This window comes from Ascidiella aspersa, chromosome 3 (genome assembly GCF_963924565.1).
Source record: "Ascidiella aspersa chromosome 3, kaAscAspe10.2, whole genome shotgun sequence".
Taxonomy (NCBI): Eukaryota; Metazoa; Chordata; class Ascidiacea; order Phlebobranchia; family Ascidiidae; genus Ascidiella; species Ascidiella aspersa.
Window position 1 is genome coordinate 29,749,545 of NC_139449.1, and position 553,297 is coordinate 30,302,841.

General features: G+C 38.1%; 39 protein-coding genes, 1 long non-coding RNA gene and 4 other non-coding genes across 47 annotated transcripts; 21 read left to right on the forward strand and 23 right to left on the reverse strand.

Annotated features, from left to right (window-relative positions):
- The first annotated feature begins 5,492 nt into the window (after nt 1-5,492).
- On the forward strand, nt 5,493-62,295 carry LOC146161479 (calcium-activated potassium channel subunit alpha-1-like). The gene is made up of 29 exons (XM_083385168.1): nt 5,493-5,956; nt 8,637-8,767; nt 11,562-11,730; nt 13,869-13,930; nt 14,175-14,268; nt 14,943-15,054; nt 18,306-18,457; nt 19,582-19,662; nt 20,428-20,609; nt 24,219-24,329; nt 25,360-25,548; nt 26,665-26,770; nt 28,090-28,209; nt 28,805-28,914; nt 31,402-31,470; nt 35,841-35,927; nt 38,690-38,781; nt 40,174-40,224; nt 42,239-42,460; nt 46,538-46,733; nt 47,505-47,661; nt 48,308-48,532; nt 52,109-52,301; nt 54,327-54,419; nt 55,361-55,491; nt 56,484-56,678; nt 57,414-57,487; nt 58,249-58,398; nt 59,827-62,295. Exons 1-29 carry the CDS (start codon nt 5,897-5,899, stop codon nt 60,170-60,172), a joined length of 3,960 nt encoding a protein of 1,319 aa, XP_083241294.1. The 5' UTR covers nt 5,493-5,896; the 3' UTR covers nt 60,173-62,295.
- Nucleotides 62,296-63,729: 1,434 nt separating this feature from the next.
- On the reverse strand, nt 63,730-72,902 carry LOC146161480 (PDZ and LIM domain protein 3-like). Of its 2 annotated transcripts, XM_083384702.1 has the most exons (7): nt 72,590-72,760; nt 71,887-72,038; nt 71,192-71,258; nt 66,798-66,877; nt 66,164-66,260; nt 65,495-65,622; nt 63,730-64,689 (listed from the first exon to the last, which is right to left on the reverse strand). In XM_083384702.1, the coding sequence occupies exons 1-7, from the start codon at nt 72,695-72,697 to the stop codon at nt 64,542-64,544; spliced, it is 780 nt and encodes a 259-aa protein (XP_083240828.1). In that variant the 5' UTR covers nt 72,698-72,760; the 3' UTR covers nt 63,730-64,541. The 2 variants fall into 2 exon arrangements, with proteins under 2 accessions (XP_083240828.1, XP_083240829.1); XM_083384703.1 differs by lacking the exons at nt 63,730-64,689; nt 65,495-65,622; nt 66,164-66,260; nt 66,798-66,877 and adding an exon at nt 68,981-70,958 and having other exon boundaries at nt 72,590-72,902.
- Nucleotides 72,903-77,352: 4,450 nt separating this feature from the next.
- LOC146161481 (pre-mRNA-splicing factor RBM22-like) lies at nt 77,353-87,414 on the reverse strand. The gene is made up of 10 exons (XM_083384443.1): nt 87,258-87,414; nt 87,076-87,129; nt 85,987-86,149; nt 85,521-85,621; nt 83,140-83,312; nt 82,273-82,482; nt 81,617-81,760; nt 80,991-81,097; nt 80,110-80,298; nt 77,353-78,049 (listed from the first exon to the last, which is right to left on the reverse strand). Exons 1-10 carry the CDS (start codon nt 87,309-87,311, stop codon nt 77,958-77,960), a joined length of 1,287 nt encoding a protein of 428 aa, XP_083240569.1. The 5' UTR covers nt 87,312-87,414; the 3' UTR covers nt 77,353-77,957.
- Nucleotides 87,415-88,995: 1,581 nt separating this feature from the next.
- Nucleotides 88,996-89,519, reverse strand: LOC146161482 (SAYSvFN domain-containing protein 1-like). The gene has a single exon (XM_083385413.1). The coding sequence runs from the start codon at nt 89,503-89,505 to the stop codon at nt 89,065-89,067; it is 441 nt and encodes a 146-aa protein (XP_083241539.1). The 5' UTR covers nt 89,506-89,519; the 3' UTR covers nt 88,996-89,064.
- An 847-nt stretch (nt 89,520-90,366) lies between these two features.
- On the forward strand, nt 90,367-91,848 carry LOC146161483 (protein NATD1-like). Its single transcript, XM_083385412.1, has 3 exons — nt 90,367-90,490; nt 91,213-91,331; nt 91,515-91,848. The coding sequence occupies exons 1-3, from the start codon at nt 90,370-90,372 to the stop codon at nt 91,635-91,637; spliced, it is 363 nt and encodes a 120-aa protein (XP_083241538.1). The 5' UTR covers nt 90,367-90,369; the 3' UTR covers nt 91,638-91,848.
- Nucleotides 91,849-98,479: 6,631 nt separating this feature from the next.
- Nucleotides 98,480-105,127, forward strand: LOC146161484 (uncharacterized). The gene is made up of 6 exons (XM_083385574.1): nt 98,480-98,644; nt 99,481-99,674; nt 100,218-100,404; nt 102,636-102,776; nt 103,280-103,448; nt 103,796-105,127. Exons 1-6 carry the CDS (start codon nt 98,488-98,490, stop codon nt 103,935-103,937), a joined length of 990 nt encoding a protein of 329 aa, XP_083241700.1. The 5' UTR covers nt 98,480-98,487; the 3' UTR covers nt 103,938-105,127.
- Nucleotides 105,128-106,152: 1,025 nt separating this feature from the next.
- Nucleotides 106,153-109,474, reverse strand: LOC146161485 (cytochrome P450 2D15-like). Its single transcript, XM_083385170.1, has 3 exons — nt 108,592-109,474; nt 107,543-107,844; nt 106,153-106,566 (listed from the first exon to the last, which is right to left on the reverse strand). The coding sequence occupies exons 1-3, from the start codon at nt 109,472-109,474 to the stop codon at nt 106,153-106,155; spliced, it is 1,599 nt and encodes a 532-aa protein (XP_083241296.1).
- Nucleotides 109,475-118,397: 8,923 nt separating this feature from the next.
- LOC146161486 (cytochrome P450 2J4-like) lies at nt 118,398-121,920 on the forward strand. Its single transcript, XM_083385171.1, has 5 exons — nt 118,398-119,123; nt 119,494-119,647; nt 120,100-120,181; nt 120,257-120,476; nt 121,510-121,920. The coding sequence occupies exons 1-5, from the start codon at nt 118,398-118,400 to the stop codon at nt 121,918-121,920; spliced, it is 1,593 nt and encodes a 530-aa protein (XP_083241297.1).
- A 1,671-nt stretch (nt 121,921-123,591) lies between these two features.
- On the forward strand, nt 123,592-130,431 carry LOC146161487 (CBY1-interacting BAR domain-containing protein 1-A-like). Of its 2 annotated transcripts, none has more exons than XM_083384511.1 (10): nt 123,592-123,707; nt 123,993-124,125; nt 124,278-124,379; nt 124,665-124,733; nt 125,076-125,174; nt 126,454-126,564; nt 127,173-127,286; nt 127,785-127,945; nt 128,305-128,389; nt 129,312-130,431. In XM_083384511.1, the coding sequence occupies exons 1-10, from the start codon at nt 123,664-123,666 to the stop codon at nt 129,378-129,380; spliced, it is 987 nt and encodes a 328-aa protein (XP_083240637.1). In that variant the 5' UTR covers nt 123,592-123,663; the 3' UTR covers nt 129,381-130,431. The 2 variants fall into 2 exon arrangements, with proteins under 2 accessions (XP_083240637.1, XP_083240638.1); XM_083384512.1 differs by having other exon boundaries at nt 127,785-127,926; nt 128,280-128,389.
- A 10,867-nt stretch (nt 130,432-141,298) lies between these two features.
- Nucleotides 141,299-145,024, reverse strand: LOC146161488 (uncharacterized). The gene has a single exon (XM_083383605.1). It carries the CDS (start codon nt 145,000-145,002, stop codon nt 141,796-141,798), a length of 3,207 nt encoding a protein of 1,068 aa, XP_083239731.1. The 5' UTR covers nt 145,003-145,024; the 3' UTR covers nt 141,299-141,795.
- A 3,683-nt stretch (nt 145,025-148,707) lies between these two features.
- LOC146161489 (uncharacterized) lies at nt 148,708-150,524 on the forward strand. The gene is made up of 2 exons (XM_083383607.1): nt 148,708-148,742; nt 148,846-150,524. The coding sequence occupies exon 2, from the start codon at nt 148,895-148,897 to the stop codon at nt 150,020-150,022; it is 1,128 nt and encodes a 375-aa protein (XP_083239733.1). The 5' UTR covers nt 148,708-148,742; nt 148,846-148,894; the 3' UTR covers nt 150,023-150,524.
- LOC146161490 (gelsolin-like) lies at nt 150,053-171,523 on the reverse strand. Its single transcript, XM_083385172.1, has 15 exons — nt 171,503-171,523; nt 171,024-171,137; nt 163,194-163,358; nt 162,029-162,166; nt 160,106-160,207; nt 159,111-159,252; nt 158,350-158,493; nt 157,458-157,618; nt 156,196-156,423; nt 155,305-155,426; nt 153,875-154,008; nt 152,408-152,559; nt 151,558-151,708; nt 150,859-151,007; nt 150,053-150,755 (listed from the first exon to the last, which is right to left on the reverse strand). Exons 1-15 carry the CDS (start codon nt 171,521-171,523, stop codon nt 150,729-150,731), a joined length of 1,950 nt encoding a protein of 649 aa, XP_083241298.1. The 3' UTR covers nt 150,053-150,728.
- Nucleotides 171,524-174,523: 3,000 nt separating this feature from the next.
- Nucleotides 174,524-182,688, forward strand: LOC146161491 (uncharacterized). The gene is made up of 19 exons (XM_083385173.1): nt 174,524-174,537; nt 174,604-174,659; nt 174,923-175,036; nt 175,295-175,434; nt 175,858-176,049; nt 176,382-176,620; nt 177,039-177,163; nt 177,256-177,396; nt 177,698-177,989; nt 178,090-178,203; nt 178,410-178,514; nt 178,692-178,973; nt 179,632-179,681; nt 179,744-179,878; nt 180,129-180,281; nt 180,586-180,814; nt 181,253-181,442; nt 181,752-181,991; nt 182,344-182,688. Exons 1-19 carry the CDS (start codon nt 174,524-174,526, stop codon nt 182,686-182,688), a joined length of 3,156 nt encoding a protein of 1,051 aa, XP_083241299.1.
- Nucleotides 182,689-184,460: 1,772 nt separating this feature from the next.
- Nucleotides 184,461-189,653, reverse strand: LOC146161492 (bifunctional arginine demethylase and lysyl-hydroxylase JMJD6-like). Its single transcript, XM_083383673.1, has 7 exons — nt 189,249-189,653; nt 188,305-188,604; nt 187,262-187,433; nt 186,574-186,700; nt 186,096-186,252; nt 185,348-185,530; nt 184,461-184,681 (listed from the first exon to the last, which is right to left on the reverse strand). The coding sequence occupies exons 1-7, from the start codon at nt 189,434-189,436 to the stop codon at nt 184,612-184,614; spliced, it is 1,197 nt and encodes a 398-aa protein (XP_083239799.1). The 5' UTR covers nt 189,437-189,653; the 3' UTR covers nt 184,461-184,611.
- A 6,589-nt stretch (nt 189,654-196,242) lies between these two features.
- LOC146161493 (integrator complex subunit 10-like) lies at nt 196,243-204,198 on the reverse strand. The gene is made up of 14 exons (XM_083384509.1): nt 203,991-204,198; nt 203,843-203,910; nt 203,417-203,508; nt 203,068-203,207; nt 202,705-202,906; nt 202,234-202,333; nt 201,927-202,093; nt 201,352-201,522; nt 200,699-200,843; nt 200,026-200,098; nt 198,811-199,025; nt 197,846-198,012; nt 197,426-197,504; nt 196,243-196,766 (listed from the first exon to the last, which is right to left on the reverse strand). Exons 1-14 carry the CDS (start codon nt 204,114-204,116, stop codon nt 196,595-196,597), a joined length of 1,917 nt encoding a protein of 638 aa, XP_083240635.1. The 5' UTR covers nt 204,117-204,198; the 3' UTR covers nt 196,243-196,594.
- Nucleotides 204,199-204,477: 279 nt separating this feature from the next.
- On the forward strand, nt 204,478-206,703 carry LOC146161494 (tetratricopeptide repeat protein 36-like). Its single transcript, XM_083384406.1, has 4 exons — nt 204,478-204,723; nt 205,011-205,211; nt 205,576-205,748; nt 206,204-206,703. Exons 1-4 carry the CDS (start codon nt 204,612-204,614, stop codon nt 206,294-206,296), a joined length of 579 nt encoding a protein of 192 aa, XP_083240532.1. The 5' UTR covers nt 204,478-204,611; the 3' UTR covers nt 206,297-206,703.
- Nucleotides 206,704-206,771: 68 nt separating this feature from the next.
- LOC146161495 (uncharacterized) lies at nt 206,772-215,273 on the reverse strand. Its single transcript, XM_083384405.1, has 11 exons — nt 214,800-215,273; nt 212,940-213,004; nt 212,351-212,518; nt 211,753-211,920; nt 211,072-211,228; nt 210,134-210,248; nt 209,521-209,661; nt 208,963-209,124; nt 207,589-207,648; nt 207,435-207,518; nt 206,772-206,907 (listed from the first exon to the last, which is right to left on the reverse strand). Exons 1-11 carry the CDS (start codon nt 214,951-214,953, stop codon nt 206,859-206,861), a joined length of 1,323 nt encoding a protein of 440 aa, XP_083240531.1. The 5' UTR covers nt 214,954-215,273; the 3' UTR covers nt 206,772-206,858.
- Nucleotides 215,274-216,923: 1,650 nt separating this feature from the next.
- On the reverse strand, nt 216,924-241,414 carry LOC146161496 (growth arrest-specific protein 7-like). Its single transcript, XM_083384002.1, has 15 exons — nt 241,279-241,414; nt 240,345-240,473; nt 239,884-239,974; nt 239,433-239,501; nt 238,559-238,632; nt 237,948-238,157; nt 237,443-237,532; nt 236,901-237,010; nt 236,589-236,663; nt 235,107-235,185; nt 230,788-230,897; nt 225,186-225,267; nt 224,118-224,163; nt 222,841-223,019; nt 216,924-218,092 (listed from the first exon to the last, which is right to left on the reverse strand). Exons 1-15 carry the CDS (start codon nt 241,333-241,335, stop codon nt 217,979-217,981), a joined length of 1,515 nt encoding a protein of 504 aa, XP_083240128.1. The 5' UTR covers nt 241,336-241,414; the 3' UTR covers nt 216,924-217,978.
- A 3,521-nt stretch (nt 241,415-244,935) lies between these two features.
- On the reverse strand, nt 244,936-274,002 carry LOC146161497 (short-chain dehydrogenase/reductase family 42E member 1-like). Its single transcript, XM_083383807.1, has 13 exons — nt 273,197-274,002; nt 272,764-272,920; nt 272,062-272,157; nt 271,683-271,740; nt 270,201-270,316; nt 267,386-267,461; nt 263,820-263,902; nt 259,234-259,365; nt 258,210-258,275; nt 256,468-256,531; nt 254,816-254,889; nt 249,263-249,389; nt 244,936-247,480 (listed from the first exon to the last, which is right to left on the reverse strand). The coding sequence occupies exons 1-13, from the start codon at nt 273,271-273,273 to the stop codon at nt 247,392-247,394; spliced, it is 1,215 nt and encodes a 404-aa protein (XP_083239933.1). The 5' UTR covers nt 273,274-274,002; the 3' UTR covers nt 244,936-247,391.
- A 10,616-nt stretch (nt 274,003-284,618) lies between these two features.
- Nucleotides 284,619-289,739, forward strand: LOC146161498 (nuclear protein localization protein 4 homolog). Its single transcript, XM_083384384.1, has 5 exons — nt 284,619-285,759; nt 286,111-286,305; nt 286,927-287,139; nt 288,121-288,330; nt 289,087-289,739. The coding sequence occupies exons 1-4, from the start codon at nt 284,680-284,682 to the stop codon at nt 288,322-288,324; spliced, it is 1,692 nt and encodes a 563-aa protein (XP_083240510.1). The 5' UTR covers nt 284,619-284,679; the 3' UTR covers nt 288,325-288,330; nt 289,087-289,739.
- Nucleotides 289,740-290,669: 930 nt separating this feature from the next.
- On the reverse strand, nt 290,670-295,203 carry LOC146161499 (HUWE1-associated protein modifying stress responses-like). The gene is made up of 7 exons (XM_083384643.1): nt 294,966-295,203; nt 294,611-294,725; nt 293,800-293,874; nt 292,854-292,962; nt 292,249-292,388; nt 291,569-291,655; nt 290,670-291,237 (listed from the first exon to the last, which is right to left on the reverse strand). Exons 1-7 carry the CDS (start codon nt 295,071-295,073, stop codon nt 291,092-291,094), a joined length of 780 nt encoding a protein of 259 aa, XP_083240769.1. The 5' UTR covers nt 295,074-295,203; the 3' UTR covers nt 290,670-291,091.
- An 859-nt stretch (nt 295,204-296,062) lies between these two features.
- Nucleotides 296,063-297,478, forward strand: LOC146161500 (speriolin-like). The gene is made up of 2 exons (XM_083385174.1): nt 296,063-296,247; nt 296,989-297,478. Exons 1-2 carry the CDS (start codon nt 296,063-296,065, stop codon nt 297,476-297,478), a joined length of 675 nt encoding a protein of 224 aa, XP_083241300.1.
- Nucleotides 297,479-299,408: 1,930 nt separating this feature from the next.
- On the forward strand, nt 299,409-328,632 carry LOC146161501 (NEDD4-like E3 ubiquitin-protein ligase WWP1). Of its 2 annotated transcripts, XM_083385671.1 has the most exons (22): nt 299,409-299,544; nt 299,886-300,042; nt 300,513-300,637; nt 302,216-302,344; nt 302,786-302,863; nt 303,193-303,271; nt 304,563-304,642; nt 305,139-305,277; nt 305,724-305,819; nt 306,380-306,527; nt 308,425-308,581; nt 309,006-309,090; nt 309,889-310,020; nt 311,379-311,448; nt 313,907-314,067; nt 316,891-317,050; nt 319,875-320,008; nt 320,792-320,932; nt 323,422-323,542; nt 324,653-324,854; nt 325,158-325,230; nt 325,750-328,632. In XM_083385671.1, exons 1-22 carry the CDS (start codon nt 299,496-299,498, stop codon nt 325,847-325,849), a joined length of 2,616 nt encoding a protein of 871 aa, XP_083241797.1. In that variant the 5' UTR covers nt 299,409-299,495; the 3' UTR covers nt 325,850-328,632. The 2 variants fall into 2 exon arrangements, with proteins under 2 accessions (XP_083241797.1, XP_083241798.1); XM_083385672.1 differs by lacking the exon at nt 302,786-302,863.
- A 980-nt stretch (nt 328,633-329,612) lies between these two features.
- Nucleotides 329,613-337,576, reverse strand: LOC146161502 (protein disulfide-isomerase 2-like). Its single transcript, XM_083385175.1, has 12 exons — nt 337,408-337,576; nt 336,535-336,729; nt 335,750-335,880; nt 335,436-335,591; nt 334,836-334,949; nt 334,557-334,682; nt 333,561-333,773; nt 332,740-332,860; nt 331,927-332,102; nt 331,253-331,333; nt 330,647-330,797; nt 329,613-329,776 (listed from the first exon to the last, which is right to left on the reverse strand). The coding sequence occupies exons 1-12, from the start codon at nt 337,574-337,576 to the stop codon at nt 329,613-329,615; spliced, it is 1,797 nt and encodes a 598-aa protein (XP_083241301.1).
- A 716-nt stretch (nt 337,577-338,292) lies between these two features.
- Nucleotides 338,293-339,914, reverse strand: LOC146161503 (uncharacterized). The gene is made up of 2 exons (XM_083385726.1): nt 339,669-339,914; nt 338,293-339,262 (listed from the first exon to the last, which is right to left on the reverse strand). Exons 1-2 carry the CDS (start codon nt 339,737-339,739, stop codon nt 338,578-338,580), a joined length of 756 nt encoding a protein of 251 aa, XP_083241852.1. The 5' UTR covers nt 339,740-339,914; the 3' UTR covers nt 338,293-338,577.
- A 4,468-nt stretch (nt 339,915-344,382) lies between these two features.
- Nucleotides 344,383-346,055, forward strand: LOC146161504 (GPI-anchor transamidase component PIGT-like). Its single transcript, XM_083383881.1, has one exon. The coding sequence runs from the start codon at nt 344,398-344,400 to the stop codon at nt 346,045-346,047; it is 1,650 nt and encodes a 549-aa protein (XP_083240007.1). The 5' UTR covers nt 344,383-344,397; the 3' UTR covers nt 346,048-346,055.
- Nucleotides 346,056-346,402: 347 nt separating this feature from the next.
- Nucleotides 346,403-356,494, forward strand: LOC146161505 (ribosome quality control complex subunit TCF25-like). The gene is made up of 14 exons (XM_083383880.1): nt 346,403-346,568; nt 347,006-347,158; nt 347,312-347,445; nt 348,872-349,057; nt 349,482-349,578; nt 349,974-350,073; nt 350,495-350,588; nt 351,335-351,427; nt 351,944-352,049; nt 352,519-352,641; nt 353,759-354,012; nt 354,737-354,827; nt 355,200-355,279; nt 356,233-356,494. Exons 1-14 carry the CDS (start codon nt 346,434-346,436, stop codon nt 356,492-356,494), a joined length of 1,908 nt encoding a protein of 635 aa, XP_083240006.1. The 5' UTR covers nt 346,403-346,433.
- On the forward strand, nt 347,555-347,629 carry Trnaa-ggc (transfer RNA alanine (anticodon GGC)). Its single transcript has one exon. It is a non-coding gene; the product is annotated as a tRNA-Ala (tRNA).
- A 30,452-nt stretch (nt 356,495-386,946) lies between the features above and the next one.
- On the reverse strand, nt 386,947-408,696 carry LOC146161507 (cilia- and flagella-associated protein 337-like). Its single transcript, XM_083385176.1, has 24 exons — nt 408,567-408,696; nt 403,978-404,120; nt 403,539-403,612; nt 402,973-403,119; nt 402,391-402,498; nt 399,475-399,661; nt 398,856-399,040; nt 398,088-398,276; nt 397,274-397,465; nt 396,754-396,847; nt 396,457-396,623; nt 395,880-396,044; nt 395,293-395,442; nt 395,004-395,054; nt 394,599-394,735; nt 393,779-393,921; nt 393,190-393,335; nt 392,212-392,432; nt 391,738-391,838; nt 391,268-391,411; nt 390,301-390,518; nt 389,566-389,715; nt 388,630-388,690; nt 386,947-387,649 (listed from the first exon to the last, which is right to left on the reverse strand). The coding sequence occupies exons 1-24, from the start codon at nt 408,647-408,649 to the stop codon at nt 387,441-387,443; spliced, it is 3,465 nt and encodes a 1,154-aa protein (XP_083241302.1). The 5' UTR covers nt 408,650-408,696; the 3' UTR covers nt 386,947-387,440.
- On the forward strand, nt 388,513-388,594 carry Trnal-aag (transfer RNA leucine (anticodon AAG)). Its single transcript has one exon. It is a non-coding gene; the product is annotated as a tRNA-Leu (tRNA).
- On the forward strand, nt 391,157-391,238 carry Trnal-aag (transfer RNA leucine (anticodon AAG)). Its single transcript has one exon. It is a non-coding gene; the product is annotated as a tRNA-Leu (tRNA).
- LOC146161510 (5S ribosomal RNA) lies at nt 401,772-401,890 on the reverse strand. Its single transcript, XR_014494750.1, has one exon. It is a non-coding gene; the product is annotated as a 5S ribosomal RNA (ribosomal RNA).
- Nucleotides 408,697-423,588: 14,892 nt separating the features above from the next.
- LOC146161511 (BBSome complex member BBS4-like) lies at nt 423,589-431,522 on the forward strand. Its single transcript, XM_083385177.1, has 15 exons — nt 423,589-423,630; nt 424,759-424,852; nt 425,268-425,347; nt 426,243-426,305; nt 426,376-426,488; nt 426,829-426,955; nt 427,028-427,148; nt 427,559-427,689; nt 427,825-427,977; nt 428,311-428,482; nt 428,838-428,907; nt 429,412-429,538; nt 429,805-429,922; nt 430,141-430,276; nt 430,772-431,522. Exons 1-15 carry the CDS (start codon nt 423,589-423,591, stop codon nt 430,932-430,934), a joined length of 1,710 nt encoding a protein of 569 aa, XP_083241303.1. The 3' UTR covers nt 430,935-431,522.
- Nucleotides 431,468-432,984, reverse strand: LOC146161512 (thioredoxin, mitochondrial-like). Its single transcript, XM_083386117.1, has 4 exons — nt 432,820-432,984; nt 432,307-432,490; nt 431,850-431,973; nt 431,468-431,749 (listed from the first exon to the last, which is right to left on the reverse strand). The coding sequence occupies exons 1-4, from the start codon at nt 432,920-432,922 to the stop codon at nt 431,609-431,611; spliced, it is 552 nt and encodes a 183-aa protein (XP_083242243.1). The 5' UTR covers nt 432,923-432,984; the 3' UTR covers nt 431,468-431,608.
- Nucleotides 432,985-433,950: 966 nt separating this feature from the next.
- On the reverse strand, nt 433,951-440,556 carry LOC146161513 (uncharacterized). Its single transcript, XM_083385765.1, has 10 exons — nt 440,475-440,556; nt 440,051-440,172; nt 439,733-439,825; nt 439,466-439,567; nt 439,060-439,221; nt 437,834-437,936; nt 437,326-437,506; nt 436,214-436,310; nt 435,897-436,006; nt 433,951-435,072 (listed from the first exon to the last, which is right to left on the reverse strand). The coding sequence occupies exons 1-10, from the start codon at nt 440,515-440,517 to the stop codon at nt 434,901-434,903; spliced, it is 1,185 nt and encodes a 394-aa protein (XP_083241891.1). The 5' UTR covers nt 440,518-440,556; the 3' UTR covers nt 433,951-434,900.
- A 127-nt stretch (nt 440,557-440,683) lies between these two features.
- Nucleotides 440,684-441,436, reverse strand: LOC146161514 (AN1-type zinc finger protein 1-like). Its single transcript, XM_083385178.1, is given in 1 exon segment — nt 440,684-441,436. A coding segment is annotated over 1 exon segment (753 nt).
- A 60-nt stretch (nt 441,437-441,496) lies between these two features.
- Nucleotides 441,497-442,703, reverse strand: LOC146161515 (MIF4G domain-containing protein-like). The gene has a single exon (XM_083385767.1). It carries the CDS (start codon nt 442,615-442,617, stop codon nt 441,934-441,936), a length of 684 nt encoding a protein of 227 aa, XP_083241893.1. The 5' UTR covers nt 442,618-442,703; the 3' UTR covers nt 441,497-441,933.
- Nucleotides 442,704-443,565: 862 nt separating this feature from the next.
- LOC146161516 (uncharacterized) lies at nt 443,566-444,144 on the reverse strand. Its single transcript, XR_014494739.1, has 3 exons — nt 444,055-444,144; nt 443,863-443,958; nt 443,566-443,795 (listed from the first exon to the last, which is right to left on the reverse strand). It is a non-coding gene; the product is annotated as an uncharacterized LOC146161516 (long non-coding RNA).
- A 22-nt stretch (nt 444,145-444,166) lies between these two features.
- Nucleotides 444,167-446,031, reverse strand: LOC146161517 (uncharacterized). The gene is made up of 4 exons (XM_083385179.1): nt 445,884-446,031; nt 444,922-445,090; nt 444,284-444,576; nt 444,167-444,189 (listed from the first exon to the last, which is right to left on the reverse strand). Exons 1-4 carry the CDS (start codon nt 446,029-446,031, stop codon nt 444,167-444,169), a joined length of 633 nt encoding a protein of 210 aa, XP_083241305.1.
- Nucleotides 446,032-450,195: 4,164 nt separating this feature from the next.
- On the forward strand, nt 450,196-452,808 carry LOC146161518 (uncharacterized). The gene has a single exon (XM_083385181.1). The coding sequence runs from the start codon at nt 450,259-450,261 to the stop codon at nt 452,806-452,808; it is 2,550 nt and encodes an 849-aa protein (XP_083241307.1). The 5' UTR covers nt 450,196-450,258.
- Nucleotides 452,809-456,774: 3,966 nt separating this feature from the next.
- LOC146161519 (solute carrier family 2, facilitated glucose transporter member 7-like) lies at nt 456,775-460,059 on the reverse strand. The gene is made up of 4 exons (XM_083385373.1): nt 459,928-460,059; nt 458,827-459,521; nt 457,707-458,104; nt 456,775-457,494 (listed from the first exon to the last, which is right to left on the reverse strand). Exons 1-4 carry the CDS (start codon nt 459,987-459,989, stop codon nt 457,327-457,329), a joined length of 1,323 nt encoding a protein of 440 aa, XP_083241499.1. The 5' UTR covers nt 459,990-460,059; the 3' UTR covers nt 456,775-457,326.
- A 23,543-nt stretch (nt 460,060-483,602) lies between these two features.
- Nucleotides 483,603-503,310, forward strand: LOC146161520 (uncharacterized). The gene is made up of 12 exons (XM_083385182.1): nt 483,603-483,630; nt 483,700-484,232; nt 489,804-489,965; nt 492,269-492,497; nt 495,486-495,646; nt 497,016-497,280; nt 497,705-497,823; nt 499,063-499,186; nt 499,911-500,048; nt 500,631-501,741; nt 502,246-502,416; nt 503,091-503,310. Exons 2-12 carry the CDS (start codon nt 483,848-483,850, stop codon nt 503,166-503,168), a joined length of 2,943 nt encoding a protein of 980 aa, XP_083241308.1. The 5' UTR covers nt 483,603-483,630; nt 483,700-483,847; the 3' UTR covers nt 503,169-503,310.
- Nucleotides 503,311-514,626: 11,316 nt separating this feature from the next.
- LOC146161521 (uncharacterized) lies at nt 514,627-533,916 on the forward strand. The gene is made up of 18 exons (XM_083384115.1): nt 514,627-515,100; nt 516,507-516,599; nt 516,899-517,048; nt 517,609-517,701; nt 519,555-519,635; nt 521,229-521,383; nt 522,975-523,136; nt 524,235-524,445; nt 525,086-526,084; nt 526,474-526,603; nt 527,015-527,207; nt 527,967-528,057; nt 528,775-528,861; nt 529,394-529,546; nt 530,253-530,382; nt 530,735-530,767; nt 530,843-530,946; nt 531,743-533,916. Exons 1-18 carry the CDS (start codon nt 514,930-514,932, stop codon nt 531,923-531,925), a joined length of 3,219 nt encoding a protein of 1,072 aa, XP_083240241.1. The 5' UTR covers nt 514,627-514,929; the 3' UTR covers nt 531,926-533,916.
- A 953-nt stretch (nt 533,917-534,869) lies between these two features.
- Nucleotides 534,870-546,589, forward strand: LOC146161522 (nuclear distribution protein nudE homolog 1-like). The gene is made up of 10 exons (XM_083386149.1): nt 534,870-534,924; nt 535,733-535,866; nt 538,226-538,379; nt 539,822-539,970; nt 541,559-541,695; nt 542,412-542,524; nt 543,378-543,486; nt 544,351-544,445; nt 545,443-545,540; nt 546,342-546,589. The coding sequence occupies exons 2-10, from the start codon at nt 535,778-535,780 to the stop codon at nt 546,418-546,420; spliced, it is 1,023 nt and encodes a 340-aa protein (XP_083242275.1). The 5' UTR covers nt 534,870-534,924; nt 535,733-535,777; the 3' UTR covers nt 546,421-546,589.
- Nucleotides 546,590-553,297: the final 6,708 nt, after the last annotated feature.

Here is a 553,297-nt window from a genome sequence, read left to right on the forward strand (position 1 = left end):
TTTACTCCAACGTTTTGGCTACCTGTGCAGGAAGCCCTCATCAGGGAATGCGAGCAACATCACGCAAAGTAAAACGACACAAAAAAGAAGAGGTCAAAATGTTATGAACAATACACAAGATAAAAAGCGACAAGGCCAACACGCACAACATGAGTTGTTATATTTTAACACCTGTTTGTATGGGCCTGGATGGCAGTAATGCAACGGCATAATATTTAGAAGTGGGGCTTTGTTTTGAGCATGTAGTAGTTCTTTACTCGCGATAGATAAAACTGATTGGTCCACCCCAAGTTCGAGACGCTCTATAGTTTAGGCTCGTATATTTTTCGTTAATCGTGTGACGTAAAAAGCGTCGGAGATTGCGTCGATTAGGACGGTGACGCACAATGTGGCCTGGCTGAGGCGCATTTAGACCGCAGAGATTTTTAGAGATAAAGCTGCCAGTCGGAAAATTTAAGACGGGCAGTTTGGACACGGGGGATTTCGAGTACCCTTATTCGGATTAGTCTTTAAGTATCGAATGAAGTAATAGATGCTAAAAGGCATCAGAGAAAAATATTATCGGAAACTGTTTTTTTTTATGCTAGTGTCACGTTTAAAGTGTCGCTCACATTAGCGAAAATAGTTAATTCGGGAGGGTTTATTAGATCGCGTGCGGCCAAATAATGTAAAGAAGCTATGCGATTACCGCCATTTGCGCTCTAACAACTTTGTAGCCTTTCCTTCTCATTTACGAAATTTACCAACTAATGGCCTGTATAAGGGTTCTACAGTTCAAAGCTATCCGCTTTTCATTTAAATTTGAGAAAAAAATGTCCAAAAACGGAGTAATTCTATCCTTTATGTAGCGGCTATGCACGCTGGCCTTGCACGAATTTCACAATTCCGCGACAGATGCCAGCCTTATGCAATGCATCGATCTGCGTTAAGTGAGATCTAAATGTAAGACTGTAATCTTATTTCCGCTCCTCCTTGATAAACGGTGGCCATACGTGCTGACGCTCCACCAAAACAGTCAAAGTATTTCAGGCATTTTAAATACATTCTAAAAAATATTTTTTCTCCCAAAACTATACCTTGTCTTCTGATACCTAAAGTAATACAGTCTAAGTTTTGTCTAAGTTTTCTTATATTTTCTTTATAGCACAAATAAATATTTTATATTTTGCTATTTTTTTGTTTTGTTCCTTGTGGGTCCTTTTAAACGTATTTTTATTCTAAATGTGTTTGTTTCGTGAACTTAAGAAATGACGAATCTACATTGTTTTAAAAATCGCATCTGTTAAAAAAAAGTGATGCATCGTAAACTTGGTCCAAGTTGACTTCTAAATAGATTCTTCAGTATTAACAATACCTTTAGTAATAAAATGCCTCTTATTAGATAATATGCTAAAATGAACATGTTTCGGCCGCATTAAAGTCCTGTTTCATAAGCTTTGTATTTCGTTCCAGTTGTGCAAAAAGACAGTGGTAAACATTGTCCAGGCTTTCTGTCGTAATTAAAGTCACTCACTGTTGAAGAAAATTTGTTTCGCCTTCAATCTTTTTAATTATTTTGAATCTGCTCGATTTTGAATGCAGTGTCGTCATTTACTTGCAAGGGCGAGGGTATATAATTTATAAACATTTAGTTTGCCATTAACAGAATTAACAGGCGTACAAACTGTTATAGCTGCGCATAATTTTGCGTTTGCCTGATACAGAAAAATGTCGTCGCGTGTCGCGTATATTTGCCGGTCATGTGTCGCGCTCGTCAGATAGGGCGTCATGAATTATTGACGAGCGACCGGAGCCCCCCTCCCTAACCGCCACGGTCGTTTGTGCCCTGATCCGACCGCTTTGCTCCCTCCCTCCCCCCCCCCCCAACTATCTGGTCCTGATGTCAATTCGCTTATTTTATTTTTACGGCTACCGCTCTGCTTTGTATAGCTTTGTGCGCGACTTTCGGCTTCTGCCAAGATTTGCTTGATTTTTTCGCGTCGCATTGAGACAGGTTGATCTGTGGCGTAAAATTTCGCGCTGGTTTTATCTTTATGGCTACCACATGTCGCTCGGCACTGCTTTGCATTACTTCGTCCGCGATTTTGGTTCCACCCAAGATTTGTTTGATTTTTTCTCGTCGCATTGAGACAGGTTGATCTGTGGCGTAAAATTTCGCGCTGGTTTTATCTTTACGGCTACCACATGTCGCCCCGGTACTGCTTTGTATCGCTTTGTCCGCGATTGTTGGTTCCTGCTAAGATTTGTTTAATTTTTTTCGCTTCGCATTGAGACAGGTTGATCTGTGGCGTAAAATTTCGCACTGGTTTTATCAGGTGTTTTCGATTTCGCCATCTGCTTAGATTCCGTTGTCAGGAAACGTGTCGAGCCTATTTTAGATTTTAGGTTAGCCTTTCCATTGGATTCTGTTGTTGCTTTTTCATTATCAGTCATTGTGCTTTGACTTCGACATTTTGTTATTATAACCTATGTTCGGGAGCGTGTTTTAGCGGAATGAGTTAATTTTTCGACCGATTCTCTTATCAATAGACCTTACATTTAAGCGCCCAACGACAAAAAGGTTTAGGTTAAGCTGTTGCGAGAAGTTAGTTTCCTTCCAGATGCTGTAGACCCAAACGCGTTGCGTGAAATGGGCAGATATTTTATTGCAGTTCTTTGCAGGAATTTCTGTGAAATATTTAGAGTTTGACGTTTGTTAGTGGTCAGATCAGGTTTGTTCTCTTTTAAGTCAATTTCAGGCATAAAAATCAAAACAAACGATTTTTACGCAATAAGAGAGACTTAATTTACCTTGAAGCCCACTATATGTTCCAGCAAAGCTATACCGATTGATCGAGTTATAATATAGTTAAAACTGGTACATTTTGATTGCAGTTGCAAAGTAACGCAATTATATATCTGCGATCTCCTAGTGTCGTTTAATGTTTCTATCATAAATCACTTGTTGTTCTACAGATATGTTCGTGTGCGTATATATGTTTTTAGATCTAAGTTCTGTTTTGCGAAATACACGTGGCGAATGCGCTGATTACTTGTCTTAACCATCTTTAGTGGTTAAAAGTGTTTTTTTCCCACCTGTACTGTGGTAGCTCCGACCCTAAGAGAAGTTGCATGTCGGTGGAGAATTTGAAATTTGCAGTCAAATTCTGGACAAACGCTTTTCTTCAATCATGCAGTAAAAATGCATACGGAGTAAAATTGCATATGGTAGCTCACATGTTTGTTAGTTTTCCACTAAGTGAAACTTGTTTGAATTTTTCTTGCTGTTGTTGGTTAATGGTTTAACTATCACATTGTGCGCTGAGTTATGTGCCAATATGACACATACATATTACATATTATATATACAGACGCAGCTTGCCAAAAAGCCAAACCAAACCAACAGTATGTAAGATTAATGTTCGTTGTGGTTTGGTCGTTACCTGGCATCTAATTTAATACAAAGAGCTTTCGTTTGGCTTCGGGCCGGTTATAACCTCCGATAAAGAGCGTCCTAAAACGAAAGTAAAATAATATCGCCTTATTTGCCAAACCCGGTTTTGCGAAGGTTTAAAGCTGCGAGATTAGGAGTTTATCCACTTGAGCCTCTAAAAATAGATTTGTATGAGGGTTTATCGAGCTCATGAAAGTTTATATAAGGTAGCGTATGACCTTCGTGCTATAGGCCGTTAGCAGCATGTAGATGCTAGCTTCTTGGCAATAAAGCTTTTTTTATCATTGTTTATCACATGGTGGCTTGCGCATTTGCACTTTTAAGCTAATCCCCTATACATTTGCATTTTTTTTTAGCTAATCCGTATACTATAGACCGGTCGTAATCAAATGGCGGATCTCGATCCGGTTTCGAATCTTTTTAACTTTTTGTGTTGATCTTCCAATTTAGTCTTAAAAAAAACTTTTTACAGTATTTTCATGTGGATACCAATTATCAGTGTTTATGAATATTGTAAAAAACAAGCATAGAACAAGACTCGCAAATGCTCATTTCCAGGAGATTTTGAGGATATCAGTACACGACAGAAAGCCCCAAATCGATGCTATTGCGCGATCTAAATAAAAAATATGTTTACTATTCGTATGTAGTGGATCATCATGTTGCTAGGTTTGGCTGTAGTGGATTATGACAGAAATCATTTGAACATCCCTGCTATAGACCTTCTGTTAACGTCGTCGTGTCAATTCGGTTACCATCGCACTGTTGCCAGATTCGCACCTTTGTTTTGTATCGACAAACCTTAACCCCTCTGGCCGTTGTTCACTTGCTTGCTTGTTTGTGTGTGTCTGCCTGTGTGTTTATCGGATTGAGGGCGGCGGCAAGCAAGAAAGAGGTCGACCTCAAAACAAATTGTTTCGACACCTCGCTACAAGTTTCGGACTTGTCGCATAACACCATTAAATATACTTCACCGGAGAGCCAGCGTCGGGCGGTGTTAGCACCTGGACGGGACGCCAGTCGACGTCAACACTCTCCTGTGGCGCGCTCGCCAGTACAATCGTTCGTGGGCTGGCGTAGTGATCGGATCAGCGACCTTAAGTCATTAGTTTCGCGTCGGCGGCTCAAATCGGCCGGCATTGTGCCCTGTTGTTGTTCGCGGTGGCGTTGAAATTGAAAGGCAAAGGCGCGTACTGGCGAATCAACAGCGAATAAAAGACCCGACGACCTTCTGAGGCTTTGTTGTGTGTCGGCTGTGCGCCGAGCGTTTGGTCTGTAGGCTGGATTGGTTTCGAATTTGTTGGAGCGCATTGTACCTTGTGTTGTGGGTGCCGAACGAGACTGGTGCGAAATGCTGCTGTGTTTTGGGCAGGTCTTCTACCTAGTGTAGTTTGTTCACGTTAAACCGCTTTGCATGGCTAAAATTGAAAATAACCAGCACCGTTTTTGTAACCCTGTTTTCGTGCGCCAAAGTAGCGGTTTGCGAAAGGCTGCCGGATGATTTTAAAGCTTTTATGTAACCTAAACGAAGTTAGAAAAGAAGAGCTTGGGTAATTTTGCTGTAGCGTAACTTATATAGCACTCGTATTGCACGACGTTGAATTGCAGTTAGGTACAAGTTGTCGTCTGAACTTTACTGCTGTACCAATGGTATGACCGCTATGGAGTTTGATGAGCATAACAGATTCGCCAGCAAGCAGTGAAGATTTGGACTGCTTGACTGAGCTTTGCTGTTTTTTATGTTTTATTCAATCGCGCTGAACGCTAATGCTGCAATGAACAGCTTGCTATAAACAAAATCTCCTATCGTGTGCATGATGATGATGTTATGTAAAAGCTAATTTAGACAGAATCGTGTAATAAATATGCTGCACAATATGACTCGAGCAAAAATAGGATACATTGCGCTTGTAAGGTTGTTTTCAGACCTTAATTGGAACGAAATGACTCGGAACAATACAGGATAGACGTCGGCAACAGATACAAGCAGCAAAGTCGGGACTTGAACGGCAAAAAACAGGTTGTTTTAACCGTATTTTCGTTTTATTTAGAAAAAAAAAATAGGCGACCGACATTGCACTTTTAAAAGAAAAGGTGTGACACGAAACCGACTGCCGCACTATTTGGCCGAAAAAAATAGACAAAAGGAGTTCACCCAACAACAATGTCGCGTCGCTAAAAGAACAACTACAAAACGGATCTATAACCCAAGTTTACAATAAAGCAAGCGGCGTCGCCGGTGGTCAGGAGTACAGACAAAATATACCACAGCAGAGTATCTTCATTGGGCGTTTCGGCCACCAACCGTAGACCATCTCGCGCGACAAACAGTGATGAGAGATCCGTGTTGACGGGCAGCTGGGCGCTTTGAACTTAAGGCAAAGGAGAAGGGTCTATTTCTCCCCTGTCTTCCCTATTGTCTTTCTTGTTTTCCTGTGAAAGAGGAGCGACCCGGAACCGGAAATGACGGAGCCGTCCGCCGTTACGTGCAATTGCACGCCCGCCGTTTCGGTTCCGACCCTGGTGAGTGTTACCCTGTTTCGGAACTTTTTTGCTTTTCTGTATCCATAAAATACTGGTATTTTAACACTGATGATGGCATGAGGTATTGGCGAAACGTTTGTAAACACCAAAATGACGATTTTTTTTAACATAAATATAGATTTTTGGCAATTGTACAAACGCGACTCAGCACGAGTAATTTCGTACCGAAATGTGTCGTATAATATAATCCCTGAACAAGAATCAAAACTTCTCGGATTCGCAACAGAAAACTGTTTAAAAATCCTGGGCAACAGAGTTGAAATTCGTCTCGCAGATTATTATAGAACGCAAACGGAAAGAATACAACCCCAAGCAATATTTCTGTTGCCGGCAGATGGTTGCCCAAATTGCAAATTAACAAAAAGTAACAACGTCGGTGAACAGTCGCACGAAATATATAAACATATATCTTCAGGTGTTTTCGGTGGTGGATAAGGTATTATACGAACGAGTCATTTATAATTCGCGATGCAAATATTACGCAACAGACTTTAGGTTTTCGTAATACCTCTGGGAAATTCCGAAAAAATAAAAAGCCAAAACGTTTGTAAAATCTACATTTATTTTTTTCTTGTTTTACACGTTTCCGCAATAACTTATGCCATCAGTAGATTTTATCAACATATTCTGGCTTACAAATACGCATTAAAATTACCACAAAACCGTACTGTGTGTCGAGAGTTTATTTCTAGGCCAAACTATGTATTTTTAAGACCGGTAAGAAGGAGCCAGTTTCGAACCCTCAAAAACAGCCAAAAAACTTTAATTAAACTCGCGAACGTAAGTCAGATGATGGTGCAAAGAAACTGTGTGATCAGGTTACCCGGTTGTGCGAAAGCTCGTCGAGAGTTCAACACAACTTGTCTCGTTATAATGCAACATGATTATCCTAGAATTAGACAAATACGACCATTTACAAAGCTTGGCCAAAAAACTGATACTTTGCCAACCCAACTGCCAGTCAAACCTGCCCGTCTCGTCCAACGTGCCGCTACCCGGATCACTGCTTTTAGTCGCAGATTATCCATAATTCATCGAAAATGCGCAAAGCAGACAAAGCGCTGCCGCTTTGTTATTTTCTCGAATATTTCACTGTTTAATTCGCGTGATGCGGTCGCATTTTAGAGCTCAAATAATGCCACAGCTAGACACTTTGTCTTTGTTAACTCTAGCTGATCTCGCCTTTAAAGGACGATCGTCTCGGCATTGCGCCTTAACTTGTATTATGCATATTCGCCGGTTCTAATGAATAAATCATGATTCGCTCGGATTTTAAACGGTCTGCTCTTACGAAAAAAAATCGTAATTAAAAATCACACCGAAAACATGTCCCGGCCGATGCTAATGTTGAAAGCATATCCCTGTTAAAACCACGAGCGCAAGCGTTTAAAACGGTTCTTGTTAAGGTCAGGAATCATTTAAAAAAGGACTTACCAAACCTTGTTCTTATCCGCTTTGGTGCAAAATGGTTAATAGAGAATTCTTTTTAACGATTTCTTTCATTTTGGATAATTATGTAATCTAATTTCAGTCGTTTCGTTTGCAGCTTTGGTAAAATATTTCCAAACATAAGTTATTAAGTCATTTTGTGATGATGTCAACGCTTATTAAATTATAGGCAAGCATCAAGCGTAAAATACTGTTTTCTTCGTTTGTCATGGCCTGTAAAAACTATATTTTTGTTTGAGTGACAGTGGGAGTTTCAGTTTATGTCTCACGCAAACGAGTACTCAGCTTTTTGGATAAATTAACAAAGGTATAATTATACATGGCTAAAATAAGCCTGCACCGCCTATAAAAATCGACTGTTGTGTTTGATTGAGTTTTCTAATACGAAGATCGGTATATTTATACACTAGGCCTGTAAATCAGTTTTAAATCTAGGTATTGGGCTCTTAAATAGCACTACATGCCGTGCGCGGTCACTGAAAAGCCCCCTAGGCACACAATATCGCGTGAGAGGTTGTTGACCTTGTAATATGCGCCGCCACGCCAAGCCACGCAACGCTACAAGCACAAGACGTACAGTCGTACATGCGTTAAGCGGCAGACGAGGGGCCGCCTGGGTAAATATCGACGGCTCGGCGACACAGAAAACAAACAAAGGAAGATCTGCGCCCGATCTCCATACGTCCCTCGACGGCAAACGTTTGTTTCGTTTCCCTTTTGACGCATTCGCTTCGCGAGGATTTGGGTGTTTTTTCAGCGGATTGCGTCAGTTTCGCTTACCCCTTGGTGCGTAAAGGAGAATTTTGACGCAAAACTTGCTTGTTTATTCTTGACGCAAACCTTTGGGTTTTTGTATGGTGTGGACTGATAAAGGCCAATATGTCTAAATTACTTAAACCTAATTTGATTTGCGAGGTTTAACTAATCATTTAGGCCGAGTTTTCTGAAATGCTTAATTGAGTTTGCAAGGTATTGGTACGCCTTTAGGCTTATCTAAATTATATCAAATAATGAAACCAGTATAGTCTAACATCCCTGTGTCTAATACCAGCCCTGTAGTTTGAAAATCGCACGTCTAACATTCCCCCAACGGTTTCGAACAAATTCCCCGATAGTTTGACACCAACATGTCCCATATTCGCCTTTGAGAAGCGTCCAACAGATTTTGTTATTGTTTAAATTTCAAAACCTTTTTTTCTTTTTTTTCCAGATCCCGAACACATGCGAGAACACGCGGATGTGGTATGCCTTTCTCTCCTCTTCTCTCGTTACCTTCTTCGGCGGTCTGCTGGTCATCCTTATCTGGCGCATGTTCAGCTACATGTGCTGTCCCGGCTACAGGTGAGCAACATGTGCTTTCGTTTGTTTAACTCGGATTGTTGCTAAGTCGGCATCCATTTCTGGTCCAAACCCCAGTAATGATTGGAAGTTTTTTGTACCATAGGTTTTTCGCGAAATCGGCAGCTATTTTTGGTCATAACCCCAATAATGATTGGAAGGTTGTCGTATTATTGTAAAAAGGGTATTGCTTCCTGTGTATTGAAAATTATGAAAAATATAATATGCATTGATGAAATGGACTTATTATAGGTGCTTGTATAGGTTTGCCACATTTTTTAACATTCACAGTACCTAACCATCTTGTTCAATTTTCGTTTTTTTCCAAAGACAAGGAAAAGTAAAATAAAGTTAATATGTGACCAGGTTAGGTAACTAAGACATTTAAAACCCCAGAGCCAATTGTGGCACTTGTTTTTTGAAATAGGCAAGTCAAATGTACCCGCAACTGATCGCGTTGCTCTACCTATCTACTAGTTTAAGACAGCTTTGCTGTTGCGTCGGACACTTATTTTCATAAATTGGCATTTAGCGTTTTTACCACGTAGATATTTCTTTGACGTAATTGGCCTGCGTTTTTTTGTAACCATTTTTTTGTGGACATGCGGTAATGCCAAGTGCTCGAAACTCTTTTGCCAGAAAATTATATATCCTTGACGGGGTTTTCCATTTGTAAACATTGGTTGAGGGTGCTTGATTTACTGGGAAACTGTAAACGTAATTTGAGGTGTGCACTCTGTATTCGCGGTACCGCTATAACGATAAGGAGAAGCTGTTAATCGTTGTGATATTATTCATGTTTTAGACAGTAATTTTTTCCGGTATATTTTCACAGCGTGCGATGGTATAATTTGTTAGTAAAATTGACACCCATAATTGTTATTTGATAAAAACTAATTTTGAATTTCCGGTATCTCAAAACAAGTTTGTATGACCTAATTTAGTTGTAAAGTATAGTCTTGATTTTCGATAAAAAAGCAACGACTATATGCAAATGACTACACCACTACTACATGTTCATGGCACCGTTTCGCACTGTGTTTGCTGCACAAACTTTTCGCTGTTTGCTCCGTTCGTGAGTTGCCTAGACAAATAGATTTGGAAACACACAGTCTTTACTAACGCGTTATATCGGCCTTGAAAATCAGCAATCTCCTTGAACGCCGTGATATAAAAATCGTCTGGGAGAAAAATCAATGAATATATCAGTAAATAGCTTATACTGAAAAAAATATATTGTGAATGGCACTCATACCAGTTGTTACATAGAAATAAAAAAATACTCGGTTATTGCCAATTATGTTGTGACTTCTTGCTATGGTAGTTGTCTTCGTTTAAACGACAAACGCGATAATTTTATTAAAACCCGGGCTGAGTTGTTTGTCGGCATGAATTATGCATTTGCACCGATGCTTTGAAAGGCGAAAGTAATTAAGGTAAAATAGGAAGTGTCAAGTCAAAAACACGCGGAGTATTGTTTTGTTTTTGTACTTTTGTAAAAAAAAACTCGTGTAGAGGATTGGGCACTTATGACGAGTGTTAGGGATGGGGGTTGAAAAACTGAAATTTAGTATATTTCTTGAAATGAGACTTTTTTTACTTTTCCTTGACAAAAGGGCCTATATTATGTGGGAGTGATTTTCTATATTTTTATAATATATAACCCGTTTAAAAACACGCCATAGCACAACAAGTGAAATCTTCCTACAAATACATGGACTTGAATGTACCAATGGCTGACTTATTAAAATATGCATCAGTCCTGTTTGTTTAATGGCATCTGTCGCGTTTTCTCGCCGAGCAATACAAATAGAAACCTTAATCGGTACGACGCGCGGTAATTTTCGACCTGTTTGAATTAAACATTAAACCAATGGAAAACATTAAACCCCTGAACCACAACGCGACGATGGCAAATATTTTTTGCGATTTTTTCGTGTATACATGACCTTTTTAGATATGTATATAGCCTTTGAAACGACGCTTTGACGCAACATCGTGGGCTCAGCACAGAGGCGTATTGCCAGGGTATTTTGCGCCTGGGGACAAACTATATAAGTGGCGCCCCTCCTCCATATTTAATCACACTTTCTATTACATTAACATAATATACCTTACTTTGTACGGAAAAACAATTCACATTTTTTAGAACATTGTGTTTAAAAAAGAACCGCTTTTTGTGAAAATTTTGAACCTCATTTTGGCGCCCCTGTAGCTTGGCGCCCGGGGATATATGTACGCCACCGCCTTTCTTAGCTAGGCCTCTGGCTCATCGCCAGCTATGCTACGTTTGTTTTTCCGACTCGAAGTGAAATACACGCTAAATTATTGAACAATTTGATACGCTGCTGAAAAATGTTATTTTCGTGCGGATTTATTTTTCACGTTTTGCATAAAATGCTGTTCTCCTAATTCATAAAATGTACCTTAGTAAAGAACATGAGAAGATTTCCCAGCAAACCAAACTAATCATTAGTAACTGACCAAACCCCCACAAGAAAGTGGTAAAATGTAAAATGCGCCCCTCCCAGCCACAAAAAATAATAAAAATAAACCTAGAATACAGTCATATAATTTTTTTACGACATCTATAGTCAAACGCTTACGCACAACAGTCTATATAGTAAAAATCCTTAGCAAACTGCACATAACCCGATTAAACTGACCCAACACTCACAAATGTAGCATCAAACAGCCTCTTTTCTAAAAAAAAACTGACACTTAAAGACGCTTTAAAAAGGGCATCCAACCACCAAGCGAACCGCTTTGTTTACTTTGAAATATCATTTCGCTACAGCGAAGAGCCGAAGCCGCTGCTGGACTGTGACGAGAGCGGCGATGACGAATCAGAAGTGGCCGCTGAGAAACGCAAGAGCGTGGGAGCGATAGAGGTGGGCTGGATGACCGCAGTCAAGGACTGGGCAGGCGTCATGATCTCGGCCCAGACCCTCATCGGCAGAATCCTGGTGAGTGTGTGTGCTTGCGCGCGCGTGTGTGTGTACGTGAAGGAAGGTGCGTGCATGTGTGACCCATAGCCCATCTTTTTAATATTAAAATGCGTTATGGTTTAATGTTGAACCTCGTAAAAATCATTCTATGCCCAGTCGCCATTAAAAACTATATAGTACGGCAAAACTTCGTATTTCGTGTTTGGCGTAACTTAATTTTGAGCTCATCGCACGCATAGTACATATAACCAGCACTTAAAACGAGCGCTGATGTATATAACGTTTCTCGTCATAAGAAAGTGTTAATTTGTTTCTATTCCGCCTCCGTCCATCGGAAGTACGTGCTGTGACCGCAAGCAGGGCCCTTGCTCTTAATCTAACCAAGTCCGTTGTGCCTGTGTGTTATAATCGCTTCAACTTCCAGTCAAAGGCAATTTACACTCTATTGCGTTTCGCTGCAGGCGTAACACTTTGCTTAGGCCGGTGGTTCCCAACCTTTTTGTACTCGCGACCCTTTTGCCGATTTGCAAAAACCTTCGCGACTCCCGTTTCTCCTTTCATTGAAAACAAGAGTAAAGGTGACTAAAACACACGACTGGTTCATAGAGCAAATGTCGTTAACATTAACATAATTGTTGAACATGTGCAGTATTTGACTTCCTGCACTACTAATTTGTTTCTTATTTTGTTTATTGTCAATTTTTTGTTCGACAAATAGTACACAGTGGGCCAGGTTATACAGTCGTTCACTTCTCTTGTTATAAGCGACACTTCGTTTCGGCCGATGACATTTCCTCTTTGCATTGGCTGGTGCTGTAACGGTCTCAAATCAATAAATGATCGATCACTGACCACTGACCAGTGGTGACGTGCGACTGGTGGGCCGCGTCGCCCCGGGCAACGGTGGACAGTCGTTCGATCACGCTGCGTTTTACGACGTCTGTCAGTTGACCGGCCGATCTGTGAATATACAGCGTAACAAGGCCTGTTTATGAAGTCGTTTTGAAAAAGGTCTAATGACCTTTATTATTAAAAAAAATAAAAAAATAAAAAATAAAAAAATCTTCACAAAATTCCATTATTTTGGGATTTATCCGAGACATCCACAAATGCTGCCTATACTTGTGTATATGCTTTGATATTCAACTAGAAGCTCCAACCACGATTATTCAATCCATACTAGCGTTTTCGCTCATTTTTCACACCCTGGCTCGGTGTTTTACATGCCCACTTCTAAAGCTACCGTTCTCTTTTTCACGTTGTTAAAGATGCATGACTGCTTTGCATCTGGTCATGTATAGTGGCCAGTGACCAGCTGTCACCCTTACTACTATAGTTCGATCAGATAGTGCTGTTTATACTAACCTTGCAGTCGTTTGCGACTCGCAGCTGTTTCTTCATTTATCCTCAATCCTGAAAAACCGTTAAAATTGAGACATTAAACTTGTTGGTCAGTGCAGGAATGTTGCAATAACCACGCGCAAAAACTCAGCAGTATAATCCAGTTATTCCTAACCATGTTACTTTAAAACTTGGGTAGTTTTTACCACAAAAGCCGTCTGAAATATTTGGGAAAATTTTCGAAAGCCCTCCAAAACGCTGATTCTGAACACGAAAGTTCCTAAAAGCACTGCCTACTTAAAACTAGCAATGATTATTTTGAATTTTTCCCACCATAGTTTCTAATTTTCAATATTGACTCAGTTTAAAAGAGCCTCGATTATCACAATTGATCATCAAAAACAATAACATTATATGGTCGCATTTATACAGAATGTATTAGAATCAAATGTGCTAGACTCTGGTTTTTGTGAACTTTGGGGTTCAACAAAAGCTTGCAGAATGATCTAGGGGCTCGGTAAGGTAGCAAATGTGAAGAACCATTGGTTTAATCGATTTGTGTATTTCGTACTGTGGCTATAAAGCTATTGTTCAGACTGGTTCGAATGATTGATTTGCTTTCGTGTTCGCCTGCCCGTAGGCTGTGTTTGTTACCTTTAATCGAACCTGTATAATCGCTTCTGACCACAGAACACTTCCGTCGGCTATTAGCCTTTACAAATTACACCAATTCAATGTTTTACGTCTTTCATTTGTATCCCTTTGAGCTCGTTAGTGATTTGCCCAAAACCAATGTGCCCTTGTTTATCTTTCAGGTTGTTTCTGTCTTTATGCTGAGCATTGGGGCACTTATAATCTACTTCATTGATTCTTCGCAGTAAGTCCATCCTTGTTCTCGTTTTTATTACCAGAAATAAACGAATATCATTTAGGTAAAAAGCAAATACATCTCACCTTATCACGCCTTTGAATATTAAACATTTTGTCTAAATTACTATTTATTTAATTTTTTTATATTTAGTAGATTTATCGGCTCGGTATCATATCTGTTCATGTATAATGTAAAATTCTAAACAACGTAGACATAAAGTCTTTCAATTCATTTTCTTTTTCACTCTCAGCCCGATAGAAACGTGCAAGAATTTTTTCACGGACACAACGTTGCAGATCGACGTGGCGTTCAACCTCTTCTTTCTTCTTTACTTCGGCCTTCGGGTAAGCACCTGCTTGTGCATTGTCAACTTTTCGAGTTCCAGAGATGGCCTGATAGAAATGTGTGGCTTGACAGATTAAATTCACCTCCTTCACGATTGAACTTTTATAGTTTGGATTTTTGTTTTGTTAGTCTAACAATGCATTTTTATACTTTCTAATAAATAGTATTGAGATATTTTGACTCGGTAAAATGTAATAGTATTCAAGGTTTATATTTAATTGGTTGAAAGCGATTTTAGTTATTTCTACTGCTCAAGCGACATAAGACTCATTAACATAAACCAGGGGTTCTTAACCTTTTTTTAACACGGACCCTTACAAATTGGTTAGTGTGGACCAGGGTGAATATGACGTCATAAAACAAAAATACTGAAGAAACCTGCCGGTTTTGGTCCAACAAATATGAATCTGAAATGAGGTATAAACACATTTAAGGAAATGGCGCCAAAGTGTTTTTTTTAATTACAGCTTTTTCTTCCAAAATACATATTTTATATTTTTAATTAGGTACATAAGAGTCATTTATACCTTTATAACCCCTTAAAACTAGTCTAGGTACCCCCAAAGTTCATGAACCCAAGTTTAATAACCCCCAAATACAGCGATTATGGAACTAAACCTGAAACAAGCAAGCCTGAAACAACCCCGCAATTTCAGCTTTCTTGTTGTTTCAGTTCATTGCGGCAAACGACAAGCTGCTCTTCTGGCTCGAAGTGAATTCGATCGTGGATTTCTTTACGGTGCCTCCCGTTTTCGTTTCCGTCTATCTTAATCGCACGTGGCTCGGTGAGTAAAGAAACAATCGTTAGTTGTGCTGGGATAATACCACTAAGATTTGCCTATAGCGGTTGTGTTATAGGCCGCTTCAAAAGCAACTGGATGTTGTTCATTTCACCATTTTTGTTACTGTTTTTTCAAAAGAACGATTTTGGTAGCTCCGATAAAAATACTAAAGCCATAATGTAAAAACAGTGTTGATGGTATAAGGCATTTCCTAAAAGTTTGTGAAATTTTATGAAATATTATCGCTCTAGCATTTTGCTAGAAATTTGTTGCAAAGATTTTGGGAGCTTATTTGTAAAACATAACATTGTAACAACCATTTGATAGGGTACTTCCTGTTTGATTTGTTTTTTGCATTGATAATTTTTTGTTTGGTTCTTGTCTGAATCCTCTTTTTAACTTGAAGTCTAGTTAACTAGAAATCTCTCTGAAGAGATAAAACGTTCAATTAGACAAGAAACACTTGGGTTACTAATTTGCATTTCCTGTGTTGAATTTGATTCCCAAAACAGTTGAAGTGGGAGTAAAATAAACGTTTCTGTAGTTCCAGAACCCGCAGTAGCAACACCATGTCACCGGGTCAGTTTTTTGTATCTAAACTCTCAGCTTACTCTCCGCGTTGTTTTCTTAAGTGTCTTTTGATGTCAGCATTGTGAGGTTACACGAATTGCGGAGAATGTCTATATTTCGTCCCACACCTTATATTCCCCCATTGCACTCTATTTTAAGTTCGGTGCCTTTGAAAACTTAAATGCAAATGCCGGTAGTCCAGAAAGTGGTGGCCACTAATTCCTGCTTAAGGACAACGCGTTACTGCATACCGGTGAATGCTTTTTTTTAGCGAGCTGGCGATTTAATTAAACTGGGACCTAATCGTTTACAATATTGAGAACTCAACATTATTGTGTTTGTTTGAAGAAAATAAATAGTTGTTTGTAGTTATCACTTTTGTAACGAAACAACTTTGTTTTGGCCGAATATTTTTTTGTTTTTCTGCATTAAAAGGAACCCACAAGTTAAGGCTCACTTTGAAATGTCTTTAAAGCAAAGCGTATTTCCCTTCGTCGTTAAAAAAAATCGTACATTAATAATTGTGTTTCGGTATTTTTAAGACTCTGTTTCCAATGATGATTCAAGATAAAATATGTTTTGCATCAAACGTTACATTTTTTTACTCTCCATCCAGAATAGGCCTGTGAGACTCATAAACTATTAGTTGCGTATAACAGTTTAAAAGAGTTCCGATATTTAGTTTAGATTCTTTCGCTTGTTGGTCGTTCGCAGAAAATTTGTTTGTTTGGGTCATAATGCACTCGTTTGACCCGTACGAAGTGTTTGAGTGCCAGTCAAGTTTGGTGTCGTGTCAAGTTTGGTGCTGTCGTGTTTTACCGAAACTCTTACAGGCAAACAGAGAACGTTTCCGTTCTAACAAAAGGTGGAATGCCATAGTTTGGAATGCATTTCTATCCCATTCTTCTAGTTTTAAGATTGGCTTTAAAATTGTAACGTTTTCCGTCCGGACCCAATTTTCTTTGCCAATATTGCTTTCTGGTCCCTTTTGATTTACTTTAATGGAAAAATGTAGATGGATGAGGCTGCTTTGGAAAACGTAATAAAAACCCCAAAATCGTATTTAGCATATTGGTTCTGAGCAAGATTTCCCTAAAATTTAAAATAATTACGGAGGCAATGCGAATACATGGCTCATTTTAACTATAGATTTAAAGATATTCACGCTTTTGTCTTATCTGTGTTTTGTTCACTTTGGCCTTTTTTAAAAAAAAATATTGAAGAGAATCGGTCGCCATTGAACTTTGTTGTTATACTTAGTTTTGGGTTTTCGACAACGACACGTTGGGAAGCACTGTTATATGCGGTCCAGTTGTAATCTTAATGTCCTTATAACCCCAGGTTTGTAATGCAATTCGGTGGCCACATGTTTGTAAAACGGAAGGTCACTCAAAAACAACCTTAAATTTTGTTTGTTATTAAGGAAGCATTTTTTCCCTCAGTCGGGTGACTGAAGTATGAAAAAACACGCGTAAGTTGCACAACCCTGTTTTAATTAAGCAAATTACTTTTGTCCATCGTGGTGCTTTGTACTGTGGGGCGTATTATCTATTGACGGCCACTGGAGACTTCGTTAGCGTCTAATAAGATATATTTTGATGCATTGTGTCAAATTTGTCCTTTGTGTTATCACCTTATTGCAGTGGTTCTCAACCGGGGTGCCATTTCTAATGCTCCAGGGTGCCTAGAGGTATTTGAGAATCTTTAAGAATCTTATTTTTGCTCAACTCTCACAACTTTTTGTGTAAGATTATAGTGGAATAAATCCAATTATAACTTAGACGATACATTGTGTAACGTAGACGTCTGTTGTTCCAGTTTCGTTTATTGTGACATTCTAGTGAATTACCTACGGAAATATCTTGTAGGGGTGCCGCAATATATTTCTTATTTCTGAGGGGTGCCGCACTGCCGCAAGTCATAAAAGGTTGAGAACCACTGCCCTATTGTTTCAGTGAATTGGACGTGTATTTGAACTTTTACCCAGTTAGCTTTAGCCTAGTAAATCAGTCTTATGTAACTTGGATCAATATCAGTGTGTATGTGGCCCACAAGGAATTCAGTGCTGTTCGGCAAAGTATTAGTTATACTCCATAGGAAGTCAATCGCGGTATGAGAGATCGATTATTTATAGTATGCACCTTACCTTGAAAGAATTTTTCAGCGAACACCGCACACTTGGAATTCCAACTTAGTCGTAATTAAAAACTGAAAAATAAGATTGTTTTTGCTTTGTGTTTAATTTTCCATACACTGAAATCAATTATGCCCTGGAGTTAGTTTTATGTTTTGTCAACTGGAATTCATTTTATATTTCTTAGGTAGTATTTTTGCAACGCATTTAAATACTTTTGTAAGCAATCACACATGTGATGAAAAAAACGTAATTAATTGCAACGTATGTAAGATCGAGCCGACCATTTCGGTAACAACATGATTGGAGCCAATAACAGATCTTTTTTCTTGTTTTTGTTAAAAAGGCAAAAATACGTAAAAAACGGGTTCAGCGACTTTTGGTAAGGTCTCTAAACTACATGCGCACGCAAATGATCTTGTATAAAATCCTTTACTCCAAAAGACACAGCAATAAGGATACAAACCATGACTGCACCTTCACTCGCAATCTGTACCTTATCCCTGTCGCTATTAACTCGAAAAACAAACCTTTTTAATTTTTTCTATAGGTCTTCGATTTCTCCGCGCCATGAGGCTGCTGCAGTTCTCCGAGATCCTGCAGTTCGTCAACATTCTGAAGACGAGCAACAGCATCAAGCTGGTCAACCTACTCTCAATCTTCATCAGCATCTGGCTCACAGGCGCCGGCTTCATTCATCTGGTGAGCAGACTTGGACAAGTAGATTTATTTTGGCTTTTCAAAATTAGATTAGAATTAGAATTAGAGCATTTCAGTTTTTCCAAGTTGAATTAGAATTAGTATTCAGACTGTACATTGTACAAAATACATACAAGTTGTTCCAAACAAAGAGTTTTAATTTAAATTCTTTGTTTTGATTGAGACACTAAAAATGCCGTTGAACCAAGTAGTATTTTTGGTAAAATCCGAATTAGATTAGAACTAGAATTAGAACACACAAGCAATTCCCAAATTAGATTAGAATTAGGATTAGCCGCATTTTGCTCTAATTCATTGAATTGGAAATTAGAATTATCTAGTTGTCCAAGTCTGCTAGTGAGTGCTGTCTACTCGCACCCCGTGCGAGTTATGCCCTTGTCGAGTGCGAGTACTTTTTTTTAATTCCACATCCTTCGGGAAAATAGAAGATTTTCGTTGGCGGAACTTTCTTTGAGTCAGTTTGGTTGAAACATGACATCACACGAGTAAACGAGTACACTGAACGAGTAGTTAGGTTAGTTACTCATTTTTTCTTTATTTTAGTTCAAAATATCGATAACTTAATTCAAGTCTATAATTTTGCTTTGATCTGATACATCACAAAAAGGTTATTTTAATTGAATTTGAAGAAAACGAATTGTAGAACTCGGATCCATATTAAACAAATCTAGCTATAATGCCAGTTAAAAAGAAGCAGAAATTCACCACTTCTTTCTTCGGATTGTTGATACAATTGAACTTTCCATTAAGGTTATCCCGCTATTGCACCACATTTTCGAGTTATTGCGAAACTTTTCATGCTCCATAAAGCGCAAATGCCAACGAATGTAATTACACCGTAACGTATTTCTGTACAGCTGGCGTTAATTCAATTTCCCGGCACCTGCTAACAAAATCGTGTTAAGCTAAACAGAAGGCACTAAGTCGGCCAACATCTTAGCATAAAAAAATTGACAGCGATTAAATGTATCTTTAGCTTTCCGCAAACCATTGTGTTTTTTACAATTGGTAGATCCTATAAGGTTCAATTTTGAAAGCTGTATCATCACGTTTGTTCTCCATTTATTTGTAAAATTTCTAAAAGTTATGCAAATGCTACTTAATAGGTTGAAAACACCGGCGACCCGTGGCTTGACTTCTCCAACCCGCAGAACATCACGTACTGGGAGAGCGTCTACCTACTGATGGTAAGTTGACTTTAGAGTTTATGCAGACCTGTATTAATGCGTTTCAAACACAGAAATCTCACACAGAAATTTTCTTGAACCACGGACAGAAATAGACCTGCGTAAATGTCCTAAATTTTATTAATTCAACCTTCTTTTGGCTTTTAGTTTATTACCTATAATAAAATGCGGTTTGAACCAGTATTGTTGCGCACAAAAATTGTTTGTTCTATCACGAATAGAAATAATCGAGATGTACAAACCATTTCACTTGGTTTATATACATACGTGGACTTTCTCGTTTTAAAACATACACAAGCCTGGGACTTTGTTAACGTGCTTTTTCGATCTGCCCAAGGGTCTAGTCTCGCACTATCTGCGACTGTTTTCAACATTGCGTCGTAATGAAAACAATAATAAGTCGAAACCGTCACAAAAAATAAAAAATTAAGGCTCGTAATTATACTAGGACTACGGAGTCGGTTCAAAATAACCCGAGCTTCCAGCCAAAAAAATAAACTTCCATCCTCATGGTTGGAAAATATTTCACTATATGCTGTTCCGCCTTTACAACTTACAGTCTGCGACCTTATAGGTTATGAATTTAGTACTTCGCATGCGCACGTCCGACCCTGGACTCGGGTTGGCATAACTTGAGTCCCGACTCCGACATCACAGCCCTGCCTTTATCAAATTCCAATTTCCAATCACCGAAATTGGACTTGGACGTATCGTACAACTCACACGTTCGTACAACACAACAGCAGACAAGTACTACTCTTTCAGGTCACAATGTCGACGGTGGGCTACGGCGACATCGCGGCCAAGACCACCCTGGGTCGCTTCTTTATGATCTTCTTCATCTTCGGAGGCCTGGCCATGTTCGCCAGTTACGTGCCAGAGATCATCGAGCTGATCGGAACGCGGAAGAAGTACGGGGGAGCCTACACCTCGGTCAGCGGCAGAAAGTGAGTTTTTTTTAGATAGTTGCATTTTGCATATCTGATATTTGAGTGCTTAAGGCATAGTTCGCGGCACTCTTAATCGTATTTCTTCTGAGTGGTTAACTGTAACGTCACAATAAACGAGATTAAAACAGCAAAACTGTGCAACATGGTTGGAAAAACCTTCTACATTATTGGCACTTTTATCGTTGAAAAGGATTTGCTTTAGACTTTACAATAAACCTAAGCTTTCAAATACACATTTTGATTTGGTTGTAGGCTGTTCAGTAGATGAGAAAACGCATTTTTGAGAATGTAGTTACATTGTGCAAGGATTACAATTCAGGGCTCCACTAACGTTGCAGCCAACCAACGCTTTATTTTATTAAACTTGCCCCTTCGACATGCTTTAATAAAACGGTTTAAGATGTCTGTATACCAGGCAAGTTTGTGTGAGCAATATTTAGCACTTTTTATAAAGTTATAGTGTTTTTTTGATTTTCAAATCATGTCCCGTCTTCCAATATGTTGCAACATATCTTTTTGCAAATATGTTGTAACATATCTTTTTAAAAGTTGGTAAGCTAGCATATAACCCGCAAATAAACTCAGAATGACCGCTCTCGGGAAATACATTTATTTAGTTAAATTGTATTACTATAGACAACTGTCCATAATGTGACTGAGACAATAGTTTGCATTTTTTTGCGGCAAAGCACAATTAAAGATTCGTCGTTTACCAACCTTACAAAACTTGTTTACCATTTAACATGCAGTGGCAGTTGCCAGTTCGTGTGGGCCACTAGCAGACTGCGTCGTAGCTTAAGTTCTGCAAATCGAGCTGAGTTCTACAGGAGGTGCTTACCAAGCACGAGTAGGACTTGACACCAGGCAGCCTGTGACCGCAATAGGTGGATCTGTAGTAGGGGATCAAGGCATCTTGTCTCCTGCAAAACACAATTAGTCGCCAATGTTGCTCTTGTAGTTCCATGCCCGTTTAATGCAATTCGGTCCTCCTTTTGCCCGTCACGCTGTTTCGGTGTAGTTTTTCGTTGCGCGTATAGTGAAACAAGATTCTAGTGGATTTGCAGCGGCCGCATGAATTGCTTTAGGCTCTACTCGACGCAGATTTGATTGATCTGCAATCCAATGCGAGCAACAAGTGTTTAAAAATAGTTTTGTGAAAAAGGCTTTTCATGCAAAATACGAAACAATATGATATAGCGTGTATGGCCGCTGAACTTAATAGAAAGAAGACAAATGGCGTTCTGGACAACAATTGCCATACACGGAAGCAAGTAGATCTTTTACCCTTAAAAGCGAAACAAGGAAGTATAGGTGTGTATCCGCATAACAACTCCTTATTTATCAAATTTCCTGTTCCCGTATAAACCCCGTCGTTAATAGCTCACCAATCTGTAATGATGGAAAACAAAGCGTTAAAATAAGTATACCGTTGCTGCCAGGCATTGTTTCAATTGTAAAGTTGTTCTTCCGGCAAAATTTCATTCAAGTACCAACGTTTCGACAACCTTTTCGGGCTCTTCTTCAGTATAATTGCAACTCGTAGTTTGGAACGTATAGTCTGTTGTTTGTCTGTTATATATATATATATATTTTTGCCTACAGTTGCAATTATATTGCCCTAAAGAAGATTGTCCGAATAAGTTGTTGAAACCTTGGCATTTTAATAAAATTTTGCCGGAAGAACAGTTTTACAATTGAAGCGTTAAACTGTCGAAACTTCGAGCTAACTTCGTTCAGCCCTATAGTAACCCGCGAGTCTTTTTTGCCATTGTATTCAGCAACAACAACAGCGCGTGTTGCCGCTTGGATCGCCCTGTTGATCGCAACCAGCTGCTGCCGATATCAGCCGATGCAATCCCGCTAATGGAACTCGTTATGAGCGTCGTGATGACGTAGCTCTTGGCCTTGGCTGGCGTTTTTGATCCCCTGTACTTGCTGCTGCTGCTGCTGCTGCTGCGTTGGCTAGGGTATATTGCAGGGGTGGGAAAATGTATTTAATGGAAGAGCCATTTGCTGAAAATACAAGTAACAGAGAGGCTCAAAATTATTTCAATATTAAAACAGTAACAAGTTCAGCAATAATAGCAGGATTGTAATAAACGGTAATAACAAAATAACACGCAAAATATTTATTAATAGCAGTCTTTTGTTAACTAACTCTTCGGATTTTATATCTAGTGTTACCCCATAAACGAATTGCTGGCATCTAAATGAAGAAAAGAAAAAGAGAGAAACGTTCATAAACGGTATCTTAGCGAATTTTACGATTCGACTGGAAGAGCCAAACAAAACAGGCCGTAGAGCCGCATATGACTCGCGAGCCGCACTTTGCTTAACCCTGGTATATTGTTTAAAGATTTAAATGAGGGCGTAATCTTTCAATTTTAAACACACAAACCAGGCCTGGGCTGTGCTTGTTTCTTTTTCTGTTTAACGTTCTTTCGACAAAACATAAGTGAGTTGGAAAATAACTTGTTTTCATATTATACACCGAAACCCGAAAACCATCGCAGACTTACCGAATTTGTCAATTAATGATGCAAGCAATGTTATGTAAGCTAGAAAAACAACGCGTAACCAGCGTTGGGTATTTTGTTTGAAAAATTTTAGAACGATCTATATTTCGTGCAGCATTAACGACATTCAGAACGACATTCTCTATTTTTGGAATTCGTCTGACCTTCTCTATACTAGGTGTGCAGTGAGCATGCGGCATGTGTCATTTGGTTTCCACTATATGGCGCTTGTCGAGATGATTGACATCGCGGCATGCGTTTTATAGGCTGGTCAGTAAGTAGGAAATTATATTGCATGATTGACGTGCATTGTAGGCGTCTCAGTCTAAGTATTTTTCGTGGTTAACCGCTGTAAACAGCTTTTGTTGGAAAGTGTGATGAGCATTCCACGTCCAATGCGACACCTATAGCTTCCCTTTTCAACATTCTATAGCTCGACATGAGTCACCTAAAAGTTTATTTTAAAATCGCTTATCACAGCAGCAAGAATAAGGGTTTCCTGCCATTTTAAACAAATATATATTTAAGAAAATTGTGCTTATAGCGTGCAACAACGGACATTTTTGTCTGAAAGTCACTTATGTTTTTTGATTTGTCGTGAGACACCTGCTCTATCCGTTTCTCTTCAGCCTACTCAAACACAACACAGTGGACAGAAATATTTCCGTTCACTTAGCATGAGGTTGGCCTAACAAGCGTACGTTCCCAGTCCCTAATGTGGGCTGGAATGCAAGGATTATAAATTATAACGGTGTTTGTTAAACCCCTTAAAATATAAACAAATTTACGACACACTTTCTATATCTGTTATAAGTTGGGAATCAGCCTGATAAGGGCACGACAACCGTTAATATTACATTACGATCAATTTGTAAGTAAATATTTAGGGTTTGTATTATGACTTCAAGACATCCCTTTTGACGTTGTATGATGCATTTTTCGGTAAGGTAAGCAAGGAGGGGGCGTATTGAGGGCCTATGGAGTTAAGTATTGAGGGCCTATGGAAAGGGTGGGGCACTTATGAAAGGTTGCGAAGTACTGATATAGCGTTTGTGCGCTTCCATTAATACTTGTCTTCTTATTATTCAAGGCACATCGTCGTATGCGGCCACATTACACTCGAGAGCGTCTCCTACTTTCTCAAGGATTTCCTGCACAAGGATCGCGACGACGTCAACGTGGAGGTCCTTTTCCTGCACAGGTAGGTGATCCCATAGATCAGTGCTACTCAACCGGGGTGCAGCGGCACCCTGGGGTGCCATTTTTAATGCTTAAGTATGTCGAGAGATGTTTGATATTCTTTACGAATCTGATTTTTGCTCAACTCTAATATTTTTTTATGTAAGATTATACTGGAATAAATTCAATTCTAACTTTCTACGTTGTGTAGATTTGATATGTGTTGTTCCAGGTTATTTTAGTGAATTACCCACGGAAATCTTTTAGGGGCGCCGCAGTCTATTTATTATTTCTAAGGGGTGCCGCTAGCCATAGATATAAACGGCTCTACCGACATTACAACCCGCTGTTTTGGCGACTTAAGTCAAGTTGCGATGTCACGAGCATAGCTGATCATCCAAATTAAAGAAACTAGATAGAAAACGCTTTTCTGGTGTAAACGAAGCTTGAAAGCACCGTTTTGGAAACATAAACCAGCTGACCTCATCAGGGTTAATAATTAAAACGAGAATACGTTAACCAGCATATATACAGTATTCAAAATGTATAGAGAAATAAAAAAGATTAACAATAATTATAGAAATTGCTGAAGTATATTTTAGGGGTAATTGTTTGTCTTAGCAGTTATGCATTTCATGTATGCAAAATTGGTCAAGGACCTTGGCGAATACACCGACTTAGCTTCACATTGGTGGTCGAAAGTCTCACTTTTGCCGTCGCTATTATTGCTTTTTAAACCACCATTAAAGTTATGGAAATTTCGCGTAGAGAAAGTGTGAAAGCAGGATCGCTTTATTGACATTGTTTTACAGAAATATAAACATGATTACTTAAATTAAATAAAGTATAGCATGGATTTTGGTCCGAATTGCTGCTCTATACTTAGTTTCTACAGCGAAAACGACTTGGAAGGTATTTTCAGTTGTTTCATAGCTCTTTGCTTGATACCCCATGCAGCCAAGCACCGCATCTCCAACACCGACGTTCTATAGGCCACAAGGCGAAACCCTGTAGCGCCCCCTTCACCCACTCACCCTTTTCTAACCCCGCAGCATACCACCGAACCTGGAGCTGGAGGCGCTTTTCAAGAGACACTTCACCCAAGTCGAGTTCTTTGAGGGCTCTGTTCTCAACTCGACCGACTTGTCGCGCGTTAAGATGGAGGAAGCCGACGCCTGCGTCATCCTTGCCAACAAGTACTGCCTGGACGCTGACGCCGAGGACGCCTCGAATATTATGAGGTAACAATCGGGCCTAATTTCGAACGAAAACAACTCCCTTTTTCTCGTCGTTCTCTTTTTTCCCAGGGTTTAGAGAACGCCCTCTTTACCCGGTGTTATGCTCTTTAAACGCCCTAACAGAATCTTTAAAGATGTACTTTGTACGGTGTTTGTATACTAATCGAGCGCTAAAGTGTTTAGCGGATTTATTTATGATTCGAAAACAAACTATTTGTCATTTCATAAGGTATACATGCAAACTGTTGTGTTTGGGCACGATGATACCTCGTTTTAAACAATGTGCTTTCAAAAGCTTTATTTGCTTTCAAACATTACATGATATTCCCGAACATTTGTTTTAGGTTTGGAAATAGGACAAAAAAGAAAAAGCTTATATAGTTTTTTTGTTTACGTTGGTATACAGGTAAAATCTTGCGCATATTCGACTAATTTACAAAGTTTGTTAATACAAGACTCCGCTAATTAGGCCTCAAAAAAATAATGCTCACCAAAGTAAACATTGACTGAGTATGAAAACTTCCTAAATAAAAACTGCCGCGCACCGAAAGCAGGGCCCGATTTTAGATTTTCCAAACTGAGCCTTTGGCTTGCCCGTCTTGTTTGCTTACGGGGAGTATGTTTTCTTCTATCAGATGCAATGTGGCCGCGAAATTCGGCCGGCGACTGTTTCGCGTCTCCTGGCGTTTACGGGTCCCACCTTACCTTGGCTGCTTAAAGCCCAGGTCAATTAAAAAGGGAAAATTTCCCACACTTGTCCCCTGTTCGTAACTCGGAATGACAAGCTGTTTTAATGCGTTCAGTTTCATGTGCCATTACGAGATCTTTTTACGACGGAATGGCAAACTGGCATTGCAGTTTTACGGCATCTTAGGCGCTTGCAAAGCTTAATGCCGGACCGCGAAATTTCCGCTCTTTCCGAAATTTCCGCTTTAAGTATTTCTAGATGGGTTTACTATGGGCTTTTATTACACTCAAGCCCAGAAAAAGTCCATATAAAAATAAAGACTTCTCTGATTGATCTAGAGCAAATGCTTTTAAACCGTCTATCTTTGCGTTTTATGTTGTCTTACAGCTAATGTCGAGCAGTGGAATCTTAAATGCCTTACTTTTTTTCAGGGTTATATCGATCAAGAATTACCACCCAAAGGTGCGGATTATCATCCAGGTGATGCAGTATCACAACAAGGCCCATTTGCTCAACATCCCAAGTTGGAACGTAAAGGTATCGGTGGTAGGCGTCTTAGCAAACCACATTCTTGTATTATGCTCCTAGTTTGAACAGTATACACTTTAGAGTGTTGATGAAATGCTAATTACGTGTGTGGTAATGTTTTGTACGTAAGCTAACCAACTTTTTGCTATTTTGAACATTATACACTTTAGGGTTTTGGTAAAATGCTATAATTACGTTTGTGGTAAATGTTTTGTACGTTAGCTGATATGTATAGCGTTGCAATTCCTTTTAGCACCGGCTTGCTTTTAATGGGAGCTTTTTTATCGGACCTAATGTTTTGATATAATCTGCACTGTTCGGTCAAAGTGCCCTATCAGCAAAACCACGTCGATTGAGTATAAATGAGATTAACACATGATGCTTTATTCTGTGACTAAATATTAGAATATATATTTATCTTTTTTTATAAATCACTGACTTTGAATAAGATAGGAAAGTTCAAGGAAAATTTACTTCAACTAATATTTATTGTCGTCATTTACCTGTAAAGACGAGGAGATTTATTTTTTACAGATTGAGTTTGCTATAGTATCGTACTAATGTCCATTTTTTTAAACGATCGTACACAAACAAAGTATCGCGAAATTATTCAAAAAAGTTTAAATCTCTTTCTTGGCGATATGTTTTTTAAAGTGCGACAGAGACCAAAGCTGTGTTATTGTTCTACAATCATAAATGTATTCTTAATACAAAATAGTTACAATAAAACGGTACTTGGTGCTGAGATAACTAAGAACGTTACAATACCGAAGTAGGCTACAAACATTGCGTCAACGTTTAAAACAAATCCTCAGTGATTTTAGATATATCTGACATTAAACATCGGGCTTTTTCGAAAAAATTATTTTGCTTCTGACAAAGCTTCGATTTTGCAATCTTGGTTAATTATTGCGCGCAAGGTGAGTGTTCAGCAGTTCCAAGGCAAGCTTGTTTTTACGAGTCATTCCGCTTAACCGATTACAGGGCATATACTTTGTTGTATATAGTAAACAATAAAACTCAAGGTTTAAAAACCAAGTAAAACCAGTATCAGACACTTAGATAAAGAATTATATATGTTTCGACTATACAGGCATCGTCAGTTGCTATATGTTTGCTATGTACAAGTACTTTACTTTACTTATGGGAACTGACCTTAAAAATGTCTGATCCTGGTTTTACTCTGTTTTTTCAAACTTTGGGTTTTATTGTTTATATACGCGTCAGCGGAACAGTGATCGACAAGCATAAACCTGCTGCCAATGGTTTTGGATTCCATAAAAATACGCCTTTTTATAGTCGTATAATAATGCTCTTGTATTGTGCAGGACGGAGACGATGTGATTTGCTTGTCCGAGCTCAAGCTGGGCTTTATAGCACAGTCCTGCCTCGCGCCCGGATTTTCAAGTTTGATGGCCAATCTCTTCTCCATGCGCTCCACTATGAAGGTACGAGGCGTGCGCTATTATTGGCAACGCGTTTATGAACATTCGGTGCTAACTTTAGAGTCAATGACCGTGTTTGTTTCATTGCTTGGAAAAGTATTAACATTATTGTAGGTTTGAAAATAAAGGTAATTTTCTTGTGGGTTTAAAAAAGTCTCATGCACCGGTGTTGCTCTTTTGGGCATGAGTACAGTAAACTATCGTTAATGTCTGTGTTGAAATTCAAACAGGGCAACAATTTGATTATGTTTTTTTAACGTTTGGCATTTATATTATTTGTGAATTTAAACAAAAGTATACAGTTGACATTCGACAGTGCGGAGCGAACTTGAAGCATAACACTATAGAGAAACAAACAATACTTTTTGTATGTAAGCGACATCTTAAATCGCCACAATTTATAATTATTTTTTTGAAAGATGCTATTTTAAGAGCTACGGCATTACCGGTTAAATTTCCATTTCGCTTCACGCCGAAGTACATACATGACAAATCGAGGGATAGTCGTTTCAATCCATCAAGTCATTGTGATTCTCGTTCCTGTGTAATCTGTATACGTAGTACATGATACACCGCTAGATGTTTTTCCTCTTTACAGTTTGACGGCGACTCGTGGCAGAAGCACTACTTGGCGGGTGTGGGAACCGAGATGTACACCGAGTACCTGTCGACGTCCTTTGTCAACTTCACCTTCCCAAAAGTTTGCGAGTAAGTCACCCGGTTCGATTTGCAAGGGTAGATCTTAGGTGAAAATTCGCCTATAGTTCTGTTAAACCATTTCTGACACTTGGTAAATCATTTTGTGTTACTCTATTTTTTTAATAAGACTTGATTAAGGAAAATGAGCAAATTTTATCGAGTAAATGTCATTGTTAATTTTGTTGAAACATATTTACCCTTTTGGCTGGTAAAATTTTCCATTCCAAAGGTAGAAAATTTTTTAGACTAGTCATCATATTTTTTTTTAGTTTCAACTCCTGAAATGGCCAAACACATTAAAAACAATAAGGATACGTGTGAACCAAGGGTGAAGTTTTTTGGCGGAGCAATAAAGCGTTTTTTTTTTTATAAAACGTATATACTTAGTTGTCAATAAAATAGTAAAAGTGTAGCAATTCTTTATTCCCAGCTATAGTATTCTGCCCTGAGCATGGCAAAAATCAAACCAGTTCGACTTACGCCAATTTGAGATGCAAAGACAGTGAGCAGAACATGTCATACACTATTCGTCGAAATCAGCATTGGTGTTAATAGAGCATTACCGAGAGCAACCTATATGTTGGTTCAATTCGCAGTTTTATCGCATTGTATAACGCAGCTCTCCGCACTCTTGCTGCGTTGTGTTTTACGGTTCAACTCCGAGAGTAATGCACCTTATCGCTATGACTGTAAACATCATCAAGATTGAATTTTGCGGTCGATTGCCAAAATTGTTGCTTTTCCTAATTTATGTGGACCGAAAAAAAAATGTCTTGACACTGGTTCGTTTTGACTGATTTATTTGTTTTTTGAATATTTTAACCTTAACCCATCAATTTATTTTGTTTGTACCTTGCGTGAAAAACTTGTGTCCGTGGAACGCTGTTTATCCGGTTTGTGCGTTAGAAAAAGCGGGTCACACTTTTAATCGATATATGTTTGACTGATGGTTTTCAAATAGGGTTTAAGGAAGTAAAACGGAAAAAGAAAGTCAAAAATGGATATGTTGCTTTGAATTAGCATGTTTTGTTCTTGCGTTTACACCCTTAGCTACTTATGTAATTAAACGTTTTAAGTCGGAAAATAAATATCACTCGGCCATTTATTCACCATTCGGTTGATGTCGAATCGTTGTTGGTATCAGTTACAATTTTTTTTCCAATAATGGTATTTCTGGTCGAAGCGTACCATTTTATAAGATCGCCTGACATTCGTCGTCAGGAAAACATCCACAGATTTTTCTCTCGTAATTATATTCAGTCATTTCGATATTCACTTGAATTAAACAAAATGAATATGTCTTTTTGGCAAAATATACTTGTTCTTTCCGTCTTATAAAATGATGACTTGATTACGACCGAAAAGTCTTGATTAATCCCACTTGAATCTATTGTCGTAAGTTGTTTGTAAGAGCGAGGTTATATTCAGTCATTTCGATTTTCACCCGAATTTTAAAAAAGGAATATGCCTTTTTGGCAAAATATATTTCCTCTTTGCATCTTATAAAATGACTGATATCTCTTTTTAATACGCATTAAGTTTGCCAATATTAACTCCCATGTTAATTTATACCAATAAAACAAGCGTCCGCTAAGCTCTATATAAGCGTGCCAACTTGCTGGGGCCTTGGGGGGTCTTGGGGCAACCAGCCAACGGCGTCAGCTCCAATCAGGAATGTCGCGTGCGTCTGCGCGACGCTAGCGTTGCGTATCGCTCTTCGCGTCGGCCCTGCATTGTGTTGCGTGCCTCCGTCGATGCAGGCTTCCTTTATGCGCAGCTACGGTGTTACGGGCGAGTGAGCGAGCTTTGTTGGCTGCAAATTTTGCGATTTCGCGCGACTGATTTGGGACGGTGCTGCCATTTTGTTTGCCCCTTTTTGTTTATTGGCTGTCTTTCGGGTGTGAAACGGGTAACTTCAAATTAAATTGTTTGTCGCTCTTTTTTATTTCGTCGAAATGAGTCTGAAAAAAGTCTGCCTTTATTGCCTTTTTTGCCTTTTTTTATTTCATATAGGTTTATGATATAGCTTTCGACTTTATTGGTTTCCGTTATTTTCCGAAATAAGTCGAGGATTTTGTGCGAACGGGTAAAAACAGTGCTTTGTCCCTCCCTCAAGCAGTCTTACCACAGATTAATAAAAAAAAAACTTTGGCTGTTTGGAATTTAAAATTTAAAACTCAAGGCTATGCAAAGCTGGATCTTTAAGAAATTATCTGTCTAAGATCTCGCTATGGAAGCAGGTTCCACGAGCACAACTCTATGTAAATCCTGCCAGCCTTTGAGCTACTGAAATATTAATAGCTCGGAATTAAAAAATATGTTGTTTATTCCGTCGAGCTGTTTTGAAAGGTCGAAAGCGCGTACACAAATTGAATCGATTGCAAATGACGTGCGTGCAATAGCGCGCCATGACCGGGCTGCAGGCAAAAAAGATGTCGTTTTATTTATTCATAACTTTCTGGCGTCGAATTGATTGGGTTTTTCTCCCTTTTTCAGGTTGTGCTACAAAAAGCTGAATCTTCTTCTGGTCGCCATCGAGGTGAAATACGAAAACGACGACACGAAGTAAGTTTGTGCTTTCCCTATAATAGCTATGAAGCTTAACATACCTTTTAATCTAGAGCACTGCTTCCCAACCTTTTTAGTCCGCGACCCACTTCTAATTCAAGTTTTATTGTGTGACCCACATAATCAAATTGTTTTGACAATAATTTAAAATGCAACTAAATTGGAAATAACAATCTTTACTACTAGCGTAGCCTTTAATGCGACAAAACACATGCATAAATGTTACGTAATGAATATGATATAATGCAATAATTTGCCGATCTAATAGAAAACTGTAGAATTTAAAAATCGCGATACACCTTAATAGCTTCACGACCTACTGGTTGGGAAGCATTGAACTGGGGTATAATAATAAGAAATAATAAGAAAGTGTCCGTTACATACTAAGTTATTATCGGCGCTGTCAGTAATTTCCCTCAAATTTTGCTTATTCACAAAAGAAAATTCTTCCTATAGCAGAGTGTTTCTTAACTTGTGTCCTTATATAATAAGCATAACAACGAAGCTCTGTCGACCCAATATCAGCCATGTCTTTAATTGATATCAGCCAAAGAGAAATCTTGTTCCGAACCACTCTCAATACATCTAACCGTATAAAACTTTCGCAGTCGGCAACCAAATCAAACAGCGACCCGAATTTGGGACGCGACTCATGTGTTGTGAAGCACTGCTATAGCACAATAACGGCCAAGCAAGTCAGCAAGCAAGTGTAAACACGTAGCAAAACTACGTGTTACCGTCCCTTGATTCGAAAGCCACCATTCAAATGTTTTGTTAATTTTCCAATCAGTTTGCCTTGGTTTCGCCCTGATTCCCGGCCAGGTGTTGCGCCCTTCATACTTTTCAAGGCCGCGCGCGCAATGTCGGTTCACTACAAAGGTTCGTGGGTGAATTGCGGCGACATAAACTGTACGCGCCGCTGAAACTGCAACAGCTTGGCGCGGCCTTGGCGTTATATAATTTAAAAAGCTTTAAATTGTTCAAGTTTCTTTCAGTGTCGATAAAATTGCCCACAGTTGGCGTCATTTATACAGCTGTCGCGAACTTTTTGTATGCAGTTAATGTTTTAAGGATAAAACTCCAAACTTTACTTCACGATAAACGCCCAATAATTCATAATAAATCATGTTCTACTTTCAATCTAAAATTCCTTTTTTTAACAGCGCATTGCAGTCCTATTACTGAAAAATGTATTTGTATTTTAACTATAAAAGGTTTTTCGTTTGAACATCTTTAAGCCTGTTGGACTATGTCAGGTCCAAGAAACGTGCGTATAGTTTTAAACCAGGGACGCGCGCAAGCAATATCCGCGTATATTTGCGTAAACACGTCAAGAGCCTCGCGTGGCAAACATCCAAACGCGTCTTGATGCGTAAACGCTCGGCCTTTAGCGCACGCAAACATTTTCCTCCACCGAAACTCGTCCGCTCGTCGCACAACAGGACTTGAGTCGCTTTGCGTCCTGTTTTGCCACGTATCTCTACGATGTTTTCTCCTTGGGCGTGACCTTGAAACACGTGTCGCAACCTGTATTGTGAACATTGGTTGAAGTACCCGGACAAATGTGGGCGTCGAATTGAAAGTGACTGACTTGTTTTTCGTCTAAATTTAAACCTTAAGCGGTTTTCAGCAAGGCGTCATGATTTGCCTAAAAGCCACGTGTTAGGCAAAAAATGAGAGAGGCGTTAAACGTTGTTTTGCGCATTTTATGTCTTTTTTTGATATAGGCTTTGGCTTTCTGAATACGTTGGCAAACAAATAGATACCAGAAAAACTTATTTTTAGTAGAGTACATAAAGCAGACGTTTAACAAAGGCATAGGAACAGTAAGATTGGTCAGCGGTTTTTTAAATTTTACGGAAAATTGTACGAGCAAGCGGTACTTGCAAGAGCAGTCGGTGTTGCTACCCAGCTGAATGCAACGACAGCCGCTTCCCAAGGAAGACAGCCTGTGCCAATAGACAACGATCTCGAATCGCTGCTGCGTCTGCATTCCCTTCGGGGACCTCAGGTCAAATGAACCGAGCGTTACTGAAAGCAATCTAACATTATCCAGCAATATAACTTTTATCCGAAAATAGTAATAAAATATTAACTTTAGGGGTCATTGCTGTCCACCAATTTGTCTTGAAAATCGATTTGCTCTGTCGCTTCACCAGCGAAAACGAAAAGCATCTAGTTCCCAGAAGTCGAGGAATGGCAAATGTTGCGACTTTATCTGGCCATTAGATCAGGGCCAACGCTGTTCAGTTTGCCAGACTACTTGAATAGGTGTCAGGCGGCACGCAAAAGTTAAAGTTTGCAAAATATTTCTATAATAACGGGACCCTAACGTTTGATCATGGTCCAATCGTATCACACATAGAAATCGAAATGTTTTCGAACCAATCGACAATATGGCCCAAAGCCGAAAGCACTAGCCCCGGAGTGAGTGTTAAGTACGTGTGACTGTGCTGTCTTAGATCAAAAACTCGCTACATTTAACCATAATCTCAGCCCGTAAGATCCCTCCTCTGATCCGACCATTCCTCTCCCGTGAGTCTTGCGTCGTTGACGTAAGTGGGACATGACGTTACACTGACCTTTGATATACCAGGCGTGCGTCTGTAGGTGCACAATACGTCGAACCTTGTAATTGTTCACGCAACGCACGGGCTTATTGATCGCCAACGCGTTTCCACAGGGATTTTAACGGGTGTATTCTCGTCAATGCCGCGGCTGACGGGACGCAAGGCCATTACATTGTTGAGCTATTTATAACGCGTCCTGGCCATGGTGACCGGCTAGTATAGACGTTCTTGACGCGACGCTCGCGCTATTAATAAACCTCCTCGTCCCGGCTGAATTTGTGATGTTAAGCGTGGTCACGAATTGCTATGAAACCGAGGGTGCTGTCCGTATAACTCGATTTGTTGCCAAGTAGCCATTTGGCCTTTTTTCCGATTCTCGGTTTCGTGGAATGTTACGTGTTTCAACGTTCTCTTTTTATTTGGAACTTTTTTCTTTTAACTTCTCTTATTCTAACTTCTTTAAAGCCCGTCTTGTACGGCCTAAACACCAGTTTTCCTTTCACCCTTTCTATATTACTTTTAAAGCATGTTGCTGCAGAACACAAGGTAAGAGAGACCCATCCACCGCGGTTGCTGCTGGTCCGTGTTTTTTAACGCGCATGGTGTTTCTTTTGATCAGTAGTTTTTAACATGTGAACTATTACTCCCAGATGAGTATTTCGACATATTTTTAGTTGGGTTAAAGTCATTCTAGCGTCGTTAATTCGTTAATATATTTACTCCTTGCCGTTTTTTAACTAATTGCAATCAATCTAGTTCTTCTCATGGATAGAGACGCGAAAAAATCTATGAATCACTGCTATGTAGCGTCAAACATGTGCATTCCATGCTGAGAGTGTTTTTTCTGCCAGTTTATTTCATGCTTTCGTGATGTGCTGCTGTCATTACTGGAAAATGCGTATCAACCAGCGTCTCTTCTACCTTTATAAATTGCATACCGATTGAACTATCAAACAACCGCAGTGAGATTCGGAATTGTGTTGATTCGACAACTGCTATACCAACATGTCGAGGTTTCGAATCTCACCCAGGCTATGCTTGATATAGCTCATTCGGTAGAGCAGTGTTATTTCACCCTTTGAACATTTGACTCTTTCGTAAGTAACCAAGCTTCGTTGCAGCAACTAAAATAACTTTTATCAGAGCTCCTGGTAAACAAAGTAATCGATTTACAAGTTACGGGAGTTGTTCTGAGACTTTATTGCATTTTGCAAAATTAGAGCCAAGACGGAAGCTACAAGTATCGCATTTATCAGCACGGTTGTCGAGTTAACCCAACACTCGATTTGGCTTCTCACCACAACTGCCCGAATAAACCAGCACAAGCCCCATGCCCCATTTTGCCTTCACCCTTCACCGCTAACCCACGCCACCATTTTGCGCCTAGTCCCGCAAAAGGTTGTCTTGTCATTGAACCTTATCCTTTGTGATACTAGATGTGCAGCGAATGCTATAATCCACAAATTGCCGCCATTCAGTCTTGCAAAACGAGTTGAACAACTTTGGAGCATTAAAATTGAGAAATAAGAGGATTTAGGCGTTGTAGGACTATAAAGAAGTGGTAACATTTCGAATATCTCTAACATTGATAAGATGTTGAAAATGACTATAGATGGATTCCAAACGTTGAAATGTTGCCTACTCCTATATAGGCTTTGATATTGCTGCTAAGCTGAACAGCAATTTTCGTGAAAATTTACGCCTTATTCTTACACGTTTTGCCTTGCTGCCGGCGCTATACGCCCATTCGGCAGTTTATTTCCCAAGTTACGAGTGCTTATTTGTGCGTCTTTGCAGGATCCTTATAAACCCGGGCAACCACGTGAAAGTGCAGGAGGGCACGCTCGGATTCTTCATCGCGCAATCCGCCAAAGAAGTCAAAAGGTAAAGTCTAGAGGCGCGAAGCATTATTTATTGATGTTCGCTAGAAATGTGTAGGCGAACTGTTAAGCAAACAGTACAATTTCAAGCGCAATAATTTTAAGTTTAAATAAGAAAATTATATTTTATCAGCCTACTGTCCTACATTTTTACACAGCGCTGTTTAACCGTCCACATACGCTTCTGTTTATTATTTACCTACGTAGTAAAGATTTGACCTGTTTTTAATACGTAACTAGATAATGATCGAACGTAATCGCCCTTGACCAAATCTTATCGGAAATCCTATATTTTATTCGACATTTTTTATGCTACTACAGTTTTAGTCAGTGGTTCATAAACACATTTGGTCTACCATAGCCTGCATGCAATATAAATCGATGGCTACTTTCTAAATACATATTTTTTGCTTAACGATATAGCGTGAATAGAAAAAAAAATGCAGAGCATATAAAAATAGTTCTTGATTTGTTGCACCTTAATCGTTCACATAAATGTTTTACCGATAAACTCACCAGTAGAGCGAAAATTAGAATCCAAACTATTTATATATTTCGGCGTTCGAAAATGGCAGCTTGGGTTGCCGAGCCACCCTGTTTGGAACCACTGACTATGGACATATGGAAGTATATTGATATTAGAATAACGTCCTTAGAGCGCTGGTATCCATGGCATATAGGATGCAACCATATTTGCAAAGACAAAACGTGATGCAATTTAAGCAACCACTTGGCATCACAGCAAGGCTATATGACCGCTTTCGCATTTTAACCTGTTTATGTGCCTTACGCGCCCCGTAGAGGTGGAAAAAAAAAACGTCCAATTTTAAAGTAAACGATACTGTAGGCATTATAGGGAAGTTTGCATGCAAAAAAGTTGCATTGCGGACCCTCTGTATGGCTCCCTAGTATCAGCGAACGCACACGCACGTGTGTGCTTGTGTGTGTGATTTCTACCGCAGGGCCTACGTCTACTGCGAGGAATGCCACGCAAAAGTCACCCGGCCGGAACGCGTGCGTCTGTGCCGATGCAAACACCGTAAGAGAAACTAACACTGCAGCAACAGTAGCTCGCAAACTTAGCCTTGCGTGTGTGCGCAATGAACGAAACTAGCAACGCCGAAGTCAGCAGCGGTATAGTGCGTTATGCAGTTACTCAAGAGACCAGGGCGCCATGTACAGCCTGGTTTGAAAATTTCCTTTTAAGCTTTTTTTTAACGTTTTTGTGGAAAATTCCCCTTTTTTTAAACATTTGGGTAAAAACGAAATTACCATCATGCTCTCTTTCCATATCTAACGATTTGTCAATGAATTTTCTTATGGGACGCTGTTTTAAGTTTTAACAGCGTTCTCATTTCCCTTCTATTTAACTTCATTCTAATTCGGCATTTTAGGCCAAGATAAGAACAACTTAAGCCGTATATGCACACATGTGTATATTTGCAACTGGGATCAGCGACTTCGTAAGATCAAAAAACAAAAGTCGCCCATTTTGCCTCGAGAGTAACTGACGCACAATGCTGCTCTGACGAGGTGACGCAAAATGTCCGACGGTCGTGATTGGCTGTCCGCAAATTGGTCGCACGTCACCCGATAAATTACCAAATGAGCGGTGCTATGTCGTCACCGACAACAACGGCAAAGTAATACGCGTGACTCGGCCTTAATTTGCTTTTGTTTTGCGTGTGACAAAGGTTGGGGCTCAATTAGCCCGTTGCCGGTGAACGGTTGGCGACTAATTTCGCGCCGATTCACCCGGCCCTAGTAATTGCGTTTTAACTGGGTTCGTGGCTAATTCACGAGCCGTTTGGCGTGAAAATCAACATTCCAGCGTTCGAATTGGATTCTGCCGTCTCACCGCCGCCGCTGGTAATATTCCATTACGCACAGGGTCGCCGCTGTTCAAGCAAATTCAAACAGCGGGTCGCTTATTTCATGTGGCACAAAGTTTTGAAAATTGCGTTGGGGCTGTGTCTATAGCTTGCCGTTCAATGTTTAGATAAGGCCTGTTTAAATTATACCCTGGGTAATGCTAGATAAACTAGATTGGATTTTTGCCATTTCTATTGTCCTGATACCGTAATGCGACAGCAACTATAGACAGAACTTATTTAACGCAGTTCACCGATTAAAACGATTAACTACACGTAAAGACCCAAATATTTGCTCGTTTTTTGTTACGTTACGTATAAACTTCCCACGGGTCGCTAGCAAACTTGTGTGATTTTAATTATACATCATTTGACTGTTAAATTCCTGATTTCTGACGCTTTCAAAACGCATTGTTTGCGGGGCGGGTCACAAGTCTACCAGGAGAACCTCTGTGTGCGTTTTTAACGTCAGGATTCGTGACACGAGACAGTCGGCCCTGATAATGACAAAATAAGGAAATAGCCCATAAGGAGATATTCTGGGCGGCACCTTGTGAAAATAACACCTCTAGAACTATCAAAAAGGCGTTTGGAAGCTTCGCCCAGTCAACAATTTGCACAAAGACGGCTCTTTCTGACTCTGTCGTGAGCAAATCGATAAGAGACGGCTCGTTGGCATTTTGCCAATCTCGAATCACGCCTAATTTAAGCCGAAAGCGATCGTCGGTAGATTCGACGAGACGGACAAAACGCCCAGCGCCTCGGCCCTAGGCAATTTAAACGAAAATGCAATCAACATCAATCGGCCCGGCGAGAAACGAGTCAAATTGCATGCGAATTAAGCGGCGGCTCATTTGTAATTGTCTCTGCATCCCGCCTTGTGTAATTTGCGCAGGGCGCTGGTCTACTGTAAGCCGTGCCACGACGACCTGGTCAACCCTGAGCTGATCAAGTCGTGCGACTGTAAGCGCAAGCGGGACTCGGCAAGTAAGTATTCTTTGCGCGACACCTGGCGGCGTCATTTGTTATGTGCGTGAGTGTGTTTGTGCGCGTTTTGGTGCCCGATTCAATTTGACAATTTTACTTGATTGTTGATTTAGCATAATGTAAAAAAATCATGAGCAATTTGCCTGACCGGTGCAACGGAAATCGTGGTGGACGAACTGAGTCAAACTCATTCATTTTTTTATTTATTTCCAAAGTGTGATTTCGTTAAACTGATTTCTGAATGAAACCGTCTTTCCAGTTAAAGGAATATAACGTCGTTGTAAAAACAAATTAGGAAAAATTTAACAGTATGGGAAGTCGAATTCGTTATTCGGCCGTAATTTGTCCAGAATTAGCCAAAAAATCTAGCAAAACGACATTATATGGGAAACATTTATATTTACCAGTCATTATTGACCTTTTAAACATTTTTTTTTCATGTGACAAAAACTTGCTTATTTCAATGCTAAAACTTGTTGCAAAATCTTCCCAACATTTCCGCTGCAACGGTCAAGGTTAGCGTTTGGTTTTGGGCCCAATAATGTAAAGGTCGTCCATTGATTTGGCAGCATGAAGCTACATAGCCGTCATTGCACCAGAATTTCGATTGATGCATTTGTTTTGTTTAATTTTTTTACATAATTGCGCTGCAAATTCACTTTTGTATAACTGTATACATAAGATTTTTGTTATTCCTTACGCTCTTTTCATGTTATTTGTAGTTTATATAAATAGTGTAATGGATAACTGCACCGTAGAGTGTCGTCCTGTAACGTAGTAGTATAAACTTCAATGTTATAGTGTCCATGCTGCCTGCTCATAAATCAATATTTACAATAACAAAATTAAATCCCAACTAAATGAAAAATCACATCTATCTGTGATAGAGAATTAGTGTTTCAATCCACCGTTTGCTACCATTATTCGTTCTGTAATACTTATTGCCAAAAGTTAGCCCTTAACAGCAGTGTTTCTGATCTCAAAATATATAGCATTAGCATTAATAAGTTTGAATTTACTTAAAAATTAGCCATGTATTTGTATTGCGTCCGCAATTTGTTCAGATTCTGGAAAAATCTTGCTGAGAACCATAATCTCAATAAATCTAACCATGTAAAACTTCTGCAATCGGCAAATCAACGAAATCACACGGAGACCCAATTTTGGGTCACCACCCTTCGGTTGAGAAACACTGATTTACAACAAAACCAAGTCCCAAACGGTTAACCTTCTAGGACACGTTAGCTTTCCTGAAATAGATTGGGAACAATCCCTGTCCCTCACGAGCTTTAAGCCTTCCCGGCGGCCCACTTCAAACTCGTTCCATGTGTTTGTGTGTGTTCCTGTGCGTTTTGCCCGTCACCGTTATCCTGTGAATGTTGCATGTTGCAGGAAAGCGAAGTCTCCTTCGGCTGCTGGGCCTTACCGCCAAGCCAAACAACGGTGAGTCGTTCTTCTCGCGCATTTACCCTCCCCCTTACCCCCTCAACAGCCCCCTGTTGACCAAGGGGTTAGGTAACGACCGGTGTAGTCGGTGCACACAGTTTTGGACCCGATTGTTCGGCCTAGGGATCGAAAATTCTCAAAACTGTTGGCTTTCGATTTCAACAAAACTGTTGGCTTTCGATTTCAACAAAACTGTTGGCTTTCGATTTCAACAAAACTGTTGGCTTTCGATTTCAACAAAACTGTTGGCTTTCGATTTCAACAAAACTGTTGGCTTTCGATTTCAACAAAACTGTTGGTTTTCGATTTAGCCTATGTAAATTGACAATGGTAATTGCTCTTTCGTTTGGAAGATTTTTCAACGACGTCAAGGCACAAAATTGACAACTAATCGGCCAAAGTTGTAAAGAATAACGATTCTCCAACCTATACCACTTTCTGTTGGGTAAAAATGTACAATCGGGTCTAAAACTTGAACCGAATTACCCTTAAAATCTAATCGCCATGTAGCTTGCATTTATGTTTTTCATGTTTTATTTTGTCTCTGTTTATAAATAGTCACCAGAATTTGCTTGTCCAACGTGCATGCCGATCGTTCGTGTTTTTTCTCGTAGTTGGTGGACTTATATAGGCATTAGGCAAAGTTTTGGTACTTTCAAAAATGAAAGAACACCGAAGGCTATATCTAACCAAACAGTAACCAAAACATGTGTAAACGATAGAGTATATGTAGAGTTTGAATATAACTTATTTTCTTTCGGGATTGTTTAGTCCTAATGTGTGCTTCGTTAAAAAGTGAGATTTGATTTTACATGCCTGACAATCCCAATAACTGTAATGCTTTCCAAAGATATTGTGCCAACTCGTTTTACGAGTGTTTAATTTTCTATTGACTCGCAGTGCGTAACAACTCGAACTCGAGTCGCTTGCCGCTGTGGCCGCGCAAGAAGTCGAGTACAGGTAAGCAACTGCCGCCACACGTGTAGGTATGCCGTTACGTCATTGCAACTCGCTTCAAATAACAACTCGCGCGCCTTCATCGACTAACACGCCATTGCTTCGCTCACAACCACTTATGTAACGCAACAGCAAATGATTATTTTGAAAAAATGAACTATTTAAAATGGGAGGGTTAAACGGGTAAAATTTATTTTCCAATTTCGATTTTTATATAAAAATGACGTTTCCTCATCAAACGCAAGGCAATTTTTTGTCAACAAAATCTAAAGAAAGGGGAATTCTATTTAGTTTTCAACCATATTTTTGGTATAAACACTGAGACGCGTAAAATTATGGTTTTATGCGTGCAACAATAAGCTTGAGAATCATATTTTACCACGTTTGCTAACTTGTGTACGCCGCAACTTACCGGAGTTGCTTCTTTGCTCAAAACAGACTGCTTTGTAAAAATCACGCGGCCGTAACAAAACTGAGCCTTACCCAATTTACTTGAAACTTTATAAGTTCAGGGGGACTATAAAAATATAAAAAACAGCTCCTCTGGTAATTGATTATTATTATCATTATGCCTGATAGTAACACGTTATATAAAGGGAAACTACGGTTGACACTTTACTTCTTTTGGCATTTGTAAACCCCTGTCAGTGCAAAGTTAGGTTATTGGGTGGAAACTGAGTATTGGGTGGAACCATGCAAAACAAAATCTAAATTTTAAAACTTACGCATGAATGCTGTACAACTACTTTTTTCACAACTCTAACAAATGCATAAAACTGTGGCTCCTCTAATACCGTTAACACTAATAATATGGTTAAAGAACCAACCGCAACTTAGGAAACAAAGTTCAGTGTTTTTTTTACCAATTTTACCCTTTTCTACCGAAATTAGATCGCATACTGAGAACCGCAAAGATGCAACAGTAAGGTTATCCGCGGCACACAGGGACAACCTTGTTTTCCTTATCCTACCAGCCAGTGGCGCGCCAACAGGCTTAGGCGAAAAAAACCTCGACGGAGAAATAAAATGCAACCTCTGCCGCCCACTTGTGTAGATTCGACGCCGCACGTGATGGTCTCGTCGAGCGAGAAATCCTATTTGATCCAGACGAGCCAGGCGCACGAAAAGTGCCGTCCGCTTTGCTCTGTGCCGCCCATGCGCAGCACCGACCAGCGCATTTGTGAGTGGCAAGAAGTGCGCCCAAAGTACGCCGTTTCCCCGTTCGCTTTACTTTGCCACGACAACTATAGGGATGTCATGATGATATGTGATCGGAGCCGATAATCCCGGGAGTGGTCCGGGCTATAACGTCACTGGGCCCCCCAGCGCGAACTTACACTATGGGGGGGGGGCATTTTATCATTTTCCTAGCACAAAAAATTGTAAAATATAAGAATTGCCAAGACAAAAAAGATGCTTAATTCAGTATCAACATACAAGTAGCATATTATATGAAAGGTGTTTGAAATGGGATTCTTAAATAACCACTCTTTGTAAGACCAAAAATAATTAACAGAATAAAAAATGACTATGTGTTTAGTGTCGGTACTCAAAAATTACTTTTAAACGTTTTAATTTCATCTATTCTGCTTGTTTGAGCAAATTAATGACGTCATTCGGTATTGGCTCGGAACGTAGTACTATTTGTTCATAATACGGGTGTCGGTATCGAATCATAGCCGAGCTTTTGACATCCTTGGTCGGTGGTCCAGTGTAAAGTGAACGCGGGAACGACTGGCTTGTGGCGCAGATAAAATGTCGTGCGCGTCCCTCCGTTTGCCATGTGTCCGTTTGTCTGTCTGTTTGTCTGTGTGTCTGTACACGTGTGCCTGGTCGCGTCCTTTCCAGTGTTGTAAACAAGTCGTTTTGAAATGACTCGTACCAGTCAAGTCGTCTGTAAAATAACTCAAGCCTTTTTGAATAAATAACAAGTTTGTTGAATCATAATTGGAGCACGTCAAATTCAAAGTCAAGTCCTTGCCATTTGTTTTGTTCACCAATCAAAAGTATTGCTCATTGTCAAACGAGTTTCCCTTATTTAATGAAATATTTCACTTTGATGTTAATGACTTGACGTGCTATACGACAATGACTAGAACTGGGACTTTAATTCGATTGACTAAACAAAGTCATTATTGACATAAGTTAAGTCAAAGGCAATTCTTATTATTGGAACCATCTCCAAGTCAAATCACTAATTTCACAAAACAATTTCAATCATTTGACACAATTTCAATCATTTGACTAAATGACTAAAGTCCAAGTCAAGTCCTTTGTCCAAAAGATTTAAGTCAGGTCAAGTCATTTTTTCCAAAACGACCTGTCGAGAAAAGTCGTTTGAAAATAGTGAGTTAAGCACACTTAATTCAAGCCAAGTCATTACAACACTTCCACCAAGCATTATTTTCCGGGAAGACTAGGAAAACGAACTCCTAACAAAGCAGGGAAAACCTTTGCCGGCCTCGCAGTAATAATATGGTCCCTATATGAGCGCGTGTTATTCCAACATGTGATTTTGCCACCGCGTTCTTCATCGACCTGTTTGTGACGCGCGTGAATGAATTATCGACATCGGCTTTGCTATGATTTATAACGAAACCTTGGCTTGGCGCGTTCCCTGTAAAACACTTTGAATAACAAGGATTAGGAACTCCGGACGGTTCAGAGGTGCATATGGCAACGTGAATTAGATCGTTAGGTTGTTGTTTTTTGGTTGTAAGCGCTCAGAGTAGATCATACACCTCTAAATGGTTAACGCTAGTTTTGCTTTAGGGTGGTATGGTTTCAAAACCAATTAGCGATTAAGTACTTTTCAATGAGGAAACCAGGTTCCTATATTTGGACAAAGTTCCCACATTTTACACTCTTCTGATCTTAGATCGTTCTGCAGTGATGTCATTTGTTTAGGTCTTGAACTGGTCAATCTGTTGAAATTTTTTTAAAAGGTTTTTACACCTGGACTTTTCAAATGTTGGTTTTTTAATTAATATTCAACCGGTGGTGTGTGTCGTTAATAATTTTTTTTAAGTCAATTACTTGTCCTCACAAGCCAATCACTTTTCCATTAAAGCGCTTGCTCAAAGAACACTGGGTTTCAGATTGGCCAACTTGATTAACATTTGCGAATAAAGGGCGACGTCAATCAGCGCCGACGGGCGGGAAAAGGTTACTTTTTGACCTTAAATATAAAACCTGTAGCAAGTAAACAAAGAACTTTTCAAAATTTTTCTATATGTTTTTATGCTACAGAAAAAGGTCAGTTTTGCCAAAAAAGTGTCATTTTTTAGGAGTGTATTTTTCATTTTAAACAAGTGAATGTTACACAAACAGGCATGGGCAGATACGAATCCAAAACAGTACAAGTACCCTGGAATGTCATTTTAAGAGCGCTATAGAGCTTAATCTGTATATGAGCCAACCTTTTGTTCATCATTCAACCAAGACCCTTTTACAGTACTTTGTAGTCTTCAGTTTACATTCACTACCCGACAACCTGCAAATTTCCAAATTATGGCTCAGCACATTTACATATCGCGTTCGAAAATGAGATTCCGGGAATCGCGTCGGTCCGCGATCGACCTGCGCACATATCGTGCTCGCATGTCCTCGTTATGACGACATAATCACCGACGCCCGATGTCCCCCGGGATACACCAGGCCCTGCTGGCTCCACTCCAGTTTGACTTGGCGCTAATGCTCCCCTGTACCACTGCTCTTGTTGACACCGAGCCTTCTGTTCAGCATGTTTTTGCTCAAGGTTTCACGGAGAAGAGATTACCTGATTTTGGTTTTCAAAAGCGAAACTAATCGACACTCAGTTTATTTTCCAATTAGAACATATACTCAACTTTTTAATGCCATTTTTGCACTCGCAAGTATTTGTCTTGCGTTTAGCGGGCGGCATACCCATCTAAATACAAGCCAAAAATATTTGTAACACAGAAAATACCTTCCATAGTTAGGCTTTTTTCATAAAAATGTGAAATAGAGTTTCCACTGAACAAAACTGAATTATAAATCACTCTGTCGGGCTCCATTTTCGCTTGGCTTGTATACGATCAACTATCGATTACGGGTTTGCACCTCGAGTCCTGAAGATGCATAATACTAATTTTTTCGTGCAGAATACTGTTTTTTTTTTCAAAGGCTCAGGTACCTAAGGGTTGGTGGGGTTAGCAATTTGTTAAACCCCCTCCCCCCTTTTTGGTTTGGGATCATTATTGCCTTTTGTGAATTTTTTTACTTTAAATAACGCTGATCTACATAAAAGGTTCTAAGGACGCTTTTTAGCGAGACTATATATTTACGCACGCTTGGCTAACATTTACATACCAGCATGATTTGTATCGAAAATGCTGAAAGAATGCGGTACCTAATAATGATGTACTTAACGAGAAAAAACAACAACAACAATATAGATATTTGGTTCAATATTTGGCTGATCCAAGATTGTGGGTCAATTGTACGCAGTATGTATTTTTAAATACTGGCAAGAATCGAAGCAGGACGAATTAAACGCGGAAAACAGTGAAAATATTTTTTCGTAATTTCCCTATTTCTTACATCGCCCCATTTCTTTTGCGCCCCCACGTAGGCGTTTTTCTTGGGATGAAAAACAACCCTACCCTCTGAATGCTAACGGGTTAAACGACGTGGTCTGGCTTAATGCGCGCTAATGCAAATTCCGATCAACGTTGAACGAATCGGACGGCTCCCGCAGACTTGAATGTGGCATGTTCGGTTTCGCAGCAGCGCTGTGGGCGACCTGATGTGATTAGCATCTGTGGTTTCAATCCGCCCTGCTGTCGTTTTCGCTCATTAACGTTTGTGTTTTGCCCCTTTTCAGTCATCGTTTCTGTTTTTCCAGGCTTATTTTCGTCCGTATTTTGTGTTTAAGACTAAGACTAAAGAGCATGAGATGTCTAAAGAGCATGAAATGTAGTCTTAACCGAATATCGAAATATTTTCTTGTTGTTGCATGCGCAGACCAAACGTTTTGTTGACACACATACCCCAAAGAGTTTAAGCATATTATACATTACTGTTTAACGATGATTAACACATTCAATCACACGATCAATAACAAGCCGCATGAACTTTGAATACCTTCAAATAAACGCTTGTTGACAATGAAAAAATCTAAAGCACCAACTTCGTCGACAATTTTTGTTCCAATTTATGTTCTACAGAGGTTATATAACAAAAAAGCTAAAAAAATGTGCTGATGACGTTGCTCTAAGAATAAAATCAAAAAAATGTAACAAATTCAACACAAAAATTATAGTATTAATGCACCGATTATCATAAAAGCTGCCAGCTACTTTCGGCCCGAATTTAAAGCCCGGTGTTATGTGATGCTTTAAAACATTCGCACAAAACTTAAAAAACTGGCGTTACGTCGACTTACTGAACTTTCTGCCCGTAGCCTCGTCGCAGCCGCCGTCGTACACGAACGCCACGTCACAAAAGACGTACGCGAACCGCGGCGCCGGATTCCAGGGCCAGCAGCTGAGGCGGACCCCGAGCCACCAGAGTGATACGAGGCGGAGGTATGTTTGGCATCTATGGTGTTAATCAGAGTTGGATCAATTACATTAATTCAGTTCTATTACAATTACAATTATAATTACTCCCTTAAATGTTTCGATTACATTACAATTATAATTAGATGAAGAACTGTGATTGATTACACCAATTACAAATTACAATTGATCCAACTCTGGTGTGAATGTAGGATTGAATTATATTGTTTTTTTACACATGGAAATCCTTCTTGGGCTACAGTTTTTTACACGTGTGTTTACTTATCGTTTTTGCGATAGCTGTTCAATGTGTGTTTTTACAAAGTAAAGACGCATTTACCCCCCAAAATTATTTCTTTGTCCGCTTCGTTTCATCGCAAAACTTGTGTTATGTATGGTTATTTGACGCTTTGAAGAGTGTTTGAAGAACGCCAGACGACCTACAGGTTTAAATTATCCTTGGAAAGAACTTCCATTATAAATCAGAAACCTGAAATATCCAGTATAGCGTAACTCTACAACATCATTTGAACCTAGTATTTGTTCAAAATCCGGCCGAGGTTTCAGCTTAACGTTTAAAAAACACCATGTTTAAACGACATACTTTTGCTGACAAAATACGCGTAAATTTTGATAAAACGGCTTTTAAGTTACAAGGTTTAAAGAGCAAAACTTCTCATTAAAGTGTAAGCTCGCAGTTGTAGTCGCGAACCCTTGTTATTTTGGCAAGTATATCACCTGGAGAAAAAACGTCCTGTTCTTTACAAGACAAACACCTTAAAACCGAAATATTTGCAGGAATGAGTCGGCCAGCTCGGCGCAGGTGATTCCCCCGTCCCTGCCTCCCTCCAACCCCGGCCAGGTTCAGCAGAACGACCTTGACACGTCGATGAAGTATGACGTCACCGGCATGTTCCACTGGTGCGCGGCGCGCGACATCAACAAGTGTCTACTGGTAAGTGCAAGCTGTTTGTCGTGTATTAGTTGTTTTTTGCGTGCACTTATTGCGTTTAGTGCCCATCTTCTGGACATTGTAACAAGGTTAAATAAATATTCAAACTGGTCCCAAAGAAACCGGTTAAATAATAATCAAACTTGTCACCAAAAACTTTGCACAGCTAAGATAAAAATTTAAGGAAACAAGGTACTTTTTAACGAATAAAAAATACTGCTTAGCCGCCCGCTTACATACGTTCGTTTCATTTTAGCTTAAGGGAAGTCGTTTTAGCTTAAGGGGCGTAAAAAGGGCTAATTTTAACCACAGGAACTTTTTTAAAAGGTAATTTTAGCTCCTGAAAGGGGCAATTAAAGCTGCCAAACTTTCCGCAGAAAAAAATAATATCAATTACTTTACCAAATCGCGGTGGCACTGGGATAGAATTACGGGAAACTCGCCTGGCGAAGACGAAGTATATGCCGACAAAAACGACCCGATTCACATAAAACTAAAACTATGAAGCAATTTAATCTTGTTATTTCACTCTTCAAATTTGACCGCTGTGTAATAGAAGGCTAAAAGCTCGCGAATGCGTCACGGAATCGCAATTATTGCGGTTTTGTAACTCGTACAAAATTAAAAAAAAACTATTTCGTATCACCAGAGTCGCGACCGCGCCACGATGACGGTGCTCAGCGGCCACATAATCCTGTGCATCTTCGGCGACGGCAAGAGCCCTCTGCTCGGCCTGCGCAACTTCGTCATGCCGCTGCGAGCCTCCAACTTCCACTACCACGAGCTCAAGCACATCATACTGCTCGGCGACCTCGAGTTCATCAACCGAGAGTGGGACACCGTCTGCAACTTCCCCAAGATCTCCGTCATGCCGGTGCGTGGAAAATTACCATTGTTAAACCAAAAAAATAGGAAGTTGGTGTTCCGATCGGTATAGGATCATTTAAAATTTTAAACAAATAGTACATAATGTAACTCATGCCGGTGCGTGGAAATTATACCTTTTTTGTTAATTGTTTTGTGTTGGAAACTTGAATGGATTAACAATCTTGAAAAAAAGCTAAACAAATAGTGCATAAATTATGTAACTCATAGCGGTGCGTAAAAACGTCATTTTTTTTATTTTTGTTATTGGAACCAAAAAAGAAATTATTAATGTAACTCGTGATGGTGCGTTCGAAATCGAATTTATTTTTGAATTTTTGGCAATGGAAACCAGAAATTTTAAAATTGATTTTACATTTGGTTTACGATCATGAATTTTACAATCATCATAAAAAATAAAACTAAACAAGTACAAACAACATACGTAATCTACCAATGGTTCTTTTACAAAATCTTGTTTCATAGCAGTGTTAGTGCCGATTAAAAACTGAAAAACAAGTAGTATACTGTTGACAAAGAATAAAATCGTCAACAATACCATCAGTTGTTTATCAGTTAAAAAAAATCACCCTGAGTTGGCGTGAAATTGAGACATATGTTAGTATTTTGGAACACTATATACGGATCTGTTCATAAGTTTAATAGTGAAAATAACGGCCCAAATAGACATAAAAAGCGACATGCTTTATTATTCAAACGTTTCAGCAAATGCTCATGCCATCATCAGTGATAGTGATATCACTTTATTTTCACCATTAAACTTATGTTAGTATTTATTTTCTAAAAATACATTTACTGTACTTTAAGCCAGGGTGTAATGAGGGTGGTGCTTAAACGTGACGGGGTTGCTGTTAAGTACGATACTAAAGATAACAAAGTAAATGACGCAGTAAAGTAAGAATAATGTAGGCACAATAGCTTTCGAGTCAGCTAATCGCGTTGGGATTTAATTTTGGTTACAGAATGACCACAGCTATATAAGTCGAGTCAAGTTATACGCAATTCACTATTCCAAAAATAAACTAAATGGGTAAAATTAGAACAAAATCTCTCTTTACAGGTCTTGTTTCAGTTGGCCCTGGATGGCTAGAATATCGATTTCGGATCGATTAGCTTGGCATTTAAAATTATTGCAGTCCAAAATTGAAACCCTAAGGTGTAAACAATTAGATATGAAACGACAAAAAAGTCCCGGCTAAATTTTTATAAGTCAATCAGAGCGCGGAACAGGATAAGTTTTATTGGATTATATAGGTTTCATTTACGGAAAGGGGATTTTTTTCGGCCAACTAATGCAATTTGCAACGATTAAATTCCTAATACTCAATTGATTTTCATTCATAATTCGCATTCCGACGGGAAAGGCATCGTGGACCGGCCCGTGTTGAATTATTAATTGCTGTGGATGAAAGTTAAAAAAAAGTGAGTAAAAGAGAAAAGGTTAAAAAAGAGAAACGGAGAAAGAGAAAAAAGAGGGAGTAAGCAAGATAGACACTTGTTGACTGAAATAGTAATATCTTGGTGACCTTAATAGAACATAAGCAAGCAAGACCCTGTGTTCTTAGAATACCTATATCTACAGTGATGTTAATAGTCCGACTAAAAATACTATTCCAACTCGAAATAGCCAAAAACAATATTTAGGTATTTGTTGCACAGCAAACATGCGTCCGGATGTGCAATTACAAAAAAAGGTTAGCTTTCAGTAAAAGCGGTTACAGCCAATATCTGGAGAACTTACTTCCCCCAAAACCGCGATTGCACTGTGGGGTTGACATTATAGAAAAAAAATACTTAAGTTTATTAATTTGATATGAAACACAAAAAATCACTAGTTCAACAGAAAGGACGTAAGTATAGATTTTGTTTCGTGAAAGCAATAATCCACCATCACCAGTTTGAATGTAGCTTCGCGATTTATTTTATTGTTGTGTTACAATGGTAAGACTCATTTTGTAATAATAGGATTGTAGTTTCGTGGTTCTGTTGCTGCTATTGTACAATATAACCCAAGTATCAAGTTTTTGGTCATCCAAACAGACCCCCAGATACACACTCAGAAAAAAATGAAAGTGATTAAATGGGTGTCGTATTGCTTATTTTAAAGCATTGCTATAGACTTGCGTTTGATGTTCGGCAAAATTAATTCACTGCATAAGTGTTCCGTGGCCTCAAATGGGTGAAAAAAAACTGAACACGAAACGCACCTATTGCAAAACCGTTGCAAATTTCGGAGGCGCGTTCGACTGTCTTCACGGCATAGAAACATAACCACATCGACGACCGTTATAAGGTATCATTTTGCCGTCTGTTTGTCGAACACGACCCAAAACCCGAGACTGGAGGCGGTCGTCGAGCGCCTTTTACTTGCGATTGTTGTGAAACCCTGTAGAGGTCTCCTCTTGACCCAAGCACGCGTGCCGCTCGTAATTGGCACGTTTGTTACCTTAGGCGCTAGAACACGAGAGCGACGCACATTTGGTGTGGCCTCTGATGATCACTGAAAGGGTTTATTTTTCAGGGTCGCGCCCTGAGAAATTGATCGTGGGCGTATTTTATTTTGTTTAATTTGCGCAAAACGACGTAGCAATGATTTTATACGGCGGGGTAATGCGTTTCAACTTCGGTCTATCAAATCTACTGGATATTAGGTCTTTTTTTGTAAAAAAATGAGTCCCCAGTTAAAACTAGTAATATGGTGAATTTAAATTTTGAAAACTATTGAATTTATAAACAAAAACGTTGTACTTCTACCAAACAATAGTGTTTTGCGATTTAAAAAAATTGTTGATCCGTAAAAAGTAGTTTATTTTAAATTAAAAACTATGAAATTTGCAACATATGCAATTTAAATTTAAAACGATTTTCCAAAAAGACGCATTTCAAATCGAAAAACTAGATCTGCCGCAAAACAAACGATTTTCGTGAAAAACTGCACATACCCCCTGTCATCATTGTCGGGCGCCCGCGTATTCGAAAACCACAAACTGACACCAGAGGGGTGTGTAATCGGCGGTCGGTTAGGTTTCGAGGTCGTCGAGGCTTTGATCGACCTGTGGCCCCCAACTCAGGCTCCGATTACCTCGCGGTCGCCCGTGTAAGATTTGCGCCGCTTTCCTAAGGTTTCTCGTGTTACGAGTCAAATGCTCGACGTTTTCGGCCTTACTTCACGCATTTTTGGGACGCTGTTTGTATACTTGGATGTTGCGTTTAATGGTTGAAGTCAGTCGCTGCGCCTAATAAAGTACGACGCGGATCGTTCGTTAATTTCTTTTAAAGTGTCCAGGTATGGTTAATCTCGTTAAAAGTGTCCAGGGTGACTTTTCATCAATGGACAAGGGCAGCTTTAAGACAGACAAAGCGACTGTTGAACTCTGGTGGTCTTGCGGTTCACCTCCTTATACAACAATTTCCAATGATTTCGCGTGAAGTTAAACATTTTTTTTAACAATTTTAAAATTTAATGTGTTAAATTCAAACACTTTCCGTCCGGGTAAAAAGTCTCTTTAAACATTGTTTCCCTTGCCTGGCGAAACAGCACGCCTCAAACCAGCTTTTTCATCAGGGATCCCCTCTAAGTCGAGCCGACCTGCGAGCCGTCAACGTAAACCTGAGCGACATGTGCGTGATTCTGTCGGCCAACCAGAACGGCATTGAGGACCCTTCACTGCAGGACAAGGAATCCATACTGGCCTCGCTCAACATCAAGTCGATGCAGTTCGACGACAGCGTTGGTGTACTCCAGTCCAACTCCCACGGTTAGAACCTTTTTTATTGATTTAGACTAGGAGATCCGGTCTGTAGAGTACTTCTACCCACCCGCGTCATTTTAAAGAAGATGAAGTGTACGGTCGAAATGTTGTCAGATTCTATTTTAAACCAAATTTTTAATTTTTTTAAAGTGAGCAACAAATTATAAAGGCCCACCGCAGTTTTTGTTGCATAGTTATTTATGGTACCTAATACCTTCGTTTAACGATATCAAGTAAGTAATGTTTGACATAAAATTTTATATCTGGCCCGCGGTTACAAGGTCTTACAGATATGCATTCCTCCATTAAAAAAAGTTCGGATCCTCCTGGTTTAGGCTTGAACTCGGTCCCCAACACTTTTTGCTCTCGGAGCTTAACGTAAAATATAATAATTCGCGGCACCCTTACTAGCATTTTCGCTGAGTTGATTACTATCTCATAATTAATTAACGAAATTTTAACAGCACACACCAATTGTCCACAATGCAGAAATACCTGCACTTCAACTGTACACAAAATTTGTATTAACAAATTGAACAATATGTATAGTTCCCCGGTTGGGAACCACTACTATTATGACGTCGAAAATGTTAATTGTTTTATTCGAACAGTTTGCACAATGCCCACTGATTCTGTATGGGCTCTGCTGTTTCTCCTTTCTCTAACTTTAACCCTTGCTATTATGTCATCACTATGATTATGTTTTATGTTTTGAACGTCGTTCACGTATGTTTTGCTTTGGTGGTGTTTCTCCTTATGCGGCTAATCGATATACAGCACAAATATCCGGAGCTGCTTGGGTCACTTGTGCTGTATATCGATTAGTATGAGGAGAAATATCTAACCCAATCAAGGAGCTGGCATAACGCGAACGTTTGAAAACTGTATGAATTTTTTAAACAGATGTTGTTTCCAGTTTATTCATGTAGACCTGACGTGATAGTCTTTAGGGTTTAAGAAGATAGAACGTGAACCTCTTTCCTTTTTTATTACCTTATGCCCGAGCTTGATTATACCTTTGAACTGAATTTATTTTCAAGCTAAATCCATTCTGCAATACAGGGAATTTCGTTATTATAGAACGCCCGAATTGCAAAATCGATAAGTTGCAACTTGATATGGCCCACAGATTTATTTCCCTCGTGAAACTAGGTTAGGATGCTTTTTTTAGCCCATCGTATCGTGAAACTGCGACTTACATCCAAAACAGGCCCCCGTACTTCTAAGCGCCTGGTCAATAGTTTTGATCGCGAGCACAGTTAAAGGGCACTTTAGCATTGGCAAAGTCGATGGGCCGTTCTCGGTGAAATTGATTTTTGTGTCTGACTCTACGAACTGCTACTAATCAAAGGCGAATATACCAGACCAGCTCTCTACTGACACCTATACCTGGCTGTTACGGAAAGCAGCACTCAAGAAAAGCTCATGGGCTTAGGTCTAAAGTTGTACTTATGGGGGACCAGGTGCAACTAAATTATATTCCAAAAAGGCAACAGATAAATTTAATTTCTTATACAGTTCAGAAAACACTGCATTTACATACATTTTGACCTGGGCGGAATAAATTGTAGATTGAAAATATCGTTCTTTATAATTTAAAATGTGTTTTAAAACTTTAAAATTATATTTTGCTATAGATTTTTTTAATAATTGCCCCCGTCTCTAGTTTATTACGTAGACGAACGGGAGACGAATAACCTTGGTAACTGACTCTGCCACGCCTTTCGCCACGCCCCATATGTACACATAAACGATGATGTCATTGCTAAGCCATTGCACTTCTGTATTGTCAAGGTTGCACAAATGGCCAGTTTACGCGGCCTCTTTTAGGTGGCCGGCACTCATTTTACTTTTCGTTTTTTTGCTGTTTTCCGTCCACCAAACAGAAATAAAAGGCACCAAATAAGAGTCAAAAAAGCACTTTTTCCAACAGACCACTTAAACTGTCCGACAAAGTAAAAAAGTCCACCGATATAAAGGTAAAAATTGGCGAAAACCAGCCACTGATCAGTCGCATTGTGTTGCTTGCAGGCTTCCCTCCACACATCCTGACAGCTGAGAAGGTCGCCTCAACCGCCAAGGGAATCACCAGTGGCTCCAACATTCCCATGATCACCGAGCTAAGTGAGTATACCGAGCGTAAATTGGCAGCGGCGGGCCCGACCGCGGCTTCTTAACAAAACCGCGAGATGCGATAGACGTCTGATTAGTATAACGTTTATTAGGTTGTCCTTAATAGCACTCGAAGGTTTTGAGGTCGACAGACTGTCTTTGTACGCAAGTAGTACAGCTTTGGCTGAAACTGCTTCTAAATTTAACCGAATCAAAGTATGGTGTCGGAATAAACATATAAACGGCGCGTGATGTAACATTTACAACCCGCACACATTACTTAACGTGATTATCGCTGAACGTTGCCTAAACGTTTTCATATGTGCTGAGGTTCCCAAAAATAGTAAAAACGTGTGTTTTGCTGACAAAGAATTAGGTTTACGTTCTTTAATAAAGATAACGCACTTAACGGTAGGTCGTATGGGCATGCCTTTAAACTGAAAACACACTCAGGCAATAATAATCCTCTTGCGGACATTCCAAAAACTATAGGACCACAGACAGCAGCACTCAACAATTACAACAAGCAAACGCTGCGACCGAAACCTGAAAAATAAACATTTTTATAATTAAGGTATAGTTTCGAAACAAACATATAAATAGCGCGTAATTTCCAACAAGCCAGTGCATTAATCACTTGATGTGATTTTCGCTGAACATTACTAAAGAAACTGGTAATAAAACTGGTAAAAACTAGCAAAAAAATGGTAAGCATTTCTGATTAGCGTTACATTGTTTTAAAAAGATCACCCACTTAACGGTATGTAGCTGCCTATACTGTGTCGTATGCACGTGCCTTTCCGGTGAAGTTAGACTCAAGAAATAATAACCTTCTTGCGGACATGGCCCTGCCAAAAACTAGGACCACGTTTGACAGCAACACTCAACAATAACAACAAACAAAAGCCGGGACGCAAACTTAAAAAACAAACCTTTTTATACTTTTTCACCAGTCAACGACACGAACGTTCAGTTCCTTGACCAAGACGATGACGATGATCCTAACACCGAACTCTATCTCACTCAGCCGTTCGCTTGTGGAACAGCGTTCGCCGTCAGCGTGTTGGACTCGCTCGTTAGCGCTGTAAGCCGGTGGAATGGTTATTTTGATATTTTTTTGCTATAGATGAGAGCCAGGGCTCTTTGCAGGCTGTAACTATATCTTTTGAAACTTTTTGTTGAATTACAGATTAAACAACGCCTATTTACCAAGCTATTTTGTCAAACCGCCAAAGTTTGCTGGGTGTTTTAACTTTAGGCCGCCATCAAAGAAAATGTACAACCTGGGGTTTTAAAAAAAATGATTAATTTTTTTATTATAAATTTGAGTCGAATTTCATTGAGTTAGTAACTAACTAATTGTTCGTAAATATATCAGCACTTTATTTGGTGTCAACTTGCTGGGGATTGGGTTTAGTTTTTTTAATAACATTTGGTTACCTATAATGAGAAAAAAGGTTGAGAAACCTAATAAGAATATCAAAGCCCATACAGAAGTATAGGTATCATTTTGAACGTTTCAAATAACTCTTTATTCATTTTTAACATCTGATGATACTTATACTTCTCTATATGGGCTTTGATATTCTTATTACGTCTTACTACAACCTACAACCATTATGCTCCAAAGTTAAAAAACTTGATCTTAACGAAGCCGCTGATTACAAACCTCAGGATGGCAGCCATACCTTCAATATGTCTGTATAGTTTACGTTTATAAGTAATAGCGTTTAGAACATCTTGTCGTTTTAACCAGAGCCTCACTTTCAGTCCTTTCAACGTAGACACCTACTTCAAAACGTAAACAATATGTAACCAAAATTGGAATGCTAGTTGGCGCTTCGAGGGACTTTTTTAAAATACCAAACGTATTTTTTTCTCTCTGGATAAATAAAAAAATTATATAGAATAGGTTGTTAAAAGTGCTGCGACCCGTTATAGCTATTTCAACTCTGAATAATAGGGTTAACTCTAGGCCGACAGCTCATGTTTTCAATAAGGCCGTATTTGAGGAACAGCTTTTAAGAACATCTTGCCGTTTCAACTTTAACCTCACTTTAACCCTTTTCAACGCAGACCTACTTCAACAGCAACTCCCTGACCCTGATCCGCACCCTTATCACGGGAGGGGCAACCCCGGAACTTGAGGCCATTCTGGCCGAGGGCAATACCCTGAGAGGGGGCTACAGCACCCCCGAGACGCTGTCGAGCAGGGACCGGTGCCGAGTGGCCCAGTTGGCCATTTTCGACGGGCCCTTTGCCGAACTCGGGGTGCGTACAGAATGACTGAATTGGGTCCCTATAGGGTTGTTTGCAATTATTATTTGGATGAAGGATAATTTGAGCGCTTTACTCTGTCAGTTGACATGGCTGCCTTACTTGTTGCGATTTCACGCTTTTGCTATTGTGACAGTGCGACACTAAAAGTGACAGCATTTCAAACTAATCCATTGCGCATAAAAAACTCTTTAGTCGGTTTTATCGTTTGCTATTTCCCTGTGTCTTACACGTTTGTTGTCGATTTCTGAATTTGCTATTTTAAAAAAATAGTTTCAATTTGATGAAATTACGTTTAAAAGAGGTTCAATTTAATGGACTTACGTATAATTTTAATTTTGTCAATTGAGGTTTATAGCTTTTCAAAAAAGGAAAAACAAAAAAATTGTTGCATCAAATCGTGATGGGTAAAAAAGGACTTTGAATTATTTATAGCTAAACGACTTTTTCGTGCGTGTATTTTCCTATTTAATACTTTCAAAATTGATAGAATTGAGGTGAACAATTGGATTACAGCAAGTAGTTTTCGTTCTAAGGTAATTGAGATAGTTAAACAAAAAAAACAAATTAGGAAATATTTATAACGCAAAATCATAGAATCCTCGATGCCGTTAGAATGTGAACGATTTTATTGCAGAACGTGTTTTCCTGGCACCTAATTTTCATTCTTGGCTTTTTCGATCGGCGTGTTTCGCTTCCAGTGATTCTCAATATTCGTTTTTATTGCAGGACGGAGGCAACTACGGCGATCTCTTTGCCAAAGCTTTGCAGACCTACAACCTTCTGTGCTTCGGAATCTACAGGTAAAATTTGCTTGCCACAAAAAATCAGAAAAATATCGGTTTTCGGGTATAGCAAAAAGAGTTCAAGAAAATAGGATTTGTTACAAAGCTGTGGCTACGCATCCTTTTTTAACCCGTGCAACCTTTTTGTGCCATTTTTCGTTTCTTGATTTCCATAAGGGCGTGAACATCCCACATAGTTTTACAACATTTTAAAAACAACCAAGCGTTTTACTGTTTACCACACGAAGAACTCCTACACCTTACTTACTTACTTACTTACTGCCTATACAAAGACCTGTACCGACCAAAACTTGTCATTAATCCATCCTTTGCGCCAGTCAAAGCTTTTATTTAAATGAGACTAGTGACCCTATTATAGGCGAAATATATTCATCTTGGCATGTTATAAAACGGCTGACTTTGTTCACACCAGAAAAGTAAAGAATACTGACTTTCATTTAAATACAATGTCGTAATTTATTTGCAATGAAAAGGCGGTATCTTTTTTTAAATATTTAATTTCCTAAGGTTTAAGATATGTCGTTCGAGCAGCCAGTTGATTCCCTTGTCGCATTTAACAAGTGGAAACTTATTACAGATGGGCTGGCCTTCCTGTCGCTTCTTAATTGTTTCTATTTTTTATTCACGTCCTTCTTTCTATTTTGTTGTTTAAGCGTTATATTAATATAAAAGCTTAACCCAATAGTTGTTTTTCTTTACCTTGTCGCATTTAACGATTTGAACAACAGCCCTAAACCCTCTAACTTGTTTACCATCAGGTTCCGTGATATCAATGACCCCGGCGTGAACCCGACGTCAAAGCGTTACGTCATCTCGAGTCCGCCCGACAAGTTCGTGCTGGTCTCATCCGACCTCATCTTTTGTCTCATGCAGTTCGATTATTGCGCGGGAACATCGGGCACTGGGAGGTAAGTGAAGTACAATGTTAGATTTAAGGTGCGCGAATTAAGTGCTTTTTGTGTAGTACATTAACATAAAACGATATTGTTCATCTTGCTTTTTGCCGAGCGGCATCTTGTTTATTTTTCATTTTAGTTTGCTCTGGCATTGCTTGCCTTATTCCTGTCTTCCTTTCACCTTTAAATCAGTCTCCAAAATCGAAATATCATATTTGAGTTTGGCGGAAAATTTTAACGAAAAGATTATATAACAATTTTACTATTTTCACAACCTTTATTTTGTGTTTGCTTTGGTTTTATCAATACACCATCACTCTTCCCATCACTGCACCTTTTTCTTCTTCTTTATATACTTTCATTCTTCCCTTCCCCTCCCATCATACAACCTTAGCCGAAACTCGGAAGACCTGGACGCCCGATCCTCCTCCGTGTCCATCTCCTCCAGCCATCAGCTGCATCCGGAAGACATCGGGAGCTTCTCCTGCGAATCTCCGATCTCGAGATGCCAGAATACCTCATCTTCCTCTTCAGCTACCATGATGCACAGGAGGCTCCAGACTCGACGTCCCTCCAACCCGATCTCGAGCATGGAGATCGAGATCTCAAAGCCTCTCCTGTCCCCCTCCTCTTCTTCTTCTGGAGGAGGATGGTCTGGCGCCAAAATGCCCCCTCCCTACTCCAGGAGCGAGACCTTGCCCAAGTTCACGACAACCGGCACTCGCCTCTCGCTCAAGAAAGACCACGGCTCCTAGCCCCGCCATGTTTTCGTCTTTGCCGTCGTCTGCCCAATTCCACCGTCATTGTGTTTGTCACTTTTCTACTTCTTCTTCTTTCGCTTCTTCATCGGTTTCCATTTTTCATCGCTTTTTCATTTCGCCTTGGTTGCTTCGCCACTTCACCTCTGCTGCCTCTTTCTTTGCTCGCTTGCTGTTCAATGTTCAGACTTCATTTTCCGCGGTAAATACCCTCTTTTTTTAAGTTTTGGTTATTTAATATTTTTTTATTTCAAACGAAGACTTACGGCCTATAGTATTATAGAGGATCTTCTTTATAGTAAGGCGGAAAATTTCTTTCGAAAATACACAGCATTCACTAAAAATTAAAAATAATGAAATAATAAAAAACACAAATCTAAAATTTGAAAATATCCGTATATTATACGTAGATAAACTGTTTCTACCAGGCATAGTAATATTAATCAAAAACAGCCCCTCTGGTAAATTTAAATTGCAAGAGGAGCTGTTTTGTGATTAATATATTATATTATATTATATGTGTTGTTTACAATTTCCATTATAACATTCTAATCGAAATATCAAAGATTCAATATTGATTTTTAGGTAAATTACGCCGACCAAAAAAAACAACATTGCACACTGTGCGGTTTGACTGATTTCAAAACAACCAATCTATTTAAACCCATTCCTTCCCTTATAGACAAGGCTCCACTTCTTCGTGGGGCGGATCCAAGGCGCCCGATCTACCACAACTACAACCGGTCGACATCACCCAGGTCTACGCCTCGCAGTCGTCGACCGGTGTCACGCAGCCCCCTATTCGCGTCACACGCTCGTCTCTGACGCCACAAACGACGCCGCACAACAACAACAATTACGGCAGTCGACTTACTCCGTCGCGTCAGAGCAGCGGCCCGCCGCCTTCCTACCCTGACGACGACGACTGGTCCGACGTGGCCACGGCCGCGCCCCGCTACCCCCAGCAGCAGGCGCCCCAGGGCCCCGCCCGACGCCGGACCAACAAGTATGACGTAATTGTGGCGTGACGTCACCATTTTCCAGTAGCGACGCGGCCGTTTTCTTTTGCGAATGTCGGTGAATGAACGCCGCTGCCGTGCACTTACTGTAGTCTCACCGCTTTCGTTTGTGTTCGAACGGTTGTCGGCGATCGAAACGACGGGGACGCTAACGTCGCTTTCGACGGTCTCGATATATAAGGGATGCGCTTCTGTCTACTGTATTTTATATGTACAGCTGGTGCGACGAATATATGTTTCGGGACGGTTGTGGCAGCGAAAGAACGAGTTGTCTGTACTCCAAACTATTATTCCTTAAGCAATGGTTCTTAAACTGAAGACAATTTTCCCCCGATTACGGAATGCTATTTTTGACCGCGTAAAAAAAAACTACTGTTAGTCGTCCAGCAATTTTTACTGGTGTTTATATCCAAACTGTAAGGACAGTATCATTTTTTTACATTATTCGATTCCTGGCCATGACTTGTTAATTCTAAAAATCGAGTTAAATGAAATCCGTTTTATTCTCGGGGGTAAAGATACGAAGAAGTTTAAGAACCGCCAATCTAAGGTTTCGGCGCAATTCGATTTTACTCATTGCGATTTGGACTCGTTGGTGCGTGAAGTGATCCGAGACCGGCTCGATTCCTTTTTTGCTTTTTGTTCGATTTCATTTTTTTTACCAGCGTATAATTTATGTCATGTACGACACACACGCGTACGGCGCATGCAATGTGTACGCTATTTCGTGGCACCGCCAGAAAACCACTTTCTGTAGAGGATTCAATCCGGACACAGCTTTCGCACTTTTTCCTTTGATTCTATACCATAGTCGAACGGTACTTTTAGCAACATCGCACTTTGTCCAAACGAGACTCACTCGACCCATATTCAGCTGCACAGAGTGGGTAGTTTGCATTTTCCCACGTATAAACGATTTATGCGATGTTTAATTCTATCCGGGGGTCGCTTCCCGATGGCTGTGGGTGCGCGTTACTGTTTTTACGTGTTTGTGTGTGTGTGTGTTTGTGCCGCGATTGGCCTATGCGTACTGCGTACTCTCTCTTTTTTTATCCGTACCTTGCACAGATTCTTTGTCGTTAAAGCCGCCATCGAAGCGAATCGTGTCCGCTTTGCGCGCGTGGCTTATGAACAGCCCTCCGCTGTCTGTTTTATTATTATTGGTCGTTACTTTTTCTTTCTTTCTCGATTTCTTAACGTTGCTGACACCCCCGTCGAAATTTTTTTGTGTCGCCTGCAAAAATGGTGTTTTATTAAGATCCAACGACGCAACGTCGTCACTTTGGTTTTCTTTCTTTTAAAAATCTGTTTTCTTAATAATTTGCACAACCACCGCCGCCCTGGTAGCAATGGAGCATGGCCCGTTTACGTCGGCAATAAAGATCACGTCGGCGTACATAGAAGGGACAACGAAATTTTTTAACGCCGAAGGGACAACGACTTCAGTTTGACGCTGCACGAAAATCAAACTCACTCCTTTAGATGTAATTAGTTGGATGTTGTAGTTAAGGGTAGACGAAATAAATATTAAAACCCGTACAGAAATAGCTGGTCTTGTGTAAACGTTAAATTACACTCATATTCAGAATTGTGTGTGAAAAGAGCATTTTCAAACCTTTAAACAACCTACTTATGTGTAGGCTTTGCCATTTCTTCTACAAAATTATCCCAACGTGACAAAGTAAAGCTTTTAATTAAAAACGTATAAAGATTGATTCAAACCTTCGAAAATCCCATACCTCTTTCGGGTCCCGAAATGTCAAAAGCAAAGCCCCTAAAAAAGCAAAATTTTCATTTCTGTGCAGTCGTAACAAAACCTGCATGCTGCAAAAAGATTATTTTTTATTTAATTTTGCATTTCTTAGGTTTTCTCTCTAGACAATAGGCGAGATTATCCATCGCTATAGTACAAAAATGCAGTTGCGCTTGCAAGAAAAGAATGTACGTTTTGTGTCCGATGTTTTTTTCTAATTTTTTATCGAACGATCTCGCGTCTAATTCTGTTGACCGAGCGTTAATACTGATTACCATATCGTGACATTTGCCATTTTACTTTTTCTATGTTTTCGTCGCTAATTTCTTTTTCGCGCAAGAATAGTGCAAATTAAAAAACGATACGGTAGCGTACAAGACGCTGGTTGTGTCTGATTTTTTCTGAACTGTGCACTGCAATCAGAAGAATGTTAGGCTGGTTCCCATTATCCTAATACCAATCATGATATCTTCTTTGATGATTTAGGGCAGGGTTCTTAAACTTTTTTTAACCGCGGACCCTTAAAATTAATTTGCATCGCGTGGACCACGGTAGACAAGAAAATGTCAGACGTCATAAAATTGACGTCATAAGGCTAATAGACGTTATAAATCTGCTAATTTCGGTCCAAAAAATGTGAAAGTGAAATGCAGGCGAAATACATTCAAAACTGCTATTTTTAATTAAACTGTTTTCTTTAAAAATTGATTACTTCTTTGAAAATACACCAACATTTCAATTAGGCCTTCATGGACCACCTAAAACTAGTACGGACCCCAGTTCAAGAACACCTGATTTAATGGCTTTTATCGCGTAGTAGAATGCACCACACAATAAAATGTATATTTTTCACTTTTGTTCCTAAACGTTTTGAAAAATTAAACGTTTGAACATTTCACGTGTTGAGATGGTATCACATTTACAGCACCATCGTATGTGGTTCTTGGATAATCGGGATCACAGAACAGATTTGCACTTGGTTTGACGCAAAAACTAATTGTCACACGTAGTTTTTTCCACTTTCACCCTTTAACACAGTAAGCCGAGAACTTTAAAGAAGTAAAAAAATATATATATAGGCCTATATATATATATTTTTTTTTTCAAATAAGTACGTTCCAGTTGTACAATGTTACGCTAAGACCAAACATATAAACTAACATTTTGAGTTTTCTGTTATTAAGGCTATTTAAATATTGTCGAAAGTTTGGTAAAGGTTGGTTAGTGACATTTCTATTGCTCGAATAGTTTACTGATATTCTTATGAATGACATAACAACAAAAAACTGTACCTCACAAAATAGTTTCAACATTTTATAGTGTTAGTTCTAATGCATATCTAACCTATTTAAAAGCATACTGTGTGGACGCCACCCATCGTTGCAAAACTTTTCAAGTAAGTGAGCTTTTTTTTGACGTGAAAACCAAACATTATTAAAAATGGCATGTAACTCCAATTAGCATAGCAATGAGTTTTCCAAGAGAGAAAAACGTTCAATTATATTTCAATGTTCCTCAACGTACACAGTATCAAGGTTAAATTGTACGATATCTTACAAGATATTTTTATAAATATAAATACCAAACAATTTGTTTATTTATTTACACATTGTAAAGGGGAGACTATGCATTCCCCCAAAACTGATATGTTTGCTATTCATTTGCTATTGAAGTAAATTTCATTTGTCAGTACTTTAGTAAACCAGAGTAGAAATAATAATTCTTTGGTCGCTTTTAGTAACATCATCGCCATTACTGCCGCGAGCAAGAAAGAAATTGCTTGCTGACAACTCGGACGAGGAATTTGATTACATTTGAAGACGAAAACTACTGTTTATTGATTCAGCGCCGTCTACTGAACAATACTGTAAAATTGACAACATTATTTGCGTAACCCAGACTATGATTTCCAAACCAAACGCTTTGAACAGTGATCAACTGAGTAAAATACTGATGTGAAAACTAATTAAAACGACCAGGCTGCAATAAATGGCCATTTAAAGTTATATGCCAAAGACTACTGTTAACAATACACAATCTTTGGCTAACTACCATTATCCCAGAAAACAACGATAGACAACGATAAAACGTCCAACCGACCACATGAGGTTATATTAAAAAAATAGTTGCTTGGAAATAAGTCAGCACTTGGTGGCTCTGTGGGCCTAATTTTCAACATTTTATTATCTCCTGTCGTTTAGCAAGTGGTAAATGTTGAAAGCAAATTTTGTCAAAAGAGAGTTGACTAGATTGTAACTTGCGCCGCTTTAAACGATTGCCGAGCAAAAAAGTATATAAAATCGCTCCGAATTTGAACACGCATCTGTCAAGTTATAAAGGACCGCTTTCAAACTCTTTCCCGAAAAGGACACAAATGCCAAATGGTAAAAAGAACCAACTGCAAATTGGCCACAATTTAACGTATAGGGACAAATAAAAACCATATTTTGCGCAACCTAACATATATAATATACAATTCGCGATATATACGGCCAAACGGGCATGCAATGAAAGCGTGTTTTCATTAAAGTTGCCAAAAAAACAGCAGCAGCGGTAACAACCACAACAGTAGTGTGCGGCGCCGCATTCAAACGCAGCCGAGTTGGTTGCGTGAAAAGGTGTCCTTTACTCTTCGCCTGGCACCACCATGCTCTCCAACATCTTGAAGCTGCGGGACTGGTGGGTCTTCCCGGGAGCGGCGTCGTTCCTGTGGACCGCCCTGTATGTGGCCGAGTCCGGGACCCCGGGGGCGGGACCGGCGTCGTCCGCGGCCCTGAAAAACGAAGCCGGAGTGGTTGAGCAACTTGTAATTTAAAAGAGGCCGTAAGGCGGTTCATTTTGAATTTGGACTTGTTATAGAGTTGGATTTTTTTATCGTACGGTGTACGCTTTTGTATAAACGGTTAGCAGTTCTAACATACGTAGCTGATGTTTACAGTAGTGTTTTCTAATCTATTTTAGTCTCTTAACCCTTGTAATAACTAAACCCTCTGAGACCCTTAACATTTGACAGGTTTAATTAAAGCAACATTTCTCGTTGTGCTATGGCACGCATTTCACGCAATTGGTGTCGCGTTCCGTTAGTTTTCACATTCGCATCTTTAACTTGAAAAATAATACATTTTATATAGTCGTGAATTTTCTGTTTGTTTTATGTGATTTGGGTGAAACCTTGTATTTAACGGTACTTATTTTGGCAAAATTTTAAACCGTTTATTTTATCAGCTCCAGGTAAAGTCCTATCACGTTAGTGCCACACATGCGATAAAGTTAACTCTATAACATATGCTATAGAACAAATTCTATGAAGAAAGATGCCCATGCGAGTATTTCTAGGAAAGAGTTTATTAGCTTTCACACAATTCTTGTATGAGTCTGTCACTTTATGGTATGAAAAACATTCGTTCTATATTGGTTTTGTCATCAATTACAAGTCAAGGTTAACTTTTTGTTAGTGGGTAAGATAACGCTAAACTATAAAACAGAAAACTGTAAAGAAATTTACGCCGCTCTAAAAAAACGACGATGAAACCAGAAAGCATAATTTCTACAGCGATGACAGCACATCGCTATCTCACCCAGGCAGAGACACTCCCATCGACTGCGCTTGCGCCTGTACAGTGTCAATGATGTTGTCATTGGAGTACATTCCCATCGGCGTGTTGTACTGGGCGTGGACCACGCGAGACTTACCGGGTCCCTTCATCTAAAGCAACAATTACGGAGTTGCACGACTAGTTGTTCTTAGAGTATTATATTTGGTTAAACGAATGATGAACCAGTTTGAATGAAGGGATTGCTTTCTGCTTAATAGGCAACTACGATTGGAGAACTTCTAATATTCGGAAATAAAAGTACTACGTATGATTGTTATACCGTCGTATAAATTCTGATCAAAGTGTTTATTGCCTATTCGGCTATATTGTGACCAAGAGGAACGATATGATCTTCCTGGCGGCCAAGGGATTAGGATTCATACACAGAGATCAATGTCATTTACAGTCCAATGGTAGAAATAGGTCGGAACAGCGTTTCGGTAAAAACAACTTTTGTAGGTACGCCGTATCGGTAAAAAATGTTCTTTTTTAGCAGGCAAATCCAGCCATCTCCTTAAATGTATTTTGTGCACTACGTCGAACGATAGCCTTATGTTTCCTATAGTCACCTGTTTTAGACGTTTAGAATGAGGCCATTTTGTGACGTCATCTCGGAAAATTATTCTACTTTCTCCCCTGATATGGTCTTACCACTGTCTGGCCTTGCTTTGCTGCCGCCGATCTTTTCAAAGCCGATGGGTCGAACACTGGAACAGTGGTTGGGTTCATGATGGGCGCCTTTACCGTTCTGCGTAAATCGACAGGTTTGCATCTGAAAATCTAATTGTATTTTTAGCACTGATGCCTAAAAACAGTATTTATCAAAATCAAAACCCTTTGTTAGACCGCTATTACATGTAGTCTTTCGTTACTCAATGGCGGCCGGAAATATTATCTGACATAAAATCGAGTTTAATTTTCTAACTTTGATTTCTCTTGCCAATGCAGTTTGTTGGTAAAAGTAAAGTATGCTAACTATGAAATTCCAGCACTGTAGAATTCCATAAAACTCACACAACAAATGCTCCGTAACATGAAAAATGTTATTCCTGGTTATCACCGGCCCACAGTCAAAATACATACGCTGCCTTCGCTCGTTGCATACTGATTCAAAATGTTACATCGAAGTTGGATCCTATCGCAACGATTGCAAATCGCCCTCATTTTAGGACGCAAATGCGATTTTAAGCGTTGTACTTCTTGTGTGGCCGGCGAAAATTTGGGCGCTATTAACAACTGTAGAAAATATCCTAGAATCGAACGACGTTTTTACGACGACATTTACCGTGGTGCTGTGGGTGGACCAGTGGAGGGTCGGAAACCTTGCGCTGTCCGGTTGTGGGCGGTTCCAGCTGGTTTATCAACCTTCGCGAAACACAACCGTTAAAGCAGGGGTGTCCAACTAGAGGGACGCGTGCCAACCGACCTAATAAAAAATGGCACGCAAGCCCACCGAAAATACAGCCAATTGTCAAAAAAGCTAAATTTGTTCTACAGCCAATTGTCATTGTTTATTCACAATATAAAACAATTCCAGCAATTATGACAACAAACAATTACTTCTGATATTATAACATTATACTGTTTTATCTTTTGTATAAAAGCGCTTTTAATATTAAAAAAAATAGTTGCTAAACTTTGGCACGGGAAGAAGTTATAAGATAAAAATTGGCACGTCGGCATGTTTGAGTTGGACACACCTGCGTTAAAGCTTCGACTTAATGTTGCCAAGTGAAAGGTGACATTGTTTTACATCGAGCGTTTTACGTGCGACTTCTTGAACGACAAGTGGATCCCAGTAACTAAAGCGGATTTTAATGATGATGCATCCATATCACTGTTTACATTGCAAAGTTTGCGCGAAAAGATTAAAAAGCGCACAGTGAATTGGATTGTTAACCTTGTAGGCTACAATGGGTTAAGAATTAAGATAATAAAAACGGTCTAATGGCGTCCAAACTCTAGCAAGCCATTTCCAAAATAACCAGTTACCGTACCAAAACTATACTACCAGGAATTGTTAGCAATTTTGTTATGACTTAAGTCAATGACTTGACTTAAGTCTTTCGGACAAATGACTTGGGTTGAAATGAAGTATTTTCATTAAGCATTTTTTATTATTGGGTTATTTATCTTAAGTTTTCCACATAAAACAATTTGCTTCTTATATGTTTCATTTTGTAGTTTACAGTTCATATTTGAAAATTACAGTTCATATTTGAAATAGTTTAGTAAATTTAAAGGTTAATTCTTTAAATATTTTTTACAAGGGACTTGTAGATAACCTGAAATTGACTTGCTCTATTTATGACTGTTTGTTATTTATACAACATAACTTGGATTTAAGTACTTAGAAATGACTGACTTGTTTACAACACTGGTTGTTAGCTTGTGAAATTCTGAGAATTAGAAATTGTTTAAGTCGCATAAACAATTAAACCAAAAGCGTCTTACTAAACATTTCCGATGTGTGTGAAAGGGAAAAAACATTTTTGCCATACTGCGGGTATGTAGGCAACAGTGACTGGGAGCGCATTATCAATGTATTATAACGAATATTTCTTCATATTTAGTTATTAGGACTTACCAAAACAATATTAGGTGCAAGCGGCTTTAAGTTCGATACCAAGTACATAGAGGCAGAGCATTCCTTGCCGTAGACTGGAAACGGGCTTCACACACGAAACACAAACACACTCAAAAGACATTTTCTTTGACCAAGGAGGCGTCATGCAGTGTTCGACTGTTCGTGCTTTGTGCAGCACGCGTATGATGGCGTCACTAACAAAACTGTCACTTCAAAACGATATTTCGAGCAGATACCTTTATAGAATGGGGTGGATGAAACAGTTTTCTTTTTCAGGAAACATCGTGTGCAAAACAGTTATTTATCAACTCGCAGTTACGTAAAGCAGCTCGCATGTAATTAACAGCAATACGCAACATACGCTAACTTGCGTTGCTTGTGAAGAAATGTAAAACATCTCCCAACAAATCTAAAACAGATTTTTTCTTCTTTCGTTGAGTTAATACCGAAAATTGTTGTAGTTACGAATATACGATCATCTCGGATCAGAGCCGATACCCGACGCCCAGTGTAGTATTGACACTGATGCGATACTAGGGCGGAATGGGCTCCGCTGCTATATCAAACTAATATACGAATTTCAGCCATGAACGGCGATCCAACGCAGCAAGAATATACCTTAGAAATCAAATTTAGCAATAAAAAGTCGGTAAATTGCGAATCCAGAAGCAAATTTTGGTCTAATAATCTGAAAAATCCTCTTTAAACGTTTCAATTTTATCTAGTTTGCCTGTTTGCGAACAGTAATTAGGTCCTTTGGTAAAGGAACGCGTAACTTTTTTCCAAAATATCCGGTATCGGTATAAAATGTCAAGTATCGGACTTTTCCAGTTGTAATACACCAAACGTCACAACGTAATGTTCGAGTGCATCAAATTCGCTACCTCTAATTTTCTGTCCTGTTATCTCCATCTGATCCTAGTTTAAAGAACGACTGCAATTAGAAGGGTAAAAATAGGATGGCACAAAATCCAATCTAATTGACATGGCACGCCAGAGCAGCCTCCTTGTAATTATAGGTAGGCGAAGAGCGAGACTCGAGAGGGGTGTTATAGAATAGCGGCGGGTGGAGATTACAGTGTACAAGCGATTCGTAATAGGCAAAAGTGATTAAAGGCAGCAATTAGAGTACGGCTTTACAAGGTGCGAGTTATAATTGGCCGGCGAGGGAAATCCAACTTCGGGAAAGCGACCGAATATATTGGATGTGAGAACATGGCCACACATCAAGCAACATGAAAACCAGCGACGGATTTGGCCGCCATTTTTGTTCAAATTTGCACTGCTGCATAAAAACTCCATATACGCCAAGAATCGACCAATTTTTTTGTCTGGGGTTTATTACATTAATCACGGGTGGTTGCTTTGTTAAGGAATGAGTTACGCAATGTAAAGCGAAGGTTAAATCGGTTTGAATCAACGCGGACGGGAATCGTCTATCGGGCAAAGCATACATGCAAATTTAATGATTAAAGGCGCAACCTGTGCATACTGTTCTCGTTAAAATTAAAACATTTCAAATTTACATAAAAACGACATTTCGTTGGTCTAAAGTATAGGGGTTCTTAAACTGGGGTACGTAGATCCCTTATCTATGAAAGGATCTATGAAGTCTTAATTAAAGTGTTCGTTATATTTTGAAAAGCGTGAAAAAATAATTCCAATAAAAAGTATTTAAACTAAAGGTAAAAAACTTTTTGGCGCCTTCTACTTAAGTGTATTTAACTCTTGAATTCAACATTTGTTGTCCCGAAAACATCAAGTATCTTAGGTCTACTTGTTTTATGACGTCATTTCCAAAAATGCAGGCCCTGGTCGTCCACGCGAACCAAATATACTTTCAGGGACCGTTTGAAAAAAGTTTAAGAACCGCTGATCTAATCTGAGTTACAACGGGCTCTTATGCGTAACGAAAAAAATCGTAGTAGAATAAGCAAAACACAGATAAGTTCTAGAAGCGGACTGAAAAAAAAAACGCGTTCTGTTATGAATAAGCGAAAAGAATCAGTAAACACGTGGGTGGAAACAGGACGTAATTGTTCGCAAACAGGAAAGCGCAAAGGAAATAGTAAGCTGAAATCAGAAACGCTTTACAGAAGATGTTCGATACAGAATTAATTACGCATTACGTAGTTTCACCTTTTGTACATGGTGGTCCGAACGGGCTAAACTGCATATATACTTATTTAAAGATAGGATGAAACCTAACACGTAATTACCGAAAGGGCCACACGCAGCAGAGTCCAACTATAGGGTTAAACAAACAGATGGGTTCGGCGTCGACAATTAAACGTGACGCAGGCCACAAGTTCAGCAACAGGTCGAGCGCGGAAAGTAGAGCGAACGCGAAGGAAAACATGAAATGCCGCGCTCGGGCGCAAATAAAGAGGAGATGAGGCTATGAACGAAGTGCGAGAGAGACTCAAAACCGCGGTGAACGCTAGCAACTTAAAGACACAAGATTAAGCCGCGAAACTAATTCCCGCCGACCTGCGCGTTGTAAGAGTCCTGTACGTTGGCGTTCGAGTAAAGGCCAACGGCCGCGTTGGGGCCCATCACGCGTCTACCCCCGGGGGCCGCTGCCTGAGTGGCCTGGGGGGCGGTCACGAAATCCTGGGCCTTGTTGGCGGGGGCAGGGGGGTCGCCACCGTCGGGCTGGCCGCGCGCCGACCCGTTTGCCTGCTGCTGTTTGGCCCTAGGCTGGAAACTCATGGGACGGAATCCGCTGGCTTTGACAGGGGCAGCTTCCGGTGAGTTAGGAGCTGCGTCCTTGGCCTGTGGCGCCGGTGAATAGGCGGAGAAGGGCTTGGCGGAGCGGTTGTGCCGCGAGATGCGCTCTTGCTCGTCTTTCTCCCCCGTCTGTGAACGTGTTCGGTTGTGGTGGGTGTTTGGTGACGTGTGCGTCATGCAAGCACGCGCGGCGTTACGTCATCAATGGGGAGGCCATGCATCGTCAAGCGTCGGACAACGGTGGGGTCGGGGAGGAAAATAACAACAACACGGCGGCGTTAGTGCGGGCGAGGGCACGCGACACGAAACGGCAAAAAACACACACACGGCACACGCGCGCGCGAGTATTTTTTGGTACTTACGTAAATGCTGCGGTCCACGTCCATTGTGACCTCGCCGGACGGAAGCTGCGTCAGCTTGGCGGCGTTCCTGGCGGAAACGGATCGTTGGTAAGTTAGAAGGGTATTTTAATACTTCCGTAAAAGGCATTTTGGGACTGTGCAAACTGTATAGATGTCAGTGATGCGTAGTTTACACACCATTTTGCTTATATCGTGTATAGTTTCTTATAGGTTTGCTTGCTCACGTTTATGCCCTTTAATAACCGATTTGTGTCGTCTTAAGGGGTCCCAGGCATAGTGTGTTGCCTGGTGGCCTTTCTATAAATGCCAAACTACTGATTTGTAGTTTATAACACTCTTTTTAAATATAGCTTGATTGCTAAACAATGCAGTCTAAAAAGAGTTCATTACCTTTCCAGCAACCCTGTCAAGCGAGAAAACGTCCTAATTTAGATTTTCATGCATTAAAACACTGGCATTATAGCAATCAGCTTTACATAAAAACGGAATGTCTTATTCATCTTCTAAATAAGAAAAAACTATATTGGTTAGTGTAGTTGAACAGGTCACTTGCAATGCAATATCCCTAAACAATGATTTACTGGATATCAAACAATATTGGTTCCTGAATTGCTACTGCAACAGGGGAAAAAGGTCAACATTCATACATATTTAGCCTAACAAATCTTGGGAAGGGAAAAGGAAGTCAGTCATACTTCTCGACCACGAGATAGAGTGAACCGACAGCCTGCTTGACTTTGGCCTCGCACTCGTCTTGTGTCATGTCTTCCACAAACTGTCCATTGATGGCAATCAAGACATCACCAGCTGTGATGCCGCACTTTGCTGAAAGACTTCCAGGAGTTATCTTCAGAATAAAGTTTAAGTCATTGGCAGATTTACATTGCCTTAGAATATGGTGGTTTAAAAGCAGGAGTTTAAAAGACCATGACAGGTCATAAAACAAATTTATAAAACAAGTGACTTCATGTGAGAACAAAAAAGTAACAAAATGTTCTTGTAATATATATATATATAAGGGGTCACATAAAAAAGTAATTAAAAGTTGCATACAAAATGCATTTAACATTTGTAAAACTCAATTGATCAATATGTTGTTAAGTGTATTATATTATGTATGTTCACATAAAATAAAATTTGTAATTTAAAAGAAAGTATAACAAAAGACATTTACCATCTACGTATAAAAACTTGAGTAGTCGTTATGTTATTAAATGTAAATTTTGGTATGCTACAAACCAAGTTTTGCACATATGCATTTAAAATTATATTGAACAGGTCTACAAAATTAATGTCAAAACATTATGCAGTACTTGTAAATTACAAGTTTAAATTGCCCCTACGGCCGTTATATACAACACTCTGATGTTTATATGAGCAATAGAGGAAATGACGAACCCTCGTAATAACCAGCGGCTGATTGAATTCTTTTCCTCCTGAAAGTCGAAATCCCCATGGCGGTGAGCCAAACAAGGTAACTGAGGTTTGAATTCTTGGCTTTGGCATGTTTTCCTCAATTTGGCCTACACTTTAAACAGGGGTGTTAATCTGAAATGGGATCACAAAAAATTGATACTAAGAATGTACAGCAGAATTTCACACAACTTTTACTTAACTTTCTCCAACACCATTTTCCAAAAGCAAGCATTCATATCAATAAGCTGCTTTTAAAATTTTACTGAAAACTAGTGCACACAAACTGTTTGGATGCAATTAAACTCTAAATATGTTGTTAATATTTGTAAAACCAGTTTAAATCTGAAAATGGATATAGCAACAAAGCACCACAGTTGAATCCTGCCTGTTTTGACACAGCACAAAACATGTCTGGGTGTCTGGCCCAAACAGCCCAAATAAAAACTGTCAAAGGTGAATAACAAAGGGGCAATCCCCTCATAGGCGAGTCATGCCTTTATTTGGTATTTCGCCGGCGGCCATTAGAAAAGCACTTGAACGGCATGTTTGACTCACGCAAGTCTGTTTCTCTAACGCACGCCAGCACAGACTAGCAATGTAGCCTGGTCGAGTGGTCGTAAATCTGGCTCAAGCCCAGCAGCCGTATCACCCATAAACATACAACTGCAATTTAACATTCGAGTTGTAAATGCACTACCGACAGCGTAGGTCTACGATAATGAAATAGGTTTTCTGCACCTATTTGATCTGCAAAATCCTTTGCACGATCGCTTTACATAACATTTGCCTGAAAGTTGCTGCATTTCAGGGCCAAAACAGGAAAACCAATACAGCGAACACTCTTCTAACAATTACAGAAAAGCCAACTTTAAACTTTTTGTACACTCAAAGTAGCAGCAGTAAGCAGGTGATGGGCATTTCCCTTAATTAAGACAGCTGATAGCAGATTACTATTGCATACCAACGAGCTCACCAATGACAGTTTCACTTAGTCACACGACAACTTCCTAAATCGGTGAATAACTTCGTCTGGAGAAACCCGGTTGAAAACATTTCCACTCGATAAAACCGGACGCCGACTATCTGGTGCTCGTCTAGTTATGCGCTTGACGCAATTTCCTTTTTCAGTCGAATGAGATCACTATTCTCGACCTGATGGGAGGACGACTTTCGGGTAACCTTTTTCACGCGTTATGCTGACGACCAATTCTTTCCGATTCGAGATAGGCGGCCAAGACACGATAAATGGAACTACTCGCAAGTTACTGACTGAATGGTGAACAACTTGTTTGCCACGCTGGGCTCAATATAAATCTTGTCGGACGTATAGTTTTTTAGATTTACAAAATCTTGCCTCAACCTTTTTATCGGCGAAAGTGTTTGGTCTTAAATTTTAAGAAAGTAAAGTTATGTTGATGCTATAAGCGTTGTTTTTCACCTTTTGAAAAGTCTTGTGTGTGTTTTTTTCGGGACAATGGGTATTGCATAAATCAATATCAAGGAGTTGCGGTAATTAATTATGCTTAAAGGTCCTTATCGTGACCCACCCACTCCCATATAATTGTTCGTCTGCCAGAAACAGATCTAACTGCGCTGTGCCAGACACACGTAGGCTGCAATATTGGATATGACGTAATGACAATAGATTGTAAAGCAACATATGACGAAAACCAGTATCATCTGGAATTAGTTAACTGAAACAGTTGTTTTAAAAATGACAAATAGTAATGAAATGTCACAAATGTGCAGACTGTTGCCTACTACACAACACAACCTAAAACAATCGTGTTTTATTGCAACTATGCTGGCACGTATCTTCAAACGTGGCAAATACAGTAATACTAAAAGGCAATTCATCGTCAAATGCGATAAAACATTTATTTTCCTTTTGGTTGGTTTGCTCTGACGTAGGTAATTTAATGAAGTTGAATTGCGCGCGGTCCCGGTATATTTGATTAGGCGCGCCTGCGTTAACCTCAACGCCCATGTTTGCGGATTACAGAACAAACACTTCGCCTCACGATTTATATCTGTCCTGCTGGAAAAGTTGCACGTTGGATCTAAAATGTAGCTGATTAGAAAAGTTGTTTTTACGATTCTCATACCATCAGACATGTCATTGTCATGAAAACAAGTTGATATTTTATTATTAATTTTCCAATATGCTCACGTCAAAGTATACCAACGAGACAAAAACCATTTGCGAGTTGAAATCCACCCTAGTTTTAACATATAGGCCTACAACATGCTTCAATAAAATAGTTACAGGTAAAATAAGGCGCTACCTATTTCTATTTCAAATCACCTTGATGTTGAAATAGGTAGGCTTAATCTTATAGGCCTACTTTGTTGCTAATCCATAACAAAACTATTTAAAAAAATAAAAATAAAAGTCACCGATTTTACCTACAGCAACCACTATCTGTTACTCCGTAAACCAGTACGCTTTGGTGGCTATTTAATCACACAGCATATAAGATAGGCGTGGCGTCACACATTACAACCCATACATATACTTCAGCCAACCAGAAGCGATGAAATTCGAACAATATGAAATTTGCTTTCAAGCCTGGCCGCACAGTGAACTCCATTCCTTGCAAAATACACTGACTAGATTACTGTGCTATTTTAGAAACGCTCTACGATGCAAGCTTAAGGCGAACTTTCTCTGCAAAACGTAAGCACAGTCAACCAAGCGAAGAACTACGTTTTACGACTGACCGACACGGTTCGACCAGCTGAGCCAAATACCGGACAATAGCGGCATCTCTTAAAAATAAAGACACCGGCTCCGCTCTAACTGGGCCACAACAGAACAGCTTATGCAGGCAGGGAGCCCGTGATAAGTTGCAAGCAGGCGCTCTCTGTATCAGCGCGGCCAATTTACACTCTCTTGCTGCTGTCACGCTCGCAACGGGACAGCTGAAGCTATTATCGTTCTGCCTTGCTTCTCGACTGCGTAGGCGACGCAGCCAATCGAGGGCGCCGAGGCTTATGAAGTGCGCGAAATTGGCTGAGCTGCCAGCAGTGTGTAAACCTTTGGCATCACCGTCAAATTGAATGTCGCGAGCCAGTGCGCTTTTTATTAGTCCTATCGAAGTTCCCGTTTATATTTCGGTCGATAGACAACAAGCGTGCAGGCTAGGAAACAGACTATAGTATATTAACTTGGAGGCTGATGTAGTTCTAATCTTGTTCCTGTTTGGAAATACCCAAAGTTGATTTACACCCACTCAAGTTTATTTCCCCTTTGGAATCCTACTGTTTATTGTTCCGTTGTTTCGTCACTTATCGATTCGCCACCTAATAATAGTAAGTTCCCTTCTCCGAAATATCGAGTTTCGCGATTTATCCCATTTCGAGCTCTGCGAATGCGCACGCCGAGAACCAAAGTAGGCGAGGCCCCTGCTATCTTTGAATGTCACACTCGCCGGGATGCCAACGAGTTTGGTAGACCACCGGCTCGGCTACATTAACTTTGCAATGACGTGGTTTAACCCGCGAAAATTCTACAAGAGACATACAACAAGTTCTGTTGACAGTATTTATGCTTATTTTAAACGTATGACAGGTGTAGGTTACACCAGGGGTGAAATAAGAATATTTTTCTGCCGAAACAATGAAAAATTTTCTTTCCTGAACGCATAAAGTTTATAAAATGACGTCACGAAGTTACGTCATAATGGGGTTTACGCTCGATGTCGTGCACAAATATGCAACTAAAATTATATTTTAAATTCGATTATGGTGAGATGGCCTGGTGAATTCGGGACATAGCCTGGTAAAAAAACAGTTTTTTACTAGTACGCCGTATCAGCAAAAATTATATAACCGGAACGCCGTCCCAGGTTACTTTCAAATACGGTGCAAACACTAGCGAGGCTGCGATGTATCTCTCGACCATAGGATAAGATAGTAGTGTTTGAACTGATCCATCCCGCCGACTCATTAAATGTATTTAAACTAAGATTTCAGTTGTAAATTTGTGCAAGACATCGAACAATAACCTCAGGTTTCGTAAGGTAATTGTTTTAGAAGTCCCGTTGTGACGTTATCTCTGAACATTTTTCAGCGTTTCGGTAAGAAAATTATTCTAATTTCATCCCTGATTAAACGTAAAACGGAATAGACCTGTTAAGATAAAAGTTGGAAGAAATGCTATTTGATGCGGCGTTGTGCGCAGATTCAAACAGTAACGTGCCGGAAAACTGCCATTTAGTAAATACCTTTGACTTCATACCGTAAAACGAAATGGCGTGGTTTACGATTTAGCCAAAATAAGTGTCCAACCGCCAAGATCAGAAGCTAGACTTCAATTCAAATCTGCAGTGTGTCAAGAATGTGCATCAACTGGATAATGATACCAAGCATTATGTTTGCGAAGGGCACATTACGAAAAAAACAAAAGGTCTTATTTTAAGGCTGTTACACAAAGAATGAACTTCTTTCATAAGCGAAATACTTACCTTACTTTGTATGAATTTTTAAACCTAACAAACGTATGTTTGCCGTAGATTAAAAATGTGATATACTCACTCCTGTACAACTAGTAATTTTCACTATATTTTCTGACTAACACTAAAAGAGGCTTACTGCGTGCCCTGCACACTAAATATGGCTTTATCGCTGTGATATGCGCTGCATCTGAACTTGATATCGACAGTGACACACGCTTTCGCTTTATTTATAGTGGAGAACGAAACAGGCAAAACTTCGATTGTAGATCTCATTTCCACGACAGCGAATGGCGTGATTAAGCTGCACAAGGTGTCGAAAGCGCCGCACTGTACAGTTCTTTGAAAACGTGCGAAAACTCCCTTCAAAGGCGCGCACGGCGCACACAAGAGTAATGGAAGTACACTGTAAGGACCTTCCTTGTGTAAACAGTGTATTCGGCCTAATGGGAAGTTGGCTACATAACTGCCGGGGCTGAGGCGGATAGAGGTTCAGCAGAGCGTGGACATGATACACGCCGCGATTTCACACGCAACACCCGTATAAAGCAAAAAGGATCTGCGGGGTTGACAAAAGGTGGACACCCAAAATATTACAAAGCATCTAGAGAAACGTTTTTTCAGCAACCACAAACCGAATGTGCCTTATTTCCACATTTTTTGAGACACGTCAGCACGAAAACGCGACCGAATTTTAATTACAATTGTCGAGAAGTGGAAAAAGGCAGAACAACTCGCAAAACGTGGTCAAAAGTAAGAACTCCAAGCAGCCACGAAAGCAGGCCATTCGTCGACGTCCGTTATGGTTTACGTAGCAGCTGGATTGACAGGACGCCGGGCCGAAAGAGTTGCGTGTATTGGTTTCAAGTTAGGAGATTGTGACCCACATACGCGCATCACTTCATGTTGGCTCCCATGCGGTGCGGGTCCTGTGACGGATAGTGGATCGGCATTCGTGGCATCTGGCCTGGCCCTCCTCCGCCAAAATCTAAAGAAAAAAGATTTAAGAGTTAGTGTGGTTGCATATATTATCCTGGTTAAAATACCTATTTTTAAACCTAAAACAAGACAGAAGCTGATTTTTGAATTGATGTTTGAAATACCATCACAGTCTTTAATAAAGCAAGATACATCAGTGGAAGATTAACCAAAAGTCACCAAGGCGACGGTTCAAGTGTGAGTAATAGTTAAAAAAAGAATTTAAAAATTGGATCGTAGGACTACTGAATACTGGTTTGAATCTTAAGGGTAATTAAAGGATTAAAAAATACTTGTTTAAAAATTCATGGGGTATGTTACCATCAAAGTCTTTAATAATGGAAAGATTAACCAATAGTCATCACGGTAGCGGTCAAGTGTAAGTTATAGTTGACTGATTGAAAAGAATAGAAAAAAAACTATGCATGTAAAACACATTGTACAGCAAATGGTTCGTAGGACTACTGTATACTGGTTCGAATTAAAAACTAATCGGATCATTTTTTAAAATACTTGTTTGAAATTGATGGGGCTGCCATTGTTTTAAAAAAACAAAAATGGCCAGCCAGGTAAAAAAAACGAAAATTACTAATTTGAACTGTGGCTCGACTGGCGTTTTTTTCGTGTTGATGCAAGGTTGGGCTTAAGCACTCGCTCGCCAATGCGAGTACAAATCGCTCCTGGCGAGTACTGATTGACACCCACTCGCGTAACTGGCGAGTGGATTCGGCGAAAAATTTAATTAGTTGGTGAAGGACAACTTGTGTTAAGCACCACTACTAAGCGAAATATTACTTAGCGCCAGTTATTTCCTTATACACTAGGGAGCAAATACATTCAACACTACACAAATAATAAGGTTAATCGAAGTCACGTTCGAAGCTCGTAATAAAGATTCTTTGTCCCGTTGTATGATCGTAATAAAGACGGCCAACAATCAAAGACTTCATTGCTGCAGTGGTAAATAGTCAAAGGTTTAATGCTTAACTTTAACGTTGTTAATTTTTAAATCTTTAACCTGGTCGTTGACGCCTTTTTGAAGAGTTTACTGAACCTGCGATGTACCCAGCGATAAGAATTTTACTTTTCTATATTTATTGAATTGTTTATGTAAGAATATTTTAAGCAATTGCTGTAGTTTTTGGCAACAATAAGTTCGAATGCAAATGTCTTATTTTATTTGTAAGTAGTGTTTTTTAAGATGTTTTGAGGGACCGAAACAGCCCACTGAACACTACGGTATTTCAAAATACCGCCTACTTAACTACACCCGAGAATTAGCAATTAGTCTACGTAAGTATGTTGTTGCGATCTCATAAGTTCATAGCGGTCAACCAAGCCAAAGCTTGAAAAATAACTCTCTAAAATATTTTATATGGCAATTATGTTTAGATACGAATCGAAACCATTGCCGACGCCCTTGGAAAATGGAACGACCCACTATAGGGCGTCGCGCAACACAGAACCTCTGGTGCATGTGGTTGTTAAGTTTGCGAATGAATGGTTTAGTTGTAAATTTACAATTATTTAGTCATTATTTGCGGTTCAGCCAGTAACTTAGTGCTGGGCGAAATATGGCGTTTTGTTTGTGGCGCGAAGCAACCTGCGGTGAAACGTCCTTTAAGCACAGTAAACCAAAATACAAAAAGAGAGCGCAAGCATTTTGAAAAAAAAAATGGAAAACAGGCATGTCGTGGTTAATAAATTGTCACTATTATTTATTTTCATGACAGATTGTAAAAAAATATTTCGGCTAAAAACTTTCTTTTAAGCGTAAACTGCTTTATGGGTCATTAATTTGTTCATCCATGCATGGAAATAAACGACCAGACTTTTATAAAAACTAATGTTTACGTATAGAAACCATACGCCAGGTTAACGAACCCAAGAAATTACCGCGCTAGAATGGAAATTTGCAGACTGCGTGCCAACAAATTTGGCGAGTGTTATTTCGTCCGGGCGAGTGCTGATTGATAGCCGCTCGCCCGCCTGGCGAGTGCAAATTTTTGCTTAGGAACAACCCTGTGATGGCTATTTTTTTTATATCGTTTACTTATGATAAAATCTTACTGGGCGGTGGTGGTCCCATCATCATTGGCGGCGGCATATTGTGGGCTGGGTGTCTCATGGGCGGGGGCATACCCATATGAGACATGTGCGGCATGCCTGGGGCCACCAGGGTTCCCGGGGGCGGCGGCTCCATGAAGTTGCCCCTCTTGAAGTTGGAACCGGTTCCGACGTCAGATGGCATTGGCAGTGCTGGAGTCAAAAAAGAGTGTTGAATGTAAAACAGAAGAAAATTGTGATGTAGGGTATACTACAGCTTAAAAATGAATTGGAAAGCTTAAAAGGTCGAGTAGGTCGCCATCATCTTAATTAAAACGTTTCAAAACGAGCTTGTATCTTCTTCAGTTAATGTCTCGAAACGTCTTAATCAAGATGATGTTGATCTACTCGACCTTTTTGGCTTTGCAATCAAGCTAAGTTACAGATCCAAGCATAGTTTACCCAAGGGTATACTGTGCTGTGATGGTTTATATTCAACCGACTAAACCGAAAGACTGCTGTAATTCAGACATTTAACGTCGACCAAGAACTGAAATTAGAGATCTATATCATAAATCGCTAGCTTGGATTCATTCAAACTCTAAATGTCCTTTACATTGAGCTGGCGTTTTCTTTTTGGTGTTTATTTTTTTAACATTCAACCGTTTTTAATTTACGGAACAGTAAATACACTTCCACTACAATCCAGGAAGGTTTAGCAATTTTAAGCTTTATAAAGTTGATGTGCATGTCTTTCAGTAAGCGAACTTGGGCAGAAAGCATGAACTGGTATACTGTATAATATACATACAGTGTATAACTGTATATACAATATAAATCTCGTTTATAAATTTGAAATAAGTTTTTATACATTTAAAATACCTAGCTTGGAAACTATATCTTACCTCCAGGCAGTCCAGGTATAGGATCGTATGAGTATTGTTGGCTGTGTGTTTTACTATCTGGATCCTTCTTCTGCAAGCCTTGTGATTTTCCCCAGCGAACAACAAGACTGCATACAAAGACAACGGATTAAAACCTTATCAGATATTTTTTACAGAAATTTAAAATATAATCTGTCCTGATCCCGACGGGAAAATTTATCTGGTTAACATCAACAGAAAAAGGCGTTTAATCCTGAAAGAACTTTTATCTTCGATTAGAAGCTTAGAAATTCATAAATCAAACTTAAAATTATAAACGGAGGTTACAAAAATAACATTTTAATCGTGTTTGCATGTAGCGATAACCTAGGCCAGTGGTTCTCAACCGCGGCTCCTAACCGTCTTTTTTTTTCATTAGGATTGAGAAAATTAAATGATTTACCAGAAGCATATTTGCGCATTAGTTCGCTTGACAACAGCTGGTGTTCTTAAATTAATTGCTTGATTTAAGAACAAGTGTCCTACGCCTTTAAATTTTGTGAGTGTCCACACCCCATATCAGTCTTAGTGATCTTAAGTTTAAGAAAACAAAAAAAACGAAGGTTACACATTACTGGCAAAAGATGTAAGTATATAATGTGCCATACCGTTTTCCTTTTAAAATAAGCCGACCAGCGCTTCGTTTAGCAGCAGTCTCTGCATCTGATCTCCTTGTGTACTGGATAAATGCACAATTCTGTTTTGTGACCATGTGAATCGAACGGATTTCTCCAAACTGATAAAAGTGATTCCTGGAAAAATATGATACATATTTAGAATATACTTTAGATGCGCAAATACTACAAAAACCAACGACAATTAAAGAAAAATTAAACTTCAATTGGTTGACTGCCATACTTGAAATATTTTTGAATGAAACTTCTGATGACCCTTCTTAAAAATCTTCCACAGTTATCCTTTTTCATGCCAACCTTTTTTATTATACTGGTCGATGAACTAGAAATGGTTTAGCTAACCACTTTTAATGACTACATTTCAAAACAACAAGCTATGGAGACCATGTAACAAAGCTATAAATTATAGGTTCCCAGTATATTATTAAATCATTTGGGATTAAGGCTAACTTTAGTGTACAATAAATTAGATTGTTCATAAATAACTAAATAATAATCAAAATAAAATTAGAAAAAAAAAGTATAGTTGCTCGGTGATGAATGAATTAAAATCGCAGAACTTTATTACATGATCACTGATTCACTACTAAACATCAAAAATATTTCTTTATTAAAAACAATGCTCTTACCTTAGATCATCCTCTTCAACAACTTCACCCAATCCGCCGATGTACAGTGTGGTGATGGTTTTATCTTCCGGAGGAGCTACAGCCTCCTGCTCTGCTGCCTCCGCTGCCCTATTAAGGAGCTTGCTGGAGACAGGATCGTTGATGCCGTAGTAACGATCCTTGATGTTCTGATCCGAAAGAGGATCGTCTGGATCTGAAGGCTTCTCGTGCCTATAGGCAAATAAGAGAAAGTTGAATTGAATGTGTGTAGAACACTCAACAGTCAGCATTGTGTATATGTTTAGGCATCACTTGTGAAGGGTGATCAACTTGTTTAAATAAAATAATCAAGAAACAGCTCTTCTGGTGATTGTAATTCTTTACCAACGTTTTCGAAGGTGACTTAAATAGGTTGCCCAAACATTGGTAAAGAATTACAATTACTAGAAGGGCTGTTTTTTTATTTTACTATGGAAAAATATCTGTTGACTCCTCTTCATGAAGATAAATGTGCATAATATAAGAAGGTATGTGTAAATGCATTCACACAGATATCTGTGTGGGAAACCAAAAAGTAAGAAGTTACAACACACACTTTCTTAATATTGCAAGTTATTAAAAATATTTATTGTTTTTTTGGCAACATATTGCCAGCGTCTTTCTTTTGACTATAGGTGAAGCATTTTTAAAAATTATGATAAGTATATATAGATTTTTAAGTTGGCAAACTCTAAATATTGTTGACAAACAAATCAATTTATAACATAAATTTTTTATATTATGGAATATGGATAGCAAGTGTTAAAAATATTGAGCCATAGTTAACATACTAACACAAAAACAGCAACAAAGAAGCCTTAAAAGGAATGTCCAAAATCTTTTACAAACCTGTATGGACATTCTTCGCCTCGCTTGCATTCACCCTTTACCCAAAAGGAACAAATGTGTGGCCGATTCCTCTTGTAGTAGGGAGCTGTGCGAGCCAAGCGCATGAGCAGGTCGCTTGGTGCTTGTGCCTTGCCAACGGCTCCCACTGCCACCGTGCCATCAGTGTTGGCAATCTAACAACACAAGTGGGGCTTCATATATGTTTAACTAACTTTGTGTTTATTATAAGACGTAATAAGAATATCAAAGCCCATACAGAAGTAGGTATCATTTTGGACGTTTCGAATAACTCTTTATTCATTTTCAACATAGAGAGAAGTCACTGATGGAAGTGTATATATAGTGCAAAGGCAGACATCAGAAAGAAGGAAACGTGGATAGACACATAATCTTAACCGGATGTGCGGCGATAAGAAGGTAGGTCGCCGATAGCAGATAAGGCCATCCACGTGATCAGATGTTGAAAAGATAAAGTGGTATAGAAGCTTGGTCTGCGTTAATTTCCGGGTTGTGCCGTGTTATTTCAACGGTTTCCTTAATCAAAAGACGACGCCAACACCGACTTGTCGCAAGAATCTTGGGGTTTTTTAAAATCGATTTTGTGACCAGGATTTTGATGCAAATGCCTTGCCACGTCTGTGTCCTGCGTGGACCGTGATGAAGGGTCGTGGTTGTCCATACGCACTTGTAGGTTACGCTTGGTTTGTCCAATATAAGTAGATCCGCACGAACATTGCACTTTGTATATAACTCCTGAACGACGTAACACATGCTGGTGGTCCTTGTGTATAAAAAACGAACTGATAGGTGTGGTTTCGTGGCTGAAAATAAATTTGACTTTATTTTCGGTGTTGCGCGCTACGAAGGTAGTAAGTTCTTTGCATATGTTCATCGATGTTTTTCCAATAAACGGGAGCTTCATTGTGATGGTATACAACGGTTTGTTTTCTTCATGCTCTACCATTTTGTTTTGCACGTCCTTGTGTTTTTGGTCAAGAAACCTGTAAATGGCAGTATCAATAAACTGCTTGGGGTACCCATTCATCATCAACATTTTTGAAATATTGCGAAATTCATGGTGCATCCCCATGTAAGTGTTACAAATTCTGTAAGCCCGGTGTAATAGGCTATTTATCAGGTTGCGCTTGTATTTAAATGGCACAAAACTTGACCATCTTGTTAGGAGGCCTGTATGGGTAGGCTTGCGATATACGTGAGTGCTGTGTCCATTAGGCATTTTCTTAACCAGTACATCCAGAAAGGGCAGATTATTATCCTTTTCCCACTCACAGGTAAACTGGATATTTGGATGGATGCCATTTAGAGTGCAGAGAAAAGCCTCAATTTCATCACTGTTGTAGAATACGGCAAAAATGTCATCTACATAGCGGCATAAAAGATGGGGTTGTGCTGGGTTTTCCACGGTTTGATCAATTAACCAGTTCATGAAAACATCAGCAAGCAGAGGGGCGATCGGGGAACCCATTGCGACGCCGTCGATCTGTGTGTAAAATTTTTGCCTGAATTGAAAAGTGATGTCATTGCAGGTCCAATTTAACATTTTCTTGAACTCAGATTTCTTGAGTCCATGAAACAGCTTAACACCTTCCTTGTATATGTTGTTGAGAATCAGGTTGGTGGTAAATTCAACTGGAATGTTAGTGAACAGGCTTTTTACATCGTAAGATACCATGACCTTGTCATACAGTTGTGTGTGGTTAACACGGTTCACAAAATCAAAGGTATCTTTTATATTGGTGGGATGTGCGCGCAGTGGTTGTAGAACTTCACACAGCCATTCGGCACAGTCATAGCAGAAACATCCACGCGAGTCTAGAATAGGTCGAAGTGGTACGTTGACCTTATGTACTTTAGGAACGCCATACAGTGTAGGGGTACGGGCAGCGGTTGGTCTAATTCTGTATGGGCTTTGATATTCTTATTACGTCTTACTACAACCTCCAACCATTATGCTCCAATGTTTATTATAAGTTTTTTGTTGTTTAAATATATAAATGCCTATAATTGTTTTAATTTGTGAGCATATCTACTTTAAATGTGATTTTTTGTGCAGTCAATCAGTTATATATACATAGCATATTTTTCAGCATCTTTTAACGCTACATTGTAAAATGGAAATCAGTTAAATCACAGCCTACTTTAAAATGTCATAAAGTGCAGTGGACACGTTCTAGTCTCCGCCAGCCACGTTTTGCGATTTAGAAAACTTTAAATTAAATTTTCTCTCCTTCCATGTCAACATTTCAAATTGTGATGTTGTTTTAATTCTTGTTGTTTAATGTTAAACAGAATAAAGGATTGTGCTGACAATTCAGGAAAACTTGGTTTATTTATTTTAATGTTATAAAAACAAAACATACTTCAGTTTCTGCATTTTGGTGAAAGTATTCCCTATTCACATCGGATTTTGCCATGTCATCTTTAACGCCAAGAGCATAATCCCTGGTTTGAACCGGCAAACCTAGAAACCAAAATTAGGCATTAACATAGTGTAAGTTGTGGATTAACACATAAAATAGTAATGTTTAAAGGGTAAAACAGTCAAAAAAGTGGATAAGTGAAAATGCAGACTTTCTTAATATTGCAAGTTTTTACTAATCTTTAACATTTTAGTTTTTTACATGTATTCACTTAGCCATAGAGCAATGTTTAAAGCGTAGAGCAGTCAATAAAAATACTGAAAATCAAGCAAGTTTGGGAAACAAGCAGTTAATAAAAGTATACTGTGCTTTCTTACCTAAATCGCAAAAAAATTAGGACTGGGAAACATTTGCAAATTGTTATTTATCTATACAAATAAATACAGGACAATGAGGACATATTTACCATACTCCAGATCAAGCAGACAAGTCTGACAAATGTTCTTCAGCTTTGAGCAAGTTTGACAGACCTCGGTTTTCTTGAAACGCATCCTAGCACCAGGACACCATCTGAACACTGTGAAGGGCCGGTCGCAGATTTTACATTCCTTACCGAACTTTTCTTTTGTCTAAGAAAATCATAAGTTAGATTAAATATCTTAGTCATCAAAAAGATAAAAATAAAACCAATTGCTTGCAACATATTTTCAAGGCACACAAAGAATGAATAAAAAACACAAAAATGACAAGCTAAAAGAGACATGCAACATTTTTTAAAAACTGTAACAGGACAAACATTGCGAAACTCTGAATGCCTAAATAGATATGATGTCCGTAAGTCAGAGTATAATTCAGTTGGATTTACAATGTGCAGTGCCGAAATTTAGAATGCGCACATGCAACAGGGAATGTATAAGCAAAAATAGTGAACAACAAAATTTTAGTTTTTTAACCTCAAAACCAGGGCTGCGGAGTCGGAGTTGGACATGGGACTTAACAGAGTTGGTTTGTTTTGCTGCAATCGGACTCGGGACTCAAGTAAGACCACGTAAACTACCCGAGTTCTGAGTCAAACTTTTGAAACTAATATTACCGAAAAATGATAATTTCTAAAGTGGCAAATATTTTTCAACCATGTATTGTGAATTTGTGAGTGAATGAATTTTATGACACCCCCTAAAAGTAGATTGCTGAATATTTACCTATTTAGTTCCGTTAATTGGCGGAATACAGGCTGGAGAGTCTGAGCCTGGCTCAGGGCTCTCAACGAAATCGCAATATTGTCGGAGTCGGACTCGGGTTTATTTTTTTGGCCAGAGTAGAACTCAGGAGTGGAACCCGGGTTATTTTTAACTGACCCTGCAGCCCTTCTCTTAACACTTACTTTTCTATTTTGTTGTAGGATATAATGACATACATGTTATATATCTCAAGAGACAATTTTTATGTTAATTTTTTTACGGCACATACCAGGCCGAAAATTTAGTGCGAACCAGCAAAATTATAGCAGGACTATTACCACAAAAAGCAGTTAAACATTGAAATTTAATCTTACCATGCGAATGTAAGGATTGTCTCCAAGGCAAGTCTGGCATAAAACTGGAAAATCCTGTAAAACAATTTATGATCTTTAGCAACGCAAATGATACCAATTGAATATTACAAAAGCATTTTAGGTTAGTAAACTTTCAACTTAGCATTCTAAACTCAGAGCATATGTAGTATTTCTTTACTTACCGCCTCCTCCCAATTTTGGCGATTATATCTGTTTGCCCCAAGTGAGGTGGCCATATTTTAAATCTGACTTGTTTGACATAAACCGCAATTAGTCAGCAAGGTAAGTTACAAAAGTCTCACGTAAAAACAAATTATGTTTTCTATATATCACACTGCGATAACTGCAAGTTATAATATTACAATGTGTCAAGGAATTTTCATAAATATTAAAAATAACTAGAAGAGGGTGCAAGTTCTAGTTAGAATTTCTGGCAAAGTTAAGGCTTGGCTAGTATTACCTAGCATGTCAACCTAGTTTATGAGAAAAAAAATTATTTCTATCATCGTCAATTCAAGTTTGGAGCTATCCTTGTTATCTAATATCTACAATGGTTTCAGTAGATGGTAGCTCACGAAATGTATTTTTAAAGTTTTGTTTCTACAGTCTACCTAAAACTACGGCACATTTTCTTATTTGTGTACATCAGCACACCTGATGTTGTTCAACGATTTTTACCCTACATAAGTGTGAACAAACTTTAAATATTCACTTTTAACGCAATAACTATTTGTATATTTCTGAGCTGACTTTTATTGTTCTACCGCCAGGCAAAAAAGCCAACAATAATGATCATATAACTTGGTCGTACAAAATGACTTTGAATAGATTTCCTATATTTATTTTCTATACGCTGAAATATATACTAGTGTTTTTACGAAAAACGTAAGCTAATTTGTTTTGTTTCGGTTAACTAGCAATTAAACATACATCAAAGAATCTAAAATATTTTGTCCGCTCAACGTCAAATGTTTTGTCCTAGAAGGTTATTGGTTTCTACTTCGTTTCGCAACGTTTCGACCATAAAGTTCTACTACAGTATTATCCAAATAATGATGATTAAAATATCTAGTTCATTTTATCTTTATGGCATCAAATATACGAAAAAAACCCATTAAATGTCACTTTTTCCAAAAATAATTGATGTGGAAATAACCCCCAAATTATAAAACTTGTCTTAACTTTTCTGCAGTTAGCAGGACATACAACGTGTACTTTAATTTAAACAAGTTATTTTTTTACAGTAGAACAAGTCTGTAACCAAGCGATTTACTTAATCATAACCAATAATCACACAAGATATACTCAGACGTTAAACAAGATTTTAATGATAGCATCTTCCAAATATGGCGTCTAGTTCTTTATCGCCATCTAGCAGTAGTCTTTTATTATCAAACGAAGTTTATAATATTGTGATTAGCTATTTTCCTATGATGGCTCATAAAAATTTCTCTTTAATCTCCCCAGTGGCTTACCTGACTGGCCTTCTGTTAGTACAAGGTTTATATAATATGGGCAATAAATAATGAGGTCTGACAAGTATCATCTGGTTACTGGTACCTTCCCTTATGGCTACTCTGAAACCTTTTGTGAAATAAACTAAACAAACAAACTGCAGACTCCCAATGAAGAAGTACACAGAGTTAGCAACCAAAATACACAATCAAGTAACATTATTTAATATTAAAAAGTTAGGGCCCCAATAAAGCTAAACATTTAAAGAAAAAATACAAGACTAATTTTACACAAAGTGTTTATATCAATTGTACATTTTTGCAATAATAAAATATTAAACTTTGTGTGACATTTACAGGAAAATGAGTTTATTTCTACCCATATATGATAGTCACAAAAATACAGCAATCAATAATAAAACTATAACAAATGTAAATGAAGAAAAATTCTGATTTTTTTAAAAAATGAAACAAAACTAGCAGAATATTTCTTTTGGTAAAAGCAGTGGTAAAATTGAAATTTAACACAATAAACCTATAATGGCTGATGTCTGAGTTCTTTTTCAAATTGTTCAGCAGTAAAAGTGCCGTCCAGCTTTTCATAGTTTTTGTTGAAAACCGAATATGCACTCATCTCTTGCTTTTCTCGTCGTTTTGTAGACGTACTTAAATACATAAAAAGAAATCCAGAGGCGATGACAAAAACAATTCCAAACTGTAACTCCACAAACAAAAGAAACAAGAGAACCCACAGGATGATTTTTAAAATAGTTGGTGAACCAATAATGGGAATTTGTTTTAGTTTTTCTGCAACAAATACGAAAAAGCGACTTTGTGTTATTTGGTGCAACCATCTTGAAAGAAGAGTAAATACAGCATTTGTTCGTTTGACTGTGCTTGGTCTTGAAAAGTTTTTGCTGTTACTTGAGAGCTCAGCTTTTTTCCTTGCACGATACTCTGCCAAACCTTGCTCCATTATTCCAATAGAATTTTCTGAAAATATTATTTGAGGTTCACTTGACTTTCGCAAGTAATTTAATATTGACTAGAGTTATTTTACAAACAACTTGATTGATACTTATGTCATTAAAATGATTTGTTTAAAACACCTTGATTAGAAACACAGATTACTAAATGCTACTAGTATAAGTGGTCTTGATGTTTCTTTGCAACATTAAAAAAATAAACAAAATTTGTCACTAACATATCTTTTGTTTATTTTTGAAATATTGTTACTTTACACTCAGACTTTCTGTAGTGGTATTAGTAATGGATTTGGCCAATATTAAAATCTGATATAGTGCAAACAATACTAGTTATTTGTATGGGCATAAAGTACAATAGATTTGACTTGTTAATTTGGAATAAAATTAGTATTTTGAACCACATAATAACTTTACAATTGTAAGAAAATGCACATACTTACAAATAGCTTGATGTGTATCTAATAAATCTCTTTTCTTGTAATCAAATCAAAACTTTTGACGACCGAATGACGCTATATTTAAACAAATAAATTGCGGTGATAAAATCTAATTAAAAATACTAATTAGTTACAATTTAAACAACTGTCTGGTTACAGCGGTTTGTATTGTTGCTGTTATTCTTTGTGATTCGTTGCCGTATCCCGATTTGGCACCAAACCAAAAAAGCGTTTACAGGTATAATCAACTTAATTGCTTTGGAATGGGTTTAAATAACGTTTTTAAACTCTAAAATGTTATACCATATTGTTTTGGTTAAAAAAAACATTATTGGTCTGTCACAGTTGACCGCGATCAGCTGACGTATGTTCAACGAGCCGTGACGCATTTTTGCATGCTGAAAAAAAAAATCAAGGATGCTCCGTTCAGCGTTGCTGGGTAGAACGTTGTACACAAGTATGTCAACCACTGTAAACAAACAGGTACTGCAAGTTCAACACGACAAAAAGAACAAACTGTTCTATATTGATATACCAGGTAAACAGATGATGGATCATAAGTATTGGAAAGTTACACAGCCTGACAATCTCGTTGTGCACCAATGGCTTGTCTTTGGATAAGTTGTTCTAACCTTTTAGAAGTTCCGTTTTCCTTGAGCTATAATTATTATTTAATAAAAAAAACCTTCTAATAATTAGCTACACATGGTTTGTCACAAATTAACTAGTAAAGTTATGTAAACCAACTCAAACCAAAAATTATAACTAACAAATTGGTGGTGATCATAACATTCTATACTAAGTAATAAAAACACCTTTCATTCAAGAAAATGTCTTCCATTTATGAATAAATTATGAAAAAAATAATGAGTTTTAGAAATTAAGTTTGAAAATAACACCTAAGCCCGAAGTGTGGTATTATTACTACTATGAATGTTGACAACATATTATTCATGACAGCCCATACTATTTGTGTGCCACCTGATTGCGCATTTTGTTATTAGCAATTATTGCTACCAATCAAAATACCAAGTAAAAGGTGTTTTAATACCTTAATACCTTATATCAAATATTTCATAATTAAGCTTTATACATTCTATACTGGATCATTACATTAGAAAAGTTCCATTTTTTAGATCATAGCAAATCTTTTACATCTAACCATGCTACATCAAAATAATATAACATTTTCATTCATAGTTAAACAGTTTTTTTAAATCTTGTCCGGGTTAAGGATTTTCAAATGAATGTTTTTTTCAGCCTGTCAAGATCAAGCAACACTAACATATGAGCCACTAGGAGAAAATGCCCTTGATTTGCAGCATACGATTGTGCCGGAGTCTTGTAGGGGTCAAGGAGTTGGCAAAATAATTGCAAAGGTATTGGTAATATTTCCTATTTATTAAAAAAATGTTATGTGGATTTCAATCTTTTGAGGATGGGTAAACCTTTAATATATTTTCTGCTGATACTCTGTCAAAGTTACATTTTCCAACTCATTTTTGTTTAGTTAAAATAGTTAAGATGACTCCACAATATTAATTTTTCATTTCATGTTTCAGGCAGCTCTTGATTATGTCGTCGAAAACAACCTTAAAATGAAGTTGTCTTGTTGGTATCTTCAAAAATATGTTGCTGAACATCCTACTGAAGAATACCTAAGTCGATCTATTAATGATTATTGAAGGAAATTATATTTAGTTCAAGTTGTCATGTTCAGTAAAGTTTGCTTTTAATTTTCTCTAGACTAATTTCTATGCAAATCTGTGATACCCTGATGCCTAATTATCCCTTATTGCTAATTTAAAACTAAAATTGCTGGTGTTGCTGAAGTACCACATAAATCAAACATCTGTTGCTTGATTGACAAACTCTTACATGGGCATTTCTTTTACTTTGCTTGTTGGTATGCTTATGGTTTATGTGCATTGCATTCGGTTTCTGTCAATCATTTTTTTCCTTTTCAATAGGTTTTTAATTAATTTATTTAGTTTAAATTTTAACTGCGTTGTATTTTATTATAAAGCTTTTTTAAATAAGATATAAATCGCTGTAAGCCTGAACCAGGTTTTAATTTCTTCTTCTTAAGTTTAATAAACTTGACTTCATGACTCACCTGGAAGGTCTGATCAATTTAGTATTAGTTCATATAAAATCTAATAATTCCCCACGTGTACATAATCAATTTAAATTATTATTTGTAATGATGATATTTGCTTCTCTTGGCAGCTCATTAATGGGTAAAAATATATTTTGGGGTTATCCTATTAAATTTATTGGGTTTATTTAAAATATGTCTTTTAGTTTAACCGATCGATTCAAAACTTGAGCAAAAATAACCTTCTCTTAATGTGGAATCGTATCAATTGGTAAAGATATATTTCGGTGAAACCGAAGTAAATTTATTTATTGGAAAAATCTCTTTTAGATTAACTGATCGATGTGAAATTATGTAGATATAACCTTTTCTTAATGCGCAGTTGTATCTGGCGGTAAAAAAAGCGATTCACGGTTACGTCAATCACCGCTTCGGCGCTCAGCCCAGCGCAATGAAAACAAATACGACAGGCCAATTTGCTGCCAGTGTCAACAGCTCAACGGACGGACGGCGGCGCGAAAAACGCGGGGGCTTAACACCGCGAAACCGGCCAATCGCGCCAACTTGGCCGAGGCTTCGGACGCATCTGTTTATTGTTCTCGGTGCGCAAACGGAACAGCGAGTTTATATTTGTCGCAAAACAAACAGGCCGTGTAGTGGCAGTGGCCTCCGGTACGAAGCAAAACGGGACGATTCGAGGCCCTGGTTGGTTTAATTTCTTGGAGGATTGCCATAATTGGGGACCTGGGCATTCCAAAAATATGCACCTGGACAAATTGCGGAGATACGGACTGGCGTTTATTTTTCGGGCAATTTGACGAATTGAAACTTGTTACGAAAAAAATTGTCCTATTTTTGCGTGACGCAGCAAATGTATTTTGGGTGAGCCGCCTTAGGAATAGAATTCCTGTTATGTTTTGTTCTTGCAAAAATTCCGGGTGATCCGCAAGTTAAACAAACTGATAATAGCAGGTCCACTATTTTGCACAAATCAGTTTCAGGAAAAGGTCCGTGCCACAGCTTCCTAAGATTATGCAACTGTGTAAGGTTATTTTTTAATACTGTCCAAGCGGCGCGAAAAGTTTAATAAATTAAACAGCATATCCAACACCGTCGAGGGCAGGCGTTCTATAAAGAAAGCTTGCGTAATTCCTTACAATAAACATGTTTTACCAGTAGGGAAGTTTGATATATGGAAATCGTTCAAGGGGGATTTTGACAATTTTTTGTTCAAAATTTGCCTTAGCGTTAAAAAGTTATTTATCTACCTCTTAACGTATACTTTTTGACAAATTGACCTTACAACGTAAAATCACTGCGTTGAATCGCAAATTATGGTTGAAATTCCTATATAAAATTGGTGTTGAATCGGCACCAATCATACCTTAGTATCGGTTAAGTACCGTTACTACTAGTTTGGCATGTATCGGTTGCGATTAGATTTATCGGACATTCCTATGTTAAAAAAATGAGTTATACCGCCTAGAAAAACACAAAGCATTCCATTGGATGGTTAAGAAGCTTTTCAGGACGACGGAATAGTACAAACTTATTACACTTACATATTACACCTAACCAAGTTTATTGTTCCTAAAATCTAACCTTAAAAGTATAATTGTAGTCGGAATTTAGAAAGCGTTCAACACATCTTGAACATTAATCGAAAAAATACCGAAAGAACCGAAGAAGTTTACCATCTAGAAGTAAATATCTAAACAAATGAAGTGGGTCGAGCCCCCGTTTCACCCATTCTCCCATAAATGCACCCACTGTTAAGCTCTCTGCCCAGTGCGCTATTAAAAGGTATTTAACGCGCGCGTGACACGGTTAATTCCGAAACAATCGCGCGAACAAGATAGCCTTTACCGTTTTTCTGTTTCGACAGCAAACAAATAACGGGACAGCGCTACGGGCAACTGTTTCCACCTATACTCTCAGGCCAGTGTTAACAGGGCCTTATAGCGCCCCTGTGAATGCCAACAACGCGTTTGCGCCTGGATCTTCGGTCAGTAATAAGTATTGACAACAAACGCGGCGTCGCGTTTTGGACTTGTTAGCTCCCAGTAATTACTCGCCGCAGATTGACTCGGTGGGCACGAACTTAATTAATAAATGGCCGTGGATGAAAATTTTATTGGTGACCTGAACGGCGTTTTGCCACTAAATTGCACTATTTGTTGCAGGCAATAATGGCCGATTTAAATAGACTTTCCGTTATCGCCTTCACACATCTTTACAGAAAGGGTAAGGCTGTTGTGGAAACGCATGGGAACGGAGTTTTCGCGTGCCTGTCGAGGGGTAATGCCGAAGAAAAATGTGGACGTTACCACGGTCTATATCGATCCCAACTACTTGTCTGATTTCCAATGTTTAATTCCGATACCGATGCTCGATATTTTGAAACAAAAAAATATCGCGATTCGATCCGAAACCAAATTATATCATTACTATGCTTAAAGAAGCAAAATAGATTAATTTGCAACATTTCAAAGTATTTTTTCCAGGACAGTTGCCCAAATAATAATAAGTTTAGTGTTGAGAAATTTACTTCAAGTTGTTAGCTCACCATCTTTATTAAACTTACGTTTCAAGATAAAAGTTGCTGCATTTGGTCGCAATACATAAAAATCATAAAAGCATTGGATAAATGACATTAAACTGATTATAATAATAATTTAAGTTAAACGTTCCTCTAAATATTAATCTTCTCTATAATAAAAGCGTTTAAGCTTAACAGACCTACCAGCTTTTCGGTGGCCAACGTTGCTTTGGTACCAGGTTCTCCAGCAACAAAATCGCCGGGAAGGTGAGATTCCAAATCATCACCAAAAAGTGGAGGGCTTTGGTCCTCCGCCTGATTATGTAGCTCGACTTAGAATTTAGACTAAAATTCCAATAATATGTTGGTATCGGATCGGCACCGATACGAATGAGTAGCCTATCGATGCTATTGATTGGCATCCGATATTATCGCGTAAATCCCTAATTCAAACTTTACACAACTGCATTGTCCTAAAAACAGAATAAGCAGAAACTTACAGGCCTTTGAAAACATTTCATATACGACAAACAGTGAGGATTGGATGTTTCTAATTTAAAAGCTATCTTTATTATTGCACATTGACTCATAAGAAAAACGCTTGCTGGCTCCTAACATTTAAACATGTGGGCATCATTACATTTGAAATACATTGGTCAGTAAGGGTTCCAAACCGGCTCGCGAATCCCATACTGAAGTAAGAGCACACTCAAGAGGTCATAGAAGTAATATACACACATGGTGCATGTTACAGCTATAGCATCAACCGCTTCTCCAGTTTCACTGACTAATATTACCCGCTCCGTATCACGGGTGCACTTTGTTGATAAATTCGCGGGACTGAAATTATTTGACTGTTAAATTAAACCTTTTTTTTGATTTAATGCTTTACGCCAATGCTTCCCAACCAGTGGGTCGCGACCCATTAGTGGTGCGAAGCTATATTTCAAGTGGGTCGCGATGCATTTCTAAATGTTACAGTCTTCTATTAAATCGGGGAATTGTTGCATTTTCATAACGTAACATTTTGTGTAAGCCTGTCTCCAATCAACGATTTTATCTGGTAATATCAATATTCAAGGTCAAGTTTCGCATTAATAGTAAATTGCCCGTGTGTACATTGTTTCTTTTGTCGTTATTTTGTTTTTCATTCGTTTGGTGCTATCCCATTGTGGGTCGCACAATAAAACTTGCATTAAAAGTGGGTCGCGTTTTTTTGTAAAATGCTGTTACTTTCCTGTGGAAGTCTTCAATATTAGAAATAAAGTTATACGAATCGTTTATATATTTTCCAACTTAGATGATACTAAACGAAATCCTCCAAATATTATGGGTCAAAGTTCATGCGGTTCACCAGTTCAAATTCGTTTCTTTCGACCTGCGAACTTTAATGACGTCATTGCGTGTTTGTCATCACAATGTCGCACAATCGCCAGCGTCTCTCCTAAATTTTTCAAAAGTTTAACTTTTTCAAACGCGTTTTAATGTTATTGTAAAGTTGCCGTTTGGAAGTGAATACACAACCGGTCTTCGTTATTCGTAACCTGAACATTCCTTGTCTAGTGTGCAGATTTTGAAAACAAGCCTTTTTAACTTTTTTAATTTATAGATTAGCCTATAATTAGGCTAAAATTTAAAATTTTAATTTTTTTCAAATTAAATTAGAACTGAAATTACCGGATGCTTGAAAACTGGAAAACTTACTAGATGTTGAAATAGAAGTACAATAATTTAGTTTGAATCACAGTTTATTCTTTTGAGACTGTATAAGTCATACTCACAAGTAGTTCCAACCAAAGAATATTAATTAAAATACGTTATTCCGACTGGGATACTAAAAATGTTGTTGGACAAAGTAGCCTAACATGTTTGGTAAATCGTGAATTAGATTATAACAGAATTACAGCATACAAGCAATTCACAAATTAGATTAGAATTAGTATTAGCCGCATTTGCTTTAATTCTGTTAAATAGAAAACCAGAATCATCTAAAATTCTAAACTGTATCCATCTTACAAGGCTAAGCGAGCAAACATTAATAGCGTATTTCATATTTCATGCGAGTTTTTTTAAACAAAATCTGCGCGATAAAAGTTATCAAGAGTTTCAATGGTGGCAAACAAACAATCGCTATAATTTCGTGTTTCTTGACAGACATACGGGTTGACACATACTATTACTATTTTTTAGATTTTTTTTACCTTTAAAACAGTCTCGAAGTATTATCCAACTAAATATAGACGCGTACATTCCTATCAAAAATTTCACCCATTCCTCGCGTAAAAAAAATCAAGAGAAAAAAGTCCGCGGGCATTTATTTCGAGCTGAAAGATAACGGGGAGAAAAAGGTTGGAATCAGGACATGGTCTCGTATGTCCGCTTCTGACTAGATCACTTGATGCCGGGAAATGCTCAGCGGCCGCGGCGTTGCAACTTTGGTCAGGCTGGACTTTTTTACCAGCAATGTCCAGGTTCTAATGTTTCGATTTAATTTTGTGACTTTGTCTACTTGAGCAGTCAGGCCAATGTGACTGATGTTCATACTTGTTTGTTTTCTGGCTGGCGAAGTATCACATTTCGCATTATGTGAGATAAATCCTTGCCACAAGTTGTGATGAAAAACTCGATTCTAAGGAGAGTGCTGTATTTACGCTGAACCACTCCGTTAGAGATAAACGTAACACGTATATCACGTTCATTTGTGGACTGCTAAAAGCGCTACTTACATAAGAGGGCCTTTTTATCGACGCTTCGCGGTATCGATAATAATTTGTCAAAAAATAACGTGCCTTTCGATTCGATACGGACTACAGACGACCAAGCCTGAAATCGTAAGATGAGCTTTTTAGTAGAAGTATATCAGATGAATCGAAAAGAAAACTTTATTGCGTATTCCAACAAAACGAGACCGGGGCTTGATCCAAACGAGATGTTACGTCCGGCCGAGTGCTTTTACAAGGCCGATAGAGATCGCTCTTAACCAAGGTTGGCCGAAGGGCAAAGCAAAGAACAAATTGCAATTTGAAGTCTCGCCTTTAAATACCCATGCATATGGCAACGTTTTCATATTCGGTTAAAAGCTTAAGGTGTGGCCTGTGAATTGACAAAGTTCTTTCAGAGAGGCACAAAGCGATTTTACTTGAAAATTTGCTCGCAGGATTTGCTGAGAGGTGGCCTTTTTTATATGTGGATGTTGAAACTTTGAACGGTTGAACAAGTAAAAAATATCAGTTTGTCGCACAGAACTAATGTCTTCTGGGCATTTAAACCCACGTCATATCTGGGCATTTAGTACATAGACAGCCCAACCACAATTAGCGCCTCAGGTAGACTGTTTTCGAGAAAACTTATGAAATGTTTAGTGTCGCAATACATCGCAATAACCTCTTTTCTATCGTTCAACAAACATGCGGCTCCTCCTTTGCACGTTTCAGACACGCCCTAAAGTCGCAGTCGTCCACATAAATTCACGTAGCAGGTTTTTGGTCTTAAGCGAAGAAGGAAATATTGTGCAGCCATATAAAGTTGTATGTATATAAAGTGAAATGTGCTTAAGTGTTAGTTTTTTGCAATTTTATTTGACGCACCGCAATCGAATATTCTTTGCTGAACAATAAAACGCAAAGTTTAAAAACCCGAGTAAAAGCAGGATCAGACATTTTTTAAAGGAATATATATTTCGCCTATACTAGCATTGTCAGTTCCTCAATTCGAATTAATTTTTGCAGAATACAAAGCAAGTAAAATGCTATGTCAGGGACATTCTAAAATAGCTTTCTCCTCCGATATGGTGTTGTCTCTGTAACGTCCTGTTAATTTACGTTTTTGAAGGTTTTTTCTAAAATTTTGATCTTTGCAAAACTTCGGTATGACGGCCAGGATAATGAAGACAAAGAAGATGATAAAGAATTTTGAGTTTCCTCCGGTCACCCACCGGGTCATCCTTATCCTCCTCTCCTTTGTGATCTTTGTCTTTGCTCCGGTCTTCGCCTTCCTCAACAGTGTCCCAGTCAGCGTCAACACTTTCGGCACCAACGTGAAGCTCCTGGCCCCGGGTATGTTATATTAAAGCTATATTTCTTTATTTCTCTTTCAAAGTTTAACGCAGTGGTTATCAACCGGGATGTCGCAGCACTCTAGGGTGCCATTTTTAAAGCTCAAGGATGCCGATAGATATTTCAAATTATTTAAGATTCCAATTTTTGCTCTATTGTTAAGAGTCTTGATACAAATTTTGTGTGCGATATGTGTAAAAAATTAAAAAGCTTTTTTCAACCTTGTTGCACAGTTAATATGCTGTTTCGATCTCGTTTATTTTAACGTTGCAGTTAACCACTCAATTATACGATCAAAGGTTTCGCGAACTATTTACAATTTCTGTAGGGTGCCGCAAGCCAAAAGGTTGCGAAACACTGGCTTAACGTGTTTAGTAAATTTAAAAAAACTATCAAGGAGACTTAAAATTGGTCTTATGAGCGTTCACTTTAAAGATTTGCAGTGTTGTGTTGACATAAGTGTTTAACGAACCTAAGGAGTATTGTAAAAAAACAAGCTGTACTATTCCATACAAAATGCCACCAAAACAGCGTTTTATGAAAAAAATGATTACTCTTTACGACGGTCCGTTTGTTAGACATAGTCAAGTATTCACTCGATTCGCATGCAAATAATAAAGTCAGACGAGACATCAATAAGTTGAGCCGGATTGATAAAAGCATTTTGTAATATAGCGTAAAATAGGCAAGTCTCATGATGAGGCCGAGTAATGAGGAGTGTCCTCTCTACCATTTACAAATGAACACATGGACATAAGTGTAAGTCTTTTCTAAAACCTTGTAGTTCAGAGGCCGGGACAGTGTGTACGTCCTTAATAAACCTTGCCCCCGAACAGGCCTATTTAAGCACAACATGGAGGTGCTGAGCGACAAGTATCCAATCGACATCACGCCGGCCGGTTGGGTGTTCGCTATCCTCTGGCCGCTAATCTACTTTTGGAACTTTATCTCGGCCACCTTCATGCTGAGCAGCTTGTGCATCAGACCGGCGAAAAACCCGATATTGCGCACCGACTACCTTCTGCCCAACGTGAGTGCTTCTGTTCGTATTTGCGACATATAAAAAGTTTTGTTGAACTCCTGACGCCACGATTACTACCTACTAGGGATGTCAGATACTTGACATTTTATTCCGAAAGCAATGCCCGATATTTTGGACAAAAGTATCGCGGTCCGATCCGATATCAAATGACGTCATAATAAACTAAATTGAAACTTTCATATGTCATATATTTCACATTGTTGTAGGTTAAAATTAACTTAGGCGTTAAGAATTTAAGTTATATTCAGTTGCCAACCTTTTATTGTGTGATGAATTTACCGTTCACTGCAAATCATACCTGAAATACTTATGTTGATTTGGACTCGAATCGACACCGAAAGCACCATGGTTTTGGAATGATTTCCGATGCTATCATTTGGCATCGGGCATCGGCTCCGATCGGATTTTGTCCTACTTCCCTACTATACATATACCATGTAATATTGTACGAAAGGCTGTAGAAGAGAAAAGTGCTAGGTATAGTTCCAATACCTAAAGTATCGATTAACCACACATTTTTCCTTTTTGTAGTGCTTCTTCTACTCGTGGATGCTTGCCTTCGCCTCTATCGTGGGCTGGCTCTTCTCTTTCGACAGCGAGATCTTCGAGCTTTCGCTGTACTTTCTCGCCCAGGCTACGGTGTGCGTTATGTATTGCCTGGCCACATCATACAGGTCGATTCGGCGGCATGTGGCCTTCCTCAAACACCAGCACAAAGGTAAAGTTTTTGTTTTAATTAATGGTCTTTATTGTGAAAAAGCCAGGTTTGAGAGCTTGACTTGCATTTTTTGGACGATCAACAGAGAATATGCTTTTGTTTGATTTTCTTCGCAAGAAGGCTATCCGGGCGGCTGGAGGCCTGTGAGATCGCTTATGTACGAGGTGGTACTCGAATCTTGGGGATGGGGGGAACTAGGCAATAGTGCCCACCAAAATAAAACAAGTTTATTTTGACTTTGTAATTGCAAACTGTTCTTAATTCTTTCTGTCCTATTTTCGGTCCGTTTCAGCCAAATGTGTTGAGCTGAAAGATACGGTGTACGCTGTCTCGCTTTGTGCAGTATGAAATGGCATTGTTGTCACGAGGCTGTATTTTATAACAAACCCAACACACAAGCAAAGCGTAAATAATATCGGCTTGACAAAAATGAGGAACGTTTTCGAAGTTGCAATGGAGAACTAGGAATTGGTAAAAACGATACATTCAAGATTTTTATTATTAAAGAGCGTAAGTTTTTTTTTTACTGAAATCAATTTTGTCAGGGTTGGACTCCAATTTCATAATAAGAGTTAAGTTCTGTTCCAACTAAGGCGTTTTGTGCTCATTTGCACATCCATTTGCCATCCCTAATCTTTCAATTTGTCGTTACAAGACAACAAATCGCGGAATAAATCGCAAAGTGAGCATGTTACAAGATAACCTAACGTGTTTCGTTAGGTGCTTTGCGAGAACCTTTAACGAGGTTAAGATTTGTTGACTCTGGCCTGCTGTGCGGTTCTGTGCGAGCACCCGAACTACGAATGTGGCATTGCCATTATCAGTCTGTTTATTTTGTCTCGGGCGCCAAAGCAGTCGCGAAACCGTCAAGGGCATGTCGACGCGCATAATGAGCGAGGAAATTTATCTTGAACGCAAATCCGAAGAACAAAAAAAGAGAGCTCGGAGTTATGTAACACTGTTTAAATGGTTAAAACAAAACCTCTTTCGGCAATATCCTATTTCTCGTAAAAAGCGGCTTTATCGTTTGAGAAGTTTTCAAAAAATGTGGTTCATTTTACATTTGTGATACCCTCTAATGACTTTGAAGCAATCATTTTTACTTTTGTTGTAGATTATGTGTACAGTTCATTTAGATGAAGCTAAGGCCCTCAGTTCGCATTTCGTCAGATTTTTTTCAAGCTTTGTTTTCTAATCTGAGGATTGCTTATTTACAAGGCCCGAATTTAAGCACGGCTCAGTTTTGCAGCCGTTTCCTAAACACATTTTCAATAAACTGATTTGTCCAGTCTTTTATCGCATAAGATGCGTGTACCAATCACTTCGGTGAAAACTCATACTTTTACGGGCGGGGGATAATTCATATTGCTTACAGAGGTCATTTCTCCGAATTGTTGATCAGAGGTCACGGGGCGCGCGAGTTCATCGTTTAGCGCGCGCTATGGTGTTCCTCCGCTCGTTGCCTGTACAGCCGATCCTTCCGCGCTCGTGTTTATCGTTTATTGTTCGATTTCACGGCGTTGCCGAGGAACGCTTGTATTGCAAGTTGAACAATTTGTTTGCGAGTTTGTTTTGACCGTTTAGTCGCCCTGACAAGCGCGACGAATTGCGGGCAGGTCGACATTGCTGACTGGAAAGCAGCTCGACCGAGGTTTACCGCGAAAGGTCGCCCGATGTTTGCGGTTCTTAAAACTACAAGAACGTCCACTCTTACAGTAGTTACGGGACGACAAAACACAGCGTGCTTCGAAATCTGATTTATGCATATCTAACTTATCCGTGGCACGTGGGTATTTTCATAACAAATCCTACAGGTAAATTAATAACAGAGGTGATGGGAGTGCTTTGTAAAGCCCCATTTAAGTTACTCATCACAAAATGATTTCTATTTACTTAATTTTGGTCTGAAGTATAGCCTTTTAGTTGCAAATGTAACCGTTTGTTTAACCCCAAGAAACCGTTCCTTCAGTAAGCTAAAAAAATCCCTAAACATTTTTAAAATTCAGTTCGGTAAAATTAAACGCACAATTCATCATATGAAGCCATTATTTTATTCAACAAGCAATGCTTTGGAGGTAGGCTATATAACTTACGACTTCTAGGTATTTAAATACCGAAAACTATTGGCGTTATATCGGCCTACTTAATTGATTCTTGGTAAAGTCGTAGAAATCTGTTACCAAGCCTCTCGTTTGAAACTCTTCTTTTATAATTATTATATGTCTACGCAGTGTATCTCTATCTCGTGCGAATTCTCATCCACAACGGTTTGGGGGTCTTCTGCACCTGGATCACAGCGGCTACTCTTCTGAACCTCAACGTGGTCATCGTCTTCCACGACAGCCCAGGAGTGTCTGTTCCCGTTGAAAGAGGTAACTACCGTTTCTTAAAAGCACCTATATAAGAATAAACACCGGGAGTCTTATTTGGCTGACTGGTCATATTGAATTGTGAATATATACAGCATGTTTTACTTATTGTAAAAATCCAGCCGATTTGTGTTTCTTATTTCGGTAAAAAAATTCCAATTTTTTAAATAAGTAAAACAGCACTATTTTTTTCTGCTTATAAATTAAATATTTATAGTTCTGTGAACGGATTGAAAAGGTAATGAAATACTGAACCATCATACGAATAGATTCACATCTTATTGTTTCTTTGCACTTTTTATTTACACTTTATTGTTTCTATGTATATATCGATCGTTGAGTGTATTTATGTTCGAATCAGTTACTGATTTGAGCGCCGAGAGCAAATTCTAGGAAATTAATGTAATGCAATATTAGGCCTATGGAATATCCCTAATTACGTCCATACACACGGGTAACTTTCGATACTTAATTTGATGCTTTAATTTCGCTCTGCTTTCCCGTAGGCCTGATTTCGGCAGAGGATTCGGGCACCATAATGCTCGGATTCCTGCTGGCCGCCACCATCGTGTGGTTCATGCTGGAGAACTTCGTGTTCGAGTCCTACTGCCGCTTCACCCTCAGCATTTTTCCGACTCTTCTCTTCGCGACATCCGGACTGTACATCCGAAACCGGTAAATTTATTAATACAAAAAAAACAGCTTTTTTACGATTTGTATACTGTCAGAAGTGTTTTTTTTTTCAGCTTTATTTGAAGCGGAAATTTTAAACGATGTATAGGACAAACTTACAATAGTTATTTCGCTTTTTTGCCGTTTAATTATTTTTGAGGTAAAACACATTATCAAACCAATCGCCTTTCAAATACAACTGAATAGGAGTTGATGTGAACCTTCGAGGATTATTTTAAATCGACTGAGACCAAACTCATTAATTTACAAGGCGTAAAACCTGGCAGGGAACGGTATAGGCTACGTTGCAAAGCACATCTTTTTAACAGGCGATTTTGTTTGTCCTTCAGGTACGGCTCAGTGGGACGACAAAATCCGATTTTGTCTGCTTGCTTGATGGTGATGAGTGCCGCTGGTTTTCTTGCAAGATACGTGCTTTTCTTTTACAGATACGCCAGGCGTGTACGGAAACAAACGACGGCCATATGCTAGCTCCAAGTCAACCGTATATATATAGATGGATACTTTTTAACGCAAGGGCATCGCAGTAATTTTCGTGCAATATTTGGCTGTCGTGTTACAAGGCAAGGCGGTCGCCCGCATTTACTCTTTCATTTAGGTGTCATGTGCACATGCCACTAGTGTAGGAATTGTTTTCCTTTTACGAAATCACAGCTAGTTCGTATTTTACTGCTTCGCTACATAAGCGTTTATTTTGTTGCCTAGACTTGTGCTGCAACCATTTTTCAAGAGTAAGACTGCATCGAAATTTTACGATAAATTTAGCTGTAGCCGGTTAAAATTCAAGCCATTTTTTGTCGTTTTTGTTTTTTAATTATTGTATTCTCTTGCAATTAGGTATTGGCGTTTGTTTTTGATTTAAGTTTCACAAAACTATATACATCTTCATAATACGAGAACATGTCACTTTGTTAAAAACAACTGAGCCCCTATAGTTGCGTTTTGTTGTCTTTATTACATATCATGTTGCTTACACTTGGTAACATGCACTAACATGCAACAAAGCCATGTCCTGTGCAACGACCATATTGGTAAACTTGCCTGTTAAGGCTGTATACTTAACCACAGTCAAACAAAGGTAAATTTGCTCTAGGCTTATATTGCGGTCACATTTATCGTTAAGCGACCTCCTTCAGCTTTGGAAAGCCGTGTTGGTGTTGCTTATAAAATTTGCCAGGTGCATTTATCGTAACTTGAATCGCACTTTGAACACGTACAGAGATGGACAAAAGTACAAATTAAGAGTCAAACGAACAAATTTATCATGTGTTCACGACGTTTTATAAGGTACGTTAACATCGCTAAAAAAGTCTCTATAAAAAAACGAAGTCTGGTCACATTAACTCATAAAGGTAATGCAACTTGTCCTTTCACAAAAAACTCAAATGCCGTCAAGTAGAAATCTAATTACGGCTTGTGATGAACTGTGCATTATGAAACATAGTGGTTATAAGCATTTATATATATTAGTAATCGGCCAGCATTCACTGGCTATTTCCTTCTACGGTTATAGTGTCAAAATTTTGTTTGGTCATTTAACATTTTATTTAAATAAAACTGATGAAACGTTTGCTAAAGGCTTTTTAGGGGAGCACTGTACGGTTCTGGTTTGTTAAAACTTATTTTTAATTGTTTTTTTTCTTTTTTTCACCAGTTGTCATGGCCACTCTGAAATCTGTTTGTGTTTTGACTTTTTCTATGATTTCTTGCCGTTTTCGCGTAGTTGCTTGTTTTTGCAATAAAACGTTTCAAATGGTCACTTACTTAAACTGTTGATACGCCCTTCTGTATGAAGTTCAAATTATCTTACGTGTATGAAGTTCAAATTCGCTTACGTCTCACTAGGCAAAGATAACTCTTGGGTTTAGATTCATAGAAGAAATGCATTTAATTGCTTGAACAAAACGGTCAAAAAACAATTGCATTGAAAACGGCAAACGGTGCGGAGGCATGTACATTAATAATTTATAAAAAAACAACTTTGGCGGTAAATATGAAACTGTGTTTATCACCAAAAACAGAACAGATATGAGAGCACTGAACGTTAATTTCTTTACTTTGTCGGCTATAAGTACAGGGTAAAAGCTAGTAAACCGATAACGCCAGGACAGGCAAACACACATTTCCAATCTGTGTTAAAAACAACGATAGATAAATACACATTTACGTGTTCAAGAACTGTATCTAGCCTTTCTGAAGTCTTTTTAACAAACAATAACGGCTTACGTATCATGATGCAAGCAAGTCACGCTAGAAAAACACCTATAGCCTGCAGTGAGGTTTGAACTAACGACCTCCGGCCATATTGGGACTGTCACTTAACAGAATGAGCTACAAAGGCTACCTCAAAAGCGCTTTTAAATCATAACGGAACGGTTTAACAACCGAAGTATAAAAAACGTACACTCAAACTCAACAATTAGCGCGTCGAACGGAATTTTAAGCAAGTGTTTTAATAAAAATAGCCTCATATTCCGGCCTTGGATCAATATTTCTATAGGGAGACGATCTAACTAGCAGTAAATCGCCAGGAAGAATAAACGCGTTTTATAGATTAAACCGACATCCGTGGAAGAACAATAGCTGATGAGTTGTAAACATTGCATGACATCGGCGAATGAAAATAGGCTTTTTACTTAGAGACAGTTAAGGTTCTATAGCTTGCGTATAGAAGAGTAGCGGTCATTCAAGCTCTTCTCTTTACAATCAGCTCGAAGGCGGGCGGTCGAAGACTGACCATGCTCACACCCTGCATATCGATGTTGCCCTGTCCGGGAGCCAGTGTGAAGTCGAACCTCCTTAAGAGCGAGGCAGCCACGGTGAAGAGCTGCATCTTGGCAAGCTGCTGGCCGAGACAGCTTCGAGACCCGACGCTGAACATCATCACATTGGATGACTTGACGAAGGAACCGTGGGAGTCCAGGTGGCGCTCCGGGCGGAAGACATCCGACTCTGGCCAGAGCTTCTCGTCGTGGTGGATTCCGAAGATGTTGGTGAGAAACATGGCTCCTTTGGGGATGGTATATCCCATCAGGGTGTCGCTCCTAGAAGCCTGATGCGGCACCGACAGAGGTACTGGAGGCCGGATTCGCAAGGTTTCCTATATTGTATGGATTAGCAGTGTTATACATTAGCGATCGTATGAACGGTGGTTTAATTAGGAAAATATACAACGAGAATGCTGATTTTGTCTAAAACCATCCGCGTTAAAATAAAAAAACGCTGAATACAATCTGGACCATTGTGAAAAAGCAATACCCCGTTTAAAGGCTTTGGAAATTAGTTTGATTGATTCAAACTCGGACCAAGGCCTTTAATACAAAATGTTGGAATCTTTATCACAAATTGTAAAAATATTTGACTGAAATTAGCATTGCAAGAACGTCATTTGCTATTTGAACCAAGCAGAAGAATCCATGGTATATGAAATTCAAACTCCTCGAGACTTCCATTAATAAACAATAGAAGTAAACCGGAAGCTCATTTGAATTGCATTCTGCACAACTCAATGCAACTTTCCTAGTATTCTTAAACTAAATACTTTGTTGCTGTTGAAATTCAGCCTAGCAGATTTCGTACCGGTACTAATTTACCACTATCCTAAAACTTAGTGCTCCTTTTTGTGGTAGAAGTCAAGTTAATAAATCCGGTATTTCGGATTTGGGAAGGGATAAATTCGACCGGTTGTTCTTAACATGTTGCTTATGTCAACTAACGGTGTAATTTGACAATTTTAAAGAGGTTATTTTGGCAATGATGCGAAATGCATCTATCACGACTAAAACAAATATACCCGTAGTTCACCTTTTGAAATTTATAGGTTTATTTAAATACAAGTCATTATGAGAGGTATTATTGATGAACTTTAGAGGTATTACTGATTAATTAATAAGGTTTTATTTTTTTTTATTTACAAAAAGCGAATTTCCATTAAAAAACGTTCTGTTGGGGGGTGATGGCCGAGTCTAAAAAGTTGGGAGGTAAAGGCCGAATCTAAAACAACTTTAAACCGGAAGCTCATTTGAATTGCATTCTGCACAACTCAATGCAACAAAAACAAATAACAGTAAAACTACCTGAATCACAGCCCTGAAGTAGGGCACGTTGTCCTGTAGCCGCATCGTGATAAAGCCACTCTGGCCGAAAACGTCATCCAGCTCCTCCTGAACCCTTCTCTGCGCCTCCTGATTCCGACAGAGGTAGAGGATCATCCAGGTGATGGCGGTGGAGGTTGTGTCCGTAGAGGCCATGAAGAGGTCGCAGACGTAGCTGCTTAATTGCATCCGGGTGAAGGAGGAGTTTCTCTTCCACGTTGCGGAAGGGTTGTTCTTGGAGTCCTTGAGATCGCCATCTGTGTCTTCCGCATCTTGCTCAACTGCTGAACACGATAGCTTAAAGGTTTATCATTGCATTGACCACGGCGGAGGTAAAATGCTTGTTATATTGAAACGCAAATAATCACTCATCGATAATTGTATAATAACGTTCCAAGTTCGTATTCTGTCAAACAAACGAAAAAAATGACTAGGGCAAAATGTCAACAACAACCAAAAGTGTCACGCATTTCACCAGAGCACCAGTATTGAAAAGCATGCCATAAAATGCTATACAAATAGTAAACTGCATTACAAATTATTGACAGAATATACGCTTCAAATTAAACAAAAGGAGCGACTTGGACCACTAAAGACCTAGCAAACACAATCGTAGCCACCTGCATTTTAAGTGTTAAAGCCGATTAAAAGGCGAACAAACTGAACATAAGTTATTCTGGTATTTATTTGTTTGTCCGACGTTTCGGCTTAATATGGGAACCTCTATCTGGGGAATGCAACACACAACGCCCAACAGAAGAACTTATTTTCGGTATATACTGGTAGCAACAGCATAATTTTTTGATTAATTGAAAAAGCCTTGACTTGGACTTAAGTTATTTTACGAATGACTTAAAATGGACTTGTTACAACACTGCCTGTAGCGGTATTTATTTTGCTTCCCAAATCTTATCTGGTCGAATGTCACTCTAGAAATCGATGTACCGCCAACGGTCAGATAGGCTAAGGCTTGCAAGATAACAGCGGCCCATTACACGCCATGCCAAGCGTACAAATATTTCTCAACTTACTGGAGGGTGACTCCCGTCCGGCGCGCTCAATCTCATCTAGAAAGCAGTCGATGAAGTCACGTGGATCGCCGGGATGCCGGGTCCGCACGTGATCCTCAATCTCCACCTCCACCAGGGCGTTTAACTCGTCACGGAAGCGCGAAGAATCGCGGACGATACTCCGGAAGAACGGGAGCACGCGGAGGAAGGGAGCAACCATCATGGCACCGACGAGAACGTGAAGTTTACTGGGCTCGACCATCTTGTGCAGCAGGCGACGAAAGCCCGTCTTCTCGCTGGAAACCTGGTAGCCGAACACCATCTGCGAGATCACGTTCGAAATGGCGTCGTACACCATCGTGTCGATCTTAAACGGTCGCGAGCTGCCGTCTTCGAGGCAAAGCCCGTCTAGCTTGTCGCACAGCTCGTCTGCAATCTCGACCAGTCGCGGTTCGAGGCTGCGCTTGCCCATGCCGAACTCGCGGAGTGCTCCAAGGCCGAAGCGCCGCTGCTCGAGGTGGAAGTCGCCGCATTTGATCATCAAAATACCAAAGCCGCCTTTGAATATCTCCAAAGGTTGAGGGCGGTCGCCGAAGCTGGTCGACTTCACGTAAGCCTCGTGAGCCGCTTCCGCGCTGCCAATGACGACCACGTCCTTGAGTCCCATCTTGACCATGCACACGGCGCCGTACTTCTGTGTCCACTTGGCGATCACGCGTTCCGGGTGAGCGCGCAGCGAGGTGACGGCGCCGATCAGGGGGATTCCCCGCTTGCCGGGTGGGCTGCCTGGGGCGCGCTGGTTCCAGAGAAGCCAGGCGAGGTAGCAGGCCAGGCCGACCAGTATTACGGCGTCGATTGCCGGTTTGGCAAAGACCGCGTAGAACCGTTCGTTTTCGGTTTGCATTTTGGTTATTATTTTGCTGTAGTGTATTTTTGTAACCTTTAAAAAAGTCATAATGTGGGATCAATGAAGTGTTTTTTTAAGGTGTTTTGGAAATTTCTCCAGCGGTTTCCCAAATTTTGGACTTGCAACTTTTTGGTATTTAAATGAAACACCTGCGGTCTCTTAAAACTACTTAGCGGTCACCCAAACCAAACCTTAAAAAAACCCTGTATATATATATTATATACACATACGCGTACTGTACATAAACTGTCATCTATAACCCTTAAAAGTCGCTTTTGGACCAACCGTAACGGCTGGCGTTTGGGATAAATTACTTTTTTTTAAAAACCGCTCTCCGGAAAACCCTCTCACAAAATCGGTTCGATGATATTAAAAGTTTTTTTTTTAATTACTTTGAACAACCAAAAGCTATTTTTGACGTATGGGTTGATGATTGTAAAGTTCGATTGACCCGTTGTGTCTTCTTTAAAAACGAACAGCACGCAATTATCAGTTGGCTCTAGATACATGCTAACTAACAAACCGTAAAGACACTATTTTTTTTTCGTTTCTAATCCGAGCACTGTGGCCTGCAGCTCCAATACAAAATCTTTATAAACTTTTTCACTACACGACCAAAACCTTGAGCCTAATGTTGAAATAGGCATTTAGTTTCTTGTTTAAAATTTTTATCAAATATGTTTTCATTTAGGAAAAATCGAACGCAACAATCGATAACGTTTTAAAATAGCCTCTCGTCTCGTTTATGTAAACCCGTTCTATACGGTGGCAAAACAGTAACATTAGGTAGTTCGTTTAAGCTCGTGAAAAAACACTAGTTATGTCTTGCTGTTCGACGATGTATGAAGTGCCAGTGACCAGTCGATCTAATATACCTTCACAAGTGCCCGCTTTGCATACACCAACCATGATGAAAAGGCGCGTCGCTGCTATAGTGCTTATTTGCGGTGAAACCTGGGCGGTCTACAGTTTCTCGCTTTGCATTCAGCAACAGAATCAATAGTTAAAGAATTTGCATTCTTCGACGAATACGCGTAGCTAATATGCGCAGTATTACACAAATTCAAAACTCAGCATAAGGCTATCTTTGTTCATGGAGCGCGAGTCAGTCGTATAATTAAACCAGCTCAATGCAAATCATTCTGTTAACGAATTATGGGAGGGCAGGTTTAGACGTATAATTATTTCACACTTCAACGTTCAATGCGTAGACGTTCTCTGTTTTGTGCTGCCCACTAAACATTAGTAGTGAACACTTTCCTTATTTAATTGATCGGCGATTTCTTTAATGGATGATATTTGAACTCTTTTTCGAAATTGTAAGTAAGGCCCGATTTTAATTAAAGATCCAGTCAGTAGAAATCCGATAAACGACCGTAGAAAATTCTACAGATTTTATCATTTAATTGATATGGATTATAAAACCCAAGAATAAAATAGATTTTTTTACGAATTGAGACGAAATTTCTCCAAGATAAAAAGCTTTGCAATTCCCTAGAAACCTGGTAATTTTCGTCTTGGAAAAAAAAACAGGTTGTAACATAATATTGACCATTACAGATATAAAAAACACGTTAACGTTTTTAACAACGTAAAACCGTATAGGCGTATAGCATGAATTTCTTGGAACAATTTGTTTTATATTTATTTAGCCATTTATTATTAGCTAATTTCCCATGAAAATTTAAGAAACGGTACACTATTCGCGGATCTGTAATCTTGATAATTGATTACAAAACCAAAAACGTCAATCTACTTGATAATTTTGAGTTTGCAATTCATTATTCAGCCAACTTTAAGATTGCTGCCCAAAGACCGTGGCGTCGCGTCTAAAAGTCTTCTGGCCTTGCCAACGGAAGTCCCTTTCTAGTGTCGGCTAGAAAACGTAGCAAAACAGTATTTATGTAGTTAGCACATTTTTTCTTCCCAACCAGCTTGTATTCGCCCGCTCGACAGTAAAACATCCACCGCGGGCAAACAGCAAGTTGCAGAAACGCCCCTTACGAGCCTCCCTTGAAGTCACGTGTCAAACTGCGGGCGCGTAAACACCCCTCGGGGTTACTCGCGGCCGGTACGCGCCTAGCCCTCTTGCACTTGTTAATGCCAAACGGGTTACATTCGGTCACCGCTCGTAACCCCGGTTCAAATGCGCTAATGCGAAACTTCGCGATGTGGACTTTGCCTGACAAGGCACTTGGGATGTAGGCGAAAGGTGTTCCAGCTATTTCCCCCTCGGGCTGTTTCATGTTATTCGAAAGCCCTATACATTCGATTCTTGTAAACCCGATTAACTTCTTGTAAAGGCGCTGTTTTCGCGATTTACAGTTTCGATAGCCGTGGCTTATAGGATTTGATTATTGCATGGTAAGTTGAGGGCCTTGGGGTAATTATAGAAGCGTTGTTTTGAACAACATATTGAGCAACCTTGCAGTTTTATTGTTTTCGAAATGTTTTAGTGCTTTACAACTGCGATTTGTAACGAAAACGACCATAAATTGCTTTTGTTGACTATGTGATTATATATACTTTTTACTATATGATGGCATTTGAACATGTTTGTATAAATTAGTCATGATTATTTTTGTTAGAGCGTGGCTTCGGATTCCAGAAATTCACTTTACTACTGTCAAAATATCCCATTGGAGAATGAATTATCCCACCAAACAAATATTCTTGATCCGCCCTTGCTAAAACAAATTCAAACAAGCCTACACCCTTCTCTACCTTATTCATCAAATTCACACCTGCTAGTCTCTTTATGGGCGCCATGTTGTATCCCAGTGTAAGCACACATTCCAACGTGAGGCGTTGTAACAGCGATTCACTGGCCAGTGGTGTAATCGTTTTCATCGCAGTGGCGAACTCCTCCATCGACATGAGGCCCTTTTCCTTCATTGGCAAGTTGGCCAGACGGGCCTCGGAGTCCTGTGGAGGTTATATAGCGTTTCTTCATATTGTTTCCTTGGTCTTGTTGAGATTTTCATATGCAAACGCTTACGCGTTATTTTACGTAATGGATCATTCCACGTAAAACTGGATTCATTTTTCTCAAAGTTCGAGCGAGGTTGGTCACTGCGTTTAGCGAGGTTGGTCACAGCCTAAACGTGCGGATATTGATGTGTTTATTAAAAAATACTTAAAATAGATCGTGCTTGTAAAACAACTATCGAAAATTTTACATTACTTAAAGTGATAAAGTGCAAATATTTTATTTATTTTTTTAATTATTTTCCTTGTATAACCGCGCTTAACTCAAACTAATGTACAAATGTCTGTTTAAAGACAAAACAGATGTGCTGACATTTAAAAAAAATGGTAACGATCTGTTTTTATTCCTTACCCCTGGGAAGAAATTAATATATTTCCTTTAGGGGATTTTCCGAAGTTTTACTAATTCAATATTTGGTTGCATCAAACAGTAAAAGCTTAAAACAATAATTGTTAAACTACCCGCTCCCTCCGAGAAAAAAACTGTTCCAGACCCCTCCCTTTGATGTATGCCAAATGACGATTTGGTGTTCCCGGCGAGAAATTTACGAGAACTAGCTCATAAATATCGTAATTCTGCGTGTTATTAATGTGTGACTAAACAACTTTTGTCGGAAGCCGGTAACATTGCTGGTTAGTGTGGCTGTGCGTACCGTTTACGTTCACCGGCGGCAAACATGTGCACGTCAATCTGTTGCCAAACTTTGAGTGCTTGGTCCTTTTACCGAAACCCGCTAGTCGTCACTTACCAGAAGGCAAGGTCGCTCAGCATTTGCAAAGCTCCACGCAAACACGCAAACACGCAAACGAAAAAGAGCACCTTCCCGTACCACAGTGTACCAAGCGTCACGTACTGCCTATTGCTGTTTTTCACTGATATCTTTCCGGCACATTCCACTGTATTTTTCACTGATTTCTCATGTAGCCTTTCACTGCTATTGTTGACTTAAAGCTGCTTTGTCTGCGGTAAAATTTTGGGAAACTTTCAAGGACATAACAGTTTAGAACTGCCAGATGGCAGAATTTTTGAAAACCGGTCGCAATTTCGTATTATCGGTATGTCATATTTTTGCGAAATAAACATTTAGTGTTCTTATCTAATTTTTGACATGCACAAACTGATAATACAATTTTGACTTGCACATTGACTATAAATTTTGTTTCTATAAACACCACTTATAATTTTAAATAAAAAAGAATGTCTTAAATATTTTAATAACCAAGTGCATTGAACTAAACAAGTGTACACTAAGTCAGTTTAGCTGCAGAATAAAACATCCTAATAATTTTTTTCGTGATTTTTCATAGTCGGAAATTGATCAGATGATTCGTCTTCGATAATAAATCGTAAATTTCACAAAGATATTCTCTGGCTAAACTTTCTTTATTCACGACGATGATCAAATTAAGTATCTTTATCAAAGAAAAAAAATGATAGACTATAGACTACTCTTTCCTGGGACTTTTATGTTTCTTATGTCCAGATTCAATCAAAATTTGGGTAGTATTCGGCAGTAATTTAATGTCTTTCTAAAATAAAATCAAGCGCTTGAAAAAAAATAATTTAAATCGTATTAGCTTTAATCTAAATTAACTCAGGCCTGTGGAGTCGGATTCCGAATCGGGACTCGGGACTCGATGGAGTCAGTTTGTTTTGCTAGAGTCGGACTCTGGACTCGTAACTCGAGTGAGACCACGTAAAACTACATGAGACCTGATTCCGACGTGCTCATGCGAAGTACCAATTTATGAAACTGATATGCCCACCAACTGTAAGTTGTAAAGGCGGAATAGCATTCGGTGGATATTTTCCAACCATGTATTGTAAGTGATTGAAATATATGTCCCTCTATAAGTTAATTGTGAAATATCCACCGTATTAAGTTAGGTAAATTGGTGGAATACAGGTTGTAGAGTCAGCGACGGACTTGGGACTTGACGGAATCCTACATTTGGCTGGAGTTGGACTCTTATTTTTTTTACCGACTCCACAGTCCTGGCTTAAAGTAAGGGTAAACACAAACAAAGCCAGTCGTACAATAGCAAATGACATTAAAAGATCGTGTATTACGAAATTTGAAAAAAATACTGTATTTCAGGAGGTGAAATGCTTCCTAATTTCTTACAACCTTTGTTTATTTAAAATTGAAAACGACGTTTTAGCGAAAAAACAGAGTTAAAAATAATGTTAGTCGGATTGTGAGGGCAGTGAGTTGTTTTTATACCCATGAGTGGATTTCTGGATATCTACCTTATTTAAGTTAGTAGATTTGTGGTAAACTGGACTAGTGTAGGCCGGGACTCGGAATTCCAAAACAAGAAAATAAACTAGACCAGATTAAAACAATGTAACGGTAAAATTGGTATCGGTAATCGGTATATTTTCCATTACAGGAAACGAACGTAAATTGTTGACTATAGCAAAGGATGTGCATTGTGCGTCCGAATAAAAAGGAAAGGCGTCATTGTATAAGGTTGTTTGAAAAAGTTATAGCTTGTGTTGGGTTAAAAATCTTAAAAAACTATTGTTAGTATTATTAATGTCTCGACGTACGGCGAATAACATAAAATTTATCACAAAGGAGCCTTGTTTTAACATTTAACTATGTGCTTCTGATTCAATTTTTTTTCAAGTTAGTGATTCTTAAATGGTGTGCCGCGGCACACTAATGTGCCTCAATAGATTCCTATGTGTGTCGCGAAACTTTTCCTATTCAGGAAAGTAAAGTTTTAAGATTACTCATAGGCAAACAAACACGTAAGACTTGGATGCTCAACATACCTTGTAAAACTGATATTATAATGGTATTTAGCCTACTTATTTCAGTGCCGTGTGAGGGCTCTTTAATGTTTTAAATTATTGATTTGTAAAAGTTTGCCGCAATTTTTTTATTTTATTAGTTTACCACAAGCTAAAAGGGTTCAAGTTTTAAGTAGTAATAACCCTTAACGTACAACATGAAATGAAAAAAAATATCAAAAATATTTGTTTCATTCGATAATTCCAAATGCAGTTTTATCTAATCGCAGTGACCGACAGTAATGTTCGACAACAGTTAAGGGCCGTACAGAAAATAAGACGTTAATGTCCCTTAAGTAGCTCGGTGTATTCTGCAACAACTGAAGCGCAAACGGTTTTCAATTATTAACTGAGATTGTCTTAAAGGTGCCCATAGCCCACAGGATTCGCGGGGAATTCAAACACATGGCCTTGCGTTTGGCCGCAATTACCAAGTGATTAAGGTCCATGCCAAGAGCAAGCAAGTGCAGGACTCTTTTTCTACAGTTGCTTTCGTTGCAGACTACCGATGCATACCAAGGTGGTTAGAGTCAATATCGCACGTCAGTGCCAACAGAAAATAAAGGCGTGTCCGTGTTTGTCTTTAGTTACCAGTGATGTGATTCGCACGCAGCGTCGCTTTGTTGCGGACGCAGCGTCGCTGTGTCAGAATACATGCAGAGGCTAACAGGGCGGGCATTTCACCCGGATTGCTAAAAAGTGTTCTTTGAAAAGTTTTAAGGACTAAATGTGCTTTTTAGAACGGATTCAAGGTTTGCAAGACGACTCTTTCACGCCGATAACGGTACTAAAATGTGTGTTTTTCCAATGCTGATTTTAAGCTGAACATCCGTTTGATTTGCTTGGAATTCAATAACTTATATATATTTGAAAAACCCGTAATTATGCAAGTAAAAGATTCAAACTATTTTACTTTTACGTATTCATTGAAATTTAAATGCTTGTTAACAAGGAAATGGATATTTACAAAGGCTGTTTTAATAATTCTTATTGCGGGGCTGCAAATAAGGTCTAAATATCGGCATATTTTATCAGAAGCAGGTGAGTAAGCGATATACAAGTCAAGTTTGAGTAAAGTTTTAACTAATAATACCAAGTCTCTTTTAGTTTGCTTAGGTTTCTTGTCAAATCTTTTTGTATTGTTGTAAGTCGTTTCTTTTTTACTTTTTTTTGCGACACGCGAATTGCCTCTCGTTGTGCCTTTTCTGTTCCATGTAAGACCATTCGATTACTCTGCGACAGGATTGACCGAAACTTATTGGAGTTTTTAGGATTTGTACAGTGTCAACTTCGTTGGCTTAAGTTACTGAATACTGAATATTGATGATTTATCGGGGTTTTCAAACTATGCAAGCCCCTATAAATCGATAATATTTGGTAAATTTTAAACCTATTTTTCTGCACTTTTCTATGTGAGCCCCGGTTTTCACTTCGACTCTTTTGAATGCAAATCCTTAAGAGAATCCTTTTGGTCGCGCTTTAACGTCGTAACACTCGTTAAACCTAAAACATTAAACCAGTTTTATTTTGAAGCTTAACGGTTAAATGTTTCGGTTGGACGTATAGTAGAAAACGGTTAAATGTTTTTGGTTAGACGTAGTAGGAAAATTAAAACACATGTATAGAAGTAGGTAACATTTTAAACCTTTCGAGTGTGTCTTCATTTCGTTTTCAGCATCGAACAATATCTGGCACGTTATTATTTTATTGTTTTTTTAATCTTCTCTGTATAATGTTTTACGCATAGTGCATTTTTACGTTTCATACTAGTAGTCCGGTGGTTGTAATCCTCGACCTGTGGTTCCGCCCTACTACAGACGGCTAGGCTCCCTACTACAGACGGCTACCTTTGTTGCCGAAAGGCCAAAGTTAACTAACATTCTACTTCTATTTTTAGTTAGTTTCGGTCACTTGTTAGGCGTTTTTCAGATAGTCATGATTTTATACCCGTTATTTGGTAACTTACGTGCATCAATCGTTTGATTCGATTGCCTAAATGACCAATGGCGAATGTAAAGTCTCGTGAAAGAGAGTTTTGGTCGTGCTCGTGGCTATCACCTTACGGAACGTACAGGACTACGATTTGTATGCGCTTTCAGCATTGTTTCTCAACCTATGGGTTGCGACCCAAAACTGCGTCGCCGTTTTATGTGATTGGGTTGCCGACTGTAAAGGTTCATAAGGTTAGATTTATTGAGACTGGTCGAGAACAATGTTTTCTATATAGATGTTTTTTCGGTCGAGATTATTTTTTTTCTCGAAATTTGAGAAAACTGTGGTAGAAATACGGAGACATGGCTCATATTAATTAAGTTCGCATTTGTATATGCTTTTTATGCTATCTCACTTAATAAGAGTTCAGCCTGGTCGCCAAAGCTTTGCTGTTGTATTTACATGTAGTAATTGGTTCCTTCCCGGTCTAATTTCCAAGTAATATATTGCCCTGAACGCAAACCGTAAAGGAATTTAGTCCATTTTAAGACCAGACCTTCTGCCCAGAGTTAAAAATTTACCGTATCTCTTATTTCGTAATATAGAACCTGCTATAATTATTGTTGTGTTTTATCGAAAATCTTTTGTTTCTCAAGTGTTCTTTGGTGTTTTTTTATATATAGTTTTGTTTCTTCTCAGTACCCGTACCCGTATACATTATACAATCTACCTTCGGGTCTTTCGTCACCCTTCACTTTAATTTCTTCGTTTCTTTGTAGTTGTTTTCCAAAATCACTACACAACGTGCAAATAAAATATCTATCTATCTCTCAAAGCAAGGCGTTAGGTCGTCGGTTGTTTATTTGGTTTCGCAAGAGGTCTGGTCAGGGTCGGGTACCTATATTCATACCAACTTGTGTACTATGAAATGTACACACACATATATGTACGTGTTCTTCACAACTGTGATCCATAACTGAGTCTGTGTAGTTCACTTGGTAGAGCGACGGTCCCGTTATGACCAGAGATCATGAGTTCAAACCTCACTGCAGGCTAGTTGTGTGATCGACAGATTCGGTTATCCTGCGATGGCTTCCGGTGCAACTTGTGTACTATAACTATATTTTCGTTTTCTTTCAGTTCTTTTAAGTTATTTTAATTTCATTTTTTTAAGTTGCAACCCTTTTTCGAAACAACGGCATGCACGTTCTGGTTGATCTTTACCCGCGTCTCTCGTACACCAGCTGGGTGGCGATTGCCTCCACAGCGCTTTGCCTAATATGGTGGTACATGAACGCCAGTCCCAGGGGCGCGCCGCCGGGGCTCAACGGGCTCCCCTTCCTGGGGGTGATCCCCTACATCCGGTCGTATCCAGAGCGAAAGATGGCCGAGTGGAACCGTCGCTTTGGCGCCGTGTGCCGGGTCAAGTTCGCCACGAGGGATGTTGTACTGCTGGGCAGCGTCGAAGCAATAAACGAGGCCTTCGCCAAGTCGTCGGACTTTGGCGACCGGCTGCAAAACGGCATCACTGTATTTGACAATGATTTCGGAATGCTGATGATCAACGGCGGCGACTTCCACCTTGAGCAGCGGCGCTTCGGCCTTCACACTCTCCGCGAGTTCGGTATGGGCAAGCGCAGCCTCGAACCGCGACTGGTAGAGATCGCAAACGAGCTGTGCGCGCGCATCGACCGCCTCTGTGACGTCAGCGGTGATGACGTGGCCCGGCCGTTCCCGGTGAACGACATGGTGCTGGAAACGGTGGCGGACGTGGTGTCGCAAATCATGTTCGGCCACGAGAGATCGCAGAGCAGCGAGGCTATATGTGTGGTGATGAAGACCCTGACTGACAAGAACAAGTTCTCGGTGCTTTCGCTCATTACCATGTTCGCGCCCTTCACCAAGCACCTGCCCGTCTTCGACAAGGTGCGAACTTGCTAAACTTGGCTTGATAGGTGAAAGTGAGGTCTATAAATTACCTGGAGGTGTTTAATGGGGAATATCTCACGCCGGTTAAATGTATTCTTGCCGTTTTTGTAAAATAGATCTGTCGAAAAAAGTCGAACTCCGTAGAAATCCTAAAGGGAAAAAATGACCTGCATTAAAACATTCCCGCTTTAAAACATATTAAAATTTATTAAGGAGTTGTAAATATTGGTTGGTGGAAGCACATTTGTTTTCATTTTACAAAACGAACCAAGCGCACAAATCATTGCAGCGCACGGGAATCTTAAAATTTTGCTCTAAATTTATTATAATTGCGTTATTCCGTTATTGATTCTACGTAATATCACAGGTTTACGAAGGTGGAATAAAGCTCAATCAATCTGTACAGGATGCCATCCGGAATGAGATAGCCGTCCACAAGGGGTCGTCAGTGAGTCACGAGTCCCGCGATTTCATCGACAGCTATTTAAAACGAATGGGGAAGGAAAAAAATCGTAAGCAAAATAAATCGACTCTTTTATAATGTATGTGTAATGCCTACGTTCCTTTATACTAGTATACTTAAAGGGTCAATATTAACTACCACGTACCGCCAGACCATTGCCGAGGCAAAAATGCAATTTGTATTTCGTAAAACTAGCTAATATGTCCTAATTATTGAGTAAGATATGTCCTAAAAATATGTCCTAAATATTGAGTCGGTGTCCTAAATATTGAGTATTCCTTTTTATTCCATTTAATTTTAACTACTGATGAATATGGTTAAACTCCCCTTAAACGTTTTAAATAAAACTTGTAATTGAATGGAGGAAAGTTGGTTTATTTGAACAGTTAGACTAATATTATTCCACTGAGCCTGTGTACATTGGGATGTTGACGTCAACCTACACAACTCTAACTACAATTCTAAAATTAAAAAAATTGAATTTTACAGGTCGCAAGCGGCATCAACAACACACCCACCACCACCATAACAACAACAATAACAACAACAATTACCTCGCCGTACCGCACAACAACAACAACGGCCACAACAAGCACAAAAACAGCCACAGCGCCAAGAAGCACAAAAAGCACTTCGAGGCCAGCCCGAAGAAACCGCTTGGGCCGAGTTCGTTCAGCAAAGCTCAGCTGATCCACTTGTCCAAGGATATCTTCATGGCGGCCATGGACACGACCACGATTGCCATCTGCTGGACAATCCTTTACCTGTCCGAGTACCAGACGGTCCAGGTCAAAGTCCAAGATGAGATCGACCGTGTCCTGGGACCGAGCGGAATGCCCACGATGTCCGTTCTCAATAAGCTCCCCTACGTGAGGGCGGTTTTACAGGTAACTTGTTTTTTTTTAAAGCAGAAGTCGCTGATATTTCTAAAGGTCTAGGAAATAGGTTTCAGCCCTCCGATTAAAGCTCCATTCCGAAACAGTTACATCGCTTTTCATTGTGTTCGTGATTACGGAACCCGCAATTATTTTTGGCAATATTGGCAACATGCGCATGATACCTGTAACATTGTGTAAGTAAATTAACCATAAAAATGAAAAAAAGTTACTGAGCTGTGCACAATTTTACATTTTCTGATAGCTTCTAATTACCGGCTTTTCTGTTTTCAATTCAATGCCGATTTGGTCGGTGTATGACTTCCATAAGGTTCAAACCACACATGAATCAAATGTGAAGCATACGTACACCAGTTTAGTGCACGCATCAACATTTTGTGTTACAGCATAAACAGCAGTGTTTTAAAAACTTAAGTCTAGGTCGTTTTGGTAAAATGACTTGACCTGACTTACGTCTTTTCAACAAATGACTTGACTTAGACTAACGTCATTGAGTCAAATGACTTTGGTTGAAATTAACTTTTTATTTATCATTTTTACATAAAACTGAGCTATGTCTATCAAGTTTTGCACGTGAAACGATAAGATGCTACACGTTGTTTTTTTGTTATTTTTTGATTAGATATGTTTTATCGTTTTCATTTTCATATTTGTGGTTTAACTTGGAGATGACTTACTCTAGTAATAACATTTTTATATTAGTGGTTTAACTTGGAGATGACTTACTCTAGTAATAACATTTTTATATTAGTGGTTTAACTTGGGAGATGACTTACTCTAGTAATAACATTTTTATATTAGTGGTTTAACTTGGAGATGACTTACTCTAGTAATAATTTTACTGGACTCACTCGGACTTAACTTGGGTAACTGATTACTTGGACTGGGACTTGACTTGTTATTTTTTTTAAAGACTTGACTTGACTTGGACTTGGACTTGAAGTTATTTCACATATGACTTGACTGCAACTTAAATTCATTTCAAAATAAGCAGTATACAATATCAATACGTTTAAACGTCCAGGAAGTCTTGCGAATCCGGCCTCCAGTTCCCTTGGGCCTACCGCACGTCGCCTCACGGGACTCTACACTCATGGGATATCGACTCAAAAAAGGCACTATCCTGCTGCCCAACATCTGGGCGGTCCACCACGACGCTGACATCTGGCCGGAACCGGACCGCTTCAACCCGGAACGGCACCTGGACGGCACCAGCGGGGAGTTCGTCAAGTCGACCAACGTGATCCCCTTTAGCATTGGGTCACGTAGTTGCTTGGGTCAACAGCTTGCCAACATGGAGCACTTCATCCAGACCGTTTGTCTCTTCCGTCGTTTCCACTTTCGAGTGGCGCCCGGCCAGAAGGTGGACATGGAGGGTGAGAGCGTGGTCACCCTCAGGCCCTACGCCTACCCCCTTGTGGTTACTCGACGTTAAAGAGGACTTTTTGTGTTGTGTGCTGGTAAAAACCCGATATCCGTCCTTCAAAAGTTGCTCTGCTTTTCTTTTCTTTTTTTCTTTAATACATGTTTATTGAACCATCCCAGCTTGTGCTTGTTTGCCGCAGACATTTATTGACATATGCTAGGCCTATATTAGCCTAAGTTATGGTAGAACCTGTTTCATAGTGGTAGCCAGCAATGACTGAAGACAATTCTTTTTTAAGATAGTCACGTTACCAAAGAAGTTAGTTTTTTGCCAACCAGTCGTACAAAATTGACGCTTGATGTACGTACTAAGATCGCAAGTGACAAAAGTTGCAAAGTACTATACTAAATGGAAATAAACTTCATAGTTCGCTATCTAATTGTTTAATGAAGTAAAGGTATAATACGAACAATCACGAAAGAAAAAAAAAGAAAAAAAAATGGACAACATCTTAAAGTGTTTGAGGAACTTCGACAGCCTGATGGCTTTATTTAATAAACTTTTCAGTGTGAATAACAAATAGTGTTAATATAACTCGCCCAATGTTGAAAGTGAATAATGGTATGTGTATGAGTATGGAAAAGAGAAGTAATATTCATTTTTTCCCATGTGTAACGCGTGGCTCTTGGCGGGTAACAAAGTAACTCTATGTCTGGCTCTATGGTATTTTATAACTGGTTTTCTACCTCTGACCTTGCAAATAATGAAAATAGAATGTGGTCGTTGCCCCACGTATACCGCTCAATGAAACAAACCTTCTTTGTACAACATGAAACATGTACTGAGACTGATCATAATTTACATTGAATTTTATTTATAAAAATGCTTCTAAAAAGTTCGTAGACTTAATATCATATTAAGTTATACTTAATATTTTCTTACACTCACTATGCTTTAATTTCTGCTTAAACTTACTATTAAATTAAAAATATATATAACCCAGATTGAAATAAATAAAATTCACGGTCCATTAAGAAGCAGTCATGCATGTAAACAGGACGCTAAAAATAAAAACTGTTGCGAGGCAATAAAATTCAGATAATAGCAAAATGTTGGCTAGTTAACGTGTAGTGTTAATATATATACTTATCTGTATCGACAATTTACATATTAGTATAATTCCAACGTTGTACAGAAGTTAGTGTGTTATGCAAAGCATATAATACTAGGAAAACGAAAGATATATTATTTTTGGTTCATCAGCGATTTTGTAAACACTTTTTAGAACTTACATTTTAAATGAATTAACTGTTATTTTGTGTTATTAAAGCGTTGGTTAATTTCCAGGGTGATTTATTCTGTTAAGGGTAAGATTTATAAACTTATTTCAAGAAATTGTCGCATGTTTTATTAGTTTTTTTCGGCGCTGGTCTAGACTCCTACCACTTTTTTACAGTAACGAAACGAGTTTATTTAGATTACAAGGAAGAAATTAGCATGAGAGAATAAATGTAATAATATTAATAATTCACCCACCCGAACCCAAGTTTATCCTAACCAGCACCCTAACCAAAATAATGCATGCATTATAAATCCCTTGATGAAAATGTGGTAGGATTCTAGGCCAGCCCACTTTTTTCATATATGTGTGTGGGACTGATGAATGCATTTTAAATTTTAAAATCTGTGTTAAACTTTTTGATAATTAAACGTTGCTAATTCCTAATCATTCTTCCTACTAGGTTCCAACTAGTTCTTTAGTCGTACTGCAATCCCTGTTTATTCTGCAATATTGGATAAAAAGTGTTAGTGATGAGTTTTGGTCGCGGCACAGCATCACCTGAAGCTAGGGCAAGGTTTGTTTATTAAATAGGAAAATACTTTTATGTAAATGTATAGCTGTATGACTGATCTGCATTCTGTGGCAGGGGTAGGCCCGAGATATTTTAGAAAGCAATTTGTGCGCACAACTTAATTAGTAAGTTGCACACCTAAATTCTAAAAACAAGGTTGAATTGTGCTACATTCCTGAACCCCAGGTGTGAAAAAAAAAAAAAAACTTTGATTGCATATCAAAATATTGAAACAAAACATTTTGATGTGTCTGATGTTTTTTATAATTTAATCATATGTATTTGTAGACAAGCACAAACTGATTTCATTGAAGAATCAGTGCACAAAGTTGACAAGCACTTTGGGTTGATTTGCAACGAGCTCGGATCTGTGTGTCGAAAAACTGGAAGATTGAGAGACAAATATGACAGTGTGGCTAAGGTAAGTTGAAGTTTGTACATGATTTTTAAATGTCCAGTTGTTTCGAGGTTTCTTATGGCATTAGAATATTTTTTGATTTTGTTTAACATGACAATAAAATTGTTTTGTTGATTTGTTTGATTGTACACTAATGTTGTATACATTTATTTCAGCTGTGCATTGACTATGCTGATAAGGAACCAGATCCACTAAAGACCAGTCTAACACAGTTTGCTGAACACCTGTCTGCAATACAAGACTACAGACAAGCCCAAGTTAGTGGATGTAGTTGCTAAAATTGCAATGTTTGTATTGCTCCAGAGCATTTGAAAGAAACGATCAATTGTTCTGTTGGAATAAATATCCTTTTTGGAAATAGTACATGTCAGCAAAAAAACCTATTACAATTTTAATTAAACAACTCCTATAATGTTTTTGTTTTATTATAATTGCCACCCATTGTCATTGTCACAGTGACTGTTTTATGCTTTTACAAAGTATCCATTCAATTAATTATGCTGTTTTTATTGAACCGATTGACAATGTGCTTTGTTCTCCAGATTGAGCGTCTGGAAAGAAAGGTCATTGATCCTTTGACAACTTATGGCAAAGAGTGTAAGCACACTCAGGTATGTTTACTTTAAATAAGCACTGCTTTTGACAATACTTTGATGCTGGAAGTGGATTTGTTCAGTATACATGCCCAAACATATGTTGGTATATATTTAGTAAGGCGACATATTTGCTCCTCAAACGAAGTGAAAGTCATAGAACACATTTGTTTGCATTACGATATTGACAAACGGCAAGTTACTTTGATCTGACATATGATTTTGATTCAGTTTGAAGTAATAGCACAACATACAATAACGTTACCTCTTTGAAAATAAGAAACATGATCGATTTTTTACTAACGATTAAAACGCATTATTTTGCTTTGCATTGGGCCAAACGAATTTGTGTTGTTCCAGAGCAACTTGAGAAATTCGCTAAAAACTCGAACCAAAGAACTCAAGCAGCAAGATAGAGTTGAGACCTTGAGGCAAAAGTCTGGAGATCGGCACACACTGGTTGGTATAGACAATTTTTCGCATCTTCGAGAAATATATTTTTCAGGCCCAAACAGGCAGCTTTTAATGTTTTTTCTTATAGTCGTAGTAGCCGCTACTACTGCCATTCTGAAGTTTGAAACTTCGAAAAAAAGCAACTAAAGTGTTTACTTAAAAGTTAATGGGAAAAAAATGTGTTGAACCGCAAATATGGTAATACGCCTACAGTACGGTAATATAGTACCTTGGTTTATGAAATAAAGCGTACTTGTGTATGATGAAACGAAGGTTGAAACTCGGGTTTCTATATTGAGCTCAGTAAATCCGAATACGCTATAACGCACACGATACAATCCGCTGAAAGGGCATACGCAACAACAATACGTTAATCCTTTTCGTTCACCACTAGTTCAATCGATGCCACTTTTAAATCATAGCCTCGGGCAGAGATGCCACCTGCCGTTGGCACATTTAGGTTTTCGTTTTAGCTAAATGTCCCTTTGCCTAATGTATATGCGATGAGATCAATAGTGGTTGTTATATGTAAAATAAAGTTTGTCGTGCATTTTCACTAGGATAAAATATTTTAATGTAACCCCGCAAGGAGAATGGTCCATAAACTATCGTTAAGTAATGTGCTATGCCTGTAGTCCTATTTGGCGTCATTTGTACTCAAGGGATATCGAGTTTCCAGAAAAATTGCAAACCAGTTTTGTAATCCCGAGGGGCTAAAACGAAAGTGTTTTCGACGAGCGCGCTTCTTCTATGTACAGCGAAACAACAATGCCTCTGAAGGGTTGCCAATAAACATAAAATGGATTGAGACCTTGATTCTGTTTGAGTTTTTGAGAAAGAAATTTTCGCCCGGTGCGCTTTTAATTTTAATTCATTTTTTGCTATTTGAAAACGACATTCTCTAAAGTTTTTACATGTGATTTTAAAATGTCTTACAAGCACAAACGATGAATATCTATCGGTACAAGGACGCCATTCTAAGTTTCAGCTAAACTTAGCCTATGATATCTTTCTGGTTTGATCAATATTAAAGAAACAATGCCATTTTTATTACGAAACCACAAAAATCTCTTTGTAACAAGCACGCCTATATTTTTAATCTAATCATAGAGTCCAACCCGCAAAACAGTTTTTCACTTTAAAAAGTCATTTGTCCAGCAAAAAGAGTAAATACCCAAGTTTTTTTTTTTAATGTAGATGTAACATTATTCACGTGTTTCACTTTTTAAACCGCAAATCTGACGTTCCAACGATTGTTTCGTCACAATGTTTTTCACGCGCGCAGACACAAGCGGAAGCGGAACTCCAGCGTCGCTCAGTGGACGTCGAACGCACGACCCGAGCTTTGGAAGAGACGATCGACAAGTTTGAGGCAAAAAAGGTTCAGGACTTGAAGGTAAAAACAAACAGAACGCTAACTCGGGCCCTACCTACATGGCGGCACCTGCCCCCTGGTGGAGACAGGTTGTCAACGATTGGGCTCAGACATTACTGGCTTGTTAGAAATTCCCGGCCTTCTTCTTTGCCAGCGGGAATAACCCAGCCACAATGCTTGCCTTCTTTACTTTATTTTTACACTAAAAAAACAACGCCCGTTGTTTTTAGAATATTTTCCCTTCCGTGCTCACCAAAAAATCGTAACGTCCTCTCTTTAGAATGTCTTGTTTACAACACTGGGGTTCCGCGGACAGTTTTAGGAGGTTTCCAGTGACCCGTGCATATATTTTAAATACATCTTTCAAATGCTTGCACAAAGCAACTGTTTTTTTTGTAGTAAATATTGTTGGGTTAGTTTTACTTTTTAACTTTTTTTTAACAATTTTTATGTTAAAATGCCGCCATGATTTTAATTAAGCAAAGATCTCCTGTCGTCTTAACAAAATTCTAGAACTAAATTCTACAGCCAAGGCAGATAGGCACAGAAAGTCGAACCTTACACATTTTTGTCCTTCGTTACTTAACGTTTCAAGCTCACGTTGAACCTAATACTTTTTCGTAAAACAGAAAATCTTTTCGGAGTTCATTAAGATCGAGATGGTGTTCCACGCCAAAGCTCTCGAGCAATACACGGTAGCCTACAACTCGCTGCAGGAAATACAAGAGGAAGAGCACATCGAGGTTGGTGACGTCACTGCTATGACGTAATTGTCTGAAAGCGCTTTTCTGTACTGGTTGTACTATTCTATTAATCTTAAAACATGGCCTGTAAAACGTCCACCATTCTACGTTCAAAGTAATAGTAAAAGCTTATTACTCATTATTTGAAAAGGCGGGCACGGCCTTTATAAAATTTGTGTAAGCGGACGCAGCCGAAAAAGTTTAAGAACCCCTGTATAAGACGATATTTTTCCAGGTTTGTGTCTGGTTTAAGCGTACGTTAATTGTGCAGAACCTTTTTTTATAATAGCTATGTTAATATAAAATCACAAGTACAATAAGAATGCCGATTTTTGGAAAATAACTTAACATTTTTCCATCCTAAACTTCATGACTCTTGATATTTGTTAGTAATCTTAATAACTATCTACGTCACCGCGGATAGAGTGTGTTGTAGTTCGAATTCCACAGTTTTTCTGCTAAACAGGTTGGTGGTAATTAGTTTCTTTTTGACCTTAGGTGTTTCGAAACAATTTGCGTCCCAGCACCAACATGCAAAACCGGATGGAACTGGCCAACCAAGCCACCGGGCGCTCATTGGCCGATTCGACGAGGATGTCGACCAATCAGACGCCGCCGCAGCCTGTCGCAAAGGCTCGCGGTCAAAGACATCAGCAAGAGTAAGTGCTTAGGATTTAAACTGTTTTTTCACAGTGTAAAAGTTGTAAACAGTAAGTGACTTGTTTGCCAGTCACAATTAGGCAGGACCTGTGTACGACGTAGTGATTTCATTAGTCCACTGACTAATATTAGTTAAATAGTTCGACGTCAAGTTAACAAATATATATGTTTAAAAACGTTTAATTTTTTAGTAATTACTATTATCAGTTAAGAAATCTTATCGTGCGTTAAAAATCATAACCATCGCCCTTCCTGCATGCTGCGCCGACTATTCTCCAATTCTTTGGCGTTATTGCAATTAGGCGTGTTTAAGTCCCATGTGCTGAATTGTAGCAAGAAATGTTCAATATTTTCGCAGATCGGAGGTTGATGAAGATGAGGACGATGACGAGGAATACGCCACCGACTCACAGGAATATGACGAGGACGAAGAAAGCGAAGAGGTGGGTTTAGGAGTCGGGGATCGCGATGGTGGCTAGGGATACATTTGCGGTGTAATGGTGGATTTGTATCGGCGTTATTTTTTACATTTGTTTGAGTAACAATTTTGCTAGTTCATTCTTTCGTTGCAAAGAGGTTTCTAACCCGAAGGATGATATGATATAGTCTTTGTAACTTTCCTGACACTGTGTAAGACCCTATATCTAATTAAGGTAACCAAACATATTTGTATCGCAATATGCAACATGCAATGTTACTTTTTAACTTTACAAGTGCTATATCCTTTGAAATAACTGATGTAGGCCAATGCGTACGCTTAAAAGCGGAAGTTACGCTTTATTTTCCTAAAATTAAAAGGCGGAAGTTACAAATCTATGCTTTGTGTTTACCTTTTACTATCGCCTACCGCAGTTTCATAGCTATGTATACAAACAATTGATATAGAAAACCTTATCAATGCACTAGCCAGTTAATTTACCTTTTTCAACTGTTACGTTACTGTGATGTAAAACATTGTTGCATTAAAAAAAGGCACAGAAGTTAAGTATCATTTCAAAAATGCATTACATTACGCGAAGCAGAGAATAGCGTCCTATTAGTGGTCTTGGTGTGACTATAGGTTTTTTGGTTTGGAAGGACGTTTTTTCATGAGGGTTTCCAAAAAATTTGGTTGTAATCCATTTACCAATACATTTAAGCAACAAAGTCTGGCCGAGTCAAATACGCCCTTAAATAGCGAAGTGAAAATATAACCACAAATTGGGCTTTTACTACAGTCTGATCGAAAACGACAATAACGTAGATTGCAGTTCCAAAATAATTGATGGTGTAGCGCTAGTGCATTCGTAAAACTTAGCCTTTGAACTCAGCAATGCAGACAAAATATCATTAAGACATCGTTACAATTTCCGGTTTTGCGTTAAGGAGGAAGATGAAGATGAGGAGATCGCACAACGTCCTGCATCCAACAGAGCAAGAACAAAGCCCTGGTGAATTTGGTTTCTTGGTGGCGCACTGGGAGCAATTTATTTCGCCCTGTCGGGTTTAGTCCTTGTTTTATTTTTAAATATATATAACTAGCGAAAGCTTTTGTAGCGTTTGCGATTGCTCATGTAGCTTTCTCTAGCTTGGTTGGAAAAACTAGTTCAGTGCTCTTCAATCTGTTTTCCGTGGTAGGCTATACCAACAGCAATTTAATAAAAACTTTGCATAGGCCACCTCGCATAGCAATGCACAAGACATAAAAATAAAATTTAGTCATCTGGTAAAGTGTTATATTGGAATTATATCTTGCCTTTGAAAGTACAAAGCGACCTCACATAGAGATGGCAAGCCTTCCACATAGCATTTAAAACACCGTCATGATTCATCAATAATTAAAATAAAAAACACCGTCATGATACATTAATTAATTTTGTCGCAGTTGTGACATGCACATTTTCAATCTGCACGCCCTTCGTATACTTTTGTCAGTTTGTATATTCCATACGGTATACACTTAGTTGTAAAGCATAACCGGTTGAAGGGTACTGGACCAGTTAATACGTGTCTATCTTGGCGTTTACACACTTACACAGCATAATCTAAAGCTTATTCGCATTTGTTACGTTTTACTAGCTAAAATGTGTAATTTTGTAGCGCAGCTTTTTTTCTTTGCAGCCTTTCAAAGTCTACTTATAAAATCGCGTTTATAAAATATCGAAATTTGCCGAATGGCCTGTCGCAAATTGGGAGATTCGATGTAGGCCTATTCGTTTTTTGAAAAATCAAATGTTTTCCTGTGTTTGCTGCAGCCGCAATTATAATAACGTCCAGTATTTATTTTTGTTGTTGCTTCAACGACAGAAGATACGAATACAGTACCACGTCCTTTTTTATAACATTGCACTGTTCTGTTCGCCTGTTCTTGTTTTCTTGCAGCTACTACGCTCACGTCAATGTATTTCTATTAGGTGGGACAAAGTTGCCCTACTTTAATGTAAGATGTAGTAGTTATCTGTGCGGCAACCTATAACCTTTTAAATAAAATTCGTCCTAAAACATGCTTGCTTGTGTGTATCGCATTAACTTTTATTTACCAACCGAAAAGGTTTATTTACCTACCCACTGGAGATACGAATACGAATATAATATGCCATGTAGTGAGGCTATTTAGCAAACATTTTGAAATATTGTACTGGGTAAGAATCGAACTTTACATTTTTATGGCGGTTTGCTGGACATAATACTGTTTTACGTTATATCTCTGAGTTCAATACCGCCTTTCTGCATATATTTTACTCCTTAAATCTAAATTTATAACAAAGTTTAAACACATTGAAAAAAGTTAGACGTTTATTAACGAGAGTGCAAGTATGAACAAGTAATAAAGTTATGAAAGTGGCTCTTCGGGTCTTCTTATTAGTGCAGCCTTTGCTCTTTAGCTTCAGACGAACTTGCGTGGAAATACGCGTCGGCGGTCATTTAAATGGCAGGGCTTTTTCAACATTCAGGTCAGCGGTTTCTCGTATTACAAATTAACGGTAAACTAAACAAAGGTCTAAATCTGAAAAACAAAGAGTAGACAATTAGTGAGAGAGAGAGTTATATACGCTAACAGCTCTTAAGCGCGAGTAGATATTCCTAATGAAATGACGTTCCTATACCTTCACAATTTGAAACTATCATCAGTTTAAAACATCTCTATCAGACCGAGCTGCTGCATGCAAACTTCCCCAAATACACAGACGTATGCCCTATATGGGAAAGCAGGGCTGCAGAGTCGGTTTAAAACAACGGAAATAAAGTTCACAAGTCCGACTTCAGAAAAATAAATTGACTTCGACGAGGCCCGTTGCTCTTCACTTATAGGGGTCATACAAATCACACACCCAACCTGGGTGAAAAATATTCAACTAATTATATTGTGCTGTCTTGTAACGGTTTCCGAGCTTGCTCGGCGCATTTTGCACTCTTGTATATTTGTAGTCTAGAGTCATATGTGGCTAAAAACAACATACGATTCCGACCCGCAAAGGCTGAAATATGGAATTCTAGCAATATGGTGTACAGCGTTAGGTAGGTAGAAGTGTGCCAACATCGTAACCGTAAAGAGAAGACTGGATTAGCGTACGTTATACGTAAGCTTGCCTGGACGGTTATCTTCCATATATTTACGCAGTACAACAACTACTAACAGCGCAACCGTTGGGAGTTAACGGCTCCACTAACCGCTGGCTTACAAGTGGACACCATTTTGAAAGGGTAGGGGGCTTACTGCAACCAGATTTTATCTCGCACATAAAAATTAAATCCTAAAAAAATGATTTATACGCGAATTTGTTTGCAAAAAATACGCCATTTTTTATTATATCACGTAAGCAAATTCTTTAGACATTTACATACATTATTAGTCATTTAGTAACATACAAAAATGTAGACTTTTGCATCCTTACGACCATTCGAGTCGTAAGTTTTGCTGAAGCTTTCTGTCAGCTCTACCTGAAAACACGTTCGATATGGATATAGGAAGGCATTCACATTATTTGGCATGTTTGAAACATTCGTATCCTCTTACCTGCTATACGTTACGTTAGAGCAGTTGTTCTCAAATTTTACAAAAAAATACGCAACGGTCCCCCAGAGATTTTTTTAATTGCCCACGGTCCTGAAAAACATGCTCAAAATAACACGTTGTTTTTAATGGTATCAATGGGACGGTTGCACTCGCTTTTTTGCTATCGACTCGGCGTTGTTAACCTCTAATGAATCACTCTTATTTGAGTCAAGCAGTCACGAACAGTTTTAAAACGGTGACCGTACAGCCTTAGGGCAGCGTTAAAAAACGCAAATTCTCAACACAACACTATGACGTCACAATGCACAATTCAACTTAGAGCGTGCAATAACGTGGATGAACAATTAATGAGCTTGGGTTGGAAAAGTAAGTTGCCTGAAAACTTTATTGCATAAAAATTGTCTTCTTAAGGAGCGTCGTGTTGATTTTTTGTTAGGTGCTTCGCGGTCCCAGAAAATTGTCTCGCGGATCCAGTTTGAGAACGACTGCGTTAGAGCAAATTTTACAAACAAAGTTTCTTGGCAAACATATACATTAAATCAGGAAAATATTCCGCTGGTAAAGGCTTCGATTTTAGCAACAATCAGAAGAGGTATTTACTATGCGTTATGCAAAGCGGAGGCAGCTTTGTGTTTTAAACGCGCTTACAGTATACTAATATAACTGGAACAGTTTCGAAACTTCGTATTAATATAAAAAAAAACGTCTTAGCAAGACAGACGTCATTGAGGTTCCATATGTATTTAACAACAGATTGTTCAATCTATACGCAAGTGCTCAGAAAACTGTCTGGTGTTTGTACCAATATGTCTGGTTTTGTACAATATTTGGCTTAACTCAACAAAATTTACGGTAGTTCTATCCACAACAAATGACGTTATTATTTTAGTCAAATAAACAAAATCGATATTCCTTATTCCTTCTAATTTTTGCAAGTAAATGTGTTTAGGATAAAAAGTCGGTTACATTAGTGTGGTAGTTTACTTTTTCCATATGATGGTAAAAATTGCTTCTTGTGATGAAAATGTTAACAAGGCTATTAAAGTTTGTGTGACATAATGTTGAAAATTTTTACAAATACAGTCGATTACGAATGTGGTGACTTTACCTGGCAAAGTTTAGCAATTCAGATTTTTCTTTATTGTCACATTTCATTTGCATTAGCAACCACACGTTAGTGTAAAAAATCTTACCTGAAGTTGTTAGCTCGTTTTCGTCCATATTTTAATTAAACCTAAAGCGCATGTGCAGAAAAAAGGAACCAAACTATATCCTGTTGACTGCTGTAACTTACAATATTTTGAATTCAGCTTGTTAGCCTTGCGCGTGTATAAAAAAGAAAAATCCAATTTCAAAAGTGTTCTGCTTCTGTTAAACACCCGAAATCCAGTGTTTTAGATACCAATCGTCATTTAGGCATTTTTAACTGTTTTTCTAACGACAAGGCCACTTTTCAATTTTAACCAACGTTCTACTGAAGAACTGGTCTTTTCGCAAATTGGCCGTTATTTATTTTTCGCGATTATCGTTTGTAAATAAATGTTTACGTAAGTTATAAACAACTAAAGCAACGGTGCACAACATCACTTGCCTGGTTTAAATTGGAGTTAGTTTTTTTATGTAATCAAAAAACGCCAAACATATAATAGAACAATAAGCGAAAGTTAACTATATTGTGTGTCAGTTTATGTCCAACTAAAAAAATAATGTTTTTTTTAAAGTGAAGGTTCAAAGTAGAGATCGACCGATATCACTTTTTTGGACCGATACCCGATTTTTACAATTTTTTCAATCGACACCCGATTTTTTTTATATAACTGGAAAATGTTTAAAACTTGAATTAATTGAAAAAATCTATATAACGTTTTAGTTTATATACTTTTATAAATTTCATTAAACTATTATTTTGCATATTAACTTGCCGTGATAATAAATCTCAAAATTTTTCATCAAAAAATCGGTAAGTTGTTTGTTGTACAGCAAAAAATTATAACAAATTTTGGTACTAAATATCGGCCTACATTTACCGGTACGGATATATCGGTAAAAGCCAAATATCGGCCGATATTATCGCTAAACCGATATATCGGTCTATCTCTAGTTTATAGTGGATAATAATTTTTTGTCTAAGAAAATATGGAAAAGTGCCGTTGTACGTCTTATATAATGCTAATTATAAAACAGTGTAAATTCTTTAGTTAAACAAATTAAAATTTCTAATTTCTGTAAATTTTTTTTAATGTCTTTAAAAAATGTAATAGTGCGTATCAAAACGTCTCTACAAAGATGAAGTCACACCTATTTTGCTTCGGCAATAATTTTTAGGCTACATTTTTATAAGTTTTTTTTTTTTTCAAGGATGGCCTAATATAAAAGTTTAATAAGATTTATTTTTAAATGCAGTAACATATATGTTTTTCCGTAATTAAACAAGATATAGGTTTCGACAAACATTTAACGGCAAAACAATTTACTTCCAAACATCAGTAGCATGTTTTATTTTCTTAAGAAGTATAGCTGTGCGAGTTGGAACTGTAATTGAAAAAACTCCTTGTGAAAACCCGTCGTTTACAAAATCTTTGTGGGACTCTGCAAGACTGGTTTTGGCCATTCTTACTACAACCATATTTTCAGACAACTGAAAGTTTGGATTTCCTTAGATCCGACTGCGTGTAATGTAAAAAAAACTAGCGAAAACAGAGCTCTGCGCACAACTACACATAACTTACACGTGATTAATGACAAAAACTATTAATTAATCGTAATCATAGTCGAAACTTAAAATTTTAATATTGACGTCATTTTATTAAATTAAAAGCCGTGTACGGTATACAATATACATCAAAGCAAACGTTTCTCTCGACGGTATCATGAAACAGTTTCTTAACGGTAAAGATAAGACATCTGTCTACTACACCCAGGGGCGTAGCGTGGGGGGTGTCTAGGAGTCTTGACCACACACTTTGAAACCTCAGTAAACAATTATCACAAAACTAAAACCGTGATTGCTGCAATTTTACAGCGGTAACATTGCAACTGGCGTTGAAAACACGCCGGTGCTTATCGCCGCCACCGCCTAATCACCAATTGTTGTCGTTGTTTCATTTAGCAGTAGGCCTGTCACCAACTTAAGCACTCTTCTTAAACAGGCCTGATAACGAAAATAGATTTTATTGTTGAAATAAACATTCTCAACAACGTAAAAAACAGGCGCGTAAGGTACAGCAAACGTCTTCACCGCAGGTCGCTCTATTGAATGTTTTTATTAGCCTCAATCTCAAAAAGGAGCGCTTGACCGTCGCATTTTGAAACATAGATTAAAACGTCGGGAACCATAGCTTCCCGCTAAACCGATAATAAATGGTCGTCTTACAGTAAGTTCAGTAATAAGTCATGTTTGTGTTTTTCTTGCACAGTTTCAGCTGAATAATTTACAAATTATACAGAGTTCAAAAAGGGCGATTTTGAAGCCACGCTTCATACCAACGGCGGAATTAAACTACAAATATCGCCAAATTCGTTGATAAGCATCGTTCATTTTGCTGACAACAAAGCGCAACAGTTTGTGATTAAAACGCCAAAGAGGCTGTTCAGACACCGCAATTCTAAGAGTTTCGTGCGCAATTGAAATCACTTGACAATCGGACGTGAATAGCCGACGAGGAGTTGCAATTTTTCGAACGATAAATAGACGACTTTAAACAGCCGTAAGCTCCTAATAATTGCCATTTTCAATCTTAAAAATGCACGAAACGTAAAATTTTACCGGCTTGAGTTTGTTCACATCACAGCCCCTGGGTGATATCGGTTACTAATCATGTGGCACAGTGGCGTAACAGGGGGGCTGAGGGTTGTGACCTCCCTTTTTTGTGAGTGATATTATCGTTTTTTGTTCGTTTTGGTCAGGGTTTAGCAAACTGTCAGTCATGTTTTTAATGTAATTGGGTCACGCGTCTTAAGCTAATGCGTAACCAAAACCTAACGCAAAACTCCCGCTTTTCGTCTTCTTTTGGTCGACCGTAAAACGCAGTATATTTTTTCACTTTCGTAACTTGTATAGGTTGGCTGATTATCTTGTGTGAATTCGACAATTAACAACGCTAAGTCAAACCGTCTTTATTTTTTTACGCTAAAAAACGTCGAAGTTAGGCGCAGCTAATATTCCTCGCTGTCAGCTGTCTGATCTTATCGATATTGGTTAACAACGGAATTTTTTGAACTGAAGCAGATTCTTGATGACTGTCGTGCGCGTTTCGAAGTCGCTATTTTTAAGGTATGATAGTAAACGCAATTTTTTTTCTATAAGCATATAGACCACGTATTTAGTGTGCAATTAACGCAACTTTTTTCCCTTAACAGCAGCTGGTATTTTGCTTGACTTGGCACACAGCTCGGGGCAGATGTTGCGCTAATCGTGGCACACCAAAACCCGGAAAAACTTAGTTTAGTATTTCTTTTTTAGATTAGTTTAGTATTGCAGGTGGCGAAAGACGTGTCTGTAAGTTAACGCTAGTCCCGTACATGGAACTTAGGAAACTGCGCTGCTGATAGGTAATGATTCTCCTAAAATCTGTCACATATTTTACGGTCTTGGTAGTTTTTCGCCTGGCAGGAGTGTCGACGACGCACGTGTTCGCTTTTGCTGGACGTTAGTTGTTTCTGATCAGAATGTTTTATGACGTCGTTATTCATTAAAGTCAGACGTAAAAAATAGGGGAATTTCCAAAATTGAAAGTTCGGGACACCCGCCTTTGAAACGGTCACGCTACGCGCCTGACCTTTGTTGAAAAAGTTCCGGCTTGGGTTACTATACGCTCAGATTTTGTCTACGGCTAAGAGCGTGGGTTTCTTATTTGTTTAACAAAAAAAAACGTGAACGACAGCAATCCCCTTGACGCGGGATTTAGGTTGTTACTCAGACTGCCCAGCAATGGTTAAATATGTTTACAACGGGGTATAAAGGCTTCTTTATCGATCATTGTTGTTAGAAAGGCTTTACAGGCTACATAGTGTTGATAAAGATAAAACTCAAATAAACCTGGGCAACGCTGGGTATTTTATCTAGTAAGAGATAAATTCATACTAAAAACGCCTGACTGCTACGTTTTCCGCCTTGTATAGATCCTAAAACGGTAATCGTTTTGCGCAACATGATTTACTCGGCATTTCAGCTATTGGACACTTTTTACAAATGACTGGGAGACGGTCAGCCTGCTAGTCGCTTGGTCGCATTCGGCTCGCCGACATTTCTCATGGCTTGTCGGAGTAATACGTTAGTTATTCTATATAACAGAGAGTAAATAAATTTTAATCTATGGTTCATTTGCTAACAAGTTTTACCATGACAAACCATATTGTTTGTTTTTTTCATACCTTACAATAATCTAGGTTGCCAATGCGGTGGCTTTTCGAAGTAATGGTCTAACTATTCTAGTAGACAGAAAATTAATACCTCATATTTAATTAATAGTTTATATGCCAATAACGTTTTATCATGACAAATCATATTGTTTTCCATACCTGACATTAATATAGATCACACACTTTGATAAAACATTACAGTACGCTTGGTCCAAAGAATAAAAAAACATCCTATCAATACTCCCACAATATTCATCACATTAAATAATTTTCTTTTTTTCCTTATTTTATGAATACCAAATACCAGCTCACGTATAGAGTACTTGTACAAAACCCATACAGCCGTGAGCGGTCCCTAAAAACTACTGAATTTCAATAAGGTTAATGTGCTGAAAAGTTCATTGACTTCAGGAGTCCAGGTATTTACTGAATTATTCTAGTTCGAAACCGTACTAAATTGTACGCTTTTACAGGTACGAAAAAAACGAACCGAATCTGTATGATACACTGCATTGATTGTACTACGTAACCCACTTCTTCGCAACTGTAACAAAATCACTCGACTGGAGTGAAATTGTTTTTACTCGACGAGAGTACCATGAGTTAGTTTCAGCCTCAAGGTTACTAGATGTACTTGAACAAAAATCGCGCGTAGGGATAATAAGCAGGGATCCAGCAATTATAAACCGACGTTAGAGAACTCTTGTTCAATGTAAACTTTAAAATAATTTTGTACAAAAAATTGTATAGCTTAATAAAACTAAACAAAAGTTAGCAAGCGTAAGATCTCGAGAAATGTGAAAAATAGTTGTGGGCTGGACCTCGACGGGACTTTAAAGGGCTAGATATCATTGATTAAGCTATGTGCTTGATGAATGGTTCAGTTGTAACGGACATCTATTATAAAGCTGACTGGGTTCTTATGATCCGCACGATTAATGAAGGACCCAAAATTCATATAATAAATAGGTTAGGTCCCTAATACAAGAGTAAATCAATTTGTACACAAGCTTAAATACCTGACTATATAATTAAAAAAAAATACAAAAACATCCAATTTATATTTGTGAGTAAATATTTTAATATCACATGGTGTTTTTCACCCTCTGAAACTGAACTGTATTTAAACGTTTACTGAGAACCTATGTATCTGGTAGCCCTTATTAGTTATTAACTCGCATGTTTTTTGTGTTTACAGATAGTAATAAAGTAATAAAAATATATGTGACAAAAATTTGACTAACGAGACTTTTAAAAATATTTACCATTTGCCGATAAAAATTATTACCATTTGCAAAAATTATTACCATATGGCTTCTACCATTTGTCAACCAGCTTACGTCTTTACAGACTCGCATGTAAAACCTATTATTTCAAACTTTTTTAGCTAAAAAAATTATAATCCTGACAAACTTGACTAAACGTATAATAAAAAATGCTGTTAACATTGTGTACAATTGCATATTTTGTATTAGGTGCTTTTTTATCCTAAAAGCGGTCTTTGGCGTCCTAGAGGAATTAACCATAGCACTTGCATGCTGCATGCTTCATCCTGCTTTCAGTTTAAACTTCTCTGAACAGGGTGGATTTAAACACGTGTGTAAAGAGAGTGACTTTGTTGTGTGGCGATTTTAATTTATCAACGTGTAGCATGGAAGTAAGACTGTAGAAGTGAAACTACGTGCATAAATAATTCAGGCACTGGCTGAGAAAGAACAAAACTGAAAAACATCTGCTCATTTATCGAGCGATAAGTCTGCAGCAGCCAACCTCAATACTAATCTGCAGCGATCGAAACAGGCGACAGGAAATAACGTGCGCTTGAAACAGCATTTTTTCGCTTGTTATGTACACAGTGCAGCGTAGGAGGCAACTGAAGGATGACACAAATCCCCTAAGCTTTTCTGCTTTCAATAAAAAATTGCAGTTTCTCGCCACATTAAAACGGGGAGTTATTTTTCTGACTCAAAATACAATTTTGTTGATATCGTTTGAAACCTGTCTATGTGATTCAACAAATATTAAGATTTGGTTTCTTTCCCATTTGCCTTGATTGACAACATTACAATACAACTCAATCTCAGATACATGTCCTAATCGAAAAATAACTTTACTAAAAGATTGTTCTACATGACAACAATTAAATAATCTCAGTTTCAATTAATTAACATTTTACACTAAACCTTGCTAGGTACAACAAAACCAATTAAAAAAATGAACAGATTTGGCAGGACTAAAATTAATTCTTACTAAAATGACTTCACACAATGCAATATAAGCAATTTGGCCAAAAAAAATATGTCAAACCTATAACTAAACATTGATCCACTTGTTCTCTCTCGTCAATTCTGCAGGCAGAATACTTGGCGTTTTTTATAAACATTGGTATATGTACACACGGCAGTGAAGATTTTAATGCGAAATAAACAACCAACATGAAACAATCCATATATCATTATATACGTTTGGAGACATGGGCACCACTTCGTGTAGAGAATGGTAATGACAAATCTTCACACTGCAGCCTTGGCATGCAAATACATTTAAAGTAATCCTATACAACATCACAGGTTAAGTAGGTTATTGTGAATAAGACATTGGCGAAAATGCAGAACAGCATGCATTTAGAGTAACATGTAACTACCTACAACCTCCACTATCGGATAATATTTTTATGTAGATGTTAAACAACATAATATAAAAGTTAAATCTAAAGCTTATTTACATATATTTATAACACATAATTGTTCATAAATAAAATAACAGGTTCTATTATCAGATTATCCTGACATTATGTGGACAGCACATCAGCAAAATCCCCTTCCTGTAAACAACACAGGCTTTTATCGTAGTATATTAAAAATGATCTGTTATGCAGTTTAAAACAATAGCTAACGACTACGTTTTAGGTGGATTTGTAACCTAAACATTTCCAAAACAGGCTTTTAATAGCCATGCTTGATAGAGATTAGTTTAAACTTGTTTGTAGCAATTAAACAAAACTTTTACTTAAGGATCTGTTCAAATGGGGCTAACTAATAACAAGGTAACAGCAGCAAACGCAAACTTGTCAGACACACAATGTTTTTGTAGCTAAGAACCTACAAAGCCCTTATAAAACAACTGTAAAGCTAACACAATTATCTGAACAACAAATGAGGTCTAAAAAAATTGTTATACCTTCAGATAACACAACTTAGGGAAAAATTTAGATTCAGACGCTTTTTAAAAAATAACTGTTTCTTGTACTATTTTTAACAGTTTGATTAAGAAAAAAAGACAAGGTCAGGTTGGTTAATAGTTTTAATTATTTTATAGCTGAATTATACAGATTTGCAAAAAATGTTATATTAAAATATACCCATCAAGTCAATGATTTTTCTTAACTAACATACAAACAACACAAGTCCTTGGGACTCCTAATATAATACAATTTCAAGAAAAGTCTACTAATAACCTCAATGCCAACAACTGCCCTAACACAATGGCAGTGTTACACAAAGCAAACTTTAAATACAGAATTGATTATGAATTATATAATTTTATATTTGGTAGGTTGGTTGTAATCTTACTAACCGTTTTAAAATAAACTATATCCCAAATTTTAGTTGGGAATAACATTAGTTAATTTTTCAGCAGTAGAAAGCCAGCTTATAAACAACATTACAGGCTTGTATCTTACACATTTTTACAAGAATGTACAACAGGTTAATAACATACAAGCCTGTTAAAAATCATATTTCACAAGCACAGATTTGACAATAAAAAAGCATTAAGCAACAAAAGGTGAAAATCCTAAATTAACATTATTGTATAACTGAACTAATAGTTACATAATTTTACAAAGGAAAGGTGTGCAACAAAACATTCAGAGCAATTACTCGCAGTGGCAGCACAAAACAAGTTAACATGCAAAAAAACTTAGGTTTCACCCAAAAAGTCTAGCTGTTCTGGTTAGGCAGCTTGTAGAAAAATTTTGCAAGCTTTTAATTTTCAAAATCATTTTACAGCTTTTTAAAAACAATAGTAAAAACCTATTGCAATTAATTAATTTAGCTTTCTGCCGGTGCTAATGAAAAAAGCAAAGAACATACCTAACAACTTTTAACAGTGTTTTACAACACCGGTTTAAGGCTACTTTTTTGTTGGCTTGAAAAATTCTTCACAGTATACCAGTGGTTCCCAAATAGTGAGCCGCAGCACACTAGTATGCCTCGGGAGGTCTTAAAGTGTCACGCAGATTTTTTTATTTTTTTCATTGACCTACTTAGATTTCAAAAAAGATGAAGGTAATTTTGCCAAGGTGTAAATATATTGAATTTTATAAATGATTTAGTTTGGCACAAGTTTTTAATTTATTTTAAGATTGCTTAAAATTGAAGTACAAGAACCACTGTAGCATACACTAGTTATCCAAATATAGAAATATCCTAATCAACATTGTAAGCTGACATAGAAATGCCAGAAAAGCATCGCCATTGTACAATTAGTTTATTCCAAAAACAGCTTTGTTGGGCGTTTAAGCAATGGAACCCCTCTGCGCTTATCCAATGCTGCACGGGCAGCATCAATGTTTGGGAAAGATATTACTCCATCACCTGTAGGTTTGCCACCCTTGTTGTACATGAGACGCACTGAGTCAGGAATAGGGTCAAAACCATGAAAAAATTCCAAAATATCCTCTTGGGTGACTTTGAAATTCAGATTTGACATTTTGATGGTGACAACCTGATGGGGGTTAGGAGGAAAAGGTGGCCCCCCAGGTGGCATTCTTGGCGGACCCATGTTTGGAGGAAAGGGCATTCCTGGTGGACCACCACGCAATCTCAGAAGATCCTCAGCTGTGGGTGACCTCGGACGCATCGGAAAGTCAGGATGACCAAACGGGGGCATTCTTGTATCAAGACCCACAGGGAGAGGGGGAAAGGAGTCCCTTATCATTCCCGGAGGAGGTGGATGGCTTGCAGGAGGGCGTCTTCCTATGTCAGACTCTCTCAACATCGGAGGGAGTGGAGCATCCCTGGGGCCAAGCATAGGTGGGTAGTCTTTAAAGCGATCATCTCTTGGAAGAAAGGGGGGCTCGATGCGATCCTGGGGGTGGCCTCTTTGGTCTAATGCTAGGGAGGAGTTTGGGGGGGCAAGTTGTGGTGGAAAGCCCATCGGCCGCTCGGGTGCACGAAGTGCTAGTTCTGCATTCATCCGTTTATCGTGGCTTTGGATGTCCCCAATCATGTCAAAACGAGCCAAGGGTAAAATCCTTACAGTGACGCCCCTTACTTTTAAAGCACCATGCAAGTTGGCAAACTTTGCACATTCATCTGGAGAAACCAATTCTAAATATGCTTCACCCTTACAACGGCCATTAAGTTCCTTTAGTAGGATAACAGTATTTTTAACAAAGTTAATGCCTTGAAGTGCTACCATTAAATCCTCATCGTTTGTATCCCAGGGTAAGTTACCGATACAAGCACAAGTTAAGCTGTCTAGTAAAATCCTATTGGTTATTGAACTGTCATTCATCTGGTGGGAAGTGCGACCACCTTTTTTGTCATGAAAATATGGTTTGTTTTGTTGCTTGTGAGTTAGGCGTTGATGTATTTCTTTAAATTTGTCAAGGCTAGATACTTGAACCAGTACATTTCTTCCACAAAGTCTCTGATCGTTTTTCTGCGCTGCCTTGACTGCATCTTTTGCAGATGCACATTTAATAAAAATGTGTCCTGTCCGTCTACCATCATTGTAAGACACAAATTGGATGCCATCAGGAACAATCGAGATATCGCTGAAAAACGACCGCACCTGGTCTTCAGTAACACCAAATGGTGAGTTAGCAACCCTTAAATACTGGGTGATACCTTCTGGAGTCGGAGAATCTGGTTTATGGCTTTTGGTTGGAGTAGCATCAGTGCCAGTGCCATTAGGCCTAAGTGAGGCTTCTGAAACAGTAGCTAAAGAAGTAGCCGGATCAGCAGTAACTTGTGGAGATTGGGACTTTGAATCCGCCAGTAATGGTGGAACAGGTGGTGGAGGAATAATAGCAGTAGGTAGTGGGGGTGGAGGTGCAGAAAAATCCTGAACCACCCCAAGTGGAGGGAATGGGCCTGGTGGCAACATTGGGGGTGGTGGAAAACCTGGTGGAGGGATTACAAATGACATGCCAGAGGCCCCCATCATAGCACCTGAAGTGCCAAACCCAGGCATAGGAAATGGCGCTGAAACAGAGGGACTTGATTTTGGTGTTTCCACAGGCTTTGCAGGCGAACTTGCGTTTTCAATGTCCATTTCACCAGCACCTGAAACTGATTCTTCTTTTACTGGTTGGCTACTAACGAGTGGGGCGTTGGTTTGGTTAGAAGATGAGCTGCCATAAATGCTTTTGTCCAGTTGCATTTGAAGTATTCTCCTTTCTTCTTCCAAATTTTTCTGGTCCACGAGTTTCACCTCCATGCTTTTTAAAATGGAGTTCCTTTCCAAATCACGTCTCTTCCTTTCTTCGTGTTCTTTTTGATGCTGACGCCGAAGCCATTCATCCATTTCCTTTTGCTTCCGCAACTGGTGCTCTCTTTTTTTATCCTCTTTAATCTTTCGCTCCATTTGTTTGCGCTCTTTTTCCCTAAGGAATTCCTCATCCTGTTTGCTTTTAATATATTTTCTGTGAATTCGAATCTGTTCCATCATATTTTGTTTTGAAACGCTAATAACACGAATTTGCTTTCCATTGAACATGTCACCATCTTTCAACAAGGCTTCCTTAAAATCGGCATAAGTTAGAAATTCTACAAATGCTCTACCCTTGCAGTTTTTTCCATCCATTTCAACATACAAGCCACCATCGGCAAACCTTAGCCTTGTAAAAAACTCTCCCACTGAACTGTAACTTGTTGAAGAAGGAAGGCCACGTATTTCAACACAATTGTCAGAGCGCAGTGGTGAAAATGCTCGCGATCGCTTCGGAGTTCCTTCGTTTGGCGATATAGGGCGCTTTCGTTCACTGGATCGCATTGCATCATACATTTGTATGTTAGACATTTGCCAGTGTCTTTCTGGGACGCTTTGCAGTTTAACATAGCAATTCTCAAATATGCTGTGATCTTTTTTCATTGCTTCATACTTATCCACAACTGATTTAAACATGACCATCACATTTCCTGTTCTTCTGCCGGCTTCATCTAAGGAATTGCGAACAGCTAAAATCGGTATGGGAGCAAAAAAATACACAATTTCATTTTCAGTCACATCCAGTGGCATGCCATCCATCTCAATATACAGATCATTGGCAGGAATGGGGGGCATCATTTTTGGACTTGGTGGTTTCCCATAGGAAGGTCTCATTTGCATGTACTCTGCCCTGCCGGCAGCAGAGGATCTGTTGGCCATGTTAGTAATGGGTGGCTCCGGAGGTCTAAGGCCTCTTAGTTCTTCGCAACTGCGCTGACTATCTTCAATCACAGTTTTCATCTCTGAGTGACTACTCAGCATGAGCTTTATGGGCATTCCATGAATAGTTTGGCTTTCAAGCATCATAGCTTGCCTGGCGTCTTCGTCTGTTGTAAACAATATAAATGCAGTGCCATCGTCACCCCCAATGATATGTACTCCTCCATCAGGGATACGAAGGCCCTTGAAGTACTGCCGAATGTCAAGTGTTCCAGCAGCCAACGGCAAATTTCGCAATCTGATAACTACACCAGTCGCCATTTTATAAACTTATATATACATACAGAAACTCTGAAAATACATGGTTGACTTCAGCTCAAATAATTTTTTTACAACTATAAATATACTAACTAATATTGGTACAAATTCGGTAAATTATTTTTTACTATTTAAAAACTGTACATGAGCAAGACTGAATTTTTTATAGTTTTAACAAAAATATTTGCAAAGGATTATAACTATTAACTAAAACCCTTTTCTGCTGTCCAATCATGGAAGCCTTGCTTGCCATACATAGACTTGTCCACTTATTTCTGCAACTATACATTGTAAAAAATACCAGGGTCTGTACATAGTAAACAGATGTAACATCACAAATGCACATTAAGTTCATAGTAATAATCTTAAACCTTTTATTTTTTTGATCAAAAAGTTCATAGATTCCAAAATAAATTCAAATGAACTGAAATTTATCGATCAATAGTATTGCGAACAGGGTGACTTTGCACCGAACCTATCACCAATGCAATATCGATTTGCCTTAAGGGGCCTACTGCATTCCATAATTTCTGGCCGCCAAAAGATTTGCTTAAAAATTTTTTTTGGGCGTAATCAAATTAGAATAGGCTGATATGTACATCAAAATCGGGTATAATTCATTGTTAATTCACTAGGCCACAGTGGCGTAGCCAGCAGAAAAATTTTAATAAAATAAACAACTGACTGAGTTTTAACGCAATACTCAAAGAACATTTAAAAAGCAAAAACAAAATGACCTAAAAGTAGTAAAACTACATTAAAAAGTATAGCAAACTTAATAATAACTACATATGTAACAGTGCATGACAATGGTATGGCATGTTTGTGATCGACTGTTGTGGTACTGCTTATAAATGCTACAAAACAGATTAAAAAATACAATATTTATAAATTTTGGGGGGCCATAGGCCCTGTGCCCCCCTCTCTGGCTACGTCTATGCTTGGCCGGTTATATATATATCACAAAATGACATGACTGGGGTGGTTTTGAGCCAGCACTCCATGCCATGAATCTTTGGCAGAAAATCACTGGAATGAAATACTAAGGGCTCCAGGTGAACTATTAAATAATTAATATAATAATACTAGACCCACCCACACGCTAACCCAAACATTGGGCTTGTGGTAGGATTCCAAACCAGCCTGCAACAACTAATACAAAGATATAACTGAAATACATTATGTGAAACTGGCAACTAACATAACAAAAAATATTTTACATATCTAAGTGGTTCAGAGATGTGGATTGAGGTGAATAAAAATATACTTACAACATTACACTACAACCAGGTAGAAAAAATAGGCATTGTTACACTCTCAGCCATCGAGATCAGCATTCCGGGACTATGGGGTTATTATATTTGTAGGGATGCTCAAAGTAGAATCCCAAGGTATTCTAGAATAATAGGTTTCGAATCTAGAATAACGAATCCAGAATAGCGAATCCTAGTATATTGTTATTAAATTATCTAACCTTGATTTTGTTTGGGGTAGGGATTAATCTTAATCTACCCTACAGGACCCACAATCACAACAATAAATCGCCAAACAATTTTCTAACTTGTGTACATTATAATAAAAAAAATCTCCCATATGTTCAACATTCTTAACAAAGTTCTGTCATTTGAAGCAGTTGTGTAAACTGTAATATGTCAACTGTCCAGGTTGTTGCCTAAACTTATATTTTAGCCAATAGTGAGTACAATGCAACACTGCACACAGAAGTCTTAAGCAATTCGGTCCTGTTTTTTCAAGCATTGTTGGGTCTTTGGGCTTATTTTTTACTAACGTGATCTGTTATGCAGTCAAATAATGCACTGCAAAGAATACAAAGTTACTATTGACTTTTAACGAATTTTTGACAATTAAACTGCGCATAACTGCATAACCTCGCTGAATATTGGCCTAAAGTTGACCTTAAGTAACCCTATAGCGCATTTTGTGGACGGCCAACACGTTTTACAACGTAATGTTACTTTTGCAACTTAACGCATTTAGAAAGCGAACTCCACACCAGACATTACACGTTAGCCGCTCGCCCAATAACGCTTGATTGACACGTAATTATTACACGAAAGTTATCGCGAGACGCGGTAATTGGTCGCCCGAAAACGCTGACATTGCACTACCAGGTTACATTTAAAGCAAGCACTGTAAATTGGTCGCCGCAGCGAGAGGCCAACTTACCACACGCGTTTGTGCAATTAGGCGCAACAATCGGCGGTAAAACATTAAATTATATCGGTTCCAATTACCCGAAATAAACGGCAGAATTGGATTCGAATCACATCTGGATTCGAATCCAAGGATTCGATATTCTACTTTGAACATCCCTATATATTTGTAATAAAATTGTCCAAGAACATCAACAAGTTATGATTGTTTACAAGTAAATTTGTTGTTTAATTATCATGTTGGGTTGTATTTAAATATTTTGTGATAAACAAAAGATTTAGGTAGCTTGGATATATATGGCGCTGGTCTAGAATCCTACCACAGTTCTAAAATCAACGCAAAAAAGTTGAGTTAGGATGCGGGTTAGCGTTTGGGTGTGGGTGGGTCAAGTAATATTATATTCCTAATTTAATAATAATACTTGACCCACCTTAACCCAAACGTTAACCTATATCCAAATGGTGTTTCGTTGTGGTAGGATTCTAGGCGCTCTTTCACTATTGTACGTAAAAATTAATAAAAAAAAAATTTTTCTTTAAATGCCGTTTACCAAAACACATATTGTTTGGGTTAGGGTGGGTCAAGTAATATTATGTTTATTATTAATAATAACTTGACCCACCCTCACCCAAACGCTAACCCGCACCCTAACTCAAACAATATGCGTTGTGGTATGCGGTATTATTATTTTTTTTTTTTTTGCATAACTTTTCACGGCGCTGGTCTAGAATCCTACCACAACACACATTATTATTTGAGTTAGGGTGCTGGTTAGCGTTTGGGTTTGGGTAGGTCACGTATTATTATTAAACATCAATAATAAAACTTCAACCACCCACACCCAAACGCTAACCCCCACCCTAACCCAAATATTGTGCGTTGGTTTAATAATTGTTTTAACGCTGTGGTAGGATTCTAGACCAGCGCCGAATATATTAAGGTCTAAGGTGGCGTTCTTACTATTTTGATGAGTGCTTATTAGTGGACACTGGCCTGTCAGAAAATATGTATTCAATATCAGCATTGACTAAGTTATTAATATGGTTTAATTAGGATAACAGAAGATTCTATTCTATAGTTTATATTAATTCTAACTTTTACCAACAGTAACCAACGGAAACTAAAAACAATGCCACGTTGACAAATATGAAGATTTACATCTAAATTTTCTGCATCATGACAAAAATATAGAAACATGAAGAGTAAGATTAGTTCAGATTTTGCACAAAATGGCAGCCGAACTAAATCACAACTTTGCTTTTGCAAAGACTTCAGCTTTCCGAGTAGCAATCATCCGATACCAATAAGTTGCTATCATCCGATACAAATAAATTTGCCATGTTGATTTTTATCGTAATTCTACTCATATTTCATTGCGTTATAACTAAATCTGCAATAAAATAAAATAATTTTACTTTAATTGCGTGTAATTGTTCAACAACGTTAAACAAAATGAACAGCCTAAAAAAATTTAATGAATTAACGAGTAGATGAACGAAAACGGTCATGCCTGAATACACCTAAAAAATCACATTAAAGTGTAAAAAACATACTACTAGCACCAACAGGTACGTGTGATTAACTTATTACCTTTATTGTCTTTCTTTGGAGTTCGTTTCATTGTTCTGTATTTTCAATGTTAAACTTAAAAGTCTTGTTTTGTTGCTTCAGGATTAAAAAGGAAAACATCAATGTTGAATAAACGTTGAGAAACGGGCTAATGAACCCGGAAACTCTGCAGGATGAAGCCAAAAAGATGTTTTTAGCAGATTACGCCAATGAATTGCGAAAAAATGGAATTCTTCGACCAACAAAAAACAAAGACCCCATCTTTCCACCGTGGGACGAAGCGGAATATGAGGCGATGGAGAAAGACACTGCCAAATATTTCTTGTACTACGCTGCGATTTACATGGGCCTCAAGTCAAGAGAAAAGAAAAACGATGTAAATGTTATGGTTATTGGCGCAGGTAGGGGCCGTCTTGTGGAATATTGTGTTGACTGTATGAAAGAAAACGAAATTTTTGGCACTGTGCATGTGATAGAGGCTAATCAACAAGCCCATGTTTTGCTCAAAGAAAAATTTGCCAGGACTTTGAATGTGATTGTATATCAACCTGTTGCTGTCCGGACCTCGAATGAATTTAAACAGTTGATTGAAAGTTCAGGAGGTGATAAAAGGTTATTACACCTTGTCGGAAATAAATGTGTTGATGTTTTTGTCTCTGAACTTTTTGGCAGCTTTGCCGACAACGAGTTTGTGGGTGAAATTCTGTCCACTTGTGTTGATTTATTTGCAAGAGTACACAATGGAAATCCAACATTTTTGTCAATTCCAGAATGCTTCGCTACCTATGTCTGTGCAATCCACTCAGACACATTACAAAACGCAATTGATTCAGACTCAGTTGAGCATATTTATGTTGCTGGCTTGCCCAAGGACACTGTATTTTTGTCAGAGATTACCAAAGTATTTGATCAGCTGTGTACAGAAGCAATACCTGAACAAAGGCATAAAATAACATTAAAAAGACTTGATTCACAATCACTAAGTGTTACTGCAGTAGCAGGTTACTTTAAAGCAAGATTATTTGGTGAAATTTATATTGATACCAGACCAACTGCAAATCAAAACTGCTTTTTTTGGGAATCTGCCATTTTTCCAGTCGCTGCCAAAGTATCAATAAATTCTGAGATTATGTTCACAATGTCTAGAACTTGCCAAAATGTCACTAACTCAAGGCACCACACCACTGTCAAATATCCAAAACTCAAAATGTGGTATGAATGGGGAATTAACAACCAAACATATAATCTTAAAGGTTCTTCTCATATGCTATTTCTATAGTTCCATATAAAATTGAACACACACACCATATATACTTTCATATTTTGTATTTTTGTTATGAATAAAGTGAATTATGTATAGGATTTTTCACATTGAGCACAGTTTTGTTTTATGTTATTCTATATCTTAATTTTACATGTATCATCATCTTTTTAGCACTGGAATCACCAAATCTTGTTAGTGAAAACATAACAATTATAGGCTTAATATCTACTGATTAATCAAACACAGGCCTGATATGCTAAACTTACAACTTTATTTATCCTTAAACGAAGAAATGTAGGGCCCTTAAATGTCCTTATTTATTTCTTAATTTTTCTTATTAATTTTTGGTTCACTGAACCCATTTGACATCCAAAGAAGGATTTTTTTTGTACATTTCTGTCTTACATTTTATGCAGTTAATAAAAACAGCCATCCAGACTAAAGTCATTTATTTTGGAAGATTGACTTTTACGAAACACAGAAAGATGAAAGATACATGTTAATATGTTTGGAGTATAATGCTAGTGAAGTGCAAAGGGGAAAGACACATTTAAATGTAAGAAGGTTAGAATTTTTAAGTACGGTCGACTGCAGCATTACTGCCATAAGCTATTTGTCTTTTTACGAAAATTGCACAAGCAATCAAGTTAGAGCCGCTGTAAGAGTACATAATGATTCAATTTTTTTTATTTACAGGAGACTTTGCCGTCTTCTTGTGCACTTAGGCCCACATGTCGTGGTCCCAACCCTGAAATACAAATGCAAAAAGCGTGAGGCACAGTTAAAATATTTTTTGATTTAACAGTCTTTCTTTTTAAAAACAGTATATATGTCTGAAACACATGAGTCACCTGGAAATATCCCTTGAATGACAGTGGTTCGTTTCCTTGTTGAATCTTATAAATAGGAGTGGACTGGTCGCGTTCCGTTGGGTCAGTGTCCAGATATTCCTTGGCCTCTTCTTGTGACTGCTCCTTCTCCTGGGCGCTTGCATTACGCCCTGTGTTTAGTAAAACCAAACAAAAAAGGATAACAACGCTGTTTTTACATGGCTGGACTAAGTATTTTGCTTGGCGTAATTCATTAGGACAATTAACTTGACTTCGGTACTGTGACAACTGTCGGCCACCAGGCCTGGGGATTGATTTGAACCGACATTGTTAGGTAATTGACTGGAACTGAAATCAATTAAAAAACGCCTTGCTTTCAATACTGTTTGGCGTTCTTACCGGAGACCCCTAAAAAATAATTTTGTTTCTCGTGGACGAGTGTAGGCAAGGATTTTTAGAGAAGATGTCACAATACAAATATACTTCAAAAATCTGCAGTTTTTGGACCAAAAAATGTGAAAGCGCAATGGAGTCTAAATATACTTTCAGTGCAAAAACGTTTAACTCATTTCTTTAAAACATGATTACTTTTCAAATATAAACTAATATTTCAATTAGGGCATCATGGACCCCCTAAAACTAGTTCATGACCCAAAGTTTAACAACCCTTGCTTTATGCGGTCTAGGCCGGACCGGTTAATCAATTCCTCTTGAACCTACCTATCCATAGATAGATAGCGCTCCAGGCGTCCAGCATCATCACGTTGTCCTGGACCAGGTCCTCCTGCGCCCAATCTCCCACCACCTCCTCGATCCGGACGTTGCCGCTTGCATCCGAGCACTCGAAGAGACGAGGCGGTCGCACGTCATCCTGCGGAGGAACGATTAGGATTAGGTCAATGTTTCTCAACTTCATTTGGGGGGCGACCAAAGTATTGATTGTAAGTATAGTAGCAATGCTTTGGCGACCCAGTTCTTTTCACTTAAGTTTTTGTAAGTGAACTAAACAGAAAAAAAATTATTTGTTATTTAATTAAAGGCATGTTTTCTTATTGCGTCTGCAATTTTCTATAATTTTGGAAAAATCTTGCTGTGAACAAATCTCAATAAACCTAACAATGCGAACTACTGCAGCCGGCAACCTAACAAAATCAATTGCGGAACCATTTTGGATCGCGACCCACGTGTTGAGAAACACTACATTATAGGTCAACAGGTTTGGTGAAGTTACTTTTAAGGGAAAGTTTTTTGATTAAGTGGTTGCGATGCGCCAAGAATAATGAAAAGAACGTATAGGCCTACTTTTTATTGAGAAAAAATCGCTCTTTTCTTATAAACCGCCGTTGCAGGACTACATACAAGTTAATTGTTCAGTGTAAATAAACAAAAACGTCGGTGTGTTTCTTAAACCGGCATTGCGATTTTTGATCGTAATACGATATTTTGCCTGTTAAAGTCTAACCAATATTATGCACTTGTCGGTGTAGACTGTGATGTTTTATAGGTGTCCACCTAGAGAAATCCTTAAAACCAAGTGTTCTAACAAAATTAACGCAATTATCCGTCATACCTCCATTCTGGGATCTTTCGAGTAGTCTCCCTCGCCACCAAGAGCCGACCAGAACTGGCCTGGTTCGCTTCCTTCGTCGATGTTCTTGGGTGTGGACGCCTTCAACAGCCTGGAGACCTCGAAGCAAGCCTTGCGCTCGGCGTCCGACGCACCTGGGTTACATTTATCGTGTAAAGATTATGATAAGAGTATTTTGTATTGGCGCAACTCCTGATCGATAGGCGAAGGTCGTGTTACCAGTATTGTAACCAGTAGCTTACTTAGATTAAGCCAAAGGTTGTTTTTGTTAATAAACAGAATTTGTGGTTTTCCTTGCTACCACCATTATGACCCTATTATAAAATTTTGTATGTTTGACCAACGCTTGTCAATAATACCATCGTATTTTAGTTTCTCATTGGGTATACCCAGACCGGACATGTCGTCGATACGTGAACCTCCTTTCACGAATTTGGAAATCCTGCAGGCTTGTAATATACGAGTATCACTTCATTGCCAAGCTTTAAATCCTTTGGACATAACTGTTTTCTCCATGGTGCATTTTTCGCCAGACCTTTGACTTTTCACGGATAAGTTAACCTTATTATACCTACCAGGAGTGTGTGGCCAGCACACTTTCAATATTATAGCGTGAATTGTTAGTTGGGTTTGTTTTGGATTTGCCAAAGCGATTCTACCTGCAGTTGCCAGTATACATTGGGCGACCCTATTAGACCCACCTTAACCGTTTGAAGTTAACATGCGTAAGAAGTGTATTCGCGTTCGAAATCCCACCAGTGCGGAAATGACTATAGCTAAGTAAACAATCACGTCAGTTTTATAGATGATTAAGTTTCCTGTTTCGAAGAGTATTAAGCGTGGACGCAGGGTGTTATATTGTTGAACGATTACATTAATAAATGAAGGGTTTAATTTAGTGGCATCCTTCCTTAACATTATCAATAAAAACAGTTACCGGGCGCTATACGATTCACCCAATCAACGATTTTTTTTAAAGCGGTTTAGGAATTCTGGACATAAAGGGCAACCAAATCGAACACGAGCTATAGCACACTTAGCACCATGTTCAAGATTTGTTTGAAATAAGCAGTATTAAAAGAGATGTCGGATACTAGGTAGGCCTACTTTATTTAGAAACCAATATCCGATATTTTTGAGCAAAAAATACCGCGGTATAAAAATATTCCAAATTTTGTCATTATCTAAGTTAAATAAGTTTATCAAATTGAAAAGTGCATCGGGAGTAATATTTAAATTATTGGACCGGCATTTTATTTTTCATTAGGTAGACTATATTTAACTACAACTTTCAAAGAAATAGGCTGGAGAAAATTGACCTAGGAAAACTCTATGTTGGATAGCAAAACGTGGCTGTAATGTACAAAATAATTTGGTATTAAATAGACTCAGCAAGTATACCAATTGACGGGTGGCTGTTTTTTTAAGTTTCGTTAACCTTGTACCCACCTTTTCCCTCCCACACGAATGTGCCGTTGGAAGAAATGAGCAAGAACGCGTCATTCGAGTTCAACGATCCCGCCTCTGTAGCGACCTCTACCGCTCGGCAGTGCCCGTTGAATCCGCCCTTCACGTGGAACAACCTGGGTAGGATAAATATTTTTATAAATAAATCTTCGCAAAAAATGAATTACGTAATTTTACAAACTATTCGGTTTTGCAGGTTGCGTTTTGCCGCAAAACCAGTCAACCTTGAAAAACTGAAGCATTAACGTCACTCCATTAAAAATAGCGCACAAATAAAAATAACTTCACCTTCCAGAAAGTTGGCACTTAACAACAGTTAAAACCTTAACAACCCAAGCATAAGTAAAACGGATTACAAACGGCAATATAGCACTCTCAGTTCCAAATTACAATAAAGTAATAGCAATGAATAACCCCATCCCATAGCAAATTAATACAACATATAGTAATATAACTACTAAACCATATATTGAAATAACAACGCTTAATTCTAAGTCCACCACCCTACACTACACGAAATTAAAACTTATTACTAGCCAAAGTCGCCACCCTTACCGCCACCTACCGGCTCGAAAAAATTGCAAAATAGATCTATCGAATTATATTAAAAATTATCTTTTTGGGTGTTTTTATTTTTTCGCTTTGTGTTAATTGTTTACGTTTTTCGCTTGTTTTTATCTATGATGTCAATAAAACCCTGAGAGAGACAAAATTTTGCACCGGCGTCTCGTCATTTATTATAAACATAAATTAATCTATACGTGTAAAACTTTGGAATTAGTTTTTTTATAGTATTCAAATAGGAAATAATTTGGGATCCAACTGTGCATCAGTCTTTGATTTGTGTTTAAACGTTTTATTTCAACATGTAACCGTAAATGACGCAGTTCTACCACTTTTGTGGTTTCGTAATGAGTACACCAAAAACTATCGCAGACTAATCGAATCTGTTAATTAATGATACAAGCAAGGGAGGCTAGAAAAACAACTAGCCTGCAGTGAAGTTCGAACTCACACGACATCCGGCCAAGCCGGGACCGTCGTTCCATACCAACGGAGCTATACAGACTCAGAGAGGAGCGAGTCGAGAAACAACCATAGGCCAATGCTTGCTCAATCTGTTAGTACAAGCAACTTCACTTTGAAGAGGATCTACAGTGCTATATCACGATTCAATGAAAGATATACACACATATGTGTACATGTACAACAACTGTGATCTAGCCCTTCTGATCAGAATATCCTGAATTTTCTGAGTCTGATCAAAAGGGTTAGATCACAGATGTTAACAACATTTGTGTGAGTTTTCATTGAATGATGATATGGTACTGTAGATTTCCTTAAATGTCAAGTTGTTTGTACTCACAGAATGCAGCAGTAGACGATTCTGGTTAATTCCTCATTGGACTAACCTGGTATCGGCCGGGGCCGTCTGACCGCCCTGACGCGATGTGCCACCCAGGTTGACGATGAGGGGCTGTCCCCCGAAGATGAGTAGCATGTGGGGCGGCTCTTTACCCTGGGTTACTCGGATCTGCAAGAATACGTCATAATAGCCTCGATTAAATGCTTGAATATATTTTGTTTGATGTGCACCGCGACGAGAAGCTACATAGCCAGCAATATAAAACATTTTATGGACAATCTCTTGCCTGCAAACCACGACTAGTGCTCGGTGTGTTCAATATGCTGACTTTTAAAAGTTTATACACAGTTTTTCACTTTCTATGTGCACTATGATCTTTGATATTTTGTACATTGTGTATTACTCACCAAATAAATGAATATAAATTCTTACAATCGGCGACTGTATATTTATTTCCACGAAAACTGTTTAAAAATGATGAAATTAATGAAGAAATACTTTACGCCTAGGACCTTTAATCATCTGAGGCAAAAGGTTCTTAAACATCTTTAACGTGAACCTATAAATAGTATTGTTGGTTTGCGTTGATCAGGGTCGGCAGGATTTTTTTAAAGATGACGTAATAAAACAAGAAGACTTACTGTTTTTGTCGCGCCCATGCCCAAATATAAAACTAATAAGGCGTCAAAGGTCGGTTCCTTTCATAAAAAAAAATATTTTTAATTATACGCTAATATTTCAATTAAGCCTTTATGGACCCCAAAACTGACCAACGTTCCACGAAAAAGTTCGCAGACCATAGTCTAGAAACTCCTGATCATTTAAGCAAAGAATATATTCATTGTCCCACCCAATTAGGCGAGTTTTTTTGATCTTAGCTGAAAAGCTAGCCAACCAACTCCCGGACTTAAACACGTTTACGAAAAAGTCTGCGAACCTGAGTAGCCGCTCCGTTGCATTCCTCCTCGTCAGTCTTAATGGTGAGAATAGGAAGAGCTGTGACCTCGTCCTTGGTGGCCTTGGAGCCGATCCAATAGTAGAGCAGGTATTCCTGGCGCCCGCGCGGCTGGTACGAGTAGAGGATGATGTAGCAATCGCCGCCGTAGAACTGCCCGTAGCTGCCCTTGTCCACCGGCTGCTTGTCACTTCCTTCAACTCGCCAAACCTGTGCAAGTCGATTTTGATAGATTTTATTGTCAGCTACCACGAAACGTTATTCGAAAACGTTCAAAACGCTACCCATACTTCTGTACAGGCTTTGGTATTCTTACTACGTCTTACCATAGGCGTAGCCAGTGGGGGGCCTGAGGGGCCATGGCCCCCCCAAAATTTATAAATATTTTAATCTTAATACTTTGTTTTTTTAGCATTTGTGAGCAGTACCACAACAGTCTATCACAGGCATGCCACACCTTCAAATGTCATGCACTGTTACGTCACAAACGATGTAGTTAATATTACATTTTCTATACATTAATGTAGTTTTACTACATAAAAGTCAGTTTTTGCTGTTAGAATGGTTTCTTGGAAATGGAGTATTGCGTTAACACTCAGTCAGTTGCTGCTCGAAACGGTTTGCTAACATTGTTATTGTGTTCGTTACGGCGGTAAATATAATGAGAAAAGCTAAACAAAAAGTTCAAACTTTTTGGCCCCCTCAAAATTTTCGGCTGGCTACGCCACTGCGTCTTACTATACCCTCCAACCACTGTGCCCTCAAAATTGTAAGCTACGTTTTTAGCTTTTAATTTTCATGGGTGCTGTAAAATGTGGAAGATATCGCTTTTCGTAAGCCTAGAAATCGAGTTTAGGAGTTCAACTTTAATTAATAGGGAAAAGTTTATGCTTTACACAACTGTGGAAAAAGAAATCATCCTAACCACTACAACCTTGAAAGATGTCCTCTCAACAATCTACAACCTTTAAAAAGCCTCACTGGATATACCCTTTAAAAAAGTCCTTTTATCAATTTAGATCCAAAAAAGTCCCCTTTAGAATCTACAACCCTGGGAAAATCCTTCAAACAATCAACATTCAATAACTAAAACTCAAGCCTTACTATCAGACTCCAACCTTAAAAACTTCTGCTAATAATCACCAACCTAATGTCAAAACAAGCAGCAGTGAAGCAAAAGGAAACCAACGATTAACTCACGATGGACAGTTTTTATATCCATCAAACACAAAAAGTCGACTTGCCTTAACGTCGCCTGATCCGTTGTCGGGCAACTGGTACAGGGCGGCCAGATCCGGTTTGGCGTGCAAAGTGCTCGAGTCGAAATCGACCTTAGCGATCTTGGCGATCTTGTTTACCGACCAGACATCTCCCAGGCCCTTCTGGCTGTCCACGTCGGTCCAGTCTGAAAAACAAGAGACGGTTAGGAGGATTTTTTTATAGAAGTAGGTAACAATAAAAGATCTGTGTCTTCTCACCATGTTAAAAATATAAAAATAATGATTTTTTAAATACTAGATGAAAAATACTTTGACTCTTATTCGAAAAGATTTTAAAAATGTTACCTACTTCCAATTGGGTTTTATATTACTGAAACCTTTATACCCAAAGTAGAAGAATAATTTAGGTTTAATGAACATAGACTCATTGGGTAAAACTAGTGTACATGGCCAATTTCAGAGAACAACAATGTCTACTTAAATGGCAAATTTTAGTGTTTAAAATACGAAGTAGACAGGTTAGGTTAGTATAATCCAGTAGCAAATTTAATATTTGTAAATTTATAGAATGCGCCTATTTAAAGTCAATTTTGGTTGAAAATAACCACATTTGTTATTCCAAGGGTTGTGGGCTATTCAAACGGAGTTGGTTTCTTTATTTTACCGTATTTCGTCATTTGTACACGTTTAAACTTTTTTTGACTTGCAGTACCGAACAAAGAAAAAGTGTTTAGGTATGATTGGTCATATGTATTATCTAACCATTGGCCTTAATTTACAGGGTTAACCAAGCTACATATATCTTCAGTTAGCTCTATGCGTGCCAAAAATGGGTTTGATTATTATTTACGATTTGGAATCGTTTTGCGGGTTACTGAAGAGCCGTATATATTTTTCCTTTTGATCAATCACTTACTGGTGAAAAGGTTTTTGAAGAGGGCGGTTTCGGCGTTTTGTGCCATGACAGTGATCTTGGTGTTCTTACTGAGACCTTCCTTCTCAACGAAGTTGTTCGCAATTTTGAACGCCTCTTTGCGTTCGTTTTTGGACGCGGACTTGCCTGCGAAATAGTATGAAGTTTAAATGAAGAAGCAACTGAAACATTTACTGTCGTGTAAAACCGTACGAAACTGACAACATGCATCATTTAGGATAATTTAGCTGTCAAGCCTAAAAGCTTAACTGCTGCCTTCAAAAGACCAAACACTGTAAATCTAAACACAGAGAGGCGATGTTCCGAAATTCTCTATGATGGACGTTTTTTGACATAATTGAAGTATCTGTTTTCTGTATATTCTAAATTATACCGTTAGAAAGGGATTAGCTAAGGCAAGTTAACGCCGCTTTACTGATATGTATTGTTGAAAACATTACTGACTTGCTATATTAGGTAATGCCTATCGCAAACGATGAGGTTTACAATAGTAGTACGCTACAGGCCGATAGTCAGAATCCCACATATTTATTGCCGAATTTCTTACATGTGTACGGTAGTGTTTCAAGTATATAAGGCGCATACGGAAGTCAAAATATCAGCCACGAAATATAACACCTTGGAGTTGCACGGGCATATCTTGGAACATGAATAAACAACATACGGCAGCAAACAAACTGCTGGAGATATTTATCGTTGTTTTCCGCTGTTTTATAAGGTGAAGCAACTGCTGTGTCACTCACCCTTCCATACGTAGATTTGCGCCATGTCGATGTTGCTTAGGATGAATACGTTGCCCTCATCCAGTAGGCTCTGCTGGAACGGAGCCTTGTCCGACATGAGAGTGACGGCGATTTCGCCGCTGTCATCCGACACTTGGAATAGCTTAATAAACAAAACAGATTACTTTATCGACCTAATATGTGTGGAGACACCTTGATGTATGGCTGCGTTGTCTATAAGTGTTTCCGGGACTTGTGCTATAAGGAAATCACTGGAATCAACAGACTAGCGGAAATTTTAAACGATTTTGAATCTTTAACAAACACAGGACATCCCTTATTCGGCCCATTGTTATAAACCAGTGCTTTTCAACTTTTGTCGCGACGACACAATTTACTTTACTGAACTTTTCGTAAGCGAACAAAACATAACACATTGGCATAAATTAGGTTGAATATGATTAATAGGACTCATGTGATCGTAATGCTTGAACAATTTTCATAAGTATTGAAGAAATCTTAGAACTAATCTCAATAAATGTAAACATATAAAACTACAGCAGACGGGGAACCAACAAAATCAAACGGCGACATTTTTTTATGTGATGGGTTGAAAAACAATGTTTTAAATAGACCACATTTGCTTGTGATATTATTAGGTTAGGCAGTAGCTTTCCGATGAAAACAATCATTTTATAACTAGAAAATATTGAGATTGTTAACTTTGTATTTAAAATAACTGTGGCATTCTTTCTCAATATTATGTACTCATGTTGCCGTTCCAATTTGGTATATCGCTCCATTGCCAAACGTAAAATAAGCAGTAGACTTTCAAAATTGATGAGGAATGCCTCTAAATATACTCTTTATAACATAAAACACTTCACGTTAGGAGGCGTGATCCCATCTTATTGTATCGCAAAACGTTTTTTTTCTCGTAACGCCGTAACGACCATACCAGGTTTGCAACCACATATACACACAATTGCTAACGCGTACGTCATACATTCGATTACCTTGCAGTTGTTGCCACCCCTGATGTTGGCAAAAGACTGTCGTTCCGGTTCCGGTTCCCCCTCGGCAATTGTGCCCGGGTACTTTCCCAGGAACTTTTCCAACTGAAATAAAGGACACGAGGAATAAACGCAGTACCTCTTGGTTGCCTTAAAAGGGGCGAACATCTCTTCTGTTGTGTTACTTACTAAAAACATATAAGTTTATTAACTGGCAACACATGAAAGACGCCAAAACACTTCGGTTTTACTAAAAACGGATAGGCAACTTAGATTTACTGACGGTTAGAATAAACAAAAAAACACCTTTCGTATTTAACCCGCATTTAAATTCGCATCGGTGCTGTCGTAAAAAAATACATAGTATTTCTAGTGCGGTAGAAATATTCTGTATCAAACCCGGCTTCAGCAGTGGTAGTTTGCTTTTTGCACTTTCCACCTCTGACAGAAGAACTATTTACAAGCACCAGTTATTCTCAAGCGAATCAAATTGGTTTATAGCAAAAGCTTTAAATCGGCATATTAGGTGAAAAATAAACGTTAAAGCGCTATTTTTTAGCCTTGTTTAGAAGCGTGACGCCTACAGTTCGCTGAAATGAACTCGCAGTTCGTCGAATAATTGGCTGGTTTGTGAATGCGCGGAAACTCCGAAACCGCAAGTTTCGGCGAAACGCGACCAAAAACAGGCAGATCGTCAGTTTTTGTAAATAGTGTGTAGTCACGCATCTTGTTTTTCTATAAACAGGTTAGAATGTGCGACAAACATTTGCGACCATAGTGGCGAAGGAAAGTGGTCAATTTAGACAGGTGTTTGTCCGACTAACGTCGCTAACGATTGATTTTTTACCGGCAAAGCGGTCTGTAAGTTTTTTTTACATTCACTTGTGCGTTTTGTAAAACTAGATAGGATTACAAGAACTTATTTTCGAACAACCTTGCAAATTACAACATAAGGTAAATGCTGCAAATAACCCTAATTCAATTTGTTTACACAGAACCTGGAACCACAAATGGGGTAATCAGGTGGCACTATATAAGGAGAAATTGTATTAAATTCTTGACAAGCTTTCGCACAACCGCGCTTCTTCAGGTCAAAGTAGAAATGAAAACAATTAAAATGCACGAAGTGCAAGTGCAAGTGCAAGCACAAGCGCGAGTAAAAGGCGATAAGAATGATGAAGTCTAACATACGAAACCATAACAAGGCTTTAAACCGCAAGTCATTTCGATACGTGGAAAGTAACCGCCATGGCCGATTGTGGAAGATAATACTGAGAATTAAATGCCTCTCAGTTCAGGGCATTGTTTTGATGTTGACATTTCGGATTTATCAGCCACACATATTGCTCTATTGCCTGGATAAACAGGTTTGAGTAGACTTGTTTATTTTGATTGTCGTGTGTCCGGCGATTAAGTGCCTCCTAACTAGTTAAATCATAAAATTTAAAAGGGTTTTGCAGAGCCGTGCTATAATTTGTGCTTCACTACTTCAGTCCTGTTATTTAAGAGACTCCATTATTTTCGACAACTCAAATTGGAAAAGTTACACAGCAAATTCTGTACAATAAATAGTACATTACCCAAAGGTATCACATAATTAAAAAATACACCTATTCAAAAAAGGGGATTGGAAGAGTAAAATCGGCGAGTTAGTTAACCTGGCAAAAAAAATTTGTTAACTTGGTAAAAAAACACTTTTGTTAATTTGGTAAAAAAACACAAATATCATAATATGTAAAGCGAGGCCCGTCGTACATATACGGTGTTGTCCAAACTTCCATTCTTTCAAGTAAGGAAAACGAACTACTACATTATCTTATTGTGACGAAACTTACTTCACTCGGTTAAGCGCAAAAGAATCTCCAACACTCAAGTACAAAGTTCAGAGGTTTTACGTCATCACTGGATAGTTCAAACGTCACTAACCTGTCTGACGTCACTGGCGGACACCCTCCTGACCTTTGCCCTCCCGCCCCGCTCGTCGTCACGGATGGCGTTGGCCACGTTAACCGCCTGCAAACCTTCGAAGCGGTTCGCCTTCGGGCCGCTCCATACGTAGATGTCCTGGAATTATAAAAATAAAGAAAACACTGAGTTTCAAAAAGGACAGAATAAAGAAGCACTTAGATCTAATATTATGATGTTGCTAAGTCCCAGTCAAGTCATAATGAAAGCAAGTCAACTTCAAGTCATTGACATGAAAATAAAGCACAAAACTCAAGTCATTGACTTAAGTCATTACAACACCGTTAACACCACGCGAAGTAAAACGATACAAAAAAAAAGAAGAATAAAACGCGATAATCAACAAACAAAATAAAAAATCGATAAGGATGTCGAATGAGATCTACCAAAGATTTTAATGTGTTAAAAAGTAGTGGATTTTATTGAAAACATGAAAACAGGTATATCGACTGAAAATGACGCTGTTCAGAAACACGGTTTGGGCAGAACCCTAGACACCAATGTCCTATACCAAAGGGTTTCAAATGACTTCACTTGACTTGAGTGTTTAGACAAATAACTTGGGCTAAAATGCAAATTTACCCGCCATATGATGCATTAATGTTGCATTTTAAATGAGTTATTTCTCAAAATCGGACGAGTTAGTGAGTTTTGATAGTTTAACGTTTTCAATTTATAAAGGACCTGACTTGGGCAAGCAACAACTTGGGCTTGGACTTTTAATTTATTTTCAAAACTTGTTGAAGACTTGGACCTAACTTGACTAGGACAAATGGCGTGTTTACAACACTGTGTACATGACTTTCCCATTAACATAACCGAGTGTTGCTCATCCAGGAGTTTTATTATTATAGGGAGATTATTTTTTATTACCATTTACACATGTTAGCAAATAGTTTTGCGATTTATTTTGCGGGCCCACAGCCACAGCAAATAAAAGATGAATCCCCCCCCCCCAAAGAAAATCGAGGTTAAACAGATTAACAAAATTATACTAGAGTTCGATATTCTGGATTCGTTATATTATAATAAAACTGCTGGATTAGCAACACTCGGTTATACATTATGCCTGGCAACAATAGCTTATCCTATTCGTGTTGTATAGCAATTTTCCAAAGCCACTCACCTTTCCAACGTCGACTATGAAGGAGTCGGAGGTGTTGAACGACGACCACTGAAGCGGGACAATGTCGGCACGCACCTGACGTCGGCCGCGCACCCACATCAGTCGCTTGATGTCGCTGTAGTCGTTGGTCTCGGCGTGCTTAAAGCCGGTGGCCACCCCTCCTTCCTATAAATAAAGTGAAGAACGCGTGCATTTGTGCTGCGTATAGGTTTCAAGCAAGGGCCGTTTTGGACTATCTCTAGTCCGTGGAATGAACACAACACTTGCTGAAACTATAAAAGTGTGTCCAGCACACCAGAACAGTGTACTGCCAGTCTTTTAAGCCAGAGGTCTCAAACTTTTTATTAACCGATCCCGATTTAAACAAAATGAAAACAGAATTTAGTTAAATAAGTAATGCTTGACCGAAATAACACAAGCGATTGATTTCATGCTTACGTTATACAAAATGGTTATACAAAAAATCTTTGCTTTACGCGGAAACCATCAGTGGCCGAATCGGAGTTGGATTCAATTTACAAATAGCAAACGCATTTTTTTTATTTTAATTTTGTAGTTTTTCCTGAACAAGTGCATACAGCCGTGTTCTTGTCTTTAGCTGACATGTAAACTATAAACCAACATGGGGGATGAGTTTAGTGCCCTATTTATTACAAACATGAACTAGCGTCAATATTATATAGTTTTTAAACCGAAGAAATTCCTAATAACTCCACTGCGCCCTTTTTGTGTGGTTTGGTGATGGCCAAGGCGGACAAATCCTTTCGTCAATACTTATAAAATTGTAAAATTGCGTTGCGCGTTTCGTTGCATAAACTGCATTATTCATAGGTTTGACTCCAAGCAACAGCTATGGCGATACTATTGCGTTACGTTTCAAACAGACAATTTATCCGCCAGAAAAAATAAAACTTCTATAGCTCCACCAGTCTCACAGAAAAAGTTTGTGGCCGGTTTTTCCATAACTAATTAGAAATATAGCTGAAAGCTCTAGTCTACACGAATAGAAGGCCCGTAAGTAGACAAGGAGCCTGGGTAAATTGGTTGATCTTGAAACAATAATAGAAGAGACCGAAGGACAAGCTTGGTATAGTTCAGGGGTTCTTAAACTTTTTTCACCGCGGACCCCCAATTTTTTTTTGCTTTACGTGGACCACGGTAAGCAAGAAATTTAATAAAATGAAGTCATGAATTGACATCACAATCTACATAGACTGTAGAATCCGCAGTTTTCGGTCGACAATATGTTAAAAGGAAAATAGAAATAGAGACATTTAGTGCAAAAACGTTTTATTTTTAATTAAACTCTTTCCTTAGAAAAATTGATTACTTCCTAAATATATTCCAATATTTTAATTTGGCCTTCGCGGACCCCCTAAAACTAGTTCACGGACCCCTAAGGGATCCATGGACCCCAGTTTAAGAACCCCTGGTATAGTTACATTATGCAGTACGACTAAGAAAGCACTATCCTTGCTTGCTCGGTTTTAATGCCATATTGCAAGGTAACCTTACATCAGAACAAGTTGAAAAAAAGGGTTAAACTATAGTCGTACGCCATGACTTGAAAATACACAGGTCGGTCAGGTTTTTAACAACTACTTTTCACAAAGTTTCTTGCTCACAATGTTATAACAACCCGTTCAAAAAACATAAATACTTATTCATAGCGCAGAAAAATTTCGTTAAATCTTTCGCTTCCCATCCTTAAGAACATTATAAACTCAGAAAGCGGCATCACCTGAGTCCATTAGTAGCCAGGTACTTAACAGCGACTCCCCTGCTTAAAGTATACACCAATATTTTTGTCCACTTAAAAACTAACGATGCATCTGACGTTTTATGACATTGCTAATTTATAGCGACATCAATGGCATTTTTCAACCATTTTAGTTTTTTAGCTGGTTTAAAAGCTACCTCTTCGGTTTGCCACGTTTTCCTTGCCTAAAAAGACCAATACAATCCTGACTAAAGTCCATTTCATTTAACTTTTGAGTAAATATCACAGCACGCACTGTATCCAGACTTGGCAGCAAAACTACGACGGACGACGCCTTGCAATCGATGGCGCACGAATGGCATTTGGGGGACGATTTAATGGGATGACGCCTACGCTTTTGCATAGGGCGTGAACCGCGTGTTCGAAGGTTTACGCCCGAAAATGGTAAAGCCCGCGTTTTGTCGAAGTAATAGCATGCTGTTTGGGCGGGTGCGTTGCTTGATATGCAGTCACGTGGAACCAGGCTTTTATTTTAAGCTTTATTACTAACAAAGTACGTTTTACTCAGTTTGCCACTGAATAGGACAAATTATGTTTAATATGAATTATCAAAACCTAATTTTAACATAAAAGTAGTGTGTCATTTAGGTATACTATATGTGTTATTACTTGGATGTGGTTAGGTAAAACAATAATAAACAACCTGTTATTCATACACAACGCAGAACAAATCGTGTAATATAAATAACGCTTGGAATCCTGGATGTTTATTCAACTTATTAGGTCCCAAACATCGTCGACACAAAAGTATCGCTTTAAAGTTCACGAAATTATTTTATCGTTAAATTTCATTCAATTTAAAACATTCCATGTATAGTGTAGCTATCAGCCTATAGGCAATACAAAAGTATTACATAAGGCCTATTTTGGTCAACTTTTGCTAATTACTTGTTAAACTTTGTTGCGGCCCCAAGGGCATGTATAAGTATAATCGTATGAAATCAATTCAAAGTCGCTCGAGGTAGAACTAATCACACAGATTTGATTTCTATAGGCTATGAGTATACCGCATTCCTTAACCCCTTCTCCTGATGACGATACATCAAAGGACCGATAGGGTCGCGTTTATATCTACAAACTTATAAGTAGGGCGAAATAGAAAAACACTTTAGGTTTTGTAAGCGTCACCTATGATCGTTCTGTCTAAACTTTGAGTTTGCCTTCGAACTAAAGTGTTTTAACGATACTTGATGATGAGGAACGCAGGTGGTAGGTTCACTTCTTGATCCATTTACTGCATTAAAACAGTAAAGGCAAGATAACTTGCTGATTAAACAAGGGTAAGGAAACTTATTTCTATTTGCCATCAAACCATGGTTTTAGCCCCCATCCATAATTCTACAAACCCTTTATTTGATAAACTTCGCGCAGGCTTTAATATTTGACAAAGCTCCTTTTCAAATATGCTTTAATAAAAGCGCAAACACTAGCGTCTCCAACACACATTTTTCAATCTGGCATTTCAAACAGTCCCAGGGTTCCGAACGAATGATACACAGTAGGTGATAACTCAGGGGCGGGCAACATACGGCCGGACCCGGCCCGCGATGGGATTTTGAGCGGTCCTGGTCCTACATGATAATGTGACCCGCGGAACAGTCTGTCGCAATTCGCAACTACTTGATTACTACGTCAAATAATAGTGATTGTTAGTTATTCTTTAGTTCTTTGTTCTGGGTTGAAACTAGAGGCCGTAAGATCGAAAATAGCCATAAGATCCAAATAAAAACAACATCAGTCGTAATACTGACTAAATCGGAAAAAGTCATAAACCCGTCATAGTAAGACCTAAATGACCAGAATCGCGGCTATAAAACATTTTGCCTACACGTCACAAACCCTGATAACTACAACCCTAACCCATTTTCTAACCCCACGTCCCCCCACCCATTGCCCACCAATAACCCCACACAGGTCCAGAAATCAGGTGCCAAAACAGAAGCGGCATAACGGCGCCCTTCAAACTAGGGCGCCCAAACTTCAACACCAAAATAGCCGATGCCATACCCAGGGCTCCTGATCGTCCCATACCCTCTTCCCACAGTTTCAGCCGTTATTGTGGCCTTTAAGACCTTATTCCGAAGAATTTATGACTTATTCCGACAGATTTATGTCTTTTATTCAGACGAAGTTCTTATTCTGTCGTGGGTATTGCTGCGTATTTGGCTTTGTTATGCCGTTGGTGTTATACTATGGTATTATTGATTTTTCTGCTTTAAGCATTGTTGTTTTGTTCCCAAATTAGATTTACAATCAATCTTTTCCCTTAAAAAACGTAAAGTTGCTAATTTAACAAGGATTGGATGCCCAAGAACTTTTTCACCCAAGTCGGCAAGAAAGCAGTATGCTTGCTGTGCAACGAAAGCGTTGCCGTGTTTAAAGAGCACAGTATTATCCGCCATTATTCGACAAATCAGGCCCGCCGACTGGAGAAGTTGCCCGTTCCAGTGATAACTGGTTAATTTATGTGACTACGTTAAAAAGGGACAGACATTGCCTTTTAAGGACTACGCTGCTGTGTGCACTTTTTTCACCCTTTGTTAATCGCAGTGAACTTAATGATGACGCTGAATCCAATTATAGTTACTTCAAGTTTTGCAAAACTATTTTGAAAACCGTGTGGCCCAAACGGCGCTGTGACCACGAGGACAAACATAAAAAACATGTAGGGTTCTACGTCAGAGGTTGTCAAAATGTGTTCCATGGAAAAGTGTTAAGGTGCCCACGCTCACGTAACATAATATAAATTCATTGACCATATTATTATAGGCGGAGCACATAGTTTTATCATAAAGCTTACGTCCAGTTAGTATAGCTTGTACTGAGAGGTGCACTAGGTTAAAATTTTCGAAAACCAATGCTCTACAATAATTTATCAAAGGTACACACACACAGAGATCGGGTTAGCACAGCGCGCGAAATGTAAATCCAAAACAGAAAGCCTTCTGTTTGGCGTCGTTCTGCGGCCAGACACCAGCAACAGGAGAAAGAGATACACCCGCACAGCGTGTGTTACGTTTCCGGTGGTCTCACGCAGTTTTGGCTGCAGCTTGTTGACGGCTCGACGCCCCAACAGACGGTGCGGTGGTGAAGGAGGTACTTTCAAGAAACAAGCGCCTGGCTGCTTCATGCCGATGACGATATGGGACGTTTAATAACGCTTCTAGCTGCTGTGGGACGATGCGCATAGCGGTGTTGTTGTTGTTGATTGTTATGAGACTTGATACGTTTGCACATACCACCCATGTTTCGTTGTTTGTAATAGATAATAAAGTTACTAGGTATGGTTATAACAGCACTGGGCATGGGTGCCAAGTTTTCAAAAATAAATGGAGCGATTAGACCAAGTTTTTGGGGGATTGCGACAAAGCAACATTGGACATGACCCTTGAATAACTACAAAACATGCTTTCAAATGAAAACTGTTAATTTTTCTCGTGTAGAATGTCTCAACCAAAAAAACAGGAAAACTGTTTTCGAAAGATTACATGTTATATTAGGATAGGGCGGTGGGTGACATGACCTTGGGTTTTCAGCAAATGGAAGCTCTTGATATAAACCACAAACAAATTAGAAGGGAAGTGAATGCACCTTCTTAGTTTTTATTTAGGGTCCTATAAATCAGCGCTTTTTAACCGGTGCGCCATGTAAGGTTGACAGTGGGCTGCGGACAAATTGAAAAAAGATTGCAAAAATATAAACTTATTTTTCAAGAAATTATGTTTCTTTTTTTCGGCTTAGCTCATTGATCATCGTCGCAAAAATAGTGAAAAACTCTTAAGGCGGGAAGCATAAATAAATATGTTATCAATAAAATTAGTTCCAATGAACTAAACTGGATTTTGGACACAAACGTGACGATGCTTTCCGACTTAAAAGCTTCGTATGCTTTACTTGATTACATATGTAAAGTAAATCCATACATAGCTCGAGAACAAGAAGACATTCCTTGTCGCCCTTATCGCCTCAAACTTTTGACATTTTCCAAAGTGGAAACCCCAACGGTCCATGGCGGCACTGCGTGAGCAAAGTTATATTTACTCTGGACTCGTGTTATCAGGCATACACAAGTTCACGGCAAACATTGAACCCAGCAAACAACGGCCACACCCACTTACAAAGCAACATTACGTCAAGTGTCGACGTTTTATATTTAAAATCTTACCCGTGCCGTTTGTTTAACAGGAATTTTCTAAACAACTGTAGGGCGAAATGAGCGGATTGTGCCTGGACGACAGTGGGTTTAAAGTAGTTCAAAGCGGTTTTGATGAAGGCTTCCAAAATGGTCGAGGTTTTGCAGTTGTATTTATTTGCGTTCATACATGTTTAATAAAAAACTGCAAAGAGGCAATTTATAGGAGGAGACATGATAATCACTAGCGCATACGTCACATACCCCGGCTTCATAAATGCCAATACAAATCTTATTTACGGTGCGTGGTGATCTCAGCCCACCCAAAGCGCAGGTCTTGGGTTTTGGGTCGATTTACGACAACGAACGTGTTTCGGTTTGACATGTTCCTCGACAAACTGCATTTGCGACGCGTTAAAATAGGGCTACGGCTTGGCGGAAACGGCCTTAACGTCATTTCGCAGGAAGTAAATACATCATCGCGCATGCGCGCCGACCCAGTTGTCGCTTTCCAGCCAAACGACAACAAACCGATTGCACAAAGAATAATACCAATGCTCAATGGCAGGGTGTTTCGCTTTCGCTGTATTATTTCGACATTCGTTGTTATGCGCCCATATGTAAAATATCGGCATACAAAATTACATGGCATTCTTGGCGTATGGTTATAACTACATGGTGATTTTTTCAACCTCGTCGAACAATAGATTCCCGGTGTGGTGGCTTATGCAAAAACGTGATACTAGCTTCATATTTTTGGGCAACAGACACACAACTCGCACTGTGTTCAAGTTTGCCCGAAGGTAAAGACAAATGATGCACGACGGGCCGGCGGCGTATCCCGTTTCATATGCCCCGTATACTCGATCAAAATTCACATGGGCAAACAGCCTGGTCCCTTTGGGAATGAAAATCAAGCAACTGCCAGAAGCTGTGCAATTCCCAGGCGATTGATATAATAAAAAAGTGACCACTGCTGTCAGATTATACCTTGACTAACATAAAAGTTTTAAGTTATTTTTTGAGGTATAAGGTAATAATGTAACGCATTGGTTCTCAAAATTAGCATATCACATACTAATTAGGCAGTAATTAGGCAGTGTTTACTTTCTACATCTAACAACATGTATTATGTAAAACCTAATGCGGAGTTTGATTTCGTTTCACAATTTACCGTCAGATTGTTACTATAGCCTAAAAACGAAAAGTTCAACGCTTGGGCGCGCAATGCAGCCTGCAGATTATCTTCAGTATTTCGCCGCCTGATGCGGCGGGTTGCCCAGATTAGATCGCAGTTTTTTAAGGTCAGATTCGATTAACATTTGCGCGTCATAGCCCGGTTTAATACCCCCGGGGAACTGCGAGCCGGTTTCAATGAAGCCGCATTGCCGGTTGCTGGCGTTTGCTACGGTGCTTTGGCTACCTCTCTAAGCGCTCACATAGAGCGTCAACACACTCGTTTCCCATTCAAAAGCGGTGAGGGGAAATTTCGACGGGTTTCTTTTTAGGTTTTAAATAGCGCCACTAAGCAACCTGGCCGCTGACCGTGTACATTTTGATTTCCCTTTCCTTATTCAACGGGGTCAATACAAGGTTGGAAGTATACTGTCGACTGGACAGCGTTGAAGGATCCTATTTGCTTGACGTGATCAATTACAAAAATAAGATCCACATTTACTCTAGAAATAAGTGAGGTTTAGCCTAAAGAAGTGTCTAGGTCAGTGGTTCTCAAACAGTACGCCGCGAAAAAAAAAATACAAAATAGTGATTTAAACGAACGGTATCTATCGGAAAAAACTATACTATTAAGACACCGGCATATTGCTTTGTCGCGTATAAATAACAAATGACAAGGTGTAATATTGTTGTGTGTAGGCTAAATGCGCTTACCAATCCACATGTGAAGGTCGTAGGAAACCTTTCCCGACGAGTCTTTCTTTTCGTTCATGACCAAGTAGGAGTCGCCGCTGTAAAAGTAGCCGTACTGAGCGCGCGGCACCGGAACCATCTCCAGCTTTTCGATTCTCCATACCTTAACGAAAAAACAAAACGACTCGAGGCCACACTAACATTTAGTCAAATCATTTTAAACGTTTGGCGCATTTCTCCACTCAAAAATCCCATAGACAAAAACCAAGGCAATCCAAAGCAAGAAATCATTTTATAGTAATTCAAATTATCAAAAAAAACTACTCGTGACAACAATAACATTTAGTCAAATCATTTTAAACGTTTTCCGCATTTCTCTACTCCCCAATCGCCTAGAATCCTAGACGAAACCCAAGACAATCAAAATCAAGAAACCCTTTTTTATTACTTCACATAAACACAAGTTTAAACAGTTTAGTTTCAACGCCCAAGGGTAAATGCATAGCCTTTAACACTAGCCAGCCTTACCTTTAGGTTTGCTGGCGCCATGGTTGACTTGATAGAAAGCAGATCAAATGTTTAGCAAAAAATTCTAAGCGCTGTGAAACAGACAAGTAGGCACAGGGTTTATCAAATCGCGATCCTCGATTAGCCACTGCTCCGCCTCATTGCCATAAAATTCCACGGATTCAAGAACCATCGATAATAACCATCAACTAGAAATCTTTAAACCTAAAACGCCAGCGCTTTCTAAGGGCCTAACTCAGTTATAGCAACAAGCATGTTACGCATGCAGTGTAATATTCTATTATTTTCAATATTTTAAATAGCACAACACTGTAACAATTTATGAATTAAAAAGCTTCAAATTATTATTAAGCACTGTCTCAGCAGGCAACTCAAAATAAAATATTTAATCTACAGCGATTGTCAACTATGAGTAATCCTAAAATCCACTGGGAACACTGTATCCCAATCTTGTTCGGGATGTTGACATGCTCCCACTTACAAGTAAAACATAAACAGACTACACACTGAATCGTCCAGCAAAGGCTCGGCTAGCTACAATCAATACATTTAAAAAGCGTGTAGGCTTTTCCGCCAGCGACAAGGCACGAAAAAGGCAAAGCGCTACGTCTGTTCAATTACCGGTTCTCTTGAAACACGTGCGATCCGCTTCGTCTGTTCTACACAGCAAAACAACACGCCCTGTCGCCCTTGTTCTACACACAGCAAAGCAACACCCCTAATCTTCGACAATAGTTGTTCAAACTTTTTTAGCTTGCGGCACAGTAAAAAATATCTTCGAGGCACACAATTTGCAAAACAACACTTTTGTAACTTGACAATGGCTCTTAACACATGGCAATTGGCAAGGTAGTAGGACAAGTAGGTATGGCTTGATATTATCAATTTTCTAATAAATAGAATGACGTGTGCCTTGAAGCCTGGCATCTTTGCTTGCACACCTCTTCGTAGTACATATGGGTCATTTATCAAAATAACAAAACGTTACGCGGCAAAAATTCCCGAGGCACACCATTATGCCGCAACACATTGTTTAAATATATATTTACTGTTGAACGACCCTAAAGGATGAAACGCAAATCTAAACATAGTTTGTTGCGTCACAGATCACGATTTTTTATTCGATATTTGTGCCGGTCAGTCTTTTCTAAATTATTCACAAAACTAGTTAGCTAACGTGCAACTCCTCAGCTGCATTTGTCGCAGCGTTGTGTGACGCATAATAGCAACTAAGAGAATAAATGGAAGCGTTTAAAGTGCTGTTGCACGATTCGCTAAATATATCACCCGGCCATTTAAGATGAGTTTGTTGCTATCGCTGTACCCGAATGCAATTTCGCAAATTCACGCCAAAATTCTGCGATATATACGCGAAAAAGGATTTTTTAGAGTAAACTATATATCAACAGCCCGTAAAAAGAATAAATGAAGCAAATCACCATAAATGATTTTCATTAAATAAAAGCTACTTGGCTTTGTTTGGGTTAACCCAGTGTTACCTAATCATTTTTCGCGGCGACTCAAAAACTAAGCGTAAGTACAACAACGAAGCTTTGGCGACACAATTCTCTTTACTGAACTTTTTATAATTAAACAAAACAAAACAAATTAGCATAAATAACTGCGACCTTAATTAATATGATCCATTTGCTCTAAATCTCTCATTTTATTTAACGCTGTACATGACTTTTCGTTAGCTTCTCGTAGATTTTGATGCAATTTCTTTCCAGTGTCCAGTATTAATTTATTACGTGTTGTTCCTTAAAATTGTTTGTTACTCGCTTTAATTGGTGTCGCGACAAAAGGTTTTCTTCAGTCGTAAGACTGCCACCTGATTGTCGTTAAATCAATAAAAAAAAAATAAAAAATAAAAAATATGATCCATGCCTTCGTATTGCTTATGCCAGCGGCACTGGTGGGCCATAAGAACATTTGAGGTGGGCCACAGAAAAAGCTAGATTTAGTTTCATTTGTGTCACTATATTTAATTTTACAGCAACAATGGTTTGGGGAGGAATTAAAAAGGAATGTAAATTTATTGTTTAGCCGCAAGTAACTCGCTAATTTACGCGTTGAATAAATAATATGTTTTAAAATATGTTTTTCTGTGTTTTGTTCTAAACCTATTTTACGTTTTTTTCTTTCATAACACTTTGTTGGGCCACAGAATTGTTTTGGCAACGTAAAGGGGCCACGAAAGAAAAAAAGGTTGAGAACCACTGGCTTATGCAATATTCCTAAATTTCGGAGTAATCTGTCACTGAACTGAACCAATGTTAATAAATCCAACCATATAAAAATATATTGCAGTTGGGGGCCAAATCAAACAGCGACCAACGTTTGAGAAAAACTGGGTTAAACTATGATGTTTTACCGGTCTTCCATGGAACATTAGTTTAATTAAAAACCTTTTTGCCGAACACCTGACGATCTTTCAAGAAGCATAGTGGTCCACGGAAAACTGTTTGAAAATCATCACTGAAATATAGGACAAAATTACTACCATTTCACATTTACTGCGGTGTTGTTCTTGTACTGCTCTATGCAGAAGCTTATCTTGGTTCGTTGCAGACTCTATGCCGTTTTCGGTAATAATATGTTATTATAGAATTGCCATGTAGATAATACAGCTTGTAGATCTAATTGCGTGTTTCTAAAAACTTTCCATACCTCGTATTTGGACTACACTAAAAGTTAAGTTCTAATTTAAGTTTTGATTATTTGACGGTCTTATAGTTGCAACGAGTTTTAGGCTTTGCATTGTGAATTAAATACAGCACAAAACCTCCGTCAAATTCGTTTTTTCCGAAAAATAAGTCTAAAACCAATACAAATTTTCTATTGTTAAACTCTATGTTTACAAAAGTAACGACGTTGTGAAACGTTGAGGCCGGATACCTCGCATAGGATTAAGTGTAACTTGCCTCAGTACCAGAGTAGCGTTAATTAGCCGCATTCTTTACCTTACTTATAAACCGGATTCTGGCGACCACGTGCTCATAGTTTACATTTGGTTAAACAATGGATAGCGTTAGGTAAGGAACTGTTGTAGAATTTGAATTACATCTTTTGTAACTTCAATTCTTTAATTTATGCATTAGAACTTCGTACTTCTTTCTTAAAACGGCCAAGTTTCTTTTTGAAATTAAACAAGAAAGTAAATAACTAATAAACTAGTTAAAAAATAAATATTGAATAGAAATCACAAACAAGCACACAAATAAATTTAACACGGTAATAGAAAAAATATAATTTTTTTCAGTAATAACCGTGGTTTGTTTCTTTTACAGTTTATTGTTGTTGTTCTTGTTCGGTTCTACATTTACAGGATCAGGTATTTTTTAACTATAATAAAACGGTGGTTATAACTTAAATTGGCTTTTTTCTAAAATCTTATTTTTTTTGTGCATCTTTTTATAGATGCAGATTCTCTGCGAGTTTCCGATGCTCGCTCTTGGCTGACCTCCGACGACGAATATGGCCCTGGATCGGGTGATGAAATGCTCCGTAGTGTCGTTCAGCTGGAAGCCGGGGGTAAGTGTTAAAACAAATGAACTTAATGCTTGTGAATCGTCCTGGAATTGAAGTTAAAAATATTTTGCATTTAAAAGAACATTCACGGCATGTTGGAAACGTCACAAACGCACTCGATAACGTAGGTTTAACGTTTTGCAAAAAGCAAATATCCACTTTTTAAAGAAATGAATACCCCATTGCGTTGGCAGCGCTTTTAATTGTGTTTATTTGATCGTGTAACCGGATTTCGCGATGTTATCCCTTTTTTGTGTGTAGAGTGTGTATTGAAGACCAATTTGGATGTGGTGTTTTTGATCGACATCGGCCAGCAAGTGCCCCCTCCCGCTGTGCAGTACTTTCGCGAGTACGTATTGTCCATAATTCGACTCTTTGACCTGGACAACCAAAAGACAAGGGTAAGTGAATGTTTCGTCGTAAACTACGTGCCTGCTTGTCACACTTAATGTGTGATTAGAAATGTTTGACATCCGATAAATAAAAATAACACATGACTTTAGTTAGGTAGGAAAGGAAATTTCGCGTGGAGAACCTATACCTACCGACAGAAAAGTCTATTTAAGCATTCCTTATGGTTTACTTATGTGACTGCTTTTAAATGCCTCTAATTTCGATTTTTTTAAGATTCCTTTGTTTGGTTTTTCCAGTTTTCAGTGGTTGATTAAACTTAATGTCAATTGGTCACTGTTTAAGCTTTTCTAATGTTACTTATGTGAACGCTTTGCAAATACCTTTGCGTACAATTTCGATTTGTTAGACCGTTTCGTTTACCAAGTTTTCAGTGGTTGTTTGGAACTTGAATCTAACAAATTAATTCACAGGTCGCTTTGATTACGTATGGATCAAATTCCCTCGACGGTTTGGAGGTTCTTTCCTTGACGGAGGGCAACAACCACCAGGCGGTACAACAGAGTCTGGCCAAGTTTCACAATGGCTATTACCCGGTGAAGCTGAGCAACGGCCTCGTCAAATCGCAGAAAATCTTCAGGAGCAATCCTCGGGATGTCGAAAAGGTTTAAAGGCGGTTGTTTCGAACCGAAAGGGAGCCGATACACTGTTCGCAAATGTTTTTTGTTTTGTTTAAAACCATGAACGTAAAACGGCCTTATTAGTTGGTAAAAATATCAATTTGGTAGCCACGGAACGTAACTAACATGCTCCACTTAGGAAGTCGGAAGTACGTAAGTTGTGTCACGTAAGTTCCCAGATTTATAAATGACAAGATTCGCACAGAACGCTCTTCATTGGGCCAAGTCTTAAGAGTTTGGAAAATTAGGCTACAAACAAAGACATCGATACTTAAACTCACTCTTTACTTTTTACTCTTCCATTCTTTCATAAACAGGTGATTTTCGTCATCACCAGCACTCCTCTGGTGGGAAGCCAAGATCTGGCGGAACTTCTTAGGCTCGGTTCTTTACTGCTGGCCGAGCGTATTCACCTCTACATAGTGGCTGTGGGCTCTGCCTCCAGCGACGTTTATTTTGACCAGCTCAGTCAAGGCATCACCGGCTTCCACAGGGCGCAGCACGCCTTTGCCATGGGCAGCATCATTCCCAAAGTGAAGAAGCAGCTGGTGGACAGGTTAGTGCTTTGGGGTAAACTAATTTGGTTGGAAAATATATAGGCTATGGATGCAGAGCGGCCAGATTTTTTTTAACAAGGGCACGAGTTTGTAACATTTACCTTCATATCAAAAAATTATATTACTTGTGTTCACTGTGATGGTAGTTTGGGCTTTGTTAAAAAAATTGTTCTGTTTTTCTGTTTGATATTCTTTTGAAAAACAAAACCCTTCAAAATACGTTACATTTAACAAATGCGTGCCAAGCAGACAGCTAATATTGCATGTTTAAACTGTAATTTAGGAAGCGGGAGTGATTCACCACAAACACATTTACTTAATTTAATTTGGGAAAGTGTTCTCACGCGACTTGGGACTGACTTGGCTTTTGCATTTATTTTTTGCGGATTTCGCGTAATAACGATGCCGTCAACGTAGGTACCAGTGCGACCAGTGCATCCCCAACAACTGCCCACGTCTGGAGACCTGCAGTTCGGCCACTGGAGGCGCCAATCGCTGCTTTTGTCAGCTTGGTTTTATCGACGATCTATGCGAGGATACTAGTTAGTGTACCACTTATCACTAATCGTGTATTAGTGAATATTTGCGTGCTGCTATAATCCGGTACAAACCTAAAACCGTCAACCTTTTGCAGATCCGTGTAGGGCCAACCCTTGTCTGCCCAGAGAGATATGCATCCGCGAGCGAATGAGCTTCCGATGTGCTGAAGGGCCTGATCCAGCTCTGTGCACCAACAAGTACTGTGCGAATGAGGGATTCTGCTACTTGGCTGGAGGTAGCACTTGCACGCACGCTGAACAAAAATATTTGCACGAACAATCCTAGGGTAAACTGTAGAGTACAAATCACCGCACATGCAATCAAAATGAGATATTACGTAATTGGGCATCAAATTTATCACCAACAAAGCATTCTTCAGGAGATTGCCTATACTGAAAATTTTAATTTTCTTAAATCCACTTACTCCTATCTTAACCGCAAACCTAATTAACCGAATTCGAAGCAGTAGACCTTTTAGTTCAATAATGTGTAATATAGCGACCATTTATTCTAAACTTTTAATACACGATTTTCAGTTGCTCCCACTTGCCACTGCAAAGTCGGTTTTGTCGGGCCTTCGTGCGAGGGAAAGTGCCAGCCTTGTCCACCACGTCAGTTCTGTGACTTTTCTAATGGCAGAGTAGTGTGCAAGTGCCTTTCCGGTGTCGGCCCCAGCTGTGACCCAGAGGAAAGCCCCTGCGCGAGTGTGAACTGCGTCAACGGCGGCGTGTGTGTAATCAACAACATAGGCTTTGCATACTGCCAGTGCCAACCAGGCTTTCAAGGCGTCGTGTGCGAGATCTCCCCATGCCGCGACCACGTCTGCAGGTTTGTATAGAATCCCAATCACACCCCTAGAAAGGTTTTAGCACTTGGGACACAAACCTAAGTTAACTTATTTGACCTAAAAATACTTAAACCTTTCTAGAAACGGCGGCACCTGCGTTGTATCGAGCCAGCGTAAGCCTTTCTGCGTTTGCCCGCACTCGTTCACCGGCGATCACTGCGATCATGGCGTCTCTTGCACCAATCTCGTTTGCTCGTAAGTATGAAATTAAAACGTCGAATGGTGCTTTCGGTGCCATATACATGTCATACTTAACCCAACTCCAATCTATGGCCTATAGACTAGAGCAGTGGTTCTCAAAGTTAGAGTAGAGATAAATTATTCTCTTTACATGGGTTTCGCTTAATTTTTCAAGTCTTTAGTAGTTGGTAGTGTGGTTAATTCATGCCTTCTTGGCGCAGAAACGGCGGTTATTGCATCGCAAAGGACACAACAGCCGAGTGCAAGTGTCCACTCCTTTATCACGGAGCCAACTGCGAAAGATCACGATGCCTGGAACATTACACGTAAGCCGCCATCCACTAAGATTTGCTGAGTTTACGTTCCAAAGTTGTTCCAAACTGATTTAGAAAATTAATGGCATTTACGGCATCCCTAATTTTACATAAACTTATTTGGATGAAAAATTTGTCTAGATGCTTTAATCCGAAGTGTTTTTTAAACCCACCACCCGATCTTTTCAGCTGCCTCAACGGCGGAGTGTGCGGCCTTTCGTCGCAAGGCAGCCTCCCAGTGATGTGCCACTGCACTGCCGAGTGGGCTGGCGAGACGTGCGTGTTTCGCACTTGCCACAACTACTGTCTGAACAATGGTCAGTGCGTGCTGCGAGGTGGCAAGCCAACCTGCGACTGTCCCAAGCTGTACTCTGGCGACCGCTGCGAGAGGCTACTGAACGTGGTCGACCAGTGCGTGCCAAATCCATGCGTCAACGGCGGTACCTGCTCCCAAGGAACATTGGCCCCAAAGTAAGGAACAACTTTTTTTGTTTTTTTAAGGCAGGCATATTCGAAAGTCTTAACAGTTCTTTAATATGTTGCACTGAATATGTGAAAAATAGAAATCACCTTGACCCTTGCAAGATAAGTCCTTTAATACTGAAATTTAAACACTAATTGTCCGCAAAGCTATTTCGACAAAATTGTTGTTTTAAGCTTTTTCACTTGTACTTGTCCTCTCAATTTTTCTGGAGCAACATGCAGAGACAGAATTTCCAACGGTCTTTGCGACTTGGTCACTTGTCTGAACGGTGGAACATGTGTTGTCAGAACTCCGACAAGCGGGTAGGGCGTTATTTACAACTATGAATGTCCAATATTGTGTGCCCGGATCTTAAAAGTAATACTGTTTGGTACGCTATCGGAATAAAATATCCCTAATAACTTACAGCGCGCTTTTATTGCAGAGCAACTTGCAATTGCTCCCCTGGTTATTACGGTGCTCGTTGCGAGAACAGCCTGTGTTCCAGTCGCACTTGCAACAATGGAGGTTCATGTGCACTGAAACTGGTCGTGAATACGTAAGCTATACTAACTTTCATAGAAATTTCTGGGTGTGTGACAATGGCTCCGCATCCAAGACGACCAAACAATTCGAGCTTAAATATTTTATTTCGCTACATCTTAGGTACGTCACTTATTGCAACTGTCCAGCCGGCTTCTCGGGAGAACGATGTGGTAAGTTTATTTATTCAGCTCAACTTTTGTTTTTCACTGAAAAAACTGTTCTGTTCTTACAGACGACATCGTAACGTCCGACCCTTGCCGAACGAATCCATGCACAGCCCCGTGCAAATGCTTCCCTTCCAAGTCCCACGCGGACGGCTTTGTGTGCGAGAGCGACACCGGGCTGCTGGGCAAGGCTTGCAACATCGGTAAGTTTCGTACATAGGGAGTCTTCCCCAATTCGTACGCCCGCCTGGTCATATCCCAACAAATCAGCCTACCATAACATCATACTATACGAAATATTCTTGGTATATTCTTGGCAATTTCTTTTGCTAACATTTCCATGCAACTTAACACGGACTAATTGACATTATGCTGACTGCCTGAATTTGTCAACACCCCTATCCGATATTGTCGACATATTTTAAACGACATTCACTATGTTGTATATTATAGAGAAACCGGTACTGAAGTGCGGCGACACGACCATCCAGATCGAATTGACCGACAAGCTCTTCAAGGAATACAAAGGAAACCTGCACAGCAACGCCTTTTTCTACATGGGCCCGGACGAGAACTTTGTGCCGCCGGAACCCTGCAAGGCCCACGGTTAGAACAACCTAAGAAACTTTGTAATAGTAGTTCCATTTTGAATTTACGCCTTCTAAGTTAGAAAGTGAAATGTTGAAAATGTATAGGGAGCTATTTAAAACGTTTAAAATGATCTTTTGTATGGGCTTCGAGAAATTTTTATTAAGTTAGAAAGTCTTTGTAGAAAACAACCTGCGCATTATATGTTGTCCGTATGACCTGATAACTTGGGTGGTACACCCACGGTAACTTATGGCGACCCAGAAAAAAACACAGTATGGTTTTCTATGATTTCATGCAACACCTATTTTTATCATCCCAGTCAACGGTCCCCCACTCAAGCTGAAGCACGAGCTGACCATGACCGCTCCATACAAAGGCAAGTGCGAGACCCAAGAAGTGCTGACCAGCCTGGGCACTCGCATCATTCGCAACCGAATCTGGTACAACATCGACAGTAGTGGGTCGCTCTTCGATATGCCCATACCCATCCTGGTGTTCGAGTGCGCCTACTCGCAAGAGTACTCGGTGAAGACCCAGATTCGACCAGTGTGAGTACTTTATTAATTCAGTGTTTCTCGACCGGTTGGTTGGCAATTTTAATGCTCAAAGAGTGCCGATACGGATTCAAAAAATGTTATCAATGTCAAACGGTTGTACATTTAGTGACGACAAAACCCGTGTTAATCACGGACTTAAATCAGTGTTTGTTTCACTAAAACCCGGTAATCCGCTAGAAGAAACATTCTGCGACGATTTTTTCAGGAATATTAGAAGTATATTGACCACACAAACCTCGCAAAATTTGTAAAACTTGATAGCGAGCAATGTCAGTCATTTAAGATGACACGCAAAACTGCAATATTAAACCAACAAAATAAAATAAGATCGTTCGGTAAAAACATCGTAAATAACGAAATTTCAAAAACTTGTCCTAGAAATTCCCTATAAAGTAATTTAGCCACTCACCGGCAACTTACTTTGTGCAGCATCGACACGACCGACAACTATGTGAACAAGACTCTGCGCAAGCGATTCTCCGGCAACTTCAAGCTATGCAAGTCGACCGGCACCACGTGCAACCTGGAATGCCCAGCCACCCTGGTTGTTCAGCCGGGCGACACTTACACCATCGGCCAGTTCATTACCATCATCGTGCAACCAGATACCTCTCTGCTGGTGAGAAAAAGGCGAAAATTGTTTTAATTGAAAATTCATTTGGTCCTGATAAACCTCTGTAGGGCACGCTTTTAGGAAACACTCGTCTAAGGAGGTAAAAAACTAGTAATTTTTAAACAATTATATTAGTATTATAACGAGGTAGCGCACAAAACATTCGTATCAAAAATTTCCACTCTCAAATCTTAATAGTAGAACAAAAAAAACTGTTTTGCGTTGGTGAGCTAAACGACCAATCCTGTGAGCAAAAAACAAATCAGCCGGATAACAATGATAATGCCCTGCTACAACACCCCCTTCTAATTCCAGCTACCCGGGAGAACGGTGCGAGTCAACAGCTTGTTCATGTCCTGTTCGGAGGACGCCAGCATGGTTCCCGTACTCCCGATCGTTTCCAACGGCTGTCCGAGCGAGGTGATGTTCGCAGAGCTGCAAGCCAGCGGCGCCTCGACCTGCATAAAGTTCCAACTTCCACGATCGAAGGCCTGCCTCAACAGGGCCGTGTACTTCCACGCGCAAATGAACGTGTGCGACACCGCAACATTACAGGTGAGATATTGAAGGTTCCAGTCTTCTATTTTTGTCTCTTCCTGGTGGATTGGTTGGGTCACAGTACGGCTGTTAAAAAAACATTGGGAGTATTATTTCTACAATTTCTACTCGTTGGGTGTCGTATTACGCTAAAAAAGAAAATAATTTTAAATTTTGCCAGCATGGAAGACATAAGCTTGACACTGCTAACACCGACAAAAATACCAATTTTTTTTCGTGTATATCCTCTGAAAGTTGAAAGAAATTTGGGCCAAGTCTTAATTCCATTTTCAGTGCTCATTTGAGTCTTGTACAACTATTGTGCACCACCATCTTAGCACTTTTCTCAATATTTTTTCTTTTTTTATAGTTTTGTTCCACCTCCGGTAGCCTCACTCGTTGCCTGGGAGGAGGTTCTGGACGCAAACGTAGAGCTGTGGCCGACTTCCTGACTAGCCAACTGGACCAGGAGGACGTTTTCGGTCCAATCTACCTTCGCCAGTCCGCAGAGTTCGACCTGGCTCTGTTGCCTGATCTTCCCGCTTTCCCTGAAAATCCCAAACCGAAAAGTGACAACAACAAGAGCAACTCTCCTTTTGGCGGAAACTTTCTGCTTATTGCAATCCTCGGATCCGTCGGAGTTGCCGCGGTCCTTCTGATCGCTTTTCTTTCTCTTGTTTTTTACCGTTCTTACCGTAGGAACGAGCTTCTGTGACCTTATCGCCTCTGTTCTGTCCGAATGGACATTTTTAGTTTTCAGTCGTTTTTGCGAAACCGCATCATGCTTGGTTTTGGTTGTTGCGAAATGCATTTACCGTAACTGCATTTGGCGCGTTTTACGAAAATCGAAAAAATTAAATAAAATTCACCTAACGTGATTTACATGTGTGTTAGTATGGTAGCCCAAGAATACTCTTTTAAGGCTGCGGAAGTGCGTTAATGCAACGTTTGCCGTAAAATATTACAAAACATCCCAGACTTTCATGGAATCAAATCCCTGTTTTCCGTTGGGTAAAATCCATCCTACACAAACCAGTTGTGGATTACCTGTAGTCAAAGACCCAAACCAAGAAGAGCCAACAGAGCAGACATTATTATCACCCCTTTTCTTTCACTTAAACGTACCTTTATTCTGCTTCATCTGTATTAATATTATTGCACTGAAAGTAAGCCAGAACGTTCTAGAACGGCGTTCAAGAAAACTTATTGATGCAGGTACGCCGTACCAAATATAAAGAAATGTTCTTCTGGCCATTTCGCCATCTCCTTAGAATATCTTTAAGCTAAGGATGTGATTGGAGATTTGCAAAGGACATTGAACATATCTCCTCGCCCTAAAGCACGTTAGTGACGACAATGACTTCGAATGGTAGCAATATATTTTAGACTTTCTTGTCTCAGTCAAAATCACTCACTATAGGTTCTCGTTTATAAAAAAGAAATATATTTCGCCAATCACGGCATCGGCATCATCAGTCTCTAAAAACGAATACAAAATAATGTAAACACGTAAACTAGGTACCGGTAGTAGAAATTAAAAGTCATAGAAAAATAATAATAGAACCAAGAGCAACAAACTACGCGACCCGGTTAAAAATATATCAGATAAAAGGTAGAGGTATAGGGCTATAGAAAACCGGACCATCCTGTTACCCAAGTCTTGGGAAAAACAACAACCATAGCTGTGTTGATTAAGCGAAAAGAAAAAAAGGAAAAGGGGGTGGAAAGAGGTGACAAAGAAGATAGGGCACACGGTTGAACAACTTCAGGTTTCCTAGGATTACTCGTGTTAGACGTCTCGTTATGACGTGACTTTGTAATGACAGATCTAAATATTTTTACGCGTTCCTAAGAGGGCATCGGACCGAAACTTTACTTTAAGGACTTCAAAAATACCTCAACTACGACTTTATAAATAGCTAAACTTTGAAACTTTTTTGAGTTTGCTATTTTTATGAATCCTAAACACTTTGTCCTGTCAGAATGACCCTCTACTACGGACATTTTTTATTGATGCACATTTGTTGCTGTACATACTTGGCATAAATCGCCTTGCAAGCTTACTGGTCCGCCTATTTCAAAGAATGGAGGCAATTTGTCGGATAACTTAAGTTTTATATAGTAGTTGACAAGTTGTCAGGGCAACTTGAAGTTGTAACGAGCCGAACTCCCAAGAGAAGCAAGTTCGAAGTGTATTCAAGTTTGTCTAAAATTTTAGGCTAAATACTTTTGAATCTCCAGCGTTTTCTTCTTGCGCAAAACATATAAGGAGTCAGCATTGCAGCCATCCCAAACTCATTGCCGGGTAAAATTGGTAAAATAGTTCCTTAGAGACGTCCCGTTAAAATAATGAAGCAGCAAGTTTCTTCCGCAAAACAAAAAGTGACAGCATTAAAGCCAGGCTAGTTTCACTGCTAGGCAAAATAAATGTCGTGCTTTAAACACGTCTTCGCTAATTTCCCAATGGAACAGCAACCGAACCGCGAATACAGAGCGTGTGACGAACTTTATTAGCAAAAGATTGCGACCCGATAGGTACAAGAAAAGCAGTGAAGCAACAAGAATCTCGATTGGTTGTGGCGCGGCAGCGAAGATCACGATGTAGACTGACGTCATGAAGTTACTGGGCGTTGTGACGTCATCTGTCGGCGTGGTTGTGATCGTAATAATGATTGCCGTTTCCGTTTTCGCCCTTCATCTTTTTGGCTCTAAAATCGAAAATTTATAAGTTCCTTCTATACTCGACATAGACAGTCACAAAACGCTAAACGAGGTTTTAAATTTTAATAATAAAAGTAAAAAATAAATAAAATAAACCTAATGTACCGTATGACCAGATCAACTTCAACGATCATACGTTTCTAAATCAATCTCTCAAAAAAAAAAATTACACTCGTGATCTTTATTGTCATGTAATATTTAAATCTTCGAAAATAGTTTGCGTTTTGGAAATTCGTGACAAAACAAAAAATAGATCTGGTAGAAAAAAAAAGATAATATGTTGCAATGAAATTTCGGAATCTGGACATTAAGCATGATAATCGGTTTTACTTTTCTGCCCAGACTGTCGTTTATATAGAAGAACAACTGCGTTAGTATATTAATATTATGATTTTTACAGCCAAACTGTCAATTGAATAATTACAACTGGATAGTTTATTTACACTGATTCTTTATTTATTTTTTTTAATACTTTAGGAGGACATTTCTATTCATGGCGACAGTTCCTTTTAAAACTATAAATTTTTGCACAGTTTGTCGTATTTGTTATATTATGTAGCCTTAGTTGTCTGAAAAGAAAAAACATTTTTTAATGAATAATTAAATTCTTTCCCTGAAGCATTCTTAAGTTCGAAGTATTAAGATGAACTTACGCTACATCGGGATGGTTTGATGCTGGTCTCTTCCTTGATTCCTCCACTTCCTCGTCAGAAGAGCTGGACGAAGAATCGCTGGAAGAAGAAGAACTGTCGCTCGAAGAATCGGAAGCGATTGACTTTGCTGTAGAGATGTTTTCAGACAAAGCTGCAACCTCAGGTCTTTCCTTTCTCAGTATTCTGAGATTTGTGCAGAGAAAAAATTAGATAAATATACATAAACTAACCATTAGATAATCTTTTTTGCTTTACAAATATTTTTTTACGTTTGTGAGTAATTTTGTGGCAGTCAAAACTAGTAGAAAATACATATATCAAACACATATCTGGTACTTACAATTAGATTCGTAATTTGATGTTTGAATGTTAAAAGTAAAGGAATAAATTCTCTGCTATCCTACTAGTACTATTCATATTGCTAAAAGACTTCCAGAGTCCAGTCGAATGTGCACATTTCAAAAAACAGATTATTGGATAGATTGATCTCTTTAGCTATAACCAATCGTATGCTAAGTTGTTCTTCAAGCTGCTGTTTTTTTTTCTTGCAACTGAATGGCTATGTGCAGCAAACAAAAAAAATCATGTTTAAACTATATATATACTCAAGCAGAATTCAAGGCATTTCAAGCTAACATAAAACTGAAAGGGTGTCTGTGCTTATTTATTATTCCAAATACTTGAGTAGGCCAAATGCAAACACATATGCCAACATGAAATTAGTTTGCTTTAATTATATTATTTTAACCTGATCCATTTGTGTGATAGCTTCGGTCTGCCGCGAACCGTCTTGGCCCAAACGGTCTGAAAGTTGGTCACAGATGCATAGTTCTGTGTTATGGCCATCGTAGTGTCCAGGTTTAACACTAGGTGCCACCAGCCGCCAGGCACAAACACAGTTTCACCTGCAACACGATGAAAAATTGGCTGGGAATTAAAATGCATGTTTAATGTAGGACCAAAACAAAGCAGGTTGTTCGATAGGTGTGCTTGCTACAAAAGTAAACATAGTTTAAGCAGATACATGAAAGTAAATAAACAGATAAACTACTAAAATTTGATTGAAAACATTTGTGAAAAGGCAAGTTTTCATATTTTCTTTTTTGGAATTTTTTTTTTTAATTTATTCATTTATTTTTTTTTAATTACACAACACCAAAATAAGTACAGGTCCTTTATCTGTATATGCAAAAAAAGCAATGGAAGAAAATTTCTCAAAAATTTACCTGGTTTTTGCAAAATTTCCAGTGGCTTGTACTCTTTAGGCCAGTCAGGACTTTGCGTCCTTGGGTAAATCAAGTGGAACCAGGTGATTGCTTCACCCTGCTGTAAAGGTGCTTCTGACCTTTTGACCTACAAGTAATATACAATTGCAATAGTGCACATGCACAACCATTGTTTGTTGACCACTTCTGACAGGGACAGATGAGGAAATACTTGACAAATGACAACCAACATACAAATTCAAACTAAACCATTTCTAAACAGCTATTATTCAGAGCAATTTAAATATTTTGTGATGTACTAGATAATAAACAATGTCATATTTTAGGGCAGATGGCAATACTGAATTATAGTTTTGTATACCTGGGACCTAAGCATATAATACTTCAAATTAGTATGAAAAAATTCAAATAACATTTCAGTTTACAATATAGCTTTTTGACCAATGTTACAGTTTTGGTTGCTTCTCAACTCACTTTCTTCTAAGCCAAGCTCAGTTGGTAGAGCAACTTTGGTTCCAGTATGATTGGTGGGTACACAGTAATAATCATATAAATATAACTATTTAAGTTTAATCATATATTGTTGCTCTCTTAAAAGATCATTTAACTATTCCCCATTGATAATCGCTATCTTCGTAGAAAGTAATATAGATATATATAAAATATATAGCAGTGCATCGCAACAAACCTTGATTAATTCTTTTGGTGTCTTGTTAGGAAAGAGGCACCACCTCTTGTGACCTTTGACCAGAGCATTCCACGCGCTTGTACCGAGAGGGTCGATGTGAATTCCTGTACCCGACAAACCTGGCCCCATCACAAACCAACGGTAGGGAGGCCGCTTTTTCTCTCCAGCATATCTAAACATTACGACATTGGATTGATACTTCATTTGTTCATTACTTAACAAACAGTCCAATGCAATTTCGTCTTTTTCCCTTTCCCTATTCTTTATAACTCTTTTTTTCCTATTCTTTATAACTCCATTTTTTTCGGGACAAAAATACACAAAAAGGTTAATGTCTTGTGAAAAGAGATAATTAAACTTTTTTCTGAAATAAATATATAATGTTTTTATTTTAGGAGTCAACCAATTTCCTCCTGAAACTTCAAGTACAAAATCACCTATAATATTTTTTCTGGTCTAAAGCAATATGTATAAACAAAAATACATTGGAAATAAATTTATTACCAGGATTGACCTGTGTTGTTTGTTTAGAACCAGGATTGACCAGGTACTACAAATTTTGACATTTTGACCAAATCTATTTTATACTAAAGCCTTTTGTCTGCTGTAAAATCAGTTGACCAACTATAATATAGAAACCAGCTTCATAGCTTTCCTTGATACAGAAAATAAAGTAAAGAAAAGTTGTTATATCTTTATCTGTAGAAATTTTATACTTTAATAAGCAAAACACAGGCATACTATGAAACAATTTATAAGATTATTTCATTATTTTACAAAAAATTTAGATATTTACCTTACAAGTAGGTAAAGCTTAAAGTATTGTTTGTTTATTGTTAACTAATATTTAGATTATGTTTGAGGTAAAAAGGTGTCAATGTCAGGTATATTTAATAAAAAAGTCATTATAATTTTACTGCAAACAAAGTGTTAATAAATAATAACAATGTTGCTAGTGATTAGCACATTCGCAAATCATAGATTCTGTGTTCAAAACCAAACCAAAATTCTGCTTCAATAACATTACACAGGTAAGTAATTACCTGAAAAGGTCATCTTTGAAATACTGTGGTATCTCATAGTCCTCTAGCAGCTGTTTTCGCTTGTTGTGCTCGCCGTAGTTGCTGTCGAAGATGTACAGCGGGCTGTCGTCCCTCGTCGACTTCAAGTAGTCGATGTAGTACTTCATCTTCATCTTGACCGAGTAGCCGTCATTGTCCTCGCCGCACTTGAACTTCTGGTTTCTGTACTTTTTCTTTAAGCGCTCAAGGGTCCACTTAAAATTAGCCTGCCAGTCTTTTTGCGCGTTCAAGAGAACGACGGGCTTACCCGGTTTTTCGTATCTGGATTTACACAAATATCAGGCTTGAAACTAGTTCTTGGTCTGGATGTCATGATTTTTTTATGTAGTACGACACTAGTTGTTAAATGTAAACAACATCAGTATACAAGTATATACAATGTTTATAATAGCACCTGTATGTACAAGCACAGCTACAATTTCTGTTCAAGAAAATATTTAACCAAAGACTTACCAAGTTTTTACCTAAAACTGAAATAAAATATACCTACATAAAAACATGGTTATGCCAAGGGCACATTATATCTCATATTTTAAAATAAAACTATACAAACAGATTGAAACTTAACACAATTTTGAAAGAAACTAAACCAAAACAAAATTGTCACCAAGGCATGTCGCTCCTTGAAGCCAACATACCTGCACGAGTAAAGGAATTAGAACATTTTTATTGTAATTAAAAACCAAAAATCACCACATTGAAATTATTTGGGCTCTCTTTTAGTATCTTACCCCTCTAATATTTTTAAATGACACCAATTAAAGCTCCTATAGAGGAAAGGAACCGTCAATTAGAATTTTTCTACCTCATTTGAGGTTTGAACATGACTAACAAATTATGGGGTAATCTACCAAAAAAGTCCCGTTACATGTTGAAAAATACTATGTGAAAAAAAATGTACTTACTTTTTTATAAACTCTTCGTGTGACATGCTTAAATAGTCGGCCCTTTCGACATTGTCTTTGACACTCTCGTGCGAAAGATCAAACCATTTTTGATAGGCGGCGCCTTGCCAGCCATCTTCGCCCTTTAATTCGGGCCTGGCCGCCTTTTTAGCAATACGAATGCGCTTTCTCGATTTGTGCGACGACATGTGGCCAGTGCTATACAAGACAAGGCCGATAAACACAGTAAAACCTAAAAGTAACTGCCTCTGACAAAATGTCTACTCCAAGCCACACGCTCAAGCGGCAAAAACGTACAAATAGCAACGGTGAAATGTATTGCCTTACGTTTTAAGACAAAACTAAGAAAGGTCCAAAAGATAACAAACCTCTTTGAAGGAACAAACGTACGTGACCAAACCATAAAGTGCATAAAGCAAAACACAAGGCTAGAAACAAATTTACACCTAAAATGCCGCGATTCATACACCGTAACGGATTTAAGAATAAAATTTTTGACGAGATAGGAACAGAGTCGAACCGTTTGACTTTTCCGGTTCAGGTTCGGTTCGGGTTTAAGGATTTTTTCGGAATCCGCTTTAGTTCCGGTTTTGTTTGGGAGGAATTTAAAAGATTCGGTTCAGCTCCGGTTCAACCATCGTTATTTCAAAACCGGTTCATAAAGTTCCGGTTCGACTCCCTGGATAGGAATGGTTTATTTTACAATGCCGCTACAATTTTTGCCGTTGCGATATAAGTAGGATTGATAGCAATTAAAGAGGACTTGTACGACGAACAAGCGATTTTATTGTCAACCAGAGACTAAGTAATTGAGTGTTGAGCAACAGGGCGACAGAAAATAAACGAAGGCATGTATTATCACACAATGCAAGTGGTTCGGACGTTTTATTATCACAGAATCAGACCATGCTTTCTGATACCGCATTGTCATTGCCAGCGCATGCATTAGACGCGCGGCGTAACCTGTTGGTATTCAACTCCGAGATGAGGCTTTCCATCATTTCATTTCGCGGCAGCCTTCTTGGTTTGGAGACGGGAGAGTTGGGCACTTCACAGTACCTTTCAGACTCTAAAGGTGGTGGTAACGGGTGTTGTAAATGCATGTATACGTGCTCATCACCTTCATTGGGAGGTGGAGGGAGGCAACTATAACTTTCGTCTTCGTTTAGAGGCGAAATAATGTCAATCGAATCGCTATCATTTGATGGGGTAGAAAGGTATTTCTGCATTTCGCCAAGGTTAGGAGGCGGTGGAAGGCAATCGTGGCTATCGCCTTCGCCAGGTAGCGGACAGGAATCTTGCAAATTGCATTTAATTGATGGAGGAGAGAGGTACTTATGCTTTTTATTAGGGGGCGGAGGCAGGCATTCCTGCGACGTGTTTTCGTTGTAGGACGGGCCCAGATACTCTGGCCTTTCGCTCTCGCTGCGCTGGCACAGTTCGATTTCGATGACAGGCATTACAGTCGACGCCGAATGGTAAATGTCTACGGCGTAATGGTACTTATTTCCCGCCGAACAGGAGTTTCGCTTAGCCGCCCTTGTCTCGACTTCTCTGGAGTCGTATCTTTTCACATTGACAGCACCCTTCACTCTCGAACGCCGCAGACCGCGGTAACAGCAACCGAAAAGAGTGCGTCTTCCCTCGTTGCGCATTTTTCTTTGAAATAAAAGTTCAGTTAGGTTGTTTCAGTCAGCGCTCAGAAAGAGTATAATTAAAAGTAGAAAAAGGTAATCCCAAATTTCAGGGATAAAACATAGTCGTCATCCTGGATCGCATATACATTTAAGTTCACCCTTCATGCGAAACTAGCTGCCTACGTTGCTATGTAAAAAGTGTGAACGACTGACTCTTATTTATCATACTGATTCCAACTATGCCTCAAAACCTAATCACAATAATAATGACATTACTACCAATCTATAAGAAAAGATAACTATATAGTTGCAAAAACGAATTTTTTAGGTTACATTTTAAGAGACCGATGGATAAACACTTCCCATAGATAACAAAAAAATGAAGCTGTATTTGTTAAGGTCATACTTTTGATAATAAATCACCTCAACTTACTAACAGCATAACCCAATACTATCAAACATCAAAACTTTATCTTACGGTTCCTCCGTCTCTAGTTTAAATTTCGTTGTGGCACATATTAGCCTAATTGGCATGGAATTTAATTTTGAATTTCGCGCATTGAAGCAATAAACAACCAACTTACGTAAAACCATGGGTGATGTGAATAGAATACACTTACTCAGATGCCAGGAAGAAAAACACTGGGTTGAGGCACTCGCACGCTCGCATACAAATGAATGTGCTCATGCCGTACCACCAATCGAACTTGATGTCATCCTCGGTGTAATTGTCCTTCTCTTTCAACGTGAAATCGTGATATCCTTTTGCAAACAAATGAAATTGTTGCAATATGCACTGTGTTAAGATTTTGATTCACGTTTTTGTTTTAACGTATAACTGTGACTGAATTGACGCACGCTACGACCATCGACTAGTTTTCAGTACAATCCAGCAACCAAATCATGGATAAATCTATTTAAAATCTTTTTCGGCTTAACAAAGTAAGATAATTTAGTAAATATACCAGTAATAACTTAATCATTCCAAGACTAGATCAAAACTAAAAGGGGATGAATTTTTAAAACGTGGTAAAACCTCTGCTCTTAAACGAAAAAGTTGTTAAAAAGTACACACTTATTATTTGGGTTAGGCGTGATAAACCAATTAAACCAACTAAACAAATATGTGAATCCGAAATAAACCATAGACAAAGCGCATTTCATTTTGACAACAATCTGCTTAACAGAACTGCACGAAAATCCCAAGTCTATTCTCCAGATGTGTATTAGTTTATTACTGAAGCAAGAACTTAGCCTGAAGGGCGCAGGTTACACATTCATTGATGAAATTATTTGCATTCATCATAGTTTTGCTCTTCTAAATGAAACCCACCTGAAATCGGAATGTAGCAAAGGGAAAAGAACACCACAACCAAAGCGAGCTGAACGAGAATATGATTTTCCTTCCTTGTTCTTTTGGTATCGTTTGTACAAGCTCGGCGTCGTCGTGACCCTAAAACGCACCCACATACGAAACAAACATTAAAACTCTAATTTAAAAAACCCGAGTAAAACCAGGATCAGACAATTTTTAAAGGAATGTATATTTAGCCTATACCGTACTGGCATCGTCAGTTCACATACTAATATATTGCCATAATTCTCGCAATCGCTACGAAAAACGTTCGTATATACTATATAGGCTATATATATTTTATATTTTTTCAACCTTTATTGCTTATTTGTCATTTTAACACTATTTTGTCGGAATGCATGTGGCCGATTTAAAACTAGTGGCTTCCTTGATTTTGCGAGGTTTTTTTAAATAAAAAGGAAAATTGGAATCACATGGAAAATCGCCGAATGGGCAACGTTACTAACAAGCCCAAAGTACAAGCATATACGATTGACAATAATGCACCCGGAAATTCTATACAAGCAAAACAACAACCATGATTAGCAATTTAAATAAATATAGATCATTATCACAGCAAACTTAAAAACAATTTTAAACCAACCCAAATATAGCTAAGGGGGTTAAAGGTCAAAAACTTTAATAAGGTGACTCACCAACCGTCTGTCTTCTCTTTTTTCTTTGCGTGTATATGATGACCCCAGTGGCCATGGAAAACACGGACATCACAGCAATCGGAAAGTAGAAGAATATGTGGTGACCAGCGGCCACTACGATACGAAGAACCCAAAGTCTATGAGCCAAATAATAAATGCATTAATCTACATGAACTTAAATTAAACTGCTTGAAAACTCTTTTGCGATCTTATCAAAATTTCTATATTTATTTTCTATGTATATCACTGAACTCTTGTTAAAGTGTTTATCAGAATGTACCACCTTAGCGAAGTAATGTTAAACCAAATGATATATTTATTGCATACCGACGACGCCCACACTTAAGAAATACTTCAACTTTATTTATTTTATTTCTATTTTTTGGTTTAATTAAGTTGACTCCATCGCCATGCTAACATATCATTAAAAAATTGGCTAATGTCAATGCTTTATAAATATGCTGTTGCTACCAGGCAAAGTATATACTGAAAATAAGTTCTTCGGGTATTTATTTGTTTGTATACCTTTTCGGCTAACTATTTAGAAGGCCGATATAAAATGCGCGAAATAACGTTAAAAAGGTGATCGTTTGCGCAAAACCCTATACACACAAAAAAAATCAAAAACATCAATAAATAAATACCAGAAGAACTTAGTTTCAAATAATGCTTTATACAACCAACTTTTAGATCAGCAATTACTTTTCGAATGGCACGGTGCAGTCAGGCCAAGGGTCATGGCGCGACTCCTTTGGAAGACTGGCAAGTATGTAGAACGGACTCGCTCCTGCCAACGTTACAAACCAGATGACGATACAGGCCATCTAATAAAAACGGAAAACCTTTAGGCAGTGTTTTGGAAACTCTTTTAGCCTGTGGCACAATAGGAAAATCAGAATAAGTTTAAAAACAAACACTCGAAGATTTTTAAGTTTTTATCTAAAAAGATGGACTTAATAAAATGTTTACTTAAATAAATGATATTTTTTGGTTGTACAATTTTATTAATTTATTGTCGTTCATTTTATGCATTTTTTTCTAATTCTAAGCTCGCTATCAAATTGGGCTGATTATTATTTATTCGACATAATTAAATCAAAAGGTTGTTCAGCGCGATCAAATTATAAGGCCATGTCTTTATAAGTTTGTTTTTTAATAATTTTCGCAAAAATGCTCACTCTGGCGTGCAACGGTTTCCATTTCGCAACCAATGATCTCCAGCGCAGCGACGCGTAGCGGACGCATGTGAACGCGCACACGTTACACGACATGGCGCCAGAGAGCGTCACCTCGCTACCGAAAGCGAACGGACACAACCAAGCGGGCAAAAGAAATTCTGAGAATCCCCACAAGCGTCGGTAAAGATGAAAAGGGGTTAGGGCGGCGGTGGCGAAACCACCGATGCAAACATTGAGAACGATGTAATCGAATACACTCCTGCGAAAAAGTTTAAAATCTGAAAATCATCTCTGTCAGACAAATTTCATAGTGGTAATGAATATAAACTCTGGACTAGCGAAACACAATAAAGCAGAGGGCTGTTATTTATTGTTGTTTATATATAGGCTAGGTTTTAGAAAATTAAAAGTTAGAAAATGTCGTAACTTAATGAGAACTAAAATAATCAACTAGACATTTCCATAACAACAAATAATAACTCTGAAAAAAAAGTAATTTGCTTCTTCAATTAAATATGGTCCACTAGCTTGGCCAACAACCCAAACCAGAGTAGTACGGCTACAGAGTTAAATGTGATTTGCTTGAGCCGGCTTCTGTTTGAATTTAAAAAGCGATTTCGCGATTAAAATCGTTGGGTATAATGGTTCGACGTTTTGTTTTAAAGGTAGAATGATTATAGAAGTCCATACAGTTGTGGTGATCGTGGTGTGTTTTGGATTAAATCTCAAAATTTAATCAAACACTTTCATAAATTTTGCCGAAGTCTAAGGTTTCGCTAACTGTTTATATCACGTAATAAATCCGAAATTGAAAAACACATCTAATGTCCTACTTACGTAAACAATGGCGACTTTAATATGGTGATGACGGCAAGGAGGTTTGCCAGGCCGCTCACAGCCGCCAGAGTGATCACTATACTGCTGCAAATCAGGACTGTTGTATGGTCGAAGGGGACGAACGCTTCTGGTTCGGTCGAGGGAGTGGCGTCCATGCTGAGTTTCTCAAAGCGCACAAAACAACAATGTTTTTGCAGGAGGAATCCTTACAAGCGTTGAAGAAGTTGCATTACACACGCTGATGTTAAATTGTGCTTTTAAAGTCCAAATAAAGTGTTGTGCGTAACGGGTACGTAAAAATCGACAGTGATATATACTGTTCGACGTACAAAGAAATAAACATTTTACAGGAGGATCGAGTAACACAGCAAACTTTCCTTGGGGCAGAACAACAAAAACAAACCTGTGTAGTGAATTTTTCAAGTTTATTTTAATATTGTCGTCGTTAACCGGGCAACAAAATGCCGTATCGCGTACTGCCTGCGAAATTTACTTGCTAAATTATCATTTACAAATTTACAACAGCCTTCCTTGTCTTGACTTTTTCTTTTAAATGCAAGACAATGCTACGAGCACAAAGCTCCTTGGAACAATGTTATCGCTTTTAAATATACTCACTTTTATTGAGCCTTCATTTTGTACAGCCTTCAGCCGAGATCAGATGGAACTTTTCACCGCTGTTCATGACACTTTTTTATTATTCGAATTTAAAGCTGCCTATGCTATTTGTGTAAGAAAGCCTTGACTAAGACATTCGTTTTAAATACTACATGTCTTTTATCGAAATCCACAGTTCCTCAGTAAAACAATTCCTTTACCAGTTAATCATAAACAGACTGAATAGGCTGTAAGTGGTGCAGTCGTCAAACTTCGAACGGAAATCACGGACTTGGACTTTCGATTGCGCAAATAGTGACAGGTTGCATCACCATTGTCATGCAAATATTGAAAACAGTGGCACACCAAGGACGTGTACTCTTGACGCCATTCAGGTGTTGCAAGAAGATAAATGCGTAGCTGTGTAGAACGATTGACCTTTTCGTTAACCAGGCATTGAACTGTGTTATTTAAACTGTGCTCCTAAAAATACTTTTTACATTTTAGGGAGTAGCTTAAAGTAAAACGGTAGAAGATGGAACCGTTTATATGCTTAAAGAAAAAAATTGTACCATAGGCTTCAAATTTTAGTTTTAAAACAAAAAATTACTACCTCTTCAGTAAGGCTGGATAAATATATGCTTTTCTAAGTATGACCGCATGAAGAGAATTAAGCGACTCAATTATTTTATTAACCGAAAGCAGCAAAAAACTTCACATATAATAAGTGTAGGACTAGGTGAACGTCAGTTTTGTGTCGAAGATGTGCTTACATTAAAACATTGCATTCAAAATTTTGCAAAAAAATCCAAAGTGTTATTAATTTATTTTATGCACCTAGATACTAGTTACGAACACACAAAATTATCTGCATGTGCTATTCCAGTTAGGAGTCAATACGTTTATCTATATAAAACCCTTAGCTTAAGTCAAAGTATCTAAGTCATGTTTTTGTTCGAACGTCCTCCCTTTTATCACATGGGAAACAAACATAACGAATTGCGATTAGGCGTTCGCTCATGGTCACAACCCCGCTTCTCTTAGTTCGGACGAGACAGTCTTCAATCACAAAACGATCGCGACGTCATCATCGGGGTTCCACCAGGTTGAGGCATGACGTCAGAGATTCACGGCACTCGGAGAGGTAGGCGTGCATGAGGTCATCGGCGCCACTCCGGCTCCGCGCCACGTTCCGCTTCATTGCGCCCCAGAAGTCCTCGTCCGCTTCACGGTTGACTCCCCGCGTCACGTGATGCCTTCTGCGGTCGTGATTGATTGGTTGGAAAAAACATTCAGTGTTGTTAAGAGCATGGGGGTGGGCAACCTACGACCCACCAATGAATATCATCCGGACCTCCACATCCTTTACGAAATGGGTATGAGGCCATTTCTCATATTTTTTTGGCTTTTTAATTAGGTAAATGCGAACATTTTTCAGCCTGAAGACGTAATGTCTATACCCCTGGATTGGGACTAAGGTTGCCCGCCGCTGGTTAAGAGAATATGGCAGGTTTAATACGCATGCAAGTAACAAACTCTGACTAATAACCTAAGAGAATTCTTGTTAAAATTTATCTTGTTAGGAGAATTCGACCGGTTGTATACATAAACAATTAAACATATATGAAATGTGAAATGTTTCAAGCATTTCCGGCGTCTACATGGTTCTCTGTTGTGGGATTCAAGAATCGAACACCAGTATTCAAGGAACTATCATTTGGGGAAACTTTCTGACAAACAATAAAAGCCTTAGAGTTATTTATTAAAACGGGGTAAACATTTTTTTAAATATTAATATTAATAGATAAAGTTAAACAAAAAGTGTCAATAAATAATTTTATTATTCCACTAATAACAAAAATAATATTTTTTTCAGCATAAAAAGAGCTTGTTTGTGTTTATTCCAATATCTACGTACTCCGTTTCGTTGGGCCGCAGGCTAAGCTTACAGGATCCCTCATTTCTGATAAAGGCGAATTCTTCCAGCAAATCAATATCTGGAAAAATAAAAAATGTTAAAATCGCGAAATTGTAACACAACCGACATAGGCACAACAAAGCCTCAAAATCCTAAAACGATTTTTAAGGCAGCCATTTTTTTATTTTAAGCTAAATTTTAGTGCAGCCCGAGTTTTCCGGTGAATACCAACATCTGCAATTTAAAAAAAATACGGTCAACAAAATGCAGTTTACAGTTTAACGATTCAAGTTTTCTTGTTTAGAAAATAGCTATCTTGTTTTTGTTGTAATTATACAAAAAAAGTTTACGACAGAATCCAAAGTTAAAGTTTGCTACATATGCCCTTCTTTTATCTCGACCAAAGACCCAAACACTCACTGATGACGTAATCAAAGAAAAGGTGAAACTTGAAACTTCGCTTTTCGACCACGCGGCGCAAAACGCGGCTGGCCTGAGTCTTCCACCTTGGCCAATCATGTTGCGTCAAAATGATCATGTGACCCAGCACTTGGTCATCCTCCACCGCTAGCGTCACTCGCTGAAGGCTGCAAAGACAAACAGTAGAAATATGTGCCAAAAGGTACAATTTTAAGCAATGTTGTCTGCTTTTGAAGAAGATAAACCACCGGGCACAAGTGCAATCGGTTTTCGACTTGGTACTACTGATTAGCTCAATTAGTTAAGCGACGGCTCTCTATAGCCGAGAAAGTTAGTTAAACAGCGGAATACCTTTAAAAGTTCGGCCTCTGTTCTATGACAATACCTTGATACGAACTTCTAATGTAACTTCAAACCTGGATTCGACCTTCTAATGCAGGGGTGTCCAACAAGCGGCACGCGACCAAATGCGGCACGCGACCAAATAAAAAATGGCACGCAGGCCCCCTTAAATTACTTAATTTGCTATTCAGCCAATTGTAAAAAAAATACCTAATTCGTTATACAGTAAACTGCCATTGTTTACAAACAATATAAAACAATCGCTGCAATCACGACAACTAACAATTACTTCTAATACTATAACATTATATTGTAGTGGAGGCTAGCATTCATATAACTAGTTTGGTGTGAAGAAACAAAAAGCAAAAGTCAGCTCACCAACGGACATTTAGATCCAGTAATGCGCACTGCTAACTACACGTTTTTATTATTTGTAAAAAAGCGCTTTTATTATTAGAAAGAATTATATTACTAAACTTTGGCACAGGAAGAAGTTATAGGATAAAAATTGGCACGCCGACATGTTTGAGTTGGACACCCCTGTTCAAATGTAAACTACTTAAACTAGGAGCAAAACTTAAAAATAGCTGAATCGGATTTAGCTATTTTCAAAATTAACTCACTTGGTGATAAAAACGTGGACCCAGAAAGGAAGCAGCTCTTTGATTGCGAGCGCTACGGTGCGAAGCCTGGGTTGCGGTGGGGCGGCCGACCCCCGGGTGAAGAGCTCGCTGTCCGGGGGATTCACAGGGGGGAGCAACCGGGTGGGGTACTGGGCGTCCGGCGCCGGGCTGTAGGGCAGGTGGGCCAGCGCCCGGAATATGTGCTCGCACGATTCCTAAGGTAAGAAAAGCATGCTGACTTAAGGTTCTTTTGGTTGTCAAAATTCTAGGTATTATTGTTGTAGCATTTAACATGCAAAATTACTCGATTTTGCCGAATTTGACGGCACTATAAACGTGGCCGTTGTTCCACTGACGTGTGACCAAGCAATTTATCTTAATTTATGCTTTCAACTGTATACGTCTTACTGATTACGGCTTGAATCAGCGGTCCGTTTATCGTGTGTTTCTGAGATATGTGAATATACTCAACGGGCAATATCTACTGAGTGAAGCGACTTTGTCTAGAGTTCAAGAAGTTAAGGACAGGTATTTTAGCAGCAGGTTTCTTTGGAATCAGATTAAGGACTTGAAGAGACTTAGGCAGCCGTCGGCTCTCGTCTTCAGAGCCAGCACCCCCTTACCCCTAACTACAGACCTACATAAGCGAAAAAAAGTGAGCACTTATATTTGGCCAAGTCAATAAGATATAAATAGTATATAGGTTAAGTATTTGTTTTCACAACAAAATCTTGCCCTCCAACAGAGCACATAACACATCATGCCGACGATAAAAAGCACTTTAGTAGCGTTTTAACGCACTTCTTTTCTGAAACTTTTAACCAAATTTCTGTTTTTTTGTTAAATTGGTAATTTTTTCTAACGTTCATGGACCAACGAACGATGCTTGAAGCAATATTAACAAGAGTATTGAGCAATTATTCTAAATCCTAGTAAAAAGGAAGATTACATCAGTTAATGAATATACTGTTGCTGCCAGGCATTGTATCATTTGCAAAATTGTTCGTCCTGCAACACATTTTTTTCATTTCTTTATTATTTGACTGCTATATAGATATTTTCCCCGCTGTAATAGCATTACTCTGAAGACTTCTTGTATAGACTATCGAAACGTCGGTACATTTAATAGAACGAAATATTGCCGGAAGAACAATTTTACAATTAATTGCATCAGTTGTTTGTATCATTCAACAATATTAGAAAATGCGATCTTACGTTGAGCTGGTCCAAGGCGAAATAGGTTGAGGCCAGCTGGCAGTGGATTCTCGCAACGAGTGCTTTGTGAAATCTTTCCAAAGGTAATGGTTGTTAGAGCAGGTTCGAGATTATTATAGAAAAATGTTCGGAAACAATATTTATTCTCAAATTCTACATTTCCCTATTTGAAGTTAATTTAATTACAAATTGTTGCTAAAAGTTAGAACGTTTAAAAAAAAAAAAATTAAGGTTTTGCTCAATAAGTATTTTAAAACAACTGACTATTGAACTACATGTTCCTAAAACGATATTGAGATTGTTCTCACAGTAAGCGCGTTTCAAAAGAATTAAAAAACTACAAGGACTAGTTTTCTTGTGCTATGCACTAAAACATTGCAATTAATAAAAAAGTTTTAAACATTTTACAATTCAAAAATTTATGGAGGACATAATTACCGGACATTAATTCGACATGAAATGCAAACTACAAAATATTTAAAAATGCTTTGCCAGGCTTAGGCTTACTAAGACGCAAGAATAAATGAAAGTTCAAACAGAAAACACAAAAAAATGATTCATCTTTACAAAATTTCTAAAATATTTAAATATTTAACTATAAAATTCATTTTTATGGACAAGATTTTATTCGAGAATTCTTATAGCGGTTAAAAAAAAAGTGTGACTAACTCACCCGGCTTCGTCCGATTTCTGCTCGAGCAGGTCGAGTCGCGAGAGCGCCGCCTTGTGGTTGGCGTTGTAGGCAAGCACGTCGGCTAGGAAGAGCTGGAACCAAGTCCACCTCTCGCACTTCCAGCGACGCGTCAGATGGTTGAAGTCTTAGGGAAAATATGAGTTTTGGAATGTAACGATCGATTTGTTTGATGTTATGGCTTAAAAAGGTGGCAAACTAGCGATGCGCAGTTCGCGTACGTGGATTATAAGCTTTTTTGTTGTGAACAAGTTAAATTACAATTAAGTTAAGGTGAAGGCAAATTTAATCGAACCTTGTGGGTGTTGACAAGGATACTATTTGCCCAGTGTGCTTCAAACGGGTATTATATGATAAATTTTGTTTCGTTTTAATAAGTTAGTAATTAATGAATTTTTTTTTTTGAAAGCGGTATGTAAGCCAGAAGGCGGCTAGTGGTGTATAGGTTTTTACCTTTTTTGCTATTGTTAGCATTAATTTTACCCTCGAAAAGGCGCTTTCAAGGACTAGACAAGGCTTTCTAATCTTGCTGATTTGGAACAATCTTATTTTTTGTACTAATTTAGCATCTTTTGGGCGCACAATACAGGTATATAATAGCCTTTTTCACAATTAGGTGGCATGCCAATTTCTACCTTTCTCGTACGATTCGAGGGAGTGGAGAATGGTCCAAGCCTCTCTTGCCACGTGAAACGTCTCTCTAATGTCGGCACTCTGGGAATTCGTGGTCAATTGGGAGTTTGGCGACTCGCCTGTTTCACTTACGTCGGCAATATGGACGTAGGCTTTGTCTGTCGAGTCGGAATCTATTTGCAAGAAAATTATAGAATTATTGGAGCAAATTTAGTAAAAGTAACTAAAGGAGCGGGTGGCCTTAAAAAAATTCGAAGAGAAACATTGTCTAATTTGGTTTCGCCTTGAAAAATTGTTTTAGTGTATAACGTTAGATATATCGTAATCCACACTGTCTGGTAGATAATTAATTAAACGGTTCGTTCGTGAAAATCGAACTCAAATCTTTTTGTTAACGCAACCTAAGCTTCGGACGTTTAGCCCTGCAGACATCCCAGAACTAACGTGCCAGGCTCAAGAGTGTTCGACTGTCCGTTTACCGCCCATGTTAGTTCCCATGTATTCTATTTTTATATCTAGTGGATACAAAAGTCTTGTTGTCAGTCGTGAAATAGTTAAACCCCGGGCATTTTTTTACTTGTGTATATGGCAGGGTCCATTGCTAGCATGTACTTTGATGCCGCTTCGAAAAGAAGGATTATAGTTGTGTAGAATATTTGTTTGCGGTTCACTGCTCCGTCCACGTCCGTTCTACTTTGTCGGAACAGATCACGCATGAAAGACATTCGATCACTCAGTGAGGAACTGAAAACGATGAAAAAATAAAAAAACACAAGACTTCAATACCTATTTTAAATATGTTTTATATGTAATATTTCAAAACCATTAATTAAAACAATACTCTTATAAAATAAGTAGTCATAATATAATTAAACCATGTTAACCTTTTTGTATCACTGTTGTCGATGCTCCAGTCACAACGGACAGCAATAGTTGATAAGAGGGTTTCCATTTCTTTCCATGATTCACACCCATCGCCTTCCGCTAAAAATATCAAATTTTGACATCAATATAACTAACCAAACAAGCATAAAATATTTCTTGTGTATAGACCAAAACCAATTAACTAATTCGGTATACATATAGACAAATAACTCCGATTCAAACCCATAGTATTACACAATCTTCAAAACAACCTATTACAAAATGTTAGAAACAACAAATTCCATTAAGAGACATAATAACAATTTAAGCTACTTTGCTTTGTTTAAAATACACTCATTATTTTATTTAAATCATGTAAAATCTTGATCTAAATATATACACTTGAAATCTTGATCTAAATATATACATCAATTTGTTTGGATGGCAATTAGAATATCACTTTAAATGAGTTCAGTGATATGTAAATTTACCTTCCTTCAGTGTGAAAAAGCAGGAATAGAATTCTGTTGCCTTCTGAAGCCATTTGTAAATGTGCTTGTTAGAAACTGAAAGGCTGCTACTTCGACAAATCACTGGCAAAACTTCGCGCACCAGTAGTTTTCGACAGTGATTCACCGGAGTCAACTCAGCATCGCGCTTTTCAGTTTCAACCAATTTTTCAGTGATTGGAAGCTAAAACATACATGGTCAAATACTTATAGTCTTATATATTTTATTTCAGTATAAAATGCAGTCAACACATTGTGGTTGTGTCTTATTAAAAAATACTAAAGCTACAAACATATAAAAATGTAAATTGCTCTGCTATCTTTATAAAAACAAATTTGACATACCCCATATTGTGAAACAGTTTCTGGGAATTTTGTCATCAAAAGCATCATTAAGCGGCAGTATTGTGTGATGTTGACTCGTGCCTCTGCACTGGCGATTATCATTCTTTGTTGGGTGATGCCAGGTAAGTGGGAAAATATATCTACAAGTTAACACAAGGTGATTCCGTAAAATTTGGGCAGGCTAAAATGGTAAAACATGTTGGAAATTGCAAATTGTTCTACAAACCTGTAATTGGATGCTTGCAAAACACCAATATTTGGCAAAAAAAAAAACTTTGAACAAAATCAATTGAACTTTTAACATTAACGAATAACATTAAACATGCAGCTTATTATACATGTATTTCACCATTTCTTGATGCATCATTTGACTTTTCATTTGATTGTATCAACAATTCAATTTCTTCCCATAACTGTGATTCCGAGGAGAAATCTCTGTATCTGAAAATTATAAACATTTAAATCAAAATAAATTTGAGATAAAGGCCTGGCAATGCACAATACACTCTGCATTTCATGGTGCTTTTGAGATGTGCAGGTGTGCAATTATGCCTTTCTGCAACTTTTAGGTTGGAAATCCTACCAAAACTTAGCTTCTAAACTTAACTGCACAATATACCAATTTACAATTTGTTTCTAAACAAAAATATAATATGTATCCGCCACAGAATGCAGACTGGTGCCTAACAAACTGTCATTGGCTAAAAAAGGTTATTTTATGAAAGAAAGAGTGTATGTGTTTATCCATATAGATCAGTTATAATAATCCACTTACATTTCATTTAAAACTCTTGCACATTCTTCAAAGTTCTCCTTTTTCATTTCCAGAAGATATTCCTCAAACTAAAATCATAGCCACAATATGACAAACGGGTACCAGCATAATGTATTCTCTGTAAAAATTGAAATACAAAACTACATACTTGCAACCGAAAACTTTGGGGAAAAATGGATTTTGCCGTGAGAAGCCAGCTTCTTGCTGAATAAATATCATTGTCAACTTGTGATTTGGATGTGTTTAGCAGCCAGTCTTCGTGATTTGTATCCATATTTTTGAAAGGTGTTGCAAATCGATCTACACGAACTAAAGTAGTTATTGCACAAAAGTTGTATCAAACGGTCTTAACCCTGTTCACATCAGCGTGCATTTAAATTGTACAATACAAATTTTTTTTTACAATTCGTGTAGTCCCGGGAAATTCCCTAATTTAAAATGCATTGTTCCGTGTTTGTTGTTTTTCGTATGTTGTAGCAGTCAAACTTGACAAACATTGACATATTTTGTTTAATTTGATAGTTTTAGTTTGAGAATTTTGTTTAAATGTTAAGAATAATTTTTATTAACTAATATCTCAAAGGTAGTATTCTATGTTTTCATTAAATATTCACGATTCACCTGATGACATTTAGTTAAGGCAGCAACAGTTCAGTCATAGAGTATTGCAAAAAAACAATTCAGAAATATCTAAATATAACAATTCCTAATTAAACACATGTGTCATACGTGTTTTAGTAAACTTTACCCCATTTGATAAGTCTAAATCATGAGTATGGACTCTGTGATCAGCAAAAACGACAAGCAAGTGTTACAAATGATAATCAACCCAAATATTCCCTTGGATGGCGATGACGATGCAGCAGCTAGCCTGGAGCACGGTAATTTGTATCTATTATTTTTATGCATCAAAATATTTCACTTTTTGGCAAGGGTATTACTAATATACTAGGCAACTTACAAGACCATGACTAACTTGCAATTTTAGAAAAAAAGAGTATGTTATGTACCATTGCCAAAAATGAGAAAATGTTTAAGTACAACTGGAGAAAGTAATATAAATCAAACGAGGAATAAAAGCTTTGTGTTGTTGTATACATAATTTTAGCATGCGGAAGGTGCCTGTAAAAAAATGTTTTGAACAACTCTTTTTTTTTGCAATTTTTAGATGAAACTGTTGATTCGACTTTTGACGAAGCAAGCTTGACTGAAGTAAAACGTCTTGAGAAGGAAGGTGTTACTTTTGCTGAAACCGGGAATATCACCAATGCCATGAACTGCTTCAACCAAGCAATTGCCATATTGCCTCAACGTGCATCTGCCTACAACAATAGGGCCCAGGCAAAGAGGATAAGTGGGGACATGGAAGGTAAATATCTGACATCTAACTTTGTATTATGTATTTTGTAAAATATTAGAAACCCTGAGTTCCAGAAAGCACTGTCTTAACAAAAATTTTACTGACGGATTCTTCTAAATTTGTTACACAACATATGGTATGCCCTTTTTCAGTGTATCCATATAGAAATATTTTGGAACAGCGCCAAGGCCGGTTATGTGCCAATGTAATCTCTTAGATAAAATAGTTTTTTTTCTAAAAAAAACTTTACGAAATATTTATTTTTCCAACATCAGATCGTTGTTTTTCACATAATATTACTTTTTTTTAACAACATACATGCACCTTGTAAACATAAAACTTTTAAAAACCCATTCCTCAATCTGTTTGCCAGGTGCTATTGCAGATTTAGACACCGTCATTAATTTGACTCAAGGACAGGGCAAGGTTGCCAGTCTTGCTTTCACCCAAAGAGGTCTGCTCTTCAAACTAAGCGGAGATAAAACAGCTGCAGAGCAGGACTTTAAACAGGCTGCTAAGTTGGGCAGCAAGTTTGCAAAGCAGGAGGTAAGTTTGTTAAGCTTTGTATTTCAGTTGTTGTTTGTGTGTTTTAATGTATAATTGTCTGTTAAGTTTTTTGTAATTAACTTTTTTTAGTTTTGGCTGATAAGAGTAATCTGTGCATTGACCAGTTATAAAACATTTCAAATCATTTTAATTGTAATTATCTGACTTTAATATTTTCAGAATAAACAATTTTAATGCTGGAAATGAAAAGCCTTTGGTTAAGACTTTTAAATACACATATAACAACTGTATTACTGTAATTGTTTTATATATCCCTGCTTGGTCAATTCAATCAAAATGGCTTAATGACATCCTTTATCAAGGGGTTTACCTTGCACAAGGCTGTGACATTGTGAGATGTGTCAATGTATCATTGTGTCCAATAATGGCTGAATTTTACTGTTTTAGCAAAAATGTAATTTTTTTTAATATTTTATCCAATTTTTTCATTTTAGTTGGTTGAGTCGAACCCATATGCAGCATTGTGCAACCAAATGTTGGGCAAAGTTATGCAAGGCCTGAAGACTGGACAGACCGAGGAAAATTAACATGTCTGCAAATCTTAAACTGCTGAAAACTGTGTTTGCCCTGGTTTGCCCTATCATGTATATTTTTAGTAATTTATGATTCAATTTTATGTATGTTTTACAGTGTTATACCTTTTAACACACTTTTTACTTTTTTTAGTTGGATTGTTAGAAGTGTCTGATCTTGATTGCAAAAAAGAAAATTTTAACATGGGAAATGTTTTACCTTTTACTATATACATAAATACATGTATTTCTTGTTTTTCTTTGTTGATATAGTTGGTTTGCGTAAAAGCGGTACAAGTCGTTTAATGTTCTTAGATTTTGTTTATTAAACCTTAATGATTCACGGAAATGCAATTTCGCCACTGTGTTAAAAGTATTATTGCGTCGTGTACGTCAATTTGCCTTAAATATACCGCGCAATCCACAAAAAAAACTTTGATGGCTTTGTAGAGAATTTACACCAGCGTGTATAGACTTTCCAGCATACCACTACATTAGTACAATACAATTTATTTGCGAAAAAGCGATAACTACAAGAAGTGCATCACGTGAAAGAAAGCTTTAACGGTAGTTTTATTCAAGCATTGTACGACCTTAAACTTCCTGGTCGCGATCCACGGCCTTTCCTGCAGGTAAAATAGAGAACTCAATTTTTGTTTGAAATTTAAAAACTGTATTATCTACGCACAGCCGCACGCAATACATCATTATATGTTTAAGTCCCAAGATATTAATGTCTGTATCAACCTGTGTTGGCCACGTGTCAAATCTTCCCCCAGCTACAAAATTTATTTCCAGAAATCACTGTTAGCTAAAAAATAGAAAACCTGAGTCCCAGAAAGCACTCTCTCTCGTTTTGCAACAATTTTAAGGCGAGTTCTTCCAAATTTGTCACACAACGTACTGTACGCTTTTTTTACTGTATTCCTATAGAAATATTTTGGCCAGCACCAATGCCGTGTCGAGTCCAACACGAATCGCTCACACAGTAGAGACGCATCCCAAATGGAAACATTTTTTTCTAAAATAATTTTACCAAACAATTATTTCGTCAACTTTCTACTCGGCTCGGAACGTGCTTTTTCACGAGCAAATTAAAACCGTTTTGTCACTAACGCAATACTCATCATACGAGGACAACAAAAATTCTCACCGGGAATCATTAACCCTTGGCAGCCTCTGTCCCCGTAGAGGGCTGTTGTAATCTGACGTCAGACGAGGCATAGCAGACTGCGTCCTGTTTTGAAAAAGGGAATATTAAAAATAAACGATTCAACTGCAGTGTGTTATAAAATTGCGTGACTTACCTGCGTGCGTAATGCTGTCGATACAACTCTGGTCTTGAAGGTGTCACCGGAGAAAGACAACTGAAAACATTAAATTTTACATCTTCTACAATATATGCTAGTTTGAACAGTAGAAGACAAGCTTCTTAAACTGGTCACCGTTACACGCGGAGCAGGCCTACTCATGAATTTTTTAGAGATGATGTCATTAATTTACGCGTTAAACCCAGTAGCTTTCAAAGAAACCTACTGTTTTCAGTCCAACAAATGTGAAAGGGAAATGGATTTTAAGTAGGCCTACAATCAAGAGATGAAAACAATACTTTCGTTTAAATAAAACATTATACTTTTCAAGTTGTACACTAAAAGATCAATTATGCATTCATGAGCCTCCTAAAAACTGTCCACATACCCACAAGGGGCGTCAACGAACCCAAGTTTAAGATCCCTGATTTTTTGTGTAAAATTTGTAAACAACATATGACAAGAAAAGTGGCGACTAAAGTAAAATTACATTTCGCGCATTTTGTATTTTAAACTCGTTAATTGTATCCCCGAATAGTGGCTCGGCAAAAGTTACGTACCCAACAAAGGTTGGATAACCGCTCATTACACACTACAGTTATAAGGGATCAGTACCCTGTAGGGGTCACTAGGCCATGTTTTCCTGAAGGACTTATTCGAAAATATTTTCTCTAAAATAACCAGCCGTTTCTTTTACCTGGATGGTGAAATTTGTGACAAAGTGTCCACAGCCGCACTCGGCACCGCTCGTACCTTTTAACCCTATCATTACCGACCGAGTATAAGTATTATTATCAGAGAATAAAGCTATTCTCTTGCATTCAGTGAAAGGCTCAGTCTAGTTTAAGTACAGATGTCGTCACAATCGTCTTATTCGATAGTTTCCTCTTTTGTGCTACGCCTACGTGAATAGCACACCGTTGCCTATAAGTGATGTACATTTCTTATTACCGGTTTTTCATTAATTTTAGAGTAGCGTATTTGGTATCTATTTATTAAGTCTTTTGTTAAAAACATATAAGAAACGGCCTTCCGTAGAAGATAACGTAAGCCTAGTTCTTTTCCTTGATGTTTAAAATGTGTTTTTAAGTCAGTGTCAGTCATTCTGAACGTATTTTTGCAACGTTATAACAGTTTTTTGAGTTGCAAATATATATATTTTTTTTTTTTTTTTTTTTTTTTTTAGGGTAAAATCTTTAGAATTCGTACAATTATCATGCACCTATGTTAGTTTCTACAATCCTTGCGCCCTAAGCCTTCTGCCATAGGCCCTTCCTACAATCGCTAAGTAAGTGGATTGCTTACTTAAGCCTCGCTTATGAGCCAAACATTTACAACGCAATTTTATGTTCACTTTATAAATTCACTTACTGGTCCATTTTCCACGATATTTCGGGGTCCACCATGCCACTAGCCGTCGGTCTGGTTGCGTAGCCTTTTCGAACCGCAACTGGCATCTCAAGCAGATAGCGGAGTGTATCCGTGTTGTAGTACGGAGCTAGGCTGTTCCAAGTGAAGGGGGTGTATGGGCGTCTATTTCAAAATATAAGCACAATCACTGTTGGAGCTTCGACAATACATATGCTTGGCATTAAACATTATGGAATTCTTACATTGTGAAGAGCCTATATTGGAAATAAATTATGACCTATACAGCTCTTATCAGTTTATTTTAAAACAACACTTGGTGAATCTTTGAAGTATGGGTAATTGGTAGTTTAAAACGATAAAAAAATGTTTGGCTTTTTTGCCATTTAAGCATACACACAATTTATAAATCTCCCGTCAAGCAAATTTTCCCATTCATGTAAACGTTTTAGTCGGGCCAGGCAAAGTCTTCGAAAATACGTTTTTTCTAACATTAATCAAAACGCTTTTGGTTTGTTTATCAATGAAATGCAGGTGCATATGGTTTGTTGGCCAACTCACACTTTGGGTCGTTTGGTAAGCGTCACACTTGCAGTCTTCTTCAGTCTTTTCTCCAGTCGATCGCACTCTTTTTTCAGGAAGACAAGCTCTGAGCTTTCGGCCATTAGGTGGCGGGAGCGTGCGGGAGCTGATTTAGGTTTTCTGCAATATTTTGCGACATATGAGCTTATTATATTACATATAATCCCGCTAATGATGAATTTAGTTGCCCTGCCTTGGTGTTTTACATTCCATAAAAAAACACAAAAAGCTGTGTATAGTATCAGTTGTCTGGGTTCAACTAGAGAATGGCTATCTGCAATCGTCAGTCATTTTGTAAAGCGTAAGAATAACAGTTATTATTACTATATAAAGCGTAAGAATAACAACTTTATCATTACTATATGCTTGTTTGACTAACTATACCTTCGTTAATGATGTTAGTTCATGTTTATATCAGTGAACACATACCAACAGAAAAACCTCCAATAAAAGTTAAATAAACTATTAAGCAGTTTGTTGTTATCCAATTGTCAAGCTTCAACTTCATGATAAATGTTTCATTTGTTATTTTGTACCTAGAAATCGTTTTAGGGAGTATTTTTTTTGTTTTTTGCAATACACTTTTTTCTACCTGACTTTCATTATAATGAGTTCAGTGCTGACGGGCCTCGGGTCGTTTTCCTTCGATTGCCTAGCAACATGCCCGCTTCTAGGATGGGCTGCTTTAGGTCTTTCGGAAGTCTCTTCTGTGAATACAACAGAATTGTAGGAAAAATATTTTGTCCTTTAGGTTAATTTTTTACCAACGACCAGTGTCGTACATGTCACTGTTTTCGAATGGCGTGACTAAAGTTTGTTGGGCAAAACGCCTTGACTTGACTTCATTTTCTGGCAAATGATTAACTTGGACGAAAGGCATTGAGTCTAACTCTAATGAATTGGATTGAAATAAAGAGTTTTTATTAAACAATTGTTTTATAATGTTGGGTTTATTTATCTCAATTTTCGAACATCAAACGATTTGCTTCCAGTTGCATTTTTGTTATTTCCACTTGGGATTTTGCTCATAATCGGGCGAGATTACCTATTTTAATTGTTTAATGTTTCATTGTTAAGTCAATACTTGACTTACAGTTGACTTGTTCTGATAATGACTTGGACTTGACTTGATTTGTGCAACTAATGAATAAAATATTTCATAAAGGAACGCTAAAGGCATAGTTGGATGAATTGGTAATCTAAACAGATTAATGGCCAATAAAACACTGTGCGTTTTATTGGGCATCTGATCGGGAAAAGTTGTTGACAATTCAATCATAAAAACCTAAAAGAAGTTAAATTTTACTAATAGTGCGTCACATTCATCGATGCAATAATGCGTGACTATGGGATATTAAAAATGAAAAGTGTATCTGGGACACGGTGGTTAGTCAACTAGAAATCGAGTAGGCCTATATTTATATACTTATAGCTTTAAATTTGTATTCTAAATTTTATACACGCATGTTCCATTTTGCGTTGTTTCGTTTGCTATATATTTCAATCAAAAACAGTAGCGCGAGAATATACCTGCGATTTGAACTTTCTTCTGCGACTTTGAATCCTCGTCCAGGTGAGCTTTTACCGGAAGTGGTGAAGGGATCCGCTTTGCCGCCTTATCTGAGTCAGAATTACTGCTGGAACTGCTAGATGATGAAACAGATGATGCCGAACGGATGGAAGGAGCCTACGGAAATAAAACGTAATAAAGAATCCAACGAAAAGTAAACTTAGTGCAGTCTACCAAAGCAAACTATGTGACGTTAAAGAACATGTGGTACTTTAAGATGAAGCATGTTATTAGACGTAGAATAAATATCAAAGCCCACACAGAATTAGTTAGTATTTTGTGAACGTTATGAATAATTATTTGTTCCTTTTCAATATCAAAACCTACTTCTCGATAGGCTTTGATTTTCATTCAACTATAACCTACAGAGTTTATGCTCCAAAATTGTTTTATAATATTAGCTTTGGAATAACGATGCTTTTCGGTATTATCAGGCTAGTGTACAAATAAAGACATTAGGTGTATTTTGATTTATTTTATTTTTACCTTAAAAAACATCGTAGTGCGAACAGTAGTCAATATACACTTTTACTCGAGTTTGTCTACTTTATAATTGATTTTTTATACGTGCTTATAGATGTTGTATTCAACCAATGAATATTTTATCATAGGTAAACTTTTCTTGCTGCCAGTAAACTGACTTTTGGCTCCATAACTTTGACTTTCGGCACGGCGGGTGCAGTGCCAGTGGTGGATTTGCTGCTGGACTGCGAAGTGGTCGACACCCGCTTTATCTCTGGCTCCGAGTCGGAACTGGAGCTGGATGTTTTGCTGCTGGTGCTACTGGTGGAAGACCGACGTGAAGATGTCTGCAGAGAAGGCAAACAAACCATTTTGGACCACTAAATATTAAGTTTTAGTTGAACAATAATTGCTTTCAAACAGCTGACATCGGCAACGTATAAGTAAATTGTGGTTATAGGAAAATGCCGGATGGCCTACTTCACGCATGGTAGGCAAGCGTTAAAATATTAAAAGTATGTACAGATTTTGAAACTTCAGTTTCAACAATAATTTGATTAGGGAACTAAACCAATTGATTTAACTTATTATTATATCATTCTCCTTATACGCCAGGATGCAATCTCAGATAATGTTTGCCAGGAGTTACAAATATAGGGTTATGTTCTTTAAGTCTAAAATATAAAAAGTAGATCCGGGATACTGCGAAACAAATAACAACCTCAGTTCCCTGTGATAAAAGTGTAAAAAATACGTAATTTATTGGTTTTGCCAAACCTGCTTTTTTTCAGGCTGTTTTTCTTGTTGTACTATTTTCGTGAGTTTTTCTTGTGAAGAATGAGAATGCGTGCTTGATACCGACAAACGTCTGGTTGTTACTTTAGTTGGTTCTTCTGCTGGCTTTTCTGATGCCAAACTTGAACGGGAGGTGGATTCAGCCTTTGGCTTTGATATAAAAAAGTTTTTCATGATACAATTTGGATGTTAGGCCTACTTGCTTTCTTTGCTTAACTTTACGAATGTCATATATTTTGAGGAGATTTTACCCCAAATATACACATTTCAAAATGCTTAGTATTTGAAACAATTAAAATATTATCCAATGGTCACAAGGATTTATACAACTAAGCTATTCCAGACAATGCCAGTATATTTAGACATGTTGTGGACAAGTCACTTGAATAGAAGGCAAATATAACAAAAACTTGCTGTTGCTATGCTGAACGTGACTATAGAGCTTTCCTGGGAATATTTACATCCCAATATTAAACGTCAGTCATGGGCACAGTGTATAAAAGGCAGGTGAAAGCACTTTAAACCCGCAACAGCACTGCTGGATATTATCAAAAAAGCGAAAAACCCTTACCGGAGTGTTCGGCCTTGAACTTCTCGCAGAATTCCGGCTGCCACGTCTCTTGCTACGGTCCGAACCTGCCAAAAAGCGCAGCCAACAGTTTTGCGTTAAGTTCCAACCTCCTTAGGGCACCACAACAACGCGAACTACAGCAGCCTACATCGTAAAACGCGCGCGTTTTGGAGGAAGGCGCACCGCGGTCTCCTGTTTCGGGCCAGGAATCGCCCAGCGCGGCCCGCTCGATGTCTGTAACAACACGGGGCCCATTGTCAGCGCTCGCTGTCCAAACACGCGAAGGCATTCGAGCCCCTGCTACACTGTACGAGGTGAAATGCCGCTGTCACCGCGTTAGGGGGGCGTTTAACTCGGGGGTGCTGGTTCAGGGGCGGTACGCTCGCGTATTGTCCGCTGACACGGCCTCGTTAAGTTTTTTTTTTCGGCTTTTCTACGTCGTCAAATCGACAATTACAACAGCGACACGGATTTCGAGATGCGTTTACGGCTGTGTCATTTAATGAATTGAACATGCTCGGATGTTAAATCGATTTACGCCGCATATATGTAGCGATTTGTTGACACCAGCAATTCCAAACGGCATTTTTCACGATTTTTCAAATACACACTTGTAGCAAATACGAAAAAATATATCTTTAACAGTAATTCTTGGGAATGGCTAATTGAAAAAAAAAATTGTTTTGTTTCCTTTAAGATTACACTATTTAGAGCTAACGCATTTGAGAAAATTTATGCTACTCCAATAGGTTCTACAAGACATTAAAGATTCGCCAACACATCGCTCCGCTTTTAAAATATATTTTTCTTTCAAACCAAACGCAGCCTTTAGTTTAGACATTTGGTGATCAAGGATGTCCAGAGCTGCGATGACACACGTAGCTGTTTAGAATTATATACGTGTCCGAATTTATATAAAAAAGGGGAATAATTTTTGGCGACGAACTTAAAATAGGTGTCTTTGTTTTTTGTATACTAATTCTGCCGTAGGCCTACATGCAAGGACCATCCATGTGCGATCCCAAAAAACGAAAAAATCGTTCTACTGTGTCAAGAAACTGTTAAGAAAAAGTTCATATCACACGTTGCATTTCAACAGAAAAAATGTTGGGTTCATCGTATCAGAATATTTTCTAAAATTATTTAAACCTCTTGTAATCGAAAGAGTCGACTTTAGTAGCCCAGATAATTCTACACAAGCTGCCATTAAAGGTAATCGTATGGTAAAATAATATTACTCTCCTGAATCTTTTCCGTGCAGGATTGAGTCCAAATGGCAATATATTAATTGCTTATGTACCTTTACATTGCTATTGCCTACCCAAACAGGCCGCCTTCGCTATGTTTGACCAATCGCGGTGGGTGGCATGGTTATACATATGCGTTGTATAAACACATCATAAGTATAATCGCACACCACGAACACTAGTAGTGTATTGGCTTTTCACAAGTTTAGCAGCAATATTTATGACACCAATAACAATACATTAATAATAGGAATACCAAAGCCCATAGATTATAGAAGTAGGTAACATTTTAAACGTGTCGAATAGTTATTTTCGACATCATGATAAAATTAATAGAGTTATTCAAAACGTTACCTACTTTAACGGGACTGATGTCTAACTAATTGTTCCAACCATTATGCTCCGAAATACATTAAGTTAGGTTAATTATTACTATTACGGTTTGGCGTAATTTGCTACATATGCCACAGTTTGTCTGCCATAGGTTTCGTTTTAGGTGCTGTAGTTTCGCGCTTAAAACAATAAGTTTAGGACTAGCAGCATTAAATAGTAACAAGTTTAAAACATTTTCGTTGCAATTTTTGCCGCTGAACAAACGCAATGTCAAGCTTACCAGAAGAACTCGAAGAAGACGTCGACGACTTGGACGAGATGCTGCTGTCGGACGAGTATCCTGAAGCTTTGCTGGCCCGCCCCTCGCTTTTCACCTGTTCTACTCCTTCGTCTTCAGAAGACGATTTCCGAGAGTCTCTGTCGCTGGGATCCATGGTTCTGCGCCCGCCTATTTCCGCGCCCAGATGCCTTGCCAGGAATTCAGCTGTTTAAGCTCGCAAATCAAAGGTAACCCTACACCGGGCTAAGCGAAGGCGACAAAATCGTTACAACTCTCGATGTATCTAATATGTCGACGTCTGGCGTCGAATTACAGGGTGAACAATATTCCGGCGTCGCATCAAAGCACTGCGACACACACTGGATCGTGTTTGTTCTTTAAAGGGCCGACGAATATCGTTTCAAGGGCCCTTTAAACATCAGCTCTGATTAGATCGCACACTCGAGGCGAAAATAGCGCGTCACAGCTGCAATCTGCCTGCCACCTTGACTGAATAAGCTATCAGCCGCCGAAAAGCGCCCGATTGTGGACGCGTATTGACTCTGCGTCACGTGGTGTGACGTGTGTGTCAATATCGCACAGCGTTGCTATGGAAACAGGGTACGCCGCACACAAGGCGACGACTTGGGCTTATCCTGCTTACTTTGACTCAAAACTTTCCGCGCCGAAATGGATCACACAGAAGCGTAAATATTCACGTTCGCTGTATTTTTTCGGGACGCGCATTTTTTCTCTTCCCGCTTCTGTTGTTGTGCGACAGAACAGAGAATGGGAAACAAAGATGGCGGCCGAGTAGGAGAGCGCGCGGTTCGGTAAATACAAGCGCGGGCAGTGAAGCGGAGAATACTGTAACGACGGCACCCGTGTGTTTGGAGAAGTGTAAAATGACAGGATCGCGACGCAAAGACTCTTTTTGCGACGAACGGCGTTCAGGGGGGAATTATTTTACACACAAAAGAAGTAGTAAGAAAACAACAGCCATTGCTATGTCGATATCAAGGCCAATGTCGAGTTCGGTCGTGTTGTTATAAGTAATGGGCTTATTATAGGACCAGTATACACTACGTATACCCGTGGTTCCCAAGCAGTGGTTCAGGTCACAGAGGGTCTAGTTCTAGACTTAAAACTGATAGCAATTTAAGGTAAAAGTTGTTGAAAGAAACGTTTTATGTTACATTATTTTTTATCTTTGAATAAATTATTATAATTATGGCCTGCTCTTTTTTTTCAATATCGTCGTGGCTTTGCTCTCTTAGGAAGGGTCAGTCCGAATAACTTGGGGCTAGTTGTAATATTTTAAAAAAGGTCCACGACTAAAAAAACGTTGGGAACCACTGGATTACGTTTTTCGACACAGCTGTTGATGGCTGTGCTGAATTTAGACATTAGTTATTAAAAATACCGCCTAATTGTGACACAAAAGTTTGTCAATTTCCTGAATACTTCGGTTGGAAATGCAGTTTTCTTTCGCAAAAAATGGCAAAGTGGCAACATGCATCGAGACGGTTCAATTTTGACTACACTTCAGGGCGGAATAAGTACAGAAGTATGCTCAGACAAATGAAATGTTGCTCAGACGAACAGACAGACAGAGATGCGGGGCATTAAAAACAAGCGTACCGCGTCTTAAAGAAGTGTGGAATAACGATAAAAACAATTGAAAAAAAAAACGTAAAAAGCAAGAAAGTTGAAACAACACTTCAGAAATGGCTGGAGCGAGAGAGGGCGCGATTTAAATATTGCGCGACAAAAAAAAGGAGTAATTGTGAGCAGCGAAAGCGTATTTAATGGAGAAACGCGCAGTCAGGTGGTAATGTCGTTTGCGGTTTGCTACGTTTTCGGAATTGACTGTACAGAGGGTAAAAGTATTGCGTTAGAACAGGGGCACAGAGCTAGTTTATAAAGGGCCGGAAAACTGTAAGGCCTGGCGATCGCGGGTCGGATAGTTGTAAGGATTGACAATCGCGGGCCGGATTATTAACTTAACGAAGAACATTTATTGACATTTTAATAAACACTGTAGCTTGCTTCCTAAAACTGTTGTTAAGTTTAACTTTTTTTTTTAATTTACTTTGGAATTTGATCCGACAACATTTTAACTGGACGGTATTTTATCATCAAAATGACGGGGTCGGTAGAGTTAACCGCGCGGGCCGTAGTTTGGTGACCCCTGAGCTGCTCTAGATTGTGCGCCGAACAAATATTACACACATGAAAAATCCCGTACGCTTCCGTCAGCGTAAATCGCCAAAGTTGCACACAGAGGTACCGCATCCCTGGGCCAGCAGCGCTGCTTCATTCTGTACCTTTGCGCGTTAATTCGGCTCAATCAGGTTTTGGCTTCGAGAGTTAGCAAGGCGTGATAATAAGAATGCATAAGAGCGGCCGCTACGATAAAAACTTAAAAACTTCGAATAATGACACCGGACCTACTTGCCTGGCAAGGATCACTAAGAACGCGTTACATTAACACCGTTGCGACGAAAAAAAAGAACAGAAGAGGATTAAAAATAAAGTTGCATTTCGTTTTTCGCTACATATACAAGGCCACAATGAAACAATAAGGGAAACGACGGCTAATGGTAAAAAATAATTAAAACAATTTCCGCAGGGGGGCGGAGTGGCACAGCCACTAACATAGTAAGGCACTGGCGCGGACCGAAAAGGCACACACGGGAAAAAAGGTATTTGCTCGTGCCACGTACACACAAAACAAGAATACCGAAAAAGCGCGCACAACATTACTTCGCGTTCTATATGACGCCGTAACGCGCAAAGCATTGACGATTGCGAATCAGATGATAAACAGTGATTATATAACAGAGGGGCGAAGGCATTTCGGGTGGCGATTGAAAACAGGTCTGCATTTCAACGAACAAACATTTCATTCCGGTTTTGAAGAAATCAGTGATGATAAAGGAGAAGTGTTAGTGAGATTTAAAATTTGCGATTATTTTTTCGTTTATAAGCTTTAAAATTAGCTTTGCAGGGTGTCGTATAAAAAAGTGTGTGTTACAATCAGTTTCAACATAATTCTCGCGGAACAAGATTTTTACAGAAGGTCGCCCGCAAAGGGAATTATTGCGGGGATGTCTTCTTTTCGACGAAGAAAAAATCCGGGCGCCGCACCGCCACCAAGGTCACGGTCGCGTGCGCGCGGGGTGCTTCAAGGTCGTTTATCAGAGGACAAGGTCGACGGGCTTGACCTTACCGGTTGCGTTTTTCCTCACCCAGAGCTCGCGGTCTTTATCCGCCTCTGTGATGGCGAGGTGCTGCACTATGACGTCACAGCTCTGTCGAATAAAACAATGACGTCATTAATAGTTTTTCCGCCGCCAAAGCGCGCGCACATGAAGTCGCAAATCGGTCGGCCGAAGCGCGAAATGCGCAGTAAAAGGTCGATTAAATAATAATTAAAGGTCGCCAACGGTCGCGAGTCTGTGTTAGAAGTTGTTTGAATAAATTTAAGAGCGGACGTGCGGCGGTAAACATTTAACTCGCAGTGCAGACCGTCTCACGGGGTTGTACGTCACTGTATTAATTTTGTTTGTCAATGGGAGTCGCGTCTAGATCTGACGGTGGTACATACAGACTTGGACTCGGTCAAACGGCGAAAGTCAAACGCGTCGGTTTCCAAATTTGGATCTAGGTTATTTAAAGCGGTGTTCCGAGAACCCAGAAAACCTTGTAGTACATAGAAAGCCGATTTATTAGCCGACCAACATAAACAGGCCTAGGTGTGGCGATACTGACCGCCTAAAGTAAGCTGAATTAAAGTTAAATTAGTACACTCTAAAACTCATTACGATAAAACATTACGATAAAAACGAAATATGGTGATATGATGCCATTACTGGACAAAGCAAGACATATAATGACGATAAATATTAGAAATAACGCAAAACGAGGTGTAACTCCCAGTCCCCAATACGCATTACCGCCACCGCGACCGAAACCATTTGCAAGTTTCTCAGTTGCGCTTCCTGTACTCTCAATCCCTCTCTCGGTGTACTAATGCGCGGCGTGCTTTCCGCTTCACGCTCGCGACTCGCCTGCTTAAGCATTGTGACGCAATAGAGGCGTGCTGACGTAGGCGAAGACGCTGGTTGCGACCATGCGTGATTATGTGTGTTGCTATACTTGGAAACGGCGCAAGATTCACGGGGTTGGGCAGAGCCGCGTGTAAGTAAACGGTTTAAACTTTACAAATAATGATCGATTTATAACTTTCAGACAATATAGGAGGATTGCTTTTACCCAGGATTCCAATACCGTAATTATTACTAAGAATTGTTCTTATGTTACCATTTTTTATTATTGTCATATTTAATAAATGTGATTTACGCGCTTAAAACAACAACAATTGCATAAATATATATAAACCTTCGTACACTATGCCGGATGTGTAATGCAACTTGAATTTGAATTTTAAAGCCAAAAATGTCGAGTAGATCGACAGCATCTTGATTAAGACGTTTCGATACGAACTTGTATCATCTTCAGTTAGTGTGACTGAGATGTAAATCAAAACAACACTTATAAAAGGCGGGATGCAATTCTTATTATTCTGAGTTTCATTAACTAAAGATGGTACAAGTTCGTATCGAGCTATTCGACCTTTTTGGCTTTGAAATTCATTATTATCAAGCTATATATAAACCTATTTATATTATACTTAATATCAACCGATTAATCGCTATAAAAATCATATGTTGTTCGTGCCGTCCTAATTTTGGGTGGTAAAACGATGTTTGCCCTGCTTATGAAAATATTTTCTTTAAGATTTCCTACACAACTAGTTTAGTAATATAGTGTGTCCCCAGGTGTGGAAATGTTGTTTCCAGCAGCTAGGGATGTAACCCTACATAACAAAGACGTTATTTATAATTTCGACGACAAGGTGTTTCTTTAACAATAATCAATCAGTTCTGTAACGTTTTTCGTATAATTTCTAAAAATGCAATTTTAAATCTTTTCAATTTTAAAAACAACATTTTGTCATTTTTTACACGAACAAAGTTAACCCTACTGCAGTTTGGTCTGTAACCTTCTGTAACCGGCATTCGACTAATAGGTTAGGCGAAAAATAGCCCACTGGACGCCAAACCGTGACCTACAGATTTCGTTCTGGAATTTTCGTCCGTTAGCCTTTGCAGCGGCCTTTTCTGTTGGGTTTTGTCGACGTTTTGGCTTCCGCAAGATTAAAATAAACAGAGAACGAAAATTACCGGGCTGCGTGGGTCAAAAGGTTTGGTTTTCGCGCGGGGAAATTTTAACGATGATTTGTGTTTACTGAATATGATTCTGGGCGGAAAATATAGCAACCAAAGAAAGCACCAAGAAATATCCAAATCAAAACGAAAACAGTCCAACATAATTATGTTTTTGTTTGCAAAAGGTGACAAGGGCATAAGCATATTCAGTAATTTATGCCATCAGCATACTCAGTAATTTAAGTCTTCGAAGTTTAGTACCGCTGGTTCTAATAATTTAATTAAGAAAACATGTAAGTTAAAGTGAGGAACGCCTTAGTACAGGGTTTCCCAAACTGTGGTCCGCGGACCATCGGTGGTCCGCGGACCATCGGTGGTCCGCGACGACTGCACAGGTGGTGCGTGGCCATATGGCAAGAAATTAAAAAGTCATGCATATACGTTATGCAGTACGTACCCTTTCAAAAATAATTGCAGCAGTTATTTACAACTTAATGATTTCGAAAGCTTCTGCTATCCAGTATCGTAAATCTTACTTGTTGCATCTTCGTTAGTCAAAAAGTTGTTTACGAAATATTCTCGTATTCTATGACGTAATAATATATATTCTTATCGCCATTAGGGAAAATACAGGTCCAGACTTTCCGTGGACTCTGACTTACAAGTTTGCCTTTTACAAACACCACCGAGAATTAAAAATTTATGCAGAAAGAAGCAATCCTATCCGTCCCACTGATGTTGTCAGTGTTGTAAATAAATATTTTTTGTATTTTTGTTATTTGTATTGCGGTCCGCGAAAAAACAGATTCACAAATAGTGGTACGTACGTGGTCCAAATAAGTTTGGGAAACCCCGCCTTAGTACAATGAAGAAGTTATCTGGATAAATCTACTTGTCAGTTGAACAAAATTGCTTGCCAGATTTAAACCACCAATAAGAAGTAAATATCTGTTCTAGCATCAAACAAGCGAAAAAACACCCAAAAAAAAGAAAGTGGGTATATCATCTATAGATAGACAAACTGTTGAAAAATAACCGCACAATTCCTGCCTCGTTTTTCGTTTTACAAAGGGCCCTGTGATATTTTGCCCTAAGATTAAAAAAAAAAACAGTTTTAAAATGTCACCAAAAGAAGGTTAGGATAAGGGAACTGTTTGGCCGCGCATTTTATTGTATCGGAGTGTTGTTACAAGCTAACCCGTTCAGAGGCGCCGCAAACCTAGCGATTTCGGGTCTAATGAGCCTTTGCGGTCAAGTTTATTGGACACGTTGCTTTGCGATGAATAGCAAGCAAACGAACAGGCCAAGTGACGCGAAACCGTGGGCTTTCTGTTGTTTATTGCGACGCTGAAATCCGACGGTCGTTGGAAATCGAAGGTTTAAAACAAGAAATCGTGCGCGACGTTCAAGGCCAGGGGTTGCAGATTTTTTCATGAAATGCCGTATAACAGATAGAATTTACGATCGCAGGCCCGATATAAAACTTTTTGTCGAACTTAATTACCTTAATTAACGTTACGAAGGAAATAGAAAAATAACTATGCAACAAAACTGTAGCTTTCATAAATTGTCGTTTAAATTTAACGTTCAAATTAAAATTTTAGTTTTGAATTGCATTCGACAACATTTTCAATTCACCGACCGGGCCGTAGTTTGGTGACCCCTGTTCAAGGCCATAACCGTTACTTTAGGCTTTTTTTGACTAGTTAACGTTGTCGTTGTGCGCGCGGCAAGTAGAAGACGAGCGTTTCACTTCGACAAAAGTCTCTTGTTCTTACGCGCGACCTGATTTAATGTTGGAGGACTGTATCGGTCACAAAGCAACCCTCACGACATTGAGACCTTCTTATCCTCCGGGGTGCCCAATATTAACTTTTAATATTCCAACTTTTTAGGGGTAAACTCCTAGATGATCATAATCCCATAGATAAATGGCACCAAAGCTGCTGTCCATGGATGACTAAATCTATCCCATTGCCGTTTGGATAACTACCTAAATAAATTCTCAAGGCATCAGGTTCACAGTCGTGAATGAAGCAGTTGTTGTAAGGTTTCTCGCCTTTGACGTTTAAACCAGTGGTTCCTAAACCTGGGGTCCGCTGAACAACTGGGGACAGCAGTTTCAGAGGGTCCGCAAGGCGAATTAGTCTTAAGTTTTTTAACATTATGCTTTAGCGAATGTTTTTAAACACCAGTCTGTGTTTTAAACATTACCGTCATCATTATTGTCTTTTGTTGTGCTTTATTATTCGACCATATAGCGTGTTTTATGATGTCTCTAGTGAGATTATAAAGCATCTATTATGCTGTACTACTTGCTATCAGCGAATCGTTCGCATTAGTTAGAAAGTTGTTACATTAGAAAGAATCGTGACTGCACTAGTGTACTACAAGAAACATGGGTCAACTGAGCCTTAAATTTTTATAGAGCCGCGATATATCAAAATAACTGCAACGGGTCCAACCAGGCAAATTTTTTTAGAAAAGTTTCGAAAACGCCGCGTTAAACGTTTGTCTTGAATCACAATAGTTTTTCTCCTTCGTTTTTCCACAAAATTGCTTTTGATTTTAGGCAAAAAAAAAGTTGTTAATATACAAACTCATTAGAAAAAATCAAGTTTTTATTATTAGCAGAATGTTGGACCGGCTAGCATAAAAGTTTTATTATTTTCTTAATTGTAAGTCATAGATGTAAAAAAGAAAATAATCTCTCCTAAAGAGGATAAGAAAATCTTTCCTAAATATTCCAACCTGAGAATTCAACCAAGTAAAAATATTTTTTCCTTAGCTAAATAAAAAAGAACATAAACAAGGGCTCTCCTGCGCACCTGGTGGCATTTCGTGGTCGAGTCCTGCAGTAACTTGCTGTAGTTGGAGATGATCGACTTCACCGTCCCTATCCTGGCCGCTTCGTGGCGCTCGAGGACGATTGATGACGTCACCATTTCTTCGAACCAGCGCTGGCGGGTGAGGTTGTAGGCTTCGACCGCGTGGGTTAGGTCTTCGGCTGTTGGAATCGAAGTTTATATTTAGTGTTTTGGCTTTACCAAAAAATGTGGGCTAAAATTGAATGGGATAAAATTAACTTGCAAACCGCAAACTGCTTCTGTAATAAGCAGAGCTGCGCGTGGATTAGGTATTTGGCTGTTGGAATCGAACATTTAGTGTGTTGGATTCATTAAAAAAATTTATGCTAAAATTTAATGAGGAATTAAACGTGGATAAAATTTCTTTGCAAACCGCACAATACTTTGTAGATTAGGTCTTAGGCTGTGGGAATCGGAGTTAGTACCTATAGTGTGTTGGCTTTAATGAAAACGCATTCTTTTCCGAATGTAACGCAATATTTACAGTGTTAAGAGAGATAAAGACAAGCAAGATTCAAACGGTGGTCTCAAACTTATTGCCCATAAACCAGAAGACTGTTATCCTTCCCCGAGGCTTCACGAGTCAGCATAATATCGCAAAAAAATTAATCATCTTTTAAAGTTTTTAGGCCGTTGACTAAAATACGCTGTTTTTAAAGCTGCCTTGAACATAAATTTACCCAAAAAATACAGTCCGACGTGTGATGTCTCTCTGAAAAAGATTAATGTAAAAAAGAAAAGCTTTTTTCCAAAAAGTATTTCGCTTTAAAACCATAATAACAAACTTGAGAAAAGATTACAACAAGATGTCTAATACATTGCATGTGCAGTTTGCATGTTTGTAGTAAATCCTTAAAATTCTCGGTTGATCTCAAGGCCCACCATGTACTAGCAAACCTTACCTGTGATATATGCTGGTAAAAATGCAGGCTAATAAACGAAATGCAACAGCATTGTCACTTTGCCAATTGAACCTCAAAACAAATGCACCTTCCCACGCAACGACATTTAAGCGAAAGCGATTTAACCAATTAGGGCGAGTCCTTTTCGAGCAAATCACGAGCGAGCGCACTTCAGGTTCAAATATAGGGCGCCACAATTCGGTCTGAACACGCTGCAAGTGAAACGCGTTGAACTCCGGTAACCCCTGAGGTGTGACGTAGGCGCCAGTAACGGCGACGATTGGTCGAAAAGTTTTCGCCCAAATTGCTGGCGGCGTCGTTGTTATTGTCGCTTACCTTGCTTCGTGAGTTTCCTCCGGGCTTTGTTAACTTCTTCTTTGGTCTGCAAAATGTACTTTGCGTTACGATTCACACTATAAGAATATGCACAATTAAAGGGTCAGAACGGTCATACAAATTACTTTATTTATATCCAGGTATATTTACTTTCCTAAATTTATACCTGGGGTCAATTGGAATTGAATGTGGCAACAAGTGAAGGTTGCTTCTAAATTACAATTAGAAAGCATCAAAACACTAATGTTTAGCAGCCAATAATTCAAATGACTTAGGTCAGAACCGTGATGAAAAATTTTTGTGTGACCGTCAATAGTGGATCAAGAAAATTAAAACGGAACGACTAAGTAACAGATTAGAAAATTATATTAATAATACTAAAAAATTAGAAAATTATATTAAAATAACTAAAATAACAATCTTATAAAAAAAACGCTTATAGTTACTTGAATTACATTACTGGAAAATTTATGTGGACAATTTACTAATCGACTAGCACTAAAAAATGTTTTTTTAACTACCAATATGTGACAGCAAGTCTGTGTTGTTATGACTGAAGTCAATCAATGACTTCAGTGCACTTAAGTTAGTGTTCAAATGAATTGAATTGACTTACGTCTTTTGGGAAAAATTATTTAATGTGACTTAAGACTTTTCGACAAATGACTGGAATTGACGTAAGCGTTTAAAAATATGATTTGGGCTAAAATGAAGTGTTTTTATTAGGATTTTTTTATAAATTAGGTTTCGTTTATCTCAAGTTTTTGCATGAAACAATTTGCTTGCTATTTTTTGCGGTTTTGTTATTTTCAGTTTAGTTATTATTGCTCATAATTCGACAAATTTAATAATTTAGCATATAATTTTATGACAAGGACTTGACTTGTAATTTACTTGCTTTAAATTGACTTTGACTTGTTATTTATTCAAAAAGATTTGATTTGGACAAGTTATTATACAAACGACTTGACCGGGTTATTCCCAAATGACTTGTTTACAACACTGCAAAAAAAATGGACAATATTTTGTAATAACGAGTTAATTCGACACTAGGATCCAATCACTCACGTATTTCTGCGATTCGTTCTTCAAATCGAGGTCCTTACTTCTTTCAATCAGCAACTGCTTGGCGCGTTCAGCAGCGGTGTATCTAGAAAAAGCAAGTAATATGATCAGATTTACAGTTGTTTAGGGAGTAGAATGTCTTTGGCAAAACCGAGGAAGTATGTGAACACTATAACCCAGTGGTTCTCAAACGGGGTGCCGCGGCACGCTGAGGTGCCATTTCTAACGCCCAAGGGTGCCGATAGACATTTGAGAATCTATACTCTTACAACTTTTTGTGTAAGATTAGAGGGGAATACATCCAATTATAACTTCCTACGCTGTGGAGAGTAGATGTGTTTTGATGCAGTTCTGTTCATTTGGACATTCTGGTGATTTACCTACGGAAACATTTTGTAGGGGTGCCGCAGTACATTTATTGTTTCTGAAAGGTGCCGAAAGCCATCAAAGGTTTAGTTAGAACCACTGATGTAAATACTGAAATTTTGTTAAAGCATATAATGTCAATTGTGTATATACCACTTCTAAACGTTTCCTTTCATTGCAATGCTTTTATATCTCATATAGTATCAGACTTCTTTCTTGCAAGTTAATGAATAAGTGGTAGTATGTGAGTAAACGATTTTAAAACGACAGAACTTTATTTTTACAAATGTCATTGCTATCAACCAGCATCCCATTACAGTCACCGGGATATGTAATATTTATTTCACAGTACTTTACGGTTTCATAAATATTTTGCACTAGATAAATTTCGCACCTAGCGAGTTTAGCAAAGAACCAGGTTGCAAACTATTTCGCCGCGTAATAACTGGTTTTGTTCAATACGATTCGCCCCATGGGTATATTTCAAGGAAGCAAATACCTAAGCCTTAACCGACAACGCGCCAAGGCCGCAATTTTGTAAAAAGCTTTTAATTAGACAGCAGGCCTCTGCGAGTTGGGGGATGCCATTTTTAAATATTTTCTATTGATATATTGTGGCAATTGGCAAGGTTGAAAAAAGAAAAAGGCTAAAATACATCTAAACTGGAGGTCGAGGTACGAAAATGAAATTTCGAGCTTAAATTGAACGAGGGTTGAAAAGTATATCAATTTTTTGCAAACCGCAGAATGCTTCAGAAAAATGCAGAATGAACAAAACAATTTAATCACCTAAATAACAAAAAAGCCAAAATAGCGTTTATTTTTTCCAACAATCTTTGGCAGATTTATTTTGCTTCCTTTTAATACACCAAGAGGCTTTTAGCTGATTCGCTCCAGATCACCGTCTTGGATTTACAGGTCCCAATTCTCATGAGCAATCCGCAGGGAAAAGCAATCAAAACAGCTCCGCCGCGGCAGGTTCTCTTTGCATCGGTTATATACTTAGAGAAGGTCTCCTTTGTTTTCGTCCGACTTTCCGCAGTGCGAAGACCCATACGTCATAATCGTGCGTCGCGCGACGTCGTTAAATCGAGATTAAATTTTTCCGCCGGGCAGCGCAACGGTGTAAGACACGGGCTAACTTGAAACGGTGTCACCCGTCGATTAGTTACGTCACGAGCGGTGACGTCTTTCTGTTTATACCTTAACGCGACTTTGACTAATCGGAATATATGACCAAGTTTTTGGCGAAAGGCGCCGCAAATGATGAAGTTCTTCAGTTTGGTAGAAAGAATTTACTATTTGAATCCCGGTTGGGATTTGTCTCACTCAAAAGCTAAAATTTACGCGGCACAAAAAGTATTTTTATTTGTCGCTTTCAAAACCTTCCACTCTTTTAAGTTATATATGATTAAATCACAATTTGCCAGCAGAACTTCAATCTACTGATATACAGAAAACTTTGCAAATTCCGTAACTCGCGCTTTGATAAAAATATGTTTTTGTTAGACACAAAGCAATATGCGCCTTGGGGCGAAATGAGCGAAGTGTGAGTTTCGAATGGATAAGTTTCAAAGTCGGTTTTCTGGCCCTTTTTAAATCGGATTATTGACGACTGGCAATCGCAAAAGTAAACATTTGGCAAAATAAGACCTCGACTTGTTTATTGGCCCTGGTCGGTAAGAAGTCTATTAACCTTCTCAGTTTTTTATTCTGTGAAATGGTACTTTTCACTGTTGCTACCCGATGAGCTTTTAAGTTTAGGCGCCAATGTAACCAAAAGAAATGGGGAAAACCGCAACAACACCCTTTGAGAGATGTGGATAGTTTATTTGTGTCTGCATTGCAAACAAATTGACAAGTTGGCCCGCATATAGGCTTAAAAACGTCGGTGATAAAACCGTATTTTTACCAGCGAGGCACTTTTATAATGGTGCTAATAAGGTTAGCGTAGTGGCAACCAATCAATTTCTCTTTACGGGTTCTAATAAGGCACACCCGTCAACAATACGATTCCAGGACGTGAGAATACGGGCTTAGGTATTATGCCAAGTCGAAGCCAGAAATAGCCGGCACACAATCAGGGCCACCGATTCACATAACCGCAGGTCATTGCTGCCAAGAATACACCAATTTGCCAGAAGTGCCAAGAGTTGACCAAACGGCTACCAGCCTTTTAATAATAGAGACAAACGGTCACGCGAAAGCACGTACTTTCCTGTTCCTAAAGCGTGAATGAAGTATTAAGTATAGTGGACGTTTCGTTAAAGGTAATAAAACGTCGCGAAAAAAGACGCAGTCCGCTGACGTGGCAAAACATATAGTGAAAGCTAGATGCGTTGCGTGGAGAAAGCGTGCGTTGCGTCATAACGAAGTCGCGAGGCTCTGGCGTCAGCAAATGTATTTATACTTCAGCTCTATATTTTCATGGCCTCCGCCTTCCTCGCAATAAAAGGCCGCAGGGCTTGCGAAATACGGAGTGCAATGTCGGTTAATTGGCGCACGAGGGTAGCCTAATTGCGCCACGGTAATTTTCAGACGAAAATTCGCAGCACACAAACGTTACTATTTAATTTGCTAGTCGCATTACTAATTTAGATGCGCCCTGTCGATGCGATGAGATGTAAAAAACGGGATTTTTTTCCACAGTATTTCAATCAAAACTTTGGGATCGCTGGTTAAACGGTTTCAACTTTCAATACATGAATGTGAAACTATATTCAGGAAAAAACATCTCTTGTAAAGTTCATAAATGCTACTTGATAGAAACAAACATGTTTAAACAAATAAAGCAGGACTTTTTCAACATAATTTAGAGTCGAAGCTACAGGATGGATGGGACTGTTGTGGCGCACAAATATTGAACTGTGAAAAAAAGCCACTGGCGTGATAAAGCAAACGTAATGAAAAAAATGAAACCAGGAAATTTTACCGACAGAATCGAAGACAACGATTAACGCTCTCGTTAACCTTTATGACAGACGACATGTTTCCATGCAGAAAGCACCTTTGGCTAAAACACCCATCACGCCCATCAAAAGAGGTCAAACATTATTCGCATATAAAATTTGCAACAATTGGGATTTGATGCTAATAAGCCGACATTTGTCTTTTGGGACGTGATGGTTCGCAGACTATACGAGCGACCAATGAGGTCAGCCAATCAGAGGGGCTTGCTAGTAAGCCTATAAAGTCTAAGAAGGTCAATTTAGCCTTAAACAGCACAAACTGGTTTTGAACACAAAAAAAGTAATTGACAAAAAATAGGTACTAATCTGCGTACGCCATACACACGTTTTTTTAATTATTTTTTAATTCTTCTGACGTTAAAAATGAATTATTTCGGCAAATTTTTAGTTCAAATGTATCTCAATTTTAAAATTAGGTTAAAATACTCACGATTTGCTTCTTAATTAGTGAATCAATTCAATTTTACGACTTAAATCAAATGTCACGCAAAACCTTAGCACCTATTTTTGGGATTAATAGTGGTCAGACACGTGAAACGGAGTTTCCGTCGCCACGGGCAACGGGCGCGTGCTGATGACTGTGACCAAACAAGTGGCCCTTATGACGCCATAATATGACCGACTGGGTAAAGGGGATTTCTCCTAACGGCGCACTTTTAAAACTGCAGTGTTAGGTCTATCGGCGCTGCGGGAGGTTTCAAAGATGCCGTGTTCTTATTATGTACGTCACAAGTATGTCACAACATACTTCGTTCCACTGAAGACAAGTTAAGTGAATTGTAAACTTCGGGTTCACTTTAGATTCACTAAGCGCAATCAAAGCCTGTACTTTTTTAACGTTGACTTTAAATCAGCATGATCAATGCCTGTAAAATACGGAGCGCGGTATGTAAATTAAATGTGTTTAGCATAAAAGTTACTAAACTTTACATTTAGAGTGATGCTTTTTTTTTCAACAGTTCGAGCTCCAATAGAAAGTTAAAGCATTAGCGTAACTATAGCCCGACTTCCATTTCGCCGTAAGCTGCGCGATCAAAATCCTTTACGGTTTTCCGAAATTTCACAGGTCACTGGATGTCAATGGGCCCGGTGAAACTGCGATTTAATCACGATAAGCTCTCTTTTTCCAAAGTGCGGGACAGGATAAGTCATATTCGGCCAAAACAACATTCGAAAGAGGCTCAACAAACTGCGCTACATCAGGGGTCGGTAACCTTTTTAGCTAAAGGAGCCGTATAAGCCAAATATTCTTGGTCGTATTTTCATGAGAGACCTATAATACTTTTTTAGTTATAAGTTGGCAAAAAAATAGTAAAATGAGCAGGGCAATTTATTTTATTCTCATTTAAAGGACAGAACATGCTATGCACCAAAAATGCAGTACTCAACTTTAGGCAACTTTAATTACGGAGTTACGTTGAAAAAATAGGGCCTTATAGATATCAAGAGATTCTTTCAAACGGGATAACAGTCTCGAAAAATATAGGATTCGCGCTAAGCGCCGAAAATTTGCTATTATGTGTGTTAAAAAAGGAAAAATAAAGTTGGAAAAACGGCCATGACCGCTTGCAGTTTTATTTAGATCAAGCTGAGAAATTATAGCTTAGATTTATCTGCAAGCAAGATTCTTTCATCAAAAAAGCCATATGGCGTCACAGAAGAGCCATAGGTTCCCGACCCCTGCGGTTTATTTTCATAAACCAGGCCGTCAAATCAGTCAAGTTTACTTCCTCGTGGAAACGCAAGCGTGGCGAAAGTATGTTTTACCGCGGGATTGGCGAGTGTCGAAGTTATCTGTCAGCTGACATGGCGAGGTCATAAGACGATCGGAGGAAAGCGCGTACGCGGAAACGGAACGAGTCAAGTTGCTCTGTTGGATTCGCGAATTGTCGAGTTAAACCGAACGCGTTTTTACCCGGAATCAAATACGTCTTGTACGGCTCAAACCGTCGTCATTCCGAGAAGTTTAAAGTTAAATATGACAACTTAACAGTAAAAACTCGCGAAAGGGTGATTTGAGGACAGTGGGTATGCGAGCGAAGCTAGCACAAATTCAGACCAGTTCTGGGTTAAAACAACTTTTCCATTGGAAGAAAGTTCTGGATTGAACAACTTTTCCATTCGACAAAGTACAATTCAATGAACGCGTCAATATCCTACACGCCGATGGTCTTAGCGGCCTACCAATTTGCCAAGGCCAGTTGAGGCGGCTGCTTTCAACATCTTGGGGTTTCGCCAGAATTTTTTCGAGGAAATCTAGCCACACTTACTTAACATGGACTTGCTTGCGAAATTCGGCCATGGAAGCGTCCTGCTTTTTCAGGTCCTTCTTGGCGTTCTCTTTTTCGTCGAGAAGGGGTTTTTGTATGTCGATGCGCAGCTGTGTACAAAGCAAGTGATACGGTTAGTTTGTGGGGAGAATTCGCAGAGGTGACTTTCACAATGGAATCGTTAATTTTTAACAACAGTCTGGGACAGATAAGGAACTAAAGACGCGACGAGTTTATTTATTGCAACCTTAGCCCAACTGGGACTCTTTTTATTGCTTTAGAACAGTTTACAGTATATCATACCCACTGATGTGAAACTACATACACACAGAAAAGTTACTTTAACCAGAAGCTATTTATTCACTAATACTACATTTAGCAAAGCGCAAAGATAGCGCCTCTATTGCAAAAACGAAACTAGTCACCTGTATGTAATAAAACAGATAACGATTTTATTAGGATATATCAATCAAGGTAATAGAAAAAATAAACATGATAAATTAATATTTAACAAACCAGCTTGACGACCCCTACTCTATACCATCAATAAAAAAACGCACATTTTGTAACAATACACCGTTTAGCCAGGGGGTTTAAACCGCAGGTTAATTCAGGTAAATTTACTCAATTTTATAGATTGAACCTACATGGCAGTAAATTGCCTCATAGATTAGGGTCAATTTTTTTTCAAGCTTTACTAAAATTTAAGGTGCTTAGAGAAACTGGGTTAAGTACTGTTGTTAACTACGCATTGATATAACTGGAAAGTTTTCAATCCCTAACGATCGATAAGGAAAAAAACGTTAGGGTACACGGATAAACCAAAAAGATCAGATTTCCTGCCGACAGCGAGTCCTAGCCGGCTAACACACCATAAACTGAACCAGCTAAACGTTCCGTTTACCGCCGAAGTATGTTCGAGCTGAACACAACTCCATTTCAGGAATTCACGTGCGTCGTTAACGACTGGCTGGGAACAATAGTTAAAAAAAAGAAATCGTTAAGGCACAGGCTGCGGTGCAAACGGAGCCGACGGAGCGTGACGAAAAAATCCTGCAGCCAGCGGATAGAAAACGCAGCGAAACGTATCGTTCCGTGCAACCGCAGCTGACAAGGCTAGGCCCGATTGACAAGGCTTTCTCGGTGGTAGTGGTTAGACTGCTGTTACTGATAACAGTGGCGTTCTGTAAGACCAAGACCGCTTTGTTTCCGCTGTTCTGTGTAATCTGAATAAGCCAGTGGGTCACTTTACATCACTATTTGCCTTTTTAGCCTGAAAGCAGGGTGGAAAGGGGTCCGGCTGATTTTGGCTTGATGTGACCCCTTTCACGCATGGAAAACGGTATACATTTTAGATCACAAAAATGGCGTTTTTACCGGATTGATATGCGACTCACTGGACAAAAGAACTTTGTTTCCGTGCACCATTTGTCACCACTTCTTATTCAGATGCGCCACACAAATATAATTAGTTGTGTCACACTAACATTTGTTGCTATGTTTAGATCAAAATTAGTTTCAGAAAAAATCACTTCTAACAATAAATTGCTTAAACTCTACGTTTTTCTAGGAAAACGCCACATGTAATAGTGTAATGCGCTATAGATTTATCACCCAGACCCGAGGTAATGAAAAACGGCACAAGTCATGGCAGAAAAAATCAGTCTGGTGCGCTTAAAGTAAACTTGTCATGTGGTGGAAAACGATAGCATAGATCAAAAAGGTGGCAAAGTGCTTTTCGAAATTGCCATGTATACTAAATCAGAATTACAAAACGATACAAGCTCATGGCTAATAGACATCCAGATACTTTTAAAGGTGGCCTTGTAACCTAGTTCGAAACAATACATAGCCATGATTGAAAAAATGAGCTGGTACTTCTCGAAGTAGCGATGTGAACTGGCCTAATAGGTTTGGCGCTGTCAGTCGCGGCTTATCATATTTACACATTACGCATCAGCCGTGGAGTTGTAAGACCTTATTGACAACCTGACACGCCACCACCGTGACAAGTGTGAAAAGCGCAATAGTGCGTATTATCATATCAACAGCTTCAACGGGTTTATGTATGAGGTGCCATCTACAGCACTTATAGACGGTGATGGTGTTTTGTATTGATTACGCCCTTATGTTGGCGAGGCAGCGGTTTTTTTACTAGCTCGGGGCGCAATTCGCCAAACGCAACGCTTTCGGTGCCATGACTCGCACACACTGGTCGCTTGCCAAACACGCAAATACACCAATACAATACACAAAAACGATTCTTACGCAACGCATTAATGCGCGCTTAAAAACCGCACAAAGGTGAATCAAGGCGCGATTCGGTCCATAAGCATTTTAAAGCGTCAAAGAAAAGTCCCAACATTCTGAAGCTACAGCGCAATCGTGTCAAAGTCCATAGTGCGAGGCGCCCGGCAAATTAGAAACAGGAAACTGTGAGACGCAGGCAAGTCGACTGGGACGATTCATTGGCTAAGCGCTGGTCATTAGGGAATCGAATAGCGCCTAAAACGACAAGTTTGGCCTTTCGAGGCGCCGCGAGCAAACGGCAAGTGTATCAAAAGAACACTTTTGATCCGACCAAGGATGAAAGACAAGTTTTTTTGCGCATTACAGACCTCTCAAAAGCCTGAAATATTCACGCTTTGCCTTTGCTATATCGTTGGTCAAGTATAAATTATAGGCAAAAAAGTGCATAGTATCAAATCATTACTGAGTTGCATCCAAAAAGGAGATAACATTGAAATTCAAATAGCACTTCACTCACCAAAAAACTATCATAAGGACTATATACTAAGTATAGGACAACATGTATATTAAGATCATAGATTTCAGGTGCGACATTAAAATAAGTCTTGCGAAATTTCCCATTTTTTTCTTTAGCGGGGCTATGTATTGGTATATGGAGAGCAACGAGTCTGTTTAGGGCTCGCCACGGTTATAGCTTGCTCATGTTAGCGAAACGACGGTTACTGGAGGCGAAACGACTGAAGATACCACGAGAAAGTTCGTCGCCCCTGCGATTATTGCCACAACCAGTGCCACAAAGGAAAAGGTGCTGCTGAAACGGGATCGGTCGCTTGTAAACATGATATGATTGCTTCGAGAGTTCGAGCGAAGGCAAACAATATACCAACGAGACGGTTTCAAAGATGGTTCGACCGCTTGGTCGGCTTAAACAAGGTCCAATAACCGTTAGCGCTTTTTGCAAACCCTACATTAGGTGGGTACACTATGCACGGATCTGTAATGTAGCTTAATAATAAATTTCAAAGCCAAAAAGGTCGAGTAGATCGACAGCATCTTGATTAAGACGTTTCGATACGAACTGTAAAATCTCTGATGATAACAATTGCGTCCTGCCTTTTATAAGTGAAGCTTTGATTTGCTTTTCAGTCACACTAACTGAAGATGATACAAGTTCGCATCGAAACGTCTTAATCAAGATGCTGTCGATCTACTCGACCTTTTTGGCTTTGAAATTTATTATTAAGCTACATTAGGTGAATTTTCAACTTTTGACAGTTTTACAAGACGGGTTTAAAGCAGACGGTTTCCTTTTATAAACCATGCTTTATATGTTACATTTCAACTTTTGCTAGTTTTTAAAAGGCCGCTTAAAAGATGACTTGTTTTTTATTTTTTTACAAATGCTGCCTAAAATAGGTGGCTACCTGAAAAACCACACAACAGGAGTTCTTCCATCACGAACAAGTTTTTACAAAGACATTTTAAAAACAGCTGGCGCATTAAAAATTTCATCAAACAATGCAATATTATATGCCTGTTTTACCCGTTGGTCTCATTCATGAAACAATACAATATTTTCCTTTTGTAAAAACCTATTAAGCCATTTTTTTGCAAAACTCAGCAATGTAAATATTATCTCCGAAAGGCAAAATATATATTGTTACATTATATTAAGAAGGCATATATTATCGTCGCAACCATGTAAAAACTAAAAAAAAGGAGCCTACTGTCTTTCGCCACGCAAACCGGTGGTATTTACAAGGACATTTTAAAAACAGCTATCCCATCAAAAAACTCCTCAAACAATGCATTATTATATGCCCGTTTTCAGCCCTTGGTCTCATTAATGAACAACAAACTATGTATGCCTTCAAACCCTTTAGGCCGTTTTTTGCAAAACTCTTTAAAAAGCAGGCAAATATGATCGTCGCAACCATACTTTGCAAGGTAGAAAAAAAGAGCCTACAAGGTATTCGCCACGCAAACCGGCGCGACCCACAAGCAGACAGACAAGCCGCCATCTTGGCACTTCACGGAGGTTGTTTGCAGACAAACATGCGAGCCCTCACCTTGTTTGCGAAGTCCTGGTGTATCTTGGCCTCCAACAAAGATGCCGCCTTCACCTGTTTCCACGTCTCACCCAGGGTCCTGTCGATTAAAAACAAGCACCAATTGTCAACAAGACGCCGATGGGATTTGAGAGACATTTTGTATCACGATTGGACATCTCGTAAAGCTATCAGACCGAGGTTTTGTTTAAGCCTAAGGACTTCAGGTCTCTCGGCGACGTCGTAAAATTATTTTAACGAGGTTGATGGTTATCTATGCTGTGTACGTTAATATAAAAATAACGTTGAGTAAACCTGTGCTGAGCATGCTGCCTATGTTAAATTTTCGCATTCTGTAGCAAGTGATGCTGTTAATGACATTGACGAAACTCTGCGGTGAACCATTTTTTATATGATATAATGTCATTAAGTTGTTGTAGAAGTGCTGCTTTCCCCAAAAAATGCGAATCCCCTATGTAGGCACATAAAGCGGCCGCGCGCGACAAAAATGGGTGTTGTCCTTACATAATTGATTACCAAACCATAATATGGACACTTGACGGACGCAACAGCGCGCTTTGGTGAAAGCTGCTGGCGATCAAAAGCCGCTCGACCATCTTCACGTTAAATTGAGCAAATGCGTTCGAGCGTATGACAGGCTACAAAGCAAATGGTCGCATCATAATATAGACGGCCGGTACGTATCATCAGTACTGCGTCAATATTGCCTCTGAGCAAATTTAAACGGCCGATTGAATAAGCGAGCTTGTTTTTCGAGCTTGTAGCACGTTTGAATACATGGCCTGGCGTAGATTTAGGATATATCTATGTACGGTGCGTCGCTTTGCCCTAATCACAACTGGGCACACCCCTTAGCGTTGTATAAACTGCGTAGGGGCAATGTCATTTAGCCTTTATGCTACAACAACGTTCAAGGGTGAATATCGTCATGGGCCAATGCCATTGGATCGCATGCGTGTTAAAATCTCGCAACCGAGAGACCAGTCTATGTAACAATACTAAAAAGTATATTTTTACCGGTTTTGAGTCGACATGAGTGTGAAAACGTTTAAATTGCGTTTTTCTTTGATTTACTTTGTTTTTTGGTTTTTAATTCTCTAAACTGCATTGTACACGCAAGTTTGTAAAGTGATAATAATAGGCCATTCTCTCAATGTAAAATAACTTACACAATAGAAAGTAAACAATACAAATGTAAATAATGCAAAAGTGGCCTTGTTGAAACAGTTCAGAGAAAACAAAGTCAAATTTAAATAGTGGGCTACAATAGCCCTTAAACATGATAACTGTGTCTGCAAAATTAAACGAAACCATAGAACTGTTTTTTTTTAGCTTTCTTTTGACTGTTCCTGTTTCTTTTTTAGGCAAAGCCAGGTCAGCCTTTATTTAAGGGTGAATAGCTTTCAATGTCTCCAAAAATAGCCTTTTTATCGGCTTTCCGAGTAAAAGGGTTTACTTTTTGTTCATCTCGGTTTGACTCACCCCTCTTCCTGCATTGCATGCATGCTGTTGGCGATACTCGTGAGGCCTTTGGCGTATTGAAGTTCCAACGCTTCCCTGAACAAAAGACATTAGGTGTTTCAAGGAAAGGAAAAGATACACGCTACTTCCTTATGCCTGGCCGGACATAGCATGTGATTTGACCAGCTAAGTAGCTATAAAACCGGTACACGTGTCTTCATATTAAAATAAGCATATCACATCAATAGAAATCAAAGAACCTAGGAAGCAGCCCAAAACAATCCACAATGTTTTAACTTTCAATCACATATTTGAGATAACATGAGGATGTACCTTGCTTTGAACAAGTCGGACATTTCTTTGCAAATATTCTTTTCCTTTAACATCTTCTGTTGCAGAACGGAATACCCGCTTTGGTAATTGTGGCTGTCACCAACGTCGCTCTGAAAAAAACCCGCATAATTGCTGAATAAACATAGAAGTTTTCAATGATTTTAATGCAGAATGAAGAAATAAACTTTCAACTAAGAATACGATAGGGTCAATAAGAGTACCCTAAATATCTTACCAGTCATTGCAGTCTGCATTTATTACCTTAAAAAGCAAGTTAAAACACCCAATAAATTATAACTTGCCACGTGAATCACTTTTTAATCATTTAATATACACTGCCAATTATGAAAACAATTGTGGTATTCAAACCAATGGATAAATAACAATATAATTGCTAACCACATAATCCGTGAGTAATAAGCCTATATTAGTTTTATTGGTGCCTAATTGTCATCAAAACATACCTATGACAATCACAATAAAATTTTAGTCCCTAGAAACCTAAATATAGTGCAAAGTTTTTCAGTTGAGTTCGTATTTACCCAGAAGTAGTCGCAGTAGCTAAATTTTCCAGGCTGAAGAAGACTCTGTTCTTTAGCTTCCGTTTCGTCAGGGTAGGATATTCCATTGTGCTGTGGGATTTAACACAATACAGAATCAGCAGGGCAAGGTTACAAAAGGACAGCAGGTGACACATTCAACTAGGTTTAAATATTTATAATGTTTTGCTCTGTAGTACGGTAGTTGTAACAACCAACCTAAACTGTAAGAGTAGGATTATTTGTAGGTATAATATATACACTTGAGTTTACACACCAATATACAATATACATATAAATATTTTTAGACATGGCCATTTAAATCTCACAAAAACACAAACACATTAAAACACACTACAATAAATTACCACTACTTTTTTGCAAAATTCGTTTGACAGCCAAAATATCAAAACTATTTCTCATTCATTTCTAGTCACCTTTAAATATTAAAATTTGAAGGCATTAACCTACAAGCATTTAAAATTCTTTTGCACAACATTCCACTTACAATTCTGAATTTGGGTTTTGTGCTATGGCCGTTTGACATTGGGGTGGCTGGTCGCGACAGGGTTGACCCATTGCGTTTGGGGGTATTTTCGGGCCTTCCTTGTGGGGTTGTGGGTTGGGACTGTGACTGGGGTGATAAACGAATGCTCGGGGGCTTTTTCGACAATGGGGTTGACGGTTCAGATACAGTGGTTGTGGCGTGACTTGGAATCTGCAGATAGGTATACAATTTAATCTTAATTTATGACAAAAGCAACACAATCTAAACATTGATTTTGTTATGATAACTTTATACAATATTTTTAGTTTCTAGAAAAAAAAAGCATTTTTCGAGTATCAGTTATTTTTCCATTTGGTTATTCCTGATATTTTGCTCTGTATGCCTTACCTTGTTATGCACTGTAATTACCTCATATTACATAGCCCAGGTTTCGCTGCAAATAGCCTCGAGCCATAAGCACAATGCCAGTATACAACATGTATTTTAAAACAGTTAAACTTTACAACCCTAGACTGTCATTGCTAGTATAGCACATACACGAGATTCATTCTAATTTATTGCAACACAACATTTGCTATATGAAATTTTAACAACAAATTTTTAAAATATACCTGTAAGTGGTTGTGGTTTTCTTTTGTGTCACCAAAATCTGGCGTTAAATCCAAGGTAAGGCTCTCAACTCCAGCTGAAAGATTGTAAAACAGGAGTGATATAAGATTTAGGAGTTAATCATAAAGTTACATCCCTTCTATATTACTAATCATGCGCAACTGCAGGAGATATTGTCACCCACCACAGCGATGTACACAAACATAACATGAGGTGTAGGTACAACAGTGAAACAATAAAGATTCAAGCAAAACCACAAAGGTTGTAAAAGAGATCCAAAAACAACTTTATTCAACAAAAGCAGAATACTATAGTTACGCAAAAAGCATCGTCAGTTCTGCTAAAATGTTCTGCTAATGATATGGAGAAGAGATCAACAACTAGCTATGTTGGAGCAGGCTTAGATCCCAAAATTAACAAAAATAGTAATAATATTATTATTATTTCATCAATGAAACAATAAAGTGGTTCAAATTAAATTCGGCAAAATATGGATAACAATTGATTGCCTAAAAGTAAAAAAAAATTATGACAATAAATTTAATATGTGGTAAGCTTAAACAGATATTATTGGTATTAATAAATTGGAATATTTCCTGTTACATACTTTTCTGTAAGGAGCACTACAAATCTTATATACTCAAAAAATGCAGTGCCAATAGCAACATTTGTTAGAATGTAGTATTCACAGCGTTTCATTGAAACTGAAATCGGACACCGATCCCAGATTAGCCTTCATCTTTGCTAACCACATTAATGGATAAACCCTGTTGCCGCATACCACTTCCCAAATTATTTCCTGTATTGGGTTTCGATGGAGCATTGCCTTTGCCCAGACCCTATTGACAAACAGGCTTAACAGTGAAGTAAAATTACCCATCACAACGCTGTCTTTAGATCCACGCTCAGAGCCGTGAATGCCGTCTGGTAACTCCCAAGAACTCTCTGCATTACAAAAGAAACAGAGCTTTGTATCAAGATTTACTGCATGTCAGTGTCATGTACTCATGTCACAGCTTTAACTTTCATTACAGTCTGCTAACATGCGGGCTTCGGGAGCATAAATATTCTTACAAAGTTAGAATTGGTTGTTTTTATTTGGGTGCAGTTTTATGAAAACCTACTTTAGTAATCAGACACTTTAGTTAATTGATGATGATTTTACAAATTAGACAACAAAACATGAATTGTTATCAGAAAGACAGTCTGACACTAATTAATACTTACATGTCAATCTATTTGAGTTAAAACATGAATTGAGAGATTATTAACATACAAAACAAAAAACAACAATTTAATTTGTTTAAATATATAATCTATAGCATACCATTTGTTTTCGTGTTCACATAATAAATCTCTCCCTTTGGCGTTTTAATTTCATTCCATTCGTCAGAGGTTGTGGACGACACCTCAGATTCCTTTATTAAAAAATAAATTCAAATTTTATTAAACAATGAGGTGGGTACAAACAACTGACACCAAAACCATCAACAAACTGATATATTTAGCAACATTGCAATTATGGCTACATAAAAATTTGGTAATACTTGGTTGTATAATTGTTTAACTTTTAAAAGCACTGTTTAATGAGAATTGTTGAATTTCATTGGTTATATATAGTCTAGCAAAAGAAGTTAAAGCCTAGCAAAGTAGCAAAAAACGTAAGTGTTTGACAAGATAAAATTGGATAGTGTCACTAAACAACAAACGCTCTTAACGAAAAATAGATGAGCTGTTTAAACAATAATGGTCCACATTGCACACAATTCAGATTTTCAAATTGTGCACCTGTATTTTAGTAACATATGAGGCCGGAAACCAGCCCTTGGTGCCGTTTAATTCCCCTTCCCACCATCCTTCATCACCAGAAAACAAGATATGGATGATTTCTCCAGCTCCAAAAGATAAAGTGGTTATCTGAAATGGAAGAAACTCACTATTATTAACTTTATCTAAGTTAAGAATGTTAAACAACAAGAGCTGATCTCAAAAACAAAATCGAATTTTCAGAAACAAAAGATAAGTGTTCTTTTTTTCATTTAACAAACTTTTTAGACTTCCAAGGCCTTTTTAGTGTCAGTAAGTTCACAGTGTAAGTGCCAGGCAAGTAGTCATGTGAATTTAAAATACATACGATTGAAGAAATGCCCCTTCGTATTTTGTTAAAGTTGACTGTGATTTCCGTGAGTAAATACTTCATGAGAAGTACACATATAAACTGGAACTAGGGTATTTTAATTATCATGATATATTTACATATTTTCTGTCAATCAAGTGGTTAGACCAGTGGTTCTCAACCTTTTTTCTTTCGTGGCCCATCTACGTTGCAAAAAATTCCTTGGCCCAATAGTTTTATGAAAGAAAAAAACAAAAAAAGGTTTAACAAAACACAACAAAACATATTTCAAAACAGATCATTTATTCAACCTTGCATTAGTGTGATACTTGAGGCTGAACAATAAATTTACATTCCTTTTTTATTCCTCCCCAAGCCATTATTCCTGTAAAATTAAATATAGTGACACAAATGAAACCAAATCTAGCTTTTTTTAATTGGTCTGTGGCCCACCTTAAATGGTTGAGAACCGCTGGGTTATATACATTGCTAATACACGCGACAACCAATTCGCTACGGAAAACCAACGCTCAATAAATACGATCCAAAAATATTTACCTAAATAAAATTGAATAATGACATGTGGATTTCATAACTAGTATTTACCTCTCCGCCGCCTTCGCCGTTGTAGGAATACACGCTTTTACACCTGCCCTCCGACATGCTCAAAATATATATAGAAGTACGCGGGAAACAGCAGTTCTGCTTTAAATCAAACCTAATAACCTAGTGCAGTTGTCTCGTATCTAAACAACAAAGCGAGAAAGCTTTTAGTGAACCTGTCCAAACTAGCTGCGGCTGTTGCTTATCTCCAATTTCGTCCACCTGTCCGCTGACGACCGGCCGAGCCGTGAATCGGGCTAGACGCGGCAAGGCAAGACTACTTTGTTTTGTTCGCTATTTCGTCTGCGTTACGCGAATGCGCTTCTCGCGTGCGTGACGTCACGCCGGTGTTGACGCGTTGGTGCGACAGGACAGCGACATCTAGCGGTTAAACCAGCCTTGAAATTTTATTGTTCAAATTCCAAGTTGGCCAGCCTCGCTTTCTAAAAGCGCTACAATTGCGACGTCTCTGGGCGCGGGTTTACGAATTTTGTTTGAATCGGACATGACACTTTTTTAGAGATGACGTCACGTAGGTACGTCATAACGTGACGTTACAAAGTTAGATCTTAACGTGTGGTCATAAAAGTAACCTTATGGACACCACACAACTCGCTTATGCGATTAAAGTTTTACATTGGACAGCGGTTACTTTCAATGCAAAAGCTATAATAATGTAATCAATTCGCGCAAAGCGCAAAACCCATTTATATCGTTTAGGTTGCCAAAACTTGTACTTTAGACCTTGCCAAAGGAAAGCAATTTCATCGACATTTCAGCAAACAAATGACATTTCAGCAACAAAATTAGATTCGCGGGAAGCGCGAAACTTTTGTTATTAGTTGGGCTGCCACAAATACTGTTTTGGGGGTGTATTGCCACGTGGCTAACACATTTCAGCAACATAATTCGGATCGAGCGAAGCGCGAATTTTTTTAATTTTCTTAGTAAAAAATGCACAAAATACAGTTTGGGGGTATGGTCACGTGCCCCCCACGCTCCCTCCCCCCTTAGATCCGCCCTGGAAGTCACGTATAGCATAGTGCAAAGAAAATCTGCGGAGACCTTTGTTGACTGTTTCAACCTGTTCATGTAATGATAAAAAAACCTGTTCTTAATCATAACCTCATAATTATCAAGAAATCTGAGTTTTGTGTGTTATTTTAACAGCGTTGGAAACAAGTCATTTTGTTTAATGAAAACACCTTATTTCAACCTAGTTATTTCTACAGTCAAGTTAAGTCTTTTTCAAAAAGACAGTGACTTTCACTCAAGTCAAGTTAGTGACTTATGTCAATACTGCGTTTTCTTTTTTTATTTGAATAAAAGCTAGCCTCCTGGGTAATATCATTACTGGTGCTTAATAAATCTACAACAGGTTGTCAAACCGGTTTATAGACTAAAGTTAAATTGCGAGACATGTAATCTTCGCCAATGTGTAAAACTGACTTTTTCTAAAAACTTTTAAAACAGTGCTAGCAGCAATATACGAAGTTGCCTACTGAACTACACATAAGCGTGAACAAGAACTGACGGCTACATCACCAAGCAACTATAAACTTATTCAAATTTCTGTCACAACACACGCAGACGATTGTAAACGTTGACTGAGGCACAGGTCGCGTACGGTCGCGATTCGAAGTCTGTGTTTTAGAATGAGTCACGTCCAGACGACACGCCGAAACAGCATGCTACGTCTTTAGCATGAAAACTTCTCAGTTTGTGGTTTAATTTTGCTGCCAGCGCTAATTTTAGCGCGCCCGCTGCAAAACATCTTGCTGTTTTTGTACCGTCAGTCTGCACGTTGGTTCGTTGTTCGTGATACCGGATTGACCTTTTTTGTTTATGTTTGAACCTAAGATAAGGAATAACCGAAACAAGTAGCTTATGCGAAGTGAAACGTAATTAAAGATTTCTCTCGTGATTGAGAGACATAGGTATAAAAACATACTCTCATAAAATACTATCCACTTAATAGTTTTGCAGAAACGTATCTCTAAAAACAGTATTCATGGGAGTCTACCAACTCCGGCATTCCTTCGCCTTTATTGATACAATCTATAAACTGTTGTAGCAATATGTCTATAAGTTACCAACTACCAAATATAGTTTAGACAAAACTTTAACCGGTGGGTCATCATTGCAAAAAGCTCAAAGTTGTGAATCACATAGCTTCAACATACAAGCTACAGGTATGACAGAAGCGAACGTTACGTCTGTGTATACGTAATGCGTATATCACGTTACTGAGGAGCATTCGCGTATATGATGTTTCGATTTGCAATGCTCCGGATTAAACTTTCACCTAACAACTGTTGTTTTCTTACGCTTTAGACATGTATTTAACATATTAAATAAATGCAAAAAATCCTATTAAATAAATGCAAATTGTACTAAATCAAGTGAGGCACACTGCTCGTTATTTTTCGTAAGGTGTATTATTAAAATATACGTCTAACATTTGGTTGTATTAGTTACTATAACAAATCTAGCTTTTCATTATAGATTAAAAATATCTTCAGTAAAGACTGCATGGTGACACGCTTGTTTAATAAAAAAATCAATGCGTTGTCGCAAAACGTAGCTTTTTAAACGTTTTTAGTTAAAATCCATGAGTTAGGTTCAATCGAAAGAATACTTTTATGATTGTAACTATATAGGTAACGAACAATCTATCTACACATACTAATCTATGTAATCGATATCAATTTAGGATACAAGAACGTTTTTAAAAAACACTACCGCCGTTTAAATTAGTGTTTGTCAACCTTTCTTGGCCAAGAACCTTATTAGGTTTTTAAAAATCCCTCCAGTATCACCGGAGCCGCTTCGTGTCGCATAGGAATTCGTTTTTTGCAAATACAATCGCTAATGGATGCTGTCATTAAAATATTGAACCGAGTTCATGAAAATATCATGATTTATTCCTGGGTTTCCTGCAACCATCAATCCTACTGCGGAGAACAGATCAGTTTTCGATGGGCTATAAGTATATTTTTTTATTATTAGCTATTTACACCCTAATTGTGATTTTCGAGAAGCCCTATTGTGACATTCAATGACGCATTTTCGTATAAAGTGAACAGGGGTTGGGGTCACAATTTATATAGAGGCCGTGGTTGGTTGAGGACCACTGCTATACTCAGTATCGTCACTAATAACCAAAGTGCCTAAGAAATTTTTTCTCCTTGTTGCCATCCCCATCCATAGAAAAAGTTCCTAGGTCATTTCGCATTCGCATGTTCAAAAAATGACCTAGGCACTTTTTCTATGGATGGGTATGGTAACAAGAAGTGACTTAAGCAAAAAATCTAAAAATGACTTAGGTACTTTTGTTATTAATGTTGACGATATTATTGTTAACAAGAGATCTGTGCTTGGCGTTAATTTAATATCTGTAGGATTGAAGAAATGTACAAGACTATCCTCAAGTCTCCCTCACCAACTAATGCATTAAATGTTGCCTTGTCCAAGCCTACCCTCGCTGAAAACACTTTGTTAAAGTGTAAGTAGTGTTGGTCAAACATTACCATACAGCCTAAGTGCATAATGTACACCTAAATTCATCTGCAGGACCTTGCAAAAACATCCACCTGTTTCTAATTGCGTTCGGAAATACATACAGCGAGGACGCCTGCCTGTCGTTCGTTCTCAAACCAATCACTCAACGAGTTAGCTTTATTGGCGTCCCATCGGCGCGGTTGCCTGTGCAAAAGTTGGGCAAATAGGCGGGCGCATTAGCCAACGTGTTACCCTTGCAAAAACGCAGCGAACCGGCTTCAAATGGGAACAGACACGAGCGCAATGGCACGGAAAAGGGTCGAAAAACACGCATAAAAGCATTTATAAAAAAATAACGCTTTCCGCAATTTAGATTTACTCATAAAGACAAACAATCACGGTATCATTTCGCGCGAATATGACGTCATCACACGGCAAATGCTCGGTCGTAAGGTGAACGAAAACACAGTTCAGTGTGTGTGTAAGTGAACGAAAAGGTGCATTGATCGGGCGAGGTGCTATGACCACCGAACTAGGATAGATTGCCAGTAAAAAAGATGAATTTTCTCGGAGCAAGGTAGCAGGGTTTAACAGCCAATGAAATATAGTGTTTAAAATGACACGTAGAAATATAAGGAAAACGCGCTTGTTGCGAATTTTTACAATATGTTTTTATGAAGCAATTTCCTATTGTACATTTCCTATTTCTATACACGTTGCACGATAGGCTGAGCATACCTGTTTGCATTAAAAAATGTTATTTAGATATTAAAAGCAACTAAAAAAATTAGTTTAAAGAGGTTTAATTAACCAATGTAGAGTCAGAAAAAACACTTTTCAAAAATGTTTTACACTTCTAAAATTACGCGAAAATGCTTGCAATAAATAGCGATAAAAGGTTTCACCAAAATTTCAAGGTTATACAGCTAATCTTTGTACTACGGACATGGTCGTATCACTGAAGATAGGAAACAGCAAAGTAAACCATTACGCTACTATCTATATACGAAACGCATAAGCTGGTGACAAAACACCCTATATATATGGTCGCCACAGTTGAATAAAAGCATACATGTGCAGAAAATTTCCTACAAAGCAGCAAAAATACAAGCAAGCTATGAAGTGATCTAAGGTCCTCGGAATTTCAGCGCGCGCCTATAAAAAGGACTTTAAAACTTCTGCTTGTGGAATATAAGGCAGGGAAACGCGTCTCTGAAGAAGCGGGCACGAAATATTTGCTCCCTACTACCACCACTAGCCAACATCGCACAAAAATGCTTGCCGTTTGGTGGCGATGTGAAGTAATCGTTAGTACCAACCTTTAGCTTCCAAAGTTTGTCTGTGAGGTATTCTATTTACGTTGAGCGAACATATATTATTAATGACTTAGAGATAGCAACTTATTATTAGCATTCCACCGAAATTATTTGCGCGTACTCAAGTCGAAAATTCATATAAAAAATTAAGCCAAGAGAACGGTTTGCATTCGAATTGACTCGAAAGAGAGAAAAAAGTACGATGATTACTGATTAGTCTAAAATGCGCTTGTAAACGGTAAGCGTTGTGTCACATACATTGTCGTCATAACCAGGCAAGCTGTTCGGACAATAGAGGACCATTGGCGCTACAGTTCAGCAAAAGACGAAAAAACATAATAGCACGCATTGTGTGTCATAGGCAAAAAGAGGTGCCGTAATGATGTCCGATAATAAAGGACCAGAGTCTGTTCGATGTCTTTAAAAATAGTTATTTCCCATGTGGTAATCTAAGCAAGTAGGCACTTCTACGAAATAAAATTCATAGAGAAGTAAAAAAAATATCATACCGAAGGTAACTTAATTCATAAGGCGAAATAATACTTCACGAGTAAAGTTATTGTTAAGCAAGGTTGTCATAGCATTTAATTGCCTTAATTTATTTTACTGAGTGAAATTTACCTTGACAATGAGATATTTGAATCCAGAGTTTGAAGTAGAACATAAATTTTGTCCAGAGTTTGAAGTAGAACATAAAGTATGGAAATGAAGGACGAAATATAGGACATCCCTAAGGCTGTTGGTATAAACCAGTGCTCAAATTTTTTCCGTGGGCTCTTTATTTTTTCCATTGGTGCCTTTAACATTTATTATTAAATTTGGAGATCTCACAAATAGCAAATGCACTAAAGTTATTCGGTGAAGTGATTATATTGCTTTTATACCTTAACTAAACCTAAAGAGCGATTTTACAAAGGCCAGGATGCTGTACCATCCTAACAGCATTCAAAGATCTTCAGAAATAATCAAAATATACACAGTTTGACATTCACCGATACTTAAGCAATATGTATACCCATCGTAGACCTTTCGTCAATAATGTACCCTAGCATTGATTAAAAATCTACTAATGTATATAGTATAGCAGGTTGAAGAGCACTGGTCCAAACCACGCAAAACACAGCATCAGCGGTGGATGGTTGCACCGCGCAAAAAAAATGCCTCAACAAAAAGCACAAAAACACTCAAAGCAGTGAAAACCCCATCGAGCTGCGTTTACCGAGACAAGCAAAAAGTTGTCGCTCGGAATTCGACGAGCCGTCATAGGGGTTGGGGATCATGGGACCTGGGGCTGGGGCGTCAGAGCAGGAGCTGGATGAGACAGCAGGCCAGCAGGACCCCGACTATCATGATCTTGGTCCAGAAGCGACTTGACGTGACGTCACCAGCTGAAAACAGCGTGAGAGTTAGTTGACGTTGCGATTGGTGGCCGAGCGGCGATTAGGCTAATCCCGGCAATTTTCGGCGCGCCTATGAGACGTTACGAAAGTCGGGTGATTTGGAAGGACGTCTTTTCTCCCGGAGAATTATATGACTGTGGTCCCGGCATTTTTTTTTGTCGTTTGCCAATTACGTTTTTTTGGTAAATTTGGGGCATAAAAAGTCCTACCCCGGCTTGATGATAAATCGATTTTTTCGATGTTGGTACGAATTTCTTTAAATGGAGTTGTTTTTTGACGCGAGAATAAGCTATTTTTGTACCGCTTACCTGAAATTGTGATATTTAAAAAACGGAATGGAGTCAAACATACATCAGTGCGCGCATCATTTTCTCAGCGTATATTTCGTTTTAAAACTTAAACGGTTATTTGTCCCCTCTCAAGCGGTATTAAGTGCCTTCTTTAATCGCTAACATTTTCCAACGATCTGGAAATAATCTTTTTAATCCCTATAGGTATTCACAGTGGACAGTTTACAGTCTACATTTTCTCACATATGTGCAGACAGACGTGCCTTGGTATACTATAGAGCAGCGTTTCTCAACCGGTGCGCCGAAGGCTGCCAGGTGCGCCGCGAGCAAAAGGAAAAAATAAATTTAATATATAAAACATGTATTTTTACTTTTCTATTAGGCTTAGCTCATTGATTCCACAGTACTTTCAAGTAGAAAACACAAGAATACCTACAAAGCAGCAATATCTAAGTCAGATTATCCATTATACCAAATTACTAACACCACCGACATAATAACGCCAGATTCGCGTTAATGACCATGACAGATAAAGATTTAAAATAGTCTAGATAAGACCTAAACATGTTTTGCTCCAAAAATCGACAAAATCACGCCCAGGACTGTAGCGAAAGGTTATGGGATGATTGGGGGACACATGTTTGGCATTGGCCCTTTGCTGTCGACACTTGAGCGCCGCTGTTTTGGCCCCGGATTTTTTGCCTCTGTTTGGGCTTATAGGCGGTAGTTGGTGGTGTTAGCAATTGGGCTATGGTTAAAAATATTCGGGGAGTTGGTGTTAGTTATGGGTGGTGTTTGGGGTTAGATAAAAGGTTGTATTGGCCTTATTTTGGCCATTGAGGTCTGATTCCGATTTCGTCATTTTTACGCCTTATTCCTAACTGTCTTTTATTCCGAAGTTGACGTTGTTCTTATTTTGGTCTCAAGGCTGGAGTCTCTTTAAAGATATGCAACTATAAAGCCTATATAATATAAAATGGGAAGCAATTTAAGAGAAATACAGGTACACCTCAAAAATTTCGCAACGTTTCATAAATATCTCTAGGTGCGCCACCAAGTAAAAAAGGTTAAGAAACACTGCTATAGAGTATAGATGATAAGGGAATAGTAGACGCTCGCAGCAGCAGACCGATTGCATTTAAAAAATTGATTTCATTTGCCTAACAAAAATAATATTTCCAACACTTTTTCTATCTGGGCTCCGCTGCCTTGTACCGGAGATTTTAATCGCAGCGAACGAACCGGCTTCCAAAAAGAGTTGTATGTTTAAACTTTAAAGTATAAAGTGCAGTGTAGGTGGAGGCCTCTTAATCTATTCGAATATAAGTCAACAAACGCTAGAAAACTCCATTTCAACAACGGTGAAAGGTAAACACAAGGCAGCTTAAAAACACACAAAGGCCTTAGTTCACAATAAAAAAAGGAAAAGTCGTCACGACGTTCCGCTTTCATAGTTCAGTTTGTTTACAATCGTACTTACATTGCTCTTGTCTGTCGCGTAGGTAATGCTTGACGACCTGCTTGAAGTCGTACCTGGCAGGCCTGTAGCCCAGCTCGTCCATGGCCCTGTCCATCTTGTGGTAGTGTGTCATGCCCATCTTCAGCACCTTAAAGGCACAAAAAAGAGCGTTTGAAGGCCGTGTAAAATGTCTGTTATCGGACTCACATCGATACTCGATACAATGTTGGTAGTATCGGTACTTTTCCGAATCTAGGTTGGTACCCGATACTTAATTCATGATAGTAGCCACTGTTAGCGAGCAAATGCAGCCTTTTTATATTGATTTGTACATTTCAAGAAATGGTTGTAGCTATCGGTCGAATATAACTAAGTTTCGAAACGCAAAATTTTGTTTTAAAAGCCTGAATAGCACAAAGCTTATCTTTTTGAATGTCATGATTTTTTTGAATTACGATAGTAATGCCTGTGTTCCCGAAAGCCGTTTTTCCCAACATTTTGGGTATAAAAAAAAAGCTTTTCGAATGTATCCCTGTATATGCAGATAATTTTAGTATTTTAGTTTTATTCGAGCCAGAATTTGTAGTGCCTGTTTGTTGCCATGCTTGGGGCAAGTTTACAAAACAGACTTCTTCTCTACTGCCAATCTAAACTGCTTTGCCTCTCATCCATTTGCTACCTATTTTTCCCCTTTTTAGTGCCAAGAGGACAGAGTGGATAAAAGAAAGACGCTATTAAGCTTCCACGTGAGTGACCGCCTTAATAAGACCACTCGACTAGGAAAAGCGACGACGCTTTGTTGCCGGGGTAGCGAACCGGCGGCCACGCCCACAGTTGAAATCGCGGCGAACCAATTGCGAGCTCCGTTTTAGGGGCGTCGAGGCAACTTAACCAACTTAACCAACTTTACACTCGGTTCGGTCGACAAAGCATATTTTTTCGAATTAAAACGCGTTGGGACTGCATGTTGAATTATCCCGCGTCAAAACTCTTTTATAATTACAGAAAAATGGGAATATTCCCAAGATGAAACGTGCGTTTATGCTGATACCATTATCGCCAGTTTCCATATACTAAACCGAAATTTGCTTTTCGTTTGGAGTATATATGCGTTTGCTACTTGTTTAATGGCTGTGAATCAGTAATTATTTAAGAGTTTTGACTGAACAAAGCAACCACTCAACATATAGCTTATACTTCTCTAATAACAGCAATAATTAATCAGTATAACAATCAGAGATAAAATAGTTGCGGTTTTCAAATTTTCTTGGCGTGTAAAAAATGGTCGTGATAAGATTTACAGCGGGGGGCATGGAGGTCAAAGAAAAAACGGCTGCAATCTTGCGCAGTCAAACAAGGTCCAAGTGCGGATTTACCCCGACGACAATAACAAGGGGAGATTTAAGCAGAAAAGCGTGACGTCATTGAAAATCAGCGGGTCGGAATGGCGCAGGAGGAGGGGTCGCCGTTTCAAACCAGACGTGAAATATGTGGGAAAGTGGATTAAGGAAGAAATTACCTATGAAGGGCATGACGTCACATAAACGTGGACCAGTTTGAGCATTTTGAATTTTTTGCCAGTTTTTCAGCGTTGATTGTTTTTTTGGACGTCGATAACTTGAGTATTTGATCGTGATTCGTAAGTTATATGAAACGCAAACACGTGTTTGTTGTCGCCCGCTTTTGCATATCAAGAGTGAAGGGCCTAATATAACTTGAATTTCTACTATCCCTATTAATTGGTCAATACTGGAGCATAGGCCAAATTCTGCACACAGCAAAAAACGCTTTTTCTTTTTTTTTTGGTTAATCAGCAGTATGCCCACATTGGTCAAATCCATTATTTTAAAATATGCTTTATAAACCGACCAAGGGGAGTGCACAAAATATTTTTTAAATAGGGATATTGTGTTTTTCTAAACGTTCATGTATACTGCCCGAATAAACGCAAAACATTTTGCAAGTTTTGCGGAACCATTGGCGATAATAAACATTCAACGCTGAACAGATTTCCTGAAAAAATTAAGGCTACCCCATTGAATGGGCCGCCGTATTGACTGGCGCATGCAGCTTTTCGACTTTGATTGCTAATTTACCCCACACGACACTTGACCTAATTATACGGTATGATGCTGCTTTATATATTGAAATTGGTACCCAGGCGATATGTAGGCTGCTTAACAAAACAAAAAAACTTATGTAGTTTACATAACGGTTTTTCTTGTAATATAGCCATCACGGGACCTTTCAGTTTTAATGAAAATCGACCTACTTCCACTTTATAGAAATTTGGCCGCTTTATTTCGCGCCCTTGATATTTCTGTGACCAAATCAATAAACCTTGGCTCTTTGTGAGCCCATTGTCAAGATAATCGAACTTTTAAAAGAGCTTACAGACAGGCCGACCATTGAAGTAAGCACGTTAATAGGGCAGTTCGCGAATATCGGCGGCGTAGCTTTGGCGACGGTAAATGGTTAACGACCCTCGAACTGAAATAGCTCGGCGAAAAGGTAACGCGAATGGCCGTAAAAACGCCCAGGAACATATAGCCGGTCGGGAATCTCGCGAGGCTCACTGTGGCGCCGTCACCTTGCATAATTGATGATCAGTTGAGACACATAACGGCGCGGCGAAACAGTCACGGCTGGTGCACTTATGGCGCGTTTTGGCCGGCGCCCCTTGCAGACCGTCTGCGCGCATGCGTCACGCCTTCAGGGGGGCACAGAAGGGGGGGTCAAGATGTCACAATGAATAATGGATGCGGTATATCGCGTCGGGCTGTCTCGAGCGCGGCAGGACGCACAGAAACAAAATCCGACGTGATTGCGATCGCTAACGGCGGTTGTCTTGTTTTTTTTCCGTGGGGAAAAAGACAAAGGGGCGTGACTTAATAACGACTCAATGGCCCAACAAAAATTCACGCGATTCGACGGGTGGAATTTTGACGGATCACGTTCATGGTCCAATTGCATCCATTGCTACAAGATTTTTAACTCTGAAATTTTTCAAGTCGGAACTGACCCTTGACCAGTCGTTGGAAGAATTGACCCCGCTGATGTAGCTGAGCGAGTTAGGTCATTTTCGTGTCCTGTACGTTCAAGTGTGTCTTTTTGCTTTTTGAGAGGGTTGGACATCCAACAATTTAAATACATGTGTATTTCGGGGCGTTTGGAACGCTTTGCGATCTTTCTTTTAGAACCCAATGCACCAACCTATACTTCTGTTTCATGGACTTGTTAAATCACATCACTTTTCACATTCTACGACGAATTTGATATACATATATATTACTATATTTGTATTCAGTAGCATTAATTGTAAGATTACAGCTCTTTTTAAAGGCGGCAACAAAAATAGACTTTAACGTCTTTAGCAAACAAAAAACAAAGTCGGAGGGGCGTCGAATCTACATCTGCTCCCTGACAGCAAAATCGAACACGGGTGCTTGCGTCACACAGGACGCGCGACTCAATCAAAATATATAGTGAAATCGATGTGGCGCGCTTCGGGGGAGCATTAATTAAGCTTGAGGCTTTGTAAAATCGCCGTTTGATGAAGAAGTTGCAAAGGGAGGTTTAAGGCTGCCTGAATTATATCGATTAAGGCTTTTCGCGTGGTCTAGGCTTGGATAAACTTTAAATTGGCGTTTCTTAGGTAAGTGGCAGGTCTTAATGTGTACATGGCAGTGTTGTATTGACTTAAGTCATTGACTTGACTTAAGTGCACTTAAGTCACTGTTTTCAAATGACTTGACTTAAGTCTTTTGGCCAAATGACTTGACTTGGACACAAGTCATTTTGGCAAATAACTTGGGAGTAAATTAAGTGTTTTTTATTAGAATTTATCTCAAGTTTTACACATTAAACACTTTCATTGCTGTGTATTGCGTTTGTGTTATTTTTTAGTCAAATTGTTGCTTATAATCGGACCACTTTATCAATTTGATTAGTTTGACAGTTTACTTTTATGTCAGTGACACGACTTGAAATTGACTTGCTTTCATAATGACTTGACTGGGACTTGACTTAGGCAACCGATAACTCGGACTGGGACTTGACTTGTTATTTTTGCAAAAGACTTGACTGGGACTTAAGTCGTTTCAAAATGACTTGTTTACAACACTGGTACATGGACATATTTGCATTTTATTCTTTTTGGTCGAGTCGAATAGTTGAGTAAATCACAAGCACAAGTTATTCAAGATATATACGTGTTAGAAACAGAGTTTTCCATCCGAGTAGGCCGATTTATAAGTACAACATTTCGACATGATTCTTTCTTAAGTTTCACACGAGAGTATTGCGTATACGTTTTGAACTCCCCTTAAGATTTCCGATATATTTTCCCCGTGTGGTGGAAATCTATAAATAGCGCATCCGACGAGTACTGCCTATTAGATTGCTCAAAACACTTTCAAAAATCAATGCGGAAACGATTTAATGACTTTGTTAAATTGGTTTTATTGCTTTTTATTAAAGATGTAGTGCATACGGTGAATTATTATCGAAAAAAATGGCCTATTTTGGGGTAAACAAAGGTTTCAGCGCTTATTTGTCCCTCCATCATCGTTGTAATACAGTAAACGGCGATAAAACCAAAAAAGTTGCAGTAAAAAACGTTGATGAAATTTATAACGGCCATATAAAACACAAAGTGCAAAAAGCGATTTATTCTCAATTTCTTCGCAACATCGCACATGATTATTCACACAAAGACCTATGTGTTAGACGGAGTGCTTTAAAATGTTTCTATTAAGACCGGTTTTGAAAAAAGTTAATTTTAATATGTTCGCGACGATTGGAAGCAAAAATTCCCATTTGCTATACAATGTTCGAAATTATGTTTTGGTGGTCTACGAAAATCAGGGCACCGTAGCTTATTGCCTATTAAAGAATAATTGAGTGGTCAATGGTCATATAACACAATGTACTTAATAGCTTCCTGATCTTATATTCGTAAAACCACGTGTTATTAGATACATTACAAATGTCGCTTTATAGTAAGCACGGCTGTAACGCATCTATAGTAACGCGTCTATAGTAACGCGTCTATAGTAACGCGTCTAGTTATTCCACCTGAAAGGATTAGTTTCAAATAAAGTTCTACGTTCTTTTTGTTAAAGTTTGGCAACGGTGACCTAATAAATTGTAAGACACCGCAAATATTTCAACGAAAATAAAATAAAAAAGTGCTAACTTAATTTTCTGCGGTATATATACAATAATTCTAGTGCAATAGGCCACATATTAATAAACTGCTGGAAAATTTTCGAAGCGCAAATTTCTCAAAAACATTGGAATTTTTCTGGGCAATAATCGGAACTTGGTTTCGGCAGCCTGGCGATTGTTTGAGTGATGCGCGCGTGTACGACTTCCGCAATTTCAGTCGAATCCGGTTCCTTGCCCATAATTTGACCCGGCTTGACTCGACTTGAACGGCTAACTCAGTGGGCGAGCCTATTATTAGCGCCCGACAGCGTGTACTTAGTGGAGAAAAGCGGCATACTTGCGGCTCAACGAAATCCCGTTTTCACAAAGAGTATGTGGTTATTTCTTTGTCGCAAATAAACCTACCTCTGTTCTGGTGGCCAGCGGTTCCAGCGTCATCCAGGGCTTCATCAGCTGGTAGACCAGCTCCATGAGGAATGCTGCAAGAAAACAACAGAGTAGGGTTTGACCTTGAGGGATTTATACCGTTGTAGTGTGCTGTCGATCACTGCTGCGTTAATACGTACATTGGGCAAAGCTCAAGCTTCTAAAGCCAGAGTAAAACCCGTCGAGGCTTTACATTTCAGGGATATACATATTGCTTTCGGCAAAGAAAGAGTTTGATCTAATATAGTGTATTGCCTTTTTTTGAGTGTTTTGCTATTGGCAACGTTCTAATTATTTTCACTTGAAATTTGATGTTCCTTGAAACAGGCGTCTGACTCTGCTTTATTTCGTTTGTTTTTCTAATTTCTAATTTTACTTGAAAAAATATAAACAAAGTTTAAGCATGACAGATACCAGAACGACTGAATGGCGACCCTGATATGTCGAAAAAATCAAGGGAAAATATTTATCGTTGCTTTGCGGTTGCTAACAAATGTGTATCTTAATATATCACCGGTGCATTGAAATCAAATTATTGATCACAAGTTTAGTTTAGGCCCACGTAAAATCCATGTTCGTTATACTTGAAAATACTGCACAAAACCTGGGATTGACTGCGCCACGTTTAAGTCGTTCAAGTGGCTACTACACCTTCGCTGATATTATACACCACATGGCAAAACAAGAAACAACATACACATGCACTCATGCAGTCTTGCACAATTACATGCATGAGGAAGGAACAACGCTGGGGGAATAAAATATACATCTTATCGGTTCTTGGAGAGACTTGATCTCGGTCACCATTACGATGAATCTCCTAAAATGTCTCGGAAACAACAATTGCAAACCTCAAAAAAAAAAAACGCTGGACAAAAAGCCGTGATGCAAATCTAAAATTTTCTAAATTTAAGGCCGCTTATACGTTACATCGCGACTAAATAGTTATGTTTATTTACAAAGACGCAGCACTCACGGTGCCACTGCGACCGTCCACATCAACCTTAAGCCAAAAGCTTGGAGGTTTACGGGATAAACCGTTTGTCAACGACGTCACATTTACGCAAATGCGGCGCAAATGACGTCGGTTCATCGGATTTAAGTGGGAAAAATGCGAAAATTGCGGGAGTGTTTACCTAACATATACTGTCGCTCCATCAAGTGTCGTGTCGTTTGGTATTTTTTAATGGAACTTTAAAATGTTTTATAAAATAATATTATTGTTATACTTGTTTGCAATTGGAACCTATGTATCTAAAACATATTTGTTAATACTGTTGGTTTTTGAGGATTTTTTCTTTTTAAAAATGTAGGCCATTTTCATTGTCGTAAGTTTACAATTTGGTGTTTGCTAAGTTTAAAAATCGTAAAAAAGTCTGTTGTCGCATATACCTTAAAAGCTAATCTTGAGCTCTATATTTAGTGTGGGTTAAGTATTTCTAAACTGACGCCGAAAGAAGGGTAAATATCAAGCAAATACTTAAAGTCTCTGTTTTCTGTAGAACGCGTTATCAGTGCTTATCCTATATAAGTATGTCAGGGTATCGATTTCAATATTATCAGAAAGCGCATACAGAAGTATTCCACTTCACGCACTACAAAAGAAGGACAACTACAGCGAGGTCACTTACCGGCGTAATAGACCACGAGGTAGTGGATCTTGAATATCGGCTGTTGGTGGCCAAGAGCGGATATCTGCGAACGACGGGAAAATTTACGATTAAACTTATGTGCACTTGAAAACGAGAAGAAATAACAGTACATGTGTATATGGCTGCTTTCGTGTAAACAGGTAGTAACAAGTTGTTATTAACAATTAAGGGGAACAGACGATAAAACCTACAAAGCAACAATATCTAAAGCAGAATAATCTATAATACCATAGTATTAGGACGACATAATAAAGCCAAAGTCGCAGTAATGACCACGTCAGAATAAGATCTAAAATCGCCTAAATGCAACCTAGACCGGTTGGGATAAGTCCTAAGGTCTAAATAGAAAAAATAACACCGAAAACTAGGGGGAGAGGGTATGGGGAGAGTGGCGCGCTGTTAAGTTATCGGATTTTTTGCCCTAGTTTGGGGTGAAAGGCGGCTAACGGGTGAGTTTAAAAATTTGGTAAGTGTTTAAATCAGTGGTTCTCAACCTTTTTAGCTTACGGACCGGTTAAATTTTAAAACAAATTTGCAGATCGGTGGACCTTTAAAAATCAAAATCAACCCAAAATTTAATTACGACAAAAATATGCAACTTAAAAGCAAAGAATGAAAACTTTACTGTAATGAGCAATTTGCTGCTGTCTTTTTTATAACATACGTGTTATACGTGTTTCTATTAAAGTTTTTTTTTACATACAACTGGTCCTAAAGTTGACTTAAACCAGCCATTAACTCTATATTACGTCACAATGCTGCAAATTACGCAACTGGCGAAGTTCTAAATTCGATGCAACCCTTCAACATCCTCTATTTTGCAATTTGAGTTAGAAAATTCTAATATATTTGGCTTAAATTATTAGGTGAATTAGTGATGACGTTAGGGGTGGGGTAACAGAAAAAGGTTAAAAGAATTGGCCTTATTCTGGTAATTTAGCTCTTATTCAGACGGGTTTAGGTTTTATTTTGATTTACACGTTATTACGACTATTGGGTATTATCCCTATTTAATTCTTATACCGAATTCTGTTTTTATCGACGTTAATTTTGTTTTAATTTCGGTCTTATGGCGGGATAACCTAATTAGTACGAATTGCACCACACAAAAGACGGGCCCTGAAAGTGATTTTTAAATATATCGCAAACATAATAAAACAAATTAGCACACACTAATATTTTGGAAATGACGTAAGTTACAAGGGGCTTTTAAGTGGATGTTACGTCACAAAGTAGCAAGTTGTTCATTGGGCAGCATTTTTAATTAGATATCACGTGACACGGCTGATTTTTAAATAGAAAAATACCCAATAATGGTGAAGTCACTTGCCTGTACATAAACATTAATTGGGGTCGTCGTTTGGTGCTTCGCTCAGAACTTTGACAAAATTGTGATTCGGTCGACATTGAATTGTCAAGCGGGTCGCATATTTCTCTCCCCTCGTATACTTTATATGAACCAATTATAAGGGGATTTAACAATGAAACGAGACATCGTGCCTTTTTCAATATCACACTAAAAACCTCTGTCGGGACAAAGACGGCTTGACTATTGCTACCCCGACGTTTTGCAGTGCAAAATGCCCAAATATGCGATCTAGAGTTTCGAGTGCCATTGATCTCTAGGCACTGAAGTACACACGCAAAGTGGGGATCCTTTATGCGGCGGCAACTTTGTAAAAAAAAGTGAAACTAAAAAAAACGAGGGTATAGGCACTCACCAGGGGCTTGAGGAACTCGAAGAACTTGACGGGCTCGTTGTCCGATATGAAGTAACACTTGCCGGCCTGTGGGAGATAAATAAAGCATATTTAGGAATGTGGGACCGAATCAATTGAAATGTGGGAGTGAATGCCGGGAGCTTTTTTGGCGGCGCAACAGACATATCAGTCAAGTTGGAATTAGGGCTGGTTTGTTGGGGGCAATTATAGACGCAGCTGAGAAACCTATTTTTGCGGGACAACAGGAATATAGGCCTTGCTGTTGTTTGCAAAAAGTTATAATTGCCCCTTTCATTAAAAACCACACTGTTTTGTTCAACAGTAGAACTAGTCTATACGAATTGGGAAAATAATTTATTCTCCAATATTGCAAATAACACTTTTTTTTTTATATTATGACTAAATTAAATTTCTATAATTTGTGACCACCAAAGATCTACTGCTGACTATCAGTTTTTCACTTTGCATTTCATTTTTAAGTAAAACCTCGATATACCCGGCGTCCTGCGGTTACTGCTCTATACTCGCTTCTCGTTACCCATTCAATCTATATAATTGTAATTGATATTCCAAATGGGAAATACTACTTTATACGTGCTTTCAGGTTCGTCGGAAACACTGAGACTTCAAAATTAAAAACTCCAAAAAATAATATAAAACGCAAAAAGTAGCAGAATGTTAGTCCAACTCCTGCTGGTTTACATAACATAACTACAAGGAACATGTAACTGTATATAGTCAAACTTATGAGGATCAGTCTAAGCTTAAACGACGTGGATTTACACCTGTCCTTCAATTACCCACTTCGTAATTATCCAGCCGAGGTATGGTTGAAAAACACTAAATTCAATGGTAGCGAATTTTTTTTATAAAATTAAAAGAGTGTCACAGACTTGCAAATTTGAAATGCTCTGGTTCAAGCGACAGTAACCGCAGGTAAACCAGGGTGAGAAGGCTATAATTGTAACAACCAGCCAAAAGGCCGGGGAGTAGATATATGCCTAGCAATGAGGTATGTACTCACTGCGACCGAATTGCGCGCGGGCGACAGAGCGAGTACGGCGAGTAGATGCGCTTGGATGAGATTGTTGACGTGGACCCAGTCGACAGTTGCGTCGCCAATGGTGGCAACTATCAGGTTCATTTCGATGATCGCCTGCGCAGCAATAAAAACACACTTTTAGCGATCGAAAATATGCAATTTAGAGCTGGACTGTATAACTGCTTTTAAAGTATAATGGTTAGAGGTGGTTTTTGAATGTTTAAAAAATATCACAGCCTACACATAAGTTGGCAACATTATGTTACCTTTTTAACAACAGACGGTAGTACAGTATAGGCCAAAGGGAATCCCAAAACAAATATAGATTTAGGTAACATTAAACTAACGTTTCACAATATGCATGTATATTTGCAAAATATATATCTATTTTTACATGTTATAATACTTTGTAGTCTTCATGGGAACTTTTAACGTCCTCATAAATAAACAAAAAATATTTATGGCTTTTTAAGACGATAAACGTTTTATTGTCGCTTTTTGTCCCATCCGACTGAAAGTGACCTTAATTATTCAACGAGAATCTTAAATTCGAAATGTTCCCACACAGTGTTACCCACTTGTTACACGAGCTAATTGTTTTAACGGCTTTAGCATTTCAATTTAATTTGTTTAGTTTTGGCCATTAACATGCGGGTCGTAGAAATGGAACATATGGTGAGTTTAAATGTTGTACAACGTAAACGATAGACTATTTAGGCAAGGAAAGATGTTCGAACATTTGGCCTAAAAATTTGGCTTCGATGTGTTTCGTTAGGGATTTGCTTATAATCCATAACGATAAAAATTTTAGATTGAAAAACTATACAACGACAAGGTTATACAGATCATGCACAACACAAGAAAATAAGGCGACATCCCATAGAAAAGCACAAGAATCATATTTTGATATGTAGACAAAAAACTAATACTCTAAGTGAAAATCACATGTAAACACCACTACTATTATAATTCCTTACCCCTATTAAAACAGTTACCAAACACACACGAGCAGTAACCGGGTCCTGGCGCGAATTGTAAACACGACGCAATGCGATAAATCCGCCAAAATACTAGAAACAGACACGACGAATAAAATGACGCAATTTAGTGGGGGGTTTAAGTTCATCGGCTGTAGGTTGAATGAAAACGTCTACTTTTTGTTTTTACATCCAGCAATTTGAAAGCGCCAAGTAAAAAAAAAAGTTAAAAAAACGTAAATTTAAAAGAGAGCTGATCGCCATGAAGCAGTTACAAAAGCTGACGATTTGCTAATTTCATCTGTGGGTTAAATATCGAGGTTCGATTTGAAATTTGAAAGCAACTGCGCAAACTAACGAGTTGGTATCAAATGGCATGAAAGCGTGGCCTATAACGAAATAACCGTTTGCCTTGAAGCGAGCGAACAAATAAAGGCCACTGCGGGCTTATGCTGTCAGTTTTTCATTTTCCTTATGAAAGGTTTTCATCCTGAACAAATACTTGTCCCAGTAAGCATTAAAGGCTAAGTTAGAGTCCTAAATGAATTACAAACTTGGTTAGTTAGCAATGAATTAGTATATATTTTACCAAAACACTAAGAAAGTATACAGATTTAACTCATATAGTTTATCAGTGTTTTTGTACTTTTTATACACTTTGCTAAAATAATTTTTTAATCCACAAGTGGTCTGGCAGTGTGGCGAGTTTGTGAAGCAGTAAGGCACCTCAGAAGGGAACACTCGAAGTGAATATACGGGAAAACGTTTGGAAAACAAAACAGATGAGTCGCACGGGCGGTTATAAGGCGGTTGTTGATTTTGGCATTTATTCTTCCGGTGTGCAGGACTTGCGTTCTCGAAATCCCGCCCCAAATTAGGTGCACACGCGCTATTAACGACACAGGCCCTCCTGCTTGGGAACTTTTTTTGGGCAATCGCAAAACGTTCCGAGTTTGGACTTTCTCAAAACCAATGATGCTGTCTGACCGAGTCAGAACGAAACGTGACATTCAACGATGTGACTCATAAGAACTAAAAATGTGCCCTTTTGACATCTATTTGAAGCTGTTGGGTTCGTTGGTAATTATCATTCGAATTATTTTCACAACTTTCTAAAAATTTATCTTCGGGTCAGTTTTTTGACCATTTCTGTATTTTTCGTTGCGGCAGTTGGGCTATTCAACACCATTGGTGTCACAGGCGACAGGCGAGCAAATACGTATTGTTTAGCTATTGCATCTGGGTTGTTTTTTGTCGCACGTTTTTAACATTTATTTAAGGTCGCATTTTGTCATATCTTATTATAGGCCAAGATAATGTTATGGTTTTATATGTTACTTTCAAAACAAATTCCAGGCCCCATAGACAATGGCTTACAAATGGAGTGGAGTCAGATTGATAAAAGCAGACGTAAATGTCTCGCAATAAATATGCGCCGTACTTAGTCAATTTAGCATAACGTCATCAATCATCAAAATATATACGTCAGTAACTCAAAAAAATAAGAAGAATCGCTTAAAAAGCAAAAGCAGGCACCACCGTGCTTTGTCGATCTTGAATTACGTCATAACCTCTGACTGAACCATTTTATCAATTGCAATGCGAGTCCGAATACTGCGGAAATAATTTGCTTTATGGTATCGCCTTGATTTGGCAAGTGAACAAGTGCATTGGTCTTTCAGCGGGCTCGTGGGTGGCGTACTCCCAAAGGATTAACATGTGGTTGCGACCTCATGAATGAACACCAAGTTGCGCGTTGAAAGATCACCTCGTTGTTTTTTCGGGTTTTGAAAAATTTTAGTACGCTGCAAGCAAAACCTTGCTTTTCAAAATTACAACTTGGCGTGTCCAAAACTTGACATTTTATTCCCATGGCGATATCCAATATTTTGCACGAAAAGTATGGCGATCTACTACAAACAAATAGATGAAATCAGAAGGTTTAAAGGCACTTTTTTCAGAATATTAGGACCAAACAAGTTTTAGCGTTAAGAGGTTTAGTTGCCTCTATAGTTTTTTTATCAAGACTTTTTTGATAAAAACTTTTAGGTAGAATCGCTGCGTGGCACAGCAAAGCATGGCGGATTTTTTTACATTAATTTGGTGGATCGGCGCCGATACCACCCCAGTATCGGTCGATTCTCGATACTACGACTAGATACCGGGTATTGGTTCCGATCCAATATTATGAGACATTCAAAGTTACAACATAACTCTAAAATGGCGCTTTTGTTGGAAACGCGTTAAAACTGGGCAACCCCGAATGATGCTCCCCGAATATGGTGTGACGTAATAGCACCAGGCCAAATAGACGTGACGTCACACGTTTCATAGCGCCCTGCTGTTCTATTTATGGCTTTAAAAACGTTCCCAGTGGCGCTGTTTGAGCGACGGAGTCCCATAAGGTCGGCCGTAATCGCTTTGCGTGTTGAAACGCTGAGATCTCACCTGGGATTTCTATCTAGAGCTTTTCTAAAAATAGTAAATGGCAAGGGAAGAAAATTTGAACTGAATTTCAAAAGTTTGGTCAACGAAGCTCGTAATTACATCATTTCGCATCTTGTGTTATTAAGAATAAAGATGGACAGTCCCTAATAGTGCTATCTGGAACTAAAATTTATGCCAGAATAGTATTTTTTTTATCCATCATTAGGATTTCATAAATACAAATTTCGTCCGAAAATGTAGAAATATACCGCTCGAAGCGATTCTAAGTTGAAATGCATTTATCTTGTTTGCTTGGGCGTAATGACGTCATCTAGTTTTGGAACGGATCGCAAGATTTTTTGTCCAAAACATTGGCATTCGATTTTGGAATTATATGTTAAATATCGCACATCCCTAGTCCATAACATGCGTGGGTAATTCGCTAGCCGCAGCAAACAAAAGGAGTGAATTTGGTTTCAGAAGAACAACAGGACTTCAAAACGAAATGTTTCGTCGAGAAATCTCTTTCGCGCCACAACCACTGTTGCTTGCCACCGATAGGCGCACTCTACGTCAAACAGATAAGATAAGATTGGTGCAGTTCATGGGTCGGTTTAATCGGTGAAGCATCAAATCAGTTAAAAGGTCACGTTTGAACTGTAGTCGTCCCTTTATTCTTCTTAATTCGGTGACGGTTTTGCAAACAAGATACAAAATTGGGTAAAGGATGTGAGCAAAATTGAGATTTTCAAAAGGAAACGTATAATTTTGGAAAAACATTCCGCGATTTTGAATCTCGGCCTGGTCTGATTAGGGGGTCGTTTTTAGGGGCTTTTAAATTTCACTGTACGGATTAGATAATGCACTTAACCTTTACACAGATTGGTGCCTGAAAGCCCGGCATTTTCAAGCTGTTAGGGGAGTATTGGCTCTCGGTTTTACCACAGGCCTTAACATAAATCTGATCGAAGCAAAGCCAATACATTTATTTAAGGCTGGACCTAGGCAGCTAATAGTCGACAGTAAGTGCGGCTGCAATTCCCGCTCGGCAGACACAATGTACCTATCGGACAAGTCCTCTATCGGATGTTAAGAGGACACATTGTGCCATGCTCATAAGGCAAGCATGCACGTAACGCAATCGTTTAGCGAAGTAACACTTACCGCAGCTCGATCCAAGTGCCTTGTTTCGCCTGGTCCGAAGATACCGGGAGGCCGTAGACAGCAGGTGAACAGGCGCGATCCTCCTGTAACACAATAAGGTACTGGAATTTAAAAGATGCACATCGATGTGACGTCACTGTGTTCGACCGCGTGTAGCGTTTATCAGCGGCGATGAGCTGATGGCTGGACCATCGTAAACGAAGACCAGACGGTCGTGTAAGTGGCATTACTTGACCATTGTAGGCAACACAGCCATGTCATTTGTTGTTGAAAAATACGCTTTACAGCTGGGTTTTTTGTAAAGACATTTAAGAACAAATACCGAAAACGGATTTACAACATCATCAAGTTTACCCATTTTACAAGATTTTCACGAGTATGAGAAAAAGAGTCATTAATTCGACGTTTTGCAGTTGTGTGCTTAAAAAATTCATTTAAAAGCGTAATTTTATCACAAATTTTGAAATGAATCAATGTTCTATACGTCCAATTTATCTATAATTAACAAAACCGAAAGTACGTGAATAACGTCAGTCAGTTCGGCCATAAATGTCTACATTCGCGGCTGGTGTTCATTGGTAAATTGGGAGGACACCAAAAGCCCAGAAATACAAAGACGACATTTTCGCTAGTCATGCCGTTATCCGAAATAGCTCGGCACGGTGGTTTATCAAGCATGTTTCCCTTATTCGTGGCAGGGGCTTGAAATGCGTCGACTGGGTGACAAATGACTGCAGCCAATTCGTAGAAAACAAAACAGTCTATGTTTACACCGCGTATAGTAAAACGCTTCTAAAATAGAACGCTGATATCGGAAGTCAATGCAAATCGTCTATTAAAAAATGACACGCCCAAAGCGTAACGCATTTATGAGAATAGCTACATGGTTCATTAATAAACTATTTCGCGGTGGTAATTTCATGCTTTCACTTTTTGAATATTTCATAGTGACATAGTTTCGTGACGCTGGGGGATATAAAACCTTAATTGATCTCCTCCCATTTTTTTGAAACACTACATTGTATTCGTGTTTTTTGACATGTGGGTAATTACCCCAAAACCAATATATTTGACTTTTTTTATTAGCTCGGGACATGAAAAACTGTCTTCCTGAAAGGCTAATCAAAAAATACAACAACATAAAGTCTCAATTTGAGGTACACAATTTACACTAACGAACTACTTAATTGTCGGGGTCCGTTTTCCCCTGTTATTCCATTTTTTGAGTTTTACTTTCGGTTGTAAGTTTACATTTTCTGCAAACGTATTCAACAAGTAGAACAACAAAATAAGTATGTTAGATAGTAATGGCTTACCTAAAATAGATTTTAAATGATCATTTGATTTGTTAAAGATGTCTTATTTGCAGACAATAAAGTAAATCGTTAATGTTTGGTATGCTGATCAAAGTCCATCATCCATTGATGGGTATTTTAATTATTGAACTAAAGTAAATCGTTAATGTTTGGTATGCTGATCAAAGTCCATCATCCATGGATGGATATTTTAATTATTTCTGTAAACCCATGTTGCGTAACGAACACCAAGTAAATATCAACAAAGGGCATTTCGATATGCCAACTGGGCCTCCACGTAATGTCACAAAGAGGACACGGGATGCGAGTTTTAGCGATTCATTTTGCTTTTGAAGTTCAATAGTGTGCTTGAGTTAAGATTAAAGATAGGCCAGATTTTCCTAACCCTCTACACGACCTAGGTGTTTAAGTGCTGGTGTCCAGTATTACCCTTGGATTATTTTAAACAGATATGTCAGACGCATACGTGTATAATAATACAGGTATATAATTTTGCCCTTTGAAACGACATTGCTTGACCCAAGTCCCACGTAAGCCTATTTCTTCGCACCAGGCCGGTTACAGTCCAAGGGTAACGACCAAATAATAGCTTGATAAACAAGCATTGTTTGATAAGATCGCCGTTTTACATTGGAAGCCTCTCAGAAAATAATCTCTCGACGCCAGTGCTAATGTCATTAACAGGCTTACGTCGGCGTCCGTATAAAAGTAAATCGCTTTGTGATATGGTTACCCAGCAACTAAAAGCACTTTACCTGTGTGCGCTATTGTAGGCTATTTATTACATACGTATTGTGCCGGCAATCACCGAGACAAATGACGGGGTTTTCCAGCGCTTACGCTTTACACACAGGCCACAGGGACTTTTCTTACTAGCAAAGTGATTTGTCAAAAAAATTGTATAGACCCATACCATTTGTGAAGAACACAGGTGTCAGTTTCATGGCCCAATGCGAAACAAATCTAGCTTTTGTCAAACGAAAACTACCTTTTTTGTCATAAGTGTGTCGCTTTTCTACAATAATAAGTAAATAAATTGAATAAGTGCTTTGCAATCCATTTATCACACGGTCACACCATACCTAGGACCTTTTCCAGAAAAAAAAAATTTAACTGCTGTGTAGTGTTTAGAGTAGGATTTGACAAGCGTTGGGGTAAAACTATAATAGGAGAAAAACTATACGAGCGTTTTCATGCATACTGGATTGACCTAAAGCAGCGCAACACAAAAATATTACATACTGTACGATTAGGTCGTTCATAGCACCCCGGATTCCAATACAATTTTATGGCGGATGAAATCGTAAAGTTCGGGTCACTGGTCCGTTAAAGGTTTATTGGTGCATCGCTAATCGACACAACGCGTCTGGCTTGTTTTCGTTTCGCAACGGCTTGCTCGCAAACTGTTAAATAAACCATAAAAACAATGACCCAAATGAGTCGTTAAACCTGTGACCCCACTGCGAGCTGTAGAGTTTTCGACTAGGCCATCGATAAATAAACAGCGGTTTTCGTACACATTTAGCAAATTAACCAAAAATTAAACAAAATGTAATTTGTTTTGAAAATTAAACAAAATGTAATTTTGTTGAGTATAATGGTTGGAGGTTGTAGTAACACGTAGTATACAACTATACATATCAAAGCCCACACAGAAGTAGATACCATATTGAACGTTCAGATATTCATTATCAACACGTTTCGTTTTTTCTTTTCAACACCGTTAAAGTTTTTTTTCAACACGTTTAGATATTTATTTTCAACATGTCTATATTAATTCAACACAGTTAGAAAAACGCTCTAGAATTGGTATTACACTGATTCAGGGCAATTGATTTGGCTAAACTAAACCCAACGTAAAACCATCTTGAAATTAGTAATAAAGTACATTACAGATAAGGGGCAAATTTATTTGACTAAACTGAATACAATTTTTTAAAGTATACCATATCCATCGCTGATTTCTAATTCGTTTAACTAAACTAATTTGAAAATATACAGTATTTTTGAAATAAGTAGTTTAGCGAATCTCTGGTTGAGGCTGAACTTCGTTGGTCAAAGTGGACTTAATTTAATGAGCAAAGTATAGCTAGAGAACCGCGCAGTGTTGCCGACCCCTTTCTTCGACCATTCGACATACCCATTGAAAATAATACCAATAAATTTGTCTCGAAACGAGCACGACGGCACTTTCGTCCGAACGCCAATTAACAAGCACTCGGTCCCAATTAAAAAAGATTGCCCGCTTACCCGCCACTTCGCTTCCATTAGCCTGAGTGATCAGCTGATCGGCTTGGCACTTGGTCTTCGAGTAGTAATCCACCATCTGCGCGGAGCAAAGGGAACATTTAGAAAGGCGAATGTGAACGAAAACGTTGCGCGGTGCGGATTAAACGGTGCAAATGGGTATTGGGTTCGATCCGAAGTTGCCCGGCCGGAGTTTTCTTAATACCCGTCAAAGCTCTTTGTCGCAATTCGCCAAAGGGAAAACGGCCTGGGGGGGAAGCAAATTAATTTGCACGTTTCACTTCGAAATCGTTAAAATGTCGGCGATGCTCCCGATGGAATAAATTCAATCTAGTTTTAAATTTGAACAAAGTGTATTATTTAATTGTACCACCACCCAAACGTTAACACCAACCATAACCGAAATCAATGTATATTCACTAATGAGTGCATGTTTACCCGAGCGATCTGTACGAATAGCCACTTCCTTTTATCAATATGGTTCGCACGTAAAAGTGCTAAATAATGCCATATTTTTGCTAATATATGTTATGTAAAACGAAAAAGTAGGCTTCAGATAGGTCTGAAGACTAACTAGATGTAGATACCAAGCAGTATTAAATTCATTAGTAAAAAGATTTAGTTCTGTCAACAGCAGGCGTATTGCAAGCATACTACATAATTACGGCCCAAGCTGCAAAAATAGCGTCCTAGTGGCGGTATAGATAAGTTAGACCTTACTAATTTTTCGCAAAGTTATAAAACGACCAAAGTGCGCAGAATTGGCGCGCACGGCGGCTCGTGGCAGAATACACAAATGTGGGTTAAACAAAACTTTGTGTCACTTAAAAATAATCACAGGACGAACGGCTCGTACAGCAACATGACAGCAACAGTTAATATGAACGACAACATGTTCAGTTCACTGTCACAATGACCTGAAGTAACCCCGGTCACGTGAGCGACGTCAAGGACCGCGAGCAATTGTAAACAAGAAGCGCGACAAGCGACGCACGTTGCCCTGGATGTCCTTCCAGCAAGCGACAATTGGGGGCGTTGACGACGGCCCGAAGAAATTGCAAAAACACAAGCGCCTTAATGTACTAACAGAAGCGCAATTCATAACTTGCTAAAAATCGACGAGAAACGACCTGAATTGACGGTAAATTCGGACAACCTCATTTAAAATTGTTGTCAGCTATACATGTATTAAACTATCTTTGATCGCTTATCTCGTTTCGCTTTACAAGCTTGAGCAAAGCCCTAAAGTTTCTCCCCAAACTTCCTTTCGGCTATAAAAGATTGCAGCTATTCCATTGGTGGAATTTTTTTCACTTCCTTAGCAGATAAAGAAAGCAAATGAAATGCAAACTATCACTCTACTAAATAACGTCTCTTCCATTTAGTGAACGCAAAATATTCAGGTTATTATTTACGCGCAAACTGTGGTCTTGTCTGTCGGACGTTTTAGGGCAAACAACTCGAGAAGGGCACTGCTTACATGCTCTTTAAGTAATATGGCATCCTTACCTTTACACAAGGTCAGGTGTGTAGTTTTTGCCACCCTTCGCCTGTCAACATTGCTTATATACACTCAGCTCTAGTTTGTTTTTACACTTAACACCTTGTGTTTAAAAAATATTTTTCGCTTCTTAATCAAGGTGAAATATTTTTGTGTGCATTGGCAAAAAAGTGGAAAAAGAAACAAAACCTGATTTTTTTTAAGTTGAAACCGGTCATTTTTTTAGATACATTCCTTGGAGCGACATAGCAAGCATTTGAAAAGTCATCATGGCGCAATATAACTACTTTTTCAATGCTCTTTGTTTCAAAGCGCTCTGAAAATTACTAGGAAAATCGCTCTAAAAAGCACCAGATTGGGTGGTTTAATTTATCTATTTAAAGCGCATCAGTCGCGTATTTGACCGCATTGACCAGACCATTTGATTCGGTTACTTCGATGTGACACGGAAACATTTTAATACAGCACTGAGTCAGCGACAACCGGCCGCGAAATTATTTCGGTTGTTCATCCCCGGATGCGAGAATGCTGTTGACCGCGGGTTGCAATATTATAGTGCAACCACGAAACGTTGGTACTGTTTCATGGCGCGCTCTTGTCGATTCATGCGGCCTAAAACCGTTTTTGACTCAGCGCCGGTCTAGACATCTGGAAGTCGCGGTCGCGAGAGAAAAGCTACCCCGTCGAATTTAAAAAAGCTGTTGTCCACTCCCCTGAATAACACAAGAGCCGCATAACGACGACCGGGCTATCGGATTTCAACAGGAAAACACCCCTTCTGAACAAACCTGCCTTAGAGCAAATTACACGTGCTTTACTCTGAACACTTTTAACGAACGTTTTAAATTTGAAAAGGGACATCACTATCATTGCCAACATGATAGCATCGCCGAGGAATTAGCTGAAAAATGGACCAAATTACAGCGATAGACAAATTCGTGTAAAATTATTTTAAAACGGTTTATTCAACAATATTCCATAAAAAAAATCGGTCTTTTATAAGTTTTGCAGCAAACTCAGAAAATATGAAATGCTATGTTTGTTTTTACAATTATTCAAATGATCAAAAAACTATTTTATATATTTTATTAAGATGTGATAAGAATATCCAATCCCACACACAGGTAGGTATCAAAACATATTGTTATGATATACAAATGTCTACCATATCCTCCAACAACGTAGCCTAAAGTCTATTCTCAGACTAGTTTAGTCCATACATTTTTTGATAAAAACGAAAAGCTGTCCGTTTAATTTTTCCCACCCAACGGTCGTCAAAGTCAAATTTTAAAAGTGACAAAAAGGGCGTTTTTTTACCGTATCGGGATTCCCATAAGGAAGGTCCTCAGTTCCGTTCTCGATGGGTCGCCCGTTCATGACCACGTTGTAGCTGCTCGTATAAACCAACCTGGTGACCCCAACCTCTTTGCACGCTGAAGGCAGGAAAAATGAGCGTTAAGGTTGGCTTACACTAGACGCGTCTGGCGTTAACGTAAAATTTTTTTTTAAAAACGCTTTTGGTTGCGAAAAATCAATATATTTCAACTTTGACGCTTTCGGTTAGAAGCGAGTACATTTGACGTTAACGCCAGACGATAAGGCCAGAAGCAAAACGCGTCTTGTGTGAACCAACCTTTAGTCTTTAGCCTGAACATTGCGATTTATAATTGATTATTATCAGTTTGTTTTAATTAAAAAAACAATATTTAAAGCTAGATAATTGAGTTACACGAACAAAGCCATTATGCATCTCTTCTTGTATAACTCTTATACTGTAAATACATCTAGGTATCCACTTTACTATTCATGATCGGTTAATTATGTTCAGTTAATTTCATACTTATTGCTTCAAGCGGGTAGCCTGCAGGCGAAAACCCATACAATAACTACAATGTGACTATTGTTTGGAAAATGTAATTTATACGAATCCGCGATCGGCAAGGCTGAAACGTAGCGATGGGCGTGTTGGCAACGCCCGCTGTATACTAAACACGTGTGACAATTTAAGCCTAACGGACAACTGTGTGACAGTGATAGCGAGTTGAAATGTTTTTTGTACCGACCATGCCTGGGCGCACGCTTTGTTCTTACTGATCTCGGTTGGTCGTTTCGGAGGCTTGTCGCGCTTTGTGTTTTTAGGTTTGAATGGAACGAGCAGGCCCGCCAATGTGTAACAAGAGTGATGTTGTGTTCTTTTGAAATTCGGCCATTACTCATACATGACATCAAGATGGTTTGGTCGAAGTCGCGAAGCCTGGTGTTTTGTGTGACTTTTTAAGTGTTTTGATTGGTTAAAAGCAGCCGAAAAGTCGAGGACCGACTAGGCCTACTAACTTGTCTTAGATGTCACGTAAAAACATCTCTATACTGGTGATCTTGCATTAGTTAAAGGGTGCACACAAAAAATGGTGTTTGTTTAAATAATTTGCACCTGACTCTGTTTGGCTTGGCACCATGAACGGTTTCAGCCGAAAGCCCGTGCATTTGCAAAGCAAGAATATAATTTTAACTGCACTAAAAGTATATTTGGAAAGCAAGACGTAGATAAAATCAAGGTAAATTTTTTCCGACTATGTTATCCACAGCGACAATATTTTTAATGCTTTGACTTTAATTCGTCAGAGCAGCTTTTGACCGCTGCAATATAACATTTAAAGTTAGTCAATAGACAACAATGAGTTTGTTGTGCTACACATTACCACCAGTTGTGTGCGATTTATGTATCAGAGAAACTACATATCGCACAATAACGCAACATGTACATATGTAGGTTAATCTGTTAGTGAAGTAAGTAATTACCTTGGATGACATGCTTTGTTCCTTGGACGTTTACGACCTCGTTCATGTGCTTATCCAGCTGTATAAGGTCATTTAAGTTTGTGAAATGGAGCGGACTTTATTTAAAGGAAACATTACACAACATATTGCTTAACGAATATAACACAACACTTTTTTAAAAGCAAAATGTTAAAAACTCTTATTTAAAAAAAATCTTTCGGATAATAAAAGATTATGATGAAAAATTTGAATAATTAATTTAATGTTACCTAACAACGCTAGCACTGGTCGTTTTTTGCGTTAAAGTCTCACGGCGCGTGGTTCACAATCGATTCAAAGGCAAATTGGTGTAAACGTCGGAATTACAGCGTTGGCGACATTAGAGAGAAAAGCAACGCACCTGATCTTTGCCGCTCAACCCATAGGAGGCCACGTGGTACACGCAGTCCATGCCGAGACACGCCGTACGCACAGACTGGTAGTGGCAAATGTCACCCTGCAAGAAAACGTAGTCGACTTTCGAATCTCGGAAGTAATCTCTTGGCGCCCAGGCCGCGCAACCCGCTTACATGATAGACATGCGAGGACAGACTTTGCTGTTTCCTCTCACGTAAAACGGCCACGAATCGCCGCAACTCAGTGAAAGTAGCGGGTAGGAAAGAAATGTGAATGCTTTTGAAAAGTGAGATTTTATACCATTGCCTTCGAAAAATAGTGTTACAAACTTTGACGGGGTTAGCCTTCGTTGAGATCACATTTCATATCACAAACCTGGTTCCAACTCAAATAAGATTCCAGGCATTATTCGATATTACAAAATACCAATGGATTTCTTGTTTGAAAAGATGATACCGGTTATCGGAGCCTGTTAGCGTTAAATCATGCGAAATTGCAGTTCAGCTATACACCAAACAAGCCAAATAGCAGTAAACCACCGAGGTATGTCGTAATCTAGTTATGTAATGCACTGGGTATTGTAAAAAAAAAGGTTATATAACAATAACTCAGTCAAGTTAGTTAACCCTTGTAACAACAGCCCAATACGGTAAGTTTTGTCATTGCGTAGATCTATGATTGTCACCGATAATTTTGCAAACGTTACCTTGACGAACTCGAGTCTACTGTCGGTGTGCTTTTGTATATTTTGAGGTAAACGCAAGTCCAGCAGTCTCACGTGCGCGCCCAGCCTGTGGAGCGTCTGTGCCAGTCGCCAGCCGAAGTAGCCGCACCCGCCGATGATGAGAAACTTGAGGCTGCGTCTGCGAACAGGTTTGGGAGTTGGACGGTAAAATCGCGTTGCGTACAGCGGACCAGTCACGTTTCGGCAAAGTTAACAGCTGAAACGGTCGAGCGGCGGAAATATGACAGATTGGCAAACAGACGGAAAAAGGCCGCTGGACAAGCCACGCATTAATCACAGCCTGATTTAAAATTATATTTACTACAAGCAGTTTTTTTTTTGCTATTTTTATTGGTAATGTTCAGTTTTGAAAGCATGCTGCTGTATTGACTAAAATACACATGGGAATACTAACGTGTGCCCGTTGGTGCCGGTCGAAAGTGTGAAATCGCTGGGCAGGCCCAAGTCGACGGGATTTAAAACATCAGACATTTTTACGGCGTTTACAAACGGGCCGATCTGAAACAACACAAGTACAACAAACTGCTTATCACGCAACAAACGATAATTTTCGGCAAACCTTACCACTGTCCAGTATTAGTTGTAAGACAATTGAGTGACTGGCTTATGCTTACTAACAGGCTAGGAAGGGCTGTGATAAACAGCTAACATTTTAAATCCCTCTGTCCTTTCTTTAAAGTTCTTCGCATTTACCAAACGTCAACTGTGAATTTTAGGTCTGCTGCGGCAACTTACGCAACTTAGCAGCACTTGCCCGTTCAGCAACCTAATCAATACACGCTTGCGCTAGTTAGAAACGTGAAAGCTGGCGGAAATGTGCCAGAACTGAGCGCAGGCCTCTAATCATCGACAGGAACATGTCACGCGCGAAATTACGCTGGCCTGATTTTTCAATGGGACAACCTCAAACCCCCATCGAGGAAATGTGTGACAGTCAACCAGCTACAGGGAAGTGCAAATGCATTTGTCACAACCTTTATGTATTACGAGGAATCACTACGAATCCGAACTGAGTGTCCTTTTCCTTTAACTCGAAATTCACTTAAGGGAACTAGAATTGACTGTTTTTCTTCTTAGTCCTAATTTTTAGCACGTTTAGGCCACGCGTTGTCTGTCGTTTAATTAATTTCTCTTTCCACCTATTTATTTTAAAAGTGATTTTATGTGGAAATCAAACTTATTCTTCAACAGTAATACTAAAACACTTTCTTCGAGCGAGGTTTTAACAGTTGCACCCACTGGATTCCTTTGTAACAAACATACCACTTTAGCCATACCCATATCGACTGTTACCAAACAACAGTCCAATTATTATTAAACACTATCGGAGTATAATCAATAGAGAGGCTTTCAACTGCGCTTTTTGCGGCTAGTTCATCGTCCCGGACTACTTTAACTCCAATCGAGAGAACAAGCGAAAAAAGAGAATGTCGGTTGCCTTTTTTGTCGTTCTCTCATTTGCTGATGCTTTAAACTTGACAGATGGAACAAGAGTTGTGAATAGTGTATAGTGTACAATATCAATTGTCTGGCTTCATAAATATTGAAAAGGTAAAACAGTAAAGAATTTTAAATATTCTACATAAATACGCATTATCGGAAACAGAACTAAACTGCCCCGAAATTCGCCCTCTACAATAATAGGCGTAGCAAGGAGGGCCACATGGGCCATGCACCCCCAACATTTATAAAGCACTTATAAGCTGTACTACAACAGTCGATCACAGGCATGCCACACCTTCAATTGTCATACACTGTTACGTCACAAACGATGTAGTTATTATTAAGTTTGCTATTCTTTTAAGTTTTAATGTAGTTTTACTACAGTACTTTCTAGTAATTTTGTTTTTGCTCTTTGAATGTTTTGAAGTATTGCATTAAAACTCAGTCAGTTGCTGCTCGAAACGGTTTGCTAGCATATTTATTTCTGTTCGATACGACAGTTCATACAATGCAAAAGCTAAACAAAAACAAACTTTTGGCCCCAAATAATTTTTCGGCTGACTAGGCCACTGCCTATAAAGCTATAACTACCACCCACCCCCAATTTCGAACTTAAATCACCACACAATGCTCCCCTCATGCCTCAAAATTTTTAACTTTAAACTAGCTTACAGATTTCCTGCCAGTAAAATCAATATTTTGCCAAATAACCCAGCGCTGCAAATAATCAACCTGTTTTCTTCGCCTCATTGGATATGAATTAAATGTATACATCTTAAATAAAAGCCGTAATAACACATGTAAATCACGTCTATAATAAAATAACCTTGACCGCTGAAAAACTACGCTACAGCTTTGTTGACCAACTAACGACTAACCTGTGTCTATTTTGTCACCCTACGTCAAAACTCTCTTCTAAATAACGATTTCATGATTATGATTTCGAAATACAGTTTTACATACTGGACCATATGAAAAATAAGAGTTAAAAAGCAAAACGCCCCAGGCCATCTAACCACCCCCAAAGTAAAGTGTTTTCTCCGTTATACTTTTAGGTCTATGTTTTGTTATGTATAGTATCCGATATTGTTGATGTAAGCAATGTTGCGATTTTGTGGACAGTACCCTTTTCCCTGCTTTGAGATACATATATGCAACACTTAACCGTAGAATGCGACACAAAATAGAAAATGCTATAATAGGGCAATGCTGCTCCATCACCCGGTAGGTGTCTCATTAGCACAACACATCGTGAGGCTTTTAGCCTTCCAAAACTAAACAAAATCGACCAAAATATAAAATTGTAAATATAAGTACGGTAAGCATTAAATTAAAAAAGGTTGTTTCGATGCTATTTATTGTACAGCTGTGCTCCTTTAGAGTACAAAAATCAACCAATTATTTCGTTTGCAAATTTGCGTCTGCTTTATATTCCATAGGCTACTTAAAACCCACTAGCTTACGATATTATTTAACTTATTAACGTAAGACAAAGCTTGACCTTTTTGCAATGAAAGTAACTCTAACCACAATTTGAAACAATCCGTCTAGCAAACATTTTATCATATTATATAAATATAGGCTTTAATCTGGTTTATGTACAATACGCAAAAAAATGGGGATTGCTTAAGTTTTTGAAAACACGAAGGGGTCGCGACAACAAAAAGTTTGGGAACCATTAGCTTAGAGCAGGGATGTCCAACCTTTTAACCGAATGGACCGCATTGCCACTTTAAAAAATTCGATGGGCCGCAAAACCCATTATATTAAAGGGGATGGCGGCATAATTCACTTCATATATTGACGTCATAAAACAACTTAACTTATAAACACCCGCTCTTTGAGAGTGAACTCGTGTGTAAATATGCAGGTAGCCTAAATATCGCCATGTCGTATCATGCCATGGTACGACACCCCTGGGCTGATATATTTCCTTAAAAAGGTCCGCAAAAAAAACTCATTTAGAAAAACACCAATCTTGCTTAGCAATAATGGTGCACAAAAGTGTTCGACTGATATTGAAATGCGACATTAGACTCGTTTATAGTCATAAAATATACAAGATTACGCCTGCATTAAACCCTGCGAGTTCTACACGTTTTGATGATAGCGAAAACAAATGTTACTAAAAGTGGGAATAAGTAGTGGGCCGCACGTAAACATCAGGCGGGCCTCAGGTTGGGAGGAGGGGTCGTGACTTTTTATTGACACCCTGTCAGTGTCACCAAATCAATGACACCTGGCACCGATTTAATGACACCCTGTCACCAATTCCGTGACACCTGTCACCGATTCCGTGACACCTGTCACCGACTCCGTGACACTCTGTCACCAAATCACTGACACCCTGTCACCGATTCCGTGACACCCTGTCACGGGTTTGGTGACACCCTGTCACCGATTAGGTGACACTCTGTCACGGATTTGGTGACACCCTGTCACCGATTCGTGACACCCTGTCATGGATTTGGTGACACCCTGTCACCGATTCGTGACACCCTGTCATGGATGTGGTGTCACCCTGTCACTCATTTTTTTTTAATCTGGAATAGGTTTGCTATGGTCAAAGCGCACTTTTATTAGGTTAAAAACATTTTTAATTGTGGATTTTCATAACTGATAAATTATACTGTTCAAATTAATACGTTTTGATTGTACAATATTTTCAGCCCGATAATAGGTACCTAGCCTTCTTCTAAACCAGCGGCTGGAAACTTAACAACATAACTCATAAATTGTATAATTTTTTTTCCATTAACAGCATTAAAATCCTATTAAATGTATACCCGGTAGTGATGAGCGTTACAGACTAATTTTTGTTTGATTTATAAAAAAAGTAATTAGTGAAAGCACTCTGTATGTTATTTGAATTGCCTGTAACGATATGGTTAAGTTTATTAGTAATTTAGAACACTTTAATTTTAAGCAGTTGTTATTTGTACCAAAATGATTGCTGCTTGTCACACATTACTGCCCCTAAATACACAGGACATTAGACATGCCTTAAAAGTTTTATCAAACAGTGTTTATAACTGTTTTGCAAAATGACAACAATTCACTCGCAGAACACACCAAAAAAAACTATTCTTCCTGGATTCTTTCAGTTGACATTCAACACATCGTTTTATTATATTTTATTACAAAGCAAGGGATGCCAAAAAAGGTTGACAGTCGCACAACGAAATAGATACGGACTAGTTTTGGCCACACATTGAGTTTTTTACTGCTACACACACTTAATTTTCACATCATACCACAAAAATCAAATAAACATACTTCCATAGGAAATTAAGCAGCATACATACACTGGTTAAAATTGCTAAAAAAATACTTGTTAACTTGTTGTGTGATTTTTAAAGTGCATGAAACAGGAATCTTCAATTATTTTAACACTGTTAATTAAAATATAAGTGAGTAAGGCTGAATTCCCCACCGGTTAGACAAAAACGCTTTAAAGCAGACGGATCGAGACTAATGAGATGGAACGCTATTTCTTTTTTTTATCGCGTTCCCACCGACCAGATTTGACGCAAATCTTACGCACAGCAGACAGACACGACTAAACGCGTTTTTAGTGAGATAAAGGGTGCACTACTTTTTGCCGTGACTGAAGATACATTTTGATAGAAACCACCATTTTTTACGGGTTTTGGTAGGTTTTATGTTCGGCTAAATGAAGGACTTATTCAACTTTTACTGTAACCAAATATGTTTTAGGGCGTGTACTGTGTAAAACAGACAAAGTTTACCAATTATCCATACTGCTGTCAATATGATTTAATTGCTTATTCACTTTTTGTATGCTGGCATACCTTATAAAAATAAAATAGAAAACTATTAGGTTGATTGTGTTAATTAACTGAGGGGCAAAATGGGCCAACACTGCGCTACATATAGATAATAAACTTAAAACAGTATTTAATTCCACAGATTGCCAACGATATCAGCTTTCAATTGACCAGGGTTTCATCGACTTCTTCCTTGGCAAGATTTTTTAAAGCCTTCAAGTTTTATAGATTCCTCCATTTCACATAATGCATCAGTTTTAAGCCATTTTTCTCATGTTGTTACACACTGCTAGAATACAAAACTTCAAATTTATAAAATAAATGGAGCCTTTCCTTTTTTGAGTAATTCTGCTATGCAGGCTTCCAGTAACTGCAATATACATTTAATATCTGTATTTAGTTTTTTTGGATTGTTGTTTAAAATGTGTATTACAAACAGAAAAAAATAAAACAAAAAAGGTCTGTTTGTTTTGCCGCTTGGTTTTATAATTGTGCTTTTTTTATTTGCTGAAAATACAGGGATATTGTTAGGTTTTAGTTTGTGCTCGACAACAAATTTCAAAGAGTAGTGTACTACAGAAAATTATACATACAGTTAGAAAGTGATAAGCCTTTACACTTCAGGAAAACTATCAAAAAACAAACATATTTCTACCCATAGGTCATAGCAGTATAAATTTGGCAAATTTTTCAGATTTGGGGAAGTCGGTGACAGGGTGTCACGAATCGGCGACAGGGTGTCACTCATCGATGACACCTGTCACCAAATCGATGACACCTGTCACCAAATCGGTGACAGGGTGTCACGAAATTGGTGACAGGTGTCATGGATTTGGTGACACAGACAGGGTGTCAATAAAAAGTCACGACCCCTGTTGCAGGTTGGACATCACTATGGCTAAGAGGACCAACGTCACCTACCGGTTATTTTTATTTAATTTTTTACTTTTAGATCAATCCCAGTTATAGACGGGTGTACAGAGTTTTTAATTTCTGAGTTCTATTTTGCGTGTTCTGCCTGGTTGGTCAGCACGTAGCATACCTGATGTCGTTCGAACTTTTGATATGATTCAATACTCACCTAACCAATAAACTTTTTACTCGTATGAAATTGAAGTTCGCATTTTAAAGAGGAAAGGGCTTTTATACGTTTCTGAATGTTCCTATTTTAAACAATTCCAAAAAAGAAAATGAGGGTTTACTAATTTGTGTTTGGCGCAAAGATAAATTTAAGCTACCAAATAGCAAACCAGACATTTTCTGGATAAAATGTCACACTGCTGTGTGTGTGTGTGTGTGTGTGTGTGTGTGTGTGTGTGTGTGTGTGTGTGTGTGTGTGTGTGTGTGTGTGTGTGTGTGTGTGTGTGTGTGTGTGTGTGTGTGTGTGTGTGTGTGTGTGTGTGTGTGTGTGTGTGTGTGTGTGTGTGTGTGTGGCAAATAAAATTAAAAAAAGGTTAGCTTGGGAAGTTCCAAAGAATGGAGTCGGAACCTAAACAAGATACATGATTAACCAACCCACACGCACACACCTAAAGTTCGTTACGCCGTATACACTGTACAACCCCTTAAAAAGTGTCTGTAAAAGTACTACAGATATATAAATCATGTTACATGTCAACCAGAAATTTGTCTACGGGTTCAAACTCTTCCAAGCCACGAGTACGCAGGCCAAAATCCCGAACCCTAAAATCGGCTGGATGGCGAAGCATCGTGCAAATACTGGGGAGCGACACAAATACAGGAAACACCGACGTGACACGACGTCCACTCGGCTTTGTTTCCTGGCGTAACGCAATCTAGCATCAAGTGAAGAATCAGATTTTTTCACTAGTGCTCGTGTATTGTGTCGCTATAGCCTACTACAGAATTTTAAAGTTGACCTACAATTTGTGTTGCTGGAAAGCATGATGGACAGCTGTCAATGCCAAGGTACATAGACGATCACTTTGTGCATACGCCTGTTTCTGTATATAGTAGTTTAAAATAATAAGTAACGCAATTGACAATGCATGTTTAAAACCGTTTGATTCGATTTGTGTGCAGGATTTGCCAATTGTTTAAAAAGGCTTTTCAGTGGCAACAATATTTGCTGGAAATTTTGTATTTATGGCATAGACGGTATTGAAAATATAAATTCCTGTTATGAATGTTAAAATATACAGTTTACAGTCCAACGTTAAACGTTTAACGTATTTAGTTATTTTTATAATAGCCTATAGGCTACTGCTACTAAGCTGCAACATTTGGGTTGTACAGATTTAATTACGAAGTGGGTAAATGACTAAAACTATAAGCTCAAGTAACCTTGAAGTTACTGACTTTTGACTTACAAATTGATTCAGGAAGAATAACTTGTCAAAACTAAGCACGTGACGATTGGGTTTTTGCGCAAATTGTTATAGGCCTAATGAGATCTGGTAAATTGTTGTTTAGTTAATAAAAGTTATATTTTCACTCAAAGATTTCGACAGCAGTTTTTATTTGCATATAAATATACTATGTAAGTGTAATGCTTTTTGTAAAATTTTTTTTTCAATAAGGCTAAACCCACTTACCGAATGTCTCTGTTGAAACAGACAAAATACCTTTGTGGGTTTATTAATTAAGCTATCATTCACACAATTCGTTTAAGTTAAACGAGTTCAAACAATTCACTTAGGTAAAATTAAACGAATGTTTTTTTAAACCAAACTACAACAGCTTTGTGCAACACCAGTAACTAATACAATGTACATAAAGTTTGTAGAGCTCGCCGATGTAATAATAATAATACTTATATCGGATCGGAGCTGACACCCGATTCCAAGGAGTTCTAGGATACTTATCCAATATTATCAAGTGGCATGGCCCTGATCGAATTCCGAATTAACTTAGGAAGTTTCATTCATGTTTTGCGAGATTTACATATTAACGATACAGGTAACCAAGCTTCTCGGTGTTATAAAAATATTTTTTTATAACGACCCGGACAACATTCTGTTCACTTGTTTCGATTTGAATAACATTGCTTATTTTGCCACAAAAATGACGTCATTTTGTATCGGATAAAATCAGCAGTATTCTTGCCTAAAATATCGGGTATCGCGTTCGGAATAAAACATCAACAAATAATTTAATACCTAACGTTTGTTTCGCTTTGTACAGCGGGCGGCAAGTGTACTTGCAAACCGGGAAAGTGCCAATGCAACGGCTGTAACTGCTCCCAACAAACTGAACAAGTCCAGGAACAAACGAAGGTTGGATGCGCCGGATGCACATCAGGATGCGGAAAGAAATGTATTTTTCTAACGTAACAACCGTTTGACCGAACTAGTTTTATGTTCGTGTGCGGAAACTTTTCCTAATTAAGTGTTGTACCTAAACGAGTTTGGACAAGGCTTGGTGCAGTAATAATAAACAAACTTGTACGTTTATCGGTGAAATTACGATTCTTAAACTGTTTACCTATTTTGGGTTTCTTTTGCTTTAATACTCCCGGTATATATTTATTTACCTTTTTGTATAAACATTTTTTAAATTATTTCGTTTTTCATTACATAATAATGTTTTCGCAGAAAGAATAGATGACATCCTTCGTTGGCCGTGATGTTCACAAATAAAGAAAATCTTTATCCAGCATAACATTTTATTATTGCTTAGCCTATAGTATTTTATGTATAAAATATGTTTGAAACATGAGCGTGTTAAACAGTGCCTGTCGATTTAAGATAAAGCATCTAATGAGGTAATTAGTAGATACTACTCATGGGGTAAAAATTCCAGTTTCTAACCCACTGAGATAAGCTGTTGTTTATTCTTAAGATAGTAGGCTTTGGGCATTCAATTCAATTTTAGTACGTAAGGTTACGTGTTTACCTAAGCTGCAGTTACCTGCGAAAAAGAGCCGTTCGACCACTTCAGAAAATAAAGAAATAAACATTAGGCTATAGACAGCGATAGATAAACAGACAAAAAAAATGTCATTTAAATATATGTTTCAAAATTATATAGCCTATGCTTAAAAGTTAAAATATAGGACAAAGCATACGCTTTATTATACGTTTTACTGTATCTGGGAAGCTACTGTAGGTTTTTGTAACGCGGTATTGTCATGTGCGGATTTGATATTTTCGTTTGCTGGGGGAAGGGTCATAAAAAATTTCAAAGGATGACGTCAAAAATTTGCGGCAAAACGTGACGTTACAAGTTACGTTAAAAAGTAACTTCAAAACGTGGCGTAATTTTAATACTAAAGAGACAAAAAACTCACTTTATAGTTTTTGAAAAACTTTTGTTTTCGAGAGTGCGATACAGGGGAGGAAGTAGAATAACTTTTTCAACGAAACGATAAAAAAATTCTTACAGGAACTTAAGCAAATTTTTTAGAGGTGACGTCGACAAAAAATGCGTCATAACGGGACGTCCAAAACAAGTAACTTCAGTAAACTTGGGGTTATCGCTAGAAGTAGTGCACAAATATACAACTGGAAACCTAGTTTGAAGACATTCAAAAACCTAGTTTTGAAAAACCTAGTTTTGAAGACATTGAGCATGGTGAAAAAGGGACATGACCTGGTAAAAAAAGTAGGCATTTGTACCAAAAACTATTTTGCTGGACCACCGTTCCGGCTTACTTTTACCATTGGTACAATCAGACGCGCCATCGAGCTAAAACGAATTTGACATACCAGAGACATAATTCAGATTTTCAAAATAGTAGAAATACGCAAAATGTACGTTTATTGCCATGTGGGGCGCAGCCACAATGAAATAAAGTTTATTGCAAATAAACAAACGACAAACAGTACTTACAGTTACTTCCGATATAGCCTACGTACAATAATTACCTCCAACGTAGGCTACGCGATCTAGACTCCAGAAGTGAACAGATTGAGACTGCTGTTTTTTTGGTATAAAATGAAATCCCTTACATACTTTATAACAGATGGCGTTAATTAAATTTCATAACAATGCGGTTTTGCCACGCAAAAAAAAACCAGGAAATTGTAAGCAATTTACGAAACGCGAGTATAGCAATTAATATGTTGGCAGTTTGATGAATTTACACAGGCTGGTGTGACGACGTCACAATCAAACAAACTGTTTTAATTGAATGACCGGAGTTTCAACCCGGTAACAATATGGAGCGCAAACCGCAACACCTCCCTGGACCCGACCCTGGTAAAAAAATGCTTTATGGCAGTGGTTCCCAAAATTTTTTGGCTCACGGCACACTAAAAAAATCTTAACTGTTTTGGAGCACACTTTTAACAGAGCAACACGGGAGTAATTTTACAATCGCCCTTAACACTCGACAAACTATATGTAAATGTCTCAAAATGATTGATTCTAAATGAATAGTGCCTAATTAAGTCTAAAATACTTGTGTGTATGCATATTGGCAATACAAATTAACTCTTTTCCGAAATTACAAAAAGTTTCACGGCACACTTGACAATCTTTTGAGGCACACTAGTGTGCCGCGGTACACAGTATGGAAATCACTGTTTTATGATATAGTCAGTCTAATGTCTACAAACTATTTAGGCTTACCCAGAATGTGGGATAAATGTGCACAGAGGTGTGATATGTCTAGCTGAAGTGTGCGTCTACCTTTTCCCCAATCCCTTAAAGAAGCTGTAATCACATACACTGAATATCAGACAAGTTCATTACCGAATAATTACAGCTGCAGGAAATGTATTTTTACATAATATCTGGGTAGCGTATTTAGCAAAATAAACGACTACTGAAGGGGTGAGAGATTTGGGAAAGTTTTTTTTTATATTTTAGGCGATAATACACCGCCAAAATGTACAGCTTTATTCCCAGGATTATGTGCAAAAAAAAAAGTGAAAATTTTGCACAACTTCGATTGGTGTTTGTTTTCTGTTTCATTTATTTTCTTCTTTGGTAATTTTGATGAACGCCGTATTTGTGGATATTTTCTACGTATTTAAATAATACATAGATGTAATTGAAAATTCTATTTTTAATCGTTTTAATGTTTCCTTATCTAAAATGGTGACATTTTTTTTAATCTGGTGGTTCTGGCCCACAGGATACAAACAAAAACATGACTAAACCAAACTGGTAAGATTATAATGCTAACGTCACTATAACAGAGTTAATGCTTTGTCAAGTTTTACTTGGTCCTTTCTGGTATAAGTTATTTCCCGTTGGGCATATCTGTCACTGCAATTGGGACAGTTTACCAAAATATCAACACAAAATTATAAATGATAATTTAAATCTTCTACAGGTTAGTTTTTTGCCGCACGTAATCGTTTTTGGTAGTGGTTCCCAAATTGTTGCTCCCTATACTCCCTATTGGCGGTCAAGTCATATCTCATTTTGAAGAGTAGACTCGTAGCTATCACCCTATGTAAGTCACTTAGGGCACATTTTAATTTTAGGGCCGAATATGACTGAATATTAATATTCATAAATATGAATATTAATATTTTAATGTTTTTTTTTAAGTCTGATTGCTGGCTAACTAAGGTTGATATTGACAGTTTCCTGTGAAAAGTGAAGGTATCTTTCAGTTTGCATCTTGGTCAGTCTTAATGATAAAAAATCATTTTTTATGTTTACACAGGAATTCCTAATAAAACGCATTAAGGATAATTGAACACAAATTGGTTCAACAGAAATCTACTTCAGTATGATTATAAGAATTCAATCGAGTGAAGGCACAAAAAGAATTGATTTATCAAACGACGATAATGTCAGCACTCTTTTCAAGAAAGTTGAAACTGCTTTTGAGTTTGGCGAAGGACAAAGAACACATCTTTATAGAGACAAAGGTCGGAAGTTTGAGGTGAAGTGCTCTAGACAGAAACTCAAATCGGCCAAATTTAATCATGGTGATATGCTGTTTTTAAAAGTTGACTCTGACTCAAGACCAAGCACATCCCAAAACCAAGAGGCTTGTGTTGTAAAAGAGGATGCTATTGATTTGGAATTGTGGGGAAAAGAAGGCAGAATAGCTAAAAAGGAAACCACTGCTGGTATATTCAAGCTCGACAATCTATCCATTGAACCTTGGGACGAGGCATATTTAAAAGAAAAGGACATTAAATTTATGTCGTTTCATGCTTACATGCGTCAACAGACAGCCGGAGTCGACAAGGGCAAGTATTTCCGCTTGGGGAATTTTAGGGCCGCTTGCAAGATGGATGCGAATGGCACCAAGCACTCGGTTGTTGATCTCCCATCCGCTGTGACTTTAAATAGACAGAAGTATCGGCATGTGGACAATATTATGTTTGAGAATCGGGAGATAGTTGACAGATTCCTGAACTACTGGAGATTATCTGGACATCAGCGGATGGCCTACCTCTATGGAAAGTACAAAGAACATTCTGAAGTCCCACTTGGCATCAAAGCAGAAATCTGTGCGTTGTACGAACCTCCACAAGAGAGCACTGTGAACTCATTAAAATTCCATGAAGATCCAAACCAAGCTGTCGTGGACCATATAGCCAATAAACTAGGTCTCCAAATGGTCGGTTGGATTGTTACCGATCTAATTGCAAAGGACCGAAAGTCTGGTACCGTAAAAAACTTTCGAAATCCTGACACTCACTTTCTAACAGCCGAGGAGTGCATAACAGCAGCACACTTCCAGAATAAGTTTCCCAATCCGTGTCGACTAGCATCCGGGGGAACATACGGCTCTAAGTTCACAACCGTCATAGTCACCGGGGACAAGGAGTCGCAGATTCATTTCGAAGGGTATCAGGTATGTTGTTGTTTCTTAGTTGAAAATATGGTTAATTGCACGACAATTGTTGTTGAAGTGTACCTCTACCAGTCTTTGTCTCATTTTTGTGCTTGTTGTTTTTAATATTTGCAAGATGCGCAAAATTAAAATAAATCTGAATCTGTAAAAAAATGCTTTTCACTCTCATAAACAGTTGTGAGCCATTATTCGATCTAAATTATATTTTTTGCGATTTAGTTATAATATATAAAAAATGCTGACCCCTTAACCCGTAGTTTGAAAATATAATCTCTAATGTTGATCTAACCACTTTTAGGGGTTATAAGGTATATACCTACTTAGGCTACTTACTCTAAATATTTTTGTAAGGTGTCCAACCAGTGCATGGCATTGGTCGCTGATGACTGCTTGATACCAACGATTGATGCCCCTGAGCTTGGATATGTTAGGGAAAGCACCCCTAATCTCTTTGTGTCCGATGTCTACTACAAGGAGAAGGACAAATACGGAAATGAAGTAACCAAGCTTGCGAGACCACTTCCACTTGAGTACCTGCTTGTTGATGTAAGAGAATAATTAATGTTTACTAGTACAGGAGTCAGTAATTACTTTTTGGCGCAACCCAAAATATATATAATAGTTAAAAACTTGTGTGACCGAAATATTTCACAAGGGGTTTTTCACTGGAACATTTTGCTTATGACTGTTTGTTTGCAGCAGCTTTTTCGCAAAACATTGGAGGTTTGACTTAAATTTCGCTTTAAACAAAAAATGGATCTAGACAAAGTTTGCATAACTTCTAGTTTAATGAAGTGCATAAAAAGGGCTAAGCAGAATGAAATATATAGCAGAAAGTAAAATAGGATTCTGGCCAAGGGAAAAGTTTGCTTTTAGGTAGTAAAGTTTGCAACTACTAAAGGTTTGACTGGTAAACATTTTTTTAAGCTCAAGTGTGTGACTTTAGAATAACAATAATATTGTGGGACAATGCTAGCAATGAAAAACATCAAAATAAAAAACATGTCTCTTTCCATAAATTTTAAGATTTTGGTGACCTAATTTGGGTTGCGACTCGCTATTTGCGATACTAGTATATAAATATTATTTTTTTTAAAGCATTTTGTAGCAGCAACTGTTTGTTTTGCATGAATAAGTTTTAAAATTCGTCTAAATACCATTCCCAAGGTACCTACAGCATTTTCCCGAGAATCGCAATTCACCTGCAGTACAAACATCTCCGAGTTCTCACTTTGCAACCGAAGTGCCGTCGGGCAAGTGCAATCTCTGGCCACCCTCTCCAAATATCTTACCCAATTCAGCCCTGACAAGTTTGTGGATGCCCTGTCAGATTTCCATGTTCTGGTTTATCTTGCAACAAATGACACTATTCCTTTGAAGGTATTTATTTGTAGTGTTAAAAACGCAGTTTATTAAATTTAGATGTACATGAAAATAATTTTGCGATTGAACTACACAACATTTTATGCATGGGCGCCGAACGTGGGTGTGCAGGGCGTTTTTAGATACCTCAAGTTCTACCAAGTTGTCAATAAATGTGCAAAATAATTTCTGTAGCACGGTCTTAGTTAACTTTCCTGAATTATCATATGGGAATGAGACCATTTATAATTTTAGCAAAATATATTTTTTTCAATTATTGTTGCGTTCTGCCCATTTCAATGGAAACTTGTTTAACCTAAAGGAGCAAAAAGAAAGTTTAAAGGCGAAATGGTTTGCTGAATGATAACAGGCAACAGCTGTTATCTATAAGAGCACATATTTTTTATTTAATTAATAAGCAAATTTGCACCATTTAGATTCTAGATTAGAAAACATCCCTGGAATTTTGAAAGTTCAGCGCCTATGATTTTACATTTAGTATCAAATATGAAGCCTGACATAGCACCAACTTGTTATAATAAGTTGCCATGCAAAACAAGTTGTAATTGTACTTAAGTTGAGGCCGATTATTATCCTGACAATCTAAAATAAGCTTTTTTTAATAATCCATTTACAGCAAACACAGTTACAAGGGTAGAGAGTAAGTTGGGGACAAAGGGGACATTCTCTAGTCTTAACCGCCACGTGTTTCTTTCTCCAACCTCACACAAACCTTTACTGAATTGTATTTACAAATGCTAAAATTATGGGTCTGCTAATGATACTGGGTTTCACAGTAAATAATACAATCTGAGTCCTACTCAAATCATTGACTTAAGCAAGTTTGCTACTGTATGATCTACAATTGTACATTCAATACAACACAAATGATTTTTTTTAGATAGATTAGATAACATAAACAGAAGTCCAGTAAAAACACACAAAAAGGTTAAACAAACATCCCCTGAACACTTTCTTATAATGATACCTTATTTCAAGGCTGAAATGGATGTTCTACTGGATGCGGTTCGCTGCCATGACAACGAGCTGGCGACACACTGGAGTCACTGTGCAAGCTGGTCGACCCTTCAGGAGCTGATGCGACACTCCAGCGAGGAGGAGATGGCTCCGCATCATTCTAACGATCATCACTTGGATGCAGAGATGCGGGAAGCAATTGAAAGGAGCTTACAGATGCAATAGATTGGTGTAGGTTTATTTTTTTGTATAACTTAAAGACGTTTTCTTAATGAATGATGTTACTCGATTTTTTTAAACAAAATCACTAGGGTTTGGCTAGAAAGGCGGAGGTTTATAAAAAATATCGCGCAATATGTTGCTCTCTAGTTTGGACACTTAAATAGTCAAGTCATTTAGGCTAATGCCTTTGATTGAAATGAAATCTTTTAATTAAAAAGCATTTTTACTTAGGACTTAAATTTTTTTGTCCGATAATTTTGCAATAGATTGTTGCAGGTTTGTTTTTTACTAACAATTAATGTTGTATGATCTGATTTAAATACACAAAGGTCACTGTTTACTTATAATTGAGTTGTGTGTTTTTTGGTAAATGATATCCTTTAGGGAAATTACTTGGATTTAGACACTAGGCAAATATATTTGGTTGAAATTAAATGTATCAATTAAAAAACAGTTTTTATAGTTGCTAGAAAAATAATGTTGAAAATAAAATGATTCCATCAATTTTAATAGTTTGAACCTTTTTAGATGCCAGTAACTTTTTAACTGTTGAAAGTTATTTCACTTGGTTTGAGTTATTTTGCAAATGACAAGCGTACACCACTAAAAACTATAACCAATTAATTTAATAGAAACAACTTAAATAAGCAATTGAAAGCACAAATGTATTTTCTGTCTGAGCAGCCGCTATGAGTTTATTTTACATCATTTGTAAATATTATTAATAGAGCTTTAAATAACATTCAAGATTTTTTGTGTTGACAGACTGCTGATTAAGCTTGCATTTTCACAACAACTGTACTGATTGACAGCACGTTTGAAAAAGTTGGTTCCAAAGTTTATTAATGTCTCGGAGACAAGATTGCTGTTTTATTTACTTTACAAATTTCCATGAAGATTCCTATTCAACATACTTTGAAAACGTTCACACATGTCTATTGATTTTGTCACAGCTTCTTGTATCTGATTTTGTGGTTTAGGACACTTACTTGTTGAAAGCTGCTTTATCTCAAACTTTGTTGTTTTCTTTTTTCATCTATATTTATGTGCTAGCAAATCTGTGTGCATGTTTTAATGTGTTGCTTGGAGTGCCAACTGAATGGCAAATTTATGTGAATTCCAAATGAAGTATGACAACTAAATTTATTGTAGACCAGGGGTTTAACTGGGTAGTTCCATGAAAGGTCAATATACCCAGTCATGCATAATAAAAACAAATTTATTTTAAGTTTAGTTTTAAACCTTGTTGATTCTGCATTGAACTTAATTTCATTATTTAAGAACCCTTACTCTAACCATACCTAAACATGCTTATTTGCAAGGAAATTTGTACTGCAGGAATCAATTTGGCCAAAAACACCGTTTTAAGTTCATTTTCTGTGCTTTGTAATTCATTGTGGTTTGAAGTTAATAAAGTTTACAAGTTCACACTGCTGTAGCAAAGTAAATTATTTTCTAATTTTGGTAAGAATTTAAAATAGACAGACTTTTATGCCAGGCAACCACAGTTTTCTGTTAAAAATCGAATTATCTGTCTACATTTCAAAAACTTGTAACATCTGAAGAAGATCTTAACATGAAGAACCAGGCATTTTCAAGAAAACACTTCACATTGAAATAACAAATATATTTTTGTGCCAAATTTTATCATTATTAAGAGAATGCAGATCAATCTTGCAAGGTTAAAATCACATTTTTCAAAACGTATGCTGGCATGGCAATTGTACTATATATATTTTCTAAACTCAATTGAACCTTTTAAACTACAGGCACTTGACAACAATTTGCCCAAAACACAAAATTGCCTGTAGAATGGTGCTTGAACAAGTCATACTGTTTAAAGTCAGTGGTTGGCAAACTGTGGGTCTTTCATCAACTTTAAGTGGCTTCAAGCTAAAGTTGGTGTTACCAATTTTGTTAAATTAGACTATAAATTATGTTTTTTAGAGCAATATTGGAATCTCTTGTGTCTAAAAGTCTCATTAGTCCTTTTATTTGAAGTTTTGCCAATTTAAAAAAAAAAAAACATTATTTTTAAGAAATTGTTTTGTGATACACATAAAGACGTAACATTTTTATGCCCCCTCCAAAAAATCCTGAACTTATCACTGTTGGCATAGTGTTTTTTTATTGTAATGGGCCTTCAATAGCTGTTGAGAATTTTGAGCCACAACAAAAAAAGTTTGCCGACGACTGGTTTAAGTCATGTAAAATCTTTCAAGTTGGTAGATAAGGAAATTCCATTATAGCTACTGATGTCGTAGTACAGTACTGGCAGTTACACTTCACACCACAAATTATGTCACACAAATGCCTTACGAAGAAGTAAAGAAAATATCAGAAGCAAATGTCCAACAATAATTTTAATAAATTACACAGCTTTCTAAAAAATTCGCTACGTTAAATTAGTTAAATAGTTTCAGCAGTGATCCAAGACATGACATTTTGAAAAGGTATAGTTGCAGCAGATAAATGAGGAAGACCGAAAAATAAGGAAAAACATGCAGTTTGAAAATGACTAAACAAATCAATATACATTCTTCTGATGCAAAACCAGGCCTTATGGTGTTGTTTAGCAAATCTGTAAACAGAATGAGGTTTATCCATTTTGCGACCACACTTGTGCTAAAATACCACATGATTGGTGGTAACGGAGCCACAGCTCAACGTAAATTCACATGAGTGAATAAATATAAAAGCATTTGCAATGCTTCTTTTCTAATGAAATTCATTCATTATTTACACTGCGTGTTCAAGTTAAAAAAAATGTTTATTTTCTTCTTTTTGGTGAGCTGGGTTTAGAGTCCGGTGTTGCCGCTGTCCTTTTGCGCGAAGGTGAGTTTGAGCGGCTGCTTGACGAAAGGTTTCGTCTTTTATATTCCTCTGATAAAAAAGTTGTAAGATCCGGATGAAAACCTGGCATGAGGTGACAGGTAAATTTGTGATTTAGGTCATTCAAGTTCACTAGTTTATACTAAATCCTTTAACCAAAATAATGAAAAATGAATATACAACAAGATATAGTCCTCTTATGGAAAAATTAAGAAACGTTATTGCCTAAAAAACATTGACTATTTATATGTATATATTATTCCAGATTATGATCACTGAGCCTAAGAACATTTATTTCAGAAAAAACAGGATAGATTTTATAGAAACCTATAAAAATTTTTTAATGACATAGCCTGTTTTCAGGTTCTTGAGCCAACGTTTAAGAAGCTTTTAATGTGACAAAGCTTAAGTATACCTGGTTGACATGTTATTGCAGTTGAAGTTGTTTGTCGAAGTGGTGAATCTCCCCCAAAACTTATTCCAGCCATTGCTCCATTAAGACCTAAATCACAGAAAAAGTTAAATGTGGTCATTATCTGTTGTTAAGTATTATTTGTTGTTCAATTGCTAGTAACAGATGCTGTACTAAAGGGTTAAGTTTTTGTATTGTATTATTACTGTAAAAAAATGTACATATGAAATTTATGGAAGTAAGAACAAATGCAATGACATAGTATCGCAAAAAAAAAGTTTATTGTTTTAAGTTTGGAAGTGTATTAGATACTAGCCAGTTTTATAATTCACTTAGTTAAAAAACTTTTGTGATTTGTGAATCAAAGCATCTTAGTATTAAAGCGGCCATGGTTTAATATGCTATTTTAACTCTCTTGGAGAAAACATTGCTTTAGGCTGTTATTAGAAATCTGCAATTCTTGGTGTAATTTAAAGTGCCTAAATGTCAAATTTAATTACCAAGCTGCTCAGACATTTGCAATAAGTCAGCACTTAGGTGTGATAAAAATTCAAACACTGCAATAACAACTATTTGTGCATATTCAATGGAAAGCTTTAAACAGTGTCTTATTTAACTATATTCAAAGTTTATTTTTGCACGTCAATAAACAAAGCTGTTATACAGAGACACTTTAGCCTTACCATTCATGGAAACTGCTTCATGAAATGTCTGTAATCTGCTATCGCGATTGGAGTCTTGGACTTTGGAGTGTGATGAGCTGGGTCGTGAAAATCGGGGTGGTGGTGACCGGCCACATAAATACCCAATTAAATCCTCTCTCCTAAAATTAAATTTTATTTTCTTAAACTAGCTGATCTAAATCTTGAAATTTTAGCAGCAAAAATATCTAGGTATATAATCATAGGCATTGAATGTGGGTGTGCAGAGCGTTTTTAGACACCCTGGAATACGACCAAGTTAAATAAATACGCAAACGAATTCCTGTAGCACAGTCTTAGTTAACCAAAATTTATTAAAATTTTCCTGACTTACTATATAGACACGAGGCCCTAGAATCCACAAACAAAGTTTTATGCATTTTTTTTCAAACTATTGTTATGTTTAGCATAAAGGTGCGAGAAAATAAGGTTTTAAAAGAAAAAAGGGCCAAGTGGTAGGCTCAGTCATAACAGGCAAAATGCGTTATTTTAAAAGCTCACATTTTTATCTAATTAAAAGCAGTTACTGTCTAGAAAATAACGCTCTGTTTTTTTTAAGCTTGGCGCCTATGTATATTATGACAAACCTTATATGCCTTCTCTTCTTTTTTGCCCACGACAACATTTCCTTGTTTCTTCTTTGGTAGCCACATTGAACGGCAAGGTCACTGACGTTTTTACAGCCATCCAGGCCATCTGTATAATGTCATAATTATGTAACACTTCTATAGTGTTTAAAAAAATAATACTACAATTTATTTTTTAAAAAGAACAATGTATTGAGAAACATTTTGCAGTGGTAATTATTCATATATTTTTTGCATTTAAAATATATATATTTGGAATTAGAAGGTACAGATGTCATATTATATTCAAATCACAAAAATATCCAAATAGGTTGAGTTAGGCTGTTTTAATTAAGTATAATATTATTTGATACCAAAACACAATATATTGTAATATATAATTAACATTATTTGTATAATAATTTCAGCTCTCAGAATATCTGAATGAAAATGTAGAACATACCACTTGATTTACAATATATTGCAATCATATAATTAACATTATTTGTATAATTATCTCAGGATATCTGAATGAAAATGTAAAACAGAACGCTTGATATAAGGTGTGTCACATGAAGTCACTTTGTGTAGTGAACAGAATTTGCTTATTACTCCAGGTTGAAAATACCACTTAGCTAAGTGTTTTGCGCCAACATAACTACTTAAACCAACAAAGTTATTTATCAGAATGTTTTACATTGCAAAATTCTTAAGTTTCTTCGCGCCGTTATTTTGGGAAACAAGCTACTTGCAAGATGTGGTTAACTTGACAAAATTGCACCTCCTTGATAATGTTTTTGGCAAAGGATGCTTAATTGGCAAGTAAGTGATCAGATCAACCTAACAACTGACAATCCAACTTCAACTGTAACAAACAATCACATAAATATAAGAAATTCTTTATTATTTTAATATTTATTTACTTTACATTGTCTCAGCATAAACGTTTTACTCAGCATAGTATTACCTCTGTACATGTTGGTGGCATATTCAGCTGCATTCTGAAAGGACACCCACATTTCATCTCGACCTTGAGCACGATCTGTAAACAAGGAAAACACATTTACCAAATATCTACACTGTTTGCATATTATAAAAAAGCATTGTAATTAGGGATGTTCAAACTAGAATATCGAATCCTTGGATTGGAATCAAGATGGGATTCGAATCCAATTCTGCCGTTTATTTTGGGTAATTGGAACCGATATAATTTAATGTTTTACCGCCGATGGTTGCGCCTAATTATACATACGGAAAAAAGGCATGTCGCTGCTGCGGCGACACATTTATAGTGCTTGTTTTAAATGCAGTCTTGTAGTGCATTGTAAGCGTTTTTTCGGGCGACCAATTACGCGTCTCACGATAACCTTCATCTAATAATTAAGTGTCAATCAAGCGGTATTGGGCAAACGACTAACGTGTAAGGTGCGTATTTCGCAATTTCCCTAAATGCGTTAAATTGCAAAAATAATTTTTGTAAAACGTGCTAAAGTTTTTAACAACCTGGACATGTATTACAGTTTACACAATTGCTTCAAGTAGGGTATATTATGATTAATCCCTCCCCCAAACAAAACCTAGGTTAAATTATTTAATAAAAATATACCAGGATTCGCTATTCTGGATTTGTTATTCTAGATTCGAAACCCATTATTTTAGAATACCTTGGGATTCTACTTTGAACAATGAACATCCCTATGTGTAATGCTTTAAAATAAACTTGACAAAATTAAATTTAAAAAAATGGCTTGCAACATTTTAGATTTTTTCTTGCAAACCTTTGTAGAGTTGGGCGATTGCTGATGCAGTGTTTTGAAAGGATAGCCAAAGCTTTTGTTCCAAATCATGTTGTTCGTCAGTGTAGGTAACCTCTGAATTGCTGCCACCTTCAGCCTATTATCAGTGAAAGCTTAAGTTTATTTAGGCATATAGAAGACCCTTTAGAGTTATAATTCGTAATGAAAACACTGATAGTAAATGGCACATAAGATTTTGTCTTGTTTAGCCCATATTCTATTTGGGCACTTTTTTAGTAGACTGTTCACCAATATATACATTTCTCAACGAGCTTTCAACAAGGCTAGGAAAACCTAAAACAAGAAGCTTATAGCATGACAAGTTAAAAGAACAAACCTCAAGAAGACACTGTTCCTCCCAGTTTGTGAACCATTTTCCTGGACTGTGTTCTTTTAGTTCTTTAGCACCATTTGAAAATCCCTTGCCCGACTTTCCGTCGTCCATTACTGAATTCACCAAAATAAAGAGGCCAAATATGTACAATGGTTGTATTGTTCCGTACCATCCAATAAATAGAAATCAATTGTTGAAAGCCACATAAGCTGCAATTTCAATTTCTAGCACAAAGTTGTTTACAAACTGCAACAAATTGTATATAGCTGTGTTACGCTCATTGCAACAAAATTGAGTATATAATTGTGAATCTTAGGAATGCATACCCTTTGAAGTAGTATTAACAACAAAAAGTTGAGCTTATAATCCCACATAAAATTTAGGTAACTTAAACTGCATGATATATCAGCCACTCTACAAATGCTCAATTGCACCAAAAAAGGCAATATCACTGCACCACACCTAGATAAGAATGATTAAAACAGCAAAAAAAAAATAGCTTACACCTAAGTAACCGAAACAAGTAAATGTTTTCAGTTTTGTTTGCGCTGTTATAATACTAAGTCTTGTGTAGAGTCTGACTCAGCCGCTGATTTTAGTTTGAAGGACCTCAAAAGGCTAACCTACAAAGATCATAAAAACGACAAACCAAATAATAAAGAGAAAGAATATGATAACCTGACGTAACAGAGCAGTGCGCATTACGTTACTTCAGAGTGGTGATACAATTCGGTATTTCATTTCATTACGGTTTAGCCTACCAAAGCAAAATCGACCGTTTGTGACACTTCGCCTTCAGCAGTTCGTCAAGCAGCCATCGAACCAGAAAAATGGGGTCACTGCGCATGCGCAGAAATCAGCTGGTCTCTTGAAGCAATTTTAATTGAACTTTTGTAAAAAGTGAATCTTTTTAGTGTCTGCGATTATCTTGCACAACATTCCCGGGTAAAAATGGTGTGTTATTATATCAGGGTTTTACAACTATTGTTACATCACAAAACACGCAGGAATTTCCAAATTTTAGGCAGATTTGTTTGCATTCTAAACGAAAGCTAATTTTATTCTGGCTTTAATTTTAGTACAACTTTAAATAGATTACAATGAACACTACTGACGAATTTGTGGAGTTGGCTCCTGACAACGAAATGCAAAAACTGATCAGCGAAAACAAACAACTTGAAGAGGAAATTCGAAAGATATCTTTTGAGTCGGTTAAACTGAAAAGCAAAGAATCATTGGAAGAACACCCTCTGTCGTCCGAACAGTCAACAGAGGAACATATAACGTATAATCAATTTCCATCCAAAACGAAAGAATATTCCAATTCTTTCATGGGTATGAAAAGTTCATTGTTAAGGTGTTTTTAAAACCTAACCGGCGTATTTTATAAGCCAGACTAAATCACCTTACCGGAAATAAATAATTCTAATTTTTTAACGCAGAAATGAGCTTCAAACCGTTGCCATTTGAGATTTCCACCGCAAAGGAAAGTGATTTCGATGCTACCAAGTTAAACTGTACGAAATGTCCCAATTCCCCGCCTAAGGTTCCAACTAGAAAAACATTGAATTTCACATCTGACCCGGAGCAAATTGACACTGGATTGAAGCCGCGTGATGATCATCAAAGCGCATTCCAGACCGTTGGACCGAGTCAAGCGAAAAATATGTAGGTCAAAATAAATTTATTGATCAAATTAGTTATCTTTGTCTAAAATTCAGAGGTGCCCCAAGATGTTCAGTATTGGTCACCACATTATAATTTCACCACATATAGCCTATGCTAAAAATGAAAAAATATAGATGTACACGGTGAGCCAAAAATGTTTAATAAATTTAACGAATATTTATAGAATTTAAGCACGGGAGTCGTTATGAAGTCTATTCGAGTGAGTTCTTTACCAGCGAAATATACTCAAATAATGTACAAAAAAAATTGGCGAACCCTGCAGACAACACAACCCATGGCTTTATCGCCAAATACATTTTTTAATCTAAATAGAAATATGATTAGTTGATTGATTCAGCGCAGAAAAGACGAGCGCCGTGGACGAGGTGGCCCGCAGGCTTGTCGGCGAGGTCGCTTTCCAGCTGGATCGGCGAATTCTGCAGCACGTTTTCAAGCACCGGCGGCGTCTCTACGGCTTCAACGTCCGCAACCTCTCGCAGAAGATCGCCGAATACAGCGAGGACTTTGTCACCGGCAAGGTGGATTCAGCAAAGCGCGAAACTCTTCTAAAACGAAAGGATTCAACCTTCAAGCACCTGCAACAGCGTGCCGGCTACAACCCGCGTTACCACCCAGCCTTTGCCGAGATGCTAGTCAACAGGTTCGGCGTACTGAGGCTGGCGCCCAGTAAGAAGAGCGACGACTTCAACGGGCTACGGCAAGCCGACCACATCAAGTCGATTATGCTCAACGTGCTGCCGCCTGAGCTTACCTACGACGCGCTGATCTTGCTTGACGCGCTCGTAGCCTTTGCCGACTTCGACGGCAAGCCGCTGTTGATTTGGTGATGAATACAGACGATGTTTTTTTTCTTCTTGCCAACTTATAGGCGTGTGAGTGTGAGTTTGTCTATACGAAAGCCAATTTTGCGCTCGGAAAGTGTAGATAAGTGGTGTGTAACGTGAGGCCTGCAGGCTGAATTTTTGTTGCTCCCGATAGACTTTTAAAGTTTTAGGATACTCTTAGTTAGGGATGGTTTAAACTGGGCGCGTTCAGAGTCTGGCCTAAAACGCTAGCGTCAGTCAATTGACACATTACGCGTTAGCTTAACGCCAAATTTTCTCGCCTTACCGAAAGTGTAAAAGTTAAAATATTTTCAAACTTTCTTTGCGCTTTAGGTTCCAACGTTTTTGGTTAACGCACAACGAGTTTAGTGCGAAACCAACTTTGGTTAGTTTTATGACACATTTACAAAAAACATGTTAACCTAACAATCCTTAAAGTTTATTTATCGGCATAACTACAGGAAACAAGAGCATTCGTTCTGCCTGATGGTTCGTCGCTCACGTTGAAAATGTTTTAGGTCTAAGCCTTGTTGTCTTTATATTTGTTGCTCTTTATTGGACACTCTTTATATCTATCTGACTTTGAGACGACATTTACCCTAGTTTTGTTTAATCCTGTACGTCGTCATGCAAAGAACAATCAACGCACCTATGCACTTCGTACTCGGTCATTTTGCGTTTGTTTAAACTTTAAGAAGCTAAAAGTTATGCAGCCTTGGCAACTTTATACCGCAAATATATTAAAAACGATTTTTTTTACCACATATCTACGGTATGATAAATAAAGTATATATATAAGAATATGAGTTGATTTAAAATTGGAATTTATTTAACGTACTTAGGTAGGTCGATTTATTAAACCAGGGTTCACGAGATTCGCTTATCGGCTCGTCACTAATGAACACCTGGAAATGAACTATTGTTTTTTCAGTAAGGGTGACTTAATCTGGATTCTGGATAGTGGTTATATACAGCATCAGAAGTTTTTGTTTAAGTAAATTGGTTTGAACTGTGGACGGGAACGAAAAGTGTGAATGTTATTATTAGGCATCTTATACAATCAAAGAGTTGGTTTAGTAAATTGAACATTTTAAAATTGAAAAGTATTGTTTACATAACCTTTGTCATCCACAAGTAGTAGGCCTAGGAAAAAACTTTCGATCGTGTCAAACATTAAGTTAAAGATTTAAAAAATTAATAAGATCACAGAAGGTGCTACTAAACGCCTTGTGTGAAATGATCACCATTAAAAGGGTATTAGTAAAAACATTTGAGCAGACTCCATAAAATTAAAGGTCACGCTTCACATACAGTAACAATGGAAAATATTTTTCAGGAGTTACTGTAGAGTATAATGCCCAATCAGTTTTGTCAGAAACATTTTTATGCTATTCCATAATAATAGATTGATTTCGAATGTATTTTAAACTCTGATTTTTGCCGATTTGAAATGAAACACATATTATCCGCTTTCAAGAGAGGCGTAAACCGAGACAGAGGGCGGTCACGTGACTAATTTTCGTCATAACGTCAGCTGACCACTGAACCTTGGTGATGTTTTTTGCTGAATCTTCGTTGCGAATACATAACAATAAACTGGGGACTAAACTAATTTACATTTATGTTTTGTTGATTTCTGTCAGTGGCGAAAAAACAACGACTCTACTGTTTTAAAACTGATACTTTTCGACTGCGTGTTTTGCGTTGTTGAATTTCAAAAGTAACATCTAAAAATGGACGTTGTGAAAAATGCCTGCGGTTAAATAGATTGTTTATGCTACAGTATATTACATAAAGCAGAAAAAGTTTAGTAAATACTTCCAATACATAGCTGAATCTATCTAATGAGTTGGTGTTTAATCGTAAGGGGTAACCTATTCTTTAAATTTGTAAAAATGTACAATTTGAAAAAGAAAAACACTTTTGTTAAAAATGATTTTATTTTGCCTCATACATAATTTTTTAGAAAGATACTACTTTTTTTGTAATGTTGAGGTTATAACAGTATGAGAGCACTGAAATGGCCCAAACTGCAACAGACAACTTCTTATCACAAGTACAAATAACAGGTAAATGGAAAATGTCACTGTAAATACATTTAACAAACAAAGTTTTGCGAAACTTGTATTACGTAATGAAACATACATATATTTATTTATTTTCAACATAGAACGCAAAACAAAAACTGAAAATTAGGGTTCAAAGTTTCTACGGGCAGTGAAAGTGAAATACCATTAGGTACATAGAGTCAGCCGCCTACAAATCGAAAGATTCATGTATAACATTTTTGTAATATATAGTGTAGTACGACTTTACTTTGATCGTTTAGAACTATATTTAAAATTGATTTAGGCAAATCAGCTTGTCATTGTATTTTACTTGTTCACTAAACAAATACTTTTATTTTTAGTTTTCAGGGGCTGTTTTAAGCAGTTGCCCAGCAGTTGGATTTTTGGCATTAAAACGCCTGACTCTTACGTAGCAGTCAGCATTGATGGCCAACCACCACGCAAAACTGGCATCGCCAACAAATCTGTTAATCCTATTTATGAAGAAACTTTCACATTGTAAGTGTTGTTTAGGCATTATTTATATATAATTTAAATTAAGTAATGAAAGATGAAAGATACACACACATATGTTTTCAATCACTGAGATCTAGCTCTTCTTAATTGCTTTTTTATTTAAAATGCTAGTAATGTCATTTTTGTGTAATGTTTTGTCATTGTAACTTGTTCGAAAGATGTTTATATGATTTTATAGGGTTATAACAACCTAGTTACAACTTTTTTAAACGAATGTAAACAAGATTTTTTTTTCATATATTTATAATGTTGAAGTTAATTGCAAATGTATATACTCTGAAAAATGTATTTAGTGTTATTTGCATACTAGTTATAAGAGAAAAAGTTTAGGGTTATTTTTTTTTAGCAAGAAGTGGTAAATATTTTGTGAGCTGATAGGAATACTTATAAATTATGTATAAGATATTCTTTGTAGCAATTTAATTATACCTTTTTCTGCTATTGCTTTGTAGGTTAGCCACAGTGACCAGCATTGTCGATTTCAAAGTTTATAATTTCTCGACGCTGAAGTCGGACACTCTTCTTGGTTCAGCTACTTGTGCAATTGCAGATTTGTTAGCCAAACACAATAATACTTGTAAGTATTCTTTGTTTGTTTGTTGTAACCAAGCGTTAATTAGGTAAAATATATGTTAGGTATACATAAGCTTTGCAGTTTTACAGTGTGTACATTACCATAAAATGGCAGGATTTAGCTGTTGGTAATTACTAGGGCCATTTTTATTTTAACCTAAAAAAAAGTTTTTAACTTTATTTTTATCAAATTTTAACTTTATTGTAACCTAACAAAATTGCTTGTATGTAGAGGCCACATTTCTTCCTTGAATTGATGCCAGTTACCCAAACATAATATTTTGTCGATTTCAGACCCAAACGTAATATTTTGTCGAAAAGTCAAGGCGTTTTATGAATTATAAAAAGCGCGTCGGTTTTTTGGCGATAGATTTAGCTTGCTTAGGCATTTTTGTATTACAGAATGTCAGTAGCCTATTCCTAAAATCTAAACTGTTCATCTTCGAAAAGACCACGTTTATGAAGATGGAGTGTTTTATAAGAATTATTTAAATACATAACAATAAATAAAAAAATGCACAATTTTCGAAAAGTTACTGCTGATCCAAGATGGCATTCTGACATATGTCCTGCTTTTATGGGTGTTAATATGGTTTAATTGTGTTGCAGTTCCTGATTTACAATGCTTCCACGACGATTTTTACAAAAAATACTCTCAAGAAACACAAAAACTTTGTCAAAAGCCATAATTTGGCATATTTTGACTTCATTAAAAAATTTTAACTTTATTTTAAATTTTAACTTTATTTTGACCTATAAACTTCTTAGAAACAGTCCCCTAGATGCTGAAAACAACTTTATTCTTTGATTCGTGGACAGACAAGGTCCTTTTTTTTTAACTTTATTAACTTTTGCGGGGCCTAGTAATTACTGTATTTGCGGGCCCTAGTAATTATTGTATGATTTATTGCCATTACTTACACAAAACTTTTTGTAAACATGTTTTTGGCAAAAAGTACTTTAAAGGTAGTTGCACAGTTCTAATCCTAATTACATTGCCATTGAAAAGATGTTGGATTTAGTTTTTTACCTTTTGACATAGTTGTCAAATTCCCAAACATAGCGGTAATTTGTGGACATGAAAATTGTTTTTTTCACATCAAGTGTTGAGATTTTCCACATCAAGTGTTGCTTCTTGCTTGTATAACAATATAATAAAACTTTTTTATTCCTGTTTTCGTTTGTTGATCTAAATGTCGTTACATCATATTGGTTTATACTTAAGATATGTTTCAAAAGATATCAACTGGTGATAAACACGTAACAGTGACACATTCGGTTTGCCTTTAACATGTTTTTGGCTAAGGCTTATGGGTATCTAGGCCCAAATATATCCCACGGGTAAAATAAAACTGTAATTAAATGTGGAGGTGGCCTTCTGTAGTGATTGCATGTTAATTAGGTAATTGAATATTCTTCTAAGGTATTAAGCGGAATCTAACATAATGCAAAAACTCTTTAAAACTGTGTGGAGTTTTGACAAACTTTGATTCATTCAAAAGGTGGACATGAATGTTCGGTGTATAATTTGGTACATTTTCTATTTTACTGCACTCTTTTTTGAAACCACTTTTGTTTTTAGTGCACAAAGTCGATTTGAAGCTTCCACTTCACAGTGAGGCCAAGGGACAAGCTGTTATCGGTGACATTGACGTTCAGTTCAATGGTTTCGCCTCAACGCAAGGGCAGGCTGTGTCTAATGGCTTACCTGGCAAGTCATTTTCCATTTTGTTATTTTGTTAATTATTTATTTTTGACTCTTTCACAACCAGCTTTATCTTGCAAAAATGACGGCAACACATAAAAACGTAACAAATACTGTAATTTATTACTGCTTCAGACTTTTAACAAACACAAAAAGATTAACTTAGAACATAACAGCTGTTTTTTGGTAATTGTTATATATTTATTTCATACAGAATTTTATTGTTTTATGTTTTTAGAAAAAAACATGTATTTAACGGAGTTTTATTATGCTACCTAGTATAAAAAATCCACCTATCATACCTTTTGTTTTGAGTTTTTTGCCATAAGATGCTGTTTACAGTTAGTAAACAAAATCATCTCATTCAATTTACTCGTTTTTTTTACTTCTTTCTTTTTTTTCTATCACATCGCATGGAAATCATATCATGAGCTAATTTTACCCCAGAAACCCCATCAACAAACGGAGAAAGACCCCCGCCACCAATTCCCCCAAGGGCAGCCCCACCAGTGCCCCCCAGAAATGGTACAGTTTTATTTTGCTACCACATGATATTAATTGCATGCTTGAAAGGGAAGCAGCCAGACTGGAAAAAGTGTTTTGCTTTCTTTTTTTTTGCCTTACTTTTTCTGTGTTTATATATTTATTTTTGGATTTTATGTATAGTTAGTGTTTAAATTGTTTTTTAAGCTAGATAAGTTTATTTTGGTTTCATATTTATCTTTCTTTGTTCAGTTTAGCATTGGCATGCTGACCCAACAATGTGTATAATATAAAAAAATTTACTTCATGTCAATGAATCCCGTATTTTACTTTAACTTATTTCTGGTGATTTACCTAATCACTCTTGTTAGGTCCAAGTCCACCTGAAATAGCTGGAACATCTGGAGTTGCAGACAGGCCTTCAAGACCACCAAGACCTTCGAGAAATGGGTAGGGGATTGTGGATCATTTCTGCATTTGTCTATACTAAAATTACCTGTCACCATACTAAAGTGACAACATTTTATGTTATTGTTTGTACAGTCGGTCGAAGTGATGACTCATATTTAGATCTTCCAGGCATGTGTTAGATATCTCAGATGGTTTGTTTGATACCCACTAATATTATTTTCCCAACATAATTAAAATACATGCAACGTTTTACATAGCAATTTTATTGCAATATAGGCTGCCCAAGCCATGCAGGATTAATTTTGTCACTTGTCTCTTCAAAGCATTGTCATTATTTCTTCTGGTCTGCAGCATATTATCTAGAACAGTGGTTCTCAACCGCCGGCCCGCGGACCAAACTTCGCCAGTTGCGTAATTTGCAGCATTGTGACGTAACATAGTGTTAATGGCTGGTTTAAGTCAACTTTAGGACCAGTTGTATGGAAAAAAAACTTCAATAGAAACACGTATAGCACATATGTTATAAAAAGACAGCAGCAAATTGCTCATTAAAGTAAAGTTTTCATTCTTTGCTTTTAAGTTGCATATTTTTGTCGTAATTAAATTTTGGGTTGATCTTGATTTTTAAAGGTCCACCGGTTCGCAAATTTTGTTTTAAAATTTAACCTGCCCGTAAGCTAAAAAGGTTGAGAACCACTGATCTAGAACATGGTAAATAATAGTTTGTTGAAGGAAAGCTTGTTTGATGCAACAATAAACTAAATTTTATTGAAATTTTAAACGGAAAGATAATAATTTTTCTTACTGTGTGTTTTGGTGAATAGTTTGTTATGTTTTTTTTTATTTAAGTATTCAACTAATTAAGTCAAAGCTCAAGGCAAAGTTTTGTAGCTGGCCAGCAATCTTTATTATCCACAGTTTTGTGATCGCCTGTCTTACAGCTATCCACCCCATATAAAACTTTGGTGACCCCTTTGGAAAAAGTCCGACTCTTTTATCATCTGTGCTTTTGTAATTGCAGGATTGCCCTATGTTGTTTTTTCAAGTCTTTAAATTTATTTTATGTGTTTAGAAAGTGTCATCAAAATGTCCATAGGAAATATTTTTAGTTGTGTTGACCATGACATTTATACTGTTTTGTTTCGAAATTATATGTTGAAAAACTGTAGAGCGATCCAAATTTAAAACTTTGCAAAAATCGAAAAATTTTCTCCATAAAGTCTTTCAATGTCTGTTAATTTGTTTCACGAAATTGTGTGGCAACCCTGAATTGACACAAGTGAAAGGAAAATAGGGGTAAAACTAATCACAAGATATTTTAATGACTTAGTGCTGACACGTCAAGTTCCAACCCCCAACAACCTCCAGCCCTCCCCCCACCCAATTCTACAAGGGCTGCAAGCTCTCCAGGTACTTTCGCGTAATATAAACAATCCAGCTGTTTCTAAAACTGGATACTGCTTTGTAGGTGAATATGCCCAGCAAATGATCTGTTTAAGGTACATAATAATATATTTAACTGTTTTTTAAAAGCATCATATATATTTTATTCATAATATAATTTTTAATAGATCCATGTTGGCAAAATCCTTTATGTTGAATTTAGTTAATGGTAACCACCTTGTTGTTTGAATGCGAATTGACCTTAAATGGATTAAAATGTCATTGTACTAAAGTACAAGTGATGACTTTGACTATTCTCGGTTTGACTTTTGTTGCTGTTTGCTGAAAGCCTTATAAAACAAACTAAATTCAGTTTTGCCAATATCAATATTTTGGCATAGGTCAGGTGCTTTGTGAAAGACGAAAACAGTTAAACACACCACTAAATTTCCATCTTGTTTATTGTATTGTACCTGTTCACACAGTGTTCACCTTTTGCAATTTAAGTTAACTTTTTCCGCAGCTGTTATATCGATACCAACAACGCCGATTGTTAACGGGACGACATCCTCCAATAACCAGGAGAGCAATTCATCAAGCAGCAACTCGGCACCCCTTCCCACAACAAACGCACCCCCCCAAACCACTCCTCTCCCCTCAGGGTATGAATATAATTTCTATGTTGCATTCTACGTCAATGAGCGTTTTCTTAAACATGGTGTTAATTTTTTTCTTTTTACCTTGTAGCAGGACTTCGTAAATTTATTTAGTTTTGTTCACCCCTAGCATCTATCTGAGATTTAATTTACCCTTGTCTCTATCTCATCTATATAGAACAGGACTAAATAATTTGGGTTGTTTTACAAGCTATCATCCATTTCTGATGGTTCACCCTTATTCACCCCTTTTGGTTGGTTGACCACTGCAAAAATTTTATTCACCCTGGGGTGAACTATTCACCTGATTAACAAACACTGCCTTGTAGTATCTTGGTATTAGCTTTACAGTTTTGTGTTAAATTTGATCTATTTGTGCCGTTCCTGTTTCGCCTGTGCCACTCTTTTGTCTGCGTTGATCTTTTGTCTCAGTCCAAGTTTGTTTTGTCAAGGTGGGAAGAGAGGATAGACAGAATGGGCCGGGTTTATTTCGTCGATCACAACACCAAAACAACAACATGGGAAAGGCCAGAGCCTTTGCCATCCGGGTAAGATTAAATGCAAACAAACTCCACATTATGCAAATTTTTGCCTTTCTAATATTGGAACAGTTGCTAAATTGTATTAAGTAGAAAAAAGTAATCAACAGAAAAAAAATGACAATATTATTAAACAGTACAGATTAACTATTGTATGTCAAGTTGAAATTGTAAGCTAGTTTAGGCTAGACATGAGGCACCCTGAGTTTATTTTTTATTTTTTATTTATTTTAGTGCTTCATGGCCCAATATATCATAATAGCCAGAATTAACTAAATAACCTAATCAAAAAAATGATTATACAGTTTTACGGAATTATTGCAATCACACTAATAATTAATAAAAAAAATAGCTTAAACTACACTAATGGAATATACACCAATAAAATTACTTGGTGATTAAAACAAAGCAATGTTGCGGCACCACTGCAATCCAACTAGTTACGCAACTTCCTAAAAGAGTGAGTGTGTGTGTCGTGCCGTAACCTGCTGCCACCGATTGACAATCCAACCAAGTTTAACTGTATTACAATGGCGGAGGCGATCAATTCACTAGCTAATGTACAACAGATGGGAGAGGCGATTGGACGGAAGAGGTCGCATCTACTACGTCGATCACAACACCAGGACAACGACATGGCAGAGGCCTACACAGCAGCGGGTACAGAACTACGCCGACTGGAGAAATCAACGCGACAACATACAGAATCAGCGACAGGTGAACATCTTGTTTCTTTAAAAAAAATCGAAAAAAAAATTGTATTTGTTGTGTAAAGATTTTTACTGTGTAACACTATAAATAAGGCTAATCAATGGTTCTAAGTAAAATATTTTCTTCTATTGTTACCAACCATGTACTCTACTGTGTAATTTAATGACTAATTGATATTCTTGTTTATGCTATCATACTTAAACATAACTTTTTGTGATGAAATATGTAATAAAATATATTCAATTTTAGGTGAAAAAAATTATTAAATTCTTTGTTATGGTCAACATTAGTAAAATTGTCGCCCTTAATTATATTTTTCATTCAACATCATTGTTAACTTTGACTGAGCCATACTGATATGTTAAATATATTCGGATTATAAAGTAAATTAAAAGTGGTTGAGAGGGCAATTTCTTGGCGAGCAAAGTGATTGCTAGATATAATCATCTGGAATATAAATATGGTTAATGTTTAACAAAATAGCATTTTCTTATTTACACAATGTCTTAAACTCACTGTGCATTATACCACAATGCAACGTTTCATGAGTTACTGAAAAATATTTTAATACTGGAAACATACTTATAAACCAAGTGGTACATAGACCAATATAAATGTAATTCATGGGGCGAAAAATGGCAAGTCAGAAAAAATAATTTTACTCTTGTAAGGGAAGATTGTAGATATTTTTGATTAAATTAATTGAATAATTTCTTAGTAATCACTAATCAGCCTAGTTGTGGTGAAGTATAAATTAACTAATTTTCATTGGCCTTAAAACACAATATACCAGTAGTTTTTCCATGTACCGAAGGCATTAACAAAAAAATCACATTTTAAGACCAAATAATTATAATTAATCAGTGAATTTACATTAATTATTCTGTAGGTGTAGATTAATTGTTTTCACTTGTATTGCCGCTGTGTCAGTGTTACCATGCATACTCAGTGACTAGGCAATTTGTCTGGTACAAATAAGGGAAAAAATCTACCTTTTTAATACAAACTGTTTTGAATAAATTTAATTTATATCCTATTTATAGGATTTTTTTTTTTAAAGTAGATTTCGAACTTCTTTCAGCACATTTGTTCATTATAACATGTACTTTAGAAACACAGTGAGCCCATAAAATGTTTAGTTCTAGCTAGTTATAGTATATTTTGCTCTAAATCCTATTGAAACAATATGCTCTGTTTTTATTTATTTTGTTTTTTTACTCAAGGTAAGTCTGGCACTTTTAAACATTTATTTCAAACAGTTTTGTGTAATGCTATTTAAATGCAAAGTTTACTTCCCTGTCCAGTAATACTGTAATGGAGTATTTCTATCGCGACCTGGTAGTAAGCCATCACTCATTATCGTGAGGTGATACGTCAAACACATGAAAAGCCAACTCACAGTGCAAATCATTGACAAAGTGTTATTGCCAGACAGCCCATTACTGCTTCATGCATCCCACATGTTGAAACAGCACGACAAATATATAATTGCGTTTGCAGCTGATTGCGTAATTAGTCTTGTTGACATTGCACGTTTTATTTTATTTTGATTATGAAACATTTTTTTATCCGAATACGTAACATTGAAATGCTTTCGTAATTTAGAATTGTTTCTTATTATTTTTAAATAATTTTTTAACCTTTTTTTATTGATATATAAAAGATGTACAGATATGCAGATGCGCAGTTTACTGTACAATATATAAACAGTTATCACAAACCTTACTAGTAAAAATGTATATAGTCATTTTCCACGCTTTTTGACTATGAAGCTTATAAAAAATGAAACGAATAGTGGTTTGCTGTTAGTTCCAGTCAAAAAAACTAGGGATTCATTTTAACAGGTTTTTACCATTTTAGCTGTACATCAGAATTTAAAACCGTTTTTTGATCAATTTTACAGGCCTTCAACCAGCGTTTTATGCTTGGTCAAAACAACAATACAGAAACTGCCTCGTCTAGTAGTGCATCTGGTCCTGCCCCACCAAGTCCTGCAACCCCTGTTGTCGCTAATCCCAAAGTGGCAACCGATGGTCTTGGTGACTTACCCAATGGATGGGGTGAGTAATGCTAAAGATGTTTCCTTAAATACAAATGCATACAGTTTGGGCAATCTTAAAACTATGAATGGCTATTGTTGTCTTTAATAACTGTGTGTGTTTATAAACTCCAAATTCTATTAGTTGTAACACTATTGTACAAATTTAGCATTTTGTCAGTGTATTACCCCAGTTTATTGCCCAACCTAGACTAAGTATTGGCAAAGCACAAAGATAGAAAGTTGATATGTAAACTAAAAGTGTACTCTTTTTGTGTATTGGTATTAACTAATGATATTTGATTATTTGATATGTAAATTTATTTGTTATCGGTCTTGTAAACTTTGACACAATAAAATTCTCATAGAAATCCTAGATGTATTCAGTTTAGAACCTTGCTTTATTTTTAGGAGCCATGGTTTAAAATTTACACTTTCCTTTCCAGAACAAAGAACAGAGGCAAATGGTCGTCCATATTTTGTCAACCACAATACAAGGACAACACAATGGGAGGATCCTAGAACGCAGGGGTGAGTCAATTTGATACATTTCAATGTCGGTTTTCATATTGTTGGAGGAAAATGAAGTATAAAGTCATTTGATAATGATCATTTGGCATGAAAAAATAAAAAAATTAGGCTTGATACTGACAATCAGATTTAAAAAAAAAAATATTAATGAACTTCCCAACTATACTGTTTTGTTGTAGGAAAGTAATTTTTTCTTTGGTGTACGGAAATCATGCATGTGGTGACCAAATGTAAGGTGTAGAGAATGGCAAAGCTAGCTTAATGTTTATTGCTGGTGTTGGCTTATTAGGGTCATTGTTTCCTGCCCAATAAACCTGAGCAAAAATCAAATTTGAGTAGATTTATTGTGTTTTGAAGGGCTAAGTGTACTGCAGTATTACTACTGTAGGTAGATGTACTACTGATTTTGTATCTTTAAATTTTGACACTACTGTTCCCCCCCAAAAAATTAAACGATTGGTCAAATTGTTTTGAAGCACTGTAGTTATTAAATATTACAAATGGGTTTGGTTACTGTATCTCTTAAACACATAGTCAGCTTCTTCGCAAATTTTTTTGACAACTTTTTTCATGTGCACTGTTGTGTGGCTTGGTGGTTGCTTTATGCAATATGCATAACATATGCAAAGTGTTTTGATGCATTGGGACGCTCTTTATTTTTGCATTATTGAAGTGTACATACTAAATAATGAACATGTTAGGCTAAATCTAAATCTGCTGTTGTACAGGAGGTAAATGCTCAAAAAAAGTAATATTTTCCGAGACAATTTATGCTTTTATGTTGTTCTTTTTTATCAGAATGGTAAACGAAGCCGCCATGCCAGCTGGCTGGGAGATGCGCTATACGGATGAGGGGGTCAGATATTTTGTCGATCACAACAAGAAAAAAACGACCTTCCAAGATCCGCGATCTGGTGGAAAATCATCAGGGTGAGTAGCCCTCAATTTGTTGTTTTTAAAGCCTTATGTTTTACCATAAAATGTTGTGCATGTACAGTTCCTTGCGTAAATTGTTTTAATGCCCCCCATGTCATAAACATTAAACCTGCATAATCGTTGTTTTGAGAGACAGCTTGACTAAGTGGCTAATGTTTTCATTAGGAGAATATGCTTGTATATGTTACTTTGATTGACAAAGGTGTTCGTTTTGGCCTATTGGTTCTTAATAGCAGAACGCTGGGTAAACGTGTTCAAATTGCGGTTTGACTGGGGAACAAACTTAAACGTACTCATACTAGGAAACTGTAAATCGCGATAATGTTGTATTATAAAAGAATCCTTTGGCAGACGTGGCCAACCCACGGCTCGGATCTGCGTCTGATTTTTATAAGGCTTTTTGTTTTATATTTGATTGTATTTTTGGGATGTGCATGTGCAGTATAAATTGTAAGCCGCCAACTCACTCGCTTTAAAGCTAGTGCTATTAAGGCCTTTAGTTAGAACCCACAGCTTTATAATACAATCCATATAATCCCCGCGTGAAATACCCATTCGCGTTTATGTGGCCTACTCATCCTAGTTGGTGACTCGCAGAGTAAGATTTACAATAAATGTACCTTGGCGTAGTTTTGTGTTTGAGTCACGAATAAACTGGGTTACAACTTACGTCTATTTTTGTGTTGCGTAACGCAAGAAAGGAGTGTACTCATTTCTGCTGTAACTTTACGAAAATGTCGTGAAAGTGGACAAAAGCTGTCGTTGTTCCAAACAAACACAAATTGAATGGATGTTATTTAGTGGTTCCCGACGTTATTTTAGTCACCTCTTTCAAAATTTTATTAAGCTATAATTTTTGAACCTCGAATACAATATTATCGTCGAATTAAAATACTTGAAGTTACTTTCGAGAACCGTTATATAAAAAACTATACCCACTTCCAGCACACTTACGCCCTTGCACGTTTTTTGGAATCACTCTGTAAAACAGCCAAGTGTATTTAAATATCAAAGCCAATACAGAGGTAAGTATCATTTTGAATGTTTCGAATAACTCTTTATTCATTTTCATGTGTTGAAAAAAAATTATACCTACTTCTGTATGGGCTTTGATATTCGTATTACGTTTTACTACAACCTCCAACCATTATGCTCCAAAGTACTTAAGTAGTTCGCGAAATTAAGCAGCTCCCTAATTTTAAGGCCTTGGCCTGTTTTGTTTTGGCTTCATATCATTGACGCTTGTAGCTTGGTGACCTAGCTTGACCCCTTGCTTCCTGATTGTGGTAAAAGTTACACGTTCTGCTGTGAACGCCCTGTGCTTATGCGTGCTGTTGTTGCTGTTTCCACAGACACGGAGTGCCAATCGCCTACGAACGGAGCTTCAAATGGAAACTGGGACAGTTCAGATACCTCTGTCAGGTAAAACCCACACACTTTAATGTTGAAAGTTAAATCCACTAACGATGTATTTAAGTTAGTAAGAACATGTTTTCGGTTCTACAAATTTCTATTATGGTTAAAAAAGTTAACTTTGGATTTTAATCCTTCTACAATTGTTTGTATTACAATACTTATCAGTGGTGTCCAACTGCAGGCCCTTGGCCCGCGAGTTCCGCTTTTTTTTGTCCAGGAACTGATAGTCAGCTTTGCTTCAATCTAGCAATATCACTTCCGCTTTTGTTTCTTTGTAATTGTAATTGACAAAAAAAAATTGTGAATGAATCTTAGAGATGCATAACAATGCCACTTTGTTTAAAAATTCTTGGATTTTAGTTACTTGCCTTGTTGTCCTAGCCTAAAACTTAACATTTTCGCAAAACTCAAGGGTCAAGGTAATGAATTTGCAAAATGTTAATGTTGGAATTATTTCATAACTACCGTAGCTGAACAAAGGTGTACATTTCATAAAGTCAGTATACATGCCATAGAACAGGCAATGCATAATTTGCCAACAATAAGCCTAAGAATCGCTATTTAACAACATTGGCCCGCAAGGTAAAAAAAATGTTTTTGGCTCGCGATGAAAAGAAGTTGGAACACGCTGATTTAGATAATTGTGAAATACCCTATGCTAATTTCCTGTTTAGAAATTACTCCTATGTCTAAAATGGCAAAGCTTTAAAATTGCCTCTGTGCAGCTTCCATTTAGGCAAAAAGTCAAGTTTGACCGTCGATTGCAACAGCACAATAATCCCATTTAGGCGAGATTATCTCGTAAGAAACGCTATCAAGACGAGCACACGCATAACGTGAGCGGGGCTTTAATGCCGTGTTATGTGACTTTGTGTGTGTCTACGTCTTAGTACCTAATGGTAGCTGTATTTTTTATCACTATGGTAAATCGGTATAGAGGTTTAAGTAAGCTCTCTGATCATGTTTTTTTCAGGCTCGTGGTTCCATAACTTTTAAATGGATTATATGCAGCTGATTCTTAAAATATATTTGGCCTCTTAAATGAGCATGGAAAACAACTTTAAAGGAAAAATGTCATTACATAACGACCGAAGTAAAATGAAGAATAACGCAGACTTTAATAAAGTACAAATATATAACGAAGTTTAATAGCTTTCTACTTAAGGTTGGGTTTAGGACGAAAAACGTTTTATTCGCGAACCACCTAAACCAACTTTACGGACCAAAATTTCCCAAATGGTCTTCGCGGACCCAATTTTGAAAATCACTTTGTAAGACGTTTGCATCTGTATAAAAATGGGAATCTAAGATTAGTTTACATTTTGTGCGGTGACAGTTGCGTTAAGCGCAATCAAACATTCAATATCTTTATTCCTTCTTTTCTGGTTTGCTATTTAGCGTAGGTTCACTGGGTCAAAATCGCTTCCTTACATTCAAGCTTCGTTAGGGTTAAGTTTCGGCACGCTGTTAAGGCCAGATGAATTCGGTTTCGTTTCATTTCTTTCCCAACTTTAAAAATTCCAATAACCGCACTTTGATCAGCAGAATGCTTATGAGACTGATTTTCGCATGTGTAATTTAATCCAACCGGTCCCAGTTTTTCAAGGAAAGTACTGAATGCAATGCTAACGAACAACACCGTTGATTGAGGATTAAAGATTATTAAGGGCGGATTGTATGATATCACAAAAAGTCCCGTTCCTTTATTCTGGTGGTCTTACGCGACGCAATTTTAGTAATATTTGATTACTGACATATCTTTGTTATAACGAACTTGAGTGACTTCTTTATCAGTTATAGACTTTTTAGTTTTGGCGAACAAGGTTTTAAGTGATGGATAAACTGCATTTCAATACTTGCTGCACAACTAACTAGACTATTTTCAATGTCCCTGATAAAAAAATTACAGTTCGACCACATTAAAGGTTGCGATGCCATTTGGGTCATCAGCACCTAATGTGACTCGGCTGGGGTATTGATGTTTTCTAACAAGCGAATACGGTTGGCGTCTAAACTAACTAAGAGTATGAAACACAATAAAAAACTGCTAAAAATTTTCTTAATCACCATGTACAAAGAGTCTATTACCATTTACAAAAGAGTCAACAAGATGAAGTTGGAATGTTAATATTAAATAAAGTATTTTTGCGCCCCTGCCAATGCCTATGCAAAACTATGCGGTTAGAGCAGCATTAGTGTAAGCTCAAAAATTGTCATATACTAACTAAAAGGTAAGCTCCGACCACTACAAGGTAATACCTCATTAAGTTATAACTAATAACACCAACTGAAGTATAGGTAATTACAATGTTAGGGCACCATATGCTCATTGACATTTGACCTATGAGACCTCAAGCCATAAAATTCTTACACAAATAAAAAAATATAGTCAAAACACTTACACCAAAATGTAGAATCGTATAAACGTGCAGGAGCAAAACCCCATCTCTTTGCTTTCGCGCAGTCCAACACCCTGCCGAGCCACGTAAAGATCAACGTGGGCAGGCCGACCATCTTCGAGGACTCGTTCCAGCAGATCATGCACCTGCAGCCCTACGACCTGCGCAGAAGGCTCTACATCACTTTCAGGGGCGAGGAGGGACTCGATTATGGCGGCGTCGCCAGGTGAAACCCATGTTTTTTTTAGGTTGTGGCAAGAGGTCGCCTGAGTTCAACGGTCTAAGTTGAGTGGTTGTCAAACTTTTGACTCCGTTTTGCTTGCTTGTAACAATGGAGGATTCGATTGTTTTTAAAACATAAAAATCACACTATAACGCCTATTAATTATGGCATTGAGTTTAATTTTATAGCCAATGCTTGCTGGTCATTTTATTTCGACTAAAGAGGTGCTTAGGAACACTAAACACGGACCTGTCCATAATCTTCAGTAGAAAAAGAGTTACCCAAATACATGATAAAAGATTCATTCTTTTATTTGCATACGTTTCGGCAAGTGCTTATGCCCTTTTCAGTGCGGTAAATCACTGAAGGTGGCATAAACACTTGCCGAAACGTATGCAATTAAAGGAATGAAATCTTTTCTACTGAAAAAAAGAGCTGCTATTATGAAAATGCCGTTTTCAGGCAAAATTATCCGAGTAACCGTTTTTTTTTTGCGAATATTCGTGACGATTGTGTTAAATCAGGTTATGTAGACCGAAAATGCCCCTCTCCCGCCAAAAAAAAACATCTTTCCAAGCGCAGTATAAGCAAGACACATACTTGGATCCAACGTAGATTTAAGTTTTTTAGGATGGCGAAAGAATCAAAGTCGAAGCCAACCTATATGTCTAGTATTTGCGCTAACAACGTCTGTTCTATTGAAATAGAGTTAAAACTGTTTGAACGATTGTTATAAAACTTCATTAAGATTTTTTGTCGTGGTAAAAATGCACTACAACGCAGTAAATGTAAGTCGCGAACGTACGAAAATATTCTTAATCAAACATGGTCACCGAAGTAGGCAAGCAGAGCGTTTATATTTAAATTTACAGCCTGTCATCTTAAAACTTACCATTTGCCCTGACGTTAACCATTTTGCCCTCAAATTGATTAAAACGATCAAATGCATTTACCTTGGGTTTAGAAACACGGTTCGTGTATAGACTATAATAAGTTATTTTCACTATGTAACAATTTATCAACTTGCAATCAATTTGTGTTAAATGCAGTTAAATATTTAAAGATATCACTTTTGTTAGGTATATTAATTATTATATATTGGCTATTCTACAGGCTTTTTCATGAATGTGTAGCGAGTGACTTCTACACTAAATTATTAGTGCGGTCCACGCATTTTTGGTAGGCGTATTGCCTAGCAAGTCGCCCATCGTAGCGATCCATTTTTTTGCTGGTCAATGCACACCTAAATACTGAAAAGCCCCGCCATTGTGTGTTTGGATATCAATGCGTACATTATTAAGGGCAAGAAGGCATACTTGCTAATTTTTGTCAAAAAAATATTATAACGTCATTAATGGTTTGGGTCCAAAATTATATTGTAATGGTTTGGAAACAAATTATAAAAAACACATACAGGCGCGCTTATAAACCCACAGACACGACAAAGACAAGCGGATTGTTTTTGTTAATTAACGTGTAGTTGCGAACTGAAATTAAACTTCGATGCGTTTATGTATGTTATGGCCAAAGACTAACGGTACCGTAACTATCGTCAAGGATGAGGTATGTAAACCGGCAACAATTTTATTGCGCTCTATTTTTATACTGTATTAAACTGACCAAATCAGATAATGATTAAAGTTTGATCGTTAATGCGCGATCATTTTGAATACAGCAAAATAGCTTCGGTGTAAATTTAGCGGATATGACTGTAGTGAGATTCATTTGAAAGCCACCACAGCTAATTATGAGTGCCCAATTAATTGCAAGAACATCTGAATGTTTAGTTTGTAAGAATCAAACATAAGGTAATGTACATGGAGTTTTTGGTGGACATTTCAATGGTGTACATAAAAATATGAACATATCAAACAAAGGGTCACGTTTTACTTGTAGTTCGTGGCTTTTTTAAACTCTTATCCAACCTGTTTTAAAAATAAAAATTTTTGTTGAAAATGAATAAAGAGTTATTCGAAACGTTCAAAATGATACCTACTTCTGTATGGGCTTTGATATTCTTATTACGTCTTACTACAACCTCCAACCATTATGCTCCAAAAAAATAAAATTGTTTGAAAAAATAGTAAAATTATCACGGTTGCATATTTAATATATACTTTTTTGATACAAAAGAGTAATATGTAATGTTCAAAATTGCCATCATTTTAGTATGCGTTAGTGCGGGAGATTTCGCAATATTTGCTCGTCCAGAGTTTCTCAAACCTTACAGTCCCGTTCTGCTTCCTTGAATTAATAGCGGACCCCGTAATGTTTAAAACAGCGAAAAATCGAAAAAAAACACACAATAATTACTATAACGTTCAGTTCAATAATTACTATAACTTTCAGTTCAGTAATCATACTAACGCAATATGTCAAAATATTTATTATCAGTAATTTCAATAATGGAACTATTTTTCCGACTAATATAATTTATCAACATGTAAAATTATGAGATGTTGCCCGGACCTCAGTTTGAGAACCATTTAGGTTGACCAAATAATGACTGAACAATAGAAACAGATGAACCATAGTTGAATAGTTTTGTTGGTAAAAGCGTTTTGTATTTGCCCCAAAACGGGAAGTCTTATAACGGTGCGTATTGATGGGTCTCCTAATGGTTTTCTGGTACCCCATAAGCCCGAATCTAAACCACCGGCATAGTAAGTGACTGCAATATGGTTTTCCAAATAAACTGAAAAGCTCATGCGGCTGCGTATAGTTTTGTGGACCTCAACAAATTTCCTGGTCCAAATCCACGGCACATAGTAAGTGACACGTTTACACATTCGTGGTGCGCGCGTTAAAAGCATCTTTTTCGCGCAGGGAGTGGTTCTTCCTGGTGTCGCACGAGGTGCTCAACCCCATGTACTGCCTGTTCGAGTACGCTGGCACCGACAACTACACGCTGCAGATCAACCCGGCCTCTACCATCAACCCCGACCACATTCACTACTTTCGCTTCGTCGGACGCTTCATCGCAATGGTGGGTAGCACACTTGCTTGCTTAGCTCAAAAAATTTTAGTTTTGAGAATGTGATAAGGTTGCTAATATTGCCTTGCTGGTCTGGATCAAAATAATAGTTTAAAGAATGTAACATGGTTGATATTGATTTAGAATTTGTCTCTACCAATGAGCACTTGAGCATATCTGCTTGCTTGGCTAAAAAAAATAGTTCAAGAATATATTAAGGTTGTTATTGTCTGGCTGGCCTGGCTTAAAAAAATTTAGTTTTGAGAATATATTAAGGTTGCTAATATTGCCTTGCTGGTCTGGATCAAAAAAGTAGTTTAAAGAGGGTAACATGGTTGCTATTGACCTAGAAATTGTCTGTACCAATGAGCACTTGAGCACATTTGCTTGCTTGGCTCAAAAAATAGTTTCGGGAAATATAACAAGGTTGCTATTGTCTTGCTGGCCTGGTTAAAAAAAAAAGTTGAAAGAATGTACCATGGTTGCTGTTGACCTAGAATTTGTCTCTACCCAAGAGCACTTGCTGGACGAAACAACACCCACCAGAGTTGTTATGCACCACTATAATTTAACCTGCCCTTCTATTTCGGTGCGTTTACAATGGCCTTTCTTAAGTTTTTTACGACTGGGTGCACTTGTAGACATCACCTCTGTAAACGTGATGGCGAACCTGACGTTCTAAGTTAAAATTTTGTGGTTTACCAGTATTTTCTTAAATTACTTGCTATTTTCCTGAAATAAATTTTTGTTACATAGGCCTTGTAATTCTTACCATGTGTACTCAAATACCTCCAAAAGACAAAGTAAAAATGGTAATAAACCTATATGTTTTGTGTATTTTCCGTTTGCTTGCGGCGTGCCTGGCAACCTTTCATGGGGCGTCGGTTAAAAAAAGATTTGTTTACAATTAAATCAGTTCTTGTATGGTCGCCTTGATTGTTACGGAATACTGACTGTTGTTGGTATTGCGCAATCGTTGTTGGTATTGCGCAACCGTCTATCGTTGGCGATTCGCACAAAAATTGTATTGAGCGTTTAATATGATATGTCGCAAATCAACAAATTAAGTTCTGTTGACAACATTCAATTTTTGTTTTTTGCGTGTTAATCAGCACTCGCCTTAAGCGTAAAAATCTCAAATAAGTTATTTTAAACTATTCTTATTCTTATCTAAGGATTAGACAATAAAATGCAAAAACAAAGATTCTTGCTTTTAAACCTTTTTAAATTTAAACCGTTTGGAAAAATCATTTATAAAGCATAAATTCATTTCTCGTCGGTAAAATATTGTGTTGAATGTTGACATTAATTCGCTTCGGCCATAACGAAAACTGAAATATAACAAAAGTAAACTGGTTGTGCCGTACCTATACTGCAGAAATAAACTTTTGTATTCCGTTTACGCTCGAGGCGTTTTAGGGGTGCGGCTTTTTTGTGTTACCCCGTTGTGGTGGTGACGCTGTATAAAAACTTTATTGTGTGCCCGTGAAATGTTCGTGCCTGCGCTCCATCACGCTTTAACCTTAGTTTCATAATTAAAACTGCAGATTAGTGAACGACAAATTTAAACTATCTCTAAATTTAAAAATAGACATGAAAGTAATTTTGCCAATATTTTTCGCCGAAGAAAATTGCTGGTAAACTCTAACAAAAGCGGACTCGCACCTTTAACAAATCGATATTTTAACCTTTTTACACGCTTTTTACTGCGGCACATCGCCTCAATAATTATCCCGAAAATATTTCAAATATTCAACAAACCCTTAACAAGTTCAGAAATATAAGTTTACACCTTCATTGTGCGATATTGAGCAACGCGATTTGACCTTTCCCACCTTTTTCCTTCTCTTTCAGCTTAATTACTTTATTTAATCGATAAAGATCATCACGCGTTGATTGGAAATGTTGCGGCAGCCGACGTTAGCTACACAGACACTAATTAATTGTGAACGACAGAAGCCAAAACCAAGGCAGCTAACTCCACTCAGAACGCGCCTACACAACATTTATAATGAAACGCCTTTGCAAACTTGAGTTAAATTGTTAAGTAAAGTGCAGGGGCGGATCCAGAATTGTTGAGGGGGATGATTTTTTGCTCGAATTTCGTCACGAAATTGCGTCATTACTTGCTCCAGTAAACAAGTAACGCAATATAAAATGTTACGTTCTGCCCATTTTGTGCACGATTTGGCAACTTTAACAATAATAAAATCCAATTCAAATTTTTTTTGATATAAACTAGTACAAATGGATTTTAGTTTTTAGGCCACATGGGTGCGTGCCGATACTGTGCGAAAAGCACAGCACTAATTGTTTAGGCAAACTACAATCCGCGTTTAAAATAACAAGGCAATTGAAGAATATGTTAAGCAGTGTATTGCATTAAGAAGAAACTATACAAATTATCAGTAACAGTAACAACGCGATGTCATTTCTAAAGGCTAGAACCGAAGCCATAAGACCATACAGGATCATCATTACTGTAAATAATCCGTTTAGATTGCAAACAGTAAAGTCATTTAAATAAAGGAAAAATATTTATACGTTAAAGCACATGTACAAAATTAAACTGCCATAACTAAACAGCAGTGTTGTAAAATTACGTAACTGGACTTAAGTCATTTGGCCAAATAACTTTGATTGAAATTCAATGTTTTTATAATACATTTTATTATAACAGTCAGCTATTTATCTAAATTTTTGAACGTAAAACAATTTGCTTACAAAATGTTTTTTTTGTGTTTTCGAGGGCGGTGGGGACTTGACTTGCAATTGAGTCTTTTCAAAATGACTTGTTTACATTACTGCCAGACAGTGATAGATTCTTGCGTTATAGGCTCTCTACCACGGCAAGTTTATCGACACCGGCTTCTCTCTTCCCTTCTACAAGCGAATGCTCAACCGAAAGCTCACCATCAAGGATATCGAGTCGGTAGATGAAGAGTTCTACAACTCGCTTGTCTGGATTCGGTAAGTTGTTTCTTTTAACATTTTAAACCATGAATAAAGTAACTATGAAATAAACTTGTCCAAATGCAATTTCCGAGACGAAGCAGTGAGTGTTTTTGTGTCTGCCAATACTTCTTACTGGTTTTATAAATTGTATTTTTTAGCATAATATTTAAAGGTTTTAGTCAGACGTAGTAGAAATAGCAAATCCCGTAGTGTAATTTTACCTTTTATTAATTTTTTGCAATTGGTGAAAGTCTGGTTTAGCCCACTTTAGAAAATTAACAATTTTATGCATTTAAAATCGTATACAAATCTAATTTTGTCGACTTTTGTAAGTTTACAGTAACTTTTTTTTGTAAGTTTACAGTAACTTTTTTTTGTAAGTTTACAGTAACTTTTTTTTGTAAGTTTACAGTAACTTTTTTTTGTAAGTTTACAGTTTGATTAACTTTATCATGCTGCTTGATTTGTCATAGCGATGGTAAAACACACCAACTTGCTATATTGATTTCACAAAAAAATAATTTGTGGCACGTGATATTCATGTAAGAAAAAAAATACAGAATTTCGCGTCATTAATCAATGACGCATTCCTCAAAAAAATTGGTCGACTAATTTCGGTAAGCCTTCTCGAAGGCACCTGATGTTCATATAAGAATAATCGCATGATAAACTGGTTTCTCGAACGAATTAAATCTCATTAACGATTTCCGACCATTAAAAGCAGAGCATTTCGTATCAAAAAAACGTCCGCAAATGCTCCGCTCTCCGTATTTTACCCCTCGCCTTCTCTCCGCGCAGGGACAACAACATTGAGGAGTGCGGACTCGAGCTGGACTTCACCATGGACTTCGAGGTGCTCGGGAAAGTCGACACCATCGAGCTGAAAGAAGGAGGATCCGAGATTCCAGTCACCGAAGAGAATAAGAACGAGTACATTAAGTGAGTGAAAATCGTCCGATACTAGTTGTATCGAAACAAAAAATGGTTTAGGCAGAAAATGTTGAATATCGTTGAACGTATGCTTAAAGAACAATTCGCTTTACCGTTGATAGTAAGTGACAATCTTCCGATTCCAGTTGTATTGCCTCTAAAGTCAAAACTAGAGGATGGTTCAAGCGGAAAATTTTTAATGTCATGCAGCGTATGGTTGAACTATTTTCGCTTTACCGTCGATAAACCGAAATATTTTCAGCTGCGAAAAAAAAAGTTGGTTGAGAAAAAACGCTGGATTGGATTATTATCAACCACAACTGAAATGTCTATATTAGTTAGGTATTGGATCGGCACTGATGCCACCGTAGTGTCACATTTAGCATCATTTATCTGTTTTAATTGTATTTTATACAACGCACCCCTTTAAATCACCAACCAATTCTTGCACCCCCTTGTGCAATTGCTTAAATATCAAAAACATTATAATTTTATTTTTATACAATTAACGGATAACACTGTAACACAATACCAAAGTGTCGGTTAGTTTTACATTTAACTGGGCAAAGATATAAATTTCAGTTATACATTTTCGGTGTCTGATTCAGCACCCCCTCACCTCCTTGGAACAGTTCTCGCACCCCTGGTTAAAAAACCCTGATTTAAAACGTTTGGCCCGAATTGTAAGTCGTGCAAAATGATAACGTGGCCCGAAACCGACTCTGTTTGCTCAGCGTCAGCCAGGCAAAATACACAGTAGAATCGATTGGTTTGCGGCTTTTACTTTTGACGGAGCGGCCGTGCAGCTAACTCGTGACTTGTAAGAAGTTTTCGAAATCTAAAGCACCCTCCTTTTCGTCACATGTCACGCTCTAAATTGCGGCAAACCGCTCCCATTCTCAAGTCACACACCCTATCCAACGACCGTGCATAAAACGCACGACTTTCCATTCAACAGCGTTGTGTATCGCATTTTCCTAATTGATTTAACTTTACATACACCCCCCAATTCGTTTGTTCCATATTTGCCACTGTTGTTATAATTTTATATGAATGGCCGTTGACTTCAGATGATTTTGCTCAAATTCGCCCGGTCTTAAAATTGATTAGGCTGACTGTTTGACTTAACTTACCCATTTATTAAAATACACTGTTTGACTTAGACCAGTGAAACGTTATTATTTTGAACCAAACAAATAGTTGGTTCACGTATACCACCACGGTCGGCCTGAAAATTTTAGAGATGACGTCATGAAAAAAGCGGTTTAGCCCAAGCAATGCTAACCTGAAATGGAGTCTAAAAACCTTCAAAGAAAAGGCGCCAACCGTTTTATCTAAAAAAAAAGTATTTTTTAAGGTAATTGTTTCAAATTCAAACTGATTTATGCTAACGTCGCATGTTTTAATTGCACTAAAAAAGTGCAATGAAGGGACTGGTCACCAAAGCTTCGCTGTTAATCTGACGCACAATATTTGGGTCGCCGCGAGAAAGGAGAAAAGTACTGTGTTGATGGATCAAACCACACAAAAATAACACATACCAACGAAAATACAAACGCGCACACATTCGACAGTGCCTTAGTATCGCGAAACGCTCAGTCATCGGTGTTTCTCAGGTATCCAAGTGCTCCTGTTTCGAAACTTAGGCCGAAAAGGCCGCTGCAGACGATGTAACATTAGCGGTTCACGGTCACGCCGCTGGTATCACGATCACGCAGCGCCATCACGATTTCACCACTTTTGGTCGCGCAACCCGATCTAGGCCTTTATACGCGAGCGGTTAAGACCGGTAGCTCGCCTGTGGGGAAAAACGCGTGGCTTCATGACGATGGTTTCTTTTGCGTACAAGGCGCTATGACGTATGTTTATGCTTTTTTTACGTATGAATGTAGAATGAGGTGGTCAGAGACACGGTATTAAAACAGGAACGACTTATTAACCAAGCCCCGAACTCTGTACGTGGCCAGGCTTTTTTTATAGCGTTTAGAATTAAAAGCTAAACCTTCTTTGTACATGTACTTACATAAATAGGTCAAATTTGCTTCTGTTTGATATTCCTCTAATTTTGAGTTCGATTTATTGTCTAAATGCGTACGTTTATCTCTTACAAAAATGTAGGTGTAATTTTTCGCAACAACAGTGGCTATAGAGTTGCAAAAACACTTAAAAAGACTCTTTGGAAGCCAGGTAAACGAATTATATGCTAAAACTAAACACCAAAACATGGTTGAAAAAGTATACCTTGTTTTTTTGTTAATAACGTACAGAGGCATAAAGTAGGATGCACTGTCAGGATGTCAACAGGTTGTAAAACACAGAAAAGCCTGCTATTGGCTTTTGTAAAGTAGTTTTATTAACTTTGTTAAGCATGCAAAAACGTTCGGAAGTCGTTGTTTTAAAAGTTCTGTCGTAAACTCGCTCAAAAAGAGGAAGTAAGCCTTCCATATTTTTTATCCGTTCGCAGTTGGGGTTTTCAAAATAGATTTGTATTTGCGCAGACTCATGATCGATTGGCGATTCTCGCGCGGAGTCGAACCGCAAACCAGGTCCTTCCTGGATGGATTCAACGAGGTGGTTCCCCTGCAGTGGCTGCAGTACTTTGACGAGCGGGAGCTGGAGGTAAGGAAAATATTATCTGCCTTTTTTTTTCACCCAGCGAAATTGCAAATAAGGATTGGTTTGATAATAATGAATTACAAAGCCAAAAAAGACAGGTCACATTAATTAACTGAAGATGATACAAGCTCGTATCGAAACGCCGTAATCAAGATTATGTCGATCTACGCGACCTTGTTGGCTTTTCAATTCATTGTATCAAGCTAGATTTTTGTAGTTTTCTAATTCGTCGAATTAAAGCATAATACGGCTAATTATAGTTCTAATCTAATTTATAAATTGCTTGTGTGCTCCAATTCTAGTTATAATCTATTTTTTTTTTAAATATGAGCTACGTTTTTTTAAAGGATTGGTAATGATAATGCCATCTTCAGTTAATGTGACCTTGTTCGTATCGATAACGTATCGAAACGTCTTAATCAAGATGATGTCGATCTACTGACTTCCTTGTCTTTGCAATTTATTATTAAGCTACATTACAGATACTTGCATAGTGTACCCAAGGATTGATATTGTTATCTAAATTAGTTTTCACTCTCACCCTCCAAAAATAAAGATTTCAAAATATTGACCGATGTGTACCTCTTGTAGATAAACTACCAGTGCTTAGTATAGGGATTGGTCGAATGTTTAATATTCGTGTGAAACTTTACTTCATTTTGCTGTTTACTTCACTTCATCGTTGTTTGGGATATATTCGACTTTTACCCTAACCACGGATAGAAATGTATCAGTGTGCAATATGCTTAACGCAACCACATAAATTTGGTCAACTCATTTATTTAGTTACAAAAAAATTGGACAAATGACATTTATACAAGTTTAGATGTACCAAATCATTTAAAACGATTTTTATATAGTTTAAATGTACCTAGGACTGCATAACCCAACGACGAACCATCAGTTAACAAACAAACTACAATTAACTATAAAATTACCATATCAATTAACCAGCCAATTAAGGAATTAACCGTTCAACGAATTCACTCATAAATTAACTCTAACGATCAAACCGATCAAAACTTTACCTCGAACATATGAGCTAACCGCCTAACATAACCTTGTCGTCCACTTGGAACCAACCAACTAACTTGTTTTTCTCTTGTTTCGCAGCTGATGCTTTGCGGCATGCAGGAGTTCGACGTGGATGACTGGATGCGCAACACCATCTACCGCAACTACACCAAGAACAGCAAGCAGGTGATCTGGTTCTGGCAGTACATTAGCGAGATCGACAACGAAAAGCGCGCCCGGTTACTGCAGTTTGTATCGGGAACCTGTCGTATTCCGGTCGGAGGCTTTGCCGAGCTACTGGGTAAGTCTTACAGCACGATATGCTGCTCCGAGTTGTTGCTATTTGTTTGTTGGTCAGCAGAAGCACAATTTTCTCGTGGAATCTTAATAAGTTGCCCAGTGTGTAACCTCATCGAAGTAGTCGCCATTATAAATCAAGTAAAAATTGTGTTCGTTTAATGCACTTTTCCTGTTTTTTGCAAGTGTACTCCAAATATTGCCTTCTAATAACTTTAAGAGAAGTTTAATGTCGGTCGTGCGACTTCAGCATGTGAAATTTATTACAAGTAAACAACACTTGGTCATAATTTTGTGCATTTTTCAGGGAGCAACGGACCCCAGAAGTTTTGCATCGAGAAAGTGGGCAAAGAAACTTGGCTGCCGCGCAGTCACACTTGGTAGGTGCTGGCTTAAAGAGTGTTGTTCGCTGCGTGAAAAATTCCAGTATTTAACTATTTTTTAGCGAAATTTTCTATCCACAGCGTAACTGTGCGACTTGTTCTGAGACCTAATTTGTAATATGTTGCAAAATGTTATATTTTGTGCATTATAACCGAGAAATTGTAGTAATGAAAATAATTTTACTTTGTTAAGTTTCGGGTAAAGATAAATTTTCAAACATTTTGTTGATATAAAACATATCTTTGTTCATCCTTAAGTACAAATGTATTTAGAACAACTACATTGCACAAAATACCTCTAAAAGATTAAAATTGTTTAATTTCTATATGATATATATATATTTTGCACATAATTGTTCACCTATAGGACATTGTTTTCAGGAGTGAAAACGTTTCGAATTATTTTGTCAAAAAGGGTAATTTATATAAAAAAAAAAACGCTTCTCCTGCGATTCGCCAATGTACGTTCTGCAAAAAAAATCGCTCTTTTAACTTAACCCGTTATTTCCCGTTCAGCTTCAACCGACTCGACCTTCCCCCGTACAAGAGTTACGAGCAGCTGAAAGACAAACTCACGCTGGCCATTGAAGAGACCGAGGGCTTCGGCCAGGAATAGAGGACTCTTACACCCTGCATAAAAGCGCAAGCGGGGTCCCTAAGAGGGTTGGGCCAAGTACCACGACAACGTCATTGATGACGTTGGCTGCTTGAACAATGATGACGTGACGCTCGCGCTGTGTGTCGTCATCGAATTTTGTGACGTCACGCGCCGCCCTGCCGCGAGCCGCCGCGATCTCGTTAACCAAGCACTTACGGAACTCACGTATTATTATTATGTCACCAACATCCGGCCGCAAGTTGTCTTTAAGCGAATATACGTGTAATAATTATTTGTTGTTTTCTACTCGAAAATCGGAATCTCGGAACATTTGAAAAGTGACCATTGTTATGACGTCATTACCATTGCGAGAGCTGGATTTACTCGTAACAGCTCCGTTTAAAAAAAAATAAAATGAGTTATTATTTGTTATTTACCGTTAAGAAAATATTTTTAATAAATTATAGTAGCGCTGTTTAATATTTAGCTGTCACGTCATTCGTGACGTTATCTACCATCTTATATGACGTCATTTTGCTATATTCTGCTCGAAGCGGGTAGGTATTTTTTCGTTTATGCACCCTTGCGCTCTCGCGTTCCGCTAACTGTGACGTCGAATTTGGTGTATGAATGACGTCACGGATAAATTATGTCATAGTGACGTTGTTTTGTGGTTCTTGTACATAGAAAAAGCGAATCTTCGGAACGGTTAGTCGTAATTGCGTCAGTCTATGTGACCGCCGCGAGCCATAAATGCATAATTGCGCCTTGTTATTATTTTTCACGAAATATTATCGTTTTCTGTATCGCCGTCACGCGCAGGGTGGCTCTCCGGACTTCAAAAATCGTCGTGCTACAAATAAAAAAATGAGAAAAGGAGGTAAAGTTTGAAATTAATTTACACACACTCGTAAATCCGTTGAAATTCGGACGCGGCAAATAATTACTGGCGTCCAAAACGATTGCTCCTTGAGAGCGCTGAAAGTAGAAAAGCTGTGCCAATGAGTTGTTGTATTCGGAAATTAGTTGTTGTCTACAGGATTCATTCCTTGTCTACGGGATTTTAATGCGTTGTGTAGCCACCCTTGCGTTAAAAACGTTTTGTTCCGCGCTGTATTTATCACATTTCTAGTTTTTTTTGCGTTGCGTCGCGTATATAGCCTCCTCTCATATCAATTTATCGTCGGTCGCTTCTTGAAAATACCCTCCTTCTCCTTGCGTCCAGTTAATTGGCCCTCGGAATCGATTTTCTTTGAAATCTGCCGACTTTTGATTGGCGCGTATCAACCAATGGCTATGCACTATTGGGTCACGTGATTTGTTGTGTGTCCGGTTTTGCGTTTAAAGTCTCAAGAAAGGCAGTTGTAATAATTATTTCTAGTTTTGTGTTAAACTTTACACGACGGTCCACCCTACAACGAAATTTTCTGTGTAATCAACTATTAACCTAAATTTTCGTTTTTGTTCATGAAAGCAGGTCTAATAAAGTATGATCAAGTGGTGCGTTAAAAAAATTGGTCACATAAATAGTTACATAAAGTTTTACCCTTATGAAAGCATATAAAATCGTTTATGTGGCTTTGGTATGCGAAAAAATATTAAACTAAACTGAGACGGAAAAAAATAATAACCGTTTTCGATTTTTGCTTTCAAAGTGTTTTTAGGATCCTGACCCACTTTTTTTTGAAAAAGGATTTTTTTTTAATTTTTCTGATGCGACTAGGTTGCGGGAAAGCCTTTTTTAATTTTTAACCAATAAAATCGAAGCAGCTAAAGTACTTGGTAGCTTGACAGCATACAACTAAGAAAGTAAATGCATCTATTTTGTTTGTGCGTTTTCCGTTTGTTTGAGTGGTGCTAAGGCTGTGCGCAATTAGAAAAAAAAAATTGAAAGATTAATTGAAAATACGTATTAGGACAAAAAAAACAGATACGTTAAACAGCTGTATTATGCAAATTAATTTTTCTCCAAAATCATTACCAGTCTTGATTTGTGATCGTATGTTTTATTACAATCTTATTTTTAGTGCTCAATTAAAACAGTAAAAATGTTGGTATCTGTGTGTTTTTGGATACTCTTTTCATTTCAAAGTCATTTCGACACGTCTCAAATGGTAATTGCACAACTTTTAATTGCTTTATGTGTTCTGTTGAAGCCTCCTTTAAAAACTATATGAATTTGCTTTTTGCCATCCTTCAGCTTTTGAATTAGATATTTTTGATAAAGAAAATCTCTCGCGATTTGCTATCCCTTCATGCGCGCTAGAGGGTATTTTTCTGTTTTTTGTTGTTGCTGTAATCTGTCAATTTTTACTCACGAACCTCGCGGCCGTCGTACAGTCGTAGAAATAAAGCCGCTCGGTTAACAAATAAAAACACCCTTAATTCTGTGCCAAAGCAACAACGGGCGCAAAATGTAAATCCGAAAAATTTACGCCGTGCAATTTCTTCTGCTTGCTTTGTAAAGCGCTGATCGGTGTATTTCCTTTCCATATATCTCCTTTTCTCCTTGTCTATCCTCTTTTGCTCGCTGATTTGACTCTTGAAAAGTCGTTGTTGGGTTCGGTCGTAAGGTCGCCGCCGCCAGTTATGTTGCGCAGGCGGGGCGAACGCAGCAGACGACCATTTTACGCATGTTTAGTTTTCGAACGCGATATGTACAAAAAAATAAACGAAGGTACCACAAACGAAAAGTTTTCTCAAGACATATAAGTATATATTAATTAGATCATAGAGTTTCGCACAATTACGAGCCCCGATTTCTGTTATGTGAAGTCGCGAGGTCCCCAATCTTGTGCAAAAGCCTAAGCTGCTTTGTGATAATCAACGCCTGGTGCTGGTTGCATCGGGCGTCAAACGCAAAGCAACATAATCTATCTATTTTTACAATAATTTTATTAATGCTTAATGCTTTCCTAGCATGGCATTCTGAATAGTTTGACCCAAAGAATTGAACAATCGTCATGAAAATGAAGTCCGTTTTTTAATGATTTAAGGCCGAAATCAGTATTGAGTAGCCCATATTGAATACTAAGGTTTATTTACCCCACGTTTGCTCGGCCTCTAGTCTTGCATGCATTTTGCCACAATAATTAGCTGAAAATAAACTAATGAATTTTTGGCCTCATTTAAAAGTAAATGTGCATAAATCGTCCATTTTCTGTCGATAAATTGCTTTCATTTTAACCTGAAATCCCATAAATCTTAGTAATTTTGGAAAAGTTTAAAGACTAGTATTGTTGCAATAAATGGCATTGTCCAATTTAGAAAAATAACCAACCAAATAAACACAAATACTACAAAAAATGCTATGTTGACTAACCGTTTAATATTTTTCTTAAGTAAAAGTTCAAGTTTAGAGTTGCTTTTCAACTGTTCAAACCAAAAAATTGCCTAAAACTAACCACTGCTTTAGGAACCAGAGTTTGTCAATTAAGAAACCCCATTAAGCGTTATCGCAAAATTTATTTAGCGTTATATTTTACAGAAGCAAGTTGTAGGGGCCTCCTCTTTTTAATGCGATAAAAATGTCGAGCGAATCTGTACGAGGCACTCTGACGACACCCGGCGGCACAGTTGAGAATTTTGAAGCGCCGCTGTGTGGCGACACCGAAGATCTAAAGCAGGCAGTACTGACGATGCAAGGGCTGGTCGGTAAAAGTATTACCGAGAAAATCGAAGCGGCAAAAACAAACGAACCGGCGCGAAAAAAGAGCAAAAAGTCCGGAAAGATCGAAGAGGATGTTGCAGCGACCGAAGAAGAGACAGAGGCAGTGGAAGATCAGAGTTCATAATGCTGGTCGCGTTCCAAGTTGTAATCGTGGTTCTCGAAGTCAGCGTGTTCCTTCACGTTCATTTTTTCCGGGTCAGTTTCACTCCCGTCCTCGTGATGTTCGCCGGTGGGATGCTCTTCCTTGTACCTCGGATCGTCGTGTGCTTGTTCGCCTGCACACAACAGTCCGGTTGTTAAGAATGTCCGATAAATGAAATACTTGTCCGATACTTTGGTGATTTCGGTGCCGATCCGCTAACGATTAATTTGCGCATTTCAGTCTTGTTTTGCGATCCAATGTAGAGTTTTACATCCTAAAAGTTTAAGTTTTTTCATAAAATTAAATTTAAGTTTGAAGGTTATAGACTTTGCCGCGCAAAGGAGTTTCAGCGTAATAATAACAACTATCCTTTTGGCCCAAATATTGGGATGAAACGCAAAGTATCGGACATATGTAATACTATACCTTCGTGTGCTTTTTAAGCTTTTTTATATTTTGCGTAAAATAAAATAAACGCAATTTGCGTAGCTTGGTTTGTAATTTTTAGGATGTAGAAATACAAGTGCAGAAAAAGTGTTGTCAAAAACAGACACTTGTTACATATTTCGTCCCATGTTTAAGCGCTTTTTGCACCTTGCTTACACCTGATTAAAACCGGCATTTCAGCCCTATAAACATAACCTTTTTACCCTAAATTACGTGTTACCTGGAAAATAATTAACGAGTTTACAAAAAAGAAAGGCTTATTCTTGATGCCGTAGCTGGTTTGCATTCAGGTATTAAAATATTTTTTGCTCTTTTCCAAAATATCGCGTATATGAATCCAAATATAATAGTCTACAAAGCGCAGAACATTCCTTGTTTTGGAGCATGATGGTTGGAGGTTGTAGTAAGACGTAATAAGAAAATCAAAGCCCATACAGAAGTAGCCATCAATTTGAACGTTTCGAATAACTCTTTATTCATTTGATGAATATTTCTTATTATTCCTTGTTTAGCTATGCAATTTCTTTAAGCAATGTTTGGAAATTAATCGGCTCACCCTCCTGGTGTAAAACGGCCTTGGCTAGGAACTCTTTCTCCTCCGCCTCCCACTTCGCTCTTCTCTCCTCCTCATCTTTGACGGTGTCGATGGGATGCATCTGATCGTGCCAGGAAGAGTCGTACTCGGCACCCCCTTCGTCCTCACTATGCTAAGGTACCATTTAAACATAAATTAGTATTAACATTGTTTTAAACCGGAATTTTATTTGGACAAACCCCGTCTTATTAAACTAAACGAAAGCCACTTGCAAACCGGGACATCAAATTAGATAGACCAACTTAAAATCCTCTTTGTCGCAAGATCTAGTGCCGACTTTTGTCCCTTTGTTGCAAAGTTGTCTATTTAGGAGCCATCCGGTTGGCTTTAAATTTAGAGATTTAGAATTGTTTCGAGATTCAGTAAAAAAACTGAGGGAAGATCACTTAACAATAGCCTATACTTGTTTTTAGGTTAAGTCACTTCGATTTATTTGTTGTAGCGTGGCGCTAAAAGTATATGCTTTATTTCAAATCCTTTTTTGCCGAATTAAAAAAGTTAGTCCATTACAAGTAAGGCAACGTCTGCGCGTTTTGTGTTTTTGCCAAAAATAACTTAAATACTCACCGTTATAACTTGATTGGCACCGTTTGTTTCAATAAATGCTTTTATGGACCCCACATCAACATTGCCGAGGTATTTCACACTCTAGAATGAAAAACAGTTTACGCACATTATTTTGACGTGCAGTTAGTAAATCAGATGCAGCAAGTCAAGGCTCGAAAAATTAGTCGGCACAGGGACCGACGGTAGGCCTATGTCGGAGGTCGTGAGTTCAGAACTCACTGCGGGCAAGTTGTTCTAGCTTGGCCTTGCTTGCATCATTTTTCGACAGATTCGGTTAGTCTATTAAGGCTTCCGGAGTACTGTTTCAATGAAGTGTTTTAAATCGTTGATAAAAAACGACTTAAGAAAGACTTGGTTACAGTTGTTGTACACGTGTGTATTGTGTATCCTATGTATCTTTTATTTATTAAAATAGTTCAGATCAGAAGTTTTTAGTAGTTTAACAATAGGCCCACTGCGATTTTTGTAACAAAAAAGTGTAAAATTTTAGTTCCATAATTGCACACCGCATTTCGTTAGACAACAAAGACTTCTTAATAATAATTGAGTTATTGACGTCATAGCTGATTTATTTTTTATTTTTATACGCTTATTTAAAAATTTAGTAGGCCTAACACTAGCATATAGCCCCAGATCCATAAAAAACCTTAATCCGGCCCTGTAGGCCTATATACCTCTCCATTGGTTCGAAACATCTTGAAGCTTGGATACTTGATGTGAACGTCAATTTCTCCATCGTTTGTTGCCACGTTCATCTTGCCGAACGTGATGGTCTTGTTGCTTCTCATGTCTTTGGCCACCTGGTTGTAAACTCCCTGGGCCGAGTCCGAAGCGTCGTCGTTAGGTACGTCTGAATGAATGGTTAACATTTATTTTCTGGCCTAAATCGTCCGAATATTTTTGCTTCCTTAACTACTTAACCATCGGAAATGACTCCATTTTGGGTCAAGTTATTTGCGAAATACCAAGTCGCAGTCTAGCCTTTTTGCAAACAACCGTTCAATTAAAGTTGTGCATTGGCTTCAAAACGAAAAGTCTATGCAAAAGTTGTTCGATTCAAAGTTTTGTTTAGACTTGTTTAAATAAAATTAACTTTTGCAATACCAAACAATGTTTTAATGAAACCACTTCAAAAACAAACTGTGACTAAATTAGAAACAACCCTGGATGATAACGTAAACAAAACGACCTAATTTAGGTCATTCCACCTCACTAACTAAAGTCAAGTCAGTTAGAGTATAGTACAAAAACTTTGTTATCACACATTTGATAGCTTTACCTGAGAGTTTACAATATGATCTTCTATCGAATTTAAACAAAAATCCCTAAGTGCTTGCATGATAGCCTACTCAACAGGGACAGTTTTCATAAGAAATTATGGCGCACCTAGAATCGGTTAACGTATAGCGAGAAAAATGACATAAAACTTTACCAAATTTGTTTTGAAGCCGCACGCCATCTAACCGGATTTAATCAGCCATACTTACAATACATCATGAAGACCACTCTCGTCTTGTCGTGGATGTAATTGTCATAAGTGGATCCCACTATGACCTTCACGTCATACATGTTCCAGTCTGTCGGCGGCTCATCGCTCCTAATGCTTCGCTGCGAAAGCATTAAAGTTAAGATTTTTGCTAACACACTTAAAAACATTGTTCAATGGAATATTAGTATTTATCACATGGCTTTTCATGTCATTATTTTTAAGTTACCCATGTAAGTGCGCCAAAATTAGCAAGGATACATCTCTTTATTAACGCGTCAGTGCAATCTCATTCTGTGTTACTTCATTATATCGGTAAATCGCAATTTACTCAAAAAACATCATATTCTATATTCTTCAGTTGTGTATATGAAAATTAAACGGTATAGGCTACTTTGCCGTGATAGGCTTAAGGAATATATGCTACCATCGTACTCTAAACGAGGTGCTTAATTTTTGACGTTAGGCATATGTTTTATCGAATTTTCGCGACCTTCTAAATATATGTTAGCTTCAAAACCTACAATAAAACGTCGGTAGCCTTTCAGCATAGGTAGGCTAAGGTTATAAAATTTTGCTCACGTAATGTCGTTTTCTGTTAGCGAAATCTCTTGAGCTTTTATTTTAAAAGAAAGTTGTTAGTCGTAATATTTTCTATTGTTTGCGAATCAATTAAATTCGTTTTTTTATTCAAAGGAACATCAAAGCTATATAGGAACAATGATTGTTTATGAAAAATTGTTGATGATTAGGCCTATAGCATCTAGCCAAAGCGCGACCCCTAACCATCGCGGACCGCATTTCACAAGGTTCGAAACTCACGTCGACTCTTCCCTCCATAACGTCGCTGGTGAACTTGGCAAAAGCGTCGGTCGAAAAGTCGCTCCTGGGCGGCTTGAAGCGGGAATGGTACTTGTCCACTTTGGTCATGCGATTGCAGGGCAACTCCTTGGTAGTGTCGATGTGGTAGAAGTTGAGGCTCTGACGAGAATCCTCGTGCGCAGTGTCAACGTGCACGAATACGACCTTCGAGTCCTGGCGAAAGGAGTCAGGTGAAACACTAGTTGTATAAAAGTATAACACAAAATATCAACTGTTGCTCGATTGAAAATACCTATCCCTCGGCATTTTGAATTTTACCAACTACTTTGACAATATTCATCTTGCAGATAAGCTATGAGCATGATTTTATGACAAATTGACTAAAATCAAAAAAAATTTTTTTCAAATAAAAATTGCAATCTTTTCAAAATATGGCTTTATGTTATTTTTTAAGGTAAAATAAACTCAATTTGGGTAATTGGTCGAACATTAGAGTTTTTGTTTTAACATATATGCAAAACCACCAAACATCATTCTAGTTAACAGCAATTCAAAAGAATTCTGCACTCGGCAGCCAATTGGGATAATTTTCGGAGTTACGTAACTGAACTGTGCTAATCAATTAAACAGCTCGGGTAAAATAATTAGAAGTTAAAGGCACATAGACAAAAAAACAGCAAAATATTTTCTGATTTTTCATTAGACTATGTCTTTTAAATCAGTTCATAGGAGACAGGGTAACAGGGTAACAGGATAACTTAATGTTGATCTTTTTGGTTAGAACTTACTTTGTCTTGGTGTCTTTAGGTATACAGCTACAATTGTGAAGTTTTTATTTACATATTTCAGTTTCACCTATACCTTATCTTACTCTAAATTTGTACCAAATTTAAGTCTATAATAGTACAATTGCTAGATCATACCTCCTAAAAAGTCTAATAGCGCCTTTTTACAACGTTACACCAGTGTAAATCGTTAGTCCTTTAATTTACTTACATTGGTTTGAAACTTTCTTGCCGCCTCCTTGAAATTACTGAAGGTTTCTTGATAGTTTCTATCTTTGCTAGACATGAACAGCAAGTGCTGGTAAATTTTGCCGGAATCGTAAATACGATGATTGTACTACAAAAAGAATAACAGAAAAATGATGAGTTTTATTAAAACAAACTGAATTTAAAGTGCTAAAAATATATTCGTATGCTGCCCAATTCAATCAGCAGTGGGAAGTGTGATAAAGAGATGCCTGAATGATATGGTTCAAAAGTTGTTACTTACACCGATTTGATTGTGTTTGTAGACGACGGGAACAGTTTCATAATCCACAAATTTCAGAAGCTCATTAAAGTTCGATGCGTCGCCTTTGAAAACCTCCTTGTTTCCGTCTTCAAACTAAAACGAAAAGTTAGCACCAGATAAATTTAGTTCATTGGATAGTTCATTGGAAATCAGACAACAAAGCAATTTATCCTTGCGAACCAGCATTGTGGAAAACTACGATTTTAAGTCTTTTTGTTTTTGTGTTTTTTTTTAATGTTTTTGAGTTTTGTATGGTCGCGAAAGATGTTGGATTGTTGGTGTTGCAAACAGACTTCTATAATTTCCTTTCTTGTATTTATTTAGCCTACTTTATGGGTAACCTCCATTGTTTTAAAACCATAAAATGAACTTTAAATTCCCCCAAAAATCTTTTCGCTCCTTAATAACTTCTTACGTACATAAATCTACCTGTTATGTCACCAATCGCTACGTAAGTTGGTAAATCATGGAAACCTTGCATTTAATTTTTTTATGCTAGCAAATTGCTTCACTGCAATATTTCAAATGACATGGCTTGCTCAAAAGTATGCTCATTTAGAAAAAATGTACCAACTTCACCTTCTTGTAAACGGAAACTGATCCACTGGTTAGCGAAAGCGTCCTCGCAATCTGTGCTGACGTCACAACCGCGAACCTGGGCAAGGTCATTTTGGGGTCGTAGACGAAATACTCGCTCACTTGGTAGAAGTTCTTGAAAGCGTCATCGGGCTTTTTCTGTGATGATCAAAATGTGAATTAAAACAGAATGACTGTACGATACACAGGTTGTATTTAACGTTTAGTATTTAGGTCGCCGCGAAAATAGGTTTAGAAGCACGGTATTGACTGGACAACGCCGTTTTGTTATAACGGAACTTCGGTATAGCGCTTACCCCAGGAAAGCACCCGACCACGACGCAGGTTTCCTCGCGAAGATCGTCCAGTTCCTTGGGGATGTTGATTATTAGGGGAACGTTCATAGCAAGTTTCACCCAAGCGTCGATGTGCTCGTTCGTTATCTTGCCTGAAACACAGTGTTACATTCCCACCGAATTGTCTTAATATGATATACCAAGATAAAAGAAAAAGAGCCAGTTAAGCTGTGGCGACAATTGAAAAGCGATTACACATTTATTTATTGTTATTAAGTCTGCGAAGACATAATTGCCTTTCCTTAATTTATAAATAACTAAATTTCAAGAACACACAGACACAGCATGGCAGTTTATGAATCTACCGGCTTTTGTAAATGTAGGCAATATATATTTAAAACACAAAACATAGTCTAACATAAAAAATGTTACCCACAAAACTGGATAACGCAACAAATACAACAAACACATACAGAATAGTCCGGGGTTTATAATGGTCCCCGTTCTCATGGGTTACAGAGCAGTCTTTGAGGGGCCACGCGAGTATAAAACTTTATTTTTGCTGCTAAAATTTGTCATTTTTTTATGACTTCGGACACCTCCCTTGTAACGTTCTGTAACGTTTTAACGTGATCAGCGGGAACACAAGCAGTTAAAAGTACATAGAAGAAATGCAGGTTGAGAACCGCCGTAGTAGACAGTGACTATGTCGAATTTAAGAATACCCTATCAAATCCCTCTTTACTGTAACGATGAACGCATTTGTCGCGACAAAAATGATTTGCTTAAATGTTTAAGTTCTTTACCGTGGTAGTCGAATCGACGCCCGTTCTTGAACAGCATGACCATGGGAAGTTGAAAAAGTGGGAATTTGCGCTGAATCTCTAGTTCCTTCTCAGTGTTGACTTTTGCAACGTGAACGTCCGGGTTCGACTTGTCCAGCGTTTCCTCCATGTACGTCATCACCTTTTCAGCGTCTTTGCTCTCCTTGTCCTTACCGACTGAAAACACAAAGATAACTTTCCATATGAATATGCCGTTGCTGCCAGGCATTGTTTCAATTGTAGAATTGTTGTTCCGGCACCACATTCTAAACGACGAGGCGTCGGTACTTTAATAATATTTTGCCGGACAATTCTACAGTTATAACTTTCCTATTTTTTCATATAAAAACCAAAATTGTTGATCAGATTAAACAAATGCGTTAAAGTAACGAGTTAAAACGGTAGTAACTGGACTCAAATCTTAGACCGGAATGTTTTTGATTGAACATTATTCAAATGACCTGTATTCCATTTACGCATCAGGGTTTAAAGGTTTGCTATATTAACAGGTATTGTTTTGCTTTCCTCACTCTTTTTTGGTTCTGTTTTGCTTTCCTTTCCGTGTTTCCTTACCTTTTACAAGTTAAAAACGTGATATAAGTTTTTTTGTGACCTTAACTGCAAATTTGCACACCGATTAGTTTTAATAACATAATTAAATGTTCTGCTGGAATTTGATTTCATGACAGTCCCATTAACTATTGTCTAAAATACTGTGCAGTTTAGATATGGCCCAACACTCCTCCTCAGTTTGTAATGATTAGAAATAGTTTACTAGTTAAAATTCCGATAAAATAATGTTTTAAGATTATTTAGCGGTCTTTCTACCATGTTTAGGTGTTTAAGCATACTCACAGAAAAACACGAGAACGAACTTATACTTCATCAGTGCGGCGAAGAAAGAGTGATCGTCAAGGACAAGGACACCATTCTCCCTTGGATAAAACTCATTCTCCGTCCTTTTGCAATCAGCATTTCCCGCTAGCGCGACAATTAAAACGGCCAGTAACGCCACCGTCTTCATAACTTTATCTTTCTTAACAAATCAACGTTCTATCAACTCTCTTTGCATTAAATGTAGCTGCCTACTGCTGATCTGTAATATATGCAGCTGCATACACGTGTAACGATTGGCTTACGGCACCCGTGTACATTTACGATTGGGCGCGCGGCTAGTTATGAAGTGTTGCTTATCAAAACAGGATTTTAGCAAGCATTTGTCATGACGTAGCCTTAATCATAACCCGGTAATCGAAGCACATTGTTAGTCGCTTAAAATTGCGCTTTTCCATCGCTGTTATGCTACTATAATCATTTTAATTATTATGGTTAAAGGTTACGAAACTGTGGTGGTGCCGCGAAGGCAAGGCCTACACTTTTAAAACCAACCTATAAGTAAAACAGTCCATGGAATTAGTGGAACTATTTAGTATATCAGCATGTGCTTGATTTTTTTTAAGTGGGTTAACTTAAATGAGGCTGAGCATTTTCAGGCGTCAGCTAAACTAGGGATGGCTCTATGTGCGACTCTTTAACCAGTTTCATGCGGCTATACATTCAGGTTGTATTCAGGTTTCAGTTTTTAAGGCTTGGTCTCTAACTGGTTTGCCAACCCCAATAAGTCTGAGCTGTGTAAGCTGTGGCATTTGGTGCTTAAAGTTGGCACCAAGTAAGAAAACTATTTTTTTACATTTTAACCTTATATTAAATACGTAAAAAAAATAAATACAAAATGTGACGATCATTATGGTATAACCAAAGCGTACCAAGTGAACTTAGCGGTAAGGGAACACAGTTTTTTTCAAAAATAATGTACAAAAACTAACATAATCCAAACACAATAAATAAATAAATAAAATGTCGAAGAAAACATTTTTACAAAACGTATTTACACAAAACAAGCATAATCAAAACAGCTTTATATAAAGCACAACGAAAACAGTCATAAAATAACTGTTGAAAACTGCGCTAATCGTAGCAGCCCTTAACAAGGCTGAAATCATTGTCACGAAAACCAGCGTTTTCCTAATTCTGAAAGTCTGCGAAATCGAGCATCAACATGTAGATCTCGACCATAAGGTCGCACGCATCCTTGAGGGAGGCGTCCTTTGCATCCACAACCAACCTCCCGTCGGCATGGACGACCGCCAACATCCTCTTTCGACCGAGGAAGATCAGTTGGCCTCGCATTTCCTCAATGTCCGGCTCGTAGATCATTTGAGCCGCGTCTGTGAGTGCAAGGCTTTGCAAACACACCGGAAAGCAAGCGTTGAAAAGCACGCGCCGTTTTTTGATTGTGAAGTCGCCAGGTTTGATGCTGCAGCCGTCAATTCCATTCTTCTTCAGCTGTTTTATGACGTAGGCGACGACTCTGGACTTTCTTCGAGCTGTTCCTGAGCGTGTTTTGGTCTTGACCCTCATTGCATTGTCGTTATACGTATCTATCCACAGCGATTGCGGACTTTGTCCTAAAATGCTCCAAGGAGAGGCATCGGAACTGGAATCGCCACTCGACTGCGTGCTCGATTCCGATGACGAGGTTGTGACGTCATCGTCTGCGTAGTATCCGAGCTCGGGACTCCACCTCCCCTCCGAGCTGACGTCACCGTGGAGGTCCGGCCATTCCTCGTGTTCCAGATCGGGCAAGATTCCCTCGTCTTCTTCTTCGTCCTCCGAAGAATGGCGCTCGGGACTTTCGGTTTTCGACAGCCTGAGTAAAAATTGCGCAATTTGAAAATGACGCGCATTGCGCCATGTATGAAATAAACAATGCAATTTGTAAAACATGAAGAGTGTTTCAAAACGCGCTTATGTTAGACTTTGACAGAATTGCACCTCAGTTAGCTACACTGCACAAGTCTAATTCGGCCACTTTGTGCAATGACATGTACCTAATTATGTCACTATATAAAACAAACAGACATGAAAGTTTTCGTATTGCACATTTAACTAAGGAGCAGTTTATGGATTTTGAAACCAAAAATAAACCTAATATTTGAAGTCTAATTATTTGTATCTAATATATGGTCACAAACAACCAATCTTAAAAACAAAACAAAAATAAGTATAAGGCTTTGCCTACAAATGTACTTTTAAAAAACATTTTGTATACAGACCTTTCCCAGTCTTTGTACAACGATTCTTGCGAATAAATGTGGAAAAAATCATCCTCATGCAATTCCGCCATCGTAATTCAACTTTTTTTACTTAATAAATAACTATTGTCCAGCCCAGTAAAAACTAAATTCTGAAACACTGTGACAGTGGTTTCTAATCTGTAATAACTGGGCTAAAGTTGTTCAGTTTAGTGACTTGTAACTTACTCTAGCTACTAACGTTATTTTGGAAATGCTGTTTACGCAATTAACTATTTCCGGAAGTGTACTCGAGCCTAACTCCTGCTGAAATGACACGACTGACGGGCTCGCAGCTTTTATATAACGCGCAACTTTCGCAAAAAGTTACATGCTGCATTGTAAATTGGTAACTGAGAGGCTATTTTAGTTCAATTGCATAATTGTTTTGTCATTTTCCCGGGTACTTTCCCACGGGGTGTTTCTAATGGGCGCGTCCGGGCATTACCCTTTTTTGCTGTCTGCTGTGGCATGCCTAAACTTGCCCTTGATTCAGTTTTCAATACTTTTCGTTTTTTCACCAAAAACATATCATATGGGATCATTAGGTCAAGTTAACTACTGTATTGGGCACTTTGTAACGAAATAAAAACTCATCGTTGATTCTGTTGAAGCTTGAAAAACGTGGTTTATGAAATAAGTATAAAGCAAATCATATAAAGCGAATTGCGGTAATCACAATTGGGCTTTTGTTTAGTTTTGTTGGCCACACAACCGTTTCACTGTGAAAAAACTGCAAGCAATGTTCAAAATACGCGGCGTTCGCAGCCACTTCTGCTTTATATACTCGCGTACAGAAAAAAGAAAAAAGCAACGCCATAGTTGCGCAATCAATTCTAGTTGCACTATAACGTACATACCGAACTGTGGAATTACATTGATTAAGGTAGAATGCTTCAGGACGAAAAGTCAGTGAGTGATAAAATGCAATATTTGCTTGCAAACTTAAGTAACGTTTTGTAAATTAATCCATTTGGCCCAATAGTTTTACTTCTTTGTGAATTTCGTCTGAACTGCAATAATGGTGTAGGCCTAATATATAAATCAGAGTGAAAGTAAACGATAAGTTTTCTTCAAATGCCCAAAGTTTTCGAAGTAGAAAAATGAACTATACAAACTTGAATTATTTTAAAAAACATAAGTCAACGGTTTGGTGGAAAATGTTGCAATTTGGATTTCCTATTGTTTTTGTAATTATTTGACATACATCAGTCAGATTAACAAGAGTTGCTATAATTAAGCCTACCAGATTCTTTAATTGAATTTTATAAAAGAAATATAGCTTACACAACAGAAATATCTGTTTTAATGAAAGGTAAATTTAGTGCCTGATAAAAAATTGTGTTCATAGGGCATTTTTCTGTGGCTGAACTATAACATACGTTTATAACTGTAACTATTCCTCGAAAACAATCGGTCTTTATTAAGACCATTTTAGTATGCAATGTCCAGCTGTAATCATTAAAAATGTTGTGCTCATTGAACAGAACTGCGCAGGACAATTCTTCCTTGGCTAAGTACAAATTCAGAGGAGTCAAATGAACTTTCGTTGTCATAAGTGTTGAAAGGCCCACTCTCGTTTGAGTTCGCGGTGGAAAGGTTTGAGTCGAGTTCCTGATTAAACCAATCCGGAAACTGCAAGGTGTGTTGGTCCAATGCCTTCGGATCCTTTCTAAAAAAAATTGGTGCCAAACAAAACAAAGCAAAGGTTTAAACCAAGTTTTTTTATGCTGTTTGCAAAAGCTTTGTAAAATTACAAGGAATATGCAAAGCAGTTAAGAGATATATAGACCTAGCATAACATAATTCAGCCTATTTGCTACTAATATAATAAAAATATCACATCTAACATAAACTTAAAAAATACCGAACATTTCGAGAGTTTTTAATTACTACCAGTTTCGAATTTTTAGCCAATTTGAGTTTTAGTCAAGCAAATTAAAAAATATATTGTCGTAATAGACATTTATATTTCATTTTACCTGTCGTTTACTATGTTATCCGTTCCGTCATGAGATAGTAGACCGCTTACGACACTGCTCCAAGTTCTTTGAGAATCGTCACTAATAGTATAACAGGACGATTTTGAGTCGCTATTCACAAGGTTGGTATTTCTCCAAAGCCATTCATCGGATTTTTCCCTTAAATAATACAATCTTAAGGTATTAATGAACTGTAGTCACCCCTCAGTAGTGTAGGTTTATATATATGTAAAATCGTTTGACACGTGGGATAAATCATCTTCAACCTTGACCGGTTATTCTAACATAAAAATCAGCTGTTGTTTTAGGAATAGTATAAATTGTAGGCGAACTGAAATTTAACTTAAATAAACCCATCCACGCCGTATCATCAAATTTCAGGTTGGTGTATTTAAAATTTTTGAACATTAAAGAGTTCTAATTAGCATACGAGAAATGCGACAAACAAGTAACACAATAAGTTTACCTGTTTTGACCAGCCAGAGATACACCAGTAAAATTGTTATAAAATTCTGAGTCCAGAGAATCTGAATGTTTTCTTTTCCTAGAGTTCATTGACCTAACAAAAAAATTGGTTATCCTTTTAACATTACCAAAGACATGCATTTTTGTCGCATGCGACTTGCAAACAAGAACCTTTTCAGAAGGTAAAAATTTGCTCTACTTCAATTGGGGGTTCTTAAACTGGGATCCGTGGACCTTATGGAGGCGCTATACGTGACTAGTTTTAGGGGGTCCATATGAAGGTATAATTGAAATCTTGGTGCCTAATTAAAAAAATAGAATGACTTTGAAAGTAAAAGGTTTATTTGAAAAAACGCTGATTAAATTTATTTAACCCGAAGGATATTTGGATTATGTCCGCCTTTTTTTTAGTTATGTCCGGGTAAAACAATGTTTAAAACATCCTGCCCTTAATCTAATTAATAGCCTACCGGTACTACAAAACCAACCGATTGCCTGTCCTGATGATGGGGTTATTTTCCGCAGCTGTTATTCTTTGTGAATCTACAACAGGGTAGTACCTGGCATCCGGGAAGCTTTGACAGGACATTTCTGAAATCGTGTCGTCGTCGGAACGCATTGCAATGCTGCCGTAAGATTGACACGGCATGTCGGAAATAGTATCATCAGGAATGCTTTGCAAATTTATATTTAAAGACTTTGATTTGCCCTCTAATACACAACTGACTTTCCAATGCTGTTCGGATCTGCTGCTGTGTTCTTGCTGGTTTATTGACACTTGAAAACTAAAATCGAATGAAGACATTTTTGTTTATAAGTTTGTGGAATTAAAATTCGGTCAAACCTGAGCTAAAGTATAATTCTGTTAACCATTTGCTTTAAAATTGCCTTTAGCTGTTTATGTGCGATAAGTTAAACAGCAAGCGTTCACTTGCTTTATATACGTAACAAAAATGATAAACATTACCTTATACGATATATGTAGGCCTATGATTACTATATTCGACTGCACATTTTATAGGGGGTGCGTTTAGTGTCACACTGCACGATACAACATAAATTAGCATACACAGACGTCAGTATTATAAACATATTAGGTATGACTACAAGTCGACATACGCCCGCAAATAGCTGAAAAACACAAAGTTGAATATCATAATTTTTATGCATACCCAACATTATTAGTTTACGAAGATTTTTTTAATAGTTTAGCAATGTGGGGAAATTTTATTACCGTTATTCTTTTTTGTATACATCAATTTATCCTTTTGTATCGATTAGAAGAATTCCAAAACCGAAATTTCGCCAGTCGTGTGAACGATTCAGATTTTACTATTTCGCTTGCCTATAATGTAAGGAAAAGGTTTATCATAAATAAGTATTCGATTGAAAGTGGTACCTTCTGTATAAACTTTTTGCGCTGGTCTAGAATCGTACTATGACGCACATTCTTTAGGTTAGGGTGCGGGTTAGCGTTTGGTTTAGGGTGGGTTAAGTATTATCATTAAATAATGAATATAATAGTACTTGACTTACCCATACCCTAACCCAATTATTGTGCGTTGATTTAATTAATAATTGTGGTAGGATTCTACAACAGCGCCCAGCGTTCAAATAATTATCAGCGCACAATATTTGGGTTAGAGTGTGGGTTAGCGTCTGATTAACCTACGCCAATAAAATATATATATATAATATATATTGAATTTTTTTGCTCTATCTTTTACTTTGGAACTGTTCATAGACAAATCATCCTTTTATGTGTGTGTGTTTTTAATATCGTTTTGCTGGCTCTATTTTAGAAGCATTTATCACCCCATTTGGCCAACATAAACTATTAACTTGTTTCCTAACTTATTACCTGATTTTAATCTTACTAATTTAAACCTCGGCAAACTTGGTACGCTGGAATGTTTAAAGTGCACTATCTCAATATACTCCGAAATCTCAGCATGCCAAGTTTACAGGGGTATTATTACCCTGGGTGCCAGTCTACATTTCATTGCAATTCAGGATAAGATTTAGGGTGTGCAGTGCTACATTTTTGGGTGTGCAATAATTGACTAATCCAGGTGCGCACTCAAATTTCTTCAAAAAATATTAGGTGTGCACCTGCAACGGAATGCAGACGGACCAGGATGGCAACTTTGTTATATCCTGATTTTTGGTCTGTATTCTACTGTAGATATCCTGATAATAAATAGATAACTACTTAATTACCCATTTGATTTGATTTTCTTCAGGTCAAATTAATTGTTGCCGATATGGACATCAATTTAAAACTGCATTGTTGTATGCTGCTAATGGCAGTTGTAAGTCCATTGCATATTGTTGCAATCGAAACATTCCACGAATCCTCAACAATGTCGGTGATAAACAACAACCAGCTTTATTCCTACTTTAACTTCACCACAACCTTGGAATTCCAGGAAAAATTTGTCGCAAACCACTACCAGCTCTTTCCTCGGTCCTTTGGAGAGCTGATGCAAAAATATCAAGTCGCTGAGTTGCACTTTACAATGACCCAAGGGTTGTGGAGATACAATCAATGGGGCTATCCCCATTCACCCTCACCCACCGGGGCCCAACTGTGGGTCTGGTTCCAAAAGGACATCAAGGATGTTGACAAAAACTGGGTTGGTTTTACCAATGCACTGTCCGGTTTGTTTTGTGCCTCGTTAAACTTTATTAACAAAGCAGTTACCGTGTCACCAACTTTGTCGTTTCGTCCGTCTGGAGCTCTAAAGGGTGACGTTGATAATAAATTCCTGAGGTATGGTACTTTGTCTCGTGAAAACTTATGCACAGAGAACCTCACACCTTGGATGAAGCTGCTGCCTTGTGGGGCGAATGCCGGTCCTGCTTCCCTTCTAAACCCTAGTCAGTTGCATCACAGCCAGTATTTGGCGGTAGGCATTCATTTTAAAACTGTTTGTTTTGATGAGAAATGTGCCAGGACCTTTGTCCAACTGCAGCAAGACGTGTCTGCCGTCTTTGACCTTCGCACATCACTAGATAGCAAACCAAATTTTAATTTCATGTCGGTGTTCTTGGTTAAAATCAAGCCGGCCTGTCCTCTGGCTAGTTCGAGCACTTTAAATATGAATATACCCAAAGAGGCATCTGTGACACCAAAAATTAATGAACAGAAGTCCGGCTACATGACGTTGGACTTATTTGAATTACACAGCAGTGCAGACTTCAGTGTAAAGTGGAAGAAAAGGCCAATGCTTGCCATCCAAACTCCACCTGGAATTACCAGCCATTGTTATTTGACTGGCCTAGGTCTCAACGGTGGCTTAACTTGCTCATTGACAAACAACATGGACCACAATTTGACTGTTGTGTTCTTCCAGGTCTTTCCTTGGTTTCTATATACTAAGTTACACACACTGAAGATAGAAACCGCGACCGGGGCCAGGGTCCTACCGCATCGCACCCTCTTCACACCTGCTCGAATCCGAGAGTCACCCCACATATTGGAGGTGGTATTCCCGCTAGCGGCGAATTCTGTAACTGACCTTCAAATCCAGTTCACCAGGGGTTTTCTCAGATGGACAGAGCACCCTCCAGATGCAAATCACGGTTTCTACATAAGCCCTGCCACTGTTACGTTAAAGTCAGATGATTTAGATGTGCATGTACCCAATGGTAACAAGGTACAGCGCATTTACAGTGAGGCTCTGCTGATCAACATACCAGTTCCAGACTTTTCAATGCCCTACAATGTTATTTGCCTGGTGTGCACTGTCATTGCAGTTGCATTTGGGTCTCTGCATAACTTTACCACCAGAAGGCTTCAAATGGTTTCTCCCAACAAGCCCAGTGCCTTGAAAGAAATGTTAAATAAACTGCTTGGTTTCTTTAAAAAGACAAAACCGTCAAAACCTGTTGATGAAAAGAAGACCGATTGACTTTTACCTCATCCGTGTCATATTCGGTTGACAAAATTTCTTACTATGCAATGGAATTTTAATTGGGTTCATAAAAGAATGGTGAACAAATTTTGACTACTAATATTTCTATTTGTTTGCATTTTTGTCCATTACTTGCACTGTGTAGTACATTCAACCGCATTAAGTCTCCTTTGGCTGGTTTAAAACCATTGCTAATTTTAGCTTGGATTTCAGTTTGTTATTAAATTGTGTAACAATATTTTGTCTTTTTGCAAGTCTCTTGAGTCGATTTAAATGTTTTACAGCAGAATGACTTTTTGTTTTTTCAGTATCATAGCTTTTCAATTTTTTAGCAACAAATTATTTAATCCAAGTTGTTGTCCTGCTAAACCTCTCTTGCGGAGATGTCGTCGAGGGCAATGCGAAAACTGCACGGTCGTGGGGAAGTGATGAGCATCGCTGCTATGAGGGAGGAAAGTAGTGAAGATGAGGAGGAAGATACTGCAGAACAACCTCCAACCATCAACAAGTTTTCATTGGTAAGATTTGTGTAATAATATAGTTTTTTTGGAGCATAATGGTTGGAGGTTGTACTAAGATGAAATAAGAATATCAAAGCCCATACAGAAGTAAGTATCATTTTGAACGTTTCCAATAACTCTTTCTTTCCTTTAGGGGTATTCGAAACATTCAAAATGATACCTACTTCTGTTTTTATCTTGTTTATATATATTTTTTTGGTCTTATCACTTACCAGTTTACTTTAAAATGAGGGTATTTTTTAATTTTAAATTTTGGTACTAATTTGGTTCTTTGTTTACTATTTTCTTTTTTCAACTAATGTTTTTAAGGCCTAAATACTTTATTTGATAATAAATTATTTCATAAATTGAAATTTGTAACATAACTAGTTGCATATCTTTGTGTAGATTATCTGAATTTATTTACTCAATAAAATCTCACTCTTTTTGTTCAGTTAAATGATGGAACTGATTCTGGTGCTGATCAGTCGGATGAAGTTCAAAACAAAGATATACTGCAAACTGTTTCTAAAACATCAAGCGGGCAAAAACAAAAACGCAAGAAAAAAAAGAAAAAGAAACAAGCAAATCCGAACAGCAAAGACACAGTATGTTTTATAGAAGCATTGTAAAAGCATATGTTTCTAAATGTTAGGTAACATGTCAGTATTAATAAAATTAGGTGCTATGGCTCAATCTTTCACCAACAAAGTAGTAATTTCAAGTCTATACTATAAGATTTATGATTTGTGTGTTTTTAGTTAAATGAAGACATTGACAAACTGCTGGAAGTTATTGAAGATGAACGCGCCAGCACCTCTAAAATATCTGCAAAGTTTTCTTCAAGTGACATGAATTCCAAATCTCTGAGATCTATCCTGACTGTGGAACACAGGTTATTACCTTCTCTTACTTCATACCATGTGTTGGAATAAATTAGTTAGGTAAAAGACTGCCAATACGGCACTAATGTATATGAGTTCTCTCGACTCGTTCCCTTTTGAGCCTGCATAGCTCAGTTGGTAGAGCGACGGTCCCGGCTTGACCGGAGGTCGTGAGTTCGAACCTCACTGCAGGCTAGTTGTTTTTCTAGTCTGCCCTGCTTGCATCATATATCAACAGATTTGGTGAGTCTGCAATGGCTTTCGCTTTACTAATTATAAACCGTAATCGTTAGTCAAAAGCAGCTTCAGAAGGGCTAGATCTCAGTTATTAACACACATATGTGTGCATGTTTCATTGAATAAATGATGTGGTACTGTGGATCCCCTTCAATGAGGATGCTTGTACTAACAGATTGAGCAAGCATTGGCTTTAAGGTTGTTTCTCGACTCGTTCCCTTCTGAGCCTGCACAGCTCAATTGGTAGAACGACGGTCCCGGCTTGACCGGAGGTCGTGAGTTCAAACCTCACTGCAGGCTAGTTGTTTTTCTAGTCTGCCCTGCTTTCATCATAGATCAACAGATTTGGTGAGTCTGCAATGGCTTTCGGTATACTAATGATATGTAAGCCGTAATCGTTGGTCAAAAAGCAGCTTCAGAAGGGTTAGATCTCAGTTATTAACACACATATGTGTGCATGTTTCATTGAATAAATGATATGGTACTGTGGATCCCCTTCAATGAGGATGCTTGTACTAACAGATTGAGCAAGCATTGGCTTTAAGGTTGTTTCTCGACTCGTTCCCTTCTGAGCCTGCACAGCTCAGTTGGTAGAGCGACGTGCCCGACTTGACCGGAGGTCGTGAGTTCGAACCTCACTGCAGGCTAGTTGTTTTTCTAGTCTGCCCTGTTGCATCATATATCAACAGATTTGGTGAGTCTGCAATGGCTTTCGGTGTACTATATATGAGTTAGGTCTGATTTTTAAGCATATCTTAAAACCTGACTGTTCACAGTTTTTGATCTCGTAACTTGAAATAACTGTTAGTTAGAGAAAGGTTTGACCATTTAACCCGATATTTATTAATTGAACTGACTGGAATAAAAGTAAATACGTTTTGGATCTGTAAAACATTTCATACTGAAAGTTGTTTTTTAAAAAAATACTAAAGAAAAAATACAATTTGCTTATCAAATGAGGGATGATGAGACCTATTTTTACAAACAAATATAATTGGTACTGGTAGTAAGACATTGTGAAAGACAATACAAACCAAAGGAAATATGTACTTTGTTCAAATATATTTTGTAAATAAAAATAATTTTTCAAAAGATCTCGACAAAATGTAAATCCACTCTTGACATTAATTATCATGCCATGCTCCTTAAATTAATATTCTAAATATGCAATATTTATTTCCATTGTATAATTTCCTACAGACTCCTGAATCCCGACAATGAACTGAGGAGGATCTTTGGGTCTCGAGCTCTCATGGAGGATGCATCATTCAGGAGGAGAACGCAAGGGAGAAGCAACAAGGGGGTCTGGCTCACCCAGCCCCAGAACAACTGGGTGAAGCTTGGGAAGACCGGGATTGACATGAACCTCATGGAAACAGTGAATGGGTGAGTTGGGTTTGGGTATCTGTAGTTTGTCTTAACGCCTCCTTAGAGAAAACGGTTACTGACAGGAATGTCCAATGTTATTAAATCCAACTTAATACTAACACTAGGTAGGAGCACTGCTTCTCATACTAAGAGATAATGACACACAATTTTTAAACGAATACTCGCATTTCATCCATGATTACTGATTAGTATTCCAACACAGGATTTCATTCTTGAAAAATTCCCAACCTAAGGCAGTTTTATTGATTCCTAATCACTTAAATTGACAGCAAAACGTTTTAAAAAAATATCGGGTGCCAGTACTTACATACTAAAAATGTTTACATACTAAAAAATATTTTTTACTAGGTCTAACTCTAAAACATTACAATGTTCAACAATTGACATTGACAGTTGTTTGTTTTTGTAATTTTCTTTACAGAATCCAATACTTCAAGTACGAGCATTCCAAGGACTACCAGGCCGTCCAGTTCAAGTTTCTTGACGCCGTTGAGACTTCTGATCACCGAAACATTGCTGTAAATTGGAAACTGTCTAATTTTATTTCAAATCGGACAATTTTTAGTAGTTTTAACATAAAGCAGTAAATTCCCCAAACAGCTCAAATAAAACAATTAAAATACCAACGCAACCCAAAATATTGAACTATAATTTTGAAAGGTTTTATATGTAAATATTCATATACACAAGAACCCTTCTTACCAACCTGAAGTTAAAAAACATCTAAATGTGTCTAAGTAGAGTAATTTATCTCCATTACTTGAGCACAAGACGCATTCTATCACAAAAATTTAGGCCTAGTACTTTTTAAATTGAAAAGCACAGTTCAATGTGTTTTTATAAAGATATTTCGCTAATTTTTTATTCTATGGTCTAAATGGGTACAACAATTATGATTGTTTAATTTCATTAGTCTGTTCTGGAGAGACACACGTACCACGCCGATTCGCTGGTCACCTTCAGTGACGTCTACAAGATACACGATGACGTCAAGATGGCAAGAGAGCTCGTCGGTATGTCGTCATGTTTTTATATTTGGCCTCACAGAAATCTAATTATGGAAACATGCCTAGTTCCTCGGTATACGTAGAGCGATTGATTCGGAATAATTTATGATTATGTCTGCGTCAACGTTTAAATTTACGCTTTCTTGTAGAAATACGTTTTGCATTTATTTACATGCAGCCCTTTGCACATTTGCCTTACATGTCTTTGAGAATTAATCGTGGCCGTAGATTACATTGCGTAGCAGTGAGCCAATTAATGATACCAACTATAGTGTGGAGCATTTATGCCACTACTGTCTTTTAAATCAGTACGAACCGTGCCTACAAATTTAGAGCGGTGCAAATTCAGTCATGTATAACCATCTACTATTGAACTACTTTGTAAAACTTCCACTTCTTTAAAGTTTGACCTTTTTACTTTTTGCAGAGAGAGCGCTTTTCTGCTTGGAACGTTCGTTTCACACATGTTTCAACCTCACAACCGGCACCTGTCGTCTGCCCTACAAGTATCAGGAAAATCGGTGAGTAAATTATTCTTAGCGAAAAAGTAGATATTAGCTGACTGGGTGACATTGCGGATAATTAGCTGAAAGTGATTTCCGATACTTCTTTCGAGTAAAGTTCTACAGCCAAAATTACCGATAATTGCTCTGCATTTTTTTATTTAAACTTAAAAGAAAGACACTTTTACTTATTCAAAATGACAATAAATTAGGTTTCAGCTTACCCTGGCGACTTGGTTGTTCCCAAAATTTTCAAGGTCATCTGTAAGAATTTATTTTTAAAATGTAAACTTACTTGCCATTGCCTTCTTATAACTACTGTCTGCAAGATCGGGTCCATTTAAATACTAATTTCAGATGCTGGCTGTTGTATTTCTTTTTTTTTCAATGGAACACTTATATACGAAAGCATTTACCAGCACATATTAATGTATTTCCCTACTGTATTTTTTTTTCGCTTGAAGAGTAAAATAGAATGGAAGTAACGAATAAATGAAACAAGCATTTATAGCTTGGATAATTGCCAATTTGCATAGACCAATAGTAATCACCACAGGCAAAATAGTAAAGGTATGTGGTACAATTAACGAATCACGTGACTGTGAAATACGCGTACGCCATTATTGTCTTAAGGAAAGTACATGAAGCGGGACCACAACACAGGTCAAGGTTAATCCCCTTGTTGTTTTTTTCACACAAAAAAACAAAGTTTTTTGTTAGTTAACCTTACCAGCCCGTGCAAGTTTTTTTCTTGTTTAATTCAGTTGTTTGTTCCTCGCGTTGTACAAGCACATGAACTTCGTGGCGCAGCGAGGTTGCAATCGGACTTCTCTGGAACTTGCTAAAGTTCTGCTCAGGTAACCATACAGTTGACTACTACTAAAAACCTTCTTCAGGTTATTGATATTAAATCCTTTATCATCATAATAGCTTTAAACGTTACGTTGACTGCGATTTGTTAGTAGAATATTCGACTTTAGCTGTTATTTTTTTGTAATGTTGTTAACTGCTGTTGATGGAATTTTATTTGAAATTCGCAACAAGTCAATAGTGTGGCGCAATATATTGTTGAGTTCTTGGTTAACTTACATTACACCAACAATTTATTAGAAAATGTTGCTCATTTAATTAAAAAAATGAAATTTTTGGTTTAATCTATTTTTAGGCTTTTCAACGAAATGTGTAATTTGGAAAGTTTCGTTATATACCCACTATAGACTTATTTTTTTATTTTGAACAGTCGAATATATTGCAATACTGACATCCGAATGTGTAAAATAATAAAATTAGACGTGTTCTTAGGGCCCGTTTTAAAATTGCCAAAGGTCTCTAAAAAATGTTTTAATGTTTATTTTTTTTCTCTTTCTCTCCAGCCTGGATCCCGACAACGACCCGCTAGGTGTCACGCTTCTGCTCGATTATTTCGCTTTAAGGGCTGGCGAGTACGACTTCCTCATCAAGTTCGCATCCGAATGGGGGGTAAGTCGCCGAGAAAAACTTTTGACTAGTTTGTATTTTCTGTTGCTGTTGGCGTCCGTGTCGATTAGCCATAGGGTACAATAAGATTGCGAAAAATAAAGCGGCTGTGAAATTGTTCCAATCGATTAAAAATGTTTTTTTGGTTTATATAAATTAAATTTTTTTATAAAAATAGACAAAACAATAACAATATCAACAACAAAGAAGTTTACTAAATGAGGCAGCACGCATAGATAATTGTGGACACTAATAAATTATGTCCCAAACAGGTTTCTTTGGCAATTTTGGATTTTTGTTTCATTTCAAATTAAAAAAATAAAGTTATAAAAAAAACATGAATAGCGAAAAAGTGTAAAAAACAACAAAAATTCTCATGCAGACTTTATATGGCAACGTGCTTAATTATGACCACATCTATTCATCTGAACAAATCCCAGCATTATTCTGAACTTGTTGGTTTAATTTGCAGATGAATCGCAACCTGACCCAGCTGCCGAACTGGGCTTTCTCCATTGCTTTGGCCGAATACCTCCGTGGTTCGACGAAGGAATCGGACGGACGACTGCAGGACGCCCTCATCATGTTTCCATCAGTAAATATTATTGGTTTTCTGCAATGTTTTTTTACCAGACCCCCCCCCCCCCTGTAAGACAAAAAATTGGTATATGATGTTTTACACTTACACTAAACTATAGGCTTACTTGAGGCAGCTAAACGTAAGATTCGGTGAAAAAGACATCACGGTCGACAATTTCTTTGTTGAAACTGAGGTGTCCATTGTTAGGTTGCTGTTGAAAGACACTTGTTACGTTGTTTGTTGAAAAGTATTATTTTTCATAGGAAATTTACTAGTATGTAAAGGCTAGTCCAAATACTGTGGGTTAAACAAAGCCACAAATTTTTGCGGATACTACCAAAGCCCCGATTACAACCCAAAAGCTTCACTGAAACAGAGAAACCTGTTTAGGTTCGCAGCATTTTCTGTGACAAATGGGTGAAGGTATGAGGAAAAAAGGACGGCCGACTGTTGTTTTTAAACAAATGTCGAATAATATCCACTTTCGTGAAGAACGACATTCGTCGACATGTTTGGAAAACTTCAAGTTTATTTTACCAATCATTAAATTTCGACAAGCTATAGTTTATTAAATCGTCCATCGCGCTCCGCCTTTATAGTTATTCAACAAGCTGTACCCCACCGTTCTCAAAAATACCCCACCCTCAACTCGACTTTATACAAATTATCGGATATCGGCACCAAGCCCCAGACATCTCCACCTTCCTGTTCGTTGCTACAATCTCGAAAACGAAAAGCGCCACTCTGTCGCAGACATGTAAGCATAATAGTTGACTTTACGTTCTCGAGCAAGACAGTTTCTGGACTGTACGACAATGACGGCAAACACACAAGCAAGTGCTCGCATAAGGCTACAGCTTGTCTCTAACCACGAGATTGCAAACTGTGCTCAAAATGCAGCCCGATTCTCTCGGTATCCACCCGACGAATGGCGACGAAATACAACGCAATACGAAACGAAATCCCACACAAATAGATCAAGCAGCGCTGTGAAATTCACGCAAAGTTTTATTCCCCCAGGAAAACCAAGTGGTGGGTAGCCGATCTTAACGGCGATTCCCTCGGTCAGACGCATTAGTTTGGCACAAAAGGGCTACAACAATTAAATTTGTGACACACTTGCTTCTCTCAGGTTCTGCTCTCCCTGCTGGAGAAATGTTCGGTGCAGCCGGACAAGAAAGTCACAGACAGCGAGTTTTTCGCCGGCGACTGCTGCCGCCTCGAAAGCTGTCCGAGCGGCCTCCGCGTTCTTTGTCACCTTTTCGTCGGCCGCAACCACCTGCTCTGGAAGGACCCGGACGTCCTGGCCTGGCTGGAGCGCAACGTCTCCGCAGCCCTGACCCGCGTGGCCGCCAAGGACCCATTCGTGGCAGAGTGCGCCAAAAAGTAAGCGGGATATATGTTCTAAGAGTTTGTGCGACCGTGCTTTTTGACGCTATAGTTTGGTTAAGTGCAGCAATGTTTTGGGGTATTTGGATCGTTGTATTTTTTTCATTTTTTATCTGGTTAGAGAACCTGCATTGCCACAAATATACTGCTGAAACACGGGGTTTCCACAAAGATATTGCATCTTGAAAAGTCTTTTAATGTATTTAAATTGATTTTTGGGTTGAAAAGTCTTTGAAAAACCTATATTATTCCAGAAGTATACTATTTTTTATTGTGGTGACTGGTGACCATGGTATTTTCTTTGAAAAGTCTTAAAAATTATTTTTTTTATAAAACTGTGTGGAAAACCTGTACAGTAACCTTGTTTTGTAGAGCTCGACAGAACAAAACCTGACAAATAAAATAACTTTATGAATTGCTGTTTTAACTACTTTTTATAATATTTGAAAATATATTTCGTAAACGGTTAAGTGTTGGCAATAAGGTCAAACAATGTATATTGTATATACTCCAGTAAAAGTGGCTGCTGTTTAGTATGCTTCGTTTGCTTCAGTTGTGCTTACGTTACAATACAATCACAAAATGCTTTAGGCGCTTATCAGAATTGTCAGTAACATTCTGTTCGCCACTCACTAACATTTGCTTATAAACGGCACGAACTCTTTTTGCTTTATACGTCTTATTAAAAACTTTAATTGAAGAACGTTTTGTGTTGTGTAAGGCGGAAAACGCGCTACCAGAAGCCACCGTTGAACGTCTACCGTCACGCCATGATTTCCGAGATCGAAGGAATTAGCTCTGTGTTACCGCTGGTGGGTGTTGATTTAGTGGCGATTTAAAAATCCGTGTCTAGATATTTTTTCCTCTTTTTTGCACTCGTTTTTTTGTAAATAAATTTAAATTTTGCAAAAAAAAAGATATTTTTTTCTCTAATTTTGCAGGCTTGTGAATTGATTTTCCTGGACCGCAATCTAATTTTTTTTTATAAACAAAATATTATTTAACCATGGTTTAAAACGAGCGTTTTCCTGTCGTTGCAAATTTAATTTCATGTTTAATTGAATCTTGCTGCATTATACTGCTGATTAAGGACGACAAACGGCATCTTCTACGCGTCGTGAAGCTTTTTGTTTCGTTTGCAAACTTGAAACTCGTTTTTAACTGTTTTTTTATTTTTGTTAAAGGAAATACGAATGGGAACGATGCTGAGTCACGACCCTCTTCCCCCTCCCAACACCGTGACGTCATACGAAAGACCCCCCAGGTGAGCCTGACTGTGAAGTTGCATTTGGTAAACCCATGGTGGTATAAAGCTATTTAAGAAATTTTAAGATAAAAATATAGTAATATTATAAATGCGAAACTTTACCAGCCTTAGAGTTGGACAATATAAGCACTTTTTAATGTCGCGCTTTAAAACCGTCGCACCACCAAGCATGAAAACGAACAATATAAACGCTTTCTGTCGTAAATGCAGAATGTCTCCAATACCCTTCGGGCTTTGATAAAATATTTGACTTTAATGACATCAGTAAATGTCTAGTTAAAAAGAAGTTTTCTTTGAACAGGTTAATGTGTTTGTTTAGTTCGATTTTTTGCCTTGTTATGATATATCCGAAGTAAACATGTCTTCAAATTTTTCGCACCCTTATATTGGGCGACTTATTGTATGATCTCACGTAATACTAATCATGACTCTACTTCACGACCGTAAACTTAGGTAATCAAAAACCTGTTTAAAATTTTGATTTAACCGAGTGACAATATATATACTTGTTCAAAGTTGTAATTTTAAACCTCGCGTATCCATCGATTATCCTATACCAGGGGTGGCCAACACGCGGCTCGCGAGCCGCATGCGGCTCTTCACCCAGTTATATGTGGCTCTTACGTTCATGTTGCACTTATGATATTTTGGAATGTTTCGATTTTCTTTGGTTGAGTTATGGAATATTTTCGGTTTCGACTCGGACTGTTTACCTAAAGTAATTGAATTTTGAGTAACACTTTTTAAACAAGATAAACGCAAAAAATGTACCTTCGCGCGATCGCTTTGTGGGAGTGAGTAAAAATGGAGTGATAGGCTATTCATTTCGTTCCATGTGCGAAAGGTGTGGCTCTTTGCAGTTAACCAAGCAACAAATGCGGCTCTTGGTATCTGATTGGTTGGCCACCCCTGTCCTATACTATTTCAACTCGATTTTTGCCTTAACTCAGATCTGCGGGCAGCGGTCGAGTCAACCCGGTGAGTCTCTTCTTCCACTCGCTACTGCCCGGTTTCAACCCGCAAGACGAGTTGGACCTGCCCGAGTACGATCCAGACGCTGGCGAGGCGCCCGACGGCAACGTTGCTAGGCTCCAGGGCAACGTTCAAACCCTAATGAACGCGATGCGCGACCTTCTGCACACTTTTCAATTACCGCCAGACGGCGCCGCGGAGCCCGAGGACGAGGCCGAATTCGACGACGAGTGGGATTGATCGTTCGCTTGGGTTTTTTCTCCGGAGGGGTTTAGGGAAGATTTTTTAAGTGCAATTAATAAAAAGTTGTGTGCCGCGCGCGCGCGTCTCTATTAAAGTGAGATTTGTATATGTTTTTTGTCTGCGCTTGCCAGGAAAGCGCAATGGAGGGGAGTTTGTTTTTACTCGTGTTCGTTTGAAAGCCTGACCACGACAAGTGATGTTATGCACAATTGTGCCCAGATGGAACACATTTTGGTGGCAACAGATGCGAATATTTAGGACAGCCGATTGTATAATATAATATTTTTATGTATTTTTTGCCGTTTTTAACTTTTTACGTCATGCACCACGTAAACACCGCATAATGTAAAGTATTATTGTTGAACTCTAGTCTTTACTAACATAGTGGTTAAAACACGCGGTTAACGAATCACGTGGTCACAAAAAAGTTGTCGTTTACAGCTGACATCTTCACGCGTTAAATTGCCTTTAAATTATTTCATCAATTTTGTCAAAGTACATCAATCCTTTAAAAGTTCCCAAAGATGTGAAGGTTTCAATGCCTTAAAATAAACTGTCGTCAAGGTTCCCGAAACTGTTTGCGCTCGATTACTTATCGAACCGAAATTAACAATCTTTGGCGTATTGAGTTGAATGATAAGCTGGATTTTTCAGGTCATTGCTGGATTTATAGATCGACCTTGTCAATCGAATTGTCTCCTTAAACGTTCATCGACCTTTCTGCCAACAAAATACATAACTGGAATTCGCATTTCTACGTATTTGCTCGAGGTCAAGTGAGCGACGTAGCTGTCGCGTGTCGCGAACGTCGCCGTCGTGACAACGCGACACAATATTTTGAAGAAGTAAATGACGTTCCGCACTGCGTCAACAATCATTGTGTAAACTGATTGCGCCGCCGGCGAAATTCAAAGGTTAACCATCAATCAGAAATATCGCACAAATGTTTTAGTACGATATTTTTGCAGAACAAACCGGTATGCCGCCAGTATAGGCAAAATAGTTAACTGATTCGGGTTACAGGTTATTATCTGTAAAACAATTTTGCATTGTCATTGAAATAGGTAACAAGTCTCCTAAAATGGTATAAAATGTTTTCTTGGAGCGTGGTTCTCAGACAGTTGGTAATTATCTCTAAATCGGAGGTGTGACTTCTTTAAGCGGTTATTTATTTTCGGGGCATAAATATTGTTGTGTTCTAAAAATTCGGTTAATTAAAATCTACGAATGTTTTTCTTTTTGTTCCTACCTGTTGTAGAACGGTTGCGGGAAAATTGATCAACCTTAAAATAGAATTTAGTAAGCAGTGCCACTTGTTTTTTCTGTTCTTGAAATCTACCCAGTCATCAGAAATAACGAACCTCAAATTATAAACCAACGTCATACAGAAAATGTTGTTCAAAATTTGATTAGAAGAGAATATGATCTTTGTCCTTAATTTCTTTGCTCCTCCTGAAAAACTACCATAATATACAGAATTTAGTCCTCGATGGCCACATACGAATGCGTTCGGCGAAACAACGAACATTGTTTCCAAATTTCTTCCAGCCGTGCCCGATTTCAGTGCAAATACGCTCCGTGGCAGTTATTCCCGTCCCTCGATGTGGTGCTGTAAACACCGCAAATCCATCATCGGCTTTTAAAAGGCCGTTTTGCACGAATAAAACGCAATCACTGTCTTCGGGAGTTTAGACCCGAGAAAACTGTAGCGATTTTTTCGACTTTGCGGCACCCCGAAGTTGACACAGGCGCGTTTGTTTGAACAACCGCCGTTGTGAATACCCATTTGCGGTCGGAGAGCGTCTACCTTCGCTCTGTTTTAGTGCCGAAACTCACCCGGTAAAGTTTAAGGCTTTGCGATGGCCAGCCTGCATCTCTTCACCTGCCTTGGTGTGCTAATAAGGGGAGAGCGGCAGACTGAAAGGTCAAGTTTTTGCACCGTTTGCCTTGTTACTTGAGAACCATCGACGACTCGACGCAAGTTTAATGCTTTAAGTCAATTATACATCAGCGGCGTTTCAAGTTGAAAACGAAGTAAACGTTCGTCAATCGTGGGTTGGGAGCGATATGACCGTAATTACTTTCCTTTGTTTCTTAAGGCTTGCTTTATGTTCGTTCTGCCTTTAAAGACCATGGTATGGAACTATTTTTTTTTTCAGTTTTTCATGTACTTCGATTAATACCAGGGTATACTTATTTCAAATACACTCAGTTAAATAAAGTTGTTTCAACACAGTGAAAAGCAGGAACAAAGTTTAATTAGGGTTAAGCTTTGATGACCGTTAGGGAACGTTAATAGGAGACAACGATTTTATTTTAGTATTTTCTGTAAACAAAACCATATCCGTGGTCACAGCTTTCTATTAAACCCGTTTTACCAAAATTTGAGAGCCCGTTTGGGTCCCTCAAAACACCTTTGTAAAATACACAGAGAAGGAATGGGCTACAGTAAGCATAAACACAGGTCGTCCGAAAACGTCCACCTGACAGGATTCAATCGGTCAGCTTACTTGGTCCAGAGTACATTGTATAACTTAAAGCCCTCGGTGTCACTTTTGGGCGGTTGGTTTTCGATTGGGTTTCTCTGCATACACGCTTGCTAGCAAGGGTTCGGCGGGTCAAGTTGTTCACGCGGTTGCCTAACTGACAAGCGTGACGCCGCGAATCTATCTTGCACCGTGATACCCTCCCTCGAATGTGCATTAATTTACTGAACATTGGCAGCTCAAGCCACCCTTTTGTTTTTGCGATTTCGATCTTTTTGGTCAGCTGGGACGTCATCCCTAAATTGCTTGCATTGTCCATTCCATTTTCCTTCTTGTTTTGCACTGCATTTTCAATGAAACTTGCATTACACTCTTTACGGCGTGCAGTTCTAATCGTGCACAAAAACAAAGAATGGTAACTGCTCCGGGTCACTGACCCTCGCCTTTTCAAACTCAGTCGGTCGGTGACCTTTCGCGGGGTTACGACGGGTCATTGCGTCGTACATGTGTCAATAACGATGCGTTCGGTTATGTGTGTTGAGACGTTGCGGTGTTCGTGAATGAGGTTTGTGTTTAAACTTGTCGCCTGTCACAGCGGACTCCATTATACGTGAGCAGATACGGGATTATGCCACCCACGGCTCTCATGGTCTGGTGGGCCCATCTCTTTACCAAGCGTGTAAATAATTGTACTACACATCGCTTTTTAAGTGTACCTGTCTTCGAACATGACACTCCCACTTAAATGGTTGTCGGGCCGCAAATGACATGCTAACTGGCGGCTGAAGTCCGCAGACAGCATAATATTTATGCAATAGATTAAACCTGTTTGTCTTCTATTACATAATGTCATCGATGGACCCTCGGTAATAGATTGATTTTTGCTTTACTTTTAGCAATTCTGCTGTGTTCTTGCTTCGGTAGAGTTATTCATTACAAAATTACAATTGTTATTATTCTTGCAACTTATCTTCAACCATGGTCTACAAACTTATTACGTAGCGTCTCGTTTAGTTTAACAATAGCGTTGAATAGAATAAAATATATATATCATAAAAAACTAATTATATTTAATACTTTAATTTCTTTAAACAATTTGATTTAATAAAAATATAAAAGCCATAATATTTGATAAAAGCGACATTTCGCAATTTACAGACGTTTCAGCAATAACTCATGCCATCATCAGTGTAAAAATGAAGTAAAGTTAAAAGCGATAAAACGTAAAAAGAAAGGAAAAAGGACACAAAATAGCAGCGAAAAAAAGGCGATGTATGGGTCAGTGCATACTGCTAGGTGTTAAAAAGATATAAAGGTGCCGAGGTTGTATCTATGTTGAGTTCTGGTTTATGATGTTGGATCATCAGCGATTCCAGCAAAAAAAGGCGATATTTGTCATGCCGCGAACCCAATATTTCCGGTTTGTTGAAATTAACCTTATGTGTCGGATGTGTATGGGATATGATTTAAGTTTAAAAAAATTAAGAACGACATATTTGTATTTCCAAGAAGCATTTTTTACGTGTTAGACCAGGGATGTCCAACCTGCGGCCCGCCTGATATCTACGTGCGGCCCACCACGTATTCTTACTTTCAGTAGCCTTAATTAAAAACGACTGTTTCGACTATCATCAAAACGTGTAGAACGCGCAGTATTTGATGTAGGCCTAATCTTATTTTTTTTCTGAGACTATAATCGAGTCTAATGTCGCATTTCAACATCTATTGAACATTTTGTGCACCCATCATTGCTATAGTAAGATGTGTGTTTTTCTAAATGTGTGTTTTTCCGGACCGTTTTAAGGAAATATATCAGCCCAAACATGTAAAAACTCAAATTTTCGCGCTTCGCCATACCAAAAAATAAATAAGGTCGAGATTACTTGCATATTTGCGCATAAGTTCACTCTCGAAGAGCGGGTGTTTATAAGTTAGGTTGTTTTATGACGTCACGATATGACGTAACTTATGACGTAACCCCTTTAATTTGAGAGGTTTTGCCGCCCATCGAAATTTTGAAAGTGACAATGCGGCCCATCCTGCTAAAAGGTTGGACATCCCTGTGTTAGACACTTAGCTTAGCTTATAGTCGATTCAAGCCAAACAAGCGTAATCGTAAATTGTCAATGAATAAATAACAAGAAACACCACAAGGGAAAATAAGTAACAATATTACGTCAAGGATTTTTTTAGTTTAACAATAACTTGGCATCAACCAAACCTAAAGATAAACACTCTCCTCGCTTCACGAAGAACTTATTTGCCTCCTCTAAATGCAACCGTCGCGATAACAATGGCCCCATCGCAAATTAAATGTTTGTCTTTCTTTCTAAACTTCGCCAAATCATTTTTATCGCGACTAAACTATTGTTGTGCTATCTCAAGTACGTATCTCTCTATTCAAAACTAAATCAATGCAATATAGTCAGGAAATTCCTAAAATGAGTCCTGAAAATATCTGACGAAACATTCATTTAAACATAAAACAAGATTGCTTAAAAATATATACAAAAATAAAATTAACAATTAAAAAAAAATAAAAAAAAAATAAAATAACGTAGCCTAAGAAAAACGAGAAAACATTTTACGCTTATTGCATCTCCAAATTTTTATGTATTTTGAACGTTTTGAAAATAAAACTGCAAACAGCACACACACATTCCCCTTTTCAGTTCCGACTCTCGTTGTGATACCAACTTAATTTTGCGATCTCATGTCTGAAAACGACATACCCAAATATACAACGTCGATCTGCATTTAGTTGGAATTTTTTAATCAGGGTTGAATGTACTTATGACGAATTGACAGTCGGTTGTCAACTCTACAAGCAACTGTAACCATAGCACCACTTGGCCACGGAAAAAGTTCCCCAACCCTGTACTGAAACAACAAATTCACGGATTCTTGTAATTGTGACGTCGCGATATATTAAGCGTTTAATATTGCGCCGCGAAGGCTCCAGGGCTTAAAAAGGGTGAAACACCCCATTTACCTTGCGATCACTGCAACATTACACCACATTGATAAGAACTTCAACATGTGGAAAACATGCAATCAGTAGTGAGAAAATGCTACGAACACTGTCAATAAAAAAATTAAGCGCTCAATATCGCGCCGCAAAGGCCAAGAAAGGGAAACTCCTTTTTCACCTTGTAATCTCTTTAATTTTTCACGACAGTGAACTATGTTAAAAACGAGCAATCGGCCGTAGTAAGAAAAAACTTAACGATCAAGGTAAATGGAATAGTTTTAGGCTCATCTGTCACGGTCGGGTGCCATCTAGTCACGTGACAAATCCAAGCGTTCTCCCACGCGAATTTTCGCTTTGGCCTGATCGCTTTCTGTGCGTTTTATGGTCGGCCACTCGGCCAGACACGGGCCTCCTAATCCCGATCGCTTTTCAAAACTGCTTTGTCGCAATTCGGGCTGCCGCGAACAAAGGGCGAAAAAGGAAGGAAAAGGCCAGCAGGGCTGCGTATATAGACTGGAAATCGTAGACGGCGGATATTGACGTATAAGTAGGCAGCGGATTTAGATTTAAGGTGACAATTTAATTTGATGCTAAGTAAGGCGAAATCTTAATGCAAAGTGTATTTCTTTTAATATCCTATTAATATAATGAAGCTTTACAGATTTCTATCGGAGTTAGTGTGTATACAACTATTTAAAAGATATGGACGCTGCAATAGCGGCCAGCCGAAACGCCTCATTCCTTTCGCCGCATCTGCAACGAACGGCGGGCCGGCAAGTTGAAAAGTCCGGCGGGATACCGGCGCCGGAACCCGAGGTCGCCCACCCCACGTGGAATCGGTCATGTTGGCCAGAATGGGCGTTCGCATTTCCCGCTTGGGGAGCGGCCGCCTACCCGATGTCCAGCGGCAACCAGCAACAGCAACAGCAGCAGCAACATGCAGAGTTGTATTCGCGCATTCTGGAGCTGCATCGCATTGCTGCTCTGCGGCAACGAATGAACAATTTGACGGCAGGCGGCCTTGACCTTACACAGGGAAATTTTATAAGAAGCTTGGAAGAGCAAAATGCGGCAACAGTTGGCGAAACGCAAGCCTCTTCTGTCGGAAGCAGCCAACGATGCCAGGCGCACTGCTCAGCTGGCCTCAAGTCGCCCTATTCGCCCCATTCGAGTTCCGATTCGACTGCTAATAACGCCCCCGCTGCCCCTGACTCCCGCTCTTGCGACTCTGGAAGTAAAGAGGCCCCCGATGAGGTCCCTTTCCTCAAGTTTGGGGTGAGGGCGATCCTGGCCAAACGCCCCTCGTCCAGCGCTTGCTCACCCCCAAGCAAAGGTAGGCGACTTGCTCACCCTTTCAACGTGAATAGTTTTGTCTTTTGGTGGCAAATTTCGCAACGAAACAAATAAACCAGAGGTTTTTAAACTTTTTTACCACCGTAGGCAAAAACAACGTTTCTTCAAAAAATAGACTTCTTAGATATATACTAAAATTTCAATTAGGCCTACATGGACCCCCTAACACTATTTCACGGGCTTCCAACGGGTCGATGGGCCCCTGGTTAACAACCAATAAAATAAACGAAACCTGCGTTTCCTTTGTTCCGGATTATTTGTCCCATCTGTGTCATTATCTGTGAGGTTGGATTTCATTTTGGTCGAAAGCTTTTTAATTAACAGGAGTCTGGATTTGCTTGCAAGCACCGGGATTTGGTTTAAAATCATAGATATGAATTCGTTTTAATAAACTATTATAACTTGCCATCTACCACTTTGCGGACGTGAATCTTATACACATTGTAGCAGTGTATTTTTTAAGAAGATTTTAGGGACCGAAACGGCCTCCTAAATTTATTAACGTTTTCCTTCTTTTGTAACTAACTCAGGCAGTTGATAATAGTGATAAATAGTCGTTGTTAAGCGGGTCGTTGTGGTCTTTATTTTTCGGTAAAGTTTTCAAACGTCGCTACTAAAATTGAATAAACTTTACTGATACAGGAAATGTTATTTTTTGCAATCTATCTGATGTTTAAGGGCTGCTTTTTTCGTGACCCTGTTTATCCTTAGTTTCAATCAAACGTTAGTTATGTAAATAGCAATGCATGTTCGATAGGCATTTCCAAAATTCGCATTGTACTGTTGTTCGTGGTTTGTCATTCACGCACAAAATACAGCAATTTTATTTGGTATTGAGTTTACGTGCCTGTCAATATTTATTTGCAAAAAGGGCAAACATGCGTCTTCACCACATCTCAATTTGTCGGCCATTTTTATTTTCCCGACGCCGTGGTATAGCCTTGCTGTCTCCTGAGAAACAATTTTACAATTTTTTTGTTTAAACACAAGTTTAACTGTGGTAAATCGGTAAATATTAAGCCATAACACTGCTCTCTAATAGTCTTTCATGGAGGGAAATCTCATTTTCAACAAGGCAAACATCCATATTTGCTCAAATAGCTCTTGTGTGCGCTCGAAATGGATTGCTCACTTGAGCTTCGTTCTTGTTTCGGAAACTTGCCTTTTGCGCTCGCGTTTATAAGTCCTTTTAAATAACCCAGATTAACGACTGCGAAATAATTATTATCTGTGATTTTTGACTTGTAGTGGAGATAGAATAAATTTTCCAATTATACGAATGTTTGTTAATAGGAAAAATTAACGAGCATTATTAAACCATCTTAGTTTCTGTTAGTTTATTTTGTGCCACTGTCTTTTTTATACAAAAACGCAATCGGTATTCTAATTAATGAATAAATAAATAGTTTCGAATTCGCTTTATTTAACACATATGCTGAAATTGGGCTGTGTCAAGTAAAAACCTATATTTCCATCAAGCAAAAATTTTTTTTTTTCGCCCATATAATACCATTGAAATACAAACATCATCTTGCAAAAAAATGCACAGCTCTTTTTCAAAAGTGCACCCCTCTTCAATGCCCTGTTTTCGACTCGTCTCTCACCATTCGGCCTTATAGCAAGTCTGAAATGTCGCCACTTATTAAACCTTGCTTATGTCGCTCCCCGCAAAAACCTTTACGCCTTGACTCGAAAGCGTTGTAAGGTTTTTCATCCTCCGCTAATTTGGTTCCATGTCAGGCGCTGCTTTTGAATGTTTCTGCGGCTTTTTACACTTATCGAGTGGAGTGCTACCAGTTGGATTAAACAGTGTTTTCTCAACCCTTTGAACACATTGCCAAGGATACTTTGATTTGATGGTAATTCAGTTTAAAAGTTTTTCTGTTTTTTTTTAATCTGAACACGGTGTACTAGGTAACAAGTTCAAAAGGACATTGATCTTTTTAATATATGGTCATGAGAAAAACACTATTCGGTTACTGCAACGCTGGGCACTTATTTTTTATACGGGCACCATAAGAAACACAAATTGTCTTTTAAAGGCCGGGTAAAAATGAAATTTGAAATGCAAATAATATAAAGCTTTATTCGTTTTAAACGAAAACTGTAAATACCTTGTTTTGACAAGCTGGCAAGAGTCAGAGTACACGACGATGCCCTACAAGCGTAATTTGTATTATAAAATATTCTCAAAAAGTAAAGGCTTTATTTTGTTTGAAAATGCTTTTTGAAAAATACCGCGGGTTGTAGTTTGCCCAGGCCTGGGTTGGTGACAAGTGATAGCAAGTATATTACTTCTTCATTAGGTGTAAGCTTACTAGTGTTTGAGTGCATGTTTTATTACTCCGAGGTTCCTTAATGGAAATAGCGTTACGAACCCCGTGTGTTACACGATAAAAAGTGCAACCACGAGACAACTATCTTGTTTGCGTTACTCCCTCTTCTCATTATAACAGTTACGTAATAACTTTGCTCATAAACCGATCGAATAACCATCTCGTCATCGCATTTGCGTGGTTCGCCCTCGTCACTTTTCCGAGGCGTTGTTTTACATTGCTCGAACGCCGTCGAGAAAAACTCCCGGTTTTCGATAAAGCTTTTGATTCGGACGGATGAATCAGCGCCATGTGCGCGGATCCCATGAGGGCGGCGTCCGCGTCGAGCAAACAGCGAAATCTCGTAAACGGAAACGCGATGTTTGCTCGCCAAACGATAAACGTCGCCGGGCGATTGGCCTCTTTGATTCGCGTCGCTTTCTTGGCGGGTGAATACGCGAAATAACACACACCTGGCGGTTTGGAGATTGCAGCAGCTCTTGCCACAACAAACGGCGTTTTACGGCGTGATTAAAAACAAATCATACGCCGCTGTCATGTGGTTTAAGGTAATTAGGCAACCATAACTCGCGGCGGTATATTAGTGTTTGAAACGGATAGCTATAACAGTTTTCGTTTGATGACAGTTTCATGATACCTTATAAGCACAAAATTACTACACAAAATTAACAAAAAAAGGTTTACTTCTTCGCTATAATTCAAACCAGTTATAAATCTGTATGCTAAGGCGATTGCGCATTCTGTTACATATAGTTAAAAATGCTCAAACTTAAAAAAAAGGAAAGGCATTTCGTTCGTACCCCCAAAACTGGTTTGGCTTACGGCCTTATTGGCCCTTATACCTTTTATTTCATTGATCTTTTATCTAAAAACGTCACACTGAAAATTTATAAGCTGTTAATAGTAATTAATTTTTTAATGGAAAACTTCCTTGTGAACGTTATTTAGTATTTGGTAGCGTTTATGGTGCCACGGCAAAATGTATTCTTCAGTCGTAAGACTGTCCCTGATTGCTGTTAAATCAATAAAACAAAATACTGATTAAAAAGTATATTGTAGTGCTCTCTCAAATTTACTTTTAAGGTAATAAAAAAAAAAAAAAAACGCTGGACGTTGGCTTTAACTTTACGTAAGCGCGCTAAAACAAGAAGCAGCAATTTCCGTTGCCAGAATAAACAACCAGCTGGAATACAGAGTGTACTTTGCTAAATTTAGAATTTATAAATCTGGCGGCGGCGCGCACGCATAGTATTCAGGACGCCAATACGTTTCGCCGCTGTGTGTAAATGTCAACACTCTTATTATACTCTCCCAATACGAGGCGCAATACGCTGTAAGGCCTGGCGAAACATGGCGAATGCGTCGATCGGGAGTTTCTGTCGCCTTACGACCGGCCTTATCCAGCTGTTTACATATTTGCAGCTCATTGTGACCTGCACAACGACATGCCCGGCGCAATTCCACTCCTATATACCCGCCCCGCCACTGGCTTTATCATCTGTTTTATGCCAAACGATGTCCTGTCCGCGTATTGACACACGTGTAAGGATATTTGAGGTTTGCTTTACTTGGCGCGGAACATTATAGGCCTGTGCAACGTTTCTGTTTATAATGCAATAATACTTCCTTGAGAAAAGGCTAACTACCCAACCCCTTTCCATGTCTGAAACATCACTAAAAACATATACATTTAATACCATTAAATAAAGACAAGAATGTTGACTTATAATATCAAGCATTCTGCGCCCACACTATCCATCTTGTCTAATAAAAATTGCTTGTGTTTTTACTTAAAAGTTGAATCAAAGCTACACCTTTTCTTGAAACAAATACTTTCATTTTTATTGTTTTCAATAAGGTGTTTAACATACAAGAAAACTTGTTTACTTTAAAATATATCAAGCTCTATTTCTCAAACCAAACTGCCACATGTCCCGATTAGCATTTCGATATTATTAAAATTAACGACTGTTTTTGCTATATATGAGCATATATCAAGTTCGCTTCGCTCAAATCAGCGTGTCAGCAATTCAGTCTCACGAAAATCGATTGTTTCTTCTGCCTAACCTCTGAATGTTCCCGGATAATTCAGTCATGTTAAGTCTGTTTAAACCTTTCTTAACCGATATCCCTAGTAGCCAAGATAGCGATCTAGCGCGTAACCCAAGCGCAAACCCCAAACGGCCAGTCGCCAGAGTGACCTGAGAGCGCGAAAAACACCAGTTTCCTGTCCGCCATCCAACCTGGTCAGTCACGTGGCCGACCTTGATTTTATCAGCTGACCTTGGCCATTCATCGGCGGTCATTTGTCCACATGGATCAGAAATCCGATAGCCTAAGCGCGTAGCTATGCTGGTCATACGACGCCACGCGATTGCGACCCTTATTAACCCCGCGACCCCGAGTCACCCCGCGCCCAGTTAAGCATCGCTAAAATGTTTAGGGTTACAGGGAATTAATTGGCCATCACCGGCCAAAAACCTGAACAGTCGTTTGTCCAGCGGCCGACCGCATTTAACATCAGGTCCACGTGAACTGTATGACCTTCAACCTCTTCTCGCTAAGCCTGATTGGCTGCACGTGTTGCCTTTTCCGATGAGCACCTATCTCATATCGCTTTTGCCAATCTTTGCTGCCCGCTTGGATTCAATGTAACGCAAGACCAGTTGGGAGCTGCCATTTTGTTTCGTTGATTTTTTCGGTTTTTTGTCCGATTTCTCTGCGCGTCAAATTGTTAAGTAACAAGCGTTTTGGGGAGCAGTTAATTTGCTTCTTAATTTATTCCGCTTTGTTTATACAAATTGATATTGCAGTGATAAAAGTATCACCTTGGAGTTTACCGTAAAAAATATTAAACTCAATTTTTTTATTTGAATCTTGGATATACATTTGCGAAATACAAATTACGGAATTTCTTAAGTGCGCTGTTGTGGTTGAAAAGTATACGAACTTCGAGGTTCTAAAATATAATCTAATTTTTGAATGCGGATAGATCAATTTAGAATTACAGTGTTATTATTTACGTTTTTCAGTTCAACACTCTATTACGTCACGGTTTCCCGATCACGTGACAGTCTCCCCGACCAATGAGACTCCCTCACCGATGCATATCGCGCAGCCCTGTCACTACCTGCCCTCACCTACGTTTTTAGGTAAGACGCTATATTAGAAATAATTATATTATATATCATTCATGTCACTCCAAACGTTTACTTTATTTTCGGGGATCACGCAACAAACGTTTTACACTGCTTTCCGTAAACAGTCTTTAAAAAGTATTGGAGTGCAATACAAACAAAAATTGCTAAAAACTCGTCCGTGAGCATAAAGGAAGGTTTTAGCTTTATTAAACTTTAATCGCAAACAACCGATACAATTACAATTTTAATGCACTAACCTCAAGCTGGTTTAGACTTAATATTTCGACGCAAATGGCGCTAGTTTACACTTGAATTGACTTAAGTCATCCGGGCAAAATAACTTTACTTATATTACATGACTTGATTTAATTTCATTTTATTTGGTGTTTTCTTTCTAAATATAAAATTCGACCCGATAAAGGTTTAGATAAAGTATAAAAAAATAATAGTATGACAAAAAAATGATAAAAAAGCAACATATTTCTGACATTTTCGCCTAATAAAAAGTCGTGTCGCGTCTAATCTCCAAGTCGAATCACTAATGAAAAAGTAAAACGATAAACCAATAAAATAGGTAAACTTCGATTATAAGCAATAATTCAACTAAGAAATAACCATAAAGTGGCAATCAGAAAAAAATCGAAGTTTTAATTTGAAAGGTGTCGCGTCTGATTCAAGCGATCCAACAGGTATCTAAAGCCGGATAAACACCTTTGCAGGACACCGGTACGTTCCGCACCCGAACCTCAACCCACACAACCAGCAGCACCCTCATCACCACCAGCATCATCATCCAGCCGTCCTCCCTTGGCTTCCCGCCGCCATCCGTGGCAAGAATCGTCGCGGGATGTTGCGACGAGCCGTGTTCTCGGACGCTCAGCGCAAATCGCTGGAGCGCAAGTTCCAGCAGCAGAAGTACATCGGCAAGCCCGAGCGCAAGAAGCTGGCCGCCAAACTCGGCCTCAAGGACTCGCAGGTGAATTGGCACAATCAGCTAAGATATCAAGGCGTGTCAAATTATTTTTGATAGATTTTCTTAAGCCAGGGGTTCTCATACTTTTATTAACCCTGACCCACTAAAATAATTTGTCAAGGACTCACAGGTGAATTGGACAAACAAGTGAAGAAATCAGTTCCATTTTTGACAGATATCCTAAGACATGGGCTTGAACAAAACACGGAGCATGGTAAATTCCATTCCTAAGGTTGTCCGTTCTTTTTAACATCAGTTAAAAGGTGGAAATAACCACGCTTTTACAGTTAAAAGGTGGAAATAACTACGCTTTTACAAATTTCCACCCTCGGAGTTTGTAATTTCCACCCCAAAATCGTACCCCGATTTACAGTGCGGATACCCTTTTTGACAGAGACCCTTAAATAGGAGTGACTCTCAAACTAATTTTTAACGCTGACCCATTAATATGATTTGTCAAGGATTAATGGGATTTTCAGAAATTGCGTTAATGGGATTTTCAGAAACAGTCATTAGGAAACAAGTATAGAGTTAAGAAACCTGCTGTTTTTGTTTGACATGAAGTCTAAATACATTTGAGAAGAAAGCACGACTTTTTTTCAATTTAAACTATTTTCTTTTCTACACCAAGATTTACACACCAATTATACACCAAGATTTTAATTGGGCCTTCATGGATCCCTAAATCTAATCATCGAACCTACAAAGTGGTCCCAGTTTAAAAACTCCTGTAAAGCAAGCCTGTGTTTTGTGACGCCCTCCTATGTGGCATATATCCTTGTTCGCAGGATATTTGGCACACTGAGTAATGGTTGTTCCTTTTTAGCTTTATATAATTGTGTTAGGGTGTTCGCATGACTTCCACCTATATGTGGCTTATTCTTGAGCTAAAATATAGTCGGAGTATATGACGGTCTGGATAAGAATATTAAGAACGAGGGGATTTCAACAGGGGTCCTCGAAAGTCATTTTGAAATTAAGTCCAAGTTACGTCTTCCAAATTTAATGAGTCAAGTCTCAGTCAAAGTCTTCAGTTGCCCACGCCCACTCCCAATATCAAGTCATCTACAAGTCAAATTACAAAAGTAAAACGACAAACCATTAAAATTGGTAAACTATTATCGATTATAAGCAATAATTCAATTTAACAAAAAAGAAGCACTATCGTTTTACGCGCAAAACTTGAGAGTAAAACTCAATTTTATAACCAATGATCAATGAAAATTTCAACCCAAGTCAATGACTAAGGTCTAAGTCGAGTGAATTGAAAACATTGACTTGAGTACACTTAGTCAAGTCATTACAACTGTTGACTAGATTATATCATTCATTTGTTTTGCTGTCAGTAAACGTTTTTTTGGTGGTTTATCTGCGTGTTTTGTTCAAAATTAGTCATGTTTTTTTTTAACTCTGTAGTGTCATCATACCGGACACATTGTGAAAGTCGATTTAATTCAAGGTAGCGTTTTTCCAAGGACTAAACCTTGGTGTAGCATCTGCAGGGACCGTTTGACTCCCAATTTACCTTTTTTATAGTTGTATGTTTCTTTTAATCATCCGTGATTTCGGAACGCTTTTTGATGCGTTATTCCCATTTTGTTTCGCGTTGCTGTCAATCTGCATAAACTATTAGCATACAGTGAGTTGATCACAAAATATATACATTGACATTTTCTATCAAAACCGGTGCATTTTGTGATGTAGGCCTATATAGGTCACCGTTAAATCAAACACATACTTGCGTGTTAATTGTATTTTTTCCTATCATCCCCATATAAATTAACCATTTTGTTTAGTAATGTTTTTGTGTTATGCTTTTTGAGTTGTTTTAGGGACCGAAAATCTTCCAACGGTATTTTTAAATACAACCTACAATTCGCTTTTTAGCAACATTGGTTATTTAAACATAATTGTATAAAAAAGTTGTGGTCCTAAAGTACTTAATAGCGGTCTTCAGAAATAAACCTAAAATAACTCTGTGGAAGAGAATTTTGGTCTTAAATATTTTTGAAACGCAGGCGAAAAATTAACCGCTGTCTTTGAAATCGAATCGTTAAATTTCCTTTAATCTGTATACGTTAAAAAAAATGCCAAACGAACAGGCTTCGCCCTACTATATTTCCCTAGTTGGGAACGAACTCCCTAATTGACGCAACTGCAAAATTGGCGAGATCGCGGCGTTAAAAACGGCACGAAAATAGCCTAGCAAAACAGGAAGCCATGTGCTGTCAAAACGGCCATGAAAACCGGCCAAAGGGCAAAAAGGGACGCAAAAAGGGAGCCCGTGGCCGCGGCCGTTGCGCATGCGGTCGCGTAAACCTGGCCGTTCAATGTCGCGGCGCCAAATTGCCAATTTCGCTGCAAACGTCAATTGGCGCGCACAAAGAGGGCCGACCGCGCGGCAGCTAGACAAATAAATCAGCCAGATGCTACAACGCCGAGGCGGCCAGCTATTGCAACAGGATAAGGCCTCGAGTCTTTGAAGTGGAAGTTTCGACCGGTTTGAGCGCGAGTATCACCCGCCCAGCGCCAGGCAATAACAATAAATTAACGCCTTTATGGCCTTGAAATTGACCGGCTTCTATTGGCTTCGAGTGAAGGCCGAATTGCTGCCTACGTGACTCCGCAGCAACGTACCTTGTTTCCCGACTCCCGTACACAGCCAGGCCGCGCATAAAGGTTGTTTTCTTGAGCCGGAGGTTGCCAGCGGAGACGTTTTACGGTGTTATTCTTTCCACGCGCCCGCCAATCCGAGGCGAGATTTATCGGAAGGCGCCCGAACATCGCTTCTCCGGCATCCTATGAGTTTGCTCCCCATTTTTTGCTGCTGTTATTCCAGCTATTAATAAAAGACGAGCCTTGTATATATGCACTATACGGTGGCCCGAGACCTTAATTTATTTGTTCGTTACCCGACTCGCAAAAATGGTAATCCCGATATACTGAATCTATATTGAGGGTGGTGAGATTTCAAATATATGCTCTTTGCAACTCGCTGATTCCACCAAATGTTATGCGTCTGTCAACGACTAACCCACACCGCAACTTGAATAAACGCCATTTTTTTTCTTTGATCAAAAAGTAATTTTACTGAAAATAATTTAACAATTGCCTGGATCCGATATTTTAGAATAATGATCAGCTATTGAAATGCGATGAAATCAGACGAGGTTCAGGTTAATATTTTGTACACGCCTTTATATATTAAATCCTGTTCATAAAATAATAACATTTTATGGAAATGTGTTTTTTAATCATTGGATTCCATAGATATTTAAGTAAGTAGATATTTTTTAAGTAGATATTTTTTTAATATAGACGTTAAAAATCGCAATTGTTCTGCCTTTAAAATAATCAATGTAGGAAGTCATAGCATTTTTTAAATAACCAACATTCTTTTAGTTAGATATATATTCGATTTAAATAAGTTTTTATCAGAACTAATGATACCGTTTTGGGGGTAATGCGTAACTATTCTGTGTTTTAGATAACGCTACTTTAGATCTTTTTACGTCATTGATTCGTTTTGGAACTTTAAGTTAGAGTGGTAAACGTTAACGGTCACACATGTCTAACATAAGCTCACTAAGTTAGTGACTTAAAACTAAGATTATAGTTACGTGCGACACAGCACATTTTTACCTTCACTAAAGTTAGGATTTGGGACCATTCATTGACTTGGTTAAATAGATTATTTTTCGATGGACGTAAAATATAAACAAGAAGCGGATTTGCGTCGGTAACGACACCTTAACAATCTGTCCAGGCAAGAGAGTTGTTTCTCCCGTGTGAAAAGGGTACTCAATAAACAGTCTTGACGAGAGTTGTGTATTTGAAATGAATAGGGTGCTGAAATATTAGCATCGCCAAAGGGGGTCCGCACCCACCCGAGATTAAGCTTTCAAAAAGCCACAAATTGAAACCAACCATGGGCTGCCTTGTAAGAAACAAAAATAAAGTTGTCGCAACGGGCCAAGGTTTAAGTGGGACGTGACCCAAAAACGTGCCAAATCGGTGACTGACGGACCTGTCGCGCATAAACGTAAGCAAAACCTTCTCACGTTTCGGCATGGATTTAAACTTGTAATACGGCACTCAATGGACCAGGTGTTATTTAATTCCAATACACATAAGACCAAACATCGAGGAGTATATTAGAAGCGCTCTGTCGCCGTTTCTGCTTCCAAGTGGCCCCACCGATAACGCCTTGGTGTTTTTCTCGGCGTGTTCGCGGCCCTTTGGCGCAGATTAGTTCGATTTCGAAATGTTTGTTTTCATTTGAATTCGAGATCAAAGCACGCCGCGATTTTGGCGGGTTTAAAGCTTACGTTGTCGCTGTGAGAACCTATACAGAGCGCCATTGGAGCACCCGTTTCGCTCGCTCGGTCGGATTTTAATTTCGCGTTTCTGGCGACATGGCAACGCCAAAGAAAGATTACATATACGAACAAGTCGAATTGATAGGGTTTATCTTTTGTTGACGAAATATATCCCGGCTTTTCGCATTCGCCATTGTAACCTTCCTCAATTTTGGGAATTATCTGAATATTCGTTGATATATTGCTGTAATAACAGTGTTCTTTCTATATAGCTTCATTTTGAAAGCCTTCTTATACTACTCCGCGTTTAGCAATATACCGATAGAGAGTTTAGCAATGCGATCTTGGCGTGACGATGAAGGATTGACTGGTCGTATTGCGTTTTACGGTCGTGAATATAAAAAGATATCTTGTGACATACTCGATAGGCAGTGTACGGTTAGTGGTTGCGTTCGGGAAATAAACACGAGAAAGCAAAATGCAACGCAAATTATAATTTTTCACTTGGGCTTTCCGGGTGACGAATATTAATGTTGTCTTTCAAACAGGGCAGGTCGAAGTTGTTTAAAAATAATAAATCCTTAAAATAACATACTTGCGATAGAAACAACAAAATAAATTGCGCTTGAAGTAAACAAATATACAAGGTGATTGAAGATTGATTTAAAAAAAATGAGAAAATGAGGGTTTAAAAAAACTCTGTATTTAGTAAGGCATAACCCGTAAAAGCTCAGCAATGACATTGATTTTAATTGCGTTGAATTTAAATAACCACGACAGTCGACAAATAGTTTGTTTAATTTTAACGTTTAAAGCAGTTTCTTGTCTTTGTATCACATGTATAGACCTACATTTTACCAGGGCACTTTAAAACTTCAATTTCTTTAGCATGTGTGTTACCAGGGCACTTTAAAACTTCAATTTCTTTAGCATGTGTGTTAAAAAAGATTGCAATGCGTGTGCTTATGAATAATTAGTTAAAATAATAAAGATCGAACAAGCCAAATTTTAAAATCTAGCAAACGCATGTATGCAAGGAAAAGAATGTCGACGAAAGGTACAGTTTTGGAATGTTCTCTTAGCAGCCCCAAACATTTTTGCAAAAGTTTGTTAGGAAAACTTTTGCACACGATTTGAAGATGTTCAAATATGTCTTCTTGTTGTAAAACTTTCCCAAAAACCGACCGCTTTTTCTACTAACACACGACAATTGCTAGTAGGTTTAAGGCAAGCGATCACTTGGAATGGCATCAGACTGCGGTTTCAACCAAATTTTGTGCAGTTTTCTAGCTCTTATAGTTATTTAACACGGCTACTTGAAAAAGCACCTGGATACTCTTCCGACCATATTTTTGTGACACTATCCGGGCACGTCCGTGGCGGCCACGAATAGCAAGCTATCTGCCATCTTAAGGGGCGATATAAGTGAGCCAATTCTTCAAAAGGTCACAAAAGCGTGACTGAAAAACGGAGCCAGTTGCTTGTTCGTGTATTAACGGATAGACAAAATGGTGGGAAAATACGTGAAAGTGTAACTGAAAAGTCGAGTCGACTTGCAAAAAGTTGTCCAACCAAAAACCAGCATATATGGGGCCTGCGGACCCCACCTTACGGCCGCCGTGTGGTGTGCTGACAGCCCTAAAAACATCGCGTTATTGATGAGGCATGAGATGCACCAAACGCGACGCAATAAATAGCTCGGCACCAGTTCGCGTGAAGTGCTGGATGCGAAAAACAACAAGAAGGCGGCGACGGTGCCGTGGGGCCCTCCACCCTCATCCCCTGGGGCACTTTTCAGGTCGCTGGGGCTAATCCGATTTCGCGCCGAAGACAAGCCCCTGGCTTAACCTGGCTTAACTGGGAACGCGCGGCTCTCGTCGCTTATTGTCCCAAGATCAACGAGCGTTCCCAGTACCGCGCCTCGTTACCTTTGGCAATGGCGCCCGAGGACGGCGATAATTTCCTTTTCTGCGTTGTTGATTAGCCGCGGTGACCCCATGTGACCCCACGTGACCCCGGTCCCGGCGCGTCACGACCTTGAACCGCGACGCGGCGCGTCTCAGCGCGCGTTTGATGAATGACTCCCAGCGCGCTGTCACTGCCGCACTTGAGAGCCGCGTTTAATGTTGTCGGTCGGGCGGCGGGTAATGGGGTGTACCACCCTCGCCCGGGTTATTTCGCTGCAAGTTGGCGTTGCCAAAGCATCGCCCCGTTTTTTGTCTGTACGCCGGCGTATGTGCGGGCCGTTCTTCGTACTGTTGTTGTTGATTTTGGCGTCCGCTCATTTAGCTCGACGGCTCATTTCACTTCAGCGGCGTGTCTTCGGAACACCGTGACGTTCATATGGGGCGAAGCGAGGAACCTTCGTTGTTTCGGAGGTCTCGTACATCATTGGAAATTGGTTCAAGTTTTTAAAGTTCTCTGAACTTGGCAAAGAGCATGCGAATGTTTGAACTTTTTTGCAAATTTGTTATGTGCAGCGTTCGCTCTTACGTGCTGTGTCAACATCAACACAGCAGTGGTCTGTCACTGTAAATACAGAGAAATATACAACATGGTTTGCTTCAAGCTAAAACATTCTATTAAAACACGTTTAAAAAAATAACGTATATACTCTTACTCAAAAAATTGGAGACTTATTTAAAAGTGATATTGAAACGTAATTTCGTTTATGTTTCTCCAGTACTAATTAGATAAAATTTGAAGAAAATTATAATGTTGCTATTTTTTTTTTAATTTTCGTTCAGGTAAAATATGCTAATAAAACTCCCGAACAAAGTAGCGAAACAAGATTTGTTTTGAACAAACGTTAAGTTAAAACCGACAAATACCCGCAGAATGTATTTATGTCACCAGTGAAATCGCTACCAATTTCGTAAATTATTGAAGTTACAATGTCTAAAATATCTCACTGTCTTCCAGGGCGGACACAAAATGGTATTGGTAATCAGACCAATGAATTAACAATTAACTGAACAACTGGTTCCTTTACAAAATGTCTGCTTTGGTGTTCCAGAGCTTTTCAAATGTCATTTTATAACTCTATATGTCCAACGTTTTCTTCGCTTTGTTTCAGGTGAAAATCTGGTTCCAAAACCGCCGTATGAAATGGCGTAACTCGAAAGAACGACAAATGCTCTCCTCGCTCGACTACAGCAAAAGCGATGACGTCGTAGTGGTCGATGACGTATGCCCCGTCGATGACGAAATTGACGTGACGTCACCGCCCCAGGTCGACGATATCTCGTCCGTCGCCTTTCCAACGTCCTTCGCTCGCCCCGACACAACGACGTCATCCAATTTTTGTGACGTCATGATGACGCAATAGTGTTTTTTTCGCACTTTAGCCTTTATCTGGGCATCTGTTTTCCCGCTATGGCAAGTTTGTGACGATTTTCTCCGGAAGACGTAGAACACCAATATATGAGAAACCGCAGTGGGTGTTAAAGAACAACACCGCGCCGGAAACGTATTTGAGTGTCGTTTTTGTTGTCACAGCAGTGTTCGATGTGCCTTAGTTCGGCCTCTGTTTTCTTATCTCGTATACGTCACGTTCCGTTTACAAGACGACTGCCTCTTAATCTTCAAGCGAGAAAGCGCAGAAGTTCCGAAGCGTTATGTTTTCCACTCGTGTCTGTCCGTTTTGCGATTGTTTTGTTGCTTGTAGATGCAATTTCCGGCCTTTTTCGGCCCGCAACAGCGAATAAATTAACAACAGATGATGTGCGATAACCTGTAGGGCGTGTTTAGGGCGTCGTGAGCAGTTAGATTCATTTGCATATAAATGTTAATTTGAACAAACAACAAATTTCGTTCCAAGTCTTTTTAATATACTTGAGATTTTGACGCTCCTTACGATAAAAACTGATTTTTCTAGGCCAAATCAAATAGATATTTTACCTACCACGAAACTATAACCCAGGGTTGCAATGACTTGACTAAAGTACACTTAAGTCACTGTTTTCAAATGACTTGAAGTCTTTCGGACAATGGCCTGACTTGACTTTCGCCTTTACAAATAACTTGAAGTGTTTTCACGCTTGCTATATGTTAGTTTAGTTACGTTGTTGTTAAGAATCGGAAGAGTTTACCAACTTAATTTAATGTTTCGTTTTTATGACAACGACTTGACTTGGAATTGACTTGACTTAGGCTTAAGTCATTTAAAACTGACTTATTAACAACACTGCTAACCATAAAACACCTATAGCTAATACATCTCTATTTGCTTTGCACGAATTGCCACCGAAACAACAATTTTTCTTCTGAGCGCCAAACGTCGTCATGACTTTGATGATGTCACGCCCGCCCTCAACCGTGACGTCAACACCGGCCGCGTTCCTGAATGATTTCCAGCGAGATAAGAAGCGAGCTGTATCGGGTTGCGCCCACTGTTGTTTCAGCGCAGCCTAAAGGGTGACACGCAAGCGGGGGGTCTTGTGACGTCACAAAGGCGTTGGGTCGCGCGTCGCGGCCCCTGCCAAAGGTGCAACAATGAGGGTCTGGTTACGCGCCTTGCAAACGCTTGGCAAGAATGGTCGGCAGAAAGTTTGTCATGTTTTCCTAATTTTTTCGAAAATGTTGTTTTTACGCCAGGTGCTGCTTCAAATACTTCAATTGTAAGTTTTTAACTCTCTTATATTGCCAAACTTTTTTTTTTTAAATAGTCTGAACCAATACTTTTGGCGGAATAGGGTTTGAATTGGGGTGATGGGTATGACTATTTGCAAGGACGCAAAGCGAAAAACATGCATAAAGGACACAGAAAAATAGTTTTTGTCATACGTTTTTACATTCTTATATATTCCCTGTAGTTTTATCTCCATCTTGCGAGAGTTTCGTTTTAAGGGTGCTCCTATCGCACATAAGCAATAAGCTACACAATGCAAGAAGCAGAGAGGTGCCAAAGTTTTCAGATGTTTTTTGCGTCACCAGGGGCAAGAACCTTAGATTAGTGTTTTCATGTGTGATTCAGGAGGCCCTTTATACCCAAAACCACAGAGTGGAGACAGGTTATCTAAAGGCAGAAGCTTGTAAACAAGAAAAAAATCATTAAATATGTGTATGTTTTTTAACCTTTTAATGCCAATGCTTATTTTTGAGTTTCTTGCCTAAAAATGTGTAATTCAAGAGATTATTAAGTATGCCGCTCAAGTTTTTTGTAATTTATGAAGGTAACCTTTTGTATTTTATATCGGCATGCAGTCAAGCACGCAAAACTTAAATGGACACCATCCATTGGATAACTCATATTCTTCTTCTATTACCTACTCCCTGGCCGTGTATTTAGAATGATATGGTGAATAGGGTATAATTATATGATTTTGTAGAAATGTGCCACGAACTTTATTTTGTTTGTCGAGTGTGTCACACCCTGAAAAAGTTAAGAAGACAGATACGGATATCAAAACATTGGTAGCCTAAGCAAAAATTCTGTCTGGTAAGGCCGACATTGATCAGCAAGGATCAAAGCGATTTCAAATGACTAAATAATTTTTATACTGAACAAAACTTTGTGTTATTGAGCATGCATATTTTCTTAAGGTAAGTCAGCAAAGTTTCACAGAAATAACTAACTTTGTTAATTATTAAAATATATTTTTATTTTAAAATGGGAACGAAGAAGACATTTAATTCACACAGCTCTTTTTTATTTTTGAAAGGTATTAGTTGCGAAGTTCAGCAACACTGACTATAACTTTTGCTATGCAGATTTTGCAACATTTTTTCGTTTTTTATTGTCCACTAATTACCCATCACCCACTAAATCTAAACATTCTCCGCATCTTACATGGCCTACCAAGAGACCAATAATTAAAAAAAATACAATCCAATTCGATGTTTGCAAAATTATTCGAAGCTTATATGTTTTTACCGGCTATAAATAAACATAAAATCATGGTGAACTACTAATTTCTATCCTTTCTAAGGATGTTTAAATACGACTTAAAACGTTTTAAATTAACACAGTCGCCATATTTTTAAAGTTAAATGTTTCTTGTACATGCTTTCGTATTGTGACCAACGACCCGTGGCGAGCGAACGAATCCCTTTGCTTCCGCACGTACATCGGACTTACGCACTTAATAGAGATGAAAGAGCATGTTTGTCGTTTCCTATTGTGAAGTTCGGACAACGCAAGTTGACGTCGTTTGATGCCAGATTACGACGACAATGACGTAGTGTTACGTGACACTCGTCGCGATTTCGCCGGACGTTTTACCGCCGCGGAAAGAGCACGACAGCAACGTCTTTTTGCGACCCATTTTTTCATGACGCGACGCTTCGCGGGTCATATATCGTGACGTCGGTATTTTTTCTTTCTGAGATGCTTTTCTGAAGAGAAGTCTAAATTTTGATTTCCATATTATTCTTGGGTCTTATCTTTTCATTACTTTGTACCTAATGTGTTACAGTCTACGCAATACGTTTTACCCCATTGACCCATCCAATATTATACGATGTAGTACTGTAATGGCATTAAGCCTTCTCCGACCCCCCCCCCTCCCCCCCAAAAATAAAAAATAAAAAAATAAAAAAATAAAATAAACAAATATATTAAAATATTAAATGAATGCCACATCGTTTGTTTTGAATTGTGCAGTATCGCTTCGCCCACATACAATAGAAAACCAAAAATGGATAGTTTGTTTTTCTGAGAAGCAGCGAAATAGATTTTTTAACCTTATCACCGGTTAAACCAACCCTTTAAAACACCCTTAGAATAGTTTGTATCCCGCCCTTCGTGAAACGTTGTTCCTGAATTAACAAGCTGTAACACATTGACTTTGAAATAATTCCAACTTTAAACCAAAGTTTTTTCTCGTTGTATCCATGTTTCATTACGTTTTTAGCCACGTGGACCATACCAATAGACCTCTAAGAGGTTTCTTGCTTGTCTGGGCTGCCCATGCAATCGTGTTACAAGGTGTTGACCGTTGGACAACCTTATCTCGTCGTAATTTGACCAGCCGGTGTGGACAGACACTGCAGGGGTCTGTTTGTTGTTTGCGGTCGCGCAGTTAGCCTTTTAAGGTCGTCTTGCTGATTTATTGTATGATTACACGGCCATTCGGCCACCCATATGAACAGGAAAATTCCGCCATTTTTGCGTGATCTTTTAAAGTATTGAGTTTATCCCAAACAAACTTGCAAGGATTCTGCGAACTTACAGTATGGATTGCATTTATATGCTGATGGACAGATTACTTCAATTTGTTTTAGATCAGCTTACTGGCTACTTCAATCAAAACATTGCAATGGATGCATGATTTTGAAATCACCTCGACCCCATAACAAAACAAAATCGACCTTAACTCCTAATAGGTCACATCAGAATGTTCTAGCAATACTATTATTAAGGTAAGACCAGGGGTGTCCAACTCAAACATGCCGGCGTGCCAGTTTTTATCTTATAACTTCTTCCCGTGCCAAAGTTTAGTAACTATTTTTTTTCTAACATTTAAAGGTTTATAAGCACATGAAAAACATTTCCTTATTTAATCAAGCAAACCATTAGGGCAGTGGTCGGCAAACCTTTTTTGCCGCGGCCCAAAGTACTCTTTTTAAGGTGAAGTATTACACGGCGCCTGGATGGCCATAAGACTGCCATACCATGATGTAAAACATAGTATAAAACGAAGAATATACGCGCGAAGCGCGAAAATTTGGCGTATACATATAGTTCAAGTTGGCAAAAAATATAGTTCGACATGTAGGCTGCTCAGGACCACATTTGGCACGTGGGTCTGAACCACGCTGAGACAACATGAAAATTCTAAGCCACATGTACTTTTAAAATAAAGTGCAATAAATGTATGGCTATCACGCGGCCCACAACACAACTACACGATAACACTAAACGATTCAACAGATTGCCGACCACTACATTACCTTTAGCTGTGTAGTAGCAGTGCGCGTTATTGTATCTAAGTGTCCGTCGGTGAGCTGACTTTGCTACTTGTTTTTTTACAGTTTACACCAAGCTCTATAATTATGTGAAGTCTTGCGTCCACTACAATTGTTAGTTGTAATTCCCGCGATTGTTATATAATGTGAACAAACAATGGTAATTGGCTGTATAACAAATTTAGTACTTCTTGACAATTGGCCGAATAACAAATGAAGTATTTTTGGGGAGCTTGCGTGCCATTTTTTATTACGTGGCGTGCCACGTTTGGCACCCGTGCCGCTTGTTGGACACCCCTGGGTTAGACGCTTTATTAGGATGTTAAAAAATAAATATAGCCTATATATATTTCGCCGGAAAAGGCATCGTCTTTATATTTTATTCAAATAATATAAATACCTTTTGAAACACCTTTATAAAGTGTCTGAATTTATTAGTAATATTGCCAGACAATTCTGTTCCATCAAAGTGTTATAAATTTGCAAAAGAAAGTAATGTTTTTTAATTTACAAATATCAAATTAATTGAAATCAACCACGTTTTATCCCAGTTTAAAAAAATTCATTATTCCTAATCATGTTTAAATACACTTCAGACTATTGATTCGACACTCGTGTCTTTTAAGAATTCCTACACTCGACTTCTTGTAAAATTAATTGGGACCACTGGGTTCGCAACTTGTATAGTCGTAATTAAGGGTATGTACGTTGTATTTAATCCTGTGTTTTAGTTTTTCAGTAATCGCGGTCCTATATCGATGCTTGAGCACCATTATGCGTGTGATCAGAGTTTCCCCGAAACTTTACAACATATTTTTTCCAACGCGATCCTTTATTTTAAAAGGGCGGTTGTTCAGATAAAAACAATTGTTAATGAAGTCAATTTTAGCTTTTTTCACGTTAGCTTTTATTTTCGGGCGTGCTTCAAATTTTATCTTGCCTTATTGACGCCCCGTTTTGGGAACAATCACTATCCGACCCAACCGCCGAAATAGAATAATAGATAGAAAGAAATTTTAGGCAATAAGGTCCCACAAAGGACGCCAGCTGTTAGCGACTCAAAATCGCCCGCATCGGCACGCTTTGCAAATAGCACAACTCGCCTACGATTCCGGCCTGTGCTGATTCACATTTATTCATCTTTAGTCGCGTCGCCCGCCCCTTAAACAACACGTGCGCCTCATAACGCATTGGTGTAGGTGCAAGATGCTGGCTTATTTGCGGTCCTTTGATTTCGCCGTGCTCTTCTGACTGGGAAGTTGTCCACCTGTCGCCTTTAGGGCAATTATGAGCGATGGGACTGGTAGGGTATAATGTATGCTTATGCTATCGTATTAATACTACACGTGTGTGGGAAGAGTTTGGTTAATAGAAAAAATGACCTCATTCGTTTGCTTTTTATACGTGTTGCTACTGCTACCCCCTTTTAGCTGTGTAAGTTCGCTTTTAATAAATTTAATCAAAATAAGTCTCGCTTTTAATAAATTTAATCAAAATATAATATAACCTAAAAAATGTTTTATTCCTATTTTCTCTTCATGTTTGCTACACTATATTTGTTCTAGACATTACTTGTGTTAGACAAGTGGATCCATTTTTACATAGCGGACTCCCTTTGCTGCATGAAATAATCAAGAACCCGACTCTTTCTTTCTTAAAACATGATTTCAGAAATACCAAGGCATACACTAACATTTAAAATGCTAATTCAAACTACTTTTAGTTCATAAGCTGTAAAGTATTCAAACTTAACAAAAAAGGCTTCAGCTAATATAGTTTAATTATTATCATTCAATGAATTTAAAAGACGTTGAGCGGACTTTTAAACTACATCGCGCACCCCAGGTTTAGATTATTTGTCAGAACTACTATATTTACTGATTTAGGTTAGTAACGAGTGATTAAGTGCACTCAAGTTAAGTCATTGACTTACGTCATTACAACACTACAAGTGTATTCGCTATTCGCCATTATGATAACAGAATTGCATTTTTGTTGCAGTTCTTGTAGCCAAAGGACAAAAAGGCAATATTTCAACGGTTGTAAGCTCGAATCTTGTACGGGCCTTTTACCCGCAATAATTTTCACTTTGAAGGCGATTTTATCTCTCCTTCTTTTCCTGTTAGTCAAAAAACCCCGGTATATTGAAGATGTCACACGCTCACAATGACAGCAACGGGCGATATAAAAGTGATAAGAGAGCGACGATCTTCTAGCGACACGTAGGCCGCTCATCGTCACGAAAAATGTATTTGCCGGCGGTAAATTTCACTCGCCAATATGTCGTACATATTGGCCCTCCCCGTCTCGGCGGAGCAAAAGGCAAACACTTAAACCCGAGATGTCATCTACTCTGGGTCCTTTGTGGAGCGCCAGGCCGCAGTAAACACCATTAAAGGCCAGTTTACTTGGCCGATTTGGAAAGTGCCCGTCAACCCCAACTTTACAAAAGATTTTAGTACCTTATTAACGAAAACTTACATTGCCGCTTAAAAATCGACCGGTTATATTATTCGCTAAAAATCGAGTTTTGGGGTTTAAATTGGCAAAGTTTCAATGAAGAAGGGTAGGTGACGCATTATATTCACATTAAAGGGATTCGAATATTGCAAATAAAACATTTATAGTTTGACAAACATTGCACTTGAGAGCGCTTTATATAGTTTATTAGCTCACACGGCTTATAGTACCACATTATACATGACGTCTTCGGGCTGAACCTTAAAACTGACAAAACGTATTAACAATGGATAGACGTTCGCCCAAATGTGGTCAAAAAATAAAATGATTATACGCCCGCCCGCTTTCGACCAATAACTCGTAAACACAATAATCAAGACGTAATGTGTATACAAACTTATGTAAATATTCCATTTGCACAAAAGAGTTTAATACAACCAAACTCTAAGTCAATTTGTAACGAAAATTAAAGTTAAGCAAAGTTATTTAAAACACGAAAACATTTGCAGCTATTGTGATGCTGGATTTTGGTCAAATGATTGGGTTAAATACATGCCGGCTAAGTGAAACGAGGCCCATAACTGGCCAAATTATGCCAACCAATCTAACATATGGTCATTGCAGCGCATTCGATTGTTCTTGTACGTGATCCCGTGTTTGAAGCGTTTACCCCATACGCCAATTTCGTTTTCTTATCCAATCGCAATATAGGTGCGCTTGATCTATTTCCGAAAAGCCATTGGCTGTCATTGACATCAATACGATTCGCTGTTTAATTTGGTCGGAGAGCAAACATGCTAATCTACATCGTTTTGACTTTGATCCATTGGTGGTGTCGTGTCCAAATGAACAAAAACGCACCGAGCAGGTTCATTTTTCATGTTTGGGCGTCTTATTATGATTGCGATATTTATAACTGGAAGCTGTCGTCATTTAGTCTGCAATTTTTCTTCAATGTTTTGCAATATACATTTTGTAATATATTCTCAGAAATGGGAAGTTATAAAACACTTGAAACTATGTATGTGTTTTTTATAAGTTAAATCAATTTTACACTACAATGAAGGACAGTACATCAGTGCCGTTGGTGCTCCACTATTTTTTATCAAGTTATTACATATTTTTTTAAAGCGAACTTAGTTGGTTAAAATCTTTATTTTATTTACTTTGGGAATGCCATTCAAAAACACAATGACCAAAATAACAAATCAATTTAGTGTCCCATTGCCTGAGTAAATCCACATAAATAAGAGTTCAAAGTTCACTTTTAACTTTGTTACTTATTTTTTTAACTTTGTAAAAAAGTGCTAAGATTCCCAAAAAAATAACTCGTATTTTATTCTACAGACTTATGATTGATTCAACAGAGAACATACTGTATGTGGTTTGATTGGACATCAGCGAAATATCAATTCATAGGGTTCTTGGGGGAAACCATTTGTCTCTCGGAATCGTCGGGAAAGTCAACACCAATGTCGCGTGCACTCAACATTAGATCTTAATCCACATTTTTGGCAAACAAAAACCGAGTGAACACTTCCATTCGAAGGCAATGTATTTGGAAATAAGCGGATGCGATGCGCATTTGGCTTTTCCCAAAAGCGCCAGACGTCCAGCGCTCCAACCGCGGCATATGTCCGAACAATGGGAACAATTGTAATTGCGGTCGGGCGCTCGTTATAAATCACCTTTTCCGATTTGCCAGTCTTCGCTCGGCGACGACGGGAAGCGAAATATCCGGGTCGCCAGCGTTCCGACCTTCTTTCCATTGTGCTTTTATCGGATCAGCAGCAGCTGATCTGTCTCGTTTGATGCCCGGAGTTTGCTTTGGCCGCCTTCGAACAGAGGCAACAAAGTCGCGCTGTTATTGTGACAAGTCGCGCCCGGGCCTACAAATCTGACACGAGCGCTTTTCAGCCCCTCGCCGTGACTTTGATCATGTACTGACCTATAACAAGGGAAGTTTATCTGACGACGACCGGAATCTCGTAAGGCAAGCGATTTACGCTTTAGAGTGAACGACAAACGTCTCGAAGCGGTAGTTTGTAAGGCGACAGTATCACTTTAGCGAGAATTATGGCCACTTAATGTCCGTCGAACGGTCGTATGTTTTATTGCCCGGCCCATTGAAAGCGATACATTTGTCGTCCGGTTACAGCTCTTTCAAGTAGCACCCCTTTCCCGTCTGACATCGGAGAAAACAACTTTTCAGGATAACAAGCCCTGTGTTGTATTTGCTGCGCGAAATGGGTTGTTCTGTCAGGGTAACGCTTAAATCTATCAATTTACGTGTCGTTTAGGAGAAGGCTGCGTTACATCGCGAATTTTAAAGTCGTTTCTCTTATACAAACGTAATGGAAACAATTGGGCGCAGTGAACTGTATTTGGTGAAGTTCGATATATTTACTTACGAATATAAACGCCGCTTCTCGCCGAAATACTGCAATATATTGGAACCTTTGGAATTGGGATAAAGCAACGACAAACGATGTTATTTTGTCTATAGAAAACAATGTTGTTAGTTTAAACCTCAAATTAGGTTTAACACAAAACTAGAAGTGCATTATTTGGTACAACGAAAAATAACACGCGTAATATAAGAGAAAAAAACAAACAAAAAACATTTCAATCAATATGTGAAGTAGAAGTTAGAAATGTCTGATACTTCACATTTTATTCCAATATCGATACCCGATATTACAGGCAAAAAAATCGGGCGAAGCTATACCAAGTGACGTTATGACTATGGTCAAATAAGCAAAATTTTATTAAAATGAAACATGAAAACGTGTTTTTTAGGTTGTTACATAAAACAATTTTGAAAATTGGAAACCCTTAGTTATACCGCATACCATGGCTAAAATGACAATACTTATTTGGTGTCGTATCCGATACTACCACTTAACACCGGGTATCGGATCCTATGGAAAATGTCGGACAACCCTAGTTAAAATTGTTAGAAATACGGGGCCGTGTGTCCCACTTCAAAACAGTCGTCTACGACCGTCCAGTCGAAGCCACAGCAGTAGCAGTAGCTGGAGACGATGAACCAGCAGCAGTTATGGGAGGCAGAAGGACCGTGCTTCGTCTGCCGTTGTTGTTGTGTTTCCGCTTCTGCTGCGACCTCTGGTGGTCTTGGTCGTTGAATTCGACCAGGTTGCCGAGCGCCATTTTGCTCAGGTCCGTTTCGTTTTTGCATCGCATTCCTATATAGGTGAAAGGCAGATGCATAAGTACGACGTTGTACGTTATAGTTGAGCCCTCCAACTAATCAGCCCTACTGTAGGCAATCTTACTGGTTCGCAAAACATCGAGGCTAAAACGAGTACCAGGATGTTGATGACTCTTGTGAGTTTGACTACGTTCGTCAAAGTGTAGACTATATTTGCAACAAGTGAAAGATACACATATACATGTACAACAACTGTGACCGCCCTTCTAAAGTCGTCAGTTCAATAGATGGTAGAATTTGTTTGGCAATACAGTCGATGCCAAATAATAACAGTTGCTCCGAAAATAAAATGTGAGACTTGCAGATAAAATTCTACAAATAATTGTCGTTTTAAAATTTAACATCGTTACCGTTAAAAAAAAATAAAATTTTAAACATGGTAATTAATAACGCAATTTGGCGAGATATCTAGCGGAGCTTTATAAACTACTTCACTTGACGGTATATTATGCCGCACAACTAACCAGCGAAACGTTTTCACAACTTTTGTATTTATAATTATTTACTCTTTGAAATGTCGCTTGTAAATATATAGCACTAAAATCTAAAAAATGCAAAACGTGACCAAACGTGACTAATGTTACTTTTTTGAAGCGCTTGTATGCGATAAGTGATATTTATTGAAAAGGTTGATGAAAACAGTGCCAATATTGACTTGGGTATGGTATAGTTAAAGGTTTACGAAAATCTATGATTATATGAAATTATTAATTTAAATGTCGTTTTTTTTTTAATTTCTTTTAATACTTGTTTTTTGCAGTGAATGAACGTCGAATTATGCTGTCGAGAGAGTTTACTTCTCCAATAACTACGTCATTTTCGCTTTGCGTGTTCGTCGGTAGCATGGCCGAGCGGTCTAAGGCGCTGGTTTAAGGCACCAGTCATTTCGATGGCGTGGGTTCGAATCCCACTGCTGCCAATACTTTTTCGCTACCACTAATATTGCTTGTTTACCTCGTTCGAGCATTCTTTTTGACATCGGCATCATTTCATAAGATGGAACTGCATCAGTTTCCTAAAAACACCATTTATTAGACAAATAGATTAGGAATAACAAAATTTTACAAGTCTAACGCCATATATTTTGAAAGGCTAACAAAAATTATTTTAAATATTTTGCTATTTACCCTTTGCTCTTAGAATAAAGCGTATGGCTAACTAAATTTGCAATTTTTGGTTAAGCTTTCATTTAATTCTTAAGGCTGGTTCACACTAGACGCGTTAACGTCTAGCGTTAGCGTCTGGCGTCTAACGGCTAACGTTGTCCAGTTCACAAATATCGCGTTGCCAGCGTTAACGGCAAATTTCCTCGCTTCTTACCGAAAGCGTTTGTTAAAAACGTTTAACGTTAACGCTAAACGCGTCTAGTGTGAACCAGCCTTTAAAATCCCGGAAAATATTCGTCGAAAAGCGAAATTAATAAAATCTGGTTTGGGCTTGGTTTGCCTCCCTATATTTTAGTTTAAATCATAAAACTATACCCTTTAACTAATAAATAGTAAAGCATAACACGAGCGAACAATTACTGTAAAAATATAGATTGACAAAACAACATTGACAAACATGCTTTGGTCGAGAAACACGAATACGAATAGGGTTGTCATATCCGGGCATTTTAGATTTTCTAAGTTACATTTTACATCCGTAGTACAATACAGGTGCCCTTATAGATTAATATAAATCCAGTCAAATGTGTCTAGAGTTTTTCCTCTTTAAAAATGTTCACCCTATACTATAGCTGTATAGCAAAGATCAGTAAGTAGTAAGTATATGCCACTTTTTAAATTCAGCATTCACTTCTGTTTATCTTGTTTTCGAAATATTCTTACAACTGAGCCAAATTAAAACCAATCTATCAAAAGAACATTCTAGATAACCCACAAATCTTACCCTTATGGCGAGCGCTTGAAACGGGGAACACAAATTGCCAAATCGTGACGTCGTTTTCTTGTCGATGTAACCGACTCTGTAGCGCCTCTGCTGACGAGTTGCGGTTCGTCGGGTCAATTGTTGTTCGGCTCTGTCGCCCAAAATCTTACCCTAAAATAATATCGGATCAATTTTGTTGTCACTAAAGTGGTGGCAAATCTGTATTTTATGAGTAACATTCTATTCTATAGTTTATCAAACAGGTATAATTTACACTCAAGTGCAAAATGCCTCTTTGAACTACCCCAAGAGGAACTTTCGCAATTATTTATGCGTAACCTTTTGTTAAATCTATTTGTTTAGATACATTATGCACGGATCTGTAATGTAGCTTGAAAATTATTGTCAAAGCCAAATAGATCAAGTTAATGTCACATTAAGTGATGATGGTGCAGGTGCGTGTCGAAACGCCTTTTTTAAGTTGATGTCGATTTACTTGATCTATTTGGCTTTGGCATTCAATGTCAATTTCAAACCTAGTTAAGCTTGTGTTTGTCTTACCACGCAACATGGCCATAAAACCCTGACAATCACAGTTTAAAAACGATAAAGTTTTTCTTTGTGATAAGAGTGGCACGGTACTGTTTGGGTTTTTTGTTAAGGTGATAATAATCCATAGATGGTTGAAAGCCTAGGTAGTATTAGCCTACGCTTATTACACGCACAGTCAGACAACTGGAATCCTTTATAGTCTACCTTTCTTGGGACTTTAAAATCCGCGATGGTCATCGACCGGCTTTCGCGAAAGCGATCGAGCGGTTTCGGATGATTTCGGAAATCGGTGGTCATCCGGCGGTCAGTCATGCGTGAACTCACGCCATTGGTTGGTTTAAGTTCACCGAGCGAATCCTCGTCAATATTTTCTTCTCTTTCGTCGTCCGCGTCTTCCACGGAATCGTGGGCGACTTCGTGTTCTGTTTTCAAAAACTTTGTTATTTTTGAAAGAGCAGGTGGCATTTTTGAACGTTTCGGATATTTCTTCGTTCATGCCACCTTTCATTATGGGCTTATTCTTAGTACGTTTTACTACAACCTCCAACCATTATACTCCAAAGTCTAATTCGGGAGCCTATTTCCTTCTTACATATTTAAATATGAACCTAGCACTTTCAAGCCCATCCATTTCGCCAACCGGGGACAAAACTGGTAACTTGTTGCTATATCATGGCAAAACAATATAAATAAAATTCATCAATAGGGTGTATCTTTATAGAATCGAAAACCATCGGCGGCAGGTTTTAGCCAGTCGAATAAAATTCATTGTACGTCGCTCACTTGTTTATAAAACCGCTATTTGTGAATCTGCTATTTCATTACAGATCTACTATGGTTGATTTACTATGGATGACATCCTACACCAAAACTCATTCGCAAGTACGGCATACACACGGCGTGCTATTCGGAAGATATAACGGGACAGCTGTTTCCAACTGTTGGTGTATCGAGTTACACCGCATCTAATTTCCAATGCGCTGTAACTGCAATACCAACATACAATGCAAACAACGAGTAGAGACAATGCACACTGTAAACGCGACTCCTGTAACTCGTCGGTAGCATGGCCGAGCGGTCTAAGGCGCTGGTTTAAGGCACCAGTCATTTCGATGGCGTGGGTTCGAATCCCACTGCTGCCAATACTTTTACATTTTGGAAAAACACTCACCTCGATTATCACTGTTTTCACTGCTTAACGTCGATTCCACTTCGTCGTGGTCTTCTTCTTGATTTTCCTTGTCTTCGTCAAGAGCAACCCCATCGTTTACCCCATCTTTTTCTTCTATATCACTCGTTCCGTTGGTAATGTTGGCTGTGAATAAATACTAAACATAATTTGAGCAGAATCAATAAGCTAATTTATTTAAATTTCTTCATATATCGTAACACGGTTATGGTTTATAAAATGCCTTAATACCGATAAGGAATATTTTTGTTTGTTAAAGTTTACTATAATAAGAAAAATACGCCTGTTGATTACTTCTGAATAACAAGCGGAAAACATTCGACAATAAGGCCGTTTTAGTCCTGTTCCAACACTTGTAGATCCTAACTACCATCCGATGAGAAATAAAATATCGACTTCTTGTGAATAATGTACAGAGATCAACAAGTTTTAAACAGTACGATAAAACTAACCACCTTGAGCCACATTGTTCACGACAATTTCTTCCTCGACCACTTTGTGTTTCTGGGAATGTCCCGGTTCTGGCAGCTCAACGATTTCCCCCCAGGGGTCTCTGATTGAAAACAATGCCGAGTACTTATTATTTTTCGCTGCGTTTTAACAAAGACGCTCGCGCTTGTGATAATAAAGTTAAGTTTAGCTTGCTTGTATTTTTTTGAATTGCTTTGTTTATTAGTTTTTTAATATTGTCTATTTATTAAATATTTGCGAGATTTTAGCCTAAACATGATTTTGCCTGTAGAAAGCTCTTATAGGGCTTTGCTTTAAACGTTTTACGATGTAAAACGTTTGTTTTAATGTGACAACTTAAAAAAGCCAAGTTAATTGATTTACCGCAAAAAAATCGATTTAAGATCTATTCAAGATTTAAACTATAGCGAATATAGACATACGTATTACTAAATGTCCCTATACCAAACACTCACTTCGGGTACTGGTAAGTGGTCGGTTTATTAAGGTTCCACTTCTTCTTCTGCCCGAAAGTGCCCACCAGGCGTCCCTCGAGAGTCCAAAGGCGAGCGGTCTTGTCCACTGACGAAGTGACCAGCATGGACTGTAGCTCGTGCTCGATAAAGTCCACGCTCACCACCGCGCCGTCGTGCGCCCTCCAGTGGTAACAAAGTGGTGGCTTTTCCGTGTCCGCTTCCTGTTCGGATAATTGATTGGCTTTAGTTTTCAAGCTGGTCGTTTTTTAACTTAAAAATCAACCGGTGTTTATGAATGGTATATTTGCAGAGAGAAGCGAATATCAAGGTTTTTCTGGTCGCGTGATTTAACATTTCACTACTGCTGCATACCCGCCTTTCCAAATAAACTGTGACCAACAAACTCACAAATGTATCAAGATAAAACTTGTTAACAGCTTTACGTGCAGAAATACAATTCCATATTATATATAGAGACAATAGTTTGCGACACCCCTAATATTATTCCCTTGCATTACACATTTGAAACTACACAAAAATACTGTAAAATGTCTTCGTAAAACCAGGAAAGCACTCGCGTAGCATTAATAGTAGCCTACGTGTATCATATGCAAGAGGAATCGATAGGAATGTATAGATAGGGCGTGATCTCACTAGAAAAGGTTGGGCAAAAAAAACTTCCAAAATTTCCAAACGGGCGAATCACTGCTGCAAAATACCAGGCCAGTTGTCTTTCATCATAACAACATTTTGTTTGCAAACAAGGTCCCAAAGGGCACTGATGAAGCAAGCCTACTTTCTTTATTATATTAAGGCAGTGATTTGTAATCTTATATCGCTTGAGTGCGCCATAACAGACCGTCAGAAGATTACTTCATCCCGGTTGGGTAATTATCCTTTATAAAATTATCCTTTTATTCAAGTTGACAAATACGTAACACAGACTAAAATGCAGTACAATGCTGCAAATGCTTTTACCGTTATTTGATCTGTGGCGCAGTAGTCCTCAATATCCCACACTGAAACGTGACCGGAAGTATCCCCTGTGATGAGGTAGTTGTCACCGGAAGTGCTGCAAGCTGCCAGCACGGATCCGTCCGGCCGGTCCGCTGCGTGGAAAGAACCTGGAAAGCAAACACCATTTTCATTGAGGTATTTATTTGTTTGTTTCAAACCAAGAGGGTGGTACTTTGTAAACTGTCCCAGCAGCACAGATGTGAGATTCCCGGTTGTCTATTAGACAAAATAATATTTCGCTTTTTGTACGAACAGAAGTAGCTAAACTGATCTTATCGTAAGAGCAGATAACTACCTCCGCTTCCTTTAACGTCTTAGCGATCGGAATTTTTTAGAATGGAATGTATTTTAGAAAGTTAGGAAAGCGATTCGGTATATTAAAGAAGTATGTAATTGTTTAATGCATCTAAAGATGACCTGTTAATGCATCTAAAGATGGCCCACTTGGAGGCCTGTCTAATCGAACTCATACAAACTTTAATAGGGGAGCCTGGCGCTAAATCTACCACGTCATCTGACTACTATATATCAAGCTCAGAATATCACTTACCGAGTAGCGTGCGCAATCCGTACAAACACCAGAAGTACAGGCAGCCGCTCTCGCTGCTGATCAGGGTCGCTTTGTTTTTGGGAGGTTGACGCGCTCGGTCGCCCAGGAAAAGCAGGAGGTCGATCGGAGAGTGCTGCTGGGCGCTGCAGGATTAATAATAATCAGGTTGCATTAGCAGTGCACGTATGTTTGACAAAACAAGATAAAAAAACGGTATCTAATAATTTTAGAATTAGGGTTGCCAGTTTTTAATTGAAGGTTTAGAAAATAAGTTTTACTTTTAACTTGGTGCAAAACGTTTGTCATTAAAACCATATTTAAAGAGAACCTTAAGGCTCGAAATGAACTGTTGCCAATTCCAGTGGGGTGCACAACCGGTTTGCAAAACATTAGGATAACAACCAATAAATACAAAGCAGCTACATTACACAATGAATATTTGTCTGAGATAAAGTGAAAGAAAATCGGCGCACGTTTTTTTTTTGTGCTGGGTCCTCTTCTAAATTGGAAAATAAAAACTTCTACCATGAAGATATTCAAACTGCAAGGTTTGCACCTCTATGCTTTTTGATTTGAGTTAGAATGGCTGTTTTTACAAATTACTGCTTCGTATGTTTGGAACAATGGATTACAAAACATGAGATTAGCATAAGAAACATATTATTTTGTTTATATTTATAAGGCAACACTTTCTGAATCTGTACCATGACATGCCGATCATATCAAAACGAACAACCTCCTGCCTAAAACAATCTGTCCAAGTTGTAGTTTATCCCAAAGTAAGTGATTCAAGCGTTCCAACACAAGAACTGTGTCTTACCTTTCTTTGGCCCGCCTCCCCTCTCTTAGTTTAACGTAGATTTGTTGTGTCTCTTCATTCCACACGTAAATGCACCCATCGTAGCTTCCAGTCGCTAGCAGGTTGGGATCGCAATGTGCCACAGCAAGGATATCGTCCTGTCAAGCAAACGCTCATTGAAAAACAAATGTCTTTCTATAATCTATACGGATTACAGTTTTCTGCGTGTGTTTGTCCACACAGTTGGCATTTTTTAAATCTTGTGCAAACCAACGACATATGTTTAACTACAAGTTTCTGCGATATTTTTAGCCGATGAACTTTTTAAAGATTTAGACTAAGTGAATAGTTTAATTTTATAACCTAAAAAACTTTTAAACATTAAACAGTGCGTTTTGTTTTACTTGGAAATGGTGTCTTACGTACCTTATGAAGCTGACCAGCTTTCCAATTTGTCCGTACTGGAATATTGACAATCTATTAAAAACAGACTGGTGTTATATGATACCCAATATAGTAAACTGTATTTTATAGTTAAGTTCAAAATTTTACGCTCAGTGGACGATAATTATATACTTAAAATCGGCGATACAACACCAGTAGTTCAAGTAACTTAAATCTTTACCTTTAAGGTGACAGAAAGTACTTTAGTTGTTAAATACCGAATTGAATGTGGGCAACGCCGGGTATATCGTCTATAGTTACATATATTTACGTCAGGATCTGAGTCGTCGTAGAGCGCAATCTTTCTGCTCCAGCCAACCGCCAGTATGGTTCGGTCCTGGAAAGCCATGATTCCTGATATCTCTGCCTCGTCCACCGCCTCAAGTTCGTGCAGGCAGTTGCCGTTCTGGTAGTTCCAAACCTGAATCGGAGTTGACATCCAATTGTGTGTATATTTGGACTGTTACAATGTTTGTGGCCTTAGCGGTATAATCGGCCAACCCAGTGGACGGACTGTATGCAATGGCCCAGCCCAGTGCACAAACCAGATATCACTATCCCAGACTTACAACCGGGCACCTAGAGATCACGTGTAGATTAGGTAAGGTATCGTGTTCTCATTTTAACGTGCAGTTTTGCGTTTTATTCATGCAGTCTAGTTAACTTTTACACGTAAAACGATAAGATTGCTAAATGTTTTTTTAATCAATTGCCCCAAATCGGACACGTTTACCAATTGTTTTTTAATACTTGACTTGGATTTAAGTCATTTCTAAATGACTTGTTTACAACACCGCAATGAATCAATCCACATTTATACATCTAGCGTGATATGTATTACTTTGGACGCAACTTTACCTTTATAGTTCCGTCTCTTGCCCCGGTGAAGAGCCTCCTCTTGGTGTGATCGAACGATATGCACGTGATCTCCTCTTGCTCGTGCGCGTTACTAAAGGTCAGTGACCTCGCGCCGCTCTCGATCTCCCACACCGACACCACTGAGTTGTCGCTGGCAGTGACAACCTGTTGTTGTTTGGAGGGTACAGTTTTTAGTATGTATTAGAAAACAATACTAAATAACGGGTGATGTAGCAGTCGGGACAAACAAAATGTCTATAACCAAACAAATATATTTTTAATTCATGAAAAATGATTTTTTCTTTACATTTTTTTCAACTAACGCACGCGAAACTATTTGAATTTAATACAAATTATATGAAAGTTTGGTTTCAGTAATATTGAAAAGTGAAGAACGTTGGCTCTAAACAAAGGAATTCAAAATTCATGTTATTAATACTTTTGTTTCACGCACATTAACCGAAACCTGCTGCCCACCCTGTTTTAGTCTTAATTTTGTGTAAAATGTATAAGCTCTTATTTCACTGCATGTCTGAAGATAAACATAAATTTCATTCGTAAACATACATCTCGTTACCTGGTGAAACAGTGAGTTATACACGGCAGAACAGAGGGGCGCGTCATGTGTAGTTGGGGTTTCCGCCTTTGGTTCCAGTTTGCCCATCTTCAGTAGCGCCAAGCTGTCGTTACACGTCACCAGCATGACGTCATGGGGCGAGGGGGCGATGCTCATGGGGAATTCACCTTTGCTCGATAAAAAAAAATCGATTTTTAAGTTAGCCAAAATAACAAAAAAAAAACAATCAGAACAAATAATCTACGGCAAAGTAATATGGTTTACTTGATTTTGTGTTGAGCATTGATTAGAACTTACCGTGTTCGGGGATTCTCCCCGGTTGTAGGGTTGGAAATTTCGGGGTGATAGTCTGTAGGCAGTGGTGCTCTTTTATGTCCCACACCTTGATTACCTGTGCAACAAGCGCAGACGTTAAAAGGCGAACATGTATTCGGTAAATTAAGCATATAAGTGCATTTAATGTCAACATTTTTACAATCATTTTATATTTCCCAAATACTTAAAATAAAAAGAACAACAAAATTATTTACTATATTATTTAGTATTTGACACCTATATACCAAAACAAAAATCAATGTCAAGGATAGATTTCCTGTTTAAGTATGAGCCTGAAGGCAAATAAGCAGTAGTGTTCAGGAAACCTAATGGTTTATTAAAAGAAGTTATTAAGTGAAATTAGGGCTATGGAAATTAAGAATATATTTGTAAATATTATATGCTATAATTTCATTCTCAAAAAACAAAATATTACGGACAGTTTTAAATTACAAAAGCTGTATACCTACGTGAAGCGTTACTACTTCGATTTTCAACTCACCACATCCTTGGAATAGGTGACGATCTGTCCGTACGCCTCGTTAATGCAGACGTCGCAGATGCCTGTGCTGTGTCCCTGCAGAATTGTGATGGGACGAGCCACCACGTACGGGTTCCATATGCGCACCAGGTGGTCCAGGCTCCCCGTAACCAGGATGTTTAGCGCCTTGCTGTAGTCGAAGCACTCGACACCCTAGCAGAAAAAAACAAAACAATGTTGTTGCTGTCAAAGGAACATGCTGATATACCCGTGTTATTTTAGTTTGTTGTTTAGATTTGGTTAAATACCTTGCGTCCAACGTCTGTTAGTTAATAGATGGATTGATAAATATGCTTTCAAGTAAGCTAAAAGTTTTCGTTATGCGTTTTTTGATTTGTTTGACAGTAAAACTTGCTATTTGGCTATATATAGCTACACGTCTTCAACGCTTTGAGGACAAAAGCTTACAGATTCAACAAACAAGTCTAAGTATGAACCAATACACTTAACAAATAACTAAAGCTTGTTACTGTTTTTTTTTTACAATATATTCGTTATGTGCTCATATAATCTTCGGTGCAGTAATATGATGTAAAACCGATGGAACCCAGTTGTGCGATCAATATCTCGTATAGCACCGCAGTAAATATGGCATTGCAAATACTTTTACAAATAATTAAATTTGAATCATATGTTACTTATTTAGTTTTGTATATGGTGTTATAAACAATTCGTTGTTTCGTTTACTGCAACATATAAACAACTTGCCTTTTTTAAGTTCCAACAGGGCTAGTTTAACACTGATTTATATGTATATATATGAACTGGGACTCACCTTATTTAGCTTGAAGATGTAGGGCTTCTTTTTCCGCTTGACGTCCATAAGGACCAGTGACGTGTTGGGCGACGTCGATGACGACAGAATGATGTCACTCTGCGGGGCGTACATGATCCGTCGCACCACGTCGTCGTGAATGGTGCCGATGCACTCGTACGAGACGTACTTCTGGTGATCTCGCAGATCCTTCATTTTTAGGATAGAATTTGTTAAATTGGCTTGTTATGTGGGGGGTCATAAAGAAAGAACAAGTTGTTTTGCCAAACTAGTTCGAACTTAATATAATTGATACGCTTGTTTTACTATTTTGGATGCACAAGTTATTCGAATTTCTTCGAGTTGTTCAAATTGGGCACGGAGGAACTTTCTAATTGAGTCCACTTTAGAAACGTTTGTATGTCTTTTAATATGTATGCAGACCGTCGTAGGCATTATAGAAGTCCTACTGATACAAACGCGGAGTTTTCATCCCGACTCTAACCAACTTTACTAATTGTTTTCACGCCAGTCACACGGGACCAAGTAAGAATCAGAAATTAGGTAAAATATTGGAGACTCAATTTGGAAGTTGTAATAAAGTAGGTAATGTAATGCGATCCTGAAAATGAAGAGGTTTCTCTAGAGTCTAGAACATTGATATAGAATATGATTTTTTTCTGTATGAACCTGCTGTTTATTTTTAAGTGGAACATACTGTGCCCTGTGCGGTCTGTCGCATATTTTCGCATCACTTTTCGTGCGATGTGCAGACATTCGTAAGCTCACGTTAAAGTAGACTCGCTGCGTTCCCTGTTGTGGACTGAATGGCTTCTGGAACAATCGCGACTGTGGCATGTAGAAGTGCAGGATGTGAGCTGCTCCTGTGTCATCACCAAAGAACAACATCGAGTGGCCGTTGCGAGACGATTTGTTGTACCAGTAGTGGGCGCAAATGGGCACGTTTGGTATCGCTAAACACATAGAAATATTTTTCCTAATGTTTTTATGCATTTTGCAATGAAAATGATGTTGATCTAAACACTCTTTCATTAATCAAATTGCTTTTGATTAATATTACTGTGCCTGGTAGCGACTCTTACGTTAGGTATTCTGTGGGTGGTTATTGTCTTTTTAAACTAAATAATGTCCTGTGTAAGACTGAGGCCGGTTGGATTATTTTCTCATTTCAAATAGACATTCATGAAGTTACATATGGGGTAACTAACTGTTTTACTGATTTATAGCAACTTAATTGCGGTTGTACCAAACTGCAACGATCATTATACAAAGAAGACAAAACAATGCTGAAAACTTTGTTTAGAAAATATAGTCTAACCGGGCTAAGAAAAATTAACTTGTTAAAAATAAGTATAAAGTTTAGCTTTAACAAAGTCCAAATCCTCACCGAACAAACAGAACTCGACCGTGTAGATTGAGGTTGATACGTCGTAGAAGTAGATCTCCCTACTGCTGGTGGTTAGCGCCACTTTCTGGTTGTTTCGCATGTACACAACGTCGGTAACCCACGTGTGGAAGCGCCGGCGCGCCCCCTGCTGGTGATCTTCAGCGGCGTCCGACGCAAGTGAGTAAGTCTGCGAGGAGACAGTTTTATCTGACTGTAGTAATCTTTTTTAAAAGTGACTTTTCACCCGGTTTAATCCCAACAAAAAGACTCAGTTCGTCGCACTGCTAGAATCAAATGGAACAGTTGACCTACATTACGGGACTGGGTGTCAGTGTTGTAGCCTAAACAAACCATTTTTGTAATGACTTGTTTGGAAATAGGTGTAGGTCAGGGGTGCCCAACCTTTTAGCTGTCGATGGCCGCATTGACAGTCTTTTTTTATTTCACGGCCACCAGTACAATTTTTTTAGAGATGACGTGAGAAAGAATCACAACGTGACGTCATAGTACAATTATTCTAAAACAGGGTGGTCCAACTTCTTTTCATCGCGGGCCAAAAACAAGGTTAATTTTATCTTGCGGGCCAATGTTTTTAAATTGCGATTCTTAGGCTTATTGCTGGCAAATTATACATAGTCTATGGCAGTGGTCTCCAACCTTTTGTTTTAATCAGAATTTACATTGCGACCCCATTTTGGAAACCGTTGCTACATACGTGCACCAAAATGATTTATTTTAGGAAGTAAATTATGAATTTGAATTAGGCACACGAACGAACCCTAAAATTTTAATTAAGTTTAACACTAAATTGCATTCTGTACGATGGTTGCACTTGCATGGTATCAATCCACCAGTTTTTGAAAACGCGACTTCACTTTGCATGAGATAACCGTCATGCTTTACTTCTATGCGATTTACGATGTTTCGTTTTTAATATGTACATTGCGCTGAATTTCGTTAAACACAACCATGTGCTTAAAACGGAACAAAATTGAACAGTCGGGTTTTAATTGCATCGAAATCAAAAAGTAAATAATTATTTGCTCAAATCTTTGTAACCTACAGTAGCAGCTCCTCAAGCTAAAAACATCTATGTTCGGTATAGAACAGGGGTTCCCAACCTCTGTACGATCTCGTACCACTTGGACGCTCTGTAGTGTTCCGCGAACCACTTTAGCAGAAAAATAATTTTATTGAATCATATTTTTATCTATTTTTAACTTACAACTAGCATTATTCAACGCTACTTGTAGCTTAAGGCTTAAGCTATAAAACAGTAAATTACATCTATCAAGAGCAATCATGTGTCATAATTAACGCCCACTGTAGGCCTACCACAGCGTTGTACGCTTTACAAAGCAACTGTGCTCCTTGTCAACAATTGACATGGCCTGTTTTTTGAAGATTGTATTGTTTCGAAAAATTAGGAATAGTTACGTAACAAAAAGAATGGGCTTCGGTGAATTTTTTTTATTTAAATAAAACCAGAGAACAAAATATAAAGTTATGAGTCCAGGGTTTTGTGAAAAACATGGGTGCTCCTCGCGTACCACCTGGAAAACCTTCGCGTACCACTAGTGGTACGCGTACCATAGGTTGGAAACCCCTGGTATAGAAGAAACAAAACCTTATCTTTGTTATCCACTCATTCACGTTTATTGTGTGACGTCATTGTAAAGAAAATACAAAAATCGCACTAAAACAGTAGGAATATGATGAGTTATGGCGACCCCAGTAAAAATTTAGGCGACCCCATTTGGGGTCGCGACCCACATGTTGGAGACCACTGGTCTATGACATATATACTAACTTTATAGAATGTATACCTTTGTTCAGTTACGGTAGTTATGAAATAATTTCAACACCAAAAAATTAAAAAAAAAAAAATTGAAGTGATATTGCCAGATTGAACCAAAGCTGACTATCAGTTCGCGGGCCAAAAAAGCTGAACTCGCGGGCTAACTTTGGCCCGCGGGCCTGTAGTTGGACCACGCTGTTCTAAAACATGCTTGTAGTTGTTGTTGTCGAACGATCTCGTGCAAAAATATAGAAGTGAAACATAGTTCAATCGTGCGGAAAATATTTTTTCTTAGCAATTATTACAAGTCAAATTACAGTTTTTGATTACCAAGGGCAGATTCAAGTCGGAATAATGAAAATACCACCTCCAAGTCTAAGTCAGGTCATTTGCTTGTAACAGTTAAGCCAGCCTTTCAGCTTCAAGTCAACAAAATTGCTAGAAAATGACCTCAAACTTAGTGCAGAATTCACAAATCAGAGGTAAGAAAATAATCAAAAGCCTACAACACCCGGTATTCCCAGGCGGTCACCCATCCAAGTACTAACCGGGCCCGACGTTGCTTAACTTCCCAGATCGGACGAGATGGGGTGGATTCAACGTGGTATGGTCGTAGGCGAAGGTTCGTGTTAAAGCGTCGTATATAAACGACAGCTGTCGGGCGTAGGGCTCGGTTATGTAATGTGGTATTTATTTTCGTGTATTTTCGCAAAGTAAATTTAGGATTTCAAGTGGTTACAAATGTATTTTAAGCGAAAGCAATCATTAATTCCAGGAATCCAGACATAACAATTTGTTTGATGTTTTTTATGGAATTTTATTCTTTATGGAAAGTGTGACGTCTGGTATAGTGCGAGCTAACCGCCTACTAGTTTTTTGCTAGATAATATGAAATGCAAAAAGCAATACTTTTGTCCAACAATTGTTAAAGTCAAGACAATCCTATTATATCAATCAACAGTCTGACAGTTAACTTTTAAATTGTGTAAATGTTGATTATTGGGAATGGCACTTAACGCGATTTTCTAATTACAGTGTTTGCACATTCGACATTAATTCGTACTCAAAACACACGCGCAAAGCTACTTTGAAAGTAAAACACGCTATGAAAAACTTACTTTAAGCAACCGCAGTTCAAAATCCCAAACGCCGATGGCTCCCACTTTGCTGACAGTCAGCACTCGAGTAGGGTTTTCTACCACGATGCACTTGGTCGTTGTTTCTTGCTGGAATTATTGGATAACACATGAAAAATCTAACCATAGGCTACTGCACGTTGGTTTACGTTTTGAGTTATAGTAAGCTTTCTTTGTCAGCAGGTAGATAAAAAATGGTATTCACTTCTAATTTACGGAACTGGAATATTCTTAGCGATGCAAACTATACGTTAAGCCAAGAGGTATACTGCACTTTATTTGGACTGTATTTTAATTAATATGAAAATATTTTGCCACTTTTGGGGAAATTAAATATTGTTTATCACACAACTTATACACCGCGTCATTGAAAATCCTTCTGTATATAGCTTTATTACATTGAATAATTCTGTAATCTGAAAACGCTATCGTAAAATCCACCTAAGCCAAAAAGAAACACAATCAGATTCGCGTCCCAACATAAAGACTTTGTTCGTCGCACGGCTAACGCTTGACGGCAAACAAGGCTCGCTCGGCCCTTTAAAGTTTAAACCCAGTCCACACCTTGTTGTGAAAGATCTGCTTGAGTACGGCGGCCGAAGTAAAAGGGATGGGGTTGAGCTTCTGAAGGTGCTCGATTTCTCGCATTTGCAGCAGCATGTAAGTGCAGAACTCGTTCCAGTCTACGTAGCCGTCGCACGCCGTGTCAACCTAACAAATAAATGTCAAAGCAATGTTGTTGTTTTTCTGTTAATAATTGTAAACGAATAACAAAGTGATGGCGGCGAATTAGAATTGCTGTGTGCTGAATCTGCTCGCGACAGTAAAGTTCTTACAAAAGCTATCAAAACTTATTTTAACCCATACAGTTTTAAACGGTGTTAATTCACAACTAAAAGTCACGACAGTGATAAGGATAGATTACATAAAATATGCAAGTCGTTAGATAAAATTTTTCAACAAATATACCAAACATGTTGCGCAAAGCGTAGTTTTTTTTTACTTTTGTTTATAAATGTATGTAAAGGTCAAATGTATTTGTGAAACATGCCATTGGGTCAAAGAGCTAGACTAGAAGAAAATGCATTTTTTGTGACAAATACTATTGTCGATGAACTTCCATAACCTACTTTGTGAAAAAGCATCTCCATTTGATCATTCCACCTTGTTGTTCCCAGCATTGCCGATATTGTATCGGTGAATTCTTGCAAAGTCATCATACCTGGGGCTTGTTTCACCTCTGATTCATCTGTTACAGGTTGTGCTATAAGATATAAATTATTGATTATATTTGGGCCTAACTTTCATTGTTTAAAGATGTAGTGAGTGTATATATGTCGGTAGCTATTTAAAAAAATAAATGGTTAAAGGGAAAATATTTCCAGGAGTTAAAACAGTCAGCTATAAGCCTAATTCTAATGTTTTGGGCTACATTATGTAAGAACCATTTTCTCAACATCTTAGGATTTTTGCATAACGGGTAGAAGCCCCTTTTTAGAGTGTCTAAAAGCCCCTGGGATTCCAATAACTTACGTAACGCCTAACTGGTATTTAGACACAAACATTCACCTTTCATTCTGACTTTTTTGTCGCGATCCTTGGCTTCCTTTTCCTTTCCAAGGTGGTTGGGATTGTGCGACTTGAAGACCTGCAACAACCTCTGGAGATGATGAAGCTTGATGTGTTCCTCCAATCGGATACTGCTGTCTGAGCTGAAAAGCAAGACATATTCGCAAAATAGGAAAATATGCCCAGGTGCCTGCGTCCATTGTGGACTGGAGCATTATAAAATCCAAATCTCCTTTTTGACTGAGATTTGAATGAGTACAAACCTACATCAAAAATCTTTCTGAATGGCTGTATTTGTCTAATTCGAAATAGGATAATCAGGTAGCATTATATAAAGACAAGTTGTATTGAATTGTGCCTGTGGATATGCTAGACTGCATCAATCTTATCACCTTTTACTCGTGCTTGTGCTTCTATCTCGTGCATATTAATTGTTTTTATTTCTACTTTGACATGATGAAGCACGTTTTGCTAAAGCTTGTTGAGAATTCAAAACATTTTGTCTTTATGTAGTGCCACCTGATTACCCTGCATTTAAATGTGTACAATCTATATCGCACCTGAAAACAAATCGCAGAAACGCAGCATGGTGGTCGTTCACTGCGGATTGAGGTTTTAGCAACCGCATTTTACAAGCTGGTTTTTTGATAAGCGTCTACTGAGGTCCTGGATTTGTTGAGTCTATTTTATAATAACTTTGCCTGCCTAACAAACGTCTAATCAACGCCTAATTTGAACTCCTTTGACAACTAACTACTACCAGTGTCAATTACCTTAAGTGATGACACCTTAAATGTTCAATATTTTATATTAAGCTTCAGCGGTTGCTTTATAAATAAATGGTTATAACCAACGACCATATTATTGTTTGCCTTAACCTGTTTACGTTATTGCCTAAATACGTGCTTTCTATACCAGTTTTTTTATAATTTTTGTATTATTCTTTGCACTGGCACCCGCAAACAACGTGTAACACTCGAACATTTGCGATCAAACCGCGAAGATTTAGACAGCGTTTTCCACGTTCGCTTCTAACTCCCGTTCAAAGCTTTTCTGTCAAAGGCAATAAACCGGCGTTAAAATCAGCGGGTGTTGAAAACATGCACTGTTAAATAAGAAACATTCGACGAGGTCCTCCCAATGCGGATAGCGTGGCACACTGCTGTTGTGTGTATTGAGGCTGCTTGGAGCGACACCCTTTCAGTGCGATGTTTCGTTTGATGTCAAGCGTGGTTAAAAAAATCCATTGTTTACGGGTTGCGGCAAAATACGCGGAGGGTTTTGTTTGTTTTTATTGGGAGGGCGAAAAGACAATGGGTTTGTTTTGTCATGAACTTATGAGTAATAACTTGATTTGCTAATAGTGATGTTTTTGTATTTCAAGGCCATAGCCATCAGTCTAAACCAGTGATTCCCAAACTGTTTGCCGCGGCACACGAGTGTGCCTCGAGAGATGGTTAAGTGTGCCGTGAAACTTTTTGTATTTTTGGAAAAGAGAGTAGGCTATTTGTATTACCAATAGACATACACGCAAGCATGTTAGACCTAAATACGCACAATACATTACAAATTAATATTATTGAGACATTTACATATAGTTTGTTGTGTGTTGTGGGCGATTGTGAAATTACTCTATTGTTGTTCCGGTAAAAGTGTCCCGCGAAATATTTAGGATTTTTAGTGTGCCGCAAGCTAAAAAGATTGAGAACTACTGGCACCGTTTGTTCGCATTGGGGATGTCGGACACTTTTGGCTGAATTACACTTTTGCATTTTACGATTTATATTGTATTATTTTTTCAGAAATTTGCCTTTCAAATTAAAAAACATTAGGCTGGATCGCAAAACATGGCTGTAATATAGGCTTGCCATACGTCCCGGTTTAGCCGAGACAGTCCCGGTTTTAATGCCTTGTCCCAGTGTCCCGCCCGGTTAACCAATTTGTCCCGGATTTTTCAATTAAGGATTTAAAAAAAGTTAGCCATTTAACAATTCTTTTTCAAAACTAAATAATACTTTTTACTTTTCATTTTTGGTTGGTAAGGCTGTCAAGCAAATTTTTTTAACATAAATTAATTATTTTTCCAGCAGGTGTTAAGAAATATTTTTCTGTGGTTGAGGTTGCTGGGGTTAGTTTCTTTTTGTGTGTGATGAGTAAATAAATTCAAATAGATATCATCCGGCGGGTGCTGGGAGATATCTTTTTGAGGAAAGTAAGCGAGCGCCGTCGCGACCCGGTCACAGTTAAACAATTTTTATTTTCAAGGATTTTTTTCACGTATAACGCAGTTTGGTACTGGTATTATTTGCTTGAATATTACGCAAGTCTAAACAATTGCTGTTACAACTTAAAGTTTAACGGTTTTCAGCATTGCAAATCAAATTAAAGTCATAACATACTGATTGCCTTAATAGAAATAAGTTTTAATGTTTCCAACTTAAGACTTATATGTTTGAAAACTTCTTCATGTCTGTTACCGCGCAAAAAAATTTAGTTAGAGTTCGCAAAATTTCGCATTTTATGCGGGGGTTTTAATAGTAACCAATTTCAGTTTCAAACAAGATTTTACCTACGTTCGACGCAATACGGTATAGGGATTACGCATCTGCTTCAAGGTTTTACGTTTGTGAGTAGTTGTAAAATTGCTTTTGGTTATATACTTTGTTGCATTGTATAAAAAAACTTTAATAGCAATTTACCTGCGTCGAAATAAAAATCAAATTACGCATATTGCCCTAATTATAATTAATTACTTTTAGGTTTAAGAACTTCTTGAAGTATGTTACCGCGCAAAATTTGGGTAGAGTTCGCAAAATTTCGCATTTAATGCGGCGGTTTTAATCGTAGCCAATTTTCAGTTTCTAACGACATTTTACTTACGTTGGACGCAGTATGGTTCCAGGATTACGTATTTGCTGAATATCACGCAATGCGAACAATGGCTGCTATACAACTTAAGGTTTTACGTTAGTGAGTGGTTCCCTATTGATTTATGTCACTGGTTTGCGTTACGTAAAATATGTTTGACGTGCTGAGCCGTATTTAGCCGTTTCATTTCAAATAAGCACAAATGATTTGCAACTTTGTTTCAACAAACTGTAAAATGTTAGTTTGCGAAGACGAACATTTAGATGTTTCACAGTCACGCAGATAAATGCGGTAATTTATAACACGCCATCCGATTAAATGCTGCTTCCATACAGGCTAAAGAATGTGACTCCATTTGTGGGGAAGCATTTAGTTAAGCCATTTTAGGCACAATAAGCAAAAAAATAGTCAAGGGACTACCAACATATATGCCGTATAACAATTAGCGATTAGAGAAATTAAAAAGTTTTAGTTAGAAAAAATTAAAATGTTTACCACTTTACACACTATTTAGCACTCAAGCCAGGATATTACGCTATATCCGTAACATTACTTTTTAGTAACATAGTAAATTACCTTTTAAAATCATCAGCAATAACACGCGGCTCAAGCAAATGACGCAAAGTACAACATAATATGTAATAGTTTTAAGAGGCCAGCTTGATGGAATCTTACATTTTGTTTAACCTATTTTTGAGCATGATTTGATCCGGGGAATACGAATTTGTTATGGACACAGCACGTTTGCCAACATGTACGGCTTAATATTGTTGCTGCTTTCACGAGGGCCGCATCCTACTTTAATTGTAGAACGTATTTACTCGACTCATTTTATTCACAATACAGAAGATTACTTTTGGTTACAATTTAAATTACTTAGACAAACCACCCTTAAAAATAGGGCACTGAAAATGCCCCCTGACAAAATACAAAACAACCGCAACACCGTTAAGTTAATTAGTTGTATTAAATTATTTATTAGGTCTACATTAAGTTTATTTACAGTTTTCAATATGCATCGCGGATTAACGTTTCTAAAAAATGGCAAGCCTACTGTAATACACAAATTATTGGCTATCGGATCGGCACCACTTGAGTATCGGACGAATGTCGATACTGTCACTTGATATTGGCTATCGGCTCCAATCAGATATTATGATACTTTCGTAGTTAGCACTATATTGTTTATATCGATGTATATTTTGTTCAAAACAGCCTATTTTGCCTTTGCTTCGTGATACGTCACGCAAGATCTAAGTTTTGCTATTCAGAAGGAGATATTATTTTTGGCCTGGACCTCTCTAAGTTAATACCTAAATGCGTGCTTTCTATAACAATTTATTTATATGAAGTGCGAAACGGCACCGAGCTCGTTTTGTTAGTTGCAATAACTTTATGAGTTTAAAGTATTGTTTTTCAAACTTAAGGCCATAGCCATCAGACTAAACCAGCGTTTGCGCTTGGGATGTCGATACTTGGTATCTTATTCTGCGAGCGATATACAAATTTTGTGCTTAAAAGTACCGCGATCCGATTTAAAACCAAATGACGCCATAACGATGATCAAATATGCTGATTGATAAGTGTGCTGGTAAATTAACATTAAGCCTAAGCTCCTTGCATTAACATCAAACATCCTCTATAAGTTGTGCTATTCTAAAGAAGGCGTTTGAGATGTGACACCATAATCCAGAATTCTGATTTTTAAAAGGGGGGTTTACCTCCTGAAGCTGAGATTGCTTGAAACTTCGCTCGGTGCGTTGTTGTGGAAGTTTGACATCGAATGGTGCGAGCCCCAATCCATTTTGTTTATTTCCAGATGCCTATGTGCGCCCTACAGTTGCTCTCACTTTTAAAATACACCAAGTACCAAAGCGTTTGACCACTCAACTGTGAACATAAGCTGCAAACTATTCCAACAAAAAATACATCTTGCTTTATACAATGTAAGTTTCTGCTAAGCAACTATCAAGTTAACGCTTAAAATACATTACCTAAAACAGTAAATTTAATGTTTCCATACGACGTATAGTTTTTTGATTAACTGCTGATTCACCACTTATTACTGAAGTAAGATATCAACTTTCAGATCAAGATATACGACGAATAACTGAATAACTGACTATTTTCAGCGTGTTACTTGTTTTAAAAAGTAAACTTACACCTCACGTTATACGACCAAAAAGTCTGCTAAGTGACTGTCGATTCAACGCTTATTACTTGACTATAAGGGCCGTTGCTAATCAAATAACGTTTCCCGCTTTGCTTTTGCTTTCAGTCGACAACACTCGAATTGCTCATAAGAGCCACTTCGCCACTTAAATCGGATCTGACATCTCGGTTCAACAAGAGTACCGTCTTCTGAACGAGCGATCTCTGAGTATTTACGCGTTAAATGTGAACTTTAAAAACACACTAGATGTAGTATATTTTAAATGTTTAATAAAAGTTAAAGTTGTGCTAAGTATAAACTTATGAAATTAAATTACATATTTTATGGAAATTTTTTTCTAAATATGACTTTTATAACTCAAATTGTTGCGTTTTTAGCTTTAATATCTCGAAACAACACCGGAAAGACTCAAATAGGGCCAGTCTAACCATCATTATAACTGATCAGTTGAATCCCTAATTAAACAAACTAACTTTGGCGAAAAAAATTTAATAAATTTCTTTCCCGAACTTGCTTTACGATTCAGTCAATGCCAGCAAAATGCAAACACGCCAACGTTGTTAAAGGAGACATGCCGAGTTCAACAAAACGATAAGCGGACCTTTTGCTCGCACGAACAGCGGGTTGCGGCTTGCGAAAGGCAATCGACATGACCGCCCGCCTTGCTCTTACGTTATACGCGGACCTACGGAAAGGCGCACAAATTATCTAAATGGCTATACTTGCTAACGAGTTTGTTCTGCTAATTCAGAGTTGATGTATAGGTTTTTTGCTGATAGGTGCAAGTAGAAACATTTGCTTATCTCAACGATAATAAAAATTCTTTCCGAAAAGCATAAGAATTTTTGCAGGTGACGTCACAAAGTTTTTTCAGAACAGGGAGTCTAAAATATAGGACACCCGAGGTAATCGTTCGACGTCGTGGATAAATATGCAATTAAAATCTTAATTAAAATACACGCAAGAAGATAATGGGTTGACCTGGTGAAAATTAGAAATGGACTGGTAAAAAAGAACCTTTTTACGGCATATCTGCTAAATTTGTTTTAGCGGAACGTCGTTCGTGACCGCCGTTCCGGAATACTTTCACCGCCGTTTTGTCTCCAAAGTGTTTACGCAATGTATGTACAGACTTGGCTTTTAAAACAAAACTATTTTATTATACTTCAATAGGGCTACGGCTACCACTTTACAAAAATCAGTGATCCACGACGCTTCTTTAGTTGGGCCGTGCAGTTTTTACATGGCAAAAAGTTTGGTTTCCCGAACGATTAGAAACTTCGAATGATAAGAATTGCGTTCCGCCTTTCATAAGTAAAGTTTAGGTAAATTTCAGTTACATTAACTGATGAAATACAAGTTACATTTTAGATCCGTGTAGTGTGCCCAAGTTTAATTTTGTTTCGGTCAAATATAAGGTATGAGCTATTCTTTATTCTTTTTAATTTATGTATTTAACATAATTAATTTTTGCAAATTTGTTTCGTACCGGAAATACTGTTTTTGTTAGTATGTACCGGGTTCCCACCGCAATTGAATTGCATTCGTTATTTGTGTTAATTGTTTGAACAACGCGCTTGATTATGGACCTAAAAATAAACTAAAAAAAAAGTGGACTTGGCAAGATCGGGCACCGACGTGAATAGGTTAAGGAGCACTGGTTTTGTCAACAAAAAACGGATAATAATTACCTTAGTTACAAAAAAATATATTTGAAATTAAACTTCTTTCCATAACCTATTAAACATAAAATTGCGAAGTTTGACATCTGATTCTACGCCATGTCTATACCGCCACCAGGTGTTAAAGTTGCTACAGGTCGCAAAACTGATCGCTATCCACTTTTTTAAATACTTTATTTACATCAAAGAGCAAAATGATTTAAAGCAGACCCTGTATAGAAATGTATCGGTTGAATTTTCACAGCAAATCGACGATTGACAAAGTTCACTTGGGGACGGCTGTAACAACAATAAAACAACAATAACAACATCGCAATGCGAATTTCCGACTTTTCGGCTACTTTCCGCTCTATTGTGGTTTCACCGTAGGCATCGGCCATTGTGGAATCGGAGGTATTTCCGATTCTTCTGAATCGATGCGTGAAAACAAGTTTTCCTTGAAATTACGCGCGCGTTCTTGTTGATCCGACGTCACAATGGCCATTGTGCGCTGGGTAAAGCAATATTACGGCGATCGACTTGGGGAGATAATGTCGCGTGTAAGAGAACGGTTTAACGTTGTGTACATATCTGGACAAAAATACCACATTATGAAGTACCGGATCTGGATTAGGTAATTTAGCTTAAAATGAAATTAAATGGAACATGATGATAAAAGAAGATTTTCAAGAAATATTTAATTAGTGAACTATAGCGTGAACCTTCAACTATATACAACGACAATACTCCTAACCTATAATTTAGCTTATTCAACCATTCCACTTAACCCCTGGCCTAGAAATGAAACCTCTTTGTAAGTATAAAGCACTTTAAATTAACCGTCTCGTGGCTGTTAACAATATGAACGAATTCGGTTAATAATTTAAACAAAAAACACAAAAGGTCACAATTGAACAAACCAACGAGTAGCAAATTGCCAATACTAATCACAGATAGCAAACTTTCGATACTAAAACATTTAGTGCAAATAATACTTAAAAATCAAACGATGAAAAATCTAAAAAAATTGTGACCCAATGGAATTTTAAGGCTAAATTTTCCTGTCGTTATCTCGTTAATGTCAACTCGAATTTTTTTAGATAAAGTGAGGGATCAGTGCTGAAAGATACTTTATATACAGTTGTGTTTTAAATTCGAGGTACAAAAACCCGAAGATATACTAGAGTTCGTTATGTGTTCATCTCCGCGGGCGAGTCTCAAACGGCTGACCTAATGGCCAAGCATTTTCTAGTCAATTACTGATCAAGCAACATATATAATTATCAACTATATCCTACTTCTATTAACGCTCAAGCAGCCGAATCACTGGTGATGTATATGGTGAATTGCCTGACCTGAAAAACCTGTATAATTTTGCCGTAATCTAAAGAGCTTAAGGGTATCAAGAAAATGCATAACTATCTCTTAAAACGTGTGGTTCGAGCGCTTCACCGGAATGACTATTAAACCATGTGCTATCCACTTTAATGATAGTCACAGTTTTAGTAGTATGCCGGGTTTAGAGACGACATACAATTTAGTTGGACCGCCTGATCGAGAAACTAAACCTTCTATACTGGATTCTCCTGCCGCCTTGACCTATTTACTTTCCTCAAACTCGCCGAATTCCCAAGCTACATCAACCCAAACATTTGCACAAGGTTGCCACCCCCTGATCACTCTGTTACGTGACAATCGCCCCGCTTGTTACGTTAGTCACACGCCAACTGACAAGTACAATGTGGAGCGTGCCTGTGTCACCAGGACAACCGTCAGTTAGAGAGCGCCGCTCGGGGTTAATGATTAATAGGCGCCCGACGGCCACCAGTTTATTGCCTCGAGCCTATATGTATGTAGCTCTAACCAGCTGTGCTCCCAGCGAAGCAAGCCTATAAGCGACACCTCGCAGTCGTAGGTTAATCAACTGTCTTTGACGCAAAAAAGGTTGTTCTGTTATGTTTTTTCTCAATAGGTTTTTAAGAGCCATGAAACCTATACCTCCCTTATTAACGTGTTGTTTATAAACAAAATAAATGGTGATTTAGTATATTAAAGTTGGCCAAACCTTTTCGCTAGCCTTGCAATGTATGGTTTGAGATAAGTGTTATGCTGATTTTTTGGCTTTTGTTTGTTTTTGTGGGCGTAACATAAAAACAGGCGTTGGTACCAAATGCATAAGGCTATTTACCCGCTAGCGGCTTCCGACGTTCCACTTTCTGCCTTGCTGTAGTTGGAAGCCGCCGACCAGAGATCCCGCTGCAAATAAAGTAAAATTTTAGAAATGCAACTCGAGTTTGATTAGACTAAATTGTGTTTGTAATTATTTCTTCTAATTCCACTCAAAATGGCTTTTTGGGTAACACGCTAAATAAGATGTCGTTTGAGGTCTCACGAGACACAATTTTTGCAGGTTTGTCCAAAAGACTTCATATTGCTTTAATTTTTATTTCTGCACCATGCCCTATACGCCTTGGACCAAAACTCCTCTGGGCTATCCAATACCTAACATACCCAGTCATCGCCATTTCAATTTTATTAAACTTAAATTTCACACACCCAAAATTGTCTTAACGATATTGAAACTTCTTGCAACGCAAAGATTCGCTCACGTTTTTCCGCAGCAGTCTTTCGTTTTCGTGCTGAATGGAGCTGACCCGTCTTGCCCGTTTTCGCGCAGGGATTCCGTGCTGATGCGGTAGGTTGCGGTATTCGTGTGGATTTGCAAGCGAGGTCCTGGCCAGGTAGCGACGGTTCTGCTGGTGCCAGTAGCCAACACCTGAAGATACGTTAAAGGTATAAACAGCGGTTAGATGGAGCGAACAGCTACTGATCTATACTCCTGAACACCTTTAATTAACGCCAAACCATCATTTTAAAACAGAAAATTTAGCTTTTTAAGGAAGTTTAAATACTGAAAAAAAAATTAAACGCATAAGTCATACGCCGCCGAGTAACTTATTTTACACCAGCCTGGTTTGATATGTCCTTTATTTTGCACAAGTACTGACATCAAAACTAATCGATGTTGCAATGATTCAACAAAAAGTGAGAAAAATATTATCGTGCAAGTTTACTGTATTTTAGTTAAACTATTTTGCAAACCTTTAAAATAGAAAACAGTTTGGTTCTTTTTGAATGTAGTTTGTTTCAAACAGTAAAATCAAACCGACGTTTGAGCATAAACGGCTGGAGGTTGTAGATAGACATAAATCAATATCAAAGCCCATACAGAAATAGGTAGTACATTTTTTTCGAAACGATTCTTAATTATTTCTAGCCTGATTCTACGAAAAATCATGTCAAGGCACAAAATGGTGCTCGAACACAAAATCATCACCTGAGTTTTGGATGACGTGAAACGACTTTGATCGCTTGTAATCGAGGGGCGGAGTTGATGAGGTGACGTCATCATAGCGCCTTGCGTACCAAGATGACGCTCGCCCGTTGGCCGCCTCGTATTCGCGATCCTCACTGACCGAACTGTAAACGTTGAGGAAGTCACCAACAAACATGTAAAAATATATTAGTTTGCCTGTCAAAGCAGCTATTAGTGATAGGGCCCGCAAAAGTCAATAAAGTTAAAATTTTTTAAGGAGCTCGTCTGTCCAGGAATCAAATAATAAAGTCGTTTTTAGCACCTAGGGGGCTGTTTCTAAGAAGTTTATAGGTTAAAATAAAGTTACAATTTGTTAATAAAGTCAAAATTTTTCAAATTATAGCCTTTGACAAAGTTTTTGTGTTTCTTGAGAGTAGTTTTTGTAAAAATCGTCGTGGAAGCATTGTAAATCAGGAACTGCGACACAATTAAACCATATTAACCCATAAAAGCAGGAAATATGGCACAATGCCCACTTGGATCAGCAGTAACTTTTATCGCAAATTGTCCATTTTTTTCTTTATTGTTACGTATTTAAAATTTTTTTATAAAACACTTTATCTTCATAAACGTGGTCTTTTCGAAGATCAACAATTTGGATTTTAGAAATAGCCTACTTCTGTAATACAAAATTCCTAAGCAAGTTAAAACTATCGCCAAAAAAAACCGATGCACTTTTTATAATCCATAAAACACCTTGACTTTGCGACAAGATATCACGTTTGTGTCTGAAATCGACAAAATATTATGTTTGGGTAACTGGCATCAATTCAAGGAAGAACTGTGGCCTCTACAAACGAGCAATTCCGTTAGGTTAAAATAAAGTTAAAATTTGATAAAAATAAAGTTAAAAAATTGTTTTTTTAGGTTAAAATAAAAATGGCCCTAGATATCAGTATCAAACAAGATTTGAAAACGGAAAACGAAGGTTTTTTTTTCCAAAGTGTTTGTTGTCTTGGGTTGTTTATATATCTGCGTTACATCTGTCCTTTAGCGAGGTTGATATTCGAGTCAAGTATCCGTAAGTGGAAAATGATAAAAAGTAACATGAACGCAATTACTACTTAAATAAAGTATTGATTTGTTACAACTCGCAGAAAATATTAGTTGACAAATAACGGGTAGGTAAATAAGTTATTTTTAAATCCGAAACATGGTAATAGTGCTGATATAGAAAATCTTTTAATCTTACCTCATTGTATTTGGCGAAGGCGTTTCTTCCCTGAATGAAGGAAGGTGTCTCATTTGGTTAATCGGGCTGTACATTTTATAATGCGTTTGCGCTTTTCAAATAGTTGGCCTAACGGTACGCCCCTGTTAACAAGTTAAATAGTTTTGGGGGGATTAACGCCTAAAACGCAACTTTGACTTTTAACTTGAAAACAAAAGCATTAAAATATTCTACATTTTGTTCTTTTGTATGTACCAAATCCAAAATAACCTCACAAAGTCCAATGGCTATGAGAGTGCTACAAAATGATTCCTAGTCAAAAAGACCATAATACTTTTGCACGTAATGTAACGAACTACTTATGTATAGTATCTATTGTAGTCTATTTTTAAAACGGCATTTCACAACTCGGAATCGGCGCGATATATTTTCGGCCAAATGCCGAGAGTGGCAAAAGCAACACGGGCGTAGATGGTTGCCATTGGCAAGTGGATTAGGCCACTTGGTAAGGCAAGTCTTTGGTCACAAAGTAAACGTTTGCTCTTGTAGGGAACAATGCCGAAGCTCGAAACCTTCAACCGATGTAGGCCGGATATATCGACGGAAGCTATGTACGGCGGAAACTTAGAGGCTTTCGACTAAGGATAACCTGTAGGGTTTAAATCAGCTTTCGTGTGGCCTTCAATGTGTTTTTAATAGATATTTGTCGCCCTTCTGGTGCAAACGAAGTATAAACCGACGTTTCGGCAGCAGATACCAGCTGACCTCATCAGGGTTAATGTAATATGTTTTGTTCAAATTCAAATCAAACTTGCTGTACTTTATTTAACGATAGGCGAATAAGAATGCGATTGCGAGTAATATTAGTAAAACTGTTATGAGCTATTTGTTTTAAAATTTGAATTTCTGTTGTTTTGGCCGTTTCTTCTACGCTTACCTCTATCATAAAGCATTGTTTCATGTTCCTTTGCAACCTTTGCCTACAAGAAAAAACAAACAATATCTGACTGGCACATCAAGGACCATGCTTCGAACCTTACTTTCTCTAAGAAGTCTGCTGCCTTCACGGCCTTCTCGTGTCCAATACGAACATTCCGCAACAAAACAATTTCGGCCGCTCAACAGAGCAGCAAAAAACTACATCGGCCGTATAAAAAGTGCGTTGGCAACAAAACGGTCCAATTCAAAACACAAAAGAATCGCTTTGCCTTGGAAAAGCCGCATTGCGTCTCGAGGACCGTCATATCTGGCTCTTGAAAAGCCGAAATAACCTGACTGCCTCACGCACACTTTTCTGTATACGCTGTATAGTTAGATCATCGCTGTTGAGGCCCTTTAATGCCGCGTTGGTCTTCGCCGCACTTTTTCGCCCTGTTTTCGGCGTCATTAATCACTGCGTGAATATGAAGTCGCCTTTATTTGCGAGCGACAAATAAAAGACGCTTGGCCCGGGAATGGGGGGTGAAGGGGGAGGGGGTCAGCGCGTCCTACGTCCTATTTGTATGTTTAGCAGAGTCGATCAGTGTGTGACCGGCGTGAAAAGCCTGTTGCTGTAATTCGGCCAGGTTACACGAACACTATTAAACCATATACTGACCTTCTATTTTAATTTTGCAATTTTTACATACAGTATAGTCATTGCTTACCCTCCTTTGTGCTATTTTGCCTCAGCTAGGTCACATAGGCCAGAAAACATCGTCGGTAACTAGTCAATTAATACGAAAACAAATATGAAATTTAGACAAAGTCAAACACACTTTGCTTGGAGCCTAATTCTAAATCTCATAGTTTCTATGAGTTTACTATTTTCAGCAGTTTGCCTTTCTTCAATGTTTTAGAGCTCAATTTATCATTTATCAATCTACTTATGCCGAGTCGTTGTTTCAAATGCAAATAAACCGCACTGTTTATACAATTTTAAAGTTTATTCAATTGCAACTTTTGCCAAAACAAAACGTGTGGTGATCGCACGAAACGTAAAGTTTAACATTATGATGAACGGGTTTTGCAACTACTAGAGGAGATATCGGTTGAGGATTGTCTCGTATTTTTCCTGCTGGCCAGAGCGCTGCACCGGGTTGCCGTTTTCGGCGATAAATTGCTCGCATTCCTCGAATGTGGCGGCCCCCGACTTAACTTTGGCACCCAACGTGCTGGTAAAACTGGAATACCGATCCTGAACCAAACAAGTATAATTTCAAATAAAAAAAAAAACAAGTTTATAAACCCAAAGTGATAAAACGAGCGGACACTTCGAATAAGCATTTATTAAAAGTTCGAAAATTGTATGATAGGCTATGTCCGAGTGCAGCAACTAAAAAGCAGCATTGCAATAACCTTGAGCGCATTATTCTGTTATCCACAGTATAAAAGTGATTTTTCACGATACGGTATGTTTAAACGTGTGTAGAATCTAAGCAGAAAATGATTAACAAATGTAGCAAAGGACGCATATTACACAGACAAAGCAAGCCATTCCGCCGTAATTCAACATCGTTTAAGTTGCGCATAAATTATAATTTTTCATAAATCCGAATTAAACAAACATGATTAAACTAAAAAGTTGTGTTGCGAGCAATTTCTCAATATTGCTAGTCCATATAAGACTTTCAAGGACCTACTGTACAATTAAGATAAAGCGTCTTCCATACCGTTCTCATGCCGTCCAGCAAACCATCCTCTTTAATCTTCGCTGCCACTCTGAGAGCTTTTGCGAAGCAGTCCATGGCACCCACGTGAGCAATAATCATGTCAACCACATCGGTCGATTCACGGCGGACCTTGCAGTCGAAGTTAAGACCTCCGGGTGCAATGCCGCCGATATCTACAACGGCCTGGTGACAACACAAACAATTGGATTTTCAATATGAGCTAATGAACATGGATGAATGATTTTGTGGGTAATGCCCAGGCCCCCCTATGCAACATTTTTTTAAAGTTTTCTTGGGTAAAGCTTTGCAATAAGGAATGTTATCTATAAATTAAAGGCGGTATGTCATAGTTTTAACATCTATGACAGGCTGCACAAAACGTTTCGTTTTTTATGTATTCTTCTAATATTAATTCCTTCAAACCAGCGTACTGTGGATCACTATATGACATTTGTATCGCACTATAACAACACTTTTAGTAATATATTAAAGTTACAAGTGTTTAACCCAGTTCGGCTGGTGATAAACGCACCTTTGTGCTTTATATAAACGTACCTTAAAATGAGGAAAATTCAATTAAACTGTTTATTAAAAATATAATGTATCTGAATGATTTGCTCAAATTTAAATAAAATCTAGATTGGCTTTAGTTCAGCCGAAATTGGTCGAAGAAAAACTTTTAATAAAACCAAAACATGTGCAGATTTCAGTTGCCTCGTTACCAGCACATTGCAATTAATAGATAGTGACGGTTTTTCACGATGAAACCTGTTTTGCAGATGTACCACCCACTTATGTTCACTGTTAAGTAAAGAAACTTTAAATCAGCATCTAAAATGTAGAAAGGTAATGCACTTACGATGCAATCCTTTTTGATTTCGCATTAACCCTAAATCGGGGCCTAAACCCCGAAGTTTACCTTCATGATCATGGCGGCGTTCTTCACGTCCATTGGGAACTGGTCGGTGTCCCAACCAAGGTCGGGAGACCCGGTGTTGGAGTCGATGGAGCCGAGAAGGCCAAATGCGGCCGACATTACCACGTCGTGCTCATACCCATGACCCGCCAAAGTCGTGTGATTCGGTTCGATATTGAGCTGGAAAAATTAAGTGCATATTGAACAATGCAACGATATTGTGACGGCCCAAACATGGCGTCGGTTTTCCAACAGGTGTGACACCTCGTGACAGAGTAGCGCCACCTATCTGCAAATGCTGCAGCTTTTTGTTATTCGTCACAATAAATATATTCAAGTTGAATTTCTGTTCTGTTGCGAACGTCAATATCACTAAAACAAAGAGAAGTGAATTATTCACGGTTGGGTGATTTTTCCTCAACAACATATTAACAGGATAATTATGAAATTGTTGTCAAACCCCCACAATTCGAGGTCAGCTTGTTTTCATTTTAAACTTAATGTCTGTGTACTTTATAAATGTATGCTTATAGGTTTTACATTTGCAAACTATTTTTCAAGTTTGGAGGCTCAATTCCCAAATAAAACCAACCTTGAAGTCTTTGTCAAGTCCGTAGGTTTTCAAAAAAGCAATTACGGTCATGGCATCTGAAAACACAAAAACGAAAAACGGTTTGATTTTGAGTAAAAAAAAAGAAAAATTATCTTGACTAGTATGTACACCGTTTATATATATATTCTGGTGTATATGGACTTATTTTTTTTTAATTACGAAGTTCGAAGTAAAATAGTCTGAAGTGGAGCTGGCCTCAAAAGTTTATTGCAAACTTACCGTAATCGTATTGGTGCTTGGTCGGCTCTTTCGGCTTCGGTTCGATAAGAAATTGCCCAGTAAAGCCGATTTTCTTTTTGTAGGCTGGTAAATATATCAAATTAACTGTATAAAACCATCAGAATCGACCTTTTCTCAAATAATTTTTTTATTTTTTTCATTTTATGTTATTTTTTTTCTTTCTTAAATAAAATCACCTACCTAGCGCCATCTTGAAGAAGCTGGCCATCTGATCGACCTCCGCCTTAACGTCAGTGTTGAGCAGGGTGTGGTAACCCTCTCTACCGCCCCAGAACACAAAGTTCTCGGCACCGAGCTTCTTACCCACTTCGAGGCCCTTCTTGACCTGCGCAGCTGCGTAAGCGAACACGTGCAGATCGGGGCTGGTGGACGCTCCGTTGGCGTACCTGCATTGTGGCGTACAGGCTGGGCTTTTAGGTTTCTGGAACATGCGACGCATGGTCGCGTTTTCGGACAGGTAGAGAGCTGGTATTGTGTAGCAATGCGGAAAGGTGTGGGTTTTTCGATGTGTCTGGTTCAAAAACTAAAACCTTAAAGGAGTCAATAGTTCGAATGATTTCGATTATTAGTATCATCATGATTACAAACCCTTTCGATTATTATCATCGAATTCGATTATTATTATCATCAGGATTACAAATCCTACCAAGACATATTGGGACCATAAATTCATTAGTCATTGTAATAAAACGTGGTACTTAAGTGAAAATCTAATTAAGCAACCCATTGCTCAGCCACTAAGCTAGGAAACATACTCTTTTAAAACGTGGAACGTTAGTGACATTTATACCAGCGGCTATCACTTTCTAAGCCAACTTGTTAATCGGTAAAATACTTAATGGCTCACATTCTGTTTAAAGGCAAAGAAAAATTGTGGCGACAATTAATAGGTACTTTTTTCACAATTGGGCACATCGTTAAACAAGCGTGAATCGGAGTTAATCAGTAATCAAACAAGACTAAAAATAGCACAGACAAACAGGCTGAGCAAATTCAAATTATGGATCCGAATATGAACACTGTAGGCCTACTAATGCAAAAAAGCATGTCGTTTTACTAGACAAATACGACTTTGCCACTTTTAAGAATACATATTATTCAACTCAGGAATTTCCACCTGGGATGTGCAAATAAGTTGCATGTGTTCCACAAAAGTTTGATTCCCGTTTCTTTCTGCAAGGTGCTCGCGAACTCCACCAGGCGGTCAAGATTGGCGTTTGTTTCTTGCAGTGTGGCGCCCTCTGGCGCTATGTCGCGGTCGTGAAACGACCAATACTGTAAAGTGTGTTCAACGAATAGTTATATTAAAGCCATTTTTTAGGTTTTTTAAAGACCGGAACTTAAAATTATATTATACGCGTAAAAATTACACCAAGCTTATACGATCGTAAGAAACATAACCCAATGCCAACCAACCGTTCTCCTTGATGTTATTAACGCCTGACTTTATATACAATTTGTTTTGGTTAGTCCTTATTTTTCGCCCCATACGCATGCTTTGTCTCCCATGGAAGTTTCCATTGATACCACAAATATCCGACAGTTGTCATCCCTCAAAAATATTACCAAACGGATGACAAGCGCACACTATATATGGTGACATTTGCAATGCTTACAGTTTTCAGGTAACTTTTAGGCTTACCGAGATCCCAGGTTGGTCGCCGACTGCAGTAAAGCAAAATATTTTATTCGAAGATAAAATACAAAACGGTCAAACACGATAAGTATTGACAAATTGAGTTTTTATTGCAAAACTCAATTGTCTTACCTTAACGCCAAGCTTCGACATAAAGTCAAAGGCCACCCGCATTCGACGCTCGGCGTTCTCAATACTGTCGGTACCGTCGTCCCAAGGTCGATTCAAGGTCGGGAATCCGAACGGGTCGGCTCCTATTCACGGTGGTAATAAAATGTTACAATCCAAGTGCTTGCCATTTGGACACTTTTTTGTAAACAAACGTCCGAACTACGTTCGAGTTTTTTTTCTCAACCACCTAGAATGATATGTTATTTTAGTACAAATCGGACCTTTTGGAAGCCGTGTAGATTCAAGAATTAATTTATTTTTGTGCTTCTTTGCAAACATTAAAAAAGAGCATAAAGAATAACACAAGGACAGCAAAAGGACCTTTACGACCAAGTCTATAGCTGCCCGACCCGTGTATACTGTCTATATTTTAGTATAACGGCACAATATCGAAACTACGTTGCAAGTCGGCCCAAACCAAACAGTTTAATTAACCCTGACGAATGCTTCCGGTTCATAAGTTTTTCGGCCATTTCGTTTTATAAATCGTGTTTGGCAGTCGTAAATATGCTAGGCTTTGTTTTGTGGAGACATGAATTGGAGTAGAAATTTTTGTGACACTGAAAACAATCGTTTTTTATTAAGAAGGCTACTTGTAGAAAGCGTTATATTGCAGTACTTGCTTGTAAAATGCCGATACAAAATAAACTTACAGATACGCCCAACAAATATCATTGCTTTTCGATAAAGTTATTTACAATAAGAACTTAAAATTTATTTTACCTGTTCCCCTAAAGGTGTGCCAGTAGCAGACCGAAAACCTCAACCAGTCGCCCATAGTTTTGCCCAGAATCACCTCAGACTCGTTGTAATGCCGAAAGCAAAGCACGTCTGTCGCGGCAGCATCGGGCTTGAATGGGACCTTTTTGATGTCTGACAACAGGTTGGGAATGCACACGTTAATTTTTGCTACTTTTTGTGGCTTACAGCGACGGACAAATGTAATATTTAAGTTATGTTATTGCGTTGCAGTTTCACTTAGTAATGTAGAGGTTTCATTTAAAATGTAGCTTTATACCAAACGTATTTTAAAGGAACACGCTCACAGCAATTCCGACAATTAAACTTATCTTGTAGGCTAAACATCTACAGTAGTACATTATTTAACGTTTAATGTTTCTAACTTACCGACTGGGTATGTTGTAATCTTTGCAGCAGCACTGAACATTTCCGCAGAGCCAGACGCAGGGGCAAATGACGACATGGCAAAAATGCGCAGTTAGGAAACTACAAGTCACTCTGCAAAAACTGAATTAGAACACCTGCAAAACATGGCAATACGATTAACATTTGTTGCTTCTCTAAAGTAATCTACACTGCAACTTTGCACTTCTAAAAGCTGCAATGTTGTTTGGTCGAAGTACAGGACAACATTCAGCAACCACACGTCAAACCGTGCCAGCTTATCTGCGTTAATGATTGCTTAGTTGAAAAGTGGACCACAGCGTTTCGTTACAGCTTGAACGTGCTGCGCGTTAATAAACCACCGGAAAAGCGCTCAAAAAGCATTCGGTTGCCTGGTTTGTTGTCCAATAAAGCTTAAGGCTATGTTAAATTTTCTACTTAAAAATCACCAACTTGATGGCAATCAAATGACTGTTTAAAATATCCAAGAACTAATTCAACTTATAGGTAATATTTCCCTTAAGACAAACTAGTTTTCTATATTCCACATAAATATAAAACTAATACAGGTTTTTTTTAAATATATAATTCCTTTCATACACCTAACACCTTTTTAACTGAATTGTTGAAAATGTGGATTGAGTAATGCGTATATATGTTCTTCTTTATGGACTTTTATGAATACAAACATTTCTTTGATTTAAAGAGTCCCTTTGTTCGATTTTACAACGAATTCTAACTATTTATTTTAACCACTACATATCATAGCTTATGTTATTATAAATGTTTTTTTTTTAAAGGATTAATATTTTAGTTTTGAATCAAAATCAAAAATCTTGGCCGTATCGATTTTTGTCCTGTGTTGGTCGGGATTTTCGGTAACCAGTGCCGCTGAATTCCTTTTGTACAAATATTTTCTGTTCGTCGAAGATTTTGTTATTATTGGTTTATTGCATGCAGTGATTTATCGCAATAGTAAATATAGTATTGTTTGAATTCTACTGAATGAAATGTCTGAAAAACCAAATTCTTCCGCACCTGAAGAATCGGAAGTAAGTTTGTTTTGTTTTTTAAATCAAATTAACATTTGAAAGGTTAAGTCAAGTGATTTTAAATTACTATCAAGTCAAGTCCAAGTCATCGACTAAGCAAGTTAATCTTAAGTTTATTTACATAAAAATGTTAAATTATTATACTAAAATAAATAAATTCATGGCGCTGGTCTAGAATCCTACCACAGTTCTAAAATCAACGCACAAAATTTGAGTTAGCATGGGGGTTAGCGTTTGAGTGTGGGTGGGTCAAGTATTATTATATTCCTAATTTAATAATAATACTTGACCTACCTTAACCCAAACGCTAACCTGTACCCTAACCCAAATGGTGTTTCGTTGTGGTAGGATTCTAGACCAGCGCCAAATTCATTTCCTTTCAAGCAATATTTCGCATTAAAAACCCAAAAACAAAATAAACATTGCTAGCAATTTATTTTCGTTTATCTATTAAGGTTAATAACCCATTATTTACGAAAAACGTTTTTAAATAGAACACTTTTTAAGTCACTTGATAATGAATTGCAAAGCCATAAAGTTTAAGTAGATTAACATAATCTTGGTTAAGATGTTTCAATACAAACTTTATCATCGTTAGTTAATGTGACTGAAGTAAATCAAAGCATCACTTATAAAAAAGAGGGGCTCAATTGTTATCAGTCTGATTTTCTGTAGTCGGAGCATTAATTATCACCTTCAAGTGCTAAACAGTTACAGCGGTGTTGATAAACATTCAATTTGGGACTAGCGACTTGGATAAATAACGACCTAAATAGCCCTTATATAATAACGACTTGAGTAGAGCACTTCAGTTTTTTGAAGTCATTTGCCTAAAATACTTCAGTAAATCCAAGTCATTCAAAAACAGTGACTTAAGTTCAATTTCATTGTAGAAGATTTGTTACCATTTGTTGGTAAATGATTCCTCATATAGTGTCTGTAGTAAAAGCCATTTTAATTGCCCTGATCTCCATTAGGTTTAAGTGCTCATATTTGAGTAATTATTTTGAGAACGAAGTTAAGTTATCAAACACACAAAATTGTATAACAGAAAAGCCAGGTTTGACTGGAATTTAAAATTACATAGTCACCTTCAAACAAATAATGGGTTTTTGTTTATTTTAATAGGTTGTAGTGAGTGAAGTTGATACAGGAGAACAGACAAATCCTCCAGTTACTTCAGCCTCAACTGCACCAAAGAGAAGGTTAAAAGGAAGAAAGGGTATGGAAACTCATTGATTACCTCTTAAATTTCCCATAAAAAAGAATCTTCAATGTCTATAAATAAATAAATCCTAATTTTATAATGGAACTATGCTGGTGTCCTGGTCTTAACGAAAGGGTCTTTTACTGGTACTACAACTGCAATTTGAATAGACGCTCATTGATTCCATCTTAAAATTACCATTAAGAAGACTGTTAATAAATTAATGAAAGTTAATAAATTAATGAACCTGTTAATGAAGACTGTTAGTAAATAAATAATCAAGCCTAATTTTATAATGGAACTATACTCGTGTCCTGGTCTTAACGAATACGTCTTTTACTGGTTAAAATTACAATTTGAAAAGACACCAATAAATGAAATGTTAAATTTAAATTATTATAAAAGTATTAAATATACTTACATTTTTCAGCTGCTAAACTTCCTAGCATTGAAAAAAGAAACTGGTTGATTCACTTACACTTTACTCGAAAGGAATTTATTACTTGCAAGGTTAGTTTCTATTTTTTATTTACAGAAGTACAAAACACAGTTAAAATGTTGGTTTTATTTGCAGTTTTTAAATGAATGTGGTTAACAAAGTCTTTGCTTAACATTTAAGGCTCTCCAGATACTTCATTCAGTTCTGCATATATTTATAAAATGAGGCAATTGTATATATAATGATATAACAGGACATTCATTTGAATTAGGGTTCTTCTCCGGGAATGTTTCGACGGGAAATTCCCGGGATTTCCAGCGAATTAACAATCCTGAACTCCCGGGAAATTTTCTAATACCGGTTATTCAGCAACACAGCAACACTTTAAAAAAATGGTCGTTTTTGACTGATATAAAGAAAAAAATATTACCAACCCTGGTTAAGTCATTGCCTGAGTTGTTTATTTGCGCTTACTAGCGGAAAAACTTAATTACATTTATTCTATCAAAAAATGCGCTTTAAAAAAAAAAAATGGTGCTGACTTAATACGAGAAGGTCTTGTAAGATTGCAGTTAGCTAGACTATAGAACATAAATGAGCTTAACTAAATCTTAGAAGCTAATATAAAATACTAAATCTTAGAAGCTAATAATAAAAAAGGGAATTTTCATCTTTCAATCCTGTTTCCCGAGAGTGAAAAAATCCGGGAAAAAGAGGAACCTATTTTGAATATGATTTTCAAACTGTTTAAAACAATTTTGTGACTTTGAATTTCAAATCTTAATCATTTAAAAAAACCTTGGGTTTCCACAGTTTACATATTAATTAATTGCATAATTTTGATTTGTAGTATTTTTTTGTAATAAACACAATTATTTAATTGAGAAATAAATTGCTTAGGCTAACTCCTGATATTGTGTATCACAAACTAAATCTTTTGAAAAGTAATTTGTTGTATTTTTGCAGAGTCTTGTACAGGAACAGCTTAGAGAAACTGGTGGCCAATGTGAATATGCAATTTATATTCAGGCAAGTGAAATAGTTGTTACATTACAATGACCTCACAATATCTCATTTCACAACATTCCTTGTTATGTAGGGCATGATTTTACGAACTGAAGGGGAAATTCAACAATCCCTTGAACTCTTTCAAGCTTGCCATCAGCTAAATCCAAAGAGTCCAGACAACATGAAGCAGATTGCTAAGAACTTGTAAGTTTGGCTTCTGTTTTACAATTTTGTTTAAAGTTGTTCTTTAACTATAACAGGGTTGCCACAAAGTCTTAGTTTTTGAAAACCATTTGTTTTCTGACATCTTTAAATAGCCTTGAATTTATTTTATGTTCAGCTTGTGAGTTACATGTTATAAAAGTGTCATTAAAACACAACTTAGAACTATTTTTACTTGTGTTGGACACTTCATTGAAACTGTTTTGTTTTTAAGTTATATTAAAAAAACGTTCAGATTTTAGGTCTTCAAAAACCTACAAGTGTCTTTGAACTTTTTATAAAATTCTGTGGAATCCCCCTTTCAATGAAACATAATTTTTAGAATTTTACTTGGCAAACATAAAAGTGCAATAGAATGCTATAACCGAGCTGCAGAATTGGAGGCAATGGATTGGGAGATTTGTCATTGTCTTGGTCTCTGTCACCAATTTCTCAAACAGCCAGAAAAGGTTTTGTCTTGACGCTAAATTTACAAACTATTTTGAACATTCTTTAACTAGTAATACATTTTGAAACATTAGGCGGAACATTATTTTCTTGAAGCACTGTCAAAAGGAAAACATGTTGTAACATTTCATCTTTTATCTAAGCTTTATATTGAGATGGACAAAAGTGACAAGGCTATTGAAACTTTGAAAAAAGGTTTGTTCTAATTTACTATATTTATTTGACTTTGTACTTTAAAATAAATATATTTAATATTGGGACTAAAGTAGGGCTAGCTTGATATATTGGTTTACTTATGCTATCGGAAGATACTCCACTTATACTGACATATCGGTATCACTGGATTTGGGCCAACATTTACTATGAAGATTTCATATAGCATTTCTTAAAAACAATAAAATTTAAATTTCTGAACTTCCTAGTTTTCATCTGCTTTCATTCTCATGGCTGACTGATTCAACATTTTTGATTTACTGAGTTCAGCATCATGTAAAGTTAGAGCACGAATAAGAGTTGTATATAATTAAATAAGTAGATAAACTTAATGTAGCATTATAATATGTTTAATTAGTTAAACATATTTTGTTATTTATTAAATGTTTTAGGTATAGAGTTTTCACCTGAAAACACAGATTTACTCACATCACTTGGCTTGTTGCACCTTAAAAATCATAGCTATCATGAGGCTTTTGGACTGCTTGGACAAGCTTTGACTTATGACCCAGAAAATTACAAGGCATGTATATTTTTATGTAGGCATTTTATTAAAAAGAATTTAATAAAAATAAAACTTTGCCACTTGTATTTATAAAAACTATTTTTGTAAGCATGTTTAATATACTGGTTAATAATCGATCTCTAAAACATTTAGGCAATCCTAGCTGCTGGCTCACTGATGCAAAAGCATGGCGACTTTGATGTGGCACTTACCAAGTACAGAGTGGCAGCTAATAGTGTTCCTGAGAGTTCATCTTTGTGGAACAACATTGCCATGTGCTTCTTCGGGAAGAAGAAGAACGTTGCTGTAGGTCACCAACAAACAATGGGTCACCAACAAAAATGGACCTAATTTAGTTATAATCTTGCCGAACTGATTATTATGTTATAGTCACAGTTGTGTAGTTAATACTCAACTAAAACAGTTGTGTTTTGCACTTCTATGTTACTTTATTTAATTGTGAAAAAAGAGGTATCAAATAGAACTAAAACTTGGATTGTATTGGGAATTTCCAAGTAATATAAAAAAAACTTATTTGAAACTTGATGCTTATCTTCATCTTTAATTGGTCCACATACTTATTATCATCGCATACCTTTAAAATACTAGAGCCCAGTTTAAAGGTTTTTATGTTTACAGGCCATTAGCTGCCTTAAGAGGGCCAACTATCTTTCTCCATTTGACTGGAGGATTTTGTACAATCTCAGTCTTCTCCATTTGACCATGCAGCAATATGCAAGCGCATTTCAATTTGCCTCAACTGCAGTCACGCTAAAGTCAAACCATGGTCCACTTTTCATGTTGCTAGCTGGTGAGAAGTGAATGACATTTAAAAAAAACTTACACTTGCATTGATTACCGGTCCTATCCTTTGTACAAAATTGTAATTCATTTCATACAACCTTGTTATTTATTTTTTTTCCTTTTTTAATTACAAAAACCATGTGCAAACCCCCTATGGTCTAGTTTTGTGGTGTTATAAATTGATCTCATTTTTTTAGGTGATTTGTAATTACCAATAGTACTTAACCTTTTATCAGTCAACATCGAAAAACTTTGGTCTGCATAATAATTTTTTTTTAAATACTGGTCCTTGACCCGAAAGGTTTACCAACTCCTGAGTAAGAATGTAATATAACAAAGACCTAAGTGTATTGTATTTGCAGTTGCTCTTTCTAACCTGGGCCAAGAAGAAAATGCAGAAAAGGCATATCAGCAAGCAATGCAACTTGACCAGTTAGAAAAAATGTTTAATTCATATGATTATTTTGTATGTTTATTATTATAAACATTATAAACTGTTATTTAGGATGTTTATTAGACCTTGACCCATATTTTTTGGACTAATAACCATTTTATATATACTTTGGATATGGTCAAAATTTAAATAGATTGTAAAAAACTCAAATAACATTCCACTTTATCCACAAATATTTATTTAACCCTTATTTTGCATATTATCTTGGCATAATGCTTAAACGAAAAATTGTTTGGCCAAAAAACTACGAAATTTGTTTGTTTTTCAGGAAACAAATCACATTTTCATAGTAAAGTATTGGCCTAAATTTATTTTCATATTATTTGAAGTAGAATTGCGGCCGATATTATCAGCAAACTTATATATATTTTATAGGTCTATCTCTAATCATTATATCATATCTTTTTTGTAGTAAACTTTAAAACACACATAATAGCACGGGTGTGTTATTAAGAGATTTTTGTTAACGTTGTCATATTTAGGTCTAACCCTCACACTCTTATGAACTATGCGATTTTTCTGAATAATCGAGGAAAAACAAAGCAAGCTTCTAAACTTCTCACCGACTACCAAACTATCACAAAAGATCAGGCTGATACAGATAAAGAGGTTATTATTAGTGCAATTAGGATACTTTTAGCATTAGGAAAATATCTACAAACTGTACTTGAGCTATCAGTTTGATGGCCGAAAAACATTTTTTTTGTTTATGTTTGTGATATTAGAATAAAGGAACATCTCTTGTTTTTTATTAGTCCTCATTTATGGGCCACTTAATTTATTGCAAGCCTTAACAATTTGTATATGGTTTATAATACACTGTTCATAACTCATACTATTGAATATTTTAGTTTTACTCATAAAGTTTGTCTTAGATGGCCGATGTTAGCAAGCGACTGGCAACTGTGCTAAACCTAGGAGAGCGCATAGTGCAAGAAAAAGAAAAGTCTGTAAAAAAGAAGAAAAGAAAGGAAAAAGAACCAGCAGGGGCAGGTATTATTACAAATTTAATATAATTTTTATTTATAAATAATATAATCAGAAGCAACTGAGAGTTCTAAAGACATGCCTCCAAATACATTTCATATAATTTTCATGTTACAGCTTTTTTACATTATCATTTTTTTAATGCTGTTTTTATATGAAGATTGTTAGTTAATTGTTATTAATGCAATCTGCTTCAATAAAATGGCACATTTGATTGTTTTCAGAAGCAACTGAGAATTCGAAAGACATGTCTCCGCCCACTACAAAAGAAGTTGAACAAATAAATCCAATTGCACAGAGTTCAATTATCGACCCTTTTTCAAAACCCCTGGGTCCACTAAAGCCACTATCACCTTTAAGGTAAATACAATTTACAAAAAAAGAAATAATAATGATAAAAAAAATTCTATTTGACCCTGTATGCTTCTATCGACTGAAAATTATTTGTGTGTTATATAAATACATTTTTAAGCATCAAAGATTAGCTAAATGTTGGTGGTAGAATAAATATCCCAACGTTGAGAAGTGAACATACTCACAGACATCCAACTGTTCCCCTCTTTTTTTAGCTAAATTGTCAAAAGATAAAGCTGAATTCTTAAATAGGTATTTAAAAAATAAAGGGATATTTAACACTAAACATTCTGAAAAGCAGCCCTTCGCTGAACACTTTTATTTTATTGCAAGTAATAAGTTTAACATCTAAGAATATCAAAGCCCATACAGAAGTAGGTATCATTTTGAACGTTTCCAATTTCAAAATGATACCTACATCTGTATGGGCTTGGATATTCTTACTATGTATGACTACAGCCTCCAACGATTATGCTCCAAAGTTTAACATCATTCTCTTAGAAATCCAGGTTCTGCGCAAAGCTTGAGCAAACTACCCCCACTTCGTTCCCCAGCATCCCCAAGTGCAAGTTATGATGGGTTGTTGTCGCAACTGCCCACTGTGCCATCGCATGACCCAAACAAAAAGGAGTCGAAAAAATCTAGGCAAGCAGTTGCTGAGTGAACTTTAAATTCTACATATTTTATTGTGTACAACTGCAGGCCAGTGAGATTTTGTTGTAAAAGTGTTGTAGCACACATGTGATTGTTCTCGTGATTTTTAATGTTGTCAATCTCTTAAATTTATATCTAAATTTTTCTAAATGCTTAAGCTTTCCATTAATAATATTTGAATGTAATCTTTATATCAGTGGTTCTCAACCCTGGTGCTGCGGCACCCTGGGGTGCCATTTCTAATGCTCAAGGGTGCCAAGAGCTTTTTGAGAATCATTAGGAATCTGATTTTTGTGTAAGATTGGAGTGAAATAAATCCAATCATAACTTCCTACGTTGTGCAGAGTTGATGTGTGTTGTTCCAGTTCCGTTTATTGTTACATTCTAGTTATTTACCTACGGAAATATCTTGTAGGGCGTAGGGGTGCCGCAATCTATTTGTTATTTCTGAGGGGTGTCGCTAGCCATGAAAGGTTCAGAAACACTGCTTTATATATTCAAAAACTATTTAGATCTTTTTTTCTATAACTGGTTTGTTTCCAGTACAATGCATGAAGTATATTTGCATAATAAAAACAAAATGCAAGCCCAAGAAATATTCAACAGTTTAGCAAGAAATTATTTAAATAGAAGAGAATAAACCAATCTACAGTTAATAAACGCAACACAAAATCAAAAAAGGTGTCACTTCTTATTTGCATGTTGGTCAGAGGTATCATATGATCTTGTAACAAAAGCCTCTAACGATTTGTCATCAAGGTTTCCTTCGAATCTGTCTACAATTTCACCATTTTTAAAGGTACACACAGTTGGTACTGCCATAACCTGAAATAATATAACAACATTATTAGAAAAATATACCTGATTTAACAAGTAAACAGCAGAAGTAAGGTTTTCTGCTTAATAATAATAATAAATTGTTTGCCTTGTATTTCATTGCAGTAATGCCATGGTCATCTACATCAACTTTAGCGAGCAAAACTTTGCCATTGTGTTTGTCCACTTCCGTGTCCAACCTTGGCCCAAGTATTTTACAAGGCCCACACCACCTGGAAAACAGCAGTGTAATTTAAATTGCAAATTTTTCACATTTGCCTAATCTAATAACAGTATGCTGTAGTTGGTATTGAGGGCAAACTACTGAAAACAACATTTACCAAAATTCATGACACAACTTCTTAAGATGAAAACTGCATTGTATTTTAACTGAACAACTCCATTATGTTTAACAAACAAACTATGCGGTATAAAATTTTAACAACATGGTCAATCTGGTGACCTTTTTAATTTTTTTGTACAAAGCAAGTCACTGTTGAAATAAGAAATATCCGCGTTTGGACATATTCAACTAACAAAACAGAAAGACAGAATTAAAATTTTACTCTGCATGGAAGTCAACAATTATTGGATTTGGTGACTGTAGAACTCTTTCTTCAAAATCCCTTGTATCCTGAACGTTAAAGCTGTTGCTGAACTCTTTTTGATTATAAAGCCTGCTGTTAATGTGGAACTGTCTACAGCCGGTAATTCCAGTTGATTTGTGAGTTGTCAGCTGTGCTTTGACACCTGAAACAAGTAGATTAATACAAATAGGTACAACTATATTTCTATTTGGATGCGTCAGTTATAGCAGTTGCTAGGTACATATTTTTGAAGTATTTCTGTACTTATGCAAGCAACGGCAAATAACTAAATTCTATTGTAGGCAGTTTGATAACAAAATATTTACAGTTTAATAATAATACTGTAAACAACACCTTTAAAAACTTATTTTTAGACAATTGATTTAATTCCCGCACCGCACTTGCATTTCCTCTTAAATGCGTTTAATAATAAAAGTAAAGCTAATCATCTGCTGGTCTTAGGCAACAAACAATATTTTACCAACATATTACCATTTGCGTGCGATGAAACAGATGCAGGTGTAGGTAAATACGCCAAAGAGCACCTTGCAAAGGTTTGCCTCACAAGATTTCTCGTACAAATGGCAGAAAACATGTTTTTTAATACTGAACAAGTGATAAATGGTTAAGACGCAAATTGTAAAGCAATTAGCTTCAAATGGTAACTGCGTTATCACGTTTAAATTTAGTGCTGCGTCATGTTTTCGTGCTCGATTAATTTGCTTTTGCGCAACATTACGGAAGCTGGTTGTGCTGATGAGGAGTGTAACTGACACGTTTTAGGTGTATTTTAGCTTATTATTATTCATTTAAAATGCATGGTAAGATAATTATGAATTCTACCAGAGTCAAGAGTATTCAACAAATTTTTAAAACAAGACTTCCTTTGGTACTTTCCGTATTATCACCAGTAAAGTTTAAGCACGCTTAGAAAAAAAAAATCCTGTTATGCAAAGTTTTAAAGCGACTCATAAATGCACAATTTAACTTTTTAGACAACGTGGTCATGTCATTGTCGGCGCTAAATACCTGAAGTTGTCAACCATTTTACCCATGTTTGTAAAAATCACAAACACATTTTTTCTACAAAAATCCGGTGTGTTATCCAGTCCGCGATCGCCATTACTTAGTTTTTACGCCATATCTACGGTGCTAAACAGCCTGCATACATGCAGTATCGAAATATGACGAATACCGTCCCCTATTATTATCGGCTAGAGTTTGATTGATTATATATACTACGATCCGTAAGTATTTACAAAAAACTTTAACATTGTGCTGACCGCACTTAACTCAAATAGGCGGAGATCTAGGGAGTCCCATCCAATTAAACGTAGGCTACCACCCAGTGCTGAATTAACACAGTAGCAGATGTAGCAGCTGCTACAGGCCCCGCGCTTGGTGAGCGAAACATTTTTTTTTGGAAAACAAAGCATAGTTGATACCTGTAATTTTTGGCTTGCAAACTGGAGTGGCATGGGAGAATATTATAGTTGTAAGATTAAATTAGGGTACTAGTCCCAACCTTAATTAATCTTTGCATGACAATGATAAACATTATTACGCGTCAGTCAAGATTTATTTTGATCTATTGAAAATATACAATAACCATAATGACGCGTGGAACTTAGGTAAGTAACGACGATGGAACACGAGGCCTAACAAAACAAAGCAAATGCATATACATTTTCAGTTAATTTACATACAAACAGTATTTTTTGGCAAAAGCAACAATCCACAAATAAATAAACATGTATAGGTACTTTTTGTGATGAGGGTATTGTATCTGAGGTTAATGCGATCGACCTTCACAACTAACTGGATGTAATGTTTGAAAGTTTTGTAAAACAACTTGAACCAAACATTTAAGAATGGAAGCACAAAACACGTCACACGTGAAAACCTTATTAAAAATTGCAACGGTAATTCGGGTTATTTTTGCAATAATGTATTACAAGCATTCGTATGTAGGCTATAGTTTTTAGTTACAGCATCTTGTTGATTCACTAGTTCTAAAAAATACGCTTTAACTGTTAATATAACAACTACAGGCAATTACACGTTATATTGCCAAAAAGCGCATGATCTAATGGACAAAAGCAGCAATCAAACAAACGCTTGAAAAACAAAACAGTATATGTTAATCTTTCATAAAGTTATATTACTTATATTTAATTTGATATTACTTATATCTAAACGTCTGTCAAGTGCATATTCACAAAATACACAGCAAAAAACAAATCTAGTTCGCCAAAATCGACCAGTAACGTAATGCTTAGGTTTGATGGCGGGAGGTAAAAAACAAATGAGTTTTGGTTACGAAGTTGGTCAGGCGTTGACAAAAATTGGAAATCAGAAGGTTAAGGCGAAGACAATTTATTAGACCTATCATGTTACGTAAATAGGAACCTCCAGGTATAGTTTACCGTCGTGCCCCGGTATATGGAATGATACAACTTGAATTGAGTTATGTCGTAAATGGTAGTAGGGCCTACGCCCTACAACGAAAAAATGAATTTCCTGCAAGTCGACAAAAATTCACCGAACTCGCCAAATTCAGTAAAGTACTCTACTCAATCCCGCTCGACACAGAGAGCCACGCCCATGCCGCCGCCCACACACAGGGTGGCCACGCCCCTTTTGGCTTTGCGGTCTTTCATGGCGTGAAGGAGGGTGACCACGATGCGACATCCCGTGGCGCCTAAGGGGTGACCCAGAGCGATCGCCCCACCGTTGACGTTGACCCTGCAAAAAAAATATTAAAAATGTTTTGAAGTTTGAAATTTGGTAGGTATGATTTTACCATATGAAAAATATTTTCGCAACTTTAAACACAACAAAAGTAGTAGTGTTTACAGTTATCTAAAAATACACAAACTTCTGAAGTTTAAAATTTTAGTTTGAAAGTTCAACATTTTTTAGTGTAATTTTACCATGTGGAAAAATATTTCAAACCTAGCAAAAGTAGTGTTTAACGTTATCTAAATGAAAACCATTTAGTTAAGTTAAGATCAAACCCAATAGTTTAAACAACAGTTGTAATGCTATTGCTGGATCCGCATTTATACGTGTCACAGATATTCCTGGCCATTCTGTTCAAGCATATTTTACATATAAATATATATATTTTAGAGTTTTTCGTTGTACCAATTAAAACTGTCAGTTTACTTTAATCTCAATTTATTCCTATAAGAATGTGAATAGCAAATTCTTGTGTATTTTTATACGCTTTTCAGATTGCAGAAATCACCCACAGGTCGTTCCACAAATGTGTATTAATTCAATTTTCTTGTTTCGACTGAGAGACTAGAAATGCCGTTCAGAAAAGTAGATTTTTGGTAAAATTCGAATTAGATTAAAACTAGAATTAGAGCAGTCAAGGTATTCACAAATTAGATTAGAATTAGAATCAGGCGCATTTTGACCTAATTCATTGAATTGGAAAACTATAATTATCTAGTTGTTCAAGTGTGGGGAGGGGGAATAAATTCAGAGTTCCAAAATAAAAAGGGAGGTTTTGACCGAGGTAGAAAACTGGTTAACTTATAATCTTTAGTCGCACAACGTACTTGTCCGGGCATAAACCCAAATCTCGCACAACTGCCACGCTCTGGGCGGCAAATGCCTCGTTGATTTCAAACAAGTCGACCTCATCAATTTTCCAACCAGCTTTCGCGATCTGCAAAAGTTTAACAGCGTTATATCAAATTTAAAACATTGGTGTGAAAAAATATACTCCAGTAATATTGGTCCATAAGTTCTCTCTGTGGAAAAAGCCATACAAAAATTGAACATTAGCTGCTGGATAAAGTTGTATTTAAATGTACCAACTACCAAGCTTATAAAATAACGTTAAACTATGTTAATAGTAATTTACAATACTCACGGCCATTTTTACGGCGGGGATGGGTCCTGTTCCCATAACCAACGGGTCCACACCGGCATGAGCCCACGAAACAATCCTAGCCATTGGTTTCAGGCCCCTGTGAAAAAACCGTGACAGTTACGAGGCAAAGATGAGAGTCCATCAGTCGTTTTTAAGTTTTTATTTCTAATCAGTACTAGCACGCAATCATCGTAAGTAACAAAACTTTCCTCCATATGGATAAACACGAGTTTAGCCTGAATACATCACAAATGGTCCCGGCTTGACCGGAGGACGTGAGTTCGAACCTCACTGCAGGCTAGTTGTTTTTCTAGTCTGCCCTGATTGCATCATAGATCAACAGATTCGGTGAGTCTGCAATGGCTTTCGGTGTACTAGTTATACGTAAGCCGTAATCGTTGGTCAAAAAGTAGCTTCAGAAGGGCTAGATCTCAGTTGTTAAAACACATATGTGTGCATGTTTCATTGAATAAAGAATATGGTACTGTGGATCCCCTCCAATGAGGTTGCTTGTACTAACAGATTGAGCAAGCATTGGCGTATGGTTGTTTCTCGACTCGCTCCTCTCTGAGCCTGCATAGCTCAGTTGGTAGAGCCACCAGCACGGTCCCGGCTTGACCGGAGGTCGTGAGTTCGAACCTCACTGCAGGCTAGTTGTTTTTCTAGTCTGCCCTGCTTGCATCATGGATCAACAGATTTGGTGAGTCTGCAATGGCTTTCGGTGAACATCACAAACGTTTCGCAATCTGTATCGTTCATTAATTAGGTTCATTTTTCAGTAGTTGTTTTCAAGTCACAGTTACAAAGCATAATATGCAATTAACGAACATACCATAACAAAACATAATTTTAGATCAAACGATCTTTTAGTAATAATATAATTCTTAATAGCATTTAGTAACAGATAATTTGGCACGATAAGAATTAGGGTTAGTTCCGAAATATTTAATCAAATTTTTTTGGAAATGGACCCCGACGCCATGATTTTAATTTAAAAAAACGTTAAGTGACGTTTAAAAAATTTATGAAAATTGTTTAGAAACCATTTAGCTTGAGACGGGGAATTAAAGTTTTTCCTTGCCTTAAAAAATAATGTTAAACAGAAGTTGTACCTTTTGTCGGCTTCTTCCTGTGACATAACCAGGACTGCCGCGGCTCCGTTATTGAGTCCGGTCGCGTTGCCGGCCGTCACCGTTCCTGGCGAACCATTTGCGCTTTTTGCCGCACGAAGGCCAGATAGGCCTTCCACGCTGGTCGAAGGCCGGGGAAATTCGTCCGTGTCTACAACAGTGTCTAAAAGCGGTAAAAAATGCGCCCCTTTAATGGTTGGAACTTTAACATAGGAATCGCGATCGCTAGTTATCAGAGATGCCCCGGAGGCAAAAAATAATAATACGTGATGGTTTCTGTCAAGTTTTTCGCAGGTGCATCTTTTTGGGGGAAGAGGTGTATTTTTACTTTCGTGACAGATGGGCTCAATAAATGTCATGTATGATAAAAAATAAAACAGTTTTGTTAAGCGATATCTAGAAATATGCTTCTGCCAAAAATATGCGTCGCATAGAAATCCTTGCGATTGAAACGTACAATTTTGCTAGAAAATCGTCAAACGATAGGCACCTCCTTTTCTTCCTTTGACAGTGACCGGCACAATTTCCTCTTTAAACTTTCCGCTGTTCTGCGCATCACGAGCTTTTTGCTGCGACGAATTGGCAAAGTTGTCCTAAAGTTCAACAAACATATTCGTTATTACCGACGTGGCAAAAGAAGCTTTTACGCAGTGGTTTTGCATTTAATGCGAACTTTTTATTAAACGCCGTTATTTTGACAAATATTCCTTTTGTGTGCCATATGCCGCCAATATCCTTTTAATTATGGTTTTGTCAATTCAAAACAAATAAACCCAATTTTTTTTCGCAATTAAACTGGGTTTTTGCTTCATATTTGCGCAGTAGTTTGTTGGAGAACAACGAGTGTTTATAGGGACAATTGTGTTTTATTCTAATGCCTCCAAGTTAAAACAAATATCCTGGATCCGTCTCTGTATTTTTTTATATCCTGGATCCGCCCCTGTATTTTCGTAGCGGCTTTATGTAGTGGGCCTTCAATAGCTCTGAAAAGAGCACTTTAGGCGGCGACCAAAAAAGTTTGCCGACAATTGCTTTACAGCCGTGACACAGTTTCTGCATATTTTTAATAAAAAGAAAAACGCTCGGCATGTTTGTCGCCGAATACCTTTCAAATTTGGTGAACTTTAACAGACGTTCTCAACACGTACTAGGCAACAGGTGTTTTTTTATTTAACTTAACTTTTCTCCAATTGAAACGTCATATACAATACTTTATATTTAGAAGTTGTTAAACGCCATTAATTAAATAATATAACTACCAAGCAACCGCTGGTCGAGTTTCGCTAAAAACTTCTTTTAAAATTGAACCGTTTTCGGTGATACCACTTTAAATGGGATTCAACGATTTTCTGTCTTGTCGGAAAACGTGTTTGTTAAAAAAAACAAAGGAAAATGTTTAAAATTTTTTTTGGTTTTAGAGATCTCCTCAAATAATGTAGCTCACGCTATAGACTGAAAGATTTTCCGAAAGATTGGTAATGTCTTTCAATTTTCCGAAAGACATTCGCTTAGTAGATTCTAAGCACAAACTTTTGTCTACCAAATATTAAAAACCCCCCTCCCAATTTCTAAAATAACATCTTGTTTCAATTCCCTTTAATGAAGTTGGGTTGGATGGGGTTTCTCTGAGGGAGTTGTATAAGGTTCTCGTTCTCATGATATTACCAAACCATGAAGTTTTTCACTTGAATGGCAGTTTACTATTTTCAAACTTACCTGGTCGGCTCTAGTTACTTTCCATTGCTCAGCGACATTTTCTGCAGTCACAGTCATTGTGCATTTATGGATGCAGTCAGTCAATCCATCTTCTACCATGCTATCAACAAGGTGTGTGTTTCCAAATTTAATGCCACTGCGCATGTGAACACAATGTGGTGCCTATATAGTAATTGACAGAACGTGTATTTTATTTTTTTAATCTGTACGAACACAAAATGCAAATTTTTAATATTTTTTATTTATTTTTTATTTAAGATGTCATATACCAAAGAACAATAGGACAACAAAACAAAATATTTTTGCCTTTAGTTTGACATTATTACACTCCACTCAACTTCACACATGTTGCAAATCACTTTTTTCTTGGTATAAAAACCACTGTAACGGCAAAACAGAAACCTACCAGTGACATACTTTCTTGTCCACCGGCCACAACGATTTTAGAGTCCCCACATCGTATGGCTTGTAATGCAAGCGCTATTGCTCTTAAACTTGATCCACACACCTAATACAAAAAACGAAAAGTTTGACACGATATGGAAAGTGTGATTTTCAAAATTCACCATTTTCTAACAAATTCAGGAAAAAATGCCTTGAAATATTGAAATAACTTTAATATACCAACATATTGTAAATGTGTTAATAATTAACAATGCCTGATTAAGTTTACCTGGTTGATTGTCATTGCTGGAACCTCAGTTGGGATTCCAGCAAGTAAGGCGGCATGTCTGGCTGGGTTTTGACCTTGGCCTGCTGTCAAAACCTAAAGAGTAGGAAATAAAAAGCTGTTTATAAAATCAAGCACAACTTTTAAATTTTATCTAATAATGATAACAGCGACCAAACAAAGAACTGCTAATTGAGTAAAAATTCTCCTTAGTTGTTTTATTACCATTTTATACAATAATCTACTAATTACTACTTTAACCAATTCTAACTAAACCCTGATTAAGATAACAAAAAACAATGCTTTATGTTTTTACATTACCTGTCCAAATATAATTTCAGAAACATCACCCTTTTCTACTTTTGATCTTTTTAGCACTTCATCAATAACAATAGCCCCGAGTTGGTAACTGGGAACTGTGGCAAGGCCACCATCAAGTTTGCCTTAATAAAATAGTTTTTGTAAGTTTTTTTGTGCAACAACAGCTCTTTATAAAAGTAGTTATTTTAAGTATCCAACTGAGCTGTTTTAGCCTCAGTAACTATGACCTTATGTATAGAAGAAAAAGTATGAAGCAGCACTACCAAATAATACAACCCATAACATACTGTTAGCATACATATTTTTGAATGTTATATTGCTGGTCTTTTCTAGGAAAAACAAAATTTGCCACATGTACACTAGTACCTAATGAATTGGTATAGTCCACAAATTGTCACAGTTTATACTAAAAAATATTACTTACCAATAGGTGTTCTTGCAGCAGCCACAATTACAACAGAAGCCATTGCGACAGATTTGATTAACCTTGATTCTAGCTAAAACCTGCAAAAAGCATCAACAACAAACACATTGCTTTTAAATGAACCTCAGCAACTTGAAAATGTTTTAATTGCAATATATATATATATATATATACATATATATATTGAACTAAGAAAATAAAAAAGTATATCAGTGTTCTAAGGCACTTTGATTGGTGGACACAGTCGCAAGAATAACAGTTGATCCATTGAACAAGAGTTCTGCCTTTAGCAAATCACATAATTTTTCATCAAATTTAAAGAAAGTGTTGTTGCGCACAGAGAAAAGTTTTAACTTTGAGTCAGTCGCTTTGTTATTGTTATTGATAATTCCCAGTTTGGCAGCAAAAAAATCGATGGTCCTACCAACCGTCCATTTTTCAGAGACATAAAATGGCTTCGGTGCCGCTGAGCTCTGGTGCAAAGATACAGACAGATAAACACGCTCCTCTTCTGGATAACTCTTGTCACCTTTGGCATTCATCTTCAGTTTGATGAGAGACACCTTGGCTGCCAGCTTTTCCGCTTTAACAGTTTTAAACTTAGTTTTCATCTTAATTTGCTTTGGTGTGGAGGTGGTGCCCTGGCGTTTCCCAGGAATATTGATGCAGCCGTGGTCCTCAGGGATTCTGTGTTCCAGGCAGAATTGCTTGCCGCACTGGGAACATTTGACCGGAACTAACTATGTGTTGCTGCAGTCCTTATTTGAGCAGGAGTAGGTCTCAAACGACTTTCCACTGTTTGGTTCACTTAGTGTAATGTTTTCTTGGCTGCATAGGTGTGTTGTTTTGCTGCGATGTTCCAAGCAAAACACCAAAGAGCAGCCGTCGCATTCAAATGGCAAAAAGTCAAGTCTGTTGCAACTGGACAAGCTGCAATGCAGTCCAATGTTTAACTCAGTCATTGCACATTAAAAACTATATTTAGTCAGCAAACAACGCAATACCACCTAGGTAAAGCAAAGCTGAAGCATTAAAACACGCATTTTAAAGTATAAAGTCACATTTCTATTTGTCATTAATTAAATGTATTTAAAACATAACACAAGTCTGAGAGCAAAGTTTGATTGGCTTAAAAATAATTGCAAATTTAAAATTGTATAAACATTAGAAGAAATAAAGGAGTAGATGGGTTTTGGGCAGTATTTTTAATTCTTAAAACACTACTCAATTTTCAGGTTTGGGTGAATTTTAGCCGCAGCATATTTCTGGGTCTAGTTGGTATCATGCAAAGAATCATTAGATAAAATTCATCCCAATTTGTAACGCTTTATTAATACAAACTGTCAATGTACTTAAACTTAACCGATAGATATGTGATAATTCATATTTCTATAAAAAAAGAATAAAAATTCTATTCACACTGAAACATCAACAAAAAGGTTGAAGCATTCTCCCTTGCTTAACTTGCTCCTTCATAATAATATTGGTAAGCTGATGGTGATAACTTCCACCCTCCGCTTCGCAGTTCAATTATTTCCAAAAGCATCAGGCGCGACAATTGAGAGGCACTATCGCTGAGAAAAACAGTTCTCAGTTGGTCAAAAAGCTCTTCCATTTTGTGTTTATTCAGGCGATCTAACTCTTCACCAACAAACTGCAGTTGTGTGACTAGGCACTGAATTGCCTCTTCGTTCCCGGCAAACCGGACCTGGGACAAAAGGCCCAGAACCTCATAAACTGGTGTCACCAGTGCCATGAAGGGCATGTTGTTGATGTGCATCAGGTCAAAGACGGCGCAGAGAAAGTTAATGAATCCAATCAGGGCCTTCACGTTTCTGCAATCCTGCTGTACCAGTTTCTTGTATTCATTTTGCAAGTTGGTGAGGAGCATGGGGCGAAAATAGCGCTTGTGGTCATCGGGAAGTAAGGAAAACTCAGCGTGGGCTAGGTCGTTGCATATTTTTGCAGCTATTCGACCAATCTTCATTCCACTGGTGCCTTTGGAAACTAAAAGGTCAACAAGCCTTTTCCATGTCTTTTCGTCAATTTTTACCGGCTCCGTTATTGCCTTTAAAATTGTCATCTTTGCCTCATTGTTCACATCAAGCTTATTCAGGCTTTCCTCAAGGTGAGATTTGTCCATACTGATTCAAGTTTTTTTCAGAAAATTTTTTTAAAGCCCATTGATTATTAATCTGTAGTACTAATCATTACAAAATTTAACGTAGTAATTTTCCTAATTAGCAAATATTGTAACGAGATAGTTACCAGTAACAAGCACTTTATAGTTTTTTTAATTACGTTGTGACAGTGCAATATATCATTCATTTGTTATGGGAACCAAATTAAATGCAGACTTGTTAATTTAAGTAGTGAAGTGATAATTATGGTTGTATAAAAGGTCCACAAATCCTACCATCTTTTTTACAGCAACAAACGATACCTCGCACCCTAACTCATATAATGTTAGCAATGTAATACCTCTGACGAAAATGTGGTAGGATATTAGACCCAGTCTGCATTCTGTGGCAGGTGTACACTCAATATTTTTTAAAGAACACCTAAATAAGTGCATACTTAAATTAGTAAGTATTGCTTACTTAAATTTAAAAAAAAATCTTGAAATGTGGAAGAATTCCATCTCTCAGGAGTGCAAAAATTTTATTACACTCCTTTCACACATCAAAATTTGGCGCTACACAGTTGCACACCCAAGATCTCAACGCGAGGTGCCACGAAATGCAGCCTGGTTCTGACCAGCGTCAATAAAAGGAGTCTAACAAATTATGAGAGTTTATGTGAAGTTTATAGTCTGGGAATTTAGCAGCAAATTTTGAAATCTGTTTAAAAATAACAATCAAAGGTTACGATAAATTTTATTATTGATAAACTTATAATTTCAACCAAGTAAGGCGCTGGTCTAGAATCCTTCTTCAACATTCATTAAAGGTTTACATTCATTCTACAAATATGATTGCAATCATGCCTCCATACTCATTTATTTGTTTAGTTCGATAAACTAACGTTACACAACAAAAGAAACAGATCTTGTTTGTTTGTTTTATTGCCTTTACATTTACGACTTCGGGTAATCACCTTACTATGTTATTGTCAAAGTATTATTTCTATGCACAAGTGTGTGATATCTAAACACTGCGTTAACGTTAAAACCCAGTAGGCTATAGCCAAGCCTAAGTAAAGAATTTTGTTCATTTAAAATCGACAAGCGCCAGATTGCTCGTTGCACAAATTCTTCTCGCAGCAACATCTACACACAGAATTAAAAGCCCGAAATTTACACTGTCCATTCTGACCGAAATTCTGCAAGACAAAATAGGATTTTAAAGGGTTATTTCAGACTTAAACATTTAATATTATTGCTGTTTACCTGCTTTTGTTCATTGTGGCAAGCATTTGTTTGTGCACATCTTTTTGTGATGGATTTTCTTTTTCCCTGTCGTCTTACGACTGTACTGCACGATTTCTATAAATAAACAGCAAGTTAAAAAATATTAATTGTTGCGATTAATTTTATATAGTTAGCTAACGGGGGTACGTTTACAATAGTTCATTAAGTTACCTGGTGATTTTGACATTTTTTCAGCTTTCCCCCACTTTTGCATTCCGCGTTGCTCCGAGCATCATTGCAAGTAAGGCACCATAGTCCTACAGAAATTATACACCAAAATTATTTATTCTGGCTTGAACACTGTGACTTTGGTAATATGCTTGTACCAAAAAAACATAATCTGTATAAAAAAAAACTACCTCTTTCATTGCAATATTATTTTTCATTGCAATATAGCCACCTTTTCTCGGAATGTACAAAGTTGTGGTTTTTGGCTTTTCGGTCGGTTTAGGTTTCTTTGTGGTTGTTGTTCGCACTGGCTGAGTGGTGGTCGACCGTGGTGTGGAGGTTGCCAGCACTGTTGAAGGTGTCGTATGGACAATAGCTTTGGTTGACCGTTTCTCCGTGGTAACGCGAGAAAAGGTTGGAGTACCTGTCGTTGCAGGTTTAATTAAACCGAACTTCACTACGGCGGTGTTGGACGGCGGCGCCGAGTTTCCACTCTTGTCGAATGCTCGGACAAAAAACGATATACTGCAATATGAAAATGTTAACTGCAAACATGTAAACGTTCAGATATATGGAATTTTAACGATTTAATCATACAGTCGGTGATAGTCTTAACCGCTAGCCAGTTTGATTGGCATAACGCTTTAGAACTGAAATTTGTAAGATTGTTTTGTTTTGGGCTTAGTTTTTTGGTTGGTCCTGAAACAACTATGAAATATAAATAGCGCAATATAATTTAACCTGGTATTATATATATTAAATTTAGAAAAAATATATTTTAATGTGGAACAAAATATATTTGATTTCGGATCTCCAACGAGATATCTTAAGAAAACCTGTGCCTATTCGATAGACCACGGTTTGAACTACCTGCTACTGTTTTTAAATGATTTTGGAATTTCCATTACGAAACTTTCCAGTTTTCCTTCATCCTTTGGCGGTAAATTGGTTTCTGTCTTGACGCGGATGCAGGTTTTGTTGAAATCCGCCGTCAAAAGCTGGACAGCGCCGTCGAAGTAGCAGAGTTCGTAATGGGAAACTGTTCAGGCAACGAAAGCGCTTCAGGAAAAGAAACTTTGCGAAAGAATTTTCGGACAAGTAATCGTATACACAATCAACGGTTTGGGCTCGAATGAAAATATCAGTATACCAAACCGTCAAACTTTAAACCGACCTGTATATTACGCCCGTGGCTGTTTCTGTTGATTTTAGTAACAGACAAATATTCTGTGATAAACATAGAGTAAGTCAAAGCGTTGTTTCCCCGCTTGTTTTGCGTTGCACGCTCTAATCAGGGAGAGACCTAGGTTTTTATTTAGGGGTCGCATTAACTTTTTCAGAGATGACGTCACAAATGGTACGTCATAACGTTTGTTTTAGGTATCCTGTCTGCTGTCTCATTAACCACCGAGTTTAAGGCTGTTCCTTTTAGCCTGGTACGTTAAGCATAGGTTATTATAACTTATTGACTTTTGTTACTTATGCGTGTAAGTTGCATTGCTTATCGGATAGAAAAAATAAAGTTGGAACTTGAACTTAGCGAATCAAGTAACCTTTAGCTACTTTCTGCTTCTCGTCGAACTGGTGCGCATATGTGCAAAAGTAGCTATTTAACTAGAATAAATTGGAAGAAATGACATTTTTGAGAGTTTAAAAAGCTATACAGTCAAGGACATAGCCTACTTCGTGAGTCGTGTACTATAGGTGCTTTAAGCCTACACCAATATGTGTTTACCGTCGTAATACTTGCTGGCGAAACAATCGATTTAAATGAACATGATGGTGCCGATTTTGTAACGAAAAGTTTAATCCATATATAAATAAATATTTACTTTTTCCTTTGTCGTGGTCACCAGGAGCTGTAAACCGAACAACAATTCTACTCGCCCCTTTAATGACTTCTTCTGTGACCGTTAAATCCGAAACCCTTCCTGGTGGAATATTGTCACTGCTAACGTTCCTGCAAATATACAAAGACATTTATCGTACTTTTGGCTACAGAAACAAACTATTGAGTGATATGCATTATATCCCAAACAAGCAAAGTATATCATTTTAAAACGTTTAGTTTTTTGTTTTCAGGTTACAAGGCCTAAATTTATTTTGACGTTAAAATGTTTAGTTATCTTCTTTAGCTTACCAGCAAATGTTATTACATATATCCTCTTTATAAGTTGGAAACGACACAGTTTGATCGTAAACTATGCAGAATATCTATATAAATTTGGAATCGTATCGGCCCTAATAGATTATTACCGATACTACCACTTGCCATCCGGTATCGGCTTCGACCCGATATAATCGAACGTCCCTATTCAATACATTAACGTTATCAGTTTTAGGCTAAGCCACTCACTTATTCTCTTTAATTTCCAATCCTGTTGCAGTATCAACCCTCGAAAAGTTTCCTACGTCACCTGTGACGTCAGTTAGGTTTACTCCCTTCGCAACTTGCTTTCCGCGGGGATTTATCTTTATAGTGCCTAAATTTTGAATAAACATATAATATAATAATTTTAACAAGAGATAAATTAATTGAAAAAGCACTAGATATACTTACCGTTAAAGCTAAATCCGAATACGAAAGGCGCAAACGATATCCTTCCTCCCTTCACTAAACGGGCATCATTTTTGTCGGTGATTCTTCCTTGTGCGTGTTGACCAAAAACACAGATTGTTAAATATAAACACATGAGAACATGGTTTACGAAAAGCATGATTTTCATCGCTAAACTTTGCTAAATTGGATTGTGCGTTTGCGCATTCCAGTAAGGTAAACTGACAAATACTTTCTGAATTGCATGAAGCTAAATAGCTACCAAATGCCTTCCAGCTATATTAATGCGAAACTAGACTATTTTTCTAAAACGTTTTAAAAATACATGACAACGTTAGCTGGACATTTTTCGAAAGTTTACCTATTTTGAATAAAATTGTCTATCTAACAATATTTTTTTCACTCTAACCAGAAATGATACGTGGAAACACTGAATAATGCGACATACCAGTTTTTATACCCTTTTACAAAAAAAATTACAGTTTATAAGAACTTTATTTTCTACCATTTATGTTCACATGTTTCGGATCAATATATTGCAGCAACAATGAAAACCAAGGGTTTTGTTATATATTTAACAAATATAAAATTTTATTTATTTTCAAAAATTTATACTCAAACAACAGTGTGTCCTTTTCACAGGAATGAATAACTTTGCCCCAAAAACGTTTTATACACACATCGTTTCGTGCTGAAAAAACTTATTATGGCGTGTTGGTGTTTTCGTTTCTTTACATTTCGTCACGTTTTGTAGCAATTTTTTTGCAGAATTTTGTATAAAGGTTTTTATCAGGTGAGGATACAAATTGTCTTTAACCGATTCCTTATTGCATTGTGTTGATTTTTATCTAAAACAATACTTAGTTTATCGGTTAAAATGTTTTTCTGCGGCAGCAACAATTTTTCCTGTTTCCCGCCGGTTTATTTGTTAAAGAATGATTAACGACTATAATGTTTTAGCGTAATTCTAACTCAACTATAGCAGCTTAACGTGTTTTGAAAATCAAAAATAGAAAGCCATGTTCGAGGGTGAAACTGAATGTAATATAATTATTAATTCTATGCAGAGCCAGTCTGTATTTTGTTATTTCTGTTCTGGAATCCTAACACAGCCTTTAAGCAATTATTAAAGCAATGCACATTATTCATGTTAGGGTGTCGGCTAGTGTTTGGGTCAAGTATTAATATTTAATAATATAATCACTACTTGACGCCGTGATCTCGCGTGTTCACCAAATATCCGTGTGTGAAATATGTTTTTTTCACCCACATTTTGCCATCTACCACAATTTTGTCTTATTTTGAAATTTAACTGTGCAATATACAAATTCCGGTGTGCACACAAATTTATTTGCAAAAAAAGATTGGTGCCACTGTAAAAAGTATAGCAAGTGCACCCGTGAGTTTTTTTTCAACCCTTCAAAAGTATCAACAAAATCCAAACTGCACCCCGAAATATGTAAAACACTTTCACAGTGCAATGTATGCAATACAGAGTGCATCAGAAAATTATGAAGTGGACCCCAAAAACCTAAGGTGCCCTTTTTTACCTTTGTTGCACCTGCCCCACGAATTTGTTTGGCACCCCGCGAGTTCTTGCAAAACCTGCCATAATTTCCAGACTGGGTTGAGTTGTGCAGCTCCAAATTTTGAAATGTACAGGTGTACAATTAAGGTTTTATGCACACCTGAGGTTCCAGTATCTACACAACTCAACCTTTTTCTGAAATTGAGGTTCAAATTTTGCTTATTCACAAATTGATTAAAAAAAATGTTGGGTGTGCATCTGCAACGGAATGCAGAATGCCCTTAACCCAAATAATGTAAGCAATAATTATGCTATAAACCCCTGGATGAAAAATTATTTTAATGCCATACCAGTTTGGGCTTATTTCCCAGCACAGCGTACAAATAATATTTAAATGAGCGCACCTTATTTAGATTAGGCTGCGGTATGGGGTTTTGGTGGATTAATTATTGTTATATTTATTTTTCCATTTAGGAATTTCAATTTTGAGAACTGGTTTCATTACTGTACCTAAAAAAATAGGGTAGGTTTCATGTTTTATACTATCAAGACTGAAAACTTGTTCAAACTAAAAATGACATTTTTTATTTAATATTGCTGACACTTGTTAAGATAACTATTAGGTGGTTAACTCAGTTTTGCAAGTGTGTCAATACCAAATTGCAAACTTTGTATTTTGCACGGTTAGATATTTAATCAGCTTAAAACTTGTGTGGCTGTTATATAGATACTGCTAAAATTTGTGCAGGTGTAATTCAAATGCTACAAAAAAGCATAAGCATAACTGAAGTTTTGCAAATTTACTTGATCAATGTTTGCTTGACTGTATGCATTAAGGCAGGGTTTCCCAAACTGTGGTCCGCGGACCATCGGTGGTCCGCGACGACTGCACAGGTGGTCCGTGGCGATATGATAAAAAATTAAATGTCACACATATACGTTGTACAGTGGGCTATGTAGTACATACCCTTTCAAAAATTACCGCACCTGTTCACAACTTGAAGATTTCAAAAGATTTTGCTATCCACTATCGTAAATCTTACTTGTTGCGCGAAAACTAGTGAGTAAAAAGTTGTTATGAGACTGAGATGAGAAACAAAGTGAAGTTATAGGATGATTTAACTGTGTAGTTAATTGCATTGTGGTCCGCGAAAAAAAAAGATTCACAAATAATGGTCCGTGGTCCAAAAAAGTTTGGGAAACCCTGCATTAGAGTGATTTCCCAAAATACCAAGCCAAAGCCAAAGCTGAGATATTGCAATCAGTCAAACTTTTCTATCTAGGCTGTTTATAAAAAGTTATATTTTACAAGTAAATTGTTTCTGTGGCACAGCCTTAAGCTATATGGCCCTTTTATTTTTTAAAAAGCTTTTTTCATGAAATTAAATGTTTGGTAAATCCTTGTACTGTTTTTCTTTGGTTCACGCTGGTCAAATCCCTTATTGGAAAATTTGATATCCAAGTTTCCGATCTGGCTCAAACCAAAACTTTTTTGCGACCTTCTCTATTCACTACTAAACCAAAAAATTAGAAATTGTTTTACTACTGTTTTAATGCCGAAAAAAAACTTCTGAACAGTACATAATTTAATGTTTGGTATCACTTTCACACAGAGTCCATCCCCTTTCCTACAAATTTCCTTACAACGTCTTGTCAGACATATCTGGCATATTTTGCTGTGAATGAATGTCTTTCAACAGATTTGTTTGGGGTGTTTTTTTAAGTTGACCCAAAGATATTAACTGGAATAAATAAATCAGAGTAATAAAAAAGTTTTTTTTTATTTAATTATGACACAGAAAAAATTGTTGATATTCTATATATATAGTTTTAAGCATATACTTTCAATGCAAACATTTATATGCTGTTAATGCAGCTGCCCAAGTAATCACAAAGTAAGCCCAATATATTGTTGCAAAAAAGTGTAAGAAATTGTTTTCAGTTGAGCTTGAGGTTTTCAATTTAAACTGAGCGACTCAATTAACATCTCCTCTTTGGCCACCTAACCCCATAGCATTTAGTTTAGCATCTGTTTCTATTTTATATACAGGTGTTAGAGGCTGTCTTTAGATTTGGTGATTGAAGCCAAACCTTTTTTCAAGTCCTCCGTACAGAAAGATCAATGGCAAGGAGAAGATCAAAAAGGAAGTCTGTTGCTTCCCAGGAAACACCGAAAAGAGCAAAGCGAGGACCAAAGAGTGCAGCACAGAAAGCTGCCCAACAGGCTACAGAAGATGATTCTGTTTTGGAAGAAACCTCCGCCCAAAACGAAGAATCAATAAATCAGGAAACTGCTGATGAATCAAGTCAGGACCAGACCACAGAAGACGAAAATGCTTCTGCTTGTATCAGTGAAAGCCAGGAAGATCCGATTATTCCCTCTAATGAAAGCAGCATATTAAACAATGCAGCCGAAGGTGAGATTTCAATTGCAAATGACGAATCCGCACCTCCAGGCACTGAGAATTTGCTTGAGGAAGATTTGTTGTTGCAGCATGATGAGGAATCAGCTGTTGATAACTGTGTGGATGGGGATAATAAAATGGAGCAAGAAGAAGATCCTCATTTTGGAGAAAGTCCGGTGTTAAATGATGTGGAACCAGAACCAACCATCCTGGATGAAAAACTACCGGAGGTTCATGAGGAACCACAGGAACAAAATGAATACGGCGAGGAGCAACATTTCGAAGAAAGTCTGAAGCAAGAAGAAAATTCTGAAGAGCTTATTGGAGAAGAAGAAATCAAGCAAGTTGAGGATTTTGAGGAAGAAGATATGAATGACGATCACCACCAGTTTGATGCAGAGCAAGAAGCATCAGCAGAAGTTCACCATGTTGACAATCACAATGAAGAGAAAGATGACAGCTTCGATCATGATTTTGATGACCATCATTTGCAAGAACAAGATGGTGAGGAAAATGACAAAATACCCCAGGAAAACGGGGAGGAATATAACCACGCAGGTGAAGAACAAGATGGTTACGATGGCGAGCTGGTTGAAGGTGACGATGGCATTGATCTGAACACAGAAGACTACATGGAGCGTCATATGATGCCTGAAAGCTATAAAAGTGAAGGAGGTAGCTCCATTGGAGATATTGTGTGCGAAATATCCGACACAGAAAACATTTCTCCAGAGGGAAGTCGGCACCGAGGAATTTCCCCAATTGTGTTTGATCGCGATGACTCCTCTAGCGGTGAAGACGTTGGAGACGATGAACAACTTACGCCTCCGGGTGAAACCGATGTGATGATCCCGAAAAAGGAGATAATCTTGCCACCGATAGAAGTCCGTGCGGAGCGTAGAGAAAGGCACACCAAGATGCTCAAGTACCTGTTTCGCGAGGCCCACTTCTACCTGATCAAAAGCAACAATCACGAGAACATATCCCTTTCCAAAGCCAAGGGCGTATGGTCCACGCCGCCAAGCAACCAAGCCAAACTGAACAAGTCGTTCCGCGAAGCCAGAAACGTGATTCTAATCTACTCGGTCCGAGAGAGCGGCGCTTTCCAAGGATTTGCCCGAATTTCCTCGGAAGCGCGCCACGACCTAACGCCGGTTAACTGGGTCTTACCGGCTGGTCTTAGTGCCCGTCAATTAGGCGGCGTCTTCCAGGTCGACTGGCTTTGCAGGCGCGAGCTGTCGTTCGCCAAGACCGGCGACATCTTCAACCCATTCAACTTCAACAAGCCGGTAAAGATCGGACGCGACGGCCAGGAAGTCGAGCCCAGCGCTGGCAAGATGCTCTGCCTCGAGTTTCCACACGACGATAAGATCGACCTTGAGGCGATCATACAGCGCACGCGCAAGCAACAAAAGGCGTCCGGCGGCCCGCCCAAGTACCACCCACCGCGTCCCGTCGACAATTCGTCCCGCGGCCGAGAGCGCAGAGGCAGGCCTGCCTACTCTGGCGGAAACGGCGCCAGGCCGCGTGAACGAGTCGCCACTGAGCGTAGTCTTGCCAAGCCCTACAGCATCCAGCGCACCATCGAGCGCGGGTTGCCCAAGCCGCCGCCCGAACGCGGGGTACATCGTTCCAGACCAAGGGAGGAATACAACAGCAGCACTGGTCGTCGTCCAGGCGGCCACCTCACCAACGGCAGCTACAGCTCGCACAACAGCAGCTACCCGCCGGCACCGCGAGCTCCGCCCAGCTACCCGTCGTCAGATTACTACCATTCCCAGTCCTACCACTCGTCGTCGTCGCATTACGATCCCTACCACCCCGGCTACGCACCAAGCCAGCCGCCGTCTTCTGCAGTGACCAGGTACAGCTCGTCTTCGTCGTCGGCGCCCAACCACTCGTCGCACCACCACCAGACCTCTCGCATGTCTTCGCGCGTCACCGGCTCTTCAAACCACAGCAGGTCTTCGGCTTACGGTGAGTCTCGCAGCAGCGGCAGTTCGTCTTCCGCCCGCCGCTCCTACGACGACCATCACCACCAGCGCGACTCCTCACGCATCTACGACTCGCGCTCTCACGCCGCCGCCTGCGATGACTTCGTACGTCGCGTCGCCGGCGGCAAAAGCGTTATTACGTCATCGGTGTCTTCATCGTCTGGATCGCGTTCTGGACGCGCGTCGGCTGTTGAGCGTGTGGAGCGAGTGGATGAACGACAGCGAGTGCCAAGTGGTTCAAGGTACCAGGAGAGAAGCCGCTACCGCCGCTAAAGGAAATACGGAGAGGAACTTAAACTGCTGAAACGATTGACAGCAACCGACACGAACACTGTCGAGCGGCACCTTTGGCTGGCGGTAAGCGGCCTTTGGTCGCGACTGCTCTGAAGGGGCCGCGGGCAGCGCAAACGATAACGTGTGGACCGTATCGCACACGCGGGATATTGAGAACTGTTCGCGCGAAGAGAGAGAAAATCGGGGAGCGAAATCGAAAATTGGCGAGCGGCGGCGGATTCGGGTGCGGACCGAACCGCCTCGCTTTAAAATCTCACTGCCACCGCTTTCCGCGAAACGCAGTCGTTTGCATTCGGACGTTTAACGGCCTGCGCATCGGTGCGGTGTAAGAACTAAAAAAATATCGCCCTGCCGCTACGGACTTGCAAAGAAAGCGCGTTTTTTTCTGTGTACAAAAAATAATTGTGACCGTTTGTACGACACTGTACAAATCAGATCCTCTGTGTTTTATCGTTTTTGTCGTTTAGTTACACGCCTCTTAACCCAAGTCAAGTTAGCACCCAAATTCCACCTTCATCACTATCTCCTAATTTATCTGAAGGTGCTTGCACGGAGTACAGACCCTTATTCGTTCGTTTTACCTTTTTTAACTATACATTCGCCTGTGTTCGCTAGATGCGAGCCAACGAAAGAAATCGACCAAAAACCTGTTTTAGTTTGCGTTCCAATTCGTCTCGAATGTTGATTTGTATCGATGCGGAATGAGGAACGTGCGTATATCGTACATGCACCTACTACACGACAATGCGATTATGCGTTGTACAGTAATAAACGCGTTAACGTGTATTTCATTCGACACCGGCTACTGTTTTTTCAAGACCGAAACTTTACCAATGCGTGGATGGCAACTCCCTTTTTCTATTTTATTGCAAAATAACCACCTGTCCCAGTTTAAAACATTGTTACGATAATGCGTTCAGCCGTACACATTACTTACAAAGGTAATCATTTTCACCCCGAATTTCTAAAAAAAAAAAAAAAGTTTTAATGCTTGTTCTGTGAAATAGGCTATCACCCATCGTGTTTAAAATTTGTTTAATAATCTCGTTAATTAGCATTATTTTTACACATTTGGGTAAGTATAGCAATTATCTCCTTACCAGATTGTTATAGATGCTGGTTTCCACGGAGAACCTAAATTTTAGTCGGCGCAAAATCACGCCACTACATAAAAACAACCAAAGATAGTAAGAAAGTTGTTCGAAATTCCATCTAAATTAACATACTTAAGGTTCAATTAATGCTGCTGCTGCTGCTAAACTACCGTGGACATAACCAATGGAAGAAGTCAATTTAATATAAAGCCGCTATAACCAGACGGACAATCAGAGAGATTTACCGTCGAAAGACCATGTAGTGTAGGTAATATGAATTAACATTTTGATTTTTATACGATATTTTTCCTATACTTAATCGAAAAGTCTTGAATTCTTTACCGATAGTAACCCTGAAATATTGTCCATCGTTTTCGCACCTCACAATCTTTTTGCCCTTCTCAGAATTGTTTACATTTGACCGAGACACAAAACTGTTAAACAAAACTCGAATCGTTTAAATGTGAGTTGTTCTACTTGACGGGCCCATCCTAAGTTACTTCCTGTTTAGCGTTGGTTGGCAAAAGCCAGTAAAGTTGCGCGGGCACAATGGGTTAAAAGAGATGTTCTTTGAAATAGGCCTTCACCTATCGTGTTTAAAAGCTTTTATTGTGTTAAATATTTTAGTTACTTACCATTATTTTATACATTTGGGTAAGTATAGCAATTATCTCTTGACAAAATCGTTATGAATGGTGGTTTCTATGCAGAACCTAATTTTTTTGTGAGTTGTTCTACTTGACGGGCCCATCCTAAATAACTTCCTGTTTAGCGTTAATTGGCAAAAAACAGTAATGTTGCGCGGGCCCAATGGGTTAAAAGAGATGTCTGATTTTCTTGCAATATATAGCCATGGCGACTGCAGTCGTTTTCTTCGCGAACAGTTTAATTTTTAGGATTAAAATATGTTCAAATGCTTGAAATGTTAGTTTTAGGAAGCAAAACTTTTTTAATAACGTTTTACAAAATCTCCTGGAAGACTGTGCAAGCTTTCCACAACAAGGCGTTTTTAAGTTTAGGCCTGCTTGGCTTATAGCTTCCCACCATTTTTTTTTAATTGGTAAAATTTTGCTAAAGTGTGACGAAATATGACAGCTTCACTTGAAACAATCCTTAAAACACCGTTTGCAAGAGATTAGACGCAGAAACGTGTGTGCATATTATGTTAAGCCACGGTTTTCTTAAACGCTCTTCTGGGTAGGCACGAGCAATCGAGCATATAACATTCTGTTTATTTGCCAGACCTTAAATTTGTGTTTTTACGACTTCCCAACAGCCCATGGGCAGCAATGCCTGCATGCATGGAACGTCCATTCTCAACACAATTAAATGATTTTTCTGTTGTCCAGTCACTTGCCCGAAAGTACAAGAGTAATCTCCGAAGCAGTATATAGGTGGTCGCTTATTTGATAAATGTAGACATTACCCTAGTAATGTGTAAACAAATAAACCAGAGGTTCTCAAACTGTGCGCCTTCTTTCGTGTCTCAACTCAACTGCGAACATATATTATTACTCCCTTACATGTGCATTCTAAATTATTGGAACGAAACTACTGCGATTGATTTTAATTTTCTCTTATAAAATAGTAAAATTCCAATCGCTGGGTGCTTGCAAGACCAACAAAGTTTTCCAAATTTAAGTGTAAGAACCACCGTGATAAACTACTAAGCAGTTAAATAAAAAACTCCCGAAATTATGTAAGAACAAAACCTTTGGCGTTTTTAAGCAGTCCGCCATAATATACGTGAATTACACGGACCAACCAGCCTGTTATGGGTAACATCCCAGCCTTACACTCTATCCATGACTGCAACTTTATAACGCACAAATACTTATCTCAGTGTAACCTATTTGACTAATTTAGAAATATGTTAACGTGGTTCTTGGAAGTTTTCATTCTCCAGCATTGAGACGACAGGGCCTAGAACATATAAAGAAACAAAACAGCAAAATTATATTTAGTTTTTCCGTACTGCGAACTTGTACTAGTTTAACTTCCGTACTGCGAACTTGTACTAGTTTCCCAACCATTGTTACGTAATAATTGGCTTTCTTATGTAAAGTTGTTGGTTGCTGTTGCGTTTCACTGTTTTATACGCGGCAAAATGTTTGTATATTTTAAAGCAGGGGTCGCCAACCTACGAGCCACGGGCCGGAATGCCGCTTTTTGGACAACTAAACACGAGTCCATTTGAAATATTCTTTGACTATTTTAACCTAGCACCAGAGAAAAAATTTAGTTTGTTTACATTCTGTCTTTGGACTAGATCAGCGCTTCTTTACCGTTGCGCCATGGAAGGCTGCCAAGTGGGTCGCGGACGAACGGAAAACGTATTCAAAAATATTGGACATAGGCTATATTTTTTACCTTTTTTTTTTTTTTTTCGGCAATGTAATAAAAACTAGCAGGAAATTTAAAAGAAATGCCGGTGTACCCCCCATAAATCGCGCTCGCTTCGCTCGCCAGATGCGCCCGGGCCACTGAATTACATTATCTATTAAGGTTATCGCGTTTCCTCAAAGTGGCCTTTTACACTTTTCATTAGTACTATGAATGAAAAAAATCCGAGGCCTGCCTGATTCACAGTTGTTCTAACATTTTAATAACACAATTCTTAGTTAACATTTTGTGCGGCCCACAGAGACCTATCTGAGTTTGGTTGGTGCCCGCGACTAGAAAAGGTTGCCGACCCCTGATATAAAAAAAAATAGAAAACGACTGTTTCTTAATCTTCCATGTATAATACTTTATGGTTATCAATTAAATTCAAGTCTAAATATTGGTATAGCTTGCCTAGTTTAAAGACAAATAGTTGGAAAAGCTTTTTTATATGCGGTATATGAAAACATTAAACGATAATGCAAAAATTTGCGTCAATTGTTAGAATACATTTGCAATAATTCAGTTCTACACACGATGCAATAACCGTCTTTACGGCGTTGCTCTTCTGGACTTCTCCATTTGTGGTTTTGGTTCCGAAATTTACTTTCAGCTATAGTCTTGGAAGCGTAATTCAGAATCATAAAAAGGATCTCTTGTGCAAGCTAACAAGACGAAAGGTTACATTTTAAACGCATAAAGTAAAAGCTAAAAATGTTTTATAAAAATAGAAACGTTTCATAAAAAAATACATGGTGACATTGACATACGCAACCGCAAAAATGGAGTTTATACGCCAGCTGATAAACCGTTACGAAAGATATATCATGAAAAGCTTAAACGCGATTCAAAGCTTATAAAAGCAATTGCAGCCAAAAAATAAGAAAAAGTATAGGTAGAACAAGTGACAGGCAGCATTGGTTTATAACAGCCGCTCGAAAATCATTGCGTCGGTTAAACAGGACACTTGTACATTTCGAGCTGGGCGTCCGACCTTCTATCAATATATAAGTGTCCGTCGTCACATTAGGGTGTCCATCTCCTTGATGTTCCCATCCTCCTCGTTGTTATTGTTGTTGATCGACTTCTTTCGCGAGGCGGAGGACAGCCTTCTCCGCTTAAACTTCTCCTTGAGTTCTGTCGCCTTTGCGCGTCTAGTCTCGGGCACCATGAACGCCACGTACGCCATCTGGAAAATGAAAATGTCTCGTGAAATCACAACTGTATTGGATAGATTTTGCAAGATTAATAAAAACAGAAAGTAGGCAACAAGTCATTAGGTTTCAAATTTATGCCAGGAAAATTGTACCGTAACAAAATATATACTCATACGTAAAACAAACCAAGAACATTAATAATACTGCTAATCAAGACCGTGTCAAAACGTGTTGCCAAACTTACCACAAGTAGCGACAGAAAAACAAAGGGTAGATAGGCATACCCGCCGGCTGCTTCCAACAGGTAGGGAACAGTAAAGGCCACCACGGAGCCAATAGTCCAGTAAGCGACCCCCGAAAGCCATACGGCGTTGGGCCTCGTCGCCTGCGTTGTAAGCTCGGTCATCAGCGACATGAAGACCAGAAGCGGCCCGATCGACACGCCAACTATAAACGTGACCACTGACGTCATGCTGATGAAGGGCATGATGACGTATCGATCCTTCGTCGCGGTCGAGATCACGAGGGTGACGAGCGAGGAGGTGGACACGCTCAGGCCGGCCAACATCATTCGACGGCTGCCCAGTCGCTTGAGAAGTGGAGTGACCAGAAAAGAGATCACGAATGAGATTCCGAACGTTGCTGAAAAGCGAAGTTGGGCAAAATAAATTGCATTCAATGCAATGCTTTCATGTCTGAAAGGTGTTGAAAATGAATCAAGAGTTATTCGAGGGGCAAAATGATACCTACTTCTGTATGGCCGTTGATATTCTTACTATGTCAGAATATAAATGAGATGTTAAAGACGTAATAAGAATATAAAACCCCATACAAAAGTAGGTATCACTGACATCTGTTGAAAATGATTAAAGAGTTATTCGAAACGCTCAAAATGAGACCTACTTCTGTATGGGCTTTAATATTCTTACTATGTTAAAATATAAAGGAGTTGTTGAAGAAATACGAGAACCTGTTCGGCAGTATACCTACACGCAACAATAAAAATTGTCCGTTTAATTGCGACTTTTAACGCTAGCTCCAATCAGGGCGTCACAATCGCTAAAAACTGTATCCCGAAACACAAATTTTATAACTCCACATTCTGTGAATTGATAATAGCTGTCTAAAAATGAATAAATCAAACAAACCGAATAGTGAATATGAACGAGCGAAATATTGCATTCAGAAATTTAAAGTGAAAATCACGTTAATAAAACCGGATGTTTGACCATACCGTCTCTGAAAAGGATAGGATTTGTTGAGCAAGATTTTGATTGTAACACTTTATATCGTAACTAGTCGGCAAGTCACACAAATATTGCGTATATAACAAAAACTCTGTAAGTACTCTGATCATCTCCTACCCATGCTTGCGTAGTTGGCATACTCCGGTGGTACGCCGCCTGCGATAAAGATGGCGTCGGTGTAAAGGATCACAACCTGGCTGCCGGTCAACTGAACCGAACACACGACGATAACAGCTGCTGCCAGTTGGCGTCGGTAAGCGCCGTCGCGCAGAATCGTCCAAAGCGTGGCCTTGTCTATCGCTTCGTCGGCCTCGATTTCTTCCGTTATTTCGTCTTTTTCGGACTCCACTGCCTTATCAGAGCCGCGGCGCATCCTTCTTAGCAATTTAAGCGCCTTTTCATCTGCCTCCTGGCCCCCGCTTTTCATTGACCGCCTTATGACCACAGCGGGAGTGTTTGGTATCCAGTAAAACGACGCCAGAAAGCAGAGGGACAAAACGCCGGGCAACAAGACCAGCAAGGGCCAGTACGACTCGTTCCCCAGCACTCTACTGTTGCCCAATCCGTTGCCTAAAATCTGCCCGATTCGCATCAGCCAGGCGGCCGGGCTTTGGTAGGTGGATATCGTCGACCTGTGAACGGTCTCGGCCACAAAAATTGGGGCCAAGCCGTAGCCCAGGCCGATGGCCATGCCGCTGATTGCTCGCCCGACTATTAGGGCTTCATAAGCGCGGAAGATTCTAGAAACCGGGCCGGTGATAATCGAAGCGAACATGACGAGAAGGTGAATGAGCAGCAGGCTTTTTCTTCGGCTGCGTCGAAATATCAGAAGTTAAGTATACGAAGTACCGACAAAAAATGGTGGAAGTTAATCTGGGATAGAACTCAAAGTTGAAGCATGCGTGTGATTGTGAGCTACAGTTAGTTCGGTTACATTTTAGTGTTTAAAAGTCTACCAGGTGCTTCAATGGTTTCATCAGCTGTTTTCAAAATGGTATAAAAATATTATTGGCAGCGCTATTCTCCTGCGTTTTAGAATCTATCTGCTACCCGAGCGGAAATGTACAAACTTGAACAGTTTAGAACTAGTGCCGCACACAACACATGTAAAGCATTAAATAGAAAATCTGCTGGTATAAGTCAGGAAACTATGGATAAGTCTGAGTGAACAGCGGAATACCACAGTATAGCATCTGCAAGCAAAACTGAGCACCACACCTTAACATTCTCAGAGTCAACTTGGTCATTGCTGCCCCAACCAATGCTCCAACGATCAGCATAGATTGCGCCACCGTCAAAATCCTGGTCACATGATCCTGACTTGGCGGCTGGCCGTGCTGTATCTAGCCGAAAAAAAGTTACTTCTAGTTTGTGTAGTTTAAATCACACGATGGAATAAAAATGCTTCCTCGTAAATGAGTGCTAGTTCAGAACTTTAGACTAGGGATGTTTGCTAAATAAATGCTAGTTTAAATAGAGTTTTAAAAGTTATTTACACTGCCCAACGCTAAAGCAAATGGTGGCTTAACAACCTAAAAAAAAAAAACTAATGTTTTTTGAAAGCTCACATTGCTTGTCTACCATTGGCAATGGCTTCATTTGGTATTTGATCGAGCAGCCGTACATTTTTTCAAAAGCACATGATTCCTTCGGAATAGCTTACCTATATCAGTGGCTTAATCATAATTTTCGGGCAAGCAAGGACAGGCTAGAAACACAACTAGCCTGTGGTGAGGTTCGAACTCACGACATTCGGCCAAACCGGGACCATCGCTTTACTGACTGCGTTAGGCATGTTCAGTGGAAAGTAAACGATCATAGCACCGTTGTCTGCATCCTGGATATATACAACCTTATTTTTTCAAAAATATCGGGTATCGGTATTGAAACAAACTACAAAGTATCGGGTATCCCTAGCTGAACCGAAGAAACGCAGAAAATAGTTCCTCTTCATGATGGGCGCCCCCACGGGGTAGCAAGGGAGGCACTTGCCCCCCTCTGGAATTTCAAAATGCGATTATTATGATCATTATTTATAATTATGTTACCTTATATTTAATAAATTAGGTTTACTAAGTTACTAATGGAATAATATTTTTTGATCAGGGATGGCTATTACACTTTAAGGGTTTACGTCACAAAGTTACATCTAAAGCAACATTAAGAACACGCTTATCAACGGATTCAGTGTCGATAATTACTTAATTTGTTGTTTCTGGAAGTAAATACCTTTAGCTACATTACAGATCCGTGCATAGTGTACCTAAACACCTTTATATTTTCAAAACTAAGTTGCTGGCCACAGTAGGCCATGTGGAAACGTTTTAGAGGACGTTCTCGTCGAACCCTGGAACAGCTCCGTGAAACTCCAGCAATTCGAGCCCTAGTTAAGAACCACTGCCATGGAGGGCAATGTGCATACCTGGTAGGATTCGTTGACGAAGGTCTTCAGTACTGATGTAATTGGGTTGAGAGAGGCCAGACTGATTCCAAAACCCATGAACGTCGTAGCTTGTGTGAGCAACGTCACAACAATGCAGAAGTTGGAGTTGACACGGGTCGTCTCCATCTCCTTGTTTGTGGCCGGTTCAAAGGAATTTGCGGCACCTATATATCTGATCGCCGGCTATGCGACACACCCTTAGAAAAGCTGTAAAACAAAAATACTGATTTGGTATTGGGTCTGAATTTGTTGAAACATGTTTTTCAACATGGTCCAAGTGCCACCAGCAAAGATTCAACCTAAGTCAGATAAGAGGCCAATTTTGATTTAAAAAAGCCAAAAAGAGATATTTTTGCTTCCTGATTCTTACTCAAACCTGTGACCACTAACCTCCACTAAATTCAAAACGATTGCCAGCTGCTTAAAGTTGGTAATACACAGAGTTGTGTTATTTGGTGTTATTTGCAACGGAATTATCCTCCCTTATAACCTCCACCGTTTAGGCGTTACCGTATAAATGCGACTGACTGAGTTATAAAATTTCGCAGGGTATCGAACTTGTCAACCCGCTCACAAATACCTATTGTGTTTAAGGCAGTAAATAAAGTCTGAACTATGGAAAAGTTCATTGATTGGGTATCAAACTAATATTGCCACGGGCAATTGGCTGATATGATAGGCTTTGGATTTGGACTTTGCAATGTACCCATAACCTTCCAAATTCGAATAGTGCTACAAAATTAACCATAGTGTAGCTCAGGGGTCGGCAACCTTTTTCTAGTCGCGGGCCAAAACCAAACTCAGAAAGGTCTCTGTGGGCCGCATAAAAAGTTAACTAAAAATTGTGTGATTAAAATATTAGAACAACTGTGAATCAGGCGGTTTTTGAATTTGCTTTGCACTTCAAGACGTGTTTAATTACATTTAAGGAGACAGAAAAATGTTGGCGCAAAGCGAGAAAAAAAGAGTTTGTTTGGTGTAAGATTCGAGTCTACACTTGTTCATCCATACTACTAACAAAAAGTGCAATAAAACTACTTTGAAGAAACGCGATGACTTTATTGTTTAATTTAGTTCAGTATTTCCTAACTTCTGAAGTCTTGGCGTAGCCTACGTGGCGAGCGAAGCGAGCGTGATTTTTTTGATATATCGGTGTTTCTTATAAATTTCTCGCAAGTATTTATTACACTGTCAAAAGTAATAAAATATATTTCAAATACGTTTTCCGTTTGTCCGCGACGCACTTGCCAGCCTTCCACGCCGCAACGGTAAAGAAGCACAGATTTATTTAAAAAGACAGCATCAAAACGTAAACTAACCGGCTGTATAAGATCATTCGCGCGAAGCGCTAAAATTTTTTGCACTAACGTAGTTAACATAGACATAAAATATGTGAAACAGACTCGTGTCTAGTTTGTCAAAGAGGCGGCGGGCCGGATGAATTACTTTGGCGGGCCGGATCCGGCCCGCGGGCCGTAGGTTGCCGACCCCTGGTTTAGCTCATACATTGCACAACGTAGCGATTGCAGACCATTCTAGCGCTATCGGTATTGTCTTGTTTCTATAGACTTTCCCAGTTTGAGGAACCCAATTCTTTTTGGCGATTAATACGCTTTTAATTCGGTCTGATTAACTGAGCCTCTTCGGTTAGCCCAGTTTTGCTCAACGGCGACCCAAATACCAAGAGCCAATGCAAAATTAAAGCTTTGGCGATCAAATTCCATCGACTTAAGTAAAATTTTAAAGCAATCGTCTTCTGAGCCGATCTCAGTAAATCTATTTATGTTTACAGTCGGCGTCCCAACAAAATTGAAAGGCTGCTAAATTTGGGTAACGACTTATAAATCGAGAAACTCTAGGCTAGCCCAAAAACCCAACTTAAAAATAATTGTATGCCATTAACGAACGGCAACAAACAAATACGAAACCAGGCTATTTAGAGCAAAGGGCATGAATCAAACGTCAATTCGATTTCCTTCCGCAAAACAAACGTTTAAAATTAGAACGAGCAATGTCATGACATAGCGGCGCGTCAAATCACTTTGTTTATCAAAGGGCTTTGTCATGTCGCGATATTTTTAGTCGGTTTTTAGAGAAAATATTGTATATACGTTTCGCATACTGACTCTATGGGGCGACGAACGAAGCAAGCGCTCAGCCAATGCCAATCTAAACATAGCAAGCGGTGTCTGACACCAAGCATGATGATAACAACACGTTAACGTCAACCGTAACAATCCTATATGCGCCGGTTCGCAGCGGCATTTTGCATTTTCGATTGCTGTGCAATTGGCGCTTGGCTTGGCTAAACGAGACCATAACAAGCCTGGCCTGCTGTAAATAGAACGCCCATCGCCGCAAAATATAACATGTATAATTGTATATATGCTGGCTACGGCAAAATATCGAGGAAATCCTAATTAAATTGCGCCGCCCTCGAAAACGACGGCCGTGCATTGTTTGACTCATTTGCACCATTTGTGCGCTTTGCATTTAACTCAATGATATTTTGGTATTATAGAAGAGCAAGTGCGTGAATTGGGGATTAGGTAGCATTTTTAGTCTACGTACTGGAGTCAGTGCCTGGATCAATCCATCAAAGATTAATCCTTGGTTTCATAAATCGATGGTGATTGAACAACACTCACTCATCAGTTTGTCCACTAATGACGTTGCTGGCATTTGGCATATACCAAGCACGACGGGCAATTAGATGTAAAATGATAACTTGAAAAACAAATTTAACCTAATCGAAGGCACAACGTTAAGTAATATATCGGTCGGGCTCTTTTTCGCTATTGCTTTAGATTCTTAGGCCTGAACTTGTCTAAAATTCACACTCGTCACGCCTGACACGAATTGAAAGTGCCTGCTAATAAATAGGAATACGATAGAAACGAAAAAAAGAAATCGTAATCAGTATATTTAGCGATACAAGCCATGGTAAAGCGAGTATGACTTGACAACAACTGGCCGCAGCCAAGGTATCGGAAAGCACATTGTTATTGTTTTGCCGCACTCCGGCCGGGTTCTACGAACTCACGAATCGCTTTAATCTGCTTTGCGGGCGTCGACTTAATTCATTCGTCTCTGCGATACGCCCCTCTGATATCTGCCTCACGAAGGGGCGATTGACAAGACGAAAATATTAGCCCGTATCGACAGGAAAACGTTCAGTGACGAGCAACAATCACCAAGCAAGGAATTTGGCATAAAAAGGGTCAAACAACGGTACAAAAATCGCCGCTGCTTTACCAGGGCCTATAAGTTGTCCAGAGGTATTTTCCGCTCCTGGTCCATTTTTTAAGTCCTAGTAAATTGGCAAAGAAAAGGGGGAGACTTGTACCTCCTTTGCGTAAAGTAGACCGCTTCCACAGGCCTTGTAATTGACGCGGCCGTAAGCGTATATGTAGTGAATCACTGAGCAGAAAAAGAGCTTAGTCGTTTGGCGAACGTGAGATCCCTCCCCGATAAAGAGAAGATTTATCTTTTAAGTCCTGTAATGACGTCATCTAATCCAGGCTTGTCGCTTCCGATGTGGGCTCAGCAACCTTGTGAATCGCAGCAGAGATTTGCAGAGACCTTTGTTATCCATTTGCCGCAAAAGTTCAATAAAACCCGAGACAGTCTCACTATCAGATAAGGATGTCAGATAATGTCTGCACGGATTGATACTTAATTTCATTTTTTTTTATATATATTAGAGTAGTATAGGTGGTGATCCGATATAAAAATGAACACACGATTTTTAAACTTGTATCGGTCCAATGGAGCGACTAATACCTCGGAATGATTATTTTTAATAATCATATACAACAAAAAAATTGACCATTCGCAACTGTTAGCCTATCACGGCCTTGCTTGTAAAAGTATTCGGTCGGGATGGTGTACATTGTGCCAAATTATCGCGTGTCGGTATCGAAATAAAATTCGTGGTATCGGATAATGTTGGTAACTGTTAACGAATGCAGCGTAATCAGAGTATCTATGTTGCGGCAAGAGTCTGTCCAAAGGTTACGAGATCCTTGCGGAGTGCCGTGGCGTCAGTAAACATTACAAAGTACCCGTGCCAGTCAGTTGCCCTTCCAAGACAGATAACCAGACGCAATGAAGTTAATTTGACACGCCGTACCGCGGAATAAGTGGCCTTCACCGCAAGCATGAGTTCACTACGTCAGCGCACTTCACGATTGCGATCACAAAACGCCGAAAATAAGTTGTTTTCATCAGTGCCACAGAAACGCGACAAATCCGGCTTGAACCGGTCCTTTTCGGTTTTAGCTGCCGGTAATTCGAACTTGGATTAAAACAGATGATATAACTACTAATTGCAGGTGGTCTTTTCGCGTTACACTTGCTCTCATTATATAAACTGTTGCTGCTTTTTCCTTTTTTTGCTTTCCATTTATTGTTCGAGCGTTCAGTGTCATTCACCCTGACGAAGGCGGCTTGTATAGGTTGCCGAAACGTTGGTTAACAATCACAATTACCAGAGGAGATGTTTTTGATTTATATACTTGCTCTCATTGTTTGGCATTTCCAATACGCTTTGATTATCATGTTTAACATTTTCTTAAGGATCATTTTGATGCACTTTTATTGCAAATTACTTGTGCTATGAACAAGTGGTTTCGAAAGTTGATAAGTCCAAAGTCAAGTCATTTGTAAGACCACTTAAATTCAAATTAAGCCATTCGTCGAAATCACTTCCAAGTCAAGTCATTTGTCCGAATAACTTAAGCTAAGCATATTTTTTAAATTTAAATCTAGTCAATTAAGAGTAGTAACTTAAATACACTAAGTTAAGAAAAGTCAAGTTTAAGATTAGTCAATGAAATATTGCCTAATAATGCAATATAGTTTACATGCTTTTAAAAAGATAAAATACGTTGGTGAAAAGACAAGATATATTTATCGACACAAGTATAATTTATTCGCAAACACGTGAAATATAATACGTAGAAAAGAACCAAAAGCGCAAATGCTGATGCCATTTATGGAAAACACCTTTACAACACAAAAATAGGTAAAATAGAAAAGAATTAGGCAAGACGATTACCAAAGCACAACAAAAAATAAAAGTCTAGGCTAACAAAATTGCGTCGGATCCATTATGTGCCTATTTGCAAAGGGCAATGCAGCGCAGTGTTTTGCAAGTTTAGAGTTGTTGGCAGAAATGCTAATTTTACTATACCGATAATAAAATCGGATCGCAAAACTTTATTTTAAATGTCTGATAGTATTGTTTTAAATTTTGTGTTTCATCACTAAAAAGAGTTATGTGTTACCGGAAATTCCAAGCCAAAGCAAACATTGCCACGTTTAAAGGGCAAGTTTACAAAAATAAATTACTATTGCTATAAAACATCTAAATCGACAAAAATGCAAAGCTAAACCACAGGTTTAAAAACAAGCACCGAACTTACGATTAAGAGCTGGCCACCTGAGCGCAATAGCAGGCTACAGCCACGCTGTAGGACACCCCGCTAACTTGCATATGGTAGTACACGGGCCTGATCTGGTATTTGAACCCGACAGGGGGTTGCAGACCCCCCGGAAGCTGGCACGAACCACTGCAATTGGCCACTTTGACCGCCTGGTCCAGTTCACGGCACCTCAGGTAGCGGTAGTGCCATGATGACATCACAGATCTGACGTCAGGCGACGGACCGCCGGTGACGTAACAACTGGAGAAAAAAATGTACTTTGAGGGTGTGAGGAAACGTTTAGAGCAGGGCTAATCATTTGGTTTTAGGGAAGGTCTATAAATACAAAGATTTGCTCAAGTCCGTCAGTAGGGCTGTAGGGTGGGTCTCGGGACCTGATGGAGTTGGCTAAATTTACTGGAGTTGTGCTCGGGACTCGAGTTTTTCTGACATGCGAAGGCGCAGTACCAAATTTCGAAACTGATCTGGCCGCAATCAGTAAATTGGAAAATTTTTTCACCCATTCATTGCGGGTGAATAATTTATGCGACACCCCTCGGAGTGGTTTGGTGAAATACAAACTGTAGAGTCGGAGCCGGATTTTTTATCCTTCTGTTAGACAGCTCGTAGGCAAAAACGCACTTTTAGATTTCTGTAATTTAATTTGCATCAAATTAACAATGCTAAGTTTTTCATTCAGCAGTCCAAATATCTAGTTACCAACTGCGGTTGTTCATCTGATGACCGTTGTTAATACGTTTTTCAACACGTTACTTCATTTTCTCGATAAGGTTAACTTTGTGTTTCTTAGCTCTCAAAATAGTTTACCCACATGATGATAGACATTCGTAAATATTCCACATTTATTCAAGTGTGAGATCTCTGTCTTACCCTGACGAATGGACGCTTAATCGTTTGCTTTCTCCTTCCGCCAGAATGACAACGACCAGCAAAACCAAGCCGACATGGAAAGTAACCGTTATCTAAAGAGAAGTGCAAGAGAATTTGTTATAAATTACTGACATATAGTAGTTTATGTTACCATAAGCTCTCAGTTAAAACTGGCCCTATACCGTTTACCGAAAAAAAAACGTACCGGCTCAGTGGTTCTCGTGCAGTCTGCCGCGGAACACCTTGGTTTCTACTATTATAGTACCAAAAGTTTAAACTACAAAAGCATTAGCAACCTTTACAACCAGGTTAGGACATGTTAGTTTTATGGTAGTCCATTGCAGCCAGATGGTTTTAGTCTCAATTCAGATTAAATATTCAAGATCAAATCACGATAAAAAATGTTTTAGATTTTGCATTTTTTACGAAATGTGGCGCAAAAACGTTTTATATCGAGTTGCGAGCCTTGAAAAGTTCATTTGCACTTTTCTTGGTATGCGTTACGATACCTCACAATTAAGTCGAAAACTTATCTCTCATTATGGCGACTAAGGCCGTATGAGGATATCATCAGTATACGTTTATTTTAACGCTTTGTAAATTGGTTAATGTTTAAAATTTTCTCGTTTCAATATAATAGCACCGCGATATTTTATGCCGGAAATACCGGGCATCGGAAACGTTTGGTAGATTTTTAGAGCACGTCTATATGTGTGGTATTATCTTCCCTAAGCCTGGGTAAAAGAAAGGTTTAAGCACAGTAAAGAGCAGGTGGACATACCATGATCTCTTTTGGCGTTGATATGTCTTCGAGCAATGCAATCCAAATTCAGACGAGCGCCGAGTCTTTTCCTGGATAGAGATTTTCTTGCAAAGGGGCGTCGGATATATTCCCTAGTCTCAAATCTTCTTGATTGCGTATTGATATGAAACCGGGTCAGGGAGACGCTTATATACGGAATTTGCACGAAACGCAGAGGCAACTGGATACGCCCGGCCACCGGACTGTTATGCCTTTGCTTATAAATATATACTGTACGCCGAACGAACGTCCCCCGAATCCGCTACCGCCTCGGCGTATGAATGGGTGTAACCGGATAGTGCTTTCTCCGACAAGCCATTTGTAAAGGCTACTACAGGGCCCACACACACCCAAGTGTTTCGTCATGCCGGATTCGTCCACTGCTAATGCTGCTGCTGTCGCTGCGTTGGCAGTCGTTTCCGTTTCTTCTTGAGACAAATTATATTTGGAATTCGCGTCGCCGGCGTTTATACGCCAAGTAAAACGTAGAAAATTCGTCAATGAGACGGTTTGGGAAGCACCCCTTATCTATCAGGACTTTTCAGTTGCCGACTTTTTCTCCATGGCCCCCTTGCCGACAGAAAAGGGGAGAGGGGACTTTTGATGACGTGTGTTCCGCCATCCACGCCATCAGTGTGAAGAAAAGAAGATCACGTGCTTGGATGCAAAGTATATTAAATGCTTGCACTCTTGTGTAAATCAACCAAATTGATTTGTACCTGTTGGTATATAATAATATTCGCTATCAAGTTTTGCTTCCGGATTTTTAATTTTTAGAGTGGTGTTCAATTACGATGGTTTGATGTCCTTATAAGGAAATGTTGCGCATTGTGGTCGATTCCGCTTCCAATAGAAAATCTAACAAAAAACAGACACTTCTTTTTAAATACGGGATTAAATACGTTGGGGGACTTTGGACCCAAAACGCTGGTTGAACTTCCTAAAAAATTCCCGCAAACCCTTTCTCATGTAAAACATCCCTAAAAGGACCTGATTTGGGTTACAGACCTCAACTTGCAATACCAATTCCAAGCTTCCCTGTATTAATACTTTGAGATCGCATAATTGTTAGTTACGCGATTTTGTATACCTTGAAAAGTTGGTGTACAAAGCAGCAACGGTGAATTATCGTAATTTGTATAAGAACCACGGCCACGAGTATGAAAACACGATTTAAAAGTTTCCCTATAGTAACGTTTAAAGACAGATATAGGGCAGCATGAAGCCCTTATGATATTTCACTGAAAACAAAACCATTTAACAGATTATGTTTCATTACACGAGATAATTTTGTGTTATTTTCAGGCGCATGTTAACAGAACACCATTTTGTAAAACAGGGCATTACCAACAGAATTTTTTTCTGTTTTTTATTTTTTTTTAGGTTTTTATATTATATATATCCCGAACAAAGTTTGTTTGACTTTTTAATTGAAACTTCTTTAACCGGGTTACGTAAGAACTCCAAGAGTCACTCGCGCCTTGTGAGTGACAAAATTTGCCCCATTAATAACGATTTAGAAAACAGACAATTCCCGAGTTTTTGACCATGAGGTAATTTTGTTACGTTTACTTGTCCGATTCGAAAGGCAAAACGCTCCACTTTATCTCTTTCTTTTCGGGCATTTGTTGTAAAAACGTTGCAAAATAAAAAAATAACCATTTTCTCGTCCGACTTGTAAAATAATTGTTTTCTTGTCGAACTTGTTCTTATTGTAATACGCCCCCAAAATACAACGTTGAAAAATACAAAAAAATACAACTTTGAAAAATACGCCTGATAATTGCGTTTTAAAGGCATAGTTTTATTGTACCCGCCGCGTGTCACTGACAGCTGCAGGTGAGTTTTAGGTCACAATACGTGACTGGGGATTGTAATCAATCGCACACGACACGACAGGGAACATCCCCTATTCTCTTCGTCGTGCGAATCGCCCATTTCGGTCAAACTTGGGACCGATTTGATTCGTTTTTGTTATTCCTCAGGTATGCGTGCGCTCACTTTTCAAGTCGCGTTTCCTCTGATTCAAAAGATCGTAGGAATCTTAAAACCCGCAAAAATGCCAGTCACTGAGTTGGCATGAACCGCAATGCCGCGCAAAACTGCTGCAAACGGCAATGACGATTTCGTTTATTCACTCATTTAATTTTTTTACGATGTTTTTCTGAATCAAGACATCACATATAAAAGGGACGAAAATCAGTCACATTAACTGAAGATGATAAATTACGTATCGAAATGTCTTAACCTTTTTTGGCTTAGCCATTCGTTTTCTGAATAATTTGTTTGTATTTTGTATGTTGTTCCATTAAACCAGTGCAATTCGCCTAACAGCGAATTGGTCGAAGGACGAATTATCGTCTTTCGATAGTTAACATGACTTTCAATTTTCGTTGTTTATTGCTAGCCTGCATGACGTATAGCAAAAATATTGTACCTGGTAGCTGGAAGCTAAATTAAACAAATATTAGAAAACACCTAACTGAACTGTTGAAATTGTGTATAACTCCATTCTTGAGCCGAATTTACCGAAACCACGCAGTTTAATTAAACTATTTTCTTCCTTATGAGTAAATGTTTTGTTCCCAGGAACCCCAACAACTGTATTAAGGTTTAACAGTTACCAAAGTCTATGCCTTTGACCCAAATTTAGACGGCTTGTTGTATGGGTACACAAACGCTTTGTCCGCCACCTCATTGTATGTACATCTGACAGCCACCTTTGTCTGTCGTTTTCAAGGGAAACGCCTATAAGTAAAGCACGCCCGATGGGAATAAGTCGCCTGGTTTTGTAGAGCCCAAAATGGATGCGGAATTTTTTTGTGGATGTCTACCGGTAGGGTCAAGTGCGGTGACGGCGGGCGGGGTTTTTATATGGGAAAGGATCGTAGGCGTGTAGGAGCTGTGGCGTATACTGCCACACCGCGAGAAGAAATGACGTCACGCTTTTTTTCTCCTGGCTGACGTTGCTACAGGTCTGACGCGCCGAAGCGTCATTTTTATTTTATCCTGACAGACAGGAACCTATAAGATTGCAACGTACCGGAGATGCCGGATACCTCATATTTTATTCGTATACCGACATCCGATATTTTGGAAATATACGTTTGCGATCCGATCAGTTACCAAATGGCGCAATAACTATATGCTCAAATAAACAAAATAGATGAGTTTGAAACGTTGGGGTATTTCTTCAAGATATTAGTCCAAAATATTATTCTATAGCGTTAATTACGTTTAGTAGGTTGTTGACCACATATTTTACTTTTAAAGTAAAAATCGCTGTGGTGGATTGCAAACCATGGGCTAAAACTCTATATTAATCTAGTACAGTATAGGCAGTTAGGCACATACACCACCCTAGTATCGGTCAAATAGCGATAATTATTTGGCATCAGGTATCAGCTCCGATCCGATACTATCTTCTTATTTCCATTTTTTATCGCCGAGTTTTTTGCGTGCAATCAATGTTTCACCGTTTCCAAAAACCTGTTTGTTACAGTGTATTAAGTCTAACAAGTAAAAATCAAATCACCGATGAAACATAAAAATCAGTGCAACACCTTTACAAGCACCGTTTTTAAACGGGCACTAGAAGGCAGCACTGCTGAAGTTGAAGCACAACATGGTAATATTTTTTTAAGTGAAAGGGCTATTACAACAAGTGCAGTCCCATGTATCATTTATAGAGGAACTATTTAGACCAGGGGTCGCAACCTTTTTTGCACTGCGGACCGGTTTAAAACTAAAATTTTGTCGCGGACCGGCTTTAAAAAACAACAAATGTTCAGGAAAGGAAATTTTTTGCAACTTTTAATGCGAACTTTATGCTTGTTTTGTTGCAAAGAGATGCTCCGATCTAGGAATCATTGAATTACTGAAACCCGCGGGCGGCATTCGATCGGCCAAACATTTGAATTTAACCCAGCCCGCGGCTCAATTCAATAAAACTTTTAGGCCTTCATATATTCTCACCGGCTTGTCAAATAAGGATATTTAAAGCACTCTTTTAAAAGAAGTCACACTTTTGTATAACATATAATAATGTATGATCCTATTTTTGACCAGGCCCTACACGACACTTTCAATAGTTAGCCTACGTAATATAAAAATAAAACAAAAAATAATGGCAATTTGAAAAAGTACGAACCACAGACCGACAACTGAAAAGTAGTAATACAGGATAGACATACGTACCAGGCTTGTCAGAATGGCTTTTTTGACAACAAAAATAATTTTTTTAACGTGATTGATGTCAAAAAAATCATTAATTAACATACATAGGTTTTTTCGAAACCTTTTCATGCCTAAATATCAAAATAATAAATTATTTTATTATGGGACATAGTTTATAAACATTGTTTGCATGAAATTCTACTGCACTTCAAGGAGAGCACGCTTAAAATTAAAACACATGATATTTTAGCCCATTTTTCGATATATTGTAAATACTAGAAGTTAGATTTTGTAATAACAATATGCATTATGGATGATGTAAACGAACGTGCTATGTAACTCATATGGCAACAACAAACTAGTTGTTTTGAACCTCACGAGAGCTTATACTAATTGTAATTTTTTATCATACCAATCAACCATGGAGTAGTAGGCTATATTAAAACGAAGGTAAATGTGTTTTAAATATAAAAAAAAAGTTTTGTCTAATGTCCCGTGGATGCTACTAACTATTTGAAAGTATGCCAAAGGTGGAAATTCCGAAAGAGGATTCCCCAATTCAAGGCAGCGGTACTTTTTTTTGAAATATAATTATAATCACTTTTGTACGAATTTGATACCACAAAATAGTGCTAACGGGCACAATTATAGTTAGTTTTTGTTTAGTTGAACTTACGCACGTAGCAGAAAACACTTTGATGAGCTCATTTGATACGAGAAATATGCTTGTCGAACTTTTTTTAGCAGTTTAGCTGAGTTTTTCGAGTCATTACAATGATGGTTCCCTAAAACGCTTGGAAACTACGCCTATGGAGTAGATGGGTAAAGCGACAGCTGAAAGACTCTAACTGTCTGATGTTGCAATCACATGTTGCAAATACGCAACAATATCTTGGGTATAGAGCAACATAATTATAACCTAAACGCGGAAAACGTTTTGTAGAATATAACTGGTTGAAATTGAATAAAATAAAAAATCACGCAGACCACTTGCTTTAAATTTCCCCCCCAAAAAATGGCCTTGTTTTTGTTATTGAAGGCTATTATTTAAATTTAAATTAATATTTACTGTGATATTTGACAGCCTGGCTCCAGTTTAACTCCCATTTTACCATTGTGTTCCCAGCAAAAAATATTTTCTTTCTTCCTTGCTCTGAAGCTATCATGCGCAACCACAACATCAGTTTTGACACGATCAGTTGGAATTATTTTCTCTTTGTAAAAAAAGTGCTTTCATCACAAAACTACTTTTCCCTTACGATAATGTTTCGCGAAGAGACACAAACAAAACTTTCCCTTGGCGTTTTCCATTTCAACGAATGATAAACAGCCGTCCATAGATGCCTCCAGTTACGAGGAAATAGTGAGACAAGTAAACTTACCGGGGTAGCACCGTGATGCTATGAGGCGCGTATAATTACCAAGTCCTATACAATTCTAATTCACTGCCTACGTTTCGAAAAAGTCCTACAAGGAAACTTTAAAATCAAATGGATGAAAGTAAATATAAAAGCGACTGTGATCCCGCTTAATGTTATCAGTGAACTTTTTAACCTCAGTGCCGATATTTTAGAAGACGAAGCAAAAATTCTACTACAGTTTGCATTTGAGAGAAGCGCTCATTCGTTTCAAGACTACAACTATACCCTTTGGAAATCTAAAAATGGCAAGTATTAAAATATGTCAGTGTTTCTCAACTGTTTTTCGGGCGACCCAAAACTAACGCGTAAAACAACGAAGCTTTGGCGACCCGATTCGCTTAACTGACCGTAAGCCAACAAAACATTAAAATTGGCATTAACCAGTGCGAATTTGAATAATACGAGCAATGTCTTCGTGTTGCTTACGCAATATTGTCAAATTTTAGATAAATTATTCTGCGACCTAATCGGAAAAAATCAAACCATTTAAAAATATTGCAGTCGGCGACGCAACCAAATTGAACCGCAACTCTACTTTGGGTCGCGACCCACAGGTTAAGAAACACTGAACTAGCTTTACGAGTAAAATTACATTTTCTAAACTAATGCGAGTTTAATTATTCTGCTCTTGTTGTAACAAAAACGCCTGCAATACGTGCAATGCATAATTCTATTTTTGTACAGGCATGGAAGAAGTGTACATTACTGATTGTGGCGCTTGCTATTTTCTTTGTGCAAGGAAACTCGAGGGCGTGTCCAAGGCTGCGGAACATTAGTCGGTAAACTTGTCATTATTTCTTGGTGGAACTCTACAATCAGAAAGTGTTTTTATGATTAGGCTCTTGTTCATGCCCAACTTACTATTAGGCTAATTCGTGCTTTGTGGGATAGGGAGTAGTTTTTTCTTAATTAACTCACTGTACATGTGCTGCACTGCATTTTATATTTGGATATTTAATGTTCAGTGAAATGCATATAGAATCATTACTAAAGTTTCGAATAATTCCTATTTTGTACATCTGGAAATATTTTTCTAAACTTTATTTAATTTTAATCTATTTGTCTCACAATATGATAAGCTTGTCTATGGTTTGTCACAATATGATAAATAATATTTTAGGCAAAATGATGGCTCTTTAGCACAAAAGAAATTGTGCTTTCGCATACTTGCATTTCAGTTTCTCCTACTTGTTGTCAAAAAGTCATTTTAAAATGATTTTAGTTCTAGGTAAGTCATTTCTAAAATAACTTGAGTCCAAGTCCAGTATTGGGCGAAAAATAAATAAATGAAAGATATTTTAATTAGCAAACAACAAAAAACGAAACAAATAGCAAGCAACTCTTTTCCAAGCCGAAATTAGAGTAAAACCAATCAAAGTTACCAAGAGTTGTGTAATGAAATAACTTAGGCCCAAGTCAAGTCATTAAAAACGTAGTGGCGTAAAGCACTTTAGTCAAGTTATCGTCATTGCAATACACTTTTTCGTAATGAAACTTGAACGCGGAAAGACGATCATTAACGTCCTACAATTAAAGGAGGTATCCCCGTAGGGAGATAAGTAGACCTAATTGATGAACACTGATACATTTTTGAACTCAGTGCCCCTTAATTAGTTTAAAGCGTTTTAGTCACCATATAGCCTTTTTGATCGCCAGCGTAATTAATAACCGATTTGCTTAAATAAAAATTATATAAAAACCTAAAAATTAGAACGGGACCATATAGAATCTACATACCAACACTACTACTTCCCCGTTGACTTTAGTTAGGCCGAAGATTGTAACAGGAAACACAAATGAAGTATTGAAAATATTGATCGATTTGTAGCGAATTATTCTTTTGAATCTCTATTCTAATGCAAGGTTAATCGATTAAAACAGGATTTATCCAACAAGGTGTAGAAATATAACTTAATTTGGTTAAAGCGTTTCGGTATGCTTTTCCAATGTAAGGCTACGATTTTAGTTTTTAGTACAAGGTTTGTAAAATAAAAAATATGCTAACTTGTTAAACTAAATCAAAACATTTAACAAATCAACTGTGCAGAATGTAAAGTGAGCTTCTCAAACGGCAGCAAATAGCTCTGTAGCGTGGAAATTAATTACGTTTCTTCTATTACTCAGGGTAGCCCGTGTGGATATTTGTAGACCTAATAGATAAAAACTGAATGCATGTTTAAAATCAGTTCCCTAAAATTAGCTAAAAACAGCTTGCGTTTTTAGCACCATAAGATCTTTTTGTTTGTCACTGTAACTGATAGTGCCGAAATAAAACGAATCGAAACCTAAGGAAGATAGAACAGGTGCGAATCTGTAAACCACCATTACTACCTTGTTAGGCCTAAGAATATTTTCCCCTTAGGTACACTTCATCCTGGCCTCGAGTCACCACAGCTATTACAAGCTGGAGATATGTTATCTTCAAGGGCGTCAGAACGGCCGACTGCGACCGCCATTGCGTGGTCCCCAGTGGAACCGACGGTTCCAACGTGACCTTCTGTCCCCGGCGCATCCGGTATAGAATGAGGCCGGGCCGGATGACCCCGGTGGCGTGCTACTGTCACGTGGATGACTACGAAAGGGCTGTGTCTGTACAAAAACGAGCTTAAAAACCCTGGTGATTTACCGGCTGTAACTTTCTTTTTGTCTTGTATGCATTTAGCCTGTTTCACGCTTAAATATTATTAAAGTTTAGGACTGTAAATATGTGTATTGCCAAGCTTTTCAATTTTCATAAAGATTTTTGTAAACTATCAGATGAAGCCTGGTTGTGTTCAAACGCATTTTGAATTATAAAAACTGTTTTCTATTGAAATTATAATATGTTCGTAACCAAAACAGTATAGACTTTTCTTTTCTTTCAAGAAAGTCTATACTGTTTTGCTACCATTCGAAGTCATTGTCGTCACTAACGTGCATTAGGGCGAGGAGATATCTTCTTTTTCAAATATTCGGTTTGCATGTTCGTAACCAGTGTTTTTTTAAGGTGTTTTGGGGGACCGAAACGGTCCCCCAAACTTCTCCGGCGGTTTCCCAAATTTTGGACTTGCAACTTTTTGGTATTTAAATGAAACACTTGCTGTCTCTTAAAACTACTTAGCTGTCACCCAAAGCAAACCTTAAATAAAAACCTGTTCGTAACTATCATATAAACTAGCCAAAATAATAGTCAATTGTTTTTCGTAAATATTGTCCATATATTTATGGCTTTTAATAAACATCTGAAGTAGTGCAGTGGTTTGAAGTGCGTTTACATTTGCTCTGGTTACAAAAAATACTAATGCCGCCAGGTATCGGTAAAGAGCAAATAAGTCGGTCGGTATAAAGATGCCTTGCAAAAGACGCCGCCGAAATCAGAAGTTTACCTTTCCTTGGCTAATGAGAAAAACTTGTTGCGTCCGGGTATAGGTGCTCTCCCTTTGCGGTTGCCTGTAAGCTGACACCAAGCCTTTTTCCGAAATTCTTTAAAGTAAAACACGTCATTGGATCATTGGATTACATTCGGTCCCACTGGCTTAATGACTTCTCAGTATTGTAACAGTTAATTTGGACAGTCGAAGTCCTGTTAGTCGAATTTAGTCAAACTTGGGGCATTAGCGGCTATAGCTATTGCTGCAAGGAACATCTGATATAGCTAAGAAGCACACAATAAATTGGCGAAATAAAATTTGATTTTCATTATCTTAAAACTAAAAAAAACTGTCTTTAGAAGACAGGGTAAACCCAATTTTTGTTGAACTGTGTGAGACGTCGCAATGCTATGTAATAAATAATAATAATTCATTTAATAAGTAGAATAATTCGAAATCACCTCACCATATTTTTGGAAACCACACGATCGTGTTTCAATAGTTATTGCAAACATTGCTCGTGTGTCATTAGTTTTTACAAACGTTGCAAGTTGTGCAACTGAAATTTAATATTTGTTCAAGGGCGATTTTGGAGGCCTTAGCGGGCTACAGCCGGATGTGGCGCATAGTCGCCTTGTTGAAAAATGGATACTCCCCTTGTGCATAGGTGTTAGATCTACATAACCTCTATAGTCAGGGCTGGATTAAGGGTACTGTACTGTAAGCCTAAGTCTGTTTACTAGAAAGGCTTAGTTTTGCAAACCAAGTGAGATCTGTATCACTATCAGCCTTACAAAAATTTAACCGTGAAAAAATTGGGAGGCAAATATAGCCTTGGTAGCCTTAGGCGTACACTACAGTGCCCTGAATTCGGCCTTGACTACCGATACTAAGGCTAAGCCTTAGTTAGTTAGCAATGTTTAATCCAGCACTGCCTTTAGTTTGGAAAGCAGTAATTTTGATGCAATTGTTGAAATAATGCCTGCAAAGAAACGGCCAACGTCGCGAAACATCGATTGTCGCTTCGCGCCCGACGTGGCGCCATTTGTTCGACTGCTGACAAGCCGCCTATGACGTCACAACCCGCGATCTGTCATCGGCGTTTCGTCACGCGGTGTGCTCTGGGGGAGGGGTGCTTGCCACTTGAGTGACGTCGCGGTTGCGATAACTTTGACACTCGAAGGTGACTCGATTGAGAGTCGGCCGATTTCTTTTCTACAAACTCGTTTAGAATTTCCAATTTTGAATTCTGAATATGCAAGAAGCAAGCAAGACGTTTATTTAAAACGGTGTTTTATATTCTAAAGGAGTTGTAGTTGTTTCTTTTAGGTTTTGAATTTTTTTCAATTTTTGTTCAATGGCGCCTGTAGTTTGGAATCAAGTGCTTAGGTGATTGTAGAAAGTTTCGCGGTTTTTACCGTGATTTTTTAAGTTATTTTTTTCTAAACAATCAGTAACGTGTTAAATATACTAAAAAGAAATTATTTTTGTCCTATAGCTGAATTTAGAAATATTTTAGCCTTAATCGCGTTGTTTTACAAGTCGACCTGTTTCATCCCAACCGAGGTATTTTGATCGAAGCACATATCTTGTAGTTGTAACTAGGTATACTTTGAGCGTTGTCCGTTAAATAACATTTACATATATAGCCGCGTAGGCCTATATGTTATGTTATGACGTACGTTTACGCATGTGTGTATTTCACGCTACCCGATTTGATCTCTTCGTGTCGAAAACCATGTTTTACATATCTGGCATGTATAAATAATTCTACCACAACAATTCGTTAAGAGGAGCGAAAATAGCAAGGCACGATAATGAAATTCTCCAAGGCAAGCAGTTGGCCAAAGAACAGGTGTTTCTCTCTCGTTTCTGGCTTGCAGCAAATAAATCGATCGAGGTCGAATCGAACTAAGAAGGCTAGCGATTTGCAAAAGCGTGTGTGATTTAAACGTTTGCAAAACAGCAGCAAACTATTAAAGCTGAGAAAAAGTGTTTTTTCTATTTAAGACGTTTTAAAAGTACCTACAATTGTAAGGTTTTAAAAATAAAGTTACCGATCGTTCAAAAAATCTGCAAATGTCTAAGTAAGTAAGTAATGTTTATTTTTCCGTTGGCGCTTAAACTAAAAAACACACAGTAAGCTATGACAAGAAACAAAATGATGCGCGATACGGCCGGAGCAGCGATGGGTCCAATGGACCTTCCAGTCAGCTGCACGGTAGCTAAAACGCGGTAGCTGACATAATATTTTCAAGTCAAAATAACGAATGTTTAAGTTGTAATCTAAAGGGAACCCGAATTTAGTGTTGTGCTGGAAGTTAGAAGTTTACAGTCGCGAGAGTTTCGTCAAAAAGTAACTGTTTTGCACTGTTTTTCTTTTTGAAACAAGACTCAAACAAAACTTTCTAAAAGCAAAGAAATATGTTGATTTACTTGTACATACATTACAACAACATCTCTAGAATACAGAAGGAATATTTTTCAGACAGTTCCCTGATATATCGTGTATTCCATGTTGGAATATAGTTAGTATTTACTATTGTTAGACTTACTCTTTCTTTAGAAACCTAGTAAGTTAAGTTAGGTTACATTATAGTATACAAAAGTTTAAAAAATATTTTTTCAATTTGCGCGGTTTATGGTTTTAGTTAAACAATTGGATGGTTGTGAAGCTTTGTAGGGTTTTTATGGCACAGCCTAAGCTATATGTTAAACACATTAACAAGCCTACTCGGTAACCCTTGCTGAGCATGTTCGGCGCGTTAGTAAGCCTTATCTCGAGCTACGAGTGGTCTATTGCGTAACAGCGGTCTTCTTAGCCCTTTGCCACTAATTTAGCAAAAAATCGAGAAGTGGGGATTGATTTTTTAGTGTGTGGCTTGTATATAAAGTGAGCGTTTGTGGGATAAGAGTAACGGGTTAGAGCGATACTTGTTAAAGTAGAGGGGATCTGCGCCCCCCTAAGAATGTGGTATATGAGGACAGAACACGCCTGTGCTAAGCAACTGCGCGGAAAAACGTTATCTCAGTCCGTCGTTTGGATGCACAGCAGCCTGTCGTTGCAGGTCAGTCTATAAGGCCGCTTTTAAATGGGACAGAATCTAAGTTTTTCTGCTACTGCATTTAACAACCATTATATACGGTCGGCCGGTCGCCTAAAAACACTCTATAGTTGCCTCTTTTCCGCCGTGTCTATAGTTGCGCTAAGTTGCCAGTACCGGGAAAAAAGGGCCAGAAAAGCCGGCCAGAAAAAGAGATCCGGCCGCTTTCGCATTCGGCCCGCTTATCTCTGAGTGTTTGTCAAGTCGCAAAGAAGGGCCGCTTATCCAAAGGCTGGCTATTGCGCCGCTGACGAATCGAGCAGGCGCGACCGAAATAGACGCCAGCCACCGACTCAGTCGAGGTCTTCGTCGCCAGTCGCTTGGGAGGCCGAAAGCGGCAAAGGCAATGATGGTAATTGCGCGCGAGCCTTTATGGTTTTTAGCGCCGGTCAAAAGGCGACTCAGTCACGTTCAAGGCTACACGTAAGCGCTTTGCTGCTGAACGGTAAAAGAAACGGCGTTTTTAGACAGGATCAGTATTGGTTTCAGTCCCTTTCAGTATGTGGAAAGAACTCTAGATAGTCAGTCGTTAGGAGTTTGTTTGGTTTTGTTTGTTAGTTGCGCGTAAAATTTCCAGAACCTTCGCTCAGCTGTTTTGACCAAAACGGGATTTTCCCTTTAACCGTGAGTTTCGATGCAAAGAACGTGTTGTATTCGTTATGACGTTTAGTCTACCGTATTCTTAAATGGCATAACACGCGTAGTGAGATAGTTTCCCACTAATAAAAACGCCAAGTCGAGAAAGGTACAACGCAGAACTTACGGCAGCTGTTCGCAATGTTAAGTGAACAGCTATAATAGATAGATTCCGAGATCCCTACCGCTGGCCCATTTTGTAGCAGTTAGCTTGTTAGTAAAATGCACTCTTAAGTAAAAAATGTTACCTGAAAGCTTAAGTAAAACGGAACAGTGTCTAGCTTTTGGTTTCGTTTGACGGACAAAGGTGCCTTTTTAATATTTAAAACGCCCAAATTTGTTTTTTAAATCAGACCGTTTATTGTATTAAAACGACTTTACCCAAAATGTATATCCCTGCTCACGGTTGTCGTTTGCCCAAGCACCAAAGCGACGTGTACAGCGTTTGCGATGCAACGACAAGACGACAAACAATAAAAATGGGCAATGAGAGTATAAAAAAAACGCGGGTTAGGTCCATAAGTTTTGTTAATACGAAGGACTTCCCAGCACGACTTATTGTCCGGAAAAATTCCAGCTGTGTTCCTACGCGTTGCCGGGCGACAAACGGTGGCTGAAACGCTCGTTAAAACTGTGATTGGCGCTTCGAATAATGAAGCATTCGGGAAAAAAAATAGCGCGTTTCTAAACGAACCGAAACCTGGTTTCTTTATGTTGGAAGATTACCACAAGGCCGATGGATGTAGGACTGTCAGTTCTTATTAGCGAAAATTGGCGCCCAATGCTGGAAATGTCGTGGGCACACGAATTGCAATGCGATCCGTGGAAAATTGATTTCGCAGGAAAGCCGCAGTCAAGGTTATTTTTGGCTGGGTAGCAGTCTAAATAATTTAATTATTTTTGCGGTTTTGGTGGTATCCTGTCGTTGCATAAGCACTACTAATTATGACATTCGACGTGCAGACAATGGAATAACCTGATGATTTTGCGAAGAAATATTATTTGAGCTACCGCAGTTGTGCACGACTTTTAATATTAATACCGTGACATTACAGCCTAATTTAAACAGTAATGTGCAGGGAGCCCCGTTATTCTACCTCCAATTTCCGAAGTTACACAGAAACAACATTAGTGGTGTTAATTTTAATATGTGAGCCAGACAGTTTTATAAGCCTAATTTCCAATGAGAAGCAGAAACACTCTGTCAAAGTAAGTTAAAACGATATTGAATGCTACCAGCGTTTATAAATAACTAAATAACTCATCTTTTACCGTATTTGTCTAATTCTAAATAGGGTAATCAGGTGACATTATATAAAAACAAAGTCTATTGATTCTCGACAAGCTTTCGCACAATCGTGCATCATAAGGTAAAAGTGTGAATTTCTACAATTTGTCTTTATATAATGCAATCTGAATACCGTAAATAACTGATAAACATGTCACCGTCATCTAAACTACATTAAAAAATAGACCTTTGCGAGAAATGCTACCATAACAAAGATATTCTTACGATTTACCGTAATGCCGATGTGCATTGCCGTTAAATATTTCTCCTTGCAGGAAAAAATGTTTTGCACACGTCTCAAATGAAAAGAGAAATAGCTGAATCGTAAAATCAGATTCCACGAAAAGTCAAAAACTGTGAGAGCAGTTATAATTATACTGTAGGTCCTAAAACCGGCGTATTGATTTAAGAGAGGGAAGTGCCGCATTCAGAACGACGCATTTAAAATTATATTTCAAGCCTCATTGTTCTCAAATCGCCTCCCCCACAATAACTAAATCGTACAGCCCGTTTTTTAATGCGAGAACAAAAACTCACATGGTACTGATTTGAAATAGTTGGCATATCGACGGCGCATTGAAAGCAATCGGCAATATTTTAGATTGGTATAAAGGGGGTCTTTTTGCGCCTCGTTTAGAGAAAAATGAGTTAGAATAAAAAAGTTAAATGATAAAAAGTGATGACCTGTTGGTCGTTTTTTAAAGTTCACAGAAAAGCTGGCTAACCGTGTATCTTTTGAGTTTGTGCTTTCCGCTACATTTACTCTGCAATGGGCAAAAGGTTTTGTCAACGACATTCAGTTCACCGTGACCTCGAACTCATAAACGCGTGGCATTCCCCTTCTCCGCAAACATTATATGTATCGAACTTTGCTTACGGCCTGTCGACTGCTGGGGGCCAAACTATTGTTTCCACCTGTCACGTTTTTAAAGCAACATGCCCGAGTGGTTTGTACACTGACATTTTCTACTTTTACCTTCTCGATTAGTCCTATGTTTTTTTGAGACTGATTTGCCCCAAACGAGCAGTATGTTCTGATACAAAAAAACACAACATAAAACATGCGACCTAAAAGTAATTGCAAAATGCCAAAAAAATGCCACCCGGCGGAGTTGATGTTTAAAGTGGGGTTACGTAATCGTGGATTGTATATTATAAGATTGACTCAGAAGTGTATATTCTCATTTTTGGAAACATAGGCACACCCTAACACACATTCAACGTATTTGTGCTGCTGCTGTTTCTAGGTTTTTAAACGTTCATTGTCGTTACAGCGAGTATGTTAATCCAACTTCGCTTAGGCTAAACACGAGCATTGACAGGTTGCTTTACTTCTGAAAGAAGAAACATAAAATCTCTCGATCCCAGCATCCAAAAACCAACAGTAAGTGGGTGTTTGTTTATACTCAAAACTCGAGCGTCTTGCGTATTGACTGTACAAATCCACATACAGCTCGAGTGCGCTTTCCAGGCGACAGCACTCGCCGCAAACAGTCATCGAGGTTAAAGACTAGAAGAAGAACTTTATAGATGCGCTGAAGCCTCATCTCTAGCATTGTGAGCCCAGCGCGGCAAACAACACTTGAAGCTCAACAGGAGACATGTCGCACAGCGGTGGGCGCTTTGACTTCGACGACGGGGGCACTTACTGCGGTGGCTGGGAGAACGGCAAGGCGCACGGCCAGGGCATATGCACCGGTCCGATGGGCCAGGGCGAGTACGCCGGCTCTTGGAGCCACGGTTTCGAAGTGCTTGGCGTGTACACCTGGCCGAGCGGCAACACGTACGAAGGCAGCTGGGCGGACGGTAAGCGGCATCAGCTGGGAGTGGAGACCAAGGGAAAGTGGCAGTATAAGGGCGAGTGGGGCCACGGGTACAAGGGCCGCTACGGCGTGCGTTCGAGCACTACCAGTCGCGCGCGTTACGAGGGAACCTGGACCAACGGACTGCAGGACGGATACGGAACGGAGACGTACGCGGACGGAGGTGAGTGATACTCGGACGCGTTTTTGAGATAGAGTATAATATGAGTGTTTTTGCTCAATGTGCGCACATTTTATGACAGATGTTATCTGGGGTGTTTGACTTGAAAATTTTGTTGGAGGCCGCTTGAAGTCCCTAAAATGGATGCCAATTCATTTTTACCTTTCTTTTACCGCAAGCTTCGGGCCGTGTGCACATGTGGAAGTATGTAGGCAAAGTGGAACGTGTACATTGTGCAGAAATCTCCTGTTGGATTCTTGGAATTTGTTTAATCGTGGTTATTAGGCCGCGTTCGTCTTTTCCCCGCGTACTAACATTCGTCTTTTCCCCGCGTATTGAGTTTGCTAAATTATCACAACAGCCAATGTCCGTAAAAGAAATGTGTGCTTGGGCAAATCATCCTTTGTTTACCACTTTCATGTATTCATTAATCTGTATTTCGTCTTGAAATGCCAGATAACTGGAATGAAAGTGCGTGCAATCAGGGCAAAGTTGTCGGAATTTTAACAGAAAGTACAGTGTTTTGGTCTTCGCCAAAACCCCTAAGATGTGGAAATTACGGTCCCGATATGGCCTTAAGCCGTGAGCTCGGAACCTCACCGCAGGATAGTTGTTTTCTTGGCCTGGCCTCGCTTCCACGAAATCGTTAATTGATTAACTAATATTATCGTTGGACAGTACGACTTCTAAAGGGCAGAGCGCAGCGGGTATTAATGTTTTAATGAGTTGGAAATTGCTGAGAGCACTGTACGTCAAAGTTTATATGTCTGTTTTGTGGTGCTTGTATAGCGCAAGCGAAGCTTCGAACAAGGTGTTTCACATTTAGGCGTTCAGTCAATATTTGGCTTATGATTTGGTTTTAATTCACTAGATTTGGTGGTTATAGGCGCCCAACTAGTTTATTGAATAGGGGCGCGTGGGTAAACATCCTTGATAAGATGAATAAGGTGGCACAATATAAAGACAAATTGTATTGAAATCTCGACAAGCTTACGCACATGCGTGCTTCATCAGGTCAAAATGTAAATTAAAACAATTAAAATGAACGGAAAAACACAAGCGCGAGTAAAGGCGATAAGAATGGCGACGTCATCCTTAATTAGTTTAGGGTGCTATTTGGCATATTTAGCGTTGAATGAAGTCAGGATAGCTTATGGCGAGCCGATGCCCAAGGTTTGTTTTCATTCGACAAGTAAACACCATCGCGTGAGTTCGCTTTCGAACCTATAAGCCGCACAATGTTGCGAATACAGGCCGGTATGACTGGCCTTAACAAATAGCCGAGCCGTGGCGTGTGAAATATTTATACAAGACACGTGCTGTTATCACTCTTCTACCAGTTGGGATGTGCTCACTTTCGATGGGCAAATATTTGCACTCTCGTTTGGCGATATCAATAGTACGTTGTTCTATTTCAGTCGATGTTACCTGTTTGTTTAAAGGCATATAGTCGAAGACATACCGTACACTCTTTATTCATTTTTTGGCGATTTATGTAAATTTATACTGCAAGGCATGTGCAGTTAACCATTAAATCTAAATTGTTGACAATTTCAAAACGTTTCTACAATCGTGATAAAAACGCCAGCAGGTTGGTGACATCTCATATCCACGTCATCCGTGCGAAATGACGTCAAGTATTCCCGGTATTAGCATTTGGTCGCCTCACATGACGCCATGTCAGTGTCACCAAGGTTCAGCCTTGATGAGGTTTCAATGATGCGAACTAAAACATGTGGCGGGCTGAACGAAAATTAATTTTGCTGGGCATACGTATAAGGCTTGGTCGTATAGAGTTGAAAGGTCAAATATTTAAAAGGCATATTCGATTGGAGAGGGCCATTTCTGGTAACACCTTAAAAACATATCTATACATATACTGTCATGGTTATGTTAGACCTTTTTCGCTTCACATGTCGAGATTCGACCTTAATTTCTGAATCAAAACAGAACATTCTCGTAGAGCTAATTAATCAATTGGACTGAAATTATACTGACGATGCCTTTGCTGTGGAAGTATATCTTTTCAACATATTTTAAAAGTGTCTGACCTTAATTTTAGCATTGCTGTACCACTCTACTATGACTTTAGGCTTTCCCCGAATTTGCTTTAGTGGCCTGGTCTCAGACCCAACAGAAACATTTCGTCACGTAACATTAAGGCAAGGGTTTAAGGGCGCATGCACAAAATATGTGAGCTACTTACAAAGAAAAATAATTCGTTATGACATTTCCTGTGGGAGTGCTCAGCTTCTGGCATATGAGATACTAAATGTTCTTTTCCTACTAGAAAACTGGAACATGTGCGTTATGTCCGGAACCAATAAAGGGCATACGGTTGTTTCTGGTAAAGCATGATATTGAACTTCGAAACGGAATTGATTGGGCTAATCGTAAAATTATAGACTGGGAACAGCACTCACAAAAAGCCTAATGACAATCAGTCGCACCGCAGCTTGTCGTATACTTCAGCGACTTCTAGCTTTATAGTTAATCTATAATATAGTATTTTTATTTTAACAATATTTCAGTATATAAACTGTCAAACGTATTCTAGTTTTAAATAAGTATTATCCACGATTAGGTCGGGTAATATCTGCTGCTGAAGCGTCGGTTTATTACAAGAAGATCAATTTCTATCTATTGGATAATAATTCCTGCCAAACAGCAGGCCTTTAAGCCTTAGTTAACAGCTGCAGATATTTTTTATAAAATGCGACCTTGTATTCAGGAAGAAAACATTGGGGTCTAACCTGTAGTTACACGATATTCATATCTACTTTAAGTTAAATAGTTTGAAAATATGCACGCTCCAATTAAAATGTAGTCCAGGAAATGTTACGGCAAAAAACCTGTGACAAGTTTCATTTTTAAGTATCTTTTTTGCCCCTAAAGTGGTGGTCGTTAGTTACATGTCAGCTTGGGTCACTATTTATGCAGAGATTGCATCAAAGGCCTCCACACCCCTCCAATTCTCAGGTCAAAACTAGGGATGTTCAAAGTAGAATCCCAAGGTATTCTAGAATAATAAGTTTCGAATCTAGAATAACGAATCCAGAATAGCGAATCCTAGTATATTTTTATTAAATTATTTAACCTCGATTTTGTTTGAGGAAGGGATTAATCTTAATCTACCCTACAGGGCCCACAATCACAGCAATAAATCGCCCAAACAATTTTCTAACATGTGTGCATGATAATAAAAAAAATCTCCCCATAACATTCTTAACAACTGTCATTTAAAGCAGTTGTGTAAACTGTAATATGTCAACTGTCCAGGTTGTTGCCAAAACTTATATTTTTGCCAATAGTGAGTACAATGCAACACTGCACACAGAAGTCTTAATCAATTCGGTCCTGTTTTTTTCAAGCATTGTTGGGTCTTAGGGCTTATTTTTTACTAACGTGATCTGTCATGCAGTCAAATAATGTACTGCAAAGAATACAAAGTTACTATTGACTTAACGAATTCTTGACAATTACACTGCGCACAACAATGTAAAAGTTACTTTTGCAACGTAACGCATTTAGGGAAATTGCGAACTCCGCACCTGGCACTACATGTTAGTCGCTCGCCCAATAACGCTTGATTGACACTTAATTATTAGATGATCGTTATCGCGAGACGCTGTAATTAGTCGCCCGAAAAAACGCTGACACTACTACCGGGTTACATTTAAAGCAAGCTCTGTAAATTGGTCGCGCAGCGACAGGCCAACTTACCACAAGCGTTTGTGCAATTAGGCGCAACAATCCGCGGTAAAACATTAAATTATATCGGTTCCAATTACCCGAAATAAACGGCAGAATTGGATTCGAATCCCATCTGGATTCGAATCCAAGGATTCGATATTCTACTTTGAACATCCCTAGTCAAAACACTATTCCACCATTGCCTGCAAGCAGCAGTTGCCACTTTCGTTCATTAAATGTCAATTGGCTGTTAGGTTTACGGTCGCAAACTCCCGCCCGCCCGGCAAGCATCCACAGCAAAGAGTTAAATTGACCGGTTCACGCCCATTAACGCCTAAACCACGCCGGGCGCTCCTCACTTTGCGTTTCCCGCGCGAGAGATCAATAGTTCGCATCGAGATTAGGGCCCCAGTAAAAAGACATTACAGTCTGCGGCAAATTGATTTTGACACGGCGCCCGTAAATTATTTATTTTCCGGCGTCCAATTTCAGCTGCAGTTGTCGTAGCTGTTGTTGCTGTTGTTGGTTGTAAACCTACTGTTCTCGCCCTTATAGTTCCCGGGCCTTACGCGTATCAACGCCAGCAGCTGCGATATTCCCAACCAACCCGTCGCTTGTGGCCACGCTGGGTAAACAAGAGTAGAGGCTTAAATGCGTTTATTGCTGGGATTGTTTCATGGGAACCGTCGTAACGCTGCGCTTCGGCTCGCTCGTGAAACCGAAAGCATACGCAAATTCGCGACTGTAAAATCCTGTTCCAACAGTAAAATTGACACCATGTGACGTGCTTAAGCTCGGCAGTGACGCCCCTCATTGTCGCCCTTGTGTAGCAACTTTATTTCCTTATCTCCAAATATTGAAACGCTCACATGTTTCATCTTATTATTTATTGTTCGGGATTCGGCAGTAATGTATGTGCAGGGCTGTTCTTTTGTAATTCACTAAACGTTTGGTAATATTCTACGTTTAATTAATTATTAGATGCCAACAGAAAACGGCGTAAGATCAAATAAAAACGTAAAAGGTGAAGTACAATAGTAAAATGGGGATATAAGTTACGTAGGTGAGAAAGGAAATTTAAAACAAACAACACACTTACACACTTTAAAATAAAGAAACAACATACACACACACACGCTATAAAATAAACGGTATAGTTGTATTCCCCTCCAAAGTTCTACAATAACGGTAAACTCATACAAATTGTACACCTGGTTCTTTTCCAACAAACCATCGAACAAAATCAGCCAATCTAGGATTCACAAAATTAGGCAAAAAAAAATAGAATGCGGTGAGATTTGAACGCGCAACCATTTTCATCGCGCGTTATTTTTTCTGCCATGCGAAATTATGATTTACTACTCACTGTTGAAAAAAAACTTGTAGTGCATATATAAATAGACGTTTTATACGAATTGTTTGCATTTAAACCAAATCTAGTTAAAATATTGCCTGAGTTGAAGTTATTGGCGGCTCGAGTCCTTATTCCTTAAGTCATTCGCTCAAAGAGTTATAAGTAAAATAACAAACTCGTGTGTTGTTTCAAAAATAAGTGAACTCGTCCAATTCCAAGCAATCGTTTACCAAGCAAACATTACACACTTGACTTACAACAAGCAAAGGTTTTACTTGTACAGGCAAAATCGAAAAAAATTGCTCAAATTTTCTCCCTTAAATGAGCTCAAGTCGAATCGCTTAAAAAACAATCTAATGACGTAAGAAGTAGGTATCCTTTTTAACGTTTCGAATAACTCTTTATTTATTTTCAACATAGATACCAACTTCTGTATGGGCTTTGATATTCTTATTACGTCCTACTACAACCTCTAACCATTATGCTGCAAAATCTAATGACACTTTGTCATTGTTTTTTCGTTGCAGGGACCTACCAGGGCCAGTGGGCGGGCGGCATGCGCCAGGGATCGGGGATCCGCCAGAGCATGCCTTACGGAATGGCCTCGGTGCTCAAAGGTTCTTTTCGGAATTCCCTGAGTTCGTTGCGAAGTGAACACAGCAACGGAAACCTGAGCAACATCGACCTGCGTGAGTTACAGATTTCCTTGCTTTACGTATATGGGTGTTTGGCTGCATGTTTTACATATTGCTCTAAGCCAGTGTTTTGCGCCCTTTTGTGGCTTTTGAGAACCCTACAGAAATTATAAATAGTTCGCGGCACCCTTGCTCGTATTTTTGCTGAGTGGTTAACTGTAACGTTACAATAAACTAGATCAGCACATTAATGGTGCAACAAGGTTGACACAACCTTTTTAATTTTTGGCACATTAAGCGTTCCAAAAATGGTATCAAGAAGCTTACTAACAAAGCAAATGTTGGAATCCTAACTAATTTAAAATATCTCTGGTCACCCTTGTGCGTTAAAATTTGCACCCTAGAGTGCCGCGGCACACCGGTTGAAAACCACTGCTCTAATCCCTGTTGGGCACCTTTTGATTTGCCCCATCCAAGGAAAGGGACATCGTTATTGCAGGCTGCGAATAAGAGAAATACAAGCTATCGGCCTTATTTGTTTTCGGATGTACTTAAAGGCGGGACGCTAAGAGAACAACCTTACACACTATAACAGTGATTCTCAACCGCGGCTTTCAGAGCCGCATGCGGCTCTCAACTGTACATTTTGCAGCTCTCACTAACGGAGTGAAAAAATGTTTTTTAAATATATCCCCAGTTTTTTTTTTATGGTGTTTCAAATTTCTCCAGCGGTTTCCCAAATTTTGGACTTGCAACTTTTTAGTATTTAAATGAAACACTTGCGGTCTCTTAAAACTACTTAGCGGTCCCCAAACCAAACCTTAAAAAAAAACTGTATATGCCTACTGTTGTTTTTTATGCGGCTCCTTGCAAACCTTAGGTTTGAAATGCGGCTCTGGCACTAAAAAGGTTGAGAATCACTGCACTATAAGGTGAACATGGGTTTCCTGCTATATACATATTTGGGTGTTTTAAACTGTTTTTTCGGATTAGAAGAGCAGCATTCACAAATAAGGCTTTTAAGGACCATTAAACCGTGACTTTATTAATTGACGTTTAAAGGAATTTGCACCAATAATAAATTTATGGAATCAATACATTTTGAAGCGGCCGACAGGCGGTTAAAACGTCTATTCGTTCCAATATTTTAACCCCAACCCTTTGTTTACCATGATTAGCAATCTGTTGTGAATTATTTTAATATTTTTAACATGTTGGACTTTATTTGCCACCTTATAGTTAAATCTTTTTGTACCACTATGAGAATACTTTGGTAAGAAAGACACTGACGGTATGCTTTTTCGTAGGGAATGGCTGGTCACAGGGCGAAATACATTTATCCCTACTAATTCTATCCGGTTGCCGATGCTCGGCCAGGTCTCGAGGCGCGTTCAGAAATAACGTCAACGTCAGAAATTTACGCAATAACGGGTCTTTAAAAACAAGAAATCTAAGGAAATTTGAGATTGTCTTTCGATGTAGTCAAATAAGCAACAGGAATTTTAGTTAGAACACATTTAAGAATATGGTCGGATGGCAGTGTTGTTAAGAAGTCATTTTGAAATGACTCAAGTCCAAGTAAAGTCATTTGTTAAATAACTGAATTCCTAGACAAGTCGTTGAATAAATTACAAGTCAAGTCCCAGTCAAGTCATAATAAGAGAAAGTCAATTCCAAGTAAAGTCGTTGTCATAAAAAGCAAACGTTAAATTGGTTGTCGGATTATGAGTAATAAATAAACTGCAAACAATTTGTGCAAAAATTCGGATAAATAACCCAGTTTTATAAAAGCAATGCTCATTTGAAAACACTTCATTTCAACCAAAGTAATTTGTCCGAAATATTTAAGTCAAATCAATTCATTTTGCCAAAACGACTTAAAGCAACTGAAGTCATTACAACACTGCCGGATGACATGGAGAAAAAGGGACATGGCCCGTTAAAAAACGATACATCGTACCTGCAAAACTTCTTTTACCGGAGTGCCGTTCCGAGATGTCCCGGCGTACTTTTACCACTGGTGCTGACTCTCTGCTCGCCACCTCGTAAATCAATTTCTCTCGGGTTTTTATTTGATATTTTTCAAGACATGCATTTTTTTTGCAATTTTATGGCACTAAGTAAAAGATAAATTTGTATTGATTCTCGGCAAGCTTTGCAACAACCTTACTTCGGGCCTGATTGACCTGAGAAGCATAGTTGTGCAAAAGTTTGTCGAGCATTTAGTACAAGTTATCTTTATGTATTGTCATATGATTACCCTATTTAGAATAAGACAAATACGGCCATTTACAAAGTTTTTTTATATATATCCCTTATGACCTAAATTACGTTGATACATTGCCGTTTCAATTCAGCTGCCGATGCCCCGGTCGGTTCGCGAGGCGGGTTCGTGTTGACTCGCTACTCACCCTCGTCGTCTACTCAGTCGGGTTCATCCGCAATGAAGCGGCGACTCTTCCGCAACGACTCGCTGAGTTTGCGCCAGTCCGTGCTCAAGGGCCTCAAGATCCGCTCCAAGTCGAGTAGCTCCATCGCGAGTCGGTCGAGTCGGATGTCGGTCAAAAGCAACAAGTCGTACAAGAGGTAAATGAACTTGGATGGTGAATATATGCGAGTAAACGACTCGGATTGTGAATATATGCGAGTAAAGGACTCGGATTGTGAATATATGCGAGTAAAGGACTCGGATTGTGAATATATGCGAGTAAAGGACTCGGTTTGTGAATATATGCGAGTAAAGGACTCGGATTGTGAATATATGCGAGTAAAGGACTCGGATTGTGAATATATGCGAGTAAAGGACTCGGATTGTGAATATATGCGAGTAAAGGACTCGGATCGTGAATATATGCGAGTAAACGACTCGGATTGTGAATATATGCGAGTAAACGACTCGGATTGTGAATATATGCGAGTAAAGGACTCGGATTGTGAATATATGCGAGTAAAGGACTCGGATTGTGAATATATGCGAGTAAAGGACTCGGATTGTGAATATATGCGAGTAAAGGACTCGGTTTGTGAATATATGCGAGTAAAGGACTCGGTTTGTGAATATATGCGAGTAAAGGACTCGGTTTGTGAATATATGCGAGTAAAGGACTCGGATTGTGAATATATGCGAGTAAAGGACTCGGATTGTGAATATATGCGAGTAAAGGACTCGGATTGTGAATATATGCGAGTAAAGGACTCGGATTGTGAATATATGCGAGTAAAGAACTCGGTTTGTGAATATATGCTAATATGGCTCGGATTGAATATATGCGAATACCAATCTTAAGACGGTTTATAAAAGTGGGTATAAAACAAAAAATCATTACCTAAATTTTACAAAAATATATATTTCGCCTTGGTTATAGACATCGTTAGTTTCCTAATTCGAATAAATCTTTATTAAAATGGCTGTTACCAATCTTCTTTTACCATTTTAGCTGATTAAATTTAATAAAGATATAAGAAGAAAAATTAGACGACCTTATCGATTTTAAAGACATTGACCTGGACAACCAAAAATGCTTTGAGGCATAGTCAGTCGGGAACAACGGCCACATCGTTTTAAAATAACTTAAGGTCTACTCTACCATGCCATAAAAATCACAAGTAAATATTTAGTCACGCGGTTAAGTGTCAAAAATAAATTTTACATCCTTAAAATCGATAGATTGTTTCGAGCCCGACTAACATGCCGCTAAACATACCTTTGAAAATAAGGGCACCACAAAATCGTATTAGGTTTACCTCAATGTTGCACTGAATATGTGAAAAATAGAAATCACCTTGACCCTTGCAAGATAAATGTCGACCTTAATTCCTGATCAGTAACAGCAAAATAATCTATTGCTAGCTTTGCTAGATTATTTTGCTGTTAGGTTTACCTCACTAATATAACAAGTGCTTTTACAAATCGTAGTGCCAAAACGTCTCATGTTCAGGGCACACACAGAGGTTTATATCAGTAAATTATTGTCAAGCTATTCCAGTAGGTTTGCTACTCAAGCGCTAATTGAAAACCTCTATTTGTGTTTTCCTGTTTTCTGGACTGCATTATAGCGTGCTAAAATGTCATCACGCTCAAAATTTTTTTTGCAATTGATGATCAGGGCGGGTGTTGAATGTCTCTGTTAGGGCATTACAAACAATGAAAATGTAAGAACCTTTGGATATTATTGTTTAGTCTATTTTCCAATATATCTAAGCATACCAGTAGTTTGTTTCTTCTCTTGTGTTGAATACACGAATACTCAGCATACAGCAAAAGCGAAAGCAATGTTCTAAGTAGCCCGCATATACAATATTCATGCAATCGATACAGTCATCTTAACGGTCGCCGGGGTAAACTAACAGTCAATTATGGTCATAAAATGATTCAGCCGTAACCAGTAATGTAGCCCATATTGCCTGATGCATGGTTCATTTCGCAAATTTTGTAATAACTTTGGGCTATAAATTGACCTGAGTGTATTTAGGTTATTGTCCTCAAATTACATGGGTATTTCGGTCAAAATGACTGACTATACTTGAGACTTTTGATACAATACTTTAGCTTAGAAGTCAGTAAACTTACGTGGGAATACATCTTGACTTGACTTACTTGTTTTCATGAGTGCACCAATTTGTTTAATTTAACTTTTTTATGAGAATACCTTGACTTAGACTTGTCTTTGCTAACAATACATTGACCACAGACTGACTTGACTAGCTCTTTTTTATGCCGACCTAAGAGTTTTTTGTTGTTGACAATATTGCGCTTTGATTTCGTTTCACCAATAAATGCTTACTGTGTTACCCATGCCTATGATGAAATAATAAGTTACAAGAGTTAAACGCATACATTTTTCATGAGAATAGTATTCTCGGTGGATATTAAATACAGTGCAATACACATTGACTTCATATGTATAACATCGTAATGACATCATTCGCAGACGCAACATTGCAGAAGAACATTACCCCAGCCTGGGCTTGAAAGTGAAAATAACACATAGATTTATTTAGCTAATTATGCACTGAACTGTCAAATGCCAGAATTGCAATTTCTTGAGAATAAACAGCCGTTTGTCAGATAGCTATTTATCAAATACCGGTATTCAGAATCACCCATTTTGTTTGTTTTACCGATCGGCGGTTTTAAACAAGGCGCATTTGATTTTGCGATTTTCTTTTTATAGCCTATAAAGCTTTTGAAAGTACAAAATGTGTTTTATATTATAAGCTTTATACTACTCAATGCCTTCTAACATACATTAATACTTTGTTTAAGAAAAAGCTTATATTTAATACGAAATGGCTGTACAGTTGGAACATTTTTTTATTATTGAGGTACCTAAATGTAGAAAGACTGCTGACTCAGATCTAACAACTAACATGGCTGTAAACTTTAACACTGTCGTTTACATTGAGTTTCGTTCGGCGACTTACAGTCCCGAAAAAGTGTAAACACGACCCGGAAATTGTACAAACATCACAAAGTTCTAATAAAAAAGGTCTTTCAAACCGACAGGAATACTGTTTTTAATTAAATCGCGTTTCAAACTTCGCAGTAAAATTTGTGCTTCCGTTTTCGAACAGCGAGATGTGCTCTAACGCCTCCAACGACAGCAGTTCCTTGTTTGGAAGCGAAAGCGAACCGGGGATTCGCGGAATGGGAGGACTAGATCCGGCAGAGGAGGAGATTGACGTCAACACCACAGAGACCTACTACGGGGAGTGGAAGAACGACAGTCGTACAGGTATGTTTAGAAAAATCATACAATTAGAGACTATTTAATAAATTGTACTTATCATATTTTAAATTTAGGTGTTGGTTCTTACGTTGGCTGAACTTACTTTTGCCTATTTGCAAATTTTATAAATTTATTTTGCAAAATTAGTTGTTTGCAACTGATCTGAATACACTTTGTAATTGCGAAAAACCTACACCTTTGAAGTACTATAGATACGGATTTACGTAATTACATATCAAACTGACATTTAACTATAAAGAAAACGAAAGATATCAAATATACCTAATTTGCCAGTTTTACATTTAAGCGCATCTTTGCCCTGTCTGTATATGTTTCTATAGTTAAGAACCCCTATAAACTACAAGGGAAGACAAAACGTAGCCTACTTAGTCAAAGAAATATCAACAATTTTACAAAAGCACTGGAAACAATTTGTTTTACAATGATGGAAAAAAGGCTTTGATATTTATTCTACTAAATATTTATTTAAAACTTTTACCAAATTTCAATATTCTTGTTTGATAGGCTTTAAAACTTTTATATAAAATAATTCGACCTTTCTAGCGTCAGTGGAAGCTATAGGGACGATGGAGTCACTGAAGCTAGGGTTAAGTTGGGTTGACCGGTCCCGTTTCACCCTGGGGTCGTTATTTCGTGGTTATAATCATTAGAAAGAAAAAATTCGCGCCGAAGATGAATAGCTGTTCAAGACGAAATGTAGCCTGTACCATTTGAATGAAATATCTACAAATTTGCAAAAGCAGTGAATACAGCCGACCAAAACATAAAAAAACAAGTTAATCTGATGCAGGCTACCGCTCCGGTAACGCAGATCATTCTCCTTTAAAAGTAATAGTTAAAATTGCGGCTTAGTGGATATGAAACATATTAGTCGAAAAAGGCTTCTAAAAAATGTGCAAAAAAGGAGACGCCGGTAAAATAGTTGAAAACCCCTAAACTATAAGGGATGATAAACAGCTGTTCAAGACAAAACGTACCTTGTCAATGAAATATCTATAAATTTACTGAAGCCGAAAACAGCCGACCGAAACATAAAAGATATTAAAGACCATACAAAGGTAGGTTTCGAATTTTGTGTTTTACATTGTTGGAAAAAAGGCTTTGATATGTGTTCTACTAAATTTTTATTTAAAACGTTTACCAAATTTCAATATTCTTGTTTTATAAGCTTTAAAACTTTAATATAAAATAATTAGACCTTGATGATAACAGCTAGAAAGCAAAATTCACGCCGAAGATGAATAGCTGTTCAAGACAAAATTTATACCATGTCCAGAAAACATGTATCAACCTACCAAAGCAGTGAAAACAGCAGACAGTCGACCAAACATAAAAGAAACTTCATCTTATGCAGGCTACGGCGTCTGCCGGCGCTCGGACGGTTTCACATATGAGGGTGAGTGGCTGAACAACCAGCGTCACGGCTACGGTCGCACCAGCTTCCCAGATGGAACGGCTGAGGAGGGAAAGTACAAGTTGAACGCCATCGGCGCCGGATCGCGTTCCCAGCTGCTGCCCATTAAGTCCGGCAAGATAAAGAGCAAGGTCGGCCACGCGGTGGAGCAAGCGCGCAAGGCCAAGGAGGCGGCCGTGCAGAAGTCGGACATCGCCTCCTCCCGGTAAGTGTGGGGGGGGGGCAATCTACAAAAATTATATTAGCTACTTCTATATGGACTTAGATATTCCTACTATAGGCCTACGTCTAACTCACTTACCCTTTTTTTCATGCTTGTTAAAATAAAATTTACTCAGTATGACAATTATTTAGAGGTAAACTGCGATTTCCAAACAGTCGATGCCTTATGTGGAAAAAATGTATATGACACTTGTATTTAACATACCTTAGTGCTGACACACTTCATGCAACAGGTTTAAAACATCTCCCATAAAAAATAGTACGAAGGCCTACTTTGGGCGTTTCACAGGAAATTTCAGAGGAAATTTTTATTCAAAGCCAAAAATCTCTCTATTATACTTTCTGATTTGCAAAACGATAAACCATGCCGCACCATTAATCACTTGTCACCATATTTTCGTCGACAGAACGGCTCACAGCGTGTCAAAGGCAAGTCAGGCGGAAGCAGTAGCCCACAACGCACTTGAAGAGGCGAAGATTGCCAGATGTGTGGCGCGAGATCTTGACCCCAAGTTTCACCAACCAGGTAAAGGGGTGTGCAGCTTGCGTTCTTAAACTATTTTTCGTCAACACTGGTTCCTAAGGTAGCTATTGGTTTGATCAAAGCAATAAGGCCAGCATACTACACGGCTATAAAATTTGGATGATGAAAATTCTCAAATGGGATGAAAAAAAAAATTAAATTTAAAATTAGAGTGGAAAGTACCAAGCAAGATGTAGCGAAGTTTGGCGTTGTTTTTAACACTCAACAGAGCGGAAATACATCAGGATATAAAATGTTTATTTCAATCAGTATGGATCGCAAAAACATATGGGTCGCCAACCAAAATTGGGCCGCCGTTTTGATATGGTTGAGTCCCCAAATACACGACTATTTGAACCATTCACGTGTTACGATGACTACAATGTGAACACTTTCTTTGTAAATTTTGTTGTATTACGTAATTTGTCTTTTCTTTAATGCAGAAAGGCGTCGTAGTTGAGGCAGAACGAGTTCTTAAACTATTTTTGTTAACACTGATTCCTGAGCTGGCTTTTGGTTTGATCAACTCAAGAAGGCTAGAGTACGACAAGGCTATAAAAATTGCATAATGTAAATTTTATGTCAGATTTCTGAAATGGGATGAATAGAAACATCCAAATAAAATATTAAATTAAAGATTAGAGTAGAGTAGAGTAGAAAGTATCAAACAAGAGCAATCGAAATTTGGCGTTGTTTTGAATACTCAACAGAGCAGAAAAACATCAGGTTCTAAATTACCTCAAGCATTGTAGATGGCCAACCAAAAACATATGGGTTGCAAATCAAAATTGGGCCACCGTTTTTATATAGTTGGGTCCCCGAATGCAGTAGTTTATGTAGTTAGATTTATTGAGATTGGTTTTGAGCGAGATTTCTCTGAAATTGGAGAAAAGTCGAAGACACGGCTTTTATCATTTTAAATTCGAATTTATTTATGCTAATGTTTATGTCTTGCTCACTCAACTGACAAAAGCGTTTAGTGAAGGGAATTGGATCGCAAACGCTTCATTGTTGTACTCAAGCTTAGTATTTGGGTAATGGTTAGCCACGAAAAAAGGTTGATAAGAATTGTTTTATAGGATAGTATAGGTACAACAATACGGTCATCATTGTTTATCTGTTGGACCTACATTTAGGTGACTTGCAAAACTCGTCAAGAACCCCCTTCAAACCAAATGGAATACTAAAAGTAACACATTTGTACAAACCCATGTTTTTATTGGTTTTTATTGTTTGCTTCAGGTTTGGAGTACATGAAACTGAGAGGAGAGGATCCTTTTAAGGACGTTGAGAACGGAGGGTCGCTTTATTTGGCCGAAGCAGAGAGGAACGACGTCGCTGGTCCAGAAAGTTATCACCAATTCAGGTTTTTATTCTCATCAAAATATTATGTATACATTGGTACTGTAGAGCTTAGTGACTGTAGGCTGGTCTCACAAGTTAATTCAACACAATAAATCAGTATATATAGGTTGATGTGAATGAATTTTGTGTTTTATTTAGCACTTTTTGAATATACCCATAAGAAGCTGTGTTAATAGTTAAACCGAAATAATTCAACAACTTGTTAGCAATTGTGTCTTAAAGTTAAACACCAGATTTATGCCAAAAGGTAGGGATATCTGTATCCTCCGTTTTGAACGTAATTCCCTCACCCCTGTAGAAAGCCTATACGCAGTTGACCAAAGCTGTAAAGTCGGTTTAAAACTATTCGAAACCGACTAACTCTTGACAAAAAAACGGGTACACCATCCGCCTAAATATAAAGTCGAGTCCCGAAACAAAATCCAGCCAAATAAATGGACTCCGTCGAGTTCCGAGTCCGACTCCAGACTTTACATTCCTGCATTTTACTCATGGGGATGTCATAAACTCACCTAACCACAATACGCCTTGTCACCTTATGCTATTCTATCTTTACGATTTACAACATGTCGCCTTATCGTTTACGATCTTGCCACAGCGCATGCGCACGTCGCTCCGGCTCCGAATCCGCTGCCTCGGTCGCCTGCAGCAAATAATCACTGAATACATCCAACAGAACATTTATATATTAATGCTAATGTATTTTCAATCTGTTACCGACGCAGCAACAACAAGCACGGTCTGACCGCATCACCGGTACCAAGCAGGTCAGGAAGCATCGACGCCAACGCGATGGACATCAACATCAGGAGACAGTCTTCAGCCAAGCAAACCCCCTCAAACTCGCCCGCGCACCAATTCGGGTAATTCACTTGCTGCACTGGCTGATTTATTCCTACCATGGGCTCCTATTCTAACATTGTAGTTAATAAACTATATACAGGTGCTGGGGTACAATTTGACCATTAATTGAAGCATTTGTTTTTAGTAACATTATATTTTCTAAACCAAAAAATACAGTAGTAAGTGCTTTATAAAATAATGCTAAACGTCGCAAACTGGCTAAGATTTATAGCAAGGTAATGTCTTTAAAAACATTCTGTTCATATGACGCAAAAAATGTCGTTGAGGCCCCATTAGATTCTGCTTTTTTATCAAACAACACTGTCCTGTATGCACGTTCAGATTATATGGGAAACAGGTGTTAATAACTTTTGTACCCATTTTGATTATATGGCGCCTGTGAACGAAAAACATTCGTTATTGATGCATGCAATCGGTCAAAATTATGTAGCATTTAGTTTGCTACGTATTTAAGATTTGGTTTCATAAAAAGTAACCAGTTACATTTCACTTTAATGTAAAATTTCCTACTACATTCATGCAAATCTCACATATTTCATATATAGACGAAAAACTAGTAAAACTTTCTTGAAATTACGCAGCAGAAACACTGAAGCCAGCCTCGAAGTTCCACAGCAAACCACCACCGCTGCCGCAACCACTACGTTACGGGTTGAACCCCCCTCCCCGCTTCCCCCCAGCCCCGTGCCCCCTTCCCCAACCGCCAAGATGCAGTACTTATCGCCGGACAGCGCCTACGACCCCACGCCATCTGTCCAGGATCAGAAGAAAGACTCCTCTAAGAGGACTCCGCGGAATCTGAGCGCGAGCTCGCATAGTCTCGACAAAGCGCCGGCCCGCTCTCCAAAGCACAGCTTCTTCAAGTCGCTGCGGATTCGAAACAAAAAGACCTCCGTGAGCCAGCGTCCAGCTGCTCCCATAAGCCCGTCGCCGAGTCCGTCCCAGTTCTCCAGCTTCCAGGAGGGCTCATCCTCTGCCGACGACCCGACTGGAGGATCGTGGCGACGTGGAAGCGCCCAGGATAAGCGGAACATGTGGAAAAAGTCGATGACTTCACCAGAGCGGATCATGGGAAATTCCCTGAGCCGATCCTACGCCGAGTCGTTCGACTTCGAGCCGAACCAGGCTGAGTTCCTCAGCGGCTACGAGAAGGAAATGACTCAGGCGAGTTTCGACGAGCAGCAGCAACAACAGCATCAGCGTATGCTTTCCAACTCCAACTCACTCCCGAATCACCAACGTTACCAACAGGACGGCTACACGCAGGGCTACCCTCAGCACCAGCAGGGATACTCACACAGCCCAGCGTTGCCCAGAAGCGGCTTTCACTCGCGCGAAAACAGCAGCTCTAACTTGAATGCACTACAGCAGGGCTACGGAAGTCGCTTGAACCCAGGATACTCCTTTGACCAGCAAGCAGTAAATCAGCAGCAGCAGCAGCAGCAGCAGCAACAGCAAAGAAGAATGCCCCGTTCAGAAACAGACCAGTCGCTGAGTATGGCTGCTCTCAGGCCTCGGGACTTGGATCGCGATGAACAGGGCTGGGTCGAGCCCCCCAAGCAGTGCACACCCGCCTTCGCCAACTACTCGAGTCCTGGCGACGCGGACAAAGCCTCACAGCGATTTCTGGCTGAAGCCGTCAGCGATAAATTGACAAAACAAGCTCGGATTCGACCGAGCGCTAACATGAGGGTAAGGTCTTAATGTTGATACTTGTTTCTTTTAGGGATTAAAGAAGCTTAAGCAGTACGGAAGACCTAGGTATCGACCGTTGCTGGTGCCGTAAATCTATATTTAATTATTTATTGCAAACTAGTTAGTTTTTTCCAAGCGAACATTTGTCTCGCTTATTTTGCATTTAAATTTATATAAGTGTCTAGGAAACCTTTAACCACAAACAAAGTGGTTAACACGCTGCCACAATTTATCAAACAACTGAAACACTATGTCCAAACGTTGCTGAACCCTAGCATGGAAAAGATGCTACACAGAATTATATAACATTGTGCGAATGTTTGGACATCTTCTAAAACTGTTCTAACAAAAATGGGTTTGACACGTCGCGAGTTTTTTATCATAGTAAAAAATAACGCAGCCCTAAACTACTTACACATGGTCGTTAATATTTACACCTGATGGTTCTACACCGCAAAGCGCAAAATATTTTAAGCCCTTTTTTCCCTAATTCCCCCTTAGGACAGCGTTTACGACGAGGACTCAATGTACGCTCGCGACTCGGTGATAATTGAGGACGTTTCGAGATCACCTCTTCCCGGAAGTTTGAGGAGGCGCCTGGGAAACGGGAGGACCAAAGAAGAGGAGAATGACGTCACTGGATGCTCGCAAGCGAACGCCGAAGAGGATTCGGTAAGAGATTATACTTCTAGTTGAATTTTATTAAAATGCATTATTTATTTGTTGTATTACAACAAACGTTGAATTAAACGAGTCAAACAAGTTTTTTTAGCCAATCTTTTTTTCAGTTTAAACCAAAGAGTTTCTTATTTTTGAAGACAGAGTATAAAATTTAATACTATTTCAGTGTTCATCTCTAACTAAAGAAAAGTGTCAAACATTTTATCGGTGACATAATTTTTTGTCGATTACCCATAGAAATTAGATGCAAACATTAAAACAGATCGCTCAAAACCAAGTTCTGTTAAAGTAATATTATTAAAGCATTTAATAATTTCTGTTTTTTATGGCAGATTACATTGCCTTAGATTTTCAATTTTCAACGTAAACTTTTACAGGTATTCACATAAAGCGCCAATAAATATTCTGTGCCAATAAATATTCAAAACTTACCTGACCATCCTAGTGCATAAATAAATTATCACCGATTAGCCCTAGAAATTAGATACAAGCATTAAAACCATATCGCTCAATACCCGTTAAACTTAGATTAACAAAGCACTCAATACATTTTACGTTTTCATGGCAAATTGCGTTTCCCTTGATTTTCATTTTGCGGCCTAAACAGTTACAGTTATTCACAGAAAGCGGCAACAAGGCGCCAACAAATATTCTGTGCTTTGCAGACTAGAACTTACCTGATCATCCTGGTGATGATGCTCAACATTGGATTCCTCGCGCTTTTTCTACAGTTTCTCACGTGACGTAGTCGGGTACTTTCCCTGCTGTTTTGCCACGTCCTCAATCCGAAAGACGAAGCCGTGTTGTTGGAAGACAACAATATATTTCGGGCGCTGAACGACGGGCGATTGTGATTTCTTGCTGGGCGCATCATTGTATAAATTTCGAACGTTAAGTGTATACAAATTTCGTGAACTTTTTCGTGAATGCCTTTAACTAACACGGAAACACGTTGGTGGATAACAGTGATCACGTTTACAATAGTAGAATGCTTTTTGACACACCAACGCTGTTGCTGTCAACAAGGTATTGTATAAGGGCGACATTATAATTACTGATAGTTACAGATCACATTTCTATGATGTGAAAACTAAATAGTTAACGTTATATGCAACGCATACATTAATTATATTCATAACGATTTCACGTCTTATGCATTCAAGACAACTTTTTTTTCTAATTTGATAAAACTTTTTGTGTGAAGTATCATTTATCGCGATTTCTTCAAGCTTTATTGTTGTTGAAAGAAATAGTTTTATTTATTTCGTGTTTCGCTGCACTGTTTACACTTCCTGTTGTTATTTTGTGTCTAAAACCGCTGTTATCCGCAATCACAAAGTTTCACTGTTACCCTTTGCATGGCAGCCATGAAAACAAGAACATAAGAGTTAGTGACAAGTCAAATTTTTGAAAAAAGTGTTATGTTTTTCTTATGCAGAGGCGCCGGAAGATGCTTCACACTGAATAAGTAAACATAACAATGTCTAGTAAACCATAAACCGACTGTTCTTCCGGTTAATTCAGAAAAAATAAGAAAATAGTCGTATAGCAGCTATTTAGTTAGAGCAATTCACTTATTAGGCTTTTTGCCACATTACTATGGCAGCGATTCTTAACCTTTTTTTTGGTACGCCTTTGGATAAGTTTGTTGATCTTGCGACGCAACAAAGCGATATGATTTTCAATAGGGTTTTAGTGATATCACCTTAAAATCGGACGAGTAACAATACTACAACCTGGCAGATCATAGGTTCTCAAACTGGACGTCGCGACGCCCTAGTGCAGCGCTTCTCAACCGGTGCGCCATGGAAGGCTGCCAGGTGCGCTGCGAGCAACAGGAAAAAATAATTTAATATATAAAACGTATATATTTACTTTCCTATTAAGCTTAGCTCATTGATTCCACAGTAGCCTACTTTTAAGTAGAAAACACAATAAGACCTACAAAGCAATAATATCTAAATAAGATAAAAACTCTAATAACATATAAGCCAACGACAGAATAATGCCAAATTTCAAGTCAAAAAGGTTAAGAAACACTGCCCTAGTTCGTCGTTTTCGTTTTCAAAAGGCGTCGCACCATAATTCTGTTTCGTATCTAAATTCAATGGCGGTAAGAATCTTTCCAGATATATTAATATTATCCCTTGACATGTGCATCTAAATTCTAAATCATGTTACAAAATAAAATTGTCGAATAAATTTGTCAAAACCTGGGTGCGTCGCAAGTCCAACAATGTTTGTTTAAGTTTGCGTAGCACTACTTGGATAGCACATCCGATTCGATTATTTCAGGCATCTTATCCTTTACCGAAGCAAAAGGTTTGGGCTCAGGTGCGCCGCAATCAACGTTTTTTTGTGTTTTTGTGTATCCTAATGTATATAGGCTTTATACGTGGTTTGCGATGCAAGTAGTAATTTTTGTTAATTTCGAAACATAATTTGCAAAATTGCGCAAATTCGGTTTAGATTTTCATTCACTTGAACGACACTGTCGGGTAGGCACTAAAATGGTATTTTTTATTCTTGTGCAACATGAAATTTATTGTCGGACGTTTTGTCTGTAGATTTTTAAATCAGGGCTACCAAGTCAGTTAAAAACAACCCGAAACCGAATCCCGACTTTAGCCGAAAAAATAAATTTGAGTCCAATTTCCAAGTCCTGAATCCGGCCAATTTGCCGACTCCGTCAAGTCATGAGTCGTAGTCCGAATGAACAGCATATGTATTTTACCCATTTGCATACCCTAAATTAGGGTGAATATGTTGCACGTATTATGACTTTGGTGCAACAGAGATTCAGCAATCCAAGCATAGAGGTGTAATATAACTCAGCCACCCAAAATTACGAGGTTAGGAATAAATCAACCATATGTTATTCAGTGGTGGGATTCAGCCGGTTCGCACCGGTTCTATAGAACCGTCTTACGAAATTTTATGAGATTAGTGAACCGGTTAGTATTACTGGTTACTGTCAATGGATTTTTGCATCTTATCTGAGACTGATGCACCGATTTTTGATATCCAAGTAGTTTACGTGTTTTTTTCAAAATGTGCAATTCCCAAGTTCGAACGTAACATAGTGTTAAATTTTTATAATAATAATTATCATTAATACTTTGTCTGGAAATTGCATTGTTGCGTCATAAGTACAAGTCATGAGACGACTGCTGCTTTTTAGTGTGGCTGTTCGCAGTAATGGGTTTCAGCCGGTTCAAACCTTTCGCTGTAGCCAGGGGTTGCATCCTGTTATTGTAACTACTTTAATTATTTGCCGAAAAATATAACTTTTAATAACAGAACCGGCTGAAAAATATGACTTTTGTGATAGAACCGGCTGACAAAAATTTTGAATTCCACCACTGATGTTATTCCACCTTCACAATTTACAGTTTGCAGCCTTATCGGTTAAACATTTGGTAGTGTATCCGCACGTAGGATTTGGGACTTTTTCCAGAGTCCCACGCCAGCTAAATAATCCGACTCCGACTCTATAGCTGATTCGAAATACCGCTGATTCGAATAACCGTTTTTGATATGGTTGAAGAAACAGAAGAAAATCTTGATCGTCGTCGAATTGGGGCCAACTTTTAGTGGTGACATTTGACAAGCGGTGAAAGTTTAAGTCGGAATGAAAACGTTCTTTTTTGTCCTTTTTTATCATGCCATTCCATTTGCCTTTTCATCAGGCCATCCTGCCATCTCGATGAATGTATTCAAATTAAGATATCAAGTGTATATTTGTGCACGACAATGAATGATAATCTCAGGTTTCCAAAGGTTACTTGTTTCAGACGTCCTGCGATAATCTAATTTTCTCACGTTATCTTTGAACATTTCACCGCGTTAATGAAAGTTTTATTGTTTTGATGGGAAAACAATTCTACTTTAACACCTGCTTTGCCAAAAAAGGTTGACTAATCTCACAATGGAGTCAAAGCGAAAGTGATTCAGCGCACAGTATAGTTTCCAGGAAACCCGTTTCTTATCTCAAACCCGCCCATAAAGTGTCATGCTCGAATGATTAGTTTAGGCAACGACATATATAGAGATGAAAGGAAACTTCGCCGTTACGGTTCAGTGATCCCTATATGTTTCCATCATAACCGCCAAAAATTTACCTTGTTCCCCGTCACGGTCTGATTCACACACCTACTTTCCCGCTTTACACAAATCTGTTGTAGTTGTGTACAGGAAAAACACAGAAAGGCAATTTGACGAAAATCCCCTACCATGGACCGTGGGGCGTTTTTTAACGTTATAAACAAGACAAATATTTAAATCAAAAGTAGGTGTCTGAATCAGACCGTGACGGAGCACACGTAAAACCGATCACGTGACTGGAGTTTCCATTCATTTATTTCTATGTCGTTGGTTTAGGGCAGTGATTCTTTAATTTGATTAAACTTGGGGCCAAAATAGCGCGGCAAACTTTTATTAAAAAAGTTTATAACATAACTATCGAAAACCAACGAAACTTAAAATTACCCTTTTTGAACGACAAAGCTATGCGACAATAAATTTTTTTTTTATACAAATTTTACACAAAATAATAAATGGGCATGATATAAATCGTGTTCGACGAAAACCGTACAATTCACTTTCGCCATCGCTCACATCGAACAAAAAATCTGCATCCAGGCATGTTAACAACAAATGTTTTCTTACACAAATACAATACTATCAGTGACTTCAAGTGCTGTATGCCTGCGTTATGTTTTGTTTTATTATGGTTAAACGCCGTGAATTCGGGAACACAGATTGATAAACACTGCTTTAGATCCTACCCAGGACGTATAGCAGCTCCTTGCCTTTTGCGGATTGGATTTCAGAAGTTGCTTGCAGCCCAAGCAACCCCAAAGTACAAAACCAGCAGCACAATCTCTCTCTTACTCGGATTGCTTTCTGCGTGACGCAACCATTGCATTGTGACGCGCGCCTCCGTATTATTCGCGAACAGGAGGAAGCAATGCGTCGGCATATTTTGTTGCTTCGCAAAGCTCAACCAGTTTGATGCGATGCTTTTTGTGTTCCGTCGAAGGGCGCAGCTATTTTGAGGTGCATCCCAGCCGTTTCCTGCTGGCCAGACAAGCCGTTCGAACACCTGGAAATTGGTACACCATTGTATAGCGTGCAAAGGTGGACAAAGTATGTTTACATTATTTAGCTTCAGTCAAAATCAACAAGCATTTTTTTATTTTTTGCTCTTGCAAAAATATTAGGCATTGTGATTAGCGGAAATGAAGGATGTCATTTGAGAAAGAGATATGCTATAGCCAACATCTTCACAAGCGTATAGCCTGAAAATAGATGGACTGTGTAAGCAGACATTAGAATTATCGAAATCGCAATTTATTCTTAAAAGAATGTGAATAACACATTTTTGGTGCCAATTTCTATATATTTTAGCATGGCTTATGCTTTTCAAATAGTGAAAAATCATCTGCAGGTCGTTCCAACAAAAGTATATTTTTAAATTATTTGTTTGGACTTTCGACTGAGAGACATATAAAACGCGTCGGACAAAGTCAGTGGCGTAGCCAGCCGTTTTATTTAGCTCTTAGCATTGTATCAACTGCCGTAACGAACACAAGTAACAATGCTAGCAAACCGTTTCGAGCAGCTGACTGCATGTTAACACAATACTCAAAAAACAGTCGAAGAGCAAAAACATCTCTAAAAGTAGTAAAACTACATTAATGTATAGCAAACGTTATCTTAAGTACATCGTTTGTGACGTAACAGTGCATGGCAATTGAAGGTGTGGCATGCCTGTGATCAAATGTTGTGGTACTGCTCATAAATGCTACAAAACAAATTATTAAGAGTAAAATATTTATTAAATTTTTGGGGGGGCCATGGCCCCTCAGGCCCCCCTGGCTACGCCTATGGACAAAGTAGGCATTTTTAGTAAATCCGAATTAGATTAGAACTAGAATTAGCCGCATTTTGCTCTAGTTCATTGAGTAGGAAAATAGAATTATCTAGCAAAACTTTGAAAATTAAAATTGTGATAGGTATTGAAAATTAAAATTGTGATATCCGTTAATATCATATTGAACCTGATAAGTGGAAGTAACGTTGCTAGTATGATACAGATATCTGAGTTATATTTATGTAGGTATTTTGGTTTTACCACGATAAGGGAAATCAGGTTTAAAGCAAATGTTTTTCTGCTATACGGTTATTGGTCGATACTTCGTGTTCAAATAACATTTTCATTTGTGTTGTGTTGTTCCTAACATTATCAGAACTACTTTGAAACGTGACATAAATCGACTGTTTATTTTGACGGAGCAATGCAACTAGCTAATATTAGGCCTACCTTGAAGCATTTGAAATTAGAACGTACAGGCAGTGTTGTAATGAGTTAAGTCTTAAGTCACTGTTTTCAAATGACTTGATTTGGACTAAAGTCATTGAGTCAAATGACTTGGGTTTAAAAAAGTGTTTTTATTTAACCTCTTATTACCTGCATGCCTGGAAAAAATGAGTTATTTATCCTAATTTTTGCACATAAAAGGTAAAACAGTTGGATTGCTAAATGTTTTTCTTTTATTTCTTAATTGAGATATAATCAGACAAGTTTACCAATTTCAATAGTTTGTCGTTTTATTTTTATATCAGTGATTTGACTTAAAAGATGACTTACTCTAAGAATGACTTGACTGGGACTTGACTTAGGAAGCTGATGACTTGGACTTGACTTGTTAGTAAACGAGTTGACTTGGACTTAAGTTATTTCACAAATGTCTTGACTATGGGACCTAAGTCATTTCAAATGACTTGTTGGCAAGACTGCGTACAGGTTCAGGAACTGCGCTGCCGCCTTCATATTATTGCTTGTTTCCCAAGCAGGTTACCTTTGGCGACGCCAGCAGCCCCACAAAAGCAATACCGCCTCGTCGGCGCGGAAGTTGTAGGTAGTTGCCAGTTGCAGTAAAGTCTACCGATAACAGGCCAAAGCGCCGCCCGGGCTCTAATTAAAACTCCAGGGCCCGTGTTGAATGATGTTTGATTTTCAACACCGGTGTGGCGTTTTCAAGAGCAAGTGTGACAGCATAATGGCGAGGTCGAAAGGTGTGTTTGCCGAGAAAGGGACTTGCGACGAGTTATCGTGTTTGAGTCGGAATCACTAAACTTCAACTTGCTTATATTTAACAAAAACCTTACGATAGAATAAGATAGTATACCTGCAAAAAACTGACAGCATTGGTCCCTTTGCGTACTTTTTATGTGCAGCCGACTGTTGCCTTGCTTATTTACCTACAATTGTTAATGCTGTTGGATAACGCCATAGCACTGTGAGTTATAATCTTCATTTGTAACCTTTTTTGAATTAGCGTCGGTTTATACTTTCGATAAGTTTTAGTTCATTCTTTACGGAAGACAGCTTATTGCGTTTTAATACATTCTATTGCATTGAACAAGAAGTAAACACAGTAATAGCCAAGACTTCATGTCAATCGATAAAAATCGCTCCTTTGGTGTCCAATTGGTTTTTAGTTTCGTTCACATGAGACGTGGATGATTCTTTTCATCGATTTTAATGCGTATTGTTATGCGACCGGCGTCATTTCTTTGTGATCTGATGTGGTGTTGAAAAAGTTTGGTGATCTCTATTGTGCACTAACCAAAACATGAATGACTCATGTATTCAAGATCATATTGTTACTCTAGTGCAGGGTTTCTTAACCCGGGTTTCTTGCAACCCAAAGGGGTGCGACAACTGTTCTAAGGGGTTCTGGGGTGCTGAATCAGACACAGAAAATATATTACTGTAATTTATTTCTTTGTTCAGGTGAATGAAAACTAACGCACATTTAGGTATTGCGTTATTAGTTACTTGCACAAAAATAAAATTACAATGGTTTTGTTATTGAAGCAGTTCTAGAAGGAGGTGCAGGTGTTGGTTGGCAATTTAAAGGGGCGCGAGAATTGTTTGGTAATTTCAAAGGGGTGTTGCAAGGGAAAGGGTTAAGAACCACTGCTCTGTCGTGTCTGTTAGTGTTAAGTTTTGAAGCAACTTGCAAAGAAGATATTCAACATGCTCAGTTTTGACGACTTTTCCAAGCTATTATTTATGAAATGCACCAAAGCTGTCCAGTAGAACGTCATAAATATATTTGCTTCACTTCCGTGTAGGTCATACGGCCCAATGTGTGCAATTGGTGAAGTTGTAATTACTGTTTAATTGTATCGATTCCGTGCTGCGCGAAACCAAAGCGCAAGACAGATATCCACGTTAGATTAGTCGTGCTTGAATGGTATCTAATAGGACAGCATGGCCAACCGGCGGCCTAATACTGATCTTATGTTTATGCTACATATAGGATATTTGGGATGTAGCCTACTGTGTCAATTCCGTTTGCTGAAGTTTCGACTTTGATCGTTTTTCTGGGAAGTCAATAGATTTTAGAAGCTTCGACAGCGTGATGGCAATTGTTTGACAAACCACTCAGTGTAATCATGAAATTCATGTTGATGTATCTTGCTCAAAATAGTGTTAGTAAATTTTAAAATAAGTCTAGCATGGTATAGGTGTGGAAAAAAGGTTTTATTTCTGCTTCCGTGTATTATGTGACATTTTGCAGTTAATCTGTAAGGAATATGACACTTCGTCTCTAAATGGTATGGCACCCCTAGAATGTTTTTTTCTTAAACTTGGAAGATATTTTAAAGACCTTCAATGTGTCCTGTTATCAAAGGAGAGACCCGGACTTACCCCATCTATCCAATTTAAAAAAGTGTAAGTCAAATAGGAAATGTGTAGCTTATAGTCGCACATTTCTTATTGTTGCCACTGTAAAACATCATGCGCAAAGCGCCCCTTTGTACTTTGAGCCTCGATAGCTGAGCGTTTAGCGAACCACCAAATACGACAATTGTTTGTTGGCCGCCGTTCAAATCGTATACTGGCGAGACTTGGTCAAACACACAATCGGCAAAAACAAAACAGTGTAGTTCGCACGATGGCGCATCTTTTATGGGCTTGGTTTATAAACGAACTGCAACTGCTGATTTTTATTATCAAATGCTTAATTTTGTGTTGCAATAGTTTGGCAAAGTTTATTGCAGTGATAAGCGATCACTGGTATTTGATGTTAGGGCTTACTTTATTGTTTTTGCCTTTGTAAAGCGTATCAAACAGAAAGTAATTCGTACAAGTTCTCAACAGGCCTTTTTCAGTACTGTACTGACATTTAAAAGCACAGTGAGCAGTGAGCACACTTATCAGAGCAATAGTTTTTGCGCGCAGTAGTAAGGAATAGTTTATTTGCCCACAACTGATAAGGGTACATGAATAGCAACAACAGCAAGAGAAACCAATTTAGAGTTAGACAACAAAAATGTAAAGCTTTTGCACCTTTATACGCCCTATCATCCCGAAACTAAGTTTATTTTTTGCTGAAGCGTTGGTTTCGTTTCGAGCAACTCAAAACAACGACACGCTACTGAGTGTGCACTAATGTTTCTACATTTAATATTTGTCCAGCGTTACTTTTTGTTTGTTGAAAGCCCTGCGTTAGAAGTAGGGGCAACGCTTTCGTTTTTACTGCAAACATACGAAAGTTTATCGTTTATTTGCGTCCCCGTGTAACCCTATATATGTCGAAAGGTGCGAAAATTTGTAATTTAGGCGGTTTGTGAGTGTCGGCGCAAACAATGCTGCTAAATACGGAGACAAGATCGATTTGATTTGACTTACAAAGGTAAACTAATAACTATAGTATACAAGATGCATGGTTTTGTTTACTCGACCAAAGCTTAAGCAAAATTATTCGAACTTGTTCATAAAAAAATGAAGTATTGCTGTTAAGGCTTTAACCAGGCTAATTAACTTTAAACAGATGGGGAGATATCCGTGCTTATTCAATAGCCTTGTGTGTGGTTGGAACGAGTAATAGCTAACACATGTCGGACATGATCGTCCCGAACTAACTATCGACTTGTAGAGACATGCGTTAAGCCATCGCCCAGCGTTTAGTTGAGTTCTTCTTATCAATAATGGATTAGCCCAATGTGCGGTACCCCGCTATGTAAGCTTCGGCAAATAAGCTTTGGACGAAGTCTGCGCCCTTTTGTTGTTGTTCTTCTTTCGTCCTTTTTATTCTCCCTAAAGTTCTTCGATGTTGCCTATTAAAGTTTAATGCCGTCGCTAAGATGTCCATGTTTGATAAAAGTTGCCCTCTGCGACCTAAAGCATATGGAGGACGGGCGAACAAAATACATTTTATCGCTCAAATTGTCAGCTATGAATAACGCCAGCAAATTTAAATCCTCTTGATAAAATTATGCATTTATGAGATGGATTTTCTGCAGTGGACTTAACGTATACTCTCTCCTCAGTGTGCCAGATTAAAGCTAAACGTAAAGTGAAATAGGTTTATGTTTACCATGTTACGTAATGCTTTTGTTTGCTTGCAATGGCGGCAAAACGAAATATGGCTAAAACAAACTGTTCTGTTTTTCTAGTTTTAATAATTTATATTTTCAACTTTACACAGGGTATCTTATCGATAATGTGTATATACAGTACGTATTGTAGCTGCCAATCTGTAATAGGCTACATTATATGTTGAATTTAAATATCCTCTTTGGCATGAGCCAATGAGCCCTGCGTTTTGCAAACTTGGCAAACAATTTGGCGTGCCAGCACTGTAAAGATGCAATTCTTGACTTGGTCATCTGTATACAGTATACAGTATATGTATATATATAAATATATATATCTAAAGCAGTGACCAATAATTGTTGATGGCCTTATGTTTCCGGTACAGTATAGTAACCAACCAGTGCCAAGATGGCAATTAATACTTCCTCCTAGGACCTAGGTATATTGATTGTCTGATCTATTAGATCACCTATTCTTGATATAACTTTTAGTCTATAATGTCTGTCATCGATGTTCTGTGTGCTGAACTCAACGCACATTGTCGTTTACTAGAAGGGTCCCGAGTTAAATGAAGTCAAATGACGTAGGTAGAGCTCACGATATTTAGGGTGAATCAGCACAGTGAATAGAAATATATATTACGAAAGCTATAGGTATCAGCTTGTAATCCGAAAGCTAGTAAACGCTGCATATTTAAATGTTTATCTTGTTATTTTAGACCAGATTGTGTTACCTATACGACGCGAGCAATAGTTTTTTTTCGTTTTGTACTTTTCTTATTTTTTATACTCGGTGCATTGATAGCAGTCGATACGTATAGTAGTTCTTAAAGTAGGTTTGTGTAGCCGACAAATAAAAGCGTTCTTCGTAGTGTAAAATGCAGATATATATCATGGAAACGCCGTTCGCAATCGCCTGCCAGTGTTCCTAGATGCGTTTCGATGTGTTTTGTGTAACTTCCGCGCGAATTCATATTAGTGAAGATCAGTTGGTTGTACGTATAGTCGTATATGTCACGCATTGGAACGAAAAACCCGCAATCGTTTGACGTTCTTATTAGCAAGATATCAACGCCCGCAAAATGCAACCATTTTTGCTCAAGTTATTTATGTCAGTGGCGATTTTGAAATGTGGTGGACACCGACCCATCACCCTTTTCACTGATGAAAGATGAATTAATAAATAGTCAGTCTTAACGCAGAGATTTAGCCATGGTATTTTGTTTTTCCCAATACCGCTGAAAAGAACTGCGAAATGTTTTGGTGTTATATATAATTCACGGCGCATTTCTTCTTCCATACTTTTTATCCCATATGTGTCGGCGACCTACCGAAAAAGCAGCCATGAGTGACTTGATGCAAATGCTCAGAGCGTTTGCCTAACGTGAATAGCAAAGGAGACAATAGACACATATTGGTTCCTCTAGAATTGTAATGCATCATGGCCGGACTAAGTGTATTCGACGTCAGACGCGGTGCTCTTGTTGCTACTAACGCACATGGAGTTGTTCGAGTTTGTATTGCTGACTCAATTTGTTTCTCAATACAGCTTTAAGCGCTATGCGTGCCTACTGTGTAGTTGTGCAACAATATTATGCAGGAAATCGCTTGGTATTTTGTGACGGGCTGTTTGTTTTGGTCGCACCGGCTTTAGAGTTCTCCCAGCAAGTTGGCTAACGCTATGAAAGCAACGTGAAAGATCACACTGAAGCCGAGTGAATAACACAATTCGTAATTTCTGAAAAATCGTCGAGTTTTTTTTTAATGACAATTGCCTTTTTTGTTTGTTTTAGAAAACGTTTTAGTTATTGTTTATGGTGTACTATTAAATGTAAACCTTCAAAAAGGATTTGATAAATAATTTGTGGGCAACCTCGAAAATGCTAAGGGACTACAGAAGACTGTACTTCAAAAATATTGAAAAAAATATAAAAATTAAAGTAAAAACGATTCACCTCTTCTTGTGAAGAAAAGTGAAATCACTAAAAAAAAACTCCTCTCCTAAAATCTAAACCATCCAACAAAGACTTTCTACTGGCCGTACACACCGCAGCAAAACAGTGATCTGAACTAAAAACTAGCAAAATTAAAGTAAACTTGGCAAACAAGATGATGACAAGCTCCCCGGCGAGGGGCGACCCTACCCTCAGCAACGAGGAGCAGCTTTGGCTGATGCAGCAAGTCAAGTCGAACGCCATGACCATAGACGAGGCTGTGACTTGGACGGAGGTTAGAGAAAACGAGCTGAGGAATGAAGTGGGAGCGAAGGCCAACGGAAAGGTAACGGAGCGAAACTTCCTTTAAATAAGTCATAAGTGTTTCTTAACCTTTTTAGCGCTCGTACCCTTTGAGCTTTCGTGAATTTTTCTCGTACCCCGTGTCTACAATGTTCGACGGAAGTAAATTAAATAGGAATAATAGGAATTAAATAAATACGCAGTGCATTTATAACTTACACGTTGAATGCATCAGTCTTGTAAGTTCAGCAATATTTAAAACAAACAAACAACAAGTCAATTTCCTAATGGCTTTTTAGTTGTTGCTTTTCGTAATTTACGCATCCTTAACAAATATGCCCAAATAGCGCATAATTTCACACTACATGTCGTACCCCCTGCTTTGGTGCTTCGTACCACCAAGGGGTACACCTACCCCCGGTTAAGAACCCCTGCTTTATATTGGCTACCACCCGCATATGCGAGCTTTGGTTTGACCACACTATGAATTATTTTTTTATAATATTATGTCGTGTTTATTAGGGTTATTTGTTTCGATTAAAGAGACTATGTACTACGCAGTTGAAGCTAAACAGTGCGACGGTTTTGTCGCGCATATGTTACTTTTTTACCTTGACTTATAAAACGTTTGTATAAATAATTTTCTGATAAACCAGTCCGTTTATCATAATGGTTAACGGGTTAAGAAACGAAGCCACTCTATAACGTTATACAGTTTTTCGTGTCAATAACACTTTTAATTTCAAGGCAATAGTTTATTTTCAACAGATGATATTTTCCATTGTATAAATAATTTTATGTTGCGTTTCTTCTTCGGGTACCTTATTCTCAAAATTACGATCAGATTACGAAAAAAAGTAAAACAAAACTGGACCAGTCAATAAACGGCATTTCTTGTTTTGAGTGCTTATTCGTTAATTTACATGACAAATTCTACAATGAACTTTATACGGTTGTTTATTTCACCGGGGTTAGGTTTCGTTTAGAGCCGAAATGACGTTGTTCTTGCACGATGCTGATCGATGACGTCGCTTTTGCAAGCGGGCGTTTTGCATTTGCGCGGATGGCAAGATAAACAAATAGCGTCGCGTCCTGTTTTAAATATTCTAATTTACATCCGCGCACGCTTTCGGTTCAAAAAGGTGCAAAACAGCAATTGCTGACTGATTCTGCAACTATAGTGGATTTTTCCTAACATTCACTTGTCTTCCATGCTATTTTGGTTATCTCATTGTTTTAGCGCTTTCTAAAATCAATTAAACAAGTATATGATTTGAGCGACTGGAACTTATCACAGTCGAACTGTAGGAAAACGCAAAGCAAGCTAATTGTTTTCTAAAGCTTAATGCGTTTTTTTTATGTAAATTATACAGAAACCGCAAAAAAGAGCTTTGCACAACTCTTATTACACCTACGTATTTCATTTCGAACTTTGTTTGCTTGTTGCAGGAACGCATCCTAAACAACCAGCACAAAAATCAGTTTCGACCAACCAAAGTCTTGAAGACTCTCCTCAACAAAAAGTCTCCGAGGAAATCAGAAGTAGGTCCATTTATCTTATACCTCTTTCAAAACAATGATGTCTGTTTAGCTTCTAATATAAGACCTTTATCCCGAAACGTTCTTTGGCAAAATAATCAACGACATGTCTACCCATTATAATATTTATTTTGCGTTTTAAAGTTCATGTCCTTTTCCACCTTAAAGAAAATGAAGTTTTTAGTTTAATCTTTATCTTATCTGTACCGAAGCTGCTTTGATATGATCTAATCTGTTTTTTGCATATTAAACGTGTTTTGATAGCCACGTTTCTTTATAAATATTTCCTCCTGTGTAAACAGACAGAGAGGCAACACTCGAAGTCTAACGGCAACGAGGAAGCTCAGGATACATTGTCCTCCATCGCTCAGGATCTAAAGAACAAAAAAATCTACAACTTTTCCATTTACAAATGCGCCAAGACCAAAAGCCCCCAGAAGAGAATTTTGCAGGTATTGTTTAATTGCAAAAAAATATTCGGGCCCGAAATAAATAAGCTATGTGGTGACCAGTAACAAACTTAAGTTATATAATAAAAGTTACGACACTCGAATAGGATAACAGGACAGAATAAAGAAACAAATTATCTGCTACGCTTACTTTGAGTGAACTGACAACGTCCAAAGTTAACCGATTATCCAAATGGCTTTAATTTACTTTGGGTATAGCTTTGGCCTCCTGATATTCGTGATTTAAATAAAAACATACCAGTTTTAGAATATCAAGTACATGACAGGCTTGTAAAATACGTTTAGTGAAATTCCAAATTCTAAAATATAACCGAATTACCGAATGACCCAAATTAAACTTTATGCAATTTTCCCCCGTAATTAAATGTACATTAAAGTAATTGCAAAACTAAACCCTAGCAACTTTTGTGCAATTGAGGGCAGTTTGTCTCAATACCATGCAGGCGGTCGTCTTTCGAACGTTAACATTTTCGTGCCCAAAATACTTTTTTTAACCCAAACATTTTTGCACCTAAAAAGTTTCATAGAAATCTTACGTCTAGGTCGACTTTGACGGAAAGCTCCTTTCTCTCATTCATCGAGGCAACATCACCAAGGCTTACCCGTTCACCTCGTTTGTCAGCGTCGACGGACAGGTAACGTGACACATCGTCCCTCAAATAAATATTTATCTATCCGCTTGTCAGCGTTTCAAAAATACCCGACGTAACTGTGCCGATTTAATGCGTAACTTCCGGCGTATCGTAGTGCTGATTGAGGCTGATGTCCTGTTTTTGTTGCGTTGCAAGTTGCAAATGTAACGGTGTTGGGTTGCTGAGCATATACGTTATTCGATTGGTTTTCGGTTTACACGTGGTAGATAGTGGAATAACGGGTGCTATTCCGCTGAACTGTATTATCACCAGGTACTCGCAATTTAAACATTTTCGCGCTTAAGTTCCCTTTTTTGCTAGGCTTCTTCTATGTAATTTTGTTCTAACTCCTAAAATTCCGTTTTTATTTGTACTCTTTTAATGTAGTAGTTCGTTCCATTTTGTTTAATCAGTGATTTAATGCAAATTGCAGTAATTTGGCATAAATAACAACTTCAAAAAGTAACATCGGAAGCGTAATGTCAACAAATAACCTATACATTAAAAAATCATGCACTTGTTTCACATATTAATACCGTAAAAGCACTAAAATTTCCTTCCTATGTTTTTGCCTGTACTCTCGTTTAAGTATAAGCACCCCCCTAAATCATACCGTAATCAATATTCTATGCTCGGCCTGTCTCACTTTCGCCTTGCCAAATGCATTTGAGAAAGGGAAAGAGTGTGCGTAATATGTTCAGCAGTTATTTGTCAACGACTCCATCGCGACGACAACAATTGTTTGATTGCTTCCGAACGTTTGAAACCTGTCTGGAATTTGTCGACTTGTCCTTGGGGTTACTTTGCAACACAGACAAAAGCATCCATTGCTTAGGGTGCTGGTAGTGGACATTTCGGTCCGGCATAATACATCTATTAACCCTTACAGCAGGGTTTCTCAACCAATGGGTCGCGGCCGAATATGTAGTTTTTCTATAGCAGATTTTCTTAACCCATGAGTCGCGAGCCAAAATGGGTCGCCTTTATTTTAGTTGGGTCGCCTGACTCAGTGGTTGGATTTATTGAGATTAGTTCTGAACAAGACTTTCTTAAAAGTAAATATTATTTAAATTCAAATTTATTAATGCTAAGGGATTACGTTTTGATCGCTTATAAAAAAAGTTAAGTTAAGAAACTTTGATCCAAGGCTTCGCTGTTGTACAGGCTTCGCTGTCATAGACATAACACGCTGGTCGCCACAAAAAGGTTGGAAAGCCTCCCTAGGTTGGCGGGAACGTTGCACTTAACGTTTTTATATATGCAGCCTACGAACAGGTGGCCTTCAATAGGGCGCTCCATAATGGACTTTGCTGAAAGAATTCGTTTATTTTCTCAGTGCTGGTGATTCTAAAACTCTTTCACCTGGCGAACCCATTTTGCTTCCTCGAAATACTGAAAGACCCGTTTCAACTTCCAAACAACAATAATAAAAAACACATTACAATTATTTCTATAACATAAAAACAGTAACCTATATACCAACTGACTATTACTGTAAACAAGCTATAGCAAACGATTTCTTACCATTAAAACACAAAGAGGAATATCTGTCCCAGCATGTATATATTATTATTTGGTGGGTTTAAAATATTGCGCAGACACCTGAAAATTTTCTCACGGTCACCAAGGGTTGGAATTACTGTATCTTTAAAAAAATTAAAAAAAAATTCCACAGGCGTCATCGTTACAAATCTGAGGGTGTTTAAGAGTCTCTACAAGAGAAATACCGATAAATTATCTCTACAAACGACCGAAGACAAGCAAAGCGAACAGAATGTGTGTAAATACCACAAAACCTTTTAAGGTCTAAAACCCACTTCCTAAGAGGTTTTAACTTGTCCGCTTGCAATTTTCAGGAAGGAAAGAAAGTTTTCATCCATTTCGACGACGGACACGAGTTAGAAGTCAACACCGAAAATCTGGTCGACAAAACAAAGGTTATCAATTATTCAGGACCATAGAATGACAATATTGGCTGATGAGCGCCGATCTTGACAAGCCTTAATGTGCTTGTCCGGTATAACAGCGTATGTATTGAAGTTACTATAAAACTGAATATTTGAATTGGAAATGTCGAATAATAACGGATAAGAGCTTATACCTGATGCCGAGTTAGTTCTCGTCCGATACTAGGGTGGTATTGGTTCCAATCCGATGACAACCTAAGTTCCGCATTTCTACCATGTTTTTCGGTTGATAAAATGTTCAACACGTTTTAAATTTATCAAATTCATCAACTTTTCTTGTAAAACTATATAAGTATCAAGCGACCGTGTTTGTTGCCATAATTGTAAGGTATTGGTGTCGGGCATTCTTAGTAAGAATATCAAATGAAACATGCGAGGCATGTCAGCAAGGAGCAAAGCGGACGGTACTGGGACAAAAAGTCGCACACATATTTAGCACCTTTTTTGTGTATAATTTTCCCAAAAAACAACACTACTAATCCTCAAACATCTGCAGACCTTTTTACGTCGCTCTCGTGGTCCATATTGCTTATTAAGCTTGTTCGAGATAGGTTGAAATTTCCCCCTATATATTTCTTACCCCGACGTGACCATAATGCCGTCGACGTCGTTACAGTTTTAGATTCGTTAACTCTGTTTGTATGTGTATGTTCCACCCGGTATACATATATACACTGAAAAAAATCTGTAAACCTATTACGTTTTGTTTGTGCGGAAATCTTGCGTGGTCGCCTCCTACACAAACCGTTCATACTACGTTGACAACCACAACAAAGCAATACGCTGCATAGTGGCAACAAGTGCTGTGTTCATATACAAAACTATTTTTTATAGTAATATTCTCTAGTAAAGACTTACAGAGCACCGGAAGTGCGTTTAAGTTCAAGTGTTAATGTTTGTGCAATTTGTCGCAAAAACTCATTAGGGAGTTGACAAAACATTCCAATCAGTAATAATTACTGAGGAGTATTTCTGAAATTTTACTAGATGCACAATTACTTGGTCTTTGTATTTCAAGCCAACTGTATGGATCATTATTTCTGGCGTTTAATCATTTCCTGCGTTTGTATTCGCAGAAATACTACATAAATGAACCGAAATCCACAAAAAACACAATGAGTATTATCCCGATCAAACATAACGTTAGTGATCACAGTAACGTAAATGTGGGCTAAAAGTTTAAATTGGACTAAATGCGAATACGGGGAACATGTTACATTGAATTTAGTTGTTTAATTCATTTATGTCAGTGTGTAGACGTCAGGGGTAGTCGCGGAACTTAGTTAAACTCGCGTTGCTTTTTGTAAGCAATATATACACGATCCTCTATTACACTTCACAAAGGACCTTTATTAACTTGATTATCGCTAAACGGGAAAAAAAAGTGAGATTCATGAAGTTGTGGTTTGGTTTAACTTTTTAATCAAAATTTAGTGGTGAATAGTATTCGACAACATTTCAACTGTAATTTATCTTCATAAGCGCAACATTGATGTGGGTCGCATCTTGCCTAATAGCCGGTCCACCATCAGCAGTTCCAGAATTAATTACATTTACTTCTAGTTGATCCGACTGCTCAACATCATCTGCGAGCAAAACGACCACGAGGAGCGTGGAGAGCCGTTCGATCCCTGCGAAAAACTTCATCTAAGCTTTCGCGTCATCAAAGAGGGATATCTTGAGAAGAAGGGAGGATACGCAGCACTCAGCTGGACCAAGTAGGTCACCCAAGCTGGTCGCTTTCCCAACGCTCTAAAACGGTTCTTGCCAAGTCAAATTATTATTAACTTTTCTGTCACTTTTACTCAGTGTTGGGTCCAGTATCTTTGCCCAATGTTTGGTGCAATATCTTTGCTCAGTGTTGGGTCCAATATACTCAGTGTTGGGTCCAGTATACTCAGTGTTGGGTCCAGTATACTCAGCGTTGGGTCCAGTATACTCAGTGTTGGGTCCAGTATACTCAGTGTTGGGTCCAGTATACTCAGTGTTGGGTCCAGTATACTCAGTGTTGGGTCGAGTAGGTCTAATATTCAACCATGTATAATAGGAGGTGGAAAACCCTGTTAGTGTGATTTTAAGAGTTGTATACCATGTGAAGTCGAGCCACTGGAAACCAGCGACCAACGAGCAAAACAAACTTAACCGCCTGAAACACTACCGTTATTTTTTTGTCCCACCTTCCAACTGTTCCTGGTTCAACGTTTGAACCGATATTCCACATTTTCTTTAATATCGAACGATTTACTTCCGGCCGTAAATGGTGTTTTCTAGTAAAGCCTATTTGAAAGCACGCACAAAGTTAAAGACCCTTTTAAGGCGAATTTTAGAAACGCCAAATAACTTTAATTACAGTACTATTCGTTGCAGAAAATTAAAAAGAGCTTAGTTGAGAACTATTGTCACGTAGTTTTACTAAGGTCAAAGCGACTATAAAAAGAGTGATTTTTAAGTAAAACAGGGTTGCCACAAAGCAGTGTTGTAATGACTTAAGTCAATGACAAGTCACTGTTTTTTAATGACTTGACTTGACTTAAGTCTTTTGGGCAAAATGACTTGACTTGACTTAAATCTTTTGGGCAAATGACTTGACTTGACTTAAGTCATTTGGACATAAAATAAATTGTTTTTAATAAGGCAATTATTTATAAAATTGCGTTATCTCTAACAATCTTTGCACATAAAACAATTTGCTTGTAATATGTTACTTTTGTGTTATTTTTTTGCTTGAGTTGCTCATACTCGGAAGAGTTTGCCGGTTTACATAATTTAAAGTTTTATTTTTTTGACAAGAGCTGGACTTGAAGTTGACTTGCTCTAACTATGACTTGACTTGGGCAACCGATGACTTGGACTGGGACTTGACTTGTTATTTATTCAAAAAGACTTGACTTGGACTAAAGTTAATTTACGAATGACTTGACTGGGACTTAAGTCATTTCAAAATGACTTGTTTACAACACAGTCACAAAGTCTTTAAATCGTAAATGTCTTATTTATTTGAATTTACTTGCATACTAACTAAGTCTTTGAACTTTTTGTAACTTTTTGTATGTGCAACTTAAGTTAGATATATAAAAAGTCCTATTGTATACCTAAATTTTAAACATTTAAATATTGTTAATTTTAAACATTTAATGATAATTGTGTTGAACATAGCATTTGTACTCTTTCGGATTTTCATGGAAACTATATACCAAGTATGTAAGTCCCATTTCGGCATGAGGATGACAGAAGGATAGCCAATGTCGATTTGCACAAGATCACTTTTATGCCAACTTGCCTTTGATGTCAACTTCTCTTCTACTTCAGACGCCTCATCGTGATCCGGAGCGGGGAGCTTGCCTACTATCGGATCGACGAGGAGGAACAATCAGCTGCTCTCAACATCATCCACCTCTCGCCCGGGAGCATCGCGATCCACGCGGACGACAGCTCTTCCTTCACGGTCGCCACAACCAAGGAGAGCCACAAGTAAGCTCCTCTCTCTTCCTTAGCTTTGTTTGCTGTTCGAAAAGTCTCGATGTTTACGACTTGCTGATTGTGCTGTTTAATGATAAAGGTTTATCTTTGTTTGATAAAACTGAACAAACTTACTTGGTTGTCCAGGGCGGAAATTTGATTGATTGATGAAGAGAGTTGCAGATTAATATCATTTTAGGAAACATTATGCGATTAAATTCGGGATGATTTGTTTTAAATTTCCTTTATAAAATGTTGCTCTGCATTTGTTATGGTTTTTTACGATTTTACTCAAAAAAGTCTCAAACGAAGGTCAAACGAGACACGTTTAAACGAGACACGTAAATGCTCTAGGCCAGGGGTTCTTAAACTTTTTTTACCGCGAACCCCTAACATTTTTTTTGCCTTTGCATGGACCCCGGTAGACAAGAAATGCTCCAAAATGACGTCATAAATTGACGTCACAATACAAATAGATTTCATGACTCTGTTATTTCGGTCCGAAAAATGTGAAAGTTAAATGGAGTCTCTAACTATACATTCAGTGCAAAACCTTTTAATTTTGAATTAAAGTGTTTTCTTTTAAAAATTAATTACTTTAAGTATACACTAGTTCTTTAATTAGGCCTTCATGGACCCCCTAATATCAGTTCACGGACCCCCAAGGGGACCATGGACCCCAGTTTAAGAACCCCTACTCTAGGCAAAGCGCGCCACTAGAAGCAGTGTTTAAATAAAATAAAACACTAAGGTTAACAATTATTATAGTAAGTCAGCTCCAAGGAAAATTCCTGATTTAAAATTAGAACGTTAAACCATTAAAAATGGTGCACTCGTCCGATTTACCTCAAAATCCGAAAGTGCTGGGTGAAGTCAAGTAATTTTACCAAAACGACCTTATAGTCAAGTCAAGTTTTTTAAAAACTGTGACTGTCATTGACTGGTTATTATAAACTGGTTGTATGAATATGCTGTTGCTGCCAGGCAATGTTTCAATTAAACAATTATTCTTCCGGAAAATAAATAGGTGGTCGAAACGTTGCCGGAAGAACAATGGTATAATAGAAACACTGATCAATCACTTACAAAAAATTCAAAATTCAAACCCAGGTTTCGACTTCCCGAGAACGGGCCAAGCCTCGCCTGCTCTCAGGAGAAGATCCGTGATGAGTGGATTGAAGCCCTCCAGAAGGGATGCAGCAGACACAGTCAGCAGGAGTCCTCGTCTTCGTCTTCTTCTGGGGAGGAGGAGGCTTGCTACGAACAAGTTGAAAACTTTAAGAAGGAAACTAAGACGGACAGCTTCGATATCATCTTCCAGGTAGAAATAACGATTGCGCGGTGCTGTTTTTCTTTTTTCATTTACATTTTGTTTCCCAACAACTACCAAATTAAACAGGCGTCATCGTTACTGTATAAATATGAGTATCCTAAATTGGTTAAAAATCTTTAATTAATTACAAAACATTTAATACTGTTTTATAGATGTTAGAAGAAAATGAAAAAATCGGTACTGTATAAACGCAGCGAAATATAACCATTGAGAATAAAAAAATTAAACAGAACCTATACCGAACGTTGTAATTCTTTATTGACATGTCCATATCCATACACGTTCAACAAGTAAAACTACCCGAGTCCGCATGCGCTGTAAAATAATTTAAATTAATATGATCGCCAACTGTAGATTGTAAAGGCGGATTAGCATGTGATGGATAAAAGTTCGGATTTTCAGATTTTGCAAAAGTGTTTTGTATAAGTAAGACGGCACAATTGACATTCAAGGCGACTCACAGGCGGCGGCTATATCTTATTTTATCTTCTAAATAATGAAAACACTACGGGTGTTGGTTTGACCGGCATATATAGAGGCATTGATTTACAATGTGAAACAAAAGAACTGTGCAATCAGTTTTAAACAACAATATTTCCGAAAACATGTATTTTGCTTCGCATTACAGGAAATGGAAAAGCTAAAGAACTCCCTGAACGAAAACAACAACCGCAAGTCGGAAATTAGCGCGGCGATGGACAGGATCCGGATTATGCTGAGCGACATCAGATCGACATCCTCCGAGAAGGAAGAGGACGCGACAACAATTCCGTCGCTTCCCTCCTCTAAATCCAGCTCGGTGAAGAGTAGCGCGGCGGCATCCGTTCGGAGCCAAGAACCACGGGAGGACTCGCCTGTCTATCAGCAGATAAGGCACCGATCGGCCGTGGTTTCTTCCTCGTCGCCGCCTCCCATGGCCTTCCTCAGACAGACCTCAAAGAAAGCGGAACTCTCCGAGCGTGTGAAGTCACTAGAGGAGACCCTGGTCGTCACGGGTGACGAAATCCTGCTCGAAACGAGCGAAGAGCCAGCAAATCAAAAAACGTTAACCGTAGTCGGCAGCGCTTCGCCAGAAAAACATACTGAAACTGATCCGCTCGACTCCGCATCTAGAGAAAGTCCAGAGATGAAAACCCTGCTGGATGACGTATTCACAAGTGATGAGAACCCGTATTCTTTGGCGGGTGACGCTGCCCTAATTGTAAAGACCTCGACACCTTCTCCTCCACCTCCACCAGCGCAACATCCGACAGATTTGCGCCACTCTGGAGCGGCGTCCGTTTCCACGCCTCGCACCTCCAGGGAGTCCGGAGACATCCAAGAGCAAAACTCGAAAAAGCCGCAGACGGCTGACTCGGTGCTGCTAAGCAACGATAAGGGAGCCTCCTCTTTCGCTTATCCTCCTGTACGTCCCGCTCCTCCTGTTCCTGGGATCCCGCCGCCTCCTCCTCCTTTGGGAGCCTTTGTGTCCTCTGTTCCCCCGCCTCCTCCGTTAGGGATGTCAAACGGATTTCCTCCACCGCCTCCGTCGTCGAGTCCCATGTCTCCCGCTTCTTTGGCGGTCGAGACACGAAGAGACAAGATCCCGATGCGGCCGTTTCATTGGCAAACCGTTCCAAAACAAATGGTACCAGTTGCTTTTTTAAACTTTAAAGTCCAGCTTTTTGTTAACTTTAAAGTTTAGCTTTTTTTTTTACTGCCACCTGGGGTACACATCCAGTATCCAGCTAATAGGCAAGCACCGTCATGAACTGAAAACAAAGCTAATATGGATGTTATTCATCCGGTGTTAGTGTTTTTATTTCGAGAATACCTGCAAATTATTTTTTTTTTTGAATAAATCTGTGTGTGAGTGTTAAAAATGAATAAAAAGATTTTGAAAGGTGCAACATAATGTTATCTACTTTTGTATAAACTTTAATATTCCTACTACGTGTGTGAGTGATTGTTCAACAAATCGTCACGAGTGCTTTCGCGGTGCTCGCTAACTTTTCATTTTTACTATTTTCCTCAAAGATAACAAAGAGTATGTGGAAAAACGTGGAAGACCTGAGCGACCAAATCGACAACCAAGAGTTGATTGAAATGTTCCAGACCCTTAACGAGAAGAAGGGAGTTAATTCTGCAACTTCAACGCCACTGAGAGGTACCCAGAAGAAATATGCAGTACTATATTGTTTTGCAAATCGGAATTCTGAAAATATGAAATGGCATAGTTAGTTATAATGGATCAACAAAATAGTTTGAAAGAAGTTCAAATTCCTTGAAAATCAGTTTTATGTTTTATTTTCGTTAAATTACTCGAAATTGTGGTATCTAAGGTTAGTTTTAACAACCCCGTAGATATAAATGCGATGATAAGTTTGACTGAAAACAAATTTGAATAGAAAAGCTCTCAGGAAGATAACGATCATTTACCTTTGTGTATCTCCATACTTCCTCTTTTTAAAGCCGAATATTTCTCCGAAGTTCGCTCAGAAAATAACATCGCGAAAGAGCGTAACATAGTCGCGGTTTCGGCATATTTACATTAGTAAGGCGCTCTAAATCTTTTCAGTGCAAGTTCTACCGGCCGACAGCACCCCCAAGCGGAAGGCGGCTGAGAGTTACTTGGACCACAAGACGGCGCAGAATCTTGGCATATTCATGGCCGGCTTCAAGTTCAGAGGTGAGGAGCTGGTGAAGAAGCTTTCAGCTATCACTGAGGAGGATGGCGGATTCTCAACGGAGCAGATCATTGGACTTCGCAAGTAGGTTCCCTTTCTAAGAACTTGCGTAGAGAATATTCCTGGTATCAGCCACCTCTAACTGATGAATGCTATCTGAACAACAACGACAAATACTTTGTTAATTACATATTTATTTGGTTAAACGACTTGTCCTCCAGTCTAACATATCTTCAATTATGAAAACAATAAACAAATATTAAAATAAAGGAGCAGATCATTGGATTTCGCAAGTTGGTTCCGTGTTTTTTTAAGTCTGTATCTTATTGTCCTAGGTGTGACTCTTTTAGATTAGGCAGGCAGTTATTTTCGGCCTGTCATGTATAAGGTATAGGCCTAAAGTCTTACAAACTCTTATTGAACTATTTTGTAATTTGGTTTGTCCGAGCATTAAAATAAATAACCTGAAATGGGTTTTTCTAATTGTTATTTTTTTAAATTATAGCTTGTAGTCTTTAATAATAATGTAGTTATGTCGGTATGTAAAGTTGGAACATGCTACATGACAAAATTTCGCGCTAGTCTAGAATCCTAGCCTACCACAGTTATGAAATCAACACACAATATATTGAGTTGGGGTGCATGCGAAATAGCGTTCGGGTGTGGTTGGGTCAAGTATTATTATGTTCGTTATTTTATTTAATACTATTGCATAACCCACCTTAACTCAAACGCTAACCCGTACCCTAACGCAAATAATGTTCGTTATGATAGGATTCTAGACCAATTTAGGAAAAAAAACCTTTACAAACTTAAACTTTTTGCTATGCTCGTTTTTTCCAGGTTCTGTCCCGAGCCTGAGCTGAAGGCGATTTACGCCAAACACGAGGGCAGAGAAGAAGAGCTTTCCAAAGTCGACCGCTTCATGGCTGAGGTAAATCAAGTTAGCTTTAAAGATTTCTGATACAATTCGAACACGGTACCTAAAGCCAGTCCTACAATCGGGTTTCGTCATATGCTAGGATTAAAAATTCCATAGACTTCCTGTCTTGGTCAAACTCATTCTTAAGTTCAATTTATTTAAAAGAGAAATATATTTCGCAATAAAATAAGGCAACATGAGTGTCTCAACTCGAATAAATCGATATTTTACCTCAAGTTGCATGAATAAATTAACCTTTAAGATTAAATATCTGCGTTTGATTGCCAATCATAACCTACGTTCCTACATTAATTTGATATCGTAACGGCACCGATATCGGACGAGATAATACCACTTGGCATCGGGTATCGGCAATGATCCGATATTATCGGACATCCTTATTCTGTACGTAACGTTCCCCCTGGAAACATGTTTTTGTCAACTGAAACGACCAAATACAACTCAAAATAAGTAATTAATTTACATGGTTTAATTTTCCATTTATTTTAATTATGTGTTTGATTCGGTCCTTTTGATAAAATAATTAATTAGTTTCAGATCACTTTTTGCTCCGAACATTTCATATTGGAATGAAATTCGAACTATATTTATCGGCTATATACTGCTAGTAAGTGACTACCACCTTTCAAATTTGTAGTGTAGAATTGTTTTTTTTAACTTATGCTTTTTGCGTTAACTTATGCTTTTTGCCCGTTTGACGTCTTGCAGCTTTGCACAATACCAAGGATGGGAACTCGACTCGAAATCCTATCGACTCTTCGCGAACTTCCACAAGAAATCGAAACCCTCCAGCCGGTATGTTGTACATAAACGCGTGTTAATTTTTTTCTAATTGTATATACCTTGTTATTGAAATTCATTTCTTTCCTAACCGAAGTAGTGGTGCACAGGCACTGCCACAAGCAAAATGAAAAATCATTCGATAAAACTGTATGCTTTCTGCGCTTCACAGCGAAAATGTTATTATTGTTCGTTGTTATAACTCTATTACAATACAAAGGCAGTGTTTCTCAACCTTTTTCGCTGCGACCCAAAGACTAAAGCGTACGTAAAACAGGGAAGCTTAGGCGACCCAATTCTTCTCACTGAATTTTTAAGAAGCAAACAAAAACAACAAATTAGCGTTAATCAGTTCGAATTTAATTGATAAGATCCATGTCTGCATATTGCAGAAACCAAAATTTGCGTCGCGGCCCATAGGTTAAAAAACACTGAAATAGAGCATAACTTAATATGACTTTTTAATGAGCACGTTCCTACTATTTACCACACCCGTAGCCAATTCCATTCGAAACTTCATCCGTCAACCAAAACAATCCTTTTTCAGGAGGTCGACGTTGCCTTGAGCGCTTGTCATGAACTGTTGGACAGCAAGTTGTTCGAAACATTGCTGGCATACCTTCTCGCCGTCGCCAATCAGATTAACGCAAGTAACAGCAAGGGAATCACGAAAGGAATACGCCTGTCCAGTTTGCAGAAGGTCAGGCTTATGTTATGAACAAACAATCTGTGCTCTACGATCGCAAAATGATAAAACTTTATTTTTAACAATTTGAATTTTTTTTTTGAAAACCGGATTAATCGTGTTGTTTTACTTTTAAAACTCACAGACATTATTTAAAGTTTATTTCGGTAAAACGTAGTTTAGAGACCGCCCCCAAAGCATTTGTGAACGAGAAAAAGTCCTTTTGTCTATTCGCCAATCAATTGGTTGCAGATTTGTTGCCAAATATTACATTGCTAAGTGTACCACGTACGACCGTACTTTCGATATATTGCATTAAATATTAATTCTATATGTATCGCAGATGTCTGATATATTCGTCAACTGTATGAATCCAAACAGTAATGCCTACTACTGCTCGTCCATTTTTATAACTGTTTAAAATAGCTTGATAATGACTGTCAAAGCTAAAAAGATCGAGTAAATCGACATCATCTCGATAAAGACATTTGATACGCACTTGTATCAACATCAGTTAATGTGCATTTATCGATTTACTCGACCATTTTGGTTTTGGCATTCATTATCATGCTATTTTATACAGTTATTATATTGAATGCAATATATATAACGTATACGCAATACACCTAGCAATATAGTATTACAGATTCGTGCGTAGTAGCCTATACCTTTGTATGAAATAGCATCCTAAAACCTCTTGTATCGAACTTCCTTCTCATAGACTTGCGTGATGCGGACAAACGATCGGAAGCAAACTCTCCTCCAGGTAGTGCTCCGAATCGTGAAGAGAAGCGCTCCTCAGGTCCTCCAGCTGCCTCAGGAGATGTCATCCCTCTCCAAGTCGCAGTCGTGTAAGTCTTATTCAGGAAGCTAGTTTCATTATTGAGTATGGGTTTCTTAACCTTGACATTGTACGTAAAGTTTTATTTTTGTGACGCACAATTAAACCTTTTTACTTATTTTGGCTACTGAGAACAATAAAACAAAACAGGCAAAGTCTAGAAACTATTCCCAAATACGAATCATAATATAATGAATTACGCCATTTTTGATCTTTGTAACATTTGTGATGGGTTCTGCTTTCTTGATCGCTGCTTTTCTGAATACATTTATATTTGGTCATTCGTTGAAAACTTGTAATATTCCATTTAAAAGATTGCTTATGTTTTAATTTGGAGTAATACAACCACTGTTTTTGCTCAGATTCGACCAAGGGATTACAAGCCGAAATCGACAGTAAGTGACCTGTTTAGCTGTGATTAAAATATAACAAGTTAGCATCATTGCTAAAATATTTTGTCTATTTGCCAGTAATGCGAAAAAGCGTGATAAAAGTGCGCAAGAGCTGTGATGTACTAAGGCGAAAGAAGAATCACCCCACAAAGGAAGACATCGCCTTCTGCAGCGAAGCTGAGGTAATTTGACCAATTTCCACGTTTTTCATAAGTTTAAATTAAACCAACGAGCTATTATTAATCTTATATAACTCACATATAACTTAATATCGAAGGACCATTGGTAAACACTTGTTTGTTTAATATGTAGAAATTGCTCTTCGGGTGTAAAATAAGCATATTAGTATATAACCCTGATAAGGTCAGCTGGTATCTTCTGCCGAAACGTCGGTTTATACTTCGTTACACCAGAAGAGCGATTTCTATCTATTGATATGTTGCCTGGTGGAGCTAACTCTATTCTTGTTTATTTGATAAAAAATAGGACTTTCTCGTCCAGTAATCGTTTGATACCAACCTAAAATAGTGTTTAATTGAAAACAACAAATAGCTAAATCACCTACTAAATACGCAAGTTGTTCTTCCATCATCGCCAAAAAAGTGTTTGGCCTTTAAAAAGCCTTTCGGATACACTTCATAGGGTGCGCCGTTGTGTGAATTATATAACCTTCTGCTATAGGCTTACAATGTAAACGTCTGGATATAGAAGGCAAAGGGGTTGATTAATCTCGGCATTCAATTTACGGGACCAAACACAAACAACTTAAAGGGCGGTCGCACCGAAGGTAGAACACTATATATTAAAAAGTGCAATCAACCGAGAACACGCCAAAATTGGAAGAAAAGGGAATTAACCTCAAGCATTAACTATCTTCTGCACGTCACTGCGTCTTCAGCATTGAATGGTTGAAGTAAAATGCGACTGTTAACGTGAGACCGCTTTCAAACCGTTAAACGCCTTTCGACTGCTTTTAAGATCGCTCTGGCCACGATGGAATCCAGCATCAACCAGCTGAGCGAGCGTTGCATGGAAATCAAACGCACCGCCGGCAAGGTGATGATCAAGTTCGGTGAATCCCCGGACAGCGACTCGCAGGAGTTTTTTGGTCACGTGCGGGAATTCCTGGACAACTTCAAGAAGAGCTTGCCCCCGCCCTAGATTGTCGAAACGTTTGAGCTGATGTTTATATTGTATAGCGGAGGGTTTCCCAAACTTTTTTGGACCACGGACCACTATTTGTGAATCTGTTTTTTCGCGGACCACAATACAATTAAAGTTAAGTTACTGAACTTAACAACTAATTCAATGGCAGTATAATTACACAATTAAATTATCCTATAAGTGCATTTCGTTTCTCTTCTCTGTCTCGCAACAAACTTTTTTACTCACTAATCTTCGCGCAACAAGTAAGATTTACGAAACTGGATAGCAAAAGCTTTCGAAATCATTAAGTTGTGATTAACTGCGGCAATCATTGAAAGGGTGCGTACAGTACAACGTATATGTATGACATTTTAATTTCTTGTATTATCGCCACAGAACACCTGTGCAGTCGCGGAGGTCTGTGGGCCACTGTTTGGGAAACCCCGGTATAGCCTATACCAGTGGTTCTCAACCTTTTTTCTTTCGTGGCCCAATCATTTTTTATTAAAGAACAAACTATAAAAAGGTTTAGAACAAAAAATAGCGGAGCATATATCAAAACAGATTATTGTTTATTCAACCGTGCATTTTAGTGAGGTACTTGCTTCTGAACAATAAATTTACGTTTCATTTACATTCCAAACCATTATTCCTGTAAAATTAGGTATAGTGACACAAATGAAACTAATTTTTTTCAATAAATCTAGCTTTTTAAAATTTTTCTGTGGCCCATCTAAAAGGCTTCCATGGCCAACCGGTGAGTCATGGCCCACTGGTTGAGAACCGCTGGCCTATACGAGAGCCACCAAAACGCTTGTAAAAACTGTATAAGGAAAGTCGGATACCTGACATTTTATTCTGATACTAATACCCGATATTAAAAAAAAAGTATTGTGGTTCGGTCGTTGTTAAATGACGTCATCATTATACTCGACCAGCAATATAGATGAAATTTAAATATTCTCATGTATTTTTTTCAGGTTATTGGCCCAAATTTTATTCAGCGTTAAACGGTTTATAGTTACCTCCAATTGTTAACTTTCTGTTTTTTAACAAATTCACCTTACGAAGTACAAATCATTGCGTTAGACGCTAGACAGCAAATTATGACTGAAATTCTTTAATCACTGTAGTATCAGACAACTGAAGATACTACCACTTGAAATCGGCTATCAAATCCGATTTGATTTTATCGGACATCCCTGTTCAGCCAACGGCTTACGCGTTAGTTTGCCACATTGCAATGCTCTCAACGTCACAAAACCAAATTCAATTAATTTTATTTGAATTTATTTTAATACTCTATACTTAAAATTAACTCCCAATTTGTTAGTTAACTTTTAGAATGTCGGATCGCACATCTGAGTAGCACTTCTAAATTGTTGATGTTGGTTGTTCTGCTTGTGGTGTTTCAGCTTATTGTGTCGTTCGCTTATTTGTGTCGTATTTTTGTACAGTTAGTGCTATTGTGCTTCGTCATTGCGCTCGTTTTTTGTTTGTTTAAATATGTTAATGAGAAAACACCTCTGTTCCGCCATTTTAGGACACAGGGAGTACGAAGCCAAACAAGCAATTCACGTGGTTAATTCACAATATAGTAAGGCACAAAACATTGAGTTCTTCAATAAATCTTTAAGTAAAACTTTTCCTTATGTAACGTTTTAGTGCGGTCTTTCTGCCTCCAGTTATGTGTATTTCATTTGTTTTGAATATATTTTTTTTGCAATACGATTATATCGTACTAGTGCTCCATCAATCTATCTGGTCATCTTCAATACATAATTTATTTATTGTTTATGCTTTATTTTCCTTATGTAAAATACTCTAAAGCTGTTTTTCTTCATTTTACATTTGTGTCTTCAATTTTTTTGATTTATTTTATTGATGTTGTTTTATATTGTGCTAAGTGTTTACACTTTACAACGATATGTAGAAGCTGTTTATTTACTAGGCAAATAACAGCTTTGTCGCATGGTGTCGCTACCGTGAAGAAACTTCACTACGCTTCTTGCTCGCTAAATTGTCGACATTCCAATACACTTTTTCGTTTTTTCAAACGTGATTTACTCGGTACAGGTAAATCGACAAAGTCGGCAGTGGGGGCTGGAAGACTTGCTTAAAGCGGGTGTCACCAAAGTTTCCATATAGAGGACCGGATAACTATGAATTCTATTAAACGCGGGCCGGATAACTGTAAGAATAAAGATTGCGGGTAGATTATTAAATCAAGTGTTAAACTTTATTGACTTAAATATTATTAAACGAGGAAAACCTAAAATAATAGGCCTATTTAGCGAAAATCATTGGACACTGTAAAAATTGTTAATTAGTTTTACCAAAAGTTTGCTTAATATTTGCATAGTCAAACAATTTCATCAATAAACTATTATTATTAGCGTGTTTAGAAAATAATCTTGATACTTTTCTAAAACCTGCATCAAAGACCAAAGCGAAACGATGCTTATTAATTGTCGAAAATTTGTTTCGATGGAAAAGGAAAATACCTAATTGTGCGTATCATGACTTACCTTATATGGAGAAAATTTCGTCGTAATTATTTGCAAATAGGGATTGTGTCGCAATATTAAAATATCCGATGCGTTAACAACTATGATTCAACTTTTTAATCAGACAACATGTTTATGCAAAAGCAGTTCAAGCTACGACAGGCTGTTCTTGCTAAACGATTGAAACCAAACCTCAGACAACTATGACGTAATGGCTATAAAGCAATTTAAAAAAGTTATAAAACATCCTAGAGTACGCCGTGGAAAATTAAATAATTATCTATTGCTTTTTAATACAATGGCCTTAAATCAATTTGAAGTGTTTTGTTTGCTGATATTATTTCAATTTTTTATATCATAGTACTATATTTTAAAAGTTGTATTCGATTAAGCGCTGTGGAATGCGACCCTGCTGTTTTGGATAATGCAATTCTCTCCTTTTTGTGTTTGCGTAAAAGGTCGCCTACGGATTTGCCCGTTGGGCTCATAGTTCAGAAAGTTAGAAAGGTAAGCAGGGTTTTTATGTTGACGTCAGCATGTCTGAAGATGTTATTACTACCCTTGTTGCAGTAAGCATTTCCGGTATGGCAAAATGTAGTTATGCAGGTGTCTTGCATATGCGTTAATAATGCATAAATGACGTCACTCCACGGTCAGATGACGGGATCGACGTCATCCCTAAATGGGTTGAACCTCGTTAAAATTGATCGCTCCTGACAGCTAAAAATGCATTTTTCGTTTATTATGAAAAATATTATTTTCTCAAGTTAGCGAGTTTAATAAACACAAAAACGGTGGCACTGGTCTTGTTTAATTAATTTTCGCAGAAAGATATGTTTCATATATATATTAAGCTATTTTACTTTACAAAGTCCTGTTTGTTTAACCGACTGACTGCTTTTTTTTTTAGCTTACTGTAACGAAACCAGTTAGTGCAAGCGCCAAATTAAGCTCCAAGAATAGATGCTAAACAGTAAATTTTATATCTTAAAACAAGGTAGAATTTTGGGTTAAGTTTTGCTTACCTTTAGTTTCTTTACTATTTATTGGACGCTGGTCCAGAAACCTACCACAATTATTAAATCAACGCACAACATTTGGGTTAGAGTGCAAGTTAGCGTTTGGGTGTGGGTGGGTTAAGTTTCACTATATTCATTATTTAATATTAATACTTGACCCAACCCTAACCCAAACGCTAACCCCCACCCTAACCCAAATAATGTCTGTTGTTGTAGGATTCTAGACCAGCGCCATTTAATGTCCTATAGGGTTAAGTTTGCTGCAACAAAAAGTATTTAATTTCAATACTTTGCAGGGAGCCTATGTTATTTATGTTTTGTTTGCACATTTTTAACCAACAATGGCGGCCACTGAAGATCCACTCTCCTTTGGAAGCGTGGACGAAGAGTTGGACTATTGGAAAAGTGAAACTAAGCGCTATCGTGACATGTAAGAAGACACACTCATTAAACCCATTTTTTATAAAGAGTTATTACTTATACTGCTGTCTGCATTTTGAGTCAGGTGTACATCCAAGATTATTTAAAGCAATTTGTGTGCCCAACTGATTAGTAAATTGCACACTTCAAGAAAATTGGACGCTCCTGCAGTTATGCACATAGAAATTAACCAAAAAAAAGGTCTACAAATACCGCATACCACAACGCACATTATTTCAGTAAGGTTGCGGGTTAGCGTTTGGGTAAGGATGGGTCAAGTCTTATTCATAACACTTGACCCACCCTCACCCAAACGCTAACCTACACCCTAACCCAAATAATATGCGTTATGGCATTCTGTATTTTTTCGTTTTTTTTTTTGTGCATAACTTTCTACGTGCAAAAGTGAAGGAGCGCCGAAAATTGATACATACTTAATCTATGGCTGAGTTGTGGTATTTCCAACCCGCAAGTGGGTATAAAACCTTAATTGCAAGTTTGACACTGCCCACCTGAGACTTGGCCATAGTGCCATGAAATGCAGGTTACAGGTTTCAAATCAAACGGACAGGTTTTTTATTTAAATGGCTTATTGGTGCAATATTATGATTTATATATAACTGTTGCTCTTCTAGTAATTTGGATAGAATTTTGAAACGCTGGAGAAAAAAATAATTTCCAGGAGAGCTTTTTTTTATTATGTTTTACATAGGTACTTTACCATTATTACAAACACATATTTTTAAGAATAGCCTTTAAATTTGGAAAAATGTTGCCAGCTATAACATGATAGTTGTGAAGATAAGTTCATTTGAATTACACATTTGCATTTGTATAATATGTATTACTCAATGAAATACACATTTGCCTAATATAATTAACTATGTGCCATAATAACGAAAATACTTATAGAATATCCAAACCTAAACAGAAGTGTTTTTAGAAATGAGAAACACCACACAAAATTAAAGTAATTCGGGATTTTTTGATGTATGCCTAACTTATAGCTGTGGATTGCAACAAAAAATATGTAGATCTTGTAGTAGTATGCAGATAAAAAAACACTTGTCTTAAAAATGAAAATACATTTTGACAAGATCAATTAAGTAAAATAAGATTAATTTAAGGCCACTCTGGCTGCAATTGTTTAACCATACAATATGTGTATGATAGCAATCTCTATGATAGACATAACAAAATGAATTCAGTTTGTTGAAGTGTGCTTACACAAGTACCCCTTGAGAAATCAATTCCGTTAACATTCCGCAACTTTGCAATATTAAAAAGTACTGTGGGTTATGTATTGTGGTTTTTAAATGGACAGAATAATACTGTCCTCGTCAGAATTATGGTTGTTCTGTTCGTATATACCTGTTCAGCTAGTGATCAGTTTAACATCACAACTTTGGTTTGAGTTGTAAATTATTTCACTAAACCCTATTGTTTGGAAATTCTATCATCTTGCCATTTCCAAACTTATTGGTTTACTGACGTTTGGTTAGCTATGCAGTATGCGTTCATCAGGTAATGCAACAACATCATGCGAAGTAAAAAGACATAAAAAGGAAATAATAATGCGCTTACCAAATAAAAATGACCAGTGTAATATGGCATATGTCTTTGCCGATAGTTTGCATATATATGTAATTATACATCTTCTTATTCATAGTTTTCATAGGCCCATTCATAGTTTATTCCTCGAATGGTTAAACTTTTCAGATACGAGTTAATTTTTTTATTGCTCAGTGGGTTATATAAACGTGCAAGTGCAAGTTTATACCTTTTCCAGCAAATTTAAAACAACTCTGCAAAAAACTCAGTAAAAGCAATTAAAATAGATAGAGTTAAACCACAATCATGGGTCTTATCACCTTTTACATACAATTTTGAGTTATTAAGCAATAACTTAGTAAATCATTTTTAATTAGTCATGTCATTGTTTGTCTACCCAGTGTGACCAAACCATCTTTGAGAATATGACCCATTTACTGATATTTCTCTTGAACTACAACTGGAAGTATCTTAAACTGTCAAAGGATTAAAAAAATTGTATTTCCTTAGAAAACATCTCTTCAGACTTGAAGTGTTTTTTGATGGTTTTTACTTCAAATTTAAGCGGTAAAAAGAGCAATTAATTCTTCGTAGTGTGAATTACCTTAGTTTAAACATATAAATCCAAAATCCGTGTATGCTTTCAATACTATGAATCAAAAATTTACCAACTTGTGTAATGGACCATTCCACAATATATCATTTTATATTTTTTAAGTTTTGTCATGTTAAAAGTTTCTGATAAGTTGTCATTCACTTGGTAATGACCAACACAAGTAAAACATGTTATTCATTATTTCATTTCTATTTTTTTAAAGGACTGATGACGTTCAACAAGAGTTGCACGAGTTTCGGGAATGCAGCGAAGAATTTGAGAAAGAATTAGAAGCGCAACATGAACAGAATGAAAAACAGATCAAAGAACTTCGACACCAGAACACCTCACTTACTTTTGAATTAGAAACACTAAAGGTCAGTAGCATTTTAGTGGTTTAAATGACATAATTTGTTGCTTTATTATTTGTGCCGCTTCTTATAGTTTTTCTGAAATTTTTATGCTTCAACTAAACGACTTTAGTTTATTTAAGACCCTGAGAAAATAGTCCATGAGTCAAAGTCATGAAACCTGTTTTTTTTAATGCAATGGTAATTTACTTTGTGTTCATTTATTTTAGTATCAGCAGTATATTCTGTTATTATAAACTTAATACTACATACTCCAATACCAGTGCCATAAATTACAAATGCTGTGCAGTTTAATTATAAAACAAACCACAATGTTAGTAGCATAAACATGCACTTTATCAAATTTTCTAGTGAAAGAAAAGCTGACTTTGTCAACCAAAATTGTTTGTGGCTACTCCCTTGCTAATAACAAGAACACTTGAACTATATGTTTTGTGGAGCCATCTCCTGTTACATAATGTGTAAACAATATAGAAATTCATGCAAAATAACAATCAAAAGCTTGCTTTAATTTTTTTGCTGTAGTTTGCATATTAAATGAATAGAAAGGGAAAGACCTTGTATATAAATATGTCAATTTCTAGTGATTTTGTTGGTTAATGATTCATGAACTTGTTGCAGTAAAAAACAGTCAGAGAACCTTACATCACCTTTGTGTGTCTTTGCTGCACACTTTGTTTTACATGAATTGAATATGCTTAATGGTGATATGGTGATACTTAAGGTGTTGTACTGTTGGCCTGTCAATATAACCTACTTGATGGTGATAATGACATTCTACTAGTGCTAGTTTAAACCATGACTGATATTTTGTATTATTACATTATTTGACAGTGACTAATATTTGCATTATTGCACTTTTACCTTGTAAGGTTTGTGTTGTCTGACCATGTACATTGTACAACCTTGTATTTATTGAATCGGTCAAACTTTGCAAAAATGGTATTTTTTAATTGTACAGCCCTGTTGTATGTACAGGTTTTTATGTTTCACTTACCAATAAAACACACAGTAGGATTTTCTTATACCATTTGGTTCAAAGGTTACCTTTTGTTTGTTGTTTTTAAGTTAAACATTATATAAGAGCGTAATAACTAACATTTTAGCCTTAAAGTGCATTAACTACTGGCCCATATTTGTTCACAAGTTCCATGTAGCATTGTGCTTGATCAACCTTCTTCAAACAAATTAACTAGACCTGGAAGATACTTTCGTTTTCTGTTCACAGCTGTCAATCATACCAGTAGGATCAATTTATTTCAACAATAGGCACTTATATAAAATTACCCCCTCAAAACTAAACAAACACCTATGTGTGAGTTGAATAGAATATTTTGTAGCTGTTTAGCATAAATCACCATTGCTTTGTAAGTTTCTCTAATTTGCTTAGTTATTAAAACAAACAGTTTTTGGTCAAATGTGTAAATTTGCTTGGGTTGTTGATTTAGGATCGCTACGAGAAGCAGCAAGAGGAAAGTTTCCGACAGATTTCTGATCTTCAGAACGAAGTCGCCAAACTGACGGCGTCGAAAACAGAGCTCACCAAGGACGTGCGGGAACTAGAGCAGAGAAATGACGACCTTGAGCGAACAAACAGGCAAGCGTTTTAGAAAATATAGTCCTGTCCCTTTTTGGGCAAAAATGGCTTGAGACAAAACTAGGCTAGTCCTATCCAATGCAAAGTTCAAACTAAAAAAATAGATTCATTTGAGATATGCGTCACAGGCTATGGTATTGAAGATACTGTCCAAAGTGGAATATATATTTAATTAAATTCCTTGCTAAAGCTATAATACCTAAGTTTAATTTGGTGAAGTATCAGCATTAGAGATCGGCCGATAGCACTTTTTTAGACCGATACCGATACTTGAGTGTTTACAATTTTGTCAACCGATACCGATTTTTTTATATACATTGGAAATGTTCAAAACTTATTAATTGAAATCCAAATAACGTATATCTTTAATCAGGGATTAACAATTGATACATACTTTTAAATTGCCTTGCTGCCAATGTTCTATAAGATATTTAAACTGTTACTTGCAATTACTGCTTATCACCTATTTTGTTTGCTTTAATTTATGACATATAATAATATACAGGGTACAGCAATGTGTATTTTTAAATTAAGCCACTTTACCATCTGACAAATTGTTGAAACAAGAAAATTATTTTAATCGATGTTTGACTGTATATAAGTGGTTACATTGTTTCCTTATAATATTTCCCCAAATGTTCTACGTAACCAATTGCTAATTTGATGACATGTCAGTGTGAAATGAGTTCTTCTATAGAACCCAATCATGTAAGTAAATACAAGGACATCCTCAGGGGACTGCTAATGTCATTTTCTTTTTCATTTGTCATTGATTTATTTGGCCTACACAGCACAGTATCCTATTTCTTTATTTTGTTGACATAAACGTAAATGTGCAACTACATGGCATAATTATAGCACTATAGAAATTATTTTTTTTTAACTTTACTGCATGCTGTTCAATTGTCTTCACTGTTTTTTCTTAAAATGTATATGGATTTGGAATCTCAAAATATTTTTAGACAGTTTTTGCTATCCGAGTTTCAATTAAAAGGTTTGATTCTGAGTTGATTTTGAATTTTATGGTGTGATTTGTTTTAAAAAATTTGCTGATGGCGTTTTTTTCAACTTTGTGTTGTTTCTATTTATTGTTTTTTAAACATTTTGGTCATGCCATATTTAGTTTGATAAACATACATAAGCCGGAACAATCATTATTATCATCATAAACTGAACTTTGCTAAGTTTTTTTAAACCAATATTTATCAGTGTTGTCCTGCCTTATCTAAATTAACTACCTTATATTCATAAAACCAAGAACAAAATTGACATTTAAATTTTTAATTAACATAAATGATGATACTTTTAAAAACAGAAAAATAAGATATTTTTATTAAAAGTCATCAATTATTTTTGTAACAAATATAAATACAACTATATTTACTGGAGGATAGTTTATCTCTCTGTAAAGGCTCTTTGAAAACTTTATAAAAGCATGTCTAAGTTGGGCTGTGAGATGTATACCATTACTATGTTTACTTGAAATTGAATTTTATTTCCTCCTTAACATTAAACCAAATTTTTTTTTCACAGAAAACTAAAATAATATGGATAGATTTTCGGTATTTAAAATGTTTTGTTTCTACAGAATAACAATCATATCGCTGGACGACTTTGAACACCGCCTTAACCAAGCACTTGAGAGAAACGCCTTCCTCGAAAGTGAATTGGACGAGAAGGACTCTCTCGCCACAACAGTTCAAAGGCTGAGGGATGAAGCAAGAGGTTTGTTCAACATCATTTGCATTCAAGATGTGTTTTTTTATTTGCAAATTATTAATGTCTAACCATTGTTGACCAATATTATAATACTAATAGTTGTATGCTGTAAAAGCTGGTTGACCAGCTTTATGACATGTCCGTATCCAATAAATTAGATACTTCTTAAATCTTAATGTTATTACTGCATGCAACACTCAGCCTTGAACCAAAACTTTTACCATAATATTTATGTTTGTTTTAAAATACAACTACATAAGTTAAGGATTGGCAATAATATGGATTAAGAAATAAACCAGTTTTGTATGCATGATGTTCTCTATATCATGTCTTCCTAAAGTTGAGTTTGTGACCCTGCTTAGGGCCATGCAACCTGTTGTAGGGGCTTTGAGTAAACCTATATCATTTTTACACTGACTTAAGATATGGTATTATTGCTAAATGCAACCCCTCGTGTTGCACTTCGTTACCCAAATGCATATCTAAACGTAAAACGAGAAATGTTTTGCATAACACTGTCATGAGCACAAAAACCCAACTACATTAGAAAGGTTCTCTGATTGAATGGTCATTGCAGCTCATATAAATGATGATGTAAACAGCAGTCCAAACGCTTTCTTTGCATCACTCAGACATATCACTTATACAGAGCACTACAATAGGTAATTTACTCCTATACTCCTGTCCCGCGATTATATTTCATTGTAAAATTTTATCTGCAGACCTCCACCATGAGCTCTCGGTTCGCCAGATCAAGGGTTCGAACAAGCCGGAGGCCGAAGCCAACTCCACCCCGGCACATCCCACCCCTGAACCTGTGGAGAAACGCACAACGGTGAGCCATCCCTGCTATTAGGTTAAGAATGGCTACTTGGTCAGTTCAGGTGGTTGCCAAACAAGTAGTTTGTCATATTTTGTTGGCCGATAAAACCAACAGTGTATTGTAAAAACGGATTAACAGGATATAAATGAACACGGAGCACTTTCGAAATTGCTATAATTTTTTTTTTGGCAGTTTTGTAAAACAAAACCTAACCTTTTTTAACTTTTTATTAAAAACAGCGGATTTTATTTGCATTTTTGCACTTGAAGTTTGCAATCGGGTTATCGCCTTTAAAAAGCTATATATTTAGAAAGTGAAAATGTGTTATTAAAATGATGTAGATGTAGAAATCTAGATGGACCTGCTCAAAGATGAAAATTAGGTGGTGAACTCGGTATATAAATTATACTTCATTGATTAAACAATTTTTTCGAATGATGTTGGTCCTAACTGCTTAAGAGCAGTGTTTTCATAACTGTGTGTCTCAAGAGATTCATAAGTGTGCCAAAGCCTTTTTAAATTTTAGACCTATTAATATTAAAAATACACATACAAGACTTGAATGTACACCATCTGTTAGAAAATTAATCAGAAGAGAATCACTTGTTCAAAAGGTTATTAAGATAAGTTGACTAACATGATAAAGAACAGGAACCAATCAGCGGCGTCCAGACGCTATTAAATCGCGCCTCTGAATTGTAAACTAGTAAGGGTTTGTTTTACCTTTAAAGGTCGCCATACATTGACCAAAGACTTAAGTCACGCTCCTGGTTAAACATCAAATAGTGTGTATTGAAAAGAAGTAGATCGTACTTCTCCTTAACAGAGGCCGAACTTCACCTGTTTGCCTTGTACTTGCGCGCAGCCACCGCCAGTGACGCCGAGCACTCCCGTCGCGAAAGTGAAGAAGCCGCCGTTCGCCAACGGACTTTCGACTCCGCTCAAAGCAACCCCGGAATCGCACAAACAGAAGCGTAAGGCTTTCGTAATCAGTAACTCTCGACCTCGTCCTTGTTTTTGATGTTGACTTGCTACCAGTGTTGTAATGACCTGAGTCTATGATTGCACTTAGGCGACTGTTTTTAAATGACTTGACTGTAGCTGAGTCTTTTGGTTAAACTATCTTAGAAAACTGACTTGACTTGAGTCATTCAGTTAAATGACTTTGGTTAAAATTAAGTGTTTTTATTAAACATTTTATTATAAAGTTGACTTATTTATCTAAAGTTTTGCACATAAAACAATTTGCTTGCTATATGTTGCGTTTGGTGTTATTTTTTAGTTTGATTATTGCTCATATTTGGATGAGTTTACGTATTTTCATGGTTTATTGTTTTATTATTGTATTAGTGGTTTGACTTGGGGTTGACTTGCTCTATAATGGCTTGACTTGGACTGGGACTTGACTTGCTTGACTCGGGCTTAAGTTATTTCACAAATGACTTTTTTACAATACTGCTCGTTACTCGAACAACTTACTCCTCTTTTCAGCGTTGCCACAAAGTCTTTTAATCTTTTAAAGTCTTTGAATTGATTTGCGTATTGAAAAGTCATTGAAAAATCATAGGTTTTTTTCCGAAGGTGTTTTTATGGTTGTTGAATTTATTTTAACTTATGTAAAAAAACAATCTTATTGACTATTCGTGTTAACCATGGTATTTACATTTTTCTTTGTTAACCAGAACATTAAATGTTTTTCCTAGTAATATGTTCAAAAAACGTCCAATTTTTGGCCTTTGCAAGGCTACAAACTCTCTTTAAATAAAAGTCTTTTGATTATTTTACATAAAAAAATTTATAAATTGTTTGGTAAGCCCGTCTTTGCTTTTTGTAATTAGATTTGCTGCACAACGGCCTTGACCGAACCCCCCTTACCCCGTCGGCGCGAATATCTGCCCTCAACATCGTTGGCGACCTGCTACGAAAAGTTGGGGTAAGTTCTTTTTCGGCTGTTTTCCTAATTTTATGTTCACTTTTTAATTCGGCTCTCATAAGTTGCAATTTTTTGTTTTGCTATCCACGTACTTTAATTCCTGTATTGTCTTGTGTTCTTGCCCCAATTCCTTCAGAATGACTCTTGTAGTTTCATAGATTTTCTTGTGGATTAATAAAACATACTATTGGCATATCTGCACAGTCGATACGTTTTGTCAATGGCAATTATGTTTAATCGCGCACTTTCAGCTATTAAGTCGCTATAATTAAATCCTGTCACCTACGCACGATAACGATTGCAAACAGAGATCTCAGTGACTAAGCTTTTCATCACACATTCCGGCATGCTAACTATTTAAAGTCAAGGCAGTTAACATCAATCTCTTGGATATCGCCTATACAATTTGACCGAGGTTTTATGAGCAGTTTTAACAACGCATAAGCGCTTTCACCATTTTACAACCAGATTAGTAACATTTCCTCTCAGGAACCGCCTTGACGGCCCTTTCAAAACTTTCATTCGATCTTTACAATACCATATCCGTCCTTTCGACGGCAGCTTTTCTGGACCACATGAGCTCGAGGCTAATTTGCATGACCCCAATTATCCACGCGATTTTTTAAATAACACTGCATTTTTCAGCACCTATCATATTGAACCACATATAAGGCCGTTCCTATTAGGCGTTGCATATGGCTGATTAAGGAATCAAAAAAACGCCAACAAATACGCAACCCTTGCAACAATCAATACACCAAGCCTCACTCACTTTATGCACGGCTTTTTTAATTTCGAACCCGTTTCAGGCGTTGGAGTCCCATATCGCTATTATCCACGATTTTTTTTATGACACTCAGTTTTCAGCACCTAACATTTCAAGCCACCTAGAAGGGTGTTTCAAAAAACGTGAACATATACGCAGCACTTGCAATCAAAAGCACACCAAGCCTCACTCATTTTATGCACGGCTTTTTTAATTTCGAACCCGTTTCAGGCGTTGGAGTCCCGACTCGCTTCGTGTCGCAATTTCGTACAGGAACAACCGAGCCGAGCCAGCAAGCGAGGCAGCAACGCCGCCAAACTGCCCGAAAGGTAAACAATAAAGGCGGAATTTCGACGGCAAATAAACGCAGGCCGCCGTTCGTTAGCGTTTATGGCCTGCCGCGTTAATATTCGCCTTGTACCCTGCTACCTTTACCTGTGCGCTGTTAACAGGGCACACCTGAAGAATGTTTGGTTTCGCAATTCATGACTGTTTGCCCTTTTCTGTACAAGTAATCCGGTTCCGATAATAATTGTAGGCGCTTTTAATTGATACTGATTTGTGTGCAAGAAATGGCCGATGTGAATCGATTTTTTTACCACGCACAGGCCAATTAAAGGTAAATTGTGAAACTGCACCTGACATAAGTCACCTGGCTGCCTCAAAGCATTTACTTTTATAATTACGCTAGCATGTGTAAACTTCTTTTATTTTGTTAAAGTACAGCTTTGTGTTAATTTATAAGCACTATTGAGTTTTAATACAGCTAACGAGCGTTAGGTATATTATTTTAATCTTTTTTGTTAAAAAAAATAACGAATTTGTTTCGAAATCACGGTAAACGTTTGTAATTCACTTTGGAACATAATACACGTTTTTTTAGTAATTTCAATAAAAAAAGCCATAAAATCGATATTTTGTTGTTAACAAACGTTTCGGCAATGCCTCCTGCCATCATTAGTGTAAAAATTCCAAAAATTTGTCAACAACGAAAATATTGATTTTATCGAATATTATGGCTTTATTATTTTTAATGAAGTTTTGAATTTAACTTATTATAACCAATAATTTTGCATGAGGCAATTTACCCGCTTTGTTGCTTACATACAATTAAAACCCCTTGTTTTCAGTTCGCAAGCCATGAAAGCTGAGCAGGTTAACGGCAGGCCGCCTCCGCAACAACAGAGCTCTGTCAAGATTCGAGTTTGAGGGGATTCCCCTGTTCCAAAGATGGCCAATCTTGGCCCAACGGTCGCCGGGCTCGGGGCCGGGTCCGGGGCGAATTTCGGGGACTGAACTTGATTCTGCGACGCACTGCTATCAATTTGAAGCTGCAAACTATTTGGGCCCAGAAACGTTAGAACGCGGGTTCAGTGAACAAAACCAAAGGTGTCGCCAGTTGAATAGGGTTTTTCAAAATCTGCGTAGGTTTCTTTTTTTCGAAGGTAGTGGCTTTTTTATACCGGAGTTTTGCACCTTTCGGCAAATGCACCATAATTGAATAAAGTGGTGTCGAGGTAATTGAAATAGATGTCGGGCCAATGTAAGAAGTACGTTTTTATCAAGACTGTTTACGACCTTTTCGACCTATGGCATTTGACGTTACCTGTTTGGAAGCAATTGAGTGATTTCCCATTGTAGTCACAGTTCTCGGGTTGAGATAATTTATTTAAGAACCTCCACTAAACCGAAATTCGAAGTCCTATTTACAACGGTCCAAAACATATAACTTATCCCTAGATTAACCGACTTTCGACATATTACCTATTAGCAGGTATAGTAAATATAGGCAACTCTTTTTTTGGCTCTATTGTTCTCCTTTTTTCTTTTGTTCCATATTTATTAATATTTTTCTTATTCTCTGTTCAGATTTTTACTTCTCAGTATTTTTCTGCTAGGTTTATGCCGCCAGTTTTTCGTCTTGTTCTAGGCAAGTTTTCATATGGTTGATTGTATTTTAATTGAATGAACTGAAACTAACACCTTAATTCTCGTGGCATAAAAAACAAAGTCGAAATAGATCGCAAATATTCACTTCGCGTCGTTGTTTTAACTATACGTATTACAAAGGTTACCATCCTATAGGAAACGCCCCGAAATGGCTCGCGTATTTTATATTCTGTTCTATATTTTAAGCTTACGTTTTGAGCCGAGTTTTATTGTCAAACAAGAAGCAATGCAAATTATATATTGGGTAGATACTTTAGCAGCCTAATCAAATTTCTAAGATATCCAATCACCCATATAGGTATGTGGGTTGTCCGTATATAGTAAAGTAAGTAAATGAAAAAACAGAATTTTCTTCGCTTTTTGATTTAACGCTGTTATTTTATGCACTGTCATTTCACACTTCTAACTTGTTGCTTAGTCAGCTACTTACTGCAACAAACCTTTTATGTATTTTTCTCATTGTACAATAAAAATAAATCGCCGGATGTGTGATAAACATTTCCCAAAGCCGATATTTTCACAGGCAGCAGATCTTTTTTTGTTAAATTGGAAGTTAAGTCAACAGCATGTTTCGATGGATAAATCTTTTTTGAGAAGTTCGTTGTAAAAAAAGCTTTACATTTAATTATCTTTGCCTTTAGAATCAACTTGTCTTAACTAACCATATTATGTAAAATACCCTTTTTCATCGTTCGATAAAATTCACACCATTAATAAATTACAATATTCTAATAAAATTTGTTGCTTACAGTTAAAGCAAAATGATCTTTAGACTTTTCTGTCCGAATTAAATTCACTCATTTTATTAGATTTCAATAGAAATATATTTTTCTATTGAACAAAATAAAGCCATCATCAGTATCAATATTCAAATCAATCTGGTTTATAGAACATAATTATAGAATAAGCGTTGGTGTTTAGACTGTATATGAAAACAGGTATAAAACATAAAATCATTTCTCATTTTTTTTACAGAAATAATATATTTCGCTTTACGAATCGGCATCATCAGTTTGTTGTGCTAATTGACACTATTTTACAATTATTTCCTCCGAATCTATTTTTAATGGGAATGCAAATCTGTTCTATAAATGGTTAAAATTTATTATTTTGACTCTAATTTGGGCCCTTTTAAAGATATTTGTTGTTTCTCTACGTGACCCTTGTTTATTATTTAAAATCGCAGCAAATGTCTCGTCAGGTAACCATTTTTTCCAAGATGTCCCTTTTTGGTGTTAAGACTTGTAAAAAATCCTAATGTGCAAAGATAAGCAGCTTAAACTACTTTCCTGTTGAGGACAGAACACCTGCAAAGTTTAGTGCTATATATGTTTTTAATTAGTAGAAAGCAAAAGAATTGTAACATCTGAAATCAGACTGATTTGTAATATTTTCAGTGTCCGGCCATAGAATACTAAGGTATTTAGTGCTCTATGGTCCCACGTACTATTTAACTATACCTTGACCATATTGCCACCTAGCGGAATTATATTTGTATGTTTCTTGTATTTATTTTACAATACATAAAAAACAATTTTAGTTATGTTTTTTTATTAAACAACGCCGATGAAGTGTTTGTCTAGTTTTGAAGTCAATTTTAACTATATTGACGCAAGACAAAAGCAATTAACTATAAAACACGATAATGAATTTCATAACAGCACAGCAACATCTATCTGTCAAATTGATTTGGTTAATATTTCCAGTCTACTTGACAACCGCACAATATTGACAGAATTCAGATCACGTGATTCAGAATTACTAAACCTTTGCAGCCTCGCTTCTCAGTCGTAACCATTCGAACGTTTTTAAACCTTTGGCTCAATAAATTCTCAATGGCGTAAGCTTCTGGAAATAAGTTCTTTCTTCATCGCGTCAACTATTTTCGGGAAGCCATAAAATTTGAGTTTTACGGCGTGTTCTTATGTAACATGTTTTAAAGCACGGAATTTCTCCTATTGAAGATGCATCAGCGTTTTTACCAAAATGGGTTAATACATAATAAAATAGAAACGTCAGGCCTAATTATAGCCCAAAACTAAATGGTTATGACCCAAAATTAATGTCAAGACTAATTTTATTAAAAACTTTGCGTGTCGATATAGGTAAACGGTTTTTGCTTTTATTTCTCATTAGGTCCTGCAAAATATTTAACTGTTTCATTGTAAGGTAACTCCATTATATAACGCCCAGCCTGGCTATGTATTTTTGCCTTAGCGAAAGCAGTCCTCGGAAAATATAAGCAAATTATATTCTTTTCAAAATTAAGTTTTGTTTCGCCTCATTTAGCACAGTTTTTAACATTATGTGCTTGAAACTAGGGTAGGATAATATCTTGTGGAAGCCGATAACCGAAGTAGTAGCCTGGTATGGGTGCTCGACCTATAGGTACCATGGGGTGGTATCGTTGCTGATCCGGTAGGCGACGTGCATTTCAGGTATAAGTGTTTTTGGTACCTATAGGTTAGCATATTCGGTGAGTTAACGGTTAACTTGTTGCTGTTAACAAACGCTCGGCGTCCTGTCTTGCATGTACCGCTACTTTTTATTCTAATTATAAGTCACCGATGCAATCTTCCAAGCGTACAAAACACGAGAGTGTTAACTTTCGAATGTGCGTTTTCATCCTGAAGAATGAAAAAGGTTCTGTAACAAATCTGATTGTTACGGCGTACCAGGACATTTGGTTGCCTGGACAACGCCGCCATGTTGACAGATGCCAGGTCACGTGAGCCGTGTTTCTGATAAATATCCGAAAATGGTAGCGTGGGCTGTAAATGTAACGGGACGCAGCTATACGTTAGAAAGTTCAGCAACAAGAATTAAACAAAAAATGCCATTAAGAAGGATAATTTTAAAAAAGGAACTACTTTTTACCAAAAACCTATGTATAAATATTAGTTTCCCATTTAGGATTGAAAAGCATTAAATCTAGGCAAGGAAAACCGCGTTAAAAAAAGAAGTTTTAGGAATAAGCGATACCGGCCTATAATTGAAAGGGAACCACGTAAGAAATCAGCGGTCAACAAAAGCACCTGATCGACGATCGTCGCTCCATATTTGCTTCATCAGCAGAGCAAATATTTCCGCAATAAAGCAATGGAGCTAAAGGTTTGTTCTTGTCTGCAAGTATCTCATATAAAAGAACAAACTTGGAGATATTTTCTTCAAAGTTATAGACACGTTTATAAAAGAGACGAGTGATGCCTTTATTACTTTGTGTATCTGATGGCGAAAATTCAAATGCAGGGCCACACTGATCATACAGAAAAATATGTGGCGAGTATAAAAGTGTCTGCCCTTTGGTCGACACATGTGCAGGCTTTTGTTATCCCTTTACTGTGTGGACCACTCGAAGCCCAGTGCATGAGGCATAATTTTACCCTGACAAGCCCTAATCCTCCCTGGTATAGGCCCATATAACGTTGCTGGTCTTACGTTATAAAAAGCACCGCCTTTTTCTGTTTAAATGCGTTGGTCGAAAACCTGATTTTGTTGCAGGCTCCACCCCTTACTGCAAGCTCGTCGGCCGCGTCATTTATCAGTTTCAGCGACGATTCCGATTCAGAGGAGACTGAAAAGCTAATCACGTTGCGTTTCACATCACACAGCGAAGTTCGAACTCCAGGTAGGCCTATGCATTGACACGAGTGAGTATCTTAACTCACAGTTTGAAGCTTTAAAACCTTCCAAATTGCTATGCTGCTATAGTAGTTAAAATCGAAAAGCTTGAAATATTTTCCCGTCCTTTTCGAAATTAAAGAAGAGGACCAACCAATTAAACATATACAGTGTTAAACGGTTTTCAACACAAGATTTTATACACGCTTCTTAGGTGGACAAAGTCTAAAAATCATAATATGTTTATATTATCGACGTTGTCCGATTTGAAGCAATTTTTTTGTAGACCCACCAAGGCCGAGATCACGGTCACTTTATCATGAAAGGCCTGGTCATCCAAAGCCGTTTAGACCGACACAATCATTGCAAATAAAAGCAACGCCAACATCGACCAAGCCCCCAACACCGCCTGTTCGGCCAAGACAAACAATTTCCACAATGCCAACACCACATGTTGAGAATGGATACTTTGGCGAAAAGGCCCGAAAGAGCGAGGGTCCAAAACTTAACAGTGCCCAATGCGGTAATATGAAAGCCAGGTAAATAGAAACCAAAGAAAATACTTTTGACACATTCGTCATGAAATAAGCTTACTGCACGTTTTTTTTTTACTTATGTGGGTCAAGCAGAGCTGGCCTAACCTATAATGTTGAATTTGTGATAACAAATACACAGTTATCATATTGCGCTGTCCATATAACTTTAATTATTTGCAGACAAACCAAATCAGTCCCTCCACCTTCTTCTCGCCTGCAATCAGACAAAAATCCTTCTTTTATGTGCCGCGAAAACGAATTCTATCGACGGGGAAAGATATTGACAAAGACGACTCTCAGCAATAAGCCTGCGGTGTAAGTTTGACCACCCACAAACCAAATTTAAACTATCCCTTTATATTCTTACTTTTTAAATTTTACTTTTCAAGACGAAATTGGCTCGAAAATCAGGTTTTAGATTGGCAACGTAACTTCTTTCAAACTTTAAATAAATTCGAAAAAAAATTACAATTAATTAAACGCTAATCGCTTTTCATGACATCTACAATTAGACGTCCGTTTACCCCTGTTATCTGCGACAACTTTACCCCATACCACAAAGCGGACAGGCTGCGCACTCCGATCGGTATACAAAGCGTGGTGCGTAAAGACTACCTCACCAGGCCGACTGCGCTTGGGATTGTGGACCCCGAAGTTTCTTTGAAAATGGACCAGTGAGTAATTTTAAGTGTACGTAGCTTACCAAGTACTTGGTTGCCAGTTGTTGCAGTATGTAGTCGCTGTGTATTTCGCACCTGAACGACATACGCGATGTAATAACTTTGTAAAATATAGACAATTGTCCTCCCCTATGGTCACTAATGAGGACCTTAAACAAACCTAGGAAAGTCATTAAAAGCGAACGAAGACTTCGTGTGGTAAAGCATGTTTTTATATGTTTGCGTTGTCAAGCGATTACATCATCTCAACCATGTTTGCGGCCGCGATGGACCACTTTTATAGCGTAATTTTGTTTGACTTATTTCACTGACTGAAGATATGAGCAAAAAACTTTCGTTAACAAGGAAATCCTATTTGCTGCTTGTGCTGGGCTATCCTGTCAATATATTGTAAGACGTTAGGTCTTTGGTGTCTAAAAATAGTCCATACTGATATATAATTAACTATTTTTTATTTCTACTTTATGTCCCATATAGCTTAATTTAACATACAACCATACAGCCTACACAAATAGCTTATGTCCACAAGGAGATGGTTTTCCATTATAGAATTGCATATGAAATTTCGTTTTTTAGCCGGTATTTTTATTTTTTAGATATCCAGAATTATTCAACGACCCTACACGGAGGTATTTGACACTTTTTGATTTTCTGCCGTTTTGTAATACTTTAGGTCAATGACTTGACTTTAAGTGCACTTAAGTCACTCCTTTCAAATAACCTTAGGCTAATTGAAGTATTTTGGCCAAAATGACCCGATTTGGGGTAAAAGTAAATGCTTTCATTGAACATATTTTATAAAATTGGGTACTTATTCTATTTTTGCACCTAAAATGATTTGCTTGCTATATGTTACATTTTTGTTATATTTTAGTTGTTGTTTTTGCTTATATGCGAACGAGTTAAATAAAATGTAATGGTTTAACGATTTATTTTTATGTCATTGACTTGACTTTGCTATTTGTGAAGAACTATTTGACTTGGACTAAAGTTATTTTACATAAAGATGGCTAAATGTCCGATTTTATAGACTATACATGTCGTAGTTTTTTAAGTCAATTTGCCTTAAAAATCCTAGTTTCCAACAACATTTGAATTAATAATGGATAGAGCAAAAAAAAAAAAAATTGAGGGGATAGGCTATATATTTGCAAAGGCCATGTGCCTGTGTTCACCTTTTGGTATATCAGAAAAGCACAAGTTAAAACAGATTGTTTTATCTCATCTCCTGTTTGTGCAATTAGGCGACGATCTACGAAGGAAAACTCGCCACAAGATGATAGTTCGTCAATAAAAAAC

What these genes read in the sequence shown, in the direction of transcription:
- LOC146161482 (XM_083385413.1), bottom strand. Translation starts at nt 89,505, where the DNA reads ATGGAGCAAGGTTTGGCAGAGTATCGTGCAAGGAAAAAAGCTGAGCTC.
- LOC146161503 (XM_083385726.1), bottom strand. Translation starts at nt 339,739, where the DNA reads ATGGCGGAATTGCATGAGGATGATTTTTTCCACATTTATTCGCAAGAA. An exon ending in TTGTACAAAGACTGGGAAAG is followed by an intron (nt 339,263 to 339,668) that starts GTCTGTATACAA and finishes ATTTTTACTCAG; the next exon opens with GCTGTCGAAAACCGAAAGTC.
- LOC146161495 (XM_083384405.1), bottom strand. Translation starts at nt 214,953, where the DNA reads ATGGATCCCAGCGACAGAGACTCTCGGAAATCGTCTTCTGAAGACGAA. An exon ending in GTCTTCTTCGAGTTCTTCTG is followed by an intron (nt 213,005 to 214,799) that starts GTAAGCTTGACA and finishes GCTTTTTGGCAG; the next exon opens with GTTCGGACCGTAGCAAGAGA. An exon ending in CCAAGGGTTAATGATTCCCG is followed by an intron (nt 206,908 to 207,434) that starts GTGAGAATTTTT and finishes TTTTACCTGCAG; the next exon opens with GAAAGGCCGTGGATCGCGAC.
- LOC146161492 (XM_083383673.1), bottom strand. Translation starts at nt 189,436, where the DNA reads ATGTCGTCGCACAAATCGAGAAAGCGCATTCGTATTGCTAAAAAGGCG. An exon ending in GGAAATTTTGCAAAAACCAG is followed by an intron (nt 186,253 to 186,573) that starts GTAAATTTTTGA and finishes ATCGTGTTGCAG; the next exon opens with GTGAAACTGTGTTTGTGCCT. An exon ending in TCAAACCATCCCGATGTAGC is followed by an intron (nt 184,682 to 185,347) that starts GTAAGTTCATCT and finishes TTTCGATTTTAG; the next exon opens with AGCCAAAAAGATGAAGGGCG.
- LOC146161489 (XM_083383607.1), top strand. Translation starts at nt 148,895, where the DNA reads ATGAACCCGGAAACTCTGCAGGATGAAGCCAAAAAGATGTTTTTAGCA.
- LOC146161501 (XM_083385671.1), top strand. Translation starts at nt 299,496, where the DNA reads ATGGCCCAAACTGCAACAGACAACTTCTTATCACAAGTACAAATAACA. An exon ending in ACATACAGAATCAGCGACAG is followed by an intron (nt 306,528 to 308,424) that starts GTGAACATCTTG and finishes TCAATTTTACAG; the next exon opens with GCCTTCAACCAGCGTTTTAT. An exon ending in AGTTCAGATACCTCTGTCAG is followed by an intron (nt 311,449 to 313,906) that starts GTAAAACCCACA and finishes GCTTTCGCGCAG; the next exon opens with TCCAACACCCTGCCGAGCCA.
- LOC146161520 (XM_083385182.1), top strand. Translation starts at nt 483,848, where the DNA reads ATGTCGCACAGCGGTGGGCGCTTTGACTTCGACGACGGGGGCACTTAC. An exon ending in TCGGACATCGCCTCCTCCCG is followed by an intron (nt 497,281 to 497,704) that starts GTAAGTGTGGGG and finishes TTTCGTCGACAG; the next exon opens with AACGGCTCACAGCGTGTCAA. An exon ending in CGAACGCCGAAGAGGATTCG is followed by an intron (nt 502,417 to 503,090) that starts GTAAGAGATTAT and finishes TGTGCTTTGCAG; the next exon opens with ACTAGAACTTACCTGATCAT.
- LOC146161515 (XM_083385767.1), bottom strand. Translation starts at nt 442,617, where the DNA reads ATGGACAAATCTCACCTTGAGGAAAGCCTGAATAAGCTTGATGTGAAC.
- LOC146161521 (XM_083384115.1), top strand. Translation starts at nt 514,930, where the DNA reads ATGATGACAAGCTCCCCGGCGAGGGGCGACCCTACCCTCAGCAACGAG. An exon ending in GCAGCACTCAGCTGGACCAA is followed by an intron (nt 521,384 to 522,974) that starts GTAGGTCACCCA and finishes CTTCTACTTCAG; the next exon opens with ACGCCTCATCGTGATCCGGA. An exon ending in CCTCTCCAAGTCGCAGTCGT is followed by an intron (nt 530,383 to 530,734) that starts GTAAGTCTTATT and finishes GTTTTTGCTCAG; the next exon opens with ATTCGACCAAGGGATTACAA.
- LOC146161487 (XM_083384512.1), top strand. Translation starts at nt 123,664, where the DNA reads ATGAGTTTTGGTCGCGGCACAGCATCACCTGAAGCTAGGGCAAG. An exon ending in CTGGAGATCGGCACACACTG is followed by an intron (nt 125,175 to 126,453) that starts GTTGGTATAGAC and finishes TCACGCGCGCAG; the next exon opens with ACACAAGCGGAAGCGGAACT. An exon ending in AGGACGAAGAAAGCGAAGAG is followed by an intron (nt 128,390 to 129,311) that starts GTGGGTTTAGGA and finishes TTTTGCGTTAAG; the next exon opens with GAGGAAGATGAAGATGAGGA.
- LOC146161498 (XM_083384384.1), top strand. Translation starts at nt 284,680, where the DNA reads ATGATTATAAGAATTCAATCGAGTGAAGGCACAAAAAGAATTGATTTA. An exon ending in TTCATTTCGAAGGGTATCAG is followed by an intron (nt 285,760 to 286,110) that starts GTATGTTGTTGT and finishes TATTTTTGTAAG; the next exon opens with GTGTCCAACCAGTGCATGGC. An exon ending in TTGAGTACCTGCTTGTTGAT is followed by an intron (nt 286,306 to 286,926) that starts GTAAGAGAATAA and finishes ACCATTCCCAAG; the next exon opens with GTACCTACAGCATTTTCCCG.
- LOC146161488 (XM_083383605.1), bottom strand. Translation starts at nt 145,002, where the DNA reads ATGGCGACTGGTGTAGTTATCAGATTGCGAAATTTGCCGTTGGCTGCT.
- LOC146161497 (XM_083383807.1), bottom strand. Translation starts at nt 273,273, where the DNA reads ATGTCTGATGTTTTAAATCCCGTCGACTTGGGCCTGCCCAGCGATTTC. An exon ending in AACAAAGCATGTCATCCAAG is followed by an intron (nt 270,317 to 271,682) that starts GTAATTACTTAC and finishes TCCTGCCTTCAG; the next exon opens with CGTGCAAAGAGGTTGGGGTC. An exon ending in TAATGGAAGCGAAGTGGCGG is followed by an intron (nt 263,903 to 267,385) that starts GTAAGCGGGCAA and finishes ATTGTGTTACAG; the next exon opens with GAGGATCGCGCCTGTTCACC.
- LOC146161491 (XM_083385173.1), top strand. An exon ending in CGATCTATGCGAGGATACTA is followed by an intron (nt 177,164 to 177,255) that starts GTTAGTGTACCA and finishes AACCTTTTGCAG; the next exon opens with ATCCGTGTAGGGCCAACCCT. An exon ending in GCGACACCGCAACATTACAG is followed by an intron (nt 181,992 to 182,343) that starts GTGAGATATTGA and finishes CTTTTTTTATAG; the next exon opens with TTTTGTTCCACCTCCGGTAG.
- LOC146161481 (XM_083384443.1), bottom strand. Translation starts at nt 87,311, where the DNA reads ATGGCCACCTCACTTGGGGCAAACAGATATAATCGCCAAAATTGGGAG. An exon ending in ACAATCCTTACATTCGCATG is followed by an intron (nt 86,150 to 87,075) that starts GTAAGATTAAAT and finishes TGATTTTCTTAG; the next exon opens with ACAAAAGAAAAGTTCGGTAA. An exon ending in GATGGGACCACCACCGCCCA is followed by an intron (nt 78,050 to 80,109) that starts GTAAGATTTTAT and finishes TTTTTTCTTTAG; the next exon opens with ATTTTGGCGGAGGAGGGCCA.
- LOC146161522 (XM_083386149.1), top strand. Translation starts at nt 535,778, where the DNA reads ATGGCGGCCACTGAAGATCCACTCTCCTTTGGAAGCGTGGACGAAGAG. An exon ending in ACTAAGCGCTATCGTGACAT is followed by an intron (nt 535,867 to 538,225) that starts GTAAGAAGACAC and finishes ATTTTTTTAAAG; the next exon opens with GACTGATGACGTTCAACAAG. An exon ending in CTGTGGAGAAACGCACAACG is followed by an intron (nt 542,525 to 543,377) that starts GTGAGCCATCCC and finishes ACTTGCGCGCAG; the next exon opens with CCACCGCCAGTGACGCCGAG.
- LOC146161485 (XM_083385170.1), bottom strand. Translation starts at nt 109,474, where the DNA reads ATGCAAACCGAAAACGAACGGTTCTACGCGGTCTTTGCCAAACCGGCA. An exon ending in CGGACGGGAGTCACCCTCCA is followed by an intron (nt 107,845 to 108,591) that starts GTAAGTTGAGAA and finishes TATCGTGTTCAG; the next exon opens with CAGTTGAGCAAGATGCGGAA. An exon ending in ACTTCAGGGCTGTGATTCAG is followed by an intron (nt 106,567 to 107,542) that starts GTAGTTTTACTG and finishes CATACAATATAG; the next exon opens with GAAACCTTGCGAATCCGGCC.
- LOC146161505 (XM_083383880.1), top strand. Translation starts at nt 346,434, where the DNA reads ATGTCGTCGAGGGCAATGCGAAAACTGCACGGTCGTGGGGAAGTGATG. An exon ending in CTCATGGAAACAGTGAATGG is followed by an intron (nt 349,058 to 349,481) that starts GTGAGTTGGGTT and finishes TTTTCTTTACAG; the next exon opens with AATCCAATACTTCAAGTACG. An exon ending in GATGGCAAGAGAGCTCGTCG is followed by an intron (nt 350,074 to 350,494) that starts GTATGTCGTCAT and finishes TACTTTTTGCAG; the next exon opens with AGAGAGCGCTTTTCTGCTTG.
- LOC146161486 (XM_083385171.1), top strand. Translation starts at nt 118,398, where the DNA reads ATGCACGTTCTGGTTGATCTTTACCCGCGTCTCTCGTACACCAGCTGG. An exon ending in AACAACAACGGCCACAACAA is followed by an intron (nt 120,182 to 120,256) that starts GCACAAAAACAG and finishes GCTTGGGCCGAG; the next exon opens with TTCGTTCAGCAAAGCTCAGC. An exon ending in ACGTGAGGGCGGTTTTACAG is followed by an intron (nt 120,477 to 121,509) that starts GTAACTTGTTTT and finishes TTAAACGTCCAG; the next exon opens with GAAGTCTTGCGAATCCGGCC.
- LOC146161507 (XM_083385176.1), bottom strand. Translation starts at nt 408,649, where the DNA reads ATGGATTGGGGCTCGCACCATTCGATGTCAAACTTCCACAACAACGCA. An exon ending in GGTCGAGTTCTGTTTGTTCG is followed by an intron (nt 399,041 to 399,474) that starts GTGAGGATTTGG and finishes CTATGTGTTTAG; the next exon opens with CGATACCAAACGTGCCCATT. An exon ending in GGGAGGCGGGCCAAAGAAAG is followed by an intron (nt 393,922 to 394,598) that starts GTAAGACACAGT and finishes TTAATCCTGCAG; the next exon opens with CGCCCAGCAGCACTCTCCGA.
- LOC146161484 (XM_083385574.1), top strand. Translation starts at nt 98,488, where the DNA reads ATGATAAAGAATTTTGAGTTTCCTCCGGTCACCCACCGGGTCATCCTT. An exon ending in CCTCAAACACCAGCACAAAG is followed by an intron (nt 100,405 to 102,635) that starts GTAAAGTTTTTG and finishes ATGTCTACGCAG; the next exon opens with TGTATCTCTATCTCGTGCGA. An exon ending in GTCTGTTCCCGTTGAAAGAG is followed by an intron (nt 102,777 to 103,279) that starts GTAACTACCGTT and finishes GCTTTCCCGTAG; the next exon opens with GCCTGATTTCGGCAGAGGAT.
- LOC146161504 (XM_083383881.1), top strand. Translation starts at nt 344,398, where the DNA reads ATGGACATCAATTTAAAACTGCATTGTTGTATGCTGCTAATGGCAGTT.
- LOC146161513 (XM_083385765.1), bottom strand. Translation starts at nt 440,517, where the DNA reads ATGGCTTCTGTTGTAATTGTGGCTGCTGCAAGAACACCTATTG. An exon ending in CTGAAATTATATTTGGACAG is followed by an intron (nt 439,826 to 440,050) that starts GTAATGTAAAAA and finishes CCTACTCTTTAG; the next exon opens with GTTTTGACAGCAGGCCAAGG. An exon ending in AAGTAACTAGAGCCGACCAG is followed by an intron (nt 437,937 to 439,059) that starts GTAAGTTTGAAA and finishes GTTGAACTTTAG; the next exon opens with GACAACTTTGCCAATTCGTC.
- LOC146161483 (XM_083385412.1), top strand. Translation starts at nt 90,370, where the DNA reads ATGCTCCGTTCAGCGTTGCTGGGTAGAACGTTGTACACAAGTATGTCA. An exon ending in GTTCTATATTGATATACCAG is followed by an intron (nt 90,491 to 91,212) that starts GTAAACAGATGA and finishes TGTTTTTTTCAG; the next exon opens with CCTGTCAAGATCAAGCAACA. An exon ending in TTGGCAAAATAATTGCAAAG is followed by an intron (nt 91,332 to 91,514) that starts GTATTGGTAATA and finishes TTCATGTTTCAG; the next exon opens with GCAGCTCTTGATTATGTCGT.
- LOC146161494 (XM_083384406.1), top strand. Translation starts at nt 204,612, where the DNA reads ATGAGTATGGACTCTGTGATCAGCAAAAACGACAAGCAAGTGTTACAA. An exon ending in AGCAGCTAGCCTGGAGCACG is followed by an intron (nt 204,724 to 205,010) that starts GTAATTTGTATC and finishes TGCAATTTTTAG; the next exon opens with ATGAAACTGTTGATTCGACT. An exon ending in GATAAGTGGGGACATGGAAG is followed by an intron (nt 205,212 to 205,575) that starts GTAAATATCTGA and finishes TCTGTTTGCCAG; the next exon opens with GTGCTATTGCAGATTTAGAC.
- LOC146161480 (XM_083384702.1), bottom strand. Translation starts at nt 72,697, where the DNA reads ATGCCAAAGCCAAGAATTCAAACCTCAGTTACCTTGTTTGGCTCACCG. An exon ending in GGTCCACCCACAGCACCACG is followed by an intron (nt 66,261 to 66,797) that starts GTAAATGTCGTC and finishes CGATTTACGCAG; the next exon opens with AACGGTAAAGGCGCCCATCA. An exon ending in ATGGGAGTGTCTCTGCCTGG is followed by an intron (nt 64,690 to 65,494) that starts GTGAGATAGCGA and finishes TTCGTTTTTCAG; the next exon opens with GGCCGCGGACGACGCCGGTC.
- LOC146161500 (XM_083385174.1), top strand. Translation starts at nt 296,063, where the DNA reads ATGAACACTACTGACGAATTTGTGGAGTTGGCTCCTGACAACGAAATG. An exon ending in TCAACAGAGGAACATATAAC is followed by an intron (nt 296,248 to 296,988) that starts GTATAATCAATT and finishes TGATTGATTCAG; the next exon opens with CGCAGAAAAGACGAGCGCCG.
- LOC146161479 (XM_083385168.1), top strand. Translation starts at nt 5,897, where the DNA reads ATGACGGAGCCGTCCGCCGTTACGTGCAATTGCACGCCCGCCGTTTCG. An exon ending in TACCGCCAAGCCAAACAACG is followed by an intron (nt 40,225 to 42,238) that starts GTGAGTCGTTCT and finishes CCACTTGTGTAG; the next exon opens with ATTCGACGCCGCACGTGATG. An exon ending in GGCCCTTTGCCGAACTCGGG is followed by an intron (nt 56,679 to 57,413) that starts GTGCGTACAGAA and finishes TTTTTATTGCAG; the next exon opens with GACGGAGGCAACTACGGCGA.
- LOC146161518 (XM_083385181.1), top strand. Translation starts at nt 450,259, where the DNA reads ATGGCAAGGAGAAGATCAAAAAGGAAGTCTGTTGCTTCCCAGGAAACA.
- LOC146161499 (XM_083384643.1), bottom strand. Translation starts at nt 295,073, where the DNA reads ATGGACGACGGAAAGTCGGGCAAGGGATTTTCAAATGGTGCTAAAGAA. An exon ending in AGGAACAGTGTCTTCTTGAG is followed by an intron (nt 294,726 to 294,965) that starts GTTTGTTCTTTT and finishes CACTGATAATAG; the next exon opens with GCTGAAGGTGGCAGCAATTC. An exon ending in AATCGCCCAACTCTACAAAG is followed by an intron (nt 293,875 to 294,610) that starts GTTTGCAAGAAA and finishes CCTTGTTTACAG; the next exon opens with ATCGTGCTCAAGGTCGAGAT.
- LOC146161512 (XM_083386117.1), bottom strand. Translation starts at nt 432,922, where the DNA reads ATGTTTTCTGCCATTTGTACGAGAAATCTTGTGAGGCAAACCTTTGCA. An exon ending in TGTTTCATCGCACGCAAATG is followed by an intron (nt 432,491 to 432,819) that starts GTAATATGTTGG and finishes TACTTGTTTCAG; the next exon opens with GTGTCAAAGCACAGCTGACA. An exon ending in TTACTGCAATGAAATACAAG is followed by an intron (nt 431,750 to 431,849) that starts GCAAACAATTTA and finishes ATATTATTTCAG; the next exon opens with GTTATGGCAGTACCAACTGT.
- LOC146161502 (XM_083385175.1), bottom strand. Translation starts at nt 337,576, where the DNA reads ATGAAGACGGTGGCGTTACTGGCCGTTTTAATTGTCGCGCTAGCGGGA. An exon ending in TGGTCGGGTGCTTTCCTGGG is followed by an intron (nt 335,592 to 335,749) that starts GTAAGCGCTATA and finishes TGATCATCACAG; the next exon opens with AAAAAGCCCGATGACGCTTT. An exon ending in TTATGGAGGGAAGAGTCGAC is followed by an intron (nt 332,861 to 333,560) that starts GTGAGTTTCGAA and finishes ATGCTTTCGCAG; the next exon opens with CGAAGCATTAGGAGCGATGA.
- LOC146161490 (XM_083385172.1), bottom strand. Translation starts at nt 171,523, where the DNA reads ATGGCGCCAGCAAACCTAAAG. An exon ending in CCGCCAGTGACGTCAGACAG is followed by an intron (nt 160,208 to 162,028) that starts GTTAGTGACGTT and finishes CCTTTATTTCAG; the next exon opens with TTGGAAAAGTTCCTGGGAAA. An exon ending in CGCTATCTATCTATGGATAG is followed by an intron (nt 151,008 to 151,557) that starts GTAGGTTCAAGA and finishes TACTAAACACAG; the next exon opens with GGCGTAATGCAAGCGCCCAG.
- LOC146161496 (XM_083384002.1), bottom strand. Translation starts at nt 241,335, where the DNA reads ATGTCGGAGGGCAGGTGTAAAAGCGTGTATTCCTACAACGGCGAAGGC. An exon ending in AAAACCACAACCACTTACAG is followed by an intron (nt 238,158 to 238,558) that starts GTATATTTTAAA and finishes ACCTATCTGCAG; the next exon opens with ATTCCAAGTCACGCCACAAC. An exon ending in GAGGAAACTCACGAAGCAAG is followed by an intron (nt 223,020 to 224,117) that starts GTAAGCGACAAT and finishes CGATTCCAACAG; the next exon opens with CCGAAGACCTAACCCACGCG.
- LOC146161493 (XM_083384509.1), bottom strand. Translation starts at nt 204,116, where the DNA reads ATGGATACAAATCACGAAGACTGGCTGCTAAACACATCCAAATCACAA. An exon ending in CCCAAAGTTTTCGGTTGCAA is followed by an intron (nt 203,911 to 203,990) that starts GTATGTAGTTTT and finishes CTATGATTTTAG; the next exon opens with TTTGAGGAATATCTTCTGGA. An exon ending in CCTCGAATCGTACGAGAAAG is followed by an intron (nt 200,844 to 201,351) that starts GTAGAAATTGGC and finishes ATTTTCCCTAAG; the next exon opens with ACTTCAACCATCTGACGCGT.
- LOC146161517 (XM_083385179.1), bottom strand. Translation starts at nt 446,031, where the DNA reads ATGTCTTTGTATATTTGCAGGAACGTTAGCAGTGACAATATTCCACCA. An exon ending in TCATTTAAAAACAGTAGCAG is followed by an intron (nt 444,577 to 444,921) that starts GTAGTTCAAACC and finishes TTCATATTGCAG; the next exon opens with TATATCGTTTTTTGTCCGAG. An exon ending in TTTGTACATTCCGAGAAAAG is followed by an intron (nt 444,190 to 444,283) that starts GTGGCTATATTG and finishes ATATTACCAAAG; the next exon opens with TCACAGTGTTCAAGCCAGAA.
- LOC146161519 (XM_083385373.1), bottom strand. Translation starts at nt 459,989, where the DNA reads ATGCTGATCGTTGGAGCATTGGTTGGGGCAGCAATGACCAAGTTGACT. An exon ending in TGCCAACTACGCAAGCATGG is followed by an intron (nt 458,105 to 458,826) that starts GTAGGAGATGAT and finishes TTCGCTTTTCAG; the next exon opens with CAACGTTCGGAATCTCATTC. An exon ending in TTTTTCTGTCGCTACTTGTG is followed by an intron (nt 457,495 to 457,706) that starts GTAAGTTTGGCA and finishes TTCATTTTCCAG; the next exon opens with ATGGCGTACGTGGCGTTCAT.
- LOC146161511 (XM_083385177.1), top strand. Translation starts at nt 423,589, where the DNA reads ATGTCTGAAAAACCAAATTCTTCCGCACCTGAAGAATCGGAA. An exon ending in AGGAATTTATTACTTGCAAG is followed by an intron (nt 425,348 to 426,242) that starts GTTAGTTTCTAT and finishes GTATTTTTGCAG; the next exon opens with AGTCTTGTACAGGAACAGCT. An exon ending in AAAAGAACCAGCAGGGGCAG is followed by an intron (nt 429,923 to 430,140) that starts GTATTATTACAA and finishes GATTGTTTTCAG; the next exon opens with AAGCAACTGAGAATTCGAAA.